Raw genomic sequence first — 424,670 nt, 5'->3', positions numbered from 1 at the left:
ATGGAAAATTCCTACCTCTCCCCACCTTCCCCCCCCCCCCCCCCCCCTTTCCCGAATAAATCTTCTATTCCCGCTAGGCATTTCACAATCTGTTTCTCTGAAAAAAGTTCTGGGGATTTTTAAATCCATTTTTTCCCCCATTTAAGACCAGTTTGTGCAGTGCAAATATTTAGAGGATGCGTTTAAAACAAACATACATTGTTGCTTTCAGAATTATTCTATTTAAAGAATCCCATCAAATGCCTGTTTACTTATTGAGACGGACAGCTAGTGACCCTCCTCCTGTTTTCATTTGAACAGATTCACATCTTTCCCTCAATTATTGCTAGGGAAATGCAGCCACTCCTCTCAGAATCATTCGTTTCCAGCAGCTGACATGTGCTGTAGGTAAAGCCTTTTATTTTCTAAGCACCTTTTATCCAGTGGTTCCCAGGCACTTCACAAAGGAGGATAAATAACTGTCTACCCATTATACTGATGGGGAAACTGAGGTACAAAAAGGTTAAGCAACAGCAAAATCTATAGCAAAGATGGAACCAAAACTAAGGCCCCGATCCGCCAATAACCTCCACATGGGTCTGCCTACGCAGGATTCTTTTCAGGATCAGGGCCTGGGACCAGATTTTCACAAGGGTTCAACACACAACAGCTCCCAATGAGGTGGCCAGAATTTCATAAGCCCTAAGCACCTAACGACTTCATTTAGTTGCCGAACTGGCTGTTGAATTCTTCTGACAATCTGCTCCTTAATCTTCTGACTCTCAGTCTTCTACTCTAGGCACTGGACACCACTGCCCCCTCATTACAGATTGTCAGCATCCTCGTTCCTAAATCATGGTTCCCATCTCCTTAATCCCATAATTCTCTTGTTATAATTGGAGGTCACTTGTTTGTCTAGGTCACTAATATTTATTACTTACGCCTGTTTCTACAGCCTGCTTCCTGATTAGAACACCAGCTAGTGGGATGCATTGCAGGGCAGCTGAAGCAAATGTGGAATAACACTGGAGGGTAGCAGAGGACAGAGGGGGAGGGAAAGGCACTGGGGTTAGGGGGGCAAGGTTCTTTTTTTTGGCTCTGCATCTGCTTTGCTGCGTGACCTCGGGTAAGACACATCAGTCTGCGTCTCAGTTTTCTCAGCTGTAGAATAGGGATAATAGTTAGTGCTGTATGAAAGTGGAAATAATGTTTTCCTTTATTTCAGTTTGAGCCATAGTGTAGCCCTCGATTTCTGCATGCATTTTACTTTTGTCGAAGCCAAAATGATGCATGGACTTGGAAAAACCAGAGGACTTTTGCCAGGCGTTTGTCAGAATGATGAGGTGGATTTCATTGTGACTGGAAGTAGCGTAGCAGCTATCTTCAGAGCTTTCCCTTTGTGAGCCACTAGCTAGGCATGGAGCGGTCCAGCTACACAGACCTGGATAATAAATGCATACCCAGGCATTTCAAGCCTCTTGCTTCAAGGCTCAAGCCAATTTCTAACTATTAAGGTTTAGGACAAGACCATCCTGGAGGACAGACTATCGCACATCTGTAGGAGACAGTATACTGGACTAGATGGACCATGGCTCTGACTCAGCACGGCAATTCCTTTGTTCCTTTAGGAATCGCTAACACTACAAAAATAACCAGACCAGGTTCTCACCTGGTGTCACTGGGCACAGCTTTAGTGAAACCAGTGGAGCTGTGCCCATTTACACAGCTTAGGATGCTCCTTTCCCCCCCTGTGTAAACACTACTGAAAGTAAGCTTATGGGCTGATCACGTTCTTGCCTATGCTGGCAGAAAAAACCAGTTCTGACCCCGGCTCAGGTCATCACCTGGATATAGCACTTGGAGATGGCCCACTGCATGTAGGCCACGTGGAAAGACGTGAATGTCACTCCTGCAGTAACACTGATCTTCTTCCCCATCTCACACAGAAACCCCTCTGTGGGCGCTTCACCTAGAAGCGTCTCTGTGATTTGTGGAGGCAGGGCCCAAGCACAGTTTTTTGGGCCCAGTACAAACTTGTAACACGGGCTCCCTCCCACACACATACCACAATCCCTCATCCCATACATACAATCTCATGAGCCATGAACATTTTTTTCCTCTTGGTAATGGGGGTTGCAGCCTGGGCCGGGCCCCCCAGGGCCTCCAGGCCGTGGTCAAATGTACCCTTCCCCTCCCCCCGTTCCCCCCTCACGTGGGGGCCCTGTCTGGAGGCAGGATGGGCTACAGCACGAGAAGTGCCACTCTCTGCTGTATAGTTCTCTTGCACTGTACAGATGCAAATCTGCTTAGGAGATAGCAGAGCTGAGACCTGTTTTATCTCCCTCTGGGTTCCTCTCAAAGTGGATACACCACAGAAGGACCTAGCCACTGTGACTTCAGTGGCTCCTGTGGGATGATTCCAGACTCTGCAGGAAAAAGGTTGCCCTTTCCCACAGATCCCTGAGATTCATAGAATTGGGAAGGGGCCCTGCCACTCAAATTTATAGGCCCTGAACTCCTCCCACGACAGGGAAAACTCAGAGTGTCTTTCTTCTCTTTAGTCCCTTCCCGCGGGTCTTCCACAGGAGGCGCAGATCTAGTGTATATTAGGAAAGCACATCTGATTTTGTTATATTACGTATTTTCATTTGTTGATTGCTTTGAATTTATCCTAAGCACCCCTGGGCTCTGGATACTCTTAGAAATGTATAATAATAATAAATTCCACAGTATATACATAGAACCTCATGAACTACCCAGACAATAGTTTGTCCACCATGACTCATAGGCAATAGTAGGAGATACATTGTCTGGGAGAGGAACAACGATCTTGTTAGGACACTGGCCTGTGATTCAGAAGATCTGCTTCCATTTCTGGTTCTACCATGCAAATTCTGGGTGACCTCGGGCAAATCACTCCATCTCTGTGTGCCTCAATTCTCTGTTATGGGGATAATATGTATGTGACTTGTCTATTTTTACTGTAAGCTCCTTGGAACAGGGACTGACTCGTCCTCTGCCTTTGTACAGCCCCTACAGCAATGGGGGAAAAAATCCTGCTTGGAACCTCTAAGGGCTAGAGTTAGACAAATAATAATAAGTACCTAGGCTAAAGTATGGATATAACCTGCTTTTCTGCCCAGAAATGGCAAGAAAGCCACACAGAAAAAGCCTATATTGTAAATGTTTGGTTTTTAAGGGGATAATCTTTTTAAAACATGGTTATAGGGTTTCACTCACACATACAAGGGGTCAGAACATGGCACATGGCCTGAGGCAAAGTCCAAGTCAAGGGAAAGATTCTCCTTGACTTTAATGGTCCTTGGATCAGGCTCATAGCACAAACATAGCAGTAGGATGGGAGCAGCATCAGGATGCATTCATTTGTGTTGTAGCTCAGAGATGGACGCCACCACTTTGAGTTCTGGGCTAACTTCCTGGTGCGGGCAGGTGCTGTTTGCTAATAGGCCTTTTCTAAGGGTGTGTGTGTGTGTGGAGGAGTCGTCAGCAATAATCCTACTGGGATATGATCTCAGCTGTCTGGACCCATCTGAGGTGCACTGACAAAGCTCGTATCAGGGTGTGCACCAGGTTGTGTATGACGGTTCCCGGGGGGAGGACTACTGTGAGTGCCAATCTGTGATGAAGAGGAAGTAGGGGTAACACCAGTGGAAGCTAACTGCTGGGTGGGGTTTGGTGCTGTCCCAGGTACAGCTGATATCTTGCTGCTTCCCATCACCGGCTCCTTAGCTGTGAAGAGAGGATCATAGTTAAGCGGGAGAGGCTTCTCCCAAAGTGTGAGAGGGCCATGGCGAACTAGGAGAGTGTCTATGCCCTGGAAGGCTGCCCACAATGAGGTTATGGGACCTGCTAGCCAGAGAAGTTATCCTTCGGCTCAGGTAGGAGGAAGCCTGTGTTTTTTGGAGCTGGAGGAACAAGGTGCTAGTTGTGTGCGTGTGTGTGTGTGTGTGTGTGTGAGAGAGAGATTTACCGAGGTCATTAACTGAGTGGTGTCTGCAGACCTGGATTACTAGAGGGCCTCGGGGCAGCAGGTCAGGGGAGCGTTGCTCAAGTGGACACGGGCCCCCTTACAAACATGAATGCTGCTGTATTGTGGGCTGCTCTTCCTTTGCCCCTCATTCAGGCCACGGCACTGCAATGGGCACGTAAGGGTGAGTTCATTAGTGGGTTCCGACTAGCTCAGCTCATCACCAGAGCAAAATATATTCAGGGCATTTTCTTTTTTTCTTTGGAAAGTTGCCGTTTTGAAAAAGGCGTAGGAAAAGGTTGGAACCGATGTTAAAAAAAACCTCCTAAGATGAGACACTGCTTTAAGCAAAAGGGTCTGATTCTCCTTTAGGGTATGTCTACATTGGAAAAAAAAAAAAAAAAAAAAAAGTGAGTTCTTAACTCATATTACTTAACTCAAGTTAAAATGGCAGTGAAGAAGTGGCAGCTCAGCTTTTAAACCAGATTAGCAGCTCGGGCAGCCCAGGGTTGAATTCAAGCTGCTGAACTGAATTAACAGCTGTATTGCTGTGTCTTCACTGCTACGTTAGCTGACGGACAGTTAAGGACATACCTTCTTTTGCAGTACAACTATACCCTCAAAGGCTTAGTCTACACTACAGACTTTTGTCAACCAAAGTCAGCTTTTTGCACCAAAACAGTGGTGGTGTACACACTGCAATCCCCCACCCTGCCAACCCAACTCTCCTGATTTTGCAATCAATAAAACCACCTTGACAAGAGGTATAGAGCTTTTTGCGCCAAACTTTTAGCAACAAAGCATCTGTGTAGACATCGTGCCTGGTGATGTCATGGTAAATGGCCTCCAGGAAGCGTCCCACAATGCCTGTTCTGGCCGTTCTGGCCATCAGTTTGAACTCGGCTGCCCTGCCCTGGGAATTTTTGAAATTCCACTTCCTGCTTGGTTGGCATGGAGAGCTCACATTGCATCTTCCCAGCTGACCATGGCAGCTCCACACACCAAACGCTCTTCTGCTTGGAGCACACTGGAACTTCTGGATCTGATCAGCATTTGGGGAGAGGAGGCTGTGCAGTCCCAGTTCTGCTCCAGCCGAAGGAACTTTGATACATATGGTCAAATTTCTTATTTAATGGCAGAGAGAAGGGCTATGAATGGGACACACTACAGTGCTGTGTGAAAATCAAAGACCTGCGGCAGGGGTACCAAAAGACTAGAAAGTCAAACAATCGCTCTGGTGCAGAGCCAAAGACCTGCTGCTTCTATCAGGAGCGAGAAGCCATCCTCAGGCGACTTCACCTCCACCACTAACAGACCCATGGATACCTCTGTGGGTCCAGAGGCAGCGGACACCAGACTCAATCCCGATGAAGAAATCATGGATGAGGAGATCGAATTGGAGGATGATGCGGAGCAGGGGACTGGGTCACTTAGTGACATGGGGAGCCAGGACCTCTTCTCGACCCCGGAGGCTTCGAGCCAGTCCCAGCTTCCAGCTCTGGTATGCAGGATGCAGGAGAGGGGAGCTTAGATAAGTGATTTTTTTGTTTGAGTTATATGAGGTACAGCCAGGGCCTCCACATGGGGGAGGGAAGGGTAACTTTACTGGAGCCCGGAGGCCCTGGGGGGCCTGGCCCAGGCTGCAACCCCCATGGGTATGTGTGTGGGAGGGGGCCTGTGTTACAAATTTGTACTGGGCCCAAAAAAATGATGCTTGGGCCCTTGGTACAGATGTCCTTTGCTTTGTTGCATTATACAGTTGGTTGAAGGAACAGAAAAACACAAGAGTAGCTGTGTTTGCATGAGCTTTCCATTCCCTTGTTCAGCTACTCAGTGTGGGGGGAAGGTGTGTTAAGGCAACTGAGATTTCACAGGAATCTTCCAGAGAGCTCTCTAGGCAACATTCCTGGAGTACTCGCCAATCCTCTGCCAGAGATTCATCAGCAGAGCTGCTTTTTCTTCTCCCATTGTAGGAAACTTCCCCACACCAATTGGCAATCACTTGTGCAGGCACCAAAGTGGCCACAGGTGAGCAGCATAGGGACCTGGTTTGAAGCTGCTCGCATGGAGAAGATGCACACTATCATCCCTGCTCACTCTCAGGAGTGAGATGTCGGCGTCTATGGCCCCCACCTGTGGAAAATGGTGGCACAATTTGAAATCCCCCTCTGCATTCCATGCAGGGGGAAACTTTTCATCCTTAGCTTCACAAATATTATGGAGCACACAGCAGGCAGCTATAACGATGGGAATATTTTCCTCATTTAGGTCTAACCTGCTATAAAGGCATCACCAGCGATCTTTTAATCTGCCAAATTTACATTCAATGGTCATTCAGCACCTGCTCAACCTGTTATTGAACTGCTCCTTGCTGCTATCCAGGTTGCCCGTATATGGCTTCATGAGTCAAAGCAGTAAAGGGTAGGCTGGATCTTCCAGGATTACTATGGGTCCAAGTACACTATATTCACTGTATCACCTTTGTCCCCATGTTTGCTGACCTCCTCAAAGAATTCTAATAGGTTGGTGAGGCATATTTCCCTTTACAAAGCTATGTTGACTCCTCCCCAACAAATCGTGTTCATCTATGTGTCTGATAATTCTGTTTACTATAGTTTCAGCCAATTTTCCTGGTACTGAAGTTAGGCTTACTGGCCTGTAATTGCTTGAATCACTTCTGGAGCCTTTTTTAAAAAATTGCATCACATTAGCTATCTTCCAGGCATCTGGTACAGAAGCTGATTTAAATGATTTGCAGAACTACTAACTGTGGTATGTTACAATTTCATATTGGAGTTCCTTCAGAACTCTTGGGTGGATACCATGTGGTCCGGGTGACTTATTACAGTTTAATTTATCAATTTGTTCCAAAACCTCTATTGGCACCTCAATCTGAGAGAGTTCCTGTGATTTGACACCCAAAAAGCATGGCTCAGGTGTGGGAATCTCCCTCTCATCCTCTGCATTGAAGACTGATGCAAAGAATTCATTTAGTTTCTCTGCAATGGCCTTGTCTTCCTTGAGTGCTTCTTTAGCACCTTGAACGTCCAGTGGCCTCACTGACTGTTAAGTAGGCTTCTTGCTTCTGCTGTAGTTAAACAAATTTTGCTGTTAGTTTTTGAGTCTTTGCTCCTCAAATTCTTTTTTGGCCTGCCTAATTATACTTTTACACTCGACTTGCTAGAGTTTATGCTCCTTTCTATTTTCCTCAGTAGGATTTGACTTCCAATTTTTAAAGGATGCCTTTTTCCCTCTAACTGCTTTTACTACATGGTTGTTTAGCCACGATGGCACTTTTTTGGTCTTCTTACTATGTTTTTTAATTTGGAGTATACATTGAATTTGAGCCTCTATTATGGTGGAGTTTTTTTTTTTTTTCCATGCAATTGGCAGGCATTTCACCGCTTATAAAATCTGCAGATGACACCAAGCTAGGAGGTGTTGCAACCACTTTGGAGGACTGGATTAGTATTCAAAATGACCTTGACAAACTGGAGAATTGGTCTGAAATCAATAAGATGAAATTCAATAAAGATAAGTCATAGGTACTTCAATTAGGAAAGAAAAATCATAATGCATGAATACAAAATAGGGAATAACTGGCTAGGTGGTACTACTGCCGAAAAGGATGTGGGGTTATAGTGGATCACAGACTGAATGAGTCAACAATGTGATGCAGTTGTAAAAAAAGGCTAATATCATTCTGGGGTGTATTAACTGGAGTATTGTATGTAAGACACAGGAGGTAACTGTCCTGCTCTACTTGGCACTGGTGAGGCTTCAGCTGGAGTTCTGTGTCCAATTCTGGGGGCCACACTTTAGGAAAGATGTTGACAAATTGGGGAGAGTCCAGAGGAGAGCAACAAAATAATGAAAAGTTTAGAAAACCTGCCCTGTGAGGAAAGGTTAAAAATGTTTAGTCTTGAGAAAAGAAGACTGAGGGGGGACCTGCTAACAGTCTTCAAATACGTTACGGGTTGTTGGAGAACAGTTGATCACAGTCCTTTTTACATGTCCACTGAAGATAGGAAAAGAAGTAATGGGCTTAATCTGTAGCAAGGAAGATTTAGGTAGATGGTAGGAAAAGCTTTCTAACTATAAGGGTGGTTAAGCTCTGGAATAGGCTTCCTAGGGAGGCTGTGAAATCGCTGTCATTGGAAGTTTTTAAGTACAGGTTGGACAAACATCCGTCAGGGATGGTCTATCTTTACTTGGTCCTTCCTTAGTGCAGCAGGGGCCTGGACTTGATGATTTCTCAAGTTCCCTTCCAGCCTTCACATTTTATGTGACCCATTCTAGACAGCCCTGTTTGAAAGTAAAAAAATAAATAAAAAAAATCACAGAAACCCTCAGCACAATTATGCCAGGAAGCAGATAGTGTAAATAGTAATTATTATTATAATGGTCATAATCATCATTGCTCTGAACTTCACTAACCTTTTTGCATTGAAGAAAATTTGATGCAAACTGCTCCCTTTATGGGCAAGAAATGGATTTCTAATATTTTCAATTGTGTGGCAGCACATATCGCACTTGCAGCTCTAGCAATACAGGGGTGATAGGTTTAATTCACATTAAGAGGCCTGACTGTCCAGCACATTACTCTCATTATCCCAGCATAAACCTGGAGTGAGGCAGTGAAGAATCAGGCCCACTGTTTATAAAAAGCTTTGAAATCCACAGAAGTGCAAAGTGTTATCACCCAAGTCAAACTAGGGCTCAGGGTCAGTTCATACATGTGCACAGCCATATATGATCAGACTTCTGAACGTCACTTCCCTACTAGGAGTATCACTGAAATAAATAGCCTAAAACTTATGTGGCCCCTCTGTTGGAGGCTTAAACACAATTTCCTATCTTTTAGTTTCTGCAGGCGGTTCAGGTATTATTGTCTGGCTCTTGGACATTTCTTTTTTTCTTTCTTTCTAATGAAACTTTGAAATAAAAAAGCTGCTTATCAGTTAATGAAATTCTAGCTGTGGTCAAATCTTTCAAACATCCAGGGCCCTGATTTAATTGGAAGTAATTATAGTCTTTTCTGAAGTATAATTATAGGGTATTTTTCCCTGACATTTACAGTGTGGAAATTAAAAACAAAATGATGTCAGAATCACAAGATTTTAATCTGTCTTCAAACAATAATGTGGGCTAGTGTCAGAGGTTTGTCCTTGGGTGTGGGAGGGGGAATTCATGGAAGAAAATTCTCTGGGTGAAGGTAGCTAATAGCACCTAGTTATGTGGTGTTTGTACCCAAACAGAGAGATTCCTGATGGATTTCAATTTCTCAGAGCTTAATGAAAACCTCCAATCTATACAGGGGGAAAAGGCAAGGCAGTTCTTCACTCCTGAGAATGATGGGTTTATTATGGTAATGTCAGATGTAACTCCATAGTTAAGGTTGCATTAAGATTTACACTTAAAGCGGGGCAAAAAACAAACAAAACAAAACAAAAAAACCCTGTGTTCCCCATGTTAAGATTTGAATTCAGTCTCCATACTCAGAAAAGTTCTCTGGAGGACAATTGAATGTTTTATGCAATTTTTGGGGGGAGAAAAATATTTTACTAAGTTTTGCAGAGGAAACATTTTAAAATGCTTCCTTTTGCAATTTCAGCCTGTTTCCTCCTTGCTTCTTTGGGTTCCTCTCACTGACCTGCCGCAGTCTCATAAACTCCACCCTACACACACATTCTGATAACAGGGGTAGGCCCAACCAGTACAAATTGCAGCCATCCTTGACTATAAATGAGATTTGCAAAGATACAGCTACAGCGGATGCTGGATTCTGACTGCCGAATTCCAGGGGCCAGAACTTCAGATGGTATAAGTTGTCATAGCGTCATTAAAAGCAATAGCTCTGTGACCTCAGTGAGCTATGACCATTTTACACCAGCTGAGGATCTAACCCCAGGTACAGACAGGGCCTGGGCTCTTTCATAAGTATATCCACCCTAAAGTACACTTTGACCCAGCCTTTTTAATCAATGTCTTCTCCAGCAATTCCTGCAGCGTATGAAGAAGAAAGGGAAGGTGCTCTCTACCCTGCTTTTCTGGAACTGAATTTTTGGATTTAACTTCCATTCCTAAATTCTATCCCTGCGGGCCAATCTAAGTGAAGGATGAAGACAGATTAATATAGTGCCCTTCAGATCAAAAGCGCGACATAATTAAAAATGTTACCTACAAAGCACAAAAAGGCAAATGTAAGATGTCTTGCATGGTACTGGTGTGTGCAGAGGGGCAACTGTGCGACTGGGTGCACCATCTTTCTGATGCGGTGTTGCATGAGGTCCGGACTGCTTGTAATCATTAATGATCCCTTAGGCTTTTCACAAGGAGTGTTAGCCAAATTTCAGCTGGGAGATTACACTCTGGCCCACTTGCATGCCCCACCCGTAGTTCTGTTGGATTCTCTACCTTTCATCTTAAAAACCCCATTGTGTGGTTTCATTGGCACAGCATGGCTACTGCATTTCATTCCAGACAGGGCTTTCCTTCAATAATGGGTGAAGGGATCTCTCGCAACGTGCCAGCTGGTGAAACAGCCTTGTCAAAGAAAGTGATTTAAAATGTAACATTCATTATTTTTGTTATAGGGGAAGCCATGAGAAAGACAAAGAGCCCGATACAGATTGAGGCAAAATGCTGGCTGAGGGCAAACTGCAATGATTGGTTATAGTACTTCAGGTCCTAAAGTATTATAACTAATCATTAGGTACTGGAGCTGAGTCACCCAGTTCTTTCCAGGAACAGGTCCTACTTCCGCACCCAAATGAAGAAGTAACATGAACCTTGTGATTCCTAGAGTCCAGACAGTAGACTCATCTAGCGCAGTGTTTGTGAAGCTTTTCAGGATGAAAGTCCCTTCTTCAAAGTCAAAAATTGTCATGACTTTTTACTGTAAAAGCAAGAGTAAAAATATATCATTTATATATCAATGATATCATTTTTATCATTTACTTTTCAAGAGGTTGACAGAGAATACTTGATTTTAAAGGGTCTATCTATCATACTTGGATGGCCCCCATCAACATTTTATCACCACCTTTAATGTATTTAACTTCACAACAGCCCTGTGAAGTAGGGAAGTGCTATTATCCCATTGTGAAAGAGAGAGGGAACCTAGGCACGGAGACCAGGTGACTTGCTCAAGGTTACACAGGAAGTCTAGTGCAGAGCAGGAATTGAATCCAGGTTGCCTGCAGTCCATGCTGGCACTGTGCCCCCTGGCGATAGTGCGGCAAGCCTAAACAGTGAGGTGTGGGTTTTGTTTTTTTATTTTTGCCTTGGAGTATAATACATTTGTACTGCCTCACAACCTTCTCCCCAGCCCATTGCCTTTCATGACCCCCCCAGGGTCACAACCCATCAGTGTAGCTGTGCTGGTGTAGCGCTTCTAGTGTAGACCCGCCCACACTTGATCGGGCACATGACTAGGAGACACGGGTTCCATTCCAAACTTGTGACTTTGCACAAGTCACTGCACCTCTGCTTCTTCTCTCACCTCTTCCCTCTAAAGCTTGAGACCATTTCTTACTGTCATCATGCAGGGCCAAGTACAATGGGGCCTTGAACTCAGTTGGGGCTTTTAGGTGCTAATGTCATACAAATAATAATAGCTAAACTGCCACAGGAAGCAGTGCTGATGTTCCCCAGTAACGTTTCCATGCCACGCACAGCTGGGCTTCCCAACTTAGCCATGGTCTGTGACCACGACTTTGATAATTGTGCTGGTGGGGTCTTATCTTCAGCCCCATCAATGCCACCTTGCTGAGAGAGCTACATAAATACATTTACTGCGTCTGATGATAACACTTCAGCATTTCCATCTCCAAAATGCTTTACCACTGTTTACTAATTCATCTAATTGAAATAAGAATAGATGTAAACTGATTGTCAAAGCAGTTTATTAGAAAAACCCATCACTGTCAGGAGCAACTCAGCTGTGAGTGATGCTGTGTTGTCTTTCGTTGCCGGCTGACGTTTTAATGATATTTCTCAGTTACGGGCTGAGACTGATGCTGCAGAGTAAAAAGCCAAAGTTGCTAGTTGCTAGTGCAGGGATGTATAAATGACACTCGCCCGGGTTAGTTAGAACATGTGCCCTTTCCTACCCAGGCTGGTCAAACAGTGCTACTGCCATCATTTGCTCTTGGGATTTTAGAATCAGTATTAACCCCTTTCCTAGCCAATTCTCCCCCTTTCCTGGACATCACATTTGAGACATGTTTGTATAAGCCACATCCACTCTGTAGTACTCTGTCACCCTAGAGCAGTAGTTGGGCCACATACCAAGATTGAAAAGCCTTCTACAGCCAAGGCCAACAGAGCAGGGCTAGCAGGCAGTAGAGGTTCATGCTTTGACAATAAGAGGCCCCGTCCCAGATTAAATCCCTGCTGCTGATAATGCCCCGGGGGATGACATAACAAGTAAAACTGACCTCCTACACCTCTGTCCAGTCCTGGCACAACTGAGTTTGTAGCCACTTAGTACTACTGCAACTCTGTTTCCTGGTGGACTTTCCAGCACCGTTGCCTTACTCCAAGATTTATGCTTGCAGTGACCCATCATTGACTTTGCTCCTTGGGCTGCAAGACTCGCCATTTGAACGACTGAGAAATCAGAGCCTTTCCAACTTGCTGTAAAATAAACAGGGCTGCTTGGAAATTTTCCAGTGGAAAGTTTTTTCCACTGGAAAATGCTGATTTGTCAAAATGGAGATGTTTCGCAGGAACCTGCTGATTGTAACTGATCTTCTGATGAAATAAAGGCAGGCTTCCATTGATAACCTACCTGGTATCCTGCCAGCACTACTACCCAGCTCCTCAGCATCCTGCCTGGCAGACCGCTTCACAGTCAGGGACTCCAGGACTTCCCTGCCACAAAACCAGGAGCCTGGCAGGCCTGGATGCTACCAGAGCTTTGAGATTTCCTGCCACAGAGTGAGGAGGAGCCTGGAAGCTGTGACTGAATGGGGAGCCTCAGAATTTGTGCTCCCAGGTGGAATTCATTTCAACATTTTCAAATCAAAACTTTTTCCCGTTGTCTGGAGACTATTTTTAAAAGAATTTCCTTTCCACGGGAAATGTCAACATTTCTTCTTTTTGTTTCAAAACAAAATTAATTATATTTCAGAATTTTGCCATTTCCTACATAAGAAAAATTCCAATTTTTGGCCAGCTCGAAAAATGGTTATATTTTATTTATTTATTTATTTTGTAATTTAACGGTGATTAAATTAACTTTTTAATTGGCCGAACCAGCCCTGCCAGCCGTTATGCAAGCAAGCACTTTTACACAAATGATTAGTACCATTGCTCTTAAAGGGACTACTCACACTTGTCAAGTTATTAATGTGTGCAAATGATGACACGATCCAGACCTTATTTTAAACACTAAAACTTTCATTACAGTATCTTTGAAAGTCTCTGGTTTCCCATACATTCAAATGGTGAGAGTGATTCCTGCTCTAACACAAACAGTTATGTTGGCAGTTTCCTGGCTGAGGATTATTTTTAAAAATATATATATTTAAGGTACTAAACTTTCTTAAATTGCGTTCCTTTTCTGCATATTTAGATGTAGTAATCAGAATATCTTTTATGTTATGCTACAGTTTTCTATTATGTTTTCTATTAATTATTATTATTATTATTATATCCATTATTTGAAAGCAGCTCCAAACACTGACATTTTTTGGCACAAGCGACTCAGTTCAGAATTTGGGAGTAGAGTCCTTAAGCACCACGTGTATTACCTCCTATCAGAACCCATCCTGCATTGTGAAACTGACTTTTGCAGCATTGTTCACAGTAAAGAGACTATTGGGAGGGCTGGAGGCAGTGAAAGGCTTAGCACTTATGCCGGCAAAACTTTTGTTGCTCGGGGATGTGAAAAAACACACCCCTGAGTGACATACGTTTTGCCGGCATAAGTGCGTGTGTGCTATGTTGACAGGGGATGGCTCTCCCGCCGACATAATAAAACCATCTAAATGCGTGGCAGTGGCTATGTCATTGGGAAAGCATCTCCCGCAGACATAGTGCTGTCCACACAAGCGCTTAAAAACTTATGTCGCTCGGGCGGGAGGGGTGTTTTTTTCACACCCCAAAGCGACAAAGTTTTGCCAGCATAAGTGCTAGTGTAGACAGGGCCTTAGTGGCTGTTTCGATTTGTTTTAACTATCAACTGGGCAACTTTTTTTTTTTCTACTTCAAACACGGTTTTGTTGTCAAAGGTGCGGATGCAAAATCTGGACAACTCCTGTCATCGGAATAGGGCTTATATATGTTCACATTACTGCAAAGCGGGTTATAAAGACTCCAGCTCATGCATTCCACCCTAATTAACTCACGGGAAATCCATAAAGCTTTCAGCAGAACTACGACTGGATGTACTGAAGTAACCTGATTTTGGACCCAAGAAGCAAGCATTAACGCAGAAATCTCCTACTTTACTAATGGTTTTTTGTTTTTTTTTTTATTGTAACACCCAGGTAAATATAGCTGAAGAATGCACACCCATCCACCTTTCTCCATTATTACAGAGGAGATTATTACTGTTGCACTGAAGTAACTTTCCTGTCTAGTAAGTTTACGTGACTTGCTTTGCCAAAGAGCTCGCCAGCTGTCTGGATTGCATTCCCAGCTCCCACATTAAGACTCTGTTGACCAGGACCCTTTATGTATAATCACCTCACCCTCCAGCAAATTCTTGGTAACAGGTCTGGCTTCATGAAGTGCCAAGTGCTAATAATTTAGGACCAGCTGCTCTCATTTAGTGTGTGGCATGGATGGGAACACAGGAGCAGAAATTTAGGCAGAAAGAACCTGAAGCTTGTGGAAGGAGAGGTCAGCCTGCTGTCAGAGAGCTCTGTATCCCCAAAAGACCCTCCTTGTAAATACACTCTAACTGTACACAGCTTTAACATTTGAGGGTCTGCATGAAGGGAGTGGAGTGAGGGAGCAGATGCTGCATGTTGTATGTTTCCCTATGAAGCTGGATGAAATACTGCTGTGAAAGCCAGTGGAACTTAACACTGCAAATAACAGCAGTAATTTCCGCTATGTGTCTTACGTTGGGCAAACTTTTTGGTGAATTTTTTTTTTGTCAAAAGTGCATTTTTGAAGGTCCAAAATTTTGCCAAATTTGGCCCAATTTTTGGCGAATAGTTTTGGTTGTCAAAAATGTGACAGAAGAGTTAAAATGTTTTAAATTTTGTTTTGACTTTCTAATTTGAATCAGCATTTCGATTTTAAATCTGATCAGTTATTTTTTTAAACACACACACACAAACAAAAAGTGAATAACACCCAAAAGGACCAAAATCAAAATGAACAACTAAAAAAAAAATGTTTTGAGTTGATTGAAATAATTAATCCAACATAAAATGGATTAAAAAAACTGAAAAATAAATGTTGGCAGTTGACTTGAGACATATTGGTCATTTCAGAACAATTTTTCTTGAGTTTTTTTATTTAAAAAAATTGCTTTTGGTTGGAATTAAACTGAAATTTTTTCTGGATTTTTCAATTTGGTCCCGTACCAAAAAAAGCATTATTTGTTCAGCTCAAGTCTTATGTCCCCTTTGGAGGGAGATATAGATTGTATGTCCCCCACTAGGGGCTGATCTACAGAGATTTGTGAGTCTATTACTGCTTCCAGCTAGCTCACGCTTTTAGTGCCGAAGGTTCTCAGTTTAAACTTTGCTCTTGGCCCAACTGGAATTGGCTACACGGACACAGCAGAGGGACACATGGCCATATGACTCCTGAGTCAACCAGGCTGCCAGAGGAAAGGGAACAACTGAGAAGCATGGCTGCGCAAGCTCTCCACGCAGCTTCGCTGTGATCCAATGGGTTGAGTTCCGTGCAGCCTTCAGACCTCCCCCAGAAGAGAAAACAGGGGTAACCCCACAAGCTGACCCACAGTTTCAGCAGCACTGCCACCCCTCCCTGGGGAGGTTTGTGGGAGGGATAATTTGGTTCAGGCAGTGCCTTTTGTTATATGGTGGAAGGACAGATCTTTCATACCCAAAGTAATTCTACTCTGAATGTTGGATAAACTTACATATTCCACTATGAGATCTCTCATATGGAGAGAGACATCTCAGCAGAGCTGCTCAAAAACGGGGCAAAAAATCTCAACGATAATGTTCATAAAATCCCCCCTCCTTTTTATTTATTTAATTTTTGGGGGGTAAAAATGTCAAATTATGACATTTTTTGTTCAGTTCTAAACCTCTCTTTGGAGTCCAGTACACTCTTAAGGATTTGATAATGGCTGTTTGGTGGCCTGTGTGAAATCATCTCGGTTTGACTCCAAGGAAATCACATAATTGGACCCTTTTTTTTCCAGCCTCAGCAGAGGGACCAAAGGACCCCAGGAGAGAATGAAACACCAACGTATTCCTAGAAGCCAGGCCTTTACTTGCAATTAGTCAATAAACTTGCCTTTTATAGTCCAACATGGACTGGCTGGGGAGAGGGGTTAGGGGTTCTAAAGCTATACAGGACTGCTATATTAGACTTTATTTCCATTACGAGTTTGCATCAAGAGGAAAGATTCTGTTTTCCAAACGATGTGTTTTCTATTTCCCTGTTATATTCACCTTCAAACTTGCTTGGCCAGTTTACTGTGAGAAACTTGTTACTAGTTCCTACAGGCAAACCTACCAGTTTATGGTATTTATGGGATGCCAATCACTATCCGTCTATGGTATTTATGGGGTGCCAATCACTAAAGTATCCATGTGCCAGGTACAATATTGAGATAAGCATAAAAGTTACTCCACATGGACTCTGATCTTCCCATCCTAGGGTTTGGCTCCTTATACTTGGATATTTTTTTTAACTTCACCTCCTCTCTTCCCATCACCTTCATTCTCCACCTTTTGTCATAGTAGCTAGGCTTCTGGGGAAAGGTGTGATATGCACCATGCTCTGAAACACTCAGGCTATGGCTTTTTGTGATCTCTTCCAGCAGGGTATGCCCCAGTCTAGGCCCCAGTGCTATGACTTCTGGCTCCAAAAGCTTTATCATAGGCAGAGTCAGCCTCTTATCCACAATGACCACAGTTGCCTCATTTGGTCACTCAAAGAAAAGTGGTCTTTTAAGGACTATATTCCCCGTGATAAGGGAATATGGGAAGGAGTTATCAGGGATTACCTGGGACAGTTACTTTCCTCCGTCTGCACAGATTACGGGAGGAAGGAGGGTAATTGTGACTAATACAGGACCCACTCAGAGCAGTTGGATCTTATTTCCCTAATAAAAGTGGGGAGTAGAAGGGGTTGAAGAGAGACATGGGGAAAATACTCACCTGGTTGGATGACTCAATGGCTAAGGGCTTGTGTTCTCATTTTGCCCATGATTATTCTGTGTTGTTTTTGTTTAAGCACTGGGAATAGAACCTGGGAAAAGCTCTGAGACCCTTAGGGGTTGGTTTGCAAACTAATGCAATTTAAAAAAATATGTAGGGGCAGGGATGTTTTTTTAAACCTAAAAGACTGATGGCTACACTCTAAGTTTGATTTTGGCACAAATCCCAGACCTTCTGTGTAGGTCCAAAGGTGTCCTGGGACCATCACAGGCCTTAACAATGAGGACCAGAGCCTTGAACTGAGTGAGGAGCCAGTGGAGGGTGCAGAACACTAGTGTGATGAGCTTTTGGTGGCTACTCCCTTGAAACAGGCAATTTGCCACACGTAGACTAGATCCCTGACAGATCTTGACCAAGAGCCAGAAAAGAAAGAGAATTAGAGGAGTCCAGCCTTGAGGACAAAATGTAGCTCCTGGAAGTAGCTGGGTCCTCCTGTGAAGGGCATGGGTGTAACGTTCTGCAAACTGAAGGTAGAAGAAGGCCTGTTTTGTTACAGTCATGACATGGCTATTGAGGTGTAGGAGGGAATCCAATCAGAGCCTCAACTGAGAGCTGGGGGGAATATATTGCTTTCAATATAATTTTGAAATTAAAAAAAAAAAATAGGAAAAAAATGAAGACAAAATGCTTGTGCAAGTTTTCTCCTATTTTTTTTTTACTAGGTCTATAATTGGTTGAAAATTTTCCAATTTTGAATGGCCAAGAACAAAGGGGGAAAACAGTTATAACCCCCCCCCCCCCAAAAAAAAAAAAAAAAAAAAAAACATGGAGGAAAGGAGTCACTGACACATGTGACCTAGTGCTGTCTTGGGGGAGGTGGGAGCCAATGATCCTGATCTGCCTGGACATCTCCAGTTGTAGTTACAGGTGGACGTTGCTTATAGGACAGCGGCTGCTTTAGACATAGTGTGAAAATACATAGCTAAGGAGTGTGCTGTGAATATAGGCTTATCTTCTTGCTTATCTTTAAAGCTATTTTGTTATCTTCCCCTTTTCCAGAAAGGAAAAGCACCAAGTACATTTTATCAGTGTTTTCGCTAATACTTTCCTTAATGCAGCCAAGAATTTCAAAGTTCTTTACAAAGACTTTACAAATTTACCTCACAACACCCCTTTGAACTAGGTTCTATAAGTGGTGTTAGCTCCATTTTACAGATATTGAAACAGAGGCTCAGAGGAGTTAAGTGACTTGCCCAGAGCCCTACATCAAATGAATACCAATGCTGGGAATAGAACCCAGGCTTCCTGTCACCCACCCCCTTGCACTAACGAGTAGGCCGTGCTCTTTCTGCCTTTGACGCATTTGGCTTTCTACTCTCAGCACCTATTTGATGAGGCATCATCATTTTGGAAGGGACAATCATTCTATTAAGGACAAAGAGGTCGAGGATAAGAATGGCCAGTTGCGAAAGAAGAATTTCCATGTAATTGTCTGTGGCCAGCGGATCCCCAGGTTGCTTTTGACTGTTGCCGCACAGGACAGACAGCAAGTGGAGTTAGAGGGACAAGGTGGGTGAGGTGATATCTTTTACTGGACCAGCTTCTGTGAACCCTGCATACAGCAAGTGGAGTTAGTCAGCTCGCAGGGCTGAGCTGGCCCGATGATTCTGCCTGTAGATTGCTCAGGGCTGCAGCAGCCAAGTTGCATGACGCTAAAAGATTTGCACAGGGGCTGGAATCAGATTACACTGATTCCAAAGGATCAGGCAGCAGCTTCCAAGGAAAAATACATGTCCACATAAATAAAGAGAGAAATAATTACAAAGAACTAATTAACTGAAGAGCAGCAAGAGGGAAGGAGTGAGCAGAAAAGAAAGAGGAGAGAGGAAATGGAAAGCATCTGAGCCAAGGCTATCGAAAAGAGGAGCTGAATCTTGCATCTGAAAAACAGGGAAACTTAGAGGCATTTAAAAAAGAAATTAAAAGTCTGAGAAGGAGAAGTACAAAAACTGTCTTTGATTTTCCCAAGGAAACACGAGGGGGAAATGGAGACGCGAAGACAAAAATATAAACATTTATTTCTTATATCTGTAGAAAAATCTCTCTTCAGCTGCAGAGTGAAAGTAAACTTTGGAAAACACCCAAGGAAAATGCTGAGAATTGTTCGTCCTTGTTGTTTTTACTCCAGTCATTGGGTAGTACTGGTGAAATAGTTTCAGCAGGTTTACTGTTTTCAGTACATACTGCATTCCTTTCTTCTCTTTTCAGTGCTAGCCAATGGACAAGAGTATTTAGTTAAATGCGATAAAAGCTCCTAGCTGAACTCCAAGCACTGTCCATGATTGTAAACGCATTCTAAACTCAGCTGGATCTGATAGTCACACAGCGGAAAATCCTCCCCGCCCACTGTAATTAAGATTCCCCTTCACCCCAGTTCCATCCCATTCATCCCCTTAGGGAAAGCCTGGGCAAATGGATAGGTCGTGCAGCATGCCCTGAAAGCGAACAAATGCAGGCTCTCTCAGCTCCAGGTACGTGGAGGTTTCATAGTCCCTCACTGAAAAACCTCTGCAAAGATTTCCTTCCCATTTTATCCAGGAGGCTGGAGCACTGCAACTCTAGCAGGTGCCATTGTGTTAGGTGAGTAGAGAGGTGGCTTTTCATGTGGCCAGAATCAAAACCATTTAGGGCTTTTTTTGGTCAAAACTAACCCTTTAAACTTCTTCCAGAAGCCAGCATAGATCATCAGACCTGGGTATAATGTGGAAGAAGTGCCACTCAATAAGCAGGCCGTTGCATTCTGTGCAATAAACCAGGTCCATTTCTTAGGCTTCTTGATGAAGTAAAATGCAATAGAGGAAAGTAGAAGAAATCTCAATAGACAATTCTAGGGTTAAAGGTTAAATTTATCTTGGATTAAGAAGACTGGAGCAAATTTGATCTCCTTTGTAGGAATAAATTTCAGTGATAAAGAGCCCAGTCCCATGGTTCTTACTCAAGAACCTTATGTTATCCGTATCCAAGTTGTCCTTATCCAGACAACTCCCCTACTGATTTCAGTAGAGGCATTACTGAGGGAGGGCAGAGGGTGTAATCTTATTCCCCTGTGCAAAGCTGGACCTGAGGAGCTTTGCGGTGAGAGGGCTAGGTGGGGACATAGAATGTGTGTAGCTACACAGCTACCTTTGGGCTCTGTTAGGCTTCTCAGGCTGTGACGCTTCCAAAGCCATGAAGGGATGGTGGATCTGCAGGATCCAGGGGCCACAGCTCAGTGCCTCTTAGCCCATGCCCTCTGTGCAATCCCGTGGAGATGGCTGCCCAGTAGCTTGTCTCTCTTGGTGTGCTCCCGCCGCACTGTGACCTCCTCATGCAGCAGAACCACAATGATTTTGTTGCATTTAGGGGCCTTCTGTAGCTGCCAGGATTTCACTTCAAGTGAGGACGGCGGCAGGACTGGGCCCAGGGTCTGCAAATAAAACAGAAAGCAGCATCATATCTGCAGGGCTATGGGAAATGACAACGAGAGGGCTACCAGAGCTGATCGGTGTCTGTACTTTAACGGGGAGGCAACTGAAGCACAGCAGGGACCCTGGCAGAGCAGCCCTGGAATGGAGGGTCTTTCACGCGACAGGAGGATGGTGATGGTAGGGGTTCCTCACCACTCCCCCGTAGGCAGGAGGTGAGACCATGAGACCTGCAGCTACGGGGAAGCAGAGGCCCTAACATCCTGTGCAGTGCTGGGGAGAGGCTATGGGTGCTATTCCAGCCCACAGACTAGAGTAAATGGCTGCAAAAAAGTGAGGAGGGCTATAGTGAAGCATCTCCCTGACTCCAGGGCAGGGGCGATGGGCCACCTAGATCCCTGCATTAGTACAGGTGCAGGTGCAAGGACAGAGGGGCAGGTGATTACCCTGATGGCTGCCCTAACTTGCACTTAACTCCTCTGGAGCGTTGCAGGAGCACATGCAAATTTGCCCTTAGTCTAACCCCTCTCTCCTCTAGCCCCCCCCTTTCACCATGTTTTCACAGCACCCCTAACCCACCCTGGAATGCCCCTGTACTGGAGGCTCCTGTGGAGGCAGTCCTGAGATGGTGCCACTGTTACTTCCCAAGGGGACTGGTGCTTGTCAAGGGGGAAACATGCCTACTGGAGCCCCTCTTAGCACCCGGATGTGACTAAACTCCCTCAGTCGCTCCTGTTGAAGCTGTTCCACTGTGGATAAATAATTAAACAGTCATTGGAGCAGGAGAACTGGACCTAACCCAGTGCACCAGAGAGTCATTCTCACTCTGGTCGAACGACCAAGTATTTACACAGAGTGGAACAGCTTCAGGAGGAGAGACTGAGAGAGATCATATCAGAATAGCCCATGGCCCAGTGGTTAGGTCACTTTTCTGAGCAATGGGAGACCCCTATTTAAATCCTTTCTCAACTTAAGGCAGCGGGGGGAACAGAACCTGTATCTCCCACATCCTGGGTGAGTGCAATAACCACTGAGCTAGAAGTTATAAGAAAGAGGGGCACCTTCTTCAGATTTTGAATGGGGTCTAATCTGGTAGATGTGCTTTGAGCACACTTACCAGATTGGGCCCTGCATGGAAGGTGGGTGGTGATGGAAGTAATTTTCCTAATAGGTTTATTAAGGCTTACTCTGACTCAGTTTCCAAGCAAGCATTCCTTTACTAGTCAAGGGCCACCTGGGATTGGTTACACCCAAAATATCAATACAAGCATATATACCCTGATATTCTATATCCTAGTAACAATACAGTTATAAGCATTGGCCAGCATACCTACCACAGGTTCAGAACTGGGAGACTCCTTCCCATCATGGCATGACACCAGGGGGAGGGGGGGGGGTAAGGAAACATTCTGACAAAGAAACCCTTGAAAAACCTTGTTTCTTATGCATTATAACGAACAGATAATGTCATTTTGCTGGTTTTCGGACCTTAGTTAAAGCTAGATGAGGGACTTTAGGGCTGAACTCTGCTCTCTTCAAGGTTTTATTTTTACTCTTGCTTTGCCATATTTTACCCTAGTTACCGGACTAAGCATTTCTTTTCAAAACGAAGTTATATATCTATTTATATACCGTACCTGGCATCCAACCATGTTTTCTCAACCCAAACTTTAAATAAGAGAACACTAATATGTCAAGGGTCACCACAAGTTACAATCCAAACAATCCTGCTTCTCATGATTTCATTCTTTTTGGTCACATGCTTTGGGTCCATTGCTCATGATGATGTCCGAACTCAACTTAAAACCAGAATTCACTCAGGTCTCATGTGGGCCTATATTTCTACAGGTGGGCAAACCCCTATCTTCTCCACCTTTGTGGACTGCTCTGGGCACTAGGCAGAGGGGAAAGTGTCCAGGTGCCTAGAGTGAAACAGCAGTGCACATTCCAGAGGCAGAAACTTAGGCCCTGAGAGAACTCTTATAGTGGAAATTTAGGTGCCAAGTGAGTTTAGGCACCTACAGAGCCAGGTGGCAGCCGAGTGGGAGTTTTGTGGATCACAATGGTACCTCAGTCCCAGAGTCCCTTGGTGGATCTGGGCCTGAGTCCATTGCGGAACCCTATTTCAAGCTTCCTACACCAAGAGCCTCTCAGTTTCTTGCTCACTCTCTTTCGAGCTCAGCCTTTGGTTATCCCCCTGAGCTGTCTCAGATTTCCCAGCCTGCCTTGCTCTGGCTTCCTACTAAGCCAGGTAACCCAACCTCCTGACACCCAGTCCATACTATACCACATCTAGCTTCTCTGTATATTCAGAGGGCTTCCTTCTTTATATACCTGCCCTTGCAGGCACATTCCCTTTCCCAGGTGTACCAAGGCAATCCCAATTAAGACCAGACACACCCCTTTCCTTGGTGTTGTAAGGAAGTCCTAATTTAGACCCTCTCAATTTTATTAACCCTTTCCTGAGTCCTGTTTCTTCTTACCTAAATTCCCCTGGAAGAGGTTTAGCCCTCAGCCACGGGGCCCTGTACCAACCTGAACTAAACCTGCCCAGCCTAGCTGGCACAAAGGCACAGATTCACAAAGGCATTTAGGTGCCTAACTCCCCCTGACTCCAATGGGAGTTAAGTGCCTAAGTACCTTTGAATCTGGGTCTGTGGTATTTATCCTCCCCAACCCCTGAGCTTTATTCCCATTGTGTTCTTGCTAACCTTTTGCACAATGTTTTACAAAATTTAGAAAACTTTCTCTCTGGACATTGGTGTGCAAAGGCATGGAATAGATGACTACTGACACTGATCCTAATCTAATCCTTCCAATAATCTTATCCTTCCAAACCTATTTATAGCCTTGAAATGACAATACAATTTAAAGGGACACAATTATCTGCAATTGGGCACTAGGAATATATGCTGTTCTACATACAATTTAAATCCTCAAAGAATGCCGCTTCTGCAGACTGATTGCATGATAACTCCCTTTCAATATGTCAGGAGGATAGGATGTTTGGCCCTGATACGTCCTCCTTAACAAATAATACTTTTCATAATACAGGTGTACCCTTTGGTATTCCATTGGTAACATACCGAGAACCAAAATACATTTTATTTCAATAAAACTCATAAAGGTAGAATTTTTTTTCCTTGGTGGAATTTAATAACCTTCTGCTGTCTGGAAATAATCAAGAAGAAAAGCTCTCATAGCCATGTAAAAAGTATAAACTGATTCTGGTTTGTTATTTCATCCTGCAATTTGAGACCTTTTTCTATTTTCTTGGGATTAAGGCGATCAGCCAATGTTTTTTTCCCCCTCCAATCTTGTTAAAGAGCTTATTAATGTTTTACATTCAGAATAAAGATAAATGAGAACAAACTGATCTGAAAGCAAAGTCATACCTAACGCCACATATTTCTACATGTGACTGCTGGATTATTTCCACTGTTTGTAATCAATTTATTTTGCCAGTGCTTATGCTCCTCACTAACTCTGCAGAACTTCAGCTCACACATAGCAGAGCAGTAGTTCAACCCAGAGTCACCAGGGTTTTTTTTATTTTATTTTATAATTCAACACAGTGACTTGTTTATAGAACTGAATCCTTTTGTTTTTCCAAAAGGGACTTGGATATTCCACTTACCAGTGGTAGGTAAGTGTATGCTTTTTCCAGAGCAAAGTCCTCAGTTTTCAGCAGAATTTACATTCCAGAAATAAATATTTAAAAGAATTGTAACAGAACTGAAACAAAGAATGTCTCTCACACACACACACTCTGTCAATCAGTGTGGGGTCGCTTCAATGCAGATAGTGTCTCTGTTCAACCCCTTTAATATTTTACTTTATCCATGAGAAAACTTGGCTTCTTTAGATTTTTAATACCCCATAAAAAGCCAGTAAAATGCTATTCTTTAATAGCCTACTCAATAGATAGGTCAAACAAATAAGTCAAATGGCATTTTTTGTTGCAGGGCCCCTTTCTCCCCCACAAGCGAGAAAGATGCCATGTAAATCGTGTGTCAATTTCTTGCTGCTCTTTTTCAGACATGACATTTAACATTTTCTATATCTCTGATTTTTCAACAACTGAATAAAGTGACACCAGTGCAGCAGTTAGAGAACATAAAAGAGCTGCTTAGCTAGATTTTGGCTTTAAATGGCTTGACTATTATTAAGCAAACGAGACAGTGGTGCAATTTTCCATTTAAAAAGCTTGCATTCACCCCCGTGGCCATAACACAGGGTGATGTCTTAAATAATGATGGCGAAAGTCACATTTCTGACAAACAAAAGAACTGTTAGGGGGTTTTTTTTGTTTTTTTTTTTTAAAGAAAAAGATGAAAATATTCCCACTCCCTCGGGAAAAACTAATACACTTTTCCCAAAGGGCAGAATAATAAAAATCAACTCAAAAACAATCAGGAAAGAAGATGGCATAGATACCGAAGTGACCAGCAAGCCTCCCATTGCACATTAGGCTGCAACAGTATTCGATTCTGTCAGTCTTCACATTTGCTCCAAGCCAGGCACAAATTAGCGCTATATTTGCACCACATTCTCCCAGCACTGGTTACCGCTGCCAAAAGCGGTACTGCGTATGGGGTACAGTACCTACCTAGAGGACCAGACTTTGCCATCTTTACTTATGCTGAGTAGTTCCTTACTTCATGAGTAGCCTCCCCCGCCCCCGACAACAACCAAGCTACTCCACGGGAATAAGAGCAGCAGAATCTCGCCCAGAGAAAGGTCATGTTGTAGGATAGATCAGATCTACCCAACCTCAAACAGACCACAGGGGTCTGTTCTCTTCCCACCCTCATTCCTCACCCATCTTGATGTGCCCGTGACACTCCCATTGTGGAAATTCCACAATGGGTTTGGCACATGCCTAGCCAGGAGAGCCTTAACTTGTGACACATACATTATTCATGGGGCTCAGATTTGCAAAAGGCACTGATGTGACTTAGGAACACAATACCCATTGAAAGCCAATGGGAGTTAGGTTCCTACGTCACTGAAGCATTTCTGAAAATCCTACTTGTAAGGTTAACCAACCCCCCCCCCCCCCCCATACACCCACACACACTTGTAACAGTCAAGGACTGCTGAAGTCTGCTGAGTAATGTTATACATGACACAAGTAACCTGCAATAGATAAAGTTGAGCTTCAATCTCAAACCTAGTTAGGGAGGGTCAAGGCATAAGGTGCGAGGTTGTGGGCTCCTGTGAGCCCAGCAGAGCTGTCTATACTGGCCTCCTATAGAATACTGAGTCAAGTTCAAGGACTTAGTCCTTATCTTTAAGGCACTCCATTGCCTGGGCGCAGCAATTCGAAAGATTGCCTAAACTCTAGGAGAGGGACTGTAGCTAACTCTGTTCTTCAGGCACAGTACAACTCTCTACCACCAGGGCAAAGCTTTCTCCGTGCCGGAGATGGAACTTTCCTGGGAGGGAGGGCAGCACAAGACTGTGGAACGAACACTGCCTGGAATTAAGGACCGTCAAAAAGCTCGCCACCATGTGCTCCAACTTTATCTATTGCAGGTTACTTGTGTCATGTATAACATTACTCAGCAGACTTCAGCAGTCCTTGACTGTTACAAGTGTGTGTGGGTGTATGTGAGGGGGGGTTTTTAACCTTACAAGTAGGAAAATGCAAGTTCGGCCTGGCCTTCTCTAACACAAATACATAGCAGCATGTACCTTAAAAAAAAACCCCAAAAACAAACAACCCAAAACAAAACTCTAGCTTGCACATGCAATTCTCCCCCGGGGAGAAGGCACCCACGTGAAAGGCATGATGTGGTTTAGCCCTGGCATACTTGGCACTAAGTTATTTCCCCTCCAAAGCCTCTACTGTGGCTGTCCCTTCTCCTTTCTGTGTGCAAGATGGGGATCACCTGTCTTCTCAGCACTGTTTTCACCCCCCTCCAGTCCTCATAGAGGGCATTTGGGTGTTACAATGTCTGTGCAAGAGGAGATGATGTAAACAAAGTGGTCCAAGGTACCCTGCACTCAACTACATTGTCAGGGGGCTGGGAGGAAAGGGGTAAGAACCAGCGCGTAGTAACAGGGCCTCCGTGTGGCTGACTCTCACCCCCGGTGGATCCCCTACTACAGTGGAACAATAAGGGAAGAGTTCTGTTAGGGGATCCACACATAGATTTCTTTCCCCAGAGTCTCTTTCTGCAGATTTGTCCATGAGTGGGGAAATGACTGAGGCTATGTTATTTGGCGAAACAGCAGGAAGAAGAGATCATGGGAACAAGTCTCCATGTTTCAAAAACTTTATGCATTGTGAGTAGCCCCAGTGACTCCAATATGACTACTTAAAGGGCATAAAGTTAAACATGTGCGTAAGTCTTTGTAGGATGAGGGCGTAACGTAATACATAAAAGTCCCATGGAAGTTAGGGGTCTAATTAACTTTGTGGATCGGGTTCACAAAAACCTTTCTTAAATTTTTTATAAAGGACACTGCTCCATCAATCATCAAATGCTAGAAAACCATAGCAACAAAGCAGAAAATAAACATTTATATTTAAAAAACAACTTCTCCTGTGCTTTCAGCAAGATCTCGCTGAGCTCTCCAGTCCAACTATCATGGAGATCTAGTTGCAAGAGGGGAAAAAATGGTATTCTTAGTGTAAATTATATTTTAGAGATAAATGTGTCTTATGCTAATTGAAGCAATCTTTGTAAATTATTCACATTCTAGTATTTTCCAAAAGAACATACTCCTGTGTTTTATTACTTGTATACAGATTGTTCATATGTTTTACCATGAAAACCCTGGATCAAAATTGAGACATTTTAGCAAAGTTAGGGAAATTTACCTTCCAAGTGATATATATCATGATCTTCAATGCCTACTGCTCTAGAAGGAATTTGTCTGTCTGGTTGTACATTAATTTCATTGATCACATTTTATAGTGGGTATGCAAGCAGCCAAACCTGGGCAAAACTGTAGATCTTTCAGTATACAGTACTGTGAAAAGAAAGTAAATATTAGATTAGTTGCCAAGTAGTATCATTAAAACTAGCTGCCTGTAATTACTAATTGTTGCGTGAAGAGTTTCACCCTGAGTTGTGCATAATGCTAGGAAGCAATGCTTGAAGTCTGAAGAGAATGGAATGATCGGCTTTGCGTCATCTGTCCCTGAGTGTTTAAAAAAAAGCACAAATTTGGTCCCCAGCAGCTCAGCCTTTTCCATGCAGCATTACTAGCTCTTCCAATTTTATCACGAGTCTCATGATATTTGGTGTTTTTGTTGATGTCTGAGCTTCTGAGTCATTTGATCACATAAGAATCCCAGCTTTTATTTTTCAAAGTCAGGATGTTTTTAGACCCCATGGTTGCAGAGAACAACATGAACATGTGATACTTAAAGACTCAAAAGCCAGAAGGCAAATAATAACAATGTAGAATTTTTTATTATGATTTTTAAGCTAAACTTATGATTTTGGGGGTCCTCACTTATGATTTTTGAATGCGGGGAGCTGGCACAATTACACATGCTAACTGTAAACAGCTAAGCAGTAGACCCATTGATTTTAATGGGAAATAAAGTTAAACCCAGGTGTGTTTCCAGGACTGGGGCCTGATAGCATAATTAAGAAAACACCACTTAACTCATCAACACCTGGGAACATTAAGATCCAGTCTGCTTTATTTTTTAAAGTTATTTTTTGCAATACCTGTTTGCATACTTAAAAAAAAAAACAACCCAAAAACCAAACTGTAATGATATTAATATTTTCCTGCCATGAATTTAAGGGTGAAATTATTTTGCAATCTTGTTAGTTTTTATACAGGGGGGAGGGGAGGATGTTCATTTCCAATTCAGCACATTGCAACATGTTTTGATTTCTTCCACCAAGCAAACTATGCAAACCTTCTCCCCCACAAGTGCATTAAAATCAATCCTGGGATGTCACAGGCCGCCCCTGGGCACTCTTATTGTCACTGACGAGCACTGTCCAGAGAGGGAACTACAACTCCCACAATCCATTGTGCAGGGAAGAGAGAAAAGGGGAGGAATGTGGTCTGCCACATGGACTCTGGGAATCGTAGTTCTATTGCTTCTTCCCCTTTTCCCTCAGCTATAGGGCAGATTTCAAAGCACCTGTCCCTTTCGAAGGAGGCTGTGAAAACTACATTCTCCACCACTCCCCTGGAGCGTGTCACGATGCAGTTGCCTGATAACAAGCCAAACAGGAACTGCTGAGAGGAGCATGGGAGAGATTTAAAGGTAAGGCGAGTGTAGTGTTTGCTATGGTGCTGGGAGAGGGTTGTAGCTCTCTACTGGGTTTTGTATTGTGTGGCTGGCTAGGAGCCTGTGGCATTTCATGCAGTGTGGGCAATCAATCATTTTATTTTATTGCGGTGGGAAAATGCTTGTAATGGAAGCAGGTGGGCCCTGTTGACTAGGGGTGTCACCTGCCATGTGGCAGCTGGTAACTCAGGTGCCTAGAGGTTAACAGTAATAAAAGAAGAGTTTGAGGGGAAAAGTTCCCTCTCTGTTGTGATAGCAAAGCTTGCTGTGGTGTGTCAGGGACCTGGACCATGAACTCCTGCTGGAGTGAAGCTTTTGTTTAATAATAATAATAATAATAATAATAATAGAAGCCTTTTGAGCTCTTATGGTTGTGGAGAGAAACATCTGAATGTGAACTTGGTGTAAACTGATGCAGCAGCCTCTGCCTGTGTTTACAGCTGGTTCTAGTGCTTCCACGGTCTCTGGTCAGCGTGTTGAGCAGTCGGCCGGTGAAATTGTCAGAACTATTCAATACCCTGATGTTTCCCCTGTTCAGAATCCCGTGAGCGGCAGTGAAATTCCCAAGAAACACACCAGTTCCATGCTTGGGAAGGCTGAACAGTAGCAGCAGAAGAGGCAGCCACTGGAAAGAGGAGAAGGGATGCTGTTGGGAAGGGCCCCCCCCCTGGGGGGGGGGAAGGGTACACTTTACTAGGGCCCCCGGAGGCCCTGGGGGGCCCGGACCAGGCTGCAACCCCCATTACCATGAGGAAAAAATGTTTCATGGCTCCATGAGATTGTATGTATGGGATGAGGGATTGTGGTATGTGTGTGGGAAGGGGCCCGTGTTATAAGTTTGTATTGGGCCTGAAAAAATTATGCTTGGGCCCCAGTGCTGGGGGGCGGATTCCGTGATTGAGGCATGCACAATTAGTGACTGTTCCTGAAAACGTTGGCTTTAGTCCTCTGACTAATAGGTGTCTAGGAAATTTTTCAAGTCTTGGTTATAGCTGGCAGTTTATGCTGTAGGATGACACATTGTTTTATACATGGCATACGTGTACCACCACTGTGGTATAGCCACCTCTGGGGTGAAGGACAGCAATCAAAGGGCATACAGAACTTTGCAGAACAGTGAGGTTAAAAGGGAAGTTTTGGCTAGAGTTACTGGGGCAAATCCCTACTCTTATGAAAAATCGCATGGGCTCATTAATGTCATTGCACAGAAGACAGGCCCTGGTTATTAGTAAAGGTCTCACTTAAAAGAACACACAGATAGCTGGTTCTTAGTTCTGCAAAGATCAAAATGTCATCCTTTTAAACTGTAATAAAGCAGCTTCTTTGTTAATCTCCAGAGAGGTGCCAAATACTTGAGGGGCCTTGACAATGAATTACTTTCCTGCTCCAAAATTGGAGCCTCTAGATCAGAGGCACATGTGGGTGGAACTGGTACAGTTACCAACAATGCTATATCTGGTCTCGTGAGTAAGCAGAAGGCACAAACCTTCAGGACTGTCACCACTCATGAGCTTTGAATTAAAGCAATATGAACAAAAGAACCAACACCCAGCCTGTCCCTCCCCCCCCAACAAAAATCTGACAGAGACCTAAAATCAGGAATGTATGACAAGTGGCAGAGGTGTCCATAGAAAATTGTGAGATTAATTTAATTCCCTGTGTGTAAAGTAATCCATGACCTGAAAAGAAGTTCTACTATTGCTTAGAATGTGTGAGGTACTTCTCATATTCAGAGTGCTTTGTACACATCATAGTCTTAATTATTTTCTGTATTAAACAGCATAGTAGCATAAGGTTGGCGTGGGCAGTAAGTAAAATTGAGTCTAAAGTACCTCCTATACATTACAGAAATATTGCCAAGGTAAGCAAACTAATAATAAAATATGTGGGTAATGTTTGTCTACAAAGTCACAGTGTTTTGGGTGTTTCACTGCTTGTGCATTGTCACCATGTATGCCATCCATCCACACTAGCAAAGGCAGTTTTAGGACTAAACCATTTCGATTCCTGAAGATCTGGTATGCTCAGGCTACACAACAAAATAAGGTAGAAAGGTAGCCAGAGAGTCCGCTAAATGCTTTAGTCTGCTAAATCCCTTTTGCCCTCATTATTGCCCCTCTTTAAGGTTCAAGGAAAAAGCTATTAATGCTTACTAGGCTTTTGTGTGGGTCACCTTGGTTTTCAACAAGCTCTCTTCAGGGGAAGCAATGGATAGCTTGGATGTGAACAAGTTTTCACCTGGGCATGCTAAAGTTCACCACATGCCCTTCAGAGAAACGTGAAGCCTGATCCTGGCTCAGATAAAACTGCAGCCAATGGGATCCTTACTTGTGGAAAGAGAGCAAGATCTAACCTTCAGCTTTGTCTGTACTTTTAAAAAAAAAAAAATTACCTGTTGCTGAACTGCTGCAAAATATGACTTAATTAGGAGTGTAAATCAGGACAAGCCATGTTCAGCTGTACCTGTGGTTGATGCCTATTATCAGCAATGGCTAGGTTTCCTACCGCAGATAAGACTCAAATTAGCATTAATTCACTCTTCCCTATGTCCTCTCCCCACCACCTCATTTTTAAGCAAATCCTGAATTTTTGAAATGACACAGGTTTTTTACTACCCCGTGTCTCAAAATACTTGTCTGAAAAGGCAGTTGTATGTTTTTGCCAATGCATGTATAAAACATAATGTGAATAACCTTATTATATAGGCCCATATGGGGTTGCTCTTACTACCTAAAGAAATGTCTCACTGCCATAGTTCAATTGATAATACATTAGCTTGCTTGTCTTTCACTTGCTAAATGAATTAGAGCCTGTTTGTCATTAACATACTTTAGCAACTACAGTAATTGGTTAACAAAGCTGTGTTCTTCACTGCCAGAATCCTGGGTGGGGGTGGTTAATAGCTAGAGATCAACTCTGATATACTAGAGGATCAATATGTTTGCTATAGCTGGTGAGTTGATTTTTGTGTGTTTGCTTAAACTTAATTTTTTTAATGTAACTTGAATTACTTTAAGTGAAGGGCTTGAACTATATTCAAACTATCCTCTTCTTTTATAATAAGAATTGGCTAAGGATAACTTCTTGCCTTCTGTTGATCATAGAAATATGATCCCCTCCCCCCCGCCCCAAAGTTTGTTCAAAATTGAGTACAAATGCATATGCTAGTAAATATCAACCACAGCTTATATCCTGATTGTAATGTAAGAGACAACACAAAGGGTTACTCTTTGTCTCTCTGAACCCTTTTCTTCCCTCATTTGGAATGGTTGGTTTAGAGACTTTGCTCAGTGTAACCCTCACAGGAAAGAGTAATGTATACATCTGTATGTTGGAAGTGTAGAGAGATGTATTATTCATATCTTGTCAATGTATACACTGGAAAACAAGCTGAATTTATAGTTCTTTTCCCTTTCCGCTAGTGCTGCTATAGTTATGTCTCAGTATTTCCATTATAAACCTCTGTTTTCTGAGGTTTAGCACTGTCTTTAAAACAAACAGTGCATTAGTCTTGTATGTTCTTTGTTATGGCACAATGTTGCATTTACAATACAGCTGTAACTGCATATGAAGGGGTGTAATCTCAGTGTAAACACATGCTCCAGTAAAATTAACTGGAGTTATATTAAGGGGACAATAGTATTTTACACTTGAAATTATGCTCTGCTGTCAGGGCTGAAAGAGCATTTCAACAGAGGTTGGTGGTGGCTTCCCCATTTTATAGATAGGTGAATAAATACCTTTGAAAATCTAGCTATTTCCATCTTTAAATTCCTAAATACTTTTGAAAATCTGGCCTAGAGATATTAAGTAATTAGTCTTAGATCAACCGGGAAAATGGTGGCAGTTAGGGATAGGTCTCTACACTTAGTCATAACCACTAAACCATTGCCACTCCCCAGAACTATTCATCATTAATTCAGCTAAATCTTAACTGGGGCAGAAGAGCCTAGTGTTTTGTTAGCAATAAGTGATGCGGCATAGGAAGAAGAGCTGAAAGAGAGAGGCTTTACTAAACATATCACAAGACTGGTGTTCCGTGCTGCGGCTCTGCTGTTTTCTCTTGATGCAGATGCGGCCCCTCTGGTTACACCCCTGAGCCTCAGGTCTCACACCAGTATATGCCCCATCTGAAACCTGTGTCTTTCTCCTGTGCCACTCCTCTTACTACATCTGAGATCTTCTTTGCAGCTGATGTTTCTTTTCCACTTTTCTTTACCTCTGATTATATTAATATGTAGATAAAAGAACATAGTTAAATCCTTGACTCAGGTTGGCCAGAAGATAGTCTCCATGAGGGATCTAAATAGTGAAATCTGTGCTACGGGTCACCATCAATAAACAGTACTCCTCTAAGCAACTAGGGAAGCTGCTAGGAAGGGGTCCACAAAGGGATTTAGGTGTTGCAATGCTGAGCATCATGATGCCTAACTTTCAGGCACCTAGAAAATCACAGGAACGATGCTGCACTCCAGAAAGCCGAGTGAAACACCTCGGCTCCCTACACAATGAATGGGAAGAGACAGGAGAGTCTACAACTGTGATCCACAAAAGCCAGCACGTTAAGTGGCTCCCTGTCTAAACAAGCCAATGGGAGATGCCGACCAGAGGGTTTTGTCCTAAGCCCCTCCTCTCTCTGAGAGAGGTGCCTAAGTCTGAGCTACAGGAAGGCGCCTGTTTCTGCTGGCAATCAGTGAATGGGAATCATAGAATTGTAGGACTAGAAGGGACCCTGAGAGGTCATCTAGTCCAATCCCCCGGCCTGAAGTCAGGTGCAGGCCCATCAATTGCAAGGGAGGGGGCAATTGCTCAGGGACCCAGCGATTTAAAAGGGCCTGGGCCTCTTCCACCCCTGTCCGGCCCTGCCCACACTCCACGCCTGTCCAGCCCTGCTGCTTGCTCCTTTCCCGCTCTTGGCCTCCCCACTGTCGCTTACAGCTTGTGTCCCTCCTCTTCTTCCCTGCTTGCCCTTTTCCATCCCCCCGTCCCTCCTCCCCCGGCTGTTGTTCACTGCCTGGGGGAAGGGGTAGTGTAGAAGAGAAGAGAGGGACCAAGCTGGAGGGGAGGAAGGACGTGGTGGCAAGAAGGGAAGGAGGTGGGGCCTGGGGCAGAGCAGGGGAAGACCGGGGACAGGGCTGCTGGCAGAAGAGGCGGGATGGAACTATTCAGATTTCCACCTTTTTGCAGTGGTGTGCATCCCAAGTGCTCAAACACTGTGAATCAGGCCCCCACAATTCATGACATTTTGTGTAAAAATCACGAGAGTTTGCAGAAATAATTAATTTCAAATTGTATAATTTGCCTTTTGGTTTTGGTGCTCGACTGTAGGGCTCACAGCTTTCAAGTTTTTCTCTGATGCCATGAGGGCTAGAAACTTACTTGTCTTCTTCCTCCCCCCTGCCCCTTTTTTTTTTAATGAAAGTAAGATTCTCCCATAATTACATGATTCCAGGAACTGCGGCTTCAGGAGGGGGAAAAGCCCCAAACCCAGATATCCCAAGACTCGCAATAAAAGCCTGAGAGTTGACAATGCCTCATTTACTACTTTGTACTTTACATTCCCCCTCTTCTCCCCATCCAGCCCATCCCTTACACATGCACATCACCTCTGAGTTGGCTCTATGTAGAATGAGTGTGAGGGAGCCCAAGGGAGTTCTATTTCGGTGTAGCTGGCATGCCAAGGATCCAGAAAAATGGACTACAGCAAGAAAAGTAACTAGCAAGAGGGTGTACATAGTGTAAGCTAAAGTAGGCCAAACCTATTTCATTTGACATCTTCTGCTCTTCTCTGTTTAAGCTATCACAACTGAGACTCCATTACATATTGGTAAGTGGGTTTACATAGTCCCTGGGGAGTCTTGGGTCCTGCTCTGTCAACACTTAATGCTTGTGCTTCATGTTGTGTACATGACACGTATGATGCACATCCAGTTAAGCACAGGTATAAATGTGGCAGAACTGGGGCCTGCGTGAATATAAAGGAATCCCAACTTGTGGTACTTCTTATGTGTTGCATCTGAATTTGCTCCATTGTATGAAGGAATTTATTCCCCATCCCCTTCTTATGGCAACTGTATACATTCTGATACACAATGTGGTAACTGTTCTGTATTGTATATGCATGTCTAAAAGCTTGTGATGTCTACACACTGCAGTTATGATTTTTGAAGTATTTACTGTGTGGGAGATTTTCAGTCACAAATAGCAGTTAGATGTCTAATTTGACTTCTGAGGGGAGTTAGGTGCCTATCTGCTTCTTCCTGCCTTCGAAAAATCTCCCCATATCTTTTATTCACCAGTAGAACTTTTTAATGAAATAAGGAGTTACTTTTGCAGCCTGAAATAGACTCTAACTGGGCATTGTTAACAAGGCTTTAAAAAAGTACAGTAATTGACAGCTTCCTGATTATACTTTCCAGTTGAATGTAATCTTTTTGCAATAGCATTTCCTTTAAACATATATATATGTGGGATAATCACGTAACAGCATGCCACTGTGGTTTACATGCTTCTTGATCTTTAAAAAGTTCCTGCAGCAATAATATTAGACAAATGACTTTGTTACATGCTTTCCCTGTTGGTCTTTTCTTTGCCAATCCACCCACCCATTTTAGCTTGTGTTGGATGGATGGAAGGTTCTAGAGTTGTCATTTCCCCCCTCTTTGGCTACATAATGCCAGCCTTTTACCCCCCTTTATTCATGCTTTACCTCCAGTTGTGGCTGTTAGAATTACTGAGCTTGGACATCTGGCCTGTGCCCTTTCTTGGGCCCAGTTTTGCAACCCCCTATTCATATTGAATAATATTACTCACATGGGTAGTTCCATTTATATCCCTGGGACTTCTTGAGTGAGCATATACTACTTGATGTAAGGGTGACAGAACTGGTCCAAAGAATGATCCTGCTACTCATCAAAGGCCCCAGACTCCCTGGAGAAGGGCAAACATAGCACCTATGTTTATGAAGGGGAACAAAGAGGACCCAGATCACTCGATACCAGTCAGCCTAACTTCAGCATCTGGTAACATATTGGAACAAATTATTACACCATCAGTTTGTAAGCACATAAAAGATAGTTATAAGAAAAGCTGACATGGATTTGTCAAGAGCAAATCATGCTAAGCCACCCTAATTTCCTTCTTTGACAGGGTTACCAGCCTAATGGATAGGGGAGAATCAGTAGATGTGGTGTGATGTATCTTGATTTCAGTAAGACTTTTGACACAGTCCTACGTGACATTCCCATAAGCAAATTAGGGAAATATGGTCTAGATTAAATTACTATACAGTGGGTGTACAACTGATTAAAAACACATAATCCAAGGGTAGTTATGGTTTGCTGTCAAACTGGGAGAACATAACCAGTGGGGTCCTGCTGAGGTCTGTCTTGGGTCTAGTACTAGTCAATATTTTTATTATTGATTTGGATAAGGGAGTGGTGAGTATGATTGATTATAAAATCTGTGGATGACACCAGTATGGGAGAGGCTGCAAGCACTTTGGAGGACTGGATTATAATTCAAAATGACCTTGACAAATTGGAGAACTGGTCTGACATCAACAAGATGAAATTCAATAAAGACAAGTGCAAAGTAGAACACTTAAGAAGGAAAAATCAAATACACAACTACAAAATGGGGAAATAACTGGGTAGGTGGAGGTATTGCAGAAAAAGATCTGGGGTTTATAGTGGATCACAAACTGAATATGAATCATCAGTATGATGCAGTTGAAAAAAGGCTAATAAGACACAGGAGGTAACTGCTCTGCTCTATTTGGCGCTGGTGAGGCTTCAGCTGGAGTTCTGTGTCCAGTTCTTTCCTGAAGTGTGGTACCCAGAAGTGGACAAACTGGGTAGAATCCAGAGGAGAGCAATTAAAATTATTAGAAAACCTGACCTACATGGAAAAGTTAAAAAATGGGGCATGTTTAGTCTTGAGAAAATAAGTCTTAGGGGGACCTGATAACAGTCTTCAAATATGTAAAGAGTCAGTTTAAAGAAGATAGTGATCAATTGTCTCCATGTCCATTGACGGTAGGACAAGAATTAATGGGCTTAATCTGAAGCAAGGGAAATTTAGGTTAGATATTACAAAAGTTATCCTTTTAGCTAGAAAGTTAAATTCTGGAATAGGCTTTCAAGCGAGGTTGTGGAATCCCTGTTGTTGGAGGTTTTTAAGAACCGTTTAGTCGAACAGCTGTCAAGAATGATCTAGGTTTACTTGGTCCTGCTACAGTGGAGGCAATTAGACTAGATCAGTGTTTCTCAGCCTTTTTGACACCAGGACCGGCTTCCTATACTGTGTCAGGGATATCTCTGGGACCAGTGCTGGTCCATGGCCCGGTCGTTGAGAAACACTGGACTAGATGACCTCTGTTACAGATATCCAATCACATGCAGTGTCTTTGGGGACCATATTGTATTACATCTATGAATGGTTTGTATATGATTGTGTTCTACTCCATGGGGAAGGGTTACCACAGCTCCTACAGGAAGTAAAAACAATGGGGGTGTGACCTGTCTGTGCCTAAGGGAGCCCACTTGAAAATGCCAAGGTCAGGGCAGGCTGCAAAAGGGAGACCAGATTCTCCCAAACTGGTGGCTAACACTGCTGTTAGATTCCCCAACCAGTCACAAACAGTGCTTCTGATTCCCCACACTAGTTATCAAGAAGCTAAAACAAAAAAAAAATACACAGCCCCCTTTGCTGACTGGGAACCAGAGACTGAAATGCAGTAAGGAGGTCCAGTAAAGAGAGAAGTTATTTAAAACTCAATTCCCTTTACTCAAATGTTCTCATGACCTCAAAGAGTCAGCCACATTGATAGATTAGCATAAGTTTTTGGATCTTACCCAAAATATCACGCTGTCAGGCAATCCTTTAGTAACTAAAACTAAAGGTTTATTATGAAAGGAAAGAAACGATAAGAGAAATGTTAAATGGTCAAAGCAATTGGATACATATAAATTACTGAAAAGTCCATATATATCAGATTCTCAGTAGAACTGTGGAGTTTGCAGGGTTGTACAGTCCCTCTGGTGTACATCCGGTACCTGGATGGCTGGGTGTCAGTCCTTTCTTTCACAGCTTCAGTTGTAGATGAGTTGATCCAGAGGTAAAGAGCAGTAATGAAAACAAGATGGGATAGTACAGCTGCCTTTTTATGTCCCTTTGCCATGTGGCATGTCCCATACACAGCCACGCAGCTCACGGCATGGAAAAGCCTCCAAATCCTCTATCTGTAGGGCATGTTCTTACATGTCCTGGTGACTCATAAGATATAGTCCTGGCTTCTCTCCCTGGCCTCATTGTACCTGTGAGTTTCCTTAACGGGCCATTAAGCAGGCTTAGTGCTGCTGCCATCCTGTCTGAGGTGTCACCCAGAACACAGCACAAGTTGAAATACCAATATATCATACATATTTAGAACTTCTTATACAACACTGATACATGCATATAAATGTGTTTATTAGTCTTAGCAAATTATAACCTTTCCAACAGTACCTAACATAGCATATCTCATACAAATTATTGTAATTTTGTAGTATTGATATCTATAACATTATAAATGGTCACCCCTAATTCAGACAGCATCACGGGGGAGGGGGAGGGGAGTTAGGTGAATCACTGAGGCTAAACAATAATAGAAAGGTACCAACCCTGGGAGTGGTTGGCATATACTGGTTCAAGATGGCTTTTCCAGAGACCATGAAAGGATTTTTAGTGTAAAAGGATGAATCCAACAAGTGAACAGGACCTTCTGTACAAGGGGAGCCCCCTGATTCTTGCAGAAGGGTTGGAAAGACTTTGGCTCCATGTGACTTATGGGTGACTCCTGGTATATTTAGTGTGTGTTTTAAATCTGTTTGTTGTTTTTTATGATGGTTTTTTCTCTGTAACACTTTTACCTTAAGAATAAATGTGCTTTCTTAGGAAAAGCTATGTGGTAACTTACAACTGCTGTTCATAGGCCTCTGAGATAAAGCAAAGTGTAGGTGCTGGCCTTTATGCAGACCGGCTTGCTGGGGATATCACACAGTAAGGCAGGGAGCAGTGCAGCTTTAAAACCCCCCAAGTTAGAAGAGATTTGGGGCAAGGTTCCTACCCGGAGATGGGTGATAGCTGACTGAGAATTCCTGCAGTGGACCAGGGAGAGGGCATACAGATGCAATTACCTTGAAATAGCGACAACCTCTCAAGGTCCCTTCCAACCTTACATTTCTATGATTGAGGGAACCTGCTGGAGAATATCCCATAGCTCGGTGGTTAGAGCACTTTCCTGAAAGGGGAAGATGCTTGTTTAAATCCTCTTTCCCTCTCAAACAGAGGGATGAATTGAACCAGGTCTGCAACATCACAGGAGAGTGCTCTAACCACTGGGTTAAAAGTTATAAGATAAGTATCCCCACCTCCTCCTCTTTGGCCATTTTATGAGGAGTGGGGCAGGGGCTTAGCTCATTCTCACAAGAAACAATTTAGCTACTTAAGATGCCTGACTCCAGGAAAGGCATTAATGGTTGTGGATTACAAGCAGGGATGAGCACGTCCCTGCACCCTGGACTTAAAGGGGCAGTGCTTACTACACACCCCTCTCATTGGCATCTCCCATTGGCTAGCTTAGGTGTGGCTCCCTGCCCAGCTAGCTGGTTTTTGTGGATCAATTCTAAGGCATCTATTTTTCCCATCATTGTATAGGGAGCCTGAGTGCTTAACTCAGGCTTTTTGTCGCAGTGTTGTTCCTATACTTTTCTAGGTGCCTAAAAGTTAGGTGCTGAGAGTTGCATTTCAGGATCCTGCCGTCACTCCTTCAGTAACTCAATTTATTGCAAGAGTGATGAGATCTGTGTTTTTCTTTTTAAATTTTTTAAATTTTAATTTTTTTTTAAACACAGGTTTTACATGGGTTGCCAGTGTCAGAGAGGTAGGTTAGTAAACACACATTAGTTACATAATTAGAGGTAAGGGTTTATTCGTTTCCTTTCTGTTCATTGTATCTGTGTTCCTTAGCTGAAGTAAAGACTGGAAAACTATTACAAATGTATAGGTTTACTAGCCAAATTAGCTTTTAAAGCAGCTATGAAATTATAGACAGCAGAATAAAGATTGTGAACAATATCATCTGTCGAAAATTGTCTTCAACATGGGAAGTTACAATTTACCAAGAGTTAATAAATCGGTATAACTAGTTCCAGGTTTTATCACAATCTTGTTACAAAGGCAAACTTTTATCCTAGTTCTCTACTAGTCTGGGCAGCTGATCTTTGATATTAATATGGAACTATAGACCCTTAATGTATCTCTAGTCAAGTTTTATGGGACACTGCTCTTGTCAGTTCAACCAACATTTCTAAAGTTGGATTTAGAAATTTAGTCAAGTTACTAAGGGTATGTCTATACTGATGGCGGCAAAGTCGCCGCTGCCAGATCGATCTTTCTGGATCAATTGAGCAGTCAGTGTAGACCCGTTCAATCGATCAGGAAGTTGATGCAGTAAATCCACCCCCTCAAGTGGCGTAGCACTGCAGCGCAGTGCAGTGAAGACAGCGCACAGAAAGAAAGCCCAGCAGTTGACTGCCACCGAATTTCCAGGTAAATGTAGACCAGGGCTAAATTATCAAAGAATGTCAACTGAGTTCAAATTTACCTTAACCACTTATATACACTCAAGACTATTGCACATTAAACCAAATATAATATATAGATAATTATTTTGAAGCTATTCTAATTTCTCTGGAATTTCACCCATACTGTAAGCTCTTACGTTACTTTAACCAAAAGTTCAGATAGTGGTAAAACCTTTAGCTTGCAAACTAATTCAAAGTTTCTTCCTCCATCTGTGCAAGACACTATTCGTTCTCTTGCCCACAAAATGTGTGTGACTTCTAGGCTGAAATCTTTGAAATAATCAAGATTTCTCACAGCTAATTTGTTTGTAGGGAAGCAGTTTCTGCTTTCAAATAATACCAGGCTTAATTAATGTAATGAGTTTCTCCAACCTCAGTGCCTTCAATGGAGTTAGTGAGCCCGTGGTTCCTGAATACCATGATCAGCTTCAGTAAGAATCACCACTCTTACCTCCACAGATCTAGTAACCGTCCCTGACACACCAAGAAATGTATCTACAGCCAGGACCCAAGCTCATGGTCAGAGGAAAGCTCCTAATAGCCCAGGATACACCTACTCAAAGTGGCATCAGACTCTGCCAAGGCAACAGATGCAAAACTAGCAGACGTATCTCCACTGCTATGATGATCAGTTACTCCCCACAGCACACCTTTCAAAATCCATGGGGCCTGCACATGCCTATCACAACATATGGCATCCTTCATCCAGTGTATTAAATACTCCAAGAAAACTACATGGATGAAACCCGATCATCACTACATTCACACACAAAAACAATAAAAGACAAAACCACACTATCACCCGTGGGTGAACACTTTTTTCACGAAGTGATCACTCCATATCTGACCTCTCTGTTCTCATCCTCAAAGGAAACCTGCGTAGCACCTTCAAAAGACAAGCCTGGGAACTTAAATTCATAACTGCACTGGATACTTAAAAAAAACAGAGACACTGGTTTTATGGTTCATTCCAACAATTTGTAACACACCCTGCTGCCTACTGACCCTCCTTTGTCCTACTTCTGCAGAGGTGCTGTGGCCCATTTCATTTTAAGTAGTGTCCTACAACATGCGTAAACCCCTTATGCTTAATGATCTGTCTCACCTCGTATTTAGCTGACACCCTGATTACTGTCTCCAGATCTGAAAAAGAGCCCTGTGAACCTCAAACACTTGTCCCTTCCACCAGCAGAAGTTCAACCAGTAATTACTTACCCACCTTGTCTCTCTTGGCAATTCAGTGTAAATTTTAGACAATGAAGACTAAATTTGTTAGTGAATAATAAGTATCCATTTTAGTCATTCAAAGGACTTTGACTCTGGTATGTACTTTCTGAGGAGCATTTAATTTAACATGAGCCGATCACTGCTTTGGGAATCAATTCATGTATAAAAACCACTTTTGAAAGTGTCATGAAGGTGGGTTCTCCAGCTCATCTTCACAGTTCCACTCAATCTGGAGAAACCAGTTCCTGTATCACCTGAATGAACTCTCAGGGCTAGTCTACACTAGAAGTGCTATCACAGTTCAGCTTCGCTGCTATAGCACATCTGGTGAAGATAATCTGTGCCAATGGGAGAGAGCTCTCCCATTAGCATAATCAATCCACCTCCATGAGAGGCGGTAGCTGTGTTGGTGGGAGAAGCTCTCCTGCCGACACAGCACTGTCCACGTCAGCACTTAGGTCGGTGTAACTTACTTCGCCTTATGCACACCCTTGAGTGACATAAGCTATCCCAAAGTAAGTGGTAGTATAGGCCTCAGTGTTATGACAGCTGTATTCCTATTCTTGTTCTGGATTTTGCAGCCGTCTCCCTAGATAGAGGGTTTGTTGGACACTTAGTTCCCAGCAAGCTGGAGCGTAAATTTACCCTGCGCTAGCCTGCCGTGTATTAAGTGTCCAGGTGGATGCAGCTGCTGGGCACTGAAAGTTCCATAACGTGCTTTGATCTACTCCTATTCCAAAGAGGTCGCTCAAAGTGCACAAAGGAACTCTCCCCGTGTGGCAGCAGAGGCCATATAGACACAAAGGGTAACTACATGGCAAAAATAAATAAATAAAATCAAAAAGGTGGCAGAGTGTTTAGAGCCCAGGTCTAAAGACTCAGGCTCAAGCTGCATTACTAAAAGTAGCAGTGTAGACATTCCTGCTCAGGCTCTAAGGCTTACCCCATTCGTGAGGTTTCGGATTCTTAGCCACAGTGTCTGCACGGTTATTTTTAGCACTATAGCGCAAGCTTCAGTCCATAGACCCAGGCTCTGAGGCTCACTGCCATGGCTCTTTTTGTTGGTTAGTGTAGATATACCCTTAGTATAGGGCAGGCTAATGCAGGCCAGATTTGCACCCCAGCTTTCCAAAACAAGAAGTGTTCATGTAGACAGGCCCAGAGTTAATAGGGTGCTTGTTAGCGACAAGACTTTTCAGTTGTTACGAAGCAGGGAGAGCTCTTCCAGGCAATGGCAGTCTCCCCCTCTCTCAATCTTCCATAGGTTTCAGCTTCAGGAAACAACCTGTTGAACAAGGGGCTTTTTTACATTTTCTGCTGGATGGGGTGGAACATGGCAGCAATCAGAAAGCGACCTGTGCTCCCAGCAAAGATTTCACATGTTCAACCGGAATACAAGTTGTTGTGTTCCTTCTCATCCTCCAATGGGAAAACGAGGAGTCTCCTTTATGGCTTCTTGTACGTTGTCTGGAAAATTCCAGGTTCTTCATGCAAGATACCCTGAGCCATTCCGGTTTATGTAAGACATGTTGGGCCATATGTTGAACACATGCTGGACCAGCTCCAGTCAGCAGCCTACCTCTGCAAATTACTTTCTGAAGGCCCCTCTTCAGTGTGCTTCTGGCCAACCTTGCACAGCGCCATGGCCTTTGCAACAATGCCTTTAGCTGTTTGCAGAAATGTCTATTTTGAAGTTTAGAACAGAGTCTTTACATAAAGTTTCTTTACACTCTTATATGACCCTGTCTTTGTTTAGCTGTTCATCATACAGCAATATAAAGTCATTTGTTTGGTCCGTCACCAATGGGAGATAACAATTAATGCAATAATATGAAATGCCTACCTCTGTACCAGCACTTGATTATTTCCTATCCTTCAGTGATAAAGTTAGTAGGACAGCTTCAAGTGTGAAACTGTCTGTGCAACTGCCAACCACACTGTTGATCAGGGTATATGATCTTAGAACATTTTGGTTGGTTCATCTTAAAGATTTACATTTCACATTAACTTCTCGTTATGCTGTTTGACTACATCAGCTTCTTTATGTATTAGATATTTGTTTTGTATTCTACACAAACGCCTTTTTGTTAGATTAGTTATATATATCTTATTGATCACTTTTCTATTTAAAATAAACAGCTTGGGCTGAACAGTTTGTAGTGGTTTGTGTTCAGGTTGCTTAGGCTACAAAAGTTCCTTGAACTGAAGGGATCTGTTAAAGAAAGCTTTAGATAGGTATATCCGCTACTTAAACTTTTTAAATGTTAATTGACACCTTTTTAGATTTCCTTTATCTAGCATTAAAGTTATACCTTCTGCTACTATATCAAATATCATGGGTCTACAATTTGTCCATTACAAATTCATAGGCATAAAGCATATAAAATAGAAGAAAGGAATTTACTTCATGATTTAGCACAAGTTTATGGTTGTTAGCTTAGCTAGTTAGCTTTTACTCAGCTTAAATATGCTGTCTATGGCGCACAGAAACAGTATGCACTTTTTGACATGTTTTAAAATTTTAGGCCTAAATTATGCCAAGGATTCTGGCTTATGTCTTAAGATCTGTAACATTGTTATTCATTATGAATTCCATATTTTCTGAGTCATCACTACACCAATCTATGGCAAGAATTTTAAAGGCTTTCATCGTAGTAGGATATTTATGTTGCATTCCAGTTTAGAACCTGGTTTTGTTGCAACTATGTTTAAAAATTATGTCTGGGAGCATGGACAAGGCTTTTTCCTTCACTCTTCCTAGAAAATTTAGACTATTTTTCAGTTCAGGAACTGTTGAACTTCTAGTATTTGTCACACAGTTTCTGAACTTCCTTGTTTTTTGTTCTCTTTTTACTACTGCAGACACATGCATGTAAACTAGGTCTCTTGCTCTGTAAGACTTCAATGGCTTCTGCCCTGCAGGTCAAATCCTGCTTTAGTTCTTCCCCAACTGCATCCCTCTAACTGTGTGATTCTGCTGCTGCATATTGAGGGTGGGAAGGGACGAGAGATGGGGCACCCAAGCATAGGTGTGACCCATCCCTGTCTAGGGTAGCCATCTGAAAATGCCAAGGTCAGGGCAGGCTGTAAAAGGAGAGGAGATTCTCCCAGCACTGGTGGGTGACACTGACATCAGACTTCCCAACCAGCCACAAACAGTGCTTCTAATTCACCACACTGGTTATCAAGAAGACAAAATAAAAATATACATAGCCCCATTTAGTGCATTTCAGTCTCTGGCTCCCAATCGGCCACTAGGTCCAGTAAAGAGACCAGTTATTTAAAACTCTGTGCTCTTTACCAAAAAGATTTCTCCTGACCTCAAAGGGTCAGCCACAGTACCAGATCAATATAAGTTTTTAGATCTTACCCAAAATACCATGCTGCCAGCCAATCTTTTAGTAACTAAAACTAAAGGTTTATTATAAAAAGAAACAAACAAACTATAAGAGAAATGTTAAAGGATTAAAGCAATCAGACACATACAATTGATTTGAAAGTCCATATATATCAGGTTTCTAGTATAATTGTGGAGTTTGCAGGCTTGTATAGTCCCTCTGGTATGCATCCAGTACCTGGATGGGTCTCAGTCCTTTGTTTCACAGCTTCAGTTCAGTTGCAGATGAGTTGATCCATAGGTAGTAGATAGGTGGCTGAAGGCTGGAGACGACTGAAGACAGACTAAAGACAAAACGGACGTGAAGTAGCTACCTTTTATGTCCTTCGGCCTTTGCCATGCTGCTTGTGGAATTTTACAGGAATAAGATGGAGTCCAGGGTCACATGAGTGACTGGTGACTCATCGGGTATATCCCTGGCTTCTCCCCTGGCCCATTGTACCCGTGAGTTTCCTTAATGAGCCATTAAGCAGGCACTTGTGCTGCTGCCATCCTGTCTGGGGTGTCGCCCAGACACAGCACAATTTGAAATATAGATATCTCAACCATATCCATAACTTCCATTACACATACAACACATAAACATTATCATCTTGCTTAGCACATTATAGCCTTTCTAACAGTACCTGACACGGCATCTCCCACACGGATTATTATGATTTTGACATATTGGTGTTAAATAATATAATAAATGCCCCCTTTCTCCCCCCCCCCAATCCAGCCAGCGTGACAATAGGTTTGTGTGGGACAGATCTGAGTTCTGTAGGTTCTCCCTGCTGTGGGGGGGAATCTGGGATGGAAGAAGCCATGGTGATGAACACAGTATAAATGTCAATGGATTATAATCCCTGTGGATCTATGCCCTGCCTGTCCTTGACTACATGAGCTGCAACCTGCATGGAGCCCTGCTGCTCTCTGACGTTGCAATGACCAGCCACAGAGTAGTTCTGCCCTCTGAGGACAGAGGAGTCCTTCCCCCTCAACCTTCTCTGGCATTCGACTGAGAGGAACGGAACTTGCCCCTATATGGAGTTACATACACCTGACTGACATCGTACTTCTCCTATCAACCAGTTGTAGTGTCACCCAGGAGGGGGTTGTGAGCAGAGATGAAAAAATAAGTCTCCTATTAACTCTTCAATAAAGATGATGATTCTTATGCAAATGACTCTTGTACGGAAGAGGGAGGGAAGAGAAATACTGAAAACAGGCCCTATAAATAGAATGCTTCTAAAGGTTTTACTCTGGGGAGCAGCTGGGACTTTGAGACGCAGTCTCTCTTTTGGGAAATTAGCGACTTGACTGTGGTGTCATTGTAAATACATTGTAGCAAATGGGCCTGTGAGGCATGTTCCAGGTGGGTGTTGGGATTAGTGTTGTGTGCCTTCTCTATGTGGGTGAATATGTCAAGTTAAAAATTTTAGCAAGGAACAGGTGCAGAGGTGTAAAAACACAGTGCCCAACAACAATAAAACTACTTGTTTATGCATTTTGTTCCCAATTGGATGCTGATTTGAAAATCCACTTTCCTTCATTATGTGTGTGTTTAAGAACCGTACATCCCATCCACCTGGAAAGTTCCAGTGAGCTTCTAAAAATAATCAAGCAAGATCTGGGCTCAACTCTGTATTGACTGAACTCAACAGGAGTTTTGCCATTGCCTTCAGTGGGAGAAGCATCAAGCCTACTGTGGGCAATTATATATATATATACTTTTTATCAAAGAAATGCAGTAAAGACAAAATATCTAATGTCTCACTCTCTAGAGTTGTGGCTAATCCTCCTCCTTTTTAAAAAGCTTTTAAGAAATATTCCATATAAACTAAAGTGCAGCAAGATCAGTTCTATTTGGGATCAGTTTTGCCTGGTGATTCACATTTCCAGTCTTGAATTGTGATGCAATTGTTCTTAGATAACTTGGCAACAGCAAACCAGCAGAGCTATTATTGACCCAGAGTAGCATCTGGAAGCAATGGCATTATTAATACAATAAGCAAGGTTTTCTGTGAACTAGTGTGCTACTCTCTGGAGCTGATGAGCTGGTTAACAACACCTTTTACTTATTTCGAAAGGATCTGGGCCTGAAAAGGTATTAATGTAGCTGTGAACCACAGAGAACTAAAATAGCAGTGATTGTTTTATAGTAGAGCCAAATCTTCTTAAAATTAAACTCTTTTGTGTTGTAAAGTATCAGAAAAGTAAAAATCTCCATTTTCTCCTCTTTTCAGAGAGGTTAATAATATAATACAGTGATATCGGAGAAGCCTGGGCACATTAAATCTAAGCTATTATCTCAGGGGGCTGTATAAGAAGAAACTACTTTTCATCTTGTGTGTTATGGGACTCTGATGTGCAGAATGTCTAATTCTTAAGGTTACTAGATAATTCACAAACCTAGTTCTCTTTGGAATATTTTAATTTGCATAACTTTCAAAGAGGTTGTGTGCAATATCTATTTTTTTCTTTAAATAATAACAAAATATGTTGGCTGCTCCTGGGGCCAGGAATCTCATGGGTGGTGGAGGATGTCTCTCACTTGAAAGTCACTTTTAACTACAGCTCAGGCCATTAGTGATTTGAAATTCACTAGCATTTGATACCTTATGTGTAAGGAGTTGTGTGCACATCATAGAGACACTCCTTACTTTAACCCTGTTTGCTGTCTAATCTGAGATACCATGGACTGAACTGGCATGGAAGCTGAATTGCCCATTTGCTTCTTGAGGTGCGCGTTCAAGTCAGGGTTGAGTCATGTTAGAGGGACACTGGAGGATGCTTGTTGCACCTCTCTATGGACAGCCCATTTCCAGGGCTGCCTATTAAGAAATGTTCCCCTGCATCAGCACTACATTGCCAAATTTGTTCACATTTTAAAGGAACTTTTCTATTGCAGAAATAGAACTTTTCTATTTTTATTTCTATTTACAGAACAGAGACTTCACTTAGTCTCTTTTTCGCTCTTTTCAAATCTATTCCACATATGCATGATGTATTTCCTCTTATTTCTTCCCCCCTCTTGCTGCTAATTTATGGACTAACTCTGATGTCTCAAGCAGCAGCTATGTAAATATTTATTGACGCGACAGTCATCAAAGGGGGGGAAAAAAGTTGCTTCATCACATTACACGGGAAACCTTTAACTTCTGCCTCTCTCTGAGGTGCCGTCAGTGAGAACAGGACAAGTTCACAATTAAGAGTTGGCTTCACATACTTTGTTCTCTTGGTTCCTGTTTTACTACAGGAACATTCATATAACCATGGCAGGTCTTATCTGTTACTGAGGAGACTTCCCCATCAACCTCAAGGCAAGCATTGTGCAGTGAAGGAAAATGGAGCTTGCAGATCTCTTGAAATTTGCCTTCATGGAAATCAATGGAACAACAGTAACAGTGTCTCTGCTGGTGGTCCTCCTACTCCTACTCTATTGGTAAGTGTATTCATACTAACATGATATCTATGCAATACTGAAAGCTGGGGGGGGGGGGGAAAGAGCTCCAGGAGTAGATTCTCCTAGCAGGAATTCAGCACCAGTGTAACCTTTCAATTAGTGTTTCATTTTAAGAGGATGGAGTGGGGGTAGATGCAGAGATTAAAAGAATAAAATAGGCACTTATTAGAAAGTCTTGTCAAATTTGTTAGAGAATTTTGTCCTTTCTATGGATTTTTATAATTTTTTTAAAAATCCCTGTTAAATTGAACCCTATCAAATTTCTGTTAATATCTATTGGTTTCATCCACATTAAATTTCCATTGAAGAATGACAAAGGTGGTTAGATTTGAAAAGGAAAGATGTATAATGTCAGTTGCAGAGTCTTGAGGGACTTTCGTCTATCTTGATCTTACACACTCCCTTTGCATGGCTTTTCAATTCAAACCTACCAGCACTGTAAACACTACTTGAGTTCTCATGCTTATTTTTTTTTCCTCCCCCATTGAGTAGTGGAGTGATTGTTGACCTAATCATAAACATTGTAGGGGATGAGGAGGGAAGCTTATAAAGTAGGAAAGAACTGGGTTACAGTGGACAGAGAACCTTTCCCACATGTGCTGATTATTTATTAGGCAAATTAGCAATAGTTTATTTGCCATCCTTGCTCTGTGTTTACTAGAGGTGTGCCTCAAATCCTTCTTCTCTGCCCCACCCCAATCATCAGCCATAGTTCTTTGTTTCTGTGTGTCCAAAGGAGAGATTACAGGAAAAATGTTAGGAAATCTAAGCTAAATAGAGTCTTTAGATCACTAGTAAAGATAAAAGCATGAAACTGCTAGCACAGAACATGGTAATAACACCATAGGGTATTACAGACATTGCTGTAGGTGTGTTAATAAGAGATGCTCACCTGCATATGCCTTGATTCTTTAATCTCATAGAGCCTCATCCATTGATATTTAAATCAGTGGGGGGAAAACTCCTGCTAACTTCAAAGGGAGTGAGGTTGGGCCTTTGGTGTCTTGGCAGCATGTATTAAACAGGTATGTTGGTGATCCAGTTTGGTTTAAAATAATACAGGTAATTGACCAAACCTCCTGTTGAAAAGTTGCAATCCAACCCAGCTGTTTTGTGGTCTGTTTTTGTTGTTTTTGTTTTGTTTTGAAATCCAGATAAATCCCTCTGAGGATTCTTGCTGCAGCACAGCCACAATCCACACTGGACATTGGGGTAAAAACCACCATCTGGCCCATAATCATTACTACAGTAAAACTCCCATTGACTTCAATGGGCATTTTGTCTGAGTCAGGAGTGCAGGATTGGGCCCATGAATTAGTTCATGCTGTTTTAAACCATCTTTAGACAGTAGATCACTTTCAGCTGCACGAAGGAGGGGGCAAAAACCCTACAATTTAGGGAGCTAGAAAAAGGGCTGGGAGGTTGCAGGCAAAGCCACAATTATTGCTTCTTAACCAGCTTCCAAAAATGCACAGTTCTGAGCCGTGCATGCATCTGCCTTCTGGTGAGCATTTCTTCATATAATAAATCCACATGCAGACCTGCCCATTACATGTTTTTCAAGAGGCCCTAACTCTGTTAAATCAAAAGCAATAATTTTTTTCAAATTAAGTGAAGATACTTAAGTCCTGGGGAAAATTCACAGTTGGCATAAGTTGCTGTAACTCTAATGACTGAATGAAGTCAATAGACTTGTTTCCTGTTTTGTCAGTCATGGATTTGACACAAAGCCTGTGCCACACTTCAGCTTTCAAGCATCACTTGCTCAAAAGAGTGTAGTTAGAATTGTTATAGTGGGAAAAGAATTTAAAAAATGCTGAAAATGTGGGAGGGGGGAATCATTGTTTGGTTAGAGATCCAATGTTTTCCTCTGAAAAAATATGTTTTGTGATGTTATAAGCCTGTGGGAAAGAAGTTTGGATGGCAATCTAACAATCTAATACTTACTACCAGTGTGATTGCAGTTATAATGCTTGCTGCTGATCTGTGGAGATGTATTAATACAAGTTTAGATAATTAAAAGATAAAGATGCCTGGAGGCCATTATTTCAATGAGAAGATAGTGTGTTTCTCAGACTTCCAGTAGAATGTGTTGGGCAACATATCTGGGCTGTCTGGTAAAAGTTCACCTAATGGACATAGTCTTTTCACAATCCATTTGTTATTTGTATCAGTAAAATATAATGATTCAAACTATAGGGTTAGTGGCTTGAAACACATCTGCAACCATAGGAAGAGAAGTGGCTTCTGCTGCTGTTAGAAGCCTATCAACCTTTTCCAATCTAGCCACTATTTATAAGGAGTCGTTAACTCTGCTGTGTGTTATAAAAATGCTTTGAAGGCTGAAACCTTGCAAGCAAGGAATTATTGAAAATAATACACACATGGTTGCTAATAGAAATGTGTCCATAATTCTAGAGCATGTTTACTTGTTACATTCAGGCTCTCTATGCCATCGTGCAGCTCCTTTGTAGGTGTCACTCCACATGACTATGATGGCAGGAGCAACTACATAGTTAAGATTCCATGAAAGTTTCCATTCTAATCCCCTATTTTTATTTGCTTATAACTTCCTGAAATTTTCATTTTTCAGGCCTGGCTTTTTTAAAAAAAAATTATTTATTTATATTATTTATTTATTGAATTTGAGTGAGAATGGTTCAGCCATTTTGCATATAAGGAATGGAGAATAATTGTAATATATCTGAAACACATTTTCAGCAGAAATGTGTTGTTTATGTTTATAATAGTACCTAGAGACCAGCCAAGATCAGGACCTAGTGTGCTAGGCACTATACAAACAGAGAGTAAGAGTATGTCTATCCTACAGAGACCGTACTGGCATAGCTACGTCACTGACGTTATGCTGGTATAGCCCTGTAATGTAGACAGAGTCTACACCAACAGAAGGGGATTTTCCATCAGTGTAAGAACACCATCTCCTTGAACGACAGTAGCTGTCCTGATGGAGGCACTCTCCCAGCAGTATAGCTGTGACTACTACACTGAGGGTTAGGTCAACCTAGCTATGTCCGTCAGGGATGGAGTTTGTTTCATATCCCTGACCAACATAGCTATGTCAACCTAACCTTTAAGTGTAGGCCAATCAGCACAGATGGTGACAGTCTAGAATAAAAGAGACTACTGGCCTCATTAGTGTCTGATGGTCCTTACTGTAACAGCTGCTGCGTGGAAGTAACCCTGAGTGAGGGGAGCAGCCTTGAGTCTTCTGAAGAAAATTGTTTTAGATTTCACTGAGTTATGGCCCTTTGAAAATCACACCCTACCCACACACAGTACATATTCCTTTTTTTTTTTTTTTTTTTTTTTTTTTTTTTTTTTTTTTTTTGGCTAGGATCCCAAAATGCACAGCTCCAATATAAAACCTTTAATCTCATTATGAAAGTATTCTTTGATTTTTTTTTTTTTTAAATCAAGTTGGTAACATTTAAAGTGGCTATCATCTATTACTATTTTTGTCCGTCATTTGGCAACCTATGTGTGGTGGTTTTGTTTTTTATAAACCAATGAAATCTTTACCATTTTACCAAATACAAAAAAGGACTAGTTTGGCCACATTTTCAGTGTATTCTGTTGAAAACCTGGCCAATAAATGTCACAGCTGGGTGCTGAGCACTCTTGAAAATCTGTCCTCTTCTTCCTTCTCCATTTCTCTGATAACCAACCTGGATTACTGTCTTTTGTTCCGTGTTTGTACAACACTTAATACAGTAGTATCCTGATCTATGACAGAGGCCCAAATAAGGAATCATAGTAATTTATCAGAAAAGTTTCTCCTAAGCAGACTTTCCTCTTCCAACCCCCAACGTGGAGACTAGCAGCCTATTCATTTAAACTTTCTGTGGCTGAGTTTCCTCATCTTCAAAATGGGGATAATAATATCTCAAAGGCTTAATTAGTATTTGCACAGCCCTTTGATATGCTCTGGTGAAAGATGCTGTAGCATAGCAGTGCACGTATTATTATTCATTTTCATTTTAACTAGATGCTGAGTTGGGTCTCCCGTGCTTGGGTGCAAACATTCTTTTGTGGCTTTCCTTTTGCTGTCTGTGAAACTGTTCATAAAATGAAAGCCGAAACTCATCTTTTTCTTTTAAAGTTTAATGTACCATAAGCTTTACGTTATGAGGAAGCTGTCACAGCTTTCTGATGCATGTGTTCAAACTGGATTTCCAACTGCTTGTCTAAACAAACCTGATTTTTAGAAAACTGGAAGTTGAAGGGGAGGGGTGTGTGTGTGTGTGTGTGTGTGTGTGTGTGTGTGTGTGTGTGTGTGTGTGTGTGTGTGTGTGTGTGTGTGTGTGAGAGAGAGAGAGAGAGACACAGATGCACACATTTCTCATTGCATGCTTTCAGGCATTGTGAAACAGGCACTTATGATGTTCTTGCCTGGTGCTGCAAAGCCAAATAATTCAAAAGATACTTCCCCCTTTTTTAAACATTTAAATCATTTATTTCTTGTATGATGTCTAGAGGCACTGATCAGAGCTCTGGGCTAGATGCTGTTCAAACGTAATAAAAAGACAGTCCCTGCCCCAAAGAGCTTGCAGTGTATATAAACTAGAGAAGAATTGGAATGAGAACAGTTCTTTTGAACTCTCTCTGCCCCTGAATTTTCAGAATAAATTTTTGTAAATTTCGGAGTAAACTTTTGGATAAAGTTTGGAGTTGGATCAACAACTAAACCTTGGTCTGTTTTGGATCAGAGTTCACTGCTCAAACCTGTCTCTAATGGACCAAATTAGAATGCTCAGCCTTTGAAATTTAGATCTGAAACCAAGCTGTCCCAACCTCCTAATGTTGGGAATTTTTAGATCTGGGGTTTGGGTAAGGTCCCAGAGAAAAATATAAAGTTCAGAGCCTGGCCCCCCCCTCTACAGATGGTTTTTAAAAAAACAAAAAAATACCCCTCAAATCCAAGCCCTAGTTTTGCAAAACCAAAACTTAGATGATCAGGCTTTGCAAAACGTAAACCAAAACCGTCTCTTTTCTTACCCATCTCCAATAATGTGTAATCTAAAAGCTGGGTAAAAATGAATTGTATCATAACTTTGATTTTTAAAACTGTAGTGCTTGTGAAGGGTACCAGATCACTAGGACTGGAAACTGCGGTACAATACTATACTCTACTTACCCACTGGATGCAGGTGTAATGTGGGCAGTGCCAGCTTCTCCTCACTACGTCAGTTCTTATTAGCTGAAAGGCCTACCTCTAAACTGCCTTCTAGCCCTTAGTCTTCATACTCTTTCCAGGGTCCAAGCATAATTTTTTTGGGCCCATACAGACTTGTAACATGGGCCACCTCCCACACACATACATACAATCTCATGAGCCATGAAAATTTTTTTCCTCATGGTAATGGGGTCTGCAGCCTAGGCCGGACCCCACAGGGCCTCCAGGCCCCAGTAAAGGGTACCCTTCCCCCCCCCCCCACCCATGTGGGGGCCCTGCCCCTTTCAGATCTTAACTACTCTGCTGAGACTGCTAGGAGTGTTTGAATATGATGGCTTTGAAATGTGGACCTGTTTCCACAGGAATCGTATTGAGAGGCACTGTTACATTTTGTGTTACAGCAGTGCTAGGTCCTAGAAGGGTGAAATAAGTCCCATAGTATATCCTCCGATAAGACATTGCTTGTGTGTGTGTGTGCTGTCTCTTTGTGAGCTGAGGTATTCATATTGTGTCTCTGACTGTATCTGGGTGCCTTATGTTCAGTTTAAAAAGGCAAACTATGAGTTGCTCCTGTTGATGACCTAATAAAATTACTGTCCTTGCTAAGGAAGCTGCCGCCTGGATCGGTAGAGGGTGTGGCAACTTGGAAGATGATGCACTTCCTAGAGAAAGTTGCTGTAGGAATTGGATAAAGTCAGGAAAATATGATCAACTGAAGGAAAGGAAAAGAATAGAGAGAAATTAAAATGTCAACACTTTTTTGGTGGAAAATTAAAATCTTCAGTCCTGGGAGAGAGGAAAAAAATACTAATGAAAGAAAACTTTCTTGTCTGACTCTTTAAAGGGATGCTGTTTTTTGTTTTTATTTTGGTTTGCAGATTGTATGAAATTAGGATCCAATGACTCTTGCAGTCTGTCTATACAGCAAATCCTGCATATTACTAAAAGTACTACAAACCTAGATAAAAAGGAGTTTTAAATACTTCTAAATAAATTCATCTTCCATCATGGTATAAAAGGGGGAAATAATGACTATGCTTCAGTGCAGGGGTTCTCAAACTTTTTTTGCTGGGACCCCCTTTGAAAATATTTCAGGCTGTGATGACACCCCAAAAAGTGATGACCGCCCAGTGTCCTGCCGCTCTTACTTCTGCACTGCTGCTTGGGGGGCATTGCCTTCAGAGCACCCAGCCAGCAGCTGCTGTTCTCTGACCACTCCGCTCTGAAATGCTCTGGCTGTCAGCCCTGCGCATGGCTGATAGCCGCAGCCCGGCATGTGCGGGGACTGACAGCTCGCAACCTCCCCATAATAACCTCGTGACCCCTTGAGAGATCCCAACTCCCAGTTTGAGAACCCGTGCTTTAGTGGTAGTTTGCTTCCTCCTTAGTTAATCTTTTGAGGCAGTGGTGGTATACCGCTCCTCTTTCAGGTCTTGCTCAAGTTCTGTTTTCTTAACTTTACTTTGAAGCAAACATACATTATTAAAAGTATGAGCCAAATATGACTTCAATTTTAGTACCTTTTTATTTAACTGGACATACTTTCTGAAATTTATCAGATCAGATGTTAGGGCAAGGGTTTGGCTGTGGAATTTTCAAATCAATAAGAGTTATACATTTTTATTTTTACGTATTCGTAGGGGTGAGAAAACTAGTTTGGATAAAACAAAACTTGTGCAAATCAAGCTTTTTGTCCAAAGACTTTTTAAACCTTTTTTTTAGGTCATTTTTTTTCTTTCCACACGCCTCTGTGCTTCCTTGTTCCTGTCTGAACCACATGTGTTGAAATCCCTTGGGCGCTTCTCCTGCAATATTTGCAGGCTAACTGGAAGCCTTATGAGAGCATGCTTTTACAAGACTTCCAGCCCAGCTTCACAGATTCAAGACATTCAGTTAAGCATCCAAACTTTGGGTGCTGGGAAGTGTTTTTCACTAGTAATAGGTGATGCAGCAGGAAACAGACGTCTATTTAACATGCCAAGAGGCTAATGTAACATGCTGAGACTTTTGTGTTTCTGTTGTAGCAGCCTGCCTAAACCCAACTTGCATTCTGATGTCTCACTAAATGTCTCACTGGAAATCTGACCCTCTTTCTCCAGTTCCATTCATGAATGACCAACTACCCTATGAATGATCTCAACTTCTAGCCCCCTGCAGAAGATACTGAGCACTTTGTGAGACTGGGCCCCAAAACTCTGATCTTTACTGATGTTCTTCCATTATTAGTAATATTGGGCTTAGTGACCCATGTTTTATAGTTTGGCAACCTCACAGTGTGTGGTGAACTCTAGATTAGTAGTCAGGTTGATAGGTGGTGGCTGGGAGGGGAAACCCCTCCTTTGATGCTCAGTTGGCCATGTTGGCTGCTTTCCAGAGAATGTCCCTTATGTTGGAGGAAGTGCTTTGCCTTGTTCAAGGGTTCTTCCATGTGAAGTTTCGAGGATCTGACTCAGCAGGAAATGTTGGCAAAGTCCCACTGACGACAGAAAATCTTCCAATTCCTCATTGCTTCTGTCTCACAGTCTTACATCAAGCAAATCTGGGTTTCCCACTAAAACATCAAATATAATTTGATATCGCAACTATGCAATGTGTGACTTCCTCTCTCAGAAAACCAGTTGACTCCGGGCAGGCCAGACCAAACTTTGCCTGAGAGGAAGCAGAGTAAGCTAATGAATTATGATTTGGAAGAGTGCCAGGCCACTAATGACTGAATATCTTTCGTTCTGAAAACAAGGACAATCTGATTATCTGGTATGAAGCTCCATCACAGCATTGATTGTACTGTTTATTATGAAGACAAAGGTCTCTTTATTTTTGGTTGAGGTGGAGAGGAGTTCCTCAAAATTATTTTTGCATCTGCAGAGCATAATACCTTTAGTATTTTCATAGGGTAAACTATAAAAGACCTTTTTATTTCTCATAAACCTGTATGCTCCCTGAGCGCTGTGTGACGTTGATACCCTCATTTCTCTCCTTAAGGGTGACATTCAGAGGACCAGCACAAGGTCTTGGCACCATTTTGGCCTTCAAAATAGGCCTTGAATTGGCCGCTTTCTGCATAGAGGTGAATTGTGCCATATTAATGGCAGGTCAAGGGATCCATATTTGGGTTATTTAGCCTTGAGTTTAAAAAAAAAACCAAAAAGAACATTTTAGTTTATTCAGGCACAAAGTTTGATTTAGAGTAGGGCTACTGATGCGAATGGTGCACTGAGATCGTCCTGCAGAATGTGTTAGTTCAGAATCCTAAATGCATACACACTTCAGCTCTTGGGACTCTGCTGTAAAACTTTCAGAACCCAGGTGGGAAATAGCCCTCCAATGCTGTAAAGTTAGTTAAAGCAAACGAAAAGGTCACCATTGCTGTATCACCCCGGCACAAGCTGACGACAGCCACGCTGCTGGCCTTCATCGCTGATGAGTGTGGATGTGACTGCAAAAGCTGCCCCACAGCCAGTGCTCCACTGTGGGGCTTGGATCTGGGCTGGTCTAGCTTGGGCAGGGCCAGGTTTGGCAGGAGATGAGTTGACTCAACTCCTTTTTCAGGAAACTTCCACTACTGGGGCTTCCGTGGAGCCCCTGCCCTGGGAATAGGGAGACCTGGATTCTGTCCCTGTCTCTGCCACTGGTGTGCTGGGTAGCTTTGGGCAAATCCCTTTGCCTGTTTCCCCTCTGTCCGTGTTGCCTCTTTGGGCTCTGGGCTCTTTGGGGCAAGGACTTATGGCTATGTGTCTGTATAGTGTCTTTGGGTGGGGTCTCGAAGTGCTACTGCAGTAGAACTATTCGGCAGTTTTAAAGATACTGCTTTCCCGTGGCTGAACCCAAGGGCAGGGGCGCTGGTGCTGGGAGTGCAGCAACACTCCCTAGCTTGAAGTAATAATAGCAACGCAAATGCTTCACAGTTTTGTTCAATGGCTTTCTGCACCGCCCCATACCTCTCCCCCTCTAAAAATTGTTCTTATGTCCTTGCCGAAGGAGGATGTTGGCAGCCCCATTGGCTCCCCTGGGATGAATACCTCCCTTCACCCGGTTCAGTTGCCCTGATTCAAGGGGTATAGATTTGTAATTTAAATTATTTGAAATAGTTTGGGCTAAGTTTTTCTCTGACCTAACTCCGCTGATTTAAATGCAGTTAGTCCTTCAGGCAATTTGGCCTTGACTGACTGGAGTTTCTGAAAAGTAGAATGGCAAACATAAACATTCTCCCTGTGCTATGTCCTCTCCTCACATAAATTCCATAGTGTTTTAACAATCCCCTCTAACTTTTAAAAAATCCAGCTATGGATTTGTAGATAAGTGTTCCATTCTCCTTTGTTCTGCCTGCTGGTTCAGCAACTGTTAGCTAATGCTTTTCACAGGCCTGGGTCCCCCTGCCAGAGGGAAGTGGAAGTAGGTAATTGTGCAGTATTTGATAGAGCTGCTTGAAAGTTACTGCTGAAAACTTTTTTGAGGTGCAAAAAAAAATGGCTATTTGGACAAAACTGAAATGTTAGTGCGAATTTCCATTTTTCTCACATTCTGGGGTGTATTTGTTGAAAAATAAGTTTTTTATAACAGTAACCAAATGTTCTCTCTTTTTAACAAAAACCTGTAAAACTTTGAAAATGGAAATTTTTTGCTTTCCTCTACATTTTTCACAGAAAACAAAATACATGTTTTGATGAGCTCTAGTGTATGATAACCACCGATGACCAGCCAGCAGAAGGAGTGCAAAGTAATTTATTTTGTGAGTTCTATTAAAAAGAATTTCACTTTATTTTTGTTTTTAACTTTCTTAGGAACAGAGAAAAACATTTAAAGAATAGATATTTAGGGTCCAGTTCTCCAAGGCCATGTGCTTTGTGTCATTATTTACATCAGTGTAATTTCTGTTCTGCTTTGGTAGCATTTTACACCCACTTTCTATGGAGGTAAATGACTACATAGGGTGCAGGCAATGGTGAATCAAGGCCTTGGTATTTGATTGATCTTGAAAGAGATGTAAGAAGATCTAGATCTTTACCTAGAGGGACCTACAATGCAACCATCTCACCAATGGGTCCCAGAGCATGCTGCACGACAGTGGCTGAGAGGAGGAATTGTGGCCAAAGATGCTGGAGCCTTCCCCCAGTTCTTGAGGAAAGCTCCATGTGATCTTTGAAGTCTACAGAGAGCAAACGGGACTTCAGTTGTTAAGGTTTGGCCTGAAAGACCCACTGTGTCAAGCTGTAACAAACCAGTCCAAGTTTAGTTTTACACAATATAGCTGCCTTTGTTTTTTAGTTGTGTGTCCTTGAAGGGCCTTGCCCTTCAGCTGTGTTTGTGACCTCTATACTTTCATGTTAATGGAAGTGCTAGTGAACTGGAATAATTAACAATGCAAAACAGAATGAAAATTGCAGTTTTTAATTCTGAGGTATCTGAGTTGGATACCATTGAATTTCAAAAGGATTTGTGTGCCTAACTTTCTTAGATTCTTTTGACAAATCCCAGTCAAAATGTATACACCAACAGGAACTTGCAACCTTATATTTATCTATAGAGCACTGTAAAAAACACACTTCGTTTTGTTTATTCAGCTGGCCAGAGACATTCAAAGAAAAGGAAGGTGACAAATTGTCAGGAACTTGCTTAGGTAAAGGAATCTTTGCTAATCGGATCACAGTATAAGTTTTGTAACAGTAAAAATGGAAACCATTCTTGTGTACTGGTGGATTTTGAAAAGACCAGTGGAATACAGTTTGTTCTAGACTGTTCCACCTTTCTGTGAACATCTTGGAGAATTGTAACTGAACTGGGTTTTAAGATAAGCAGACGTTTTCTCAAGAAGCTAGTTGGACACAGAGCTCTGGCTGAGAGACAGAGGCACAGTTGTGGGAGAATAAACACTTAATAATTCAGGAATTAAAAACTACAGCTATCCTGAAACTAAAGGAGGAAGGGGCTAGGGCTCAGTGTTGTTCAGATGTCTCCTTTTTCAGGTATTTAATGTAGATGTAATTATTTCTGCTTTCTCTCCTATTTTGTTTCTAATGTAATGCTTTTGCTTAATCTAAACGGAACTGGTGTTGACTGGCATCGGGGGAAATGATTGGCTGATGCTCTCAAGTAAAACAGAACTCTGGCCCCCGGAGACTGGGAGAAGGTGAGATCCTGCATGTGAGTTACAAAAGAGGGAGAAGGCTGTGATCTTCTCCTGGAGCAGTGCCATAGAGGGATCTCAGGGATATATTGTGTGTACGAAATGGCCAAATAACCTAGGGCACCAAATAACCTGGGGCACCATCGCACCTGCAACCAAGAAGCTGTATGGAGATTAGCATACTCACCATGGAAACATAAAGGTCTAAGTTGATCCTGTTGTTGGGATTCTAACCTGCAGGACTAGGGGTCTGTAATATTTCAAACCCCATACTTTGTCCACTAAACCCTCTCTTCAGTGTTTAATGACATAGGGATGGGTTTGTAACCAGAACAGACTCCCCGACTATTAAGAAAATGGAGAACTCTTTATGGGGCTTTCTAATAAACGGTTTCCTCTGAAGGACCCTTTTCTATTTAATTTTGACGTTTTTAGGGATTCTCCACAGCCACCCCTTTTCCCCTTTCTCTTGTTTACATTCCTGAGTGAGAGCATCACCAAGCAGTGAGCCCTGTGCCATGGCAGCGTTTTATATTTTGAGCAGAGATAAAAATCTCATTCCTTCTATAAACAAAACAAATCAAGAGATGATGCCCCAGAGAACCATTTCTCTGTAGCCATTTTCCTCCAGCTGCTTTCTATTCCATGCAGTTTGCAATGCACTATATGAAATACGTATGTGCCTGCCTGTGTGCACGGAATGCAGGTTTCCTCCAGACAGCAGCCGCTCCATCATAAACACTGATTTTTACAATGCTGTAATAATAGGATTACTAATAGAGCTGAGATGTTTGGTAATTTAACAGCCCATTGTTTAGCAATGAGAGACGGGCAAGAGCACTGCAGTCACAGTCACTGTCTTTACTGTGAATAGTTTGGGTTATATATGGGGTGAGAGGCAGGCAAATATTGGGGTGCATTTTAACTGAAGAGGAACCAAGATCACTTGCTGAGAGTTAGGGCCAGATTTCTAATTAGGCACGTGCCTAAGTGTGCCGGCATTCTAAGGGCACCTACACAGTGGCAGATTACCACATGAGCCAACGGGGCCCGTGCCCAGGAATCCTGGCTAGTTTGGTTGCTCCACACAAGCGCCAGAACTCTAGCCCCACTTCCTGCTCCTCCTCTTTCCGCTGAGGCCCCCTCCCCTGACCGGACCGGAAACCGAAGCCCAGAGGTGAGCATAACTCCCCCCCCCCCCCCTCCACCCCCGCAATGTGAAGCTGGGTCAGCCAGCCCCTCTGCCTTGTTGCACCCCTCTCCCCATGGAAAACACAAAGGTCAGCTGTAGGCAGAGGGGGTGCAGAAGGCACTGAGCCTAGGGGCGTGTAAGGTGTGAATCTGGCCCTGCTGAGAGCTAGCTACCCTGCGAGTGGTTGCTGAGTATACTTCCCTTACCCAGCCTTGTAGATCCGGCAGTTTCTTCAGTAGGGACTTTGATGATTCTCCTCAGACCTGGGACTCCAACAATCTCGAATTCTCTTCATTCACTGCCCTGCCGTGTTAGCCTCAGAATGGGCAGCTTGATTAGGCAAAACCAAGATGGTGGCCGCTGCAGGAATAAACTGATAGTTGTGAGTCAAGGGCCACATCAGTGGAGTTCTCTAAATGTCACTCCCTCCCAGTAGGTGCTTCCCCTCTGTTAACATACTCTGTCCCTCTGTGTTAGAATAGAGTCTCTTGGACTTAGGGGGTCTCAAACTGTGAATCTGAAGGTGTCTCAACTTGGCTCTGTCTTTTTAATAGAACTTGCTTTATCAGTAGAGGAAAAAAAATCTTTCCATAGCAGTCAGTGACCCTAAAAAACCCCTTCTACTTTTGTATTTATTTCTGTAGTACATTGCTATGAACAGCCAGCTTTATAAAGGAGGCAGAACAGAGATGGTTAGACTCTCAAGCTTTCTGCTCTAGACTCACTGGATTCTTAAGACAAACCTGCTGTACAAAGGGCAGGCTGTAATTCCGGCTAACAGAGAGGACTAGCATGGGTGGGTGTGGAACTCCTTTAATAGGAACCCAAACTGTTCTCCAATTATACCTGCATTAATCACCATCTTGGTTTTGCCTTGTCTAGCTTCATTCTGAGTCTGGTTCTGTGATGCTGTGTATAAAAACAGCTGCATGATACAGCGGCTGGGATATCAAGAGAAGTCCAATAAGGATTAGTATGAAACTCATCAGACTCAGTGGAACTTTAAAGGTCCATCTATATGGTGTAATTGACCAGTTGCCAACAATGGGTCCCTCCCAAATTGTGGCTGAAAACATCTCTTTTACTGTGTTTGCTAACACCTTCATTTAGTGTGTCCAGCTCTTAGTGTAGACTAGGCCTGTGCCTCTGTTGGAATTTGAATTCTGGCCTATCTAGGGGTAGTGCATCAACATTACAACCAGTAAGATCAAGATTTTTTCAAAAGATCTTAGCATGCTGGAGACTGAACTGTCTTGAAAATGTGGCCTCAATTATGGGTGTTGAGCATATGGAAATCTTGCCTTAAATGTCATTTAGAATGGTTGGTTTTCTTTGACACTTTATTTTGTGTCTGTTTATATAGCTGGTTGGGAAGATGAGAAACTTTCTTGAAAGTTTTCATGGAAAATGTATCCCTTATTTTCATTAAAAAATGTCAAAGTTTCAACCTTCGGACAATGACATTGGGGGGAACAAATTCACCTCTGGTGTAATTCCATTTAAAATCACAGGGATGAATTTGGCCGGCATGTTTAGAATAGTAATAAACAAAACGAGCTGTTTTATGTGTGTGTGCTTTTGAAATCCCCACCCCCACTCACCCCTCCAGTTTGACACAGACCTTTTCCAGCTAAAAATGTGCTTAAACATAATATTGCGGTGATAAGAGGTAAATCTGTAGAGGAGCTGCACCATAAATCTTCTCTCTTTCTCTGAGGTGCTTTGCATTAGTTATGTAAATAAGAGGCCTCTGGTATTCGGCTGTTTGCAGAATTAATGTGCCGCTGCAAAAATCACTCTTGTTTGAGGAATACTGACTGTGTGTGGCCATCTCGGTGGCCATCCTGTCCCTTTTTCGGACAGATCCTCAAATGGTGTAATTTGTCATAGATCCACTGAGTTCAGTGGACCTATGACAATTTACAGCAGTTGAAGATCTGCTCACAAATGCTTTAGGATCACAACCGCATTAATTTAGTGCACCTGCATTTGTCTTTGCCCGAGGATACAAGGGGTTTTGATTGATTGGCAAGTATGTTGGCCAGTTGGAGAGAAATGACTTTGTTAAACTATATTGTTGTTTCAGTGGAATGTAGTTGTCTTCTTTTCCCATTCCAAGTTGTTCTGTAGTGTTACTGTATGCTGTTTAAGACAGTTGCCATGTTCCACTCCACTGATGAGTAAAATGATTCAAATATATCTGGTATTTGTAAATTATATTGGCCTCCAGCTATATATGAATGCAAAGTCATTATCATTGCACTAACATTACAGCTTTTTGCAGGGATTGGACGGTTCAGTGTTGTCTTTGAGAAAGTTAGTCCTCCATCTTTGTGGGCTATGGGCAAATTGTGTTATAAAACACAAGAGACTTGGTAGAAGTTTGTGAAATCTGAATTAATTGACAATGATTTTTTTTTTTTTTAAAGCCACACTTTTCAATTTAAAGAAGCTGTTAACTTGGAACAAAATTATGATAGTTTTTTTCAGTGTTTAACTCAAAGTCACACTTGTGTGTCAAGAGACTATGTTTAGCTCAAGGACAACCAAGAAGTGAAGGTCAAATAATAAAATGAAGGAGGGAAATGATAGCCTTCTGTGTTCTGTTGTGCAACATGCTGTTTGGCAACCGTGAAGGTACAATGCTTTGGAATTTGCCTCTCACAACTATTTCTGATTTATACTTCAAATAAAGCAAGTAAGCATGAAGTGTGCATATATCCTTTTTGGTAAAAGCACAATGATGAGACGGTTAACCAGATCCAAACAGGAGCCTTAAAATGTTGCAGAATTCCTGTAAGTTAGATATTTGGAAGTCGTGATCAATGATAGCTTCCCCATTCTACCATGGAGTGTGCCTCAAAACCTGTTCTGAAGAGATCACACGTGGAGGTGAGTGGATAACTCCATCTCCTTCATCCTTCAATTCTCAGCATTTCTGCCAAATGTGCCAAACTAAATCATGACTGACAGTGGACTGAGACCATCCGCTCATTTCAAAGAGATAATTAAAACACTTGTGAAATAGTTACAATTTGAGGTCACTGCTGACTCAGGCTGAACTGGAGCTAGTCACCTGGACAAGATGTCCTTTAAATTTAAATGTTACAAGTGCACACCTCAATATTGACTCATCACTGTAAATGCAAGTAAATGTGTAACCCCTGAAAGGCACCCTTCAAGTGGGTGATGGTACTTTTGTTCCTTGATAAATGGAGCTAATGTCCCTGTTGTCATTCCAGGCAGAATACCAGAACGAGATAGGTATCATGCTGATTCTTTTTTACCTAACCAAAGCACTTCACTTAATGTCTGACTTAGGACAGTTAAAGTCACAAGGCCAGATCTCAAGGGCCCTATGTCAATTTACACCAGCTGGTGATCTGGACTGTAGTCAATGTCCTGACTGCTCTAGATGATTAAAAGGCATGACACACACGTCTGTTTTGTGTTTATTACACTCAGTACTAGCTACCATTAATGGAATGTGAAGACTAAAGATCATATCCATCGTTGTTACTCCACCAACACTGGGTCAGATTCATTTCCCTTTACGCGTTTAGCCACTCTGACTCAGAGGAACATGACCAAGATTGAAAGGGCCATTTTAAGGAAGAATCACTTGATCTCTTGGAGTGGGAGCCATGTATTGCACAGTACCCATATCTATTTGTTTTTGTTGTGAATTCCCAACTTGCTTGATGTGAAATTGCACAACAAAGATAATTAGAAGGAAGTCTGAGGGTCTTCCTGTCATCAGCAGGATTTTGGTCATATTTCCTGTGTGCAGTCTTCTTATAACCCTTTGTATAAACAAAAGCTTCAGGGCTCTTCTCTCCACTCCATAAAATATATACATAAACTCATGGCAGGGGCCCAGCAATTAGGAGCAGCCCTTCAGTTAAAAGCCAGTCTGTGACTATGCAAAGGAGAGGAAAACAAATTGGGATAATTCTTAACCAAAGTCCCAGCTCTGCTGTCACTCTGACCACCTCATTCCCTGAATTGAAGACATCTCTAATCTTAACTGAAACTCTTGAACAAATTTAGATGGGACTTACAAGTAGGATCCTACTCTAATCCTAGTCAAGGCCCACAACTAGCTCCAACCCTAAGATTTAGGATTGGGCCATTGAACTGACCTGAACACACATCTCAACACAAACTCACAACTTGGCACTAACCTTATCTCTGTCTTACAAGTCAAAGTAGGTGATTAAACAGATGCTGGTGACAATCTCCAGAATCCAGCAGCCATATATGATTTAGGCATCTTGTACCTCATTCTGTTGCTCATTGTAGAAGTGCAGCTTGTTTCCTATATGAAGCTTTCATTTCATAATTAAAATACTTGTTTCATAATGAAATTTCATTTTACTATCTAGGTACTCCCTCACGGTAGGTTGAGGAAACCTATGAAGCAGCAGCTTTCTGACAAACTACCTGAATTCACTCCCTTTCTTATGTTTTCAGAGGCTAAAAACCTAGTGGGAAAGGAGAGAAAGGAGCCAGCCACTCTTCTGTAGCACAATTTAGTTTGACAAGTATATTCTTGCTTATATGTTGCTTAAAGAAGTTTGCAGAAGGGTAACTACACTGTGTTGGTGTAGTTCCACCAATGCAAACCTCTATATAGACATACTACACCAGTGCAGCTCATCTACTCTGGGGGTCTCTGAAGGTGTATCTATATCAGTGCAAAAAATCCCACATAGACAGGGCCTTAGCCACATCTTCACAGAGTGACACACTGGCAAATGATCATCTGACTTGCTGTAGCTCAGACTTACCCAGTGAGTTGTAGGGGACACCCTGCACCCTCGCAGCGTCCCTGAGACCGGGCTCCAGCCTGACCCAGCATGTGTACACAGCAATTTTTCAGCCCCAGAACCTAAGCCCAAGTCAGCTGACCTGGGCTAGCCATGGGTTTCTATCCCCATGTAAACATACCCTATAGCGGTTTACCCACATGTCCATGGTCAGGTATATTTATTTGTACAGTAGTTCAAATAAAATTACTAAGGACACTTGAATGAAAAGAGGATGTTTCTTGCTTGCTCATGTATTCCTCTGGCCCTGCTGCTTATTCCTCATTTGTGGTTCAATTTCCTTTGACCACACGCTCTTCAGAGACCAATTACGAGGTCGCAAGCTGAAGAGTGTGATTTTTTTTTTTTTTTGGATGGGTTTTTTTTTATTGAGTAGAGTGAAGAACCCCATCGTACAAAAGAGTGCTTAGCATTGCAGTAGACGAGAAGCCATGTTTGAGAGCATCAAGGATAGTTCTACCTCCTGTCATTGCAAAGAAGTGACAAAAAAGCAAGAGACACAGATGAACTCTTAAAACCTCCTATTTCTCCTTGGGTGCCTAAAGTGAAGATAGTAATAAAAAAAAGAATTAAAAAATAAACCCAGACCATTTATGTTATGGCAGCAAAACTGTTTCTAAACAGAACATTTCAGAGTCTTCTGTGAGGCATCATCAACCTTCTAAAAAACCTTTAACTCTTTGCCAGCTGTCCTGTGAAGGAGAAATAGAAGCTTTAAAGTGAACTTGCCTGCTAGATAGATGCTATTCTGGCAGCACCCAAAGGTTTCAGTCACAGTCAGGGCCCATCCTGCAAAGCACTGTACAACCACGTCAGGAGGAACAGTACCCTACCTAGTTTACGTGTTATATACACGGTGCCTTGAGATGAGGAGAAGAAGTCACTCTATTAAACTGGCTTTCCTAAAAACTATCCAGGTACATAAAGGTGGGATTTTCATCTTTTACTCTGCGCTAAATCCGGAGCAATGCCACTGGGGTCCGTGATGTAGCTCTGAATTTCAGCATCAGCCTCTCTATGTAACAAGACATATGTGCTTTGCATATTCTAGAGAGAGAAGATCTTTGGCAGCCCCAATGGGGTGATTAGTGTTGAGCCAGTTTTTCAGTGCACATACCAACAAGACATGCCACCATTTTAGGTTTTAGTTTTTATTTCAATCTGCTGGAAGGTATAGCTTGCTGCAAAATGTCCCTGTTCTTCCAGGGAATACCATAACAGTCAAAGCGCCAAAATAGTCTAAGTTCAGAGTCTCTTGCCCTCCATGTTGTTTAGCGCTGAGTGCTAGACGCATAGTATCCTGGTAGAGTGTGCTATTCCCTGGGTGCAAGAGCCCTTCCATGGCCCAGATACTTCTTTTTACAGGCCTACTCCCTTCCTTCCGCCAGGACTTATAGTTTATACAATTCCTGTGGGAGGGAGAAGGGCAGGTATCTTTCCTCATGTTCAGGGAAGCTTCTTAACCCCATTCTTCGATTGATAGGGGCAGGGTACAATATCATCAACTCCAAGCATTCAAACAATGTTAGGCTCCAAAACATCAGGCAATTAGCTAGAAAATTGTAAGATTTTAAAAAGTGATTAATTTGGAAGTATTGTTATTGCCTTCTGGAACCTTTCAGGCTATGTTTTCCAGTTCTCTGCAACCATGAGGTAGAAACTTACTTTAAAAAAAAGAAAATGGGGGGAGTGGGGACCCTGAGAGTCTCACGCAATCACCTGAATCCAGGAGCTGACACTTTAAGAAAATACCAACTATCACGAGACTTGTGATGATATTGTCAGAATTGTCAATGTTGAGAGTACATACTCCTCGTATACTCTTGTGATGTAGAATTAATAAAACTTTAAGAAGCTTGATCAAATTTTAAAGAAAGGGACACTTTTTCAATGAAACATTAAAGATTTGGTTTTTTGGTTTTTTTTTTTTTAAAACAGAAATAATATAAACATAGAGATGCAAATCAGTTGCACTTTGTTTTAGGCCAATATGGGGTTTGTAGGTATATTGTCAGTGACCTGGAAGCAGACAAACAGGTGTCAGGTGCGTGGAAAAGAAACCACCGCAGTGTCAGTGTACAGGCTACAAAAGAGCCCTGCTTCCTCTGTGCTCATGCTTCTCTGTGAACACAGAACTGCAAGATTCATGTTGTCAAGAGGAAATAAGATTACATCTGTTTACTTGTTTGAAGAGAGCACGTCTGAATTTCTTAAAGGTTGTCAGCTTCTAAATAATCCTTTGTTAATGCAGGGTATGCTCCGGTACAGCAACTCACACGACAGCCCCTTCGCCAAACCAGGTCACAGAACATCTCTTGAGTAGAACAAGTTGAATTAGTTGTGCATAATAGTTCTGTTTACTTGATACCTCCCTTGCCCCTGTTCTCCACAAATAGATCAAGATCTTTATGAATATATTCCTTATTTGTAATGGTTGAAGGAACAGCATTTACCAACAGATTTGGACCCATGACTTGTTTGTGAATTGTCTGAAGGAAATTCTCCTTTTGAATACCCACTATTCAGAATTTGTTAATGGAATGCAGTGATGGCTAGCCTAAATCACATGGTATCGTTTCTGTTCTCTGATTGTATGACTTAACCATCATAGACAGTAGGAGTGCCTGAAGAAATCATTGGACTATTGTTTGGTTTTTTAATGTCTTAGGGAGAAAGTGAGGAACACTTTGAGGTGGAGGGGAGAGAGCAGGAGATGAGAAGACCTGGGAAATGTTAGGGCTTCTAGAATGCCTACCTCTTCTCCTTTGATGCCTGATCCAAAGCTTGTTGACTTCAATAGACTTTGTATAGGCTGAGAGAGAGTAAGTGACTTACCCAAAGTCACACGTGAAGTCAGCAGCAAAGCCAGGAACACAATTATGCTCTCCAAAGCCCTAATCCGGTGTAGTAGCCATAAGAATAGTCTGCAGCACCAGCACTGTGTGTTTGAGATACCACCAGTGTGACCCACCCCCTGGACTGTACATGTAAAGATGAAATGGCGATTATGTCGCTGCTACCTGATGTATATAGTTTATGTCCATCTTTTATTTCATAATCTTCCCATTCAGCACCCAAACATTATGCCAGTGGTGTGGCTTGGGTGGAACCCTGCACATGTGATAACCGAGAATGATGCTGCTGCTGCTCCTGATGCTGCTAGTAGCATTTCTAATTTATGGACCTAAATTCATGTATAAAGATGATGTGGTTATAACTACCATGTAATGCTGCTGCTTCCTATACACAGTGCAGCTGTTAATCAGCTGTGATTTGCATCAGTACAGTCTTAATACCATCACACATTTACTTATAGAGGAGAGAATTAAAAAACTTTTAGGGCACAGAGTTTACTCCCACCCATCTCTCAAAGGATCCTAAAAGAGAGACTGTAAGTTCTCTCAGCACACTGGTTGGAGAAATGTAATAAAGGCTTCAGCAATCAGATTACTATAACTCTTTAAAAAAATAAGCCCCCGTATACTTGGAGTCTCCCAAATGTTTTAAGGGGAAAAAACCTCCCATGCAACTGAAAGTTAAACTTGCTCCTGCCTCTCTTGTGGGCTTACAGGAACCTTTCCAGAGCTATTGAGAAGTGCTACTGGTATAAAGGTCGCTTGCCCTCTCCTTTCCTCTGAAGTCTTGTTGTCCTTACCTAAACAACTCTGGCAGGTTCCCAGTGTACGCTAGGACTCTGCTCACTTCTAAAATAAAGACTTGGGAAAATCTGGCTGCAAAGCAGCGGCTGGGTTTTAGTGTTCACTTGAACTTCTTAAGGAGGTCTCAAGTGATTGGCCTAGTGCCACACGTTGACTCCGTGGTTCAGACGCTTTGAAAACCAGGCTCTTCCTGGTTCAGAGCTCTGTGCTCTAAACACTTGACCACACAGCTACTTACTTGGTGGTACATAAGTATCCAACGTGAATCATTAGGTTGACTTTTGTAGCATTTAGTTTAAATGTGTCTGAACTCCAGAATAATAAATATAAAAATAAGCGCTCACCCTCCTGATCAATCTTTTACAACGTTGCTTGGCGCCTTGTTGTACTCTCCCATGATATAACCTGTGAGAGGAGAAGAGGGCCATGTAGGCTCTGCAAGAAATCCCTTACGGAGGTACTGACTCACTGCCTCAGGGGGGGAGGTTTGGATAGGTGTTCATGTTTATTATGGGAGTGTCCACAGGCCAGCCAAGAATGGGGGCTCCCATTGTGCTAGGCACTGTGCAAACATAGACCTGGTCTACGCTACAAAGTTAGGTCAATGTAAGCTGACTTGAGTCAACCTAATGGTGCATGTGTCTACACTTAAATTTGTCACCCACCAATGTAAGCTCTCCATTATGGTGACATAGTAATAACATCTCCCCGAGTGGCACTGAGCCACAGTCAATATGTTGAGGTCAACGCAGTGCAAGTGTAGACACTGTGTTACCTATGTCGATCCTAAAAGTCCTCCAGCACCTGTCCCAAAATGCCTGGCACTGACCTCTCTGGTCGCAATTGTGAACTCCACTGCCTAGGGGTCACAGAGACTGGAAGCACCTCCTCTCCCCTTGAAAACCCCACAGATCTTTGAAATGCCTTTTCCTGATTGTCCAGCTTGGTAAGCACACCTCACAGCTCTCCATTGCTGTGTGCAACTGCTCAGACAACCATGCTGCCTATACGCTCCAGATGCTGTCCGGCCTGGAGAAGATAGGAGATAATGGATCTCCTCGACCTGTGGGGAGAAGAGGCTGTGCATACACAGCTGTGGGTCAACCATAGAAACATGGACATCTATAAGCAGACTGCACAGGGGATGCAGAAGAAGGGGTACAATTGGGACCAGCAGCAGTGCCCCGTGAAAGTGAAGGAGCTGCGGCAGGCATACCAGAAGACCAGGGAGGCCTGTAGCCCATCCGGTGCCAAGCCACAGACCTCTTGCTTTACAAAGAGCTGCATGCCATACTTGGTGGAGACATCTCCACTCCCCTCCTCGCCCACCACCATGGATATCTCCAAGGACTGAGTCGTAAACAACAAGGAAGAGAATGAAGGACATGTGATTGGGGAGTTCAGCTGTGCTGTGAAGCAGGACCTATTTGAGACTCCACCGTAGTCTAGTCCGTTGAGCATGGGCGAGCCCGGTGCCAGGGAAGGAACCTCAGCTAAGTATGTAAATGTAGTTCCCACTATATTGCCGCCAACTTAGCAGGACACAGCTACTGACTTTTAATTAATTTACTCATCCTCGAAGAGGTAGCAGCTCAGCAAGGAGACGTGGTCGGGTTATTTGCTTTTCATTCCCCTGTAAATGTAGGTGGGGGGCCATGTGGCACAGTTTGTTTATGTGTACAGGGATGGCCTGTGAATCCTTCTGCGTGATCTTGATGAAGCTTTCGTGGATGTACTCTGCAATCCTTTCCCAGATGTCTCTGGGGATGGCAGCCTTAGTTCTTCCTCTGCAGTAGGACACTTTCCCACGCCAGTCAATGATAACATCAGCAGGTACCATTGTAGTAAACCGGGTAGCAGCATATAGGCCCAAGCGGCTTTGGAAGATCACCAACAGCTGTGCTTTCTGTGCCTCTGTTACCCTCAGGAGTGAGATATCCGCTACAACCACCGCTGCCTCTGGAAAATGGTGCCAGTGTTCAGTGTCCAGTACTCGTAGTTTCATGCAACCAAGCAATTCCTTCCCGTTTTCTTCACCGCTGGCAGATCATACTCGCCATGGCTTGTGCTTTGAGTGGCAGCGTGCACAAGCCCTCGGGAGCAGTTGTGTTAATAACCCTGCCGCGTTTAAAACTTCAGGTGAGCAGGAGAAGGGGGTTCTGACTCTTCACTTTCACTTTCTATTGTGACTATGTTGACAAAGGTACCTCTGTTTTGTCTGTCATTGCTGCTGTTGCAACCTTGAGGGATTCTTCCCTCCAAGCCCGTGGAACTCCAGTGCCAGATAAAAAGGTGCAAGAAGAGGACTCGGGATGCCATGTTCAACGAGAGGCTGTAAGCCAGTGCTGCATCAGACTGTGAACAGAGGGCCAAGAGGATGAATATTGCAGGAGAAAGAAAGAGCGGACAGGAGAAAGTCCCAGCAGGAAAAGGAGAGGGAGATGCACCAAAACATAATGGGGCTTCTCTGGCAGCAAACACAAATGCTGCAGACCCTTGTGGACCTAGAGGTTCAACAATCAGGGGATCGCCTCCCTTTGCTGTCCATGGAGAACTGCAGGATAGCTCCTCTCTATATCCCCCATTAACATTCTGTGTACCATCAGGGACCACATCTTTACCCCTACCGCTACACCCAGGGGACATTAAAAACAACCACAGCTTCACATACCCTGACCTGTGAGAGCCACGGTGTACGTCCATGTAGCTAAAATAGACATGAATGTTCTTTCCCCTTCTTTAAGCGCTGGTCCATAAATGTATTAAGGTCTTAATATATTTGCTTTTAACTTAACAGAACTTTTAAAAGATGTTTTCGTTACTCAATTAAACGCTGCTGTTTGGAAAACAATTTCATCTTTATTAGTTCCCAACATATGCTGCAGACTGGCTGATGGAGGTGACAGCACCCACTTACTGGTTGTACACGGTGACACCACTCATAAGATCTGTGATAAGCAACCGCCGCAGAATTAATAGGTGCATTGCCAGTGTTGCGTTCATAGATGTGCCCCACACCATTCCTAACAGGTCCCCAAATTGTAGAGCCGGGGTAGAGCAGAGGACACCACAACACATTACTGTGGCACTGTTTTAAGTGCTCTTTCAAAGTCTCCCTAAGCTGTACAGTGCTGCTTTGAGCTCTTCTGATAACCTGGTGTCTGTCTGCCCAAACTCAGCAGACAGCCACTTCACCTCCATCCCCGCAGCAATTCCCCCTCGCCCTCCTTTGCTTCACAGATATACAGGACAGAGCAGGCAGCTATCGCCATTGGGATGTTTTTCTCACTGAGATCAAATCTTGTGAGGACCAAGGCCAATGCCCTTCCATCCGCCAAAAGCACGTTCGACTGTCATTCTGCATCTGCTGAGCCCGTAGTTGAACCTTTCCTTAGTGCTGTCAAGGGGGTCAGAGTACAGCTTTGTGAGCCAGGGGAGCAAGGGGAAGGCTGGGCATTTCATCATCGCCAATGGGTCGAGAAAGGAAGTCCCTGCATGCAGCTGTCTGAACAGGCCTGTGTTCTGAAAGAGGTGAATGTCATGAACCGTCCCTGACCAGCTAGTTCTGATATTGGTGAAGTGTCTCCAGTGATCCACCAGCACTCGCATAACCATAGAAAAATAACCCTTTCTGTTGACGTATTCTGTGGCAAGGTGGTCTGGTGCCGAAATAGGGATGTGTGTGCCATCTGTTGCTCCACTGCAGTTCAGAAACCCCATTGCTGCAAACCCATCATCCTGCATGTCGCCGAGAATCAAGAGTTCTGCGTTCTAGGAGGTGATTAGTGACCCTGCATGTTTGCATGACAATGGTCCCCACCGTGGATTTTCTAACTCCAAAATCATAGCCACTGACCAGTAGCAATCCAGCGTCAAAAGTTCCCACAGTGCGATTGCCACATGCTGCTTCACTGGCAGTGCAGTTCTCATTTTGTTGTCCCTGTGCTGCAGGGCTGGGTATGCTTGGCAGACAGATCCAGGAATGTGGTCTTGTGCCACTGTTCGTCACCCCAAGCCTGCTTTAAAATGTGATCCTACCAGTCAGGGCTCCTTTCTCAGGCCCAGAAGCAGTGTTCCACCATTTGCAGCTGCTCCGTGAATGTCACCAAGAACTGTGAACTGGTCCTTGCTATGTCCCGCAGCAATCTGCCCTCCAGGAAATTATCATGTTCCCCGTGGCTCTTCATGTGTCTCTGAAAATACTGCAGGATCATGCGTCCTGTGCTTGCAACGCTCATGATAATAGTGCAGAGCTGTGCAGGCTCTGTGCTTCCATTAGAGATGACGAACTGGCATGAGTCCCATACAGGTTCGTGGGATTTTCAAAATGGGCATGAAAATTATGGAATAGAGATGGCATTATAGGGTGGAAAAAATTGCATGGTGGGAACTTGACCCCACAGCCCCAGTCATTCCTACACAACTTGTTTCTGCCCCGCCCTGCACTGCCAAAACTTCCCAAAAGACAGTGCGCAGGACGGTGACAAGTTGCACAGTGGGATATCTACTCACAGTGCACTGCACTGCATCAAAGCAAGCAGTACTGGTGAGTACATGCAGGGTCGACATAGCAACCAAGTATGCAGGCGCACAAGCCATATACTAACTGGTTCAGCTTTATGCCAACATAACTTGCCTCGGCAAGACTATGTAACAAGACTCGGCAGAAGTCTATGTAACATAGACATGCCCACAGATTAATAGACGGTCCCTGCCCTGATGAGTTTACCATTGAAACAGTCCTCCCCACACTGAAAGGCTGTCCCTATAACATGCATGGAGCAGAAGCTAAAGCTGCTCGGAGCAGTATTAACTCCTGCATGAATACCCATGCGGACCTCTATGGGTTCGTACAGTAGAGAGCAGCTGCTTCCTGCTGCTAGTTTTAGCCATGTAGGCACAATTGTTGTAAGGATATGACCTGAAATCCATATGCATTGGGGAGGGTAACAATGAACTCTGAGTTACATTGCAGAATCTAAGGGCCTGGGTCACAGAGTTTAGGTCCAGCTTGTCACTGAATACATGGGGTGTTGGTTATTGTATCTTCTTAGTTTTCCACATCTACACAGACTCATCAAAATGTTTTTTGAAGGTGCAGTTGTCACAGATCCTTCTCCTCCCCCTCCCTCCCTCTCCCATGCAGTCTGAGACTGGGGTACTGCTGAGCCTTCCGGGCTTCTTCTCGCCCTGTGATGCTGCTGTCAATCCACAAACCTCTAACAGGTACTGTGCTTACACAGACATTTAGAGGCAGGGACACACACAGCTAGGTAATAGGGATGCTCTCCCTGAGCCACTCCTGAACTGGCCATGGATACAGGCACCAGCCAGTTCTCCCAGCTCCCAGGCCTTGCACTACAGGGGTAGTGCACTTTCAGTTCAAGCTCATTGATTAGTCTCTCCACCCCACAACGTGGGAAGGATTTGCATCAACTTTTGTTCCTGGGCTGAGATTTTCCAAACACTTCAGCCAAGACACACAGTCTTAAGTAAAATTATAAAATAGATTTATTAAGTACAGAAACGTAGATTTTTTTAAGTGATTATAAGTAGTTGGCTTAAAAATCAGAGATAGTTATAACAGAAATAAAAATAAGTTTGCAGTCTAAATTCTATAAGACTGAACAGTGTTTGAATTAGCAATATCTCACCCTGGCTGATGATACAAGCAGGTTTATAGGTTCTTGATACACTGCATCTGCTTTGCAACCTGGGTTCTCCTCCCCTGTTTTAAAAGTCCTTTTTTCATCCAGGCGTTCCTTCAGGTGTTGAGCTGTGGGGGAGTGAAAACAAGTGATGGCATCACTCCCCTTCTCTTATATTGATGCTCGTGACCTCGGGGTGCCACTTTTATTGGTCAAACAGTGTTCATTGCCTACACGCTTCCCTTTGTGAAGTCCCCACTGTATGCCGTCTCTGGGATAATGTATTCTTTCCTTGCCTGGTGTTAGTGAGCCTTTAACACTCTCTGGCCACTCCACTGTTGTACCTGAAAGGCTGTTTGTAAGAGTTTCCTTTCCCATAACATATTTCAGTAACACACACATAGCAAAACTTCATAACTTCACATACAATGATAGCACATACAAATCAACAGGATATTAATGTTTAGCAGATCAAGACTTTTAAAGTGATACCTCACAAGGCAAACCTTATACACAGCATATCCTCATTATATGGCATGAGGGGTTCTGCGGTGTTGTTTTCCGGCCCGGTGTCACAGCAGTGTGGTGTGTTTGCCCAGCAATATGACAGCACTTGGCCTTTCATTGGAGGATCCCAATGTCCTTTGCAAACACAGCTGTTCTAATGCACCAATTATTAAATATAATTCATCAGACACATTGTGGGATTGGATCTGTATTAGAAGTTCTGAGTGTCTTCAGAGAGACCCTAAAAGCTCTGGAATGCCAACTCGTGGGTTGCTCAGTCCCTTACAAGCTGATAATGAGCCAAATACATCCTTGGTTGATTATCCATCGCTCCAGTGGAGATTTGTATTGTGATACATCTAGGAGCCCCAATCACATATAACGGCCCCTTGTGCTAGGTGCTGTACAAAGATTGAATGAAAATACCATGCCTGCCTCAAAGGATTTACAGTCTCACATACAATATACCAGAGATTAATTTGGTCCATTGTATTTCTGTTCACGACTACAACATAGTGATAAAGTACCCATCCTGTCTATTTTAAAAACTACCACTCTCTCTAAAATAAAAAAATCTTTCGAAGCAACCTTTTTTTTTAATGCCATCTGTGTTTAATGAAATGTTGTCCTTCAATTTCTATATCTAGCATTTGCTTGATGCATGGATCAAAGGAAGGAATATTGAATATTTGAATATTGTTGACCTTTTACAAAGCGCAGCTGAGGTCCAGAAAGAGCAGTGGGCAGATAGTGGGAATTTCTTCACCACCGTCAGCACACATTCCCTAACGACAGAAAAATAAATTGCCCCTTGCAAGAGCATTTTGCCTTTCCTCATAAGCTGGGCTTTTTTTTAGTATAAGTGCTTTTCAGCTTAAATATTTTGCAACAGAATTAAATCACTGAAATTCTTGGATTTTTTTTCTTCTTTGCTTTTTTCTCATTTGTGTTTTGCTGTGGCTTCCCATCACATACTGAAGCAAGACTGCCAAACATAATAAAAATTTGTCTCAAGGCGACAACTGCAAACTAGCTGTTGTACTGCTGATACCTGTAAGGAATCAGCTGAGTATTAGCAAAGTAGTTGTACAAGTTTTTATTCGGATTCCATGGTTCCTCATGTGGAATGTGACGTTGTCAGGGTTTATGTAATTAATGTGCATAGGTTTGATTTTTTGGGGCTGTGGGAGGAGGTTCTGTTTATTTTGCATTGTTTTCTGCTGGGTAGCTCTATAAATGCACAATGTTCATCTAGGAGAGAACCTGGATAAACATTTCAAACTATCAAATTAATAATAAAAAGGGCAGTGTCTTTAAGGAGAGTGCACGTACCCTCTGTTCTAGATAAAAAGCATTATGTAAAGGCCTTTAAATAACTAGCTTTAATCTTCCCTGTAACGTATAACTTTTTCTTTGGGTGGAAATTAACTTTCTGGCATTAGCTATTACCTTCAGATTTTTAAAGCCCTTTATTTGAATCTTGTGATGGCTCTAAAGACCGTGCATACACTGCATAGGGCACTCTATTCATATGGGGACATATGCAGTGATGGCAAAGTCTGCTTCTGCATGGGGCGTTTGAATGACTATGGAGAACAATAGTAATACCTTTGCTAAAAACAGTGCTGTACTAAAAAATAGTAACAGATACTGATTTTAAATTCAAAGTGCTTTAAATATAGTAACTAATTACTACAACTTCCCTGTGAGGTACATAGGTCTTATTATCTCATTACATAGCTAAGGAAATTGAAGCGTAGAGGTGCTGAATTGCTCAAAGCCATGGAAACATGGGGCTTAGAATCCACTTTACCACAGTGATCTATACCTTTGTGCCATCTAGATTGGAGTTCTGCATCAACCCGGATGTGGGTGTGAGCACTCTGTTTAAAAAGCTGCATTTCATTCAGAAGTCCACAGTCTGTCTCCTTAGCAATGCCAGCCTCTGAGAGCACGTCACTCTAGTGCGCTGCTTACTACACTGTCTTCCCATGGAACATTAAGTTAAATCCAGTGTCTCAATTCTAATGTTCAGTGGTGCCTATGGAATTGGCCCAAGATGCCACCTCTTTTGCCATGACGACCACTTCCCGTGATAGCTGTGTCCCTGAGGAACAATGATGCTGTCAACTGGAAGGGTGAAACTTGTGCGAGCAAGAGACAGGGCTCTGTCTTCATCACTACTTTCAAAGCAACGTGCAGAATACACAGCTGTGCATTTGAGGAGCCATGCAGGAGTGGAAGGGTACTGCCTTGTGAGGCGCATAGCTCTGTAGGGTGAGAGCTCTGCTCTTTACCCACTTACGGAGTTGTTGAATTGTGTCGGAGCAGAGTTCCACTCTCACGCAATTTAAGAGATTATGCAGCATCTGGGAAGAGAGGCTGAATTCTGCAGCCATTTGCATGGCTGCGTGAAAGTGTTATAGACAAGTCTTTGGGTACCAGCCATCTCTCTGAATGACCAGATCTTAGACTGGGCATAATTTCAAGGCTGGTCACGTGTGTGTGTGAGTTTCACAGTGATACTGAGTACCCTGGCATTGTCCCTCATGCTCGGGGTAGGACTGAGAGGGTTGCACAGCAAAATAACAGAGTAATCTGTGTTCTCTGCTTCAGGCCAGTCCACGCGCAGTCATGATTGCTTTGCATTACACAGTGAACAGACAAGAGTCCCAATTCATTTAGTTATTTTTATCATATTAGGCACTACATCTACCTCTGCTTTTCTTCTTCACTGTCAAGCCACTGATTGGCGTACAAGTCCCTCTTGAATCTACCAGGAGGCCCCCTCCAGCTAAAAATAAGAAACCAGTACAGCAATAAGAAAAGTCTGTTCAGTCATCTTGAGCCTAACAGTAGGCTTCTTCGCTCCCCTCGATTCCCTTGGATTATGTGCCTTCAAATTTATTTGATGAAATATTGAACCAATTTCATTTGACTTGGTACCAGAGCCTCGGCCAGAACTTCTTCTGTCAATGGGTCCAATACTATTCCGTCCTTGCGGCCACAGACAGAACACACCCTAATTTGCTCAGACGGCAGCTGGTTTAGGGGACAATCTGTGCACCAACAATTCTAGGTCCTTTGGTATTAAGGAAGTGACTGTTTTGAACTAATTCCTGCACTCACTTAAATCAGTGGGATTTTTTTCCCCATTAACTTTAAATCGGAATGGGGTCCTGGCCCTCCCTCTCCCTTTGGCTAGTTTGTCCACAGCTGAAGGGATGGGGCTTCAACTCTTTTGCCTGGAGGGTTGGACAGCAGACAGGAGATGCTCTTCTAGTTCACTCATTTATGAAGCCTGCTCTCCATAAATGCCTTGGTACAGCAGTTCCCAACCACCCCTTACCGGTGCACTCCTTGTCACATTCTCTCCTTTTTGATTCCTTCCATTCACCATTGTCTCCTTTACTCTGTGTGTGTGTGTGTATTCTTTTTCAGTAGATTTCTGAGTTTTCCTCTTATTTATTTATTTTGCCCTAGCCCTCAAAAGAGGGCTATGTGCTGCCTGGAGCATGGGGGACTCCTCAGTTGAAGGCCCGGAAGGAACAGGTCTTGTACGCTTTTTGTGGCTGAGCTGAGAGCCGCAGTAATAGAGAAGGGAAGCTACTGCTAGAGAGGCCTTTTTCCTGAGCTTATCCCATAACCAGCTGCATTAGGGGCTACTGAGGGAACAAAGCATTGGTTTACAATGACATATCTGCCATTGTACTTCTCGCAAGGGAGGTCGTTTTAAGGTATATGGGAGAAAGTGGCTTATATAACATGTCATGCAGCTTTCCCTTGCCCTCTTTCCTCTCCTGTGTTTTGTGTTCTCCCAGGCTGGTCTGGGGCCTCTTCATTCCTTCAGCTGCCTCAGTGGCTCCTGATTCTGGATTTTTTTGTTCTGTTTACATTTGCAGAGCTCAACACCATGCAAACAGATTTTGCTGAAACTTTTCAAAATAAATTAACCACTCTCTTGACAACAAGCGTGGAAAATTCCAGCCCGAATGGGCTATAAAAAGTTGTGAGCCGCTGGAAAAAGCACGGTTATAATGAATGTTGCCGTTTCAACCTTAACTATATTGGTTGTCTTGTTCCTGAGCAGGGTATGTCATAGAATGGTGGGGCCAAATCCTCACCTACTGTCATTTGGAGTCGCTGCTTTGACTTCAGTGGAGCTGTGCTGATTTACACCAGCTGAAAATCTGGCTTGTGATCCTTATTATCCTGTAACATGACTATACCGCTGTAATGCAATCTGATTTAGTTTGCTGAGCCAGGTGGCAGAATAAGTGTCTAGGATTATCTTTAGAAAAACACAAGATCTCAGGGAGTTGCATGACATTCTTTCTTTATATATCTTGATTTTTATTGCTGTTGACCAGCCTGAGGCTTGCTCTTTTGCTTTTGGGGGCTTTTTAAAAAAAAATAAATTAAAGATTCTACTTAGGATTTTCATTCTAAAAAATCATTCTGCTTAGTAGGATGATTTTTCACCTGTTCCTTCCACCTTTCTGCCAGTGGTGGCTGCACAAGGAAGACGTGTGGCATGTGATGCAGTGCCCTCTTTGCCTGGTTCCTGCAATTTGGGTCTGACTGCACCTTTATGTTTCAGTTTTGTGCTCTTTATTTTGTATTGAAATAGGATATATTGTTTTTTGTGAATCACACACTGTCCATTTCCCCCACCTGAATTTTAAACCCTCTGTGACCTTACAAATATCTTGGTGACAGCCAATTCTGATTAATTGTGATCGCCCCTTCCATCATTTACCCTCCCTCCCCGGCACCCAAGATCTGATTGTCAATAGAGAGCTAAGGGACGCTGAAGTCCTCAGGATCAGTATCTGGCACTAATTGAGGAGCCCTTCAAAAGTATGCATCCTGTTTACATGCCAGTATCTCTTCTGTAATGCAGAGTTCTGGAAGAGGGAAGCGGAAGGTTTGTTGTTTTTTTTCTTCTAAATGGAATGTTTTCCCAACTTCTCTGCAAGGCATTAGCCGCTCTTTAAGAACATTTAGACGCATGAACCAACAAGATATTACCCAAGCGTTATCTTCAGCATTCTTTTTCAAACTACTATTTTTATTTGCACATACTTTTATCTCTAGTGTTTCTTCAGTCTGAGAAGGATCAAGCAGACGCCATGCTGTACAGTGTAGCCCAGACAGACAGATGACACACTGCAGTTTCGACTTGAAAAACTCTGATTTCTGCTAAGCATCAAGGGACAAACCCCTTATCTTGGCACGTAGCCATAACTGGGTTGTATGCTGAGGGAGATGGGAAAAATTCACTTTCCCAGTGGGTGAGGCTGTTCTAGAATTACCACTGCAGCCTCACACTTCTCCTCTGCTAATGCCTGCAAATATGTGTATCTTCGAAAGGTCATGTTATGCCCTCTCCAAAAGAGTCTTGGATGCTCTTCACAAATGAGATGTACTAGCCCTGCGCCTCCTCGTCCCCTTTTTCTACCTCTGTCCCCAAACTCATCCTCTGCAAAGGGGCTCAGAGAGTGCCCATGGAGCTGTGTTTACAGCTCTCACAGGACTCAACAAGGGATCACTGCATCCTCTTCCCATTCCCATCTTCTATGCAATGGAGTCATGTCATTGATTCTGCTATAGTCAGGGCCTTCTGTGTCCCACAAGTGCGGGCTGGGTTTGAGAGTGGCCCCACGTGAATATGCTGATCATAGTGATGGCTCTTGTATTCAGGGGACAAGGAATGAAAATTTGTCACAGGACTATAGTGCACTTAGTCACTTAAACAGCGTGAAACACAGTCTGGGTTGCAGCTCAGAACTGGGGGCAAAATGTGGTCCTTTGTTCATTGCCTGGCAAGACTGAAATTGTCGTGTTTTAAACATGAGCGCCTCCTGTTCTCTGGAAAGATAGCTTGATTTTCTCATACCTTTCCCCAGTGAGGAAGAGTGTGCTATGTTATGATAGAGGTGCTCACTTAAACCTATTCCTAATAAAAGGATAAACATGGGAGCCAGATATCGGTGCCCTTGACATTTTCAGTGAAACCTTCTTTAAAAGCTCTTTTAGGAATGGAAATCCTATTTATTAAAAAGCAACTGGGATGCATTCTAAAAAGGGGTGTCAGTGTCACTTCTCTTGTTCATCTCCCTACCCCAAAGGGTAGATCAAGTTCCCATGATGCTTAAATCTATTCTGCCAATCTGTGACTTCATCAGGAATCCAGATACAGCCCTTTCTGCTTTCAAATAATTGAACTATTTGCTGTATTGAAGTGTGGCATATGCTTTCCATGAAGGAGAAGATCCTGGATTTGCTTGGTGAAGGGGGGGACACACCGTGCTTCAGAGTATATTTTAAAATATTACCAAATCTCCATCAGCCCTTAAGCCAACCAATCTATTTTAGATGAGCAAAAAATTAGTCTAGATCTTACCTGGGTTTGTTACTTATTGTACTGTCTTATCACAAGGCTAAATTCAGTAATGCCTGTGTTGTAAGGAATGTTTGATATTGGATACATCTGATGACACAACAAGCATTTAAGAGAGGTGGCCATAGGATATGCATTTAAGAGGTCTAACCATTTCCATCCATTGAGTGGCTTCTGGTTTGTTGGTTCTGAAAACCTGAATAGGACTAAAGCTAATGGTCATAATATAAAGAACTACCATAAAATAGTTCTGTTCTCTAGAGCAGTAATCCAATGCAATTTTGTTAACAACGGCTTTGCACTTTCCACCTGAGGATCTCAATCATTCAACCAGTAAATCCCCCAAAACCCATGTGAAGAAGGTGATGTTATCCCCATTTTTCAGTTGGGGAAATTTAAGCATAGAAAGGAAAAAATGATTTGCCGAAGTCACACATGTCTGTGTCAGAGCATGGGTAGACCCCACATTTTGTGCCTCCATTTCTATGCTCTAACCACAATACCTGATTCTTCCTCCTCTTCTTGTTTTCATACCTACAGAGGTGGTTATCCCCTAAGTCTCCCAGCTTCTCTTCCTTCTCCATAATTATTTACCTTTTACTCTTCCCACCCACTCACATCCAGCCATTCACTTGCCCGAGTCAGTAGAAGGGATGTGGCTGCCTTCAAGAGCCCATCAGTGACACTGAGTTTGCTAGATAAAGATTCTAAAGAGCACCAGCACTTCATGCTTTCCAGAAACTGACCTTGGACTGTAGCCATTGTATATTGGTCCTGAGGGACAAAATGCTAACGCTATAATGCTGCTTCAGTGTTGTGATGTTTGTGTCTTCAATCATGATGTGTAACAATTAGCATTATTTGGGTCAAACACTGTGGTGCTGCCTCCTCAGTGCAAATAGGTGCAGAATTATTGTGTCATGATGATGCATGAATTGGTAATAAACCTGGGGACCCTTTTAATTGTTCAGCAACCGAGGATTGTAGGATACGGGACAGACTGCTGTTGCAACACCCTGTCAGTGTCGGAATGCTGACACATGAGCTTGTAGCCTTGACTGAAGGACTGAGCTGGAGCCTGTCTAATTTTGGTCTCTTGTGTGGCCCCATAAGTGGACTACATGGCTCAGAGGTTGGCAGTGGGATACAGAGCTTTTATCTCTAGTTCACTGGCTCAAATCCAGCTTAGGCCAGTTGTGTGTCACGGTCTGTAGCATCTGATGGCTTTTCTAATCCTGTTCAGGTAGGGAAATTGACTTGATGATATTGTAAGAGACTGAGAAGATGGAACTGCTGTGATTCTGTGTAGCCCTTGTACTACCGTGAGACCCACACGCTGGCTGGCCAGCACCATAATTCGGCTAGGGGTTTTATGAGGTAGGCTGGGCACCAACTGCTTACCTAACAAGACCTGGTGATTTGTCCATTTGGGTATGAAAGCAGGTGTTTCCTGGTGACACCAGTCAGTATTTTTATTAGCTCTATAATATATGTATATAATGCAAAGCGAGATGATGGCTCAAGCAGCTCTTGTTCCAGGTACAGAGCTATCTCTGCCAGCTCGCTGCCAGGGCAGGAGGAACATCCACAGGAGGTGTTCTGGAGTGTGTTGGACTGGGGGAGGAAGAGATGTCACCTCAAGGGGATAGCCAGGGTGACCATGTGCCTCGGCAATTCTGCCCTCCTGCAATGGTCCATCAGAGCCGCTGACGCAGGGCTGAACCTCAGGGCTTTCTTAGCCTGTACTGGGCGGCCGCACTGACTCCCACGGCCCCAGAATAGAAGCACAAAGTGGTCCCTGCGCAGGAACGACTCTGCTCCTCAGTGCTCTGGTTGAATGCCGGCAGGTAGCACAACTGGCAAATGGGCTTTGAATTCCTCTTTACCGCCCACTTCGCTGAGGCTGCTGCAGTTCCTCCACTCCCACCCACAGCAACGAGAGGACATTTCGAAACAACACGTCATTTTTTGAAAAGGGAGAAGGGTGAGTATTCATCTTCCAGCACCGTCCACTTCCATAATATCACCTTTTTAAAAAAGAACACTGGAGTGTTGTTTAATCAGCTTCCCCTCCCCAAAATATAGGACTCCATTCCTGCAGCATTAATTTCCTCAGTGGTTTCATCCAGTCCCACAGCATGAACATCCGCAGTGGTTTTAAAACCTATTTGAAATTGCTTAGTTCAGCCTTCATCCGCATCCCTGTCATGACTGTTCAGCTTTGCAATATTCGGTTTACGCAATTGCTCTTGCAGTGCAGCTTCTTGCATTCCATACATGGCATCAAAGCTTGTACAGCACGTTATGTGCCGGAAGCATCCAGAAACCTCCTGTGTCTTCTTTCATTGTGTGTGCGTGCGTGTGTGTCAGTGCGCAAAAGTGTGTGTTTTTTCAAGATGAGCTTTATTTTCAGGGATGTTTTACGGTAGTGTTACTGTTAATTATACTGTTAAAATGACAAGCTTCCCACCCGCCCTATCCTTTCTAACCACACTAAAGACATATACGGTAAATTGGAACTCCTGGACAGCTGCCACATTTATTACACATACTGCAGTACGTAGCGGCACCTGTGCATTTTGTAAAAGGCCTTATTCATTTGCGGGGTTTGTATAGTGCTCCATATGGAGATGAGGAACAAATTTGAACAGTACAGGGAGGGTGCTTGAGAATGATGTCAGGGGATATAGAACTCAGTGAGTTCCCAATGACCGAACACAGAGAGAAATATTTCCTTGACTGACTGAATACTAGTCAGCAGGTGACACATTTTAAGAGGGAAAGTGGCTAAACACTGATGGCCCCAAAACTAAATCTTCTTGGCTGAGCTGAGGTTGCTTGCTAATATGATGCCCCTCTGCCAATGTACTGTAGACACCTCATTAAAATAGTGTTGCTTCATAATCAGTTGGCAATTATCCTATCTACTCTCTCTCTTATTTTTTTACGGCACCCATTAATGTAGTGTCTGAGTGCTGACATGCATTTTCAAAGTGTTAGAGTTTGTACCAGGTGCAACTTAATCAGAGACCAAGTACTCATAAAAGGTGAAATTCACCCCTTTGCAGAGGGCCACCACCAACCCTATATGCTACTTACGGTCCAATTAATCCCAGTTTTGATGGGTTTAAGTAGGACTTGTGCTGGCCCTGTACACAGAAGTGAATTTTATCTATTGAACTTAATTTGAAATTGGCTTTCATAAGTGGCTGACTTACAAGGAAGAAATAAGTGTGAAGACAAGTGCAAAAATGGAGGATTTAGCTCTGAAATAAAACTGTGATGCTCCAAATTTAGCCTTCCTTATTTATTATCTGTGGAACCCAGAAATGTTTAGCTGCAATGCAAAACAAGCAAAGGCATGCTTCCTGTCCTAGATTGTTCACAATCTAAATGCAACATGACCCAGTAATGAAGGGTGATAAGCAGGAAAAAGGTGGGGAGGAGGAGGAAGAGGGCAACATTAATAAGATGGTGTGGCAGCTCAGTAAAGCACGCCATTGTCTTGCTGCCTCTGATAATTTTGATTGTTTGCTTTCTGCCCCCTCGTTTCTCATAGGCATGGCATCAGAAGTGAATTTTTAGGAGAAATGTGAATGAGGCAAAGGAGGCAGCTTAGTGAATAGGTTTGGGGAGGGTTGGGAACAGGTTTCCACACATAAGGGAAGTATGGTAGAAGACTTGGAGATGTAAAAGATGTCAAGACTGTTGTCAATGGCAGAGCAGAGGGGAGGAACATTAAAAGAAACTAGGTCAGAAATGTAGGTGCAGTTTGCTTGACTTATGGCCTGGAAACCAAAGACAAGAAATCTGAACTTGATTTCTTCTTAGGACACCCTAACAGCAGCAAACCAGTGTGTGCATCCCAGCACTTCTGAATAATCCTCCCGTAGGATGGGGAGCTAGTGTATGCAGCTCAGTGCTTGCAAGCAAGCTTCCATCCTGCAACCAGCATGTGACGCTCAGCACTCGCAAGCAGCCTTCTGATCCAAGAGCAAACCAGTGCGTACGTGCAATCCAGTTTCCCATATGACACTGAGGTGGGGGGGGACTCATTTTCAAGCTTCCATTGGGTCCTTATAAATTGCAAATTAAAACAAAATTAAGAAATCAAAGTGGTGAAATCAATTATGTGCAAGAACTTGGCAGTGCCCTTTATAAGACCAGGTTAAAACAGTGGGTTCTATTCTCCATTGCCCTGCAACTTGCATAGTCACTTTCATCTGCACAAAGTGGGTTAGCACTGATTTACGCCCGTTCCGGATGTGGCCCATTGGAATGGTAGCATTTACATCTCCTTCGTACAGGTATGACTGACTGTGCAATGCAGCGGGGAATTGCCCCAAAGTCAGTAGTCTTGTTGCTGCTTTCCATGGTTCGGATCCTGCCACCCTTATTTACATTGTGCAATACCTTGCTTCATGAGCGTTCCCCTTAAAATCCATTATATACGTGGGGGGCGACTCGCAGAGGGTCAGATCAAGCACCCAGTGACATCAATGGAAAGACTCCCACTGGCTTCAATGGACTTTGGATTAGCTCCAAAGTAAGGAACTACTTGATGTGAATAAGGATGGCAGAACCAGGCTCTGCAGCTTTCCTCCCCTCCCGCTGTTGGATTTTACTGAGTTAAACCAATAATCTTTTTCCAGTGAGAGAAATGTATAAATCCTAGGTGCACATGTATTGAGCGAAGCACAAAGACACACAAGGAGTCCTGTTGCCTAGAGTAAACCAGAGCAACTCTGATAAAATTATGACTCTTTGGGTGGAGCAGTTACAGTCAGATGTGGTTAATCTGAAGAATAGATTTTGCAAAATTTATTTTTATTCTGATTTAAAAGAAAAACCCTTAAGGTTATCAAGTCAATAGTACAGCCATTAACACTTAAATCTTTCCGATATCCAGATCTATAGCAGGGGACGAATGAGGTCTGGTTATTGCGTGGTTAGTTACCTCTTTCCCGCTCAGGTTAAACTAACATTGCTTTATGTGCCAAACCTGGGATTTGAGCAGTTCCAGATTTTTGCAGATGCGCAGCTCAAGTGTAGTGAAGAGCTGTTTAGACAGGACTCTGTGTGCAGCGATACTTCTCCCCTCCCTCCCATTGGCCCGCTTATATTCCTGAGAAACTGTCCATTTTCACATTAATCCCACTGTACATTTCACTTCCCTTTGAAATTGTGCACTGGAACTGCCACCTAATGCTAGTGCTGGGTTCTTTTAAAACTGATCACTGCAATAGCCAAAGGAAATGTCTCTGTTATTAGTACAGGTTACATGAGCGCTGCGTCCAATGCTTTTTAAAAAGCACTTTAATTATTCACTGTGGAAAAGGATTTTCTGATTTTTAAGGTCCTGTGATAAATCACTTTTAAATTAGAACCTTTTTTTGGGGGGGGTCTATACATGAAGATAGGATCTGTTAGGCTTCCTGGACGTATCACTTGGGCGGTGGAGCACAGTTGTCATAATGTAGGGTTGCAAATGGTTGTACGAAATGTGTGCCATATGGTCCTTTGTTTACCACCATGGCATGTTCAGACTGAGCAGTTATACACTGCAGTGCATTCAGTTAGAGGTGCGTGCGTGCGTGCGTGCGCGCGCGCGTGTGCGTACTCTCACGGCTATTTTTTGAGTTATGGATAAAGTTTTTTAATGTCCAAGTTCTTTGGTGTCACTCAGTGCTATGAAACATGTTTATGAAACTGGGAAATAGTATAAGGTATTCCAACAAAATCCAAGTACTGGATCCAAACAAACCTTGGTGCATTGCATAATCTAAATATATTGGGGCTCACTTTGCTGTCAGCAGGCCCAGTACCTAAGCTCAGACTCCATTTGCTGAGAGAATATTACTTTTTTTTGTAGATGTTGAATGGTCAACTTCTAATAAAAATCTTTTTTTAAAATTTGCATTCATCTGCATGCCCTGTTGGTGCTGGCGTAGAAAAGGCCAGTTCCCAGACTCCTCACAGTTTTATGTCAGTGGTGCACATCCACTCTTGGTGAAAGAGAGAAAAATAGTCCCTCTCCCACTCATTGTTCTATGCGGTGTTTGCTATTATGATTCACTTGAAAGCATAACTATAGGAAGTCCCGAAACAGCATTTTGGAAGCTCACAGGTACCTACAGACATGAAAGTGAAATTTAAACACCATTCCAGTCCATTTATCAAAGTGCCCATTTCAAAGCATGCAGCCGTTTCACCACCTCCGCACGCTGACACGCCCACTGCACTGGAGTGGAGAAACTGGCACAGGAGTTGACTACACTGCCCATGCCCTTGCACCACCTAAAAGTCCCTACACCATGGGAATTCTCAGCTGGCCAGTTTTGACCAGTTTTTGCCTCCTTTGCACTGATCAGGGGTAAAAGGACCTGGACCAGGGGGTGGGGATCTGGCCCTTAATGGCAGGCAAATCAGGGGATGGGAAAGATCAAAACTATCTGAAGTCAGTAGGGTTAAAGTATAGAAAATCATCTGCTCTGCTGCATCGAGCATTAATTCCGTGCGTTGCTGAGCAGGACAGCTTCAGAGAGGACAGGGCGCCCGTGTGAATGTTCAGTTGCTCAGTTTGGCACTAACCCACCTTTGCTGCTAATGCATCCCCAAGGGATAGATACAAGTGAAGGATAAGTGCACAGGATGAATTAAAATGTGGTGTACAGAAACCTTTGTGATCAACATGCTGCTACCAACATACATTGAGTTGTTAAACAAATACGCATTTTGTTCCACGGGGAACAGAGCAGTTTTTTGGGGGGTGGGGTGTTTTTTTGTTAAAACATGGTGCCTTTAAGTATAAGTATTTGAAGGATGGGAAAGTGCTTTACAAGGAGCAAGCTATTGTTAGTGCAGTGACTGGCTAGGTAAATGGAGCAGCCATTATGCACTCAAAAATCACTTGAAAAGTGTGGGAATTTATAGTCTTTCCAGACACTTCACATCATAGCCTCGCTTACACTTGAGACATTTTAAAATTAAAACTAGAGCTTTTAAAGCTTTGAATGTGACAGTAGGGGACTCTTCATTTGAATGAGTCCAAAAGGGCAGCCATGAATACATACAAACTTTTCTGGGTACCATTATGTACGGTCATGTGAGATCTGAGGATGATGGATTATTTATTTATTTAATTATTTATTTGAATTTCAGTAGCGCCTGAGGGCACCAGTTATGGCTCAGAGCCCCGCTGTGCTAGATGCTGTCCACATAGTTGCAAAGAGCTTGCAATCCTAATGGTGAAACTTTTCGTTCACACACAGCAAAGAATGTTAAACTGTTTCACTGAAAGAGGGAAGCTGGTATAGGACAAAGGAGCTCTCATGAGTCATTTTTAGAATACAGCAAGTGGGGTCTTTCACTTGAACGTGCAGTACATTAAGTGCAGAACTGCACATCTAATGTAGAGAAAAACTGAAGCAAAAGGGACAGACAGCTGGGATTGACTTTCTTGTATTCGAGAGCAATGCATTAAATGACATTCAATAGCCTGTCAAATAAACAGCACAAGAAAGGACAAGACACAGGCAAGAGTGGAGCTGCTTCATTAAAATTAGCTTTTCCTGTCATGTGCAAAATCATTTCACAGAAAAGGGGACCGTTGCTGCGTATAGTACGAAACATTCAGCTGAATGATCTGCAGAGGAAGCTGTCATGTGATATGACACAGAATAATGCAAAATAGACTGTTACAGGAAAGCTGTTTTCATGTCAGCTGGTACATGGAAACTATCTGTCTTGAACAAAAGTTTCTTTAAAAAGATTTTTTTTTAAAAACTTAAGGGATAGATTTTTTTTTCTGTGCATGGGAGGAATGACCAGAATGGTCTTCACTGCAGCTGATAGATGAGCTTTATTGGTCCTCTTTTTATAACAGTCATTCAAGAGAGAGGCTATTAAAGGGACACATCAACTGGTGTTTGAACACTTTTTACCTATTGTTGTTGCAAGTAGTGCCTAATGTTACTGTAATTTACAGCGATTAAAGGAGGAGGAGTTTCAATAGTTTCCTGTGAATGTCTGACATTTTGTGTATATCCAGTTTAATTTTTCCCGGTGTGTACTTTTGTATAGTCAGTCATTTTCTCTGTTGTTTTGAGTGAGTCTTTCACACAGCAGCAGGGAAGCGAAAAATGTTTTTTTCAGAAATAGGGAAATTGGATTGCATTTTGAGTATATTTCAAGTTGATGCCACCTCCTTTAAAGTTTAATTTGTTTGCTGTTATTCTTTGGCCCAATCCTTCGTAAATTCTAGTTTTCCCATGCCTCATGTAGGAGCTGTTTAGCTCAGCTTTCTTTGGCAGTGGTTCTTAAACTTGCCGTCCCTAGTGGTCCACAGAGCGCTGGCTGGTCACATTATGGAGGCTCCTCCTCTTTGTTTCTGGCTGCTAAATCACATTAAAACATGACTGGAGTACTTTCTTGATCTTCCTTTTCCATTTAAGGAATGGCTGAAATTACTGTAGGGCGGGGAGATGGTCCGTGTGACTGCAAATGGGAGAGGAGACAGCCAATGAAGCAATCTTTCCATCCAATAGTGATCCAGGAACCCAGCCCAACACTGTCACTTCTCCCTACAGACTTGGCCCTTCTCAGCTAGAGGATACCTGATGGAGTCATGAATGAATGCTGGGCATAGGAAACAAGGGAGCTGGGTTATATCTGCATCTTCTCACCAGCCTTGTTTGCATCCTCCTGCAGCCCCCCATTCTCCCTACATGGGTTCCTATCACCACAGGAGTCTTGTGAGTGGCAGTGTTGAATTGCCCTCCCTCCCAGGCTTTTCTAACGTTTGTCCTTGTTACCCCAGTAGCATACCGAGGAGGTTGTGGGAGGGGGCCATGCCCCCGGGTGCTGGCCTGGGGGGGGGTGCTGGCTGGGCCCTCCTCAGAAGAATCCCCCCCCCACCCCTCTGCCCCTGCTCACATCCCCAGCTGCCATGCCAACCAGGTGTAGTGCCAAAACCTCTGACCGGCAGAGTTTGTGACTGGCCCCTCTGCCTCCCAGCCCCTCCGCCTCCGTGCTGGGCTCAACAAGAGAGCCACGGGCTGGGTTGGTGCGGCCGCGAGGCTGTCAGCAGGGGACGGTGCCTCTGAGGATGGCCCAGCCAGCCCCCCCCAAGCTGGTGCCCAGGTGCATGGGCCGCTCAGTAATCCACTGCCACCACACCCGCCACCCCCACAGTGCGGGGGGAGCAGGGCAGAGCAGGAAACGGGCCCGCAGACCTTCCCCGCCAGGCGGGGTGCTGCCACTGATGGGATGGGCACAAATATATGCATTAGCCCCCCGGGCGCCGGAAACACACGGTACGCCACCGCGTTACCCAGCATGCTTTGCTGTAGTCACTATTGGAGCTGAGGATCCCCTGCTGCAGTCTGCTTCCAGCTCGGCAAACCACGGTGTCCTGGACTGGAATTTTGTTTTTATGTTTGGCAGCGTTTGTCTGTAGGCCACCAAGCCAGCCACCAGATGGTGCAATTTTTTTTTTTTTTTGGCTTCTGCAGATTGCTTCAGAGAACATTGGTGCACCGTAGAGACGAGCTCTGTGTGAACTCAAAAGCGTGTCTCTCTCACCAACAGAAGCTGATCCAATGGAAGATATTCCTTCACCCACCTTTTTCTGTCTACTGTCTTGGGACCCATAGGTGGTGGATATCATAGGCATGGGGAGGTCTAGCCTCCCCAGACAACCAGGCATGGCCCCACCTATGCTCCGCCCCCTCCTGCTGCATCCCGTTCATCCCCTGTGACCCCAGCCCAGGCCCTGCTCCTCTTCCCACCCTTGCTCAGCCTCTCCGCCAAAGCAGGCAAGGGTTGGTGCTCAGGCCGCCCGGTGCGTGGTCTGCCCAGGGCTGGGGTGAGCCAGAGCTAGCCGTTTGGGCCAGCTGGTGGCAGGCTGGCTGAGGTGGGGCTCCTCCAGTCACAGTAGGGGGCTCAGGGTCCCTGGGGGGAGGGTGGGAGTGGGGATGGAGTGGGGAATTACTCTTCCGGGAGCATTACTGCCCCCACTGCGATCTCTGTGAACCAAGAGTAGAAATAAGGCCAAGCAGGAGAGTGACTGTGGATGGGAAATACGTGTCTATATTTTAATAAATTGAAAAGAGAAAACTTGAAGGCGTGAAAGTAAGTCATGGAATGAGGAAATGGGGTTGGGGGGGCGGGAATGAAGAGGAGTCTCTGTAGCCTCACGGGAGCTTTCAAGCTGTAGGATCTGCAGAGCTCTTCAGTAGCTGATTTCAGGTTATGATATGCTGTCTGGTATGTACAGTATTATGGTAGCATTCCTGTAATTAAGGGTCAGTCAGTGTTGCCATTGTCACCCCCTATTATAATAGATTATAACTCAGATATAATAACTAGCTATGAGTTGAAATTAGGCAAACAAATTCTCAGCCTAGGAGGTAACGTCTTTTTTAACCAGAAGTATTTCATTATAGGTGAGGCTGGTAGTACCACCTATGATTAAGGTTGCACAACACTTCCGATTATAAGACCCTATTTTCAGTTGTATATAACTTTGCCAGATTTTAACCAGCTGGGCTGAAATTTTCTATGCCAGATGTCTGTCTCAGGGTGAGGTGTTTTTTTGTTTTTAAAGTTGAAATAATTCAGTTCTCACTTACAACGAAGCTAGGGACAAAGATGTTGTTTTGCCTATATTAACAAATTCTTGAGTTCTTTTCTTGGAAATGCCTTCATGCCCCATGCTCTGGAGCAGGTACTTGAAATTTGGCAGGGGGTAGCTTTTGTCTTAGGGATGTGCCTTTTGCAGTCCTCATGGCCAAGTTCTAAACCTTTGAAGAAATCAGAGTTCACACATGCTCAGTAGAGACTTTGATTTTTAGCAGCTAAAATCTCTGAAAAATTCTGTCTTGATGAGAGTTCTCCACCCCCCTGACAGCCTGAGCTGAGCTAGCGTGAGTCCATCGACCGGGGTTGAGAGGCTTGCCTCCAGCTGCAGTGTAGACATAACATCTGATGCCACATGAGGGAAGTTCTTAATTCGTCATTGTGCTTATGCGTTATAATATAGTCTCTAGTTACATGATCACATGCCATTTTTTTTTCTCAAGACCCCTGCCTTATTGGGTACACAGGATAGACCTGCTTTGAGGCTGGATCAGGGTTCTGTAGTAAAAGAGGCTATTGTCTGTAGGACCCCTCCTTCATTAGTTGCAAAAGCTGGAAGGTGCATAAGGAAAGAGGCAGCGGATTACAGGGAGAGAGGTCTCATGGTTAAGGCAGTTGAATGCTACCCTGGGAAACTGGATTCTATCTCTGCCTCTGCCACAGAGTTCCTGTGTGATTCTAGGTAAACTTCTCACAGATGGTCACTAATTGTGTGTTCCTCATTTTCTGGCGGCCCAAGCTGAGACCTTGGGGTCTGATTTGCAGAAATGATCTCACAGCTGCAACTGCAGTCATTGGGAGCTGTGCTTTGAACATGTAAAGTGCTCTGTAATGCTAAGTGCTCTGAAACTTCTAGTTGTCAAAGATTGGGCACCGAAAAGCAGTAAGTACTTTGATCTTAATCTGTAAAAAGGGATAAAAATCAGCTCCCCATCTGTTAAAAATAATCATGACAATAATTAATAAATAATACATTAATACCATCCCCTCACCTCACAGAAGTTTTGTGAAGATATATTAACGACTGTTTGTGACACACTCAGATACTACAGTGTTGCGCACCAAAAGCTAAACGAGTAGTTCTTTGGGGCCCCGTTCTTAGTGCGAGATCTGCAACTCGTGATTCAGCCCTGAGGCTCCTCCTGGCGGTGGGCTGAAAGGAGGAGGAAGAAACAACTTCCCTTCTGCACCTGTACCTGTGGTAGGAGGATCAGGAGGGGAGGTGGTTTGGAGCCCTGCAAAATGCTGAGGCTATCCTGCCTGCACCGGTCACTTTTGTCAGTCCGATGAGACCTGGGCTTTTGCCAGATCTTGTGGTTGGCCCTTGTGTTCAGTGCACAAGCAAGGGTGATGCGAGGAGGCTCACTGACCTACCATTTATGGCGCCTATGCAAGGACCAAGCACAATTGCAGTTCCTGTGCTCTCCTAGATATAGAGACGGTTTCTTGCTCATACTCCCAAAAATGGGGAGGGGGAGCTGGGGACTCCCTTCCCTTCCTGGGCTCCATTCCCTGTCTCTGCTACAGCCACCAAAACTAGCAGACCACAGAGAGGGAAGATGTGTTGCACTTAGAAGCATGTAAGGCACTTGAAGCAATTTTGCTTCTCCTGGAGCTCCCACTGATGTGGTATGAGACCACACTGACTCCAGCACTAGACCATGCCTTACAGGCATAATCTGTCCTTAAGTGGCTGAATGTATGTTCTGTTCTTGAGGAATAGAGTACACGAACTTGTTTCTCTGCAGCATTGGAAATCCTTGCTGTCCCCAAGGAATAATAGACTATAGGCCTGGGAACTGAAATCACTTTGTGGCAGTGCAAAGATATAATGACCAGGCCCCTGGGCAGGACCCCTTCTCCATTTAAGCATGTTGCATCTGCAGCCAGTCCAATCTAGATTCCATCTAACTGGTATTTAGAAACCGTTGAGATGTTCATGGAAACACATGCCGTGCATTTGCAAATGGAGTCACAGCACTAGGATATGAACTTGCATGACAATTAGGATGTCTAATTAAGCTGAAACTTCATGTCCTTTTAATTATGCAATTAAGATGTCTAATTATAAAATGAAGACATGTAATTACGTGGTGACAAAACTTTATGGAATTTTATCCTGCTCACTGAAAATCATGTTTTTTAAAAGAAGCCTCAGTTTATGCAAACGTCAACTTTCCTGACTAAATAAAGCAAGGGCATTTACAGCCCTGATGGTAACATGCTCTGCCGTAGGCCCTGCAGTATCCAGGCACCAATGAATATATTAAAGACAGAAAAAGAAGGAAAGAAAGTACTTGTGAAAGGTGCTGTATTAGCAGTCCTAGAGAGTGAGAGGTAGTGTGTCTTGTGTTTAAGGCACTAGACTGAGACTCCAGAAAGCCTAGTGCAGTTCTTAGCTCTGACACAGACTTCCTGTAGGGCCTTGAGCAAGTCACTTGAGCTCTTTGTGCCTCATTTCTATTGTCTCATCTGCTCACATGACTTTTAGGAATTCTAAGGGCACCTGTTCCCTAGGAATTGGACTGAGGTCACCAACTTATTTCACAAAAATGAGCCACGGGACAAACAGTCACGAGATGGCAATGGCTTTTGGTTGCTTCAGACTGGATCACATTTGCCCGTTGAGCTGACACTGGTGAAAGGCATGAAAGCCCGTTACTAAAGCTGTAGATTTATCACAGACATGAATTTTAGCATTTGTTTAGAAAAAGTCATAGCCCAGTTGGAAGAGGCTGTACTCTGGGTACCCGCCCTCCGAGAATAGTGATAAAATATTGGAATGGGTCTGCCATACGGCCTGCTGTCTTCCGTGAGACTCCTCTTGGAGCATAACAACTGTTGATTATCTGTGCAAGTGTTGTTGGATTTTTTTTAGTTGGATGCAACTCATCAGTGATGATATTAAAAAAAAAAAAAAAAAATTAAGACAAACCTGCAGACTGACTTATCCTTGAACCAGCCAGCTCCTTCATGACAACATGCATTACGAGAATTGTTCAGTAGACCAGAACAGTGTGGATTAAAAAATGATTGCTGACAGATATTTGAAGTACAAATGTGATACTGAATATATAATTTGCCCTTCCTGCCCCCTATATCATTAAAACACTAGGTAATTCATCTGGAATAGGAACACTATTGTCACGTAAATTTTGTACCTGGAAAATACTTTGTCCTAAAACTGGCAGATTCTGATTGTGTGTGTGTGGGTCTGCTGTCCTATTCCTACACAAACCTATGTTCAAATGGAGTTAAGGTTGAGAGTACATATTAGAATATAGATACAATAAAGGGATTCTGTAATTATTCCAAAATCAAGTGTTTATAATCCCATGCAGTCACAGAAAAAGTTGAATTTAAAGGAAATTTGTGCTTGTTCAGATTTGCAAATGCAGAGTTAGGGCATCCAAAAAACCTTCTAAGTCTGCCCGTTCGTTGACTTTTAAAACTTCCTGTATAATAAAAAAACTCGGTGAAATATTGTGCAAAAGGCACATTTAGAATATATATATTTTGGGGATTACTGACCATTTCTCATTATGCTTTATAAAGTCTCTCTTTTATCAGAAACTTTAACTCTCTCCTGCAATGGCACCAGGCGATGCCTTAATCCTAACTGTATGGTTATTTTAGTATGTGTGGACCCAGACTAGATTTAACTTATTTTTAAAGACATAATACATTTTAAAAACTTTTTTCCGTCCCTCATGTTGTTATACTACATGGCAGAGTTTTATGGCCAAACTCACTGGTATGCTTTGCTGCTTTACTCTCTTCTGGAACAACTCAGTGGCCAGCGCATACAGGCCAGTTAAACTGGGTTTACAGCTACCTTTTTTGTCCGAGCGAAGCAAAACAGTCAGGGCATGTCTATATGTACAGCGCTGCAGTGACGCAGCTGCACCGCCGCTGCAGCACATCTGGTGAAGACACTACGCCGATGGGAGAGAGCTCTCCCATCAGCATAATAAAACCACCTCTGCAAACGGCGGTAACTGTGTTGGTGGGAGAAGCTCTCCTGTTGACATAGTGCTGTCCACACTGGCACTTACGTCGGTGAAGCTTATGTCGCTCAGGGAGTGGTTTATTCACACCCATGAGCAATATAAGTTCTGCCGACATAAGCTGTAGTGTAGACATAGCCTTAGTGTATATCACAGTTTCCACCCCACTCCTGTCCTCCAAATTCCCCAGCTTCTTGCACCTCTCTACATTACCTCTTCCTCTCTGCATTCACACACCCCTAATTCTCCCTCCTGCACCTTCAACATTCCCTTGTGCACACACACGCATACCCCTAGTTCCCTTTTCCTCCTGGCTTAACTTTTGACTAGTAGTTTTAGGGTTAATGGTCACTTTTTGTCATGTTTTATTTGTTACGAAGAACTGCCCCCCTTTTAAAATGGAACAGTTCTCCATGGTCTGAAACCACAATGGCCTTTAAGGAAAATGTTGGCCCTCTGATGTGTGGCGACAGAGTCTCAGCCTCACTGAGAAAAATGAGACCCTTTCTCAAATGCCCACCAACGGAGGGCAAGCGTGGCTTCTGTCTCGTTGGAAATAACGGGAGAGGGCAGCCATTTTAAAAGAAGATAGTTCTGTGTGGAGTTCTCTGTTGCAGAACATTGTATCCTTCAGTCTTTGCTGAAGTAGATGTCTTCAGTTATGAAGAATAACTGGGTGTGTAAAATAATCATTAATTCTAAAAAGAAATATTCAAATGTAGTCTATAAATAAGATTTCAGTGAGTAAGCTATATGGGAAGTCTGAGTCGTCTCTTGCTCTTGTACTGAATTATTAGACACCCTCCCCTCCGAAGTCTGACACAAGGTGCTAAATTTCATAAAGAACCCATTTTAATTCCTAAATATATTAACAGATTTACACGTACATTCTCAGGCAATTCATTCTGTATTCATAGAGTAAGTGCTATAATTTTGGGGAGCAAACACCTTATTTTTCAGCTAAAACAAAGAGTTTGAATCCCTGCTTTACGTGCAAAAGCTCTTAACTTTGGAATTGCTAGTGATGCCTCTGTTAGAAAGAGAGAGAGAGAGAGAGTGTGTGTGTGTAAAATAAAATGGGAGACATGCATAACACTTGTCTCTTTACCAGGGATAAACTCTATTTCAGCAAATTGTTTTCTGTTTTCCCACTCCGCCTTCAAAAAAAGTCTCTTCTAGTTCCAAATTTCAGTGGAATTAAAAAGTGTACCACAATTTTTCGCTCTAAACATTCCTATTTATAGCTCTCAGATGTTGTTAAATATGCATTCCATCTTTGAAAGCGCTCAGACACAGAAAGGCAGAGAAATGTGGGATGATTTCAGTAGTATATTAGAAGCCATGATGATTTAATATTGACTCTTGACTGGTCTCTTCAGATGTAAACTGATTACACTAAGTGATAGAATATGTGTTGTTCTGTTAGTACCACTTAGTGGGGGGTTGATGGGGCATTGCCACTGCTGTTTATTAATGTATTATCTTAAAGGCCAGGAGAATTATCATACTTATTATTAATTATTATTATTTATTTTCTCTCTGTCTTTGCTGTGTATGCTTCTTTTGTTCTCCCTATTGTTCTTTTGCACTCTGATCTGTGGAGGGAAGCTCAGGTTTCAGACAGCTTAAATCAGCATTACCAACCTACAAGAATTCACTTTGCATGCTAACTATCTTTTAAGATTTGTGTTCAATACCCAACGGTGGCTTCTTGCTCTGAAAAGTCATTTGAATGTCTTCTAGGAATTATTGGGTTGTTTATTGATCTTGTAATTATTCTTGCCTCTCTGGTTCCTTCTGATGTCTGTCATTTTGTCAAAAATTTAATACTGTATTTTAAAATAGTTATTCAAGCTGATAACACTGCATGTGCAAATATTGGCGTATGTTTGGTATGTTTTGCCCTTGACTGTGAATGTGCTTTCCCCCCCCCCCACCTCTTTGTCTGTATTTCTACCATCACAGGTTTTTTCTCTCTCTCCCTCCATTCCTTCCCCCCCAAGAAAGAGTCTTTTGTCTGTCTTAAAGAAATCTAAGAATCCTTGTTTTACTCTGACATTGGAACGCTTGGGACACTGCCCGAGTCAAAGATGATAATGTAAAATTCCGAGTACACTGAATATTCCTTCGTTCCTGTTCTATGTTCATGTAATAGAATAGCATTTCCTGATGATGGATGCATGTGTAGCAGCTACTCTGGTGCCCCAGACACTACAGCTTATTCCAAAACAAAAAAACTATGTGAAAATGGAGTTAAAGTTGAGAATACATATCCATCATTTTAGAGTAAAATACATTACAGAGATGTTGGATGCTTGATTTGGGGCAAATTACGACCCACAAAAAATTCAGGGTTCAGGATACACTTAAAAAAAATCAGACATGATAAAGTATGGAAATGTACAGTTAAGGCATCCAAACAACCTTAACTTTGCCCTGTAGTTACACCATTTCATAACCATACAATTATGAGAGAGGCAGTTTAGTAATTGTAGTCTCAGATTAGATCAAACTGATTTTGAAAGACATTGGTGGTGTTTCCATATTTTTCCCCACTCAGGGCCTCCATAGCAGGGACTACAAAGCATCTACAGCAAGGCTTTATTGCACAGCCTGGTATCCATAGCAGAGCATTCAGGGTAACATGGCCACCTGCTCCAAAACGCAGGCCTCGGGCTCTAAGCTTCAGAGTCTGAGCTCCTGCCCAAGCTGTGATATCTACACAGCAATTTTAGCACTGTAATTTGAGCCCTGCTAGCCAGAGTCTGTTGACCTGAGCTCTGAGTCTCATTGCTGCTTGCTGTGTAGAGGTACCCTATATGTAAAGAATGGTCTCTTAGCATTGTACAGCAAGTCTATTAAAGGCTAGCCTTTCCGGACTCATCTGTTCTTCTGTATGCTGTTTATATTGCTATCCACTTCAGCATCCATGCAGCATGTCCCTACCTAGAATGCAGGCAAGTGTCCCCTATACCTCTGTTTATAGATAAGGTAACAGAGGGTGACAAGGTGCCCTCATGCCAAGCAGGGAATAGAATTCCTATTGTTAATATGCTGGACCTATAACTCATCCACTTAGCCATGCTGCCTCTCAGAATGAATGTAACAAATCTATGTGCTTGGGTATCCTTTAACCCTTGCTCTAACCACTAACAACACTTCCCTCCCAGAGCCAGCAACAGAACCCAGGGATCCTGATTCCTGATATGTCTCACAAAGACCCTTGTAAATCGCTGGCAAAGTGTATCACATTCCCTTTTAGTAGCTGATCCACAAAGAAGATTTGTGGCTCAACTACTACTGATGCTCTGTAGCACCTACTACCACTACCTGTTACTTCTTAGCTCATGTGGTAAAGTCTCCCGTTCTCACACTGCTGGTGACCATTGTGTAGAAGATCCATATGGCTGTACATGATGGAAATTCTGCTTTGTTTAATTAAAGACTATATCCTAATGCATGCACAGAAGTAGGCAGAACTAAGGTTGCACTGGCAGTCTTAATTCTGAGATTGCCTAGCTTTCCAGTGCCTGGCTTTCCAACCCTAATGTCGTTTTAAAATAGCTTTTCTACTATGTAATTTCCCAGATTGTTTGAAAACAACAATCACATACAGATTTTTTTTCCCTGCAAAACTGAGGAAAAGCAACTGAAGTGCAGAAGTACCCTTAAATTGTAGGGTGTCTGAGTGTGTGTGTGAGCATGGCAATATTTTTTGTTTCCCATTGGCCCTGCCTTCTGAGTCATCATATTCCAGCGCTCCATGTGGCTATGTTAGTGCTTTGCTTACCATCTCGTTGTAAATCATGTTTTTATACCTTCTGAAAATCTACTTCAAATGTAACTTGAACAAAGAGCATCAGAAGACAACTGCATCAGACAAAAAAAGGCCGTTATGTGGAGATGCCAGAACATTCTGAGGCTGACGATGATGAGATGCTAACGAAGGGGTGAATGGTCTCCACACTTGCAATATATTTTCTTTCCTGTGCTCTCATGAGAATCAGTGCTAAACTTTGAACACTGTTTGTGTTAATTAGTTGATCCCATCATCTCCTTCGTTTATTTTATTTTATTTTTGCAATACAGGAAGATCTGTGGTCTTGGTAGCATGAGAGAAAATGCACTGTAATTTTGGACTGGATAGCTAACAGTTCCAAAATCTGATACATTGTGACATGTAATGTGTTTTAATTATCATTCTATTTATATTTTCAAGTAAAAAAGATCAATAATAAAATATTGATAAATTCACTAATTTTAAAAAAGCAAGTAAGTTTTTCCCCCTTTACTTTATACACTGAAGATGTGTCACAACAAATTTCCCAAAATGAAAAACACAGCTTAGGGAAATATTTTTAAAAAAACAAACAGTTTTTCTCTTTTTGGGGGGAATGATGGGGCCTGGGAAGCAAACAGTTTATATATTATATTTTCAAGTTAAAAAAAACTTTTCCTACAAGAATATTGGCAATTGGCATAAAAAACTCTTAATTTTTAACACAGTTAAATAGCCTTTCTTTTCTTTTTCCACATTTCCCTGTCACATTGAAATTGTGCTCTTGCATGAACCAAAGATAGTTTAATTCTATTCAGAATTAGTGTTCCCACAGATTTGTCTTGTCGTCTAAAAAATGTTGCTATCTAAAAATGATCAAACATGTACTCTGTAATAATAATTTCTTTTTAAATATCTTCACAGCAGAAAATCAGCAGAAGCTAGTGTATTACAAGGAATGGTTTGGGGGAACAAAAAGTGCAAAATACCACGAACTAGATACTTTACTTTCATTTTGTTTTGCTGGTTCTGGGGTACCCAACTCACGGTTCCCATTTCTAGTTATGGAATGTTTCAGCATCCAGAATTCTTTGACGCTGGGAAAAAAAAACATCAATATATGACACAAAGGATGACTTCCTCTGACAAGTCATTTTAGAGTCCTACTATTTCCTTTATCCCTTTTTTTGGGAAGGGGAAGCATGAACTTCTGTCCTTTAGTTAAGAACAGTGTGTCTATATATCACCTAGGGCCTTTAAAGTGGAGTATGTGAAGGTTGCGTGACTAGCTGACTCTTCCACGGAGGATCGTTGAACTGAGAGCTGGACGTTTGGGATCAAAACTCATTGGAATTAGTGAGAGTTGTTCTGTTGACTTCAGTGTGCTTTGGATCAGGTCATTGTGGTGTTACACTGTTGGGTTAAAGCTTTATTGGGCATCTAGCTAACTACAATTGTTCATGCTCACCCATGGCAGATATCACTACCAAAAAGCACCGCTTTTTTAAAATTGATTTTGGTGTAAAGGTTTCAAGTGTTGTCTTTGACAATGTGCAACAACAGCATTGGACTGCAGGGGCACCCATTGGTTTTCCTATTTTATCTTGTTTTAAATTGCTGACTAGCATCTGGCAAATTAGTTAATCAGCACATTTGGCTCAGTAGCTATGTCACCCTGAGATACTGACAGTATCTTATCTCCAGCACGGCTAATTCCAACTTGAATTCTTGCCCCAGTGCTCTAGATGGGTAGTGGTGGGGAAGGGAATTGACCACTCCCTCTTGCTCCTTTCCCCAGTGCCACCAGTCAAAAAGAAAACGCCTGTTCTAATCTCACTTACGGCGGTTAGGGCAGCGTAGCTTCATTGACTTCACAGGAGTTACTTCTGCTTTACACCGGTGTATCTGAGAGCAAAATCAGGTGCCCCAAAAGTTTCCAGGCCTAGATATGCTAGGTTGAGAGGAATCTTTTTTCTCTACTTGCCTCTCCTCCCCCCTTTGGACATCAGTCCACTAGCTTTTGCAAGTGTGCCTAATAAATGGAGCTGCAGAGCAATGTCGGCTGTGCCATTTGACTGATTGCAGAAAACATCTCCTCCTACTCTTACCCCAGGAACTCTATTTGATCTAATTCCTCTGGAAAGCCACTTGATGACTGGGTGGAAAATTAACTTCTGGCCTATTTAACCTTTTCCCAGGTACTCCACTTCTGCGTTCTCCAGGCTTGAGAGAGTGGGCATCAGGCATCCTCCACCTTTGCCTTTCATCGGAAACCTGTTGTTCTTTCGCCAGGTAAGAAGGGTTTTGGTTGCTATCTATCCAAAAATGGTTTAAAAGAGCAGGGGAGATGGGGGTGCGGGGAGAGAATGATCTTGTAGCTACTGATCACTGCTCTTCGAGCATCTTCCTGTGGAAATAACAAACACAACTCACCTTTATGACCAGAAGGAAGATAGCAAGCAGCCACCCATATGAGGCACTGATGTAAGAACAAAATAAATAAGAGGGAATGAAAGGGTGTAAGCTTCTGAAGCTAATTACTTGAGCTTTTCCAGGAAAGTTCATGCCCTTGGTGGAGCAAGCCTGGTTATGTGAATAGGACAGATTATATTAACTAGCTATGACTGGTTTGTTCTGAGCTGTTTCAGTTTATACAGCCCTCTTTTGCTGAGTGTACATATTTATTTCAAAGCATGTAACTTTGGGAGTAGGCAATCAAGTAAATGAAGTTAGATGCCATTAAATAATACTGCTCCCTGCCCCCAGTGTTAAGGTCATATTTTGAGGGTGGGGTAGGGGCAGAGTTTTGTTTAGCCTTGTTTTTTTCTCATGTATAACAAAAGAACTGTTTCATTGAGAGAAACTTTTGTTTTATGGTTTGATTGAAGCTCCCAAGGACTCAATCTCTCAATCTGAGTTTACAGTGGAGCACTGTCATTTTTCAGGAATGGAGTGTTAAAGTCTCTCCCCTCCACATCACTGGCTTTCTATGTTGGTTTTCAAGATCCCAAAGCATTTTGTGAAAGGAATTGGGAATAATTCCATTGTTCAGGCCATATTTCCCTCCTCCTCCCCCCACTCAAAAAAAAAAAATGCTTTAGTGTCCAAGATTGTCTGAGAGATGTTTAATAAGAATATAATGCCTGTTCCTTTTACTGTCAAAGTGGTTGTACTCTCTCTGAATCTGATTCGTTATTTGGTAAGGCATTTTAAGATTCCTGGAGTATTAATGTAAATCCAAATTCAGTTCTATGGTGAAACCAATTTAAATGTCATTTTCACATGTGCACCCAGTTTCAAACAGGAGAGAATTTTAAAGGCTGAATCAGCTTAACAAGTACTGGAAGGTAGTAATGAGATACACAGTTGTTCAGCTTCAGCACTCTGGTTTTAATCCAGCCTGAAGACTGAAAGTAACTAATCTCGTGTCTCTTTGATGACAAAGCACAATTGGGCCCTTTGCTGGCACTTTTTCAGCAACTGACTGACAGAGAAACTGAGTCACCCTCTTGCCCCTAGAGGGAGTTGTTTTCGATACAGGGTTGAGACATCAATGAGGGTAGTGTGGGGAAGTTTTTGCTGCCATTACCTGTGCTTGCACTTAGACAGCTTCATTCACCATAGCTGTGAAACTGGTTTCTTTTATATGCACTAAATTAACTTAAAACAATATAATAAAGAGAAACCACATGCTATATTACAGGGTTGTTTTTAAAATAAAATAATTAAAAACTGATGTGCAATTACAGCTTTATGTTCATGCATAAGTACTTAGAAATAGGACACTTAAGCACAATTGAAAATCCCACCCAGAATTCTTAAGAGCACAAATCCCATGGATTTGCAGTCTTAAAACATTTAGGTTCTTTTGAAAATCCCATTCTCTGTCCTACTATGGGTGGGAATGATCAGTTCTATCACTGTCAGTAGGAGTGTTTTTCTCCCCTGATATGTTCTTCTGTATTTTCCTGTTCTGTTCTTTTGATTGCTTTCTCAGAAATAGTGCCCATAGCAACACACTGGTAACAGGAAGACCATGTTTGTGCTGCAGGCTGTTTTCTAATGGTAACATTTTCATGTAGACATGTACTGTACTGAACTCAAAAGAGGACATCTCCTTATATCCCAGGAGGAGATAACCAGTGGCAATATGTCAGCTTATTGGGAATGAGGATGGATTTTATGGACCTGGCTGTGAGGAAGCAGTTTGGTGGCTGGGTTAGTTTCTAAGGACAGCTCAGATGCAAGAAGTTGTAAAATGCTTGGACATCCTGTCATCAGGTATAGAACAGTAAAAACTTTTTGCACTTACATATGTACACGCACATTACTGCGTTCGATAAGTGATATCATAAAGAGTCTTTCTTCCAAGCCTCTTCAAAAGGGCAAATCCTTCTCTCTATAATCAGCATTGCCAACGCCCAGTGTTCAAAATCATGTCAGCTACCTCGCCCCCAAGTCATAAGTGGCTTAAAATGATCAGGTGATTTTTTTTTAAAAATAATTTTTAAGGTTTTTCTATTTGGTTTCCGGGTTTTGTATGCACTCAGGTCACATTTTCAAGTTTTTCTCTGCAGCCATGAAAGCTAGAAACTTTTAACTGAAAGCTGAAATTCTCCCATAATCTCATAAATCCAGGAGCTGGGATTTTCAGAAGAACACCAAATATCACAAGACTAGCAATAAAATTGTAAGAACTGATAATACCTATGTTTATTGTCTAGCTAAATAAAATCTATGGACCTGATTCTCCTCTCACATATACCATGTAAACCAGGTGTAGCTCTAGTAAAGTTAAAGGACTTAATGCCAGTTTTATTACATCCTATAAGTGAGAGGAGTATCAGGCCATACCTCCCTTTATCAGATTACCTTGAATTGAGGGGTGGGGACTACTAATGTGAATAGGGTTTTGCCCAAAGTGCTTTTTTTTTTTATTATAAACCTACAAATCAAATTTCTGTTACAAAATTCAAACATGTTTTTCTATATCTGTTTTGTTTATGAAAGCAAACAGTTTATTGAAGAACATTTATTGTTTGTTTAAAAAAAAGTAAATGTAGTGTTTGTGAAATTCTTGACTGTTGACTAAAATAAGGCTCGCTTCTGTGAAGTGTCTTTTGAGAGTTGAAAGATGGTGAGTGGCAAGGGTGGTGGAAATAAAAGAGTGGATAGGGGTGGGGGTAAGGAGAAATGAATAAAAAAAGCAAGAGCTGACTTGAAACAGTAAGTTGTTCCATTACTCATAAGGTTCCACTTCTCTTTTAAGAACAGGAGAAAGAGCGAGAGTCACACCCTGAAATTAAAAAGTATCCAAGTTAATCCGCTAAAGAAAAGAAGATATGAAATTATTGCAATTCTGCAGCTGGGAAATTATCTCAGAGTCCAAGATATTAGATTAAAAATACTTTGATTACATTAGAACCATTTGCAGTGGGTAATATCTACTGCAAGAGTAAAAGTGATTATGCTGTAAAAACATTGTGTTTAATTTTCCCAGTAACTGAGCAGGAGATGTGCAACAGACAGAAATGCAATTTCACCAGAAACACTTGAGTGTTCCCCCCTGCCTCAAATGATCTTGCATTTTCTTACAAATCTGTGGGAAAACCAATGGTCCCCCCTCACCTCCTTTCCCCCCCCCCCCCGAAGCATAACAGGATACACAAGGTATACACAGCGCGCGCACACACAAAACAGGGCTTTAGAGCCTCAGGCTATTTAAAAACTGAACAAAAATCACCTCTTAATTCACAAGCTAATGATTTTATGATGTGACAAATAAGCTGAAAACCAAACATATACAACACGGCCCTTCCCCCAAGGAACCACAGAGAACACTTGACCTGTTGCTCTTGCAGTTCTGTATCCCTTCCCCCTGCCCCTCACCCTTTCCTAAGAAAGCAATTATGCTGTTTTAAAATGTCATTATCTCTGACATTTTAATGGGTTTAGTAATCAGGTACTTTACCTGTGGACCCTGTGTACTATTCAACTTGCTGTTGATCTCTGCTGAACTGAGAAAATGCCATGGTCTTGGGGTTTGTTTGGTTTTTTTATTGGTGTGCGGGATTTTTCTAACCAGTTGCATCTTATAGACTGTTGGGTCAGCTGCTTTGGGTCCATATATTGGCATGCTTATATGTTAGTTTCTCCCCATTACTCATTCAGAGCTTCAGTGATGCTTGTGACTGGTTGTGTGCTGCCTCCCTGCCTTGCATTTTAATGAAGGACATCACTCTTTTAGCCCCTCTCAGTATGGACAAGATGCTCTTTGTTTGCTCTGTTTATTCCTGCTTGGCCTACTTGTAGTTCCTGGGCTTCCCCTGAGCAGCCCACTTCTGCTGAATGGAAAATGCGCACTGTATGGATGCTTTGTCTCCTTCAGTGTTGAACTGGGCTGGGCTGAGTTGTTTTATGGAGTGAAGGGTGGGGGGAGAAACGAGATCAAATGTGATTTTCCCACTATATGTCTGCCAAAAGCATTCTTCGATATGCAAGTCAAACAAACAAACAAAATGCAGGGCCCTTGCCTTAATGAAATTAACCCCTGTCTAATTTTTTAACTAGAAAGCAGCACATCAGTGTTTGGAAACAGAAGCTGCAGCATTGACTGTTTTGAAATTTAATGACACAGCATGTAAACCAAAGCAAGGTTTAAGAGAGACAAATGGTGAGGAGAATGGGAAGGGGGAAAGGGGCTCACAACTAGTCTATTGGCCTGTGTTAAGTTCGAGAGTAATACTGTATAGCTGGCACTGACAGTAAAAGCCTGCATATGGTTTTCTGTTGTTTTGCAGAGATAAACAAGAGGAGAGGAATTGAATGGGCAGTGTTTGTTTGCCACTTGATTGATATTTAAATGGGAACTGGAAAACAAGGCCCTGGCATAATGAACAGATCTCTCATTATCTCCCCCATTTGGTCATGGACACGTATTGTGGGCTGATGCTATATCCTGTAAAAAATGTTACTGGGTGGTTTGAGTCGTCTCTAATGCAGTGAGAAAATTCTTCTTGCATTGGAGGCCTGTTCATATGTTTATACTGAATGAAATACCATGTATGCATTACAGATACAACCCTAGCCACTGCTCAGAGTACTGTATTTACTGATCCTGGGCCTCTTGATTCATGGTATGTATGTTCATATATCTGTATATACATTCTCTCCCCTTAGGCACACAAACCTGCTTTATTTTGATTTACACTTGATGATGCCTCCCTGGACACCTGGCTGAGGCATTGGTTAGCCTTTTGTCTCTGAGGAACTGGTTTGTGGCTATTTCCCCGGATTTAGAACATGTCTTAGTAATATCATATAGTATAATCTTATAACTTTAAAAGTATTGCCACACATATTTTACCAGGACAATAATGATCAGCACTTTATGAATTTCAAATGATACCTAACAAGGCATACTTTGTACGAAATCCATTATAGTTTTGTAAAAAGGGTGGGCATAGGGATACAGACTGTCACAAACATACAAAGCACTAAGCAAATAGGACCAGCTCACATATGAATATATTGTGAGAGTGGAAGGGACGTGGTCACGGATTAGCTCATGAGGCACTGCTGGAGATCCAAGTTTTGAAGTTGGTTGGTGGTGGTGTTATTACAAACTTTCTTGCTTCTCCAAGTAACAGGCTTTCCTCTCCAAGGAAGGAGATGGGTCTCTGCCATCCCTTCCAGAATCTTAGAAAATCCCGATTGTTTGTTTGCCATTTTACTGCCTGGCCCAACCCCTGTCATCTTATCAGACACTCTAGGTTTGTCTACCCTGCAAAAAACAAAAAAGGGGTACCTTTTAGCTTACCTTAATTCCTGTAAGCGAACATGCATCAGCTAACTCAGGTCAAAATTGCAGTGAAGACAAGGAAACTTGGCTTTGAACTCATGTTAACAGCTCAAGTTAAACCTATAGGACAGCCTGGAGTTGAATTCAAACAGCTAACCTGAGTTTAAAAGCCAAGTTGTCTTATGTTCCCTGTGTTGTGTAACTACAGACACCTACCTTATTAAATGCTGTGGGGAGTGGTGCCTCAGGGGATTGCCAATAAGCTATGGAGGATTTTACCTCTACAATGAAAGGAAGCATCTTGTTATGTGGTAGCACTGGTGAATGAGAATAGGAACTCTCAACTTCCAGTTTTTTCCATTGACTTACTCTGTGACTTGGGTCAAGTCACCTAGGCTGCGATTTTCAGTTTCCGGGAAAACTTGGTGGCTTTGAGAATCATAGGCTTACCAGCTCTGTGCCTTGGTTTACCCATCTGTAAAATTGATATAATATATTAAAACTTACTTGCCTGATGGGAGTGGTGAGAATTCCCTAATAATAATAATAAGACCTAGCTCTTTGTAGATCTCAAAACACTTTTTAACGGAAGAGTCAGCATCATTATCCTCATGTTACAGATGAGGAAACTGAGGCTCAGAGAGGTGAGGAGACTTGCGCAAGATCACCCATTAGGCCAATAGCAGAACATGAATAGAACCAAGGTCTCCCATTTTGTGCTCGTAAAACATGCTATGATCCTCTGATGTAAGGTGATATACAAGTGAAGAGTATTACATTAGTAATAATAATAGCAATAAATAATATTTTATCAGTTCCAATCCAGTCTGTATCAGAAGTGGACAAAGACCAGTTCTATTCAACAGCTGTTTGGTGGCTTATGTGAAGTGATTATCTCCATCGAAAAGAGGTATGCATCACACACCATCACAACTGGCTCTGTTGTTGGCAGTTTCATCAAAGAGGCAAAAGATTTCATAGATTTGGAGATTGATCTGTATTGATGGTCCCTCCATCCTGTGGTTGAGATCCATTACTGGGGCAGTGATGTATGGGAGATTGTCCTGTGTTATATCTTTTCTAAGAATATCTTACATTTACGTAGCTGCTTTCATCCCAAAGAATCACAAAGGCTATCCTGTACATAGGAATTACTTCAAGTACCCCTGAAATGCAGCTATCTTTGGGGTGAAATGCAGCAGCTATTTACAGCAATTCTAAACAACAGTCTGTCAGTAAGTGCAGTATATCCAACTGTAATTTTAGGGGGCTACAGGTAGGCAAAATGTAACCACCCAAATTACATTTTAGCCTGAACTCCAGGGTTAACAACTCCTCTGCTCCAGGGATCAGCACCTTCACCCTATGTCTCATTTGAAGAATGACATAATAATGTCATGAATAAAAGACTTCAGAATCTGAAGCTATCTATCTAACGCCTTGTGCACAAACATTTAAGAGGGGAGAAATCATCTGAATAGAAAAATGGTAATCTGTTAAATATATGCTGTATTCATGTTGGTAAGATACTTGCCTGGGGAGAATGGCTATTGGCCAATAAATGTCTCTTGGATTCTGAAATTAAAACAGAACATAAAAGAATCACTGCTATATTAAATAGGTGCATATCCATGGACATCAAAGAAGTTACATTAGTTCACTCCAGCTTTAAGGTTAGAAGTTAAAGGTGAGTCCAGACACTGTTTTCTCCCTTAATTAGAATGCATAGAACTCCCCATCCAAATGACAACAGCTACATATAATAATGGCCAGGTATCAGTTATAGTGCTGGAATTATAGAACAGTTGTTAACAGGCATTATCCAGGAGTCAGCAAACTTAGCTGAGTCTTAACTTCATTAGCAGTGTCTAAATGCATTTAGCCATATGCTCTTAAGCCTATGGTAAAATACGTAACAATTTATTTTCATTAGGGTTTTGTTAGCAGTACTACTTAACCCTAGCTCCATCAACAATGTTTACAGCATTTCTTAAAATAAAAGGCTGGGCTACTGTCGTCAGCTTGGCCTTGAAGGATTGGAGAGTGAGTGATGATGAAAAGCAGTAAAGTGCTGCTGTGGATAGGTTAGCTGTCTCTCAGCTAGCAAGTGGAGGGCCCTATACAGCTCCCTCTCCAACCACATACCCTCATATCCTTGACATTCCAGTCTCATCTGCCTTCAGCCTACCTGCAACACACCTCAGGTCTTAATAGCCAGCACAGGCACACCTGTTTGTGAGGCCGCTTGGTCCCGTGACTCACCCAAATGAACCAGGAAATGGAGACAAAGTGTAGCATTCCACAAGGTGAGCAGCTGGGTAATGCAGGTGGGGAGTTTAATCTTTGCCACGGCCCTCTGAGTCAGATGCGACAACAAATGAGGTATTAAGAATAGTACTCTGGGCATGTGATGTGGTGTAGGGCCCCATGTGGTTGCATAAATTGCATAGGAGTAAAGCAGCCATTGCACCTGTGTGTATGGAAAGACATGTCCTAGGACACACACTTTTTTTATTTATACTTTTTGCAGCAAAAGTGAAACTTAAGTAGACAAACACAGAAGAATAAGAGAGGACTGACTTGTCTAGTTTGTATGAAAATAATAATAAAAAATTTTTTCTCAAAATCCTTAGGCAAAAAACTGTCATTCCGAGTGCTGTGTGGGTAAAAATCTCATTTTAATAGAGCTGATTTGAAAATTTTCAGCTAAAAGTGGGGTTTAATCAAAAGCAAATTTCTTCTTGAAAAATGCCCCTTTTAAGCAATTTGTCGATTTTTTAATGGGAAATATCTAAACAAAATCAAAACAAAACAAAAAAATTATTGCAACTGAAATTTTCATTTTGGTTTGGTTTCTGAAAACCAATTATTTTAACTTCTGATTTTTATTTCTTCTTTTTTCATTACTGAATGCAATAGAATTAATGTTGTCAGCTAGGATTTTCCCCTCACACTTTTTGCTTTTGTTTTATTCCATTTTTCCTTTTTCCACTCTGCAACTTTTCGCTGTTTCCTCAACTTTGGAAAAGTTACAGGAGTCCTAAAGAAAAAACGAAACACTGAAACTTTGCCAATGTGCAACTTTCCAAGATGAAGTAATTTTGAAAATTTAGAGTGGAAAAAGGAGGAAGGAAACAAAACAAATAAATACGACAGGAAATTATTCATTTTATTGCAGTCTGTGACAAAAAGAGGGTGGGGAGGTGAAACAGAAAAAAGGGGATAAATGAACATTAGAAATAAAAAAAAATAATATTCCACAAAACACTTCTAAAAATTGTTCCATATCAAATCCTGAAAAATGGAAACAATTTGATTTTTTTTTCTCAGAATCAACTTTCCTCTTTTTTGATCAGCTCTCCTTGTTGCACATGATATCGGGTTTTTCTTAGTGAATTTGTGGAATAGCCAAAGGTGAAAACGTTTCTTAGATAAGATGAGGGCAGGATCCTTGTATACCTGAGATCTGGGCTCAATGGTGTGAGGAGCCTGATGGTGGCAATGAGTAACTGAGAAATCCAAATCTTCTCTAACAGGCTTTGTAGGACTGGGGAAGGGAAGATTAAAAAGAAAGAAAGGGGAAAAGGTCTTCCCAGAAGATGGGGACTGGGAGGAAGTGTTCATGGGGAGGGAGGAAAGCAGGCAGAATACAAGATTAGAGGGAATCCCAATGTTTTGATGGATTCAGGGCACATTTACTATTATCCAATATACATTGCTTGCGAGGAAAGGAGCGCTGCTTCATTGAATTAAGGCCAGGACAGGTTGTGACCTGCCAAAGGACCCCTTGGTGCTTAACAAGGCACCTGAGTGAACCGGACATAATGGGAAATGACCAATAAGCTGATGATTCATCTGTTGGTGTTCACAAGGTTACCACTTGGAAAAGGATGAATACACCTGATAAGGTCAGAAAATATATCAGAATACAGACACATTAAAGACAAAGCAACAAAGGGTGACCAGGCTGACTTTCAGTTGTTTCTGAGATTTGCAGACATTCTTAGACTTGATGTGCATTATAGCAAAAGTACATTGGAAAGGACTCTTCCTATCAAAAAGAAGGGGAAAATTGTTCAGGATGAAATTAACGGTAGCCTGTTTCCCAGTAAGTGACCTTATGTTAGAGGCCACCATTTTAATAAAGAGCCTTGCAGATTTCATGACACATAGAATTAGGGGGTACACAGTATCTTGTATTTATATTTGTGTTTACATTTTTACATCCTTATTTTTAATGCCCTACAGAGCCATCTAGGAGGCCTCATAAATGCAATATCTCATTCTCTAATGCTATTTCATTTCCTGAACAGAGGATGTACCATGAGAAGACCAAACCATGAATTATAATGGCCCCATAAATGGCTCCCTAAGGCAAAAGAAGAAAACACTGAGATCTTTCGTTTCCTACAGTATAGTTTCTCAACCTGTGGTACGCGTACCCCTGTGGGTACGTTAGACACAGGCAGGGGGTACCTGGGGAAAAACAGAGTGAAGGGGAGGCATGTGGCAGGCCCCGGCTTCTGGGGAAGTCAGGTGGCAGCCTTGCCTTCCCTCCCAGTCATAGCTCCCAGCTGGGAGGCAGGCGGCAGCCACTGGCTTTTGGGGAAGGTGCACGGCAGCCGCCCACTTCCCGCCAGGTCCCAGCTCCCAGATGGGAGACCGGTGGCAGCCTCCTGTGTCTCGTGAGCTGGGCTTGTAGCTGGGTGGCAGCCACCTTTGCCCCAGCTCCGAGCCAAGGGACAGCCTCCCGCGCCCCAGCTTGAAGATGGGCAGCAGCCGCTTGCCCACATCCCTGAGTCCCAGCCGGTGCGAAAGGCTCCTCTGCCCCAGTTCGGATTGGGTGGCAGTCACCCACCTCCCAGGCTGGCAGCCAGGCAACAGCTGCCTGCAACTTGCCCAGGTGGCAGCCCCCCTCCCTGGCTCAAAGCCCGGTGCCCAGAAAACTTGTCAATTTCACTGCTCTATGACAGCCCCAGATTTTACCAGTTACCCTCTTTTCCTGTGTATGTGTCTCTCTCTCTCTCTCTCTCGCCCTCCCTCCCCGTCTCTCTCTCACCCCTTCCTCCTCTCAAATCTATTGCAAAAAATTTGGCACGGTGCTTTATATTCCCCAGCATTGGCATGCCGCTCAAAGCCCCCTAGCTTTGGCCAACATCACCTCTAGCCCAGGTACATACTTGAGTTGTGCACCCCTGGTGTAAAGGTGGTAACCCTACCCACACTAGATCTGACATCTGTCATATCACGGCCTTGTATGCTCAGCCCTTCTTCCAACATATGGCTCACATTAATCTGTAAATGTAAAATCCCATGGAAAATTGAGTGTTGGGGTACTTATTAAAATCTTCAGAAGTTAGGGGGTACTTGCTACTTAAAAGGTTGAGAAACACTGTCCTACAGAGACAGAATACATCGCTCTAGTTAGAATATAGTTAGTTTGGTGCAAGGTTTCTATAGAAAATATGCTTTTTGGATTTCCCCTTTAATTTTCTCTTTCCCCTATTTATTTAAATTCCTGTACCACTAAAGTCCCTTGCCAACCTTTATGCTGGATGTTGGCTCTGTTCTCTGCAGTGCTTTCAGCCCCTACTGACCTGTCTCCATAGCATCATAACTGTCATTGCAAGGATTGTTCTGTGATTACAGCACAGGGGTGCAAGTCTAGGTTCTATTACTGTTTCTGCTTCAGATTTCCTTGTGACCATGGGGCAAATTGCTAATGGACAGATTGTGCCCAGCCCATGTGGGTGTGCAGTGGAGTGAGTGCACAAAAACCTTTGCTCACTCTTGTGTGATCCATCGCAGTCTCTGTGCTCAGGGAAGTGCAGGGACTACTTTCTCCCATGCAGTACATAGCACCCCAAAGGGGGAGAGGCGAGAAGGCCATGGCTCCTCTGCCCTTTAGCAGCAACCTGCAGAGTGGGCTGGGTGTGGCGGCAGGTATAAGCTGCGCTGCCCAAGGAGTTGTAGCAGTCAGCATGCTCCCCCTGCATGGTGGGGAGTTTGGTGAGGAATTCTACTTCCCTGAGGTAAAATTTCAGACCGGGTCTCTCCAGGGGCGGTGTGTCACTGGGCTGTCCCGCAGTGGCACAGAGGAGTCCCTAATCTCTCAGGTATGTCTACACAGCAAAGAAAAACCTGTGGCTGGCCTGTGCCAGTCAACTAGAGCTCACGGGGCTGTGGGGTTGTTTCATTGCAGTGTAGACTTCTGGGCTCGGGCTGGAGCCCGGGCTCTAGGACAGTGGTTCCCAACCTTTACTCTGTCGCGGCACACTTCAAGCTCCAGGGACCTCTTCTCCCCACCCCCAGCCGGTGGCTGCAGGAGGGGAGCGGAGGGGAAAGGAGCCAACCCATTGTTCACACAGGAGGGGAGGGGGGAAGAGAGTGAGACTGAGCTCTGTTGGTTGCTCTGCCCCAGGAGGCGGTGCAGCAGTGAGGCAGACTGTCAAACAGGAGGCTGAGCCTGAGTCAGCTGGTATGGGACAGTCGGGAGTTTTTCCTCTGCTATGTAAACATACCCCAGTGCCCAGGTTCCCCCTCTGTAAGACGGTGGTAATGCTGAGCCACCTCACACGGTGCTGTGAAACCACATCAGGTCATGTTTGCAGTCGGTGGGTAGGAGATGCTATATCGTTGCAAAGTTTTATTACAAAAGTGTGCTTAGCTCAAACCTTTACACTGGGGCAGACTCTGATCCCCGTAGTATCTTACACCTCATGCATTGAAATCAAGGGGACGCCTCAGGGTGAAAGACTATTCAGCATGCATAAGGTTGGCAGAATCTGGCCCTTAGTCAATGTATTGATGGCGTTGTCTATTCATTATGTAGGACAATAGGGTAGAAACTTTCATGTTCTTCAAATTGGTATTCCCTGACTGAGCACAGCTAAATGAGTTTTCGTTTGTGCAGATTTTCCAAGTTATTGCAGAATAATTTATTATTGTGGGCAGTGACTAGTCAGTGGCTTCAAACAAATGAAGTTTTTTTTTTTTATACTGGAAACCGGTACAATTTAAAACTGCTCATGTAACTGTGGTATATTCAACTGAGTATTAGTAGCTAATCTCCCCCGCCTCAGGAGTACCTTTAAAAAAAAACAAAACATGCTGGCAAAGACAGAAATTGCCATGCACATGTGTTTAGGTTCTGTACTGTGTCACCACTCCCTCCTCTCAAATGTAATCTTTGCGGGTAATTTTTCATAAAAATGGTTAATTCTGAAATATGATGGAGAAGGGTGGGCCACAGTATTCAAAGGATGGAATGCAGTTGACTCAAAATACACCTGCCTTCACTAGGTTAGTGGCAACACAGCTACTGTGTGCTGGGGATGAGAGTTTGACTTCTTAACTCCGTCACTCACCCCTTGGGTCAAAAGATCTGGATGTGTTGCAGAGGCAATATTTTTAAACCTTAGGGATCATTCTTGATGGAGCCCCTCCAGCCAATCCAGGCTCCAGCCTGTCTCAAGCAAAGAGACAGCACCGCCCAATGTAAAGCATTTAGGGGGGGAGAGAGGTGGAATTAATAGTAAGTTTTATATAAAGTGCTTTACAAATGGTGGCCAAAATTTTCAAATATTGGTGCCTAACCCTACACAGCTAAATTCGTAGTTTAGGCATCTAAGTTTGTGACCTTCTTTCAGAGTTACTCAGGACCTGCAAATCTCATTGAAGTTAACAGGCGCTCTTGATTTTCAGCACCCTTTGAAATCAAGCCACTGATTTAGGTGCCTAACTTCAGGTACCCACATTTGAAAATTCTGGTTCAAATACAAACATCGTCAATGAAATGCAGCCATCTCTGTGATTGGGAGGATAGCAGCCAATCAAAGCACAATATTGTAGAAGGGAAAATTCTATGAACAAGGACCCTAAGTTTCCCAAGAGACTTTGCATAGTAAACAGCGTGGAGTCTTCTTGGGGAGGAGGAAGTACTGAAACAACCTTTCCAGAATTTGAACCTGATGTGGTGGTGGTGGTTTGTTAATACAGTAGCACCTAAAAGCCTAACCAAAATTGTGGCCCCATTGTGCTAGGCATTGTACAAACGCACTATATCATAGTTTCTGCCCCAAAGAGCTTACAGTCTAACTAGACAAGACGGACAAACGGTTGGAGTAAGGAAATATTATCTCCGTTTTACAGATGGGAAAACTGAGGCACTAAGATTCTGATCCTGAACCTATTGAAATCAATAGCAAAGCTCCCATTGACTTTAGTGGACACAAGTTCAGATAAGCTGATGCAGAAAATCTGTGTCACAACTGAGAATTGAACTCCCGTCACTTTACAGAGGATCCAGCTCAGTGCTTTAATCACAAGACCTTCCTGCCTTTCACTCTCTTCTGTTGTTGCAGGGAGTGTATGTATATTGCAAACAGGAATACCCAAAACATCTCCACCAGAATAACAAACATGAAACATGAAGTGTTCAAATACAACCTACTAACCCATCACCTCTCCCTCAATCAGTCTGGTTATTATGTTGCTGTTTTGTTTTTAAAGTATCAGAAAATGTGAATAACAGAGTCAAATCCTCAAAAGACTGTCCCCGTCTTCCTTTGAAGAATGATTACAATTTCTCTTGACTTTCAATAAGGAAAACTTGCTTTTGCAGCAAAGATTTTGACATTTAGTGTCTTGATACAATAATAGGCCTGAGATGGATTGCAATCTATTGCCTCAAGACTTTGCTGATCATAAACTAAAATCAGTTAATGCATTTGTCTAAATCTTGCTATAGTGTGAAATGTGCTAGCAACATTTTTTTTGGTTAAAAAAAAAATCAATCCAGGAAATATATTGATTATATTATCTCCATTGCAACAAACAATATTGGGATAATGTTAGCTTAATAATTGTGCTTTGTGGAAATCTCAAAGAATAATCACAGTATTGTAATCTTTTCACAATGTGTAATGTAATAATGTTGCTTCCTTGATTGCAGTCACCAACAGCACTGCGTCAATAGATGCTGTTTTTGTGTACATGCATATGCATCTATGGTTAATTTTGCTCTGGGTGAAACAATTTAGCAGACTATTTTGGGATCATTTTTAAATGGTCAAGAGCACAGATTAGCAATTGTTTGTTTTATTTCTTCTCCTTGACTACGCTACTGTAAAAAGAGACAGATACAAATGATTTCTCCTGCTCCTTTCTGTAGAAGGCATGAAGAGACATTCTCATCTAACAAAAAATAAATTTCTAGTTGGTCTGTTATGAAAGGTGAAAACTGCAAAGATAGGAATTTGGGGGTGAAGGTGCTTCAGAACAAATGTTTTAAGGCAGTCTCTTTCTGAATACAACCCATTGTCCTGTTGAACTAACCTCTCTTATCTCAGAGGACACCTGCATTCTGGATGATCTGATCCACTGTGGGATGCTAAGTGATTTAGTCTACTACAAAAAAATGATATATTTTTTCTAATTTTAACAAGGCGTGTCTGTCTTGTCTGTCTGCCCCACTTCGACTTGTACTTGCATTTGCTGTTACTTAAGGCAATAACACAGGGATCAGTCTTCTTATTTTGATCTTGAGCTAAAAGATGAAAGGCCCAATCCCTTTAGCTGTGACCCGTACTGAGGGTCGGGGGTAAAAAGTGACCGTCCTGCCACCTTTGTGCTCCTCTCGTTTCTTGGGTTGCCAGGGCCCAGTTCATCCTTCCCAAGCACAAGTTAAAGGAGCCTCCTGAGTGCTCTAAACTGTATCTGCTAGTAATAGATCACAAGTGAAACAGGCCTCCAGCCATGTCCCCTTCCTCTCCCCCGATGCACCCGTTATGCAGGATTGTGGCTTATAGGGCAGGTGGGACAGAGCTAGGACTACACCAATGGCCAATTCCCTTATGTTGGCAGGATCCTCAGCTTCCCAGGTATGCCAGCTTTATGATTTGTTTGCGCTGCCAGAGTGGGGGTCAGGCTCTGACCCATTCTCTGCTCAACTCCGTTGTCCCCCTTTCCTCTGTTCAACAGTTCAAGCTAGGAATGAAAATTTGCATAACAATTGAGTAGTTTAGGCCCTGTTGTTGTTAGTTATCCAGCAGTTCGAGGCATGGGATCATATTATTTTGATTTCCTCCTACTCCTGGATACAGAATTCCTCATTGGAATGTCCCATGCCTACCACACTGTAAGAAATGCATACGTGCAGACTTTTATACTGCTAACGTTCAAAATCAAAAAGAAAGTCAGCAGTGCTGCCAACTTTTGCAATTTTATTGAAGTGATATGCCATCCCCGTAGAGCGACTGAGCATGTTGCATCCCCTACACCTTATAGGTCTGACTAGTCTGTGAATGCATCATCCCCACAGAATAACATAGCATGCTCCCACCAGCCCATGGCTATAGGATTAAAGCCAGCCTTTTCCTGTGATGGCTGCTGTTGGCTGGGGTAGTGCTAAACACAGAACTGAGAGCAGGAAGTCTGTCTCTCCTTTGCTCTCAAATGACCTCCCTCTGTGTCATGTGTCGTGTCCGTCCGTGTGTCGTCGTCGTCGTCCCGTCCCCGCCCCCCCCCCCCCCTTCCCACACACACACGGGTGCCCAGAAAGTGTGGAGGAGAAATCTGGCTCATTCAACTGTGAGGAGTGTAACACTCCCTGCAGTGACTCAAGAGTGTAAGTCTCAATTTCAGGCCAGACTGTTAGGAAACAGAGCACAAACCCTAGATTGGTTGTGAGTTCTATACTTAGATTTCACCAACCAATTATCAAGTGTAAACTCCTCAGGCACAATAACTGCCTGAACATGGAGTCACAAACAGTTCCCTTTGCTACTCCAATCTGTCTCACCCTCCAGGCGAGCTTACCTTTGAGATAGATGGTTCCTTAAACCAAGAATCACAGCAATATTCAGGATACTCCCAGTCCCAAGGAACCAGTTGCTTACCCCAGGTCAATTGCACCTTAGATCTCACATCAAAGACAATGCTTGTAGCTAATCCTATAATAAATTATATGAAGATTTATTAACTAGAGAAAGGAAATGAGAGTTATTTACAAGGTTAAAGAAGGTAAACATAAGTACACAAATTAATTACAATTTTAAGTTTCAAAAGATAATGGAAGCTTCTGTAATCAGCAAACTCTATAGTCCTTTAGGTCTAAACGAAGCTAAGCAGCTGGGGATCTGTTGCTTATGCTTAGAAAACCTTGCCCCCCAGAGTCCAAACACCATGGAGATAATCAATTCTTTCTTGGTCAGGGTTTTATCCTCCTCTGAACTGCAAACTCAGCTGATGGGAAGAATCCACTTTTATGACTCATCTTCATGGGGAGGAGGACAGAACAACAAAAGTCCTTTGTCCTCTTGTTGATGGTATGTAGGGAAATTCCAATAGCAACATCCCACAATACTTCATCTGGTATCAATGGATCCTTCTTTTGAGAAAGGACATAACACCTTCTGTTGAAGATCAGCCCCTCACATTAATTAGTGTCTTTCTTCTGTCTGGTGATTTACAGTCATGAAGGTTCATAATACAACTGCTGACATATTACCTTACAATGTGGGATATAGATGTTATAAATGAGATTAATGCAGGTGGCAACTCACAAGCATTCAATAAAGTCTAAACACGTTCTTATAATTCTAATACCTATTTTAACGATACTAACGCACAGGTGAGCCAGCCTGATTCCAGCTATGTGTTTGTCACTGTTCAGCTGAGACATGGGGACCTTGGCATAAGCTGGCACCTGGGTCTGCCAGCATCACCGAGGGGTCGAAAGCCGGACCAGCAGAGGAAAATAAATAGATAGGGAGAAGGAGTCTGGGAAGATGGGAACTTGAGGGGGAGGTGGGGAGAAAATATCTGAGTGGGCGAAGAGCCTGGAGCTGCAGGGAGTGGAAGGGCTGGGACTGGTTGGGGCAGGGATGCTGGGACTGTGAGCCAGTTGGCTGGGGGAGACTAGAGCCCTGAGATTGGACAAGGAGCTGTGGGGTTGGTGACGACAGTGAGGCTGTCCAAACACCATGCTGGGACACGGAACCAGTTGGCAGGGAATGGGGGAGAGGAGACTTCAGGGTGTCCAGATGTCCTGATTTTATAGGGACAGTCCTGATATTTGCAGCTTTTTCTTATATAGGCGCCTGTTACCCCATCCCAATTTTTCACATTTGCTTTCTGGTCACCCTAGGGGAGACAGATATGGGGAATGGGGGGAAAGCTGAAATCGGCTAAACAGAGGGACAGGCAAGGAGCCAGGGATGGGGAAGAGGCAAGACTGAGACAGGGCTGGAGCCACAGGGGAAACTGTGCGCTCTAGATATGCTCCCCTCCAGAACTTGGAATGGAACCCAAGATTCCTGAGTCTCAACGTTCCTCTGCAGTCAGCAAATAGTTGTGAATCCTATGGCAAAGTGTGTTTCTCAACCCCCTCTAGTGTTCGCCATGTAGGGGATGACCACCTACTACTGCTCTCCACTATCCACTACTCTGATAGTTCAAGTACAAAGGTTTGTGCAGTGGATCTCAAGGTTCCACCCCTCTGGATACCGCAGATGGGTGTCAGTAATGTCATATCATACAATTATTTTGTTCCGTTTGCTTTTAAAAAAATGAAGGCAATTTCACACAACCTACGTTAGAAGATCATTATTAAGGTTGCAAAGTGAAGCACTCAAAAGTGAGGAAATACCAGAATTAAGGCTGGCTGTGCAACCTTTATTTGACCTCCTTGTGCATATGCATTATGACGTAGTCTGTAATGCCGTGATCACATTCCATATTTTCCCCAGAACCCCTACCTCATTCAGTGTATAGGATGGACCTGCTCTGGGGGTGAATCAGGGTCACATTAGAAGACGCTGTTGTCTATAGGACCTCACCTCATTTGTTGAAGAAGTTGGAAGGTGTTTAATAAATGAAGCAGGGGATTGCTGGAAGAGAGAAGACAGTCTCATGGTTAAGGTAGTTGAATGCTGAGTTGGAAGAATTGGTTTGTATCCCTGCCACTACTATGGAGTTCCTATATGATGCAGGGCAAATCTCTTAACTAAACTTTTCACGGGTGATCACTAAGTGTGTTCCTCATTTTCTAGGTGCCTGACTTGAGACTTTGCAGCTGATTTGCCGAAGTGCTGAGCACTCACAGCTGTAACTGAGATCAATGGAGCTGTGCTATGAACATATAAAGAGCTGTATAATGCTAAGTAGTCTGAAAAAATCAGGACCTAGTTGTCCAGATCGGGCACCCTAAAGTAGTGAAAACTTTTGAGCTTAATCTTCGTGTCTTAGCTCCTTTTTTGTAAAATGGAGACATGACCCTGTTATCTCACAGGTATGTTGTAGAAATAAATTGTTTGTGAAGTACTCTAATATAGTGTTGAGCACCATAGAAAAATTCAGAGGAGATTAATAATTTGGCCTTCAGAGCAGGGTTGGAATAGTGTGCAGTAAATAAGGCCTGGGGCCACATTGAACAAGGACAAAACAAGATAATGAATAGCTGTTCATTAACTGAGCACCAGCCATCCTGTGCACTGAATGAGGTAGGAGTCCAGTGGAAAGATAGCATGTGATTATGTAATTAAAGACTGTATCATAATGCACACCCACAAGGGGGCTGGATTAAGGTTCCAAAGGCTACTTGAATTCTGGCATTTCCTAACATTTATGTGTTTGACTTTGCAACTTTAAGAATATTCATTTACTGTAGTTTTTGTATGTAATTATTATATAGCATTAATAACTGGGGATTTTACTGAGCTGTCCTTATCTGCTGCTGTTCCCCCTCTTGTATTCCTGTAGGTTATGTGCTTGGAGAGATCAGTTGGTTCAGCTTTTTGTCCTAGGCAGTGGTTGCTTTCTGTAATAGGTCTGATTTCCTAGTAATCTCATTAATTCAAGGGAGCAGCTGTCCCTCTTGACTACATGCATTGTGCCAATGCAACATATTCTGTGCAGCATTTGTATTGAATGAAGACTCCAAGCCTCCCTCTTGTGGGGACAGATGAACTCAGCTGAAAGGGTAGCTCACTCCTCAACCCCTCTGACAGACAAATGTTGCAGGTACATAGTGCCTTTCAGCCAAAGATCACAAAGTGCTCAGACTGATTTACAAGATAGTCCCCTGTATTCTTGTAGAAGTTGGCCCTAATAGGTGGTCTAGAAACAAACAAAAAGCAGTGATTGATGTATGAGCCAGTTCAATTCTAGGCCCAATTCCTTGCCCCTCTGAAGCTTGTCCCAAACTCCTCTCACTAATCATCGTTGCCACTATGTTATCTCCTAATTTTATTTCAATTTGGCTGGTCGCCTGTAGCTTCTCTAATCTTCAGTGTTGTCTTGTATCTTCGAGGTCTTCTTCCAGTCTCCCTATACATTCCCAACTTTCTGTGGCATTGCTTATCAACGGTCTCTTGATCCTGCTCAAATGTCAGTATGGTAATTGGGATACTGTAACTGATCCATTAGACCTGTCAGAGTATAATTCAGCATTTTTTCTCTCCAGCCCCTAGTTAGTGAGTTGGAATTTTGGCATGAATATAATGGTTGTTTATACATGATTATATGTTTTTTTGGTTTTGTTTTTTTTTTATATGTGGATCAGATCAGCTACTTCTGGAGTGGAAAATAGCAGCCTTTATACACTGCCTTACAGTTCAGGACAGAACATGGAGATTAACTCATCCCACTGAAACTACAGGGGATTTATTTTATTTTTTTTAATAGCTGGCAAAGTGTAATTAACCCGCTGAAGTTTGGCTAGGATGCTGTGGCCAAACTCTTTTGTTGCAAAAAGTAATATGTCTGTTCTATTCTACACAGGTTCTTACGCCACTTTCACATCACTGAAGTATCTGATCGGCTTCCAGTAATGGGTTAAGCAATATGACTGACCTCTGTCATGTGTGACTCGTTTTCTTTCAGCCTGTTGCCAGGGGAAGACGTGTGTGTGTGCAGGGTAGCATTTTGTTTTAGAGGAGGATTTTATTTATTAAGCGTGCACACTCTGTGTGTGTGTTAAGAAGATGAGGTGCATTTGGAGCAGAAGGTAGTGAGGTTTGTAATGATTCTTAATTTCTGGGGGTGTTCGTTCCACAGTCTTGGACACAGGCTTTTCAGTGACCACAGGTAACTAAATGGTGTTGATTTTAAGTTTCCCATTTCACCAATAATGTTTCCTAGCAAAATGCTGGGGAATTGCTTCAAAAGAGTCCTGGAGACTACCTCCTCCTAAATAAGTAACTCCACTTTCTGGAGCACTTGAGTTTTCCTTTGAGGTTTCCCATCCAAGTAATGACCAGGTCTGGTGCTGCTTAGTGTATAGGGTTAGATGAGACTGTTGTTCACTATCCCAGAGTTTGCATGATAAGAAAAAATGTGACCACTAGAGTCCTAGTTCTAAATATGTTACTGAAGAGGTAAGATATGTACACATGCCCCCAATTACAGAGCCTTGTAGCTTCACCATAGTGACTGCATTGAAGTCCCTTTGCAGTATGCCATCCGTCCCAGTGCACAGTATTATTTTGTCTTTTTTTAGTCTGAAAGAAATCCGTTGTTGCTAAGATCCAAACAGGGGATGGGGAGGACCCCATGATCAAAAAAGCAGAGAAATCTACTCCATGAGCTACAGTGGAATCCCTAATTTCTGTTAGCAGTAATAGAAACAAGACAGAAATCCCTTTTCCAGTCTTCCATTAGTTAGTAGGCAAGATTAGAGGGCCAAGAAGTCCCTTTTCAGCAACTATTTGGAATTTAGTCTCTGGACTTTTAAGGCTGCACTTAGCCAGCCTCCTACTACATCAAACCTGTTCTTAGCAATTTGCTCTCAAACTTGTGGTCTACATTTGCTGCATTTGTACAACACCTATAAATCCTCCGTAGTTGGGAAAGGAGCCGTCTTTCATTTCCTCAGCAGCAATCTCTTTGCAGCATGGGAGCATATTGTGCTAAGAGTGCTTTTGGAATGTTTGTTTCCCGTGGATTTAGCTATCATTTATGCCTGTCTATCTCTAGCCTACCATTAAAACTCTCCATTTTAGTCGGAATATCCAGTGGGTGTTAATGGAGACTGTGTCTTCCAGTAGGTAAAGCACTGGATTGGGACTCAGGAGACCTGGGTTCTAGTCCTGGCTCTGCCCTGGCCTGCTTAGTGATGTTGGGCAATTAACTTCCTCTCTCTCTGTGCCTCAGTTTCATCTGTAAAATGGGGATAATGATACTGACCTCCTTTGTAAGTTGCTTTTGAGATCTATAGATGAAAAGTGATATATAGAGCAAGGTGGTATTATAAAAATGTGATTCTGCTTCCCTGAAAGGAGTCCAGCAAAGAGAATTAACAACATTTACTCACCATTAATTAGTATATGGAGAACATATATTGTAATGGCCTTCTGTTACAGAAGTGTCCTCCTATAGAGAGGACTGTATTCACTGTTTTCTTGCCACATCTTAAAGATATAGCTGATAGTGAAATGAAAATGGTTAATGATATGGTGGAATCTGCATATGAGGAGAGACTGTGGAGAATAAGTTTATATTTATTTTGGAAAGGAGAAGAGGTAGATGAGACTTAACTGAGATAGTTAAGATTGTCAGGTATAATGAAAACTGATCAGTCTTTCCTTTCTCTATTGTTTCACTTTTGTTTTGTTTTTTTTACGAGAACATCGGAAATCATAGTATACAATGTGCAGAGAGCTTTTTCTGGTGCATCCTGATGTGGTCCTCCATAAATAGTTATTTTCTTTTCAGACTTGCTGTCATACTGTATGCTCAGGCGTCAGGTTTTGGCAAAAGTACCTAATGGTGAGGATAGATGTGTTTTTTTGGGTATATAGTTTTTATAAATCCAAATAAATAAATAAAATAAATACCTAGGAGATCTTTGAGTGTTATCTAGATCAGTGCTTCCCAAAAATGTGAGCCATGGCTCCCCAAAGGGAGCCATGAAAATTTTGTGGGGGAGCCGTAAGTGTCTGGGGGGGGGGGGGAAATATTAAATAATATGGGCATTTTTTGTTTCTTTCCCTAATTAAGATGCTGTTAAACTAGGCTTAAAAACCACCTGCGTTTTTATCTGTGGGTCTGTGTCTTATGCTACTGCTGCTGCTGGCACTGGGAGCCGCTCTTAGCCCTCCACTCCAGAACTTGACTTTCAGCTGAGGGGAAGGGGGCTGAGAGAGAGAAAAAGGTACCTCTGTATAATGGAACAATTTTCACCAAGTGCTCAGCCTTCATGTACCAAACGTTTGGCTGAAGAAGATGATGCGAATTGGATTCAAAACCTGTTCTTGGTAATAGTTGTCTCCATTCCAACCTTAAGTATCTTGGCTCAAGAAAAATCTCTTAGAATTGTCAAGTGATCACATGCTGAAGACCAAATTTTCAAATCTCACAAACCAGGAATTCTGGATTTCTGTTAAAGGAGAATACGAGGGACTCCATGATGAAGCTGTGGAAGTTCTGTTTCCATTCACGTTCAGTTATCTCTGTAAATCTGGGTTTTCAGCAATGATTTCTGTGAAAACTAAACACAGAAATGTAAATTTGGAGAAAGTGCCAAATGAATCAATCAGAGAGTCAACCAAACACTGCAATTTGAAGTAGACCAATTCTTCTCACTAAAATCATACTTGGGCTGTGTCTGAACATGCCAAGAAATCCATATTTTCAGACTACAGTTTTAAATAACCAGATTAGATCAGATTTTATAATTAAACAAACTGTCTAGTTGAATAAAGTAGCAAAATAGTCCTAACACCAACACTCTTGAATTTAGGAAGCTGAGTTGGTTCAACAACAACAACAAAAACAGTATTTGGTTGTGGGGAACCACCAAGTTTTAAAATATCTGACAGGGAGTTGCAGTACTAAGAAGTCACCACCATCAGAACCACAGATCACCACTGACAACCACACATCAGATAAGAATAAGATCTAAGATCATGGCAATCAACTTCCAAACAAATAAAAGAAAAATTGTTTCACACCATGTAGTCTGCCTGGAGAATTAACCACTGCAGGAAATCAGTGAGCTTGATTTTTTTTTTTTAAAAGGTCTGGATAATTTTATGACTAATGACATTTGTGGTAGTGCATATTAAGATAAGGGTAATTGAATCTCATACTGAACAGAGGGGTCAGGAAGAAATCGCCCTCGATGTACAGTGATATACAATTGGTTGCATGTATAGGTTTTGACTCTGCCTTCCTTTGAAGCTTCAGACATAGGATAGCCATAGGCAGAGAAGAACATCAAACCTGAAGGACTGTTGATGCTTCAATCTGGTATAATGTCCTATGTTCCTTCCTATGATAGATGGAGGAGATAGAATGGTCTTGTAAGACACAGGGCTGGGAAACAGAAACCTGGGCCTTGTTCCCAGCTCTGCCATTGACTCTGTGAGACATTTGGCAAATTATTTAATCTTGAACCTCAGTTTCCCCATCCGTGAAATCGTCTTTAAACTTACCTATCTCAGGGGTGTTGGGAGACTAACATAATGTTTGTGAAGTGCAATGAGACCCTGAGACAGAAGATAATATGCAAGTCTGAAAGTGAGGAGACAGGAGAAAGTGAGGATGTAATTCTAATGTGCTGAATGCATGTTTTAATCTGGTTAATGGGGAGGTTCAACTAAAACCAGTAGGGGTTAATTCGCTCTTGTAGCCCCTGATATTACAATCTTTGGACCTCTTGAGCAAAGGCTAACGGTTGTTGCTAACTGTATCTTTGTTTGTTTGGTAGCAGACACCTGAAGAGACTAGAATGAGACTGGATTCATTTTTCTTTGTGACCTGAGTGAGAATTTGAACCAACATCTGCTGGGATGAAAGGCCAGTGAAGTGATAAACTGTTATCTGGCCTTGAGTATGCTGTGTTGCAGAGGTGATGGGCTTGGGCTCTTGGGGCTCTATTGACTGAATCATCTGATCCGTTGGGTGGCATTGGTTTGGGCCCCAGAGAAAGATACGAATACAGCTTCTGCTCCTAGGACCGAAGTCGTGTTTATAAAGGGTTAGTGAAGAGAGAGAGAGCATCAAGGGGGAAAATAGTCATCTCAAAATGAAGGGATTGTAGAAGCAAATCAGGGTTGTGTCTAGCCTGTTCTTTGCAAGGCAATGGCCATTGTTAATGTAATGTGGCAGAGATAATAGTACAATGAAAGAAACCTTTCTTTTTAACTTTTTATAAAGATCTAAAAAGGTAAAAAAAAATGTACAATTTGCTTGGTATTTAGTTCAGGTAATTTTTTATAATTGTATAACGAGAACACATTGTCCTAATTTTCATATGCAGATTCAATTAGCATTCAGTTAATTAGCCTTTGCAAATGAGGATTAACATAATTGCATAACACTAACCTCTCTTAATAACTCTAAAGGGTAGAAAGGCTGCTTTTAATAAATTTGGAAGGCCTATATATGTTTTTTAAAATCTGAAATGGCACACATAAATTAAACCAAATTACACACAAAGGACAGCAATTAGGAGTGATCATCAAAGGAAACAAACTACACAGGGGTTTTAGAATAGAGCTGGATACAAATTCACTCTGGTTCTCCTCCTGGCTGTCTGCTGACCTCCTAGTGTTTCCTCTAGGATTATTACTGGGAAGATTGTACCATCCAGGAGGTCATTCCTTAAAAGCGAGCTCTCGCCTGATGCCAAGTTTATTAGAATTCAAGTGTTGTTAACTCATTTTTTGAAGTATATATGGTCATTTGGATGTTAGGCACCCAAAACCCATTGGATTTCAATAGGAATTGGGTAGCTCATTCCCTTAGGCTCCTTTTTAAAGTCCCAGCCATATATGCTATTGGTTTCTGTTACCCGAAGCAAGTGGATAGAGATATGGATTTTGTCTTTTTATCTGATACATGCATTTAAACAGTGATGCTCCAGTTAAGAATGTCATCATGAAACGAAATACAACATATGACTAGGGGACCGAGCAGCACATGGGTTTAGTAATGGGATATGGCACCTTTGGCTTGTAGTCTGGTTTCAAACCTGTGACCTATCTTGGTAGTGATCTTTCTGTGGTCTAGGTGGAGAGACTTGGTGTCTGTCCAGTCTCTCATGAACAGGTGTTGGCATCAGATAACACTAAAACTGACATTCTCAAGCCAACGTTTGATGGGCATGAAACCCCAGAGATGTTTATTTCAGGCCAGAGCTGAGACGTGTTTACAGGGCAATGCAAGGAAGCTTGCCCTACTGTGTTTCATGTTTTGTGTGTTCTGTGGTTTGGGGAATGCTGCTTCCACTCCTGTTAATGTGATACTTTTCATAAACATGTAATAAAATAAATCTGTTCTCTATTGTTCTTAAATTAGAAAAGGCTGCTCATTTAATGGTGCTTGAGTAACATATCATCTCCGCTACCACATGCTCCAATACCCTTTGTGTTCCCATTTAAGTACCCTGGGCTACTCTATGTTCTAGAAGAAGCTTTTCCTGTAGAAATTCTTTTGCTGCCTAAATTCTTGAGTTGTGAGCAATGACAGTCTTCTATTGTATCCCAGAGCATGTGCTCCCATTAAAACCATTTTACCCTGCCTCTTATTATCCCAGCAAGGATCCTAGTTTAATTTCACAAGTCATATGATCTATTGTCAAATTGTAGGGCACCAACATTTTCCAAAGTGGCCACAGAATTTGGATGCCTCCATTTTTCTGGTGATCAGCTTGAATCACCTTGAGCCTGATCTTTCGGAAGTGCTGAGTCCCCAGGACTCCACTCGAAGCCTGCAAGAACTGCAGGTGCTCGGCACCTCAGAAGCACAGACCCATGAAGAGATACAAAACTAGTGGCCATTTTTTAAAGCATTGGAAACAGTGACTCACTGCAACACAGGTCTTCTGAGAGTATGGAGAACTAAGAAGGTGAGTACTGTGGGGAGTGAGGAAATCCTTGGATTCTCCCAGAGAAGGCTCTTCACTTTTAAAAATAGATACTTGTGTTCACAGTGTCCTTTTTGATTTCCCTGATCTGTCTGCTGCACAGTTTGAAATCTTAACAGGAAATAACTTAAGGTAGTTCCCAGTAGCCAAATTCTACTCTCACTGATGCAGATGTAACTCTCATTTCCTTCCTCAGGAGTTTTACCTGTGTCTCTGAGAGCAGAATTTGGTCCTTTGAGTTGTTTGGTACACAGATATATTTGATAACTTACAATCAGTGAAAGGGGAGAATTCAGACATACTGTAGGGATGCTGGCCCAAGCCATGTAAAGAAGCTTTCTGCTGTTTCCAGTTGCTGCTAAATATGCCTTCCTCACCTCAGGAAAGGAATCTTTCAGCCTGCATGCATGCCTTATCTCTCTGATAATGGCCCAGCAGTAGGCTGGCAGCTAATTGTGAAAACTTTTTCCCAAGGTGGTGTTTATGATCTGTCACATTCTGCAGCCTTTCAGAAAAAGAGAAAGGAGAAGTGATTTTTCTAACTTGGAACAGCATAGCTGAACATGTTTTTACAATTAGATATTGTGACAGATTATTTAAAGTGGTAGCTTCAAGGTCAACCCTCATGCACTTATGTATAATTAAAAATGGCATAGTCTGTGCTACATTTTCCTTCTGATTCCTGAAAATCTATAGTATTTCACTTCCTCCACTCCATCACCCCTCACTGTCCTCAAGCTATAACAACAGGTAATTCACTGACTACATGACTAGGCGGTAGAGCTCCTAAATTCTCATCTTAGCTCTGCCACTGATCCAGTATGGGGCATTTGGCAAGTCAGTTAAAGCTCTCTGCCTCCAGTCTCTTTGTCTGTAAAACAATTGCTCAGTGGTTTGTAGATGCTCAATCACTATATATGTGCAGGCTATTATTGCAGTTACAGTCCTGGGCAATGCTACAATAAGACCTCATAGGGCCAGATTCACCTCACTGGATGCAAAGAAGTTGCAAACGCACCTGCCTTCACATGCAAGGTTTCCTGTGCTCCAGGTCAGGATTCACCTAAGGGGAAGGACAAGGTGCTGTTTCCACCATCGCCCTTTATTGAGAGTTATGCAGGGGACATAAGCTTTAGTTCTCGTTGGAGCCCTGCCAATAGGGTTAAGCATAAGGGGGGAAATGCAGGGGCACGTTCCCCCCCCCCTCCAATAATCGACAGGGGCACAGAACGCCTCCGGTCCCGGGGCTGCAGCAGGGAGCTGTTCTGTTTCCTTGTAACATCATGTGTTTAATGTGTCCCTTCAAAAGCGGTCCAATTTAAATTCCTGCACACACCCTCGCCAGTGAAGGATGAATCTGTGCTAGTCGACAGGATAATAGAGCTCTTTCTGTCAGAAGGATTTTCCTATATCTTCCATTGTTTTATGCAGTGATTATAGCAATGTCAGTTCTAGGATATTAGAGACAAGGTGGGTGAGTTAATATCCTGGGCGGCGGGGATAAGAGGCTTGGGGAGGCTTAAATAGTCATCACTGTTGGAAATTGCCGCTTGGCCTCTGCCCCCCAGGTCCCACCTCACTCCGCCTCTTCCTGCCCCCACTCTGCCTCCTCCCTCCACCCCCCCCCCCACAGGAGCAAGCGGCAGGTGGTGACTTGGGGGAGGAGGCGGCATGAGGGTGGGAAGAAGTGGAGCAGAGCAAGGAGGCTGAGAGGCGCAAGCAACACGGTGGGGGGCTTGTGTAAGTGGGCCAAATGGGGATGGGGTCTGGGGCCGAGTGGAGGTGGAGCATGGGCAGGGCCTCAGGAGGGAGCCAGGCTCCCCAAATTCAAGAGGCACGTGCTGCCTATGTGTAATATATTTTATTGGACCAACTTCTGTTGGTGAGAAAGACAAGCTTTCAAGCCACTCTATCTTGAATGATCTCTTACAATATGTGATAACTACTTATGCTAAACAATTTGTTCCAGCTTCACAACAAAATGCAAGGTGGAAGTTCCTTTCCCAGACTTGTAGAATTGCTCCATGTGGCTCGAAAGCTGCTTGTCTCTCTCATCAACAGAAGTTGAGCCAATAAAATAATATTACCTCACCCACCTTGTGTCTCAGAAAGATTTTCATGACATTCAGCCTAAATTGTCTTTTTTTAAATTTCATCTCCTCTCATCATTATGTTTTCTAAAATCTAAAGCCATTATGCTCTCTGATATTTTTACTTTATCTTTCTGTTATATAATTAGAACACAAATAAACACAAGGTCACCAAATTGGTGACAACTCAGTTTCATGAAACAAATCACATATTAAAAACTCAGTGATTAAACAAAAAAGAAGTTCAAAAGTTGATTCACTTTAAGAAAGGAAAAAAAAACCTAAATGATGCAATTGTTTTTCTTATAGGGTATTTAATTTTATCTATAGTAGAAGAAAAATAATTAATTTGCACTATTAAATGGGAGACCCATTGCCAACTTCCAGATTTTTTTAATTAAGTGCAAAAAAGCAACAACAAAAGCACAGGATATTGCATTTCAATGTATTTCATACATTTATGTTGACTATGGTTTAATTTTAATTATTTATATTTCATATTGTTCTAGCCAATATTCCAATATTTATGTTGTAAATTTATAAAATCTTAATCTGAGACCTCAAAACACCATTTTGCTAATTAATTTTTGCTGAGAAATGGAGGTAGACCATAGATTATAGAAATGCCGAATAGCAGAAGTCATATTGCAGTTACTTTCCCTACCTAAGTGATAAATACAATACTGTATGAATTTCTGAATACTATGGTTTTGTCATAATCATTGGAAGGTTGTTTGTTTATTCACTTTTGGGGATGCACTGTATATACCTCCACTCATGCTACTGAAGTTGTATTTACAAAGAATGGCAACAATTTAGTATAGTGACAAATTTCTTTATCTAAATGGATACCAATTTTCTTCAGTTATGAGAGTGAAACACAAATTGTAAAAATTCTTAAAAGTCTGTCAAAATAAAGCTGTTTAATTTTTCTGTTTATCCCAAGTGACTACTTAGCATTAAACTCAAACCAAGCAGGATTTCTTTATTTGTGAGATCATGTTTTTGGTTTGGTGTTTTGTTTTTTGTTTTACTTTTTTTTAATGCTTCTTTTATTTCTCTTGTGTGCAATGAATAAGTCATATTCCTGCTCTCTATTAGTTTCTCCATTTTCCGTATTTCCAACCCCAAACATACAAAGATTATGAGTCAGGCCCCAAAATCATAAGATTGGCTTAAATTTTTTTTTCTTTTTTTCTCTTTGGTCTTTTATTTGCCTTTTGAGTCTTTAGGGATCACATTTTCAAGTGTCTTTCTGCAACCTGGAGGGCCAGAAAGGGGTGGTAGTGGTTTGATTTTTAATTAAAGTTGAGATTCTCATATAACAACATTACTCCAGGAGCTGGGATTTAAGAAAAACACCAGATATCACAAGTGTTGGCAACCCTTAGGATCTCAAATATCCTGGTAATGGCCATATACAATTGGTAATAACACTGTGGTAACTCTTTCTCTTTACTCAGGGCTTTTGGGAAAACCATACAAAATTGATCAAGGAGTACGGACCTGTTTGTGGGTAAGCCAGCGATACTCTTCCTTAATCCTGTTTGTTGTTGCTGCTGTTTTCTTGTTGGTGTTCAACTTAAAGCTACAGTGAACTAATGCCACTTTACTCTTGAATAAGAGCATCCAGATGGGGGTTAACACACTTACGTGCATTGACGTCACACCTTTAGTTGATTCACCTTCCCTTTCTTGTGTGTCTCCATATAAACAAGTTGTAGACAATTTTGCCTAGAACTCACTCTTTCTCAGGCCTATAAAAGCTACCAACTGGGTAAAATAAAATTTCTATCCTCCCAATATATGTTCTGGAGCAGTGTTTCTTAACCTGGAGTTTTAGAGGGGTCGCAAGTGCAGAGCTGGTATTGGGGATGGCAAGAAAGGTAATTGCCTGGAGCCACAGGGGCGCCATGAAACTAAGTTACATGCCTCAGCCCCGTGGGGGTGGGACTCAGGCTTCAGGGGTACAGTAGTTTGGAAAGGTTAAGAACCACTGTTCTGGAGGGTGTCTCCTCTCTCATGTGAACATTAAACTGATGGGCAGGAAGTGCCTTGAAAGTTGCTTCAATTTACATGCTCATCACTTATGTGATTTTAAGTTTTCACTCTGAGACGATGAAACTTCCACCAAAATTTAATTTAAGAAAAAAATTACATTTGCAACATACTGTGAATTTGGGTTAAAATCTCTCACTCCATATCTGTGCAAAAAATAACCATTTTAAAAAAACATCATGATGTAAAAAGTAAAAATTGCACACCTCTCTTTCCCCTGTCCTCCAGCTGTAGTTAACACCTAATTGGTGTTGAGGAGGGACTACACCTCAGGAAGAAAATACAGGGACTCCCCTGAAGTCAATACTCTCACATTTCTTTGAATCCCACATAGGTAGTATTAGTTTTCCATTGTTATAATAGTGCTGGAACTGTGCTTTGCCTTCCATTCGTTTCTATTTTAATAATGACTTCCAGGTTCTGTCTGTCCTTGGTATTTCCAATGTGCTTATTACGTTGTAATTATTAGTCAGTACGTATATATCAAAGAAAGCATGAACTCAATAGAGACACTGGTTTTATGTCTCATTACAACAATCTGTAACCCATTAAGTCCCTTTTGTCCTATGTCTGCCAAGGTCTTAATTGCCCACTTCATTTTGAATGGTTTCTTGCAACATGTGTTAACTCCTTATGCTTAACAATCTGTTCCAACTTGTTAACTGTGACATTCTGATTACCTTTCTCAGACCTAAAGAAGAGTTCCCTGGAGCTTGAGAGCTTGTCTTTCTCACCAACATAAGTTGGTCCAATAAAAGATATTATCTCACCCACCTTGTCTCTCTCATATCCCAGGACCAATATGGTTATAACAACACTCCAAACAAAGAAAGCATAAATAGTCCTGAAAGGTTTTTTTTTTCCTTCCCTGTTCCATAGACGTTCAGGGTGCGTGTGTCTGTGTGTGTGGATTATAAGTATGTTTTAGATGTTGTTCCTGCAGAAGGGCTTTATCAAAGAGGAGCATTTTATATTTAACCTGAAGACAGGCAAGCTGAGTTTCAGATGGTGGTCTCACTGCTAAAAATACTCCACTCTCTGTTCCAGACCTTCTAACCTATGGTCTTTACAACTGTGTCATCTCACAAGTCTGTTTGCAGGTAGCAGAGGATGAGGTGGTCTGCAAGATAGCCCATTGGTCTTTGTAGACTTAGCCAGGACTTTACAGAAACTTTTTCGCAAGTTCTGAATTGGATGGGAGGAGAATGCAATTTGCAGACAGTGGTGTGATATTATGTCAGCTTTCGTAGTCTGAGGCATTTGCTATACCTATTGCATCCTTTTTGTGGCAGTCGCATTCAATCCTAGGGAAAGTGACTTGCAGAGAGATAACCAGGAGGGTAATGACATCATGGTTATCATGGATGTTCGGGGTAGAAATGGGTTGAGCATGACTCTGAGGATTCATATTATCCCAAAGATCTGTAGTCTTGTGCCATTAAACAATAGTGATTCTAGAGCAGTTGGCAGAGAATAAATGCTAGTCTTGAAATCTCCCAGGAAAAGGAATCTTTGGGGCACCATTGCCAGGTTTGATGTAAGATTAGGTCGTGGTTCTAGAAAGTTGTTTGGGTTCCTGGGAGCTGCCTGTGTGTGCGTGTGTCTGTGTGTATGGAGTATTATTATGATCGATCTAGTCAGGTCTAGTCAGACTAGATTGATCTAGTCAGGCATGAAAGTCCTTCCCCATCCCCCCATCTTCTTCTGTTTGAATCTTACAGTTCTTGTGAATACAGGTAACGAATGCTATGTGGCAGCTGTGCACGTAGGACCAGAATCAAGGCATTTGACCTGATGGCCTTGGAGAAGATCTGGCATTTTGCTCTTTTCAGATTGAAAACTGCTTCCCAATAAACATAAAGAGCAATGATCTGTATTTTCACAGTGGTGAAGTGTGTTGAATACAGATCTTTGGAACGGAAGCCTTTATTCTTCCCTGCCCCCCTCCTAAGGTCACTTGAATAGTCTGAATGATACCATCACAACTGTTTTCTTTTGTGTGTGAATTGGTTTCCTTGACAACAGGATGTCAAATCAACTTTTCAGCTTTAATCAAGTCAAAACAATATATCCCTTCCATTTCAAACGGCCTCAAGTTGTAGAGAATTATTTCAAGCAAGGTTTTCTAGGTCACAGTACCATTTTTCTTTGCTCCGGTGTGCAGAACCAACGGAGAAGTGATGTCATTGTTCCTTTACAGAGACAGACAATGCAAATAACCTCCAGTGGTGAATATGTGCTGTGAAACTCCTATCTATTTTCATATAGGGAGGGTCCAGAACAGGCACCAAAGGGAAAACAAACTAATCTTGGGATCAGTACATAACGAAAGATGCAATGTTCTAGTTCCATTGAAATGAATGGATTTACGCTGCCCACTTCAGTTATGAAGAGCTGGGATCACCAAATAAAGTATTCATGTGTGTATAATTCAGTTGTATCATAAAATATCACCTACAAAAATGCTTATAAAAAGTTCACTGATTTTTCATACAAAAACAATGAAAAACATTCTATTTGGAACCACGTTATTTATGTATTCCAGGAGTTATGTTGTTGTTCTCCTTCCTCTTACTAGAAAAATAGGATCTTGGTTTCTGTGGGATTTATTGTGTTCTGTAGCTTATTCCTCAGATGAACCCACAGTTTCTAAGTCCTGTACTTATTTCCCTTGCATCCAATTGTCCTATTTCAATTCAAGGATATGACTTTTGGTGGGAAAGAGGTGACAGGAAACAAAGAGCCTTAGTGGATGAAGAGAAGTGCAGGAAAAAATATTATACGGATTCAGAAATATGTCTAGTACAGCCATTTTCAAATGTTTTGAACTGAGCCCTCCTCTTTCAGTTGCAATTATTGGTTGTGGCCTTTTCCCTGAACCCGGACAAAAAGAGGTGAGTCGGGGTGGAGGTGGCTCTCCCTTCTGGAACCCCGCCATGTGGGGCTGATGCCTGAGCTGCCTGGTGTCACCACTTGCTACCCCAAACATTCCTCTTTGCCCCTCGGGGGGGATGGAGGGGGTGTCCCACAGGTTGAAAATCTTTGGCCTAGTAGAATGTTAGCAGGTCCTTAGAGGCTATGACTTAATCTTATTTTACACATACACTCCATGTGCATTTGACTGGCCATCGTGATTGCGTCATCATTAATTATAAGGCACCATAAGTGCATATTGTTGGTGCTCAGTAGAAGAGCTGTGTCCAAATAAGCGGTGGATTTCCTGTCCTGAAGAACACAGTGTGGAAAAGTACCCAAAAATACAGTACAATATCAGAATGACAGACAGGTGGTAGATACAACTGGAATGAGTCACCTACTAGAGCCTGACCTTGCAGTGAACTTCATGTGGGCACAAGGGTCCAATCAGGATGAAGGACAACCATGAAGGTTGTAATGCATTTTTGCCACAGAATACGCTGTAATGTATGCATTGTTCTTTCTTGACACCTCTCAAGCATGGAACAGCTCCCAGCTAGTGTAGGCCAACTCCAACTCTTTCTCCTCCTCCAATAAAATTCTGAACACCCATCTGCTTTGTGAAGCCTAGCAACCACACATCCTTCTTTTGTCACACCACCATGTGTTTTGTATCATGACATTGTAAGCTCTTTAGGGCAATGCTTTTGTTCTTTGTTTAGCACCTTTTAGCTGTTTTTTAGGCCTCCTGCTGAATGCTTCTGGCTCTGTATAAATAATCAAGAGCTTTAGCACCAATGATGTGATGTGCACCACAGTGTTGTTCATAGTCCCATTTTATTGTTTGTTGTCATAAACTCATTATGGTAAGTTATCCATCTTCACTAAAGCACCTGCAGGAAACTCTGCTGAGCCTAGGACAGAAGCCTTTTGGTGTCAGCACAGTACTACAGAATGAGTAGCTGTAGGGTATGAAACAAAACTAGGGTTATATGCTCGGATACCTGAAGCAACTGGGTGGTATCTTTGATGTGAACTGAACTACATTTTCTTATACAAATAATTATTTTATAATTAGTAGCTTACACACATTTTAATGAAATGCCTGGGAAGTAAAACAACAGACTGGATGTTCTTAAGGAATTTATGCAATTACATGGTGTCTGATCTGTGTGTTTTGGGAAAAAAACAAAAAACCCCATTGGAACCATGGCCATATCTTGTCATTTAGGGGGCTGGATGTCTCAAAGAACTAGAATAGAATATGGAGCCAGTCAGTAAGCTGAAATGTGGCTACGGCTATATATGATTGTAATTTATATTGCCAGCTAACCACTTTTCAGCAGTATAAGCAGAATGAATTGGTGCTTTCCTAGTGGCTGTCCACACCAAACATGCCATTGCAAATGGCTCCATTTGGCTCTGTTAGCCATTTTTATAGATAGGCCAAGGATCAAATTGTTGTAGACACTGAACTCTCATTCCAACTTGTGGTCCCTCTGCGTCAGGTATGAGGTTTGTTGGTGAGTTATTGTGACAGAAGCTTATGTGGCTACTGCTTGTGCTATACCTATTTTTGGATAAACAGGGGATATACATTTTTCAGGGCTGTTGATCTGGAACTTTCCACAAAAACTATCCTTCCTTCCCCAGAATACCAAGGTAAAATTATGGTCCCCTTGAAGTCAATAGGACCAAGATTTCATGCCCAGTGAACAGTTTTAGGCATCATCATGTAGCTAGTGTATTTATTGTCATTTAATTTTACATGATTGTTCTTATACCTTTTCTCTGGTAATGCTTTATTCTTCCTTACCTGGAAAGAGTAATCCCAAAGTAGGTGTTTCATCATTGTTTTCTGAAATAATCTTATCGTGTGTGCTTTTTATTTTTTCTCCTTTTATGCTGGTGGTTTTAATGGACTCGCTGGCTGTCCTATAGGCATCCTATTCTTTTTTTAAACAAGTAATTTTCCATATTTCATCTAGAGAAAGACAAGCCTGGGCAAGAATGAGAAAAAAATCAGGCTTCCTACTTTTGATATACAGCCTTCTTAATCTCTGGTTCACATTTCCCTGCTATGATTTGTTTTGCTAGCCTCACTGGAGCATGATTTCCATGTTTTTACAGGATTATATACTTTCTGGCCTGAATAAAATCTCTTACCATTCTGTAACTCTCTTGCGCTGTTTTTTTTTTTTTTTTTTTCTGCTTCCTTCTCATATTGTAATAAGGTCCTTTGACTCTGCAGGTATGTACACTACATGCTCTGTGGCAGCACAGTTGCAGCGCTGCAGGGTAGACACATGCTGCAGCAATGGAAGGGGTCTTTACGTTGCTATAGTAAATCCACACTCCCTCAAGAGACAGTGAACTAAGTTGATGGAAGAATTCTTCTGTTGATTTAGCTGCACCTACAGTGGGTTGACATTTTTCACAACCCTGTGCAATGTATCTAGGTCAGGGGTGGGCAATAATTTTTGCAGCGGGTCCACTCCGTGAATTCTGGTAAGTCACATGACTGGAAGCAGGAAGTTCGGGTAGAGACTGGCTGAAAGCTGCCTGATGCTCCAGCGTAGAGCTCCTGCATGGTGGGCTGGCAGGCCAGACAGAAAAGTTTAGATGGGCTGGATCCGGTTCATGGGCTGTATTTTGCCCACCCCTGTCTAGGTCAACTCGCGTTTTAGGTGGAGACCAAGCCTCCAGTAGTCTTAATCAGTCTCGCAACTACTTCTATGGATTGTAATTATCTAATTTTTCCCTTTAGACCGTTGCTGACTTTGGGTTCTGTTCAGCAAAGTACTGAAAGACGTGCCTAACCTGAAGCATGTGAATAGTTCCACTAAAGACAATGGGGCAACTCACATGCTTTTAGTTAGACACATGATTTAAGTAACTGGCTGAATCAGGGCCATCAAATGAATAATTTAACAATTGCATTTCTGTCTGAAAAACATATAACTGCTACAGGTATAAGTAAACACCTAAAATTAGTGCAAATGAAAGAAGTTGATAGGATGAAAAATATATTTAATCCCCCCCCCCCCCCCCCCCCCCCCCTTTAGAGAGCACTTTGTGTATAGACAGCCCTTTGTAGTCTGTTCATCAATTTCTTCCATGGTTTGAAAAAAATCCTTACAACTATCATCTGAGCGACAGAAAAATTCAAATAGTTTATCTTTTCGAAGTTGAAAACCATATAAACTTCCAGGACATGACTATGTAAAGAAGAAGCTTTATCAGAAACTAGAATTTGTTAAAATTAGTCAATTTAAAGAAAATCAGTGTAACATTGTGGCTTTTCAGTTTTAAATAACAATGTTCCTGCCTGAAAAGTTTAGCGTTATAGAACAATGCTACCTTGTGGTATGATTCCCTACAAATACCCAGGACATCAAACTTAATTAGATTCAGTCATTGTTACTTTTAATGGCTTAATCAAACTTATTCCTGAAACAACTCTTGTGAATTGTTCATAGCTTTCAGATGCAAATGTAAAACTCATCTCCACACAGCAAGCTTTTCCCCTGCAAAAACAGTTACCCTTCTCATCTATGGCAAAGCTCATGCTGATTTTCTTGTAAAATACTCAAATGCCACAGTGATTAGAGTGGTATATAAAATGTAGGTAAATTATATGCTGATCCTTTAAATCTGTCAGCTACCCTTGCTGGTCTGGAAATGACATCCCCTGCGAGAAGAGATGGAGGAGCTCTTGAGAGGCTCCATTCCTTTCTTGTGGGAGGTTTCAGAGAGCAGATTTGTGCAATTGCTTATATTCCATGAGTGTTCTCTATGGTTAAGAATAAGATTATGTCACGAAAGTCATGGATTCCATGACTTCCTGAGACCTCTGTGACATTTTCGACCTCCACCCCCAGGCGATGGTCAGACCTGTTAACCCAGAGGGAGCCATCTTTGCTCCAAGGCCTGGTCTACACTAGAGACTTCTGTCAACCAAAGTCAGCTTTTTGCACCAAAACAGTGGTATTGTACACACTGCTTTGTTTCTTTCCCTGTTGTAGGAAACTTCCCCACACCACTCAGCAATCACTTGTGCAGGGACCAAAGTGGCACACAGGCAAACAGCATAGAGACCTGGTTTGAAGCTTTTTGCATGGAGCAGATGCACTCCAACATCCCTGCTTACTCTCAGGAGTGAGATATTGGCTTCTGTGGCCCCCGCCTGTGGAAAATGGTGGCACAATTTTAAATTTTGTCCCTATCTACTTGCATCAATACTCCAGACAACCACCCAGAACTTTTTCCCCAGCTTGAGTACCCCCTCCCTCTGGGCACAACTCACCATGCCCTGGTTGATCATCAAGCTGTGCGCTTGACGGGGGACAGTGAGAAAGAGGTGTAGTTTACAGAAATGCATCAGTGCTGTTATTGCACTCACAATCATGCTTCTGTTCATTGTTTATTGTGCTTCTATAGATGTGCCCTTGAGGGGAAACCCCTCACACCTGCCGAGCGCATGCGGCTGATAAGAAAACGACCATGAAGATGCAAAGAGGAGATGTTCTAAGAACTTCTCCAGTCCTCTGAGGTGGGGAGAAAAAAAAGAAAAAAGGCATGGAGACACACTGTGTGTGAAAATCAGAAAATTGATAGGCAGGAGAGGAGGGAAAACCAGGAGCAAGTGATAGCAGGTCACAAGCGCATGAGAAAAGCCAGGGAGGAGCAAATGGAGTTGGTAAAGTCACTTATAACACTGCAGACTGAATTAATGTGTGCTCGCCCCGCTCCCCTTGCAGCCAACACGGAACTGCTTTCCATGCTCTGCCCATACTCCACCCTTAGATTCGTACCAGCCCGTCAGTACCCCATTCACTCCACCCCTTCAGACAGTTTCCAGAATGATAGCTGAACTTACACCCAGCTGTCATAGCTCTCACTGCATTCACTGATTTCTTCCCTCCAGCCCAGCTTTTCATATGTGCTGTGAATAATTATTTAATAAATACATATTCTTTGAAGAATAAGAAATCTTTATTTGTCTCTTGCACACAGTGATTACAGTTTACATTGATACACAGTGCAAACTGGATATCAGTCATAGCCTGGCACTGTGCTGTTTACAAAGACACTCTATTAGTGCTCATTGTCAAAATGGCTCCTCAAGGCCTCCCTGATTTGAATGTACCCCCAACCCCTGTTGTGTCCCTCTAATAGCCCTGACATCTTGTTCATATTCAACCACAAGGCAATCTGCCTCTGCGCTCCACCCAGGGGGAAAATTGTCACCTTTAGCTTCACAAATATTATGGAGCACACAGCAGGCAGCTATAACCATGGGAATATTTTCCTCATTTACATCTAACTTGCCATAAAGGCAGCGCCAGCAAACCTTTAATCTGCCAAAGGCACATTCAATTGTCATTCAGCACCTGCTCAGCCTGTTATTGAAGCACTCCTTGCTGCTATCCAGGTTGCTTTCTTAAGGCTTCATGAGCAATGGCAGTAAGGGGTAGGTAGACTGGGTCTCCCAGGATCACTATGGGTATCTCAACATCCCACATTGGAATCTTTTGATCTGGAAAGAAAGCCCCTGCTTGCAGCTTTCTGTACAGGCCAATATTCCTGAAGATGCATACATCATGCACTTTCCTGACCAACCTGCTTTGATGTCAGTGAAATACCTACGGAAGCGCCTGCAATACCATAGAATAACCCCTTTCTATTGATGTACTCCATCACGAGATGGTCTGGGGCCAAAATAGGGATATGCATACCATCTATCTCCTCGCCAGTTAGGGAATCCCATCGCTACAGAACTGTCCACTATTTCATGCACATTTCCAAGACTCTCAGTCCTTTGTAGCAGAATGCGATTAATGGCCCTGAACACTTGTGATGACACTGCTCCAACAATGGACTTCCAAACTGATTAGCAATTGACTGGTAGCAGTCTGGAGTTGCCAGCTTTCATATGGCGATCGCCATGTGTGACCCGTCCATGCCTAGGGTAGCCACCTGAAAATGCCAAGGTCAGGGCAGGCTGTAAAAGGAGAGGAGATTCTCCCAGCACTGGTGCCAAGGGGCCTCTGTGTCATAGAGGTACAATGGGTTTTTTGTCCAGACTTCCCTCTTTGTCAATATGTATTTCAGGCCTCTGGGAGAGCTAGTAAAAAGACATGAGGCCCAATTGTTCACTGCCTTGGATCTGATTCAGTCTTTTGCACCTGTGCAAAGTGAGTGTACAATGCTACCAAATCCAAATGATGGCATTGTGCCCTTTCTTTGCAGGTGTGAATGAGTGTGCAAGGCAGCGGAGACAGGGCCCATGGTCCATGGTGTGCGCAGTATGCTCATGATGCCCATTTCTATGTTTCTTGTCTTGTGTGACCTACCTATTGCTGTGGCACTAGTGATTTAGTATTTGCATGAGACAGAGGCTGGCTGGCTGGGTCTTGACTGAGGTGTAATGCTGGTAGTTTGGGGAAAGCAACCAGGAGAGTTGGTGAGAATTGTTATCAGTGCCCTTGATTGAGGGAGTGAGGCTGTCATTTGTAACATAGGTTAGGAATCTAGCTAGATCCTGGGTACTAAGGTCACAGCTGTGGCCAAGAACATTTTTTAACCATCTGCACCTCCTGAGACGCTCGCCTGGCTACATTGCTCCACAAGACTAGACTGCTGAAACTGCTTGTTAAGTGGAGTGCCATGCCTAGAGCACATATAACACCAGTCAGTGCTCCACTGGCTGCCTGTGCATTGTCTGTGCATACAGCCCTAAATGATTTGGGTCCTGGTTCCCTGAGAAATCGCCTCTTCTCAATGGATCGTACCACTGCAGTCGCAGTCAGCAGATCCATTCAAGCTAGAGACTTCCTAGTTTAAATGACAGGGGGCTCCCAGGAGGGCATTTTCTAAGAGGGCACCTCAAATCTGCAATTTGTTTTCTCCCCTTCCCACATGCACCTTTGATCCACCAAAGCCTGAATTTGTTAATCATCTTACCAAGCTGTGAAGCCCATCTTTTGTCTTTGAGCATTTGGGGAGGAAGTGCGTTGAGGGTTTTTAGATGGTTGCAATGTCTGGTGGTGGTGGTGATTTTAGCAGGCAAGTGCTATCTGGGTTGTAGGGCACTTCACTATGTAGAGTTGTGTCACTGATATCGTGTGTTTTAATTAGTCTTGGGCTCTAGCCCCTCGACATTGATGGAAAATTCATTATAAATCCAAATAGGTCATTAATTATATAAATATACACAGAGTGACCATCACTGGTCTCGAACCTCATCAAATGTGTGTTTCATTATGAATGGAAAATGTGTTTCCCCGAGCTGTGCACAGCAGTTTTCAAATGGAGTGTCTGAATCATCCCCTTCCCTACAGGGATGAGGCAGAGACACTGCATCCCCTGCTGCTTCCCCCACTTTTCCTCTGCATCTGCAAGAGCAGTTCTGCTAGGTGCTGGCAGTGGTTGGAGGGGCTGCTGTCCCTTCCCTGAAGTGGCGGAGACGGTGGGGGGAAAGAGTAGAATCTGAGAGGTCAGATGATCACAACAGCCCCTTCTGGCCTTGGAATCTATACATCTATGAGAACCCCCAAGCAGTTACTGCTCCCTGATTCTCTATCCTAGCCCCAGCACAGTTTAGAGCATGCGCTAGCCATTCCCCATCTCTGAGACATACCTTATGCCAGAGGCTTTGTGGGGGAATGTATAGGAACTAGCTATGCTAACTTTAAGCATGCTGGGGGTTTGCCTGTGTGTGTGGTTCTCCCTTTGTACCACCTGTGTGCCAAGAAGGGAACAGACTAGTGCTGAGAATCTGCCCCTAAGGATTGATTATGGTCTCTTAATCTTCTGAAAATGACATGTTCCACTCCAAGAGTGAAAAAGCTGGACACCACTGCTGTATATAGTGTCCAGGAGGGGAGCCTTCCTTTCTTGCATGTAACACTTTCCCTTTTGTACCTTCGGTTTGCATCTCAAAAGGCCTCACGCTCTTGAATCGACAACCTTGCCTTATGGGCTGTTCTTCATATTTACGTTTCTTCCTGTGAAAAAAATTGCTTCCCTAGCATCTGCTCTCACTTTGTGTTTTACCCTCTTTAATTTTTATTCCTAGCCTCATTTTTTATCCATGTGGAGCTGAAAACACTAACTCAAACTGACTTTTTTTTTTATGCTATCCCTAGGTTTCTATACACTTCAATAAATCACTTCATTGCTTTTTTTTTTTTTTTTTAAATTTGTTTTGTCATATATAGGTTAAATTTTTCCTCTACCTCATCCTGGAATCAATTTTATTCTACAACATTTTATTTAGTGGGAAGGGGAAAAGAACATCCCCTTTTCCTTTGTTGGTTTGGGACCATCTTCAAGGTTATCCTATTTCTGCAGCCTGCCACCCTACTTCTCATCTATTCAAATCAGAGGCTCTGCATTATGGCAAAACTTCCTCTAAGTGAGGGTGCAGTTTGGCCTGGGACAAGCTTTGGGGCAGAAGGTTAGTGCCTGCATGGCTATATACACTGCTATTGCAATTCTCTTAGTTTTTGCTGGTTTGAAAAGTAAGGAATGAACTGTGAGCCGCCATCACTGCAGCAAGTTGGTCTTTGAGACTAGGCGTTGCACCACTATAACTACAGTGCTTTAAATTCCCACCCTACTTTATACCAGTATAACTTTCCTATTTAGACCAGCCCCGAATATGAGAGACCAGATCCTCAGCTGTGCAAATTGGCATGGCTCCATTGAAGTCAAAATATTGGGCCAGATCCTCAGTTTGTGTAATCTAATCTGTGAGCCTCCTGGTCTCTCTCTCTTGCTCAGTCATTGCTCCTCAAGAAAAACATAGGTATATGTATATCCCATGTAGGCTTTTGGTAGCCTTCTTGGCTCCACGGGGCACCATCATGCCAGGTGTACAGAGTTGTTTAAAGTGTTTCACAACCTTTTAGCTCCTCCTCTTGATTGAGCCTCTGTGCACATGATCTGCCTGTGGATTTGTAAGGAGGGTCATTCAGATGATTCATTCCAGTCACCAGACCCAATATCTTCATGCTGCTAGTAACCACTTCCAGCTGTAGGAGAAGTGGAATCCGGCTGATTGTGCTGAGGTCAGAGACTGTGGTGATGTTACTACCACTACGAAACTGTACTGTCAGGTTCAAGTTGTTTTGTTTTGTTGTAAGGTCCCTATCAGCTGAGGGGATCACAGGCGAGGTCAGCGTGACAGACAATTGTCTGTGTGAAAAACGACACCTCCTCTTGCCTTATCTCCCTATGCCCAGACCACAGGAAATGAGGTAGGACAGGGAGCAGCGGCACAGGTTAGCTGAATACATGCCCTCCTGACCCCTGTGCGTACAAATTCAGCATGGCTCGCCCATGTCACTGCTTGCCACTGCCTTGGCTACGCTGATGTTTTTTAGCATGCTAGCTCTGTGAGAGCTAGGGAATATCGCCCCTAGCTCCTTGTGTAGTCATGCCCCAAGATATGATTTCTCCCCCATTCAGTTTTTCATCGTCCCCATTTATGATAGCGTTGCTCATCTCCTAACAGTCAGCATAGATTTGTCAAGAACAAATCATGTCAAACCAACGTGTGTGTGTGGGGGGGGGGGGGGAGAGGGGGCACACAACCACTGAAGAGGGAGAATAAGTGGACTTTACCATACTCTGAGACCAAGGACTGAGGGTAGGTATGTAATATTTATTATAAGATAAGTTTTGCTGTTCCTGTTATCATTTTATGGCAAGTATGGGAGGGGGCAGGCAAGTGTGTGTGAGTTGTACTGAGGGATTTTTGTGTTGATTTGTGTGGGTGGCAAATGAAGGGGGTGTGCAGAGATGAGGGACTATGTTTGGGGTTATTGGGTTGTGCTGGTTATATTGTTTTGTGGCTTGGAGTGACACACAGAGAGAGGTAACAATTGTGGAATCCTATTATATAGATTGCAAAGAAAATAGGGCAATGAAGCATTCAGTTATAAATTATATGAGGTGTCATGGGGTAGATCAACCCCACACTGAGCCAGCAAGGGTTAATAAGCTGCTGTGAGCTCGCTCAAGCTGGTTAAAAGGGGAGGAATGTGCAGTTGCTGGCTGACCACAGAGGAGAACAGATCTCCTATCCTTTTGCTCCTTGAGTGAAAAGACTAGCCTAGTATCTCTGCAGAGAGCCAGAGCCCCACCAGAGGAAGCTAGGCCTGGCTCAGGACTGCTGAGTTTGTTTTGGGACTTTTTCTTTGCTTATTTATGAAAGGACTGTTGCTCAGGCTGGCCTGCCTGGGAGGGATCTGAGGAACCTACTAAGACTGTTGCAGGGAACCCTTGTCCAAGAGCAGGTGTGGGAAGCTGCCTCAAACTCTGTCACTCTACTCCAGCCTGCCATGTAGTTTGTCTGAGACCCTAAAGAGCATGTGGTCACATAAAGAATTGCACCTAAGCAATACCCTCTAGGACAGGGGTGTCAAACTCATTTCCTATGGCGGGCTAGATTTGAATTAAATGTTCTTCAAGTGGGCCATACATACCATAAATTGAAATTTTTTAAATTAAAATTATTGTATTATATTGTACTGTATTACTGTATTGTAATAAAGTTTGACAAATTTCATTATATATAATCAAACCTAATTTACTACTTGGCATTTCTGCCAAGAACGAGCAATAACACAACTCTTCTGAAGAAAAGAAATTAGAATAGGAATTTGAAGAACCATTAAAGTGAACGTTTGTTTACAGTATGTGTGAGGTCACTCGTTTTACTAGGGAAATCAGGAAGCAGGTCCTATTTTTCAGGACCTATAGGTATATAAATGACCAATTAAAGCAAGTTATTTGTTCCTTTTTTGGAATTTCAAAGATCTCTCTTTTTCTCTCCCCTATCTTTATCAACTTCACCTTCCCCACTGGGATTGTTTGTTTTTAATCTTGTGAAGGCATCAAACAGATTTATAGAACAGTGAGTAAAATGTTAAACAGGTTTAAATATCTAGCAGCCGCTTACCGAGCGCTGTGTCTCGTGCACACAGCGCTCCACGCGCTGCCACCAGAGTACACAGATCTTGTGCGCGCCACCCCCTGTTGGTGACTTGCGCTGCCGCTGGGGCCAGACCAAAAAGGTTGGCAGGCCGTATCTGGCCCATGGGCCAAATGTTTGACACCCCTGCTCTAGGAAAAAGTAGGCCATTCTCAGCAGTGCTCCTTCTAACATGACTTTTCCAAACCTAATTTAGGCTTTCTTGTGACAGTACATAAAATTACTGGGGCAAACACCCCAGTTTAGATCACTTGAGGATGTCCACTGATTTCAGGGAAGCTATGCTAATTTAGATTGGTTGAGGATCTGGCCGCCTATTTGTAGCCAGTCACTCCCATATCTAACCAAATCCTTGCAGATTGAGTTTTGGTTTTCAGTTACCAATCAGTTCTCATTTCTAGATTAGCACATAGTCCATCATATTATGAAACTAGTGACTCAACTATTTTGCATTAGTAAAACCAGACATTCCTGGCAGTCATTGTTTCATTGTGCCATTGTTAGCTTACATCTATTGTTTCTGTTTTTGTTTCTGTCATGCTTTTTGTCAAAGATTTACCCATTGTTATTAGTGAGGATGTGACCTCCCATACATAATCTTGCAATCTTTTCATTCTCTTCTATCAGACACAAACAGCTGAATTTCAGTTTCCTTTGTCTCCTGTCTGATGCATTGGGGAGACACCTTCATAGTTGTGTATTTTTGTTTGTTTTCTTTTATACAAGGCTTTTAAAATCGAGCACAGCACAGATTGAACTGATTCAATACAATGTCCTGGAACCACATACTGCAGCTTTTTATTATTAAAAATATTATTTTTTGCTTTTACAATTTCTGTGAAATAGAAATGTTTTTTCTTCTGGGTCTGTATTTTAGCCCAACTTTCCTAATATACCTGCATGATTGAATATTAGCCAGTTCTCTAGATAATTTAAATATGTATTTATCTGACATTTTCATTATAAAGAGTTCTGCTAATAGTTTCATGATGAATGATTATCTAAACTATTAGGATATGACTCTTTTTTGGTTTGGTGCATGTTTAATAATGCGGTAACAAAAGTAAATGATTGTGTATGGGTGTGTGTTTGTGTGTAATATAAATATAGGGAAAATATACCATATAACAGCGATTAAGGGTTTTTAGAAACTGCATTTTTCCCTGTGACTCATTTGGTATCCTGTGGGATCCAGATTGTTCCCAGGAACAGAGTATGTGCTTGCTATGCTTTTTCTAACCTGATATAAATTTATTACAGTTGAGAAAAAGAAAGTGAGCCCTAATAGCATTGTAACATTGAGGACAGAGGGGTTGGGAATTGCAGGAATCTAATTAGAAGAACAAATCTAAAGGGAATGGATAATCTAAGGCAAAAAATAAAAAAAAAGCCTCTCTGTTGTTCCTCTTATATCTCAGTAGAGCTGCATGGGGGTGAATCCTGATTCCATTGAAGTTAATGGCAAAACTCTCATTGACTTCAGTGTGACTAGGATTCCATCTAGACAGGATACAATGGGGAATAATCCTGCAAACCCTTTACTCACCTGAATAGAGTAACTCAGTTGAGTGACGCTTTACATGCTTGCGCCCTAGATCTATATATTATAGGTGGAGCTAGAAGTGTGGCATATAGTAAAGGCTGTCTGTTATAAGACTCTATTTTCAGCTGCTTATCTCTAAATATCTTCAGAATAATCAGGATGGAGTCATATTTTTTATTTAACAAAACAGGGTATGTCTGTTTTCTTTGGTATGTAAACACAATTTGGGTTATTGACTTCAGCCTTACATGTTTACTCCACTGAAATAACAAATAACGTGGTTACATCCTATGTATTATTGTTATGTTTCTAATGATTAAAATAGTCTAATAATGAAAAATAGAACAAAGTAGTTCTGAAGTGCACAATGATACATGAATATAGCATAAGGAAAGGCAAGCAAAACATCTGTGTATAAAATTCATGATGGTTTGCGCTGTACTGTAAACAGTCTAATTGTTTGGAGTTAATATAAATGCACAACTAGAAAGGGGTAGAATGAAAGGAAAATATGTGTCTGTTGCTCCCAGATATATTAAAAATAAAAACGTTGCACCACAAAGCAATCAAAGAAAGATCTAGGCCAAGATTTTTTTTAAAAATAGTGATTTTTGAATACTTCATTTTTGGATGCCTATTTTGAAATACTTTAAAGGGGTCCTGATTTTCAAAGGGCCACTTTAAGATATCTCAAATTAAGCACCCAAAAACTGAGGCACTCAAAATCACTAGTCACTTTTGGAAGGCTTGGCCATGATATATGCAGTGGCGCATGTGATTGTGTATAATAGTTATAGAAATCAAATGACTCACTGGTAGCCTTTATTTTCCCTTGGTATTTTGTCCTGGTAAAACAATAACAAATGACCAGATGTGCAGTTCTAGTGGGCTAAAATGCACTGTGAGGCAGAATGCAAAAGTTACATGAGCATTCCAATATAATCTGACATCTTGAAGTGTGTTTGCTTTTATGAAGTGTTATTTTATTTTAATGGTGGGAATGTAACTGTTTATTATACTCATGGTTTTATTATATTCCACCTGTTTGTATATGTTTGGTATCTATTTCCATGCTAGAGCATTACCTACTGCTATTTTAAACTTCTGAACTTTTCCCAGTATCATTTTCCCCACATGGTTGCAAACATTAGATTTTCCTTTCTGGCAGTTCTAGTAATACTGACCTGGCATTTGTAATCTTCACTTTTGCCCCAGAATAACTTCAGACTATATATTATCTACTTTTACCCTCTAACCTTCCCCTCTAGCTTGAATGCATGCACACAGTCTCATGTCACTCTCATGCATTCTGGAGCATGCAGTAGTATTGCTAACTCTAATGCTTTTCATTCTGACCTATTCTAACAGAATGCTCTAGAATAGAGAACATGCAGAACACCTCTGCTTTGTGTGCATCCACCCTTTTCGCTCTTTGGCATCCCGTTATTATTAACCATTCTCTTTTAGTGGTTGTTACATTGCTTGCTTCCATTTATCCCATATTAAATGGTTATAGCCCTGTCACTGTAATCTGTTTTGCTTTTTGTTTTCCCGCTGAAATTGCCTACTTGTCTTTCAAGTCCAGCTGTTCATAGCTTCAGACCAGTAATAATGATACACCCTAAGCGGATCTTTTCCCCCCCTTTAACAAGAAAAAAAAAAAAAGCTGCCTCTGTTTCTCCTGGATAACGTTATTATGTGATCTCCCACAGCCATCTTGCACCTTTCTTAACTTCACTGATAACAATAGATAATGCTGTCAAATATCAAAAACACTCATCCAAATCCAGACAAATGGACACAGTCTGAATGGCAATGAAACAAATTTGAAGAAACCCAAAGTAGACAGATCAAGTGGTCTCTTGAAATCTCTCTGCTGTGTCTTTCTTCCAATATATCTTGAAATAGTCACCTAATATTTTATTCTTCCCTAACAAATGTCAATGGAATATTTCGAGTTTAGACTATGTGCAAGATGGCCAGACTTGAATGAGGCCGTTCACACACTCTGTCTCACAAATTCACAGAAAAGCTGCTCACAGAAATGTGCCGAAACACACAGGGAAACATCTGCCACATCATCTCATGGGTCAGTCAGACATACTGTTTAACAAGTGCAGACAAAACAAACTTAATCCCAACTCAGTGGAAATGTTGCAGTCCAAGCAGGAGTAATAAAACACAGATGAATACAACCAAGTTTGGTGGAAAACATGATGTAAAATTTTTAGAAATTCTTTTCTGCCAATCTTGCCAAGTTAAAGTACTACAAGCATTTCCAGTTTTACCCAGCAGAAGCAGTGTACTCCAAAGCAGGAGAAGAATCTTATTAGAATCATATTGCTATTCATTTTCAGTCATATAATATAAAAGCACAATCCTATGAACAGCTTTTATTTTGCATTAATGACATGGAATACTGATACAGCTAATATACAATAGTGATATCACACACACACAGGGATGTAGCAGTGATAATCACTTTTAGCCCATAAAACAGTATAAAAATAATCCAAAACCATCCTGGGAAATTGAAGTCCTCCAACTGCAGAATAAGTTCAGCTCAGCACTGCATGCTTCCTTACATCATGTTGACCCACCTCTGCAGCTGGGAGAGAAATAATCCAGCCTCCATGTCCATTCACTTTTGAGTTTCTCTCCTGAGTCTGATAACTATGGTGCCAATTTTGGTGGCATTTATGTGATGTATAGAGCTTCTCTCCACTTGGCCTAACGCTGCAACTAATTTTGCATAGGCTACCAAATATCCATCATATAATACAATTATATGCAGTCATTACAGTACTTTTCCTCTCCATTGCACTTTGCATCCATTAACTAAATTAATCCTCACAAGTCTGGTGTTAACCTCGTTTTACAAATGAGTTAAGATAGTCATTGAGGGTCCAGTTCTCCAGTTTGTTGCAGCACGTTCTTGAATACATTGTACATTGGAGGAGGGGCACCAGGAAGTAGGTGTGGCCTCTATCCTGAGCTGCTAAAACCCAGCCCACCATAGAGCTGTGTGGAAGTAGCTCTAATTTACACCTCTGGCATATAATCCCTGAAGGGCACGAGAATGCCCTCCCCCATGGAATACTCCCATCATGCCTCTTCCCTCTCCTTACTGGTACCCATAGAAATCTTACTGATAAAGCACAAGAATCCTATACTGGGACCTGACAAGACTGGTGCTACTTTAAGAGGAGTTATTCTTTAACAGTGGGCAGAATCTAAGTAACTCCAGAACTTTCTTCCTTTTCAATATTTTTTTAAAGCGCCTTATTTTCGACTGGCAAGATGAAAGTTTGAAATGGCACAGATGTTCTTTGAATGGCAGAAGAGAACATTTTTAATCTGGAGTACATGGACAAATAGATGAGTGTCTAGAAATATGTACAGGTTCCCAAAGCATGTGTGAGAGTGCATCTCATTACATGAGACAAGGTGGGTGAGATATTATCTTTTATTGGACCAACTTTTGTTGGTGAGAGAGACAAGCTTTCAAGCTACATGGAGCTCTTCTTCTGGTTGGGGAAAGTATTAAGAGTGTCACACATTCATATCTATAATAATTCAACAACAAAAGTTGTCCAAACCACAGGAACAACCATGGATACTAGGATGGCTCCCCACTATGCCAACCTCTTAATGGGTCACATTGAAGAAGAATTTCTGGACAAATGCAACATGAAACCAATGATATACCTGAGATACATTGATGATATTTTCATCCTCTGGACATCTGTTATCTACAGCCAGGCACTCAGGTACCACAGAATATCTGTGAGGAGAAAGTCCAGGAGACACACCTTAACACACTCAAAACTGCCTTCACCAGATGAGGACGCTCCACCAGAGAAGTAGATAACATCATGGAATGGGCCACCCAGATATCCTGCGAGAACTTACTTCAATACAGAAACAAACGTCCCTCTGAATGCACACTCCTATTTGTCACTCACCACCCCACATTGGAATCCATATGAGGTGTCATCGAACAACTGCACCCCATACTCCATTGGGACACCATCCTGAAAGAAATCTTTCCTGACCCTGCCCCCCTCTGCTGGCCTTCAAACAACCCCCAACCTCTTCAAGCTCATCACCAGAAGAAAGCTCCTCACAGACCAGACCATGCCAACTCAAAGTGGCACCAGCCCCTGCCAGAACAACAAATGCACAACCTGCAGACATACCTCCACTGCTACAATGATCAATGCACCTTTCAAGATCCATGGGTCCTACACATGCCTATCACAACATGTAGTGTACCTCATCCAGTACAGTAAATGCCCCAATAACAATTATGTGGCTGAAACCAAACAATCATTACACTCTTGAATGAACTCACCCAGGAAAAGGATGAAAGACAAAAACACCCTATCATCTGTGGGTGAACATTTTTTTTCCACAAAGCAATCACTCTATATCTGACTTCTGTCCTCATCCTCAGAAGAAACCTGCACAACACTTTCAAAAGATGAGCCCAGGGGCTTAAATTCACAACTTTGCTAGACACTAAAAATCATGGACAGACACACTGGATTTATGGCTACAATCTGTAACCCACTAACCCCCCTTTTTGTTCTATGACTATGGGGTGTTAAGACGTCACTTCACCATGAATGATCCCTTGGAATATATGCTGACTACTGATGCTTAACTGTCTGTTTGATCTTGTATTTAGCCGTAATACTGCTGGTACTTTTCACAGACCTGGAGAAGAGCTCTTTGTAGCTCAAAAGCTTGTATCTTACCTACAGAAGTTGGTCCAATAAAAGATATTACCTCTCCCACCTTGTCTTGCTAATATCCTGGGACCGATATAGGTACAACAACAGTGCATATGTCTCATCATGTGACATTTAAAATAGTGAGAAGTGAAATGTATAAGGTTCTTTGGGAGGGACTTAAACCCCTTTGTTAAAAGAAATGCAGCTTGTGAAAAAGGAGTTTATGAATTTAATCTTTTATAGAAGTCATGGTGGCCGTGTCTCCTCTTATAACCTGACATAGCAGCTTGGATTTCTTCTTGGGGCCTAAAGATCTTTGTGTAACTGGACTGCTGGGGGAGGGAATACAGGGGGGAAGAGGAAAGAGAAAGACAAAGCTAGTGTGTAGGCCAAGATCTGGGTGCATTTGCAGAACTATGTTTTAAGTTTCCTTTCCCTGCACTTGATGCTAGCCAGTGCTGTTGATGCCTTATTCAGTAAGTTGTTCACCTGTTCTTTAGTAAGGCATTTTCTTTAAGGCTACATCTACACTGTGCACCCTTCCCCTCCCACACATACACTTACCTGCCACTCCAGCCCGGCACCAACTCGGATGGGGGGGCAGGCCAGGCCTTCACAACGCCCGCATGGGTGGGGGGCATAGGAGTGGAAGTGGGAGCAGCTGCCCTTTGGCCTCCTGCACACCCCGCTCTCCATGAAGGACCAGCCCGTGCTGGCACCTTGCATTTCCCGCCGCTCCAGCCCGGTAGCCCGGCTCCGGCTCGGATGGGGCAGCCTCACCCCCCCCAACCTAGGGAGTGTGAGTAAACATACTTTTCTTTCCCATATTTCTCCATCTGCTGTGAATGACCATCTTTAAAAATAGTAGAGCTGTTTCCTCTCTTTGAGAAATAGCTGTTAAGAAAATACATTCCTTCTGCATGCTTGCTTACTTCCTCTCATCTTTCTATTTGTTCTCCTCACTGTGTTCTTTGTTCTCCCCTGGGGAAGGCGAGAGAGAATATTTTCTTGTTTAGTTTGGCTTTCCAGATAATCTGCGTCTGCTTTACTACACTACATCCTGAAAAACAGAGCCTTGTTTATCACCCAGCAGCATTTTTTTTAATGAGGAATGTAATGCATCTGAAATGCATAGAACTGATAACAGAGAGATCAAAGCCTTCTGGGAGTTGATGACCCAGCTATAATCAGGGTGATTGGAGTGCAGGTGTTCCCACACAGACGTTGTGCAAAAAGTGCCCCTATAGCCATGATGTATCGTGCACACATCCCACTTGAAGTGAGGCAACGGTGGCCATCTTGCTAAGAGAGTGCGTGCTGTCTAATGGCTTAGGAGCTATTAGCTAATATGATGCTGCTAGTGACGATAAGAGACAGTCCAGTAGACCTAGAATGGTCACCGTCTATGTCATTTTGGGTGCAGTACTGATGGCAATAGGTGTGATCGGAATTTGTCCTCCAGTGTGCACTAAGACCGAGGCTTTAAGGTCAGTTGAGTGTGCCATGATGGAGTGTGACAATCCAAATTTGGGTTCTAAAATCAGTTCCCAGCAGATGCTGGGATCACTGTGAAGTCAGCACATGCAGGGAAGAGGTGATGGCATGGCAAGCTGGTTCAGAAGGGACACCCATCTGGCTGATGATCATAATGGTGCTCCATGATGAGCCCTTCCCTGCTGAGGAAAGGTACTAGATGGACAGCCCTGGAAACAGAAGTTTATCCATAGAACAAGTATAGCACAGAGAGGAGTGGTTAAAAATTTATCCCACCCCGTTCCCTTCATCAACTCTGATTCATAGGGCCCTCCTCCAGTGAAAAGGTGGCCCAGTCTCTGTTCCAGGCTCATTCAATCTTTACTGTCTATTCTGAGACTTCCCTCAAAGGGAAGGCCAATGGGATGGTGGTTTTAATGATGTACATACTGTTTGCAAGGAGTTGGACTGATATCACCAACTTGTTACACATAGGCTACTGAACATGGGATTGCCAGATTTTTTTACCTCAGTAACTGGCAACTTTCTTGACAGTGCAGGAGAGGTGGAGGTAGGCTAGGCATAGCGAGGGTTTTGGCAGCTTGTGGAGGAGGAGCTCCTCCTGGGTGGGGGAGTAAAAGGCGAGAGGGAGGGCTCATCTGTTCCCCTGTAGGCAGCATTGGTCTAATGGCTAGAGTGCGGGACTGGCAATCAGAGGGCCTGGACCCTGTTTCCCACTCTGACACTGACTCACTGGCAGGATGGATAAAAATCAATGTTTTGTTTTCTTGTTTTAAATAAAAAAAAATTGGATTTTTTAAAATTTAAATCTGATATTTTTTGGATTTTTTTAAAAAAATCATCAATAAAATACATTTCTCTCTCGTTTAAAAAATAACAGTTACAATTAAACCTCATCACAAACATGCTAAACCTACACTTATAGTCTCATAAAAATGAATTGATGGTTCTAGTCTGTCCAGCCTAACTACCAGCTCTTGCTTCTTGAAAGTTCTGGGCTTTCAATTTCTGTTTCTCAGCAGACTAAAGTCACATGTGCAAAGAATTTATTAAGAACTGGCCTATTCTCCTAAAACTTTGTGAAGAAAACTGTGATAAAATAGATGGAAGTATCTCATCCAAAGAATCTAACATTGGATTAAAGAGGAATATAGAGGCTATGGCTCAGTATACTGAAGCCTATATCCATAGCCTTAAACTTCAGAGAAATTGTTGCTGCATTGCTGATGCTGTTGAAATTTGGAGGGCACTTCAAGAGACATTGAAGAAAGAAATACCTCACCAGAAAGTTAAACTGCAGGCAATAAAGAAGCGAATGGATCAAGCATTGACTCCACTTCATTTTCTTGTGAACGTTCTCGACCCCAGATATAAAGGTAGATGCTTAGCTTCTGAAGATGCTGCTGCCATGGCATGGGCATCTCAAAATCACTCCTCAGGTCATAATAAATTTCAGGAGCGGAACCATTTAAACAGTACATGTTTACTGATGATTTTTTGAACAAAGTCACTCCCCTGAATTGGAGGAAATCATTAACCAGGCACCTTGAAACAGAGTTCCTTCAGTTGCTAAGCCAACTTTTCATAGCAGTAACTTCCTCTGCAGGCACAGGGAGAATATTTTCATCGTTTGGTATTATTCACTTAAAGCTAAGAAATCAACTGGGAATTGAGTCTATGAATAAAATGACAGTGGGAGTGGGGAAGATGAGAGCTAGTTTGTAGAAGTTTTAAGGACAGTGTATGTTTAGTGTTCTGATGACTTGTCTGTTAGAGTTAATAAAATTCGAAAATTAAAAAAAAGAATTTAAGGACAGCCACCAGCCGGCAACTCAGGAGACTGCTGCAATTGCAAATGTGAAACATTTATGTAACATTTAAAATTTAGTTTAATAAAATATAAGTGCCATTGTGTTTGTGTGCGTGATTTAGTTCTTACCATTCCCAACGTACTACTGCTGCTGCATCTGCAGCTTGACACAGGTAATGAGTATTATGTACTATTTCCTAAATTAATAAAATTAAAGTTATCTAAAAATTACACAAAGTATACCCTCCTAGATGTTGTAAAATGCTGTACGGAGTTGTAAATGAACATGTTTTAGTGATCAGATTTGCACCATTGTTTAAGAAAATTTGAAGAAGTATCTGTGGGAAACTTGATTTAAATCAATGTTTTTCTTGGTGATTTAAATCAATCCACCCTGCTCACTGGGTGACCTGGAGCATGTACTTTAATTGCTCTGTGCCTCCGTTTACCCTTCTGTAAACTGAGAATCATGATACAGATCTTTGTAAAGTACTTTGAATCCACAAGATGTCTCTTATGGAAGGTGTTATATATTATTAATGATAATACTTAGCATTTACAGAAGTGTGTCTCACCTAAGCATGGGATAGGTCAGGGATAGCGATTTCCTCCTCTGCCTTCCTTGCTACCTCTCTCCCCCCCACCAATCCTCTCTCCGTGTGGCTTTCCGTCTTCTACCCACACCCTTAAATTCACCATCCCTACCTTGGTTCAAAACTTGACTCAATTGCTTCTGTGCTGGGCTTGATGCCCCTCTGCTGCCATATCTGTAGCACCCCTCACTGAAGCCTGCTTCACTACCACACTATGGTGGCTAGAGGACAGCCTGTGAGACACCTTAGGCCTTCACACTAAACAGTAAGGAAGTAAACAGGAGGAGTTGCAAGCAAAATGGTAAAAATACCTTCCAACCTGTTTGCAGATAATTCCCGAAGAGAAAAGAGGAGCTCAGTTTGCTGAATAAATTATTGGTTGTAAACTGGCTAGTCACGACCATCCTGAGTTGAACTGAGAGGCAAAATAATCCCTTTACTGCGTTAACTGCAGTGTGTTTGTTCAGTCATTCTTCCAGACCAAACTGCAGCAAGAAGTAAAAGTCTTAAATGAGTTTTTGTGTTTGCATGTGTCTGTGTAACCTCTTTAGTTATGAAAATGCTCTGGATACCGATTAACTTCTTAGCTTAATATATCATTGTTTCACTTCCCTTGAACTGCATGCAGTCTGAGAGACACATTGAAAGGTAGCCTGGCTTCTCTGTAACTCTTGTAAGTAAGTCTGTGTTCTCTGTTGAACAGCTGTTGGATAACTTCTTACAGTAATACTCCTCAGAGGACCATGTATCTCACATCCCTGCTCTTCCTATAGCAACAATACCATTTCTTCAGTGGGGGAAGCACAATCGTGTCACAAGCTATCATGAATTAGGACACTTGGCCTCTCTACCATGACAAGTAATAGATCTTTATCTTTAAATTGCTGGCCTAAAAATATGTGTCGGGGGGGAGTTACTTAAACTGGGAGGCTCCCATTTAAACAGATGAGATTATGAAAAGATGAATGTGGCAAATAAATAGAAATACCACGCAAAAGTAAGGTTTACCTGGAGAAATTTAATAAAAGGGACTATCCTCAATTATCCATTAATCCATGAGTTTGTTTTCCCTCAAACTGTTATTTAGTAAAATATGACAAGAATATGCGTTTTTTCCAATAACAAACTTAATATAACGATCTCTATATAATAAGACTAGATGAATATAAAGCTATATGGCAGAGGTAAATCTGTTTATTTGGAAATAATGGATTATTCTTTGGAAGTTTTTTAACTTAAGAACAAATACAGGTAGGGAAATATCCTCTTGGTTTTGAAAACAAAGGTCTGATCCTGTAGAGATGTATACACATGCTTGATTATAACTTACATCCTTAAAGTTAAGCATGCGCCTGTGCTTTTGCAGGATCAGGATCCATGTCTGCCAAGCAGGAAAAATCTTTTCACCTTCAGGTCTTTTTTCTTTTCTTTTCTTTTCAACATAGATGATGAGAATGAGCAGATTATTATTGTGACTAAATTGGAATGGAATAGTCCAAAGTGCTTTCCCATATTCCCACTTATTTAGTTCCAAGAAAAAGTTAGGAAGAACATACTGATAAACATAGAGATTGAGGAAACAGTAAGGAGCCAGCAGGGGAGCGGTTATGTTTTGGGGTGAAAGAAAACAATGATACACTGACCCTGCCTTACAACCTGCCTTGTTTCTTAAAAGCAGGTCGAGAGCACAAAGGCAGCTCTGAACTTTGCATAAAAGCAATTTTAGCCTTTTAGTATTTTTAATCCTTGGGTACATTAGTGGATTTTCTCCAGCCATTTCCTCCTATGCCCCTCCCTTCTCTGTAACTGGATTCATCATTACATGCAATAACTTCATTGCCAGATGCTAATGACAGCTGTGATTTCAAATTATGAGTCAATGCAAGAGTACTGCCCCAGAAACAAGGACTGTATCACAAGCATCTGTTTCTAGTACGGGTACGTTAGGATCAAATAAACATATGAGTCAGGTTTGTTGTGTGTTAAAGTAAATTTGGTCTCTCTGAAAAATGCTAGAATGGCATCTTTAGGGACCAAGGTCCTCTCTCCACTAAACAGTACAGGCAATACAATTGCCAGCTACCCCTACTGCCCTGCCAATATGCCGTACCTCTTTTCCTGGAGAAAATCATGTTGAGGAAGGAATGAGGCCATTTGCTCTGTGGTATCTTTGCAGAGACTTCAAACTAGTGGTGGGCAGAATTGGGGGAGTTCATCATTTCATTGTGGATAAGAATTCAGATACTTGTTTGTACCTTTCAGGCCCAGGCTTTTAACATGGCGAGATCTGGTTTGCATTGTGAGATTTTCAGTACTCCTGGCTGAAGTTTTATCAGAAACACTGTACCATGTTAGGCCACAAGCGTTCTTTGTGAATGCAAATGCCCGAGCTCAGAAGAAAAGTATGAGTGTTAACAAACACTTATTCTGGATATCCGGTCAGACTGAGGCAACTGATGTAGAAACAGTCCTATATATTTTTTTCTACATCTGAAGCAGATAAAGAATATCTCAATTCTGTATCTGATAAGCCAGCAGAGCCATTGGATTAGATTCAGATACCACTAGCTCCCTCACCAAAGCTATCGAGTAAAAAGAAGACTGTGAGGTCTTATTCTTACTTCGAGGCAATACTGTCCTGCCCTCATCTGTCACTTGTTTTTATCACTATAATCACTATGACAAACACCTCTTGGCTGCTCTGTACCAGCAGTGTTGTTAGCAGCACTGGCACTGCACCATTGCCCAATCAACAGGGGAGGAATTTCTGAAAATGCTCAGGGTGGAAATGTTCCGTGCAGATACAGACTAATTGGAAAAGCATTGAATTTAAGCATAATTGTAACTATTGGATAACGGTTCTAATGATTGTTTCTTGTTTGGCTGGTGTGTGTTCTTTTTTTTTCCTTTTTTTAAAATCAGTGTTTTGTTCCCATTCTCCTGTGGTTGGTCTTTAGTGATAACATATTGTGTTATGTTATGATGCATCGAGTAGAATATGTATCAGGCAGCTGTGAGTAAGGAGCTAAGTAACTGGTTCTTTAATTAGTACTCAGCAAGTGTTTTAATCAGTGGTGACAGTGGATAAAAGGTTTTTAATTGGTTCCTTTAAATACCAATGGACTTGACAGCTTAATTTTTTAAAATTTTTGAGAGAGGTGGCGAGATACTGACCTGCCAAAGAAAATGGAAATCTGATATTTACAAAAAACATATTTCAGCTAACAGAGGCATCTTAGGGAAGGTGGCCGTTCTCCTGCTGGCTATAGCTGCTAAAATAGTTCTCCACTTCCTTTGTAGATACTACATTGGTCGCCGAATGTACGTGTTGGTGTCTGAGCCAGAGATGATCAAACATATCTTAGTGAAGGACTTCAGCAACTTCACCAACAGAATGGTAAGTTTGGTAGAAAGACTCTCTGCGTACTGTAAATTCAACACTTGGAGGCCACATCCTGCAGTCCTCAGGCAGGCTGAAGCTCATGTGGATTTTGATGGGTTTTTGCTGCAAAAGAAGTTTCAAATATGGCTCTTAGTGTTGCAGGAAAACCAGCTTCAGAGAGAGGAATGGATGAACTGCTGAATAAAACTAAAGGAATGCACATCTGACAGTATACGTCAGCTAAATGACTTCACTATTTTTCAGGACACTTTGAGAGGTTGGAGAGAGGCTGCTAGAGAGAAATGATAGTTTGTTGGAAAAGGCACTGGACTGAGAATCAGGAGAGCTGTTTCAGTTTCTACTCTGCCACTGACTTTTTGTGTCCAGTCACTTAATCTCTTTGTGTCTCAGTTCCCATTTGTAAAATGGGAATAATTCTATTATGACATTCCCCAGGGTGCAACCTGAACTGCTGTGTCCCCCTAGCTCTCCAGCCCAGGGATGCTTTTTACACTGCTTTGCTGATGAACAGCAAACTCCTCCAGGTTCTGCTTACACACAGCTTCCAGCATGTAATATCATTCCCAGCTGAAAAGATAAATGCTATGGCCAGCCATCCATGAATTACATAGAGGGCGACACTCGCATGTCCCTCAGCTCCAGCCTGGCTCCCCAGAAATGTGCATCTTATGATGTTCAGGACCGTCCTGATCAGTATAAGCCCATAGATAGTTCATCATTCCAATAATGGGTAATGAATATGCACCAGGCTTGTTGACCTAAGTAGAGATTCCCAAGCACTTCAGCCAAAACACATTGATTTAGGTAAAACAATACAACCAGTTTATTAACTAGAGGAAGATAGATTTTTAAGTGATTACAAGTATAGATTATATAAATCAGGATTGGTTACAAAAGAAATAAAAGGATAAAGTTGCAAGCTGATTCTTAAATTTTACCAAGGCTTAAAAATAGGCTTAAAAGCAATAGGCTTAAAAGCAAAAGGTTTGTCTCACCATGAACTGCAATACATTTCACAGGCTGCGTCCTTTTCCAGCCTGGGACCACTCCCCTGCTTTTTAAAGTTCTTTGAAAGTCATTGTTGTTTTGAGCAGAGAGAGAGAGAAGCAGGAGAGGGGTGGCTATGGACATTTTCCTCCCCTTCTTATACCCCAGCCCTTGGTGCTGGAAGAATGCGGTGGACAGTTCTGCTGTGTACATGAGCTCCAAACTGTCATTCAGAAGAATTGTAAATGTCTTGTTTATAACTCTCTGCCTTTCTCCCCTACTTCCCCTCACTGAAGAAAGTCCAAGTAAAGTGGAATTGGCTCTTTAGCACTTTGCTGGCATGCTAGGGTGTCTCCAAGACATTGGTTTGTGGGTGTTGGTTCCTGACAATTGACAATAATTAGCTTCTATCCCATTTTCAGAATGCAGCCAGTTCCCAGTTGCTGATTACTTGGAAATCAAGGAGCATTTTTAGGGGGTTCATAAAGACATTAATTATGATTCTAATTAGAGTCATCCATGACATTTGAATCCTAAATTTCCCTCCACTCTCAGATCACCTGTCTGTCTTCCTATTGCCACTTCTCCTACATTGGCAGAATTTGTCCTTTGCCCTGTCTGTGTATATTCATTCTCCAGCTTGCATTTCCCTCTTTCATGGTCTTTGTAAACATCTGTAGTACTCTCTAAACTTATGAAGGTCAGAACACTGGTCAATCTACTCTCTTAGGACCATTCTGCTCCCTATTGGCCTAGGTACATATATTGTACCCATCACTATAGTGACTGAGCAATCTCCTAAGTATTTATGATTTTAGCCTCACAACAGCCCTGTGCTAAATTCCAGTGCCTTGTCCCCAAGACCATGCTTCCTCTATTCTTTGTCATTATCACTGGCTTGGTAGATGACTGAGTCATATTGAAAATATCCTGCCATGGACTCTGAGCTTTTTATCCATCTGTTCTCCTGCTTGCTCATGCATTTCCAATCTTGGAGGCTTCTACCCCCTATCCTTCACTTTGTCTGCTCTCCATCTTCTTTAATCTATCATTCCTTACAATTTAGGATGGTCAGCCTTCTACTTAGGACTCGTCTACACAGGGATATTCAGGAAAATTAATCCAAATTAACTAAAGGATTGAATTTGAAGCAGATGGTTAAACCAGTAAACTGGATGGAAAAGGACGAAAGTACTTTCCAAGTAATAGAAACCTTTTTCTCATTGCCTGTACAGAAGTTGTTTTAAAGCTTTTAAGAGAGTGCTTCTGTTTATATTTCAGAAAAAGTACTCAAAGCAAGGCTCTTCTCTATTAACAATTTCTATTTGCTAGTGTAGAAATTAAATTGCAAAATATATATATATTACTCTAGATTATTTTTTTTCCTAAATGTTATGCTGATGCAAGTAAGAGACTAAAGCACTGGCTTTCGAGTAATACCGTACACAAAGCTTTGCTAATGCAGCTCAATCCTGATGTGGAACATCCCTGCTATTTCAATCCTCAGCTCGACAGGCCTGGGCTCTCAGTCTTGTAGTGGTTTTCTGATGTACTTGAATGGGGAGTAGGACAAAATCACCAAGCATATTTTGCACATGTTGCCAAAACCAGGAGGTGAGTTTACCAGAGGCAAAATGTTAGTACATTAACCCAGCATGCCACAAAAGTACATTATTAATCACATTTTGCAGCAATGGTAGTTACGACATGTTATCAAAACCTCTCAATAAGATTTCGTGTACAATTGTGGTGGCATGTAGGATAAATGTAGCAACATGCCACAATGAAAGGTAGGCTACACCCACGCTCACTGCAGCATGTAGCTTTATATGTGGCAGTGAATGGCTCCAGCAGCAGAGTAACAGTGGTGAAAGGCTCTGGCAGTGGGAAGCTGACAGAGCCTTCGCCTGCTGCCTTCCCCCACCTCAGCCTTTCCCCATTGCCAGTCTTTCACTGCAGAGGGAAAGGCTCCTGCAGGGGGACACTACACTGCTTGAAAATAGCAGTGTAGATGGGGGAGCTACCCACTGCCAGAGCCTTTCCCCACTGTAGGGAGCTGCCGGAGCCTTTCTCCGTTGCCTCCCCCTGCCAGGGCCTTACACTCACTGCTGTGTGAATCTACACACGGCAGTGAGTGTGGATGCAGCCTGCCTTTCACTGCAGCATGCCGTAGCATGTAGCCACACGTACCCTGCACTTCGATGCCAGTATAGAAAAGACCAGAGTGTTGTGTAAGACAGTGCACATGAAGTTGGTATTTTCCAGGCTGTATCTCTCTCTTTCCTGGACCTGGAATCTAAAGTATACAAAGAAGCAGCCTTTATTTTCGATCGGAAACCATCCCTCTCCTCATGCCATGCTGCTACAGTTGTGATCTCGGGGGGGGCATGTCTTGTAAACTAGAACTCCTCCCTCAATACAGAGGAGAAGGAGCTGCTAGCAGGGTCTTATGGTGTGGTTCCCTTGGTTTGACACGGCCTGGATTTGTTATCTTTCCTGATAGAATGCAAGGCTCATTCTTTCTTTTGTGTTTAGGGAGAGGCTGGGATGGAGTTATTCAACGGAGTAACATGGTTGTTTTGAGGACCTCTCTCATTATGATTTTAGGGGCATTGGCTGTGGATTTAAGTAGTTTAATGTGATATATTTTATTATTATTTGTATTATTGTAGCACTAGGTGCCCCTAATTTAGATGGACTATATAGATCAAAGGCGTTAACATAAGCCAGTCACTGTCCAACATGAAATAGTTGTGAAACAAGGTGTGGGGTGTAGTATACAGGGGCCTCAGCCTGTTTAGTACTCTGATAAACTCATCATTATATTTTTTTAACTTTTTATTGAAGATACTGAAAATAAGGAAAAACAGCTAAAATGTAAAGTATTAAGTAAAGCTTCATTTTAACAACATTCCTTGTTCCCTTTCCTTTACCCGGGGAGAGTTTTAGAAGGAGAAAACCCCTTGTTTGACAGTTTCTTAAACGCATCAAAAGTAGCAATAATTGTCCTTTGGGGTGGTATTATCTCTGGCATTTCTCTGTCTATCTGGTCAGGACATCTCTCAGGATTAGGATGACAAAGGCCCAGAGTCCAAGGAGATGGTGGGGCTGGCAGCCATGATGGCTAAGTAGTCTCCATCTGTTCTTCCCCTCTATCTGTTTTTTCTCTGTTTGCCCCACCGAAGTTTGTTTCTTTAAGGATCCAGATAGGATACGATGGGTGGAATAGCCCATCCACTCATCATTGTGTCCACCAGTTAGGTCTAATATTTAGCAGACCAATTTTGGTTTATTAAGTTCTGGACCCATATTTTCTCGTTTACTAACCCTGTTTTTAATGCTGTCCTTGAATTATATTAGTAGGCATTTTTGTGTAGACTAATTCAGTTTTTCTGTCTCCTTTTTGTATCTTTTCCCATCAACATTCGTTATAGGTTATACATACTTTGTTTTATAGTTGAGCTCACAATTAAAGAAATGTGTGCCCCAGTCATTGACCAGGACCCCATCATGCTAGGAGCTTTACTTATTTTAATTGTGAACTTTAAGTTTTGCAAGGGGTTCTCATCGCTTGGAAGAGGTGCCTCCAGTACTATTTTGGGCAAAGGCTTAGTGAGCCAAGGCTAGGGAAAAGTCCCTGGGGCTGTGTTTCCACCAGGCCGGTCACCTTAGGACTCCACATGAGTGGTGCAGAGGGAGCTGTAGACTAGAATAATAGCTATAGACAAGGCTGCGCTACAGACCTATGCCCTGTGCCCAGGTCAGTGGGTAGATTTCATCTTCGGAGCTCACCCGCACTTCTCTCACATCAAGCCTGATTACTTGGTGTATACGCAAGCAAAGTGGGTTTCACCCTATGAACTGAAGCCGAGCAATATTTATTTTGAGTGCTTGTGTTTCCCTTTGATGATATAGGCCAGATCTTCAAGGAAATCTCTTTCGAATGTTGTTGAAAGGATCTTTTTAGGTTCCCGCCTCCTCTCCTCTTGCCCTCTTCATGGTGTTTTTGAGTTGCGGATTGGTAATTTTGAGCTGTATTTGTTAAAGAAGCTTAGGGTGACTATGGCTTCAAACTGCATTGAGCCTCGCTGTCAGCATCCACTTTATAACAGGCAACCAAGTATAACAAACCAAGTGTTATTTTCCTGCAGGGCTGGGGTACTTTTTATTCCTATCCATGTAATCACCAGGCAGGCAGTAATGACCTCATATTTTTCCACTTAATATAGACTTGATTAAGAGGAGTGCTTCAATCTTTTATTTTATTTTATTTTTTTTATTTTGCACTGTTAATGAATACAGTCTTCATTCTTGAAACACACAGTCTTTCCCCTACATTTATAGTTACAGCAGGAAAGGAAAAAATGAGAAAGAGAGCACAGAACTTGTGCCAAAAATGTAAGAAATTGATTTTAATTTTGTTTTCTCATGAAACTTCAATAAGAATCGTAGCTGGGGATTCTGCTGTATTAAATGACACCACCTCACAACCATTCTAAGTAATCGCTTGAATTGAGTTTTTCTTACAAGACCACTAACATGGTTCTTGAACCTTTATAGCTGCACAGCATTACTGTGTTCTCTGGGAGATGTGGTTATAATGTCTTTTGAATCATTTTATTTAGGATAATAATGCATAATGTGTTTTGAAATTGTTTTCAGTTTCTAGGTTGAATTTTTTGTTTTAACAATTAATAACTACAGATCATGAAAGTGTAAGTTGTATAAAGGACAATCAAGATGTTCATAGTTAGCTGTTAAAAGAGCGATCCAGAGGTTAGTGGATACAATTTGTCATTTAAATTATACAAGATACTGCAGGCCAGATTAGTCAGAGAGAATGCACATTGTTGTGCCCTACAACAAGGGTAAATACTGGATAATCTGTTCATCTGACTACTAGAGCAAACATTCTAAAAGGATTAGTGCTGTTAGCAAATAGTAAAACTAATGGTGGGTCCAATCCAGCACCTCAGAAAACCTGAAAACCTTTCCCAAATTTGTAGGGAAAGATTGAAGTCCATGAATCCAAATCTACTCTTACAGTTTTGGTTCTGAGTTTGAGCTATCAAGTTTCCATTCAAGTGCCTTTCCTTTGCTACTATGGTTTCTGACAATGAAAAAGCAGGATCAATGATTCCTTCCTCTCCAAGAAGTTCATATAACGTGTCAACACAAGTGGCTTACAGCCTCATCCCCCCTCAAAAAAATAATAGTCTCCCCAACTCTTTCATTTTGTATTTTATTCCCCCACTCCTCTGTGTGATGAGGGATTTACTCATTTCATTTCTATACATTAAATTATAATATCTTTATATTATTTTTATCTTTATTTTATATTTTTTAAAGCTCTCCAAGCCCAACTATGGCGCTCATCAGCGATCTCTCAGAGTTTGAGGATGATTGTCTTCCAATAAAACGACAGCCGGTTATTGCTGGTGGATCCACAGATGACTAATGAGACCTATCTGGGATCCACAGACCTTGTCACAGTTGGGGCAGACATTTCCCAATGGAGGGGGAGGATCTGCATTGTTGAATCAGGCTGCGGCATGTTCTTTCCTCCTTTCCCCGTTTCTTGTTGTCTCTGTTGGATCTCAAAATACTAGCATCTTTGCCACAAAATCCTTTTCCGTTTTGATTGATCAAGGACTTGGCTTTCCCATGAGTTTATGTCAATATTGCACTTCTTCATGTTGGTTTTGAGGGTGTCTTTGAATTTCTTTTTTTGGCCACCCCATGATTATTGGTGGTGCATGACCATAGCTTCAATGCTGGAGGTTTTGGCTTGAGACAGAACACTGATGTTAGTGCATCGGTCATCCCACTTGATATTATTTACATAGCACCATAGGTTATCCCACTTACTGGGATGACCCACGCATCAAGTGGGATAACCTATGGCACTCTGTAAATAATAGATAATCATAAAACCACAAGCGGCCTATTTTCTACATCATGTTCAGTTATGGGCGAAGACTAGAAATTTTACAGGATCAGCTGATCTAGTGACTTTTTTCTGCTGTTTGGGGATAAAAGCAGCTTGTGAGAGTTCAGTACTATCAAAACTGGAGCTCGGGTTGAGCCTCAAATACCAATTCTGTGCCAGAACCTCAGCAGGTGTAAGTTAGTATAGTTCCAATGACTTCCCTAAAGCTACACCAATTTATACCAGGTATGGATCTGGCCCTGTAGCCATAACCTAATCCAGATTCAAGTTCTGCTCTCCTAGCCCATCTCTATCAAACACATCTGTTTATACTTTGAAAAACTAAATAATTAAAACATCACTGTGGAGGCTTGTGCTTTCAAAAATTAAGAAATTAAATATTGTTGTCTGTAGTCGGGGGGTGGAAATTGTTAAGTGCCATATAAAAAAGAAAGGGGAGTAATTAAATGTAGCTGTATCACTGGGTAATATTTACTGGGAAATTAATCTGACTGGCTTCTAACAGTGCTACGTGTCCATGTCATACAGTATATTGAAAGTCTTTGTTGAATTCGATTTGGTTTCATCAACAAACAGGCAGTTCCATACTACTACATGTAGGGCCTGATTCAACACTGACTTGGGCATGTAGCCATTTACACCTGAGTCAAGTAGGTATGCGCAACTACCAAATCAGAATGTGGTAGCATTTCACTCTCATTTTGTACAGGGGTGAATGTTTGCATGTTCTATGTTTGTACAGCACCTAGCACCATGGGGTCCTGATCCCTATCTGAGGCTCCTAGATGATACTGCAATACAAATAATAAATAATACTAATACACAACATTCAAGGAAATGGAGGGTTGGGACCATAGTGAGTAAGAGGCATTCTTTACTAGATTAGACTGTTAATCAAGTTGCCAAAAAAACCCACATAGCACATACTATCTAATCTCTAACCCCTTTCCTTTCTGTTTACAAAGTTTTCCTTCATTGTAATTGTACATAATGATTAGGACTTGCACTTCCTGTTGAGTCAGCTTCATCATCATCCATCACATTCATCATCATCCATCACATTCTCATGTGGAATTCTGAATTTGTTCCCAGGTTGTTATTTTTGCAAAATACAATAACCCCAATTTATAAATGGATGACTTTTGTGCACTATGTGAGAGACTGATGCATGCACACACACGCAAATATGTGTGGGATTTGGAAATACGAGCCATAAACATTTTGAAGGTGGGTAATCCAGTATTTGGAAAATGATTCAAAGGATTAAAACATTGCAAAATAAAAAACTTTGTATTGAACAGGTGAGAACACCGTTTCTGTCACCCACCACCCTTCAGCAGGGTGGATGTTTACATAAACTGAAACAACCACATTCCTGAGTGTATTAATACAATCTGCAGTCCTGCCCTCAAAACCTGGATCTATTTTCACACTTATTTATCATAATGTTTGTTATTTGTTGGGGTCTTGATTCTCTTTTTCTTTTTCTTTATCCAATTTTCCTTTCTGTTGACTTAGACACAAGGAGCTTAAGTGACTCTCATGAGGTTTCTGGTTGTATTGTGTCTCAAAATGAGCTGGAGAACAATGATTTTTCATGGATCTGTGCTGCCTATTTTGTAGAAAAATTGGAGATCTAGGTTGTTTCCCCAGATTTTTCCCTAGACCATGGCTGTCTCACAACATCATGTCAATATCCCAAAATATGCACCAACTCATCGTAAGGTCGGTATTGATGTTGCATCTCAACCTGAGACAACATTATCACTATTGACATCATGTGATGGCTTGAACCTGCAGCCATTTGTGATGCAGAATAACTGTGGGGTTATTTTGCCTTGTAGGGCAAATTCCAATAAGTAGGAACTCTAGTGCATGTAAATCAATGATCAGTCTTGCGAAGTGCTGAGTTGTGAGTTGAGGGTGCTCAGTGCTTCCAAAAATTGCTCACCACTTTGCAGGAATAAGTGAAAAAAGTGTCAATAGCCTTGAATTTATTGAGACTTACCTTGTACCCAGCAGTTCATTATGCCTACTGGGACGTATGTCATCCTAAAATTTTGGGTTTCAAATCTCTGCTGACATAACTCCATTGAAATCAATGGAGTTATGCCGGCAGAGAACTTGGTCAGTTGTGTAATACTTAACTAATATTAATATTAATTTGTACTATGGTAGCACTCAGAAACACCAGACTAATAATTTGGGCCGATGGTATTTGAGGGGATTTCCCTATATCCCTTCAAGGCAATTGAACTATGCTTGTCTAAGTCCTGGACTACACTCACGGCGAAATTCCGCGGCAGTCGGCAGGAGATATGCAAGCTACATAGAATAGTTTGCGTATCTCCCGTCGACTTCCTAAATTCTAAATAGCGCGGCATCCCCACAACACTGCGCCGATGGGAAATGCCCTCCCGTTGATGCAGCATTACTCTTTTTGTGGGGTGGATTAATGCCGTCAACTTCTGGATCGATTGAGTGGGTCTCCACTGCCACTAAATTGATCTGGTGGTGCCGACAGTGCCACTGTGAGTAGAGACATCCCCTAGCTTTGTGTCTCAAACGTATAACTAGATGGGGCTGAGGACTGGATCTTATTTATGGAGGAACCTCATAGCTGAAACTACTTCCCTGAGTATCTTTTATCAGAATCACCCCTGTGGCTATTTTCTAAGTTAAATACAAGGCCTTTCTAGTTGAGTCAGCTAGGTCGGTCAATACTAGAGAGTTTTTTGTCAACAAAAGTCACCTTTTGTTGACAAAACAATCCTGGTGTACACACTGCAATGACCCTTTGTCGAGAAAACTGCCGTTTTGTTGAAAAAATAAAAGCACCTTGATGAGAGGCATAGAGCTTTTAGCAACAAATTTCTAGCGACAAATTGTCAGTGTAGACACAGCTGTATGTTTTTGTTGCGGTAATCGGCCTCCGGAAATGTCCCACAGTACCAATCCTGACCGCTCTGAACATCCGTTTGCATTCCGCTGCTCTACAGCCACCTGTCTCTCCCCATTTGCAGTCACGGTAAGTTTGGAATTTTTATTCCACTTCCTGCTTGGTCAGCATGGAGACCTTGCATCTCATCTTCCCAGCTGACCATGGCAGCTTCACGCAGCAAACACTCTCCCGCTTGGAGCACACCAGAGCTGCTGGACCTGATCAGCATTTGGTGGGAGTCTGCCATGAAGTCTTGGCTCCGTTCTAGCCAAAGGAACTTGGATATCTACGGCCAGATTTCTCGTGCCATGGCAGAGAAGGGCTATGAGTGAGACACACTGCAGTGCCGAGCTAAAATCAAGGAGCTGTGGCAGACCTACCACAAGGCCAGGGAGTCAAATTATCATTCTGGTGCGGAGCCAATAAGTTGCCACTTCTATAAAGAGCTGGAATCCATCGTCAGCAGTGATCCCATATCCACCTCCAAGACACCTGTAGACACCTCTGTGGCCCCGGGGCCACCAGATACTGAACTGAACCTTGACAAAGAGGTCATGGACGGGGAAGTGGAACTGGAGGATGACCTGGAGCCGGGGAACAGTCCGGTTGCTGAATTTAATAGTCCAAAAAACTCTGCCAAAAACTTATCCAACCAGGGGAAAACGCAGTGCACCATGGGACATTGAGCCAGCACCCATGCTGCTCCGCGCTCCTCTCCCCCATCCCAGAATTCCTAGTGACAGAAACTGAGTTGCACTGTGGGAAAGCTGGCCACGATACACTGCTCTCAGTGTCAATATTACAGCACCAAGTGTGGACACGTTTTTGCGACAAAATGAGTGCTGTGTGGACGGGTGTGAGTGCTGTAATTTTATCACCGAAAAAACTACCATGGACAAAACTTTCTAGTGTAGACAGGCCTTAATTCTTGACTTTTTTCACCTTCCTTTTTCAATAACTCTTAATTTTTTTTATTACTTTTTTCTTTCCCCATGTTGCTTTGATAAGTTTTTGGCAGAGTTTTTTTGGGCTATCAAATTCAGTTTAGTTTAACAGTTTTGAAATTGTACTTCATGCCAAATGTTTGCAATGGACACTTTAGAAAACAATAAAATAAATATTAAATTTTCTCTCAGATTGGGTGACACCCACAGTAAATACTTACCTGTTTTTCCCTTCTACTTCAGTTAAGGACATTTAACTAAAGCGGTCAAATGATTGCTGCTGTTGGCTGTAAAACTGATCAGACTTTGGCTTTGGCTTAGCCCTTCAGAAACTCTTGATATATTAGCTGCATCGTCACACACTAGACTAGGGGTGTCAAACTCATTTGCTATGGTGGGCCGGATTTGAATTAAATGTACTTCAGGTGGGCCATACATACCATAAATCGAAACACTAGGCACAACCATTTTTATGTAGTATTATATTTTATTTGCTAGATATCAGCGATATAAAAACTGCAGTAAATTCACTTCTACAACTACTACTATTTTACGATTAAAAGAATCGATCAATGATTAAGAATTATAGTACTTTATTTACTGCTACTGCTGCCTGACACCTCTTACTTTGGACCACTGCATCAAAGTCTGGAGCAAGGGACTGGGCTGTGGCAATCTTGAGTACTGTGTTCAGGTGTGTGTCAGTAAGTTGAGAACGAAATCTTGACTTGTTGATGTTTATTACAGAAAAGAGCTGTTCACAGACATACATTATCCCAAACATGGACAGAATTTTTAAAGCAAAAGACTTCAGCCTGGGGTAATTTGGTCCTACATACTGATAAAATGTTCCAACATCAACACTGGAAAACTTATCCCTCAAAACAGAATCACACTGCGGTTCGATTATTTCCATCTGAAGCTCCTCTGAGACCTCATGCACACTGACAGAAAATGGGTTACGGAAAATTGCAAACTCTTTCTCAAGATATTTGAAGTCAGAAAACCTTGCTTGGAATTCAGTTCTTAAGTTGGAAATTTTGCTACTGTACTTTTTTGTGAGACCATCACAATGAAACTCAGCAGTGTTGCGTCGAGATTTTAAAGTTGGAAGGTGTGCAGGATTATTATTTGAAAGTTGCTTTTCCCAAAGCTGAAGCTTAATCTCGAAAGCACTAATGCTGTCAAAAACATCTGTCACCAATTTGTTGCTCCCCGGCATCTTTGTGTTGAGACAGTTCAGATGTTCCATGATGTCCACCATAAAAGCAAGATCTTGAAGCCATTCATTATCCTGCAGTTGAGGCATAACCTTTCCTTTCTGATTCAAAAACAATTGTATTTCACCACGCAATTCGTAAAAGTGTTTCAGTATAGCTCCCCTGACTTAGCCAATGAACCTCAGTGTGATATGGTAACCCCTGGGGTTTCTCAGTTACTTCCAGAAGGCAGTTGAAGTGCCTGTGGTTAAGGCCTCTTGCTCATATAAAATTAACCGTTTTTATAACCACATCCAAAGCATTATCCAGTTTCAATGTTTTACTGCACAGTGCTTCTTGGTGTAAAATGCAATGTAAATTACAAAACTGATATTGCGGATTGACAGCAAGCAATTTTTCCTTTAACTTTGCAGCAACTCCAGCTTTTCTACCCACCATTTGTGGTGCTCCGTCTGTAGCCAGACTCACAGTTTGCATCCAGTTGACACCTAATTTGTCCAAAGTTCTACCAAATTATTGAAGATATCGTCACCTGTTGTTGTGTCTTTCATCGGAACCAATTCTACAAACTCTTCTGTTATGTGCATGTTTTTATCAACACCATGAATGAAAATTGCAAGCTGTGCCACATCAGTAACATCTGTACTGTCCTCAACTGCAATTGAAAATGCAATAGAGGGCTTGACTCTGTCCTTTAGTTGATTGTTAAGGCGCTCTGACAAATCACTGATTCTCTCAGCGACTGTGTTTCTCAAGAGGCTTATATTTGCTAAGGCTTGCCGTTTATCCGGACATATTAATTCTGCAGTCATTAATATACATTTCTTTATAATTTCCTCGTCTGAAAAAGGTTTTGATGACCATGCTAGTTCTTGCGCAATCATGTAGCTTGCCTTAACTGCAGCTTCGCTTACTTGATGGGCATTTATCATACTTCTGAGCATGGTTGATATCATAGCGCCTCCGAACATTGTACTCTTTGGCAACAGCTACATGTTGCGTCCAAATCAAACATGTTGGCTTTCCATTCAGTTCGGCAAAGAAATACAAATTTCTCCACTTCTCTTGAACCACACGACATTCTTTATCTATTTTTCTTCGATAACATCATGACAAGGCCCCACACAAGGCCGTGTATGTATGTACAAGGCCCAGCTTACACAAAGGTGTGTGTGCAAGATATCACCAGAACAGTCTGGCATACACAGTGCTCTGCGATGCCACGAGGTATTGTTTGTCTCAATTACTTAGTTCCACGCATTGTGGGGAGGGGGTTACAGCTATCACAGTTTGATGGTATTTTACTTTGCAGGGCTACAGTGATATTCTGAAGACTTGTTGTTCTATAGTAGAATTGGGAAACCCCAAAATTATGCAGTGGAAGAGATGGGCCTTTACTAGGCACCAGAGAGGGAAGGAGCAAATATCTTTCAGCCTGAACAAATCCAATATAACAATTGGCTTCTGTCTTTCCTAAGCTATTTGCCAATGTATTTTTGGGACAGTTCTTTTGGAAAGATGTATGGGTGGCAATAGCAACTGAAGTGGGGGAAACTGGTAAACTGTGAGCAGCTGTAGGAAGGTTTTTCTGCAGCTGAAAGTAGCGTCTGTTTTGAAGTGAGTGGGCTGTGAAGAAGCGGTTCTGCCCCCCTGCGATGCCCCGAGACCACACTCTCTCCTCTCCCATCTTTTGGAGCGCTGTGTCTTGTGCACACAGTGCTCCACGCACTGCCACCAGCGCACACAGATCTCATGGCAGCGCGCTGCTGCGAGCTCTCGCAGCGTTGTGCTCTCTGGTGGCAGCGCACGCTGCTGCGGGGTCTCGCAGCGTTGTACTCTCTGCTGGCGGTGAGAGGAAGTCGACCTAGTAAAACCTCCTCCTCAAGTGGTGCAGTGCAGTGAAGACACCGCGCATTACGGAAGTACAGCAGTCAACGGGAGTTATGCAAGCTACTCTACGTAGCGCATGTAACTCTCGTCGGCTGCCACTGAATTTCCAGGTAAGTGTACTCCACGCCTAAGTCTTTAGGGCCACCTAAGTCTTTTTCTGCTTTAGTCAAGTTCTTAGACTGATCTCATCAGCTTTGGATCTGAACATATCTTCCTCTGTAAAGATTATAAAGCTGAAGTATAAAGTAGATAAAAAATTTATACTTTGCCCTTGTGTGTAACCAATGGTTTGAAAAAAGTAAAGGAAACAAGAATATAAATACAATGAGGCACTAAGAAATCATTAGGGTTTGTTTTTTGTTTTAAATGTTAATGCTGTTTCTTTTCTGCTATTAAAACCCAGCTGTCCCTGGGCCAATACCTGATCGTAGGTAGATATAGGAACACCTGGTGGATTACATACTGTACAATACTAATGATAGTGGCTGACAATTTGTGTAACTATCCCTTTCAGTGGTTGTACAAGGCAGTTTAGAAATGCTAAATACAGAGCTGTATGCAGTTATACCACTTTTGAAACTAAACCAATCTGTGAAATTCATTCCTGAAAAATGGTCAAAATTAGTCAATTTAAAAAAACGACAACAACAAACCAACACCTTCTCATTTACCTAATTAACAGTGAACTGTGGTACAATGCTGTTTAGATGCAAAACTTTATTGCCAAGTCTACTGAGAGGGGCTAAAAAGCAAGCACAGCACTATAAAGTTCAGAAAGGTGGTTTTACTGCAGGTGTAGCAAGACACTAATTTCGGCATGCACTCATGTGTGCATGCGCGCACACAGAACATGAGAGAGAATGGGAATGGAAGGGAGATTCTGTCTTCCTTCACTGTCTCCCTATTTCTTTCTTCCGTTCATTTATCTTTCAATCCGGGATTAACCTTTGGGCTATTCTTTATCTACAGCTTTTTCCTTGGCCTTCCTTTTGACCCTATAATATTTTATTTTTTAAATGGGTGAAAAAAGCAAGATCAGATTTTTATTAGGGCTCCTCCTCCTTTTCCCGGTTTTGCCTCCTGTTGAAAATTTGCCAATCACTTTGAGAGCCCATACTGAGCTTTCTGCAGCAAAAGAGATATCATTAAGGCTTTAAACTAGCTAATAATGGAAATGTGCATGGCTTGAAGGCTTCTGCAATATTAACTACATCCAATTATGTTAGGTAAACGTATGAGTATAGTCAAAACAGGATGAAAGCATATCTTTCTATTCAGGCCAAAAGCATTCTTCTGAGCCAATCTGTCATCAAATTCAGATTGGCTATTTAGTTACTATTTTTGTGGCAGTGGGGTTTTTTTTTAATACTTACGTTTATAATTCCTTTCCAGCTCTAAAGACAAATAAGGGTTACACACAGGAAGGAGCTGTCTATTCCCAGGTCTCTGTTCCTTATTTAAAGAGAACATTTTATTGCTGAGTAAACATGTGAAATCTTAAGCTGCGATAAGATCATTATTTTTTTCTATTTAAAATTCAGAACTGCTTCCTTATCTGATATGTAATCTTATTTTGTCTAGCTGTGTTATAAGTGGCAGTGCTGTATGGTGGTAGTGGGATATGTTGCAGCTATGGGCTTGCTGTCAATAGCTTTTGATTTTTGTTGCTTTTTAGAAGGAGATCCAACTTGCACTGGTTATTTGAAGACTGGCTTCTCTTTTGTAAACATTGATTTTAGGGGGTTTGTTTTATTTTTTTTCATTGAGTGACAAAAAATTTAAAATACAAGAGAAGGGAAGAGGGTTTTCTCCAACACAGTACCATCTCAATTTGGAGGTTCTTCCACAGTTTGATTCCTTCTCTGGGATGGTTTATAACGCCTCCTTCCCACTAGATTAAATAACCTGCAGTAAAATGCAAAGCCTTGTTTCCACACACGGCACAGTTACTGACTTCTGAAAACCATTCTTTGTGAATAGCAGTTTGGTTAATACGTTGATAATTGTTTTGCCCTCTTTTCCACTCATGCCATACCATATACTGTGTCATGTCCTTTTACTCTTGCCTTTCTTGGTACAGTCCTATTAGAAGAGAGGTATTCTTGATGCTACAGTCCTTGACGTGACAAGTGATACTTTAATTAAGATGGATTCAAAATTCTGACCTGCATCGCAAATGTCTTGAGGTGAGGGGGTTTGGATCCAGAGTTTTTGTGCAGGCACATTTCTACATTTGAAGTTCTTACCTAATGATTCAACAGTCACATTGAACCCTGTGCAACCCAAGTCCAAGTGGGGAGAGATGAACCCACTAAACTTCTTTCAGTGATATCTCAGAGCACATAGAGCTGATCTCTGTGATCATAGAAGGTGACCCGGATCTTATATCCCAGCTGTCTGTGCAGTGCAGTGGACTGGAAGAATATTCTAGCCGGTATCAGGTGTGCAGATGGGCAGGAGACAATCCCTCCTGACTGGGTTCACCGTTTCAGAGCAAACATTTTTTATAGTTATGAAGCAAAAACATAAATATTACGTTATAGCATGTGCTCAAGATATTGTAAGTGAGATTAATGCATTCAGCAACTTAAAAGCATTTCATAAAGTCTAAACGTTAAACACATTGTTATAAGTCCAATACCGATCATAGCCATACTGACCCAGAGGTGGAAACAGACTGATTTCCAGCAATGAATTTGTCAGTGCTTGACTGAGGCCTAAAGTCTTGGCAAGAGGAGGCACCAGGTCTGCCAGTGCCATAGCATGAATTAATTGTTATGGGCCCAGTCCAACTCCCATTGAGAGTCTTCATATTGACTTTAGTGGAAACTGAATTGTGCCCTACATATGGTGATATCATTATGCTGCCATCAAAATGGTGATGGAGTGATTACCATCATCCTTAGTATAACCTCCCTAAGGTAATATATCTGGGAGGAATCTGGCCCTTTAGGTTTGCTTGGGTTCAGATTAGAGAATAGCTCGGAACAAAACCAAGGATCCAAGATCCCTAAACTTGAGTATAATTTGGACTTTGAGCCAAAATCTGTAGCTCAGGCTTTTTTCTAGTTGCAGATAAGCACCTAAAGATTTAGTTACCTCTCAAAACCTTTTCTAAAACTACCCATATCTCTGTGGTCTGCACAACTTGACTGACAACTTTGTGACAACAGGACAATAGTCACTCTTTCAAGGGGTTTCAGCACTTCTTCCATTTCATGGTTCAGCCAGAGCTGGGAAGTGCAACAGTGCAAGAACTTCTGAAAAAATTAAAAAACAGCTGAACTTCTTTGGAATCTCAACTTTGAAGTCACTTCTAGTTTCTAGTCTCAATTTTTAGTCACTTCTTGTTTCACCCAAACCAGTTTACCCATCCTCACCTAGCAGCACGCCTGCTGTACAGTCAGGTATGGTATAAACTAAGCCCTGAAACTGGCACCACTACTTCTTGTCTCCAGAAAAGGATGAGTAAATAGCCAACCTTGGTGTGACGAATGATTTGCTCAGAGAATGGTTGGGTGGAAAATTGTGCCATTACCATATGTGTCTGTGTTCATACATTAAAATGTAGCATTAATTTCACTGGCGTGGAAGCTAGATGGAGCATTAGCCTCTTATCTCTGGTGACATACAGTAGTTTTAATTCCTACATAAGTCATGAATGGAAATTAGTTGAGTGGTCTTATTCTAGTTCCTGGGGGAAACTTGTCTCTGTTACAAAGCAACTATGCAGTTTGGCACCATTTGACATGCTAGTCATTTTGGATCAAGGGACAAGGTGTGTTGGCAGAGCTGTGAGTGAGGATCCAGGACTTGGAATAGTGTTAGGCAGTGCTGCTTGCTGGAACTGCAGAAGGTTGCAGAGTTACCTGTCAATGCCTTGCAATATCCCGAGGTATCAGTCCTTCCCTTTTATGAGCACTAACCTCACAACACTTGAAAGAACAAAGAAAGAAATCAGAGACTTATTTCAGACTCCTCTCAGACCTCCTATGCTGTGTCCAGAACACCTTCTACTATCTTTAACCTGCTGCTTTATATTCCATCATTTGTTCCCTCCTCTGTAGCGTTAAATAAGTGCCCCTTATTTCTGTTTCTCTGTTGGTCTTTGAACACCCCTGATCACTGCTCATTTCCATTTTGATGTATCTGTTTCTGAAAGTTCATTGACAGGTGTGCACAGCCACCATTCAGATTTTTAAACATGCATACACACGCAGAAACAGACATACACAGATTGGAAACAGCTGATCCTGGACCAAAAAAAAGGATGTTGATCGATTGTTAATTATTTATTCCTGTCAATCTATGACAGCAGAAATGACTGCAGCAAGCACTATCCATTCTAAAATAAATATGCTTTCTACAGAACCAGGTCTCAGTCTCTCCCTCTTCCCCTCCACACCCCCATCTGAAAATGGACTTGGAGCCATAAGCAGTAAAAACAAAAAGTGTCTCACGCTGTTGTGGTCTGGTAGATTAATTGTAGATTTAAAATACAGGAGACTATTTTTTTTTCTTTCCCAGGCAATTGCAAAGGCCAGTTCCACCACTTCCTTTTTCCATTTTCAGTATGCGCATATAGATGAAGCTAAAACTGCACTCTGGCATTTTTTGTGCAGCTTTCCTAAAATAATCCTGAATAATTTAACAGTGACTCAGAAAAATCCCAGTTTAACCTGTAGATGCTCTCCCTTTATGTTACTCTGGACCTGCCCCCATAATAGTGTTGCATCAAAACTCCACTTTATTGAAAATAGAGCTGGTAGCGATGCCCTATAGTTGATTGCTAACATTTTTCATTATAAGACCCTGTTTTCAGTTTCTTATGTCTTTGCCAAACTTTAACTGCTCAGGCTGAAGTTTTCCATGCCAGGTGTCTGTCTCAGGCTGAATTTATATGGGAAGTTTCAGCTAAAACAGTTCAGCCATTTCCAAGGAGAAGGCTCAGTAAAAATGTGTTGTTTTGCCCATGTTAAACAAGCTTTCTTTGACCTTTCTTTGAACAGCTCTTTGGAGCAAGGACTTGAACTTTGATAGCAGGCGGGGGTGGTGTCACTTTGCTGACGGATGTCATCCCTGTGAAAATTTGCCCAAATTTGCCCAAATTATAAACCTGTGAAAAATCTCAGTTCACAAATGCAGAGAAGGGAGGAACACGTGTAGAGGGGAAGAGATGATGGGGTCAGGAGCACTGGGGAACATAGTATAGCCAACCCCAAATGTTAAAAAATCATGAGTCAGGCTCGCCAAAAATCATGAGTGGCTTTAAAATCTGGAGATTATGTCAAAATAATAGATATGGTGTTGTTTTTATTTGCCTTCTGCTTTTTGAGCCTTTAGGGTGTACTGGGGTCACGTTTTGAAGCTTTCTCCACAGCCACGAGGGCTAGCAACTTATTCTTTCTTTAAGAATGAAGGCTGAAATCATCACATCATGAAATCAAACCATCACAGATCCACTTGGCTCCAGGAGCTGGGGGCTTAAAGGAAAATAATAATCATGAAACTCATGACAAAATCATGGGAGTTGGCAACAATGCGGCCTCCGAGGAGAAAATGGAGGTAAAAGGGGCAGGAGCTTGGATGGGGGAGAATAGGAGCCCCAGGAGAGAAGGTGATCTAGGCAGGAGCTGGGGACAGGGGCAGGAGCCAGGCCATGGGGAGCAGGAGCTGGGGAGGCGGGAAGGGTAAGCTCAGAGGAGGGGAAAGAGGCAGGAGGTGAGGGAGGAAAGGAGCTGAAGGGGGCAGGAAGAGGCTGGTGTAGGGGACAGGCCTGAAGGGTCTAAGGCCTCATCTACACCAGCACTTGTGCCGGCAAAACTGTTGTTGCTCAGGAGTGTAAAAAAACACCCCATTGAGTGACATGAGTTTTGCCAGCACAAGCGCTAGTGTAGCTGCATTATGTCGATGGGAGACAGCTTTCCCACTGACCTAATAGAACCACCTGCACGCACAGCAATAGTTACGTCAGCGGGAGAGTGTCTGCCGCCAACGTAGCACTGTCCACACACGCGCTTGTGCAGGCAAAATTTATGTTGCTCGGGAGGGCGAGCGACAAAAGTTTGGCCGGCACCTAGTGTAGACAAGGTCTATGATCGCTAGAGCACACTCCCTTCTGGAATGTAGAATTGGATGCATTATTCCTGATTCTCATCATTCCTCTGCTATCTAGCAACCGCTGTGAAACCCACTGGCGAGGTGTCTCCATCTCCCTCTAGTCAGAGGTCCACATCGAAGATAACTGCTACCAGTTACCCCATTAGCTCAAGTGATAGAGCCGTGTTTCACAAATGGTCGATCCCGATCCATCAGTGGATCACAAGAAGGTTCTACACAGGTTGCCACGTCCTGGGCCAGATTAACCCATCCCTTGGCCTTGGTTTAGGCAAACAAACACTCCTATTAGCTCGCTGTGGCTGGGCCAAATCTGCTATGCGCCAGATTGCAACACCTGGAGCTGGGCCCAGCCTCATGGGACAGGAGCCACTGCTGCGTGAGGAGTGCGAAATGGGCTTGCTCTCCAAACTGCCCTCCCTCTCTCCTAAATCTCCCTTCTGCATGGGGCTGGGATTAGGATTGTGCTGGCGTAGAGGGTACATATCTGTAAAGGTGGGCTGCAAAAAAAGAGAAAATGCCAGTGGTGGCTCACCTTAGTAAGAAGTTTGGGACTCATCAGTATAATAGAGGGCTGTGTTCTGGATCCAAAGGTCCTAACTCTGCCGATGAGCCGGGGGGAGGAATCAATGTGGTTTCATATCATGGATATTTATTAAAGTTTTTTTTTAAAAACCTAGGAAATTACATTTTAAAATGATGTGAAAAGAACGTTAATGTTGTAAAGTCAAGAAGAGGTCTTGTGGAAAAAGTAGGATGTGATCATGTCTATGCACAAGGGGCCCAAAGGCATTGCCTTAATAGTGGCATTTCCTGATTTACGACTCCTCGACTTTGCCACTTTAATATGCTTTTAACATAAGGTATTTGAGCTTTGGGGTTTTGGTTTTTTTTTATTTTTAATTTTATTTTGTTGTAATGGGAATACAGGGCTTGGTGTATTGTCAGCCCCAAGGATTCAAAAATCATTAATCAGACCTTCAAGCATAGAGTGTTTTTAAAACTGGAAGATTAACAATAACAATAATAAATCACAATGGCCTTTATGTTGTCTTAATTATGATGAGCTGGGGGAAGCCTTCTTATAGGTTGAGTTCAAATCCCATTAAGATTGGTAGGTGCGAACTCATCCTTCAGTTAACTATAGGAGAGGTTTTTGCCGGGGTAGGCCTGCAGGCCGACAAGAGTATTTTTGGTGTGAGCAAGAGAAGTTGTTTCCTGCTATTTGACTTCTTCTGAGTTCAAAAACACAGGACTTTGTGCATTCTTTGTAAATAAACAAAATTGCATCAGAGAAATACCTGACTACCACCACTGGAATGCTAAGAGGGCCTCAAACTTTGCCTAGCTGCTCTGGTTGAAAAGGGCCTCTAGGGGAAAGCACCCTTCCCCAATGTGCATGTAATCATTTCAGGTTAAAAATTCAACCTTCCATGCACGCACACAAGTGCAAGCCTTCCTGCTGGCTGCTAGGTGGCACAGCCTCCGATTTCTTTTCTTCACTATTGGGGTGGGGCAGCAGTCATTCTTTCTCTCTTCAGCTCCTGCCCATGTGATTCTCTTGCCTTCTTCACAGCCGCTGCCCTCTGTGTCCTCCTTACTGTCTCATGTCCCTCTCTCCCTTCCCCTTCTATGCACCCCTCCAGTCTCCTGTCCCATATTTGCCCTCGTGTTTTCTCTCCCATTCTTTTCACAGGCTCCTATCCCCTCAAATTCTCCCTTTCTGCCCGAGTCATCCTTCCTTTCCTCTATAGTACCTGGTTCGCTCACATGGTATGTCTAAAGTGTGTTTAAAAACCTGTGGCACCAATCCCAGAGTCTGAGTCAGCTGACTCAAGCTCGTGGGACTCAGGCCGCATTCAGGTCTAAAAATCACAGTATAGATTGACCCCAGCCAGCTATGACCATGCCGTGGGTCTTTTATCGCAGTGTACACGTTCCTACAGTTTCCTCAGGCGGTGCTTAGCTGATGCTAGAGGAAGGGCAGAATGGCTCCTTTCCAGTCAGGTTGGCTCCCGCATGGCATCAGCTGTGTCGGAGTCCACTTGGGCTGCACAGTTCCAGGCAAGTTCCAGAGTCAAGTCATCCCTGAGGTAACAGAGTAGCTTCATCAGATTTCTAGACAGGATGCTGAGAGTTGTGTTTATGGTTTTAACATCCTTTTCTTTTATTTAACTGAAGGTGTGAGGCAATATATGCTAGCTGCTGATAAAATGCAGAAGTTACAGACACATACAGTAAATGCAGTGTGTATATTTATGTGGAAGGCCCAGCAATCTCATGAAGATTTACAGTAGTGGTCTAGACAAATTCATTTATTGTTTCTGATTCATGTAGGAAATGATCCATTATCCTGGAAAGCCCTCTGTTGTGAGAACAGCAAGGACAACCTCTTCTGAACTTATCCGTTGTATTATTTATAGATCAGACTATTCAGGGATTAATACTCAAAGAAATACTGCAGGTGTTTCACTTTAGTGGCTGGTGAATGATCCTTATCTGGGAACGCAGTAGATGAGGACCAAAATTCCAAATATCTCTCAGTCTTACTGTATTTTTGTTGGTGAGTAAAAGCAATATTTGGACAGTAGGTTTCAGTTTGTCCATAACTTTTATGCCTTATATTTATTATTATGTCAGCCTGCTACACCAGATGCAGTTTTCTTTTTGCAGTAATTGGCAATCAAGCTAGCATTAGACAATGTGTATTCAGAGGCTGACTCACCACCTGTTTCATGTCATTTAAATCAATGCCATAAAACTGAAGTAAAGCAGTTGTAAAACAGGCCCTCAGAATGCTATCTAACCTAAAGGAATCTTGTTTTATAAGAGCAGAAACAATGAGGTGTTGTGTGGGGTCCAGTCTGAGATCCTCCTCATTTGTGCTTGTATCTTTTTGAGAATGCTTAAAATAATAAAATATACCCATTTGTTTTGGCCCTTGTATTCCACAATACTTGCTAGTAGAAGGCAAATATGTTCAAGAAACCAACAGTAGCTGGAATGGTTAATTTATTTTAAACAAGGTATTTCCTGGTACTTCTGAGGAGTGTCCTGACGGAATCCAGTAAAACTGATATGAGTAGTAGCTTGGTTACTGGTTGTTTGTGCAGAGAACATGTGGTAATATAACAGGTCTCATCATGTCATCTGTATACAATTGGATGATAGTATTGTGGGAAACAATCATTTTTAATTTCTTGATGTTTTAACTTGTTTCAGTCGTGAGCCATAATGACTTTTAACAATTAATTTTCTTGTTTAAAACAAACAAAAATACCTTTGATAATTCGTGCATTCAGATCAGTGTGTGTAAGATTTAAATGAATGAGCTATAGACTTGTATGCCCATTTCCATCATGTCCAGTGAAGACAACTGCCTTTAGGACTGTGTGACTTGTCCCATTGATCTTTAAATTAAACACATACTTAAGTGCTTTGCTGAGTTAGGGATGGGCTTACTCGCATGCTTAAAATGGGGGAAAGCTGACAGGTGCAGAGGAGCACACAGTTCAGACAGATTCATCCCTCTGGGAAGGATTTATTAAAGGGGATACTTTATGTCCTAGTAAAGAGCAGAGGATAGAAGTTAATTAAAATACAGGTAGGAACTGAAGAGAAACAGTCAAACGAAGATAGTTCTGTTGAATTACATCACGTGAAGGCAGACAACAAAATATTGACAAATTTTATCAGTGCTTGTATACAAATGCTAGAAGTCTAAATACTAAGATGGGTGAACTTGAGTTTCTGGTATCAAATGAGGATATTGATATAATAGGCATCACAGAAACTTGGTGGAACAATGATAATCAATGGGACACCGTAATACCAGAGTACAAAATTAGGTCTCGCTGGTGGGGGAGTGACACTATATGTGAAAGATAGCACAGAATCAAATATAGTAAAAATCTTAAATGAATAAAACTACCATAGAATCTCTATGGGTAGAAATTTCATGCTTGAATAATAAGAGTATAGCAGTAGGAATATCCTACCGACCACCTGACCAGCATGGTGACAGTGACTGTGAAATGCTGAGCAAGATTAGAAGGTTACAAAAAGAGAAAATCCAGTAATAATGGGGGATTTCAACTATTCCCATACTGACAGGGAACATGTCAGGATGTGATGCAATTTCTCAACACCATTAATGACTGCTTCTTGGAGAACCTAATCCTGAAACCTACAAGGGGAGAAGTAATTCTTGATTTAGTTCTAAGTGGCACACAAGATCTTGTCCAAGAGGTGAATATAGCTGAACCACTCAGTAATAGCTAGCATAATGTGATTAAATTTAATATCCCTGTAGGGGGAAAATACCAGGGAAACCCACCACAGTAGCATTTATCTTCAAACTGGGGAACTACACAAAACTGAGGAGGCTAGTTAAGCGGAAATTAAAAGGAACAGTCACGAGTGAAATGCCAGCACGCTTCATGAAAACATTTTAAAACCACCATAATAGAGACTGAAACTATATGTACTCCCCAAATAATTAAAAAACCAGCAAAAGGACCAACCCTCCCCCCCTCCACCATAAACGACAGAGTGAAAGAGGTGGTTAGAGACTAAAAAAAAATCCTTTAGAAATTGGAAGTAAAATCTTAATGAGGAAGAGTGAAAGGAGCATAAACTCCGGCAAGTCAAGTGTAAAAGTATAATTAGGCAGGCCAAAAAAAAATTTGAAGAGCAACTAGTTAAAGACACACAAACAAACAGCACAAATTTTTAAGTACAGCAGAAGCAGGGAGCCTGCCAAACAATCAGTGAGGCCACTGGACGATTGAGTTGCTAAAAGAGCACTCAAGGAATACAAGGCCATTGCAGAGAACTTAAATTCTTTGCATCAGTCTTCACTGCAGAAGATGTGAGGGAGATTCCCGCACCTGAGTCATTCTTTTTAGGTGTCGCATCAGAGGAACTGTCACAGACTGAGGTGCCAATAGAGGAGGTTTTGGAACAAATTGATAAATTAAACAGTCAACAGGATCAGATGGTTTCTACCCATGAGTTCTGAAGGAACTCAAATGTGAAAGTGCAGAATTGCTAACTGTCATATGTAACCTATCACTTAAATCAGCCTCTGAATGAGGTGACTGGAGGATAACTAATGTGATGCCGATTTTTTTTAAAAGGCTCCAGAGGTGATCCTGGCAGTTACAGGCCAGTAACACTAACTTCAGTACCAGGCAAACTGGTTGAAACTGTCGTAAAGAACGGAATTATGAGATATGTAGATGAACACGTTATGTTGGGGAAGAGTCAATGCGACTTAAAGGGAAATCATGCCTCACCCAATCTATTAGAATTCTTTGAGGGTGTCAACAAACATGTGAACAAGGATGATCCAGTGAATATAATGTACTTGGACTTTCAGAAAGCCTTTGACAAGGTCTCTCACCAAAGGCACATAAGCAGAGTAAGAGGTCCTTGGATAAGAGGGAAGGTCCTCTCCTGGATCAATAACTGGTTAAAAGATAGATAACAAAGGGTAGGAATGAATGGCCAGTTTTCACATTGGAGAGAGGTAACTAGTGGGTTCACCCAAGGCGCTATACTGGGACCAGTGCTGTTCAATATATTCATAAATGTTCTGGAGAAAGGGGTAAACAGTGAAGTGGCAGAGTTTGCTGATGATGCGAACTTATTCAAGATAGTTAAGTCCAAAGCAGATTCTGAAAAGTGACAGAGATCTCAGAAAACTGGGTGATGAGGGAGCAAAATGGCAGATAAAATTCAATGTTGATAGATGCAAAGCAATGCACACTGAAAAACATAAACCCAACTATTTGTACAAAATGATGGGGTCTAACTAAGCTGTCACCACTTGAGAGAGATCTTGGCATCATTGTGGATAGGTCTGTGAAAGTGAAAACATCTGCTCATTGTGCAGAGGCAGTCAAAAAAGCTAAGGATATTAGGAATCATTAGGAAGGAGATCGGTAATAAGACAGAAAATATCATACTACCACTATATAAATCTATGGTAGGCCCATAGCTTGAATACTGTGTGCAGTTCTGGTCTCCCTATTTAAAAAATATATACATTAGAATTGGAAAAGGGACAGAGAAGGACAACAAAAATGATTAGGGGTATGGAACAGTTTCCATATGAGGAGAGATTAAAAAGACTGGGACTGTTCAGCCTGGAAAAGAGACAACTGAGGAGGGATATATTAGAGGTCTATGATAGAGATCTATAAATCTATTAATGGTGTGGAGAAAGTGAATAAGGAAGTGTTATTTACCCCTTCACATAACACACGAACCAGGGATCACCTAATTAAATTAATAGGCAGCAGTTTTAAAATAAACATAAGGAAGTACTTTTTCACCCAACTCATAGTCCACCTTCAGAACTCATTGCCAGGACATGTTATGAAGGCCAAAAGTGTAACTGGGTTCAAAAAAAAATTAGATAAGTTCCTGGAGGATAGGTCCATCAATAGCTATTAGCTAAGATGGTCACAGATGCAACGACATGCTCTGGGTGTCCCTGAACCTCTGACTGCTAGAAGCTGGGACTGGATGACGTGGGATGGATACTTGATAAATTGTCCTGTTGTATTCACTCCCTCTGAAGCATGTGGCAGTAGCCACTGTTGGAAGATAGGATACTGTGCTAGATGGACCTTTGGCTTGACCCAGGAGGGCCGTCCTTATATTGTTAAGTATGTGCTTACATGTTTTGCTAAATCAGGGCCCATATTTTCAACTTGACTGAAAGCAAAAGGTACCTGAAAAGAAAAATATACACTCAAACTGCTTTCACAGGATTTACAGCCCAATTTTGCTATCCAGTATGATTTGGATACTTTGTGAGAGGTGGAAATAAAAGAGGAAATAAAAACTACTACTATCAGGCAAATGCTCTAGGTTTTTTGATGGATAGAATAGACTCTTCTTAAAATAAAGCCTTTGGGTTTTCTTTAATGTGTAAGAGTATATATGTAATCACAAAGTTTTGCGGAATAGCAATCTGGGATCTTAAAAGCTTCAATTAGTCTGATATTGTGAATCTAACATGTTGCCATTGGGACATGTTGCCATAAGTACTTGTTGGGGATTTTCTGTTGGAATGATTTTCAGTCAGAAAATGCAGTTTTTGCAAATTCAATTTTTCATTGGGAAAAATCTAGATTTGGTCAAAAAAATTCAATTTTTCTGTTGGGAGCAGCAAAATTAAATACTTTGTTTCAAGTCAGTATTTAGCTTTGTTGAACTGACTCAAAACATTTAGTTTCAAGTTAGTTCAATAAAATATTAACATGGGCTTCTTTATCAGCATTTTGCTTTTTGAGAGTTGTAGTTTGGGCCACCATTCTCTCCGATTGTCTGAGCTCCTTAGCGGACTCTATCTCCCATAATACAATAAGGATTTCCTTCTGACCAAGCACTGCATGTTGGATCATGGGAGAGATTCATAACACTGAATGCGTCATGGGAATTGTACTCTAGCTAGGGAACCTGACCCATTGGGGAAAATGGGGATATCATGATCCCAGACTACAACTCCCACAAAGCAATGTGCCACAATGGCAAAATACATTTGAATATTGAAATAACTTCCCTATAGTTTTAAGTCTATCACAATTGGCAAAGATGTTGCAAGTCTCAGTAGAGGAATGAAGGACTGACTGGGCATAGAGACTTTCACCCCTATTGGGACAGCAGAGTGGGGAAGCATGAACTTTCCACTGGTGTACTATACCTCTTATTTGGGTAACCAGAGGACTTCATCTCCAGACCTTAATTTACCCCCCTTTCAAGGGCATTACAGGCTCAGTCCTGTAAGGGGCTCAGTGCTCTGGCTCCCACTGAATTTGTTGGAGCCACAAGGTGCTCAACGCTTTTCAAAAGCAGACTGCTTTTTTAGGTGCCCAGATATGAACTAAGGAGGCTAAGACACTCATTGTTAAAAATCTTGTTCCTTGTTTCTAATTCACTGTTTATGCAGTATGTTTACTTTTTGCATGCCACAAAGTATAGAAGCTAGATTGGCCTGCTTATAATTTTATTTTTATGGCACTTATTTCCATAGCATAGTATCTGAGCAAAAGAGTTTACATCCAAAATTCAATGGAAAAAGTTAAAAAAAAAAATAAAAAATTAAAAATTGTGAATTTATCTCTATCTATTAGGTTATGGGGAAAAAATCCTTAATACAAAACCTGCATTTTTCACCTAAACAATTTGTCAGGCTCCCTTTAACCTAGTTAAATGCAGGGATCCCAATAACAAGAAATAATCACAATATCTCTGATGTGTAGCAAACATTTGTTAAAACTTTCCTTAAACAAGTAGATTATATCCTTTCTTCTCTACATTTCTTGCCATGTTATGAAATGTGGCGAACAGTTTTGTTTTATATATTAAATTCATATTATGCACCGATTACCATTTCCACATGTAGTTACAAACAATTTAAAACACATGACTAAATCTAATTGTCAAAAACCATTTTTTTCCTTTCCCCCTACACAAAGAGAATCTTCCTCTCTTAAACATCCCAAAGGAAAAGCGTGCATAAAAAGATAAGCTTTTAACAACATTATGATCTTAACCAACATTGGGCAGTACAACTGTGTCAGCTGAAAACCAGTTTTAAACATTGCCTAGCAGTGCAGAAACTGAGTGTGGTGGGATCTAGCTTCCATAGGGCAAAATGACAATGCTAACGTGTTTTTTTTTTTTTAAACCAAATTAACAGCAAATAATTCTCTCTGTTGCTTGATTGTTTTATACCCCTTGTTTGTAAAATGGAAAGTGGATTCTAAACAGTGTGTTCATAAAAGATGTGGACTTGATCCTGATTTCACTTACCCCAGTCTAACTACATGGAGTCATTGCTGATTTACACCATTCTAAGTCAGATCCACATGAGGCCCTGTGTGTTTATTTTAGTGTTTATGAAAGGTTGTATTTATCTCATAGCAGTGTTTTGGTTTGGTTTCTATTGACAAAACTATGACTTAAGAAAATGTTTGTGATGACAAGAACAGATGTTTCCAGGCAGCTTGCCATAGCAAAAAAATAAATAACTAAATAAATAATCTAATGTTTACTTGTAAGCTGGTGCTGGCTGTTCCATTTTGCCAATGAATAATGATGACCAGTAGCTATTAGCGAATAGTTTAAAATCCTGACTTGACAAGAAGGGAATACATTTATAACTGCCTCTTTGTGTAGTACAATCTGTACCATAGACTGGAATACAATTGCTGTAATCACCACAACATATCTTACTTGGTAACATTTTTCCAAGTCACTTATGGTATGTCTACACTGCAATTAAACACCTGTGGCTGGCCCATGTCAGTTGACTCGGGCTTGGGCTGCAGAGCTGTAAAATTGCAGTGTAGATGTTTGGGCCTGGCTTGGAGCCCACACTCTGGGACCCTCCATACCAACAAGCCTATGTCTATACTGCAATTTTACATCCCCATAACCTGAGTCCCATAAGTCCAAATCAGCTGACACGGCCGTGGGTGTTTAATTGCTGTGTAGACATACCCTCTATGACTGGGATGGAAACCTGAAAGTTAGTAGAACAGATGATCATTAATTGAAAAATCTGGCTAGTATCTCTGAATGTTGGTGGTTTTAATGTAAACTAGAAGCCCTTAGTAGAAACTTGTGAAACAGTCAAGTGACAAAAGCTGGTTGGAGTAGGCGACTGGATGGAAACTACTTGAACTACAGCCATAAGAAAACCTCTAATTCAGAGATCATTGTCTGTCGAGACATTCTCCAACTTCATTTAAACCAACATGCTTAGGAAAAGGTATTCCTGGTTGCTTCACCTCAGGCTCATCAGTAATTCGAAAGAGTTTTTTTGGTAGGTTTGAAGAAATCAGCAACCCATATTGTGTTTTAACGGACAATAGGGATTGGCATAGTCACTCCTATATCAAAGGAAGGGAAAGAAGTATCTGGCTGAATGGCCTGGCAGAACTTGGGCACCTGGAGAGTTGTTGTTTTTGGAAGGCAAATAGGCAAGAGAGAGAGGTTTCTTTTGCGAGCGAACGTGAAAGAAGCCACTGGAAAAGAGGAAGCTTATAATTCTGTTGTTCTATGGCCAAGCTGCTTCTCCCTACCACAGCAGAATATAGGAGTAGAGCCGAAAGATTGGAAAGGCTGACGGGAGCTGGGACTTTGCACTAATGCCGTGGCTGCGATTCTCAGATAAAGAGCTAGGCTCCGAAGTCGTCTTTCAAATCTCAAAAATCCTGATTCCTCATGAAAGGAATGTTATCGAGAATTGGCAGCGATGTGCCTAAGTGTCTTGCTGCCTAACCAAGAGCCGGTTAGTGACTGTGGTAGGAAGACAGCGTATTTTGAAAATAGTTTGTAACATTGAGGTGGTACTCTGCTCAGTCAGAAGCCGCTACATAAACCTGAATGTAAGGCACTCAGGCTGGGGAGAATTGTGTGTGTCGTTTCCCTTATTCACAAGATGCTGGGGAAGCGGGGGGATAATATGCTTTATAAACAGTAAAGGTTACAGGTTTCTAATCAATACATTTAAATATCTTTTGTAATACTATGTTGATATCCTACTTAGTCGAGAATCGGAGAGTAAGAACAATACATATGTGGTGATCTGTCAGCTTTTTCTTAAATGTGGAAGCGGTGCACTAATTTATGGGTGTCGTACCACTGCCCTCTACTGGGTGACACATTGTCAAATTGGTTCCCCCTGTTGGCTGAGCTAATGGAGCTGCCCTTTGGACTGAATGGGACAAGCAAGGCTTAACGTGTAACTTCTAATAGGCCTTTTGCATGGTTCGTGCTTCAGAGAGGCATGTAGAAAATTGCTCTCTGTCAGGGGCTGTGCCTTCAGCCTATCCTCCTTTATCTTAAAACTTCAGTTACTCTGATGCTGTGAATCTAACATGTTGCCATTGGGACATGTTGCCATAAGTACTTGTTGGGGATTTTCTGTTGGAATGATTTTCAGTCAGAAAATGCAGTTTCAGCAAAATCAATTTTTCCTTGGGAAAATCTAGATTTTTGTCAAAAAAAAAAAATTCAGTTTTTCTGTTGGGAGCAGCAAAATGAAATACTTTGTTTCAGGTCAGTTTGCCCTGAATCAGAGTATTTAGCTTCGTTGAACCGACTCAAAACATTTCGTTTCAAGTTAGTTCAATAAAACATTAACACGGGCTTCTTTATCAGCACTTTGCCTTTTGAGAGTTGTCGTTTGGGCCACCATTCTCTCCGATTGTCTGAGCTCCTTAGAGGACTCTATCTCCCATAATACAATAAGGATTTCCTTCTGACCAAGCACTGCATGGTGAATCATGGGAGAGATTCTTAACTCTGGGTGCGTCATGGGAATTATAGTCCATCTAGGCAGCAATTCCTTCTTAAGATGCACTTCTTCAAGCAAGGCTACAGAACCTCATCCGACACCTGCCATTAGAGGGAGAGGCACACCACCCTCTTCTGAAAATAATAAGACCACCAAATAAATGTTGTGTCACTACAGGTTGTGTGTCAGACTCCACCTCTTGCTCATTCTACTTTGTGGCCTCCCATTCTCTTCGCTGTGCTTATATGTTGTCTGCCTCGATTGTAATCTCCTTGGTTTAACAACTTTTTTTTTACATGTCTATAAAACCCCTAGTATATTATGGCCACTATACAGCTAATACCTCACCTTTTTTAACTGTGTACAGCTCTCCCCCTTCTGGCGTGGAGGGGAAAGTCAGCTACCTCCACATCAGCAGCATCCTCCCTTCACACATGCATCTCCTCAATTCCTCACAGAGTTCCCCTGGGGATCTGCATGTGGGGAAAGGATGGGCAGTGGGAGGGTCCAAGGGGGGTTGGGGTAGGGCTTGGGGGGACATGTATCATCTTCTGCATCCCAGCAGAGATCCCTCTGCGGTCCACACTAGGGATCCCTTCTTATAAGTTGTGTCCTGTAGCAGCTGGAGGTGATGCAAAAGAACAGAGTTTCTGTGTATGTGACCCCAAGTCCTTTGCAGTTCCACAAGAACACCATAGACCTGAGGGTGTGTGGGGCAGACTCTCTTTTTTCTGCTGGGTTTAAGCTAAATCCCCTTCTTGCTTGCTCTACCACTTCCCCACCCCCCACTTCCCTGACCGAAGAACATAGAGGATGCTTTGTGAGGAGACCCTCCCAGAATTTTCCTCGCCCGGCTCTGTGTTGATGTTACCACCTGGTAGGAGTACAGTCTAGTCCACGAATAACACATTGAAAGCGGGAGCCAAAGACTTGATGAATATTGACACAGAAATGAAGGAGCCAGCAGTTTTGTCTTTAAGGATAGCATGAGTGACAGACTATTGGGTAGGGAGCCTCTGCACCAATTCCAAAAGACATTACATGCCCATATGCTAAAGCCTATTTTTAAGCTCTGGTGCTAAGACAGAGACATCTTTATTTGAAAGTGAAGATCACTCACATTCTCTCGGCCGTGCCCAGTGTCACAAACATGATTGAAGATAGTGGCATTTTGTGTGTATACCGCAGAAGATTGCCATAATAGTAGGCTTCCCCTTTGCCCTTCTCCCAAACAAAACCCATTTCTGAATTTGTTACTGTCTTCCTTCCACTCTGGAGTATTACTGTAACAGTTAGAAGTGGTTGAAAAGGAAGTAGAGAAGAGTTGTTGAATCTTTAGGTTGTAACAGATTCAATATTAGTCTGATTGCATTTGACATGAAAGCAAAAACCAGAGAACTTTACAGCAGCTTTGTCTAATAATTTGTAGTGATTTTCATATGATCAAAAATTTTCAGTTGCAGCTTCTACTAATTCCATTCTGTGAGAGAAGACACTTCATCCTTCACCAAGATGCTTCAGGCTCATTGTGATACCAAACTCATTTTCATTCCTGCTCTGTGAAGCTGTAACACAGGTTATGCAATTAGCAGGAAAGTATTTGCAGGAATGATAAGGAAAACTTGACAAATGAAGTACTCTCTAGGGGATCCGTTCTGCTGCTGCTTCTCTAAACAGAAGTATATTTTAGTGCCCAATTTAAAGAACAATGTTAAATAATTGAATCCCAAAATTTGACCTTCCTTATTCAAAGGAATGTATGTATTTTATATACATATATATATACACACACTCACACAGAACTATGTTAAAGGAACATTATTAAGATTGCAAAGTCAAGTTCTCCAGAGTTGGAAATGTCAGAATTAAGCTTGCCTGTGCAACCTAAATTCAGCCCCCTTGTGCGTTATGATACAGTCTTTAATTACATGGTCATATGTTATTTTTTCCACAGAACCCCTACCTCATTCAGTGCACAAGATGGATGGAGCTCTCTTAATAAGCAGCAATTCAATATTTTGTCTTATCCTCATTGTTCAGTGTGTGGCCTCAGGCCTTATTTACGGCACACTATGCAAGCCATGCTCTGAAGACAGAATTAATAGTTTCCTCATGGGTTTTCTATGGTGCTCATCACATTATATCTGAGTGCTTCTCAAATATTAATTCATTTATCATCACAAAGCCCTGCGAGATAACGGGGTGGTATTAGCCCATTTTACAGATGGAGAACTGAGGTACAGAGAGATTAAGCTAAAAAATTTCCACTAATTCTGGGTACCCAATTTGAGACAACCAGGACGTGACTTTTTCAGAGTAGTTAGCATTATATAGCATTGTATATGTTCAGAGCACACTTCCCATTGACTTCAGTTGCATCTGTGAGTGTTCAGCACTTCTGCAAATCAGACACAAGGTGAGAAAGTGAGAAACACACAATTAGTGACAATGCGTGAAAAGTTTGGTTCAAAGGACTTGACTAATATCACGGAGTGACTCTGTGGCACTGGTGGGGATAGAATCCAGTTCTCCAGAGGAGCATTCAAGTGCCTTAACCACGAGACCAATCTTTCCCTTCCTGCAGTCCCCTGTCTCATTCACTACATACCTTCCAACTTTTGCAACAAACAAACCAGATATTCTACAGCCAAGTTTTCTTCACTGCACAACCTTGTTTCATCCCCAGAGTGGGTCCATCCTGTGCACTAAATGAGGCCGGAGTCTTGTGGAAAAAATAGTATGTGTTCATGTAATTAAAAACTATCATAATGCATACACAAAAGGGGACTGAATTAAGGTTCCCAGCCAACCTGAATTTTGGCATGACCTAACTTCTGAGTGCTTGACTTTGCAACCTTAATAATCTTCTTCTAACACAGGTTTTGTGTATGTGTGTGTAATGTCCTAGGTTTTTTTTAAAAAATCAAACTGAAAGAACAAAAATTCCATCCATGTGGCATCATATTGACAAACACACGGGTCATCAGCAGGGTTGGAACCTTTAATCCACTGCACAGGCCTCTGCCACTTGAGCTAATGAAGTAACTGAGAGCAATAGTAGGTTGTCATTCGCTATGTCAACCAGCACTAGGGATGGGATATAAGGGACATGCTTTGCCAGTAGGTTTCACAGATATTTGCTGACAAATGGATAGGAATCTTGGTTCCAGGACACGCTCCGGATCAGAGTGTTCTCTAGTGGTCAGAGGCCCTTCTGCCCATTTCCCCCAAGCTTGACCCCTTCTGTCTCAGTCCTGTCTCTTCATTATGGTTGCCAGACCTCCAGGATAGTCCTGGAATCTCAAGGAATTACAGATTATGTCATGTGATGAAACTCCAGGAATATGTCCAACCAAAACTGGCAATCCTACAGTGTTCACTGCCCCTGACTCTTTTCTCAGTCCTATTCTCCTTGCCTACTATGCTTGTGGAGACCTTGCAGCCAGCATAATACCTCTCTTGTGAAGGGAGTGCACTTGCCAATGGTCGTCAGTACAATGTAAGAAAAGATTCAGCAAGGGTTCCTCCCCTGCACAGCTTTCCAGTTTCGTAGACTGGGCCACATCCCCATTTTACCTAGTCATTAGATGTGTCTCTTATGAGGTACTAAGCACAGCTGGCAGCACTTTTTTAGCCTTTTCTCTCTCTCTTCCTCCGCCTGTGCCTGAGAGAATGCAAGGGGCTCCCAGAGTTTTCTGCTGCTGAGTAGGAGTGGAACGAGTCTGGTGCACAAACGAGGAAGTAAATGAAAGAGCAGGATCATGTTGGTTTGTGGTGGATCAGAAGCACAAGGTGGGGCAGGGAGTGGGAAATCAATGATTTGATAAATCCTTGAAGAAAGCAATTTTATTTTCAAGGCTCATGGAACTTCAAGCACCTTTATGAACCTTGAAAAAGGTTCAGCTTTAAATTGGCCTCATACAGAGAATGAAAACTGTACAAGTAAAGAATTATTTTAAAGATGATTTGAAGGGAACTGTCAAAACTTCCTCAGCATTAGCTATGTACTGAATGCCCCCTGTTGCCACATGAAAAGAATGGTCCACATGTCCATTTAAAAGGTGCTTCTATTTTGTCTTATGATATTCACCCCTATTTGGATTGCAACCTCCCCTTTGATGCAGTGTCCCACTACAGACTCTTTTTCTGGCAATCAACCCACTGTAGCTCAGAGCTGTCTGTGCCATGTCAGATTAGTGCCATTTGTTTACTACCCTGTGTGGTGTTGCCAAAATATTTGTAAAGTATAACTTTAGACATTTTTGCAGCATAAAATACACTTACATATTTTGCACAACCATGCGGCATAATGAGCCTCCTGCCAAACACCCTCTCCATGACCCAAACAACTAACTCACTTTATTCCATACTGTCTGGCACTTCTGTCTTTAGTGGGATTTCATAGCTGATGTGGTATTCCAAGCTTAGTGGATGCCAGATGTTGGCTCGATGCAAAAGCCCATGATCGGACTGGGGCTGGACACAGTGGGACCCTACAGAGGGAGAAGGACCATTTCAAGCTAATGCTATGTTTGACCAATAATGGTCCCAATCTTGAGCTGCTTACTCAGGCAGAACTCCCAGTGCGAGCATGCCTAACAAGTAGAGTTTTATGTTAAGTACAGACTGGCATTGGGTCTTTAATAAATATTTATTAAATGTATATATTCCAAAAAATCCCCAGTCAGATTTAGCAGACTGACATATCATAGCCTGGCTTTGGGGTGCATTTGAAACACATTTTTAAATTGGAAGGAATTGTGACAATTCCCTTCGCTAGTCATCTTTACATGGACACACTCAAGAAAACTGGGGTCCAGTGAAAAATTAAATTAAATTATTAAAGGAGAACATCAAAGGTTACAGAACCAGAAGAGTCTGAGAAAGTAATTGCTAGACCAAAGCAGGACATTTAGAGGAACAGCTGAAGAAGAAATATAGGTATCAAGAAAGTAATTTCCCTCAACTACTCCTGTGTTTCACCATAGTGTTTTAGGGCTGGATTCTAATCCTTCTCCTTCATTTTGGTTGGCTATGGACTTCAGTAGGACAATTGGTGGAGTAAGATACTATTCAACATGTATCAGAAGAGCATCAGTATCAGGCCCTCATAATTTTTTAAATGTTTGGTGAAAGTAGAATGGTTGTAGTTCCATATGTTTTAACCCCCATCTGCATTTTATTTTGATTCAGACCCCAGGCTTGGTTAAGAAGCCAATGGTTGATAGCATTCTTTGTCTGCGTGATCAGAGGTGGAAAGATGTCCGGAGCCTGCTGACCCCAACCTTCAGTGCTGCTAAAATGAAAGAGGTAAGATGCCGTAAATGCCACGCCTCTAATCCAAAGGACCTAATGTTTTGTCTTCTGCAAGCACTTTCCTTGCATGCTGCTCTTCAAGGGTATTTAAAGGACGATCAACATGCCATTGTCAAACTGTTCAGGCTGCATTATCGTGTGTGTGTATCAACACATTGTGGGCCAGTGCCTCAGCTAGTGTAAATCAACATAGCTCTAGTGACTTCAGTACAGTTGTGCTGTTCTATATCAGCTGAGCATCTGGCCTTATAACTTTCTCCCGTAAGAAATCAGCTTGCCCATAAAAGTGTGGTAGATGTACATAATTAAATAAATAAACTTTTAAACATAAGCTGCTCTGATTGATTAAAGTACCAAAATGTTAATGCTCCCTACCAATCAGAGCACAGCTTTTCAGTATTTGCAGAATTAGCAGCTCTCACTTTTTAATGCACAAACCTCCGGTCAGTCTCTTTTCATTCCCCTCCTCCCCCCCAACCCGCCCCCTTTAGTCTTTAATTCTGGGATATAACAGAAATAGGTCACTGGAATAGAATGTGGTTGCAAGATAAACATCACTGTCTGAAAATAAATATTTCAGCATTGACCTGCTGCTAATTTTCTATACATTTCTCAGCAATTATCTACCAGTAGGAGACCATTATCCTGCAACAAAGTTCTATTCCGTTGACACTATTTCTCTTAATTAAATGCAGAGTAATGATTGACTGGTTAAACTCTGCTTTAAAACAAATCTTCCTTTTTGCATTTATGCTGAAAAGGAAATACATTCCTCACTCTGGTGCCCGGTTCTTGCTTGTAAAATTTTCCATTGAGCAGAAGCGTGTGTTATTTTGACATGCTACTGTCGAAATCCACAGTAACATCTAAATGTGTCTGGCTTCTTTAGCTCTATAGACAGCAGTTGCTTAGCAACACCAGCTGTCACCTCCTTATTATGGTAAATTCTAATTGGCCATAAGCCTGGCAAAGGACCGCTGATTAATCAGAACTGACAGTATCATTGGTTATGCGCCTAGACACTGACTCTGCCACTGGCTTTATAGCAAATTTCATAGATGGGATTTTTAAATATTCAAATGATTATTCACTAATGGTCTGGCTGAAGAGGAGAGTTTTTTTGCATTTCCTTAGCTAAAATTAATCTTTTACTGCACATCGGCCGCATAGAGCAGTTTGGGGCTTCAGCTTTTTGCTGTTTAAACTAACGAAAGATTAAACCAATCACCACGCAGTTTGTACAGAGCAACCCCTGCTGGCACCAGTCAGGCATACTTTGGGGGCGGGGAAATATATGCATCACCACAAAAGCACAATGTTCAAAGAATAAGTGTTTGCACAATTAATTTTTTAATGTCTCGGGGGAAGAATCCACACTGTTACATCTCATGCTTGCTTGGCAGTGGAGGAACAACACCGGAGGAGATTAAAGCTAGAGGGTTAAGCAGTATACTGACTTGATGTCTAGCAGCAAGCTCATACGTGCAAACTGCACCATTTATATTTTAGCCTTCTAATCAGTTCTAGCTTTTGCTCCCTGTTCCAAACTCTGTATGCGGAGATTGTGAACATGCTGTTAATTACTAGAAAAAGGGGACTTTTCCTACTCTGCTATACAAGATGAGGAAGGGAGTGTTCAAGTCTAAACAATCAGGGAAGAGCTTCCTTCGAACAATGCTACCTCTGTGTTTGTGTGTGTCTGGAATGCCCCTCTCCCCCTTTGCTGAGAAATGTTCTCTCCAGTTTAAGGGGTCCCACAAGTAACCTAAATCAGTTAATTCATTTGCTTCAGCAGCGGCATTCAGTATCTATTCTGTTTCTGCTGCACGATGCTTGCTTTTTTCCAGCAGAAAATGATACATCTGAATATGGTGCTTTCCTGGTAGGGGTGTTCTTGGTTATTTTAGATGATTCTGTGTGAAATTAAATAACCTCTTTTGAATGTATATGCTCCTCATCCTTGTATATCATTTTAAATCAATAGTAGTGTTCTGTCCTGGGATTTGAGTTTATCATGATTTAACTCCTCGCTCACACATATTTCTTACTGCTGCTTAATTTAGAAGTCATACTAGAATTTCTCAAAGAAAATCAATACTCATTCATTGGTGTCCATCCCCCCCCCCCCCCCCGCCCTTTTTAATCCTCCCCCTTTAGTGCTTCCTGCAGAGCCTCTAAAGTACTGCAATGATAGAAATACCATTTTTAGTATGGACCATATTACAGTGAGGCCTGGTGCTCAAAGCTTTTCTATGTAATTAATCCTATTAGTGTTTCCATTATAAAACCCTTTTTTTCTAGGAATTACAAATTGGCTGCTTTTGGTGTAAAATTTGGCATCTAAGAGGCTGGGTGAATTGCTTGTATTTTTTTCCCTCCTGCAGTATTTTTCATTTCTACCATGCTCAATCCATGCATCGTGGGTGGGGGTTTGTTAGCCTCTAACGCTGCAAGGTGGTATCACATTTTAATGCACCATGTTGTCATCATGTTACGATGCTACCCCAGCAAGGTCTGTCATTTGCGACCCTGTCCCAAGAGTGGGAGTGGCAGGAAAAGGCCAGCTGCTTCATGAATAGTTCTGCTTCCCAGGAACTGGCCCAGCTCCTCTCCCAGATCATGGCGGGGGGGCCTAAGCACAAGCCTACACGGCAGTAAGAAAATACACCCTTTTCTCATTTTTTTCTGAAGCATTTGCATCACCATGTCCCCTGGTGTTCTGCTATGCCCTAATTCCCTGGGGTGCTAACATGCTGTTCCACGGCATTTACAAAGACTGCAAAAATCCTCAGTGGGTGCTGGGAGTTGTACATTAGCAATGCAGGTTACAGCTCCATTCTGAGCAAACCATTGTCTACCTGGATGCTATAGGATAACAGGTACTTTGAATCTGTGTGCTGAAGACAATCAGCACAGCTGCTGGATAAATTACACACACACCTGGAGAACTGGGTCTAGGAACCCTAGTCCTTCAGTTTCAAAAACATTGACTTCTACTTCTTGAGCTATATCTTCAGAGCAGGTAGTAATGGTAGGTTCCTTATCTATTCTGTGGGCTAGTAACTAGGGAGCAATGTCACATGCAGAAAGCTAGTACTTTATGATATGATGCAGCCAAGAATGCCTTCTTTGAGGCAGTTTTTCTGTGGCTAGATGGGAGGCCTGGACTGAGAGGCCTACAAGGCCCTCACCTCACCTTGTTTTTCCACAAAGCAGGGAAATGGTGTGGTTGTGACATTCACTAAGCAAACCTGAGGAATTTCACCTGACTCTCTGTTCTATTCCGAAAGAAGTCAACCAGAGGCAGACACCAAATATAGAAAATTTCAACAAAGCAGAGGGTTATTAATTGTCAGGTGACCCGGCCAGTGCTGCCTACACTCGGGGAATTGTTTTTCCAATGTGTTTCGACATTTTCTGCGTGACTTCCACAACGCATTCACTCTGAATCTCCTAATTTGTTTGCATTAAAAGGTAAATGCTATTTGAACACTCTTTTTATGGGGTTCCATATGCTGTGTTTTTTTCCTCCCTTTTAATTTTCTTTTTCTAATGAACATAAAAAGGCTAGTAAAGCAGCTCACTCTCATTACAGGAGGTTTTAATGCTTGATCATGTGAGTCATTCAGGTATCGTAATGACGAGTGCAGTATAAGAACATGGATTCTTAGGCCTTGATCCTGCAGTCAGATCTGTTGTGTGGACTTCTGCACTCATGTGGAGCCCCATTGGAGTCACTAGCAAATCTGATTGCAGGATAGGCCATAGATTATAAATGCTTTGGGGCAGGGCACATCTCTTCCTTTATTATTGTCCAGCAGATAGCCAATGAGGCCCCTGATTGAGACTTCTGAGTGCTGCTACAATAGGAGCAATAAATAATAAGACTAGACTAGGAGAGGCAGCACAAGAATGGGAGTCGGGCAATCTGGGTTCTGTTCCCAGCTCTGACATTGACTTCCTGCATGACCTTGAGAAAGGCACTTAAGCACACTGGGACTCAGTCTCTTCTTCTGTAAAAAGGGGATGATAAGGTTACAAGGTTGTTATAAGACTTACTTCATTAATGATGTCAGTCACATGCTTTGAGGTCCTTGGATAAAAGGTGCACTGATGTATCCGAGCTACCGCCAAGATTCTTTTAAAGTTCTCTCCAGCTATAATATAATAAAGCAAGAAAACGTGCTAGGGTGTTTGTTCATGCTGTAGTGATCTTGGTGCCCTATTTAGCATTTCTTGATAAAAGTAAAGAATGCACCTCTGATGATCCGGCATTTCTGGACCCCTTGTCAGACTTGATAAATAACTCTACTCTCTTTTACCGCCAGCCCCAGCAGAAGTCTATTGATTTTTATTTATTCTGATTGTGCTGCAGTGCTCTTGCCATCTCCTATCAGTATACCTGTAATCCTCTCCACCACTGCCACCCATTAAAGCACAAAGTTAAAGTGTGCAACATAGAGCAGCATTGTCCTAAACAATCTGTGAAATGGAGCTTGTGTTAATGCAGTTTTCTACCTGAAGAGGGTTGCAAAGCAGAACTTGGGATGATATTGTACAAATTACCAAAAAAAAAAAAAAACCCCAAAAATTCAACCCCTCTCATGCCCATTTCAGACATTTGGATCTACCAGAACCAGCTAAAAGACAGGGTGTGACAGTGGCGGCTGTGGAGCGGAATTCTGCGTGTAGCTCTGTAACTCCCTTGTAGCTCTCCATGAATCAAAGATATTTTGAAGGTGCCCCGCAGTACTGCGCCGTGGTGGCTGGGCTTTTCAGCAAAATGCTGCTGTTTTGGAGCTCCTTACTGAAATATACCCATCTATATTATGCAGGTTGGGGAGCTGGAGCAGTTGTCCCATAGGCAGGTCCTTCATTAGGAAAAGCTGTTTCACTAAGTTAACAGTGAATGACACGGAGAATTGGAATGAAGGTACGTTAAAAGAAGGGAGAGAAATTTTGGGTGACAGCGTAAGAGTCAAGGAAGATCATTTGTGGGGTGGGATCCTGAGTGTCCCTTATGCCCCAGTGTTAAAACCTTCACTGGGGATCTGATCAGTTAATTGCAAATAAAGAGATGCCGTTTCTGTTTGTCTTCTCTAGTGCTTGAATATGGGGTTGATGAACACTGGTATGAGCCCCCACTCCACAAATGATCTTCCTTGACTGTCCTATGCTGTCACCCACAATTTCTCTCCCTTCTTTTTTCCCTTAGCTCTCGTAAACTCCTGTTTCTTCAGTCAGCTGGACTAGTGGGAGCTCCTCAGATCCTGTCTACATGCCACTGGGATTGGGAGATGGAGTCCCCAGAGCAGATTCTCCATTATTGGCCAAGCTGCTGCTTAATCTACCTGCTGCTAATGTTCCAGCACCTGTCCTTCATGGGCTTTGTAGTTCTTTTCTCCCTCTCCTCACACAGGGTTTCTTTCTGTGGATCTGATCAAAAGCCCTTCATAATTAATGGAAAGTGTCCCATTTACTTCGGTGGATTTTGGATTAGGCCCCTAGTCCCTAGGTGGTGCCTCAAGACCACCAGTACCAGGGGCGGGGACCCTGCTGAGAAAGTTTTTCTAACTGTGTGTCAGACCAACAAAAAAGTGTCAAGAGGGCATAATCGCTGAACTCTGTGTGTGTGTGTGTGTGGTGTGTGTGTGTGTGTGTAATGAAGGCATTAGAACATGCATTGAGGCCCCAATCCAACAAAGTACTTGAGCACCTGCTTCTGTGTTTTGCTAGATCGGGGCATGAATAAAGAGGATAAAAAGAAATATTAACAGCTGTTTGATTGACTGAGCTAATTGACAGTTCATCCTGGGCATTGAATGAGGCAGGAAAGTCTGTAGAACAAATGGGATGCGATAATTTAATTAAACACATTGTCATAATCCATATGCACAATGAGGTAGAATTAAGGTTACACAGGCCTTAATTCTGGCATTTCCAACTTTCTAATGTTTGGCTTTGCAACCTTAGTAATATTATTTCAATATAGTATTTTCGGTATAGTATTTGTGTGTATATGTCGTGTGCACATTGTGCCATCTAGCTACAGACATTATAGGCGAACTGGCAGCACCATTTGTGACAAAACTTCCTATTTAAAGGCCCTAATTTCAGTGACTTATAGTTTTGCCAAATTTTAACCGTTCAGGCTACAGTTTTGCATGCTGGATGTTTGCCTCAAGTTGAATTTTTTTTTTTTTTTTTGAATACTTCAGTGGGAATGCCTGCTTTCTCTGAGACTGAGGCAAGGTTAAAAATAGGAGGTTTTTCTCATGTTAAAAATGCTGGCAACATTTTTTGAGACTCTCTGGTGCCTCCATGCTTTGAAGTAGGGCTTGAAATTTAAAAGTGGGTGGCCTTTGTTTCAAAGATGTGCCTTTTTCTGTCCCTGTGAAAATCCACTCAAATTTGGCTGAGTTACAAGCCTTTGAAAAATTACAGTTCACACGTGCTCAGTAGAGACTTGCTAGAGGTTTGCATCTAAAATCTCCTGTGGGGGGAAAAAAAAGTATGTGTTCATATCATTAAAGACTGTATCATAATACATAAGCAGAAAGGGACTGAATTAAGACTGCCCAGGCTCTTGATATGCTGTAGTTCAAACAGGAATTAATTCAGGGAAATCCTAAGGCCTGTTAAATAATCACAGTGGTCATTTCTGGTTTTCTAATCCATGAATTAATGTTCACCAGACCATAGTATAGTAATGACAGCTCTTGTGCAATACAGTATGAACATCTGAATGATTATTACTGCTGATCATACCCATTACTGATGATCAGCATTGACAATCTTACTGATATTTTAACTACTATTTTTAATATATAAAGGCAAGGTTTTCATACTATAGCAGCAGACAATTGGTTAACCAGACTTGCTGAAGAGTGAGATAGTTATTATGGAAAATTGCTACTATGACATGATATGGTTAGAAAATAAAACCCTTTAGGGTGGAAAGGATGTCTAGTGAGTCCTGTATACCATCCCCATGCATCAAGCCAGGAATCTAATACTGCTTAACCCCGTTTAAAACTGTGTTAGCCTATCATCTTCCTGACAGAAGAAGCAGCCTCGGTCCACCAACCTCAGTGGTAGCGAGCATGAGTAACCAGCAGGAGCTGCCAATGATTGCAAAAGGGAAACATACCATGCAAACCCGTCCCTCTGCCCCCAGAGACTATCAGCAGATGATCTTCAGACACTCCCATTAAAATGGGCACCATCTGACTGGGTGATTGGTGTTGTTCCACCAACTAGGTTCTCATCCTGAGCCTGATTCTGTGCTGTAGGATGAGCTGTTTGGAAGGAGAGAACAGTGGAGCAGCCCCAGCGGAGCAGATTGGAAAAGAGAGAGGGGAGAGATGGTTGGTAAAGGAGGAGGTGGGGTGGGAGAAAATAAAACATTTAAAAAAAAATAATCTGAGGTGGAACCAACATTACCTTGAACATTTTGTTCGTATGTTGTTCATCTTTTAGGACTATTTTGAGTGTAAGATTTTTGTGGCAGAGAACATGTTTTCCTATGGTATATTGTGGGGGCTAAAAAGGAAGATAATCAATAATAATGATTAAATATGCAGAAATGTGGTTAATCAAGAGGAGTGTGACTGATGCTACTGAGCAAAGTAAACATCTCTGTGTACTGTGCATACATAGTATCAGAAATTAATTGTTCTGTGCCAAACCATGTATTGGCAGGATTACACAAGGAAGGCCCTGGCAACAAGGAAAACCCAACCGTAAGCGCTCTTTTTTGGCAGACAGAAATAAATCTGGCCACTGGGCTACTATTGCCATTAGATAACTGGCAGATCAAATATTTACAAGGAACATCTTGTTTCAATTTTACTCCATTATGTTACTACCAGCTAGTCAGAATGCACAGAACTGGAGTTTATTTACCTAACAGAAAATCATAGGTTGCGGTGATCTTGGTTGTGGTCTCCAGGGCATAGCTGCTCAGTGTGTTTATTACTGTAGTAAGTTTTTAAATATTTTCTGTAATTTCTCGTCTCCCCCCCACCACCACCAAGCACTATTTTATTTTTCTTGATGGTTAAACAAAGGTCTTACATTTATTGATTCATGCGCAATTTATCAGCCTGTGTCTTTTTATTTATTTATCATTGTCATTTATGTCCCCTCCAAGACAAAGCTAAATATATATCCTGTATAGTTTTCTTATGCAAATAATTTTATTGTCAATGTATCCCTACCTTTCAACAATTCCTGCATACATTCACAATGAATCAAATCCTTGTGGACGTCCATTTCCTTGGGCAGATTTTACCAACAAAAAAAATCTTATGGGTAGAACTGAAGTGCAACATTATTCAGAGACCTCAAGGGCTGGCAGAGTGAGGAAAGTTCAGAGCAATAGAGTGAGATGCCTCGTCCACCCCCCCCCCCCCCATCAGCTATTGGAAAGCAGTAACAAGCACCTGGATGGCTGCATGTCCGGTGATGAAGAATGAGGGAGGAAATAAGGCAATACAAAGAGAATATATAATGATCATCATATGTGTAATAATCATACCTGTTTAAAATACTGATTTTTGGTTTGCTCTGGGGTTTGGCAAAAGCTCTGGGGGGGTGGGGGGTGGGGGAGGGAGTTTGCCTTCCGCTCTAGCCTGGGGCACAGCTCACTTGCTGGTGGATTCTCTGTACCTTAAAGTCTTTAAACCATGATTTGAGGACTTTAAGAACTCAGTCATAGGTTAGCGGTTTATTACAGGAGTGGTGGGTGAGGTTCTGTGGCCTGCATTGTGCAGGAGGTTAGACTAGATTATATTGGTCCCTTCTGACCTTTGAATCTGAGAGTCTCCTTGAATTATTCTGTTACGTGGATGGGTTTAATCCAGAGGTTACAAAATAACATTTCACACCATTTCAACCTGTTTAACAGAAATCTGTTAATTTCACAGCATCATTTGAGAAGAATCTCTTTGCAAGGGACTTTCCTTGGGAAGCCAGAAGGGAAAGGAGATTGCACTATAATATGGTATCTTAACTCCCCTATCCTCTCAGCTATTTTTGCAGAATGCTAATCTGGCTTCATCAGTATTCACATTATGAGATTTCCAGTATGGGGCATAAATCAATCCAGTTTTGAACTAAAATAGTAATGTCCTGTTCCTGTAAGTATAGGCACGAAAGCTCAAGTGACTAACAATATTCCTAACTCAGAATGTTGCCTTCAGTAAACATACTGGATGCTCATCCACTGATCTCTTGGCTGTTTGCACTGCGGACCATATGTTCAGATGGCACTGTGCCTGTGTACAGAGTGTTATGCCAGTTTCACAACGGGAGAGGTGCCAAGCAACCACGGACTTGGATGGGCAGCCCACATTGCTCTGTTGATGTAGCAAGAGGATGCAGTGAGTCATTTTTTGGTAAGAGTGTCAGAGTAGTGGCACAAGCCTGTTTGCTTTTCTCATGCTGGTTCACATCCCTGGGCTGAAACAGAATACTGGATAGGAAGGCAAGGAGGGTATGGGGCTTACAGGTATGGGCAGCTTGTATTGCAGTGGGCACATATGATAGTCACTGGGGACACAATGAGGTATCAAATCATAGATTGTAGAGAAGTACAATTCATGGTCCCTGTGAAGAAAAGGACATAGAAGACGGTGCTGCTAGGGGACACAGATCACAAGCAGTGCACTAACCCAAAGTAGTCAACTCACCCATGGATCATAACTGTGATTGCTGCCTGATTGTCAGGCTCTGCAGCAGAGTTAGTCTCCTGGCAACTCAACACATGCAGCTGGCTTGCAGCCGGCTACCTGATTGACTGCACCACCCGATTAGTCAGGCAGAGCAGCTAGCTGGCTGTTAGCCCGACACCAGTTGCAGCTCTCTGGTTGCTCAGTGCATTCGCTCCCACAGCTGCAATCCTCCATGTGCCTGCTGCTCCTCACCGTGTTCCTCTGTCCTGCTCCAGCCCTGCTCCTGTCTTGTTTTCCAGCCTTGCTCCTAACTCAATCCTTGTTACCTCAGTTTGCTCCTGGTCCTGGCTTCCGGACCTCTGAGGCCCCACCCCCTGCCCCGCCTCTTCTCCCAAAGCCCTGCTCCTGCTCCATGTCTTCCCCCCGAAGGTCCTCCCCTGTTGCTGGCTGGATCATCTCCACCTCCCTCCCACACCAGCTGGGCTTCCTCTACTCTGGGGCTGGGATGGGAGCTGCTGCAGCCTGACAAGGAACCTGCCTGCAGGTGAGAGGCAGCCCTGGTTGAGCAGGGGCTGATGTGGGTTAATGACCCAGTTCCTCCCCCCGCCCTGCGGTAACCAGACTTTTGGTATCTGGTCAGTACGTCTGGTTTAAAACTGGGCACCTGGCAGCCCGATGGCACCCAGACACAGAAGACAAAATCCGAACTGTCCAGGTGAAACCCCAGCTGGGTGGCAATCCTACTTTCCCTGACTCCAGCTCTGACCCTTTCCCTGGCTGTTAGTTCCTGGTCCCAGCTCTGACTCCTGGTGTGGTTACTGGTTTCTGACTCTGGCCCTGACTCTTGGACTGGATCTATTTCCCAGTTCCTGCTTCGACCACTAGGCCTGACCCCTCCCCCCTGCTCTAACACTGATGCTTTTTTATGTGTGGAGGTACATTGCTCAATACCAGATGGACTTTTGATCATTGCTCAGCTTTTGCCCTGGCTTGTAGGAAGCAACAAAGATGAATTACTGCTCTATTTAGCCATAGCTAGGCCAGGATTAGATCCACTCTCGACCATCATGTGTCAGCACCTAGGAAGAACTGTTAGCAGAGTATTTGGATGAGCATTAACCACGTGTGTATCCAATTGCCATTCCCAAGAGCCTTTCCCCCATGTAGTGATAACACTGTTCTCTGCTAGTGGACTATAGCACCAGGCATTTATATGGTGCTTTGCTACCATAGGCTTCAGATCTGCAAAACTCACTGACTTCGACAGGTACGTAAGGATCCATGCGTGCTGATCCCTTTTTCAGAATTGCAGCCATAGATGTTCCCTGTCCTCGAGAATGTACCATCTAATTGTTAATGTATCGTTCATACTGGTAATTGTAAATCACCATCTGTATTGGGTTGGGGCACAATGGAGAAAAGAGGTGGCGTGTCTTTGTCTGAGCGCAGTCTAAATTGGAACCACAGCCAGACAGAAACCCAAAGTCTGTGGACATTCAGTCAGGATTTCCTGACTTGCATTTATTTAGGCTATGCAGCAGCCAGTTGGTGGAGCTGGCCCGGTCTTTGTGGCCAGAACCGAGAAACAAGGGGTGTCTGTCTGTCTGCCTGTCTGACTCTCTAAGATTCCTTCTTCCTCAGGAAAATTACTCACCCACTGATACAGAAGATCTTATGAGTGCTGTACCATCTCCTGTATGTAACTAATATAGAGGAATTTATTGGTTTTTGGTTTGTTTTTTTAATTCTACCCATGCATGTTCCTTTTCAGATGACTCCGCTCATAAACCAAGCATGTGATGTCCTGCTGAGTAACTTAAAGATCTATGCAGATTCCGGCAAGGCTTTTGATATCCAAAGGTACAGTCACTACAAATGAGAACCACCTTTTCAAAATGCAGTAATTGAACAGTCGCACTTGCTCTCAATATGCACTTTCTTTCCAAAAGGAATTCTCAGTCTTTTTCAGAGGCTGGACCACAGCTTAATGCAGGATGTGTCTGATGGGACACTTCACCTTTGTAGTCATTATCACTCTACAGGTACAGCTTCACTGCAAAGCAAACCCTGCGGTACTGAGTCTCAGAACCTGAGTTGATTGACTTGAGTTCTCAGGTCTTGGGCTGCGGGGCTAAAAATAGCAGTGTAGATGTTCCCTCTCAGGCTGGAGCCCTGCCTCTGAAACCCTGCAAGGGTCTTGGGCTCCAACCCAAGCAGGAATGTATACGCTGCTATTTTTAGCCCCGTAGCCAAGCCTCACAAGCCCAAGTCAATTCATCAGTCTGTGTCCAGTCAGTACCCCATAGTCCACTAAAACATATGAACACAGGACTTGCCATACTGGGACAGAACCATTTAGTCCAGTATCGTGCCTCTGATAGTGCCAGTACCAAAAGCTTTCCAGGAACTCCATGATAGGCAGTTGTAGGATAATTTGCCTCCCCATTAGTTCTTATCTTCATCACTAAATAGTCAGAGATTGGCATAAACCCTAAAGCATGAGATTGAAGATCCCTTTCAAAATTTTTGTTGGCATTAACTATTATAATTCTGGTTATTCTTGTTATCTATGTTAATGTCCAATTTCTTTTTGCATCTTGTTAAATTCTTGGCCTCAATAACTTCCTGTAGCAATGAGTTCCACAATCTAATTATGTGTTGTGTGAAAAAATATTTCCTTGTATCAGTTTTGAATTTGCCAACTTTTAATTAAATTGAATGTCCCTTTGTTCTTATGTTATGAGATAGGGAGAATAGAAGTTCCCAATCTACCTTTCTAGACCATTTCATATACAAGTATATAGTTATTTTTTATACTTGTATCATATCCCCTCTTATTCATCTCCTCTGTAAGGTAAACAATCCTAGTCTCTGCAATCTCTCTTCATATGATAGTTTTCCCATGCCCGTAATCATTCTTGTTGCCCTTCTCTGAACCCCCTTTAATTCTGCACTGTCATTTTTTATATGAACTCTTGGATGTATGCCATCTCTTTCTTTTTAAATTATCATTTTGTTCCAGTACCTCTTCTTCTGACACCTTCATCTCTGATAGTACCTCATCTTTATTAGCAGGAAAGAGCAGGTCCAGAGTAGTATCTCCCCAGTATCCTCTGCAATGCAGACTGATGCAAAGAAATAATTTAGTTTCTCAGCAATGTCCTTGTGTTCCTTAGTTGCCCCCTTCAACCACTGGTGATCTGCCAACCACCAGTGGTCCATCGACCACAGTTTGAGAAATGCTGCTGTACAATATGCGAGTAGAAATTATTGGCAGGGTTATTAGGACCACTCTTCCAGATAGGGAATCTGCTTTTGAGCTAAAGCTTTTTCATGGTCAAAGCACCAGAGAATCTGATATCCGGAATCAAATTGGTCTTTCGTAAGACGACATAGGGGCTGTAACCGTGCATGATTTGATAGTTGTTTATGAATCCCTGACACATTGCATTTGATTTATAACATGTATAAACAGACTTTTTTTCTTTTTATGATTTGGAAGTACATTTCCTGACCCAAAAGGGTTATATAAACAATATTAAAATTTCTCACATGAACTTTAGAGGAGGCTGGAGGCTGCTGTTATTAATAGCACTTAGCCTTTGTTGTTTGGTGTTAGAAAAATAAATGAAAAAATGTGCTGTAGGTGAAACTCAAATCTAATGAAAATTGACTCAGATCTAAAAAACAAAGGGGAAAAATGTATAATGTAATATTTGGGGAAGCAGATATTGAGGGAACAAGTTAAGAATTACTTAGACAAGTTAGATGTCTTCAAGTTGGCAGGGCCTGGTGAAATACGTCTTAGAATACTTAAGGAACTGTCTGAAGAGATTTCCGAGCCATTAATGATTATCTTTGAGAACTCATGGAGGACAGGAGAGATCCTAGAGGACTGGAAAAGGGCAAATACAGCACCTATCCGTAAAAAGGGGAATAAGGACAACTGAGGGAATTACAGAGTAACCAGCTTGATTTCAATACCTAGAAAGATAATGCAAATAGTCAAACAATAAATTTATAAGCACTTAGAAGATAATAAGATGGTGAGTAGTATTCAGCATTGATTTGTCAAGAATAAATCACATCAAACCAACGTAGTATCCTTCTTTGATATGGTAAAAAGTCTTGTGGATGGGGGGAAGCGGTAGATGTGGTATACCTTGACTTCAGGAAGGCTGTTGATGCTGTCTCACATGACCGTCTCATAAGCAAACTAGGAAATGTAGCCTGGACAAACTTACTATAAGGTGCATGCAGTCAAGCTGGAAGACCATACTGAGTGGGGTCCTGCAGAGATCTGCTCTGGGTCAGGTTCTAGTCAATATTTTCATAAATAATTTGGATAATGGCACAGAGAATACACTTATAAAGTTTATGGACAATACCAAGTCTGGAGTGGTTGCAATCACTATGAAGAACAGTATTAGAATTCAGAATAATCTTGACAAACTGGAGAAATGGTCTGAAATAAATAGGATGAAATTCAATGAGGACAAATGCAGAATGCAATGTTTAGAAAGGAGTAATCAACTGCACACATACAGAATGGGAAAGCTGAACTTAAGAAGGAGTACTGCAGAAAAGGATCTAGGGGTTATAGTGGATCACAAACTAAATATAAGTCAACAGTGTAATACTGTTGCAAAAAAAAAAAAAAAAAAAGAAAAAGCAAACATCATTATGGGTTGTATGAGCAGGAGGTTTGTAAGCAAGACACGAGAAGTAATTCTTCCACTCAAATCAGCACTGATAAGGCCTCAGCAGGAGTACAGTTTCTAGTTCTGTGCATCACACTTCAAGAAAGATGTGGACAAACTGGAGAAAGTCCCAGAGAAGAACAATAAAAATGATTAAAGATCTAGAAACATGACCTGAGAGGAAAGATTGAAAAAATTGTGTTTCTTTAGTCTGGAGAAGAGAAAACTGAAGAGGGACATGATAACAGTGTTCAAGTATGTAAAAGCTTGTTTTAAAGAGAAAGATGATAAATTATTCTCCTTATCCACTGAAGATAGAAGTAGTAGTAATGGGCTTAAATTGCAGCATGGCAAACATAGGTTATACATTAGGGAAAACTTTCTACCTTTAAGGGTAGTTAAACACTGGATCAAATTACCTAAGGACGCTGTGGAATCTCTGTCATTGGAGGTTTTTAAGAACAGATTAGACAAACTCTTGTCAGGGATGGTCTAGATCATTCTTAGTTCTGCCTCAGTGCTGGGGACTTGACTGAATGACCTACTGAGGTCCCTTCCATTTCTATGATTCTTGATTCTATGGAGATGCAAACAGCAGCTAATGAGGTCATGTTCTTAAATTCAATGCAGGTGTTACGGCTGCTTCACCTTAGATGTCGTCGCTAGCGTGGCTTTTGGTACCCAGGTGGATTCTCAGAAGAATTCTGATAATGCCTTTGTTAAGAACTGCAAAAAGTTCTTTGAATTTTCAATGCTTACGTCCATCCTAATTCTAACTAGTAAGTATAGAGCTTTGTCTATATATATATATATATATATATATATATATATATATATATATATATATGTATGTATGTTTTTTTTTGTTTTTTTTTTTTAATTGTTTTTGAGTCACAAAACCTTGTGAAGTGGGAGCAGGAAGATATACTGACAGCTTTGTTTTAGAGGTATTCAAAGTGCAGTCCACATACCAAATATACCCCACTGATTTCCTGCCGACCTATATGTCCCAGAAGGCAATGTTTCACCTTGATCTGAGTGGAAGTCTTCTGGGGCCTGTAGTCTCTGTGGGCTACACTTTCCCAATAAAACTGAGTCACTGCAATGTAATCCATGTTATGTAAATTAAGTGTGGCCCTTGGACTCCTGACAGATTCTTAGTGAGGCCAATGCTTGAGCAAAGGTTGGATGCCCTCTGTTTACTTGGTAGGAATTAAAAAAGCCCACCCCCCAAACAAAATCATATAGCAGGGGGATGAGGTACAGGGATGTCCTGATATCATAAACCCTCAAAGGTCTCATTTAAACAGCCACGGTCTGGCTGGTGTCTGTAAAGGATGAAGATGATGAATGCTGGCACAGAATACCATTTAAAGAATGTGTTTATTTGGAGGTGAATAAATAGGGAATGTATTATGGGATTGGTAATGGAATATAAAGCCTTCTAGTTTTAGGTCACAAATTCTAGTCCAACTTGGGCTGACTGTGATTAAGGCCTTGCCTATACTTAGATAATTCGGAAACTTAATTGTGGAAGCTGTAGTATAGACCGGGCTCGTGCATTTTTACCCTCCTGTTATTTAGACCTACTCAGAGCAGGGTTAGAAAACATGATGGTAGAAAGTTCCTGAGCCCATCTAAACTTTGTCTGCACTGCAGATTGCACCAATACTGTCACCGATGGAACTGATCCTATTGGGAATTGTGTATCTGTAAAGTCCTCAGGTGAAGTCCTGGCCCCATTGAACTTGATGGAAGTTTTGACATTGACTTCAGAGGGCCAGGTTTTCATCGCTCGTGCCAATAAGGCTTTAGTGAGCCAAGTTCTCCATAAAAAAGTAAGTTTCTGCATAATGTGTTTGTGTGCATGGAGAAGGCTGGTCTGCAGCATTATCCTTGCTGCTAGTGCATCGCACAGTTTGATCTGCAGCAGCTGGTTGGCTTGCATGCCTATCTCACAGGAGTGTTGTGACAATTAACTAGTTAGTGTTGGTAAAGCTGTTTGAAGATGCTCATGGTGCACTGTGGCGATAGCCAACTAGCGAGCTGTTTGATAGTTTTCTGGGTAATGGTTCATCTGCCAGCTCAGTTATACTGAAATGCAATACTTCAGGTTTCTAGTCACTGACTATAAATACTTTGGGGAAAGAGTGCACCCTTGGATTCTTCTTAAGTTTTAGTTATACCCTGCTTGAAGGTTCCCTCTGCCTTGGTCTCTTGTGTAAAAGGGTGTGTAGTAAAGGGAATAAATAGGCAACCAGCTTCCTATAGATAGGTTACCATCCATCCAGAGTTTCATGGCTCCACTCCATACCCTGCCAGGCAAGGCTGTAGAATTAAAAATCTCAAATTTAATTATCTGAGTAGGGAGGGAGGAAAAATCCCTTTTTTTCACCATGATGCTCCGAGATGATGAAGTCGCATTGAATTTTTGTACTGTGGGACAAAACTGCAAATTGAGGCAAACTTTGCAGGGCATGTGAGTAACAGGACATTCCTAGCCAAAATAGGCTGAAGGATATGCAATATCAGTCTGTAACAGAGGGATGAAATCAGAGAAATAAGTGGTACAAAAATAAAACTTCCTACTGAATGGGAGCCCAAATAAAGCTGGGGTGGGGGAGATAAGTGTTCCTGTACCCACCCAACTTCAGTATTCTCTTTTTAAAAATCTCTTAAAGTTGCATTTCCATTCATCATGATCCCACTGGCCCGGATTTTGCCAAACAAGAGTCGCGATGAGCTGAATGGATTTTTTATCAAAGCCATTAAGAATATGATTGCCTTGAGGGACCACCAAGATGCAAATGAGGTAAGGTATCTCTAGGATACTTTTAAGAATGGACAAATGTATTTGGGTGAAATCAGAACTGACTCACTCCTTGGTTTAATATGCAAACTCAGCCTGATTTTAATGTTCAAAATAATACTGGTGAAGTTTTTTGTCTAACTTTTTACATGCTTCTGTCTCTTTGTGTGTGTGGAGGGGGCGGGGAGAAGAGCAGAGCTACTAAAATACTACAAGAAAGGCCTCTCTCTTAGTATTTCTCCCCTATTTAAAACAGTGAAGTACAAAAATACTCATAAGGAGCCTGATCTCAGGAGATTTCCCACCCAGCTTCTAGACCCAAGAGGAACAAGATAGGCTTTGGGTTTTTATTTCAACTAAATCAGCTCTCACCCATCACTTTGCAGAGTGTTTCTTTTTCATCTAGACCTGGGACTATTTTGATTATCTAATACTGTGGTATTGTAGATTATCTGTAGACACTGGGCATTTTAATAAAGGCACAGCTCAGTTCTTGATCTGCATCTAGAACATAGACATGCACTTAAACCCTCTGATATAACAGCCCTTCAGGCTCTCTTCCTTTTGGACTACTCTTTAATATGGGCTGTCCATTTGAGGCTTACATGTTGATCCCTTAATTCTAGATTTATTGCCAGAAATGACATGGAATGTAAACAAGATTTCTATTTTAGAGGAAACAGACTTTGTATTCCCATATGACTTGATTTTGCTGTATAGTTTGACAGAGCATGCATGTCAGCCAACTATTAATGGTGAAATGTAGTAGGTGTTCTATACAGTATTCAGGTTTTACATCAATTGAATGGGAGGAAAAAAAATCCCATTGAGGCCCATCGCCCTGTTATGACATGAAAGCACAACAGGTCCTTCCAACCATCCCTCTCAAGCAGCCAACTCCACATCGGCAATGCCACCTTTGAGAAAATAATAGATTTCAGCCTACTCAGCAGTATATCAGAGATGCATTTAAAACACAAATGAATTTTCAATGAGATTGCTATTTTCTTTCTTGTTTTGAACTCTCATCCTTTTGACTCAGCCCCTGCTGCTCTATCTCATATTCTTACATTTGCTATGCTTTTGTCTTATTATTCTTTTCCTTGTTTTCTCCTCTGGCTGTTCTTCCTCTTTCTCCCTGCATCTCTCTTTCTACTCCCCCTTTCTTCTTCTCTCCCTTGCTATCACCCTTCCGTCCATCTCTGCCAATGCGTGCCCCGGACCTCTGCATCCTTTCTTTTCACTTTTCCCTACCCCCAAGAGTGCAATCAAGTGCTCACGCATGGCTGCTGGCTCAGGCTGTCATACAGGTGCTTTTGCTTACAGGCCTGGTGTGACTGACCTGCCTATAGACTCACCATTCCCAGCACAGACCAGAGCCTGAGTGACTCTCTGCTTCCATATTGATCTAGCTGTAGATATGCCTCTGCCCCAAAGAGCTTACGATCTAAGTATAAGACAAGAGACAGCTGACAGATTTGGATAGACACACAGGGGAGCACAAGGATACAATGCAACAGTATTGTTTAGCACGATAGGCATCAGACTCAGCAAATCAGCCAGCCAACTGTTGTCAGGTTTTTTTTAATAGGCCTCACGGCAGAGGCAAGTTTTAAGGAAGGATTTGGAGAAGTGGCAATGAGGTGGCTTTGTGGATGTTTTGTGAGGAGCTGCTGCCATGCATGAGGGGCCCTATGGGAGAAAGCACAAAGGTAGTTGAAGTGGTCAGCCAGAGTTCTCTTAACTTCACTAGGCGAGCTGGCCAACAAGCTCTTCTTCGAGCCTGTTGGCAGGGCATGGCAATAACTCTCTTGTGAAACAGACAAGACGACTGGGACAAGCCTGGAAAAGAGACGTTCCTAGTTTTCAGGGACACATGGGCCATCCTAAGAATGTACACATACCTGCTGCTGGCTGTAGTTCTACCTCCACCCAGATTCTTGCCTTGTTTGAAAAATTGTCCCATGGAAAAATTTTCAAATGTTGGTAACTATGTTCTTACATTTCAAGAACTTGGCCAAGACTTTGAAAAGTGACTATAGGGTTTGGTGCCTCAGTGACTTTTAAGCATCTCAGGCTGGTCATCCAAAAACAGAGGCACCCAAAATCAATAGGCACTTTTGAAAATTTTGGCACCAAATTTTGCTAAATACAGGCAATGTTGATAACTTGCCAGGGACCAAAAGCCTCATGCTAATTTGTATAGAAAACGGAGAAGATTACAGCTGCCCTTCATATGAACATGGAAATGTGACCTGCAAAGACTACAGGTCCCAAAATAGCCTTTTCATTGAATCAAGCTGGAGCACTCAATGCTAAGACTTGTTGTGAAATCCTGGCCCCATTGAAGTCAATGGGAGTTTTGCCATTGACTTCAGTGAAGTGGGATTTTCACTTGTAGTTTCTGATTTGCATCTCTGTATTAAGGATGATAGCCATAAGCTGTGTTGTGGAACTCAGTGTGCTGCGTTTATCCAGTGGATGACCTTTAGATCACCCCATTCTCAGATGTTACATTGTTTGCATCTTTATTCTCTTCATCTCCATTTCAAAATTGTGTTTGTTTAATTTTTGCTAAAAACCCTCATTTGAAACAAACTCTAAAATAACTAAAAGCCCCAAAAGTGATTCAGCTGGAGCACGTCTTCCTCATGTGTAACAATTTTAAATTTCTCAGGTCTTTATAAACCTCACAGAGAAATTTAAAAGATTATTAGCCTTTGAAACAGACTGCCTTAAAATGAAAATGGGAATTTCATAGAAGCTGCAACCAAAAGTAAACCTGCCCGAAGAAATGAATTTCTAAAATGCACAACTCTTTCCATTTCTCCACGTGTCTCCTATTTTTCTAGCAGCATAGTGTAATGTAAAATTAATAATTCATAGTTGTCAAATCCGTGCCTGGTAGATAGTGACCAATTATTATTATCGTCTGATTGGAGATCTCAATCCAGTTCCTAATGAACAGGTGACACAATCATCACCAGAATTTATATTTATTAGCACCCATGTTGGATGGTTGAGTCTCAGTTTGGCTGAGGGGCCAAAGACTTACTAGGCATGTTGAATGCATTATCCAGAACTGCAGGCCGGGATGGAGATGGATCGAAGAATAGTGGAAGCTTGCGCAACCTCTACTTATGTTGTACATGTTCTGAGTATAAAAGGAGGACGTCAGTCTCCAGGGTGAGGAGCCACAGAGAAGCCATTTTCGGCTGCCAGCTGTGCGGATGGTGTGGCCTCTACTATAGTTTAGAGCTGCCCATGGCTGCACTGTGCTGACTCTATTCCATCATCCCGGAATTGCCAGAGTACAACGGCGCAGCAACCACGTCCGTTTCCTTCCATTTCTCCAACTGCGACACACACCTTCCGCCAGGGGCTGGGTGGGGGACAGCCTAGCAGATGGCCATGCTGTGTCTATGCCACCCAAGGATTCCTTCAAGCCGGGGGAATTCCCAAGTGTGGAGTTCCACCAACTTTCCATCCCCAACCACAGAACAGCACAAAGAGACCAGGTGAAACCTGTGGCTTTGAAAACTGAGTTTTGAGGAAAATTGACACTGAATGCTTAAAAGCTTTCGGAGGGGTGTATTGCCCTCTGTGCCAGTTTTCAGTGCCTTAAAGGGATATTAATGCACTGTAAAGAAACAGGCATCTTTTAATAACTTTCTGTGGCAATCATGACCTGGTTACATCTTTAATCTCCGGAACACTGATTCCCAGGGAACAATGGACAGAGCTCCAATGAATGGCTTACTGAGGGTAAGGTGTGTAGGTGTGTGTATGTGGCCGGGGGGGAGGGGGGGGCGTGTAGGCGCACACATGTGTGCATTGGGGAAGAGGGGCCTATCTGAAAACATAGTTACTGTGGCACACTGTTCTCTTCTCACCCTCCCCCATCAATTCCCCTGAGCTTTTCTTTTTTATGAACAAATGAACTGTTTGCTTCAAAAGCTGCTTTAACTTAGTGGAGCAGAGAAAATCCTACTGAAAAAAGCCTGATTCCATCCTTGTGAGGGGAAAACTATATGGTTACTAAGAAAACTTAGTTAAAAATTTGCTAAATTCTGTGTACCTTCCAGGGGCCATATCTGTGTTTGAACTGTGGGAAATGCAGTGCAGATGTTAAAAAGTAAATACTGTTCTTAGGAGATAGCAGATGGAAGGATTAGACATCTATGAGCTTGTTTATATTAAATAGGGGGATGGTGTCCATCTAGGCAACCTTGTTATAAAGAAATATTGTCTGACTCTTTCTGGTTTTTTTAAACATAAAGGATCATAATAGTTTTATTTACTTACATGATCCCCATACCACAGCACCTGAGCATGTTATATTCGTTCATGAAATATCCTTGCAACATGCCTGTGGTGTTGGGAAATATAAGTATCCCTATTTTTCAGCTCGAGAACTGGGGCATAGAAAAGTTAAGTGACTTGCCAGGTCTGGGAATTGAACCTATATATCCATCCACTGCCTGAGCATCAAGACCATCCTTCCTCTTGAAGATGATAAAGACCTTTTAGATTATCAGATCTATCCTCATGCATGAGCAGAAAATAATGCCCTTAGATAGGCACAAAAAATCAGATTCAATGTTAATGGGAGTTACGGGTGCTCAGCAATTCTCAGAATCAAGCCAGTAGTGCTTGATTTAGCATGCTCTGTTCTTTTCTAACTTTTAGTGACATCCTCGTGGTTTTTGGAAGACTTCATCAATTTCCCTAGTTGGGGATTTCAGAGAGGACAGCTAAACCTCTGAAATCCCAGAGATATGATGATGTCAAAATCTCATTTTATCCCATTAGGTCACCACTTTGAATCCATCCTTAGGTCAGTAGTGACCAAAATTGTGACCAGCTGAGGATTGATTGTTGGTCTACGAGAAATGAGTTTGGTGGTGTCAGGCCAGACCAAGTGCTGAGATACAATGAAAACGCTTCCAAGGTGACCCTCTAGTTTCAGTCATGGAAGACATCCAGCATAGAACAGGTGTAGAGAGAGAATGAACTATTTTCCCAGCCACAGAGGCACATTGATGGGGCAGTTGGGAGAAGTTTGCATTGCCACCAAATGTGTCCTGAGGGCAAAAATCTTCTGTCTCTACTCTGTCAATTCAGCACTTTTCATGAACACTGCGCTGGACTGGATGAGCATAATGGTCCCTTCTGGTCTTGAAATCTGTGGGTGAGATCCTGGCTGTTCTGAAGTCAATGGCAAAACTCTTATCAACTTCAATGAGGACTCTGACTACAAAACTTGGTGATGCCAGATTCTAAGAAAGCTATGTTTGTGGCTACATAGTACTACTACTTTCTCAATCCTCTTAGCAATAATAATGAAGCTCTGTTTAAGAACATTAAAAAGAAAAACCCTCCATTGAAGAATAAAGGGACAAGGAGGGATGCTGAGCATTTTTTAACTGAAATATACACCTTTCAATAATATAATCTCAAATAAAAATGTATCAATTACAGCCCACTCTTTACTGGTCTCCAGGGAGACTGAGTCATCATTCATATCAACATGTAAAATTTCAGAAGCACAGAGGGCTAGGTGTTTTGTGATTGCCCAAATATTCAGTGATTTTAATTACAATGGAAACTTGATAAATTGCTTTGTGCCACAATCCATTATTAATAGCTTAATGAATACCACAATGGCTTGTTAAAACTGCTCTGTAGCAAAAGCTGTTGTCAGTGTTTGAGTTACAACCCCCTTTGATTACAGGGGGGAGGTTATAACTCAGCTGTTTTAAAAAAAAATTAGGGTGAAACTCGACACTGATCCTCAGGTCTGGTCAAGCTGTGCTTGGTGCAGAACCTGAAGAGGGAGGGAAACAACAGTGGCTTTAATTCTGCTTTTGTGCTCCTCTGATCTTAGAGACAGTTAGAGGGTCAATTCTGCCCCCAGCAGAATTGAGAGAAATCTTAGGGCTGCTTTATATTATAACAGGTGGTTTGGGTCCCCAAAGGGGCCAAGTGAGGGGTCGCCAGAGCAAAGTAGCACTCTGTTCCTTTTCTCTTGGCCATGTCCCCAGTACATCCTATATGCTGGAGGAATCCTCTGAGAGCCAGTCATGCCAGCTTTATGGGCCTTTTGTGCCACAAGGGTACTGCAAACGGGCTATAGCACTGGCCCGGATCTGATCTAAGCATGATTTTATTATGGATTGAATAAAATATTGACTGGTTTTAAAGGTTGTTTTTAAAATGAATATTCAAAAGTTTTGATTTGCGGTATTAAACTTGGAAATTGAATGCAATAATAGTGAAAATGAACCTGATTATGAACACAGTTTAAATTTATTAACAGTAGGGGGTCACGTATTAATGGTAGGGGGGTCTGAAAGATTTATCTATAGTAAAACTCAGGCCATTTTTCTTTTCAAAACAAACTTAACATCTAAAAGTTTTATATTGCAGTAGGAATTTTGATAACTTTAAATATTACAGAAGGGTATATTGAGTTGACAGATCTGTTTGATTTTATAGGGTCCTATCAGAGTTTAAGCAGCTGGAATTTAAGCAGTTATGGTCCAGTTTCTTAGAGAAACATTTCATACATTTGCTGCATATACTGTTTTCCTGTGTTTTCAGCATGGTTGTTGCAATCCCCAGGGGGATTACAAAAAGGTGTGTCACGACCACCCTGCCCTTTAAATACTGCTTAATAGGGAGGGGGTCCCGGCTTGATCTCAGCTAGATGAGAGGGAGGATCCCAGTACAAAAAGGTTGAGAACCACTGCTCTAGTTAGGAGCAATTACATGTATTAGACACATATGATTTGCATTTACACAATTGATAGGTTTCAACTTAGTTAATTATTATTCTGTCGTTACATTTTGTTCTGGAAAATAGAAGTTGTTGAATAGCAAAAGAATACCCAGATCTGCCCACCACATGAATTATAGTATTACTCATTAGGCTGTTTAATTTGCACATTGTGTAAACGCTTATATGCAATGTATAGAGTCCTCCTGGGCTGTCAAGTCAACAGTTACCATACGATATGATTTTTCAGCAGAAATAATTAATTGGTGGGTTAAGCAGTGCTGCCTATAAATCATGTGAGTATTGATCAGTCAGGGTCTCTGCAAGAAGTAGAGCATATTAAGAATTGTTGAAGAAGCAGGCAGTTTGTATTCTGTATACTTTCAACTCAAGTGTTAGTGTATTTCTGCTGTTGTATTGAAGAGCATTCCAGACAATAGAGATAACAGACTACCGTTTTTCATGCATACTTGTGTTTCGTGGAAGGGGCATAGTTAGATACACAAAGTCCTCTTATTTTTCCTTTCTCTGGGTGTCTGTCTCTATCCCTCTCACACACAAACATACTTTTGTGTGTGTGTTTTTCAGTGTGTGCAAAATGTGAGTGTTTGCAATATAATGGATGTGTGAATACTTGAAAGTGAGATTGAAACTCTCTAATGGAAAAGGGAGAATGCTTATTGCTACTAAGCAGCCATCTATTGGATAAACACCAATACTGAACTGAACAGTCATGAAACTGCAGATGGTAACACAATTGGTTATCCTATGCATGTTCAATGTAATCTTCCCAAAACCAGTTTTACCCACCACCCCGACCCTAGCAACAGCTTCTTCCTCTGTGCACATATCCCCTCACTCTCAACAGGCTACTAATGTGGTTTAGATAAAGGATAGTTTACTGCAATCTAAAAATGTGGAATAAGTCCTAACTTAGAGCTAAGGCCTGTTTGGTGACTAGATAGCCCAGTAGCATGACAGAGCCCCAGAAGAGACGTGGTTGAAGATAGTAATAAATATTATTTATTAGCATATAGCAATAATTATGACAAATGGTGTAACTACACTATGTATTATTAATAAATATAAATAATGACGAGCTGTAATAGACCGTTATTAATTCTGAGCACCCCAAAATGAGCTAGGCACCCCACACACCCAAGTAATGCCATGTTCCCTGCCCCAAGTGTGCACAGCCTCAATGTGACATGACACAACAAAGGGTCTTTGATTAAGGAGAAAGGATGAGGAAGGACAAGGGTGCCAATAATACAATCACCTGGTAACCCAGTAAGGCGTATGCGCGTCTTGGTGGCTGTGCTAGGCAGTGGAGATGGATTGGCAAACAGATTTGGGGAGAGTGTGCTAAGCATATGGAGGGGTGCAGAAACAGACAGAGGCAGTTGTAGGGGAACTTTTAAAAAAAGGGTGAGGAATGAAAGCAGTGATGGGGTGGATCTCGCAATCCTTAAAGCAGTAAGTAGCAATGGTACATTCCTGTACATTGGTGTTGAGTGTCAGGCCAACACTAAATATAACTGATAATTAATTATGCATTCGGTCTAAGCTAATAACATTACAATCTATAAAGGAGAAAAATGGGGTACTGAGCTCTTGCGACAGCAATCCAAATCATCAGCCTTGTGTTCTGTAACTGGAGTGTCAATAAGTGATCATTGATTGTGCTTCCGTGGCTATAGACCCAACATCCTTTCCACACACCCAACATTATGAGAAAAGGAGGGGAAGAAGGTCAGATAATGATTTGGGAGGCAAAAAGAAACTTCAGAATACAGTGCGTGTATGTGTGAGAGAGAAATCTTATATCCACTAATATTGTATGTGTTTGGTACTACATGTTGATTTGGGTTGGGGCTTCTGAAAGCTGATTGAAGTCAATGGGAGCCAGATAAGGCCCTTTATGCACAGAAAGGGTGTGGGCAGTAACAGTTCCAGCTTTCCCCAACATTATTCTTACTTTTATTTATTATTTGTATTATGCCAAGGGGCCCTAGTCAGGGTCAGAGCACTGTACAAACACAGAACAGAGAGGTGGTCCCTGCTTTGACACATTACCCACAACCAATGTGCCTCATTCTTGACCTGGAGAGAATAATGCTTGGTGTGGGAGCATAGCATAGTCTCCCTTTACCCATTGCATTCTTGGCCTGACTTCTGAGACTGCCAACAATGGGGCTAATTGTGTGTGTTGGGAAGGGGATTGTGATGCTTACATCATTTCATTATGCTTTGGACAGGGACCACCAACTCAGCACTGATAAACCACCCAACAGCTGTCAGAAAGTAGGTGAATTTTGTTTACTAGGCTGAGTTTCCTCCGATTACCTGGAGATGGGAGGTTCCATATTCTGTTACCAGTCCTCTTAGCCACGGAGTCCATATTCTTTACTTCAGTATTAAAAAGAAAATCCCCAAAAGTAAAAGTATGATTGAATTCCTTTTTGCAGATTTGCTACTGTTCATAAACTGCTCAGACTGCTGTCACTCTTAGTTTTATGATGACAAAAAAGCCTCAAGTGTAAAATTACAGCTTTGTATACACACTCAAGCCATCTCCATTGGTGCATATGTAACTAATGATGCAAAAAAAAGGTTTATGCCATGCATTATTTATTCCACAATATCCATGTACTTATCAACAGATATTCAAAGTGGCATTGTTACAAAAGATAAGACCCCGTCTCTTCTTTAAAAATTATTTCTGTTTAGCCAGCAATGTGTCCAAAAAAAAAAAAAAAGTAAAAATATCCTTCATGTAAATAAATACTTTCTGTAACTGCAGGAGGGTTTAGCACAGTGGCTTTAGCCAACTGTAAACTACTTGGGACTTGTCTACATTGCACCAGCAAAGCACAGTAGAGGGGTGTGATTTATAGAGCACTCTAACTGCCCTCTGTAGATCCTGCTGGCATGCTCTGAAAGGTACCTAGTTTGCGTTAATGTACATTACACCGTGTAGACAAGCCCCGGGTAGACTTTTTATGCAAACTAAGGATCTTTCAGAGAGCACCAGGAGGGTTTACAGGGGGAAGTTAGAGTTCAACACATTAGAGCGCATCACAAATCACATCCCTCTGACACACTTTGCCACGCTATATAGATGAGCCCTTGGTATAGCTAATTCATTCACAAGGAGTTCTATTGTGATATTTTGTTACTCCCCATTATACTGTTTTTATATGGACTCTCCAACTTGCCCCTTGCTGGAATTATAAAGTGCTCTTGTGGGCTGTCCACCTGATGCCCTGGATCATAAACCATAGCATGAGCTGTTATTTGAATGGTCCAAAGAGCAAGTATGAGCACTTTATTACTCCCAGAAAAAATAATCTTGCTTACGTGAATTATGGTTGTAAATGTGTATCAATAACCTAAGTAGTGATGGTGGTGTGTGGGAAGAAAAGAATGCCGCAGTTTAAAAAAAAAAAAAGTCTCAATGCTAAAAAATTTAGACCTAAGGTTACATTTTAGAAAACTGTGGAGTAGCTTCATTGAAAGGGGGGGGGGGGGATGGGAAAGGTGTGTGGTAGTGGGCAGAATTCAGGAGCTAGAATTGTTGCGTTTCTTTATTCTACACATTACCTCAGCCACACCTGTAACTAGACGTTTTGTGGTTCATAGGCAACGGTTCTGAGCTACAATAAAAAGATACTCATGCTGGAGGAGCCTTAAGGACTTGTGTTAAACTTGTCTCAGACTGAAATAACTCTTTGGATAGTCTTCATTCATCAACAACTGAATCTAAAATTCAAATTTATTTTCGTCTCCGAACTGTGCGGAAGATCCTGAGAAAGATCCGATTTCTGCTATAGACTCTGAATACCTCACATAGGCTGACACTCACCTGTCTACTGTACTGACATTTCTGTATTTTATTGCTGTACATATGAGCAGCAAAATGAAATTGTCAAAATCCCTAGATCGGTAACCAAATGAGGAATTCTGGGATTGGGCATGGTGAGTGAGGAGTGTAGCAGCACCATTCCTCCCCCCACAAACTTCAAACACTGGACTTTTTATAATGTGGGCCTAGAGCAGTTTCCTCTTGGCCCCTTTGCTACCTAGGCCGTTGGTCCCCACAAACCACTTCCAGACAATGGCTTCGTGCTCCACCAGTGCGCTTTATTTACAGTGGGTTGCCCACCACCTTCTATATAACCAGTTCCTACCAGTCGCAGAGTCTTACAGATTCAGCCTCTAGTCAAAGGGTGCTCAACCTTACCTGGTGGTAGCTTCTCCCTCTCTGGCTGCTTGCCCCTCCCTTCCTTCCAACAGCCTTTTCCTAGGAGCTTTTAAAGCCCTTCCAGGTTCTACAGCTGGTCCTAATTCCCTCCTTCACTGCCAGCTTGCTCAGCTGGCTCCCATCCACACTTAATGAGGGCGCAGTAGCAGGGGCTAACCCAGCATTGCTGGTAGCAACCTGCCACATGTCCACAAGGTGTATTTTAACTTCTCTGTACAAAACTGAAATTCCTGCCCATCCAAAGTTCTTCGGAACGTGAAGAGAGGAAGCCACAGAACTGTTCCCTGTCACCTGCCTTCTGAACCACCTGGAAACGAGCAGAGAGAAATTGCTTCATGTTTTTCAACAGCATGATTTTTCCTTTTATTGGTTGACTGCATTGCCGGATGCACTGAAATAATATATTCTCTCCCTATGTATATGTAGTATTTTAAAAACACAGGTTATGCAGTAGGCAAGTACAAGTTATTGGGCTCAGTAGAGGGATAACTGTGTGAAATTCCATGGCCTATGGTATGCAGGAGGTCAGACTAGATGATCTAATGATCTAGATGATCATTCTGGCCTTAAACTCTATCTAATCTATCTCTCTCTCCCTTCATGTGAGGTTCTTAAGTGCTTTTACAAACCTCAGTTAACAAAAGCCTCACAATACCCTATAAGGTATCTGTGTATTATTATACCCATTTTACAGTGGGGGAACTGAAGCTAATTGTAGTTCAAAGGCAGAGATTGGAATAGAACCCAAGTGCTATCTACTAAAACATGCCTTCTCTCTCCAGTTGCTTGTGGGTGATTAATCTAGCCAATAAAATAGCATCTTACTAGGCATTAGCCTAATACTTGATTCATTTATTTATTTGTAAAAAGGCCAGGGTCATCACCCTCACAAACTTCAGCTTCACTATCTAATTCCCTACATGCTCCAAGGGACTCCCAAGAATTTGACAGTCTTGTCTGTTCACTAACTGGTTCTTCCAGTGTCTCCCAGGGCTATGACTTCAGGGTAATATAACATCCTGATCAAGCTATCATAATGATGCATCCGTTTTCTCTTGAGAAAAGGGCATAAACCTGGATTCTCCCCCCACAGATGAGGACATTCATAGTTACTTTGACCACTCTCTAAGTACAATGAGAATAGTCAGAATGACATTCCTGGAGCCAGGGAATTGACTAAACTCTCTTTGTTTTGAGCTGTATGAAATTATCCAAACCAAGTCCAAAATAACACAAAACTTCCCTGGTCTGGAGTTTCATTACAAATTCTATACTCAGACCAGGTTTGATCAAAATATTCCTGAATCTTTCAAATGAACCTGGGCTGATATTTTTCCTTTTGCATTGAAAACCTCATGAAAGTAGGAGCTTTATTCCTTTATAAGATGTGCCTATCATCAAACTTTCGGCTTATTTATAATAAAAACACCAGAATCAGCCAGCCAGCCAGCCAGCCAATGTTAGCGAATGCAAACAAACTAGTTTCCCTGCCAAGCCAAAAATATCCAAACCACCCTCAAACAACAACTTTAAGGATAGCCTATGTTAAAAGATAAGCCTTGCAATATGCCTAAAAGTTCAACAAACTCTGGTTCTTTTGGACTAAGAGGGGGAGTAAATTCCAGAATTAGGAGTCCTCCTCAGAGAGTGCCTTCACTTAACCCCCAGATGTGCAAATCTAGGACCTGTTAGTTCAAGCATATCAATTAATTCCAACCTCTGGTTTAAAACACGTATTGAGATGAGACTCTCTGACTTATTGGGACAACTGGATTTTTTTCCCCCAGAAGGCTGGAGTTTGCATGGTTTTTATATGAAACCTAGTGGTTTTAATCAGAGATTGGATTTGAACATCTCATGTCAATGTGGCAAAGTGATATTCTTCCATGAAGACTTCATTTTGTGCTCCACACTAAAGCTTCCAAGAAAAACAATTGTTTTATTCTCCACCGCTTTACTGATGCCAGTGAAGTTATTCCAGCCAAAGATCTGCCCCCAACTTGCTGATGCTCAAGGTTGCAAATGTAGCTTTCAAAATGTGAACTGGATGAAAACTAATATAGTGATGTATGTCTGAGTCTGCAGAGAGCCTGAAACAATAGCTCAAAGAGGTGTGAGCTGCGTCATTTCTAATTAGTGAGTTAATTCTGAATCCTAATGATATTTTACTATCAACTTCTTTTGTTATTTCACTGCCAGCCAGGCAGGAAAGAGGAGGTATGATCATTCTGTGAAAGTCTATGCAATCTATTGTTAATGGCATTTCATTTTGGCATCATGAGTGCGTGAAGCTTGTGGTGGCAAGCACTTTGGTGGCAGGGACTTGGGAGAGTTTCACCAATTATATTTCCAGTCTAGCTAGGGTTTCATGTGTATTTTGCTTTGGTATTTTTTACTTCATCAAATCCGAAACCCAAACTCAATTCCAGGCATGAGAAAAATGTGTAGAAATATTTCCATTGAAACCATCCTTATGAACGAAGATTGCAAGGGAAACGGTTTTGCTAGTGCTCACTATGAACTTTTCCCTTCACCTTCCAGGGGACTCAATCCCCCTACCAAAAATGTAATCCAAGAGGACCACTTGGGTCCCAAAAGCAGGGGTTCAGTAGTTAAAAGATCAGTCTATAGGCTTACCTTAAAATTTATGTAAAAATGCAGTTTCCTAGTTCAAACCTGCATGATCTGGGGACCCTGCCCAAGACCCTTGACTGTCATGAGGAGAAGAATTATGATTCATCGCACACGCAAGTTACGGATTTCTATATTCTTTTGACAGTTGTGAAACTTAAAAGTGAGGATTGAAGAAGGGAATGATAAATAGTGCTAGATATGCCTTCCCCAGTACTGCACACATCTATTCTTCTGCTACACGTCTGTAGCACAGAGCTTGTTAGTTGCACGTAGTATGATTTTTCTGCATGGCCAGGTAATGTTTAAGGAGACTAATGAGAGGGATGATATGGCCCAGATCAGTGGTGTCAGGAAGCAAATCACAAAGTGTCTTTCTCTGAGAGACTGAATGCAGGGCTCGTTTTAGTATATATTTCAAAAGGGACAACTCTGTCACCCACAAAGTTGAACTTTTACTCTCTCGCAAACCACATCCAAATTATAGTCTTTCAAGCAGCATCTACACCTGCAGCTTTCATTGGTTTAATGGTGTTATCTTGTGGGGGGGAGGAAATTAAAAATGGAAGTCCATCTCATTGACACATCTTTGTTTTGCTGCTGGCATTGCAGTTCCCCGTTATTCAGTTATAACCTCACTAAGCAAGATTGAATACAATATAGAAGCTACTGTTAGCTTCTGCTGCCTATCAGGAAAATCAAAGAAACTTCCCATTGGGAAGATTAAGCCAGCAGCTAAATGTGGTGCCCAAAGTGTTTTCATTTAGTGGTGCTACTGACATTAGATGTGTTATCAAACTGAAAAATATGCGTTTTCTTCCCTGTGAACGTACTTGAGAGATTCCCTCTTCCCAGCTCCAGCAACTGACAAATAATCTAACTTTTTTTGTTTCTGTGCCAGTGTTCCCAGTCACCGTGCTGTGCTTTTTAGGGAAGGTTGATTTGACTACCTTTGTAATCCCAGAAAAAAGTAGTCTCGTTGTGATAGGTAATAACCAACCTGCCAAATGGAAATCTCTTTTCTCTTGCAGGGCTGGTGATTTTTAATGTTGCATTCCATACTGATGTGTAAAGTGAAGCTGGATGAATTGTTCAATGTGGAGAATTTGTTAAAATGTACCACTTTGTTCTCTTTGTGATGTGAAGATCTGATTTTTCCTAGTTTAATTCATTCTTCACGGTTATTCAAAATGGTCAAAATGGCGATAGCAGTATTTTTGTACAATACAGTAGTGAATATTTAACTTGTGTTAGTAGTCGTGTTTTCCACAAAGGTTCTTGTGAACTAAACTGCTCACCCTGTTCTATTATTTATTATGATTATTATTACTTCAACTATTATGGCAGTGCTTGGGGGCCGCAAACAAGACCAGGGCCCCATTTTGCTAGATAGCGGGCAAACATATCGTAAGGGACAGTTCCTGCCCCAAAGAACTTGCATCTAAATTTGAAGTCCAGGCTTGACAAGTAGGTAACATAAAAACAGGAGCTATGAATCCCAAGCAAAAGGAGCCAGTGGGTTGCTTTGCAAGAATATGTATTTGAATATATATTGTATACTGAAGAATATGCAAATATATATTTGGCTTATTTGCCTATCTCTGGTTGAAACTAAGGGCTTGTCTACACTAGAAGATTGTATTGCTTTAAATTTACTGGTATAGTCACAGCAGTACAACCCTTCTAGCGTGTACATTATTATATTGATATAAAGGTGATTTATACCAATATAGCTATTCCCATGCAGGAAGGGGAATTAACTATCCTGGTGTAAATCATCTTTGTACAGGTATAACTGCATACACATTAGGGCATTTACCAGTATCACACGCCTAATTGAAATAGTAATATCAGAAAAACTTTCCAGTGTAGACCAAGACTAGAGCTGGACTCTTATTGCACAGTACATTGACTATCAGAACAAATGTTGAATTAGCATGTGAATGAAGCCCTTCCTGGGGCTCTTAGATGCAGTCTTTAGCCACACAGAAGAGCTGAAGTATGCAGAAGTACAGTATTGATTCTTCAGTTCACAGGGACAGCAGGGAAAGAAGATCTATCACATAGTAACAGTTGCAATACAGTTACAGCTCTTGGATTTCTTTATTATTAGAAGTGAGAGGCCTTTTGTTAGTAGTATATTCATTTTCACTGCAGAACACATGCCTAAATTTAGGCAGAGAATGGTGTTGTAAGTGATGGAACACATTTCGGAGTGCAATATACAATAATATGGCTTCATTACTCTGGGAAATCCAGGCATGCAGGATATTGGGGTGGTGCAGATCAGCTGGGCCAGTTCACACAGCTCTTGTGTATACTATAACTGGCACTTGCCACTATAATCAGCTTCTTGCTTTCAGGTGCACCAGATTCACATATGCAATTACAAGGTTTCATCTGATGGTCTGAAATTCCCAGGAGAAGTTAGAGATGTTCTGTGCTATCTCCTTTCCTTATCCAAACACTCTGAATTTTAGTTTCTCTCTGCTGTTTGGTGGCAGCAGAGCTAGAGCACAGGATATAAAATATTTCTCCTCTTGTCTCATGCTGCTCCTTATTCCAATGTCTTGTAAAAATATTATCCGATTAAGTACTTTGACATATATAATTAATTGTTCCTTCCTTACCAGTATCTCAGTTGCCTGTCCTTTCTCTGGCTTCTTCATCTGTATCATCTGATGCAAGAAAATAGAAAATATTTGTATTAATTCTTTAATGAATAAATAAATGCTGATTAAATTCTTTTGAAGAAACACTTAATCCTTGCTTTTCATTTTCAATCCACATGTCAGATCCTGGCACTGCCGTCACTCTTGGATCCCTTCTGTTCTATGATTCATTATGTTGGTATTTGAGGAATTGAAAATGAATCACATGACCTCATGAGTTAGATTCAGCACAACAGTATTATATCCTGCTCTCAAAAGTCAATCCAAACCTTTTGGGCTGCATTTAAAAGCCCTACCAAATTTGCTTTTCCAGCTGGCTTGCAATCAACTCACTCTTGTGCATAGTTCTGTTCTTGTGGCATTTTTCTGGTACAAACTGACATTAGCAAGTCCCTTTAGTAACAGAAGGGATGGTTCAACAAGCATTTTGCATGAACAAAACATGCACACAGGTTTTGTACTGTTATGACTGTACAGTATAAAGTGCTTATATTGGTGTAATTTATTACCAAAGTTATTTGTATACCAATAAAACTGAGTCTACACTAGAGGATTACACAACCAGTATAATTAAATCAATACCAAAACTGTGGCTGGATCTGTCCTGAGACCTAGATTGTGACTTAGACTATCCATTGATTCAAGGGCATACTAACTCCCCTTTGCACACCTAGTTGAGTTATCTGGACCTTAGATCTGGGCACGAGTGACTAAGTGGCACTACGTGCTTGCTTTCTCCCTTCTCAGAGCAGATAGGTGGTGAATGGGCATCACTTCCCCCCATCCTCCTTCTTCCCCCTCAACACACGCACATTCACTGGCCAGTGCAGCTGTGCTGGTGTGGGTCGGCTGGGACATGCTGTTCTAGCTACGACCAGAAGGTGCTAAATACTGATCCTCTGGAAATAAGGTCCCTTTAATGTGTCTGAAGTTGGGCACCCACAATCATTTTAGAAAATATATGCATAGTAGTTTTGTGGAGGCAGCACGGTCAGCCCTTTGGAAGGAAGACAGTGGCCTTGGATCACTCAGCAGGGACTTCTCTGTCCAATTTATAAGAGGCAATACTGAAAAACAATACCACCAACTCTCCTCATCTGGACGGCTGATGGCCATCTTATGAGAACCGGGTGGGCAGTGCAAAACACAGGACTCTTCCCTCCCCCAGAGGAAAAAGTGATTACTTTGACTCATTCCTAATGTATGTTTTGTTCTTGCATTTCACAGAGGCGCAGAGACTTCCTCCAGTTGATGCTTGATGCCCGCAGCTCTACTAACTACATCGGTGTGGAGCACTTTGACGTAGTCAACCAAGCTGATGTTTCCATTCAGCACCATGAGTCTCCTGCTGATAAGGCCCTGCCTAAAAAGGAGCAGAAGACATTGTCTGAAGATGAGATAGTAGCCCAAGCCTTCATCTTCCTGATTGCTGGATATGAGACCACCACCAATGCCCTCTCATTTGCCACCTACTTGTTAGCCACCAACCCAGAGTGCCAGGAGACACTGCTGCGGGAGGTAGATGAGTTCTCTGAAAAACATGTGAGTAGATTCATTGGCTTCAAAGAGTTCCTTGTTCTTGTGAGCAGAGTGCCTTTCATGAAATATGGACCTGGATACTTGAGACAGATATTAAAAATGTAAATTACATGCACAAAGCTATATTAATGCAACACGAATAGTGCACCATTAAAATAAAAAAGTCAGGGAGTGCAAAACTGGAGATCTCAAGAGTAAGATTTAAATTAACCGTGTTCTTTCTTTGTATTAACCCACTGTAAATGGGTTATCCACTGTATCATCTAGTGCAGGCAGTAGTCCTCTCTGCCACAGCCTGTATGCATTTCTCGTGTAAGGGAATTGTTACTTATTTAACCAAAAACCAAAAACAACAAATGCTAAATGTCACAACCTGGCCTGATAATACATGGTACGAGCGCCAGACTGTTGCACGTGAACCCAACCACTGGGTCCAACACGCTTCTAAGATCACTGAGCCTAAGCTGTGTCTACTCACTGTTTCTAGTTCTGAATCTGTACGGCGTATTACCAGGCTGAGACTTCAGGCAATCAAGGCGCACAGGCTTAGCGGAGGAATTTCTTAACCACGGTCATTTTACTCTTGAAAGCATTAGAGAATTACAGATCTTTGAAAATAAGTAAGTCTTGAGACACACATTCCACTCAGTCTCATATCACCCCTTCTGTGAATCAAGGTTTGTCAGCATCCATGCTGAGCATAGTCCCTCCTGCCTTCTCTCTCTCCTGAGCATCTGGCTTACATGTAGTGGTGGTCTGCCCCCCTACTTCAGACCAGCAGCTCTTTGCAAATGCAGTCACTTTCCTTTTGCCATGTGCCCAGACTGAGAAATTGCAGATTTACTATGCCGGTCCGCCTATGTAGAACATCCATTGTTCCATGAGTTGGACCAGTAGTTGAGAGACAATCAAAATGGATAGCTCCCAATCGCTCTGTGATTGCTTCTCAGCGATGGTTCTTCAGCAAGTGTCAAGCAACTCTCCTGGACAGGGCAGCTGTCTGGAATGCATTTAAATAACCTTGCCTTGGTGTTCAGCACATAACACAATAGAGATATGTCCTAACACAGAATGAGGATTACAATATAAAATGGAGTTCACAATTTGACACAGACATATCCCACTCTGTCACACTAAATATATTCAATGTGGATGAGTAAAAGTTGCTACTGGGGCAGAATCAGAATTTCCTGATTGTTTTTTGTGGTTTTAACTGTGAAACCTTAATATAGTTGTTTGCCTGCCATTTTCTTTTCTTTTCTTTTCTTTTCTTTTCTTTTCTTAAGAAGATGACAGAGAATCTGCCTGTGTGCTTAATAATTTTAGCAGTGATATGGGCCCAGTGAGGTTTTGAAGGAAGTAATGTCAAAACTTTGCTGATGAAGTTATTTGTCCAGAAACATTTGTCTGCCGAACTGCTTTACAGCAGCATCTGTTTACAGCATACATTTTTGCAACCAAAAAAGATAGCTAGAAAGAAACAGATTCTCAGTTGATGTTAATTAGTGTGGCTCTTCTACTGAAAACTTAAAATTTGCAGAATATTGTACTGTGCCACCTCTCCCCTTAAATATGGCCAGTCTCTAAAATTATACAACTCAAATTTTCTTCCCTCCCCACGCTTACAATTTGTTTTGTCAGCATTGTGGCAAATTTTTATGTTCTGAATTTTCATAAGAAAAAATTATGTCCTCAATAATGACCTTCAAAGCTTTTGTTTAAAAATATTAATAAGTTGAATTTCTCCCAAATCAGTAAGAGAATCTATGTGTACACTTAAAAATTACAAATATCTGTTTGTTTTAAAACCAAACATTTTAAATCAGTACCTTTTTCACTTCCAGTACCTGCAAAGCCAAGTCCGAAAGTCCACATTTCTTTGGTTACAGTCAATGTTGTGAACACCTAAAACACAGTGCGCTAGACATTTTCATCTCTTGAATTCTCCACTCTAGTTATTAATTATTAAGATAGTGTCCAGCATCTAGTGTCTGTATTTGTCTTTGTCATTGTTTTTCATTGTCTTTTTAATGAGTCAGGGACTTTTGTGGGACAAAAATAACAGAAGATACAGCCTTCTTCATTTCAGCTGATGGATTTCCATGTTCAAATCTTTGCTCATGCAATTTTGGGTTGCCTACTTCTTATGCACCCCAGAATTCACCTTTGCACCATTTATGTTCATGCAAATTGAATAATTAGATGTGTGAGCATCTCATTTGCATACAAATCCAGGTTTTAGAGTATGCAAAAATGTGCATGATTAATATCTCCCAATTTTACCCAGCTTTGGTTGTGCAAAAATAAAGGCCAGGTTCAGGCTACTTTGAAAATTTGCCTCCATCTGTCCTGTATACAAAACGTCTTTTGAGTGGCAAAGGCTGTATATTAAAGTTATAGCAGTGAAATACAGGCATTCATCAGGCTGATCCACTAGGCTTTTTCCTCAGCAAAATCACAGATGTCATGCATGTGGTCTGAGCTAATCCATTGCGAGGCCACTGATATTTTATGTTCCAATTATAAGACACAGTTTATAATCCTAGGTTATTATTAGTACTGTTGCACTCTAAATGGAGCATCTTACTCATTTCACTCAAATACAGCAGACAAAATTCTGCACTCACAATCATTTAACTTCATTGACGACACTGGGGAGTTGCAAAGTTGTGACTGAGGGCACACTTTGGCCTACAGAGTCTATGATTTATTGGTTAATATTGCAGCCACAGCCCAAGATCCCAGTCAGGATTAGGACTTATTGTAATAGATATACTAATACATAGGAAAATAGAGTCCATACCCTCCCAAGGAACTAACAATCTAAGAAAACAAGTGACATCCAAAAGGTGTGGGGAGCAGGATACAATAAAATATGTACAAGTAAGAGTGTGTGTGTGTGTGTGTGTGTGTGTTCGTTCCCCACACACATGTACACATTTACGTATACAAATACATTCTATTTTTCCATATAATTATAAATAGATGGGCATTGTGGCACAATGTATGATTCACTTCTATCTCTATGTCCTCTTCAAGCTTCTATTATTGTTAGGTTCAAACGAGTAATGCTTGACTTTTGTTCCTATTACAAATTTATTTTCATTTTTGCTCCATCTTTTGTGGTATTTAGGAAAAGCTGAATAGCTAGGGCTTTCATGGCAGAATAGGATATAAAGAAGGAGGTGGGAATGGTGGACACATAGATTGACTGGCTGGTTTAACAGCTTAATAAATGATTGGTCCAATATGCAGTCATATGCGTAATGGGATTGATGGCCTTATCTTGATTTCATAGTGGACATCAGTCTGGATGCCAAGCCATTCTGTGCAATACGTGCACAGTTGTCAGTAGCTTCTTGCAGAGCATTTCCTCTGTGACTTCACTGATGTTCAGTTTTAGCTACAGATGACATATATATGGTTGTATGACAATAGAGAGGAGGAACAAAACTGTAGTCATTCAGCTGTCCTCTTCAATAACAAGAAGTTCATGATTCCAGTCTGCATGGCCCCCTGTCATAAGGTTTCCTATTACTACCAGCGTTGACCACAATTAATCTTTTTTATGTGTTAAAGGATCCCTGATCCAGGAATTCACTTCGGGGTCAGGAAGAGGGTACAGCAGTTCAATCCTGTTAGCACTGTAATTAATCACATTTTGCCTAAAAAATAAAATCCTCACAAATGGCTTGAAAAGTTATGAGGGAAGAAACTGGTTTAGAACAGGGAATGTATTGATGCTCTGTTCATGTATCATGTTTGGGGGAGGCGGGAAATATGTGACCCAAAGGCTCACTGATGTCAAAATCACTAAGAAACCTGACGAGGTTATAGCAGTTGAATGGTGCTCAACATTTCAGCTTAGTTCTTACCATTAATTAAGGTGCTTTGCAATTTAAAGATCATGGTGGAAGAACATTAGTGGAACAGAACAGGCAAGATGGGTGCAGCTGGCTAGGTTGCATCTGCGTGGTAGATAAATAGAAGACTGTACTTATTCATAGATGCACACATATTAAACACTATGTGCTGTCCAGCCAAATCTATACTCTGGTAATTGCAGTATGCCTACTAAGTTCCCCCAGCAATTTCAATTGCATCATACAGTATATTTTATTGCCCTAAACTGTGGTGTAGAGTTGCAGTGTGATCTTCAAACAGCTGCTGCACTACATCCCAGAGATAGCTGCACTTCAGTGGTGAGCAAAGTGATTTATGCATAGATAGGAATAGTCGTTTACTAATGTTTATAAAGCCGCTTGGAATCCATCTGAGTGAAAGGGGTCTATATACGATAGGCCCAATCCTGGTCCTTCTGACACTGGAGTAAGAGGCACCCATGTCTCTTACCCCTACGCTCCATGGCTTTATGCCATCCTGACCTCCCCTAAGGATTGTGAGGCTGGCATGAAGAGGGGAACAGAGCAGTTCCTTGGTGGCTCTGGTGTTCAGGCCTGACAAGTCCCATGAGTTCCCTATCCCCTCTGCAGGTCCTTTGTCTATCCCCCTGGCACTGTGAATGCAGAAGCTATTGCAAACCTGGGCTGCAGTAAGTCTTGTGGAGCAACTTGCCGGAGGAGACAGCCTTAGGATGGGGCTCCTCAGTCAGTTCCCTGCAAAAAACAGTACACGTAGTGGGTGGGGTTACAACTCGTCCTTCACCTCCACTCCTTTCTGTTGCATACTCTGCTCTTTCCTTTTTGCTACTCTTGGATTTGTTCATGTGCTCAGCAACCATTCAAAACCCTTTGCCAGTTCTGTTTGGAAGATCTTACAGTCTAGGAAGACACGAGGGCAAGAGTTTCGCAAGCGGGGATACAGTTGCAGTTTTGCTACTGCATTTCATTTCACGTTGTTTTGTCTCCCGCCACATAAATCCATCTCTGCAAAGGACAAAAGGTCGTCTTGTTTTCTTAAATGAGGAATGTCAGTTCTCCCTTTAATCCAGCCCAGATCATCAGGTGATTAATCTAACTTTTTTTTGGGGGGGGTGTAGTGATGTGGTGTGGCCACCCTCCAAGCCAGATGGGGAGGAGCCACCCTCCCTACCCAAGTGGGCGGAGCTAGACCAACCACGTAGTCTGCAGTGATCTGCTCAAGGTCATTCCTGGCAGTATCATTGGTGCTCACGTGGAGAAGTAGGAAGGGGTAGCGGTCCAAGGGCTGAATGAGTCTCGGCAGACTCTCCGTCACATCCTGAATTCTAGCTCCAGGCAAGCAGCACGTTTCTCAAGTTTCCCAGTCTGGACACCAGATGGATGGACCCCTTAGGAGAGAGTCCCCAACCACCACCACATGTCTCCTCCTCTTGGGAATGGTGGTCATGGAGCTCCCATCCCTAGGACAATGCATCCCATGCCTTCCGATTGATGGGGTCTCCTTCTGATCCCTTTCCTCAGATGACTCTTCCAAACCATTCTCCGCCGTCGTACCTGTGCAGAGAGCCTGAAAACGGTTGCTTACCTCTATCTGCATTGAGGGTGTATGGGTTCTCCTCTTTCTTCTGGAGGTCACATGCAGCCACTTTTCTTGCCCGTTCTTCAGTCCCTCTTGTGCTGTCCTCTCTGATTCTTCAGCATGCTGTGCCTGCAGTAACGAATTGTAACTTCTATCCAGATTTACATTGTTTACAGATAATAAGAGACAGCCCTGTCCCCAAAAGGCTTATAGTCTGAATGTAATAGGAAAGACAGGCAAAGGAAATACACCCATTTTAAGGATGAGAAGTAGAGAGATTGTGGGTATGCCTAAACTGCAGCTAGACACCCACTAGCCCATGCCAGCTGTTTCATGCTGCCAGACTGTTTAATTGAGGTGTAGTTTGGGCTCCGGCTGCAGCTCCAGCTCTGGGACCCTCCCACTGCGCAGAGTCCTAAAGCCCAGCCTCCAGCCTGAGTCCAGACATCTACACCGCAGTTAAACAGCCCCTTAGCCCAAGTCCCAGGAGCCCAAGTCAGCTGGCAGAGGCCAGCCACGGGCTTTTACTTGCAGTGTAGACAGACCCTCAGTGATTTGCCCAAAGTCACATAAGAGGAGCCAGGAATTCAGTCTACATCTCCTGGGTCACAGTGCAATGTCTTAACTACAAGACAGTTGTTCCTTTCTGTTGTGACTCACAAATCCTAAAGAAACTCAAGGTCTTGGGATTTTAGCTGGCCGTTTAAAGGCAGTTTGGAGGAATTTTTTTAAAGGAAAAAACCCTTTCCCATAAAAATTGGCTTTTCTGTTGCTCTGGCACGTCAAACAAAAAATGTTGGCCTTTTCTATGTTCAAACTGCATTTATTGCTCTTCATTGGTGTTGAATTGTGCCTCCCCTAAATTATTACCCATCATTTCATTTATAAAATGGTACTGCTTAATTATTGTTATAAATCTGCTCTGCATGGTGAGTTGTTAATTAGCCATGAGCTGGACTGAATTGATACATAGCCACTCCTTTGCAGGTCATGAACTTGCTATAGTAATTCATGAAATAATTTGGACACAAGCTAGGCTTTCTTTTATTGCCTAACTTGCAAACTTTGGGCCAGATCCTCATCGTGCATAAATCAACATGGTTCCACTGACTTCATTGGACCTATGCTGATATGCACTAGCTGATCAAGGCCTTTGCTTTGAACGCCCTTCCTGCTATTGTAGCAATCTAAGTAAATACTGCTTAATATTATATTTTTGTCTTGTTACAAAGGAGTCTTTACCAACTTAAAATTCTTCCCTTCCATAAAGTTCTGAGAGAGCTGTGAGAGAGAAAAATATTTATTATGATCTCATTTTGTCTAATCAAGTTCCTTGTTTTAAACTGTTTATCCAATGAATCTCTTTAGAAGCACAGGCTGCTTTCTCTGAGTATTAGTGAAAACAGGAGGTGAAAGTCAGAAATGCCACTGTCAGGGAATTACTCACAACAATTTGCATGTATCTGGTGCCTTTCATGAAATATCTCAAGGCACTTTACACTCAGAAGCTTGCAACTACAGAGACTAAGCTTTGCTGAGCAAATATGCTGACAGTGAAGACTTACATTTGTCAAGAGAGCCTGTACTGTAAATAGGCTTTGGAAGAAGAATTCCGCAGATGAGGGACACTATTTTATACACACACACAAAATAAGCACAGCCAGCGAGCATCGTTTTGCTGTCAACTTTGTCAAAGTAAAGACCCACTTTGATTTCATTATTTGTTCAAGGAGAGGATGTTTCAGAGCAGTACCTCGTTCACGTGAGCGTCAGGTGCCAGCGAGCAGCTTTGTTAACTTAAAAATAAAAACCCAGTACAAAATCCTTAGAACACAGTAAACAAGAGCTTATTTCTGCATTCTTGTTAAGGTGACTGGATATTTATATTTAAATATTAATCAGTGTCTCTAGATACTTTTATATTTGCTGTACAAAGATTGTCAGATCAGAAGAAGAAAATACATCTTCCCCTGCTGTGTCTCCATTCTGTCAGTGTGACATACCCAGGGTACAGTCCAGGCTAATGAGTAGCTGTGTGACCCCTGCCCTCTAACTGGGATGTCCTTTACCCTGCTTTAGCCTCCACTCTGGGCTGCTCACAAACAGCCTCCAGCACGCAAGTCGCTCCCACCTACATCTGTGTGTGTGCTGCAGCCAGCCAGTCAGACCTTGGCTGTCACCAACCTTGGTCGTATTGCAGGGTGACCTCAACACACGCCCACTCCAAGACTTCCCCCCCAAGAAATGTATGTCCTATACTGTCCTGCCCTCTCCTGGACAGTACAAGCTTACATAAAGTTCATCATTTTATTAATAGAAATGATCGGCACATGTCTTGTTACCCCGAATGGAGTTTTCCAGACACTTTAATTTAAACACACTGGATTAGATAAAACAATAAAACTAGTTTATTAACTATAAGGAGAGAGATTTAGAGTGAGTACAAGTAATGAAGCATACAAGTCAGAAATGGTTACAAAAAAATAAAGTTAAAAAGGTACTGGTGCCTAACTTAATAAACTATATCAGAGTCAAGCAAAGTTTCTCTCATCACATGCTCTTAGCAGTCTTACTGACCTTCTCCAGATAAATGGCTGCTTCCTTTGTCCCTCCTGGTGCAGTGAATTGATGGATGGGGGAAAGGGTGAGGGATGGCTTGGGGTGTTTGTCCCTCTTTTTATAGTGTCAGTCCCCCTCTTGGAAAACATTTCCAGCTGAGATTCTGGAGACAAAAAGTCTATAGAGAAGGGTGTTCTCTGCTGCTTTTTTTCTCACCTGTTTGAGGTTTCTTTGTCTATCCTTCCTGCTTGATGACTCTGTTTTTAAAGTGTAGACAGGGCTTAGTCTCTCTGTGCCTTGGTTCCCCATCTGTAAAATGAGGATGATGATAAGAAAACTTTCCTATGTCACAAGGTTGTTGTTACATTTAAAAAACTTTGTGAGGTTCTCAGATACGACAGTAATGAGGGCCAGATAAGTACCTTAGATAGATACGATGCATTCTGTTAAGAGTTACATGTATGAAATTATTTATAACTGTCAGTTGTCATTAGTTACCACCTTCTTCCTCACTTGCCTTCCAGGTAATTACCCCCAGACCACAATTCCTTGGTGTTTCCAGGACTCTGCAGTCTATTTAATATTTCAGATTAGACTAGCAAAGATGTAAGCTGGATGACTGCTAAATCAGAAGGCATTTTAGAAGTGTTTTTTAAGAGCATGTTATTAGTTTATATGAGTATAGTTGGTACCTAAAAACCCCAGCAGGAGCCATACATTCTTCTGTCTCTTTGGCTGTTCCAGGAACCTAACAGCAGAGAGAGCCTGTGTATGAGAAATTCACTTGACCACTGAGGAAAGCCCCATGAGTAGGCAAGGTGGTTTGGAGTGAAACTATTGACATGGCTGCCAGTGCCCTCGTTTTTCAAGGTCATATTATCGGCAACAGGCTTTTGAGACTATAATTTTTTTTCTAATAAATTTTTAATTTTCTTTTCCAAGCGAATTAATGCAGACTCATCAGTCTCTTCCCTGTGAAGTGTAATCTTATCTGTCGCTTGCTATTCCACATGTGGCGTGGTAAATCTACCTTTTTGCTACTCCTGAGCTAAAGGGGGTCTTGCGTAATGTATGCTGTTGAGAGATTCATTTTTGACCCCTTGATTTTCCTGGTATTTTGACATCAGAATAGTTGACCAGCCTCACCACAAGGTTCGTGTCAAAGAATTAATTATTCCAGTGACATGGATTTAGACAGAATGGGTAAATTGCAGTCATACATCCTCTAGAGCAGTGGTGGCCAACCCACGGCTCGCGAGCCGCATGCGGCTCTTTGCTTATACAAATGCAAGCAGCTCTTTGCATGTGGCTCTTTGGTCTTTGTGGCTCTTTAAGACCATCAGTGAAATTGACCAGCTGCTGCCGAAATTGAGGCATGAGCGTGAATTTTCGGAGGAGGGTAAGAGAAGTGAAATTGGCCAGAGACGTGTGGCTCTTTGCGATATCTACATCTATTTTTGGACTCTTCATCTCTGACTGGTTGGCCACCCCTGTTCTAGAGGATGATGGGCACCCTAGGGATTCATAGGTTTGATCAGTTAGATTATTTTAAAAGGGAAACAATGGAAAGGATCCTCCCCCACTTCAGATTTTTCTTGAAGGAGGGAAAACTGAAGTATTTTTCTCTCAGGGCAAAAGAAAATTAACTTAGTCAGTGAGAGTTGGACTCTGTATCCCCATATCACTTGTCCACCAATGTGGTAATATTATGGTCATCGATACACTTCCATCATGGACTGAGTTAAGCCAAACCCACAACAATATCAGTGTTTTGTTTCTGTTTTATAGCTGCAGATAGACCAGATTATTTGCAGAGAAGAGCATCACCACAGGTGCAGTAAGGGGAGAACCTGACTGGAGTGAAACACTTGTCCACAGTGATGACCAGGGCAGATTGGGAACAGATAGGATTTGGAAAGGAGCAGGGCAGGTGGGCTCAGATTTCACTTGACAGGTGGGCCACAGAGAGATAAGGAAACAAGCTGGAACCACAATAAATTTAGTTGGCTGGCAGACTGTGCCTCCTGCAATCTTTCATAGGCCTTGGAATGATTGTAAAGTACTACTAGCCCTGCCAGGGAAGCCATGTATGGTGAGAAGTCATTTTGTGCATATTGCATGATGCCTGCAGAATGGGATTGTCTGGGTGCAGAATGTCTCCCAACAGCAGTCTGCCCCAAAGTATGAGGTCCTATGTGCAGTAACTAGGTCCAGCCCTTCAATGCAGGTCCTGTGGGTTGCAATGCATAGTAAGTAAATTGGGGTGAAAGAGGAAGACCCTTGCCCAAAAGAACAGTGGCTTGGCTAAACTTAATTACACACACAAACTAGTATATAGTAAGTTAGAGAAATCTGGAACATCTGGCTTTCTAGTATTTAAAAACAACAAGAGAGGAAGAGCTTTGAAGGATACCTCTCAAGATCCCCGACTGTATCCCAAAATTTCAACATTAACTGGAAATAGATTTCGGCAGGACAGCATACATCTCCTGGGGGGCATTAACCAAACTAAACAATAGCAGCAAAAATGTTCTGGAAAAGGTAACTTCTCAATATAGATGTTAATTAGCTTCCACTTAGAACAACAACATCCTTTCCCCTTCTCCAAATTAACCACAAGATTTCTCAGGAGATGAATAGTGCTTCAGGTGTAGCATTGTAGTCTGGTCTATGCATTGCTATCAATCCCTCTTATCCTGAGATGTCTTCAAAGGCTCAGCAATAAAAATGAAGAGATCTTGATCCAAGTAGCTCCTTTCCTGACCAAGACGACCTTGGGCTTTTCAGACTCCAGAGAAACAAGTACCTCTTCTCTCAGTAAAGGCTCTCTTAGTGGAAGGGAACAACTCAAGTAACAAATATAACCAGTAAATAATCTGTTTGTGCCTGTATGTGAATGAGCTAAACAAAAAGGAAAAAAGGAAAACTCTGTAATCTAAAAATCCAGCACAGAATCCTAAATTACCTATATTTTACTTACAAAGACTGAAAGATGGGCTGATGAGAGCACATGCGTAATTTGTTAAGAAATATTAAATCCCCAGAAGCATGCCATGATGAAATTAAACTCCTGTTTAATGTGTTAGCATCTTAAAAAATGATCCTAGCTGGTATGAGTGTAAAGTCAAAATGGAATTTTTCCTCCAGGTATTTGCATAAATTAGGTAGTATTAATAGAAAGCTACCAGTCCATTTATTTGTCAATAAGTGTACAAAGTGAAGGCTGACTGACCGGTTGCCAGAAGGAATGGAAACTAGTTTGCATTTCATGATTATGTAAAGCAGTACTTTAATGCAGTGAACTTCATGTGACCTCCCCTTGTTGCCCTCCCTGTCCCCACCCTACCTGATGGGGATTTTCAATTTCTAACAATTTACTCATGCAATAATGCTAAGCTGCAGGAAGCTCGGTATTGCATATTTCAGCCAAAAATGCCTTTTAAATGTTGGATTAAAGAGACAATTGTGTTTTAGTGTTTCGGATTTTCTTTTCTTCTGTCTAGAAGTAGAGTATTTGTGTATGGTTTCCTCCTGTGATATGGGGAAATATATCCCCATTAAAACAGGACAAAAGGGAATAGAATTGAGAGGAAGTCAGGGAAATGAAAAAAATCAGCTTGCACACTGTTTAATACTATACATTTTCACACTAATTAATAGTTTATTATAACAGAGCACTGAAGGACATCGAATTTTCACTAGGGTTACTAACAAAAAAAAATTAATGATATAAATCGCCAAAAAGTGACTAGTGATTTTGGGTGCTTTGATTTATTGGATGCCAAATTTGAAAGACCTAATCGAGGCCTGATTTTTGGAGGGCAGAATATGGATATTTCTGAAAATTAGGCCCTTTTATGGTGCCTCAGATTGGGCAAGCAAAAGTTGAGAGTCTGAAGTTAGTTACTTTTTGAAAATTTAGGCCACTTTCCCAAAATGCATCTGTATGACTTGAATGATTGTTAGTAGGATATGAATTCTATCACCTCTATGTCAGCAGCTGAGAGAGGGCCTAGGTCAATAGAGATTGAGGGTAGTTACTATCCAATGTCTCTCCTGCGATGCTGTGTGTGAAATGGATTAGCTGTCTCTTTCCACGTATGGACAAGTATCTGCTTGCAAGAGAACCCATTTTACAGCTGGCAGCAGAGTTGGCAATGTTGTTAGTGGGGCCACAGATTTAATGCGTTTGGAATTAGATTACTGCCTCACTCCTACACATTAGCCCTCAAGGCTATCCTGGAGGCACATGACAAGGGCAGGAAAGGGAAGCTTGTGCTGCTGCCGCACATGTGGAATGCGTTCCATGAACAGAATAATTCATTCTTCAGGACTGTTGACCCAGCACTTTTCACCAGCACCAAAATTCACATTTTAAAATCCTAGAAAACCATGAGATTTTGGTATATGTAAAACTTTCTGGTTTTGCATGCAAATGAGAAAGAAATTGAATTTCAGGGATACTTTTGTTAATGAGTAGAAAAAAGGTACAAAGGTAATATTTTCTAATAATGTGTTACATTTCCTTTGGTCAGAAGAAGGAATGAGTTAAAATGATTTTGACACACATGCCTCTTTGGCAACGGGAAGTGAATGAATTTAACACCTTTCTTCATGTTAGATGTGTTTGCAGTCCAAAAAAAGACAAATTGTGTATAGTCAAAAAAGTTCAGAGCAGTAGGTCCATTATCTCTTGCCTCTCATTTCTCTTGATTTAATTAAACCAAGGGGGGAGGAGCATGGAAGGGATATCAAAAAGCCTGCATACCATTAAATAAAAGAAAAAACTCTCAGTAGATTCACTTTTTTATGCATCAGTTTTGTATGCATTGAAGGTACAATATGATGGAGGTTTTATGCAGTCAGGAGCCAAGATTTAATAGCTTGATAAATAGAGAATCTTATAACTAATGACAAGTTGTTAATCTAACCTTGGGTTTTAATCTGTTAGTTGCCCAGGGAATGGAAAAACAAAAGGTAAATATTTTAATATTATGGAGTATTCAGGGAGAAAATTTTCTTCCAGCAGAGCAGCTTTTAAATAAATGGTTAAGATCTTTCTTTTCCTTGATGGGAGAAGAATAACAATAAAGTAGATTTAGTACACTTTCCTTTAAATGTCCTGCATCTTTAACTCTCACTAATTAGTAAAAGTCAAATGCTCTTGCTCTGCAGACAGTGACTATGAACAAAGGGATATGTGGAAAACACTGTAGAGCTGAAATAATTAGACAATTTGTCATTTAGGGTAATTGGACTCGTGCAAAGCAGTATTGTTTAGCACAGGTTTCCATTTCTTCTAACTGGTTGTGAAAATATAGTTGCATTGATTGGGAAATACTCCTGGTGTTATTTCCAGTATGCATTCTACCACAGTCTCTCAGTTCAAAATGCAACGTTTTTTCCAGTGTTTTTTTTTCCTTCACTGATCTTCAGAGTCAGCCTTGAGTTTCTAGGACCCCAAGCCATGATTAAAGCACCCAAAATAGGGTCAGAGATGGAAGGGTTGGGTTGTTGGGATTTTTTTCCCCCCTCCACCAGGTGATTTTCACGTAACAAATTAAAGTTTTCATTTTGTTTCAAAGAAAAGATTGCCAGATGGAAGCACATCTTTATCACGCTGGTAGCCAGCTGAGATGTTATGTTAACTTTCTAGGCATGTAGGCATAGGAAACAGGAGGTCTAAAACCCTGCCTCTGTGAGGGTATGTCTACCCTGCAATTAAAAACCCATGGCTGGCCAGTGCCAGCTGGCTTGGGCGCGCGGGGCTCAGGCTGCGAGGATGTTTCATTGTAGTGTAGACTTCCAGGTTTGGGCTATAGCCTGGCCTCTAGGACCGTGCAAGGTGGGAGGGTCCCAGGGCATGGGCTGCACCGAATGATGCAGTTCCCAGCCGTTTGACCAAAGCAGACTTGATATAACCTCCATTTGAGTTAATCGATGCCACACCGTAATTTGCAAAGTAATGTATTGAGTAATGCAAAGGATCCCCCCCCTTTGTGTTAAGTGCTCTGCCATGTCATCACTTCCAACACCTGCCTGAGGAAGTGAAGGCTGTTTATGGCAAGGGCTAATATCTTTTTAAAATCCTTTTTCTTTATATGAGTGTGCTTCCTTCAATAACCTCAAAGTGCTTTATAAATATTAAGCCTCACAGTATCCCAGTTAGTGCATCTTATAATTCCTGTGATTGTTAGATTAAAGAACCCTTTAACATTAGGTATCATCTCCCTATGGAAGTCATTACAGATTGCAATCTAGTCACGCCGTACTCTTCTCTTTGGTAAAATAAATGGATTTTCCTCCTGAAGTCTCTCACTGTGAGGCATCTTTTCTTGAACTTGAATCATTTGTGTGCCCCTTCTCTGAAGAGTCACCAATTTTTCAACATCTTTTTTAGAGTGTGGACCCCCGAACTGGACATACTATTCCCGTAGCTGTCTCATCAATGATAAATGCAGAGGTGATACTGCTGTACTCTTGCTCACGTATTCCCATGTTAATACAGCCAAATGTTGTTAGACCTTTTTGCCACAGCATTCTTGTCTTGTCTGTGCCAGCACAGTTCTGTAAAAAGGGGAAGGAGGAGTATTGACAAATAACACATTTATTTGCCCCAGTGGCAGGAGCAGGAGATTTTCAGAGTCTCTTAAATCCCACCAAGCCAAAATTTAATAGCTGAAACTATCCACCTAAATAGAATTGGGTTTATATGTTGCCTGTGTACTTGTGGTATTTCAGATTGAATAAGTAATGAGTTAAAATTTGAGTAACACAATGACTTGTGTGGGTTAGTGCAGCAGCATTCAGGGCCAGATTTTTAAAGGTATTTAGGTGCCTAAAGATGTAGATAGGCACTTTTGAAAATCTTACTAGGTGCCTATGCGCATCTGTAAGCACCAAAATACCTTTAAAAATCTGATCGTCTATTATCAAACATCTTTGAACATTGGAAACTGCTGTGAGAGGGAATTTTGACCAGGACACTTGGGTGACGAATATTTTTCTAAGAGAGCCTTGGGGAACTTTAATTTCCATTTTGGTGGTGGGGATGAGGAATCTAATCTTAATGGATCATCCAAAGAAAGGCACCTCTAAAAGTGCAGTGCATCCCACCTACTTACTTAGTTCTATACTAGTGTCAGTAATGCATATGAGCCCAAGTCCTGGTGTGAGACTTTAACCTACTCTATGGGGATATCATAGGCAAGACAAAGTTGTCAGAAGGTCAGCTGAAATTTGTAGGTTGGTCTTAAATGTAGAGAAATCTAACCAGCTGAACAGCTAGTCCATCAAGCTGTGTAAGCTTGAAAGGTTGTCTCTCTCACCAACAGAAGTTGGTCTAATAAAAGATATTCCCTCACCAACCTTGTCTTTCAGTCTATCTGATCTCCATTACCGCTGTTAAATGGAAGTGGATGTTTAATACAGAATGTCAAGTGCACCATGGTGGAAATGCGCTTGCACTGTTCTCCGTTGTGATTTAGGCTTTGTGTAGCCTGAAGCCAAAGAGAATCCAGTGGGATTTGTTGAAGTAACAAATCCATGGTTAGAGTCACCAGAGAAGTGAAAACTGCATGGGAAATATTCAGTTCAATAATCTACAGCTAAATTTGCTGCATGGGGCGGGGAAGGGAATTCTCCTATCACTGGATAAAACGAGTTAATTATTTTTTTAAAAATCTGATGAAATATAAAATATTCAAACTGTCTGTGCCTAGCATATGCTATTGCTACAAAAAGGAACAGCTCTACATTGAGAATATTGCCTATTAACAGATTTTTAAAAAGTCAAATATTTTAAAAACAAAAATGTTATCATGGTATTTGAACACCAATAGAAAGTAAACAAAAAAGGCTTCCAGTCTTTTATTTCTTCCAGAAGAAAAAATGAAAGTCATTTGCAACATCTCTCCGTTCCCTCCAAAATGAATAGCTTACTAAGTGTTGTGATAATTGTGCTGAGAACCTGTTACGGTAACATAGTATAGCTACAAACTGACTGGGAAATTGGTGCCTTGAGTCTGAAATTACATGTTGCAGTTACCAGGCGTCGTTTCAGATTAGCTCTACCTTTCTCGTGGGCAGCTCATAAAGAGCCACATTGGTGACTCACTGAGGCGTACGGTTTTCCTTGTTTAGAAGCTGGCATGGAGAATTCAGTTCAGGAATAAAAATAAAATAAAAATCAGTGCTTAAACAGTGAGCCCAGAGATGCGATCTAATTACAGGTGCATATACTTTGAGCCTCAGCCTGCCTGCTATAGAAACTTGCAGCTGAAGTTAGGTAGCTAAATATTCACTTATCTTGAATAGCTTTCAGTTATTGGACAAACCCTACCTTTGAGGACTATACACCTGTTTCTAGCAGGCAGAAGGCAACATTTCTCCTGTGGTAGCTTAACATGGCACTTTTCACAAAAATAGGGCTTTAGTCGTGGTGTCTTGGCCAAGTTCCAGCTACATGCTGGCTGCCTGTAATTCCATCTGTAGTATTAGTTGCGGGAAATGAAGAATACCTTATGCCCTAAATTCTTGTGTCCCTGTGTGCTGGAGGATTGACTGCATTTCAAGTGTGGATGACATTATCATCACGTATGCTTTGTCTATGAGTTTAAGGGCCTGATGCTTCATACCCTTACTCACATGAGTAGTCCCTTTAAACTCTATGTGATTAATCATGTGAGTAAAAGTTTGCTGGGTCGGGTCTTAAGGGCTTGATCCTGCAACTCTTATGCATAGGAATATTTCCAGTTATTCAACGATGCTAAGTTACTCACATGCATGAGTGTTCGCAGGGTCAGCACCTATGTTTCTAAAGCGCTTCAGGATAAAAGTTGCGTAAGTGGCCGATATCGTTGTTATTTATTATAAATCCTGAATATCTGATGGCAGGTGTTGGAGCGGAACATTTTGTAATCAAAATTTATTATCCCAAGAAATTTAATGAGTTGTGTTGATAATTTTGTCACACTTGAATATTTCAAGTTATTAAATATTTCAGTGTTCGTTTAGTGGGAAGGCTATCTCTGTGGTATACAGCAGGTAATTACTCAGGATATAACACCATGTACCAATCAAGATTGACCCAGTTGGCAGAGTGCTGATGTACACAACCTCTTTCCCATTCCCTGACTAGTTAACTTGTAGCTATTACTGAACGTTGATGAAGCATCTCGCCATGCAAAGATGGTGGATCCGAGGAGAGGAGTACCTGAAGGGGAGGTGGAGAAAAGGCATCATTTTCATCTCACCTTTCAAAACATTAGAGATTCCCCCCTCCCACCGCCCCAACTTCACATCCGGCTTCAAGATGCCCATGTCAAATGCATGGGAGTTATCTGGGACATTCTCATTCCTACGGGGAACCATTGGGAAGCACATGCACTGTATCAAATGGATAGCTTTTTCAGACTTAAATAATTATTTCCAAAGAGGAATGTTTCTGGGATTTTTCCTACACAGATAGTCTTTCTTCTCCTCCTAGCTGATGATGTTGGCAGTGTATTCCTCTGTTGTAAATGGGGTTCTGAGGATCTCCCGCCTTTTCCTTGCATTTAACACATACTACCTTAAGTCCCTGCACATCCTCCTCTGCTGGAATCGCTCATGTGCCTGACATAAATAATCTACAGCGGCATAGGCTGCTGTTCATGTTGTGTTTATAAACACCTGGGAGCACCAGCGGAACACAAAATCCCCTATTAACCCTGATTTTGAAGCATTAACATGGACCCATGCCCATGCTGAAACTGTGTAGGTCCTGAATTGTGTGCATTTCCAGCATGAACCGTGGTGCATCCGGTTTATAAAAAAAAAAAACATTTTAAAATACTGTATCCCCCATTCATATTTCCTAAGTTGATTGTAGGCCAGAATCTGTGGTGATGTAAATTGGTGCAGCTTCACTGAAGTCCCAATGGAGCTGGGCCAATTTATACCAGCAGAGATTTGGCCCTGTGTCTTGAAGAGACCTCTAAGAAAGGAACATTTTAACTAATGCTTATGAAACTGTAGCACATTTGTATACTTTGCTTTAATCAGATTATATATATTGTTTTTTCATAGCCTCTGTTGCTTGTCTGTTCCCTATAGGTGGAAAGTAATTAAACTCCACTGGCATCTCTCCCTGCTGGGACTTAGGCTAGGGACAGATCTTTAGGAAGCATAAAACAAATACTGTGCAAAAGAAACCTTGTTAGAAAAGTTACCAGAGAATCGGCTCTGCTCCATTTACAAGTTTGTAGCTTTGAAAATGTACTCTCTCTTCCTTTGGCGAATTGGTTTCCAGAAACTGTTAATTAGTCATTTAAACATTGAGAGTAGGAGAAAAGCAATTTTCACCAGTTCTTGCTCTGCTCAGAGTCTCTGAGAGTTCACATGTTGGGAAGCACCTTTCACCATCTATAAACCGTCAGTTGTATTTGAAATGAAAATTGACTTTTGTTTTTTCAGAAGAGAATTTAGTGCTGGGGGAAAGGGATAGGTAGATAGCTCTGAAGGCTGGAGTGTCTGACACACACAACAGGTACAGGAATGGCAATGGCATTTCAAGCTTTTGCCATGCTGTGTGATCATGTGCCTCAACTCTGTGACCTGGCAGGCCAACCGATAGTGATGTGATACTGTAGTTTGTTCTCCATGCCCAGGCCAATCCATTCTTGTCCTCATGGCTGAGACTGCCAGTAGGAATGCAGGTTGTGTACGTTTTTCAGGGTGTAAATACCACCCCTCTTAAAGCTGACCCAGGGCTACTACCACATTTCACATAGCCTACCAACAGCTAATAGATAGTAAAATTATGTGGGCCTGTTCTCAGTTCCAGTGGTGTAAGTATGGAATATCTTTGTAAATTCTGGAGGCACAAAGCTGTAAGTGAAAATGGAATCTGGCCAAGATATTGTTACCGATGGCTGCTGCAGACAATGGATAAGGCCCCTATATTCCTTAGGCGCTCTTGAAATTCTCCCCTTTTGACTATATTTTAGCAAAATGAAATGAAATTGTCCCAATTACTTGCCTTGCTCTCTGGGACACCGAGGTCTGGAATACATGGGGAAGAAATGTCTTTTGTTGCTTTCGAGTATTCCCCATCCCCTCTTGTCTGTGGATTGGAATTGCTAAGCTCGCAAGTGTATCCAACCCTACTTTACATGAAAGGAAGGTGTCTTGATGTGGGTCTTTTGAAGAGTGATGGTGCTAGGAGAAATGGAGGGGGATCCTATAGGACCCATTAGGAAAAAAGTCAAAGTAAAATTCAAAGCTCTGATCACTGATATCTCCATTTTGTTAATTGTGATTTTCAGGAGTGAAACTGAACATGCTACTAACATTAACCTTGTTTGTTCCCATTGTTGAAGCTGTCTGTCTGTCTGTCTATGGTGTTTCTACTATGCCAGTCACTGTGGGATCTAAGTGCCAAATATACAGATGATAGGCAACACTAAAGTTGTCCAAAGAGACTATAACTCAGTGCTCCTCCATGCTTTGTTTGCTTGGTTTCCCTCATGTCTCTCCCCTACCCCATCAGTCCTACTTCCTCTTATTCTCTTTCTTCTTCATCCTCCTCATTATCCAGCCAGGCATAAAGGTACTGGCTTTCTGGACCACTCCCTGCTTTTTAGGGGAGCGAGCTTTGCGTTAGTTGGCCTCATATTTGGAGTCAAAACAAATAGGTGAAAATGAGTTCTAATAGCAGTTGTATCCTGCTTAAACCAGATGCCAAATAATTACAAGGATGAGCCCAGCTGACCCCCAGGTTCCTTATGGAAAAGCCAACCTATATAGGTCTTTTTCTTTAGGCTATTCTGTTTTGAAAAGCAGTCCTTTATTTTGTGAAGTACATTGTTTTGTTAGACAGCCAAGCAAACAAAACACTTTGAATCCCTTGAAGTTTTTAGTGGCATAACAGGACGCAGGTACTTAAGACACTACAGCAGAGGGATGAAGTGGCCTTATCATTCCCCCTTACTGCTTTTCCTGAAACCAGTAGAAAACAGGCATTGTTCCATTCCAAGAGGGCACCCTAGTGAGATCATTTCTGCAAGTGTTTCAGTGTACAGAGATTTTCTCATACTGTCTCATTCTGAATTTTCTAACTCTGCAAATAGGTGTTTAACTCCAACACATTCTGCTATTCTAAACATGGCACTTCAGGCAGAGATTTAGGCGGAGGGGAGGGGGAATTAGTTGAGGCCTGGACATCTGATAGAGAAGGCAGCGTTTCAGAGGAGAGGATGCTTCACTATTTCAGCACAAGCTGCTGATCTGCAGAAAGAGAAGGGGCTGCAGTGAGCTTTGGAGCGAGCTGCTCGCCTCTCCGTCTAGCCAGAGATTAATTGCTGCAGTGATATTGTAAGTAGCTTCTTGGAAAGAGAATGGAGAAGCTGATCTACAAAAGCATTTGGGACAGGGATAGAAGGGGATAGAAGGCTTTTGTTGCCTGGAGCTGAGTGGATTCAGTGTGTACCGGTATGTTCCAGTCCACGATAAAATGGGTGGCGGTAGAGTAAGAATTGTGGAGGGGAGGGAAATGTTCCCTAAGACAGAGGGTTGACATTTCTGTCAAATAATTTTGTGTGTTTGTTTGTTTTGGGGAGAAGGGCGCATTGAAGCCTGCATTTCACTACCCAGTTTTTAGGTCTACTATAATGACCACTGTAAATTTCATTTTTTGTCCTGTTGAACTATGCTACCAGAACAGTGACAAATGGTCTAGGGGGAGAGAATATTGAACAGGGGCAGGGTATAGGAGGAAGAGGGTGAGATGTGTTTAATAAAAAAAAGATACTCTGCGCTATTGCAGGTGCAGTTGGATGCTATTAAGACAGTCACTCATCTCTCCCCAAATAAATAGTAATGACTGTTTCCTGTGACTGTGCTGTGAATCATATTCAGTGCATGCAGGGGAGCAGAAAATAAAGCTGCATGCAAGCCACACGAGATGATGGCTCTTGTAATATTCAGCAGTCGGGTCTGGTTAGAAGCGTTTCATTATCTCAGAATTAAGAGGGAGCTTCCTGCTGTTCCAAAAGCTTGTTTATTCCTCTGCTCTTATATATCTCTATAATATCCCCCTTTCCTTCCTCCTTTCTCTGAAATGTTGGCTTAATGATTCCAAGCATAACTGCAAGGTCAGAGTTAGGGACGCTCAGCCCTGCGTAGTATTATTACTATTATAATTATTATGAGTTTATTGTATGGTTTTTAGTTTAATACAAATGCACTTGGATTTTCTCTTATCTGTTTGTCCTTCGTCCCTCCCCTCTCTTTATAGTCAACATTTATTAGGAATTAACTAGATAAACAGCGCTTCCTTCCTGTTTCTTAATCCAAAGCCCATTGTAGTCAACGGGAGTCTTTCTATTGACTTCTCAGTGGGCTTTAGGTCAGTGCCTATGTGCCCTTGATTTTTTGAGACTGCAGCCATGTGGTCAAACCCACCCTCTCTCTCACGCTGCGTCAACCCAACTAGCCAGGCTTGTCCCAAGGTAGATCCTGCCTGAGAAGGATAGGATTGTCTCTTTGACACACTGCACCGTGGCGGAGTAGCCACTCTGCAAATGCTACTGCACTTGGGTGCTTTTTGAAAATCTCATCCTAAGGGAGTCAGTGCGCCAGTAGCTCCTGTTGACTGACTTTCAGTGGAAAGTGGGTGTCTAATTCTCTTAGGCACTTTTGGAATTCTCACACTTACATGCTCCTGTGCTACAAAAAACGCTAATATAGCCTGAGGCTTCGATAGCCCCTGAAGTTGCTGTGCCCCAGCTTCCAGGGGAGCAGCGGCTGGTGAATCCGTGTAGGGATGGATCCACCACCACTGCCTCCGTTTCGTCCTCAGCCCACCCGCATCCTGCAAACACAATATCCACTGTGCAGAGATGCAGACGGAGTCTCCACAGGGGGAATGCTTTGTGCACCCCTCTATTTAGGCTCCTCACAGTCCTGCCCCCCTCTGCACAGAAGAACCATTCCCACCATTTCCATTCCCTCTGTGGTCATGAAAGAGGGGACAAAATGTTGTCCCCACAGTGCTAGAAAAGCTTAGGCCAGGTCTACAGTGGATGCTGTCTTAAAAATCCCCCCTTCTCCCTCTCCCCCCCGTTGCATTATTATAGGTATAGGAGCCAGGGGAGACTAGCACAGACTAGGCACCAGCATTGTATCCACCGTGTCCTGCTCAGAGCAAATGCAGATGGTGTGGTGGTAAAAAGATGGTGGCTGCTGGTGCCCTGCCTACTCTGGAGATCCCATGGAGCTGCTGTCTTGTCTAAATTAGACTTTCCTCTTTCGTTACCACTCATCGGGCTACGTCAGTGGAGGCACAGGGTTGGAAATTTTAAGGAAAAGCACATTGTAGACAAGCCCTTAGAGCCTCTGATTTCTTGCCAAATGTGGTGTGTGTCTATTCTTAAAAAGAAACCTGATTCAGCAATCAACAGCCAGTGACGGGGGTAGCTGTGCTGGTCCCGAAATGCAGACGAGGGCAAGCTGGAGTTTGCACTGATGGAGCAACCCTTGTGTGTCTGCGTCTGCACTTAGCAGTCAGCGCTGAGGAAGCGACACAAATTGCTGAATCAGGGCTGTTCCAGTGTGTAGGCAAGGCCTTCACATTTTTATGGGATTTCAACCCTCAACTGGAGTGAAAGAGCAGCCTGTCTAGTCCTTTCACTAATACAGTCCTTTGCTCCTCTCCTGCAGGTACTGAAATTAGAAGGCACTGTCCTAAGGACACTAGCTTAGATGGACTATGAGCTCCCGGAGAGGGAATCCATGGGTAGTAATGAATTAATTAAACCTCCAAAAGTGCCTCTGGTTAAATACAGTGTTTGCCTCAGCAGCCATCAAGATGGTTAAAAAGGCAATTGCAGCCACTGAAATACATAGCAAAACTATTATCAGAAGCTGTCATTTTTTGTAAATGTCGTATGTAGATTTTTTTTTATGGGGATATGGTGACAGATAGTGAATAATTTAACATAAATTTACATAATATAGTGCAGCTGTTAATTTATGGCCATATTAGATTGCAAGGTTACGTATCTAATGGGTTTTGGTCTCTTTTTCTGAAAGTTAAAACTTTCCCTAAATTGTCCCACTTGACTCATAATTCACAAGACAACTGTCTTCCCTCACCTACTTCTTAAAGGGGGTTGTGTATGTGTCATATCTCCTTTTGCTAGCCATGTGATTCACATTGTGTTCCTCCCTCTCCCCTATCTGCCTTCCTTATCTATTTCAGCTCATTTCATCCCAGTTTTTTAAAGTAGCTACTGTGGTTGTTCTGGGACCGGGCAATGATGTTACTAAAGTGCAAAGGGGTTGGCTTATATACTACCACCCCTAACTCTATAGCAACACATTTCCTCTCCCCCACTTGGGATGCTGTGGCCGTGAGGTTGAAGTTTAACCATTCAGTAGTTTAGGGCCTCATTGCAGCCAGATTTTTCAGGAAAACTTAGGGGGAGATTTTCAAAGGTGTAAATGGTAGTTGGGCATTTAACTCCCAGACAGTTTCCCAAGTTCAGGCACCATGGAAGACAGCCACAAGTCGTCCTCCAGTAGCTCTCACTGGGATTAAAAGTGTGTGCACCCACACGTGCATGCACATGGGAAAGTTCAGTTTGTGTCCAGCAGCTGGTTTCTAAAGGAGGCGTCTTCCTTTCCATGATGATTTATTTGAGTAGGGCTAGGTCATGTGCAAGTTGCACATAGCCTGTGGTAAGGGTGGTGTGTGTGGCTGCACTATTCCAGCAGGAGCATGGGCACACCCAGGTGCACAGGGGGAATATGCGTGCAACCCACTGGTGAGCGCGTACTAGAGGCGCCACTCTTGCTGATCTGCAGAGGGGAAGAGACTATTACAGCCGCAGCTAGCTAGGGGGTTTTAGCTCCAGCTGCAGCAGCTCATGCTTTTAGCTCCGGCGGTCCCCCCCACTTCATTCCTCCATGTGTCAGCCATGATTGTATCCATCACATTTGCACACTGTTACATCCCCTTCCTAGTGGCGTACTCCCCTTCCCTTCTGCCTCCACTCTGCCAACCCGTTCCGCTGGACAAACCATGGCAGCGCACAGAGCTGGAGCTCCACCTCCCCTCAGCCCCTCTCTTGACCTACTATGGCTATGTCCACACTGCAGTTAAACACCGTGCCTGGCCCGTGTCAGCTGATTTGGGCTCACGGGTCTCCTTTTCCTAAGGTGCTTCTCTCTCTGCTTGATTTACCCATAAAACATAGATCCCGTTGTGTGTGCTGCTGCGTGTCCCAAGCCTTGACGTTATACGTACATAACCTTGCTCAGGCTTTGGCCAAGAATAGAGTTAAATCAGATTGCTGGAGCCCTAGAACTCATCTCTCTAGAAATTCATGATTTGGTATCGATGCTAACTTAATGTTTGCATCCCCCTGTGGAGAAGGTGTCCTCCATATCCCTGTTAGAACTCAGAACGTTTCCCAATTTCTCCATTTTGGTACCTCACCCTCACCTTAAGGCTCCGCATCGCAGCTACTAACCACCCATCTAAGAACAATTGGAGAGTGATTCCCTTTCTGAGTCTGGAAATGCTGCCTCTTAATCATCTGATATGGAGGGTTGCCCTGAAACAAAAAGACTTCCCTCCCCTCTCTCCACATCCCCACCCAAATTCTCCCAGAACACCTGATTTATTGTACCAGGGCGATTCAGAACAAAATGGTGTGATGCTCCACCCACCTCATTTGGTCATTGCAGAGTTTCCAGGGAGGCCAAATCAGAAAGGAGAAGAATTAGCACACAGAGAAATGCCATGTCTCTTGAATATCAAACAGCTGTGTTTAGCATGGCCTGAAACCCAGCCTGGAATTCCACTGGGCATGATACAAATGCTTAACAAATAGTAATTGTTTAAAAGCCTTGAGAGGTGGGGAGTGACTTAACTTGACTGAATCCAGGCAACCTTTAATAGGCAACTAGTGGGGGGTGAAGAGGGAGTGACATCCGTTGAACAGTCATAATAGGGGTTTTTTCATGTTTATTGTAAAGAATAATAGAGAAAAGCCACATTTTTGGTGTTGGTGCTCTGCATTCCATGAGCGCTAATTGAAATATTAAGTGTAAGATGACTGATTCACTCTGGCTCTTACTGAAGTCAAAAGCATAAATAGCACTTTTCAGATATCTACGCTATGTCAGTAAAAGATACTGTGTTTCCTTTCCCGTCTGCCTCTAATAAACTTCCACAGGCCTTAAGCTGCTACATACGGGAAACAGCCTGTTGGTTATTGTGTTAAACTGATAAAGTCTCCTGGGATGCTTTGACACTCTGTTGGGCGTGCAAAATTAGCTTAAATCATTGTCTTATTTGCCTTTCTTTTTAGTGGCTAACAAGCAAATATGATGGTGGAAAATGGGACAAAAGTATTTGATTTACCATGTTATGAGCCAAACTCAAAAACTTGAGACTACCTTGAAAAACCTTCCCAGGAGTTCTCATGCCTGCATCTCTCTCGCAAATAATAATAGGTTTCTCCTGTGCACTCTTTTGAAATATATAGCAGTTGTTTGTTAGCATATCCCTCCCACACCCCTGTTTTACACAATTGTAAACTGCAACAGACAAGTCTATGATTTTGCACTCTGTGAGCTGTAATGGTATTTACAGCAATATTGTATCCCTGTCTGTGTTTATGGCAGGTTGTGCAGATTACTGCTGGGTGCAGTGCTGTGATGGCAGCCGGAATTATCTTTATCATGGCTCTTTAAAGAACATTTAAAGGGGTGACTTCCCAACACCACAGAGCACTTCATGCTCTCTTAAAATGGGTTGTGAGCCTTCTGGAGTTTTTCACAGAGTTCCTGGCTGTTTATATCAATTATTGGACTATGGACCCGATACTGGCCCATGCTAAGCCCGCTGTGGTGACTGAAAGTTGGGTAAGTTGCCAGCTGAGAATTTCCCTAGAGGATATGGAATCTCTGAATGGTACCAAGTCAGTGCAGCTGGACCTATGCCTCTGCTCTTCATGTTCCCCATAGTCTGGTGTATGTTGAAACGTGGGGGGGAGGTTGGGGGAGTGGAAGGGACGCAGCTGGAGTGTCACTGTGCTCCAGCAATTCATGCAAGCTGTACAGCCCTTCAGAGGCCATTGCAGCCAGCGTAGGCTAGAGTAGCCCTGAGAGGACTCAGGCCTCTTTTAAGATATAGTTACTACCTCAGGTTATTCCTGACCCTTCCAGGGGAGCGTGATCCTGATTCTCCATAGCCTTGTCCTTTGTGTAGTTATCTCTGCTATGAAGTTATGTAGTTATCTTTGCTATGAATGAGTTATATTTGATAATGGGCTCTTCAGTCCAGAAGAGAATGGTACACACAATCCAATGGCGGGAAACTGCAGCTAGACACATTCAGGCTGGAAGTAAGGCATACATTTTTAACAGTGAGAGTAATTAACCATGGGAACGATTTACCCAGGGTTGCAGTGGATTCTCCATCACTGACAATTTTTAGATCAAGATTGGATGTTTTTTCTAAGAAATCGGCCCTAGAAATTATTTTGGGGAAGCTCCATGGCCTGTGTGGCAGATCAGACTAGATGGTCACAGTGGTCCCTTCTGGCCTTGGAATCTAGGAATCTATGAGGGAAGTGAGTGGAGGACTCTGCTGTGGTAGCTTTTTACACGCACTTTGCACAGGTGTAAATGACTACACAGGATGCCAGGCAGTCCAGTGTTTGGGCCAGTAGCTTTAGGGGGAGATTTTCAAAATCAGAAATGGCAGTTAGGTGCCTTATGGTATGTCTACAAGGGGATAAAAGCCCCATGGCACGGCCATGGCTGGCCCGGGTCAGCTGACTTGGGCTTGCGGGCCTCAGGCTAGGGGGCTAAAAGTTGCTTTGCAGATATTTGGGCTCAGGCTGGAGCATTAGCTCTGGGACCCTCCACCCTCACTGGGTCCCAGAGGCCAGCCTGAGCGTCTACAAAGCAATTTTTCAGCCCCAGAGCCCTGTACCCCGCAAGTCTGAATCAGTGACCTGGGCCAGCCGCAGGTTTTTTAACCCCATGGAGACATACCCTTAATCTCTATTCTAGAGGGTGGCTATGGGACTTCCTTGGCTTTGAAGTGCAGGTGCTGCACCAGAGCTTCTGCAAAAGCACTGTTGTGGCCAGTTTTATTGTTTGTGGAGTGCTGACAGCAATTGTGTGGTCTGTGGAAACACACAGCCAGTCCCTGCCCCAAGGAGCTCAGGCACAGATCCTCAAAGGTATTTAGGATTCTAACTTCCCTTTTGTGCCCTCCCAGTCCTGGGGGCTGGAGCAGCCCTGGGTGTACTTAAGGCTACATCTACACTGCGAGCTAGGGCTGTGATTCCCCGGCTCATGTACACATACTCCTGCTAGCTCTCATCACGCTAGCATGGGTATCGGCAGCAGCAGAGGCACGGCTGAGCCCATGCTAAGTACAAACCCACCTGAAACCTGTGGCTGTGTACGTGGCTCAGCACAGCTGAGCCATGCTTCCGCTGCCGCCAACCATGCTGTGGTGACTACGCTGCTGTTTATACTCCCGCTAGCTCAATGAGAGCTGGCACGAGTATCTGTTACATATGCAGGGGAATTACATCGCTGGTTTATAGTGTAGACAAAGCCGTGCAGCCCTGGGTGCCTCTCTAAATTACATCAGCTGCCCAGAATCTCCACTGCAAGTCACGCTTTGAACAAGCCGCTTGCAAGAGTGTCACTGGAGGACCGCCTGTGTCTGTCTCCCACAGTGTTTGCGCCAGGGCATCCTCTGGGGCTTTAAGAACATTCAGGGGTGAGAATCTTACCCTCATTCAGATGAGGGCTTTATCACAAAGCAGTGTGAGAATTTTTGACTGCCTTTCTCAATAACTATTACAAGACTCCTCTTGTTTGTTAGATTAACATTGGCTGGCTTCACTGAAGAAGTAAGCTTTAAAGGGGAAAGAGTGTTTTAAAAGGGTGGAAACCTCACGCTCCAGGGGCCCGATCTAAAGCTAACTGAATTCAGGTCCCATTCAGAGCTATGACAGTTAACTCCAGCTGAGGGTCTGACCCCTGGTTTCCCCATGTAGCTACTCAAGTGTATAGTGCTGCAGCCACTGGAAAAACATTTTCTTCTACGTAGGATCCTGCCTTCAGTCCTATATTATTTTCAAGGCTGCAACCTAGCCATTCAAGCTTCGTCCTATCTCCTCAGATTAAACATAATTCTCCCACAGCATTACTTTCACTTCTTGGTTTGCTTTCATTTGACCCGCTAACCATGTCACACAGCATTAGCCTCGTAAATGCAGGCCCACGCAGTCCTGAACCTTGCTGAATGTGCATGCGTGTGTGATTGTAATTCCTTGTTTTTCTCTGGTGTGTCAATATGACCAGAGAAATGCATATCAGGGGTGTGACCCCCAGTTTAAAAAGGTTTGTTTTGTTTTTTTCTTTCAAGCAAAATGAACTACCCAAGTCAAAAGAGTTTTCAGTTAGTAAATAATTTAAGGGTGTTAAATTACCACAAAACCTTACCATTGTCCCACAACTTGAACATCTCAGTCACCTCGTTAGACCACAGATGTTTCTAATGTCACCGAGAAAATATAAAATATTGACTTTCAGAGTAAATTATTCTGTGTGCGAATTCTATTTGCATTGTTAATTGCTTTCTGGGTACATTAAAGGGTCCCTTCTGAGTACTGTTAGCTTTCATTAAAGAAAAAACAAACTAATATGGTAAAATATATTTTCAGTGTGCCCTTTTTTACATGGAGGGAGTCATAACTGAAACATTCCTTTGTGGTGTTGGAACACAGTAGTATTATGCTGGTGCATGGGAACAGAAAGTGAACCAGACTTTTCTAGGGAAATGCTGCTGCAGTCCTTACTCATAATGTTGCTAAGGATGATTTATTATTGTTACAATAATGTGAGCCTTCAGCCAAGATCTGGGCTCTGTTGAAGTAGGTGCTCTACAAAAATATAGTAAGAGACAACCCCTGCCCTGAACATCTTACAGTAATTTGAATAGACAAGATGACAAAGAGTAGGGGAAAGGAAATGTTGTTATCCCCATTTTACAAGTGGGGAACTAAAGTATAAGAACAACCATATTTGGTCAGACCAATGATCCATCTAGCCCACTATCCTGTCTTCCGACAGTGATCAATGTCAGGTGCTTCAGAGGGAATGAACAGAACAGATCATCATCGAGTGGTCCACCCCCTGTCATCCACTCCCAGCTTCTGGCAAACAGAGGCTAGGGACAGTCAGAACGTGATATTGCATCCCTGACCATCCTGGCTAACAGTCATTGATGGACTTTTCCTCCATAAATGTATCTAGTTCTTTTTTGAACCCTGTTATAATTTTGGCCTTCACAACATCCCCTGGCAATGAGTTCCACAGGTTGACCATGCATTCTGTGAAGTACTTCCTTTTGTTTGTTTTAAAACCTGCTGTCTATTAATTTCGTTGAGTGACCTCTATTTCTAGTGCTATGTGAAGGAATAAATAACATTTCCTTATTCACTTTTTCCACACCAATCAAGATTTTATAGACCTCTATCATATTGCCTTTTAGGTATCTCTTTTCCAAACTGAAAAGTCCCAGTCTTTTTAATCTGTCTACATACGGAAGCTGTTCCATACCCTAATCATTTTTGTTGCCCTTCTCTGTATCTGTTCCAACTCTAACATATCTTTTTTGATATATTAGACCAGAACTGCATGCAGTTTTCAAGGTGTGGAAAAATCATGGATTTATAGGGTGGCATTATGATATTTTCTGTCTTATGATCTATCCGTTTCCTAATGGTTCCTAAAATTCTGTTAGCTTTTTTGAGAGCTGCTGCACACTGAGTGGATGTTTTCAGAGGACTGTCTACAATGACTCCAAGATCTCTTTCTTGAGTGATAATAGTTAATCTAGACCTCATCATTTTATATGCATAGTTGGGATTATGTTTTCCAATGTGCATTACTTTGCATTTATCAACATTTAATTTCATCTGCCATTTCCTTGCCCAGTCACCTGATTTTGTGAGATCCCTTTGTAACTCTTTGCAGTCTGCTTTGGACTTAACTGTTTTGAGTAATTTAGTATCATCTGCAAATTTTGCCACCTCACTGTTTCCTCTTTTTTCAGATCATTTATGCATATGTTGAACAGCACTGGTCCCAGTACAGACCTATGGGGGGCACCACTGTTTACCTCTCTCCATTCTGTAAACTGACTATTTATTCCTACCTTTTGTTTCCTATCTTTTAACCGGAGATAGAGTGACTGAGGTCCCAATCCTTCACTAATAACTATGTCAGTAGACCAGTGTAGCCATGTGAAACCCCACTGAATCGAATGGGGCTCCACACTGTTCTCAAAGCAGGGTCAGGGCCTAAGTGATTTCCCAAGATCACCCAGGAAGTTTGCAGCCCAGCCATGAATTGAATGCAGAGCTACTGAGAATCAGTCCAGTGCCATGACCACAAGACCATCCTTTCTCATACACTTGATGCCAATAGTTTCAGTGGAGCCCCTCGTGTGAGTAACTGTTGGAGAACCTTAGATTCATTGTCTATGGTGAATAAAATTGAAAAAGTAAGGAAATAGCATAAATGGTGAAAAGCAAATTAGGGTTTTGATCACCTTTGACGATCCACAGAGTCGTCAGTAACATGAGCCTGCATAGACACTTTTTAAAAATATGAATTTTATTTTGGCAGTGTCCATATTAACAGTGAGCCCAGTCTTTCTAGACGATAAGCTAAGGTGATGCTGCTATAACTTACCAGGCTGCGTAGAGTCCTGGGAATGGCCTTTTCCCATGCTAATTCCTTTGATAATTGAATTTTTCAGTGTGCTTCCACAAGGCAGATGGGGAACCTGCCTATAGAAAAGCAAGGGGCGTTTTCCCAAAGCAATCCTTTTGTCCGTGGTTTCTTTTTGGATTCCTGTTGAGGGCTGCTTCAAAGAAATCTTGTTTAACTTCTCAAGGCTCACATGTTATATTAGCAGTTTTGTTGGTTTTTCAACGCAGCCTTGACCTCCAAGGTTTTCAGATGGGAATAAAGTACATCACAACTAGAATATGCTTTCCTTATTATTGTTATATTATGGCTCTTTCAGATGAGTGGATTGAAATTGATTTGGGGTGGGGGGGAGGAGAAATAAAATGAAAGGGATGTTTCAGTTTCCTAAGGGAAAATGGATTGCTCTACATAGTCTTATTTGATTCTTATGATTGTTTTTAACTCTTGCTGCTGTTGCCTGCTGTCTCTAAAGGTCCTCTGTGTGCCTGCGGTGACTGCAGCGTGGTTGATAGCTTCCCATGCCTCAGCTTTACAGAGTAGCAGAAGTGATGCAGGCAGTGCTGCAGGCAAAGTCTTTTATGTTTTAATGGAGAGTGTTCTCTGCTTTAAAAATGTCAAGATTAATACAGGGATCCAAAAAAGCAGGGCTTCCATTAACCCTCCCCTGCAAGGAATGGTCCCAAGACCCAGTGGCTCTTTATTAGAGCAGTGGGGTTTCCCCATAAGGCATCATTATATTACTTCCACCTTGTAAATTACTTTTTTTTTTATTATGCTCCCCTGGAAAAAAAAAAAACACCCCTTCCCCCCTCCCCCAAACAAACAAAACAAACAAACAAACAAAAAACCAAAAAAAAAAAACACACACACACACAACCAAAACCGAGATAAGTCTTTGTATTGGGACTGCTGGAAAAAATGCAAAATGAATGCACTAGAAGCCTTTCCAATTAGCTTTAGGGAAGCAGTGCAGACTTTCTGAGGGGAAAGTGTTCAGCAAAAGCATAAAAAACAAAAGACTTCTATGAGGGACTTGGATCAGCTGCACCAGGATTATTTCTGTCTGGCAAATAGGGTGCTCTTTGAAAACCTTATTATTTGTCCCAGTATTTTCTATCTAGTTGCACTTCCTTACATTTTGGGAAGGATCATGTCATTCACTGTTTTGTATAGTGCCAAACAAACTGTTGGTGCTCACTAAAAAATGATTTATTCTACTTCCTGCCTTTCCCTAAATCAGAAGTGCTCTTCTGTCAGTGGTCGAAATTGTGTGGTGATGAATGTTTCCCCTCACCTGGAAATACACCCTGATTTCTGAGCTTATCAAAGGTTCAGAAAAGGAGAGTGATTTTCAAGCAGAGCTGAGGAAACAAATCCGCAAAGAAAAGAGAAAAGTGCAGCCAACATTCATAAGCCTGAAAAATATTTCTTAATAACATCTTTGGAAGGCATTAGTCTCTCTTCTTTCTTAGTCTCTCTTCTCTTTTTCTGAGCAATTTTAATTGACATCAACAGGGCTGAAGCCCAGTGAGTGTTTTAGCAACATCTGCCTTCTTTAGGGCGTAAACAAATAAACACATTCACTTTCTTATACACCTCATGATTGCCATTTACATGGTCATGACATAAGCCCTGCCCATGTGATGTAAAATGACCCATGCCCCTTGCAATCCATACTTGATCAATTACACATTTATCCTTAAATATCTTTCTGTACCAATCCCACCACTGTGTTACCTGAGCCCCTTACAAAATTAAATGTCTGGGTCATCTACAGAAATCTGATAATATCCCTTCACGATTACTTCCTATTTGTATCAAGGTAGCACCCACGTTATGATAGGGACCATTCACGCATAGAGGGCCAGAACCTCAGATGTCATAATTCAGCATCCTTTTATTGACTTTAAAGGATCTATGGTGATGAATCTTTGGCCCATGATCTCAGTATCTGCCCAAGGGAGCTCACAATCTAAAAAGAAAACTAGACAACAGACAAAGGGCCAGTTTGTCTGCTGATATAAATTAGCACATTGGCTTTAATGGTATTGACCACTCTTTAAGTCGGTTACCTTTTATCAATAATCTGATTGCTGGAGTTTCAAGATTAAACAGTTACACATTTCCTCTTATTTATCTCTTCACTATCAATAAAATAATGAATAGTTAATGGAGAAACCCACTCCTAGCCAGGTGATCTAGGGTTAATAATCACAACTTTTTCATGAATGACCAATTGTTAAACAAGATTTTCTTTAATATAATTTTCAACAAATATCAATTAATCATTAAACTCATTATTTTCCTATCATTAACAATATCATTTCTGTAATTGCAAGAGTCATTAAATGGTCATGGCATAATAAAAAATACATGTTCTATAACCCCTAAATTAAATCCAAATATCATATTGACAGATACTGAAGTGCAGCGAATAGGTCACTCTGTTAGTGTCCACATTCTTTCCAATTAAAATTGCTAAAATTATGGGAGTGGGGGGTGGAAATCTATGTCAGGGTTAGGCCTGTTTGTGGAGGTTTGGAGCACATCCTTTGAAGGGGCAACTGGTATGTAGTCAGCATGTTGGCAATTATAGATACCTTAAAACCAAGATGTGTGGTTGTATTTGTTATCTTGGATATTAATACCTTTATTCACAAGTCAACCCCTGAAAAGCTCAATTGAGAACCAAACCCTTTATGACACATCCCTTATTAATGTATGAGTGAGTAAAAGTACACATTCTTCCAAGACTATTAATACTTGATGGTTTGTGGGGAGGGGTTCAAGTGACCCAGGCTTTAGGAACAAGTGATCATAGTCCCAAATTGAGGTCATAGAAAGGCATCTTTAGAAACAGTGGTGGGAGCAGGAGGGGAAAGGAAAAGCAGCTGGCACCGCAAAGTACCAGTCTCAGCAGTGTAGACAAGAAGTTCAAAGACTGGTGCCAATGACCTTTTAATTCCTTTGTGAAATGAAAGACATTCCAGTCAACGCTGCACTTCGCTGCTTTAGTTTATTTTATTAAAACAAATTCCAAAATGTTCTCTGTCTCATTCAGGCTTTTTGCTGCAGCAAATTGGCACTGAGCAGTGTGTGAGAGACTTCAATATACAATTCTGGGGATGGAAGGGGGGAGATGCTTCAGTTTAGACTAATCCTTTTGTCGCCACAATCCCTTGTCATCCAGAACTGCCACGTTTTAAATGCACCCAGCAGGATGATGTGCAGTATCACTGTATTCCTGAAGAACCATGCAGTGCCTCTTTGCATCATGTTCTCTCTCCAGATCAGGGTACCTGCAGGGATTATAGAATTCAAAATCCTCCATTTTATACAAAGGAGAAGCAGGGCCATTCTGTGACACAGTAAGTACTGATGAAGAGTTGGAGGAATGGCAGAGTGGTTTTTTGTCTCTTTCACAATATCAGTATTTTAAACAGCCAGCATTCATTCTGCTGTGGATGGAATTAACAATTTCTGTGACATGTATGTACTGTCTTATTGGCATGTGTTCAGTCCAGCTGCTCTTGACTTAAATGAGGTGACACGTTATTTAGGTACCTATTTAGGATTCTGACATCCTCTGCGTGTTGTTTGAGAGCCTTCCTTCAGCTTCAGTCAGTTGTGAGGCTGCTAACAATTTGTATCTCTCTGTTTAAATTTGATTCAGACTTCAGTTCCATTACACTGGGTTAGTATGGAATGCACCTGGCCTAATACTGAATTTTTGCTATAAAAATTCACCCCTGGCTGATTAATCCAGGTGCCCCATGTGCTACCACATAGATAAGACCCTTTGATTTCAGTTTTTACTAAGTTTCACAAAATGTTTCTCAGCTTTTACAAAAGCTATTTGGTTTTTGCCAGTTTTTCACCTGAGTTTTGGATGCCACTCAGTAACCTGGGCAGACTCGAGCAGAACTCAGGACACACACACACACCCCCGCTGACCCCGCTGCCTGCCCTAGAAAGCGACATGGCAGCTTGGTAACCAGAGTGATCCAGGTAACCAAGCTGTCATCTCTGCTTCCGGAGAGGACTATGCAGCAGAAGAGGAGACAGTGTGAAGAGATGGTGCTGTCACAGCATTAAATATTCAGTGTTCTTTTCTCTATTTTTTCTTTTTTCTATCCTCTCATCTCTCAATATTAACCCTGATATTTACCCAAAAACTGAAGTTAAATTTTTGCATCAATTTGCACCCATTTTTTTAATTTTTGTAATAAACACCGACACATTCCCAGGAAATTGTAAGCAAAATAAAAACCAAAAATGAAGCAGTTAGCACACCTGGATTTAATCTGTGGGCCCAGTCTTTCAATCCCTGAACTAGCAGGGGCTGCTCTGCGATGGGGGGGGAAGGGTTCCTTATGTATCTCTTCAGTGACCCTTCTCACTGACCCATGAGCAGCCTTAATGACCTCTGAAAGGAGTCCCATCACACGTAGCCCTCTTTGGAATGTGTCTGTGACCTCTTTGAATAAGAGCCTGCTTGCAATCTTGGCTGTTCGATAAACTCCGTCTCAAACATCTACAGTGCAGGGGGCCCTTACTCCAGGCTCATATCCACAGCCGGTGTTCTGGAGTGTGTTGGGCTGGGGGAGGAAGAGATGGATCAAAGGTGTAACCAGGGAAGGCCATGCGCCTTGATGATTCTGCACTCCTGTAGTCGTCCATAGAGACCGCTGACACAGAGCCGAACCTCAGGGCTTCCTTAGCTTGTGCTGTGCGCCAAACTGACCCCGCAACCCCAGAATAGGAGAGGCACAAACTGAGAACCAAGGTAGGGTTTGAGGGGGGTAAGGACCTAGATCTCAAATTTCTGAAGCAAGAAGGAAATCTTGTAAATAGAGCTGTAAAGTTATGGATTCCTGAGGTCTTCACTAGCTCTCTTTCCTATCTTCAATGGCATCCTTCAGTCTTGAGAGACCATGGGTATGCGCCCCTGTGAGGTAGAAAATTTATTCAGTTGGTTTTATGGAAGCCCTGGGTATGTGACTGAAGAGACCCACTTGAGACAGAGAATCTCTGCTGCATTTGTCACATTTAAATGTGGTGTTTCAACCCTTTAGGCTCTCTCTTCTTCAAGCTCTTTTCTCCTCTGCTGAGCTGGACTGCTTCCTCTCGTAGCTTTGGAGACCTTTATTGAGCTCTTGTTTCCAAAAGCTGCAGTCCTGAGAGTGATCTTCCCAGTTATCCATATGCACGTCCATGTCTTTGAAGTCTCGCTTGCACTCATCCTTGAAACATAATTTTGGGTGCCCTTTAGATCTTTTCCCAGATGCCAATTTGTTGTAAAAGGATGTCCTTTGAGATGTGCCCATCATTCGTTCAGCACACATGCCCAAGCCAGCAAAGGTATCTTTGTTTAAGGAGTGTTTGCATGCTGGGTATACTGGCCCGCTTGAGCATCTCAGTTCTGGTGACCCTGTCACTCCAGGAACAGAAATTCCAACACTCCAAAAATTCAACAAAGACAATGCATAGGAAAGCTGTTAAGCCTTTTTTCCTGATGAGAGTATAAGATCCATGTCTCGCTCCAATACAAAAGAGTACTGATAACACATGCACAATACACACAGATCTTTGTGTGTCCTTTCAGTTTGTTGTTTGCCATACCCTCTTGCTCAGTCTAGATATTGTTGTAGCAGCTTTTCCAATGAGGATACTGAGTTCCTTTTCAAGTGAAAGGTTGACTGCAGTAGTAGACCCCAAGTATGTGAACTCATTCACCCCTTCAAGTGCATTTAAAGGTGTTGATTTTGTTAGAGGGTGCTTCTTCATTTTGATTGATGCATTTAAAGGTATTGATGTTGATAGAGAGTGCTTCTTCAACTCCTTGGCACATGGTTAGATTTTTTTAGGCTTATATTATAAGTACGCCCGAAGTCTTGGCAGGCTTTGGAAAAACTGTCCATGAGGTTTTGGAGATGGGCTTCTGTATGACTTGTCACTGCTGTATCATCAGCAAGTTGGTAAGGGCCTTCTAAGTCTTCATTTTAGATTTGAGTCTTGCAAGATTGAACAGCTTTCCATCACATCTTGAGTGCAAGTAGATTCCCTCAATTGTGGAACCGAAAGCTTCTTTCAGTAGTAAGGAGAAGATGATCCTGAACAAAGTTGGGGCAAGTACACAGCCTTCTTTGACCCACATACAGAGCAACTCGTAACAGTGTTGCAGTCAGATAGGTTCGCCATGTTTTATGACCTCTGATGGTATGCAGTCTTTTCCCAATGGGAAGGCCATCTATGGTAAGGTTAAGCTCCTCAACGGTTGGTTCATTGTCAAGTTGGTTCATAACAGGCAAGTTTTCAGTCATGTTGATGGCTGCGTCTGTAACAATGTTTTCACAAGAGTAAAGCTCAGAATATTGTTCTGTCCAGCGATTCATCTGCTTGATGAAGTCATTAGTTGTTTCCCGTGTTGTTGATTTCAATGGGGCTGTTTTCTTTGAAGTTGTACCCAAGGCTCTCTTGAGCCCGTCAGACGTTTCTGATATTGCCTGTAGCGGTTGCTACTTGGATGCTTTCACAAAGATGCAGCCAATAGTCATTGGCGCAGCGTCGAGCAGTGTGTTGTACCTTGGTTCTTGCCACTTTCAACGCTTGTAAGGTTTTTTCATTTGGATCTCTCTTATAATGGATTTGGGCTGTACGTTTGGCCTTGATGACTGGTGTCATCTCACTGAATTATGCGTCAAACCAGTCGTCAGTCTTGTTTTTCTTCTTCCCAAAGACTGACCGAACTGCGTCATAGATTCTGTTCTTTGCTTGCTCCCACTTCAGCTGGGCGTTTGTGCCGCAAGTGCAAGTTCCCTAATAGCACATGATAACCCATATTTCTCCAATATTAGTGGTATTTGAAGGTTTTGTTTATTCGGCTCACATAATACAGAACAGTTTAATTATTTAAGTGAAAGTGCCTTTTTGAAAATTTGGAACAAGTTAATTGCGATAACCATACACAGTTAATCCTCTAGAGTGGCATGACAGCATTGCAGAGTGGGAAGCCAAAGACTGGACCTAGGATCCCAAGCTTTAGTCATAGGACAGAGGAGTTCGAGTGGATGACAGAGATAACAACATCTTCAGACGCAGGGAAAGAAGAGGGCCAACCACTTCATGCATCATTGTCCTCCGTATCCTGGTGCCAGCTGGCTAAGAACCAGGGTTGGCATCTACATCCTCTGCCCAGGTATATGTCTCACCATCCTTCTAGGCAGAATAAGGTGCTGGATCCTCTGGCTGATTCAAGAAAGACAAAATCAGTTATAAAATTATGCCATTTACATTTTTAGTAGCATTAGTTCACTTTAGACTGATAATCTCGTTCCTTTTTGATTAAACTTTGACCACTATGCATGTGTGCATGCAGCATAATTTAAAAATATTGTATATATGCCAACTTTCATCATGTTGGACTTCTCAAAAGGATAACAGTGCATTGGCAAGGGGTTAACTCAGGCTTCAGACAAAATAGTATCCCCCTGCTGACCATGCATTCTCCTCTGCATAAAGACAGAGAGGCTGATGTTTATTATTTACAGAGGGAATGCTGTCTAGTGATAAAAGAAGCGGGCCTGAAGATGGGACTTCTTGTTTCTGTTCCTGGCTCTGCTGCTGACTTGCTTTCTCACCATAGGCAAGTCTCTGTGCCTCGGTTTATCCACAATGCAGATGGGCAAGCTAATTTCTACCTAGCTCACCGAAGTACTTTGAGGCCTAATTAACTGATTGTAAAGAATGTGTCATTATTTCTGCCATGATTTTGTAAAATATTCTTTCCCTTCATCAAAACAAAATGCCAAGGCAAATTATGCATTACTGGGGAAAATCAAGAAAAGTGATGGTTCTTAGGCCTGTGTTTATGTCATATCCTCCATGAAATTATGGCCAAAACTTTTAATAGTTTGTGTGCAAAAGTGATCTGGCACAAGAACAGGCTCTGAAGATTCAGACCAGTGTTTTCAGGATTTAACATTAATTAACCTAACAAGCTTTACAGGCAAGACATTATTTTCTTTACTGAGTTCTGAGCAGATACACAGTATTATCCAGTGGCAGAATTGATGGGGGCTGAAGGGAGAGCAATTGCCCCCAGCCCTGGCGGCCCTTAAGTGTACGTGTGGTGCCTTTTTAAGCATATCATGCAACTGACAAAAGATGGTATGTGACACAAATTTTCATGTGGCTGCCCTGCACTCCTCCAGCAGTGGTGGCTCCTGTCCTGTGTGGCTGGGGCCTATTTTCTGCTCTGGTTGTTGCCAAATGACACAAGGGGTTGCACGGTGCTGTGATCCCTTGTGCCAGGTTGCAATGCCCAGAATGGGGATCTGGGCCCAGCCCATAGAACAAGAACAACCACTCCTGGATAAGTGCAAGACAGGCTTGCTCTCCAGCCCAACTTCCACCCCATCGCCCCACCCCCATCTGCAAAACCTGGCTCCATCACCAGTACTATCCGGATGTAGAGAGGGTATTTTGCTTTTAGTATGACTACTTGTCCATGTAGCAATCTCTAAGGTAGAATAACGTTCTCTTCTATAGCATCTGACTTGCTGTGAACCAATTTTCTCTGCATTTTATTATATAAAACAATTCATCTTATTATAGAGCATGTGTCTAATTATAGGTTATTAATGGCTATAATTATATTTTTTTAAAACAAGTAGTTTATTTTCCATGTACAGAGTAGCCAGCATTAGCTAGCAACAAAGCAGGGGAATTGGCATAAAAAACCCTGAGTCATCTTCTAGACTCTGCCACTGAATTGCTCTGTGACCTTGGGCAAAACACTCAATCTCTCTGAGCCTCAGTTTCTCAGCCTGTAAAATAGGGATAATAATCACACCTACATTTTGTAAGATGCTTTGATATCCACACAGGACAGACACTGCATAATTATTACTTATTATTTGTATTACTGTAGCATCCAGGAGCCATAATCATTGTGTGAGGCACTTTACAAACACAGAAGAAAAGGGTGGTCCCTGCCCTATGCTGCTTACAATCTAAGCATGTTAATTTTATATTGAGATGTTAGAGGCATTCAGCACATTATTTGCAATGCATTTTCTTTTAAATGTAAAATATCTTGTAATATTTATTCTGTTTACTTGGCTCTGTTTGTAGTGGTTTAACTAAATATAACCACCATAGACTTTAGGATCTTGAAGCCTGTGGTAACTTGCAATACACCAACACTTCAGTCTGAGTTGTACAGACTTTTGCCATGGCGATCCACATAATAGTAATCTCCAGGCTTGATTAGGAGTACTGCACTATATCTAGGAAAGAAAACCACAAGGCTCAAAGCCCATCCAGTTCAAAACGTAACAGCCACTTAATCAGCAATACAGACATCCAAGATAACATTAGCTCCTTGCTGTTTCCTGTATAATACTGGGCCAGATTCAAGGGTTTGGTCCTCCCCTTCAAAGCCATCCATGAGACTAGTCCAAGTTACCTGAGAGACCACCTCACAATGTGATCATGAGGCAGCTACCATGGGATTATTTAACATCCAGAGTTGAGGTGGGTGTATGCAGGTGCGCTGAGACGTTCTCAGTAATTGACCCACGGCTGTGGAACTCGCTTCCAGAAGACATCAGAGTGACCGTGAACCTTCAGAATGAAATACATAACCCATATCTTCAACCTCGCTCTCCTACAATTGCCACCTCTACCCATGCTTAAAAAACAGCTCACTTCTTACACTAGCGGTGTAAGGAGATCGTGAGAGAGACAGAGATCTTCTTATGTCCACTTTAAGAAACATGTTAGGTGCTGAGGTACCACAGTAATGGAGCAGTACAAGAACTAGGTAGATCATGATATTCAGTGACCTGGCTGAACTGAGTTAGTAGTCTGTCCTGTTCTTCATGGACAAATGTCCACATCACACAAACCACCAGTGTTGGCAGGATCAGCAGAAAGGTGAAGGGTTTCAAGCTAAGCTGGACAAAACACTAGAAAATGTACTGTAAGGGATAATATTGCACTGGGAACAGGAAGGACTAGAGTAACAAGTATGGGGAATTCTTTCAATATCTCAGTAGCTAGTTCAGTCTCCATACCCACTCAAACATAGAAGGTCCTATGTAATCTATCTTCTCAGTACAGGTGGTCCTGTCAGGTCATGAAGCAGTGGTGGGACATTGTGTGCGAGTTTGCATGGCTGCAGTCTATTCTGTACCTATTCAGTGGACAGAGAACTTCAGCTTCCTGGACTAAGATTTAAGGGCTTCAAAAATCATGTCTGAAGAGACCTATGTTGGGTTGGGGATTGAGAGACAGAAATATCAGCTTTTTCTCCAAAGACCAGCTCTGTCTCTATTTGTGGCAAATTGAAATGGCCTGCTAGAAAATCTACACTGCTGTTGCTGAAGCATACTGTGAATGTTATGTCCACGATTCCTTTCAGCACTACCCCAGTGGCATCCAGCTGAACCATTTCCTCCAAGTGGAGACGTCTTGTTGGTATCAGAAAGTGGACTTCCTATGGCTCATCATGTGATGTTAGATGGAGAAAATGAAGCAGAAAACACGTGTTTCTGCCCCCCCCTTTCTTGCTTTCTGTTGGCCCACATCTACATCACAACACACAATACATTTACATATCATGATGCAAGTGTGCTTGTTAACTGTCATTGCAGCAGAGAAAAATGTGTATGATGCAATGTCTCCACACACACACACACACACACACACACACACACACACACACACGATTTAAGCAAATTTGCTTTAAAAGCCAGGCCGCTTTTCTGATGCTGCTGAGATTTTTTTTCTTATAGGTACAGTACCAGTGACATTTGGGAGCACTGTGTATTCCTATAGGAGATGTAAATGGCTGATCCCACTTAAACTGCATGGCATGTAACCCTGAGCAAATGTCAGTGATTCTCTTTCACTGTTGCCATACCAAATGGTTTATTCCCATGCATCATTCATATCCATTGTACCACAGGTCCAGCAACATGCCATAATCATGGGACCTGATCACTTTCTGCAGAACAAAAAACATAGCCTGTCCACTTAAAAAATAGAGATCTGCCTTACTCTGAGATATTCCAAAGCCGGTGTAAAAACCGCTCCTCCATACAGTCAACTTCAAAAGTTCTTCCTCTCATGTTCTCTCTGACATAAAACACAATTGGGGGGAATCTATTAGTTTTTTCCGGGGAGGAGTTGTCTGGCTATGTATTGCTTTTGTAATGTATTAATCCGTGGTAGCTCAGCTCAAATGTAACATCTGTTTTTCAGTGAGTTTTTACTCAGTTTTCCAGCTGCACTGACTTAGGTTACAATCAAACCCAATGATCTGTGATGGGAAGAAATCTCAAGAGACTTAACAGGTTGAGATATTCTGTGAAACTCCTGAGTCTGGAAAAATTAGTTTAGGGATCTGACAATACCAAGTTTTCTCATGAGATTTCTAGCACTCCCAATTCTGGTCCCAGCCAGAATCTGGAAATAAGAAAAGTATGCAAACATTTGCAGAAATTTGAAATGTGGGATGGTTCTAGTTTAGTTCTACAGATAAGCAGTGGCTTTGGAGGGATTCTAATCTTTCCCAAGCCATTTTGATTTATCCCAGCAGTATGTCCCAAAGATGCATGGAGAATGAATGGCTTAAGCTGCCCTGGAAGTGACAGTAAGCAAAAAGAATGAAACCTAAATTGTCTGCAGCAGAGGGTGAAAATATGACTTTAGAGTCAAGAAGTTACAAGACATTAGTCATTCATTATGTTGACCATTTCTAAACAGTGCAGTTTACTAAGCCAGCCAAGAGTCAGCTATGATCACAGCTGATTAGGGCTGTGTTTCTGACACAGGAATGATAGATTCCATGGCTCTGGGAATTTTTTCACGTGTGTGTGTGTGAGGAAGAGAGAGAGCGTTGATCCATTTTAACTGGTCATCTTGAGTGCTGACAAAGTCATTGATAAGATTTTAGAAGCCTGCTTACAAGGAATGAAATTGAGGCCCCATCCCGAAAGGATACCTTCCTCCATTTCACGGAGTCAGGGGGCTGACTTCTATGCCCCACCTAGCTTTGTGCAGCCCCCGACAATTATGCTAGGGGCTCCCACTTCTAGGTATCCTTGGTGGGTGTTTGTACAGAGATGGCTGGGAGGCTGTCATACCAGGAGCATAAACATGAGGTAGTTCTGGTGAATCGAGGTAGATTGCTGGGATGAGGAGAGGTTATTGCTGAAGGAGATAATTTGATCATTTCTTTCTTTCTCCTATAGTCTGCTTCATTGGTTCTTTCTGTCCCACTGTTCCACCACATGCACTTCTCCCTGCACCCTTTTCCTCACTTTGCCACGCTTTATTCTGCCCAAGTCTTTCTCTTGCACCCTCCCTCCTAGGTACCCCATATCTCTGCCCCTAGTGTCCTTACCTCTCTTTGTCATCCCTGGATCCCCATTTTCATTCATCCTTCTGAGGTTATTCTCTGTCATATCTATCCTATCCTCCCTAAAGTTGCTCCACCCCTCCCTGTTGGACCCTGGAGCTCTCCAGTTCCTATAAGGCATCTCTTTCTCCACCTCCCAGGATCCTGTACTTTACACCCAGTGGAGAGGCTCTTCAATCTTAAGGTCACACACTTCTTTCTTGTAGCAGATTGGGGAAAGGGGAGTGGACACCTCATGGGGTTTCCAATCCAGGCCACATTAAGGCAATCTCCAGTATGAGTAGAGATGTTATTTTACCCTGTATTTGGAATTGGTGTGACCACGTCTAGTTCTGGTATCCATAATTCAAGAAGATGTTGATAAATTGGAGAGGGTTCAGTGACGAGCAATGCAAATGATTAAAGGATTAGAAAACATGCCTTATAGTGATACACAGATTATGCTCCTTGAGTCTAACTTAACAGAGAGAAGGTTAAGGGGAGACTTGATTACAGTCTATAAGAATGTACCTGGGGAACAAATATTTAATAATGGTGTCTTCAGTCTACCAGAGAAATGTATAACATGATCCAATGGCTGGAAATTGGAGCTAGACAAACTCAGACTGGAAATAAGGTATAAATTTTTGACAGCGAGGATAATTAACCACTGGAACAATTTACCAAGGGTTGTGGTGGATTCTGCATCACTGACAATTTTAAAATCAAGATTGGATGTTTTTCTAAAAGATATGCTCTAAGAATTATTTTGGGGAAGTTTTATGGCCTGTGTTATACAGAAGATCAGACTAGATGATCACTCTGGTCCCATCTGGCCTTGGAATCTAAGTATCCATCACCCTAGGTATCACACAACATGCCCCCTAGATCTCCACCCTTATTGCCCAGCCCCTACGCAAAGGCCACACCCCCTGCCTGAAATTGCAGTGGAAGGGAGACCTTTCCTTTCCTCCCAGAAAGGCAGTGGCATAGAACCACCCCAAGAGTGGCAACAAGGAATCCTCCTCCTTTTGGGAACAGTAGGAGTGGCAGCAGGGTCCCTCTTTCTTCCCAGACAGATAGGGGGCAGCAGAAGGCCCCCTCTCTTCCCCCTCCCCCTCCAGTACTCACACAGTAGCTTGGTTGGGTTGATCATGCCCACTGCTGTACATAGTGTCCTTTGCTGGGTGGTATTGGCTTGGACCTCCCAGAGTAGTAGGCCTTGGATTTAACATCCTGTTGAGATGAATGAGGATTCACCCTTCTCCGAGCCACTGTTTCAGGCTCTCTGCAGACTCAGGCCAGTGTCCCTTCATTAATTACACTTGGGCCACATTTTCAAAATTTTCTTCACAATTATGAGGGCTAGAAACCATTTTAATAAAAGCTGGGATTCTGACCTCATTACATGACTCCAGGAGCTAGAGCTCTAGGCACAGGCTTATGGATCCTATGCCTTAATTCAGTCCCGAGTCCATACAGTATGTGAATTATTTTCTGTGGCTGCAAAACCCAAGCCAACCACCTGGCTCTTGTTGGCTTTGTGCTGTGGAAGCAGCTGAACCTAGGATGTGGTCTTGAGACCATTAGCTTCTTTAGAGATGATGAGGTTCTCTCCCTGCAAAGTTTAATCACAAACGAAGAAGAAGAAAGAGAAATATGAAATATTAATAGTAAATATTGGAGAGTTTCACTGGTTTTCTCTAGGTCTGTTGTATTATGGGAACTGTGATGTTGAAATAGGCTCCCTGTTAACACAACACAAACCAACTTCCAGTTGTTTGCACTGAAATAGGGAAATAATGCTATACTGGAGTGCAAAACAACTTCTGTCCTCATTTTCACTGATGTAAGTCCAAAGTAACACCGTTGACTCCAGTGGGGTTACTCCAGATTTAAATCAGCATAACTGAGAGCAAAATTTGACCCACTGTCTGTGACTCTTGATGTTATTTTATCATATGCATTTTTTTATGACTTTTGCCTTTTCCCCATGACGTCCTCTTTGACTTTTCAGAAAAATTGCCTAGCTAAAACCCCAGCTGAACCCATGAAAAATCAGTCAGAAGAGTTGGAGTTCTAGGCTTTTGAGTTGTTTTAGGGTTAAATTACAACTATTATTTTTCTAAAGGTTAATTCTTTTTTCTCATACTGTTTCAGTCTAAATTTTCCAATTAAATCTGCTTTCTGTACTATCAGCCTTCAGAATAATGATCCAATTGATATACCTGATAAGAATAAGTATGAAAAATTAATAAATCACTTACTACTTTTTTTTCTTTTCTGCTGTAATTGGGTGCTTCTCTGTAAAATGAAGGATGTTACTTTGAGCAAGAAGTTTAAAAATGCTTAGACAGATGTCATTTTGGGGGGGAAAATTTACTGTAATTAAAATTGGCTTCCTGCCAAGTGACTGTAATTAAAAGTATTCTTCATAGTGAGAAAAAAGCAAATGCAAAGGGAGGTTTCCTGTCTCCCAATATAGGAAACACAAATAACCATTAGTCATTACCATGTGTGTGTGGAGCGCGCACATATTAATGTAGGACTTTATGGCTTATTTTTAAATCGGATCATGACTGAAACCCTATAGCCACTACTGTGTGGGCGTGGGTGGGTGTGTTTTAAATGTGGCTTTTTTGTGATTATTTTTAAATTGGATCATAACTGAAATCTTTAGTCACTACTGCATGGGGTGTGTGTGTGTGTGTGTGTTTTAAGGCTTTTTGAGGCTTATTTTTAAATTGGATCATAACTGAAAAATTATGTATATGTATTCCAGTTGCACATCCAAATTATAGTTTATTCAAATGGTTTATTCAAATAGTTTATTCAAAGGGAAAATGATGCACTGGTGAGTATATGTTTTTTAAAGACCTGCACTTTACGGCCTTACTCCTGCATGTGTTGCATACTTACAGTTCCCATTGAAATCAATAGCAGTTGCAGGATGCTCAGCAACCTCTCAGGATCAATGTCTACACAGTTATTGTACCGCTGCAACTAATAAGTTTAGAAACTGATGTAGCTAACGCAGTGAACCCCCCTAGTGGAGATGCGGTTATTTCAGTATAAAGATGCTAATATCAATACAGTGGATTCCTCTGCCAGCACCTGTATACCACTACAACTGCATCCACACTAGGAGGTTGTACTGCCTTAGCTACATCAGTTTCTAAACTGATATAGTGATATACAAAACCAGTGTGTTAGATGTACTTGCCTATACAGCCATCTCTACCATGGCGGCAGGGAGGGTATTGTAGTGCAACCCCTGACTCCTGACTGTTCCAAAATGGTTTGCATATGAGCTCTATTTTTCCTTGTAGAGGCATGGGTCAATAACTTCTTGGGGTCAATAACCCATTTAGGGGAGAGGAAATTGCACAAGGTCCACTTGTTGAGTGGTCTAGGAGTTCTTTCACTGGGAGCTGGGATTTGGCGCACACAGAGACACAGCGGAAGAAGCTGGATTCTGCTTTCAGTACCTACGAACCTTCAGGAATCTTTCAAAGGCACCAGGCCCTGCACTGGTTCTGAGGCCCCTTGAGCACATGGGCCTTTTTAAAAATTCCTTTGCAGGTTACTTTTAAAGAGCTGCATACAAATCATGGGCCAAACTCTCAGTTGATGTCAGTTAACCTGGCTTCATTTACTTCAATGGAGCTACATCTGTGGGCAATAGCTAAGGATCTGACCTTATGTGTTTGTCTATGCTATATACATCCAGGGTTAGAAATCAGCTGCCATATCTAGGAACCACACTTTCTCTTAGGCGATGTCCACACTAGAAACTTTTTCCAATATAGGAATAGCAGTCAGGGATGTGGGTTTTTTTTTAATGACATTTCTATATGGGCAAAAGCCCTAGTGTAGACACAGATATAGTGACAAAAATGTGCTTTTGCCAGGATAGCTGATTTTGTTCCGGTAACTGGCATAAGCTATACCAGCAAGAGCACTCTTTTGCTGGTGTAAGTTGCATCTCCATTAGGAGGATTTGCCAGTATAGTTATACTGGTGTAGTTGTATTGGCAAACCTTTTCTCATGTAGATTAGGCCTTAGTCTCTCCTTTATGATACAACTAGAGGTCAGCTCTAGCGTTCCAGCACCAATCAAATAAAACATCAGATAGGTACTTGCACTCAAAAGGCCTTTGTTTAATGTTAACAGATGAAGTGACAAGTGGGAGATGGTGGGTGATCCCTCCAAAGCATTCTTGGGCGGGAGGGAAAGCCATTTGCAGAAACACCTCTCTCATATATTGTTACAGATCATACAGTACAGACCCACTTCTGCTAACACAGGAGTGGTATTTGTCCACTTTAATGTCATACTCCTCTTGCCCCCAGAAAAAAATCAGGTTCTAACATGCGTCTGGAATAACCAGAGTCGTCAATGTGAGAATCTGCAATTCTGATATTTATATGAGTAATCTCTGCACTGAACTCAACTTGCGACTAAGAATGGCAGAAATCGGCTGGCATCCCAACTGAGTACATATTGCCCTTCATAAGGGACTCCGTCACAGATCTTGGCAGCAGTGAGTGCTCCTGGAGAAACTTTCTTTATTTTTGATAGGCAGCAGATCCCAACCCTTAACCTCTGTATATTCTGTCTAGAAACCTGCCCAAGAAACCCAGGAAAAGTTGGAAAAACACTTAAAAGAGTAGGCATCAAATAGTCACTTGGTCCAACCCATGTAATAACTGGCAACCAGGGAGATGGGGAGGAAGAGGCTGTGAAAGCCACGTATAAAGGAAGTAAGCATGTGCATGTCCTACAAGTATTTCAGAGCCCAGAAAGCCAATGGGGGTTCTTATTTGCTCAGATAAATAAATAGAAAGTAGTCTAATTGGAACCGTAATCAGGCTTCAGGTGCAAGATCGGGTCACAGAAACTATTTCAAATGACCTGTTTACAGTCTTTTAAGAATGCTGTGTGAAACCATAGTAACCTCACAAGTTACTGCTCTCTCTAAAAAAAAGAAAAAACCAAATGCATGATCAGCTTCACAACACAGCCCAAGGCCACAGGAAATCTGGATCTGGCAACTCTTCTGAGCTGAGCTGCCACCATCAAGTGTACTTCAAAAAATTACAGGCTTGCAACACCGCAGGGGCCTCGGGCATTGGTGCACTCGGTCCCTCCTGTTCTCTGTGTGTGGCACAGAACGATTTAGTTACCAGAGATAACTGTAATACTGTGGTCTAATTCTGGCGGGTGGTTTGGGTGTGGGTGGCTGTTGGTGTTCAGTGGCCTGTTATATACCGAGATCAGACTAGATGACCTGTGGTCCCTTCTGGCCTTAAATGCTAACTTTTTAAACCTAGCCACAGCCTGCAAAGCCCTCCACCACAGAAGACTTCGCCACCTGAACTGTGGTGCAACAAGCTGCTGGTGATTGTCTGCTGCCAAGAGGTGGGAAAATGGAGTCCATCGAGAAATGCCTTTGATGTGCTCCCTGTCCTGACGTTGTGATCATATGGAAATTGGCATTCCTACACTGATAGTTCTTATAGTTAAATCTAAGGTGATTTGAAGTCCACCAAATTATGGCTTCTAAAACGCATCTGCAAAGAAATCCCGGACAGCAACTGGAAGAAAGGAAATATTATCATGCTCATTTTCCAGATGAGAAACTGGGGCACAGAGGAATTGAATGGTTTGTGCCAGTCTAGCAGAATCAGGACTTGAACTCAGATGTCCTGAGTCCCAGCTGAATGCCTTACGTCCTGATTCAGCAAAGCAGTTAAGCATGGGGTTAACTTTAAGCTCCTGAGTGGTGCCATTGCAACCACAAGATCCTTGTTCCCCGGTGTTAGGGCTGCAAGTGAACAATGCATTCCTAGGAATGAGTTTTTATATTGGGGGGGAGGGGGATTTAGTGATTTTGGCCTTTGACTGGCCCCTCTTTTAATAAAAACCTCGGATAATAAGCAGATATTTTTCACTTCTGTGTTACTTTGTCATATACAGTGTTGTTGTAGCAGCGTTGGTCCCAGGGTATTAGAGTGACCTGATAGGTGAGGTAATATCTTTTTATTAGACCAACTTCTGTTGGTGAAAGGTCCTGAAGAAGAGCTCTGCAACGCTTGAAGGCTTGTCCCTGCCACCAACAGAAGTTGGCCCAATAAAAAATATAACCTAACCTACCTCGTCTTACTCTGTAACAGACATCTTGTGAGAAAAAAGGAAGACATTGTTTTCTGTTGCTGTTTTGGCTAAATCTTTTTATAGTAATGGCTGCCCCTTGAAGACATCTGTTCAAAGTTCCTAACCTAGAACAGAGCTGGGCTACTGACAGAGGTTCAATATTTTATCACGGTGTCTCAGAGTTCATGCACACTGTTCTATGAGCAAGTAACAGACACACAGACCACGTCTGATTGAGGTTTTTAGCTAAAATGCACGTTTCATGATCTGTGACTTGGAATAGGAAGGTTGCATTCCAAAAGTGTTTTGGGCTGATCTTAGTAAGTAACACAATATTCCACAGGTGTTTTTATTCTTAGAGACTTATTCAGGCTTAAAAAAATATTCCATTACTTAAAGCTCTTATCTTTGTTTACCATATCAGCAAGGACATTGACCTGTGTTCATACCCTCATACTAAATTGTCAGCAAGAGAGAGATGGGAAATGCTGCCTTCTGTGTAAGTTTAGCTTATGGATTTAGTGAAAAGAATAATGCCTTAATGATGGTGGTGGTTGTTTTTACTTTAGTTCTTTTATTTTCTTCTGTTGTTCTTCAATAAACCCAGATAATTTTAGACAAAGACCTTTTTGCCGGATTCCTGCACTTTCTAATTTAGTAGCCCTCTGATATTTATATGTTATTAAGACCAAGAAGATCAGACAAAGAAGTCTGTATCCCTTTCATTTCCCATTGAGATTAGCATGCTGTGTACTATCTGGAGCCTGGTCTCACGCAGCAGTCTGTGAATACAAGCCATCTTTCAGTTTGAGCAAGTAGCAAGTATGTCACCACTGTGTCACTGGGCTTCCATCCATTATTATGGTAACACTGGTTCATGGCACGCCTGAGTACTTGTATCAGCTAATAACCCCCTTTAATGAAATAAGAAACACATGGTAGAAAAAAAGCATTGTCCAGGATAGTGCAGATATTTTCTAGTGACACAGTGTGTTACAGTGAAGCAGACCTCCATTCCAGGCAACAACCTCCTATATCATGCTTATGGGAAGTGATTGGGTGATGTGCCTGAACTCCGAGGAGGAAAGGACAGCAGACCTTTACTTGCCCCAGTAGTATTTCCTGTCACCTGACCTGGGAGCAGCGTTGGCTAAAAGGGTAAAAGAACTCTGTTTGCCTTGTGAGCTGGAGGAAGAATATGATACTCCACGCACAATCTGAAGGGGGGATTGCGAGGTTCTAGAAGGGAAGGAACAGCAACAAAGATTCACAGGACCCAGTTTGCATCCACCTTGAAAGATAGCACAACAACAGCAGCAGTAAAAATGCCCCCTCACGTACTTAGTCTTTGTAATTCAGAGGTGTGGGGGTGGAGTCAGTCCCCATCTCGCTTCCTCCCCCAATCCCGAATCCTATTTTGGAACCATGCATTAATAAATAAATAAACAAATAAGTGATCAAAGCAGATCCCTTAAACTTCCAATTACACCTATTCTCTTCATGCAAATGCAGGAAATCGCTTAGGTTTCTGTCTCCTTGTTATTTGTTTTCTTTCCAGCAACTGCTCTGCATGAAGCAAAGCTCTGGGGAGGGGTTCAATTTACTCGTTTTTGGTTTTTTTTAAATAAATGTGGAAAACCTGTACTATTTCTTCATCAACAGCCTGTTCACAATCTTGGAGCCTTTTCAAGATTTAGCTTTCATCTCAGTCTCCCTTCAGTTTAATATTAGTACTGGCTGTTAATAGGTATTTTACTGGTGACTTGAAAAAGGAAGTCAGTGGAATGAACAGGAATCCTTTATTATAATACTCTGAATTTTTATAGTGCCTCCCAGTTTGAGTGTCTGGAAGCATTTTGGGATCACTCAGAAATTAACTAAGTCTCACAATTAAGAAGGACAAGCATTATTATCCCCATTTTACAGATAGGGAGAATGAAGCACAAAGACATTAAAGTCACTCGGGCTGTGCCCGGGATTGAACCCAGATCAAATGACTGCTAGCTCTGTGCACAAGGCCATCATACATTTATGAACTTATACATACACGTGCATGGAATCTGAGCTCACATTTCCGATGTCACATTGGTAACTGCTGGTGATAAATTAAGTTCTTTCAGAACATAAGAGCTGCCATACTGGGTCATACTGTTGGTCCATCTTGCCAGGTATCTTGTCTCCAACGGTGACCCGTACCAGAGCTTCACGGGATGTGTACAGAACAGGGCAATTTTGGAGTCTTCCACTCTTGGCTTCAGGCAGTCCAGGTGTAGGATTGACCTTCTTGGATTATGGCCATTAATGGATCTATCCTCCATGAATTCATCTGGTTCTTTTTTTAACCCAATTATTCTTTTGGTCATCACAACATCCCATGGTAATGAGTTCCACAGGTTAGTTGTGTGAAAAAGTACTTCCTTTGTTAAACCTGCTGCCTATTAATTTCTTCAGGTGACCCCTGGTTTTTGTATTGTATGAGAGGGTAAATAACACTTCTTTATTCACTTTTTCCACACTACTCATGATTTTATAGACCTCTGTCATATCCCTCTTTAGTCATCTCTTTTCTAAGCTGAATAGCACTAGTCTTTTTAGTCTTTCCTTGTATGGAAGCCATTCCATACCCTAAATTGTCTTTGTTTCCCATCTCTTAACCTTTTCAAGTTCCACCATATCCTTTTTGACTTGGGTTGGCCAAAGTTCAATACAGTATAGAAGGTGTGGGAGCACCATAGATTTATATAGTGGCATTATGATATTTTCTGTCTTATTTTCTATCCCTTTGCTAATAGTTCATAACATTCTGTTAGCCTTTTTGACCACTAATGCGCACTGAGCAGAAGTTTTCAGAGAACTATCCACGATGACTCCAAGATCTCTTTCTTGGTTGGTAACAGACAGTTTAGAACTCATCATTATATATGTATAGTTGGTATTATTTTTCCAATGTGCATTACTTTGCACTTACCAGCATTGAATTTAATCTGTCATTTTGTTGCCCCGTCATCCAGTTTTCTGAGATCTCTATGTAACTCCTCACAACCTGCTTTGGATTTCTATCTTGAATGATTTTGTATGTTTCACTGTTCACCCCGTTTTCCGGATCATTAATGAATACGTTGAACAGCACAGGTCCTCTTACAGTTCCTTGGAGGACTCCACTGTTCACCTCCCTTCACTGTGAAAAAGTGGCCATTTATTCCCACCCTTTGTTTCCTATCTTTCAGCTATCACGGAGGCTACGTTTACACTGGCGGCGGCAAAATCGCCGCCGCCAGATCGATCTTCCATGATCGATTGGGCGGTCAGTGAGACCCGCTCAATCGATGAGGGAGTCGACTTAATAAGTCCACCTCCTCAACTAGCGTAGCGCTGAGCCGACAGGAACACTTTTCCCATCGGTTCAGCACAATGTGAACTCTGTTTGCATAACTCCCGTCGACTGCCGCCGAATTTCCGGGTAAGTGTGAACAAGCCCTGATCCATAAAAGGACCTTCCCACTTTATGCCATGTCTACTTGGTTTCCTTAAGAGCCTTCCTTTCTGAAAATCCAAGTACATTATATTGACTGGATTACCCTTATCCTCATGCTTGTTGACTCTCTCAGAGAATTCTAGTAGGTTAGTGAGGCATGACTTTCCTTTACAAAAACTTTGTTGACTCTTCCACAACATATCATGTTCATCTATGTGACTGATAATTCTGTTCTTTACTGTAGTTTCTACCATTTTGCTTTGTTAATTTGCCCTTTGATTTTTTAGGACTCCTTTTTCTTGTAGCTTAAAGGAGACATGCAGTGATGTGGCACGGAAGCTGAGAAGCATATCGCGCACATGCATACTTTGTGACAGTGTATTCTTTTGTACTCTATTAGCTGTAGAGTCTACTGTTGTGGAGAAGAGAAAGGGCTTCGCTATAATGGACACATAGAGTATTTTTTTTATTGAGGCCACTGGATGCAGACAGGAAGCTGTGAGCCCTTCCTGGCTCTTTAGCACCCAGGGTAACTAACGTAGCCTATGCTTATTGTTCTGTATTTGTACAGCACCTGGCACAGTGGGAGGGCTTGGTTCATGACTAGGGTTTGTCAGTGCTCCAGTAAATACAAATATTAAATAATAATGTCCTCAGACATCATTCCTCTTTGGTTCCTTTACACCATGTAAATCTGGTGGAAATGGCCCCTGGGAATTCTGCTGCATAAGGAGGTGGCAGAGGTAGAGATGCCAGAATGGCTCTGTGCCAGCCTCCATTACTGCCTGCCCCCATTAGCGTAGAGGTTACCCAGAATGTGTCAGGGAGCAGTGGGTGTGGCTGGAGTATGCTGTGCTCTGGCTAGTCTAAGTTGTAGATCAGCCCCCAGTGGGCCTAAATTGGAGAAAATCTGAGGCTGCTCTAACACTGGGGCAGGCCAGGCCAAAAATACAGGAGATGAAGAAGTGAATTAAATCCACTTTTGCCATTCCTTCCCCAACTTCTTTCCTGTATCAAATAGAGCTCAGGAGAAACAAAGAATATGGCCCCAGGTGTCTTCTTTTCCTTGCTACTTAGCCACCACAAACACAGCAGACGGTACTTGATACAAATTATGCCAGCATTCCACAGAATGGCTCAAACCCGTCCTGTAAATTGCAGTGTTTTAGAGCGTTATTGCAGAATATTGTGTGGTATACCTCTGTATTTAAATGAGGGCAGTAGCTTTCTCATGGTCTCACTGTGTCACTGGCCTCATTTTAAAATCAAGCCCAAACCTAAAAATACTATTCAGCTCTCTGCAATAGTTCCACATTAGGCAAATGATTATCCTGTTTGCTCACAGGAGAGAAACCTAAGTTTCTTCAGACATGTGAAAGTAAAGGAAATAATAAGCACCCTTCATCAGTCAGATAAGCTCTATGTATACATCATCGGGTGTTTTTTTTTCCTTTGTTGGTTTACATTTTTGACTCTTTAATTTAATTTCCTCACTTACAGTCGTACAGCTGTCTGGGCTTCAGCCATAGATAAGTGGATCTGTGTATAATAGTAGCAGCCAGGATTTGCTTTTCTTTTTTCTGTTCTTTTTTGGTAACTAGCAGAAGCAAAATGCTTTATATAGACTCAGCACAATTCCCCCCCTCCCCCCAGTTACTTTATCTAGATGCTTGAATTTCATTCTGTATCAGGCTTTGCCAAGGTGCTCAGCTGGGATTTTTGGTGGAACCTGAGCACCTAACTCTCATGTGCCCCGCTGAAAATCCTGGCCTAAATGTGTTGTACACAATATTAGGGGAAGGGATGGGGCAGGGGTCAGCGATTAGAAAGTTGTCAACCGTATTTGGGCACCTGTCTGTAGCTAAAAATGCAGTTTTACTCTGAAGAGTCACTCAGGAAAAATAGCATTGGATGGTGTCATGTTTGTGTCTCAGTGGCTTGCAGATCAAATGTGCTCCAGCTGGTTAAACACATCTGGGCAACACTACAGATTCACTCGGGCCCTCTCTGTTATCGTCATTTGTCCCATTCTACCCCATAGTCTAGAGTTAAAACTATATGCTGGATCGAGCTTTAAAAAAAGAAGGGAAAAGAACAAAATGTTGGGTTTAGGGACAATCTGGTGAGGCGGGCGATAGGACGGTAGCAGACACAGGCCACAGAGAATGGTGAAATCAGGTAGCACTGGAAAGGTAGAAGAGAGACACGGAGACAGACTGTGGGAGAAAAAGAGATGGGTCAGATACAGGAAGCAGCCAGCAGCATTAAGTGGCATGACAGGACTTGTGAAAGAGGCCTCCTCGTAAAGCAGAAGGAGCTACAAATTATTGTCCAGACCTGGATGATTTGGGGCCCATGAGGTAAAGGTCAGAGTAGTTTACTCAAATTCACTCCTTATACAGAGCAGAAAAGAGCATGAGCAGAATACTCTCTCTGCTTTCCGGTAGGGTCTCCTCCCACCCTGTGTCCCCAAATTCCATAGTCTGTTAGAAATGGCCCTGCTCAGTTTACAAGTAAATTACATATTTGCTAACTGCTAGTCCTGTAAACTCACCCTGAGATTTGAGAGTTAAGATGGATTCTTTCCTGCTTCCACACAATCACTAGTAAAAGAGATTCCCTATGCCCAGTTCTGTCCTCTGTTACACTGGTGCAGTCCCATTGTCTTCAGTGGGCTTCCACAGGCGTAACGGGGGCCAAAAGTGGCTCTGCAATTGGAACCTAGTTAACATGATGCATGAGCCAGAATATAATCTAGCTCACTCGCCACCAACTTTGTTAGCTCTGCAGGACAGATATGGTTTTTAAAAAAAGAAAACCCATTTTACTACCCCTTCTGTTTATTCCAGTAACCACCAAGGAAGACTTCCATGGCAGGGAAGATTAAGTCCTGCATGAGCTACAGTGCTTAATGTGCTTTGGACTGATGACATGCCCTTCAGACAGATCTACCCCAGTTGTATAATTCTCTCATTGAGCCTTTTGGACCTCTGGCAGTCCTTCCTCCTGTTTAATTTCCGCTCTGCCTCCCTCCTGCTGGGATACTTCACCATTCAGAATTTCTGCCACACAAGTAGAAATTTTGATAGTGTCAGACAAGGTTAGCAAGCGACCCTGAGTCTCTGCAGACTGAGGCAAGCCTAGGGAGAGAACTGAAATGACTTCCCACTGGGTGTTAGAATGTTTTAAGGATGCCAGAAATGGGCAATCCCTGTACTCGTCACCCTGACCCAATACAAGTGGAGCGACCATTGATGGTCTCAAATGTTCAGCTAGCTGGAATTCAGCAGATTTTATAGGAGTAAAGGAAACAGTTTCTGGAGAAGAACGATTCTCCCAAGGGAAAAAAAATGCCAGTAGAGGAGGACAAATTCTAAAACCCACCTGACTGGGCGCTCTCCAGTTATTAGAAGGTCCTTATACAACAAGGGCCAAATCCTGCCACTTCCAACATGACTGTGGAGGACTCCAGAAACAACAGAAACTCGCTTTGTCCCCACTCCCTCCCCGCCCCCCAATGTTTGGTTATTCAGGCTTAGTATATGGGGGGCACTGTCCTTCAATCCAGGAGGCTGGGGGCCCACTGAAGTTTATGTGTAGTTGAAGCCAGAATTGGGTTATAGAATTTATTTCTCCTCTTTTGGTTTGTAACTTGTCTGACCTGCAGTAGAATAAACTAACTTAAAGACTCTCTTCTCCGCTTACTTTAACTAGTACTGTATTCTGCATTCATTCACCCTTAGGTATGGATGGGAAACTAGGTGTTTATGAATTTCTGCCTGTTTTGATTAGGGATTATGTGTTTGTTTTTCTGTTACCAAAAAAAATCTTTATATCTCATTGAATATTTCCATTTGAACTACGAGACTGGTCACCTTTTCTGACAGTACAAAGGCAGCCTGCTGTAGGGAATGCTTGTCCATTCTCTGTCAAGAGCTGGAGTCTTTGAGTCAGAGGAAGGCCTAATGGATGCTGGATGGAGTCAAAGTTGCTGTAAATTTACACCTTCTTCTGGCTTCTTCATCAGGAATGTCACACCAACTTAGATTGCTACTGGACTGTCATATAAACACTTACTTAGGGCCAGTTTTTCCTTTCATTTACACAAGTGCAATCACAGGGGCTTCAGTGGATTTACATCCACGTAGCTGAGAGAATTTGGCTCCTAGACACCCACTCTCATGTCAATGTGTAACTTATATGCCAACCATACACATCATCTCTGAATTTGATCCACTGAATCTGCATCTGAGTAGGCCTATGCTGGTATAATTCGCATGACAATGAACGAGAAGAGATGGGCATAACAAGGAAAACAACTAAAAAGAGAGTGTAAGAAGGTGTGAGTTACAGTAGGCCAAACCTTACTTTCATTTACACCTTTTTAAACTTTCCACTAGCTCCTTGGAATTTAAATTACACCAGATCACACTTACCCAGTTACTCATGTAATTGACTATAAGAAAGTCTAAGTATAAGTAAGGGTAAATGCTAGAAGCTGGGACTGGGATGACGGGTTGGATCACTTAAAATCGTCCTGTTCTGTTCACTTCCTCTGACACGGGCCACTTTTGGAAGACAGGATACTGGGCCAGATGGATCATTGTTCTGACCCAGTATGGTCATTCTTATGTCCTCTGCATCCTTTTTTTTTAATGCTTTCCATTTTGTTGTGACTGATTTTGATGTTATCACCTCTGTATCCAAATCATAGCATAAATCAGAAGTCCAGCATGAAATCATTTGTCCTATGACAAATGAAACAGATTGGATGGAGGCAAGAATACCTGTGGCACTTATTACACACTGATGAGTCACTTGGGTTGCTGCATAGAGTTTTTTTAATTCTATGCTGCTGCTGTCATGAAGGCAAAGAACTTTTTTTCCCCTCCACCAGCAATAGCATCCAGGTAGAGCTGCTGAGTTTTTCTGAATGCGTGACAGTATGTTGAATCCAGATTGTAACCATGGGGAAACAAAATCAAACGTTTCTTGCTTATGAGGATGTTTCTGTTGTCTTTAGCAAACAATATTGATTGAATTCTTTCTGTACAGACCAACTCCATGGTGACAGATCTGAGTTTTCAGGGGATAAACGTGAAATCTATATGGGGCAAGTCATCCCCAGTTTCATTCCCTGAGCCACTGAATGTTGGAGGAGGACTTTGGTCTAGAACTTAACAGACATTCCAGCACTTCAGTGCCGATAGTAAAATCTAGCAAGGGGCAAGCTGCTTCCATCAAGCAAGCAGTTGTTAGGGTTAGGCTCAAGAAACTGTCTTTTTTCTTTGGTATTCACACAAAGTGCCACCTTGTCTCTAGCCATGCCTTTCTTGATAAGGTTATTAAAAAGGTTGTAGTGGGGCCGCTCTAACATTATCTGGTGTTCTCAGGTTTCTTTGACCCCTATCAGTCTGGCTATGGCACACAGACAGTTCTGGTTTTGTTGGGGGATTATCTGCTCCTAGTAGTGAGCAAAGGTCAAGGTCCCAAACTGATTCTTTGATCTATTAACAGCCTTTGAGCCATGTGATCAAGAAATGTTGATTTATATGTGGACCTTGGCTGTGGTGGGTAGGATTGTTCTTCAGCAATTTTGCTGTTTCCTCTCCAAAAGATCCTTAAGGTCGACTCTGGCTTTGTCACCGTCCTGTCCCGTATTTATTGGGAGGATGGTAAAGCAAATTGGCAGATGGCACACAGAGCTATGTCTCTTTTTGATCTGACCTAGATGGTGCAGTCTCCTGGTTGACACAAGGCCTGACCAAGAGAGGAGTTTGGATGAACATAAGATGGCTCTATTTTTTCCCGACAAGATGGAGGGGATTCCTATTGGCAGGGGAAACCTGCACAGGATATCTGAAGGCGGCATTTGCCCCCATTACTGTGAGACATGTCCACTCTTTGTCAGGCAGGTTTGGTAGTGCTTCCCTAGCCATTTACTACTGGATTCACAGTTAGTGCTGGTGGACAGAACCACCATGTTATCAGACACATGGGACCAGATCTCTCTGATGTGAACCTCGCCACAGTCATGGGTGCCCTTGTGACCTCAGATTTGGATTGTTGGGGCTACCTTCTGGGCTCCTCCAAAGCTGCAGCAGAAGGAGGCTGTCAAGTTACTCAGCAGTGTTAGTTATAAGGAATATATTATCTGTGGTCTTCACTGGTTTCCGATACAATTCCTAATGCAATTCGCTCTGTATATTTTGTTGCATAAAATTCCATCTGATTTTAGTTCTTGTTTTCTACCCCAAGTATTGCCATGACAATTAAGGTCAGGTGAGGTGCTTTGTTCACAGAACTGTACTTGGATTTGATTTTCTACAGTTTGGTGATATGACATTTTCAGTAGAGGGCCCTTTACTTTGGAAATCATTTGCTTTGGGCCAGCAGAGTCTGACTAGCCGTCTGTAAGTGAGCACCTGAGAAAGTGTCATTGTGACCCGCAGTGTTGCAAAGTTTGGATACCCCTGATATATCTGTACATAAATAATTATACAATACAATAATACAGTATTATATAGAATACATACAATAATAATACACATCTATTTATTTATAGTATTTATTTGTATTGTAGGTATGTTTATCTTAGTATGTGCGCCTGTGCACATCTATTAAGACAATGGAGCTACAGTGATTTACACTAGCTAAGGATCTAGCCAACAGTTCTAATGGATATGTCACATACATCACAGTAGGCACTAACTGGCCCTCTTATTAGCCTTCTCAACAGAGAGGTCAAACACTGAATGAATCCTGGTCACTGAATTACCCTCTAACTGCTAGGGCTCTCCTTCCAAGTCACGATGGAGACACATTGGTAGGCCAGTGTGAGGAAAACGTGTACTCCATCTTCTGTGCTTGTGTAGACAAAGAGAAGACTTGAGTTTCCACTGCTGTTAATCCAATTCTTAAACCAGTGCTAAATCCTCTTTCATTTTGTTTTTCCAAATCCTATTGGTTGCATTGTATCCACTTGGCCAAGGACTAGAGTTGCTGTTCCATGTGTAAGGAATCCATTTGTTTTCACTAGTATTTAGGAATCCCTACCGCTCTGCTTACTTCATGTTTGCATTGCCATTTGAAAGATATTTATTTAGGAATTTACTTTTTTCTAGGAGCACTCAAGATGCTTTCCAAAAAGAAAGAAGGTTCAATCCCTACCCTGAGGAGTTTACAGTCTAAAGTCAGACTGATGTTATGGGGATAAGTACCTGGCTATTAAAGACCCTCAGTCCATGAGCTGTTCTGCACATGCAAAGTCCTGTGCCCATATGGAGCTCCACGGAAGCTGTAGAGCAGGGGCAGCCAAACTGCGGATTGTGAGCTACATGCAGCTCTCTTGATGCATAACGTGGCTCTTGGAGCCTCCCATGCTTTCCCCATTCTCCACCTACCAGCCTGGGAATGAGAGGAGCTCAGGACTTCTGCCCTGGGGTGGGGTGGTAGGGCTTAGGACTTCAGCTCCGAGGGAGGCGCCTCCTCTGGGGCTGAAGCACTGAGCCCCAACAGGCATGCCCAGCTCTCGCACTTCTGAAGATTATCATATGCGGCTCAGATGGTCAGTAAGTTTGGCCACCCCTGGTGTAGAGAGTGGGCCTCCACGCAGGGAGGAGCAGCTTTCAGCATCAGGAGCCGAGATTGCATTAGTATTCGAGCCCAGAATGTGTTATCTATTTACATGGCCCTCATCGCTATATTGTCTGAGCACTTTGCAATCGTTAATGAGCTTTATCCTCACAACAGCCCTGTAAAGTAGGGAAAAACCATCCCCATTTTACTGATGGGGAACTGAAGCTCAGGGCTGATGAAATGACTTTGCCTGAAGTTGTACAGGAAGCTTGTGGCCAAGCCTGAAGTTGAATGTAGGTCTCTTGAGTCCTAATCTACTACCCTATCCAGAAGACCATCCTACTTACTTTTTCAGTGTCTGGCAAGTTAGGGCCACTTTCTAGCCACAGAAAAAGGGTTGAAAAGCCAGAGGGAGAGATGGTGGAAGAATGTGTTGCCCACAAACCTGAAAAACAAGCCAGTGAAATATGCCCAAAAAGACCTTACTGGATTACACTGACTTCTAAGTCAGTATGAAAAAGATATAAAAACACTGTGAAAACTATTGAAATACAAGGTCAGATAAATCTTTGTGTCTTTAGTCACAAAATTAAAATATAGGGTGTTTTATTACATGAAATGTGGTGCCTCCTTTTTTCCTGCATGATACAAAAAGGAATCTATTTCTGGACTAAAACTTACTCAGCCCTGAGTAACATTCAATGTACAGATGTGTTACACAGGGGCTTAAAGTAGCATCTTAGCATGACAATCCGCCACCCTCACAAACATACCTACCAATACTTGAAAATTGTAAGTAAGGATATTTGGGGAGAAAAACATATTTCAATGCCTTTGAAATACAGTGGATTAAAGGAGTCAAAAAACAAATGGAAAATATTTTGTTAAAAAAATCAGGAATCTCCCTATTAAATAAAGCTGTTTGCCTTGTGTGTGCAGCACCCAGCCCAGGATCAGACCATGCAAACAGCTGCGGAAGTAAGTTCAGCTACTTTGAAGTGAGAAGCATGGAAATGCCAACAATTATGTAGCATCTGACATATGAATTCACTGATGTGCAAGTGAAAGTTGAGCTCACGCTCTACTGCCATAGACCTGGCTCTTTTTTCTTATGTAAACATAAACCAATTTTCTTCCATGGAAAAGGATCTGTTTGTGTTTGTTTATTTTGTTTTCTAAGCTGCTAATTCCCTTAAAGGAACTGAAACTATTTGAAATAGCAGAAAAAAGTGTTCATAATTTAATATTATAGTATTTCTTTATGTATGGTTTGGATTAAAGCTTACTTATTATATCAGGTTACCTTATACTTATGTTAATTAGTGACTACAGAAATAAACGGGCGCACAGGAGGGTCACCATGGACTGAGCATGGCTCTAGACATCAGAACCAGCTGAATTCTAGTCTCAGCTCTGCTACTTACTCACTTTGGTCCTGATCCTAAATTCTTTGCTCACCCAAAACAAAATCATACACATCACATAATATATTCAAAGCCCTTGGTTTTCCGTTTTTATTTTGTTTAAAATTTCCCTGAAGTTTATCAGAGTTGATTACAACCATTAAAAAATAAGTGAAATTAACCATGTTTTTTTGGGTAAATATCAGGGTTACTATTGGGGGACGGGAGGACAGAAAAAAAGTAACAAATAGTGAAAAGAGTATTGAAAGTAAAAGCAGTTTCATGCTGTGGTTTAATGCTGTGAAGGTGCCATCTACTTATGCTGCCTTCTCCACCTCTTCTGCTTCTAGGCCCACTCCAAAAGGAGAGATGGCAGCTTGGTTACCTAAGCCACCAACTTTCCTTCTAGAATGGGGAGGCCAGGGTCCACCCAGGTTACCGAGCCACATCCAAAATTCAGGGGAAAATCAGTAAAAACCAAATAATAGCCTTGGTAAAATCTGAGAATTGTTCAGTAAAAATTGGTAAAAACCTAAAACAAAGGGCCTTAAATATATGTGTATCAAATTGTAGAATTCTTTGCATAATCCTAGAGAGGAAGAATGATCTTGTGGTGAACTTGGACTCAGGAGATCTGAGTTCATTTTCAGGGTCTGCCACAGACTTCCTGTGTGACCTTGGGCAATTCATTTAATCTCTCTGTGTCTGAGGGTATGTCTATACTGACGGCGGCAAAGTCAGATCGATCTTTCTGGATCGATTGAGCAGTCAATGTAGACCCGCTCAATCGATCAGGAAGTCGATGCTAGTAAACCACCCCCTCAAGTGGCGTAGCACTGCGTCGACGGGAATGCAGTTCCCGTTGGCGCAGTGCAGTGAAGATGGCGTGCAGAAGGGAAGCACAGCAGTCGACGCCGAATCTCCAGGTAAGTGTAGACCAGGGCTTAGTTACTTGTCTGCAAAATGGGGATAATACTCCTTCCAACCTTTGTTTGTCTTGTCTGTTTAAACTGTCCGCACTTACTATCTGTTTGCACAGCACCTAGGACAATGGGGCCCCAGTCTAGGTTCGAGTCTGTAGACACTATTGTAATAGAAATAATAACAATGATTATTACTGAAATAAGGAACAAAATGCAGCTTGTATTGACTAGAGATAAGAACATCCTTTAACATGAGAGAAGAGCGGTAGCCCTAATTGCACCCGGTGTCGATTTGGCTAAATTACATAGCCTCTCTGCCTATATTTCCCTTCTTAAAACTGAGGGTAATAGAACTTATGTCCCTCGTAGACAACAAATCTGTCAGTGTTTGTACAGCCCTTGGAAGATATGAAGTGGTACATGCTGTGTTAAATGGGATGGTCTAACCTAGCCAAGCATTCTCATTTTATCGTGCATATTGTCTGCCTACCCTATGGAATTGTTTTCTACTTAGCGTTTTTAGTATGTAACATACATTTGCACATGAAAATTCAATAAATGCATTACATATGAAGAACAGGCAGAATCCAGTCGCTGCTGTGAACCTCAGAGGCCCGAATCTTCATACATTTAGTCTAGTCTGGTGTCTCTTGCCAATTTACTCCATGTCAGTTTTTAGGGAGAGACAAGGAAATCTTTTAATTTAAACCGTACTCTGCTTTACTGGGTAAGTTTTTAGATGTACTTTCTCTGCCCTCTGCTGACAAAACAGAATAACAACATGTGCGGTCTCTATGAGTTTTCCAAGACAAGAAATGGTGAGAGAAATTTTCTCTCTCTCTGTTGTAGGGCTGGATCTTTGTTATTTGTTTGTTCTATTATCGACCCTGTTTGCTCCCTTTTAGAATGTAAATTCATCAGGGCCAGTATTGTGTTCATTTATATGATGCTCTCTATCAAATTATGATTACTTTCAGAGTTATAGAAATTAGGGCCAAATCAAGGCCTGCTATACAAAGAGCAAATGAACTGGCTTTGCACAAGAGATCATTCATAGGAGGAAACAGAATTCTCCCCTCCCCAATCCTTACAGTCCTTTGGAATAGCACAAGTTGCTGCCACTGTGGGGAATTTTGTAATAAAAGTCCCACGGGGCACACTGCTGGCTTACTCTCAAATGCACAGCCCTGCCCTGGGAGAAATTCACCACAGAGCACTGGCATAGAGTCTCCGAGGTGGCTTCTCCACAGCCTGCAGCTCCAGCTTGTTTCCCTGCACTTAATTATGTCTTTCTTCCTTTCTCCCAGGATGTCCCTGACTACCAAAACATACGAGAGCTCCCTTACCTGGACATGGTGATTGCAGAGACATTGCGTATGTACCCACCTGCATTCAGGTATCTTTTCCCCCCTCTAGCTCCTAGAGCATACATCATTAGATAAATACAGTGAAAATCTGTTTGGAAGGCATAGACTCTCATCCTCCATGCAGGCCTCAGTACTGCTCATCCACGTGAGAGATACAGTGGGGCCAAATGAATGAGATACATGTGCCAGTTGGTTAGGAGTCCAAATGAATGAAGACTGGCTAATGTCAGATGGTCTCCCTCTGCTTCAGAGATCTGTGTGCAGAATTTACGTAGCCTACTGGCTGAGTAGGCCAGTTACCCCATTAAACCCCTGATCTTCTGAAGATTTTGCATGTCCCTTGCCACATTCAAAGACCTGAACTGTACTAATGATTTTCACTGTTCTTCTGTGTCCCCTGGCTGGTGAGTCTTGCCCACATGCTCAGGGTTTACCAGGGGTCAGGAAGGAATTTTCCCCCAGTACAGATTGGCAGAGGCCCTGGAGGTTGGTGGATTCTTTGAAGCTTTACATCATTATTTGACCAGTAACTCAGTCATAGGTTAGGGGTCTATTCCAGGAAGTCTGTGGCCTGTGTTGTGCAGATGGATGATCTTCTTTGCTCTGCTTCTAAAATAATTCCTCTGATGATAACTGTGTTTATTTCAAAAATGTGGAGGGGAATAAAGAAATTAGCAAACTGTGTAAGATCACAAAACTGTAACAGAACACAAGTCTCAGCTCTCAAGGTGGGATTTTCAAAAGCAAACCTAACTCTGCTTCTGTTGAAGTCCGTGTTAAAGCTCCCCTTCATTTCAGTAGGAGCAGAATTAGGCCAATGCTGAGCACTTTGGAAAATCCCACTCTACAGATACAAGTACCATAAAATAAAATAGCTGAACATGGACCCTTCCTTTACTTGCCCCCTAAGACTTGAGGTCATGATCTTCCAAGATTTTTTGTAGGGTTTCACAGGGTATAAGAATTAATTATGCTTGCTCATAAATGACATTTTACTCTGAAATAGGTGGTATATAAATAGAAGGTATTGTTGGGACATTTGAATTTCAATTCCACCTGAAACACTAGGAAACAATCAATGTTTGTCAGAGGGGAAACAGAATCAGAAAAGAGGGAAGTTATGCTGAAGCTTCCATTGGTGTCATTTGTGGTTGTTATTGATCTCTATTTAAGCCCAGTGACTTGGAAAGATTCCAGCTACGTAAGACAAGAATAGTTCTGTGCTTCAGAATACAGGGAAATAGTGAACATTCAATAGCAATCAAAATAATTTCACTACCACGAGTGAGAGATTTAAAAACAGTCTGAACAAATAGAGAACTTCATTCTGCAGAGCTGGTAGGAACCAGTGTCTTTCACCAACATCCTGTTTACTTTTCAGCAAAAGGAAGGACTTTGGCAATATTTTTCTGCAGGTTTTGGTTCTTAGTTATCTATTTTTGTTTAATGTTGTGTGTGCGTGAGAACATAATGCTGTGATTAGTGATGAAGTGTCAGTCCTAGAGACTGAAATTTTCTGTTTATTCCCTGAATAGCTACAGTGCAGGCAGCAGTCATCATACAGATCACCACAATACTCGCCTCTCTACTGATCCAGAGAAAACACTTTTAGATGAGATAACAGAGCCTCCAGGGTCCATGCAGTCTGCCGAGACAGCTCATATATTATATTACGTAGTACTGTCAAGACCAGGGCCTCATTGTGCATGGTGCTGTTCACACATATAGCAAGAAACAGTCTTTTCTTTGAGAAGCCTACATTCTAAATGGACAAGACAGATGGAGGATGAGAGAAGGGAAGTATTATCCCCATTTCGCAGTTGGGAACTGAGGCACTGAAAGATGAAGGATACAATTTTCAAAAACACCCAAGTCTCAAGTTTCAAACATGATTTAGACACTTGGGTGCTTTTGAAATTTGTATCCTTCATTCTTAGTACTGGAAATTCAGTTGGCTGTAGGCATCTAAGTCACTTAGGGCAGTGGTTCTCAAACGTATTTGATTGCGGCACCCCCCACCTTTGTTTCTGGAGTTGTTTATGCCCATACATGGACATATACTGCTGCCCAGCTCTGAAGGCAGAATGGAGAGTAGCGGATGCTGGCTGGGCGCCCAGCTCTGAAGGCAGCTGTGCCGCCAGCAGCAGTTCAGAAGTAAGGGTGGCATAGCATGCCATTGCCACCCTTACTTCTGCGCTGCTGCTGGTGGCGGCACTGCCATCAGAGCTGTGTGTCCGGCCAGCGGCCACCGCTCTCCTGAAGCTTCCCATGCCCCCGGCCCCGAACACATTCTGAGCCCACCAGTTTGAGAACCTCTGATTTAGGGTAAAAATTTTCAAAAGCACCCAAGTGACTTGTGCAAGGTCACTCAACCAACAAAACCAGGAATTAAACTCAAATCAAAGACCAGCCTTTTTCTCTAACAAGGGAGCCAGGTCTGCTAGCAGTTTCTTTGATTTCCAGTGGCTAATGAACGGAGGCCATCAGACTAATTGAACATATAGGCTACCAAACAGCCATCAGATGATGACAATGCGCAATAGGAGCTGGGGTCTCTAGCTGCTATGGTAATAGAAACATTAAATTACTCATAAAAACCTACATTAAAAGAACATTATGAAGGGTTGCAAAGTTAAGCTCTCAAAACGTAGGAAATGCCAGAATTAAGTTAAACTTAATCTGGCTCCCTTATGTGTGTGCATTCTGATGCAGTCTCTGCTGACATGAACACATACTACTTTTTCCCCAGGACCCGTCTCATTTGGTGCAGAAGATGGAGGGTGCTCGCTTAGTGAGCCACTGTTCAATATTTATCTTCATCCTCTTTGTCCAGTGTGTGGCCCCATGTCTCATTTACTGCACGCTACTTAAACTGTGCTCTGAAAACAGCATTATTAATTTCCTCATGGGTTTTTCTGTGGGCTCATCACTATATATCTGAGTGATTCACAAACAATTACTTTATTTTCACAACATGCCTGAAAGGCAGAGGGGGTGGTGGTATCCTCATTTTGCAGATGGAGAACTGAAGCACAAAGAGATTAAGCTGAAAAGCATCCTCTAGTTTTGGGTGCCTGATTTGAGAAACCTAGGACTTGATTTTTCAAAGTATTTGTGTTCAAAGCAGAACTCCCTTTGACGGCAGTTGCAGCTGAGTGCTCAGCACTTCTGGAAATCAGACCCTAGGGTATCAGGCTGGGTACCCAGAAAATAAGGAACACAACAGTAATAATCTCCTGTGAAAAGTTAGGTTTAAGGGATTTGTCCAGAATACGGTAGGAACTCTGTGGCAGAGGCAGGAATAGAATCCAATTCCCCAGAGCCTCATTCAACTGCCTTAACCATAAGACTGTCCTTTCTCTTCCTGCATTCCCCTGCCTCATTCACTACACACCTTCCAGCTATTGCAACAAATGAAGGAGGCATCCTACAGACAACAGCCTCCTTCACACAACCCCTATTCATTTCCAGAGAAGGTCCATCCTGTGCAGTGAATGAGACAGGGGTCCTGTGAAAAAAATACTAGGTAGTCATCAATGAAAGGCTGCATTATAATGCATATGCACAAAAAGGCAGAATTAAGGTTGTACAGGCAACCTTAATGCTTGATTTCCTGACTTTTGATTTTGCAGCCTTCATTTTTTCTGTGTATTTTTCCGTTTATAAAAAAGCGAACTGAAAACCGCCCCAGAAATTCCGTCACGTAGCATCATATTGATGCCCACATGGGTCATCAGCATTGTTGGAACCTTTGGATCCACTGCACAGATGTCTGCCTCCAGAGCTGAGTAGCTGATTGATAGTAGTAGTAGGTTGTCATCCTCTCTGTGAACTAACACTAGAAATGGATGAGACACTTTGCTGGCGGGTTTCATAGATATCTGCTAACAGAGGAATGGTGAGGCTCGGAATGGAATCTTTGCTTCCATCCCAAGGTCTGAGGGTAGTATGTTCTTGTGGGCACAGACTTTTCTGCCTATTTCCCCCCAAACTTGATCCCTCCTGCCCTGCCCCCACCCCATCGTCGCTCCTGTCCATCCCTGACTCCTCACCCCAGTCCCATTCTCCTCACCTAGCCAGTCCTAGTCGCCACTCCTCAGGTTTCTTATCCAAATCCTACTCTCCTTGCCCAGCCAATCCTAGTCTTCCCATCTGGAGTCCCCATCCCACTCCCTTCACCACCACTTCCAGTCTCTCTGCCCAGCTATTCCCACTTTCCCCCACGCCCTCATCCCCAGTCATCTCGCCCAGCTAGTACCAGTTCACTACCTCTTCATCTGATCTGTCTGTCTCCCACCACCCAGGGCCTCCTGTTCCTGCCCTCTCCGCTCACCCATATTCGCTATCCCCACTGGTTCTCAGTCTCCATCCTTGTCCAGTTTCATTGTCCCCATTGCCAACTCCTTGTCCTAGCCTCCTTGGCCAGCCAATCCCAGTCTCTGCCCCCTAAATCCTCACCTGATCTCTGTCTCCCCCTTCTGCTGCCAGTCCCAATCTGCTTGACCAGCCAGTTCCCAGTCCCAATCTCCCAGTTCAAGCTTCCATCTTCCCCCTTTCCTGTCCACCAGCCTCCAGTTCCAGACACTCCGACTCGCCAGGATCTTGTCTCAATCTGCTCCCCGCCCCACTCCAGTTTTTATCCCTTCTGCTTTCAGAGCAGAATGCTTCCTCCCTCTCATTGCCTGAGCCCAACAGGGGAGCACTGAGAGCACAGGAGGGACATGCTCCCTGTTCTCAGTTCCAGGGCCTGGAGCCAGCCTGCAGCAGTCCAGAGTTACAATTGCAAAAAAAAGTCCTGGCTCAGGCCTGGGCGCATGCCCAGCGCAAACAGAATTTTTGGAGATTTTAGCTGTTAAACTCTAGCAAGTCTCTACTGAGCATATGCAAACTGCAATTTTTCAAAGAGCTTGTTTCCCCAATCACTGCGAGACCAACAGAGATGACTTGTTCTGTGTCTGCTCTCAACACCCTGACTTTGTCCTTTTATTCTTATTCAGCTGGGGTATGTGACATTTCACTGTTGCAGGTTCACCCGGGAGACATGGAAGGACTGCGTAGTGATGGGACAGCATATTCCAGCTGGGGCTGTAGTGGAAATTGCAGCTGGACATCTACACTATAACCCCGAGTTCTGGCCAGAACCTGAGAAATTCATCCCTGAGAGGTACGTGGGATAATGCTCATCATCACTGTCCTTATTTAGACCCATTTAGAACAAAATCCTGCCTTAAATGCTGTTTCCCATGTGGCTAATAAAAAAAGAGCAGTGTGTGTGTGTGTGTAAGCAGTTTGCTCCCAGGACTCCAATCTCATGCACTGGAAGTGCATTCTGTGTTGGGATATTCAAACAAACACACACCCTTTGTTGTGGCTGAGCTGGGTGCAGGAACTATGCAGCACTCAGCTGTTAACATGGAGCGGATAGACAATTTAGACCATATGCAGCATCACCTCCACCAAAGTAAGTGGCTACTGGTAGATGACCCTTAGGCAGGAAGCGGTGCCCTATCTGTGGTTGCCTAACGGGGTTGGGTATACCCTGTCCTGTTCAAATATTGCTACTTTTTCCACTCCTGGATATAGAATTTCTGAAGCAAATGAGGCTACCTGTGGTATTCATTTGCATGTAATTACCCAGAATGCTCTTCCAACCCATGGCTGTTTTGGAGCAGCCCTTCTGTCTGAGATCTTGGAACAGTTTGGGTGTGGCGCAAGGTATATCACTGAAGCCAATGGGAGTTTTGTCTTCTGTGGGAGCAAGCTAGGATTTCAAGTTCTTTATTCTGCTTACAGGAGAGACTTTCATGTAAAGCTTTTCTCACTTTCAGCTTCTGGGTCTTCACTGAGACCTGTTTGTATAACTGTATGTAGAGGAGACTGTCCCACAGCTGCGGAGGTTAGCAAACTAAAAGTGCTCTTGGAATTTTAGCAGATCCAGTGCTGTGTAGAAGCAGTTTTGCTTTGTGGACACAGCTGCTAAGACCTACATTGCAAGTTGCCATCTTGTGAAAGCTTTAGTACAAAGAAGTGCTAGCCTCCCATACACTGGGTGTGACACAGAAATTCTAAGTCCGGCTCTAAAGGACTAACGTAACTATACCTGTAAGTGGGTTTGTATAGAGGAATCCTTTTGAAATATCCCATCTTGCAGACCAGTTGTCTGTTTTAGCCCATAAAAAGGGGCCACACCAGGGTCAGGAGAGAGAAGGAGCATTTGGTGGTGCATTCTCAGGGACAGATGAGATGACTGGCAGTGATCTTTCTACTGATGGATGTGATGTCTGGGTCTTCTATTGACATTGGACAATATAATTTACCCCAGCTTCTGGAAGCATCCAGTAAAGTGTGTTTGGGAGATGGGAACCAGATTGCACTCGACCACTTGTGCAGTGCTGTGTGTGGTGAAGCTGAGGCAAATTTCTTCTTTACCTCTTCTTAAAGCAGGAGGTACAATTACCCATAGACTCATCTTAGCTTACATCAGTTGCCAGTATTGTTAGTGGTCATAAAATTAGCCATTTCTTTCTTCATAAAATCCAGCTCCGGTATTTGTCTGTCTGACCTTCTGCTGGTGAACCATCCTCAGACTGGGTGAAGCATTTTATTCGCTCCAAATTTACTGCCCTTAGTTCTAGTGTTCTTGTATTATGGGACATACCAAAAATGGGGAGAGTGGCAAGTTTTTGCTACAGGTGCCGTAATTCTGAATACCACAATCAGGTCCCTTCTGTCTTGCGGCAGGGGCTGTCTCGTGCTCGGTGTTGTACAGTGCTTTATAGAAGGGGGTCCCCGTCTCTCTCTTTGAGGCCTCTAGGTGTTACCATTACTACAACTAGTTCATGGTGATCTTTCTTTCCAGGCTAGGTAACCACCACCTTGAAATAGCTAGACAAGCTCGCATCATCTTTAAGTCGTGCTGTGTTCATTGCCTTTCTCTGGACCTTTCCAGTCCCGAGTGCAGCGGCTGCAACTGTGACTGGCCCCCGCACAGGGTGTGTACGTGGAGGAGAGGCTTGTTGGACCCCCAGTTTGCACCAGTGCAAGTTCCCGTCCAGCTTTATGGATGGCTAAGCCTATGGCTTCCTACTGCAAGGAAGATCCTGGCCCCATAAGAGCAGATTTCTAGTACAATAGCACCTCTTGAAATGTTGTTGCTTTTCTAGAATGTTCATAGATTTTTTAAGGGCAGGAGGGACCATTTTGACCTCCTGCAGAACAGCCTATAGCTTTCAGCTGATTGCACCGAGCCCAATACCTTATCTGGCTAAAACACACCTTCCGGAAAAGAAGCCAGTCTGGCTTTGAAAACTGTTAAGAGATGGAGATTCCCTTGGTAGTTGGTTCCAAAGGTTACTCACCCTCACTGTTGTTAGAAAAAAGGCACAGGTTTTTTTTTGTTTTTGGTTAAGTATTTTTAAAGAATTAGCTACCCCATCCTATTCTGGATAATGACTACCACCTTGGTCTTCAACAGGGACTGAACTGGAGACCTCCAGAATTAAGAGCATGTGTGCACACAGTTTGAGCTAAAAAACCCTAAATTCCCTACTTCCTCTATGGATGGAGCATGCATAAAACAGTGGGATACACTGGTGCAGGCAGAGCCTTCTTCCTCAGCCAATCAGATCCCTGCTTTCACATTCCTGGTTAGGAGGTTGTTTAATTTCTCATTGTCAGTCCTGTGGAGAATCCCCATCAGGTGTTACCACTTTATATTGATTTTTTTCAATTCAGAGGGAGCATTCTTGCTCATTCTAAACCAGGGTTCATTAGTTTTCTCTTGGTAAATGCAGGCAGTAATTTTGCCATTATTTTATGCACAGGACCTGGGTTGCTCTAACCCCTGAATTACTGTTTAGGGAGGGCAATTCATGAAAGACAGACTTTTAAAAAGGAAAGTCTATTTGTCCTGGTGGGAGAACTGCTCATTGACAAAGGACATTTTAGTTTAGAGCAAATCTTGCTACCGGTCCCCTTGAGAATTGTTTACTGAGACCAGTTTAAATCCAGCTTCCTCAAGCTGTGAATAGAAAAATCACAACAGTATGAAAACCATTTCTTAAGCTGGGTTCCAATTTGCCCACCTTGCAGGTTCACAGCGGAGGCAAAACTGCAGCATCACCCCTTCGCGTACCTCCCATTTGGGGCAGGCCCTCGCAGCTGCATTGGCATGAGGATGGCTTTGCTGGAGATAAAGATTACCCTGCTGCAGCTCTTGCAGAAGTTCAAATTTGAAACCAGTCCTGAGACCCAGGTTTGTATATGTGGAAGCTTGTGTCAACTCTTGTGAACTGACAGACTGTTCTATAAAGGGCCAGTGTGATATGTCAGTGTAGTCATGGGAGAAAACTGTAAAAGGCACTTGTATAATAAAAGTGGTGGCAATCCTGAATCACATTATTTTAATCAAAATGTAATTTATGATTTGTTTTGTCATTTATCAAATAAAACAAACTTCTGTAAACCATAGAGTCTACAGCCCAGATCTTCAGCTGGTGTAAACAGTCAATGTCAGTTTACACCTGTGTGTTTATCAGAGTACTTATGTGTGCGCACACATCTGCACCTACTGTATATTCACATATTCTAGTGTTTACAGCAGTTTATTATTTAGATTTTTAAGATACCTGGGCATCCATTGTCTAACCCTCTAGGTATAGACTATTTTTACCATTATACTGCCAACAACTAGCTGTAAAAAGGACATTTTACAACTTCCACAACAATCCCTGTATGAGTTAATTTTGCCCACGGCAGTGAAAACATCATCAAGTTGTATATGAATTTTACACCCACTTGCCCACACTGTATGAAAGACAGAGTAAATGTATAAAATATGCAATTTCTTCTCTTTTTCAGATTCCTTTGCAGCTGACATCTGTATCTACACTGGGACCAAAAAATGGAGTCTATGTTAAGATAGTACCTCGACAGAGCAAAAACTAAGCATCATGAATAGAAGTCAAAAGAGTTAGCCATTGTTCAGCAGCTTGATGGATTTAGGATAACATTTTCAAAAGTACTTAAGTGACTTGGAAACCTAAATCACATTGAAAGTCAATGAGACTTTAAACATGTGGGCCAAAATCCCACTAATTTTCAATGAGATTTAGGATCCTAAGTCACTTTTGAAAATGGGACTTAAGGACTGACTTTGGAAAGTTTTACCCAAGGAGATGACTGTGAATAGTGTCTGAAATAATAATAATGTCTCCCACTTTTCATCAGCCTGAGTGGTCATAGCCAGGCCCACTTCATTGTACTTATCTACATGGGAGTTCGTCAAGGCTCCAATTTGACCATCTTAGCAGGTACTATGTTTACACTCCCTCATCTTCACTAGGTTTTTATAACATGTTAATGACAGCTGGTTAGCTAACACGCTTTAACTCGTAGTCTAAAGAAACCTTGAAAGGCAGCAGCATGTGTAGTGATTACAGAAAGGAGTAAGAGGCAGAAGACCTGGATCCTACTCCACACTCTTCCACTGACTTATTCTGTGATCTTGAGCAAACGGCCTGATCTCACTGTACCTGTCAGATGAAGATAAGCTTACTCAGCTTTTGTGAAGCACTTTGAGACAGTTCGATGAAATGGGCTAGTATTACCTAAATTTTGTTACAGTGGATTTAAAAATAATGGTAAAGAAACCCTAAACTACCTCATATTGTCTCCCCCCCAACACACACCAAAAAAACCACCTGTTGCTAGTTGACATGTATGGAGGGGAAAAGCCACACTGGTTCTCTTTGGGCATTGGGCTTCAGCTGATTGTCAAACTTGCAACACTTCTTTTCTAAAGCTATGCTACAGGAAACACCATCTCGCTCTTCAATGGCATACACAAAAACAGCAGTAATATCTACAGAGATCTGCCACGCAGCAGCAAAGATACTCAATATCATTTGTACGAAGCTCTGTAATAAGATTGCTGCTGTTCCATGACTCCCATCTATAGTTTCTTGCTCACATATGGCACATTGAAACTAGTATGATTGCTTAGCACATCTTGCTTTTGTCTCCTGCTGATCACTATGACCACACTTTAAAATTCTTGCTTTCATGGTGCTTACCAAAGCTTGCTTATTTCTGTGATGGATTTTCTTCTAGCTCAAGTTCTAGAGTAGGAACTGTGGATTATAGACCTCAGAGTTAATGCTCCATCCATACTTTCACTGCACAGTCTTGCAAGCCATGCTGGACTTTGAGTCACTCAAAGTGCCTATGAAATGAGGTACTGAGTTAGTGGTCTTATTTAAAAAGGTGCTACATGCATCTTACCTTCTATGCACAAATTTGCCTCTATTTTTTTCAATACCCTATTATTTGTAGTTGTGATTCTAAATTACAGTACATCATTATACCTGTACACTGGAATAATGTAGGGTGGTCTCTTCATTAAAGTTTTTTTCCCCTATTCCTTTGACTTAAAAGTAGGAGTGTTGGTCATTTACTGTGTTCTTGCGGTCTCCATCAGACAGTCAGCCTCCAAAAGTGTTCTGCTTTCTTCATTTTTAAACACACACTTTAGAGCCTAACCCCCCGGGTGTGCTGTTTTACCATACAGTCTATTTATTGCCACATTTAGAGACTGGAACTAACACAACATGTACAGTAATCAAACAGTGCCTCTTTCAGTTGCTGGGAAGGGCACTACCTGTCTAAATATATCCTGTAGAAGCAAGTTCCTTTAAAAATATTTTTGAGTTAACCACAATGTTGCAACATGAAGAAGGTAGCAGGATCAGATGACACACATGGAATAATTATCCTCTACTCAACTGACATTGCTGCTGTGGTTCAAATGTGCAGAAAGGGTAAGTAAAAGAGAGCCATTGATTGGCTCTGAGAAATTAGATGCAAATTCACACCCTTAGTTACCACAGAAAAGCTGTGGCTTCCTCACATTTTCCAGCAGTCATGTTCAGAGCTACATTAGATGGACAAGGAGTAGTTTATAGATTAGGTTTTACTTTAAGTGAAAGGTTACTCTGTCCATACCAAAAGGAGTTAATATGGATACAATTTTGTCATAGTAAAATTTTTGAACTGTGAATTATGCATGCATGAAATACATCAAAGCGAACTAAAACTGCTTATGTAAGGCAGCAGGGTCTACATAAACAAACAGTTTAGAGCAAAGCAAACTAAGAAACTGATGTGTGGTAGCAGGAGCCATATAAATGGCAAAACATCATAGGTTCTACGAGAGTGGTGATCACTGTAACGTAATTGTATCCTTAGAGATGACTGTCATTTTATCTATTTTACACGGCTGGGGGAATAGATTACACACCATATTTTTTATTAAACACACCTCACCTTGGCTGTAAGTTTTCTTACTACATCATACCATGATAGAAGGTGTAAAAATTGAGATGGCTGTGTCCACTGGAATTTAAAAATTATTGCAAGAAAACAGATCAGCAGAATTGATACTGTGCATTGAGTTGTACTTGTAAGGCATGGAAACCGGCATCACTGAGGGGGGAGGGAATCACTATTACTGGGGATTATGCATGTGAAATTTTGTCTACTTTAAGGAAAATTCTGCACTTCACAAAATAAATATTTTTATACGCCTTTGCTGCTTTCTATTCTATCTGTAAAATGGAATTTCCAGCTGACCTGGGACTCTACTTTAGATGCTGATTTGTTTAGCATATATTTACTGTTCCCTGGGCCTTAATAATAGCACCTGTATTGAAACGGTTAGAGGTCAAATAATGAAGCTGAATCACTCAACTCTTGTTATTGAGGAAAACAGGAAACAAGCTAACTTCTTTTAGACAGACATTGGCAAGTTGGCTCTCAGAGATGTTTGCTCCCTGCCTTGCTGTGGTTTTGCCACTCTGTTCAAGCAGTTGGCAGGATTTCCTCAATTGTTAGTATCTTTAAAACAAAGCTGACTCCCTCAACAATCCTCATTGAAAAATGGAGACGGCACCTGGAAACCATTCAAGGTACTTTTGAACAAGAGGCCTGACCTATTTACTGTTCAGGTCCTATGAAATGGAATGGTTAATTAGCTACCCACCAGCCTACTCGTAACTGTCAAACCTCCACATTTCCCTGCTCTCCCTCCCAAAGAAATTACTTTAACATGAGCCACACAGTTCTCCCTTTACCTCCACTTTCACGATTTCCTGTCCTCTCCTTAAGGCTGTCCTCTGTACATCTTCTAGGTTCTATCTTGCATGAGAGTCTGACCACCTCCCCTGGAAATCTTCTCTTAACAATCCCCACTTCTAATCCAAACTTTAACAAAACTCTACACCACACACACAGCTGCCTCCCATGTATAAACTGAGCTGGCCTTCACTCAGCCCTCAGAACATAATCTGGCTACAGGTATCCGACTCGGCAACAGTATAAGATTAAATGCTCACACTTCTCCTGTCACCCTCCACATGGTATTTCGTTTACAGCTAGGATATGGCTGTGTTATCAAAACCCTATAAATCAAGGCAGAAGCTGAATATCATTGCAAACCTGAAATACCAACTAAGTAGGTAGACTCAGTTTCCATAATATACACAAGACGTTGATCACAAAATGTTGAAGTACCCTAATGTGCTGCTGCAGACTGCATTACTGTCAAGCCAATTTTTGTTAGGGCTACTAGCAGAAATCCAGGGAAAGGGGAGACGGAGATACCTCTTCATCATGCCCTATTTTTCTCCCCATATAATCTAACCTCTCTATTATCCCATTCTAGAACACTGCTCATGCTCAGTTAATGTCACTCCTGTTTTTCCCCAGAGGCTGGGGAGAAGCTTCCTCAATTTTTGAAAACTCACAACGGCAAAGTTAGTGTTTTATTTTTCATTTTGCCACTAACTATTCCAAAGTTAGACAAGTTTTTAAAAGCTATGAGCAGGAAGAAGAGAAAATCCACAACCTAGGCATAATACATTCTATTACATTCTGTGGCAATAAAGGAGATAAATCCAAAACCCAACAAGTTTCAATTAAAAAAAAAAATTGTTGTGAAGTTTCTTATTGAAATAAAATCAAGATGTTCTGGCAAATTCCCCACAAGATACTATCTTGAACAAAACCCCATTTTCTGGGCAGACAGTTTTTTTGGCCAAAACTTTTCAACCAGGTCCAACAGCAAGTAACCAAGGAAAAGAGACGTTTTAACCTGACAATGTACCAAAATGTTGGTTTTATGTGTTTGTGTGTGTGGGTCACTTGTCTTTCAATGGGATCATCTACATTTAAAGCTGATTAAATTGTCTAAATACAACTAGGAACATTCAAGTTATAGGATATGGTAAATTCTGTTCAGCCTCCTATCAGCTGGTCAGAGTAGGCTAACTCTAGTTAAGCCTGGTTCCCTACATCGTGTCCAAACACTAAAAGTTTTCCCGTGTAGACAATCCTTTGGTGCGGGATGCTATGAAGCAAAAAGACACGCATCTAGAATTATTTTTGCAGTCGTTTAAAAAGAAATCAAACACACACATACTGGATGCAATGCAAATGGCTCTGCTTTGCATGAAAGGCAATCAGTATGAATCTACTTTGTTGCTACTTACCAGAGTAAGAACCAAGGATGCATCTAGGTAGGAACGTTTAAAAGAAGGGTTCAGTGATGCAAAGGGGGAAATGTTTGATGAAAGCCTTAGTCACTTTTCAGTTCAAAATATTTTAATTTGCATTAAAAAAAGAGGAGCCATACATATTGCTACAGAAGGTAACTTACATATGGCTGAGAATAAGATTCAATTTCACATATGGCTGAGAATAAGAAGATTCAATTTCAGTCTCAAACATTAAAAACATCAAGACTGTGGCTCCAGACTGGTTCCAGTGAGGCATTTTTTCTTCCTGGAAACCCTGAGGCATTTGGAATACATGACTAGCCAATGCATTTACTATAACTGAGGGATAGCTGCTGTAATCCCACCATTCCCAGCAACTACAAAGGATAGTAAGGATCCTGAGTAGTAGTCTAATGCCAAGCAGTGCAAATGTGAAACTTCAGTCACCAGTACCATGACTGTAAATGTGAAGTATACAGCTGCTTAAGTTTCCAGGTACCAGTAAAAGCCACATTAAACGCTTCCTTACCAGGACAAGCACGTACTGAAAGTCATGGAAAGCTTTAGTGGTTCAACCTGAATTCACACAGCTCTACAGTAACACATTTATTTGTTAGTTGTAGCAGCAGCATTACAATACTAAGCAGCTCAGCTGTTCACAACAGCACAGCATTAGGCAACCTAGTTCGTGTCCATCCTGAACAATCACTTACATCTGTCAAGCCGCCCTAGAACATAGTGGGTTTGCATAGATGTCACTGATGGAATGATATGACCTACAAAACCTTTATTACTGGCATTGATAAACAAGGAGGAAAGAACCTTGCTCAATGCTTAGATCCACAAGTGGAGTATACAGGGCTGGCAGCAGAAAAAAACAAAAACCAAAAAAACCCAGACTTTTAATCTGGAACCAACGAGACAAACTCGATTCACACATTGATTCTTAAAAGTAGAATCATGCTTTTAAAAAAAATGCAAACACTTATCTATACACCACCTCTGACAACTAGGAACAGAGAACCACGTCTCTCACACCAGGTCAGAAATATGTCAACTCTACAGCAAAGTCTAAAGCAGAAGGGAATAAGAAAGGAAAGTTCTTAAATGTTTTGCCTCAAATAGTTCCACTGGAGAGGAGAAACAGAACACACAATAACTGCTCTGGTGTCCCTTCTTACACACCTAAGCTCGCTGCTGTTCCAACCACAACACACAGCTCTCTCATTTGCGTTAACATCACAAAGCCTGACTTTAACGTAACTGTGCACTTTTCAAAGTTTCCTGCATTATTTTACTTGTAATCCACATCTGGGGCGTGGCAGGCCTGAGGTATTAGGAAGAGAAACCCTTAGCTCGTACAGGATTGTAGGAGGTCACCCTGATGTGGTAGCAGTGAACCACAGGAGGTCTGTGTGTGCAACAATCCCAAGGGAACTATTACATAAATTGCTTGCCTACAAGAAGCTTTCTGCAGACTCTGCTAATTAATTTCACAGCTAATTTCCCTACTTAAGAAATAATAAAAATATAATCACTTATTGTTTACCAAAAATTTTTAAAAATTCATATGCCATCACAACCACTTGCTTTTCTGTGAGTTCATGTCACATTGCAAGAATCAAATGAACGTCTACCAGATTTATTAAATCCCCCAGAACAGACTTAACAGTGGGAAAACAAGTTAGCCCCAATTTAGGAACAAAGACTAGATTTTAGAAGCACATAAAAACACTATGTCTTTTCTAAAATATCTTAAGATAGCCATCCCTGCTTACTGCTTCAAGGAGACGGTGGAGAATCTAATTGTGTATAAAAATGTACTGGGCATACTTTTACTGAACAAAAAACTCTCCTCAGTTAAGTCAATTCCGAAAATAAGCAGCATATGCAGATTTTGACAGAGCTATTGCCACCGCTTGGTCCATGTATTCAATCAGATATTCGGGATAAATCTGGTGTTTCTCAAAGATGACAAAGATAGATGGATTCGAAAGGCTATTCACGCAGCTGTCATAGAAATTGTTTCCGTTGTCCTTGGTAGGAGGACGAAGATAGGAAGAGCAACCAAGGGTAAACTCGCCTGTCAAGACCCGAGCCAGAAACATGGTCTTGGTGTTTGAGTTGGTCTTGCTATAGTTATCAGAATAAGATGCATCCCTTGCAAAGTAGCTTCCTGCAGTAGACAGACAAAGATGAAGTTGGTAAGACTACTGGCTTCCTGTAATACAACTATTGGAATTGCAGAGGAAAAAAAAACAAAAACAATGTTTACTGAGAGAATCAATCAGAAGCTGGTGAGAGATTTGTAAATAGTTTCATGTGTGTTGGGAATTATCCTTTCCAGCATAATTTGATTTTTCACAAAACACGTTAGAAAATAAAAACCACTGGTAATATCTAATTTCTATTTCTATTTCTTAGAGTATGCTATCTGCCCCCATACCCAGCCCCCCACATATACACAAAGCTTATAGTAACCTTTTGGAAGCTTGAAAATGAAGTACCTCGCCTTCCAAAATGTTCTAATTATCATAAACAATCCATTGGGTGAATAAGATCTGGAATGATGGATTAAGTGTTTAAAAAAATTAAAGCCCGTTTTGTTTCACTGATATGTTGATCCTTTGATGTAAAAAAGGCAGTGGCAGGGACTGTATCATTTGCCAGTGAGGGAAGGAATACTGAAGCAGAGTGCAGTTAACTTGCATGGCATCAGAGACCAAATACCATGTCCTCCTGGGCTTCAGAGAAGAAAAGCAGCTGCTGATGGGGACAGGCGAGGTGTTGGATTCTAATGAAAGCTAGGGATCTGCGGGGTTGTGCAAGGTCCAACTCCATGGGTCCACACCTAGCACAGCTGCAACAAGGCTCATTCCCATGCTTTTCCCAAATCCTCCTATCTTCATAACCCATCCACCCCCCTTTTAGCAGTATAACCTGCTCTGGATGGCAGAACAGCATGACACCAACCGATAGCTGTGCTCTGGGACCTCTGAAACAGAGGTATCCAGGCAACAGGCCACACAGAATGGCTGTTCACATCCTCCCACTGCTTGACCATGCCCTTTTCCATGTTTCACATTGCGAAGGGATTCATAGATTCACAGATTTCAAGGCCAGAAAGGGCCACTGGGATCATCTAGTCCGACCTCCTGTAGAACACAGGCCATAGAACTTCCTCACAATAAGTCCTACAGCAGATATTTTAGAAAAAACACCCAATATTGCTTTAACAATTGCCAGTGAAGGAAAATCCACCCAAAGCCGAGGTAAGTTGTTCCAATAATTAATTACTCTCACTGTTAAAAATGTACACCTCAAATTTGGGTTGGTGACAGGTATGTTAACTGGAAGTATTCCCTGTCCCTTCTCACAGAGTACAGCACAGAGGCCAAAGTCTGTAGAAGCGCCTGAGCTCCGGCTGAGACACTGCCAAATCAGGTGGTTAAACATTAACAAGTAACACCTAGCTCAGATAAATGCCTCCTCTTCCTTCTGCCAGACTCGAGTTCAAACTTCTGCTGCAGCTACTGTTTGGCTGGAGGAAGTTCTCTCTAAATCAAGCTTAGCAGAGCACAAGCTAGAGAATTACCTTTGCCATAAGCTGTACCATGAAGACCACAGATCCTCCAGTCAAAGTTCTGCTGGCAGATGGCATCGATATGCTTTTTACTGGTCCCATGAAATAATAATCTTTCACTCACAACCTTTCCTCCATTGGACTTCTGCATTTGCTCTTTCTGCCTGTAATGAGAAGTATCGCCAAAGTTCCACAGAGCAGTGCCAGATTATTTTAGCCAAACAGGTTACGATGAAGCAGGTGCTCAGATCATTTATGATGAGTGTTCTGATTTTGCAAAATATTTTAATACTTTTTTTTATTAAGTGATTACACAAAAATATACTCTTAAAAGCCTGGCTTAAACCAAAGTAGAAGTGAGATGCACCATGTACTCAAATCTACCTGTGTAAAAACTTACAAGGCTGACTGTAGCCAAGTGGATTCAGAGTATTTAAGAACAGAAACATCCGTCTTCCTTCCCACTCTGTTGGATAAATACCTTGATTTTTGTTTGTGCGCGCATGTGTGGACACGTATTCATATGTGCACCCTACAGAAGGAAAGCCTAGTCAAAGGTGAGTTTGCACTTCTTGAGCTTGTGGGCATTCTGAACTCTTGCAGAAATTCCTTAAGCTAGAACTGTGAAAGTTCTATCATTTGCACTTGCAAATCTCCTTCACCGGCTGCCAAATTTCATAGTTCTTGGGGAATGCAACTCATGGGCGATAACGCCTCTCCTTCTCTGCAAGCAGTATTTCAGGGAGATGAGTCACTCTAACAGAGGGTTCTGGATATCAGAGTAACCTCCATCTTGCCTGAGTTCTGCGTTAGTCAGCTGCTCTTCATCTAGGTGCAGATCTCAGCTAAGCAGTGGTAAATCTGGGAGATCAAGCGAGTTCTAAAAAAGCAATTGTGTAACAGTTTACATGGCTGCAAACTTGCATCTCGCACCAGAGTCTGAACAGAATTAATAGCAGCAAGTGCTAAGACCATGAAAACATAGTAGAGCAATGTTTTACACCTACCACTGATACACTTTCCAGAGAGTCGGGTTCTGGATTCTCTGAATCTCTTGAATGACAGTTTTGGGCATTGTGCGCTGAAAGTCAGCCTGGACCTTCTTGTATTCGTCAGAAGAGCTGAGAAGTTTGATCATCTGTAAAAGAAAATATAAACCAGTCTTCTATCTTTTACAGAACCATCACAAACCACCGCACTACTATTGCTCGAGCCCTGGAAAGGCCTGAAGATGGGTTTTTTTCCTGCTTGTATTTTACCTTAGAAACACCAGGAATATCAACTTTAGCCTTCCAACTTTTACTGGAAGATTTGTTGAGGGTTTAGTGGATGAATATTGTGAGCTCTTATGCTTTAAATGAAGAGATTGGGGAGGGGAGGCAGGGGTGTTAAATGTTCAACACAAACTTCCTTTCTCCCATATGTCAGTCACAGTAGCCAGAAAGAGAGGGGGGAGGAGGAATTCATGAAAAGTGTGTCAATATTTTTCTTTTCTTTTTTCAAAGTGTGAAAAATTTCCACCCGCTCTATTAAGCAGATTTAAAAAAAAACAAAACAAAAACATGAATAAAATGTAAGAAACTACCTCCTCCTCATCATTGCTCAGCTTTATAATCAGGAACAAGAAGCCCAACCTTTCCCCCCATCCCCTTACATCATTTTTAATGTTCTGCCTCAGGAACACTATGGCTATCATCGCCTGCCAGTACATCCTACAATAAGAACAAAATGCTACACTCCCACCTGCTCCACCCAAGATCAGGAGTAAAATAAGTTTGCCTCACCACCTGACCATAGCAGAACAAAACAAAACAAAAGCATTGAAAAACCTTGTGTCTTTCTCCCCTCCTTGATTGCTGGACATTAACCAGGCCTTGTCCCATAAGTTAATGTAGTCTCTGCTTCTTGATTAGGCCAAAGCTCTGATCCTTCAGTAAGGGGTGCACAGGTGAGCCCTTGCACCAATACCAAGCCCCACTGACTTGAGTAAGGCTCTTGCAACTACAAAGATCCACTTTCCCCCATCTCAGTGTGATAGCAGGCCCAAGATTGCAATTACTAGTATAGAACAGGATGTCAGGGATGGTCACCTACAAGGGAGCATGCAACACTGAAATGAAGATTACTTACCTGTAACAGGAGCTCAAGACGGCTCTGCAAATTTACACATGAAATAATGTGTCTTGCAGAACCTTCTTCTAGCAGAGTCCACTAGAGTGTCTTCACGCCCCCCATCATTCCCCTCAGTATCACTGACATTCTGAAGGCAAGGCTATGTAGGCGGCAGAGCACCCTCACCACCTCAGTTCTTTCCACCGCAAAGCCAGAGACAAAGACTGAACAAGGACCCCAACAGAGAGGGGAAGACAGGTAGGAAGTGTGGATATGCAGCACCATCTCAAAGAACTCCAGTTACAGTAAGTAACCTTCATTTCATCTTTGGGTGGCTCTGCATAGTCCCATTGATCGGACAGATGGATAAGCACTGCTGAAACTCACCTGGAGGTGGGAACAGAGTCCTAAAGACTGAAGCTCCCCTTTGCCAAAACCAGCATCCTCCCTGCAAGCTAGGCCCAGAGCATGATGCTTAGTGAAGGTGTGCACCAAAGTCCAGGTTGCAGCTCTGCAAATGCTGAACACAAGCAGAGGAAGTAGCCACAGCTCCAGTAGAACGTGACTGAATTGCTGCAGGTACAGGAACTTTTGCTAACATGCAACATTCAGTAATGCATAGCTCAGTCCACTGCAAAACAGTCTGGGAAGAAACCATGTAACCCAGGTAGTTCTTAGCATAAGATACAGACAGTCTAGATTTATGAAAACTCTTCGTTCTGGCCAAATAATAGGCGAGAGCCCTTCTGGCATCCAAAGAACAGATTCCGCTTTGTTAGAGTGCGGTTTAGGGGGACAAAGCAGCAAAATTAATTTTCTGGTTAAATGTCAAAGTCAGACACCACCATAGGTAAGAACCTGGAATCAGGGGTTAGAACTACTCTGTCCTTATGAAAACAAATAAAAGGTGGATCAGCCATACGGGCATTTAATTCACTCTCTCTCCCGTCTGACATGCTGGCAATAATGAAAGCCATGTTGATAGACAAATGATAGCATGAACACTCAGCCAAGGGTTCAAATTCACCAGCATGGACAAACTAAATTAAAGTCCCAAGAAGGAAAAGGATCTCTAACAGGGGGATATACATTTGATAAAACCTTTCATGAATTTTCTTAACTGAACAATGAACAAACAAACAGATCTAGTACAAGTGTATGATATGCAGATGAACTCTTAACAATGAGTTAGACAACACCTGTTTCTTTAAATGCATTAAATATTGCAGAACACAAGGAAAGGAAGCGGATACTGGTGAATCAGAATTGATCTTCATCCCTGCTTGAAATCTGGACTACTTGAGACTGTAGCAGTTTCCAGTAGACTGCTTTCTAGAGTTAATTAGCATGTCATGCATAGGCAAGGAACCTCTCAAGAGCAGGCAGAGTTAAAGTCCAATCACCTACGCTCCAAGGTAAAGCAACTGGGTCCAGATGAAATATCCTGTCCTCCTGCTGAGGCAGCATATTTGGAGACAGAGGAAGATGCTCAAAAGACTCCACCAGACAATTGCAGGAGATGGGAAAACCAATCGCAATCACAAAACCAATCACAATCATCCTTGCCCCCTATATCCTGTTGTATCTTCCTCACCATTTTCTGTATCAAGGGAATGGGAGGAAAAGCATACATCAGGCCTTTCCCTCAGTCCAGAGGGAAGGCATCCAATAAGGATTGACAGTCCCTGCCCACTTTGGAACAGGAGAGGTGACACTTTTGGTTGACACTCATTGTGAACAGGTCCACATCTGGTCAACCTCAGTTGGAAAATACAGTCTGAACCAGCTGATCATTTAGGGACCATTCATGATTCTGGGAGCTGTCTCTCCTGAGACAATCTGAACCTACATTGTTTTCCCCTGCTAGATTCAGGGCCACAGGTTAAATATCATGACAAATACACTAATCCCATAGATTTATTACCTCTGCACACAGGAAAGCAGAGTAAGCACCCCTCCCCAGTTACTGATGTAGTACATCACTGACGTATTGTCCGTCAACATATGTACAACACTCCCCTGCAGGTGTGGGAGGAACGGCATGAGAGCCAGACGCACAGCCCTTAGTTCCAAAACACCAAAGTGCAGGAATATCCCCTCAGAAAAGCAATGTCCTCAAACTGTCATATGATTCAGATGAGCCCCAACAACTGTTGTTTGACATGTCTTAAGTCAACGTTCAACATGGGTCTGAGGGATTGAAATGTACACCCTGAGCATATTCATTTGATCTAACCACAAGCCAAGAGAAAGTATGGTGCTCTGAGGCATGGCAATCAACAAGTGAAAACTACCCCAACTTGGCCTGCAGACCTGAAATATCCAGCGCTGCGAAGGTGACATTCTTTGATGGGCAAACAGAGTCATGTAAGTACTGGTTGCCTTAAGACCCAGGAGGACTTTTATACTCTGGGTGGGACATGACTGAATCTTTAACAGGTACTGGCTCATTTTGATAAGTATGTCCTCTGGCAGGAAAGCTCTCCCCTCCATCGAATCAAGTATGGAGCCTAAAAAGGGAATCCCTCTGAGCGGTACAAAGGATCAACTTTGGCCATTGACAAAGAGTCAGAGGTCTGAAAAGAGACTGGTCATGAAAGCAATATTATTTAACACGTCCTTGCACACAGAGGCCTTAAGAAGCTAATTGTCTAAACAGAAAAACACAAAATACCCTGATTCCACAGATGAGCTTCCACCACAAAGAGACAAGTTGAAAAAAATTCTGGGTGCCATGGAGAGGCCAAACGAGAACACCTTATACTGAACGTGGTGCCCAGTCACCACGAATTGAAGGTACTTGTGATGATTCTGGCAAACTGAAATATGAAAATACACGTCATTTGGATCAAGAGTCACGAACCAGTCCATGACCAAAAGTGAAGGGATTATGATGGCCTGAGTCAACATATGGAACCAAAGTTTCCAAATGTACTTGAATAAGTCCCTTAAGTCTAGTATTGGCCAAAACTCCCCCATCCTTCCTCTGCACTAAAAAGTTGCAGGAATACAAATCCTTGCCCCTCAGGTATCTGGGAACATTCTCAGCTGCTCCTATCAGAAGTAATTTTTCCAGAGCTGAGATAAGAATTGCCTCATGAGAGAGATACCTGAGAAGGGAAGGGTAGGAGGAGAGGCAGTCTTTCAAAGAGCATCTTTCTATAATCTCTAGAACCTATTGGTCCGAGGTAATTTGCCTCCATCCATTGATAAAATAAGATCCACCCAGAAGGTAAATGTTCTTCTTCCATGCACCTGAGGCACCACATGTGGTCATCAGATGCCAGGAAAACAGCCAGGGAGGAAGCGTGCCTTTTAAATCCCAGCTTCTTCTGTTTCTTCAATTCCACCATAACACAGAACCAACAAAGGATCACTAACCAAACTGACCGCTAACACTAACTACCTAACAAAAAAGAGGCTTTGGTTTCAGAGAAGTCCGCCTCCATCCAGGCACGCAGTTGGAAAGAAATGAGGTGGTGAAGGCACTTTGCCCCCTATACAGCCTCGCCCCCAGGATGTGGTGATGCTGAGGGGAGAGAGAGAGGGGACAGGAGAGCATTCTAAATGACAGTTAGAAGAGGGCTCTTTGTAAGTCACTACAAGGTGGTGCATAAGTGGCAATATGCAGAGTCTCTTGAAGAAGGGCTTACATTTTAAGAAAGTTGTAGGTGGTCAGACAGAAAAACTTAAGAGCGCCATACCTTGTATCCCAGTTCTGGTAAAGCTGATTTGTCCCAGTGAGATGGAATGTTCATAGATTCTTCTTCTTCTGAATGCTCAAAACCACTGTATATTACAAGAGTTTTTTTTTTTTTAAATATAAATCAGAACATTTAAGAGTATTACATTGGAAAGAGGGTTTTGCCTAAGTTAGAGAGAATAGATAAAAAGTAATCCAATATAACCAGGCATTTCAAAACTGTATCTTCAGTTCAGCATGCGTAACACATCCTGTCAAAAGTGTTCCCAAAATCATGTCAGCTAATTAGGGACTGAGGCCCCAAGTCAAGGAACTTAGGTACATACCTACCTTTAAGCATGAGAGAAGCCCTATTGATTTCAATGGAAACTATTTGTATGCTTATTAGTCGGGTATGTACCTCAGTGTTTTGCTGAATTGGGGTCTGAGCACATAAAATGACAGAAAAGCGATCAGTATCAATTGTTGGTATGAGTTGTGTCACCAAACTGAGCTCAAACTACCAACAGTTCTGCTGCAGGACATCAAACCCAACATTTAGGGGTTAAATCCCATTTGTTACCATTAAGCTCACTTTGCTTGTGCCTTCTGCAGATTTGAGTCCCAGTCTCCGGAAGGTGAGAGGTTATGGTTTCCTTCCTACTGATTATAAACATCCTGCTATTACACATGTCCAATTCAGCTTGCCTACACAGTACTGGACCATATAGGATATTTGCAAAGATAACAGGTTTCATATTGATAACAGAGTACTATGTGAAAAGACTGAAATGCTGAGCCAATAAGTTCCCCCTCCTCCCCCCCCCACATAACTCCTGTATTGCTTGGAAATACCAGAACATTACTTTCCAGTGCCTAACAGCCATAATATGAATTTTATTTTCTTCAAATCCTGCTTGAATTTTATAGCAACAAAAGCCTGATTGGAGCACATATTATGTACGCATCACAGTGGTTAGGAAACAATGCATTTCTGATGCTGATTTGCTTTAGTTCTCATTTACAAAAAACTAAACCATGTGTCTCCATTATAAACTCACTTAACCAAAAGAGCTTGTTTAGCTAAGTTACTACACTATTTTACCTTAGGAGGTACAAATGCCCACCATCATTTTTTCCATCAGGTATTCCTAATCTTCCCAAATACAATCGTGCATTAGTTTAGCAATGACCATTTCCAATTTGCTACATAGATTGTCAGTTACAAATTTATGGCATGAGACAAGCCAGCAACTGTAAAAAGGAACCCATAGCTCTTATTTATATTTTCATTAATTACCTAGGCACAAAAAAGCAGGAGTGTACTAATGAAATCTGCTGACAACATAAAGCTGGAGCCATTGTCAATTCAGAGAAGGATCAAAATATTATACAGGAAAAATTGGATTACCTAGAGGACTGGAGTAATAGAAACTAGATGAAATTTAATAGTACAGCGTGGAAGGTCATGGACTTAGGGACTAATAAAAATTTCTGCTATAAACTAGGGGCTCATCAGTTGGAAACAACAGAGAAGACAGACCCAGGTGTATTAGCTGATCTCAGGATGACTAAAAGCCACCAGTGAAATGCAGCCACAAAAAAAGTGACTGTGATCCTAGAATGTATCAGGTGAGGTGTTTCCAGTAGAGACAGAGACGTATTAATGCCATTGTACAAGACACTGGTAATACATCTGGAACACTGTGCACAAGTCTGGTCAGCCATGTTCACAAAAGATTAATTCAAACTGGACTCGGTATAGAACAGGGCTACTAGAAAGAGGGGTAGGGATGGGCTATTAAGCTAAACCAGCCAAGCTCTTTTAGTTTCCTCTTTGTAAGATAGGGGAATAGAGAGCCTAACAAAACAAAGGCTGAAACGGTGTTAACCGATGAACTAGGTTTTAAAAAAAGAATTTGGTTAAACTTCTAGTAGCTTTGGTGAGAAGAGGTACTGGCTTCCCATCATGTCAGACCTGAATGCTGCTGGTGGGCTCTACCTCTCCCTACCAACTCCTTGTGGTCTATGCTTGCCTGAATAATCAACTGACTCCAATGAGGGAACTATTTTTAGAGTCTAACTAGAAGGTGTGAACAAAAAATATCCATTCAACTGGCCTGAAGCATTGCCCAAAATTAGAGCTAACCTTTTTGGAGGTTTGAGATAATATATATATTTAATAGTACTTTCCCTTCAGAGCTGTTCAGTTTTAAAACACTGCCCTACTCGTTTTAGTTGGGACTGGACAGAGATACTTAAGTAACTGTGAGAAAGGCTGTTTCTGTTACCAATGACTCAAAGGTTTGTTGTTTGTGTTTTATAGGCACCAAGTACTATATGGAGAGGGCTATCTAAAGAGAGGTGGGCTAGTACATACAGAAATTAATCCTCGCTTACCTTCACATTTTCTGATTTCTATCTGAAATTCTTCTCTCAGTTTTCAGACACATTCCATCCTACTTACTATTATTATAATTAGCTTTGATAGTGCAGCAGTGCCTAAACATCTCAGACCGTTCAGGGCCCCGTTGTGCCAGGTCCTTTACAGACATGCTAAACAAAAGACCCTACCCCAAAGAACTGACCTGTCTCCCATCTGCTTATGCAACGTTTTTCATCTTGATCCAGCCTCTTCTCAGTTAAGTAGGTTGTTCAGGACCCATGGGTACAGCCATATCTAAAACTCTTTCCACTTCACATACACTCCTCTCTCTCCCTCCAAGAGTGTCAATTCCTCTTACTTGCCTTAAAAGCAGTCTTTTCACTTTTGCTCACTATTCACACTCTCTCCGCAAGACACTGCATAGTACTCCTGAATACATACACAACCACCACCTCATAGTAGAGTAGCTGTAGTTTACCTCATTCTCCTCTTTTCCACATCCTGCGGGGAGATGAATTTGGGTCTTCTGCAAACCTCTCTCTCTGTCTTATAGTGAAGGTTTCTCTGATTCATGGCTGAAAACACAGCACAGACAGCAAATTTCTCTTTCAACCATCTTCATATTTAGGGCAAAATTCTCTATTAAGACTCTCTGCCAAGATTGCCACCAAAAGATGCCGATGTCCTGCTCTTACTACATGCAGCAAACTCCAAATTGCATCACAGACTACAGGAACCAAGGTCTACCACGTTGATCAGACCGGAGAATTCTGACTCCAATTCTTTTTTTATAGTTTTCTTCTTAAATTTAGAGGAAATGGCAGATACTTCACTTTCCAGGGCTATGGAGAGAATACGTGTATCATAGGCAGCAGGTGTGGAAGTGTCCGCACACTACTCCGCTAGTGTGCTTCAAACCTTCACCTGGAAGGACCACCACTACAGAATGGGTAGTTGCATTCTTCATACTCAGGTTTCAGCTACTCTCTTAATGCTGTCAACAAAGGTGACAATGTATGTGGACACCTCTCTCTCCTTAGAGTTATACCTGGACCATTAACTCTTCAAACAGGCTACCAAACAAACAGCCATCACAGGGCACCAACTTTCATTGACTGACAACATACGGTAGTCTGGATTTGAACTAATGAATGACCTAGGAATGAAAGACTTCAGCCACCTCTATGCTACAGGGACTCTAACAGCATAGCTATGATGCTGTAGTTATGCCAGTATAACCCCATAGCGCAGATGCTGCCTACAGCAATGGAAGGGGACTTCGCCCATTGCTGTCGGAACACAACCTCCTTGAGTGACGGTAGCATTCTTATGTCAACCTAGTTGCATCTACATTTGGGATTAAGTCAGCACAGTTATGGCTCTCAGGGATGTGGATTTTTCAGACCCTGAGCAACGCAGCTATATTGACCTAAATTGTGCGTGTAAACAAGACCTTTGTATCCCATTTACTGCCCTTAAAAATTAAAAAAATAAAAAAGTCCCCTTGATTTTTAAATAAAAATAAAAACGGAAATCTTATTTTTGGAAAATAAACCAGAACGTTGTTACCCCTTATGCCATTCAGACTGTACAGGCAAAGTGGTCTGTATTTGTTTACCAAAATACAGAGTTGGTCTGAAGGAACAACCCTCCTTGGTTACTCTAGTATTCTAAGGCCTTGTCTACACTAGCACTTATGCCGGCAAAACTTTTGTTGCTCATGGGTGTGAAAAACACCCCCTCGAGTGACATAACTTTTGCTGGCATAAGCACTTGTGTGGACAGTGCTATGTCTGCGGGAGATTCTCTCCCGCAGACATAGCTACTGCCACTCGTTTAGGTGGTTTTATTAGGACAGTGGGACAGCAATCTCCTGTTGACATAATGCAGCTACATAAGCGCTCTTATAGCAGCACCGCTGTACCAATATAGCTGTGCCACTGTACGTTTTAAGTGTAGACTAGCCTGAAGTAACTGACCTACAGCAACTTAATTTGTTGCAGAGGTAATTAGCTTTCATCAGATCCTGTTGGCACACGAAGAATACACACACACTGCCTCTACAAACCAAGTAATTTGCACAATACATGCAAGAGTTTGAGGATGCTTTCTAATAAATGGTTTTAAAGGAAAACTGCACCCATTCTGCATCATGCTCAAAGTGACTTTTTAAAAAAGGTGGTCATAGTTCCCAATTTTTTATTTTATGTATTTATTTTAAGTAGAAAGGTTCAGTTGCATTTCCCATCCTGATCAAAATTTTAGTTTTTGGCTTACAGTTCCCAGCCTCCACTTCCTGAATGAAGAATGGTTTGATGATGCAAGACCGCGAACTAGCAGAGTTTTATGACTAGACAGCAATCCCCACACCTGCCCTAGTCTGGGAGGCAATCCCGGAAGAGAAAGGAGGCATGGCAGGGAAGAGGTAATGAGGTTGGGGAATTTATAATCCAGCAATTCTGACCAGCACATTAGCACAGGGACATAAGTTAAAACAGGCCTGAAATCTACCGTAGCCCATGCCAGGGGCCAAACCAAGCCCTGGTTGGTCCTGATGTGGGAAGCTGTAAGTCACCTCCCCTTTGTCCAAGTGCTGGTGCCAGGGCCAGGAGAGGGATAAACTCTCCCTCTGGAGCCTGCATAAGGATACAGGATTTGGCAGAGCCCTTTTGCTAACATGGGCTTGTACTCTAACTGACTGTGTACTGCAACGGTTGCCAAGTCATACCAGCAAATGGATACAATTACCCACAACCAGGTTTTAAAAAGGGATGGGGCCTCTCTTTCAGGAACTAGTGCCTTAGTACTTTGCCTAAGTATTCCTATTCTAGCTGTTAACCTGTTATTAAAAAGGAGGTTGGAAGCTGGTTTAGAGATTCTTCCACGACACGCTCACATTGTTAGCCTCAAAAAACAATGCAACTTTTCACCAAGTCAGTTTCAGTCCAAATAGGCGCATCAGTTTATTCAGGGTGACTAGTTCTTGTATCGAGAGCTTTAATGGGTGCCCTTTTCCTTTGATCACCACAAAGTAAGCCTAGTATCTTAACTTTTCCTCTAGTAACACAGGTGACAACAACGTATCTCAGAGGAAAAAAAAAATCCAACGTGCCTTTAAAGTTGAGTTCATATTCATGTCTTCCAGCTGTGAACTTCAATGTTGGAGACTCCTTTGCTAGATAAGCCATCTCCAGGTCACTGCTGCATACGGTGGAAGCAGCATGATCATCATCCTGTCAGATCAGAACCAAAGATGAAAGATTTTTTCTTAATCTTCTTAAAATGAGAAAGTATTTGTTCTGTGGCGGCTATGGCTTGCACAGGTGTGTGCTATTAGCTTTTATAATAAGGGCCATCCACCACCAGATAGACAGAGAAACCTTCCCCAACTCCCAAGATGGAGATGGGCATAGAGAAAGGAGGAGAGTGCTGCTGAAATCTGGAACGTTGGGAAACACTGAAGAAAAGAGAATGTCAAATTTCAAGCAATGAAAACAGGTGGAAATACTTGTCACTTATTTCATACAGTGTACTGAACAGACGTCAGTCAGCAATGACTTTCAGTCACTACTGATTGCTCCTGTATCTCAGCCATTGAATCTAAAAGTGAAAGTGTCCATATCCCATTACTAATCCTGTGAGCCCAAATTTGATCAATAGGACTATTAAAATAATAATAATTAAAAAAAAAAAAAAAGATAGCACATGTTGCTTCAAGTAGTTTCCACAAATTTAATGCACTAGGATTGGGGAGCTGCCTTTCATCCAGACACTTACTTCTTCTCCATATTGACGCCACACGCCATATTCGTCCTTCCAGTACCAGAGCCAATCCGTTGTAAGAATGAAGTGAGGAGGTTTGGTCACAGACGATGCTGTGGAAAGACGTCTAACTTTTGCAGAGCCACAGGTCATGTTCTGAAAATATATACACTTCAAACCACTGCCAGCATTGCTGTATGAAAACCTGAGTGAAAGACCAAAGGGTTTTTAAAAAACCCAAAAACAAACCGTTAACATCGGTCAGTTGAGCATACTTGCAACTTCTGAGTCAGAGATCCATAAAAATAATGCAAAATATTATGCCCAGTGTCAAAGTAATGTAACTGTCCCCCAAGGATGAAGTACAAAGTTATGATTCTTACATCACTATTCATCCCTCCCACTTCCCATACATGTGTATTATTGCATATATGGTGCCGAACTTTAAGACATAATATTGTAAATCTATATGAAATCATAACCGAAGAGATCACAGTCATGACCACAGTGGTTTTTGAGCTAGACATAAAATGGGCATGTTGAAACTTCACACACACACACCTGCTAATTCCTTAAATTCTGACCTGGAACACCTCCTGCCTTTTAATCCTTCTAAAGCAGGGACAGAAGACTGCTGATCATGCAATGGTTTTGTGATATGAATTAATGGATGAGACCCTCAAAACTCATCTTCACTCGTAGCTTTAGTCAGGCTTTGAATAGCCTTTGATCCAGCATAAGAATGGACTAATCAATCAGCTGCTCCAATCATTTCTTCACAATTTCCAGTGCTTAGTGACCACTAGCTACAGACATGCAACTTGGGAAACAGAACTTTAACAGTTTGCTCCAAAAGCTCATCACCACCAGATACCAGAGAATCTTCTGGCTGTTAGCAGCAGCAGTGCCCTGCTATCCTTTTTTCAGGCCATCAGCCATTAGAAGCTGAGACCATTACAAGCACACCAGGTGGAATGTGAGACCTTTTTAAGTAAGTGGCCCATATACATATTCCAGTACATTATACCATATATTGTACAAGTCTCCTCCAATATCTTCTTTGCACCCCCGGAGCAATTCCAAAGATTTCTGAAGCTATTCCCACCTTTGCCATTGCTTCCTATGCCCCTCAGCTGTCTCTCTCTCAGTTATACTCCCCCCACCTCTCCTACCTGAAATGACTCCTTGCTGAAATGAGAGCAGAGCCATGGTATTACCTCTATGTGCTACAACAATGGTAAAGGAGAAGCACTCTGTCATATAAGGCAGGGCTGAATCAGGACAAGAGCTAGTCAAAACACAGGACAAATTTTCAAAAATATTTTAGTCTCAATTATTTTCATCAAAAGTTTTCCCACCATCTCCATTGTAAACACAAATCAGCTCTATAACATAACCCATAAATGCCCAAGATGGATTCCAGCCTACAACGAACAACCAGGGGGCCGGATTCCTCAACTGGTGTCAGTCAGCTAAATCCCACTGACTTCATTAGATAAAATGCAACAGGTTAGATACTGGCTTCAATGGAGCTGTGTCAATTTACATCCACTAAGGATCTAGATCAATATTTTACATTCAGAGGGAAAGCCCCAAACATTAGTAAATTACTAATAGTTTATACCTGTTATTACTGGGGTCACAATATGCCTTTTCAATTTTCTCCATATCTTTCAAGTCCTTCCACAGGGTACCTTCCAAGATCTGCCATCTATATGGCAAATGAAAATGAACTCTGATACACTTATCTAAAAAAAAAAAAAAACAAAAAACAAAACACCACCAACAAAAAAAAGACAGTAAAAATGAAATGAAGATGTATTAGTTTTATGGCCTAACACAAGATGAATTTTCTGGGCATGTGTATTGGAATCTAATACTTGTAAAGGTTCCAAGTACACAGCCCTAGAAAGTGTCCACTCACTGAACAGGGACAGCACAGACCTCTCAGTGCAAGCTTCCATACATTGACCAACCTTAGCGATTCAGTTGTTACCAAGAGGACTCCTCCTCTTAACTGAGAGGATAGTTTAATTTCTAGTCCCATTGCATTCTTTGCTTGTGTTTGAAGACTACTATTAAGGATGCAATTGTGGTGATGGATTTGTGTGTGTGTGTTTTAAAGCTATAAGGACATTTGCTTACTATGAATTCAAACCCGCACACTGGATTAAATAAATATTTTTTTCAACTAAATAGTTTACTAAATAGATTACACTGGTGACCTTGTTAACAATGACTAGGTGAGGGGGAGACCTAGTTAGATTCCCAGAACTAACATATGTTAGTCCCCAATATATGTTACTTCCCAAGCTCCCCAAGGTACGCTCACCTGGCAAGACAGATTGAAGTACCCCAGGGGACTGTCTGTGATTCCACGTTAAGGTTGGTATAGTGCCTGAGGAGTTTACACTTGATAGTAGATTAGTGAAATCTAAGTATAGAACTCACAACCAGTTTGTTAACAATCTGCCCCAGACTATACTCATGCTCGAGCCACCACTGTCCCTCTTGAGGTATTTTGTGACTGAGACAGAGCTCATACTAAGAAATGTAGATATGCACAGTTCCTGAGTTAAAATAAAACCCCTCATCAGGAAAGAGTGAAGACCAAACAAAAGTCTGTATGCACAAAGTTCAAGCTGTTTTTCGTTCTAGAGCAACAGGCAAAGGACCTTGAATGGCAGCTGAAGTCAAAGAAAACATACTGCACAGATTATGAAAGGAAGCACCATCTGCAGAGATGCAGCAAGCTGAGACCATGAGCAGGGAAAAGGATGAAAGGAGAACATGGCAACAAGGAATAAGAAAAGGGAAGGAGACAGGCAACCACTCACAGACAGCAGCAACAGCTACTTCACCGTAATAAATTGAGGATGCTCAGAGTGAGAGGAGGCTGAGGTCAGGCAACCACTCAAACAGCCTTAAAGAGACAAGCACTGAAAGGGAGCAAGAACCTCTTTGATTTGGGAACACAGATCTGGTAATTCCTACATTCCATCTAATCTAGTGTTCCATCTCTGACAGTGGCCAGTACCCGTGCTTCTGAGAAAGGTGGAAGAATCCTGCAGTAGGCAGATGTGGAATAATCTGCCTTCCCACATCACCATATTAGATATTAGAATGAGATCTAATTAGAGACTGGCACCAGTCTTGAAACACGAGGTTTAATATCCCTTCTAAAATGTATTAACATTAATCATGACAACTCAGGATACTCTGTTATCCGTATAAATGTCCAATCCCTTTTTTAATCTTGCTAAGCTCCTGGCTTCAATGACTTTCTGTAGCAATGAATTTCACAGTGTAACTACACACTGTATGGAAAAATATTTCCTTTAATCGGTTTTGCCACTTTTTAATTTCATTAAAAATCTCTTTGTTCTTCTGTTATGCGACAGGGAGAACACAAGGTCCCAATCTACCTTCTCTAGACCATACTAACCCTACTCTATACTGTTCATTAATTTTATACATTTTATCATGTCCCCTCTTTAAGAAAAGGAAACAATCTTTTCTTCATGAGAATTTTCCCATATCCTGGATCATTCTCGTTGCCTTTCTCTGAATCCCCTTTGATGCTGCAGTATCTTCTTTTAGATGGGGTGGCCAGCTCTATATACAGTATTCCAGATGAGGCCACACAACTGAAATGGGTCATTATAATGTTCCCCGTATTATTCTCCAGTCCATCCTAACAGTGTTTGTATTTTTGATTGAAAGCAGTGCGTCAACCAGTGGTCTTCATTGAGCTGGTTACAATGACACCCAGGTTCCTATCCAGAGGTAATACAGTTAATTCAGAATCTTGAAAGGGATGCTCATAGTTTAAAAGTCTTCCCTCAAACATGCATTAACTTTCATTATTCACACTGAACTTTTATATGCCACTTCATCATCCACTGACCTTGCTTAGTTAAGCCTCCCTGAAGTTCCTCAGTCGTTGGTCTTGATTAAACTAAGGCCATGTCTACACTACAAAATTATGTCAACCTAATTTATGCCAGCATACAGCCACCGCAGTTATATTGCTTGTGTGCGCACACACTTGGCTTCTTGTGTCAGTGGTGCGCCTCCTCACTAATAGTGCTTGTATCGATTGTACTGTCCGTGTGAGGCATTGGGGGACAGCTCCTGAAAGCCAGTAACAATCGACTTTGCGGCCGTCAGTGTAGACATAGCTCAAACCCCTTTCCCTTTGATGTAAAAACAGCTCCACCAGATCTTCAAATGGAAATCACTGAGTTTTAGTGCAAACATCTTAAGGATAAATTCAGTGATGTGCCACAGCAAGATTTCTACCAATATGTTTCATTCAAAGACTTCCCCAATTTGGCATATCTTTTTGGAAAGATCCTGGATTTATCTGGAAGTACTTATATTTGTGAACAGCTCTTTTCTACAATGAACTGAAACAAATCAAAACACAGATCAAGGATTACAGATGAACATCTGGCTGCTGTGTTGCGCATGGCCACCTCTAGGGACTTAAAGCCAGATATAAAAACATTGGTGCAAGAGAAGAAGGTGTCAAGTTTCCAGGCAGATGTCATAAAAGGTGAATTTAATTTGCATTTGCACTCAGTAAAACTTAATTTTAGTTGAAATGTGGTAATGCATTATGTACTCGGAAATCTGTTTTATATTAATAGATATTTCAATTGAAAGTAAAATGTTTCATTTTTTTATCAATTAAAAAATACAGTATTAAGCATGTATGGAAAGAGAGTAAGTGAAAGTTGTGCCACTGTGCTGCCCTTTAAATTTATTTAATTTATTTTTATCAATACAGCCCGCCAAGGGAACAATTTTGTCTTAAATGGCCCTTGTGGCCAGATAACGTTTACACCTCTGGCATACATTGATACTGCGTTGATCTAATTACATTGACCATGACTCTACACTGCTCAGGGAGGTGTTCCTAAATCAGCATAGATGCACTTACATCAGCAGGAGCCAAATTTAAGTGTAGACACTTCCACAGCTAGGTTGATGCAAGGCAGTTTACATCAACCTAACAGTGTAGTGTAGACCAGGCCTAAACAACTTGTGTCATATGCAAATTCTACTACTTCAATCCTCTTTCCAGAGCATTAATAAATATATTATATTCTAAACCCAGCACGTAGCCTTGAATCATCTCACTTTTAACCTTTTGCCAGGATGAAAGCTGACTGTTTAATCCTACTCTGTTTTCTAACTCCTAGCCAGTTTTTGATCTATGGCAATACTTTGCTTCTCACCTCATGATCATTTTTCTTCTTTAGTAGTGTTTTGTGAGGGACCGTGTCAAAGGCCTTTTGAACATCTAAATAAATTGCCCACCAATGGACATAGGAATTCTTTGACACATTCAAAGAATTCTACTAGATTAGTGAGATACCATTTTCCTTTGCAGAAACCATATCATATAATGATCTGCCAGTCATCTATTTTTAAAATGATCATTTCAACCAGTTTGCCAGGTAAAGATGTAAGATTTACTAGTCTGTAATTCCCCATATCATCCCTAGCATCTTTTCTGAAATATAGACATTTGCTACCTTTCAATCCTCTAGAACAATAGCTTTTTTTAAAATGAGACTACACTTCATAAGCAAGGTCCTTCAGAACTCTTGCAAACATGCTAATTATACAGGTCTGATTACTACTAAATCTAAAGTCCACTAATAAGTTAAGAATGTTGCCGACACCATCTGTGATATAAAGTACTGTATGGTTACCAGAACAAGCAACAAGAGAAAGGGGACCTGGCAGAAGGCAGAGGAACTTTCACATATAATCCATGTTGTAACAGTGACATAAATGAAGGGAGAGTCAACAGAAATCAAGGGCAACTTGAGGGATCTGGAAAGAGAACCAATGTGGGATTGAGCCAACTGAAGTTCTCAGAGATTCTTCCTGTATCGAGCATAATGGCGGGGGGGAAGGAGGGGGGGAGAGGAGGAGGAGGAGGAAAGAAGAAAAAAAGACTGATACTAGAAACCAACTGAGGGCTGCATAGATGGTAAAGGCAAAAAAGTCATTAATTCATGGAGCAGTGCCATTTCAGCCTTTGTTGCTGGAGAAAGAACAGCAACTACAGCCTTGTGGGCAAAGCATACAGACTAGGGACAGTGGGGAGAAAAGAAAAAGATCTTATTAGGAAATGAAGACCAGCTTCTAGCCATTCTTACTAAGTAAAATCATTATACAGAATATACGATTGGAATATTTGGTGACTAATAAAACAAACACACACACACACACACACACACACTTTAAGATGAAGGAAAAATTAAGGAGACTTGCTAGTATCCTGGTTACTTACCTTGAAAACTACAACTTTTCCTAATGTAGTACAAGCAGATCTGGTCTGACTCTTCATTACAATTTGTATTTAGGGATATCGGACTAAGATTGTCTCTTCTCTCTACAAAAGGAAAAACAGTTGTCCTTTATAACTAGCTTCCATATGTTTAGTTTCAACAAGTTCTCTTAAAAATATGCTTATGTTTGGAGAAGACACACAGGAAGCAGCTTTGTAATACACAACTCTGGTCCCAATTCAGGGAATTCTGAAATTGAAGCTTCGCCACCACAAACTACAAAAACAGATTCAGGGATATAGTTACAGCATATAACAAAGTCATAACATACTTAAATTTTATAGCATAGATTGAACTTTTAACTATGTTCCATAACAAAGTGAAAGCCTTTGTCATTTTGTTTCAGCCATTAGTCTGATTACATGAACCTGTTTTTGTTTTGTAATATAGACAGTCCCTAATTGGGTCCAATTTACATTTTCCACATCCTTAGCACGTAAATGACACCTAACTTCGATTTTCTTACAGACGTAACTTAGATACTTTTACCCATCACCTCTAAATTTGACTTCTGGGTCTTTATTTAGCTTCTTTAATTCAGTTTTTAGGTGTACTGAAATAACAAAAGAAAAGAATCAAATCAGAAGTTGAAATGAAAGCAAAGAGAGGTTAAAAGGCTTGACCAAGGTTACAGAGTAAGTCATTGGCACATTGGAGGGGGGTGGGGGACGACAAAAAACAGGAATCTTGCCTCCTAGTCCCCTTCTCCAGCCACCAGATTTAGTCAGTTCCTAGTCAGATGAATTATGGAATATCATGAGTCAGACTTATTTGGCTCATTAAAAAAGGAAATATAGATATCACCCCAACCAGTACTATAGAGTAACAGCCTTATTGTTTCAAAACACACAAATTATGTGGGTATCCCAGACACCTATTCACCCTGCCATCTTTTAATCCAGAGTCTGCAATTTAGAACTGCTGGGGTTCTAAAGATATGCAAGATAGCTGTGTGAGCAGGGGGCAGATATGCATTCTGTTTTTCTATTCTGCAGTCCTTCAATTATTTTAGCACAGTTTAAAAATTTAAGTGGAAAAGCAATAGAAAAAATATTAAAGCTATTAGAAACAATTAGGATACTGCTTTCCATGGCTTCTCATGCTGGATGGACACTGCCTAGGTAAGAGAAAGGTGGAGAAGTATTTAAAAATCTCTCACATAAAAGCCTGCTCTTCCCTTAATGTATTCTCTCTCTCTCCTTAACCCACCTTTACCAAAACTATAATAAAGAATCCCTTTCTTTCCATCTCCAGTCCTACTCTTCTATTCTAGAGAGGTTTTTATTACCACGCTCATTACCATACTATCTGAGTGCCTTCCACTAATGCATTAAGCAATGTGTGACCACACATCTGTTTCATCTTCTCCCAAGAGGGAGAAGAACATGCAAGGGAATGCCTTGTTTTTGTACTGTGAGTGTCTTTTTCCTTTTTGGTTTAATAAAAATATACCTGTTACTCTGTGTTTATATTAGAGAAGGACAGGTCAAAGAAATGCACCTTGCATTTGGAGTGGAAAGTGGTGAGGATTGTGATGGTTGTTAGTTCCTGGAGAAGATCACTCTGCCCCAGGATCAAGGCTGTTGCATCATGGCAATTGTATCTTTCAGAAACCTATCTATGCCTCAAAAATTGACTAGTGGGGTAGTTATAAAAGACAGAGTAGGTACTACACCTGTGTAGGGTTGCCAACCCACCCAGGATTAATTCCTGGAGACTCCAGGACAAAGATTATGTTTGTGATGAAACCTCCAGGAATAAATCCAACCAAAATTGGTGACCATACCCAATGGCCGGGGAGCAAAGGCCACACAAGAACTAGAGCTAGAGTTTCAGTTTCCCTGATCTAGCAGAGATCTATGCTAAAGCTATGCTCACTAGGTCACCTTTTTCCCTAATGTTTTTAAAGCATTTTACCTTTGCATGGTGAAAAGGTGCCATTTTTGATGTCATACATGTTCCTGAAGATAGAAGGTAGTTTGGCAATAAGGTCTGGGCTCATGCCTCGCCTCTCCAGTTTTTCAGAACACTCCGGATTACTAATGTCATGTGATCGCCTGCAGCTGCTGCCAAATCTGCATTCTCCCTGCAAATAGTACTGGCAGATATGGAGTTTGGTGCAGATCTTCTTGAAGGTACAAGACCCATAGAGTCCATCACCTTTGTTATAATGCATGCATACCTGAGAGGAAAAAAAACCAACTCTAGTGCAAGTAGTATATTTTGGCCACTTTCCTCTTCATACACACACAAAATGAAAACAGAAGCCATGAGGAAATGGGTAAGGATTTTTCTGCTCCAATGCTACTGTTTAGTAGTGCCCAACCTTATTACACAGGAGGGCCTCATAAACCTAAGCACAACCGTGTGTGGGCCAAACAAATTCTACATATTTTAATAAGATTTAAAGTTACCTGTATTGATTTATATTTTAAGTTCAGCTTGTTTTGTATGTATTATCTATTTACGCACTTGTGTAAACTAAAATGATGCAAACATGATGACAAAACGCTAATGAATTGGCTGTTAGTATATTATGTTGAAAAAGGTCATGGGCTTATAAAATGCTCTGGTGCAGTGGCTCTCAACCTTTCCAGACTGCTATAGCCCTTTTCAGGAGTCTGATTTGCCTTGTGTACTCCCAAATTTCACCTCACTTAAAAACTACTTGCTTACAAAAATCAAACATAAAAGTACAAAAGCATCACAGCACACACTTACTGAAAAATTACTTACTTTCTCACTTTTAAATCACATAATTATAAAATAAATCAACTGAAATATAAATATTGTACTTACATTTCAGTGGATAGTATACAGAGTAGTATAAACAAGCCATTGTCTGTATGAAATTTGAGTTTGTACTGACTTTGCTAGTGATTTTTGTGTAGCCTGTTGTAAAACTAGGCAAACATCTAGAGGAGCTGATATACCCCTTGGAAGACTTTGTCATACCCCCAGGGGTACGTGTACCTCTGGTTGAGAGCCTTTGGTGGGCTGTGCGCAGGTGGTAGGTTGGGCACCGTGGTTTAGAATGGTCTTTTGGGCAGACCCAAACAGCTGCATCAAACACGTTCAGGCCCACTTCTATGACAGCAAATGGAATTTTACTCTAACTTGTATACATTCAGCACAGCTGAGTTAATGTTGCTGTAGGAACCTCAGCTCTTTTGGGTCCTAATTTTGCTGAGCTTGATTTCTCAACGTCAGTGTTTTGAGAAGTTAGGTTTTGGATTTAAATTGCCTTGTAGATTCTAGTCATGCAAGTTGAGACCATTTGAGTTTCTCCTTTGTTAATCTTTCTAAACTGGGAACACCCAGTACTAAAGATTTATATTATGGATGATTAAATACTAAAGAACAGAAAGATTTATAGAAAGTCAATACAAAAATCACTGTATAAATACATTAGAACATTTTAAAAAGATTCGAGAGCTGTCAAATTAGCATGTCTCGTTTCTTGAAAACCACTAGTCCTGTGTGTTTGAGATTTATTTTTTATTCTGAGTGAATCTGGGTTTCATGAAAAGCTAGTTTCGATCAGGTAGCTCTGCTAATGCACGTCAGTCTTAAATTGCAACACTCCTGATATTCCAGACTCAATTTCCCATAAAGCTCTGTCAATATACTTCAATCGGATCTGCAATACCCATTAAAAAAAAAAAATCAGAACAACCGGGGGAGGGGGGGTGAGGGAGGACAGCGGCTTGCATGTCAGTGATGAGGCACAATGCCAGAGCTATGAAGAAAATGTGTACAAATTAAGACCCTGATCTTGCAAACACTTCTGCACATGATTGCTTTTACTTCAGTGAAATTACTCACCGTAATAAAGTTAAGCACATTCACAAGTGTTTACAGGATCAGGACCTACATCACCCTCATCACCAGAGTATTTGCCAATGACATTTTTTTCCATCTCTTCATGATACTAAAAGTAAAGGGAGTAATATATTACTCCAGTAATACTCACCTCAGGTAAAAGTGAAGAATCATTCTGAAGCAGGAGCTGGCGCAACTCATCATCATTCAAGTTTTCAAGCCCATATCTTTTGAGGACACAGAGGTTATGCTCGGATTGAAAGTTATGAACAAACTTGCATTCTTTCCTACAAGATAAGAAAATCAGACATAAAGAAGGACTTAGTCAGCACAGTTTTTCACTACTGCGTATACATTACATTTAACAGTTTACCAAAAGCAAAAGTTAGCTAGTCGGAGAAAAAAACGCATAATGTTTCTTTAAGTAATTACATGACTGTGCCTACCACATTACATAGTAATTACTCTGAGGATAATCATCATACCCTTTGTAATTTACTGCTTCCAGGTTATTCAGTAATTACAGCAGCATAACAACATTGATACCTATGCCCTCCAGATTACATGATAGTTACACTCAAGTAATGATGAAAAAGCAGGAATAAAAAGATTTATTGTTCTAGCTCACCTACCACAAATACAGTACTAAACTTGAACAGCATAAAATATCAGATTCTGTAGATAAATGATTATTTGTATAATGCAGTCTTTGTGGATCTCCATGACTCTAAGTAGTCTGCCTATCAGGGGTCTTGTGAACAATGTAATCACATAATTGAAATTATTTTTAAATTCCTGCTGCATGTTTGTGCTTGAGTCGTTTCTCCACACCATGCATTTAAATCAAGCTTCTAGTCCTCATGGTTGCAAAGAAAGTCTTCACATTTGAATCAAGACCTTGTCTATAGCAGACTATTTTACTGTGTTAGTAACATTTGCTCCTCAACAGACTGAAATGCACCCTGCATGCATGCATGCATGCACGCACACATACACCTCAGTCCATTGTCAGGGTGTTTAGGTAATGTCGCAGACAGATCTTGAATTCCCTGGATAAACAAAAACTGAGTCTGAATCACGTCAGAGTAAATTGTTTGTGAGCTAGTATGGGTGGAGGTGTAAGCACAAACCTTTAAAGATGACCTCCTACCAGAGAAGTGTGTGGCAGAAGTACAGCTGCTCAGTAATATTTCAAGATTACTGTATGTTGACCTGGTTATTGGGATGTTTACTGTCTGAACATATCATTTAATTTAATAGAGAGGCTCTAAGGAAAACCAAGCAGGAAGGAAACAAAGGCTCATGATTAAAAAAATCCTTAAAATATTTACTAAGGGATGACAAGAGACAATGACTGAACTATTAACTGTGAAATTTCTACTACCTGGCTCCAGCCAACTTACAGACTGGCTTTGACAATCAGGTCAGTCAGTGTCCAGGAACTGACATGGACTATGGCCATTTAAAAAGCAGACTCCCTGTAGAAGGAGGGTGGGGAGGGATTGCTTTCACTGAACAACTCCTGAACAGTTAATTGAGACAGACATCTGATGGAGTGTCTCAAGAAGCTAGGCCGAGTCAAGCCACCACCATCCATAGGCCTATAAGTCAGACAGACATGGGTGTAGATTGTTTTAAAATCCTTTTTTCTCCTACAATTTGTTCCTACTGTTAATACAAACAATATTTTGGTTTTAAGAAGCCAGTGTGGTCACTATGCACACCATTGGTCACAGACTCCCAAGGGGAAGAGCCACAGGGGATAAACCCAGTACCAGTGATACACAGCTAAGTGTAGCCAGGGACCGGACTAAGAGTAGAACTAAAAAATTCCATCCCAGGAGAGGGAACGGCATGTGGCCAGACACCTGAGGAAGATGCACTCAGAGAGACTAGAGAGGCCAGAGGTACAACCAGCCTAGCAACTGCAATAAGGGAAGTATAATGAACAGAGTTTACAGCTCCACTCAACAGCTTCCTCTGCCAGAGGGCATTTGCAAATAGGGGTGCCATTCTGACCACAGTCTAATACATATTTAAGGATCAGGAGAGGCAAATTTAAGGACGGGTGCCTGAGACAGAGAGGAGCTCTTCTCCCTCCATAACTCTCATGCCCTTCCCACACATCTTGCCCCCTTCTAACCTTACTTTCTCTAGGGCCCCTCCTAGAGTCTCAACTCACTCCCCTCCCACTCCTCAACATGGGGGAAAAATGGGGAACAATTTAGGCTGAGCACAACTGGGAAGGAGCCAGAGGGGTACGCCTCTCCCACCGGTAGAGGAGACATCAGGTCTCTACAAAATCAGACGTAGAGGAGGAAACATGCTTATTTTAAAAACTGGAGAATTCACATACAACTTAATTAACTATGAGTTAAGGTTGCTAGATGGAAAAACTATTTCCAAGGAAATAAATGTTTAAGTCATTCATCCTGTCTACACTTTACTCGCTATTTACTCTACTCAACTACCACCTTTCTTCAGCTCTTCCACCCTCCTCCTAATTAACAGGGGCAACCTTATTTCCACCTATATAATTACACACACTTCTATAGTTTCTACCTAAGAATTAATACTAAATTTAAAATAATCACAAAAAATATAGCCATTAACATAACTTTTCCAAAACATTATCAAAAAAACCACATTGCATGTTTGTGCTTGAGTCATTCCCCCACCACTCACATTTAAATAAAGCTTCTAGTCCTCATGGTTGCAAAGAAAGTCTTCACATTTGAACTAAGACCTTGTCTATAGCAGACAATTTTACTGTGTTAGTAACATTTGCTCCTCAACAGACTGAAATGCACCCTGCATGCGCACACACATAAATACATCTCAATCCAATGTTTATGTAATGTTGCTGACAGATCTTGAATTCTCAGGGTAAACAAAAATTGAGCCTGAATCACGTCAGGGTAAATTGTTTGTGATGGGTGAAGGTGTAAGAACAAACCTTTAAAGGTGACCTCCTACAGAGGGGTGTGTGGCAGAAGTGCAGCTGCTCAGTAAAAACAGTTTAACACTAACTGTCACCACTTGCACATGCCCCTACAAAAATAGATACAAGATAACCTACAAAAGCCACACCTACAGATCCTAATTAGAAAATAAACACAACCAATAACATGGCCAGAATTCAAAGGCATGTCCTGGTTGCTCAGAAGGATGGTGCATATGTGTAGGTAGGCAGTGGAGGACAGTGGAAGGGAGATAAACTGTTGTTGAAAAGGAACTGGTGAATTGAATGAGTAATTTAACTGCTTACATCTTTGTCTGGGAAGCTACTCAAAGCATCACAGCTAAATACAAGGTGGAATAGATTGTTTTTAGCATAAGTAGTTAACACATATTTCAAGGGACCATTCAAGGTGAAGCTATGCATTTACACCCCTCCAGTCATGGGGGTGGGGGGTCGGGAGTGAGAGGACAAAAGGGGAAAAAATGGCAGCGGTGGGGTGGGCGGGGAGGTTGTGAGTGGGTTACAAATAGTAGTAATAAACCATAAATCCAGTCTATTCAGAACAACAGATGCAAAACCTGTAGACATATCTTCACTGCTATGATGATCAATGCCCCCCATAACACACCTTTCAAGATGCATGAGTTCTACACATTCCTATCACAACATGTGATGTACCTCATCCAGTGCACAAAATGTCCCAAAAACTATGTGGGTGAAATCACACAATCACTATGCTCTCAAATGAACATACACAGGAAAATGATAAAAGACAAAAACACCACATCACTTGTGGGTGAACACTTTTCACAAAACGATCACTCTATATCCGACCTCTCAAGGAAATCAGCACACCAACTTCAAAAGATGAGCCTGGGAGCTTAAATGTATGACTTTGCTAGACACTAAAAATCATGGGTGTCATGAATCCACAGGATCAGTGCTATGGCCCCAGCTTTGGAACGGTCTCTGGGAGAACCCCTTCAGTGTGCCAGATCCCAGGGGTCTCGGTTTTCCTCCAGAGTAAACCACTCAGCTTCACTGCCTCCTGAGACTGAACCTCAGAGTCTTCAGCACCCCTGCTGCACACCGTGAGCTCTGTTCAGCGAGTCATACTGGGATGGACACCCGAAAGACACTTGTATGCCGGTAGGAAGAAATGCATCTCCTCCTTCCTTAAGGATTTGCAGCGACTCTCAGCCAGCATTGTAAAGACAGTAAGGTTTATTAGTCAGCTGGAACACAGCACAGAAAGTCCTTGGTTAGCACAGAGAGAAGAAAGTTACAGCATGGTCCATTCTGGCTAGCCCAGAGCTGGAGCGAAGAGGTGTGTGGCCCGGCCCGGCTCGGCTCTGTCCTCTTTGTTCAAGTTCCCGGGCCAGTCCCACCTGGCCCCTCCTCAGTCCTTTGTTGTCCAGTTGGTCAAACATTCCAAGCTTCCTGTGGAAGGAGTCTGGGGGAGGGGAAATCATCCATGGTGGTTCCTTGCTAGGTCTCAAATGTCCCAGTGATTGGATTGCCATGGTCTTCAGGGGCTCTTCACTGATCTGGGGTCAGACCCCAGACAGTTAGGCATCAGTCACACCCGTTATAGCTTGCCCCAAGAGTAAACACCCTTTTCCCACCACCTAGCGACAATTCAGCACATAGAGGGAACTGAGGCACACAGCATTCATACAAAATATTTACAGAAAATTCCCACTCTGTCACACTTGGACCGAATACAGACACTGGATTTATGGGTTATTACCAACAATCCAACCCACTAACACCCCCCCACACCACACACACAAGCTGCCTCCCCCCATGAATGGATGGGTGCTAACAGGCCACTTCACTTTAAATGGTTCCTTGAAATATGTGTTAACTACTTATGCTAAACAATCTGTTCCATCTTGTATAGCTGAGACATTCTTCTGACTGAGAGCACCTAAGTCCTAGACCTCCTGAAGAAGAGCTGTGTAAGCTCCAATGCCTGTCTCTCTCACCAACCAAAAAATGGTCCAATAAATGATATTACCTCACCCAACTTATCTTTCTAACATCCTGGGATCAACATGGATACAACACCACTGCATACTTCTTTATGGGTTATGATGGTAAGTCATATAGTTTATCAAGCTACTTCAAAGTAAATGAAGCTTTTGGGGAAAGAATTAGTATTTGTCTAACATCCAGAAGTGTGCTAGGTATCTATGGTAAGAATTTGGTTATATTTTTTTACTTTGTATATTTTGCCTGCTATAAAGAGCCCTGTTCAGAAATGCCATGATACATTCATTTAGCGAACCATTATTCACTTACCCAATCCAGTCTGTTTTCCATTATTTGCATCATCCTATGCCAAGCACTTCAGCTATGCTATTTTATCTCGCTCTGCAGCTTTGAGACATTTTGTGATGCTTCTCTCTGCTTCTATAGCCTCCCAAATAATTCTAAGTACATCAAACGCTGTGTTATGGCTTTAAACATACCATACAAACAGCATCTCATCCTTTTCCAAACGAAAATAAACTTCTGCTTATCCAAGAGAAAAACTACTAAGGGAACCAACAGGCTTCATGTCTAGATGAAACAACTCCAGTCAAAAACTTAAGATCCTTGATAGCCTAAAACCATTTAAAAGAAAAAACTGCATGCTAAACTACTAAAACTAGACCCTAAATGGAATTTGTACTCTTGCAAATCCCCTTACCATAACAATGTAAACTCTGAAACTGGGAGGTAAAAAGCACAGTGGAAAGCCAGACAGGAACCATGCAACAAGGTGACAAGAGACATCAAAACAAACTGCTTTTTTAGTTTTAACTCCACCGTTCAAGATAAGTTTGTAAAAGACAGTTTATGGAAGTATCAAAGTTGACAGGAGTCTTACCTCTTACTTAAACAAATACAGAAAGACACATGGAAGGGAAAAAAACATCCCAAAAGAAAGAACAAAGAAATCCTCATGCGGCGCAACCTATCCCCCAGTGGGTAACAATGATCAATTCACAGTTTTCTAAACTTTTAAAAGTCAAGCCCCAATCAGAAAAAGAAAACCAGCTGCACACCCCCCCTCCACTCTGCCCTTTGAGAGGTTTCAATGCCTCCCCATCTTGCACGCCCCAAACTAGCCTTTTGTGCGCACCCCCCTAAACCCGTGCGGAGGGGAGCGCCCCACCTTTTGTGAGGCACTGAAATGTACCAAGTGGGAGAGGGGATGGACACCAACCGCTCAGACACGGGGTGTGCCGCCCTGAAGGGCTTTCCCACAGCCAAGGGGCAGTCCCCTTGAACAGCGGGGGGGGCACCCACGGGCAGGGCAAGGCGGGGCCCCAGTGGACAGGGGGCCCATCCCGCTGGGAGAGGGCGGTGGAGAGTGAAGGGCCAGGGGAGGTGGATGCTCGCCCATCAGAGGGGGGGGGGTCCCCGGAGGGAGCCCCGGGCGGCGACCCCGGCTCACCTGGTGCGCTGGTAGCGGCAGCTGCCGTACATGAAGTAGCGGCAGAGGTGGAGCCGGCCGCACTGGCCCCCGCAGCCCGGCCCGGGCCCGCCGTGCTCCTGACACAGCCGCACGGCGCTGGTGGCCACCACCACCCGCTGCTCGCCGGCCGGGCCGCCGGGCGAGCAGGGCCCCGGCCGGGTGACCAGCGTGAAGCGCTCCGGCTCCGCCAGCAAGAGGCGGTCCAGGTGGGCCAGGGCCGGCAGCCGCCGGGCCAGCTCCTCCTGCTCCAAGGCGCCGCCGGCCGAGCACAGCGCCCGCAGCGCCTGGCTGCCCGGCAGCGCGGCTCGAGCCATCCCGGGGCAGCTCCGCAGCCCGCCCGCCCCACACGCGGGCCCCCTGTGCAGCGGCTCCTCCGGGAGACCCCTCCGGCCCGGCCCGCTGGTGCAGCGCCGAGCGTCTTTGCTCCTGCGGGTGTGAGGGAGTGACTCGCCCGCGCGGAAACGAAAGCGAAAGTGGCGGGGCGGGGAGCCGAGCCGAGCCGAGCCGAGCGGCCGCCCTCCCCGGGCCTCTCCGCCCAGCTGGAGTCGCCCGAGTCGCCCGCGGGCTGAGGCTGCCCCGCCCCCGGCCCGGTGCAGCGCCCGGGACCACCCTGTGCACCGCGTGCAGCCGCCCCCAGCGGCGGGCCGGAGGCTCCGGAGGGAGCTGAGGCGGAGTGGCCGGCTTTCCAGGAGGGTCCGGAAGGAGGCAGCCCTGAGCCGGGCAGCCGCTGCCTTCGCGGGGGAGGGAGGGACCGCTGGAGGGAGGCGCCGGCGGCGATGGCTGCTGCTGCTGCTGCAGATCAGCTGGCTCCCCGCCCTGCCCGGACCGGTTGGTTTTCCCTCCCTGCAGCCCGGGGCGGGGAAGGCAGGAGCTGTAAACAGCGGCGCCCTGACACTCCGGCCTCGGGCTCTCTCCGCCTGTGACTAAGTCCGCCCTGACTTTGCCCGCTGCAGTAAAGTTGTATTTACCACAACAGCTGTTGATGCTGCTGCTCCGGCTGCCAGCCAGGGCCAGCGGGAGAGTCCTCTCTGGCTCCCTCCCTGTCCCCGGGCGTGCCTGTGAACCCAGGTCACCTCGTCTAAATGACATTGCCCCGCACAATACGCTTCGGCAGGTGACCTCAGGTTTTTTGCATCAGGGCTCCTCGCTGTGCCTCAGTTTCCTCATCAGTAAAGGGCAGATAATGGCACTACCATCCTTTGCAAAGCTCTTTGAGATCTACTGATGAGCTCTACTACTACATAAGGACCCAGCTTTTGGGTGTGTGTTAGGCAATGCTGTCACATTGCGCTGCAGTGTAAGTATGTCACAACATGGCTTGTAAACTCTTTGGGGCAGGGATCACTCTTTTATTATGTGTGTGTATACTGCCTCATAGTTTCTCAGCTTGTGGTACGCGTACCTCTGGGGGTACGCGAGACACAGGCAGGGGGTACCTGGGAAAAAACGGAGTGAAGGGGCGGCAGGTGGCTGCTGCCAACTTCTGGGGAAGCCGGGTGGCAGCAGCCCGCTTCCCACCAGGTCCTAGCTCCCAGCTGGGAGGCAGACAGCAGCTGCCAGTCCTGGGAAGCCAGGCTGCAGCCACCCGCTTCCTGCCAGGTTCCAGCTCTGAGCTGGGAGGCAGGCAGCAACCCCCAGCTTCTGGGGGAGGTGGGCAGCAGCACCCCGTTTCTGACCTGGTCCCAGCTCCCAGGTGGGAGCCCGGTGGCAGCCTCCTGAGTCTCACAAGTTGGGTGGAAGCCACCTGCGACCTGGCTCCAAGCCGAGGGACAGCCTCCAGCGCCCCGACTTGAAGACGGGCAGCAGCCGCCTGCCCACATCTCTGGGTCCCAGCTGGTGCAGAAACATTGACCACTATGACAGCCCCAGATTTCACATTACCCTCTATTCCTCTCTCTCTCTCGCTCTCCTTCCCTGTCTCTCTCTCTCACCCCTTCCTCCTCTCAAATCTATGGCAAAAAATGTGGCGCGGCGCTTTATATTCCCCAACATTGGCATGCCGCTCAAAGCCTCCTAGCTTTGGCCAACATCACCTCTAGCCCAGGTACATACTTGAGTTGTGCACCCCTGGTGTAAAGGTGGTAACCCTACCCACACTAGATCTGACATCTGTCATATCACGGCCTTCTTCCAGCCCTTCTTCCAACATATGGCTCACATTAGTCTGCAAATATAAAATCCCTTGGAAAAGTGAGTGTTAGGGTACTTATTAAATTTTCATAAGTTAGCGGGTACTTGCTACTTAAAACGTTGAGAAACACTGTATTGCCTAGTACAATGAGTCTCTGACCTTTGATGGAAACTTCTAGGCACTACTGCAATACAAATCAATATAATTAAATGGCAAAAAAAAAATCTTCTTTAACACAGAGTTAAGGTTCCCCAATGACTGCTCGTGTCCTTCCAGAATGTAGAGTTCAGCAAAATTTCAGAAAACCAGGAAATGCAGAGTTAAGGTACATGGCCATGTAACCTTAATCTTGCCCTCCGGAACAGACAACAGCCCCTGAGAATTCTGTGCAAGCACTGCCGGTAGCAGTCAGTGTGTGTGTGTGAGTTTTAGCTGTAGTGAATGGTGGATGCAGTAGGTGTAGAGGTATTTGTGAGCTGAGGAAATGGGGATTAGTTTGAGGAGTTGTGATTGTGGTATGAGGGGATCAGGGTTTGTGCCTACCCAAGGTGTGAAAGGAAAGGGGAGCATGTGTACCCTAAGAAGCTGGCTGCATCATTTTACGGCAAAATTGTGTGGATTGTCTCAGCAGCAAGGCACTGAGGTGGTAAGGGGGTGTTGCCATGGACATTGTCAGTAGTAAGGTGGGATATTAAAACAGTCGGGAACTCTCCGGTTGGCATAAAAAAAACCACTTCCACCAGCAGCAGAAGCTAGCTCAGTGGGAGAAGCTCTCCTGCCAACATAGTGCTGTGCACACGAGCGCTTATGTTGGTGTAATTTATGTTGCTCAGGGGGGATGGAATATTCACACCTCTGAGCAACATAAATTTTGCTGATGTAGGCTGTATTATAGATATAGCCTTAGTGTGAAGTGGTTGTTACATTTCACAAGTGTGGTATTCTGTCAGGAGAGTAGGCTCAAGCCAGGTCTACACTACAGATCTATATCAGTATAACTACATCACTCATGGGTGTGAAAAACCACACCCCTGACCGACATAGTTATACCAACTTAACCCTCTCTCCAGCCCCGTGTAGACAGTGCTATGTCTCTCCCATTGACAAAGCTACTGCCTCTCGGGGAGGTGGATTAACTATGTTGATGTGAGAGGCTCTCCCATCAGCGTAGTAGTGTCTTCACATGAAGCTGCGCCACTATAGCACTGTACATGAAGACAAGCCCTCAGTTTTTGCGTATCAGGCAGGTGTAGGTAGCTCCTTTCCTGTGCAGTGAAAAGACAGAGAGTGGGTATGTTTGGGGGCATCTTTCAAAGAGGGCAGAGTTAAGATTACCTTAATTCTGTATTTTCTGGTTTTCTGAAGTCTGAGTTTTGCTGAACTTACCATTTGGAGGAACACGAGCAGTCACTAGGGAACCTTAATTCTGTGTTAACGTTTTCTAGGGTTGGTTTGATTTTTAACAGAAAGACAGATTGGTAAGAGTTAGTGGTCATTGGTGCAGTTGTGAACTGAGTGAACTAGTGACAGATTTTTAGCAATACGCCATCCAACCTTCCCCAGATTTCCACACAAGGTGAGACGAAGGCCATGTCTCCACTAGTGAGCTTACAGTGGCACAGCTGTCCCACCAACATAATAAAACTACCTAAATGAGCAGCAGGGCTCTCCCGCCGACATAGCGTTGGGCACACTGCCACTTACACCAGCTCAGGATGGTATTTTTTCCACAGCCCTGAGCAACATAAGTCTTGTCAATGTAAGTGGTAGTGTAGACATGGCCTCAGATTGAGGCTGGCTGGGTGGGTCAAGTTAAGAGGCCAATTATTTATCCCCTTGAGCTACAGCTAGTGTAAAACTGAAGACTAACAATCGTGTTAACTCTTCTGTTTACACATGCTCCATATAATCCATTAAATGCACAAATAAGCACATGAGACTTGTGAAGAACCTAACAGGAGAAGCAAAATTTTTTTTTGAAATCAGGTTTCAATTTGATTTCCCCCAAAGGACTGATGGGCACCATGCATTTTGTTGGGAGTAACCCTCAAGTATTGGAGACCCTGGTGCGATAATGATCTGAGCCCTGAGTTGACCTCTACTTGTGAGCAAAAAAAGGTTGCCAGAATTTCTCAACTTTTAGAAAAGCTCGATTTATTTCAGGTGCTGTATCTCAGGAATCCCTTGGCCCTGTCGCCCCAAAATTGGCTTACTAACAGAAATCCATTCCCCAGGGAGGCACACCAAATTTCAAGGCACTCCAAGTAACCACATAGATTTTAGAGCACATAGAAGAGTCAAACTTTAAACAGAAAGCTGGTCTAACCTTAACTGTAGCAGAGCTCCCGCTCTGCTATAATAATTACACACACAAAAACGATGTTAAAAGAACACTATTAAGGTTGCAAAAAGCAAGCATTCAATATTCAGCTGCCCCACATAGAACACACACTTTGCACAAATAGCTTTTTTCACCCCAAGGTTTCCCGATGTAGCTACACCAGTGCACACAGCAGTGTAGATGCACTGCACAGGCTTCAGATGAGGCTTTTACCACTGCAACTTACTTTAGTAAATTGCCAGCATAAATTGTACCATTGTAATGTGTTTAGTTTAGGGCATTTCACTGGTGTAATTGAATCTATGTAGTTAAATCAGTGCAAATTTCCCTAATCTAGATAATCACCTTGTCTCTTTGTGTTATGAGAAAGTGCTGGTGGACAGATATCCACAGCACCAAAACACTGCCGCTTTCGATGAAAACTGGCACCGTTGTCAGCAAGCTCAGCATAAAAATCAGGGTTTGAATGGACACTGAAACTGAAATGTCAATGTCATCTTACCAAAACGGATGGCCCAGGAGCATGTTGGTCGAGGGAAGTTTGTGCTGAAGTGGTGGGTGATGAACCTGCTCTCTGGCTAAACGGAGGTTTTTACTTCTCTAGGAGCGGAGCTGTCAATCTGGCACTCTTCACAGGCACTAAAATTAAATTATAAAATAAACCAACATTGATAGAGAAGATTTCTAGCTTTCAGGTTGCACTTAAATGGAAGCAGCCTTTTTTCCTCCCCTTATACTCAGACTAAAAGCAAATCAGAACATGTTCCTATTACAATAAAATTGGTTATGTGAGCTTTTTTATTTGTTTGTTTAGCATCATGTTCCCCAGGAAGACAAATCTGATACAACTTCCCCAGCTATGAATTATCTATAAGCAAAATTAGTTTTTCCTCTTCTTTAGGTGTATTTTGTGTGAAAGGGAAAGTAAGTCTATTTCATTTACAAAATCAAATCTCTTCAGTGTAAGAGCTGGTCATATGCCAGTTGAAGGAGGAAAAAAAGCAACTAACTCCTCTGTCCACCTACAATATCCCACAACTAAAAGTAAGGATATATACATGTTTTATTAAAGTTAATTGTGACATAATTACATGTGATCTATTACGCCATGATAAATTACCACTTTGTGTGCTGGGCCTGCAGTGAACTCCATACAAGTAGCCCCAATGGATTTCTGCACAGATGCCATGGTCAATCCACATGGAATTTATGACAGGATCAGGGCCTTCATTACAGCAGTTGTATTCAGCAACTCTTTGCTAACATCTTATTCCAGGGCTGGAATGTGGCACCATGAAAATTAGCTTCTTTAAGATATTTTTCAAGTCTGAATCACTATATTAATATTTATGCATTCCTAATAATAATCTTATGAGTAATTACATTAATTTTAATTGCAGACGCTTTATTACTTAATCTGTTTAATCTGCACTTGAGTTTATCCACATTAAAAGTGTGACAACTAAATGGTTTTTCAATTGATGTATCTATATACATCTTTAAATCACCCACCATTGGATTATAATAAAGGTGCCTACATTTTTTCCCCATTGTTAGCCCTACTCAGAGATGGAACTTTGAAGTTCCCCTAAACAGAATATCTGTAATTTATAACAGATGTAGAATAGATTCTCATGGGTACTAACGTTGAGGAGTTTTGCAAAGGATATGAGAGAAACAAGGTGGGTAAAGTAATATCTTTTATTGGACCAACTTCTGTTGGTAAAAGAGACAAGCTTCTGAGCTACACAGAGCTCTGTGAACTCTAGAAGATGCACCTCCACATATAAAAAGGCCACCTATCATTTTAAAAGAATTTCAAAGTGGTACCTTTGTTGTTTTTAAAGCACACAATCTGAAAGGAGAAGTTAAAAGCATCAGCCTGAGATTAGATGCAATTCTTGAGATAAACCAGACTGTGGGGCTGTTGGCTTTCCCAGTGATCTTGCAGCCTCTTATGGGAACCATTATAATGGTATGTTTGCTACATTAGCTAAGGCTGCATCAGCATTTAACTCATTTTCAGAAATTTACAGCATAAACTTTGTCAGAACACAGGCCAGAAAGTTCTTTTAAAAATTATTTATTTTGTAATAATGATTCTGTATGAACTTAACATATATGCCCAAAAAAAAAAAAGTCAATAACTGCAATTTGCATTGATCACTGGCATAAATCACAGCTGGCTTTGCTACTAAAAACATATTTCAGAAGTAAGTGGTTCATAATGTAGTTACTAATGTAATTTAAACTATCAATATAGTTCCATTCTGATTTCAGAGAATCATAACAGTCATTTTGCACAGATGTAAATAACTACACAAAGTGCATGGGAGGAGAGAATGAGGCCTTTTGTCTTCCCCCTACTCATCCTCACATCCACCCACAAAGAGCCCACACAGACCCATGACACTTGTCCCCTGGACTCTCCCATCTTCAAAAAGAAAGCTCCATTCCAGGCCTACAATCCCTTCAAGACTCTTCCTCCCACTGAAGATCATTCCTTGCTTCACTTACTTTGGATGTCTTGTCTTATATAGGGGCGGCACTCTTCATTCCTCTCCCATGGCATGATCCAAAATCCATTGGCATCAATGGGAGTCTGTCCATTGACTTCAATGGGCTTCGGATCAGGCTCCCACTCCTAATGTTTTATGGGAGCACCTAGCATGGTTGCTCAACCCTATGCCTTGGAAGTTACACCTTAAATGAGCAACACAGAACTATATCTGCCATCCCTGTTATTTTGCTGACAATAAGACATGCCCCAGAAACCCTTATGTGCATTTGCTGGACATAAGGACTCTAGGGTAGAACTGGGCAAAATCTGTCTGGAAAAACTTTTTTTCATTGAAAAATGTATATTCAGGTTGATTGAAACATTTTGCGAATTCAAGTTGAATTTGCTGAATTGTTTTGCTGAAAGAAAAAGAAATACATTACAAAAAGTCGAAACAGTTCATTCTGACATTTTCAAAATGTCATTTTCTTTTTGAATTTTACATTCTTTTTTTTTTAAAGGTAAAAAAACCCCTCAAAACCAACAGAAACATTTTGAGTCAACCAAAACATTTTGTTCACCCTGAAACAAAACATTTTTTACTTTTTCATTTTGCTGAAACATTTTTTAAAAAATGTTATTTCAGGTTGACCTGAAACAATTTTTTTTGTTTGTTTTTGGTTTGTCCACCAGACCAAAAAATCAGTGATTCACATGGCTTTATTTTTTGGCATGTCTTTGCCCCAGAGCTTAATGGAATCAGTGATCCCATTGACACTCTAGGGTAATGGATACAGTGAACAGGATATGTGTACAATACAGCTGCTACAACGACACAGTTACGGCTCTGCAGCTGTGCGGCTGTAGTGCGGTAATGTAGATGCTTTCTACTTTCACAGAAGGGTTTTTTCCATTGACAGTTAATCCACCTCTGTGAGATGCAGTAGCTAAGTCAACAGAAGAATTCTTCCATCAACCTAGCCGCATCTGTATAGGGGGTTTAGATCAACCTAAGTACATCATACAGGGCAGGACATTTTTCACAACCCTGAGCAATATAGCTAGATCAATCTAATTTTTAAGTGTGGACCAGTCCTCAGAGAAGCAGGAATTGGTCCCAAAAAGGTTTTGACTCAATTCATGAAAAGCCTATCTGGCTGGTAGAATGTGTCCTGGCTACAGCAACACAAAATTTTCCTAGTAAACCTTTTAATTACAGCTCAGTCTAAGTTTACTGAGGTTCACAAACATTTTGAGCAGACATAGGCTAAGAAAGTCCTCCTTCCCAACAGGAGGAATTCCTGATTATGTTGAAAAAGCAAATAAAATACAGCAGTCTCACTGAGTTTCTCTACCACTTCAGTTTCTCTTCATTTGAAGTCAAAATTCATAGTGAAACCTTGGAGGAGGAGATGCAAAACCACAGGAACCGAACTGGAAGAAAAAGTTTGTCAAAACAACTGCAAATCAAGATCCCAAAGTTCTGAACAGCTCTGCTGGCTCAAGACAGTTCTATTAGCTCCTGTTTTCATTTATCACCAAGTCACCAAACTGCTCCCACTGCCTGCTTATATGTTGATCCAGAATATGTCTGCCAGAGAGCCATTTTTCATATAACACCAACATTTGCCTTACACACTCTTAAATGGGCAATTGACACAATTCAAGTAGTAAGCAGTTTTTACAGCAGCTCTAACTTTTGTATTATTTTTACAAACAGTTTATCGATTTGCAAAACTACTTAAGACCAAAAGATGAGTTTTGTCAAATATATAAATGCAGTAATTGAATTCCAAAAGTCCATTTTAATTTTGTTGTACTGTCAACAGCAATCAAGAAGTTGGTTTGATCACATGATGTTTTATCCTGCGTCAAACAAAATACAAATTTCCATCTAAATAGTATTTGCCTCCAACTTCTCTATTAACAGTGTGAACAGGTATATTCATGAGAAGGGGAAGAAAGATCCTGATATTCCCATGAATAACCAATTGTGTTTGGAAACATCAGTTCCAGAAAATTGTGCCTTTTTATTTGTATGTTAATGCAATCTCTACATCATGTACAATGGCCATGCTAAACAGGGATTAAGAAACCGGTTTAGCTACTGTAAGAAATCCATTGTCAAGGCTAAAACTCTTGTTAGTGCCAAATTCAACCCCGACCTTTTCTGAGGTTCTGTAATTTTCATATATCTTTTTATACTGGGAACTTCTGGTTCCCAGTCAGGTTTGAATCCAAAGGAGCGTGAATAATATGAGAACATTGTACTTCTGGCAAAGAATCTGAATGGTAAGCATCAAAATACAGCAAGGAAATCTCTTCCATGGTATATTCTCTTGCCTTCAGATAAATTGATTCGTATATTCCAAGGCCAGAAGGAACCATTGTGATCATCTAGTCTGACCTCCCGTATAACACAGGCCATAGCACTTCCCCAAAAATAATTCCTAGAGTAGATTTTTTTAAAAAACATTCAATCTTGTTTTTAAAACGATCAGTGATGGACAGCATTGGTGAATTCTTCCAATAGTTAATCACCTCACTGGCAAAAATGTACATCTTATTTCCAGTTTGAATTTATCTAGCTTCTACTTCCAGCCATTGGATCATGCTATACCTTTCTCTGCTAGATTGAAGGCCCTTTATTAAATGTTTGTTCCACACGCATATACTTTTAGACTGTAGTCAAGTCATCCCTTAACCTTCTCTCTGTTAAGCTAAATAAACTGAGCTCTTGGAGTCTATTTCTCAGTTGGGGAGGAATGGAATCTTAAAGGACACAAGGATGAGACTTTTGACCTCCTTATGGGGGCCCTGCCATCAGACCCTAAAGCAACAAAGAGAGCAGGCAACATTAATTATGTTCTGAATGATGGGAAGGTAGGAATGGGCCTTCAGAGAACTGGGTTACCATGCTGGCTCCTGAAGATACCCAAGGGCAGAGTTGGATTTTCTACAATCATCCTGATTTTAACAGGACAGTCTCATATCTGACAAGCAGTGCTTGTGAGACATTTGAATGACTCTGGCTTCATGGCATGGCGACATTTTGCACAGTATGAAGAAATTGCCCCCACAGACACCAACACTTTGCCGCCTGACCCGCCACCAAGACATAACATCATCATGGATAAGTGAATCTCACCAAACATGTTCATTGTGGGGAGGGAGTGACAAAAACCTCTTGATTTCATATGACATTGGTAGATTCTGCAGGGGGGTTATCCAAATGCACTTGGAGATATCAGGTAATTGTGCATTTGAAATGGCAGGCAAACCTGAAAGCTACATTGGCATAAAACCAGAAATTTGGGGCCTTATTCTCTAGCCACAGGATTCATGTAACTCCCACACATCAGTGGGAGTTACTGTATTTCAATGCCTTGGCAGAAGACTTAGATCCTTGGTTTCTAAGAATTAATCTCCTGCTGTTTGTTCCTCACTTGAAGTAATAATTGTCCATTTGGAGTATCACAAGCGATTGCTGTGGAAATGATTTTGAGAGCATAAGCACCAGCTTATGGGTTTAGGTGGAAAATAAGCAGCAGGAGCAAATGAACTCTTCAGAAACAAAAGACCTTGGTTTGTTTACAAATGGCTCTTGAAATAAAACGTTAAAGATAGAAAAAACACCCTGATAATGTGTCACTCAAAATTGTTCTTCAGGAAAATGTAGCTGCTCTTTAGAAATATAACACACACATGGTATCTCAAACAGCTGCCTAAGGGACCAAACAAAAAGAGTTGCCTAGAAGAGGAGGCCTTAACTAAAGGTCAAACAGCATAGATAATATTATAATAAATAGGAATGATAATATTTGAATTTGTACAGTTCAATTAATCTGTGACTGGAACTGTAGCAGCCAACTGGAGATATGCTTAGAGACAATCTTCATGTACAGGGAGTACTGAGGCAGAATACCGTGTGTGGGCCAGAGAGAGCACACTATATAATGCACCCTGCTATCAGTGCAAAAGGGAGCAACATGTTGTTTCATACAGCCTGCTGCTAAATATTACTCCTTGGGCAGGGAGAGGGAAGTGACCTTGTCCCCAGTACAACTAGGTAGATGTGCTAGCTCATCCCGTCTATGATTGTTTATATGGAACCAATCGCTGGACAATCTAGGCTCAGAATTCTTTATAGGCGCTAATCCTTAGTACAGGATTCATTATATATTTTGTACAAAGGGTCTTACTTATTTTTGCTCTAAAACAATCTTAAAATAAAAATAAAAAGACTGCCCAGTCTTGTAAAATGTGGGATGTAGAAATTGTGCTTTTGGCATGTGAAAATGGTAGTACTATATGTTAGCAAGTTTCAAGTCCTATTGAAAAAGAAGAACTTGCTTTATTAATAAACATTTTGCTGAGTCATATAAGTCTTCCAAAAGTCTATTTACAATGATTTTCTAGCATTCTCAGGGAAATCCATGTTGCAATGAGGGTGCTTTTTACTCAAAGTTGATGACATTTGTTTTAATACATTTTCCTTTTACGTGTGAAACTTGTTGGTTCCAATGTTATTACTGGTCATTGTAATTTTCATAAGTAAATGACTTGTCACCAATCTTTGTGCTATGAAGGAAATAACAGTAATTGGTCACCCTATGGACCATCAATTGCCCAAGCATGGTTACTCTTTAACCAAAGGGCAAACAGAATTGTACTACAAACTACACATGATTAATTTAAAGATGATCTGCAGAGGGAAAAAATGCATTTGCACTCTTTTTTTGTTTTTTATTAATTAATTATTTGTATATATACATATATATAAAGAAAATCTGAATGTTTGGAGTTATTTTCCCCCATGAAAAACAAATTTGATTGTTTTTGCATTACAAGCATCAGGATTTTTATACCTTCTTTGTGCTAAAAGACTTTCTGGACAACTAGAGAATGAGTAAAATTGTGAAATGAATAGAGACAAGAGCTGGGAAACTGAGAAATTGAAAGGTGAAGGCATTTTTAATTAAACTACTACATATTACTCTTAACAAACACTTGGGAGAAAAGTTCTTTTTGTTAAAGATTCAGTTGCTTAACACTCCTCTTCTTGAGGGGAAGACAGTTTCCTGAGGAGTCCTCCAGTGAAAACAGGGAAAATAAGACTTAATATACCATGTATTTCTAAGGTTAAAAAGAAGCAGAAATGAACCTTTAAAACAAAACGTCCCTCCATCAACTCTCCCTCCAAAAATATTAACCATTCATGCCTTCTTAATACATAATTACACATTAAAAACTATGCTAAAAGAACATTAAGTTTGTAACATGAATCACTCAAAAGATAGGACATGCCAAAAGTAATTTGGCTTCTTGTGTTTATGCACTATGATATAGTCTTTAATAACATGACCACATACTGTTTTTTACACAGGACCCTTGCTTCACTTAGTGCACAGGATGGACAGTGCTCACTTAATTAGCAGCTCTTGGATGTTTTGTTTTATTTTCACTGTATAATGTGTAGCCTCAGGCCTTATTTACTGCACATTGCTCAAACACTGTTCTGAATATAGAATTACTAATTTCCTCATGGGCTTTTCTACAATATCTGAGTACTTCACAAATATTTAATTCATTAAATTAATTTCACAGTTAATTTTTCTTTGCAACATCCTTGTAAGATGAGGGCTGGTATTATCCCCATTGTACAGATGGTGAACGGAGGCACAGAGAGATTAAGCTGAAGAGTATCCACTAATTTTGAGTGCCTAATTTGATCTGATTTTTCATGGTATGTAACATTATATAGCACTTTACTTGTTCAAAGCACAGCTCCATTGGCTGCATTTGCAGCTGTGAGTGCTCAGCACTTCTGCAAATCACATCCCAGAGTCTCAAGTTGGGCAGAAAATGAGGAACACACAGTCAGTGGCCACCTGTGAAAAGTTTGTTAAAGGGACTTGCCCAGGATCAGATAGGAACTTTGTGGCAAAGGCAGGGATAGAATCCACTTCTTCAGAGTATCATTCAACTGCTTTAACTATGAGACCATCCTTTCTCGTTCTGCAGTCACCTGCCTCATTCACTACACACCTTCCAACTTCTGTAACAAATGAGTTAAGAGTCCTACAGACAACAGGCTTCTTTACTACAAAACCCTGATTCATTCCCAGAGCAGATCCATCCAGTACACCAGGCAGGCATACTGTGCAAAGTATAGTACATAGGCATGTAATTAAAGACTGTATCATAATCCATACACACAAGGGGGATGAATTAAAGTTGCAGAGGCAACACCTTCTCAAAGAAATGGTACTACAAGTTTTTTTAACTTGGGCAAAACAACATATCTTCCCCTAACCTCATTCTTGGAAATGGTTGAACTGTTTTAGCTGAAGCTTTCTAAAATTATTCAGCCTGAGACAGATAATTCAGAGTCTTTCAGCATTTCCACTGGAAAGCTTTTTTAACATCCTTATAATGCAGCTATAAAAATTGACTTTTGAGATCAAACAAGAAATGATAGTATCAGCCTGCCAATTAATGATTGTATAACCCACTAATGAAGCACGGGGTGGAGTAAAAGCAGGCTGATCTCTAATGCTGCATCACAAGCACTGGAAAAAAACCTCAGTGGTTCTATTCTGCTTCACTTAACTAGGCCCTGCATTCCTTCTGCACACACGACACAAGAAATTCAGGCGCAACCCCAAGATAGATTTTGCACAAAATGATGTTAAGAGTCTGGTTTAAACTGAGAAAAATAAAGAAACCTGGGTTTGGAGATGCTGCAAAAACAAAGATATTCAATAATGTACACTATTTAAAAAGCAGTCACATAAAAATGTTATTCACTAATCAGTTATTTTGTTTTTGTCTGATTTATCATTACTGTCCAGAATTTTTAAGGTCACATCCTAACATTATCAAATCCATCTTGGAAAAGTAAAAGGAGAAATACAAAATGAGATTGGTTTTTAGGTGGGGGTCGGGGAATTCTATAAAGGGTGTTTGCACTGTATAAATCCTAAGGTGTGGCATAACTGTCAATTTTCTTCCATTACAGTTTAAGTCAATGACAAAAGCATGTTTGTTTTGTGCTGAAAGAATGTTTATGTCCCTCTGCTTAAGGAAATATTAGACTTTTAAAAAGTATATTTGACTATTTTGTCCTGTGTGGTTGATGAGTGGAGAGGTGGGGGTAATTCATTCACCCCAAACTTCCTATTTTTTTGTCCTAACTGATCTTTAGATTCCTTTTTTCTCAGTCAACCACTACATGAGGAAACTTCTAATTACGGGGTTTTTTGCATCTTAAAATTAAATTGAGGTGGGTGAGGCCATGCAAAAGCCAAAATGGGAAAAATTATTTCACATAAAATCCTAAAAAATATAAACCAGGGAGTTTCACACTGCTGTGCCTGGGTGTCTGGCAAATAATTATAAATATATAGTTGAATAACATTAAGTCAGTATAGCAATTACTGACACGTCTCCTAATTCACTGTTGAGATATGGGATTGAGCATTCTTTAACACCCGTTTACAAAAATCCCCCAAGTTTAAATTCTTCCTCAGCACTTCCCTGGTGATATGGGAAACAATTATTGCAAAACATAAGCAGTTTATATCCACAAAATGTTTGTAACATCAAAGCATGAAACCTTATTATTTGTCTCAGATTTTTAATATACCAGTATTTCCTGTGATAGGTTAAATAGACTTACTCCATATTTTTTATACCATTTGCTCCTCCTGCATTTTTTAGTTTCTCCTCAAAATTCATAACTCTTCGTTACAATTCTGACTCCGCTCATACACTCCCATTGCTCTCCTCCCCCACCCCCTTCCCAATCATAGAATCATAGAAGACTAGAGTTGGAAGGGCCCTCAGGCGGTCATCTACTCCAACCCCCTACTCAAAGCAGGATTAACCTCAGCTAAATCATCCCAGCCAGGGCTTTGTCAAGCCACAGCTTAAAATCTTCTAGAGATGGAGATTCCATCACCTCCCTAGGTAACCCATTCTAGTGCTTCACCACCCTCCTAGTGAAAAACTTTTTCCTAATATTCCACCTAGACCTAGACCTTTTGAGCTTTCAAAGATAATAGCCAATGGTTCTGAAATCACATCAGCCAACTCCCTCAGCACCCTCGGATGCATTGCATCTAGCCCCATGGACTTGTGTATGCCCCCACTTTCTAAATAGTCCTGAGGGATGTTCACCTCCTCCCCATTCTGTGCCGCCCAGTGCAGTAGTCTGGGAGCTGACTTTGTGAAGACAGAGGCAAAAAAGGCATTGAGTACCTCAGCTTTCTCCACGTCCTCTGTCACTAGGTTGCCTCCCCCATTCTGTAGGGTCCCACACTTTCCCTAATCTTCCTCTTGTTGGTAACATACCTGTAGAAACCCTTCTTGTTCCCCTTCACATCCCTTGCTATCTGCAACTCCAATTGCGCTTTGGCCTTCCTGATTTCATTCCTGCATGTTAGAGCAGTATTTTTATAATCCCCCCTAGTCATCTGACCAAGCTTCCATTTCTTGTAAACTTCTTTTTTGTGTTTAAGCTCACCAGAGACTTCTTTGTTAAGCCAAGCTGGTGCCTACCATATTTGCTATTCTTTTTGCACATCGGGATGGTTTGTTCCGGTGCCCTCAATAAGACCTCTTTAAAATAATGACAGCCTTCTCTTTTTTTTAGTAAAGAAGACAACTAAGGCTCCAATATGATTTAATGATCTTTATCTCTAGGTAGTTTTAGTTCTTTTAATTATCTTAACTCACACCATTTGATTGTCATTTTTCACTGAGTCAATTTATTTCCACCCTCCATTTTTATGTGCAGACACTATAACTCCAATATGATTTCCAACTTAAAAAGAAGAGATCTTTTCTTTAAAGAGTACTAGACACAAGAAACTCCTAAGCTCTTTTTCCCTAGAAGGCTCCAATTTTTACAATACTAAATAGTCTTTCTCTCTGGTGCATATTGTGACACACTTATTTACATTTAGTAGCAACTTACCTCATGCATGGTCTCCTTGACTTCAGTGAGTCCACTCATGGACTAAAAGGTACTAATCAACATGAACAAGGGTATCAAAATCTGTCCCTATGTTGTAGATTTCCTTCAGAAAGGCCAGGAAGTCTTCAATTCAACTGGGAACAAGAGTCTTACTGAATACTGTAAATTGCAGGGTTAAAGCCATAGCATTAGGTTACTACTTTTTTTACTTACTTAAGACAGAAATGTCTTTAACAGAGCGGGTAGGAAAATTTCTCCCTGGGGAAAATTTCAGCTTTTTGTTGAAAGCTTAAAAACTAAAATTATTTTGATTTTTAGCAACCAAAAATTGAAAAAAAAATTGACCAAAACTTAAATACATTGAGGCAGTTGGTCAACATTTTTTGATTTTCTGATTAAAAATTTTCAATTTTTTCAGGAAAACATGCACTTTACATGAAAATTTTAAGTTAGTGGAAAATCAAATTTTCCATTAAATTTTTTTTTCAATGGAAAATTTTCAACCAACACTAGCCTGTAAGTACAGAAATCACTTTGTTGTTCCATTTCCCTTTTGTTCTCCTTAAAGTTGAAATTCACCTATGTGTAGAGGGCCAGCCCCAGATCTCTGCATCACTTCAACCCTATTCTGAGAGTTTAAATCAAACATAAATTGTGTATAGGCCTTGTGCTGGTCCTCTGCACAAGGGTGAATTTCACCTAGTGTAAAAGTCAATTTTTATCTCTTTAGGAACTGAGAGAACTTGTGTAGGGAGATATTATTTTAATTGATATATTAATTAATTGATTACTAATCCCAGGTTGATTTGAAGAGCAGGCACTTTATTCAATCTATTTATTAATCTATGTAGTCAGCATTTTTTCAGGAAAAGAAAATATTTGACTCGATTTTTTTTCCTATGCACTTGTCTTTATTAGAGCTGTTCCTTGTGCTGTTGCTGTGGTTTCTGCTTTTCTGTTTTGTTGGGACTTCCCAGCAGAAGACAGTCCCTTGGGTTATATGGGGCCAAGGGAGAAGCCTCCCAAGAAGTCCTACTAGCAGGGTCAACTAGACCCATTTTTTAGACCCTCAATGGAGAGACGGTCAATATAGGTTTCCCCCTCTAAGATCTTATCCTCTCCCTCCTGCAGATCCAGCCCACATGCTAGAGGTCAGAAGGAGAAGTAATTACAGATTAAGGGCTACAACCTGCAAAGATTTATGCACCTTCTTAACTTCACACATGTGATTAGTTCCATTGATTTAAAAAGGACTATTCATATGTGTAAAGTTAAGCAAGTGGGTAAATCTTTGCAGGATTGGGCCCTAAAACCACAAACCATAACAGCACTAAAGCACATACTTAAATTCAAACATATGAGTAGTTCTGTTAAAGTCAATAATAAATAAAGTCAATTAAATATATCTTGGCAGGATACAAATAAAGTGCATAACTTGATCAAAACAATGGATCAAAAACTCGATGACATTTTACCTTAGATTTAGAAATTACAAGAATTTGTAAAGGAGATAGAAAAAGATTACTGATTTGTCTTTAAGGAGCAATAGAACTAATGTGCAGATTTATAGGACTCTCTCCAGAACAATAATACAATATCACGTTGCTATACATTAGAAATCTGGTCTAGAAAATAAATCTGGGGCCTCCAACTTCCATATGCAAGGTTTAAAGTAGGAGTCTGAGGAAGCTAGTCCTCTTCGAATCTTCGAAGAGATTTTAAATGTTTAATATGAACCTTCTTTAATAATGGAAAATACTTTTCACTTAACCTTATCCAAACAGAATGACTTTGCCTGACCTTTTAAAACAAGTGTTTGACCCATAAGTAATTGGAATAGAGTTCTGAAAAGGATTAAAACCAAAAATACCTTTTTCCACAATCACACAATCTATTGTAGCCAAAGAAACACTATTTAGAAAGTCAAGAAAGAATGTGCAAAAATTTGTGCCAGTACAGCAATTTTTTCCCTTACCCAATTGTCAGTAATGTTAGCTGATACATTACATGGGCCAGAATCTCAATTGGTGTAAATCATCAAGGCTTCACTGGCTTCAATGGAGCTACACCAATGTACACCAGTTAAGGATCTGGTCCTATATTTTTTATTGATTTCAATGAGGCTGGACATTTTTTAGTTTCAAATAGAGTTTCATTGGTATCTGTGGAGCAAACTGATGTCTCAGGTGAAGAGTTCTACCTTATTACATGGAGCAGGTCCTCAAGAAATCCATTTTAAGGCACTTGGAAGAGAGGAAGGTTTTAAAAATCCATTTTAAGGCACTTGGAAGAGAGGAAGGTGATCAGGAAAAGTCAACATGGATTCACCAAGGGCAAGTCATGCCTCACCAACCTAATTGCCTTCTATGAAGAGGTGACTGGCTCTCTGGATGTGGGGGAAGGAGTGGACATGATATACCTTGACTTTAGCAAAGCTTTTGATATGGTCTCCCACAGTATTCTCATCAGCAAGTTAAAGAAGTATGGGTTGGATGAATAGACTATAAAATGGATAGAAAGCTGGCTAGATCATCGGGCTCAAGGGGTAGTGATCAATAGCTCCATGTCTAGCTGGCAGCTGGTCACAAGCTGGGTGCCCCAGGGATCAGTCCTGGGGCCGGTTTTGTTTAACATCTTCATTAATGATCTGGAGGATAGTGTAGATTGCACCCTCAGAAAGTTTGCAGATGACACTAAGCTAGGGGGAGTGGTAGATACCCTGGAAGGTAGGGATAGGATACAGAGTGACCTAGACAAATTGGAGGATTGAGCCAAAAGAAATCTGATGAGGTTCAACAAGGACAAGTGCAGAGTCCTCCACTTAGGACGGAAGAATCCCATGCACAGCTACAGACTGGGGACCGATGGGCTAGGCAGCAGTTCTGCAGGAAAGGACATGGGGGTTACAGTGGATAAGAAGCTGGATATGGATCAGCAGTGTGCCCTGGTTGCCAAGAAGGCTAATAGCATATTGGGCTCCATGAGTAGTTGCATTGCCAGCAGATTGAGGGAAGTGATTATTCCCCTCTATTCGGCATTGGTGAGGCCGCATTTGGAGTATTGTGTCCAGTTTTGGGCCCTCCACTACAAAAAGGATGTGGACAAGTTGGAGAGAGTCCAACGGAGGGCAACAAAAATGATTAGGGGGCTGGAGCACAAGACTTATGAGGAGAGATTGAGTGAACTAGGTTTGTTTAGTCTGTAAAAGAGAAGAATGAGGGGGGATTTGATAGCAGCCTTTAACTACCTGAAAGGGCATTCCAGGGAGGATGGAGCTAGGCTGTTCTCAGTGGTGGCAGACGACAGAACAAGGAGCAACGGTCTCAAGTTGCAGTGGGGGAGGTCTAGGTTGGATATTAGGAAAAAGTTTTTCACTAGGAGGGTGGTGAAGCACTGGAATGGGTTACCAAGGGAGGTGGTGGAATCTCCATCTCTAGAGGTTTTTAAACTGTGGCTTGACAAAGCCCTGGCTGGGATGATTTAGCTGAGGTTAATCCTGCTTTGAGCAGGGGGTTGGACTAGATGACCTCCTGAGGTCCCTTCCAACTCTAATCTTCTATGAGTCTATGATTCAATGGCACTATACAGCCAGGGAACTGGGACAGTGGAACCTGCTGAGGGCCAGAACAGGTGTGGAGACACAGAAACTCTGTGTGGGTGGTACTCATAGATCCCTGAAGAACCACCAGGTTTCTGGGCATTACACAGGGGGCAAACCACCACCCATGCACAGAACAATTTCCACAGTCAGGCCCCCTTTCCACAAGTTTTTCTGTGACTCTCTGGGTCGCATATCTTAAGTCATTCATCTTTCTTGCTTGGGCAACTACAACTCGAGTGACTTCTGGAATTACTGAGGATTCTGGAATTCCTACAAAGGACTGGTGAGAATACATTTGCCATTTCTGATTGTAAACTCCTAAGGGCAAGGAATGGGACTTTTATTCTGTTTTTGTACAGTGCCTAGCACAGTGAGGCCCTGGGGCCTCTAAGAGCTACTATAATACAAATAAATAATAATATATTTAATGTATATTAGGGGCACCAGTTGGAAAGATTGGGGGGGAGAGAAAACTTTGTATACACTACCTGTATGAATTAAGTTTTACAGTCAAGCTAAGGCCAAAGTGGGTTCAGAATCCTAAACAATGAATCCATTGTTGGAAGTATATTTTAAACAAAGAGGAAACTGAAGAAGAAAGTCTTTTGAGGTTTCTGTTTCTCATTGACATTCAAATTTTGATTTAACATAGGCTCATAAATCATTTGAGACACTAAGATTTGAATAACGTATTCTCATTTTCAGACTCATTACATCCCATCTGATGCCAAAACCATAACTTACATGCTCAGATCCTTTGTAAACAAAGTACACATGAGGTGGTTGACGTGTTCTGCCAGGGTCAGCCATAGCAGAGATTTGTTGGGGAGGCTGATGCTAGCCAGATCTCCTCAGCCAGGTGAGGACAACCTACTCAACTCTACAAAGAACAGTGCTGGTTTCTCAACAAAGAAAACTAGTTCTGCACATCTCCCCTGAATTCACTCTGAGGACAGCTCTATCAACCTTGGGAGACATAGGGTTTGTCTACATTGCCCAAAAAAACCCTGCAGCATCGATTCTGAGCCCAGATCAGCTGATTCGGGCTCTCAGGGCTCATGCTATGGGGCTAAAAATAGCAGTGTAGACATTCCCATTCAGGCTGGAGCCTAGGTTCTAAAACCCAGCGAGGAGAGTGGGTCTCAGAGCCCTGGCTTCAGCCCCGGTGGAAACATCTACAGTGCTCTTTTTAGCCCTCTAATGTGAGCCCCCTGAGCCAGAGTCAGTTGATCCAGGCTCTGAAATTTGCTGCCAGGGATTTTTTTTTCAGTGTAGACATACCCCAGGGTGATGGTTTTAACATCAGAAACCAAGGCGGAGAGAATTTGACACAGAGTGAGGCAGGATCTAGAACTGGAAGTCAGGAGAACTGAGTGCTATTCCTAGCTCTTTCTGGGACAGTTCATTTTATCTCTCTGTACCTCATTACCCCATCTGTAAAATGGGGATAATGTTATTTACCCACCTTTGTAATGCACATTGAGATATATTAATAAAAAGCTCCAGGCAAGTGCTAAGCATTATTATTAATTGTTATTAGCAAACCAGAGAAGAGCTTTATGGGCCTAATTATCAAAAATAGATGTCGAAGTTGTTATACAAAGTGTATGTGCCTGGGTGCAAACAGATAACTGCACTTGCAAAATATGCAGCTTCACTTGCCACACAGGGCATTGTGCAGGCAATCCCCATCTTGTGCATCCAAATACCTGTTTTCCATGTGCAACTACATATTTTGCATAGCTGGTCACATCTCTGTATTCACACAAGCATATTTTTCAAGTGCAACTTGAGCACTTATGTTTGTAATAGTGGTCCAAAATATTTATCTCCACAGAACAAGAGACGTTAGAAAACCTAAGGCTATTCTAGTGTCATTTCCTCAGTGATGCAAAAGAAAGAAATCATACTTGGAATCTAGTTTTCCCACCAAGTCCTATGTTTTAGAAGTTTATGTTTTCAAGGGTCCTCAAGGGTTGCAAAGATTGAAAGCACATTCAGTTACATAGATGTCCACTCCAGGTTGTAAAAAGTCAAGTTCTATGTGAGGGCACATGTAAAATGGTGATATGGATATTTTATCATAGAATAATAACAATTATCATATTCATATAAGTATTTATACCTAACACAATGACACATTATAGATGCACAGAAATACATCTCTTAGGGAACATTTAGATACTATATCACTCATAGATAAATAGATAGATAGATAGATATACATTCACTGTTCATGTAAATATGTACAAGAATCACATTTAATGTTGGCTGTTTGTCAATCATTTGTTCATCCCAAAGCATCTTTACAGATATAGGGAACAGTACAGCATCGCCTTTCATTCCTGTCAGTAGCTTGTTCCTACATTAAGCCCAGCCTGGTCATATCCCTGTGCACAATGTCCCGCCATCTCGTTGGTGGTCAGCCTCTAGGTCTGACTGACTTTGGCTGCGTTTGCATTATTTTCTTTAGCATTCTATCATCTGTTTGTTTTCTACAGTGCCCCCATGATCATAATCTTTTTAATTGCAGCCAATCCCATACCCAGACTTCACATCCTAGTCTCCTTATACCTTCTTCATCTGTGTTAACATCTTTGCACTTTATCACATCTCTTTTGCTTCCAGCCAATATGTTTGGCAATATACTTCTGAAATTGTGTGAGAACACAATACAGCCCATGGATAGATTTGACCTTGATAGGATTAGCATGTTTGTCTAGACAAGCTTTCTGAATACTGTGAATGCTAATACTCCAGTTTTCTTGGGGTATATTCTTTTTAATAACGACAGCAAAACAATCCAAAACTCCTATAGACTTCACAGGGAGTAGGATTGAGTCCTAACTGCCAGCTCCAAACATGTAAAAGATTAAAAGTGATATTATGCAAAAAGGTTAAGGAGATTAAGTCCACCATATGAAATAAGAGCTACAATAATGATCATGCTATCTATGGTATTTTCCCAGGCTCTATGAAAACAGAAAATAAGTTATTCACCTTCTTTATAATGTGGCCTGGTGTTCTTAATGAGATGACACTGATCGGGTAATTTAATTTAAGAGAGAGATTAATGTTTATGCCCTTAACACGGTAAGCCTCTATCGCTGAGCCCTCTCCCAATTTCACTACAAATCCATGGCCCAGATGAACAACACAAGGATAACTGTAATATGGAATAATAACAACCTGACACAAGTGCAGGCCACAATATTTCCTGCAATAATGCATCACTTACCTGTCAACAAGCACATCTAGCTAGTAAGAACACAGAAAGAACCTGGGGCCAGATTGTGATGTCAGTTACACCGGTGTCATTTAATTAACTTTAACATTGGTTTTTCTGAGTTTACTCTGGTGTAACTGAGGTCAGAATCAGACCTGTTGTGTTTTGAGTTAATGCTATATAAACAAGCACAAATATGACAAATTCCTTCTAGGTATTTTGGAGCCCATTCTTATTTTAAAAATCTGATCCAGTTGAAAGGATTCATCGCTATGTTTCTGTTGCAGGAAAGGGGTAAACTATAGAACTTGTTTTATTCTCACATTACAGAGCAAAACTGTAAATTTAACTACTTAGTACAGTTGAAGAGCAGATGGACAGGAAGCTAATTGCTGAATCAGCTTTGGTCCCACATCGCACATTGACTCATGATTCTCAATTTTAAGAACACTTCTTGCAGTTCATTTTTCTTTAAAAACAAAAGTCTGATCAGAATAGTTTGTAAAGTGAAAATTTAGGTTAGAAACACCCACACTGAACTATTACTGTACTGTATTTTTCTAGGAAAAAATGTCAGATATTTTGAAATTTTGTAAATTGGCCTTGTATGTGGCACCCACAAATCCTCAGAGGTGCAAATAATTTTGTCTGCAAATCAGTTATAGTCACAGCTCAGAGCTGTGTGTAGTATTAGTAATTGACAGTCTTTCTTCTTAGGTGAGTTTTACACTGAGCTCATTAAAGATGCTGCTTGATTCAGCTAGGTGAATACTCTTTTACAGCACTGCATGGCACAAAGCTGAGGTCATTTTGGAAAACATGACAAAACAGATGGGTCTGCCTCTAAAGAGTTAGCTACATAACTCCAGGTGAGAGGAGGCACTCCCCCAACAATCAGGAGCTCTGGCCTGTAAGAAGCAAGTAGCTCTCCTCCTGCTACACCCAACAGGAGAGTGCCTATGTTCTGAAGGGCTGAATGCATCAGGGTACTTGACACAGAACCAGAAATTTTCAGCATTCCAGGGCTTGCACAACTCAGAAAGGCTGCATATTTTATGGTGAATCAGGTTATTAATACTTAGAATAAAGATGGGCCAAAGCTACAGATCTATGTTGTTCAGATCTGAGGTTTGGGTTGGTCCATTGTTTAGAATGAGCCAGACAGGAGGTTTAGTGCTTGCTCCTAATGTTCTCAAAGTGTTTAGACTTGGGATTTTGATTTAGATCTTTCTCTAGCTTAGAAGCTTCTTGGCCAGATCTTCAGTTGGTGTAAATTGGCATAACTCCATTGAAATGCCACTGTAACTATGATGATTTATACCAGCTGAGGGTTTGGCCCATTGCTGGGGAAAGGTAATTGGGCAGAATTGTTAGAGCCGAGTGTACTTTGAAATAAGGAAAATCAAGAATGTATTAGAAGACTGTATTAACTGTGGCTTTATTGGTTCCATAATTGCCTTCCAAAATGCTACTAGCAAAATCCTACAAGGTCACCCTCTCGGGGAAGATTGATGGATGAGTAAAAGGTGTTACCACAACTGCAGGCATCAGAGCCCAGATCCACAAATGTATTTAGGCTCCTATCTTTCATTGAAATTAGGCTCCTAACTTTCGTTGTGGATCTGGGCCCAGATGTGATTATTTTTCACCTCAAAATGATTTAGGAGCATGTCAGGGAGTTGACTTGATATTCAAAGCTAAGAAGGATTCAGGGCAGATCCAGGATTTTTTCCCGGATATGACAATTATTTGGTCTGAAATGTTACAGTGGAGGGTATGGCATGGAGCCACAAAGCCTTCATGGGTTGATAAGGCCAGGAGGCACATAACTACAGAGATGTATAAATTCATATGAGATCAAGAGGAACTGATAATTACTCATCTGCACATGTCTTATTGGGCACCAGATTTAGTCAGGAAGGATGGGGCACACCTATTTGACTGGAGAGCAGATGTATTTTTGTCCAATATTAGGGAAGGACTTGGTAAATGTCTCTGACCCTGATGGTGGAGAAGACAGCCAAACTAATCGTTGGCAGATTGATGTGACAGATGTTGAGTACAGATACTTGTTACAGAAGAGATATGGTTATCAGATAAAATAGGTTGGAAGGGGATTTAGAGAAAAGCATCCCTTAAGGAAGTTGGTGAAAGGAGGTTCAGTACTCCTAATGACTGGAGGGAGATTACTAGTGGAGTTCCTCAGGGATCGGTCTTGGGACCAATCTTATTTAACCTTTTTATTACCGACCTTAGCACAAAAAGTGGGAGTGTGCTAATAAAGTTTGCAGATGACACAAAGTTGGGAGGTATTGCTAATACAGGGAAAGACCGGGCTATAATACACAAGATCTGGAGGACCTTGTAAACTGGAGTAATAGAAATAGGATGAAAGTGGAAAGTTCAAGGTCATGCATTTAGGGACTAATAACAAGAACTTTTGCTATAAACTGGGGACGCATCAGTTGGAAGTGACAGAGGAAGAGGACCTGGGTGTACTGGTTGATCACAGGATGACTATGAGCCACCAGCGTGATGTGGCCATGAAAAAAGCTAATGCGGTCCTAGGATGCATCAGACGAGGTATTTCCAGTAGAGATAGAGAGGTGTTAGTTCTGTTATACAAGGCATTGGTCGGACCTCATCTGGAATACTGTTTGCAGTTCTGGTCTCCCATGTTTAAGAAAGATGAATTCAAACAGGAACAGATGTAGAGAACAGCTACTAGAATGATCCGAGGAATGGAAAACCTGCCTTATGAGAGGAGACTCAAAGAACTTGGCTTGTCTAGCTTAACCAAAAGAAGGTTGAGGGGAGATATGATTACTCTCTATAAATACATATCAGGGATAAATACCAGGGAGGGAGAGGAGTCATTTAATTTAAGCACCAGTGGTGCCACAAGAACTAATGGATATATATGGGTCATCAGGAAGTTTAGACTTGAAATTAAATGAAGGTTTCTAACAATCAGAGTTCTGGAATAGCCTTCCAGGGGGAGCAGTGGGGGCAAAAAACCTAGCTGGCTTTAAGACTGAGCTTGATAAGCTTATGGAGGGGATGGTATGATGGGACTGCCTAATTTGGCAATTAACTGATCTTTGACTACTACCAGTAAGAATGCCCAATGGCCTGTGATGGGATGTTAGATGGGGTGGGTTCTGAGTTACTACAGAAAATTCTTCCTGGGTGTCTGGCTGCTGAGTCTTGCCCACATGCTCAGGGTTTAGCTGATCACCATATTTGGGGTCAGGAAGGAATTTTCCCCCAAGGGCAAATTGGCAGATGCCCTGGGAGTTTTTCGCCTTTCCTCTGCAGCTTGGGGCCTGGGTCACCTGCTGGTGGATTCTTTGTACATTGAAGCTTTTAAATCATTATTTGAGGACTTCAATAACTCAGTCTTAGGTTAAGGGGACTATTACAAGAGTAGGTGGGTGAGGTTCTGTGGCCTGCATTGAGCAGGAGGTCAGACTAGATGATCATGTTGGTCCCTTTTGACCTTATAGTCTATGAGTCTATGAGCAGGGAGCCAACCCTCCCTTCTTTTCCAGCCCCTTTAACCATCAAACAAAGGGATGGCAGCAGGGTCCCAGCAACGGGCTGGCTGGAATCAGGTTGGGGGGGGACGGCTGATGACAACTCTCCCAAATTGGGGGAAACAACTAAGGAAATGATGACCTGCACTGTATAATTTATTACCAGGTATTTTAAGTGAATAAGGTTCCATTGCCTCTTGTCCTTCTTCTGGCATGGCTGGGACCATATTCACTTCTCTCTCCACTCCAACACCTCACCCCAATCATTATCATCTTAATGGCAAAGGGAAGGCAAGTAAATTTTGTAACTGGGCTGTAACATTTTCATGACAATTTTATTAGGCTGTTCCGCAGTCACACAGAATCAATTTTAATTGCTTATAATTTTGCATAGTTTAAGCACTAGTTAAAACACTTTCCTTTATTCCAAAGTAAATTGCTACTCTTTTGGGAAAACCATTCTGCAGCACACAGACGTTCTATATATTGCCCTAGGCAAAATTAAAAGCTATGATGGCACTATGCTGTACCTTCTTTCAAAAACAAAACAAAAACCACTACTTGAAACACTTCCCCAAAATCAGCTATTTAATGGAACCTTTCCGCCAGCCTATTGCTGTAATAATCCAGACCTTCATTATTTATGAAACTGATTCTTTGCATTGTATGTGAAGTTTCTATACTAGGTAAGTGTTCAAATTATTTTTCTCTTTCTCTGTTTTCAGCTCTGCAAATGGTACAGTCATTCAGTGGTAACCAGTATTTTACCTTCTTAGGCTATGTAAGCCATCAATTATTGTAGCTGTGTAATCAACTTTACCACTTACTAGTCTGGAGTTTTGGTTGGATAAAACCACTCCATTTAAAGAAATGTATGTTAATTAAAATGCCAAGAATGCTGTTTTTAGATATGAACTCCTACTGATTTCAGCAATGCAGAATCAAGCCTTTAGATGAATTTCTAAAGCTCAGTATGCAACAGGTACATGGGCTAAAATCTGCCATCAGTTAGATCTGAAATCAAAGATTACCCTGATTCTTCCTGTGTATGTTACAAAGACAGGACATTCAGAAGAAATCCTGATCTCATTGAAATCAATGGCAAAACAACCACTGACTTTGTTGGGCCAGGATTTCACTCTTTGTTTACACCCTCAGAGCCACATACATAGTACCAAACTATTTAGTCAGGAAGGGTTTAAAAGACATCTATAAAATTAGACAGTACCTTGATATACGTTTTAAAATACACTGCTATGAATTGCTAGGAGTGTGTTTAACGGATCAGATCTTTATGGTTAGTTAGGAACAAATTATTTGTTTCTCATTTATATTTAAATACCCCACCCAGATACTCCTACAGAGCTTAATTCTACTTCCATTGAAGTCAGTACTAAACCTTCCACTGTTTTCAATGGAGCAGGATCAACCCTTTAATGAGGTAGAATATTGATTTAAGAAAAAAAATTTTTTTTTTAATTTTTAAGAGAATTTGAATATGACACATAAAACTGAAAAAAATTACAGGGCACATTTCAGAGAGGTAGCAAAAATTATTATCTAAAACTGCACAAATATATATGGCTGTCAGTGGCAAAAGAAATGCAAAGGAACCATCTATACTTAATGCTGCATATCACATATATTCTATGTTGGGCTGGTTAAAAATGAATCTCTTATCACTGTTTAAAACAACCTAATTTGCTTGCAAGGTGGACAATTACTCTGGAGAGTTATGTATATGCATGCATATTTATTTGCTAAGCCAGGCTGGGTTAAAAAAAACTATTCTTGTTATCAGCGACGTCTGAGAATCAGAAATATTTAAATACTTGTAGTTGAGTCAGGCCAATATTCTCTTTGGGAAATGAAGCAGTTAAGGTAATCAAGATTTAATGTCAATAGCAATATATATTCACTTTAAAATGTCTCTAAAATGTTAGTATATAGAGGGCTAGATATGTGAGGTAATAATGTCAGAACAACTAGTTTTAGTGAAAGTAACGTGGTGCTTCCATGAAATCTTAATATTGAGAAATTGTGTGGAATTTTTAATACAAAATCCAAAACAAATCTTTAAAATCAATGTTGTAACTAATTTAATATTAATTATATTAATGATATATTAAATGATTAAGGGTCTAGAAAACATGACCTATGAGGCAAGACTGAAAGAACTGGGCTTGTTTAGCCTGGAAAAGAGAAGACCGAGAGGGGAAATGATAACAGCTTTCAAGTACATAAAGGTTTGTTATAAGGAGGAGGGAGAAAAATTGTTCTTCTTAACCTCTGAGGACAGGACAAGAAGCAATGGGCGTAAACTGCAGCAACGGAGATTTAGATTGGACATTAGGAAAAGCTTCCTGTAGGGGTGGTTAATCACTGGAATAAATTGCCTAAGGAGTTGTGGAATCTCCATCATTGGAGCAGGTTAGACAAACACCTGTCAAGGATGGTCTCGATATTACTTAGTCCTGTCATGAGTGCAGGAGACTGGACTAGATGACCTCTCGAGGTCCCTTCCAGCCCTATGATTCTATGATTCTATATTAAAAATTTCAATCAAAGTGTACTGTCTAAATATAGGTTGGTTTTTATCAATGCTGATGTAAATTACATAAATATTGCACCACTTTCTGTCCTGAGTTGCTCTGGTAATAATCTGGAGTAATTCCATTGATTCCACTGAAGTAATTTTAGACATGTTGAAATATATCATGTTGAAATATATCATTTCCTTTTAAACAGGCTTGCAGCTTTGGTATCTAAATAATGGTAAGTCTACAGTCTCTTTATTTTTATTTTTCATTAAGAACAGCTTCTAATTTACTACTAGAAAACTCTTAGGAGTTTGCATAGTTTGCAAAATTATTGTTATCCCTATTTTGAATAAAATACAGAGCTGCCATACAATGGCAATAAGTGATTTGTAATATTCCTCAATATATGCTTCCTATATGCTCCTTTACAATATTGTAGCCTGCTCACTGCATAACAGTTCTTAATTTGTGTCACATATAAAGACACTTCTATGTTATTGTTTCATAACTTTACTTTTAATCAATCATATAATATTACAGATACAAATCTTCATATTAAAGACTATAAAACAATCCAACAATTTTGTAAACTTTTGCTGCAAATTAAAGACATGATCCTGGAAACATTTGCACTTATGAGTAATTTTACCCACATTAATAGTCCTATTGATCTCAAAGAGACTTCTCAAATGACCAGAAACTATTCACACATATAAGGGTTACAGGATCAGGCTGTCAGTATCTGAAAAATTTATATTCTTACAGGATGGTTTATTCTATGAATAATCTGTTATTGTTCTAGTTATTTGGGATTTTCCAGGTAACTGAAATTTGAAGGATCAAAACTGTTCTTTGTTGGTTTCCAAACAGAAAAGATATATTGTTCTTACAGAATTATACTGACCAAGACATATTGGGTCAGGCCTTTGAAGATGCCTTTGAGGTGTTGCAGGAACATTCTGATAGTGAGATTCAGTATTCAACAGGTAAAAATAATTATTGTTCCATTATACTTTATCATTTTAGATGTTTTACAGAGTGAAACATTTACACGGTTTTGTTTGGACAATAGTTCCCTATTGTCAAAGTATTCAGAATGACTGTGCAGCGGCTATTTTTCAGCGTTCCTGCTGTATTTAACTGCAAAACGTCCCACTAATTACAATATGGATGAACTCATGCAACAAGTTGCAAGGCAAAAAAATATTCAAGGACAATTGATTTCTATAGTCACTGAATTTACGTTAAGATGGATTCATTAAATACAAAATAAGATAAACATTTTTGTGCTTGTGTAGTAACTTGAGTACTGGGTAATCTCTTAGAAAACTGTAATTTTATAGGTTTTAAGCGTACACATGATGGCTTTTAAAAACTTGAAACAGTGGCAGGATGTCAATTGAGATTTGCAACAGAGAGGAGGTCTTGTGAATCAAAATACTGTACAACTTGATCTCTGTTCTATATTTTGTGTGTTAATTTTACCTAATGAGTAGAGCTGGGGAAAGGGGAAGACAAAGTGTTAAATCCTGGCCCCATTGAAGTCAGTGGCAAAACTCCCTTTGACTTCAATAAAGCCAGGATTTCTCCCAAGAGGTAGATATTCTTATCTGACACATTAACCTATTATAGTCTCATACGTGGATACAGCAAAAACGAGAGTTCTGTGGCACTTTAAAGACTAACAAATTTAATTTTTGTAGGCATAAGCGTTCCAGAACTCTCGTTGTTTTTGCTGTATACAGACTAACATGGCTACCCCTCTGGAACTGTTATACGTAGATATAGGGATATATACACTGGGCTAGGTCCTCAGCTGGTGTTTATCAATGTAACTCTGTTCTATGCTGATTTACATTGGCTGAAGAACTCATTATATATAATTTCTTACAAGTGTTGATAATTAGTAACATATATAGTATTGCTCTTGTCTAAATCCATATAGGGCCCAGCCCGGAGAGATGCCAAGCACTTGCAACTCACAGTGCTTAGTACGTCTCAGAATTGGACTATATTTCAAAATGCAATAACCATATCTCTTCAAAACTATCTTCTGTTCATTTAAACAGCATGTCATTGTTTCCAGATGTATCAACCCAATGTTCCATTCTGCTATCTTTAAACATTCTGAGGAGTTCAGTGATTTCAGTGTAGTTCTTTTTGGCATTGCAGATGCTCACAGAAATTTTTTCCCTGTAGTTCATTTAGATTAATAACATTCTCTAGGCCCATCATTAAGAAGATTTTCAGATAAATAGGATGTAACTGCCTAAAATCATGCTTACAGAATTCTATTTATTATTTCATTCCACTTGCTTGTACTGGTGGACATCTGCATAGGTAGTGTATAAAGTTTTCTTTTCCTTTCTAACAATTCCAACATTTGTTTTAGTCTTCTATGATATTCCCAGCTTTCATCATTACATTTGGTGAGCATGGACCTTTTCTTTATTATCCAAACTAGTTTATGTTGATCAGTGAGTCTCTTTTTCATTAATTCTGTTATCCATCAAACTAAAAAACCCAACAACCTAGGGTCATTATTATTATTAGTCGTAGTATGTGGTTACTATATGCTTGGAATTGGACAAGCCACTAATATTAAGAGAGTTTCTGCTCTGGAGAATTTATAATCTAAAAGGCAGATGTAGAAGGACGAGGTGAACTGGTAGACACAGAAGGAAGAGTGATTTAGGTGATTTTTAAAAATAATAACCTTTCCTTTCTCCTTTTCTCTCACTCATTCTGTTTTTTCCAAATTTTCAAGTAGATTATAAAAATTGCCTGACCCTAATCAACCATCACCCTCACCTGAGAGCTAATCCAAACTATTCTACAGCACTACCTACAGAGGAACCAGTATACAATTGGAGAAATGTAATAGTAAGTAAATCACACAGTATAGCAAGCAGCAGTAAAATGAAAGCTGGCTGTTCAATATTTCACATCCTGACAAAATGCAGTCTGGTCCGGAGTAATGCAGATTAAGCTGCAGGGGAAAATCTTTGCACAGTATGTTTCATGGTCTCCCTTTAGCACCATCCTTAATAATTTTACACCATTGGTAGAGGCCATCAAAGGGTACTGGTGGAGATTGAATTCTTAGTCGTTTGCACAGTGGTTCATCAAGTAATGTGAATCACTGGAGCTCTGTGCAAACTAATAAACAAAACTACCAATAGGGTGGAGGAAAGGTTACCTTTATATTATTTGGGCAGTAGGCTGAGAAGAACTCCCGTATCCAGTCTCTTCCCATTTTAGGATGTTTTAAAATTATTCTTTTGACTGACATGGATTATAAGAAGGAAAGCAAGATTGCCAAGTACTATGCATGTGGTTGCCTTGCCACCAGCCTAATCTTAGAGTGGGGGAGGTGGTGGGGACGGGAGGGCTCTTGGTACAACTCTAACCTGCAAGGTCATTCTTCAGTTTTTTTAATGAGAGTGGTCTACTAAGTAACAAAAGAAAACATCTCCCTTACTCCATGGTCTGCTTCTTGGCATGTTGATAGGCCCTAGTCTGCATTGCCTTCCCCACAAAGTCCCCTGCACAGTGGGGAGCCCTGGTGAAAGTGACTGGTAGCTTGGTTTCATCGAAGCAATCACTCTATGTCTGACCTCTCAGTCCTCATCATCAAAGGACACCTGCCCGCCACTTTCAAAAGACAAGCCTGGGAACTTACATTCATAAGTCTGCTAGACACTAAAAATTGTGGACTGAACAGAGACACTGGATTTATGGCTTATTACAACAATCTATAACCCCACTAAGCACACTTTTTGTCTTATGACTGCAGAGGGTGTTAACTGGCTGCTCTACCTTGAATGTCCCTTGGAATATGTGTTAACTACTGTTGCTAAACAATCTGTTCCATCTTGAATTTAGCTTGCTAGGAATACCTTTCCCAGACCTGAAGAAGAGCTTTATGGCTCAAAAGCTTGTCTCTCTCACCAACAGAAGTTGGTCCAATAAAAGATTTTACCTCAGCCACCTGGATTCCCCCATGGGAGTGCAATCTGGCCCCTAGTTTGATAGTGCTCTTTATTAACACTGTGTATTAATGGTGGGGAAAATCTCCCGTGTCTTGTGATGAATGGTAGGATTCTTGAGGCTACCCAGTGAGCCAGTTCTTTTCAAGTTTTCTTTTTCTCATATGATGTTCTCTGGTAGTAACACGTTGTTCTCTTCATTTCTTGAAGAATAGTGCAACAGATTTATATTCTGAAGGAACTTTTTACCACACTCTGCCGAATATTCCAGAAAACCAAGTGATGCATACTACTGCTAGCCAGCAAAAAGGAGGGAAAGGTGTGTAGAAAGAATTCTACTGTCTGTGAACACTGTGTTATCTCCAAATCCTTCTTTTAGAAGTGGTGAATCATGATTCTTTTATTATTTCCTCAATTCTTTCCTTTACTAATATTAGGAGAAATTTAAGTAATCCTTTGATGTAATATTTACTGAAATGCAACTCCCCGGGTTTAATTCTGATCTGAGGTCTGCAGACAGATAGCACAAAGACTGGAATAATCTAGCCATCTGAGTGATTTATAGAAACCTCTACACCAAAATGTTACTCCACCAGAATATTGTCATTTTCCAAGAATAGATACATCTTTTGATGTCTCAGTGTCTGACCCGCTCCTTACCACCTGAAAAAAGGGAAATCCTCTGTGGTGAAGAGTGATGCAAAGAAATCATTTAGCTCTCTGCAAATGTCTTTATCCACTTTATTTGCTTCTTTTATTCCTTGTGATCCAGCAGACTCATCATTCCCTTGTAAGCTTTTGATATAATTTAAGAACATTTTAATTTATTTTATTTTAATATAATTTTATTTTAACGATGACACGCTCACTTTTGACGTTAGGGTCTTTTTGAGTAGCTTCCTTTTTCTATTGTTGTGTTTGAAATCTCCCTTTCTAACGTTTAGTCTCAGAGCGCCAGCTTTTGTTATGTTCCCTTGCTGACTGATGTTGAACTTAATTATACTGTGGTCACTATTACCCAGTGGTTCAACTACAGTTACTACTTGAATAAACACTTCGGGACTTAAGCTGTAGTGTAGACATAGCCTTTATGTCGGCCTAATTTATGTTGCTCAAGGGTGTGAATAAGCCACCACCCTGAGTGACATAAATTACACTGGCATAAGTGCCATTTTGGATAGCGCTATGTCAACGGGAGAGCTTCTCCAGTCGCGCTTGTTGGTTTAGAGTGGCTATGTTAGAGAGCTTACGGCAGCACAGCTGCACTGATGTCAAGAATAGTCGCTCCTCCTGCATGCATTAGAGCTCACTATTCCAAGACGCAATCATTCAAAGTTTAGAAATATTGCCTCTCTAAACCTTATCCCAATGTGATATTTGACCATTTTACATGCTGTTAGTTGAAGTCATGTTTAGTATTACCATTTTCTTAGACTTAGTTGTCTATTTGATCTCTTTCAACCCAGTGCACTCAAGACCCTTTCCCTGATTAGGAGGCCAGAACTATATGCCCTACTAGTATATTTATATTCTTAATACTTGGGATTTGTATCCATACCGATTTTTCCACTCCAAAATTTAAACTATATTTTATGGAATCTTTTAATTAAAATCTTTTACTCTTAATAGTGCTACTTCCCCTGATGGCTGCCACTTTCTGTAGAGTTTCTAGCCAGGACCCCTTACTTTTTGTCATTCTACTAAGTTTTGGAAGTGCCTGTTATGTCCAGGTCCTCTTCCACTGGCAGGCATTATAGTTCCCTTATTTTTGCTTTTAAACTTTTCATCTTAGTAGTAGAGTATTTTTTTCTAGCTGTATGCCTATTTTTATTTATCTCCTTAAAACTTTTCTGGAAAGTGCTTTTGAGTTCAAGTGGTTCCTCCTCCAATTCAGCTGTCCTACTCTCTATTAGAGGATGCAGGGTTACTGTCATCCCTAGCAGATGTCTTGGTCTGGACTAAGTGCTTCTGGGCAACAGTCAGCTTCCCCATCCTCATTTAAAACAATCACCCAAAATCTTATTAGTTTCAGGTGGCAGCAGTCTGCTTCCACTTTGGTTAAAGTGGAATTTCCCCACAGACATTCTCCTTCCTCAAATTGTTCCCCTGTGCCTAATAAAATTAAGTCCCTTTTCTTCACATTGGCTTCTCATCTCCTGTCTAGCTGACTCTGAGCATGGAACTAGAAGCACTTCAGAGAAAAGCATCTTTAAAGCCCTGGATTTAAGCCTGTTTCCTAGTAATCTGCATTAAGCTTCCAGAACTAGAGGTGGCTGGAGGATGACAATTCTGTTTCACGACAACTTTTGAGGTATCAAAATTTGTTTTAGTTCCACGTTGGAATGAAAACAAAAACTTTCAAACATTTTTGCGAAATGGAATTGTGTCAAATGCCCATTTTCTGATCAAGAAGGTCAGAGTTTTGATTCAGCTCTCGCTCTCAAATTGACCAGCAAGTCCACCCTGGACCTCAGAAACCTTCCCAGCTGGTCAGAATCGATTTGCTGAACCCTAAATATTTTGCATTTGACAAAACAGCATATTTCAACAATAAAATGTTGCCTAAATATTCTGACCAGCTCTATCTAGAACCTCTCTCCTGTACTGCTCCATGGCATTAGTTCTAATATGTACCTGGACTATTGGCTCCCCCCAGCACTCATTAGAAGTCTGTCTAAATATCTTGTTAGATTTGCCACTTTTGAGATCAGCTAGCAAAGAGCCAAATGTTTCTTATGGCCACTATATATCTCACTATCAATCTTGTAATGATCAAATTCCTATTGCCACAATCTGTCTATGTCTCACAATTATAGCCTCATTAATCTGTTGCTGGTCTTCTACTACTCCAATTATACTGGCCTTTTAATCTGTGACTGGGTACTACTTTGACCTAGACTTTATCTTTAAGTCTCCCGCCTTTCAAAATGGATCTGAGTTATGCTCTGACCACTTGCATTTTATTTTTTGATAGGTAGAAAGAAACTTCGCCTGTTTGAATATCTTCATGAATCTCTGTGTGACCCAGACATGGCAAACTGCATCCAGTGGGTGGATAAACCCCATGGTGTCTTCCAGTTTATTTCCAAAAACAAGGAGAAACTTGCAGAGCTATGGGGGGAAAGAAAGGGAAACCGCAAAGTCATGACATATCAGAAAATGGCCAGAGCACTGAGGAACTATGGAAGAACAGGGGAAATCATTAAAATTCGAAGGAAGCTGACATATCAGTTCAGTGCAGCTGTTTTACAAAGACTCTCCCCATCTTACTTACTGGGAAAAGAAACAGTTTATTGTCAGTATCTTCAGTACAATCAAGAATACCAGTGTTCAGATGACTGGATCTCTTTTAATAATTACATGTATAATAACGACCATGAGCTGCAGCATGCTAACGGCTAGACATGTGTCACATTAATTTGTCCCTCTAATAGTTAGAAAAATCTTAAAGCTCAAGAACTCTTCTCTCGATATAATTTTTTCTTTTAAAATATAACAAATACACACACACAGCCTGGGTGAGATTTTCAGAAAGGTTCAGTGCTGGCCTAATTTTGCATCCATTACAGTGAATGAGAACCTTTCATTGACTGTAAAGCAACAGTTGTTAGGTCAGATTCTGACCTCCAGTATATGAATTAGAGAACTTACTCCAGATTCACAACTCTGTAACCAAGATTAGAATCTGGCCTGTTGTCTGTTTGACATCAAAGGCCATATCCTGACATTGATCCTCACGTGTGACTCTCCTTGACCTCACTGGTGCTTCTTTTCATGGAAAAATGGCAGGGTATGGCCCTGAGTTTTCAAGTCACAGAGTTCATATGCACCTATACTCCACTGCTCAGACTTGCTTTCAGACGGATGCACATTAAATATGAGATGGAGGGTGTTTTCCAACTGCCTGCAGCTAGTGCTGGCTTTATTAACCAATACTTCTCATTACTGACATTTTCTAAGAAAATGCCATGCTGGACTTGTATGCCCAAATGATATGGAAGCTGGGACCTGTGAATGCTGGTGAAGCTACTAATCCTTAAGCACTTAAGTTACTCCCTTCGTATATGGAGTCAGGATTTCCAGGTACTCATTTCCTTGCTGGGAGAGTGACCATAACAGGAAGGGTTTAATCAGGGATTAAACATTTTAAAAATCATTTGCAGCTCTTTGCCTCATAATTCTAGAAGCTGTATTTTTAAAGGGACAGCAATTTTGTATTCAATTATAAATAACAAATGTATTTTTTACATTCTCTTAAGTAGTTATAACTTACATGTTTAAAATACCACTTTCCCTGAAGAAGCATGGTAATGTAGCTGAAATGCTCAGTAGTCTCACACTTTATTAGTGTAGAGGAAATTAAATTTAGATAGATATAGAATCCACGTGTGCAATACAAGGTTGGTACAAGTTACATTACTTTACCACTTAACACCTGTTCACTGACTGACTTACACCAAAATTTATGTCACTGCAAGTTTTGTCTGAGACACATCCATGGGAGCTGTACCCAGTCCCACAAGATCTTGATTTGTCCATGGTAACTAGAAACACAAATATTTATGGAGACAAAACTGGTTTGTAAAGGGCATTAATAATGTTGATCTGATATGTATGATGTTAACATGAAATCATGAGAAAGTAACTCCAGGGAAAAATAATCTAGATAGGTATGAAAATAACAGCCTTGATTCTGATCTCACACCGATTTTACCCCAGAGTAACTCAATTGACTTTGATAGTCAATCCTGATTTCCACCAATGTAGGTAAGATCAAAATCAGGTCCTATATATTGCTTATTAATATTGGGAGTGGTAGGGATATCACTTTTCGTAGTGGATCCAGTACTATGCTCCCTAGCAAGCAAAACTCTAACTGAAGACAATTTTTAACATGATCGAAAGGCTGTATTACAAGAAACTTGAGTGAAGCCATAACATTATACTAATAATGGGCCCAATTACTTATATCAGTGTGAATTTGCCTGACTAAGGAGTGCAGGCTTGGGCTTATTAGTATTTTGTTTGCATTGAAATTTCTTGTAATATACAGACTTCACTATAATAAAAAAGACACCAGAATGTTTCTGGTACTACACATTTGGGTCCAATCCTGCCGTACCACTAAAGACCAATCGTACCATACCAGGAATATTATCTGAGGTTAGAGTGTGAAAGGAAGCTCTTTAAATTGTGATCCCTTCTCTATGTAAATAAACATGCAAATACAAAATGTAACTAACTTGAACTTTCAGAATGTGTGCAAACTATTTAGGAAGCTGAGTGAGCTTCATTACTATGTCTGTCTCCCCTTCCACACCAACTTTGATATTTACTGGAATCTTACAATGGCATGTATCAAATTAAATGTCTGCTTTGTGTAAAATGATTGGTTCAGTCACTGTATGTGAAAATTTGCCTTGTTTGACTTCAGCTATTTGCCAAGAAAATAAATACTTATTGAGATTAATAAAATTAATTTTTTAAAATGTTGATATAAACATTCGGCTTTGGTATGTTAGTTTGAAAGCGTGCTGAACAAAGTCTGGACAGTTAACAGCAATGTTGAACATAAGAATAGCCAAACTGGGTCAGACCCATGGGCCATCTAGTGCAGTATCCTGTCTTCCAGCAGTGGCCAGTGCCACATGCTTCAGAGAAAAAGAACAGAACAAGGCAAATGGTGAGCTATCCATTCCCTGTTGTCCAGTCCCAGCTTCTGGCGTCCCAGACCATGGGCTAATAGCCATTGATGGACCTATCCTCCATGAATTTATTAAACTCTTTTTTGAACGCAGTTCTACTTTTGGCCTTCACAACATCCCATGGCAATGAGTTCCACAGGTTGACTGTGCATTGTGTGCAGAAGTACTTTCTTATGTTTGTTTCAATGTGCTGTCTATTAATTTCATTGGGTGACCTCCCTAGTTCTTGTGCTATGTGAAGGTATAAATAAAACTTCCTTATTCACTTTCTCCACATAATTCATGATTTTATACACCTTAGTCACACACCCCCAATTTAGTCATCTCTTTTCTAAGATGAACAGCCCCAATCTTTTTAATCTCTCCTCATATGGAAGCTGTTCCATATCTCTAATCATTTTTGTTGCCGTTCTCTGTACTTTTTCCAATTCTAATATATCTTTTTTGAGATGGAGCAACCAGAATTGCACACACTATTCAAAGTGTGGGCATCCCATGCATTTGTTGATTGGCACTATCATATTTTCCATCCCTTTCCTCATGGTGCCTAACGTTCGGTTTGCTTTTTGACTACCGCTGCACATTAAGCAGATGTTTTCAGAGAACTATCCATGATAACTCCAAGATCTCTTTCTTGCGTGATACCAGCTAATTTAGACCCCATCATTTTGTATGTATAATTGGGATTATATCTTCCAATATGTTTTACTTTGCATTTATCAACACTGAATTTCATCTGCCATTTTTCTTGCCCAGTTTAGTGAGATCCCTTTGTAACTCTTTGCAGTCAGCTTTGGACTTAACTATTTTGTGTCATTTTGTATCATCTGAAAACTTTGCCACCTCACTGTTTACCCCTTTTTCCAGAACATTTATGAATATGTTGAACAGCACTGGTCCCAGTACAGATCCTTGAGGGCCCTTTCTCCACTGTGAAAACTGACCATTTATTCATACCCTTTGTTTCCTATCTTTTAACCAATTACTGATCCAAGAGAGGACTTTCCCTCTTATCCCATGACTGTTTGCTTTGCTAAAGAGCCTTTGATGAGGGACCTTTTCAAAGGCTTTCTGAAAGTCTAAGTATACTATATCCACTGGATTACCCTTGTCCACATGCTTGTTGACACCCTCAAAGAATTCTAATAGATTGGTGAGGCATAATTTCCCTTTACAAAAGCCATGTTGACTCTTCCCCACCATATCATGTTCATCCATGTGTCTAATTATTCTGTTCTTTACAATAGTTTCATCCAATTTGCCTGGTACTGAAGTTAAGGTTACCAGCCTCTGCCGGTAATTGCCACAATCGCCTCTGAAGCCTTTTTCAGAAATTGGTGTTACATTAGCTGTCCTCCAGTCATCTGGTGCAAAAGCTAATTTAAGTGATAGGTTACATACCACAGTTAGTAATTCTGCAATTTCATATTTGAGTTCCCAGAACTCTTGGGTGAATACCATCTGGTCCTGGTGACTTATTACTTTTTAATTTATCAATTTGTTCCAAAACCTTCTCTATTTACATCTCAATCTGGGACAGTTCCTCAGATCTGTCACCTAAAAAGAATGCCTCAGGTGAAGGAATGTCCCTCACAACCGCTGAAGTGAAGACTGATGGAAAGAATTAATTTAGTTTCTTCACAATGGCCGTGTCCTCCATAAATCCTCCTTTAGCACCTTGATTGTCTAGTGGCCCCACTGATTGTTTTTGTGTCTTTTGCTCATTGCTCTTCAAATTCTTTTTTGGCCTACCTAATTATATTTTTACATTTGATTTGGCAGAGTTTATGCTCCTTTCTTTTTTCTTCAGTATAATTTGACTTCCAATTTTTTAAGGATGTCTTTTTGTCTCTAACCACTTCTCTTATTCTGTTGTTTAGCCATGGTGGCATTTTTTTGATCCTCTTGCTGTGTGGTTTTTCGTTTTTAATTTGGAGTATATATTTAGTTTGAGCCTTTATTATGGTCTTTTTAAATAGTTTATATGCAGCTTGAAGGCATTTCATTTGTGACTGTTTTTTTAAATTTCTGTTTAACTAGCATCCTCATTTTTGTGTAGTTCCCCCTTTTGAAATTAAATGATAGTATGATGGGTTTCTTTGATAATTCCTCCTCTATAAGAATGTTAAATTTAATTACATTATGGTTGCTTTTACTGCATGGTTCAGCTATATTCACCTTTTGGACCATATCCTGTGTGCCACCTAGGACTAAATTAAGAATTGCTTCTCCCTTGGGGGTTCCAGAACTAGCTGCTCCAAGAAGCAGTCATTAATGGTGTCAAGAAATTTTATTTCCTCATATATATCCAGTTAATATAGGGATAGTTGAAATCCCCCATTTTTATTGGGTTTTCTGTTGTTGTTGTAGCCTCTCTAATCTCCCTGGGCATTTCATAGTTACTGTCCTGGTCAGGTGGTTATTCAAGCATGGAATTTCTATTCATATTCTATGGTACAGTTTGATTCACTTAAGATTTTTAGTGTATTTGACTCTATGCTTTCTTTGACATATCGTGCCACTCTCCCACCAGCACAACCTACTCTGTCCTTCCTGTATATTTTGTATAGCAGTCTACTATATACTATCTACTATATATAAATATTGTAGATGTCTTTTACTTTAGCGGGGGGGAAAAAAAGCATAAAAAAATCCAGTGGCTGGAATATGAAGCTAGACAAATTCAAACTGGAAATAAGATGAAAATTTTTAAGAGTAAGGGTGATTAACCACTGGATGAATTTACCAAGAGATGGGGTCGACTTTCCAACACCTGATGTCTTTAAATTAAAACTGAATATCTTTCTATAATATATGGTCTAGCTCAACCAAAAGTGGTGGCTTGATGCAGAAATTACTGTGTGTAATTCTATAGCTTGTGTTATGCAGAAGAAGAAATTAGATTATTATAATAGTCCCTTCAGGTCTTAATATTTATTAATCTATATGATCATATCATGGAAATACATGAGAAGAGCTGTAGGGCTGCCACAGAAGATTTGCACAGAACTAAGTAGTCATATGTACATACAATGCTATGTGTAGCTACAGTTACTCTCTGATTATATCATGTGAACCTCCTAACCAGTATTAGAAATCTAGTAGGAACTACAGCAGCCCTATTGGGTAAGTGCAACTGAGAATTGTCTCAATGTTACTGTCTATATGTTACATTTTCTTTAAAACATAATTTTTATTCAGAACATTGGGGACATTGTCCCTAGGTGTGTTTTAAATATTTGCTTTTGTCCCAGCTCCTTTCTTTCCCCCAGCCACAACACTCAATTTTTGTGTTCTACAGTATGTTGAAGGGCTACAAGCAGCAGAAGAGTAAGAAAATGTACCCCAAATATTGTACTGAGTGTGGTATAAGTTTAAATATCTGAAAAAAGTGAGTAAGAAAATCTTCTGATTAAAAATGCTGCAGCATCAGAGTTCGTGTGTAGAGAGGCTTCTTTATCATATGGTACAAGGTTATGTCACGGTGTCCTAGCCAGTGGCGAGCTAGTTAATAAATTTAGCCGTAGCAAGAGTAAGATAGCAATAGTGAAAAAAATTGTCATGTGACCCTGTTTCAGCCAAAAATATTTAGTCTGGCAATTCAAGGATGTAATATATTACAGAGAGAATAAACTGGTAGGGATTACTGCAAGGTTAAGCTGCGGTTCTGAGTGAGAACCGTTAACTCTTTTGGGTTAAGATATCTTCAGAAACCACTAGATGGCAATATAACCTGGTATTTCAGTTTGATTGAGCATGGATATGAATTGTTCTGTAGACTTACTTTTTGCACCTGTCTTCATTTTTCTCTTAACATCTCCAGTGACTGAACCCAGAGCATTTTCTCTTGAAGTTACTACCAGGGCAACTTCAACTACGGAACAGCCTAAACATTTTGTAACTCGTGGGTTTGACATGACTTCTGTGATTAGAGGAGCTAAGTAATGTCTCCACCACACGTATAATTATACGCAAAAAAACCCCTACATTTAAAAGCACACTATTAACATTGCAAAGTGAAGCACGCAGAAGTTAGGAAGTGCCAGAATTAAAGTTACTTGAGCAACCTTAATTCGGACCCCTTTTGCATGTGAATTATGATAGTCTTGAATTGCATGATTACATACCATTTTTTCCATCCCCACTGGCTCCTAGTCCTAATCTCCTTCCCTAGGCACCTCATTTAATTTCAGAATCCTTACCTCCTCCAGTTCCTTGTCCCAGTTTCTTTGCCCAGCCAGTCCCACTTCTTCCCTCCATCCCAGCTCCTCACTGGATCTCTCCCCCACCCCCCAACTCCCTTATCCGTGCCCCACTGATACCCAGGCCCAGTATCCTTGCCTCACCAGTCCTAATCTTCTCTTCTGGCTCCTCATCCTTTGCCTACCACCACTGTCTTCCCCCTTGCTTCCCCCTCCTGGCTTCCAGATCTGCTTTTCTTTTTCAGTCAGTCCCGGCCTCTGCTCCTTATTGTGTTCCAAGAGCTGTATTTGTTGGTTGTCTGTCATTAAACTTCTTAGACTATGTCTACACTACAAGCTGAGGGTGCTCGTGTACACATACTTGCATTAGCTCTTATTGAGCTACCATGAATATAAATAGCAGTGTAGCCCCAGTAGCACGTGCAGCGGCAGCAGAGGCACAGCTGAGCCGGGCCAAGTACTAACCTGCCTGGAACTGGTGGGCATGCACTTGAACCGGCTGAGCCATGCCTCTGCTGCTGCGACCCATGCTGTAGCGCCATTGATATTTGCACTAGCTCAATGAGTGCTAGCATGTGTATGCGAGCAGGGTAACCACACTCCTGGTTCGTAGTGTAGCCATACACTTACTGAATGTACAAAGGCAGAAAATAGGAACTTAACTTGCACACAAACTCTCCCATGCACCCCCCTAAAATTTGGATTATTTCCTAAACGTGTCCTGGATATCAACTGTTTTGGGGCTTAATCAACACTCTAGTTGCAGTCTTGGCAGTGACATACCGAGAAGGGGGGTGGAGGGGTGAGGCCCCAGGTACTGGCCTGTGGGGGCCTCTGGGCCGGCCCTTCACGATGCACAAGGGATGGGGGGAGCCAGCCATTCCAGCGCCTCACCCCCTGTCGTGAAGGGCTGGCCCGGCATCCTCCCCCCAAGACCTCGGGGTGGAGGGTGAGGCCGCCCCATCCGAGCCGGCAGCAGGCTGAAGCGGCGAGTAAGTGCAGGGCGCTGGGCCAGCCCTTTACGACAGGCGGGGGGTGCAGGAGGCTGAGGGGCAGCTGCTTCCTGCTCCTGCACCCTCCCCCTGTGCATCATGAAGGGCTGGCCAGGGCCCCCCGCCTCCCAGGCCAGGGAGTAAGACCGCCCCTGTAGGACTGGGCTGTGGTTGTGGGGCTGGAGCGGGAGAGGTGGGCACCGTGCGATGGTAAGTGCGGGCTGGGAGTGGCGAAGCCAAGCCTGCATTTGCGCCCCCCCCAGGCCTTATCCCCCCACCAGATACAGACAACCCCCCCGGGGCAGCTGGGGGCCAGTGCTGGGATGGCGGGGGTGCTGCAAATGCAGGCTTGGCCCCCTGGCACCGGAGACCCATGGTACACCACTGAGTCCTGGCAACACCGGGACAACCACAGCTCAATAACCAACTGTCACAGGAGCACAGCGCAGTGTATCAGTTGTACACTCAGTCTGTGTTTATTGGGATCTGCACAGAACTGAAGGCAGCTTGTCTCAAGACAAGGCTGGGTCAGTGCTGGGAACTTCCTGGTATACACAGTTGCTTTTGAAGGGGACAAAGTCCTTGGCCCCAAATTCTGCAACAGGATCTGCAAGACCCCTTCATCCACACAGAGCCCACAGAGGGCCCTTGCAAAGGTCTGCATGCATGGATCCACTTGCAGGATTGGGGCCCTAGTGGGTAAGTGATACAATGAGTTAATATATTCGCCTTTCATCACTGGATATTGGAGTGCACATCTACCTTATATTAGATGTACAGGAGCTCAGTCTTATGCATGGTTGGACAGCTGTACATATTGTAAAGATAGCCACATGACTTAGGCCAACTCAACATAGCTTAAATTGAGAAATCCTTATTACAGGTGTGGTCTATAAAACAGAATTTTCTGCATATATGTAAATAACTGGGTAACCCCTAAATTGCCAATAGATGGCGCTCAGTAATGCACAGCATTATTCCTGAGTTTTGTAGGACCAATAAAACTTGTACATTTCAAATAGCTCCTTGTGTCAAACTCTTTACATGCAGCTCCTAACAATCCTTCTTCAGGCAAAATTCCCCACTGGCATGTAATTGAATAAGGACTGGTGAAAACACGGTCACTCCCCAGGGCAGAAGGCTTATGCACCTACAGCCTAAGAGCTGCTTAGACCTTGTGCTGGCTCCCAGCATGGGGGTGAATTTCATGCTGCATGATTCAAGTCCAAGATTAGTACAGATACCTGTAATAATGACGTGTAGGAGATCACCAATTAGATGATTTGACAGAGGTATATAATAATATCTAATTCTTATCACTTTTCAATCAGTAGATCTCCGAGTGCTTTATAAAAGAGGTGTCATTATCCCCACTGTATACAGGGGGAAAACAAGGGCACAGGGAATTAAAGTGACTTGTCCTACGTTACCTAGCAGGCAAGTATTGAGGCTTCCTGAGTTCCAGTCCAGTGCTCTATTTGTCAGGCCAGAGTGCCTTGCATAAGAAACTTGCTTCATCTCTGTTTCTGCTCTAGTCTCTCCTTTCCATCTGCATCATATTCACAAAATAGATAAAAATTTAGTGCGCTTGTTGAAGGTGCTCAGGAGAATGCAATCCTTTGTTTATACAGTTAACAGGAACAGTGCAAGCCGAAACAGTACAAGATTTTTCACTCTGCCCAGCAACATGCCTCAGTGCTGCATGTAAGTAATATTTGGGCGGACTAGAGGGCAGTATTTTTTTCTGAGTGTTTTTTTCCTCTCTCAAGGTAAAGAAGATATTGCAAAATACCTTCTTGAAATTGTAAGGAGCTCTCAGTCCAGATAGTGTGACCCCTTGGGAAACACTTTAGAAGAGTGTGCTTTCTGGACAGTATACTGCATAAAATTATCAGCCATCTTATTAGGAGCTTGCACATTGGACAGTCCGTGTTGATATAATGGATTATAAGGTGAATTACTGTGCAACCAGGCTATATTAGCAGAATGCCATCCAAGTGCATACAGAGTGTAAGCTGATGGATGGAAAAATAAATCCTTTACTTGACATTCCAGAGTCACATAACCTTAGCCAAGGGCTCAAGAATAATGATGGAATAAGAAAAAAGACAACTGGCTGCTAATCATAATGCCTCTTTGCAGTATTATGGGAACCAATGGCATTGCAGTAATATTAATGAGAGTTTAACAGCTGAATATAACTAATAAATACTTTTAATATCTCTAGTCAGAAATCTAACCATGCCAACATTTTTCCCTGCATGTGAAATGAAAACACAACAAACCCTATTAGAATACTAGCAATCTGCACTATACCAGTTTACATGGAAAAAGGTTTGGCCAGAAATTTCCCCCTGTGGGATCAGGCTTAAATCACAATTAGCTGACCCACAATTTGATGAAGCAGTACTGCCAGCCTCAAGCACTCAAAAATCATGGCGTGACTTGCAATAAAATCAGGAGTATTGGCAACATTAACCATAGTCTACAATGAGTTGGGGTCAGCATCTTGTCGGCTAAATTTGATTCTTCACAGTCATATTCAAACAGTAACTTAGCCAAACCTATAAGGGGTACCTGCAAGATGCTAGTTAGCCCAGTATGACCAGTGGAAGCCTATGAAGATATCATCTGAAGAAATAAAAGGTCCCGATCCCCGGCTAGTGGACTAAATGGAGCTATGCTGTTTACACCAGCTGAGGACCCGGCTCAAGAGTCTTAAATATAATAACAAGACCTGTTTAAAAAATGGAAAGACAACTCTGCAGAAAGACTGGAGTTCTGACCAGTCAGCCACCTGTTGCCACCCTAACTTTTGTGCTGGTTAAAAAGAGTTCCAATGCAGAATTTATGACTTGCAGTTCTAAAGAATAAATGAAACCATCACACTTCGCAAGTTGTAGAAAAAAAAAAGTTGTCTGACCTTGTATTGAATTAATTGAGAAAAGGCAAAGAATCATGGATTCAAAGACTGTAATGGGCAATGGCCCCTTGCATGGCTCCAAGCTGGATGTTGACTTAACTTTGTAATGTAGCCATGCTCAGAGGAACAATCTGTCTGGTGTTCTTCCTATGATAGAGCAGCTCCACACTACTCCTTATTTAAATGTCACAATCTAGCCCTGAATCAAACACATGAGATAGCAGAATTAAGGTGGCATGTTCAACTATAACTTGGGTATGTCTCAGCTTAACACTGTTGCTTTGCATTTAATAGGTTTATAACTCCCAGTGTGGTTCATGGGCAAATATTGTAGCCCTTACTCAGGCTTTGTCTACAGGGGAAAGTTTTTTTCAGTATAAACTAAGGTTTGAATTTAAACCAATATACATCGGTGCTGGAACTAGAGGTGCCGCACCCCCTGGGTTGAAGTGATTTCCATTATATACAGGGTTTACAGTTTGGCTAAATGGCTCTCAGCACCCCCATATACAAAGTGTTCCAGCGCCCCTGCCAATATACTTACACCAGTATAACTTCCCCATGTGGACATTCTTATTCCAGGATTGATGCACCTTTTTTCAGTTTATCTAGGCACTTGGGAAGGGATTTAAGCTAAACTCACTGGAATAAGAATGTCCATACATGGGGTTCTACCCATATAACTATTACCTGTACAACTGGTAAGACTTTCCCATCTAGACAAGCTCTAAGGCAAATGAAAGTTTTTGTGTGTGTAAGTGTTTCAGAATGTGCACTTCTGCAGAAGCAAACATGCATTTAACTATTATAAGTTGTGAAAAACATAGAAACATAAGCCGTTCAGCTTTCCGGATTACTTTCATTCTGTTACAAATTGCTCTAATTTTTAATGCATGTCAGTTGGTATAATTCTTCTCATTTTTTTGATGCCCCCAATAGTAATTCATATTTTGAATTACCTAATACTTGATGATAAAAGCGACAGCTAAGTAATAGCAGACTCCCTACTGTTAATCTAGATCAATGAAGGCCTGATCCTGTTTCCATTGAAATCAAGAGCAGAGTTCGTATTGACTTCAACAGGAGTAGGATAGGGCACCAAACCATTAATAGCTTAAGCAGATGTTTCCGATTAATAGGAAACCACATCAATCTCCCATTTAGCTGAGATTAAGATTTTGCCACCTAGGGCAGTGCTAGAAATCAAACACCAATGTAACCTGACTCAGAGCGTTAAATCTCCAGGTGAAGAATAATTTAGAAAGTTCACTCTGGCCACAAACAACTTCATATATTGCTGGATATTTTCCATTTAAGAGAGAGAGAGAGAGAAAGAAAAAAAAATCTGTTTTAAGTATGTATGTCTTTGCAAAATAAAGAATGAAAGTATTTCTTGTCACATTACTAACCAAATCATTTTAATATATATATTGACATGTAGCAATTTATAGTATGTTGGATAGTTCTGGATAGTTCCTTTAATTAAAGTTGAACATGTGGGGTAAATTTTCAGCAAAAAGAACATAGGATTAATTACTATGATTCACAAGGCAATCTGACTAAACTCAAGCGACAGTATTAGATTATATAATGCATTCTGTATATACTACCGAATACAGTAAAACTATCTTAGAAATATTTTAGAAAGCTTTTAAAAATTATGTTGAGACTATGTTTTAGAAAACTTTGTGACTTAGTTACCCTGAGTCCAACTTTACGAAACCCCAGAAGACGGGAAAACTAATAACTAATACATCAGAAAAATCTTTAAATTGACCACAGTTAGCTTTTCTTTATATAAAAATGCCATCAATTTAAAAGCTGATTTTCTGACCATGGCTTTCCATTAGAAGCAAAGCAAAATTAGAAGCAAGCACTGTGTCCCCCATGGAGAAACTGAACTTCTTTCCTTTCCAATGCTATAAAGTCTCCATTTCTACTCCTTCAGAACTGAAACCTGTTACAGGTGTGGGACTTATTAATACCGAGCCTGGGCCTTGGGCGAGCGTAATTTGGAAATGGAGGGAAATTCTACATTTAGGCCCTGGCCTTGCAAAGATTTAAGCAAGTGTTTAGCTTTATGCACTGTGTGTAAAGATAAGTAGCTGTGTAAGAATTGGGAGGATTGGTGCCTTAGGAGAAAAAAAAGGAAATATTTCTCTAGAAAGGTTTTTTTTGTTTGCTTTTCCTTTTAAAATGGCAGCTGTTCAAAGGTGCTCAGAAATCTGGAATATTAGAATAAGTCCTGGGGAGGTGTATTAGGCCTCAATCCTGCAAAGACATTGGACTACTCACAGTGTTTAATATTAAGTATGTACATAAGTCCATGCAGGCTCAAGCCTATGCAGGCAGCATGAAGATGAGGTGGCCAAGGTTATGTGATACATGCAGTTTGTCATATGATTCCACAATTTATTGTATCTTTATCTCAACATAGGTAAGTTTTCATAACAATTTTGCAAAGATTACAGTGTGTGTGTGTGAACGAGTTGTTCTGAAACAGTCATCACAATTTTTTTTTAAAAAAAGGCAAAAATTTCAAAAAAGTCACCAAGATTATTCCTCCTCCTCCTCCCCGCCCCAACCCCCCCCCCCACTTTTTTACTGGCATATGTAGTTATTAGGTAGACGTTGCAAAATCCTTGTGAAAATTTACCAGCCCATGCAAAAAACACTCACCTTTATCATTATGAGGATAATGAAAATACTATGGATTTAAAAAATAATTATGTTTTGGGAGAATGGGTGAGTAGAATTTTGCACAGCTTGTTTGTGTAATAAAAATTTGTTATATATATGTGTATGTGTGCTTGTATAAAAGATAGATATAGAGAGATAACATATTAATCACTGTGTGATATTTGAAATACTTTCATGAGTTAGGGATAATATATCAAGATCTTATTAGTAACCACAATTGGCAGAGGCAATAGGTCAACCTTAACTCATGAAAATATTTCTTATACCACACTGCCCTCTAAAAAGTTCTTAGTTTATACAATTTGTTTGAGTTATGTCCCACTGTAGGGATCTGTTTATAATCAAGAAGTGGTTCTTTGTATATATGTGTTAATATGCACTTTGCTAATTGACATTTTGTAAATAACACAAAATAAGTGCTTTCTCTCACTTCTCAGCAAAGATACAAAAACAGATATTTGAGAAGTTAAATATCATTAAAACTGCATTATTTTTCAAACTGATCTACAGTGTATTCACTTGTACATTATGAATTATTATTTTTAAAATGACAATTGCCAAAATGAATTAACATTCATTCATCTCTCTCTCTCTGTTTTCTAGTGAAAAAATAGTAAACTTTTTTTAAAAAAACCCCAAACTCCGAGGAATACATGGATTAGCAATGATCAGTTCTGAGCAAGTTACATTTCCTTTACAACAGTCCCTGCCTCCTATATATATATAGTGGCCCCTTTTCGATCTAAGCAGCTAGTCAAAATTTGAAACCTAGAGGATTTTCCAGTTGGAAGTAGAAACTGATAGAGTCTGGTATTTTCTTTGATGCAATTTTATTTATTTATAAGGAATGTAAGTCCTGTTTCTCTGAATGCAGGAGGAACCAAGAACAAGAGGAGCAGTTTCTTATTTTATAGCCCCAAGCCTCTTAGGCTAACACACCCAAAAGATCTCTCTCTCCAGCTTTTTCCAGGGTCACACTACACTCACCGGCTACCAGCTTAGCTTTCTTGCTTTTTGCCTCTGCCTCTCTCCCTGTTCTGTGTGTTCTGCCTTCCCACACCCACCCACACACAAAAAAATACACAGCAAAAGCCATCCACTCACTCAGTCCAAAATCCTGGGTGGGCTCACAGACTCTTTTGTTTAAAGTGAGAGGCTTCTGACTAACTCATCCTGAAAGTTATATTAATTGAAAGGTGCATTCGTACCCAATCCAAAGGGATTTTAGCTCAATCCATAACAAGGTTTCAGCTCATAACAATATATATATATATATATGTGTGTATGTACACATCACATATACATAATGCATGACTAAAACTCACTGTTTCCTCACTTACGCCCTGAGCCAAAATCCAGTGAAGTCAGTGAGATTCTTTCCATTGACTTGCATTGTATTGTATACATGAGTTTTGGATGGGATCCTTGGGTTCAATTCCTTCTCCCATTGCAGTTAATGGTTAAATGCCCATTGACTTCAATGAGAACAGGACTGAGCCTTTAGGATATTTCATAAGTGAAACAAAAATTTGTGTTTCTACTTTGCCTTTTTCTAACTAAAAGAAATAATTTGTTGGCATTTGTTGAATGCCCACAGGTGAAGAAGCTGCCAAGTTTATTCTTATTCCATGTGTGGTTTCTATGTAAACAGGAACCTTTATGAATAAAGAGTTATTTTCAATCTTTAATATGATTACCTTAGATCTCCATTATCCCTGGTGCAGTATGAAATTAGCAGGACAAGATCTTTTCCAGAACACGTCCTGCCTTGAGTTCTGTCACTGAAATAGATGTGATAGTGTCACTCTTAACAGCAATGTGTTCTGTGTGGAGGTGCACCCAATAGAAATAACTTAGGAATTGTAAACTGTTGCATGTATGCAGCAGTAGTGCTTTTCAGTGACAGCCTGTGTTACCAGTCCTCTATGGTCTGCATTGGCTTCCAGGTGGAGTTTAAAGCATTGATTTTGACCTATAGAGCACTAAACAGATTGGGACCTGCCTATCTGAAAACGCCTCTCTCCTCTCACCATTCAGCCCCAGCAATCAGTAACATCCTTTTTGCACGTCATCTCTGTTGTTAGAAAAGGAAGCTGTTGGAAGAGCATTCTCCGCAAAGGTTCCTTCCTTTGGAACATTCTCCCCACCAAGATCCAAACTGGAATGAATTTGTTGATCTTCCAGACATGCTGGAAACCCCATCTGTTTAAGTAGGTATTGGCTGTAGTAGTAACGGGGAAGGCTGAAGCAGTTGAAGGTGGGATTTTCACTTGGCAAGGGCCAAGGGCTTTAAACTGTACTGGTCACATGAGTGATAATTAAGTGATGTGTGGGCAGAAGGCGGAGTATTGCTGCTTTGCATGATTTATGTTTTGGAACTCTTCATGTTGTTTTAAAATGCATGGAAAGGGCACCTGGAGCTTTGGATAGGTGCCCATTGGTGTGGGGTTTCTTTTAGACTGAAACATACATACATACATATATCAATGTGTGTCTGACTGAGCACTTCCAATATGTATGGTTCATAAGTGCTCGAAGTGCAAGAAAGATGTGAGCACAAAGATTCATTTGAGCCTAAAAATAAAATTAAAATATGTTGGTGCAGCTTCCTCACTGATCATCTTCAGTATTGGATCCTGCTGTTGAAAGGTTCTACTTTCTTCAACTAGTGTCACTGCAAGCACTCAGCTATATCAGGGTTGTCAGATGGGGAAAGGAAAAGGGAAGTTCCCACCACCTGATAATATGCTACCAGTCCCTTACGAATAAGATAGTATAATAGCTGCATACCATCAGCAGCCTAATCAGGCCTAGTGGTGATCGTATTGTGGTTTTTGAAGATGGAGGCCAGGCTGGGAAGAGCTACAGGAAGGTGTGGGTCTCTGGAAGCTCTTAATCAGGAAATCAGGAGGTTCCATTGTAAGGTCGAGGTGAGCTATAGTCTGGAACTGAGTGCTGTGATTGAGAACCACAAAGAATATACTCACTTCTGGCAAGTGACTGGAATAAGGAGAGTAGAGCTGGTCCAAAGGAATTTTTTCATCTTGAAATTTTTGACAAAAAGGAAAAAAATGTTCATTTTCATCAATTTTCCAAGGGAAATTTCAGTTTTTTTGCAAAAACTCAGAACCAAAAGATTTTAATGGGGAATGCGAGTTGTGGCGCCTCATGAGGTGTAGTGTGCCCCACATGTCCCCATTTTTTTCTACAGTCTGGGATCCCCAGCTGAACTACATTTCTCTCATTGTATCTCGTCTCCCATTTGATGAGGGAAAACCAAGCAGCATGGAATCCCTGGCTGTGGGCCATCGTGGGAGATGTAGTCCAGATGGCGATCCTGACCCACAGAGGAGCACAAGGAGCAAACTGCAACTCCCATGAGGCACTACAACTCCCATTTTCTGCTGAAATCTTTATGCTTCTGGCCAAAATCTTCTGACAAAAACCAACCAAACAAAAACATCTATGATTTTCTGCAGAAAGGACACACTTGGGGGAGGGGGGAGAGGGAAACGTTTTGTCAAAAACCCAGTTTTCCATCAAGAAACTGGTTTAATGGGAATTTTTCAATCCATTCTACATGAGCTGTGCCCTCTGGAGCTCAGGACCACCAGGTGTAATACATCTCACATGTCACACGTTTGGCAGCCCTGCTAGATCTGTCCCCATACTAGCTGCAGCTCGGGTCCCATTCAAATAAGGCGGGGGAAGCAGTTGCTTCATACCACCGTACTGACCAAGCCATTCAGGTTTGAGTTGCTGCTGCCATGCTGCTGCTTGGAGATCATCATGGCTAGGGTCTGACAGAGGGACAGGCACACTGGCCAGACCAAGGCTGAGCTGTACTGCGGCCCCATGTGCCAGACATCACAATGCCACTTACTCAAATTTGGCCCAACCACCCCTCTGTCATACTGTGGGGACGGGGTGGGAGACAGCTGGGCCAAATATGAGTGAGTGGCACTGTGACGCCAGGAGGCCACAGTGCAGCTCAGCCGTCATCTGGCCAGTGTGCCCGCCCCTCTGTCAGACACTAGCCATGGTGAGTGAGTGGCATCACAACCCCTGGCTCATGGGGCCACAGTGCCACTCAGGTTTGGCCCGGCCACCTCTCCATCAGAACCCAGCTGTGGCGAGCTCCAGGCAGCAGTGCAGCAGCAGCGACTCAGATAGGGCAGGAAAGACCAATCCAATAGACTGTCGAGGCTGGCTCAATGCAGTTTATTCTTGAGGGGAAGAAAAGGAGGAGAATAAGTAGCTCAAAGACGAAAGTGTGTGTGTGTGTGGGGGGGGGGGGGGGGGGGGCGGGCAGAGAAGTGGCCCTATAGAAAGTGTGAGGGAGCTAGGACTGCTGCGGAAATGCCTTCCCTCTCTCCTGCTCAGCATCTTCTTTTTCCACTAATTATTCATATTGATCGAAGGCGAGAGAGATCAGTTATTCCAGCGCATACACTGTACTTTAATTAATTTGATGGGGAGTAATCCACTCCCAGTCAAACTAATGAGATCTTAAGATAAATGAAAGAAGGTCTGCAAAGGATGACAAAACTGCACAGTTATGTATAAACCCAATTATTAAAGAGTGCTAGTTTAATTCTTGTATTTCTCTTGTCTAAAGAACAGTGTTATTTTCAAATTTATTAAATGCACCTATATATTGTACTCTGTGTATGGAGAACAACAAAAAAATATACAGGATGGTACATCAACACCCACCTTAAGGAAGTCCTGTGTGCCCTGATATCATAACCAGAAGGTTGCGGCAGGCAGAGTTTGTTACCTGCTCATGCTGGGAATAATGACCACATCTTCACAGCTGTAGATGTTTCATTGTGCAAAGATGACCAATCGGTCCAACCTAAAATGAATCCATGTCCATTTACAAATGGTCAATGTTTCAACGACCGTTGGTTTTCATTGTACTCATTCACTGAATACTCAGCTATAAAGGATTCTGTTTTTTGTTTTCCATGCTGTCACTTTGCTACTCAAAGCACACTTAGACCAGGAAAACAGTTTAGCAACAGACCATTCACTGAGTGTGACATTAAGAAATTGAAAGATTTTCAGTGTGCATTAAAACAGCATCCACTCAGTTCCAGGCATAAGCCAGCATCCCTTGCATGGCAAGAGTACAAGAAAATCAAAGCTCATAGTTCAGTATGTGTTGCAGAAATGCTCACTTCCAGTTGTGCTATCAAAGCTGAAAACTGACAGAATGTTGAAATGAAGAATAGTTGTAGCTGTGTTGGTCCCAGGATATTAGGGAGACAAGGGGGTGAGGTAATATTTAAAGGCATCCATCCTCTATACAAGATAGGGTATTGCTTTGCGGGGGCATGAAACAGATAGAAATTACGTTGAATTTCCAGAGCTGGTTGCGTCAACCCAATCTTCTCTTTTCAGTCGACTGACAAGCAGGTGTGGATGCTGTCCATCTCATCAGTACCTGAATGAATTAATGTGTTTTGCTGCAGAACTCCTAACAGAAAGCACGGTTGAAGAGATCAGACAAGCCAAGTATTTTTCTGTCCTTGTTGATGAAACTAAAGACGTATCAAAAAAAGAACAGCTGTGTCTTCTAGTGAACAACCATCACAAAGTAATTTTTCGGGAAAGAGCTCTAGGGTAATTACACATGGAAAACCTAGATGCTGAATCATTTTCTAACCTGATCTATTTAACCGCTACATTGTTGAAGCTTGATATCAATTACATCAATTACTGTCATGCTCACAGACTTAATCTTGTTATTGCAGACATGTTCTAGCATCATCCAGTGTCAGGAAGTCTTTATATTTGCTCAGGAGCTCTACATCTTCCTCAACAGTAGCTACAATCACCATAAACTGTTTCTTAAAGCACAGCAAGAGCTAGCCCAGAATGTACCTGAGCTTGTGGATTATGTGAAACTCGGTCTTGGCAATATGATTCTGTCCAAAAACTGAATGCAAGCTATGGCACTCAGTGGAAACACTGGAAGCTATTTCAGTTCGAACAGCTGATGGAATATCAGCTAGCACTGCAAAGGGTCTGTTGGAGAGACTGAAGAGTTTTTTGTTTTTTTTGCTCAGGCTTTTAGTTTTGGAAAAAATACTCAAGAATTTGAACAGTTCTTCAGAAGAAATGCAAAATGAAAATCTGGATTTCTGTAGTGCCCTAGAGTTAGCAGCAAGCAATACTGATGCTCTTCAGCAAAGGAGATCGCCTGAAATCAAATGGAAGGAGCTCTGCGTTGAAGCTGAAAACAAGGCCAAGGAACTTCAGATTGCCATTCCCAGCCAGGCAGTAGCAGAAGTTGATCTCAATAATGCAAAAAACAACCAGGCCACAAACAAACACAATTTCCTCCAAGCTGACAAGTTCTTTGTTTCTGGCACTCTGGGTCAGTCATCTGCACATGACGTTCCCAAGAGCAGCCAAGAATACATAAAAACTGATTTCTACCATCCTGTGTGCTGGATAGAATTATTGCTGATCTTAACAGATGATTCACCTCTAACTCTAATTTGCTTTCTGCACTAAGCGTTTGCAATCCAAAGAGTGACAGTTTTCTTCATTATGTAACACCAACTGACTGGGCCGGCAGTGGCCAGCAGCAAACCTGGGAACTGTGGAGCTTAATGCATGCGCTGCTACTGCATACATTAAAAGAAACATATCTTTTAGCTGAGGCTTGTAGCAGGCTCATCAATCTCTAGCTACTCCTAGAGGAGGACAGAGTGCTACGCCAAGCAGGCACAGTAATATATTAGCCTAGTACTATTAGCCAATCTACTGTCAACTGTCTTGTATGATGTCAGGAATCATGTTAATTAGTTATGTTGTAGAGTCCTTTGAAAAGTGCTACATGTATACCAGCTGAAACATGAAAACTGGAATATTGGGGAGTTGTGATAGTGCCGTAAATAGGGGAACTCAGTGGCACGACAGTATGTTTTAGTGTACATTATTGATTAATGTCACATGCAACGTGATTAATACTGATATGCATTCATTTTTTCCCATGCAGCACTGCCACAAGTACTCATGAGGTCATAAAAACACAAGAATTGCAACACTGGATTAGACCAGTGATCCATTTAGTCCAGTCTCTTGTTTCCAACAGTGACCAAAACCAGCTGCTTCAGAGAAAGGTGTAAGAAACCCTGCAATAGTCAATTATGGGGACAACCTGCCCATCGTGAAAGTTTCTTCTTGGCCCCCATTAGTAAGAGGTTGGGGCAAAAGGATACTTTCAGGGGCTTTATGCCGTGCTTTGATCATGTCAAGTGCCATATATCGTAAGAGCAAAATATCCTTAATTAGCCCCATTGCTATTACCAGTTTAAGGCATGGGACACAAAATCCAGATCCACATTTCAAATGCTGAAAGGTCAAGGTTGTTCAGCTCTGGTGGTTTGTTTTGGTCCATGTAGAGAAAGGGGCAGGCTGTGTAATTTGAATCCAGTGCCATGTCTGAATTCCCAGCTCCCTTCTTCTCCCCGAAGTTTTGGGGGTGTTCAGATCTGGAGTTTTGGTTTGGGCCCATTTCTGAAAATTCATTTTTCCTGTCTTTTGTTGCTGTTTGCTTTTTACCCTTTTTCTCCCTTGCCCTATACTGACACATGCTGTAATGATACCAGTACCTCACAAATATATTCACTAGGTAAGAGAGCAACAATGCAGACTCTTGCCAGAGTCAGTCATCAGATCAAAGAGCACAGTATCTATGTATCAGTTCTCAGTGTTGAATTTATACCCATGCGTCTCTAGCAATTGCTTATTATGTGCATATAAGAGAATTTCCACATGTGCCAAAAGTGGTAACTCTCAGTCCCAGGGTCTTTGCCAGAAACTTATAAAGCTAAATTCTTCCGATTGATTTTCCTGAGGCAGGTATTAGCAGCAATGTCACCTTCATCACTCTACCATGCAGATGACTTTAGTTATTCTTGACCTACAGCCAAGACTGTGTGTGTGACTTTTATGGTACAAACTTCTGAATGCTGAGGATGGGAACAAAAAATTTAAGACCTCAGATTACATTTTGGCAAGGTTTCTTCCATTAGGTCTCTGCACTAAACCCCTTTAAATCCTTTTTTTGGTTGAAGCTTCATTTTTAAAAGGTTAACAAACATCTGAGCACTGGTGCAAGTTGGAATCAATAGCTTTTTTTTCTGATGTTCTTTATGTGCAACCTTTAGCGACAACTTTAAAGGTTCGTCTTGCTAAACCGGATACCAGATTTCTTCTGCTTTTCTATTAAGGAAAAGAATTGTAGGACCCCTCCTCCTCCAATCTACACTACAATTACAACTGAGTCAGGGGACCCAGTTACAATGCTGTTTCCCTGTGACCTGGTGACAGGTTTCCAATTTTTAGGGCAGAAAGGACATTAATAATGCTCTCAAACCTGGCTAAAGCCTTAGGTTTAGAGATTCTAACCCATGGTAAAGGTCCTATCATCACTGTACATTAATTGACGCTGTGTTGTAACTGGGTCAGAGGACAACTGTGTCATAACTGGTTCCCCTGACTCAGTCATACTTGTTCTGTAGATGGAATCAGACTTTTTTGCCCTCTTCAATGCATCAGTAATGTTATACCTGGCAGCTCCCCTTCTGTCTGAAACACTCTGATCATTTCCAGTTGGTCTGCCCTTTTCCAGTGCTTCCATAGTTCCTTCTCTTCAATGCTTGCCCAACCCCTCTCTAGTATTTCTCCCAAATGGTCTCAGCCTGACTGACCCACAGCCTTCCATGGTCATGGATTATGGCTAGACACTAGACTAGACGAAAATGAAACACAACACTTGCACTGTCCAGCATAGCAGTGCAGTTCTGTATTTTGTAATATCACTTTTGACTCCTTTTTCCAGTAATTTTACCACACATTTACATCCTCGGTTTCACTTTGCTAGAGATGAATTTTTACAGCTTTGTGTTGCAATTTTTAGTAGTAAAAATAGAAGCACTGAAGTCAATGCCTGATAAGTAACTCATATCAAATCACATCCCAATGGTGACTTCCCACAGTTCTTCCATACTAAAGTATTATGTGAATGGATGCCCAAAATAACATTAGCTGTTATTAGGCATGCCAAGGTCTCACTTGTAATAACAATCCCTGCTAAAAATCCCATATGAATAAAACAAATCATGGCTCATACTTAAGAATTATGGAGGTTCTTTTTACTCTCCTTATATGTCATGTCTCATTAAGGTTATTCCAAGCTCAGCATTACCTCTGCAATGAGATAGAACTTTAGAGAAATTAAACCTCTAAGCTTGAGCTTAGTTTCTCCCACAAACAAAAACAAAAAATGGTTGTGTAAAAAAAGTCATCCTATAAAAAGACTGAGAAAAAGTAAAATCACTTTAAATATTATTTTTCCTCCTATTTCCCCCCATACATGTTCCCTGAAGTTATCACGTTTGCCAATGAAAAATCAGTAGTTACCACCACTGAGATCCCCTGCTGTTTCCAATTCTGAGTACTGTATAGAGAATAACAAAGATATATCCCAGATGCCAACGGTGTGGTAGCTGTTGGTAAATGCTGGCTTTTGTAGTGAGGGGAGAAACAGTGGTAAAACAGCTCAAGGGAAGTGAAACAAAAGATCTGAGGATAACATTAGGGGCCAAGTTCTGCTCTTACTGACCTCTGAACAACTCCATTGGTATATATAGGTATTTGGTTGGGATATAAAATGTGGTATAATTGTATGAGTATACAAATAGGATGTTAGGGAGGTTGCAGGGGTACAACTGAAGGAATAATTTTGCCCTTAGATCATAGACTTGTGTGATGAATGTACAGGTATTTTTGGTGCCAACTTTAGAGGACACCAAAGCCCAGCTTTCTTCACCTTGGTGCCCCTAAGATGAGACTATGCTAAGTCAGACAAGGGCCTGGTTTTGAGGGAGGTGATTCCCAGCCAAGGTTCAGAGGCATTTTAGGGAGGCACTGTCAGCTGGGAGCTAATTAAGCTCTTGGGTGGTGTGCTGCTGACCAGAAACCATAACAGGGATCTCAGCAGGGGGAATGAAACATACCTGTGTGGTTTGCATTTTTTTTAATCTACTGCTTATAAGAGTGCCTAGAAGGAAAGTAGCCAGTCTTTTGCTAGATTGGTGTCAGTTTGAATTTACTCCAAACCCCCTGCAATAAAACTTATACACAGAGAGGGTGGTTGTGTCTTAACACCAGAGCCTCTAGCGAGAATGTTCCCTCTCATGTCATTCCACTCTAACCCTCTGACAGCCTGTCACATCTGTGGTTCTGCATTAAAGTGCATCATCCTGCAAATAGTTACTTTGATTACTCCGTCCACCATGCTTATTCCATGCATAGTCCACTGAAGTCAGTGGGATTCTGCAAAAGAATAAGTATCCACGCAGAAGGAACTGATACACAGGGTGCTAACCATAAAACATCCCCAGATAATTCATTCTGAAAGTCAGCCTAAAACTTAATGCAGAAGTCTCAGAAGATTTTGGATTTAATCTTGCAGCCCTTAGGAGGGTAAAACTTAGATTGCCATCACTGGGAGTTTTATCCAGCAGGTTTGGACCCATATCTTTTGCCTTTGAAAAAATTATTCTTAATTTTTTTTTTTTAACCAAGGGGACTGTAATATTGTACAGTGGAAGAGACCAAAAGAGCTAGCCAATATTTATAAAATTATCTAACTGTAAACAAACAAAATAATCAGCAGCAGTTGTGATAGCTTACAGGATTTTCGAGAAGTTCCAGTAACCTTTCCATAGCAGTTATAAGAAAGCACAGCTAATGTTGAATATGAGAAATCTCTCTTTTATATTCTAGATTTAAGGTGGAGTTTGTGGAACCTTAATAATTCTTCTTAGCTTTCAAGACCTTACACCACACATCTACTTCTCTGACCTACTAACTTCTCCCTACCCTCGTGAGCTGGTCGGAAATTTTCCAACTGAAGGTTTTTCCATTAGAAAATGTTGATTCCTCAAAATCAAAATGTTCCATTGGAATGTGTCAATATTGACTAAATTCTGATGGAAACCAGGCAAGTTTCCAGTGGACCATTTTCAGGCAAGGGTTGCAACAGCTGGAAACCTGCCTGATTTCCTGCCAGCTCAACTGCCCACTTCTTTGGCATCTTGGGCTTCCAGGGTACCTGGCACATGGCAGCCCAGGCTCCCAGGTTTCAGGGCAGTCCTGCCAGGTGAATTACCCTGGATCTGGGGCTCCCGGGAATTCCAGGCTCCCGTCTCCTCAGCATCTTGAAATCCCTGGGAGCCCCAGCTCCCAGACTCTCCAAGCTGCTTAGGTCTTCTCCTAGCAGGCTCCTGGCAACCTGGGGAGCCTTAGAAATGTTTCAGAAACAGTGAAATTAAATGCTGTTTCAACTTTTTTAAAATAAAAGATGAAAATTCCCAAAAGATGGACATTTTAATTTTTTCCATTCCTTTTCAAAAGGAGAATTTTTTTTAATTTTGGAATTTCCCACAGAATGGGAATTTCAGTTTCCAACCAGCTCTACTCCCTCCCGATGCCTAGCTCCAAATCCTCACCCCAGCCTGAGCCCATAAGTTCGATCAAACCCTCACTCTATCCTACACCTATGATCTACTATGTACCCTGACATCACTTGAGTTCACCAGACAGCTCCAATGAACGAATGCTTCTTACCTCATTGCTCCTATTATCCCTCCCACTCTTGTTTGTGCTTTCTTATTCCTGAAATTACCTCCTATCCTTTGTACAAATCAAATCCTACCTTAAAAACAGCTTTCTTTCACCTCATCTACCTGTGAGAACTCACCTAGAATTAGAAGTATTTTTAAATGTCACAGCTATATAACCTTCCACTGATCTCGCTGCAACTGCATTGTTTTGTGCACTAGTCCTCTGATCCAATGCAAGAAGGATCATGTCTGCTTCACTAATGAAAAAGAAACCAAGAACTTGTCCATGTAAACACGCTCCCTTCCCCCCATCACAAAAAGTTCTAATGCTCAGTTCTGACAGACACACGTCAGATTTCTCAGCAAGTTCCATCCTGTACTGAGTGTAACGGCTGTGCTCTTCTTCTATCTTGGCTTTGGGTCATTTCTATTAATCTAATTGCCTTTTTGGTTTTGCCTCCTCAGAAAATTTGATCAAATTTAAAATTTACATTCTCCCCCAGGTTGTTAATGTAGTACTGGATCATGCCCGACTGAAGTCAAGGAGAGCTTACTATTGACTTCAATGGGAGTAGGCTGAAGCCTACAATGAATAATATTTTACTCTGATTCTGTCCCTCTGGGAGACCACTTAACATATGCACACACCATTCTTAAGTATAGTACAACCTCAACAGTCCAAAATGATTTCACACACCCTGTTAGTCAAAAGTTTGCATGCAGAGGGTTGGTGGGCCACTTTATCTTCAGTAATGTCTGGATAAAAATTCAATAATTCCATGTGGCAAAGATCTTGTTTAAAATCTAGATGATTTATATCCATTGCACTTCCCCTATCCACCCACTCAGATACCGTATTAAAGAAGTTATCAGATTACTTTGGCACTGTCTGCATTTCACAAATCCCTCTTGGCTTTAAGTCAATAGGTTCCTCTGCTCTATATGTCTTAAAATAGATTCTTATTAGGTTTTCTAATATTTTACTTGGAATTGAAGTCCGGCTCCCAGGGCTAGAATTACCTAGGTTATTCCTTCTGGTTCTTTGTAAAGATCACAATTTCATTATTCTTTCCTTCAGTTCTGAGGTGCCTCATCTGCTTTCCAAGATTTAATGTTCACAGAATCTTGAGAGGCATTCTGTCTAGGTCTGTAGATTTAGACTTGTCAGGTTTGCTTAAATAATTATTCACTACAACTTCTTTAATTGGTAGTAGTTTTTTATTTCTCTATTTGTTTCTTGACTTGGATACCGTTTTTGCTTTGTTATACTTATTATATATCTAGGAAGATTAGTTTTTAAGGAATTCCTAACTCTCTGTTATTGTTTCCTTTTTAACAGCTGTCCTATTTTGGTTTTGCTGCATTGTCCTGGATATAGGCATAAAACTTTTCTTATTTCCCAGGCCTACTTTAAGTTAACATGATTTCACCATTTCCTCTCCCATTTTTCTACTCCAACTGAGATTGTGATTTTTGGGTACAGTTCTGAGGAAGGAATGGTGCATAAACTGTATTAGTCTTGGAGTAATCTTGAAAGGCATTGTGAGTCAGAGAGATGCCACAATTCTTCCTTGCATCATCCCTGCTCCCGGAGGACAGTAATTTGCTGTTGGCCCGTACCTACAGTAAGTTACTACTCTCCTCCCTCATGCTAGCTCAGCTACTCTGGCAAGCAAATAGTGGAAGAGGGAGGGAATAGAGCCACCCATTTCTTTTCCACTCCCTACCAACTTTCTCTGAAATGGCCCTGCTTACTCCTATCTGTCTGAATCCACAGTCCAGACAACCCACATAGGGATGTAAGGGGGTTCTTACTCTCTCTTGCACGGATATTAGTCTGAATCAGTCTAGTCACTGCAACTAATAATGGATGAATCTCAAAGGGTTCAGTTCAAATAAGTACCCAAAGTTCTGAAGCTTATTCACATCTTGTCAGAGCCTCTTGAGGCTGCAAAACTGGGCTGGAAATCTTGTGAGATCTCTCGCAAGATTTCTCATCTATCTCGCTTCTAGTTGGACTGACAAATAGAAAAGCCCACCCCTTCCCACAATATTCCAACAGTGGTCAGAACTGGGGAGCACAGAGATATGTGAAAATGAAAAATAGTTTTAAAAAAATTTACATGAATTTACTAACATCCTAGAGATTTTGTTTGGCTTATAAGCAACAATACAAGTCAGTTCTTATTTTATTTGAACTGGCCCATCCATCCTTTACCCTTAAGCATGAACATGATGGTTACTATTTTCAGTGCTGTCCTTACTCGGATTGTTAGACAGTGAACAGTCTACTGTCTTGTGATCCTGGAGCTGGTATGAGGAATTTCATCATGCAGCATCTTTAGATCATCAGGAAGAACAACTGCTCATTTCCTTCATGATGTACTACTCTGACATAACATGAATGTCAGCTGGCTGGCTGCATATATCCCACGGAAATAAAACAATATTGCTTGAAGGAAACCCTTTCAGGTTAAAATTAATGTATTTAAAAAATTAAATACATTTACTGGTGTCACTAATACCACCTTAGATTATTAGAACTGAAAGAACTGTTAAAATCTAATGTACTTTTAATTATTTATGCTATTTGTTTACTGTTGGCATTTCACTGCTAGGACAATGAAAGTAGTCTAGTCAGTCTCCATTTCTGTTTCCAGTCAGTTTCACTTCCAGGTCCTCATGCATAACACAATGTTGTAATATTTGGGTTGTAAACACCGTAGGGAACATTTAAGAATTTGAAAAATAAAAAGCCAGCTTCCATTTAATTCCCCACCACCACCACCACACACACACACACAAATTTCCATTAATAATAGATTTTGTAAATTATAATAAACAACATTTCAGAAGAGAGTGTAGCAGACTATCACTTACGCCTGAAAACCCTAGCAAGGTAGCATGTAATTGGTCCTGCTGAAAAATGTTAAATGCATTATCCTGACTCACTATTGCAGGTGGCTTGTTACTCTCTTCCCCCCAGATATAGGTGAAGTGGGAGTGGTGCTAGAAAGATTGAGGACTGAGAGTGTGGACTGAGCCATTCTCAGGAAGGAAACCGAAGGCTTGGGCTGGTTTTTGTGTTTAATTTGAGTTTTTATTTAAAATATTGTTACTTACTATTGACTTAGCTCCTTTCATACATACATTTTTTTAATGTTTTTTTAAATGTTTAAACTAGCACAAAATACAAAAAGATCAAAATAACCACTAAATAATTGTAAAATCAATCCAAATTCTTGAATTCTGAAAACATATCTAATGAAATTTCAAATAAAAAGTCAAAGCTATAATATAATGATTACGGAGTAGCATATATTATATTGGCACCATCCTGCTGTCTTTGGAGAGAATGCCAACATTTTAATGGCAAGAACTCTAGCTGATTTCAGTAAGAGCACGATAAGGTTGTAGGATAAGGTAGGATACATTTGTAAGGAGGGCTTGTCAAATATTTTCCATCCAAAAATCTTTTGATAGAAAATGAAGTTTTTGAAAAAACTGAAATTTTCATTAAAGTGTCTTCTTTCCTTGAAATTTTCAGCCAATGCATATGTTACCGGTAAACTTTTGGTTTTGGTATTTTGACAAAGTCAAATTGAAAATTTCAATAAATGGTTTTTTCATTTTTGTTAAAATTTTATGTGGGGGGAGTGAATTTTCCATCCAGCTCCAATCATAAGCCATTTTCTATTTCAATCCCTATTTTCATGTGACAATACATTTCTGAAAACTTAATTTTGGAAATGAAAATTTCCATGCTAGTTCTCTTTCCAGAGAAGAATTTGGGAGATTGGGGGAGAAGTTTGAGGAAAATAAATTCAGATATTTGAGTAATGGAAGAATGATGTAAAAAGTTTTATTTAAAAAAAAAAAAAATAGACCATGATTTTGACTGGGTTATGTAAAAAATGTCTGAAAGTAAATTTGAAACTTAGTCTATGCTGGTAAATATTCCTCAGTGTTTTGGGGAAAATGTGAGCTGGCTTTGGGAAAAAATGGGCTTGCTTCAATAAGTTATTTAGTTTGAAAACTGCATAGGCAAGCATAGTAGACAATCTTATTAGTCTGGAAGAGTGCACTTTGGAAGAGACAGTGGATGCATGTGCAGCTTTGGGTGTGTCCACTTTTCAAAATGGATTTTCAAGCAGGCAAAGCCTTTCTATTAGCTCAGAATTAAGACCTTTCCCTTTTCTTTTATTCCTGGGTGAGGTGGCAGAAGCAAATCCTAGCACCCTTTTTCCAAGTCTGTTCCCAGCTCATTTTAAAGGCAGTTGTTTAGACCCTGGCCCATATGTGAGTTGTTCCATTTAAGGCAATGGAACTGCTCTTCTGAGCAGAATTACTCACATCCTTAAGTGTTTGCAGAATGGGGCACTTTGTTTTTGTTAACATCACACTGATCCCACAATTAAGCAAATGCTAATTAAAGCTGCAGTGAATCGATTCTGCACTTCTTTGTGGCACAGGTATGGGGCAAAAGTGACTTAGGAGCCTAATTTTCAATGAAAGTTAATTGAATTTAGGCACATTTGAAAATTTGCCCATGGTACTTACAAAAAACATACCAGTGCCTCCTAAACGTATGCACAGGCAATGATTTTTTTTGCTTGTTTTCATATTCTCTTTAAAAGAAAGAAGTAATTAAAGGCAAAAAAAAATACTATACTTATGTAACATTCAGGTTGCATAGTTAAAATAATATTAAATTAGGAGATAGCAAAACTGGGTTACATTGCACATTTGTACAGTAGTATTTTCTATACCTGTTTTTCTTGTTTAGGCCCTGATCCTACAAACACACATGTTCTTAACCTTTACTACTGTGAGTAGTCCCATTGACTACCATGGGACTACTCAGAGTAGTAAAGGCTAAGCATGTGCATATGCTTTGCAGGATCAGAGTCTTAATATATCATTTTATAGTTTAACTCTATAGGTATTTTGGTAGGATATAGGATGCATTTTAAATAAAGTGATAGGGAGATAGTTATCATAACATTTCAAAGTAGCTCACAAATGTACAACAGCTGCAGTTCTTGCAGGCCTTATAATGAGCCAGAGAATGCTGATAGTGCAATACAACCTCTGTGATACCTCCACTGACGAAATCAAATGTGAGTGAAGAGGAGATACCCGTAAAGGTTGAGCCCAAATCTGCCCCAGAGCCAGCTTGCAAGAAGGGAGCCAGAGCTCTAGAGAGAAGTTATAAGATGTAAACCTTTTTATCTATGGCTATAACCCTCAGGGATTCAGTAGCCTTTCACTGAACAACTCCGGTTAGTAAGCACAGTGTATATGTTAGGCCCGAATACTATCACCAGTTCCTGGTCAGTGATTATTATGGAAACATATGTTAAGAAAGGTACCTGAGTTCCAATCTGGAAAAGTACCCTGAATCTACACCTTTGGGGTCAATATCAGCCCAGGTTTACATGTGCAGGGAGATTGGAGCACCCGCTCAACCTCTAGAGAGGTCTTCCAGAGTTTTCATCCCAGTATCTATTAGGGCACTACATTTTTAAAAAACAATTGTGAATTAATTAAAAAGAGAAACAAATGAAGGGTTTTGAAGTAATCGGTCAAATACAAGGGCGCATTATGATTAAAATATGAGGAAACTTTTTTTTAAATGAAGAAAAAAGGAGGGACAGAATAATGAAGAAAGGAGAAATTATGGGTTCAAACTATAATAAAACTGTATGTAAAAAGCAAAAACTAGAAGTTAAAAACATTAGCTAACTAGATCATATCAGAAAATTGTTAGCTTTTGAAAAGTCATTAGCTAACTATCAACAGTGTGAGCCTTTAGCAATTCATATATAGCTCTTAACAGCCTACTACATGCATATGGTAATCTGAGATTATTTATATAACTGCCCCAGAAGCACACATCGTAATATTATCAGAGAGAGAGAGTCATGAAAATTTGGGAACTGAACTGAACTCAAAGAGGAGACTAATGTGTTCTCAGAAGCACCTCACCCTGCATAATCTGGGTATGTCTAGACTGAAGTTAAAAACCTGTGGCTGGCCTGTGCCTTCAGACTTAGGCCTAGGGGCTTGGGCTAAGGGGCTATTTAACTGCAGTGTAAATGTTCAGGCTCAGGTTGCATCCGAGGCTTTAGGACCTTGAGGTGTGCAGTTAAGCCCTTAGGCCAGCCCTGGGTATCTAAATGCAGTGTAGACATATCCTGTGCTTCGTCTCAATTACTGGGCTAGAAAAATAGCATTTGAGCGCTGATTTTTAGTAGCACCTTTTAAAAAATAGCAACAAAATCACTGACTAGTATGTAGAATGGACTTTTATAGGTCTGCAAACATATTAGCTGATCCACCGGTCAGTTTTATGCAAACAGTTATGTTTTATGCAAAACATAAGCATGAAGAGGAGATACATGCTAATGTCTGGGAAAGGAATAGAAATGTTTTTAAAAGAGATATTGAAATTGCCATAGCAGATCAGGCCAGTGGTCCATTTAGTTTGGTACTCTGCTAGTCTGAGATGCTTCAGAAGAAAGTGTCTAACCCTCATAATGGACAATTGTGCAATAACATCTATGGAGACCATTTCTTCCTAACCCCAGGAAATAAAAAATTTTCTACAAACTAATAAACTTTCTCCACATTATCTTGCAACAGTAAATTCTACAGTGTGTAAGTTTTTTAAATCAAATATCAAACGTGTTGTCATTTGATTTCCTGTGCCCTTTCTTTTTGTATTGTGAGAGAGTACATAGGATTAGCTAACTGACCTACTCTAACTCATTCATTTTGTCACCTGTTACGTCTTGTCAATACTAGAGCCATTGCTCATGCTAGCCAGCATTTAGCTCCCTTAGCATGCCAGTAACACGTCACGGGTGCACACAAAAAAGGCTCCGAGTGGTGCAGAGGTGATCATGGCACCATTTTATTCGACTTGCTTCAAGCAAGACTAACCACCATGCCAATCTCCACTACTATAGTATCAACGTGGCTTCAGACGGCCTGTGTTATTGCACCAGTGTTACTTATAGTTCTCCCACTGCCATCCCACCATGCACTGAGAACGACTTAAGTGTTTCATCTGATCTGTTTTCTGTCCTCCACTCTGCAGATTTCAGGTTTGCCTGAAACCACTTAACTATACAAATAATACTGCACATGCCATGGAGCCAAGGTGCATGCTATTTTACTCAGTGATCAACTTCATTACCGACTTCATTCTGTTTTAGCTGCTAGTGTGCCACAGGAAGCAGCTTTCTTTAGGCCTAAGGAAACTGCTCAGGCACTAGTTTCCATCTTGTGAAATAGGGAGATCCAGGGCCAGCTGAATTTGTTCCAACACAAGCCTTTATTACTGAGCAAGAATTAGGAGCTGGGCATTCATCCTGGTCTCCATTTTGAGAGAAGTAGGAAATGGTACTGCTATCTGGAGATTTAAGGGAGTTTCCACAGAAAATTATAGGATTTTGACTTTTCCTCTCACAATTCCCAGTCTCCCACAAGTCCCTTCAAAATCTTCCAAAAGATAGAAGCCCAGATAGAAGCCCAGAGGGCAGTGCTACTGCAATGGGGTAGTACTGTGCAAATATAGATGTGAAGCAAAACTATATGAAACAGGATAGCTAATGTGAAGACATTGCATTGCATCAGTGTTATGCAGACCAGAGTTATTCCACTGGTTCATTTATTCATCTCCTCTCCAAACCGAGTACTTTGGTCTGCCTGATCCCCATTTCAATGTGACAGAGCACCCAAACTCAGTTGCTAACATTATCTTTGACAGTCACTCCTCTCTCTTTGACCATGTCACTTCATTTCTAATTCCTCCCTTGGTTTCTCCTTGCCTACTATAACAAAGTACACTACTTATTCATGCCTTCACAGCCATATACAACTCTGCCCTAATCTATTGATCATATCTTGCTTTTCCTGTATTTTCCTTCACTCTACCAAGGATATCACCCCACTATTTTTTTTTCTTACTCACAGCTTTGTATCTTCTCCTATTAGCTCCCTTCCCGCCCTATTCCCCACCCTCCTCCCCTGCTTAGAATTACCTCCTAATCCCACTGCATTAGACTTTCACCTTCTCATTGAAATTCTTCCTCAAGGTTTCTTGGCCTACAAACACCAAACCACAGCAGCTGAAGACAAAACAATGGCAATACTCTAAGTCCAAACCCCATTGCATGTCTCTCTTCAGCATGCACGGTCATAAGGACAGAGACTGTCTTTATCTGTGATTTATACAGCTTCAAACACACAGTTTGCACTTCAGTAACACTTTTAATCTCTCCTCATATCCCTCTAGTCAGGTTTGTTGCCTTTCTCTTTCAGTTGAAATAGTCATATTGCTGTAACTGTGTTAGTACCTATGCACACCGCTTTACAACTTCAAAGTTTTCCTCATGTGTTTCAGTAAAATTCCCCTCACCTCCTATACACAATCTGAATAGTTGGGTCATGTGTGGGACAGTCTGTGGAGGACTGTGGTGGGATGAAATCCACCCAGCCTCACGTAGGCTGTGTGCGTGCTGTTATAAGAACGTAAAAACGGCGATACTGGGTCGGACCAATGGTCCATCTAGCCCAATATCCTGTCTGCCAGTGGGCACTGCCAGATGCTTCAGAGGGAATGAACAGAACAAGGCAAGTTTGAGTGATTCATCCCACTCCTGTTGTCCACTCCCAGCTTCTGGCTATCAAATTATATGACTCTTGTGACGGCTGAACTAATGGGGATAATGTTGGCACTAACCTGGATAAGAGATGTGACAGCTTCTGGCAGCTGGAGGTTTAGGGACACCAGGATCATAGGGTTGCATCCCTGACCATCTTAGATAATAGCCATTGATGGACCTATCCTCCATGAAGTTATCTAATATTTTTTTGAACCGTTATACTTTGGCCTTCATACCATCCCATGGCAACAAGTTTCACAAGTCAACTTTGTGTTGTGTGCAGCAGTACTTCCTTATGTTTGTTTTAACATGCTATTGTTATACAAATACATGCTTGCCTCATTTCTGCAACTAGGACTATTATTTATGTCACTTTTGCTTTCTGAAGTTACTGTTCTTATTGTCATTATCCCGGACAAGGTATCAGATAAAATTACAGCTGCAGCCAATTGCACATCTCCTACCCAGGTTAGTGCTAACATTATCTCCATTAGTTCAGCCGTCACAAGAGACATATCATTTGATAGCCTTTTAGATTTCTGTATTCCAAGAGCAGGAACAAAGAAGGCTGTTCCCACACTACCTGTGCTATCATCTTTTGAACCATCTGTATAGATTTGGCAAAGCTAGCTCTGTTTTTCCATAAATAAATTCAGAAATTTCATTGGTCACAATGCTTGGTTTTTTCTTTCCCTTGTTTTTTTCATGTAGTTCCAAATCCACAAATGAGGGGGAACACTGTCCAGCTGTAATTTAATTTCCCATGACTAAAAATTGTTAGTTCTCTCAATTTTTCATTTTTCCATTTCTCCTTTACTCATTTTTTAACTCTGGTAGTATGAGGAAGTCTGCGGCAATCATATAATTTTGGTTACTAAACAACTAGCAATGCTCATAAAATCTGTTGTGTATTTCTATTTTGATTATTCCCTTTTACCTTTACCCAAAAGGTTAAATCTAATAGTTACATCCTTAGATTTATAGGTACTTCTCAAGTGGCTATTTGCAGAATGCACACTGGTGTTGTGTATCATTGCACCACCTGCCAATCACACAAGTTGGGAAAAACATCCTGTGCTTCTTTCTGCCTTAAATAGTGTGTTCCAGCCAATCTCGCACAATCAGGAGCTTTACAGGAGGGAGCTTCACTAGCCTCCTTCTCCACACACTCCAGCAAACTGCCAGCCCGTGGCTGCAGTCTGAGCAGTAGCGGGGGACCGGCAGACCTGAGTTTGAGACCCACAATCCCTGGTTTGGGATGGTTAGGCTACTGTGTTTGGGCCAGGGTGCAGATCCAGTAGCTCTTCTCCTTCTCTGCCTATGGTCATCCCCTGTACTGGAAGAGCTGTGCAAGTCTTAAATAGTGAGGAAGCCTTATGAGGACTTCCCACATAGGTGATTTTCACCCTCACTCATTAGAGGGCATTTGTAAAATGAGTATAAAATTCCCATTTTATAGGTAGGGAAGCTGAAACATAGCAGCTTGCTTAAAGCCATGTGTGCTAGTGGAAGCAGTGGGATGAGAACTCAGGAATTTGTGGCACTCAGTCTCTTGCTCTCACTGCCTCCCTAAATGTTGGTGCTGAAGTTGTCTTATTTTAAATTAAAAAAGCTAAAGGTCTATATTTAGATAATTATTGTGCCTATTTTCAAAAGTCCTGAGCACCCAGGTGTCAATGAGAGCTATTAGGTATCCAGCACTTTTGAAAATGAGGCAGGTGCCTAAATATGGATCTAGGAGCCTAACTTTAGGTTCCTATTTTTAAAAACTTGGCCAATTTTGTGACATTTGCTAAAATTATCCTTCATTCTTCATAATGTTTAAATGCCAAGTGAGTAACTAGGAAAAGGGATAGTGACACACAGTACTTACTGAGTGTCTCTTTGGACAATTTGTGTGTGTGTGTTTCTATTTTTGTAGTTCTCTGCAGGACTAGTTTTGGCAAAAGCACACACCACACAATGACCCTAGCCTAGGACATTGTAGTGGGATGGCTGCTTACTAAGCAACCCCTTGTGGCCAGGGGCTGCTTTGCAGGCACCCTCCCCTCATTAAGCCTCTCTTGCGAGCCCCTTAAGAAAGCCCCACACTCTTCCTTGTGACTAACAGCACCTGCTCCAGGAGCTGGTTTGAAAACAGAAAAGATTCAGACAATCCATAGAGTCCTTAATAACAGAAAAGATTCAACCATCCTCAGAGAGTCCCCAAAATCAAGTCCACCTCCCTCCCTAGGCTTCAGAATCCAAGCTCTAGCCCAAACCACAACCGCAAAGCATTGTCCACACAGCTATTTTTGGAGTGCTAGCACGAGTCCCACTAGCAAGTCTGTTAACCCCACCATGGCAGCTGTGTAGACATACCTGAAGACAGTGAAAATTAAGCATGCTTTTTTTTTTAATGTAAGCTGAAACAGACCCTAAAGGGTAACCACAGAAATGAGTCTGTTTAGTAATAAAGGGCAATGTCTTGGCTATTAAGTTAAAGCACATACTGATGTGTGTGGAGGGGTGTGGAAGCAGTGAGAGTCCCTGAAGGCACCAAGGGCTCATTAGTGGTGGGTGTTGCTGGCTGCAGTTCGACTGACTGAGCCAAAATGCCTCCAGGAGAGCTTCACTGTCTGGTGTGTAAGGAGGAACTTTGTGCCTGGAAGACTGGGATTGTGGCTGGCCCCTACAGAGGAGTGCAAGAGAGGAGAAGGCTCCTTGTCTTTTCTCCCCACCTTGTATACCCATACAGGGCTGGCGCAGTCACAGTCTGCCCTAACAGGTTTCCATGAAAGGGCATTTTAGATCACATGGATGATTCTTTCAATCTAAAGAATGCTTGTTTTGTGGGAACAAGCCATAAAACATTTGTAAAGAAAATTTAGTGGACAGATTGACAAAAAGTCTTACATTCTTGTTTAGTTGCCAGCAGATGGCACCCAGTCACTTTATCCAGCTAATACTCAAAATAATCCCACAGAAGCAATCCCAAGTGGGCTGTTGAACTTGTAATAACAAAGCAGTGACCACATCATGCACAAATGCTGCTCAGACTCATTTGGGTTTATCATATGTTTGTATTGTTATGGTTCCAGACTGCTAATACCTTAAGCCCCAGGCTCTAACTAGAGCAGGAAGGGTTTATTTTTGGAAGAAGAATCTTTCCCATGGTGCTTGTGATTCCAACAAAAGCCTATCTTTTTTTAAATTTAAAAACAGATATACTGTTCAATAAAACTCAGCCCAGTACAGCACTTTCCTGTTGAAAAAGAAAGCTATCTGGAACCCAAGTCCTTGAAGCCCAGTGTACTAAGACCTATATACTGGAAATGGTATGCCTGGGAGGTGTGGTGATACAAGATCACAAGCCTTCCAGTTAAATATATTTAGAAGCTCATAAAGATAAATCTCTCTGACAAACATAATAGCTCAGAACACACAAAGAGGATGGTCTATTTTGTGTTTTGCATCTAGAATTCAAGAGGAAAAAAATCATACTCGGATGGGATTTCTCATCCAGAGTTCATGAAGTCAGAGAGAAGTGGAAATATAGTATGGTAGTCAAAGAGCAGCACTGAGAGCCAGGTCTCCTGTGTTCTGTTCCTATACCTGATGCGTGGAACTGGGCAAATCACTTGATCTATCTGTAAAATGATCATAATTGTCTACCTTCACAGAGTTGTTTGTGAGGCTTACTTAGTGTCAGTAGTCACTTTGTATTATAGCTTTTAAGATCAGAAGGGACCATTGTGATTGTTTAGTCTGACTCCTGCATCACACAAGCCAGACGTTTTGGTTGAGCTAGAGCATATCTTTTAGAAAGGCATCCAGTCTTGATGTAAAGACATCAGGTAATAACCAAGAGCAACACAGATTTCAGAAGTAATTAATAATGCAGAATACTTATGAGATCAATAAGCAATTCTTACAAGATATTCATATCTCCTTCCCGAATAGGAAGCAACACTGTATATAAAATCTAGATCTCTCAAGAGAGTTACTGCGCCAAACAAATTTGAATTAGTAATGTTACTTTAGCAGTCTTAATTGTGTTGAGATATAACCCTTGACAGATCATACAGTAACGAGAACAAAACCAGCTTAAGCAGATACATTTATATAAAAGCAAGCAAGCACGTTAGATAAAGTAGAACGACAATACTTCTCAGTATCCTTCTAGCCTAAGAACTTGATATACTGCACTCTATCATTTAACGTACATTACTAATTATTTTTTATATTATGGTAGCACTTAGAATCCTGAACCAAGATCAGGACTGCACTGTGCAATCATGTATTAAAAGACACTTCCTGCTTCAAAGGACTTCCACTAGCTAAACAGGTAAGATTTAGCAGGATGGAAGACAGGATTATTATCCCCATTTTTACAAATTGTGAACTGAGGCGTGAAGAGTCACGTGCCCAAGGTCACACTGGAGGTCTGTGTCAGAGTAGGGCACTGAATCCGGCTCTCGAGTCACAAGCCAGCTTCTTAATAAGTATCCATTCTCTAGAATGGATGGTGGACAGACATATAGGGACACAATTAAAGTTGTTCCATCTACCTTGACTCTGCATTTTCATACTTTCAAACACTTGAAGAATGCTTTAAAATGTAATCTTTATGTTCAGTTTCCTGGCATTGGGTTTAGGATTTGAGGTGTTTTGAAATGGTGAACTGCTCTGATACTTTGATTAACATTGTTGCTTTTGAAAGATGCTTCAGAGTCTATGCATGATTTATGAACCCATCAGAAGACCACAAAGAATTTGTAATATCTGTAATATCCCATATAGTAGGTATAATTTCTGCAGGAATCTAGGAGATACTTTTAACACAGGGAGTCTGGTAGATTCCGTGCAATAGTTGCAAACTCTCTAGAGTCCCTGCAATAGCTCTTAAACTTTCTCAGAGCCTTTGGCTAAGGATATCTTGAATCCTGTGTGCATTTTGGGGTCAATTATGGATTTTAGGAATTTAACAGCCTAAATTCTACAAATTCTGATCTCATTTATAGGGTGGATCACATGTACCAAATAATTCTAAAGTTAACCCCGCAAATTTAATAGTGAAAGTCATTACTCCTCATGTAGGACAGCACAAGAAACCAAATCTGGAATTATTAGGCCAGGATGTTTTCTAATTATGAAGATGCTAAAAGAGTTTAGAAAACATTTACAAAAATGTAAATGCTGAATTTTCATATCCAATTATCTCCTTGTCTGATAATCCCAAATCTTTTAAAAAAGATTCTCCTTTGGCAGATTACCACATATGAGACATTTCAAGTGGACTTGTTTCATCTGGCCAAGTTAGGTCAAGTGTCAAAATTATTTCTATTAGTGGAATAAATAGTAGCACCTAAAAGCCATAACCAAGATCACGGTCCTAGGTTTATACTGGAAAAGTAGCTACAACCAAAGGTAGGAACTACAATCTCTCCTTAATATCTTGAAATAGTCAAAGTGGCATTACTATTAACAATAGGATTTGTTATCCTAGCACTAAGCTTCAGAACATCTGAGGCTATACAGTGGATTGATAACTTTTCACAGACCAAGGTATCATATTTTAAATGTACTTTCCTGCATATTTAATATGTTGGTACTGATAATTACATAAAAAATTATATCAATATTTTAAACTGGTGGGGGGGGGATGTTTTTAAGTCAACTTTGTCAGTTTTGCCTTAACAGTTTACTATAAAACCTCGCATGTATCTTATTTTTCACAAAGACAATGACATTTGGAAAGTCACTAATGCAGAAAATTGACTAACATGAATGTTTTTAATATTCATGTGGTACTAAGAGTTATGAAAGTTTCTGAGAAAACCATTTTGTGAAGACAAGATAAAATGGTTGTGCAACTTTTTCTATTCAAACAGAGGTCTGATCTTTTTAATTCCACTTGATATTATCACAGCCTCTGCAACTCATTCACCATTTTAGTTTATTGAGTGAGGAAAGCAGTGATTGTACTTAAAGTTCCTTTTTCTCTTAATGCAATGAGATAGTCAAGTGGTGTTTATTTAAAAGGACAAAGGGAGCGGTATTCCATTTTAAAAAGCAATAATAATCTAATGACCATGTGATAAATCTCATGCTCTTGTAACGTGATCGCCTATTAGGATAAGAAAGGAATTTTTTTTGATGTCATAGCGTTGCACATTTGGCTCGGTGCGTTACGGGTGGTAGGGGAGTTTCCCTCATCTAAAGCATCATTGGCCAATGCTGGAGTCAGTATACCAGGCTACATCAGCTAATAGCCATGATCTGGTATGGCAAATTATGTGTTCTTTAGCAAGCTGTAAAACTAAATAGCAAATACTTTATGAGCAAATCAAATTATGGCCAAAGAAACACTCCTCATTTATTGTTATATTTATGTTACACATTTAAAATTAAACATTTTATAATGTAATGAAACATGAACCCAATTCGGATTTCCCTTACACTGGTGTAACTCAGTTGACTTCAGTGGAGTTGCTCCTAATTTATAGTGGTGTAACTGAGAGCAAAAATTAAGCCTGTTAATTTTCTTTTTTCCTCTCCCAGTTGACTATTCCCCTTTCCCTTTTCAACTTCAATTTAACTAATTTACATAATAAAATAAAGGGTGAAATGCTCTGTTGAAATCAATGGCAAAACTCCCATTGACTTCAGTGGGGTCAGGATTTCACCCCAATCCTTCTCAGGATCTCTATTCCCATCTTTTATGGCTAATTTAACAAAACGGTCAAAATGAACAAAACTGCCCTGTTTCTTTCTCCTACTATTTTGCCTGGTGCTCCTTGTAGCAAGCCAGTCTGTTAGCCTCTTCTGAGTGCTTTAGAGCACAGGAATTTACTGTTAGAAATGAAATGCTGTGACTGCTATAACACTCCAGAGCATGTGTTGCTTATACAGTAATGTCACTCTGTGTGTCACTGTCAGGCAGACAGCAAAGCTGATGAGTGGTGTTTATCGGTCAGCCACATGCCTTGAAGTATCTCCAAGTTTATTTGTCTTGGGGAAGAAACAAAACAATCAGCCTAGCTTCTAAAGTTTAACTTGGTCTCATCTTGAAGAAAACCCTCTTATCAAAGGTCACATCTCATATACATTACAAACTTCTCCATCTATCCAAATCCAGAATTTCTTTCACATCCTCATGCCACTCACATAACCAATGTTACACTGTATTCTATCCAAACTGGTTAAGATAAAATAAGAAGGGACCTGAACCTTTGCCTGATTTTCAAACCAAGAACCATATGCTCAGATGGTATAAATGTGACTTAAATGGAGCTATGGTGATTTACACAAGTTGATAATCTGGTCCTGGTATTTTTTTGAGGCTTGGAAAAATTCAAGTAAATGTTTTTTCCATCTATTTTTCATTTTCTTCCACTTCTGTCCTTGCTGGATCTGGCCAGGACTGGAAGTAGTATGTATGAGAAATACAGTGAGAGATCCTGATTCAGTGATATTCCAGTCCAGTTTTACACACCAAGAGGATCTGGATGATTCAGAGAAGAATCTGAAATTTGGGGTGTCTATCCAAAACTACACATTTTTTTAAAATTTACCCATCAATGATCATTAATATATTTCAAAGATTTGTGCTTAATACAAACTGCCAAATATGTTTCAAATAAAAATATCCTGAATGCTGCATCATGACCTAATATTCATTAAGGCCCCAATCCAGCAAAGCACTTAAGCATGTGTTTAAATGTGTTTAAAGTGCTTTGCTGCATCAGGCCCTATGTTCAATAATGTGCTCAGTATTGTACAAGACACATGTAAAGACCAACCTTTGCTCTGAGGAGATTACCGTTTAAGGATCTGATCTGTGCAGATAGACCCATGCACCCCACTGACTTCAATAAAACCCAGAACAGGTGTAAGGCATAAATGTCTGTTTATACAGATCAGATCGCAGGATCAAGACCTAAAGATAGACAAGATCTTGTGATATAGTATTTTTCCGTTATCAGGTGTCGTGATTCTTCCTTGTAAAAAATAAGAGATGTGCATTTTTAGTAATGCACTTTTAGTCTGTCATTGACCAGTGTGGAGACCTGGGAAATACTTGTATTATTTTTTATAAATAACGTATGCTCCTCAGTGTATCTGTTTGATATTACCACCTGAATGCATAGAGTTAGATCATAAGAGGCTGTTAAAGGAACCAGGCAGAAAAGGCAAAACTATGGCCTACATAAGAGCAACTTCTCAAACAATAGCCACTTTATAGCCATGAAGAGGGAATTCCTCAGCCCCAGACTCTGGAAACAGGGCTGTTAGCCAAGGCTGAGAATCTGGAGATCAAAAGACATGGATCTGTTAAAGGTAAAATACATGGTCACAAGCTAAATTAGGGAAGGAATATCAGTTTAGATATCAGAAGGGACTTTTTCACCCAAAGAGAGACTACTAAATGATGTGGGACAGTCTCTACAAAATAGTAGAGGATCTTAGTATTAAAATATGTTAATGATAAGATAATTGGGGAATCATGACATATCTACTTCTACCTACAGAGACACAGGTTATCCTGCTGAGAAGCTGAGGATAGTCTAGTCAGTAGATGGAGTTTAATTCTTTCCATCTAATCATTTCCATTAAGTGGCTGGCCCAGTAATTTGGCAGCTAGGCCAATATGTGAGACAGTTTAAGAGTATACATCTTTAGTTGGTGGTACTTTCACTTGTTACAGGTGGATAAAAAGTCAGAGAAAACTCCAGAAGTCAATAAGTACTATTTAGCACTTACATAGTTCAGATAGTACAGTAGCAAGTACAGTTTACATAAGTTAGATAGATGTTTGTACAACACTTTTGAAAACATCTATCAATGCATCTAGTGCTAAATTCAGACATATTGTCTCCATGGTCCAGAGCTCTTGTGCTTAGAGCTGTTCAAAGTTTGAAAAAACAAACAAACTATAACCTGGAAAAATGTCAGGTTTTGCAATTGTATGTGCTATCATTCATTGTATGTGACATTATGAAGTTTTGATATGTGTGCGTTACTGAAATATATTGTGTGGTTGGAACACCCACAACCAGACTGTCAGATACAACAACAGAGTAGCCAGACAGCAGTTAATGGCTCATCAGCATCCATCAAGGAAAGAATCCACAATCCCAGAAACTGTATACAATGAAGACTTCTCAGAGAGAACACATAGACAATGGAGACTGCTTGACCAATGGGGACTGCCTGATCCGCACATCACAACAAAAGATCTTTCCAGCAAGCTGGAAGAAACTATAAAAGAGGGGAAGTGACATCACCACTTGGACTCTCTCCCCCCGCCCAACTCAACACCTGGATGAATGTCTGAAGGACAAAGACTTTGAACTGGGGGAGAGTGATCCTAGGATGAAAAAGAGTCTCAGCTTGTGTATTGAGGATCTGTTAGCTGCTTGAACCATCTGTCAGCGTGAGAGACTTGCTTGATTCAAATCCTGTTTCATCTGTAGAACTTAGACTGAGAACTTACTTTTGTTTCTTAAATAACCAACTCTGATCTCTACGCTTGCTACTTATAATCACTTAAAATCTATTTTCTGTAGTTAATAAACCTGTTTTATATTTTACCTAAAACGTGTTTTGGTTGAAGTGCTTGGGAAATCTCCGCTCAGTTTACAAGGGCTAGTATGGGAAGGAGTGGCAAACGGGATAATGAACTTATACTGATCAGGCTTCTGATGGTACAGTTATCTCACTCATCTTCTCAACAAAAGCTCTCTCTCCATTAACCATTATTGTTCATTTTCCTTCCACTCAACAAAAAGAGACTCCTTCTGTACCAGACATTGACTGAACTTTGATATGAACATGGTCACCAGGTTCTAGACATGGCAGTTCTCTAACTGAGTGACATCTACTGTAATAGTGTTCATAGCCCTTTTTTAACCTTTTAATCTGATTTGACTATTCTCTTCATATCTGGCCACTTTGGAGACAGATTCTTTTCCAGAGTTGGAACACTAGTTCTGAATTGTGTTCCCATCATGAGTTGGGCTGGATTATATCCAGTAGCTGCTATTGGTGTAGATTTGTAACTCTAAAGAGCAAGGAATGGATCTTCCTGCTGAAAGGTTTTCCTGGCTTTTTATACAGCTCTCTCAACCTCTCCATTCACTTGTGGGTAATCTGGGGTGCTAGTAATGTGACTTAAATTCTGCTGCAGTGAATTGTGGTCCATTATCCTGTTCTGGAATACCAAAGAGAGCAAAAGTGCACTTCAGTTTCTTAATTACATTGCAACATGTTATGTCTTTCAGGTACATTTCTATATACCTAGAAAAACAGTCCACAACCAGATAAAAAGAGTCCACAACAGTCCACAACCAGAAAAACAGTCCACAACTGAATTCACATAAATCTGCAGCTAGACTCTTCCAAGGTCTGTCTGGTAGAGGTGTTTTATTAAAGGTTCTTTGTGTTGTGTTGGTCTATTAGTTCTGCAATGTTCAGATCCAGATACTTTATTGCTTATGTCCTTGCTGATGTCCAGTCAACACACTGAATGGTTGGCCATTCAGGACATTTAGTTAATCTTTGGTATCCTTCATGGATGAGGTTTAGGATTTCTCTTCTCATTTCATTTAGAATTATGATGCTATTGCCTTTAATCATGAGTACATCTGATTCATTTAATTGTCCACGCACTGCAAAGTAGTCTCTTGTCACTTCCTTAGTGTTCTTCAGATACTTGGGCCAGCTGCCCCTAATGTCACTTTGAAGTTCCATGTCTGTCAAGGTTGCTTTTTGTAGCTGGAGTAGTCTCTTTTCTGACACGGGTCTGTATGTGTTCACAGCATCCATGTACATATTTATATCATCTTCTAGCCCACAGATGTGATGCTGGGTTTCATGAAAGAGTATCTGCTACTACCAGATTTTCCCATATTTAGCAATTGGGTTAAATTGCCTTAACCTTAGCAATAGATGTTGGCATCAGGTGCTTGATCCGCATCTTTTCCATTGATGAGGGTTACAAGCAGTTTATGAGCTCTTATCAGTGTAAACAAATATAGTCTACACAGATATCTGTAAAATTCCTCACATGCCCATACGCTTGCCAGGCACTCCTTTTCAATCCGTGCATATCATTTTTCTGCTTCTGTAAGTGTGCAAGAGCAAAACACAACTGGCTTCCACTCAGATCCATGATATTGCAACCATACACCACCTAGGCCACAGCTGTTTGCATCCACACTGACCACTGTGGGTTTGTAAATATCATAGTACTTGAGAACTGGAGCTGTTGAGATAATTTCTTTTACCTTTTTGAAGGCAATTTCTTGATTTGCCCCCATAGCCAAGATGTGTTGGACTTTAACAGTTCATTCAGTGGTTTTAGAGGTTTATTACAGGAGTGGGTGGGTGAGGTTTTGTGGCCTGTGTTGTGCAGGAGATCAGACTAGATGATCATATTGGTCCTTTCTGACCTTAGAATCTATGAGTCCCGGCAATCTCTATTACTGTTCCTTCAGTTTGCAACCTTTGTTGCTGTTTTCCTTCTGTTTCTCTTCTTAGTTTATTCCTGGCACCATGTCATCTTCTTCAGTGTCAGACATGGACTGGTCACAGAGCTTGCTTATACACGCCAGATGTGTTCATCATAAAACCCTATAATGCTCTGCTAGGTATGGTTGAGGTTCGTTTACATAAGGTATTTTACAAACAGTGCCATCTCATGGCTGAACTGTGTAGTACAGTTTAGCATTCCGTTACACATACCCCTTTCACAGCTCCCCACTGAGCGCTGCGAACACCACTTCCTCCATCACACTCCCCACCCATCTAACAGTGCTGCTGGAGTCCCCTACCTGCTGCTCTCAGTGTTGGTTCTGCACCACTTCTTCCTTGTATTTGGCCTGTCTGATGGATATAATCCACCTTCCCTTCCAGGGCCTAGACCAAGAAAATGATCAGGAACCAGTAGCAAGAGGAGAGATGCTATATTGTGAGGATAGAAAGAATGTGTGGATAGGTCAAGGCCAGTTGAGAATAACTCCAGGCAAGAGTTCCTTCGTGGCTCCACTTCCCAGCAGCCAGAAATCTTCCCTCCTACTTGGCACAGCATCCTATAGTGGAAGTCCAAACCATTAGGAAATTCGCAAGTTCCCAGTGGGTGACCATTGATTAGCTGGCTGCCTAAGAGTTAATGATATAAAACCCTTACCGGCCTATAAGTTATTCAGCTAATTACTACAAATTTGTCTTTAAATCTCAGAAAGCCAACTAGCAAATAAAACATAGTGACGCTAATATAATAGAAGATTATGTTATATAAAAAATGTCCTATTTTATATTATATAACATTTGTTATGTTATGTTATGTTATGTAAGAAAATGATCCTATTTTATTTAGAAGTTATACAAAAGGGGTCAGCCCAGAGGCTTAGTTTAGTG

General features: G+C 41.6%; 3 protein-coding genes and 1 long non-coding RNA gene across 4 annotated transcripts; 2 read left to right on the top strand and 2 right to left on the bottom strand.

Moving 5' to 3' along the window:
* Positions 1-28,776: 28,776 nt before the first annotated feature.
* Positions 28,777-307,306, top strand: TBXAS1 (thromboxane A synthase 1). The gene is made up of 14 exons (XM_067536094.1): positions 28,777-28,998; positions 48,515-48,700; positions 102,899-102,992; positions 132,924-132,976; positions 160,913-161,009; positions 197,575-197,691; positions 209,143-209,231; positions 212,702-212,850; positions 214,753-214,883; positions 232,453-232,767; positions 296,830-296,918; positions 301,916-302,053; positions 304,981-305,143; positions 305,749-307,306. The coding sequence occupies exons 2-14, from the start codon at positions 48,603-48,605 to the stop codon at positions 305,833-305,835; spliced, it is 1,620 nt and encodes a 539-aa protein (XP_067392195.1). The 5' UTR covers positions 28,777-28,998; positions 48,515-48,602; the 3' UTR covers positions 305,836-307,306.
* Positions 196,773-231,231, bottom strand: LOC137145387 (uncharacterized). Its single transcript, XR_010917647.1, has 3 exons — positions 231,184-231,231; positions 201,757-201,854; positions 196,773-196,874 (listed from the first exon to the last, which is right to left on the bottom strand). It is a non-coding gene; the product is annotated as an uncharacterized lncRNA (long non-coding RNA).
* A 2,387-nt stretch (positions 307,307-309,693) lies between the features above and the next one.
* Positions 309,694-343,031, bottom strand: LOC137145342 (protein mono-ADP-ribosyltransferase PARP12-like). Its single transcript, XM_067536020.1, has 12 exons — positions 342,562-343,031; positions 336,306-336,441; positions 334,250-334,514; positions 332,275-332,376; positions 327,589-327,712; positions 325,980-326,169; positions 325,315-325,435; positions 322,681-322,777; positions 319,839-319,923; positions 315,030-315,160; positions 314,035-314,186; positions 309,694-312,615 (listed from the first exon to the last, which is right to left on the bottom strand). The coding sequence occupies exons 1-12, from the start codon at positions 342,894-342,896 to the stop codon at positions 312,305-312,307; spliced, it is 2,049 nt and encodes a 682-aa protein (XP_067392121.1). The 5' UTR covers positions 342,897-343,031; the 3' UTR covers positions 309,694-312,304.
* Positions 343,032-367,283: 24,252 nt separating this feature from the next.
* On the top strand, positions 367,284-378,957 carry SPIC (Spi-C transcription factor). The gene is made up of 5 exons (XM_067536113.1): positions 367,284-367,420; positions 372,308-372,423; positions 374,208-374,320; positions 375,637-375,745; positions 378,401-378,957. Exons 1-5 carry the CDS (start codon positions 367,284-367,286, stop codon positions 378,826-378,828), a joined length of 903 nt encoding a protein of 300 aa, XP_067392214.1. The 3' UTR covers positions 378,829-378,957.
* The last annotated feature ends 45,713 nt before the right edge of the window (positions 378,958-424,670 follow it).

Source organism: Emydura macquarii, unplaced genomic scaffold (assembly GCF_026122565.2).
Source record: "Emydura macquarii macquarii isolate MOO-44397 ecotype Brisbane River unplaced genomic scaffold, CSIRO-AGI_Emac_v2 contig_3530, whole genome shotgun sequence".
Classification (NCBI taxonomy): Eukaryota; Metazoa; Chordata; order Testudines; family Chelidae; genus Emydura; species Emydura macquarii.
The sequence above is the reverse complement of the archived record's forward strand: the minus strand, read 5'-3'. Positions and strand labels throughout refer to the sequence as shown.

Bases quoted from the DNA above. Each gene is read 5' to 3' on its own strand.
- TBXAS1 (XM_067536094.1), top strand. From the start codon at position 48,603: ATGGAGCTTGCAGATCTCTTGAAATTTGCCTTCATGGAAATCAATGGA. The intron at 132,977-160,912 runs GTAAGCCAGCGA...CTTCCTTTGTAG, and splicing joins GAGTACGGACCTGTTTGTGG to ATACTACATTGGTCGCCGAA. The intron at 232,768-296,829 runs GTGAGTAGATTC...CCTTTCTCCCAG, and splicing joins ATGAGTTCTCTGAAAAACAT to GATGTCCCTGACTACCAAAA.
- LOC137145342 (XM_067536020.1), bottom strand. From the start codon at position 342,896: ATGGCTCGAGCCGCGCTGCCGGGCAGCCAGGCGCTGCGGGCGCTGTGC. The intron at 332,377-334,249 runs GTAAAATGCTTT...TTCCTTTTGTAG, and splicing joins CACCTTTTCACCATGCAAAG to AGAGAAGAGACAATCTTAGT. The intron at 325,436-325,979 runs GTAAGTGTCTGG...CTGATCTGACAG, and splicing joins GGCGTCAATATGGAGAAGAA to GATGATGATCATGCTGCTTC.
- SPIC (XM_067536113.1), top strand. From the start codon at position 367,284: ATGGGGCACACCTATTTGACTGGAGAGCAGATGTATTTTTGTCCAATA. The intron at 367,421-372,307 runs GTACAGATACTT...GTTTCCAAACAG, and splicing joins ATTGATGTGACAGATGTTGA to AAAAGATATATTGTTCTTAC. The intron at 372,424-374,207 runs GTAAAAATAATT...ATTTTCAAGTAG, and splicing joins TGAGATTCAGTATTCAACAG to ATTATAAAAATTGCCTGACC.